Below are 511,217 nucleotides of genomic sequence, written 5' to 3' on the forward strand. Positions count from 1 at the left end.
TCTGACCAAATTGAAGAATTTAACACTTCTATACCTTATTTATTGATTTAGATTTTATTTTGGAAATGGCAATCTTTAACAAGTAGCTAAACCAGTATATGTGCTTTTCAACCAGTATTGTCACAGCATGAAAGTCAGTCAGTTTCAAGACTGTTACGAGGTGTAATCTAATGTATAAACCGATTAGATGCCCCCAGAAAACTACAGTCGCTAAATAACCAATAAACAATAACCTCCATCAAATGCTATACCAATGTACCAGTGTTAGTAGCTGCTCCCTGTACTATGTGAACATCCTTATTCTATGTACACAGATGTAATTAAAATTGTAATCCTAACAAACAAAAGAAATGTAGTTCAGCTTTTCAATGTTTCATGTTTGCTGTGCTTTTCTGAATTTTTATGTTGCATTCAAAGACTGTTGTCTTGTTCTTCTCGTGGTGTTTGGATTCTTGTGGTGTGTGCTTATAGACACAGGGTAGAATTAGAGACAATATTGGATGTACAATTCCTCAGGAGATTACAGTAGTATATTCTATTCCTTACCGGTAATAAGGTTCTTCCTAGTAATAATTAAGAGATCGAAACTCCAAACAAATACTCGTTATGAACAGATACACACTGAAATCATAATATTTTCAAAACAAGGGATAATTTCTGTAACAGTTTATTATAGAATACCAATGTATAGCTTAGAAATAAAACTTTGAATATTTCAAGATTATAGATAAGTCTAATTTTTAAACGCTGTAAATATAGCTTTTATTCAATCATCTCTCAGATGTTGTTATTAACTCGCTCTGTGTTGTTGCAAAACTTTTTTGGTGCGGACAAGTTTCCAAAACTATTGCTACGTTGTGTGCTTTAAACAAAATAACAATGGGCTGATGCTCCGTCGGCCCCGTGCTAGAAAAAAAAACCTGTGTATCTATCATTAGCTATATGGGACTATATTGTAGATTGTGTTTTCTCAGTAGAGAAGTGACTGTAGTGTGATTCTAGGTAAATCATCATTAGCAATTCATTCAGATGGTCAATAACTTGAAATTTATAGCTGTGATAGGAGTTCAGAAATTGGCACATCCCTTTTGAAAAATGTCAAAAAAAAGAAATACAACTCCTGGGAAAAAGGTGCTGATTCTATAAGATTATTTATATATGTAAGAGTGCAAAAAAAAGTTTATTTTCCAGAAAGTTTGTGCAGGGTTTAAGTTGCTACTGTTCAAGTACACTATATATATATAAATATATAATATAAAGATTGTTTTTGCTGTATCACATTAAAGAACTTGGGCTTCAGGGTCAAAAGCCAATCGACTAGAAGTATACAAAAACACACAAAAAATGGAGATGTGTTAAAGGCACACGGTGCAAACTTTAGTTTTCGTTTTCCGTAATCTTTTGGAGCTGCAAAAGAACAAGTATCTCAAGACTGTAAAAGCATTACCTGAAACATAGCCTAAGGAACTGCACGGGCTTTATAACGTTGTTCATCTTAAACCTTGCTGGAGAAGAGTTCTTTCAAGACCACTTACTTAATGTGAAGTGTTGGGAAAATTTCAAAGGGTGTATGTTTTAGCCATAACGATTTAATTTCTATTTTTGCTTCATTTTTTAATTTTTTCTTATTTAAAGCAATATGATTGTGTAACTCCCAGAAGTTACACATTTGTTTCAATCAGATCAGATTGTTGTATTTATTCCACTATTTTGCATTTAAATGATAACATAAAAAGATATAAAAAATTAAAACTGCTATTTTTCTTATAGAAGAGAAAATGGGTGTTGGTGATTGTATTTTAATTATTTAAGCGTCTCTGTTTACCTGCCTAGGAAAACATTTTACGGCAGTCTTATCGTGCAAAGATCGCAAAAGGACAAAAAAAATTAAACTGCTTATAATAATCCAGGAGTTGCATAATAGCCAGTAGTTAAAACCGAAACAAAACAACAAATAAAAACAAACATGTCTATAGCTGTAGATGGGCTTCACATCTGTATAGCAATCAACTGTATATTTTTGTGATGTGTATCATACCGTGTGCTCCAACCAATGTCCATTTGTGTAAATGTATTTATTTTATATTGTATATATTGTTAAATGCAAAAAGGAGATATGATTCTGTAACTCCAATCAGTTCAGATGTGTAACTCAAATTATTATGCCTTTCAGGATGATGGTAGAGCAATATTAAACAAGCTTCCACTTTTGATTGCTTTTATTTTATTTTTTGTGTTGTGGGGGTTTTTTGGTTTTATTTTCTTTTTCGGAGGAGGAAACGGAGCAACTAGCATTACCTTTTGTTACTTCCAGTCAAAGAGGAGCCAGCGTTCTCACTTCTCCCTTACGGTACAATATGAGTGTAAATAAATGCTATATAAAGCCTTGTCAGAATGAATTCCAGTGTGGTGCAAGACATTTTGCATACTCTTAAATATGCAAAATGTCTCATAGCACATTAGAATTCAGGCTGGCAGGCCTTTATATAGCACTTATTTAATCTTAAAGCATCTCCACATCAACCTGCATTACTCAAAATCATTGCCTCTCTGTCAATGTCATAAAAGAAAACTTTCCCACTATTTTAAGATCGCATTAATACCATCTAGAAGTACTTATTTGCTTTCTCCATCAACAACCGAGTCTATCATTCATTTCCTACTGCAGGAGACTCCTTTTATGTGTTCTGGGTAAAAAAAAAAAAAAAAAATCCAAAAATCTGTGTTACTTGATCCAGCTTTTCTGAATGGAGGTAAATAGCCACCGGAGCGATAACATAGATTGGTATTAATGAAGAGCACTGCTAAGTCGTCGGGATCCAGGGGGGTTAAACAGCACGGTTGCAAACTGGCAGCAACACACAGCGTCCGAAACCTCTCAGCCTTGTAGCTCTGAGAGGCCGCAGCCCCGTCGCTCGGGGCCAGCCCCTCTTGCCTGTGGACCCTTCTGGAACCATCACAGAAGTGCTAATGTGTGCTTTTCTTGCTTTTTAGCCTATCTTGATAGTATTCTGTCGTTGTGTTTGCCAACATATTTCTCACCTTCGCTGCTGGCCGTTCTCTGGAGATTCGGGCTGATGGCACAAAGGCTCCTGAACAGAACGGTGATGCTCGGGGACGGGAGTTGTTTCAGCCGCGCTACAGGGGCAGCGCCGGGGGCTTTTCGTGCTTTGCACTCTTTCAGTAGCAAAATATGCCTTGAAATGGGAGGGCACCTCTCCCCTGCTACCAGTACCTTCTGTGTTTTAACCATCCTAGGCAATGGGGGGGTGAGTAAAAGGAGCAGCAGGACAATAGAAAGGTGAATCCCGCGTGGACTCTTCAAAGGAGGCCAGAACTGGGTTTTAGTGTCAGCGCTGCTGTGTGCGCAGGCATCTGTACGTACACGCGTACCCACGCATGCACAGAACCGGTTTTCCCCCCCTTTTTAGTGTTCTGATTTTGAATTATTGCAAAGTACCGCTTCAAAGGAAAATGTAATACTGCACTGTAACTTAAAAGTGAAAAAAGCAGTGTTAGAAATTTTCACACACAAAGGGGAAAAAAAAAAATGTAAGGAGTGGTGCTGCTCATCTTCCTCAACATGTGATTGTCTCTAATCATTGCTTAAAGTTTTCACAAACAATTAAAAATCATAAATAATATTTCCGTACCATTTTTACCAGAGGATCATGAAGCACCATACCATCATAAATTTAGCATCACAGAAGAAAAAATAGAGGGAGCAATGAGATGAAGTCACTTCTAGGGATGCAAGTCTGGTTAGGTTTTTGTCTTTCTGTCTTCTCCCCGCACGGCCTCTGCAGCAAAGCCAGGATGGGCACACAAAGCCATTGGAAATGTTTCAGTAGGCAGAAATGTTTCAGTATGTATCTGTGGGGAACTTGGCTAGGAGCACAAACCTCTCTAAACTATGAAAATAGCTACTAAATCTTTAAAGAAAATGAAAAAAAGGACTTGGGGCACTGGCATTCATAGCTCGACCAACACATCCCGCTGCAGCTCTCAACTGCTGCAGCCCCAACCTGTGGCTGCAGCACCACCACTGAGCTGAAATAAGGAGATGGGCAAACCGAGGGTCTTTCCGTTGTGGACGTGGCTTAGCTCAGCAAAACTAGTTTTTGACTGACGTGGTTTACGTCGCCCTTCCCTTCTCCCCCCCCCCAATAAAAGAAGCCATCCCAGCGTAAGAGCGTGGTTTTGCCACCGTAGGTGCTTGTTTGACAGCCTTCTACCCCCGCCGCCGCCCCAGCCTGGCCGTGGGGCGCTCCGCTCCTCCCGCGCTGCTACGCTGGCACCCGTGCCCGCTCGCAAGCTGGCCGATGCCCTCAGCGCTGATGCAAAAGGCCAACGCGCCGCTTGCGCAGCTGGCTACTAAACGGCACGGGGTTTCTGACAGGCTCAAGTTTTCTTCGGAGCTTCGCATCCGAGTAATTGTCTAACTTGATGGAATTCGGGCTTTTTGTTTGGTTGGTGGGGTTTTTTTGGCCTTGTGAGTTCACAGTGTGAGAAGGTCTGGCAAACACCAATACAAAGTAGTCTGGTGCCGTCCCTCCAGCTGATCCTTTCTGAGAGAAAGAAATGGCACGAAAACTGTGCACCAGTCAGCGCTATTACACATGCAGTTACGTCTGCTTCTTCATACACAGCGCCAATGCTGCTGAAATACTAACAGAGGTTTAATATGGTAAAAAAAAAAACCGAACAAAACACCAAAAAACAAAAGAAAAGAAAGATGGATTCTGAAAGATAACAGAGATGGAAATATTGTCCTTAGTAGGACAAGTCCCTGTGCTGTACATCTTTAAGTGCCCTCCTGCAGCGTTGCCTGGTAATACCCTACTGGAAAAATAAACCCTAAGCATAAAAACACCTGAGATTTTTTGTGGACAGGCTTTTGCAGCAGAAAACACCTCTTTTTTATTTTTTTAACCTTACGTGTCCTGGCTCTTGCACTAAACTCAAGAACGGGACAGCTTCCATCTGTTTTCTGAATTTTTTTCTACAGCCTTCGTTTATTTTCCTAAACAGCTTTTTTCACTTGCACCTTTCCTTTACTTTGCATTTCGTCTCTCTTGTGTAATGTAGGTGTCTGATTTCACATGGCACTCTGCTAATTACGATATCCTTTGGTCTCCAGCCTGCCTGCTGTGGCTGCCTCCCAAGGAGCGTGCTTTTCCTGGCTGACGAGGTGCTGGTTCTGCCTGCATGGGCTGTCTCTAACACACAGATCACAAACTTCCTCCTTGGGGTTGCTATTAAAGAAGGAAAAAAAAAAAAGAAGTAACTATAGAAAGGAAGACGGGTGCGTTTATTTGCTTTTAACATTTTTATTCACAAGTGTTTGCGTTGCCACATCCCGGCCATGCTAATCGTTAGTATTTTCTTAAGATTAAACGTGGCTCTTTCTTAGCATTCGGATTCCCAAACCTGGCTCCTTACAATCTCCGTTAATATAAAAAAGCAAGTGGCGGTAGATTGATTACACGCAGGCTCTTATTATTAAGCAGAACAGAAAAGAAAGGAATTTCAAAATATAATCCTCTGTTCCCAGGAGTATTTGTCTTGTTCTCCATGAAGTTAAAGGTCTGAAATAATGTGCCCATCAGGAGCTCAATGTTGCATGTCCATGCCAGTTGGTCCAAGGGCTTGTTATGATGGTAATGACCTGCTGAAACGTGAGCTTTGATGGCAACAATACAATTGCTACCAGCTCACCCGCTGGGAGAAATATTTTATTATTGTCAAATGCCCTCCGCAGAGATTTGTTTTGCCTGTTCCTGTTTAAATTAAATTCAGAGCAGAACTGCATTATTATTTCTCTAGAGTATATTTGAAATAAACAACTAGTCTCCAAATTTAGGATTCCTGGTTAGTTTAAATTTTCTTATTAGCAGAAAAATTACAATAGGTGACAACATAGCTGCAGGAATATTATTATGGCAGCCATACAAGAGATTTACACACTGAGAGCATGGCCTAAAAGCACAAGAACTCCCTTCTACTTTACAAATGCCAGCCAAATTAATAATTAACTGTGCCATAAATTCTCCAGCCTTCAAGAATGATGTCAATGCTCTTCTGTGTCACACTAGAGGAATTTTGTCATAAGACTAAGTGGTGTTCTTTATAAAGAGCGTTACTTATATGTAGGAAGCGGCCCAGGAAAACAGCCCTTGCCACTCCACATTACAGCGGCTCAGCGAACGAGTGACAGCAGGACTTCAGAGTCATTTACTGCTGCTTTCTCAAGGCAAAACTCTCTCCTTACGCCTGTGAAACAGAGCAAATTTTGTTCCACATTAAATGGGCCAGATTATCTCTTCCACAAGCTAAAGAGACAACACTAAATCCCAGCTCATGTAATTTCCTTCAAAATTGTTCTGCTCGGGCTGGGTGTTCCCAGGAGCGCCACCAGCAGAATTATCCAGCGATTCAGCTGTACTTAAATTGGCAGATGTCGGAGATTTAAGACAGTCCCGAAGCCTTAACACAAATCCTCTACTTCTGAACTGCCTCGTGGCCTCTCCTCGCTCGGCAGCCGATGCCACTGTTGCTGCCCGCTGCCAAGCAGCCGATCCCGTGGACTGACAAGCTGGCGGGCAGTGCCGTGATTGCCCTGCTCAATCCAGCACCAAGAGCCAGGAGGGGGGCAGAGGACGTGCTGCCGGTTTGCATCTCCGTCTTGCTAAAAACAGGCTGTAACCCTGCATTTCTTGTTCAGGGGGCCTGGTTGCCCGCTTGCTGTTTGCCTTTTTCCCTGTCTCATGACTGCTCACGCCAGTGAACAGCTGCTCCATCTCAAGATGGGGTGATTTTTGTACCCTGCTTTGCTGAAAGATGCTTTACCCAGAGAGGCACTTGACTAGTGCAGGGCAAGCATCTTAGCATGGGCAAGGCGATACCTATAAGCTAATGGTGTGAGGGCAGGTTATCTGCTCTGCGTCAAAATGTCAGACATCCATTAGAGGAGCTACCACACTCCTGAAGAGGGAGGACCGCGTCCTGGGGAGGCGAGGACCGCCGGGTACCCTTCCCTTCAATGATCCCCCTTTGACCGCACTTCCCAGCCTCTTGCACAAGCTGCCAGGCACTCACACCAGCCGGGGGCTGACCGGCAGAGAGCGGGGGCCGCTGCGGCCAGAGCCATGAGCCGGCGTGGTTGAGGATGGCAGTCCTTACAGGCTCTCCTCGCAGGCAAGGTTTGCCAATTATAGCCATTCGCCTGGCTGGGTGCTGGGGAACCTGCTGCGGTAGCCGCTCAGCATGCTTTTTAGAGAGAGAGTTAGAGGGTCAATGGCAAGTGAAAGGGGTTAAAAGAAAAAAAATATGTTTAAATCACAAGTGCTTCACGAATCACACTCCTAACACTCTCCCGTTCAATCTACCATGCTCTATCTAATTTCACAGCTTCATTGGGAATCTCCACAAGGTGAGGGACTGGCAGTAAGAGGAAGTCAATAAGGGCACAATTCTCATACCAGGCTGCGGAGGAGTCACAGAAGTGCCAGTATTACTTGCTAACTTGGGGTTAACTTGGGGTCTATAGGGCTCCTTGATGGTACCGAACGGAAAAACTCCGTAACGTCCTCAGTAGTTTCCTTCTTGACTGCTACCCTGATTGAAAAAAACCAAAACAAACACCTGGGTTTGAGCCCCAGTGAGCATCTCTGTAGTCTGACACAGAAGTGCTTCAGTCTTCCCTAGGGCCTGCAAGCTTACTGCCCACAGACTTGCCGGCTACACAGGTCTCTCTCCTTACCCACAGCTGAACCTCCACTGAATATTTTGTCCTTTCCTACATAGCAAAAACAAGTTAATGAATCAGATGTCTACAGCCGATCGAGGCTGAGCTGTACAGCTTAGTTGCAGACATGGAATAACCTCCTCAAGCAGGGGCTGAATTGCAGCTCATGCCCATGGTTTCCACCTCAGTTAATTCGGGCAGGTTGTTCCCACTCTGCCATGAAACCTCAGTGTAATCCTACAGCAGTTTTCCGTGATCACAAAAGAAGTGATAAGAAAGAAATGCCTCCCCCCACCCAGGCTTTTCACTTCTTCTTCTTCTCCTCCAGGCTCCTCCTGCTCCTCCTCTCGGCAGGACCAGCACTCTGTTGCCAACCCTGGCCCAAAACACTGGATTTAAGGCGGGGGGGTGGAATGATAATCTCCTTCCAGAAAGGGTGCTTTCCCCCCGCTGCTGCCTGCCACAGCTCTGGGCTCACGGCTCTGTGCTCAGGGCCCCAGCCCGCGCTGGTATTTTCATCGGAAAGCAGGGTAGCAGCATAAAGTTTCTCGGGGCTGGCCCTGGGGATGCCGTGGAAGAGAGGTTGCCTGTGTCCCCAAGATTCGTGCGAGCGTTACTTAGTGGACATTACAGATGCTCTAAGCTCAGGCTTGAGCCTGGGCATTACGCTCCAGAGCAGCCTCTCCAGAAATGCAGAAAGCAGTCCTGCTTGCTAATAAAGAAAAAGGCAAGGGGGTCTGATACACCCTGATTCTTGTATTATGGAAAAGCCTACAGGCTGCATTACCAAATTCTCCGTCCCCTCCCTGGGAAAGAAAAAAAGAAGAAGAAAAAAAACCAAAACCAAGCCACTGTAATACAGTCTGACTAGATGCGTGTTTTTATCCTTTCTGTCTGGCTGTCACTGCAGTCTCCATGTGACTTCTGTGCCATCAGCTTTCTCTGAAAGGGCTCTTTCCCGAAAAGGGTGGCACTCTCCCATCTCCCCATGCTGTGCCGTTGTGGTTTAAAGACACTTTTGGTTTTCCCCCGTTCCCAGGTGACTGGCTGAGTGTCAGCCTACCCCTGGCAGTCACCTATTGCTCCAGAAGATTAAGATCAGCCATATTCCGGAGCATCCCGAGTTGATTCCTTTTCTCTGCTCAAGGTACCCTAAAAGCTGCGGCACGAGCCTTGTACAACAGTGGCTGCTTCTGCGGAGTTTAAATCTGCAGAGTGCAATGTGAATAGCTTACAGCAGCACCAGCAACTTGGCCATGAGTGTTTTCTTATGAGTAGCAATGGGGCGAAGGAATACAAATCCATAATAAGTTTCTGTCTTGCTCTAGTTTAGTTATGTGAACTTGGACATCCATTTACCAGCTCCTTTCCATCTACAGGGGGGAGATAAGCTCCCACGTCCCACTAATACTGTGAGAAATAATGAATCAGTCCATGTATGGAGGCAAGGACTGATATTGTCTATGTATCCAGCTCCTTACAGATGGATAAAATAAGCTGTTGCGGGAGGGAACAGGTCGCTTCTTGAGGCCAATTCCGCACATTGTAAGGCAACAACGGAGGATGCACACAACTACAGCACTGCGCTGGTTTTGCTTTGCATCTCAGATTGGAGTAAAATGAACAAGTTCTTCAATTTCTTTCCGTGACTCTTCGTCCTCTCCCATTTATATCTTATCCTCCGACTACGGCAACAAAAAAAAAATTTGTCTTTGATATATTTGAGATTGTGGTACGTTGATGGATTTCGGGCAAATTGTTAAGATGGGCTTTGATAATACTGTAAGATGTAAACGTGCCTATACTTGCAATATATGAGGTTTTACATAGTTCCTACATTGATTCCCTTGCTCCTTTGTCACCTCGACACAGAGACCCACTCACAAGGTGACCATGACAGAAGTGTACAATGGAGAGGGGGGTCCCTTCCCCCTCCTTCCCTTGCTCCTTTACATTGACCAAATGTCTTTCTAAATGACTTGCTGAGCCAGGCTATTCTTATATCTTACATATAAATGGACTCTGTCTTACAACCAGAAGATTCAGGGGAAAAAAATTTCAGCTCCCAATGTGAAAAGATTAAGGTCAGTCACTTTACACTACAAAACCTTTTCACAAGAGCAGCATAACAAAAGGATCTGCAAGCCTATCTGCAACATGGTTTATAGCTCCAAGAAAAACAAGGGAGCCGAAGACATCCTTCTACATCGACTTGTATAGACTTTATAGACTTACAGCAGAAACAGTTGGGGAGAGGAAGGTGATATTAAATAAGAAGAAAAGCTAACTTATCTCCTTACTTCCATTTACTTACTGGTATTATTTTATGGAGAGAACATCTGCAGCGTAGTTGAGCGTGTGTGATTCATCGAGAACGTATCACATCTGGATCACATTGGGTCACACTGCAGTGAACGCAACGGTACCTGGTAACCAAATCCCTACGACAGGTTCCTCTTTGTTTACTCCATCAGTGTCGAAAAGCAGGTGACAGACGCTATGTGACTCAACACCTGTGAAGCACAACACGCTCCTTGGACTGAAGCAGTTTCGAAGTGCCATTCATGAAGTCAAATGATCTTAACAGATGTTCCAGCTTAAAGATAAATTATTTGTATTTGGCACCGTGGCCCAGCCAAATTGCACTTCAGTAGACTTCATTTTGGCAAAGCGATGAGTATCAGAAAGGCCTCACCAAATGCATTAAAAAAAATCTATTTAAAATTTACAGACCGTGCCAACAGCAATGGGGGTCTGGAGCAGAGCTTGGTTAATATAAATAGGTTAACAGTGGCCAGAAGGGGTAGCAAACAGTAGTCATCAAGCATGCCCATGGATTTGGAAGAATCTGAAGATGAGAAGGTCATGTCCATGTTAGAAGTGGGAGGCAAAATCTGCAGAAAGGAAAAGAGACCTATATATGAAAGCAAATGCAGCTGTGGGGGGAGAGAGCGCCAAATATGGACAAAAAGAGAGAAAGAATATATGTAGGAATGGAATAGACATCAAGGAAGAGGATAAAAACCTCCAGCTTGCCTTTTTGTTATGTCTATTTCATAACAGCCTACCCCCCTCTTGGAGTCAATACAGTTATATTCCTTTATTATGATTATTAAGTCAGTCCAGAATATGAACTGGGCCCACAAAACTAACAAGGTAGCAGGCAGATACTGGGAAAAAGAGGCATCTTAGCAGAAAAATCAGAACACTGCCCTTTGATTTTGTGATAGAGAGTGATAGATCTAGCCTATGTTTTGCTTAAGCAGCAGGACAATTTGGAGGGTGCGGAGCACCGTAGCGTCCTGGCCCCGTTTCCCCCTTTGCCACTGCCCTGACCGAAGGGTGGTCAGAGCTGGGCTCCCCTCTGGGGCTGACGGGGCTGTTCAGGGCTTCGCTTACACCTGCGCACAGCAGGAGGCTTCCAGGTGCTTTACCCTAATCGGCTCCCAGCTGGCGTGAGTTTAAGTGATGCCCTGGGACAATTCAGCCTGAAGAACAGGTGGTCCTAATCCCTCTGTATTTAAGGCAGAAAGAGAGAAGCCAATCTTTTGCTAGATTGGGTCGGATTTGGTTTAGAGCTGGAGTACAAGATCTACTCTGGGGCGAGCCAGCTTTTTCCCTGTCCTGCTTTGCCAGGCCCTGTCCGAGAGGGGCACTGGTGTTAATAGGAGCTGCTTCAAATACATCAGGTTGGTGGTTTGTTTTAACTATGATTAAAAGCCTGGGCATCCTGAAGCCTGTGTGGATTATCGCTGTTTGGACTGAGTGGGTGATGAAGCACTTTATCAGCATGTACAATGAAAGTACTTCTGACCTGAAGGCCTTAGAAAATAAGTATTGCGTGGAAGGTAAAACATAATTAAGAAAAAGATGGTGGGTGGGTACAAATAACAGTGAGAGGATCCTGATCAGGTCACTATGTACCAAGTGCTTAATCAAGCGTGAGGGCTTTCCTATAAGCTGAGAGCAATAAAGTTTCATCCTGGTCAGTATGCAAACTGCGCTGTGCACTTTGGCAGCTGAAGTTGAACTATGTGAAGGCAAGCTGAATGTCTATGTTCCACCTGCTATATGAGCAGCTATTTTTGGAAGCTAATTACCCCTGTTTAGGGAGTCGGGTTAATATATATTTGTGGGACACAGGATTAGAAAGCAGAAAGCCTCAGCTTGTTGGAAATCAATTTTAATATCCTATGGCTCTGGTAGCATAAGTGTCAATATACTATATACATGTCTTACAGAGGCTTCTCTTTTACAATTAAGCCACTTGATTTACTGCAGGCATGACACTTGAAAGAGCTAGGGAGGAGTTTTATTTTCAGGGAAAAGGGAAGGGCCAATGATACCGCTCATAAACAACTCCTAAGCACAAATGCTTATTTCTCTTATGTCATCATATGAATTCTTATCAAATTGTAAGTATATGTTTGTGCCTGAAAGATGGTCATTTGGAAGGGAGCATATTTTTGACGGTTTGGACTTTTCTCTGCATTTCACCCTTGCAGTGTTACTGCAGTGCAAAGCTTGCTGACTTCTCTTCTGAACTGTTAGAACATCAGCCCTCAAACTGGAGGGAGGAATCTCTGTACTGGAATGAGGCGTGTGTCTTGAGGTGGACACAGAGACCTTAAAAATAAGAAAAAAAAAAAAATCTACCTCCATGTCTCTCTCCTACAGAAAGCTCCCTCCTATTTGCCAAGCATATGGAAAGAATAAAATTTCTGTGCTTTATCCAATGGACCAAAATTTGTCTTGGATTGAAGTCCTGCACGCAAATCAGTAGTGTCTAACACCTCCTCTGTCTGTCTTAAACCCTGAGTAAGGACAAACTTCTGTACCCAACAACAACCAGAAAACAAACTAATTCATGTTAAGTGAAGGAAGAGCACAACACTTGCAGCTCCCTCTAAGGAGAGCCCAAGGTTGCCCACTGAGGAGAGACACTGGTGTGAGTGGGACAACATGGTCTCTGAGCAGACGAGCTGGGGTATCCAGGGTGGATATTCCTGGTGCTATGAGTCCTTCACACCTTTTTTGTGGAGGAGAATTCTGCTATGGAAAGGTGAGCTGCTGGGGAATGGACAGAATAATTACTTGTATTTAATAGGTTAAGTTGGGCAGAACTGGTGTTGCTAGAGCCTGAATTGTAATTATTTTGTGGAGGGCAGAAGAGGGAAGGCAGGGCAGTGAAGGGGGAAGAGGAGAAGACAGCGTGGGTCTCCAAGGAGCTGAGGAAGGCCAGGTTATGGAAGGTGTGCGTGCTTATGCGCGGGTGGAGAGGGTCCAGCTATCACAGAAAACAAGCGGCATTTCATCTGAAAACGATCGAGTAGGGACCATGGTGAGAATAAAGGCACTGAGATCAGGTGCCCCCACTGCTGTTTCTAGCTGCTGGAATGGCTGCAGCCCAAGCAAGAGGAGGAAGGGAAACCCACGTGCAGGCAGGCGCAGGCAGGGCACTTTAGGCTTCGGGCAGTGGCAGGCAGGAATTCTGCCGCTGTTGGGGATGATTTTGTGAGGACAATGTTTCACTCTAGGTCTTCTAGGCACTGTGTTCAGTGTCCTTTCCTTCAGCCTCTGGCTTTCTCTGAAGGCTGCAATGTGGGTATTCATCCTTTTTTTAATTTCTTCTAAATGGATTCACACTAGCTCCTGCTCAGAATACAGGATTTTCTGAACACATATGCCATTTTAACACTGGCTAAATGAGGAAAAATCTTGTGTAAAACATCTTCTGTTTTAATATAAATATAAATATATTAAACTGAAGTAATTTTGAGACAGGCTTAGCAAACAAACCAAACTAGGTAGAACTAATCTGCACAGATTAATTTGGTTCTCTAGCCCCTGTCTATGGGGCAGCAATCTTGCCATGCTTATTGATTATCAGACAAGACTACTAATCCCCTTAAGGTCATTAAGTGTACTTAATTAAAGAGCAGTTAGCAAGCTTCTCTTTACCAAGTTAATAGTGGCTGTTAAAAGTGATTTGTACATTACCAATATGGTAGCCATTAATCTAAAAGTCAATTTGTCATTTATATTTTCCCAAACAAATACATTCAGTAGGCTGCAAAGGAGGCTAGAAAGCATTCAGCATCTGTTCTTGCAGTCTGTGTACGGAAGAACTCTGCTTTCTTAAACTGTAAGGCTTAGGCAGTAGCAATTTCCACCTACTCTCTTCTATGACCCACTGTCCTGTTCCAGCCTGAATTGGCAGGGGGAGGAGGAGAGGATAAAAATCTTGGAAATACTCAGGACATGTTTCATGAAAGGTAACAGCAAGATGGAGAAGCTCAAATCAGTGTCTCCTCTGACAGAAAGTTTGAAGCCCAGTGTTACTTTCTTTGGCTTTTTGACTGGCAATTGGCATGCAAGAAGTTTCAGAGAAGCTTCTCATTAAAGCCAAGGAAGGAGGCTGAAGGTATGGTCAGGGTAGACTTAAAAGATATGGAAGGGGAAACCAGGGCTATTGATGATGAGAAAGGAGGGCAGGGGAATGCAATTCTATAGAAATCTGAATTTCATTGTTCTGTGAATATCAGAATTAATTTTTTCATTACTCTATGCAAACACCTATAAGTTTTAATATGATATATATTTCAAGATTAAATGTATAATGAAATACAGAATGTTTTCTGGTTCTTATTGTGTACATAATTTGTTTTGAGACAGATGTATATAGGTTGAATCTTCAATGTAGATGTTGTTTCACTAGCGGAAACCTATTGCTACAACTAAAGCAAAAATTCTTTAGCAAAACACCGTGCATCTGTCATGTACTCTGTTTTACAGACTTAAATATGTAATTCAAGAGCAAGAGTAAATGTATCTAGAAAATTATGAACCTCAGCTGAGCTCCTTGTAGGGTGCAGGGTAGGATGAGCGTTGCACTGGGGATGGAGGTGTAGGGGTGGTGGTCGCTTACAAGAGAACAGCCGCTTCGGAGCATACCCAGCGGAGCTCTGCCGGCAGGTACCTCTCAGCAGCGCTTAGTGGTGCTGCTCTTTTAGAGAGTCACCAGCTGGTGAGGAAGGTGGTTGCTTTCCCTCTTTGGCCCCAGCAGGTAGCTTTCCAAGAGTGGAAATTTAAGTTCAGGGGATTAGAGAAAACCTGAAGGTAGAGGACTCACCTGTAGAGTATTTTAGACTTGGGAAACTTGCAAGGATAAAATGTCAGTCACAAAAGTATTGTTTTAAACCACATAAAGGTTCATTTATTTGCCTCCAATATTTTATTTTTCTGCTGTATCTCGGCTATATATGTACATAAATCTTTGTCAAAGATAGACCCTATGTTGTAACTTTCTTTTCCCATTAAAAAATGGATTCTATACGTGCCAATGGGATAAAATTCTCATTTTGATCTCTAGATACAAATATATCCATAAGCCAGGATAAAACATTATCTGTCCTGATCATACAGCCAGTGTCATTCTGGCATAACACCTGCATTTGAGAACTTCTTTACAATATATTATTTTTGCTTTACTAATCAAGCCTGTTTAGAAAGTTAGCAGGCACCTTGACTTACGGTGAAGGTCTGTCTTTGGCAGAAGTCCTGATTTAAATCTTTTTCCTGCTCCAGTGTGTCATCAGAACTTTCTGTGATGATGCTGGAAACAAGACTGGGGAACTGATCTTGCTTTTTAAAAAACAAACAAAAAAACCCCCCCAAAACCCCAAACCCCAACCAACCAAATAAACCAAAGAAACCCCACCCCAAACATGGTGAAACAATTCTGCTCTAAGTGGACCAGTTCTCCAATTAAGTTCAAGGTTTGGCTGCACAAAAGGCTAAGAAAATGAAGGGTGGAAACAAAATTGAAGAGGGGAGAAAACTGGTGGAAGGGAGGAACTGTGATTTCTTTCATGCTGGTACTATTGCTGAGAAAATGTATGCGGGACTGTTCGGGCAAGGTGGAACAAACTGTATGAAGTAGTGCAGTGTCCACCCAGGGACAGAAACTTGTTACCTGTTTAGTACAAGCTTAAGAGCACAACTTAGATTTTTTTTTTTTTTTTTTATTCTTAAGGTCAGGCACATTAGGAAATTATATAATAACTATTATTTGTGTATAATAGAAAAGAAAGAGAATACCTTTTAGTTAGGAGACTTTTTACATGAGTAAGAGCCAAATCAGCATTTCTCCTGAAAAAATCCTTTGCTTCCCACTAAGGTGCCAAGGAGAGGTTTTTCCACAGCAACAGGCTTGGGGCTCAGCTGGAGCACCTGTGCAGTCATCTTCATTTTGAAAATGTATATATTGTTAAATGACAGAACTCCCTCCCCCAAAATACATTTAATTTGGAAATTTCCAAGCAGCTTATCTGCTAACAATCTTTTAATATTCTATTTATTTATTTAATATTGTTGCTTGGGCTGCTCATATAATCAGATAAAGGTCATTAAACCAAATTTATAATTAAATAGGATAAAACTATTTATTCTCTTTACTCAGCCTATTAATGTTATAGCTTATGCTGACTAGATGTCGATATTTCAAATGAAGTTACTACATTTTTCAAATATCATAATTATATGAAAAAGCTATATTATCTCATTGTGAGGATTACTTTCCACTACCTTAACTGCCATAATGTCTGCACATATTGGCCTTCAGATTTCCTCGTGCTGCTAACTGCAGTCATTTCTCTAAGTCTCCCATCTGGTATCTGCATTAACCTCCGCATAGTTTTGTTTTGTTATTTTATTCCTTAAGTCACTGTTAAGGATTTAAGAGACTGTCTCATACATTAGTCAGGCTTTGTGTTTTCAGGTTGGCTTGCAAACCAAAGTGTCAACTGTTTTCTCCTTTAGTTGCAGCCAAATCGTGCGGTGTAAAGCAACTGCCTCCTGATTCTGGGGTGCATTAATGGAAGAATATTCTTTCAAAGATATATTCACTAAAATGTAACTGATTTGAGCACCTATCTCAAAGCTATAGACTCTTGCAAGCTTTCTGCTTTGGGAGAAACAGACCTTAAGCTCTGTATTTTCTATGCCAAGCTGGAAGAGACCACCCTACGGCACAGCACATCTTGCATCTCCTTTTGTTTTAAAAGCTCTGTGAGATTTGAGGGTTTTCAAAAGCAAAGTTGCTGTAGTTTGAGCTGCTACTCTTTTGCTAACCTTTTTTCTCCTTTTAATTGTCTGTGACCTTGTCTTCAGAGAGGTTTAATTAGAAGCTCATAATGGCCACAGCCAATTTGATGGGTTTTGTGTAAATGCAGACTGCAAAATGGTAAAGCTGAGTTCCTCAAACAGTCCCCATTGTTGGAGATAGCTGGCCAGTTAACTCCAATTTTTAAGATGCCTGACAGGTCTGAACCCATCCATGTGTGATGGAGTCCTAGGTCTAGAAGTGAAGTGATGATGTGACTGGCCCACATGCAAATGACACCCTCCTAGTGTGGATGCTGAGGCTGGTCTCCTTATGACAGGCTGGTGACCACACAGCAGCAGAGTAGGTCTGGCTCCAGCAGCAAATAAAAGCATGGCAGAAAAAATAAGTTTGACCTAGAAAATATTTTGTGATAGTCTAATTTGAATGGTTCCCAAGTAGTTATAAAGCAGAAGCATAAACTAGATTTTTAAAATAATTTATTCGCCCTTTTTGTGCTGAAAATTTCTAATAACTTAATTTGCAGTTCTTCATAAGAATTAGTGTGTTAGTTCACCTCCAGATTGTCTGCTTTCTTGACTCTTTCCCTATAAAAATTGGACAATTTTCTCCTCATTGCTGACTCCTGTCTTCACTCTTGTATTCTTCCAGGTTTTTCTGAGTTTCCTGTTCTCTCAACAGCTGGCCTCAATTTCATCATCCAAAACTTCATTTCTCTAGGCAATCAGGCAAATGAATTGTCTTCATCCATGTTTAAAACAAATTCATTCTAAATTAGTCTGTGCCCCTTCAGCGTTAATTTTCCATGACTATTATAGTCATTGAGCTTTATAGCATGCACACAAGCAAATATTAAGTTTGAAGGCTTAAATGTTTTTCAGTGAATTTTAAATTGTGGGCTACATCTTCAGCTGTGATTTGAGTCAGTAGGAGTCTTCAAAGCCAAGGGATATGGTTTACATGATGTGGTGAGAACAGTAGCATTATGTTGTCTTCATGCTAGTTGAAAAGCTGGCCTGTAACTAGTCCAAATAAGTTGTTTCAAATTATGAATATGAACAACTTTTAATACAAATTACTTAAATTACTCAGCTATGAAACCAAAAATGTTGAATATATCTAAGGGATCACTTCAGTGTAGTCCAAAGTCAGCATAAATGAGCTGCTTGCTATTTTGATCTGGGATAGTTGGCTGAAAACTATTTAATATTTATTATAGTAATAAACATTTAAATACAAAATGCACTGAGTAATTTTGCAGCTGATTCGGAGAACAGGGAAATCTCATACAGCCATAAGTTTTTTAGAACATTTCCTATATCTAAGTGAGATATACCTCTGACATATTAGTACTCACATGAGGAAATCAAGATACAAATCTTGGAGAGCCAGTCAGGACCAGAAGCAGTGGCTTGGCTCCTCCTTTAAACTATCCTCCAAAGGAACCTAATCTAGGTGGACTAAATTACCCCTCAGAAAAGCCTCTCTATCTGCACTGAGTACAAAAGGCATATAAACCCATTTGTCATGTATTTAAAACTTATTACTTAATTCTATGTGCAATCATTTAGTTAAGGCTTATCCCACAGTCTTAACATTCTCCCCTCATGAATTGGGGTACTGGTAAATATTAGCAAGTTACTTAACACTTAAAGCAAGGCTCAAGTGGAAAAGTAATGTATGAGTATTAATTCAGTCCTATGTACGTATTTCTGGAATTTAATACTCGATGATGCAAGTATTTCATGCCTTGTCTGCTGGTTCAACTTGATCCAGTTTGATTTGGTGACAACAAAGTTTTTGTGTGGTGCTTATATGAAGGTAAATTTGACTCAGTCAAGGTGTGTCAGGAAGAGAGGCAACATAAGTATCCAGATAAAGGAATTTCCACTGAGCAGACCTACTCATCACACAACTTTTCCTAAAATCCCATTTAAAATATTTGAAGAGGAACAATGCCTCCTATAAGTCAGCACATGGTAGGTGGAAAGAATCTCACATTCTGACAGCTGGAACTTCTGTCAGCAGCTAGTGGTGGTCTTGGTCGCCTGGCCAGTTTGGCTGTCGGGCTGAGTCACAATAATTTGTGAATCTGTCAAAAGAGAAAGACTACACCTCCCAGATTGCATACATAATTTTACTTTGACATAGAACATTTCAGTTCAGTTGAAATGAGAAAACAAAACAGAGGAAAAAAAAAAAAACAACTTAAGCTGGGTAACCTGAGCTGTCTTGTTTTGAGTCACGCTGGAGGTCCTGAGTCAATACACTGGGCTACCTCCAAACACCTTGAAGGCTCAAGTCAGCTTCAGAGTTTCTCAGATGCCACTTCTGTTGTACGACTACTCCAAGTTCAACCATATCTTCCTGGATCATGACTTCCAAATTAAAATTTCTATGGAGGTGCTACACATATACATATTAATTTTATGTCCCCCAGCCCTTCTGAGTAAGTTTTCTCGCAGATTATTGATCAGGTTATTCATATAAGGGTGAAAGATGGGACACACTTCTGTAATACTGAATTGTGAAGGAAAAAACTGTTTCAGTCTCAAATTTCATTTTTTGGATATCCAGGCAAACAGTGCTTTATTGTGTAAAATAAACTGAGAAGGATGAATCCTAACTATGAACTTTCTTTTAATGTGCTGAATTATGATGGATTGATAGGATATCTCCTTCAACCTGTGCAGCAGGTTAAGGACACATTTCATGATGGAGAAATGTGATTTCAAAGTGCGCTTGCCATAACTACAAATGGGGTGGCCTTAGTCTGTTCCATAGAGAGTAAATACCATTAGAAGTGCAATCTAATGCTCTGCTCATGATGATAGTGAGGTCCTAGTTTTGCTGGGCCCCAGAGAAACTATAGTAGTTAGCAGTATGTTCACCAATATGACTAATTATCAATCTCTTTGTAGTTCCAAAACATTCTTGTCCTTTGCTTTCACTAAAAACCAGGAAAAAATAACTTAAAGTTGTTTTATATCTTGATTTTAGGTAAAACAGAGTTGGAAATTGTACATAGAACCCAAATGGCACAAGAGGATTAAAAGCCAGCAACAAAATTTTATGGCGTTAGAAACTTTTGAAGCATTTTCCTTAAATAGACAGATACTTTGGTTGCAAGAATAATCATGAAAACTTCTGTCTGTTCTGAAATCACTTGGGTTTCTCTTATTTATTTAAAGAGAAAAATTTCCCAGCAGAATAGAAATGATGTGGTGTAGGTGATCCGCCCTCTGCCCACAAATAATGAACTGTCAAAGGTAAAAGAACCACCAAACTGTCATCTCTTCATCTGAACCCTGATGCCATTACTAGCTCTCCTGAAAAGTTAATAAGCCTCAACAGAAGATCAAAGTTCAGTCCTCACAGGATGGCTGGCAAGATCAGAGCTACAGCTCGGATGGATCTTTGTAAACAAGCTTATAAGCTGAAATGTATCTGAAAAAAGTTTACAGAATATCAAATTCTATTCTTTGAAGAATCTATTACCTCTAATTAACTGAAACTAGGAAGGAATATCACCAGTCATTTGTCATCCATAACAGATTTACTTCTATGGTGGACTACTGAAGACATTAGGTTTTTCTTTTCTAAATAGTGTCTTATACATGAAACTTTCAAACACTTGTTAATTTTTCCAGCTGTAGGAACACTAGTTTGCTATGGAGATAACTGGATGAATTTCAAAATTAAAAATAATTTAAAAACTGAAAATCATTTCAATTATTGAAAACTTCTGGAGTAGACAACAGAAGTGTCAAAAGGCTGGAGGTACAGTGAAATGCTTAGAATACAAACCATGAAGATTACATCAGTCATATTTATATGATGGAGTTAATTTTTAGTAAGTTTGAAAAAAGTTTAAAGTGAATGTTTCTGGGTATTTTGGTAGACAACTACTTGAATAATTTGTAAAGAATAATTGAAAAATAATTGCATTCTGGAAATTAGTTTCAACAAAAGGTGTGTGTATTCGAAGGACTTCTTGAATCTATTTTAGTGACTAGGAAGTAAATTGTGCCTTTTAAATATGCATATAAGATGATTCATTAATAGTCATCCTGCCCCTGAAAACTGGAGTGTAATATGAGGCCACTTTCTCATTTAGGCTTGGTTATACTTATGTTATGCTGATATGATGCTGGTACCTTTAGTGTTACTTGGCAAAATTTATGTAATAAATTTAACATCAAGTGTGTGGAAGATGATGGTAATTACTTTTCTTTATCCTAAACATCCAAATGCAGAAAGGCATAAATATAGCCGTGTTTGTGATTTTTATCAAGGTGTCCTTGAATGAGAGGATTTAAACCTCAACACTGGTGCTTGGGCCCAAGCCAAGTCACGTGTCCTCATTGGTCTTGAGGCTTTTCCCGTGAATGCAGCTGTCACTCGCCTTTGCAGTGTATCCTAATGGGATGAGACTTCTCTGTCCAGTCCCTGTCTAAGACTATGGATGTGTAGCTGAGGCTATAGGAACCCCTAGCTGTTTAGCACCTCTTACCTGAGCTCAATGGTTTTTCTTTGCTCTGAGACCAACTCTGCAAGAAAAATCTCTTAATTATGAGATTTATAAAATATGTATTAAGCAAATGAGCTTGATTAAAAATATATACATACATCATATTTAATATAAATTATGTGCAAGGGGATCATTGCCTGCTATTTAAACCTCCTCTATATGCACAGGCTGCATTGTTTTAGCAATATTGATAAAGCTAAAGCGGTGCATTCCCCAGTCTTCAGCTATATCAGTATAAGCACATTGATGCACGTACAGTTTATTTCTCTTCCTTTAGGGAAACTGGGATATTAGGATTTACCTTTCCTCAGAGACTTTAAAGAGGAGTCAATTGGACTGTGGCTGTACCAAATTGTTTGCATTTTTTGCATACTCCTGATGAAAATTGCACTGACATTTGTGCATATTCATTAGGATGGTCATGAAAATGCAATGATAATGGCATAAAGTAGTTCTGCCTCTCACAAAACAAACGGAACACATTTTCCTATGGTTTTGTCTGTTTAGGGATGTCCTATTCCTTATGTGCATGCTCTGTCCCTCTGCCCCTGTTTTCTGATGTATCTGTTAAGATCCTGGGCATCATGTGCTGTGCCTTGTCAAGGAGATATGTGTAATTACATGTGGGCTGAGTACTGCCAAGGAGAATGTATCATGGCTGAGCTCTACCTCCTCTTCCAACTGTGGTATAACTAATTTAGAGATCTCTTTGACTTAGCTAGTAGTTTTTGAGTGCCCTGTAGACACTTAAAATTCTCTGGGCCCTCTTCCCCTCTAAAGCTGCTGGGAAGGGGAAAGACACTAGGAAGCATAATGTCCTACAAAGTCATGTCTCTGTCTACATAACTGGCTCAAAAACTGCCACTAGTCCTGGCCTTGGAAGGAGACTTTAAGGATCAAATAAGTACACAAGTTGGGATATGTTTCCTCGAAGCAGACTGAGACCATCTAAAAGCTTGCTGCATTTAGAACGGGTGATCCTGTTCTTGCCAATACCCTCGTACCCAATTTTGGCACTCATTTGACTCCTTGGTGAGTGGATTCAATCTGCTAAATCCTCTGGGCGGAGTGGGACTGCCTGTATGGGCAGCAGTCAGAATGAGGTTAAATCAGCCTTTCCTCAAAGAGCTACCCCACTGGGAGTTTGTGGAGAAAACCAAAGGCACTGTTTCCCTACCACGTGCTGTCACCCAGCACTTTGAAGGACTTTCTAGTCTTTCTCCTTTAGAACATCTTCACCAGTAGAGATGCAAATCCATGATTCCTTGCTGTGACTATTAGATCGTATTTTCATGTTATTGATCCTATTTCTATTTTAGCTGATCATGTAGGGAAGATTTCTAAAGATGCAGGGTGCTACTATCAATTTTCCTTTGCCATGGGATATTAATTATTGGCTGCCCTCTAGCATTTCACAGGACCGGTTTGCTGGAGTATTTGGCTATTGTATGAAACTTCCAGGGTTTTTTTTTGGCTTTTAATAGTAGATCTTTTTGTTAGTAACTGAAACTAGAATTACTGCTAAGTTAAGCACTTTCTTGAACTTCAGAAAAAGGGTTCGTTTTGACATTTGACAGTTAAACTTGGAAATTTTACTGCACTTGGTAATTCTCTGGTATTTTGTTCCTTCCTGCACATCTCATAGCGCTTTGCTAAAGTGACTATCAATCTTCTCGATTTGTAGATAAGGAAATGAAGACACAGACACATGCACAGTTACTCATTTCTGAGCTCTGATTAGAATTTGGATTTTCTGACTGTTTTGTTTCCTCTTCAGATAGCCTCCCTTAATCTAGCATCTGAATTTTATTATGAGAAGGATGTCCATTTATTTTATTTAAACTAGCCTATACTTATCCTACAATTCTAGAAAAGTACAAAATCCTACAGTGTATGCTAATGCTCCTCAGAATTTACAGTATAGAATAAGGTGCACAAAATTACTTTATGCAAAAATGTGTATGCAGTTACAGCAGATACAATACTTGTTGAAGATAACTGGGAATAATGAACATCTCAAAGTTAGGATGATGAATAATGTTAATGTGTTTCACTCACAGGTGGAAGTGTAACGAGCTTAACTTGGTGGCTCTAGGGAGATGGCTGTCTCTTCAAATGCAACACACTTTTTAAAATGATTCTTGAAGAAAAGTGGTGCCAGGAGCAGAGGAATCCCTACTTTAAAGAAATGCACGTGGCTTCTACGGCACTGCATGCATTTGAAAAATGGCACATAATGGCACAGGGGAATTTTGTCACGAAATTGTACTGATAGTAAAGTTCTTGCTCTGTATCAGTCTGAAGTGGAGAGAGGACCTGAAGTCAACTGCACTATGCTCCCAAGGCAGCCGTGTCCTTTCAGGGCTCGGGGAGTAAATTGGTCCTGGTCGCTGGAAATGATCTGAAGAGATAACCGTTACTTGAGAAGGCAATACTGCACTGAGCTGGCACAGGTGAGCTGTAAAGGGGTGGGAGGAAGGGCAGAAAACAGGCCTATGCCCAGTTTGGTTTCCTTCGTAGTTCGTCATGGAGGGGAGCAGAAGGGGAGATGGCAGCAGCTCCTCCCCTGTGTCTTGTTCTTACTGCTCATCAAAGATCTTGTTGGTGCAGCAGGAAGGGTTTAATTGTTCCTGCTGGCATGGGGAGACCTTGAACGTGTCCTGTACAGGAAAGAAGGGCAGTGTGACTCTGCTCTGGAGATGAAGGTCCTACCTCACCATTATCGGGTCTACTACCCCAGCAGCTAGGCAAAACACAGCAATAACCATTTTATGGCTCTGGAGTTTTTCCTCTGGGTGTCTCCTTTAGGACATATGGAAGACAGAGCCCTTGATAAGAAAAGGGATTTACCACAAACTTTGGAGATCTTCAGACCAAGGTGAGTTCAGGGTGGAAACTTTCAGAGGGAAGGGAAGCCGGATAGGGAGAGAGAGAGAGGAAAACTAAAGGTGGGAGAACTAGTGATGACTGTGCTATGAAGGAGAGGGATATGTTGAAAAGCAGAAGAAACTGGTGGGAAATAAGGATGCTGGGGGCAGAAGATAAAGGTTTGAGGGACCTGATGCTGGTTGGAGAGTTATTCTGAATAGAAAGTGATAAGATCCTTACAGGAGCAAATAGGAGGAAGATGTTTGGGGAAGGAGCATGTCCTTGGGAATGACAAATATGAGTGAATTTACTGTAGTGATTTGCAAGAAGCAACAGGAGGGGCTGTGAATAAAAGTGAATTTAGAAGCTGAAGGAGAAGGATATAAATGCAGGGGTTTTGGCAAAAGAAGCTGATAAAGATAGGTGAAGTATTTTGAGAACTGTGAAATAGGAATTTTCAGGAAGAAAAAAAGGAAGTTGAACATTTATAGGAGGAAACAATTATGCTCATGTTGTATGGTGCAGTCCTCAGCTGAATACCCAGTTCATCTGTCTTCAGAAAACTGCTGAATTATATGAAACTTGGACAAATCCTAATGTAACTTTCCAGTTTGTCAACATGTATATGCCAAGTTAAAGTCCACCTCCTCTGCTGTTACCTGAGGACTGTGCTGAAGACACTGACTGTCACGGAACCCAAACAGAAGAGGAGGCAGCTGCAGAGCTGAAGATCCTCCTTTGGGGTGGAATGAAAAGTTGGAAGAAGACGTGGAATCATGTTTTGCTGAAAGAAGGCTTGGGGCGAGGAAGGTGAGATCAGCCTGAATGCCCAAGGTTGAGCAGGATGCTTGTTGCTTAATGACGATAACACAGAAGAGGATGGAAGGGGGTGTCTGGTAAAGCAGCTATGGATTAAGCAGCCATGAAATAGGGGATTAAAGGAGAGGGTCTAGCAGACAATGAAGAATAGGGCCAGGGATTTGACTGAGAGTCTGGAGAAGGTGTTGATAATCAGTTGCTGAAAACAGAGAATTGATTAATTAGGTACAGATAATGTATTGAAAGGGTTGAAGGCCAAAGGATGGATTAGAGAATGTTTTGTGGAGAACGGGCTAATAAAGGAAAAGAGAAGCTGTTACTTGAATATGTCCTGTGCTGGGAACTGGCAGGAAAGCATATGATGGATTGGGGCGGGGGGGGGAAGTGTGGAGGAAATAACAGATGCTGTGGGGACAGAAAAGGTCAATTATTGGAGCCCAAGTGCTTCTGCTGTATAGGATGGCCCTTCCTGCTTGGGCAGGGCATTATTGCGGCCTACCATGGTCATGCAAAAGAAAATATGTGTAAAGAAGTCCTTGCAGAGATTTCTTTTCACTGGATTTACCGTGTGGAGGTGTATAGCCTAGCTCAGTGTTTTCAAGTGAAGGCAGCCTGTAAAACTTGTTGCGTAAAAGAGTCTTTCATTTCTGCCTTTCTAGTTACAAAGAAAGTTTTTGGTGCTGAAATAAGCAATGTGATGTACTGTACTTCTAAAGCTGTTAAAAGGCTCTTAACAGCTCTATAAAATACTTGCCGCCTCCTCCTGTGCTTTCAGAAAATTTTACTCTAATATTTATTTCACTGGCTTATACAGAATTTCCTCCCCTTTAAAACATAAGTTGTTAATTATTTCTGGGTTGTCATGATCAACTCCCCTCCAGCTATTAAAATGTACTTGCATTGTAGTTTTATTATTACTTGCAAAATATTGGAAAAAATAATTTTGCTAGGCAGTTAAATTTGAAATAAATATTGACTTGGCTATGCAAATGGATCTTTTATGTTAATTTCTTGCAAATATTCAAATGGTGTAGTTTTAGGAGAAAAAGCACTCATAAAAACAAGTCTTTATGAATATTCACTGAAAGTGAATTTTTAATTGTACACTTGAGCCTAATCTTTGAAAGTCATGCTGTGTGGGTTAGTCTGCATAGGTCACTTCACACAATAGCAAAAATAGTAGCATGCAACTAGTCAACGCTGCACAAATACAAGCTAATACTCGTATAAGGTGTTTGCAGAACATGACACAAACGGAAACTTTCAATACGCTGCAAAATTCCTCAGTTTTTCAGAACTCTTTATGAATGGAAGACAAGGGAAAACTGATGAACAAATTAGTTGTCAAGACTTTGCTCACCACTAATTAAAATATTATTTAAAAGCAATTGTGATGGTACAGAACATCCATGGTGTTTTGGGGAGAGAGATGGATTACCTGAAATTCTACCTCAATAGTTCCAGGAATTAGGATTGTACGGAATTTATTTTAAGTTGGTATTGTGCTTATTAGTAGAAAACGCACACGCAATTGTACACTTTTTGTGCAGACTAGTTCTGTATCATTGGAGTTTTGAGTAAGTGCATTCCCTGTCTCCAGTCATCTTTTTTTTTTCCTCTCACCTGGTTATCATTGTTACAAAGTCGAGCACATTGAAGTTTGGAAATGGTGGTGTTAAGTTTGCCCTGTATGCAAAGTTAGTCTCTGTGGTTTTACAATCTCCAACAAGATGCTCTACTGACCTCCACTGAGCATGCGCAAATTGGTATTTTTGAGGGCTTATAACTTGATTATAGAAAGATGACTTCTCATATCAAATCCCTGCTTCAGAGCATATCAATTTTAGACGTGGTCTTCAAAGTTTTCCAGTCAAGGCACAGACTGCTGTATAACAAACTAGGCTTTATGGTTTCTTTTCTTTGTAATCTGCCCCAACCTTCTAGAACAGTCAGTGGGTCCTGAGACTCTGCTAACCATGGGTTAAGAAAACAGCTGGTATGGAAAGCTTTTTGGGATGACGCTATCTGCCATGGATAAGGTGTTGAATCATTACGATCAGGCTCCCATTTATGTCACAACTTTCTGATGCAGGTCAGATTCTCCAATGGCATCTGAGTGGCTTAGAGCAGCCCAGCAGCTATTGAAGGCTTTCTTCTCTGATGAGATAAACAGTTGTAACTAAAAGCTTGAAGCATTCATATTAGGTCATTTTCCTTGTGCCACAATTCTAATTCTGTTAAATGGGCCTAATGAATTCTTCATGAGAATTCATGGCATAATACTAGCACACTTTCCTGCCTGGTAGGATTCCCTGTTTTCATATATGTATATTAAAGAGCCTTCAAAACACTCCTGTGAACAGGATCCATAATATTTCCCACAAAATCACTCTCAGGTTTTTCATTTGTGGTACAGTTCATATTGCATGCCTGTCCCTGGCTGCAAAGGCCTTTGGATGCTTGCTCGTCTATTTAATCTCCTGCAGGTAGTTTATTCATTTTACTCCTGATGAACAATGGCGTCCTTGACAAAAATGTAGCGATCTTTGCCTGAGTAATTTTGCTGTTGGCCTGCAATGCGTTTTTGCAAGGTTTGTACTATTGTCTGGTGTATTTGGATGAAATAAGTAAAGGGAAAAATTGTGATCTCTGCTGAGCTGGTTATCTTTGGGGATAGAGGGTGCAACATTTGTCAGGGCCATTTTTCCAAACTGACCACTGACTCTGAACGATGCTATGATGTACTTGGGAGGTGGTGGGGCTGTCAAGTATTTGCAGAATGTAACAGAAAGTGCATTTTGTGAGGAATGTGCTCTGAATTTCCTTTCAGATTCCTGTTAGACCTGCAAGGATTCTTGGAGCAGGCCTTGCTGGTTGCTAGAAAGATGTGGCACAGAGCAAAATCTGATTTTTTTTTTTTATATTTCAGGAATGTCAAGAAATACACACAAGTCGCAGTCTGGTATCTTTGGTCACTTGGTAAGCTCCCATTTTTGTCAGGTGCGTGCTCCCTAACTCATAGCTGTTCCCATCTTGTTTGATGTCCTGACGTGGTAGCTAACATCTGGGGTTTTATTACTGCTTTGTTTTCTGTCTGTTCTCTTTCCATTGTGTTCTGAAAGACCTGGTTTGTTCTTGACATGCAAATGCTCTCACTGTTGTATTATTGATGGCAGTGTGGTAGCCGATGGTCAAACTGTATTTATCTAGAAATGCTTTACGTGCTAAGGTGTTGCACCATGCCTCAGACCAATGTTTTACCCCCCATCCCTTCTGTGGTAAACACAGTTCTTTACATTTGAATACTTTTGGGAAGGTAATTCTGACAACAGAGCTACTATGTTTAATGACTACCAGAACACAAAAACACTGCAGAGTGACTGATAACACTTGAGCAGGAATTACTGTTTATCTTTTATGACCTTAGGAATAAGATCTGTATTAAAGCAGAGATGTTCCAGGAACAGTCGAGGAGCTTGTTTGATGCAGAATGAAGGGCTTGTTAAAATGCATTAAGAGTTATGACAGAGGATGATTTCTTAGCGATTGTATATGTTGCCAAAGAATTTTGTTACTATGTAGCTAGTAAAAGTCCAAACATGCTAAGGTGACGAGTTACTGGAGGCTATTTCAACAACATTGTCAGGAAAGAAAGATACCAGCCAGGTTGCAGCTCATGCATCTTCCATAATAAAGATAAATTTTATAGATGCCTTATATATCCTCAGGGGAGGTATTAATTGGCATGTCTCTGTCCAGAAATACATACAAACAACCTATGTAGCTCATGCTCAGCTCACTGATGACAACTTTGCAGCTTGTTTGGGTTTGCTTTGCATAGCTGTACCGAATTGAGGAATGAGGTTCTTCTCAAAAACAGCTGAAGGTCCTGACAGTGTTTCTTCTTTGCGCTTTTTTTGCTGTGGAAACTGTACCTACAGCACTCTTGTTTGTGCTCTTCCGTTGGCCCTCTGACTTCAAACTCCCACCCTAGTTTCAGTGTGTAAAAAGTTTAATTCTGCTTTCTCTACCCAGTGAAAGTCTGACTCGTAACACTTGAGAAAACCGGACCCAGAGACAACTGACTCGTCGCTTCCAAAACTTTGCAGGGCAGACCTTGACAAACGCACCCCGCAGAAGGGCTCACACCCCCCACAAAAGGCGGCCTGGCCCCGCCGAGGTTGAAGCAGGCAGGGCGGCCCCACAGCACCGCGGCCTGAGGAGCGCCGGGGCCGGCCTGCCTGCCGCGGGCCGCCCGCTCCTCCCGAGGCGACGGGCGGCTGCCCAGGGCTGCGTGAAATATTTCATACCGCGCACCCGAGCGGCAGCGAGAGGGGTTCCCGCGGGCCGCCCTTCCGTTCCCGGGGCCACGCCGGGGTGGGGCGGGGGGAGGACGGAAGGAGCCCTGCGCCCGGGACTGCCGCCTGCTGCCGCTTTAAACCGCGGCGGGCGGGGGCCGGCGGGGCCGCGGCGGGCCCGGGCCGCGGGGGCGGGGAGGAGGCCGCGGCGTTGCCGGGCGACCGCGGGCGGCGTTGCCGCGGGGAGCCGCCGGGCGCCGCGCCGCTCTCCTCGCTCCGCTCCTCTCCTCTCCCGGGCGGAGTAAATAACGGTAAATCAACTTATTTATCGGCTGCCATCGCGCGGTTCGCCGCCGCCCCCGCCCAGCCTGCCGGTGAGCCCCAGCGCAGGCGTTCGCTGTTAGAAAGATCCACACGGGACAGATGGGGAAGGTGGTTTTAATCAGCTTCGCCGAGCGCTGAAAGGAGCAGCGTGAGGTGGGCAGCGGGGTAAGGCACGAAGCGGGCCGACAACGTGAGGGAAGGATAGGTGCATCGCTGGGGGCTCAGGCCGCGCCTCGGGAGCGGAGCGGAGGCAGGGGGTGTCCCTCAGCGTACCCTGAAATAGCGTGGCGGGGACGGCGCCGAGCAGCTCCCTCTTAGCGGGGTAAAGCTGAGGTAAGCGCCGGGGGATTGTAAATGTGCGATTTGACGAGCTAGCTTGAAACCCTCTGGAAAGATGTTCGGATGCTGAAGTCGCATGCCCTGGTTTGCTGCCTTATTCCGTAGTCGTTACCTTACAGCGTAAAGCTGAGCGTCAGCCTCGTGCGACGCGACAGATCCGGGATAAACCCCGCTTGGCTGTGAGCGCGAGTGGGCTCGAGCTGGCCTAGTCTCGTTGCCCTTGCTTAGAGAGATGCCTTGCCAGCGAAGGTGCAGGTGAGCCTGCTGGCGGAAATTTGGAAGGAGAATTCGAACCCTTAAAATCCCTAGCAGGGCATCGCCTCTGTTGGTGCAAAAGGGCACGTTCCTCCCATGGATTGGGTCTGTTTTCTGTGGTTTGCAGATACCGGCTGTCGCCCACGTGCGTTTTGCTGGCCAGAAGACATAGATGTTCCCTGCGACTGAGTCCTTGCATGGGTGTTTTGAAGATGAAACGCTACGTAAACTCTTAAAGCATACCACCTGAGGACATTGCCACTGACATGGACATCATTATTTATTTACGGACGCTTTAATCAGGAGGAGCTTTTTTGTAAACATGAATTGCTGGGCTCTTTCCTTGAGGTGTCGTTTCTTGTTTCATGCTATTGAAACATTAATCCTAACTTATTATGACTCCTTTGTGTTGGTCAGCTCTCAGGGACACTTCCCTAGGCTTGAAAACGTGGGAGCTTTCAAGAATGTGTCAATCGTGCCAACTCAAGCCACTTGTGGGCTACCAGACCGAAGTACTTTCTGTCAAAGCTCAGTAGCTGTTGAAAGTATTATGTCCTGCACCCAGAGGTTCTGTGTCCAGGAATGTCCGTACAGGTCGTCGCCTTCTTCCTACAAACTGCTTCTTTCAGAAGGCCTTGGTACCTGTATCACAGAGGACAAAAGGGACTTGCATCCAGGGTCCTTCAGCAATGCTTCCAGTTTTATTTTTCATAATCACAAGGATTGCTTCTCTACTCCCTGTTCTCCAAGGCTTACAGCTTCATTTACATTAACTGTATGGTTGAAACCTGAGCAAGAAGGTGTAATGTAAGTAGTATTGAAGGTGTTTACTTTCCTGGTGCTCTTAAAAAAATTGATCGTTGTAGTCATGGTCATTATGAGCAAGCTATTTAAAATTTTAAAAGGTACAGTGAGAAACTGTGACGTGTTAAGGCTGTATTTAGGTTGGGGTCTTCACAAGTGTCAAGACAAGTAGGTTCAGTTTCAGTGGTGTTGACAGATGATAGTCCAATTGGTAGCAAAACATGTTGTCAGGGGTTTGTGCTGTTGCTGCTTTCATGATGGAAAAAAAGGATCTAAAATTTTAGGAATCCCCCAACACAAGTTTTCTCCTTAAAAGCAAACAAGGAAGACCCCCAGATCTTCCAAAATGAATATTTCAGAGCTATAGAAGAGCGGTCATAGTTTTTCTGGAAGATCTGTGGAATGTTGACTGAACGAGAGATCATGTTGCTACTTTAACAAAAGATTCCACTATTCAAACTGCTAGTGAAGTTTTGCTAGGTGTTCACAAAATAGATGTGGCTAAGCATGCTTCCTCTCTTACTTGCCTATATGTCACATTTTTAGGAAATATTGCTGTTAAAAGTGTCCCTTCAGCTTGACTGGGCCTTACTATAATGAAAACTTGCTTTTTGAAAAATGCATTGCAAATCCTGCAAAAAAAGTTCCCTTCACTTATTACAAAATGCAGAGCCTCCTATTCTTTCTTACCCTGGTTGTGCAGATCCTCTTTAAAGTGAAGCACACAAAAAGTACAGTACATTCCTTCAGAGTATGCCACAAATCTTTTTGTACTTGTACACATAACTTAGAACGAAAATGATGATCTGCTCTGTTGTAGCATTCTTGATACTTACTTTGCATGCTGCTGTGAAATGGTAAAGTTGTCTAGGGGTGTGAAAATCATCAGAAACAATAGAAATGTCTAAAATTGTAATGATATTTGTACAATTATAGTCTCCTTTATGCAAGGACAATTACCATTTAAAAAATCAACCTAGCTATACGAATTGTGGTTACGGAGGGGAAATAAGATCTGCAGAGCAAAAGTAACTTTAGTTTGATCTTAAGTTAAATCAGCTCGGGTGAAGGTATGTGTAAAGGTGTCTCTGGAGCTTTGGCCTAGTGTCTTTTATAGACAGCGTTTTCTATATAACACTTGAATCTTGAGTGCCAGGGAGTCTGCTCCTGGGGTTGTGCTATGCTATGAGTTCATGTCCATGCACGTGCAGGCGTATCAGAGTCTTGTTCAGCAGAGCATATGCTTAACTCAAAGCAAAAATGTCCTGCTAATTTCCAAGCAAGCTGTTGCAGTGATGTGTTGAGTGAGCCCTGGGAAACTCTTTTGTCAATGGGATAGGCTTTTGCTTGCATGGAGCCTAAACCAATGAAATGTATGTCCTCAGTTTCAGATGACTTAAGTGCTGTGCAGAAACCAGACTCTACTGATGTCTGATTATCCATGGACTAGTGTAAAACATTAGCCTCCAATTGCTGCTGTGTTAATAACTGCACAATGTACATATTCCTGTTCAGTGGGTTTTATAGATCACTAAAATCTAAATGTTTTTACTCAATTTTTGTAATAGATCACTTCATTCTTCTGCCTTGTGAGATTGCTGCTGCTCAACATGTAGAAATGACAATGGTAGAGCCCAGTCCCGAAAATTGAAGTTGGACAACAGCTATTCCAGTGGTCAGGATGATGTGCCACTGTCCAGACTCTTTTTCGCTGTTCACAGAAAGAAGTGTGTTAATTTTTCTTTCTTCATAAAAGGAATACAGAGCTCCCGTTGTGGTGAAACAGTAATTGCACACGAATAGCCACTGAAGCTCGACTCAGAAAGGCGTCCTACAAAAGAGAAATAGTTTATCAGCTAAGATGTTTTTCCTTTGATTGTATTGGTTTAGTGAGTCCTTCAGGTTGGCAGGAGTTTGACTTTCCACACGTCCTACATTTTGCAGTCCCTGATGGGGAATTGTCCCTGTTAGATGTCATTTGTGAGACCTTTTAAACCCCATTATCACAGCAGAGGGACTTCACGGACCTGGGACTCATTCTAACAAAATCTTTGCGCTGCCACCAAAACACTCAAAAGATGAGCCAGGACCAGCTGCTCATTTTACCAGTAGAATAACTGAAAGTTTAACAAGGTATTTTGTTTACTGGCGAAGTGCTCTTACATCAAGTACAGCAGACCCATGGTTTTTGGGCATGTCATACTAATGTGTTTCTTTGTGCTGAATGTTATATGGTCTGGCTGCTAGAGAGCACTTAAGAAAGAAGCTAGGAGTGTTCCTGTGTAGGATCCCATTGCATCCTTGTAAAGACTGACATTTCTCTGTTAGGCATGTGCCCATGGAAGAGAATAGCAGGATTTTTCTGCTAGAAGTTACTGTGCTGGCTGAAGTGAGAGATACAGATGTGAGTAGCCAAAGTCTGAAGGCCCTTTAAAGATTGTGACATTCTCGGGGAGGGAATACATGTGAATAATCAAACACACCAAGAATTTTCTTCATCAATTTCATATACCAAGTTTTCTTGTGTGAATCTGGGAAAGAATATACTTTCATACATAGAGAGAGGAAAGTCAGGTCATGTTACAGATTTATTTGAAGCCCTAATGTTCTTCTAATATGTATAGTATAGATATTTGTAGGTATGCTTTTAAGTCACTGCATATTGGAAATCTTGAAGAAAAGCAAGAGAATAGTGAGAAAACACTGACGTTTGTACTCCAGTCCTTAAATTTACTTTCTCTTTAGGCAGTAAGTGCAATAAGTGAGCAGAGCTCTTGTCCCTGAACTTTATTCTTTCCCTGTGCTTCCTCTTTTACTGCATGTACTCATCAGTTAATATAAATGCTTTCAGAAAGCCTTTGTGTAGCCTGTAAGTAAGCCTTAGCACAATATAGGAAATCATATGTGATGATAACCCTTTGCAATGGGATAGGATAAGAATATGAGTAGAAGCTTAGCATATATGAGTAATGATTACAGGGAATTTATCTCAATTTAGTGTGAACTGGGCTAACTGGAAGTTAGATGACCAGAAGACACTGGTGGTGGGAGAGAATTGAGCTGGGGCCTTTTACACACAAAAGGGTTGGGGGAATGGCCTGATTGTGAAGTGAGCAGTAGGTGTATTTTTTAAACTTTATTTATCTAAAGGACTAAAATGATATCCTATTACTTTATATACATTCAGATGTTTTACATTAGGAATTAGACTGAAAGGAGGAGTTGCCTTAATACCGTATGCCTGATTTTGAACCCGTGCAGATGTTCCCATTTGCAAGTGCTCCAGTTAATGTGTGGGGATCACCAGTGCAGCTGCGTTAGGTCCTCTAGAATATTTTTCTCTTTGAAAGCTGACCAAGCAGATTTGCATTGTTTGCTTTTTCTTCCTCCAACCCCTCCATAGAGAATTATGTAGTCAGGAATTGGCTCTGTGGGACTGCAGGTTACCAGCAGTTGGAAACTTCACAAAGAGCAGTGGTTTCTCTCTGTAATCATGGCTGGAATAGAAAATCGTGCTCGGAGTCAGAAGTAATGCTTATGCCTATTTCACCTATGTTACCACTAGTTTGGTTTTTTTCTCCCTCACCCCATTTTCTGCCTCTTGATTTTTCTCTTTTAGTAGTGAGTCACAATTCACATTTGTTCTTTCCAGTTTTCAAAGTGATGTACATCAAGGTCACTTACCTTCTTAAAGTCATGACACCTTTGGGGATAAAAACAACGTGGGGATGTTTGTTTTAGATAACTAAAAAACCAAAAAACTGGATTATCCAATTATTGTTTATCCAGGAACTGGGTAAATCCAGTTCCTAAATATTTTGCTACTTAGCTGAGCCTTCCCTCACATTTATTATCTAGCAAAACTAGCATGTTTACAAGCAAACAAAATATTGAAAAGACCAGTTGACAATATATTAAGAAACATGTTTTTAGTAAGGTTTGAAAAACAGAAGTCTGTGTTTTGTGAGTTGTTTTATTGACAATGTTCCAGCAGGCTAAAACGGTAACAGTTAAAATGAATTAATTTTCCTCTTGGATTTAAAGGTGAATTAGTGAATAATGGAAGTATCAAAGAACAGCCTTTTAGATACTTTTCTTTTATAAATGCATAGTAGGTGAAGATGCTTATTGGTAGACAAGGGTGGGGTTTTCTGTTGTTTTATTTTCTGAAATATGTCTAAGTAAATCCTGGTCTCATACAAATTTTATATGCTTCTCTCTTGCGGCTTAGTGCACTAATTTAGTCTGGTGTAACTGTTAAAATATTTGGCTTTTCATGGGTCAGTAAATTGAGGACTGGATTTCTCAAGCAGTTGAAATGGGAATGCAGAACTTGATAATTTTTGTTGTACTGATGATTACCTTAATAAAATACATAGCTGTTTCACGAGCATATATAGCCTATGCTTTCTCAGGACCCTTGACGTGATGGTGATTGGATTGGCAAAAATATTTCAGCAGCTAGATAAGCAACATTGGTTGCTATGGATGGTATTCTTTGTACCTCATATGTCAGTGTTGCGTTTGATATTGATGCAAAGTCATTGTGGGAAAGCAACCTAACAAGGGGCTGGCTAGCCTTCTTGCCTTGCTCTGGTTCTCTTAGGTTAAAGAAAGGCTATGTCAAAGGGAGAGTGTAGGGGAAGCTGGTGTTTTTGCTACCTTACCTAGACAGATTTGGTGGAAAGATGGAAGACTTACTTCCAGAACATGTCATTCGTACTGCTTTTCGTGGTTATATTACATTTGCCTTGTTAGACTAAGAAAAATGTAAGTGCCTCCACAGGATGTACTATGTTGTACAGCTTTGTATGAAAAGTGCAGCAGAGACCTGCACGGTGCTGGCCAGCCACTGTGGTTTCTGTCATGGAACCCTGAAGAGAGAAGGCAAAGTGGACCCCTCTTCCACCCCTAAGTGAACTGGGGTTGCGTGCACTAAATTAAAAGAAAATGAATATATCTCACAGATTAAGACAGAAAATATCTTTGTTAAAGTTCTTTTACACTTAGCACATCCTGTGACTTTCACTGTCACTGAGCATCTTCTCAAGAGCTGTATTTTTAACGTTTATTTTAATGTGTTTTGGTTAGCATCACTTTACAGGATAGCACCTTGGCAAGAATGTGTATATGTGTGTGCCTCTGACCTTATGTTGTTTTTCTTGGTTATTTCCAAAGGTGTGTGATAGAAAAGGCTATTGATGGGCAGACTGTGTTCAAACTCACAATCTCTGAGAAAGAGACCATGTTTTATTATCGCACAGTAAATGGTTTGCAGCCACCAATAAAAGTAATGACACGGGGGAGAATTCTTGTGAAGAAATGGATTCATCTTAGTGTGCAGGTGAGTAAAATAAAAACCATTTAATATTTGTTGAAATACAACATTTGTGTGAGAATGGTATAACTGTATAAATATAAAAGGGTAAATTGGGGGATGTAAAAGATAACTCTTGAGTCTTGTAGGTAAGGATCTTAATTTGGGAGCTCATTTTGAGGCGATTGATAATTTTGTACTGGAAAGAAATGCTGTGCCCATTCTTCTGAACAAACAAGACTGAAAATTCTCACCCTTAAGAACACGAGTATTTGGGGTGAAGAAAACTTACTTATTTCTGATGTTACCAATAAGTCTGGGGTCTCTGAGATCATTTCCTAAAAACGAGAATGTCGTCCTCATCTATACGTGCTAATGTACTTATCTGGCAGAGGTGTGTCCCATTTAATTTTAAAGACTTCCTACAGTGCACATAAGTAAACATGTATGAGTTTGTGCAGGATCAATCAAGCCAGTAAGTTACAGAGCTATTATCTCTTATTTTAAAAATATGATTCAGAATTGTTAAAACACAATCCTTGTGTTCTAAAAGACTTCTGTTGACATAACTTTTTAATAAGTGTACAAATATCCACTGAGGATAAAGCAAAATTGAGTTTGTTAAAATTTAAACTGTATATACAAAAATCAGTAAACAAACACAGAAGAAATTAAAATTCAGTTATTTGCATGTCTTGTAATTCCCAACAGACACTCTAGTAAATTCTATTTGTAAGCCAAGTTCAACTAATAATTATAAACCACAGTTATCAGGTATTGAAATGTTTATCTTCTCCTTCCTTCATTTCCTTTATCCGTTCTATTAAATTTCATTTGGTTTACAGCACAATCAAGAATAGTTTTTCTGCTTTCTTGAAAGTTGCTAAAAGGTATTGACTGTGATTTGGATTTTTAGTGCTGATCTTGTCACTTGTAAGAAGTATCTAAGCTGACGTCTTGATTTTTTTGCAGTTTTCTTTTTTCCAGGATAACAGCATGGTAGTGCGAATAAGATTTTGGCTGTTGGATTAAAAGAGTGACCTTAAGGTAGAACTAATGAACTTTACACTTCAAACACTCCAAGGGTGCTATATTACTGCTGCTGCTGTCAGCCACGTTTTGTACTAGCCTCAGAAACTGCTAAAGCCTGGGATAGCAATATGAAGAGTGAAAGACCTGGATTTAAATACACACACATATCTTAAATTGTATTACAAAGAACCCTCAAGCATTCTATAGAATTTGGTCCTTTGTTTCTTTGGGGAAAGTTGTTCAATGCATAGCAGGAGTAAAGAAGTGTAGCTTCTAGACCCTTAAAGTGACTGCAGGTTTAATACCTTTTCCAAGTTTCTGAGCTCAGGGCAGAACCTTACATTCTGTGATTTGTGGTATCGTAGGATTCAGCTTCCCATGAAAGATGATAGTGGCTGCAGCATGATCCATTTAGCACTAGGTCTGGCTATGAAACTTTAGGCAAAGGGTTGTGTTGGGTTTTTTTAGCAGCTGTCCAAAAGCTTTTTTTTAATAAATGGAGAAATAAGTAGAAAATGAGAATGAGAGAGACCATACAAAAATATGCAAAAGTAGTTTTTATATGGAAGTGTCTGTCTTCAGACAATAGTAGTATTTCATGATGATATACATTTATGTATCATGATATATATTTGAATGTAGGTGTTTCCTTAAGCTGATGAAAAAGTCTTTTGAAGATAAAGCACTATGTAGTTTTATAGGCATTAATAATTTTAGTTAAAAGCAGTGGGAGAGCCTGGAGTTTACACCTAAAAGTACAAATCGTCTGATCTTACCACACGTGCAACTTTTGACTTCTCTGACTAAGCAGCCTTCTCCCCAGGGGGTGCCCATGCGGTAGGTATGGGCACTGCAGCGTGGAGGAGAGACCCTCCTGTGGGCTACCTGGGGTAGAGGCAGCAGAGGGTCTGAGTGCAATAATGGCCTGCTGCTACTTTGAGCTTTTCCAAGTCAGTCAGACCATGTAGAGCTCCATGCTGTCTTGTTGAGGCGAAACTGCCTCTAATACCTGTAAAGGATTAGCGATCTCAGTTCTGTGTCATTGTTGTAGGCATAACCTTTATTTTCAAGCAAAGACAAGCCCTAGGACTGAGCTCCGTGGCTAGTAAATTAGCAAAGTTTGCAGTCATCCTACAGCCATGTTGGTTTTGAGGTAGGTATGGTGTTATCAGCATAGTTGCTGTATAACCTCCTTCTACAGAAACAAAAAGGAAATTGTTGGATGTGAAATGTCGTGTATGTGACTGTGATGTTTAGCCATAAGCTATTAGGGTTAACTAAACTAACAGTAGATTCAGCCCCTTTTTAGGTACTTTGCAGAATTTGGAACATTGTTTGGCATTCTTTTTATTGGGGATCTAGCCAGAGCTGGGTGACATGTCCTGATGTTAAAAAAAAAAAAAAAATCTATTCAGACTTGTTTCACAGCTTGCTTGACATGTTTTGTGGACTAAAAGAAAATAATGTTTGTGAATGTTCTTTTATGGGGCAACCAAGTACTGTTCTTGATAAGACAGTTGAAAATGTGGAACGGATATTTTCGTGCATGTAACAACTTGTATATGTGGAAAAAGCGTAATTAAAAAAAAAAAAGGAGCAAATAGCAGCATTGCCATATTTGAAGTTGTAGGACCCCTGAAACCCTTATCTGTGAATTTAAGACGGAGAAGGTTGGGATGCAATGCTGCTATGCTAAGCAGAATTTTACATAAAGAAATGATATTCTCTGTGCATGAAGCATAGTAGGCACAAACCATTCAGATTCTTTATTTAAAAAGTATGTGCTTCTACAATTTTCAGACAATATAATTCAGATACTGGTGATAACTGAAGAAGTATGTGGTAACAGCTCTTTTGCTTATCACGAAAATGTTTTAACTTTATGCAAGGTGTGGGCATCTAACCTATTGACAGTTGGTTTGGTTTCCCAAAAATTTAAGCATTAAATGCTGCAATTAATGTCCCTGGCCTTCAATATGCATGACTCTTCTGGTAGATGAAGCATATTTGGTCCTTGTTTTTCTTGAGACTACAAAACTTTTTAACAATGTAGCTTTTAAATTCAGTGGTGGTTTAGGTCTGTGTAGGAAATGCAGGTGACAACAGTGGGTCAATATAGTTACCTTGTAAATTATATTGGATATAAACTTGACCAGATATTCTCAGAGAGTATTGCAAAGTATTGTTCAAAGCTGTGCACAGCATTGCATGTTTGACTGGTAGACAGGGAGGAAAAAATTTTTTGGCGTGATGCCTTGTTGCTCAGTGACTTCTGACCACATTACAGATATGTCCAATTTGGGGTGAGTCTGATTTAGGACAAAAGTTTTTTTTTTTTTTTAACTGAATGCTAGCACTTACTAATACAGTTAGCAAGCAGGGGTGTCTAATGGGCCCTGCCCCTGAGAAAAAAGCAATACCTGTTGGTTGGCTCACAGGGAATTTATGCATCTCATTTGTGACAGTGCATGGGAGAAGGACAGGGGTGGGCTGGCTGACACACCCAGTGGCTGCAGCCAAAGAAGCAGGGATTGAGGCATAAGGCTTTGCATGCCAAGTTGGTGACAGGAGTAACAGCTAAGGGGGACTGGGATTTGGTTTTATAAGTGTTCACGGCAGACTGGTGAATTTTTGTGTTTGTTTTTTAGCAGATTGGTTGTAGTTTTTGAAGAGTGTGTGTGTGAGTGATGTAGCTGACTATGAGAGAAACTGCTCTGCCAAGGAGCGAGGGTCCAAGTCCATCTCTGAACACAGGTATACCTAATATGAGACTGATTTGGGCCAAAGGTCTCCAAAGGCAAGCAGTCAGTGGGAGCTGGGAGCCTGCAAACAGAGGAGTTCCTGTGGTCAGTAGGAAAAACTGAAATATTTTTGCATAAATGCTAGGCAACAGACACCATGACAGAGGAGTGTAAAATACTGGTTGCAGATGTAAAACTGAGTTTAGAGAGAGCAGAAATATGGCAGGATGACAGATATGTTTGGAATTCAGTATAGGAGCATATGCCTATTCAGGAATGATAAAAATGAAAGCTAAATGGTAGAAGAGCACCAAATAGTAATTAAATGATAAGAGGGAAAGAAAGAAGAAAGGACAGCACAGATTGAAAATAATTTCTTTGGAATAAAATAATTCTAGGGGAAGAGAAGGCTAGTAAATGAATTCTACTGAAGTAATCTAGGAATTTAAATCCTTGGGTTTGGATTTAGGTGTGTAATTCGTTGGAGAGAACTGCTACTAAAAACTGTGTCATTGCAAAGACTTATTCTCCAGTTTATAGCTGGGAAATTAAAGTTCTACTAACAAGAATAGGGCCCAAACATTCCTGTATGTTCTGCATGAAAGGTTTCTTCATCAACTAGTCACTGAAGTGGAAAGTCTGGATACCAGCTTTAAGTGATGAAGGCATTATTAGAGGATGTGGGTGTCAAAAATAATGTTAAGTATTCATACGTAAATTGAGAAGAAATAGAAGAATAAACAGTTCTTTGGTTCTGTAGGTACACTTTGGAGTTTCAAAGAGACAAAGAAATAGGACTACTTTAATAAACCTATATGAACTGTGGAGCCCAGAGGTTGAATGGAAAAAAGGCCTGGAGGCTATTAAAAATAAAAATAATAATTAAGAGGAATCTCTGCCCTTAACAAAGGAAGAAAATTGGAGATGTAGTGTCCAGGCTTATCTGAGTGAATAAGCACCTTTGCAGTTAAAGATGGCAGAGTCTGCAAGCACTGGGCATGGGGAAGCAAATTCACAGAGAATGCTGTGTGGGAATAGAAATAAAACTGTAAAGATGTCAAGCTGAATTAGACTTTGCAATGACTGTTAAATGGTAAAAAGTTCTTAAGACTTTTTTGTGTAAGAAGGCAAGACCTGTGTACAGTGAAGGTGTGCTTGAGATTAAGGATGATTTGAGAAAGGTCCCCAAACTAAATAAATACTTTGCTTCTGTTTTCAATAAGGATAATAACAGTCACAGAGCAAAAACAAGTTGGGTAACAGAAATGAATGTATGGAAACAGAAGTGATCATGAAGTAGAAACATGAATCTGGAAGCTTATTGTGTACATGCTGATGCAATCAGATGGCCTTTGTCCAGAAATGCCGAAAGAACTGGTACATAAAATCCTTTGACAAAGAGATATTTTATGCGAATCTGCCAAGTCAGAGGTGGAGCTATAATGCTTACATTTAGGAAGAGTGTCATGCATTGATGCTGGCCAGCAGCCAAGCACCTAGGCCCCCCTCATCCCCGAAATGGAACAGTGGAGAGAGTAACAATAGCAAAAGCGAGAAAACTCATGGGTCAAAATGAAGACAGTTTAACAGCCGAAGGAAAGGGGGTGGGAGGGGAACAAATGGTGCAAAGGCAATCACTCGCCACCTCCCACAAGCAGACCATTGCTCAGCCAATCTCCGAGCAGCAACCACCTTGGAAGTAAAACCCCTGCCTCTCCAAAGTCCTTCTACCCCATTTATAACTGCTAAGCATGAGGTTATACAGTATGGAATATTCCTTTGGTCAGTTTGGGTCGGCTATCCTGGCTGTGTCCCCTCCCAACTTCTTGGCCCAACCCTAGCTAGCTTACCGCTGAGGTGGGATGGGGGGCAGAGTGGGGACACAGAAAGGCTTGACACTGTTCAAGCACTCTTGAGCATTAGCTAAGATATTCGTGTTATCAGTGCTGTTTTAGCCACAAATCCAGAACACAGCACCATAAAGGGTGCTGTGAAGAAAGTTAACTCCATCCCAGCCAGAGCCTGTGCAAAGAGGAAGGAAAAAGGATCTTGGCAATGCAGACCTGTTTGTCTTGACACAGTGGCATATGAGGATTTAGACAAGATCTTTGAAGGAATAGATAATGATGTGGAGCTAAATGAAAAAGGGGGTAAAATGCAGCATGGATTTACTAAAGATAGCTCATCGCTGTCTAACCTCTTAGCTTCTTTTGATGAGAAAACTGATTTTCAAGCAAAGTAAATGTGTCAGATTTCCTCTGTCTGGAGTTCAGCTTAGCATTGATGTGACAACCCATGAGAAGTTATAGGGTCAAAGGGAATGCTCATGGGAAGAGTTGGCAATAGATACTGCTCAAAGGAACTTGCTTGTAATCCCGGGGGCAAGGGAGGAGGGAGGCAAAAAAGCAGTTGAATTCCTTGAGAGTTAGTCTTTGGACCAGCCTTGTGTTATATTTTCATTAATGATTTTGGTAAAAATATTGAGTGTACTGATAATACTAACTGGTAACAGTAAGATGTCATACAGGAAGAATGGCATGACCGAAAGGATGAGGGTAGCTGGTATGAAATAAAATATGGTATTGCAAAATGCAAAGTAATGAACTTGAAATCCCTTACAAAATCTTTTGCGAAGTAGTTAATCATTAGAAAATTGCTGAAGTAGCAGTCCCAGGTAGCGATGAGTTACTGGCATGATGTGGCTACAAAAAAAGGCATGTGTTGGGGAAACGTATCAGGAGAGGCATTCCTAGTAGTGAGAGAAAAGCATCGTTGCTGCTGCTCCAGACTTGGGTGAGATTTTGTGCTAAATGTTGAGTACAATTTCCATCATTCATGTTTAAGGAATACAATTCAGAACAGCTACTAAGCCTATGATGACAGCGAAAGGCTCTATGCAGGCCTTACAGAAGATGATTTGGAGAACCTTCTTTTGGGAATTAACTATAGTGAAGAGTAGGAAGTCATACAGTTTTCTCTAAATCTGTTGGAGTGTAAACACCAGGCAGAAAAAGGGACTATTTAAGTTGGAAACTGAGTCTGTTCTATTGCAGCAGAGTGTTTCTGAAAAAGTGTTCTGATCAGAATAGTGGGGATAGGAAAATGTTTGGGTTTTTTTTTGTTGTTGTTTTAATGTAAATTCAATACCTTTCATAAAAAGGGTAATGTGGTATATTACATCCAACAGGACAAGACGGGAATTCATATCAATCAGTTGTTATATAGGTGGACTGTGGGATTTTTTCTTTTTTTCCCTTTTCCTGTGATGATATTGTAACAACCGCTGCCAGTAGGCTGTTGGACACAAGTCACTAATAGTCTTGGAATGGACTGTTGAAAAAGCTACTTCAGACTAGATGGCTTCAGTCTAAGAGTAACTTCATACTTTTTATATAGTTTATGCAGCCTTCTTAATATGTGGTATATTTCTGACAGAGCTGTTGGCTATCCATTTCTTTGCTCTTTATACCCAATAAACTTTTGAGAAAGTCATCCTTAAAAAGTTCTGCTGAGGTGAGTTAAAGTGAATTTGCAACAAAAGTGAATTTTGACCATTTTTTTTTTCTGTGCTCCAATTAATGACTTATTTTTCTCTAATGTTGTCTGCCTTAATTTTCCACTGCTTACGATTTGTAAAGGAACTTAATATTTTCTTTTTGCAATTTCAAACAGTTTTATTTGTTGGGTTTTTTTTAAGGCTATAAATTGTGGAACCTGTTTCCTTGAAATTACTGCCCCTATTCTAGTTGATTTCATTTGGTGAGGATCAAGTCCTTCAGGCTTCTGAAAGTTTTTAGAGTCCTGTGTGTTTGATCTTGATTTAATGATATTTATCACTGTATCTCTTTAGGTATATATTAGCAACAACTCTGAAGGTACACAGTGGAGTAAAGGATATATAGCCTTAATTTAAAAGAACCTGATATGCACTGAAGTGAAACCTCAGGAAAACTGGTGTCTTAAAAAATTAACTTTTATAGAAATAAAAAATTTGAAAGCATAGCAATGCATAATTAAGGCCAATTGTGTACCTCATTGTGTCTGCAAAGTGATACCAATATCAGATTTGTGCCACTTAGTAACAGCAGCTCCATTATGTATTTTCTTTTTCAGGTTCACTGTTAAGGGTCTCTCACTTTCCCTTTGATACTTCAGAATTTATTTAACCAATTAAGAAGAGTGGAACTTAAACATGAATTTTCAGATAAAGCTAAGGCTGCTGAAACAGGAGATTCCTTGAGAACATGTCAGATTGATGTATTTGTTTCATATTTAGTGTCTGCAATTATAACAATAATCTTTTTACTAGTCTTTATTTTGCCTGATCATATCTATGTAACTCTGCCATGTTTTGGCAGACTATAGCACATTAAAAGCTTTAGAAAGTAAGTTTAAAATCTAAATGCAGAAAGGTAACCATGACTGAATTACTCTCCTGGGAGGAAAATGCTCTTAGAGTGCCCGTTGAAATCAGCATTATCATTTCAATACATGTCAAATATGAGTCATTTCCTAGTTTAGGCAAAATTTCTTTATAAATCTTTAAATCTTCCAGTTCTTTCAAGAAAAGGTTAAAGTACTTATGATTTAATGAGACCGCTTTACATCATAACTGTTTGACTATCAAGAGAAAACTTGTCCTTTCCAATTTGTGAAATCCTTTTATTTTCTGCACAAGTTTTTGAATACTTTAAAATTTATATTAAAAGCAAAGAACCCGAGACTTAAAAGCAAGGAGGAAAACATTTACTCTGTACACTCTCTGTGTATGTGTTACTAAATACGAGGTGTCTTAAACTGTATCTTTGCTGACTTTAGTAAGGACATGAGAAAGCAAGGAAGCATTTCAATTTAACAAATCACTTTGATCTCCTGTTTGAAGTCATCACTTACTATCTGTTAGGAGTAGTTTGGCAGTCCCAAGAAGGGAGGGGAGAGTTAGAAGATGTTAGTTAGAAGTTAGAAGAACTGAGAGAAAGAGATGTGTGCTGTTTAACAGCACCCTGTGAATGAAACTGTGGTCATTGGAATCAACTATTTTCAGATTGCTAGAGATCTGGAGTCCTACTGGGAGAAACATAAGCAAAAAAAAATATTGTTTAAACTAGATAGCCCTTAATTCTGAACTAATCTTTTCAATACATGTTTATATACACTGCTTGTAAGTGGGTTGCCAGATATGTATTGCTTGGCATAACTTTAGGTACACTTCTGCAGCTGTATGACTGCTCTTCCGTTTGTACCTTTGCGTGCCCTTGAGTTGTGTAGGGAGCAAACTTTGAGAGATTGGAAGTAGCTGCGTGTACTTGGTATGGCTGTTGGTGTAAAACATTAAGATGACACTCAGAGGGTACATCTACATTATCAGTTTTGTGTATGGGAAGAGTTCTTTTTGATACAGGTTTGCCTTCTGTCTATTTGGGAGTCATGTTACTGAAGAGCACTGCTGATACCCTTGAGTTTGATTTGTTTCTGGGGAGACCAAGCTTGAAGTTGTACGCTGGGGCATCACCATTTAGAGCACACCATTCGCAATGTGGGCAGAAGGCCCTCCAGAAGGTAGTTCTTGGCATGCACAGTGTGTGAGCAGAAAACTGGCAACTGGTTTGAACTTCTTTGCTGGTAAAGATGGATCACAGATATTGAACCGTTGTTCTTCCCTCTTTATGCTGTGCCAGTTGCTAAGTAGATGTTTTCACAAGATACTTGAAACTTTTTTGATAAGAGTCTAAAAACTTCACGAGGACGGCCAAATAGAGCAGCTTCTGCTTTTCCTGGTTATTTAAAAAAAAAAAATTACTACATTTTGTTCAGGTTTCTGTAGCTTAAAGACAGAGATTTAAGTCAGAGGTCTGATCAAGAGATGGAAGATGAAACTTTCAGATTATCCTTTATGCAACCTCCATTTTTTGTGTGAACTCTCTCATGTGCATCTTGCATTATCACCTGTGCGTGCAGCAAATGGAAGGTGACATAAATGACGTATAGATCCCATACAATGCAAAATCTGTATGTACTGGTGGCAGTCTACAGGAGGAATCTTCTGGTAAGTCTTCATGTATCATTTTCTCATGGAAGCAAAGAATATTTCCTGGCACTGAACAACTTGTCAGCTTGGCTGGAAAGTAGTAAGTTCTGGGATGGAAGATGGGGAAGAACTCCTCCTGTCCATGTATCTAGTTCCAATACCTCAGCTCAATAATGCTGTAATTCTTGCATCATTTAAGAACTGCTGCGTTGGTTTGACAGTCTGCCTAGATAATCTGTCTTTGAAAGAAGAGTAGGTGCACAGAAACAGCTTTCTTCTAGATACATCACTGACCTGTTTTCTGACAACCAGTGTTCTTGAAGCTTCTTAAGCTAGACTGTATTGAATAGCCACTGACTGACCTATTTTTAGTTTAATAGTCTAGTTCTTTTTTATAATTTATATGTTGGTATTGCTAGTATCTTGCGGCACTGAGTTCCTCATATGCAATTATGGCTGTATGAAATTGTTCTTTATTTTAAATCTGCTGTCTGCTAACTTCTTTGCCAATTTCCTTTGTCAGTTTCTCTCTATTTATCATTCTCATTCTATTTGGTATTTTTGTTATAGAACTTGATTGCATGTTTTATAATTGTTTATAAACTGGATCTCTCCTTATGTTGAAGCCATTCTGTGGTTTGGTCATCCTCACTGACCTTTTCTGAAACTTTTGGGGTTATACTGTTATAATTTTGGGGATGCAAGGGTCAGAACTCCACTTGTTATTCCAGATACTTTGCACCATAAATTCCTAAACAACGAAGTTTTGTGGTTTTGTTCTTCATTTCCTTCCCAATAAGGAATATGTTTCCTCTTTGCCATTGAGCATTTTGCGCATTAGTGGATGAGTATCTACAGTAACTCCAAGACCACTTTTTCTGAGCAGTGACACTTCAGAACTTAATGTTATATTTACATAGTTAAGAATATTTTTTCTCATGTCTACTACTTTGTCATTAACACATTTAGTCTGCTACTTTATTGCCTGTTCCTTGAGATCCTTTTGTAACTTTAAAGTAAGCTTTAACTTCTGCTGTCTGGATGTATTAACTACATCCTTTTTCACCTCACTAACCACTCTTTTCAAGCCTACACAAAACGTTAAATAGCAGAGATTGTTGGAGTTACCTCCTGATAAACTTTTGTCTGTGTGAAATGTAGATATTTTGTCTCTACTGAGTTTGAAACCTTTCTGGAAAGCCAGTATATTATATTGGTCAGTTCTTCCTTATTGACATGCATCTTAACTACTTCAAAGAACTCAAAGTTGGAACTTGATTTCCTTCCATAAAAGCCACATTGCCTTTTCCAGTATACAATATTTATCCATGTGCTTTTCCAACCAATTCACCCTGTGGAGATTTGATTTGATGGATTATCAGAACAATTGCTCCAAGACCTGGTCATGCATCATGTCTGTAATTTTAATTTCTGCATTGTTCTTTGATCTGTTCAGGGCTAATTGAAAATTGTATTTTCTGTTTCTGCTGCTTTTCTGATCTCCCATTGAATCTGAAGGTGCTGCTTTTTCCTTTTTCATTTAAAAAAATGGACTGGAATACCAGCTTCTGTAGTATGTTTTAATACAGTTAGCTCATTTACCTCATCAAAGTTTGAACTTTAAGGTATAGCAACATGTTTTCAGTGGCATGATCTATGTAATTCCTGACATTCAGGTTCAAACATTTTAGGCTTTAGATTTCAAAGACAGGTGTATTTTGTCATGATCTACAGCCTACATGCATGCTTAGTTAGGACTTTTTTTTTAGATACTTTTAAGTTATTTTTTCCCTAAACTTGACTGTTTGCTCTCCTACTTTGATAAAGAAGTAAACTTGCCCTATTTGGGTGTAGGAGAAGCTTGCCTTTCTTTGATTCTATCTATTCCAGAAAAGTGTCTCCATTTGGAATTGACCTAAATCTTTTTTCCATGCACTGTTTGCTTGTTTGCCTGTAGAATCATGCAGCCTTGCTTGTCTGACCCTTTGTGATACTGGCAGCATTTCAAAGAACGGCACTGGCTTTGATATTCTGCCTCCCGAATTAATGCTGAAATATTTTCCTCCTGAGCCTCTCCTCTCTCCTTTCCAGTGGTATTCAGTTGTACCGTTGCTATTGACTCTGATTGTAGATGGCCTGTATATGTTGTGAGGTTCACCATTGTTGCACCTGTAGGCAAATTAGCATGTGATATTCAGTGGCAGCATAGATTAAACTATCAATATTGCTCCTAATCTGACATTTCAGAACTGCAAGCTTCTGTTTCTTTCCATGGCAATTCTTACCCTGAAGATTTATCTCAGTACTCAGAGATGTGCCTTTCTCTTTCTAGCTTGACCATGTCCCATGGGACTTTTGTGGTTCTTGGAGTCAGGACTAGTCAACAGAAAGTGTTTAATATCTCTGAGCTTCTCCAGGTGGCCTTGCTTGAGTCTTGATAGTAAATATTCTGTCTCATCAAGTTACTACTTGTGCCTTATGCACATACCTCTTGTCTGTAAGGCAGGTAATTACGTATGTCACAGGTCGGTAAACTGGGTTACCACTCTACTGCTGGACTTCTGAGTGCATTTTATTATATTTGAAGGGCTTTTATCCTTTTTCTTAAATTGTGTTTATTGGCATCCGCATCTTTGCTGTTGATCAGTAATCTCCCTGGCCTTTCTGTGCCTTAACTCGAGGCCTGTATACTAATGTGTACAGGAAACCACTACAAGCTTTCTGAGCAGTGTCCCCTGGTCCTCTCGTGGCCCATCTCCAACAAAATTTGGATGAGGGAGCTGCTGCATAAACTTTTTCCTTCAGCTTTTTCCAAAAATAAGCTACTAAAACGCAGCCCTCCTAAGTCAGGTTTGGTCTATGTTCAGTTAACAGCACCATTTGGATCTACTGCAAAGCTTTGCTGGTAAGATGCTTAGTAACTCTGGAGAAAAGCGTTTATTAAAAAATGAAAATAGAAGCTTACAGTGAGTTGTCATCAAAAAGAGTGTTGGAGAGTTATAGTACAAAGGAAGAGTTGAATGACTGTTTCTAAAGGAGTTTGTGATGGAAGGAAGAAAGCAGGGCACAGAGGAGGAGGGAAGAGCCTGAAGTAAGGTTGTTGGGAGGAATATGAAAGGAATCAAAGGCAGAATTTTGTGGATCCTTGACCATGAAGAGAAACTAAGCTTTGAAAGGAAAGATGAGACTTTATTTGCAAAAACCCCTTAACTGGATACATGGAACTTTTGTGGCGAGGCATTCAGAGGGCAAGAATAATTGCTTTGTTTCTATGTAAATCATCACAAAAAGAGACAGAGGGATGGATTTTCAACCTTCTAGTCCCAGCAGAGCTGTTCAGCTGTTGTAGAACCAATGTATTCTTACATTAAATTTGGGAATGACTTACAAGTCCCAGTACTGAGCAGTGCAAAGTGGTGCAAAATTCTTCACATATAATCAATTCAAAAGACTAGAATTTAATCTACAGCTGATAATGTAATACAGGGTTAATAATTGTACATTAGTAACAGCTCCCTTCATTTGTGTGGGTATCTGCTTATTCTTTGACTAGTGAAGCACAGAGACTTTATTCAGAAGGGACGTTTCATTTGACATCTACATCTCATCCCTAATTTACATGATTACAAGTAGTTCAGGAAAATTCAGAATCAGTGGTTGTGCTGTATTTTAAATGGAGGGGGCAGAGAGAAAATGTGCATTGTTATGAGATTATCTAAAATGTACTTTCAGACCTTTTGTTTCAATTAATTTTGGCAAGTCTATTTTACGTAACTGTTTTAGCTGCTAAAAAGCAGCTTGTTGAATCCTTAACACTTGTCTCCTTTCATGTTACTATAGTGATCATCAGATCTTGGACCTGAATTGTTCTGTGACTTGGGGAAAACAGAGTCATTATGCAGCAAGAAAGCAATTGTTCTCCGTGTATTTTCAGATCTGGTGACTGGGATCCTCTTACATTTTATTGTTTGGAACTTATTTGCAGCACAAGAGTCACTTGTTAAACCTTTCCATGTAAAAAGAACAGAGATTGATCAATGATTAAAATAGTAGTTAGAGTAAAGCTTATTTGTTAATTACTGTAGTTTTTAACAGAATCTGTATTTGCAATCTTGAGCTCTCAGGTTCCCTCTGCCATTCCCCTGCCCAGATGTGTTTATTCTGTCCTGAGGCATCAGTAATAGATTGATAGAGCTCTACTGACACAGATAATAAAGAATAATTTTCATTGGTACAGTGCTGGTTGGGGTAGAAAGTGGCAGAGCTGTAGTTAACCATTTTAATATTACTTCATCGTACTGAAATGCTGGTGAGGTACTCGCCAACAAAAGATTAAATGAAAATTGCCAATCCGTAATTGGAATGCATACTCTGTGGCAGAAGGATCGCTAATCTCTGATTCAACTGTTTCTTTTAAAACAATGTTTACTTACTTAAATAGTAATTTTTTAAAAATACAGACCGTTTCAAAAGCTATCTCTTTTCACATCGATCTCTTTGTCTTTGGCCTTGTTTATCAGATAATTGACAATGTGGGTTATATCACTTTTTAACACAGTACTAAAATTACCCTTGTCCAAAACATTGACATAAATGATTCTTATTTTGGATCCTTGTGCTTGTTGTTACTTGCATTTTTGCATCTTAAAGACTTTATTAATAGCTATTAGTTAGTCTTAAGCCTGTAAACCACTTTATGGATCGGTCTGCATTCCAGTTGCTTTCTGATTTCACTGTTTGGGGCCAAATTTGTATTAATACGTGGCTTGTTCTTGAACAGAGCGTTAATTGCTTCAGGAGCACTCCAGGGTTCCATCTTTTTCTTCCCCCCTCCCTACCTTTTTTTTTTTAATTTATGATGTTCTTCAGGGAATTCAAGCTGAACTAGTGGATCTATGTACAAAAAGAAAGACTTGGACTGAAGGAAAACCATTTCCCGTTGAGAAGGGATTAACATTGTAGGAGATAGTGAAAAAGAAAAGTAAAGGAGGGCAAAAAGAAAAGCTAAATATCTTTTATACAAATGCTAGGAGAATATGTAATAAGACTGCTGAATTGGAGTGACATGTTTTCAAGGATAAGATAGATATTATTGGAATAAGAGAGACAACCAGGAAAATGAAGGGGGATTTAAAACGCCAGGATACACAGTTTTAGTGAAGGGAGAGCTAATATAAAGCTGGAAGAGATGTAACAATATTGCTGAGGGATGATACTCAATCTGCAGTAGGAAACACTCTTGCCTCCCCCCCCTTTTTTTTTTTCCCTTCTTTTTAAACTAAGTTCAGTTGTTTGCATACAGGGTAAGTAAGGACAATTTAATGTAGTTGTGATGCTTGGCTGTTGCACTAGACTTGTGGGTGGTCAGAAAAAAAGCCCAAGCAATAAAAATATTGAAGACATAAAACAGTTCCCTAAGAAAACCAGAACTTTGATTTGAAGAATGCTGGGGTATTGTGGAGGAGACAGTAGAAAGAGAGATTGTTAGAGATCAGTTAGGATATTGACTGTGTTAAAACTACAAATGAGAGCATGTTTCCACTGTTGCTGTAAGGTTGTTGCCTTTATACTGTTATTGAAACAGTATAGAATATTGTCACTGTTATCATGGAAAGATTGCAAATATAAATCTATATATGGAGATAAGAAACAAAATCTAATGATCATAAAATCATGAAATTTTAAATGGTTGTGGGTATGTGCTAGAAGGAGGAAGCAGCCCTAAAGTTATTGACTTTAGCAAAGCTAACTTTGAAGGAAAGCAAAGTGCTCCCGGGATTTTTGCCTGCAATCCTGTGATGAATGGGAAATCCACTCCACACAAGTAGAGAGTACATAGTGTATAAAACACGTAGAGAGGCTGCAATTAAAATTCATCCCAGTTAAGTCAAGAAAAGGAAAGGCCAATATGGGCCTGAGGCAAAAGAAGGAAAGGCAAAGAGACAACTTGCCCCTCCCGACCTTATGCTTTTTCCTTCCCCTTTGCTGTTCTTTACCATTTCTTCTACTCTCCCTTTATCTTCTCCAGCCCTTCTGTTTTAAGACAGTTCTGTCGCTGTGGTCCCCTGATGAGGTTTCCTCCTCAAGTCTGTTTTTTGTACACTGGATTTCTCAGAGCATGGGCATAGCTGTTCAGAGTGCTCATAACGTGGGTGTGAGTCTCTCTCCCCAGTTTCCCCCCAAAATACTTACACTGTGCATCCCCTTAAACATGGTGGCAAGCTGTATGTAGTCAGCATATTTCCTCTTCCCCAGCTTTATCTGTTTGTGGCTCTGGGATGATTTCAGTTCACTGTATGGTGAGGAAAGGAATGAGGCAGCAGGAGCTGGGGAGGGCAAGCAAGTGGGTATGTAACAACTCACGTAGACAGAGGGACTATTTGAAAATTTTTAGAAAAAGACACTGTGCTGTGCTGGAGCATCTACCACCGAAATGGCAGGAGCTCTCAGAGAGAAGGGTCAGACAAGCACATACATGGTTGCAGGTGGTGTTCCTTTCTTTTGTGCAAGTTAAGACACAAATCAGGTCTTCTTTTGGGACCCAGTATGCAAGATGCTTTATTGTCCAACATCCCACATACACACATTATCAGACATCTTGTTTCAAGGTGTAAAGAACAGCTGTGAGGAAGCAAGTAAATTTAACATTTGAGGTCTGAATCTCAGCAGGTATAAAATGGCATCGCTGAAGCTGAAGGCAGTTTATAGTGGCTGAAGATCTGGCCCTTAACTAAAGCAAACAGTTTGAACAAATTTTGATCTGGCATTTTATTTTTAAAAGGCGAACAAAGATGATAATGGCAAAAGTGGATTTCAGAGAGAGATATAATGGGACAGCGATGAAAGATCGAGTGGTCTTTTTCTGTCAGTCAATCTGTATTCTCTTTTTCTTTTTTTAAGTCCCAGTGATTTGTTAACTGCAGAAATTGGCAACAGGCAGAGAGGATGACCATGTGGTCTTATGGCATCCAGCTGAAGATGGTATGAGGGATCATAAAGTTCAGTTCCACATGTATTGTGATGATAGTTGCATCTATATTTAAAGCTTTCTGTCACTGAAGTACTCTTGGTGTTGTCAGATGTCTATTGGACTGGATGAGCTGCAACTTCTTGCAATTGAATGTCAATAAGACCAAAGCAATTTTGGTTGATTCATAGCACCAGCTTAAGCATATTCACTTGCACGGATTACATTTGACAGATAGTTACCTTCAGCTGAACTCTGTGGTTAGAAGCCTTGGTGTACTCTTGACAGTGAGCTTAGAGCTGATGCCTTATGTTTATTTCATATCCTGTTTTTGCCTTCTTAATACTGCATGTGTATGTCTACATTTAAATAAATTCACAGCTGAAGTACTAGTCAGTCCACTTGTTATCTCTGGACAATGTCGTGATGAGTCAATTTCAGGATTTAAAAAATGGTGCTTTTTCCCATTTAGGCAGTTTTAATTTCAAAAGCCACCCAATCAAGGATTTTTTTTTTAATCAGGAACTCCTGCAAAAGTGTCTGTCAAAGTCTATGTTTTTCTTTCTTTTACTCTTGTTGTTAGAGGATAAAACCAAACGTGAAAAAGTATAATTCCTTTTGGAATGTTTTCCTGGTATTCTACCAGTTTGCTGGCCTGCAGGAAAATATTTAACACAGGTGTTCTTACCCTGTTATATTAGTGAAAGTTAAAATCCTCTGGATTCTGCAACAAGATTGTGCGCAGCGTCATCAAATACTGATGTGTGTGTGCATCCTGTATAAATCTTGTAAAGAAAGGCATATTTCCAGGTCTTTTCCTGTAACGGTCCTATAATAGTCTGGGTTAAAATACAGTTTAATTCACTGATTCGGGTAATTGATCCTGCTTATGGTGGACTTACATATATTGAAACTTCATTTGGAGCGTACTGAAGAAGAATTAAACTTGTGAGTTATTTCAAACCATTTCCCCATGCAGGCTCCTATCAGCTTAAAGCAGTGTCCTGGTTTTGAAGAAAAATTCAGTGATTTAATGCCAAATAGTTTGTGCGTATACTGTTTCTACTTGCTCACAACTTCAGTTCCTGTTTTTAAAGGCCAAAGGTGATTTTCCTATAGACCTTAAGAAGGTGCTAAAAGGGAGATTTTGGACTTTTTACTTCCTTCTCAGTGAAGAACAGGAATGCAGCATTCTTGAATTTGGGTATGAATGAACTAAAACTAAATACTTAATAAACTAAAACATTTGTAGTTTTGTGTTTTGGCTAGACTGGCACATTCTGGTGAGAGAGCAGAGTCGACTTTATATTTGGGGCTATAGTTAGATAGTTAATTCAGCCTAGAACTATTCTGGCAGGGCTTCCTTCTAAAAATGACAGAATGGTTGGAAGTAAAGGAACCTCCCCTAACCATGAATGCTAACTTAAGCACTTTCTTTTTTAAAATCATCATAATAAAGTTCCTGACCATGCTGTTACTTAAGTCAGCAGTTGCAATGAATGGCCCCAAGCCCTCTTTGGTTTCTTCTTGTAAAATGCTCTTTGGCCTGAGAACCAAAGATGTGTGAAAAGCATCACATTGAAACCTGCGTAGATGGCAGGGTTGCAGCTTGCCACTATCTTCTTGTGCTCTTTTCCTTCAAGCTTGCAGCCAAGTTGCTTCAAAGGCTTGAAATACAGAGGGGTGGGTAGTAGGTTTGGGTTTGCTCAGAGGTGCAGAGTTCTTATAGCTTAAAAACTTCATTTTTTTGCCATGTGAGGATAGTATAGGACTTGAATATGGAAACATAGGAATTTAGAAATGTGAATACAGTAATTTAATAATAGCAGGTAAAATAAATGTTATCATGTGCGTATCTTTTGCATTTGCTCTAAGATAATGGCCAAACAATCTAAAAACAGCATTAAAGATTTTAAGTAACTGTAATGGCTATATAAGATAGTACTCCTTTTCTCCTGTACTTGGTGAGAAAGAGAAATGCATTTGAAATCGAGACAGGGTTCTAGCTGAAGCAGCACCAAGCTCACTGGCAAACTCATCAGGAGGTTCTTTTACTGGTATAGAAGGTGCCATTCATCTGTCAAGTGTTATGCAGATAAATTCTCTGAGCTGGCTTGTCCTCCTGGATATTTTTCTTTAATTTCCATGCCCCTCCCTCCCCTCATCCCCCTGTCCCTATTAACATGGTTATTAGCATCTTTTTTGGTTTGTTTGAGAACAAGATCCCAGACAAATTTCTCCTGACATATTCTTGTTCTCATATGTTTGCTACATAAATTCATTATCTCTTGCCAAGCTTTAGATCTGCTAAGTGTCCTCTATGTTGTCTCAATTTTCATTCCAAATAAAAAAATTAAAATGCAAAGAGCAAAAGACTAAAAATGAACTCTTTATCTTAGGGCTGTAAGCTGTGTCTCTGAGAGGGGGGGGAAATAAAAAAAAGAGCAGCACAGGGGATTTTGATGTATGTAAGACATCTGCCCAAATATCCCTGGCAATAATGTCATCACTGCCAAAATGTACTTACACTACAAAAATGTATGGTAGTGCTTGTTCCTGAATTATCTATTCGGGTAAAGCTTTTAACTTTGGTTTAGGCTGTATGTGATATGTTGTAAGGAGAGATAAGCAATATAAGACTGTATGAGCAGGCTGTGCCTCAGTGCCGGTGAGTAATGTGTGGAGCAGGAGGTGGCTGAGCATGGTGTGGAGTCTGCAGAGGCTAAGCTGTGGAAACTACCACACCTCTTTATTTTCTAAAGTAGTCATAAGGTGGCTGACAGATTACCTGAAGGCTTGGGAGGAGTAGAGGAATTTTGGGATGAGCTGTTTATTTTGTTCCCTATTTGTATTGATGTTTGAGAAAAATAGTACTTAAAGGCATGGAATCTGCTCCCACCTGTATTCACTACATTTCGTGTGGTTTTTTTTTTTTAAAGCTAAATGTAAATGTAGTAGATTAAAAAGGAGAAATAAAAATTAGTAAAATAATGCAAAATAAGAAGAATAAGGCAGAACTGGGGGGTAGGAAAGGAGCCTTTGAGATGGATGTTCAAGATGTGTAAATTCTGCAATTTATTCATTGAAGGAAGGTGTTGAATTGTTGTCTGCTGTTTCTGATGCATCAATTTAGGGGCACATATCTTCCCAGATTTTTAAAAATATGTAAAATGCAGCATTGTGGTTTTTGGTTGCTAGCTCTGCTTAAATCACAGCTGAAAGTAAATTTGGATTCATGTTAATGGTTTAATACTATTTTTTTTCCCAAAATTCCATTCATCCATTTTGTGTTGCTGAAGTCCGTATCACTGACCTTTCCTCTTTGCAGAAATTCACTTACGAAATATTAAAGCTGTGTGGAAGCCTTTGTAACTGCAGCTTCAGCAAGATTTGCAATTATGCAAGAAAATACTGAAATACATACCTGTGTGCTTCTCATCTCTTTGACATGCAAAAGCCCTTTACTGTATCTTTTATTAACTGTTATGCTTCTGTTTCACACCTGCTTTTGCAGTGTAGAGATGTGAACCCATGTGTCCCCCAGTGGTAGAATATGCCATATATCTTTATATAAGCAGGCAAAAAGAGCATATTTAGACAGGTTGAAGGTGAAAAAGATTTTTATGCTCAAGTTTCTGATTAGACCATTACAGCAGCATCACTAATTCCCCTCCTATCTATTGTCTTCCCTCATCTGTTGTCATCAGTGACCACTGTTGATTTGTTGACTCTATTAAAGTATTCAAGGAAGCCACAGACCTGTCATTTTGGTCATAACCTTAATCTGTTTTCTCACCTTGGGAGAAAATGTGTTAATACACTGTCTCATTCTATAGAATGAACTCATTGGAAAAGTTCCTGATGCAACAAATCTGCAATATGTTTAGAAGAACAAAAGGTTTTCTGAATCGTGGTCATTTTAACAGATAGCAAGCTATGTTTAGGTAGCAACTTTTATAAGAACCATACCAAATTAAGTAACGGCAAGCAATTGTAATGGTATGTTGTGTAGTAATTTTTGAGCTAAATGAGTCACAGCCTCCCCTGATTTCTCATAATCTCTGATTCTTTGTTATTTCTGAATGATTAAGCAAATCATTTATGCTAACTTCTGCTTTCATTTACATCTCTGTAAAGCCTGTGTAACTTTATTGATTCTAGAGTTGCTTTAGCTTTTTTAGCAACTAAGGGGAGGGGTCACTTCTGCCAGTTTGATCTGGAAAATAAATGGAACAGCTTTTTTTTTTTATGCCTTACAGGTAAATTGTATAGCTACCTAATTGCTTTTCATAAAGCACTTTAAAATTCTTCATATTGTGTATCACCTTCTTTATAATAAAATTATTTCAATTTCTGAGAAACTTCTTCCTGTGCAAACTGAGCTTATTTCAAAGATAAACTAATGCAGACTTGTTGGAGTTTTCTTACAGTTTATTCTTCATTCACTTATTTGGAGGAGAATTTGCTTAGTTTTCTCATATTTGAGAAACAGGCTTTACGTTTTAGTTTGTACTTAATTTTAAAATTTAACTTGCATTTGCAGCTAGCTAAATTTGCATTTTTAACTTAAAAATTAGCTTGCCTTTTTTAAGTTTTAGTTTGTAGATACCTGATATTTGGAAGAATCTTGTTCACTGCCTGCTACATATCATAGATTTCTGAACTGCTTCTTTTTCATCTTAACTGAAAACAGTGGTGTCCATTACATGTACTGGAATGTATTGCATTTCCTAGTATTTATCTGAAGATGAATTTTTGGTCCTTGTCCTTGTTTTATATGTCAGTCATTCCTGCCCCTGCCATCTGAGACTTTCTTTGATGGTATAAATAGCCTTAAGAGCTGAAGTTACAGTTGAAGTGTTTGCCATCACTAAGTTGCCTGGATAACTAAGTAGACCAGGGTTGGTATCATTTGGCTTGAATGAGTGGAAAAGATTTTTTTTTTTCTTTCCTTTTTGGTGCCAGAGTTCCCTCTATTGTGGAACTCCTCATTTATGGCCTGCAAATCTGGGAAGAAATCCATCTGGTTTCTTCATCTGTCTTGCCAGACAGTGTGATCTAGTTATTAGAACAATAGGTGGTAAGAAGAAACTTTAAGATTAAATTGTATTTTATGGTTACTAGAAGCTATGATGAATAAGAGTAAAAAGAATGTATATTTAACCAGTAGAAGAGATTAATGTTGTCTTGAAATAACTCCCCTTAATTTATCTGTAATATTTTAAAAAAACTTTCCTGTGCCATTAAATATGGCGATAGGAAAGATAACCTAAAGAGAAAGACTGTACTTGCTAAAAACCAGGTATGTCTTTGAAACATATAGTAATTATAAGTTCTAAAACATTTAGGAGAAAGATTACTGCATCTGTTGGTTGTATATCATTTAGTGCAGTGGAGTTTTGACCTCTGGTTAGTGGTCTTGAGCTCTGCTGTGATATATTTAGCTATTCTTTATTATTTTTTAATGGGACATAAAGGATTCTTTTCCATGTCTTTCCTTCGTACCTTATTTATTAGAAATAATTTTGCACAAGGTATGTGGCTAGTATTAATATTAGGACTTATTTTTAATGGAAAAATCTTACTGATGCAAAAAGATCATAGCGTCCACTGAAGAAGAATTCACTTCATTTATTTTGGCTGAAATGATGCAATTCAGTTCTACATGGAAGAGACTAACATTGTCTCAGTTGCCTTTATATATATGTAACAAGACATTTTGATGACAGGATGATCGTGTGTGAAGAAAAAGTGTATGTTTCTTAAATGTGCCAGATATCACACGTGTGTTGCAATGTAATATATGTGTGTGTTATTGCCTGAAAGACTAAACTTTGTAGATTGGGGTCTGAGAATTCCCCCAAATTGGCTTTGCCTTGGAAAGTGCCATTGTAGCTCAAAAAAGGGGAATCAATATAACTGTCTTTTTACTTGATACCCAAAATGTGTTCTGCCTCTGTGTTAATGAAGAGGAAAATTAAGCTTTTTTTGAAAAGCATATTGATAATTTTTATTGCAATAGAAAATACTTTTATTATACCTGTTATACTGTTTATTTATACCTGTTGTACTACTTATTTATACATTTATTATACCATTATACATCTGTAGATAACACTACTGTTAAAGGCTTAAAAAAAAAGAGAAAGAAAAACACATGGTATTCTTGAATCAATCTACACAGTGGGTGCCTTTGGGGGAAGTACAAGTTTTTGCATTCAAGGAGCAGCTATACAAAATCATGCAAAAGAAATCCATGGAAAGCTACTAAATGTATAGAAGCCGTGGCTGGCTGGTGAAGTCTCTGAGCTGCCAGCGGTTTGAGGTTCAAAGAGTATTCAGGAGCGGGATCGTGCTTACCATAGTTCTATATGCTCCCCCGCTTCTGCTTTTTGCCATAGTTGGTCCCTCAGTCTTAGCCAGTACAACTGCTCTGAAGTGCAGTATTTGGTTGTGATGCTCCTTTTTGCCACACAGGTTACTGCAATATAATGGAAGCTTCTGTTTGCAGTTAATACACGAAAATACCGAGGTTTGTTTACATGACAGGTCTGCCTGATCCAAACCCAGTGGCAAGATTCATGTTAAATTTTATTGTTATGTTTTCATGGGTAGGGTTGGAGTAGCACAGATCTTTAGGTGAGAAAATAAACAGTTGTAATGCCTTTTCTGTCCCTATCTCATTTTATAAGCGGTAGCTTGTCCTTCAGTGTGTCCTCGTTCATTCTGCACTACAGTGACCCATAGGGTAGGGAATTTTTCCTAGGTAGGAAGTGGTTGGATTTGGAATTGCTGGCTCTGATGCACAATTTGCTTGTGACGGAGGACCATAAGAGCTTCATTCGGGATGCACTGAAGGAACTTGCCTATCAGCTTACTGGTCCAGCACCTCTCATCTTTGAAACTCTTCTGGATCATAACAAGAATACCATTAGAGGGAAGATTGTGGATATCTTTCACCATCTCAGTTCGCCATCAAATGGATTTTCCATTGCTTGGAATTGGTATTAGGCTCTGAATTGGCAGAGGCTAATGTAGTTGCAGAGTGAATTTATCTTAGTAACTAATCCTTGCCACCTCCCTGTGAGGTGATTTGCTAAGTATTTGACAGATGGGGAAGCATGGGAGGGAGACATGGCTTCAGAGCTGGGATTAGAGTGCTGGTGTCCCAGGCTTCTGGTCCTGTGCTCTGCACAGCCATGAGGCCAGCCTTTCCTACCCGTCTTCTGTTACTCTCTTGGGGCAAATTCCTATAGAACATTATTAAAAAAGACAACAGGGGAATAATCCTATTGTCCTAGTCAGGAGTGAAATTCATCTTTTATTTCAGTGGTCTTGTATGCAATTTAATGCTAAGGGTCAGGAGACCTTATATAACCACATCAAACAGCCGGTTCGGTGACAGCCTTCCTTCTTATTTAGCTTAGTCTAAACTGACACCAAACTTTGAGACATTCCTCTCCTCCCACAGTGGAGAGCCGTTGGGATTTTTTTTTATACCACACATAGTTTCCCTCCTACATTTCCCTCCCATGTCAGATATTCATACCCCCTTTAATAACCAGCAGGGGGATCATTACATTGAGCTACTGCCAAATGCATAATGACTGCTGCCTTTGCCTTACACAGTCACTGCACTACTGATATCCAATTCAGCATTGTAAAGTGCTTAGGGCTACCTTGGGGATGTGCTATATTAAACCCAACTATTCTAAATCCTATTTAATACAAAGAGATTGGTGGTGGGGGAGGGGGGAGGGAGATTTAAAATTGTTGTTAGCCGCCTGTTTTCAACAAGTAAAAATACCCGGTCATTTAGGGCCCAATTCCGTCACTCAAGTCATAAACAGTCCCACTGATTTTAGTAGGGGTGCACGAAGGTGAGCACTCTGCTTACCACTGGGGAAGGCAGAATCGGGTCCTACAGAAGCTGCAGCTGAGATGGTAAGTTTGCAAGGAGCTGATGGGGGTGAGTGTGCCTGTTTCTGAATTCCACTTACAAATGTTTTACAGTGGAAACAGGGAAGCGGAAACATGCTTCATATCTGACTAAAAATAAAGGTACTCTTAAACTTGTAAAAGACAACATTTTTATTTGAATGATATGACAGAGCTGCCACAGGAGTGTTACCTGCTATAAAGAAAGCTTAAGAATTATTACCTTTATTAGACCAGTGACACTGAGCTTTAGCCATACATTTCTAACTTCTGTCCCTCTACAGAGACAATTTTCTTTTCTTAAATAAACTGTCATGCTAGTGTTAATATATTGTTGGCTCCCTCATACTCTGAGAATACTGCTGATATAAAACATGTATATGTTAGATTGGTAATAGTATCTTTAGTGTAGCTGACTAGAACAAATGTGTTTCCCTCATGGCTGTGCTAATGTGATAAAGGAAAATTGGCTGTTCATCAGCTTTTGGCTGGCTAAAGACAGTAGAGATGGAACCACATTCTTTTTTATGCATTAATACCACTGAGAACTTTTCACTAGTTATATTTCATGTGCGGGCATGTTGTGCAAAGATGTTGTAAAACATGAGATAATGCTACAAATAACAAAGTAGAAAAGCCTGTATCTTTTATGATGATAACAGTCAAACACCAAATGACAGTAACAGGCTGTAAAAAATGTGATGCAGAAAAAAAATGCAATGTAACCACCATATACACATATACTTAGGCTCTTGCAAATAGGGCATCAGATGTTATAGAGGGCTTTGAATTAAAATTAAATAAAAAACTGTTGTATTTAGGTCATTGATGTGTCAACACAAAAGATAATTTAAAATGGAGAGATGTATTTTGAGTGGTGAAACTCATATGCAATAACTTTTTGAACAAATCTCAAGGCTTAGTAATTATGATAATAGCCTTCAAATTTCCATCAGTGGAAGGGCAATAAATATTCCTGTCTAAATTTGGGAAATATTGACTGAATCTAGAAATGGCAATAAAGCTCAGCATGCATCTGTATGTTTGAAAGTGCAGTTTAAGGAGAAAAATTCATCTGTACAATTTTGTGTGAAGCCTAAATAAAAAAAAAAAATCCAAACAAAAATCTCCATCTCATTTCATATTTTCTTTCTTAAAATACTGATAGACCCATGTTGCCTGAGGCACTGATGCTGATCATTTGAGCTCAGATTTATAGATAATTGCGTCTGTTTATCTTGGTCTGAAATTTGAAGGACTTTATTGGTGGAATAGCGTTGTGAGTGCTTATATTGTGGTTTTCAAACTGATTTTTTTTTTTCAGGTTCTGGCTTTCCTCTTTGCAACAAATTATTCTTGCTTGTAAACCTTCTGTTTGTCCTCACATATATATTGTTCTTATGGAAGCAATTATTCCAGGTTTATTTTGTTTTGATTAGCATGGGTATCAAGACAGGCTAAAGCACTATAGTTTTATTTGGCCTCTGTAGACACGATTCACCAGGCATCCATATCTGCAAAATAGAAATAATGCTCTGTAAATTGGCAACAACAGAACAATGTTTCAAAATCTGAAGGCTACCAAGCTCTCATGTGAAATAAGCCTTATGCAAGCTAAATATTGCTAAAAATCAAGTAATTTCAGTTTTGCAAATAAATCACTTCTGAAATGAGATTAAGTTCATTCAGTAAACAATTCAACAGTCTTCAATAGTTTTTAATAAGTTGAACTTAGTTTCTATAATTACCTTCATTAATGGGAAGCTGACTATAGCTACAATGCCTCCAGTTTTCATTTTGTATGTGCCTGTAGTTTTTAAATGAGTATTGAATTTCATAAAATGTAAGGCTGAAAGGCACTTCCATATTCAACTTTTTCTAATTTTATGAAACCTAAACATAAGGATTTTTAATGCAAAAAAAGTACTTTGTAAAAGCTCAGCGTCTTGTGACTTTGTGGAGCTGGGAGAATGCCATAAAGTATTTCTATGAATGTTAGCTCAAATTTAAAATGAATTGGCAGGGAAGGGAACGCTTGCAGAAAACAGTACCCTGGGGTGCTGGCTGAGTGCATATTCCTAGCCAAGGGTTCCCTTGATGTAAGGGAATTACCTACTGGGTGTAAAGCAGATGTAGCCAGTTCCTATACCATTCCCTTCAGCCTTTGTAGAAGGAAACATGCTGAGGTTAGGGAGGCGTTTTGGAGGGGTGTTAGAGGCCTGGCTGAAATGTGCTGCATTTGGTTATCCTGAGTATGGTAGATAGCCCCTTGAGGCCTGTGTGAGCTGATGTGTATGAGAAGAGCTCTGACAGCTATAACATGTGCCCATGGCCTGCAGTGGTGAAGTAGCTGTAACCAGCCTTGTACCTTGTGAAACAGACCCTTCTCCTTTTCCTCTCTTCCCCCTCCCCACCAGATCACTGTACTGTAGATTCTTCTTTGATTTAACCGCTGTAGAAATGTTACACTGTGCACCTGAGTGATGATCTTAACTGGTTTGCTAATGGATGGATGAAAAAGAGGTATCTACTTTCAGTAGGCACTAAAAATAAAGACACACAGCAAGTAGGTCTAAGTAATGTTAACGGTTAATCAGTGATAGATGCAACATATAGAGAAATTGGTGATTGCATAATGAAGCATGTGTTTGCCTGTTTACATCGATTCTATAGGTGCATCACAGCAGAATTAGTTTCTTCTTGAATGGCTGGGAAGATGACAACACACCTTTTGATTCAAGGATTCTTGTGGGAACAGTTGCAGATACTGATGCTGACGGTACACTGCAAATTGGACAAAGTTTCACAGGTAAATCTTGTAGTATTTTACTGGAATGCACTGGAATATTGAAAATAAGATGTGCACAATGTGGTTAAAAAATGTGTGTGAGTAATTTTGAGTTATCTATATGCTGGGAAGTAATATCTTACTGCAGGAGAAAATTCCTATTGTACAATTAGCTTTCTCAAAAGATTGGCTGAAAGAGAGAAGTTTGGTAGGTGATCTTGTAGGTTCATAATTTATTCTATGTGTTACTGCATATAGGTAGTTTTTCCTGCATTCTCCAAAACATAGGTCTGTAAAGTGACACATTCCATTAATTTATGATCATAGTTTTTCTGAGTAAATATATGAAACTATTTCAGAATGGGATTGTGTAAGGCCACTAGACTACACTCCTCTCCTGAGCCAGGAATGCACCTGAAGACTTCTGGCTGTTCGTGTTCTTTAGTTCTATCAATACTCACGTAAACTACTAGCAGAATGAGAACCCTTCAGCCTCTAGTAATGCCTGATAGTGTTACTCTTCATCTACATCTAGAATTTTATATGTACTCCAGCATGACATGATCATTGCAGAACAGCTGGGGGATGTTTTGTTGCTCTCCACAAATTCTTGGCTCTGCAGATATAAGAACACTGACTATTGCTCTTCAGGAACATGCAGAATTTGAAGCTAACTCCTAAACATAGCTATATGTCACTTCAACAACTTTATTGTGCTCTTGGGCAAGAAAATCCTGCTTCTTAAAGCTTGTATTTGGAAATGTGTTTTGTTTGTGATTTTGATTCTGAATACTGGCTAACTAATAAATGTATAAAATAAAGGAATATTTTTAAATGCTTTTTATCTTTATTGTATAAATTGATAAGTACAGTTGTACCTACTGTATCTCTTCTCTAATTAGAGGTGGCACATGGACTGGCTCATTACTTCTGTCTAATGAGCCGATCCTTGTGCCACCTCTCTAATCAGAAAAGAGATAGGTACAAAATGTTCTTATAAAGTTATTATAAATCATTCTTTTTTATAAAAAAAATTAAGTCACTGCCCTCTATAGTTTTGTCCAGGTGGTTTCATTCAGGAGGGGTAATTGTGCAAGAGAGATCTCTGAGTACTGAATTAAAGGTGCTCTCATGCAGTGCAAAACTGCCTTCTGCTCAATAGATTACTTATTTATAGTGTATTTCCTTAGGTTTAGAGCAATTTGTTGGAAGAATGCAAGATTTCCGATTTTACCCCGTGGCACTTACAAACAGGTAAAGAACCTTTATTTTTGTAAAAAAAGAGGAGTGTGGTGAGAAGAAAGAATAGATAACAATATGCTTATTTCCCAAAGTACAGTGCTTTTCTGATGTCTCCTTTAGATGATTGCTTATGATGATGTGGTTTACTGAACCTCATTTCAAAATGACTTTTAATCTAAAAAATCTCGAGCTAAAATAAGTTCAACTTAATGTGTTTTGCTTTTGAGCTGTTGCTTAAGTATAGCTAGTATATGTAGTATATATGTAGTGAAACTCAGCACTCAATAATAAATGTGTGCTTTCCTTGTTATTGTAGTCCCTGCTACAACCTGACTTAGTAAGTGTTCTTGCAGAGAGCAGATCCAGCTGCTAGATTTCAATGCTTATAAACTATCTAGGTGTTATCAGCTCATCATAATTCTGACATAATAGTGTGTGCTGATAAGCTTAGTCCTGCTGGATGATACTTGCCAAACTTTCCCAGATCTCCATGCATTGTGGGACGCGGAAGGGAGCATAGTGGGCCAGTCCAGTTTAGACCACTGTAATACTAGTGATTCAAGTGAAGAGGACAGGCACTCCAACGGGTCAGCATGCTGGCTTCATGGCTGCAAGCTTGGCTCCTGTGTTTACCAGTTTCTTTCCTCTGGTTTCAGCTTCCCCATGGTATCAGACATCAATGTCGGGTATTCTTGATGCTTCCCCCACCCCACGCACGCATCCCTACCCCGAGCTGTTATTGTCTTAACTGTTCATTGCTTTCTATATTAGATTGTCAGTATAAGCTGCCAATGACTTTGCTAGCTCAGCCCACATAGCCCTGGGCGATTCCTTTGACTTCCTCCATCCCTGAGGCCAAATTACGGTTGCCACTGCAATTTCTGTTGCCCTCCAGCCTCCCTTCCTAGCGCATCACAAAGAAACGGTACCTTTGTTATCCAGCTCATGCTGGATTAATCTAGTCAATTCAAGCTGGCCAGAAGTAGTCAGGTCCTATTTGTCTGCATGGTGCTTCTGGGTAGGCTACACGCAATGACACTCGTGACTGGAGACCTTAAGGCTACTTAATGATAGTCTTTCAATAAGATGTAGAGCAGTTTCCTGGGAGCTCAGGACGTTATGATGAACTGAGCTCCTGTGAATTTAAAGTATTAATATGAATCTGAATTCCAAGTTATATGAAAATCATGTTGGTTGTATGCTTTCAGAGCAATGCTTGTCAAATCCTTTGAACTACAATTTAAGTCAGTGAAATGAATAAAGTTTAAAAATTGAAAGAGAAGGTATTTTACAAAGTGTTCTGACCTAATGATGTCTTTGTAGATGTAGTTTTATATCCACAAATAACTTGGTCCAAAATGTTTATCTGGGCTAAACTGCAAAGGAAAGTCTTGCATGCATATCAATTAATTCTGTGGCTATCTAAAAGGTCCTGTAACTCTGGGTTCTGTGGAATTTGTAGTGGCAGCTAGCAAGTATTTATTTGTCTAATAAGTATAGAAAAATTCCGTTCTTACTGATAAAGTAGGAAAATGGAAAAAGTATGAGTTATTTAATTTAAAAATTCAGTGTCTTCTAGGCTCACAAAATCCTTCTTTTACACCAGAGGTGAGCAGATAAGGTTTAGGTAACCTGCCCATGTCGTTCATATATCTATCTGCTTGCCTGCCTATCTGCCTATCTATGTATCTATTTCAGTTGCTGATGTCAGAGGGAACTAAAGTGACTCAGTGGCTTTGACATGGGGTGTAGGAAGCAACTATAGTGATCACAGACTGGGGAAGCTAAAAAAGCGGTCATTTATATTAAAGTTAGTTAAAAGTGGAAATATTTCTATCCAGGTTTGCTAAGGTGCAATGTGATATTGCTCAAGCTGGTCTTTTTGGAGGATTTGAGTGCAAACATTCAACTCATTTGTGGTTACAGGCAATATGCCAATATGATGGTGTCCAGATCACTGATGGGAGTCAGGCACGATGCTGTAATAAAATGTTGAGTTCTTCTCATTGCATCTAGGGCTGGATTCATCCTGTCTAGCTTTAGACAGCCCAACAAGGAGCTCATTTCCCTTGGCTCCATATATGTCTGTGGAGCAACAAAAGCAACTCCAGAGTGCTTTTTCACAGACACCTTCTGAAGGTGCCTGCTGCTTACCATTGATTACGTAGGGACCCTGGGTGGCCTGATTCCTAGCTGATTGCTCCATTTATGTGAGATGAAACCAGGCCTTTAGGGCTTCTACTATAAACTAAGCTGAATTTTGTTCACTCTGTGAGCCTAGAGGCACAAGGTGGCACTTGTCCTTTTTTATCATGTATGTAATTACTTTTTTTATATGCTGTGACAGAGACATTTTGGAAGTATTCTCTGGAAAATTTCCTCATCTGCATACCCAATCTGAGTGCCGCTGTCCTGGAAGTCATCCCCGGGTACACCCATTGATACAGAGGTACTGCATCCCTAATGGTGCGGATGATACCACTAATGACAGAGTGCTGAGGTTGGATGCAGAAGCTCATCCTCTGTATTACATCAATGATGATGACATTGGGACCACCTGGATTTCATCTGTGTTTGCTAATACTTCAGGTCTGGATCATGGTGTTTCTATCACAGTAGATTTACAAAATGGACAGTATCAGGTAATGAGAAGATTACATTTGCTATTTATTAAATCAAAACTAGGAAAAGATTTCTGTAGACATTTCGTTACAATTTTGAGGAAATTCAAACCGTTATGCTTTAAGACATTATCCTTAGGGGACCAGGAAGAAAACTTGCTTTATCAGCATAAAACAATGTAAAAGGCAACAGAATGCATTATGGTTCTTGTCATTATCTTTTGATGTGCCTTGGCTGTTGTAACAAGCAGTAATCCAGAACAGGTATACCAGAGTGGATATCCTGTGTGAAGACACCAATATTTAGAAATGGGTTGCTCCTTTTTAACTGCACTTTTGTAAATTTCAACTTTGATTTTAATTTCTATTAAACTTGAGGTGCTTGTTTTATACCTTCTGGTAGAAAGCTGACTGCAGTCAAATGGAATTTAACATGTCTGTGGCATGCTGATATATCAGAGGGGATTTCTGTTTTGTACATGTTCTGGAGATGGTAGTTTAGCCTCCTGAGGAATATAGGAGAACATGATAAGCAGGGAAGGTTCCTGAACAGGCTGGATTGCACCTAACAATTCAGTACACTGTTGAGGAGTGTCAGGGTGTCTTGGAAGGAGGGACATACCAGTAGTGGGCCTACATTCACAATAGGGGCTTTACCAAATTACCATGTATTCTTGCTAGCTTATCTTTTTTTCTTTTTTTGTCATTAATGGGGAGATGGGAAAGAATATGATGATAACTTTTGGCTACGTAAGTAAGAATTAGTCCTTTAGTTAAAAGTGAGTTCAAATGTCTGTGAAGTTCTAAGACTTGGATTATTTGACACACATACATTTCTGCATAACCGGTATGCTGGGTCAAGTGCTCTTTAATGCAACACAGGGTTATTTGATGAGATTCCAAGCTAAAAATATGGACATTCCTGAAAAAAAAAAAAAATAAATTTACTTGTTATCAGACAAACAACTCATCAAATATTTGGCAACATAAAGCTATGCCCTTTATTTTTGCCAAAATATTACTGTAACAAATTGTGGACTTGACTTAGTAGTGCTTTTTCAAATGGTCTTCAAGAAAAGTAAAGTTCTGGTGCAACAGTTCAGTTGTTGTGTAATAATGTCTGAGAGATCAAAGGGCTTGTTTAACAAAAAAGATTGTCTTTGTTTTTAATTGGAAATATGTGGACTGAAATATTGGTTCTTTTTCTGTCTGTGAGTGATAAAGCAGACTATATTGTGCCATTGAAAAAAAAAGTTTATATTCTCATTGTTTTACAACTTAGCCATTAATATCATTCATAAATTTGTTATCTTCTTGTAGGTATTCTATATTATAGTGCAGTTCTTTAGCCCACACCCTGAAGCAATAAGAATTGAAAGGAAAAAAAGAGATGATCTAAACTGGGAAGACTGGCAGTATTTTGCTAAAAATTGCAGTATTTTTGGAATGGATAACAATGGATCTCTGGAAAAACCAGACTCTGTCAACTGCCTCCAGCTTCCTAGGTATGCATGGGTTTTATCTGCATAATACAGATGCTTTGAACAGGTAACATCCTGACACAATTCATTTCTATGTCCCAATGAGATAGAATCTTTTAATTTGGTATACTCATTTATTTTGGGCTGCTGAGTATATAAAAGATCCCAAATCTGACCTTCTGATTGAAGATTGCCAAAAGGTCATCTGTTGTTTTTATCAGATTTCAGGTACTGATGTAACAGTTTTAAACAATCTAGTAAATGTGAAAGTATTCCTCATGATCTCCAAGAATGGAACTTGTTCTGAAGCTTAGAAGAGAAGCCAAACTTAAGTACAAAAGCTAATCATTCAGCCTTACGACTAATCATGCAAAACATAAGAAGGGGGTTGAAAATTGTATCTCGAAGCTTTCTAATATTTCTAAGCAAGAACTAAAATAAAACGGGGGGGGGGGGGGGGAGAAGGATCATTACCTTTTAGAAACATGTTGCAAGCCTTTTTACTAGACAGTTAGCATGTGCAAATTTTAAAAAGTATATAAAATATACATTTCATAAATATAGTGTATAACATATGTAATATACAGTAACTATATAATTTTACACACATGCATGTATGTACATATATATATGTATGAATCTATACCACTACATATATTTAAATGCACTATCTCTTGCCTGATTTCAGATGCTAGTCAATATTAGGCTTGTTTAGTACTTGGCTGGAAATCAGTCAGAAAATACAGTACCAGGTGCTGTAAGCATTTTCCTTTTTTTGTTGTTTCACTTTTGCTACCTTCCTAAGACTTTTCAAGCGTCAGCATCTTTGTTCTCCAGGCGTTCAGTATTCTGAGGAGAGGAGCATAGGTCATCTGAGTTACACCAGTTTTCAGCAAAGGACTTTGAGCTTTATTGCTGATCTTTGGAGCAGAGGGTAGAGGAGAAGGGAAATCTCTTCAGTAAGGCAAACATTTTTGGATAAATAACCCAAATGAGGGGTAATACCCTCTTCAACCCAGAAATATGTATTAGTATCTTTTCTGTCAAGAACTGAGGAGTTAAGTATGAACTGTTTCTGTAAATGTTTTGTGATTAGCACTGTTTTTCCTCTTTGATTACAACGTAAATAATGATAGGAAGTGATACGAATGAATGATTGTGGGTACAGCTGATGTACAAAAAACTTTGTTTAAAAGATAAGAAATACACCCTGTAATGGTGACTATTCGGTGTACTCAAAGTGAAGATACTGTTGGAACAATGCTTCAAATTTGTGTCAGTGGTGTAGCAGAGCTTGCTGCTGAGACTTTTATAAGCGGGAAAGGTGATTTTATTGTAAAACAAAACTGGCCTGTCTCCCCCCCATACTTGTAAGTGCCAAGACACGTCCAAATTGTCTGTCCAGGATTTAGACACTAGTGTGCTTGTAACCTGGTGGCCTAGCCAGGACTCCTTGAGTTGATGTGGCAGGCAAGTGACCTTGGCTTTGAAATCCTTACCATGGCTTGAGGGCTCTTGGTTTGGTGACCACATGCTAGTACTGAATGGACTCTTTTGTGTCCTTTAGGAGATGAAAATGATTAAGGTTTTTGTTTCTCCATCCTGTACCACCTTTGTAAGTTAGGAGTTGCTCACTGTCCTTTATCTCCCCTATTAGAGGCTTGAGTCTTTGCTTAGTCTGAATACTGGCTGACCCTTGTTTTAGGATCTCCTTTGTTTTTCTGGTTTCCTGAGGAGCTGCAAGTAGATACCCTAAGATCTTGACAACCTGCTTATCTAGGTGCTATCAGCCTTACAGTCCTTCTGCTGTTCCTGCTGGTGCTTCCATACCAAGATGATGTCATTCGGCGACCATTTGTACCCATCTTAACATTTCCATTACAGCTCTCTATGTTATGGAAGCAAAATACTTTATTTAACTTTCTGCAGAGGGGAAGAGAGGACGGTATCCCCCAGAGAAACATACAGATATATTCCACTGAGATTTTTGTGAAGCACTGACCTGGACAGGGGCACAGTAAATTCAAAGATCCTTCATGAAGGCAGAGGAGTATGACTCAGCAGACCTAGTCTAACTACGAATCTCATCTTTCAAAAGCTCAGAGATATTGTAAAGTGACGAGAATTACATTTTTTGAATGTTGTATGTCAGGTGCCGGGTGATATTGTGGGGTACCTATTTTTAACGAGCCCATGTAGGTGTGCAAATAAGCAGGCATTCTTGCCTCTTGCAGAGGCCAGTTCTACTCGTAGCTAAATTCTGCCTAGTAAATATGCCAACATGAGATATGATTCATACCAAATTGTGCAGACGTGCAGTTTATATATACTTGTTTACTCAGCCTTTGCTTGAATTCTCAGGGCTGTCCTTCCCCTTCTTGGGCTTAAATATACAGTTTTACTCTCAATTGTGCTGCATTCCATTAAATTTTCTTGCACTTCACTCATTGGAAGGTGGTATGTGTTTCTAACTCTGCTCACGCATTAAATGAGATGATACTGTCCTGTGACTCTGGAATTCAAAAATATAACTGTCTCTGTATGGTTTTATATATGTTTAGCAGGTATGTAATTAACAATATGGTCATGTTAATTATCATGTTAGTCATCTGAATGATTTCCTTATGTAGTTCAAGCATAGTTCATGTTTCTCAAAGACATTATGTTAAAGTTTTCAAAAAGTTTCGTGCAGATGACACTGTATCAATTACACTTTATTCATATTTTGAAGTTGCCTTCTAGAGGCTTTACTTTTAATTGGAAACTTAGAGTCTGGAAAAGAGCATGGCCGTTTGGAGAGAAACAGACACATAGAGGACATTTCTTTTCCCCTGCTTGAATTCTGGTGACTGGAAATCTACTGACATAAGAGTTTTTTCCCCAGAAACCACAAAAAGCCTATGGACAGTTAAGTGGAGACCCTCTCTGAGGAAAAGGATATTAGGAGATAGAATCTGTAAAATGTGTGATATTTTGATTTTCATTTGTCTTCCTCTCTATTTAAACAGCTTTACACCATATTCCCGTGGTAATCTAACTTTTAGTGTTCTTACCCCGGAACCAAATCACCGACCTGGTTACAATGATTTTTACAATACTCCATCTCTCCAAGAATTTGTCAAAGCTACACAAGTGAGGATTCATCTCCGTGGCCAGTATCATACTAATGAGTCTTGGGTAAATTTTAGGCATAGATACTATGGAGTTAATGAAGTTACAGTCAGCGGAAGGTAGGTGTTATGGAACTCTTCCCCCACCCATCACTGCCTCCGACTATTACAGCTGTGCAAAGTATGTAATGACCTGCCTAAAATTTAATGAAGTTGTTCTGCTTTTACATTTATGAACAAGAAGGGAATTTGGTCTGAAGCAGTGCATCAAGTTTGAAATGATTGGTGTACTATTTTTTTAAAACACTTGCTCACATGTTATTTTAAAATTAATTATACTTATTACACAAATCTGTCAAAAGCAGTCCTTTCCTTGGAATTACCAATGCCTCTAAGCAAAGGCTTATGATTGAAACCATGGCTTGTGCTTTACTTCAGTAGCTCTTCCAAGTTTCATTATAGATTCCCAGACAGGGCAATTTTAACAGTCTTAATGCAGAGCTCATTCTTTGTTTTAGCTGTAGTTTTCCTTTTAAAACTGGGCAGCTGTCAGTAAAAGTGTTACATTATCTGTGACTGACAACTTTATTATATATGATAAGTGTGCTGTCTTGTGCAAGGACTAATTATGCCCTGTAAATAATATGCAAATTTGGCAATGAAATAGTTTCCAAGAAGCATATGGTGCAGATTTTTGTTAATAAGTATTATTCCTGAAATAATTTTGGTAGTTCTCATTTTGAGAGAAAGCACCCCATTAGAGGCCACGTTTACTTTAAAATTTTCTACACTACTAATATGTTTTGATTATTGATTTAGATGTGTTATGGTAATGCTTTTACTAAAACAGCTACAATCTTGGTGACTATGTAACAGTAAAATAATTTCAGCTGTAGTTTGCAAAGCTGTGCCATGCCTCCAGAAGAGCAGCCCTTCAGGTAGAGTGGGATGGTTATTGCCTATTAACTAATACTCTATAAAGATTTTATTTCGGTAAGAAATGGACATTTTAACTGAGATCAAAATGGATTAATCTAGAAAATTATGCCTGATATGGTTAAGATTTCTTGAAAAACTATGGCCACACTGTAAGGCTTAATATTGATGAGTAATTGCCATTTATTTATTAAATTTTTACATATTAATATTATACTGAAATATAGTTTTCATTACATATTATATAAGGTAACAATAGCTGTACTACATGCTGGTTTTTATTTTCTTGGAAAGCAATTATTGATACTTAAAAATATGTTGAGTTGAAGTAGTCTTTTGTAGGTTACTGCACTTAAGAACATTCTCTTTGGTGTTTATTTGTTCTTAATAAAGAACCAGACTGTGTAATACACAAAATTGTCTTTGACCAGGTTATATATTGTTGGACAGATGTGTTTCCATGTTTTAATTTTTTTCTTCACTACCCATTGTTCTTTCAGGTGTAATTGTCATGGCCATGCTGATAATTGTGACACAGCTATGGAACCATATAGGTGCCTGTGTGTCAAGGAAAGCTATACAGAAGGAAATAATGTTAGTATCTCCTTTGTCTCTCTACATCACCTATGAACAGCCTCCAAATTGGGACTTTAGTCCTGGGAAAGAGTATGTGTGTGTTAGTGTTGTCCTAGCTTTTACAGGGAAACTTTCCATAGCAGGGTTTGAGGGTTTGTATTAAATAAGGACACAAAAAACTTCTACCCCACTCTGGCCAAAAGCCATTCCACCACAGACCATTAGGAGTGCTGTGTTCAGGGATTTGATTTCTTCTTAGAGGATTATGCCATTTTCAAACATTAGATGCAAACCTCAGTTTAGACTGTCAGCATCTGATAAAGATTATGGCTCTACCAGCTGTAGCAACTAACAAGTGATCTGTAGAGTGAAAAGGTAATGAAGACCCAATGTTCACAGCAGGTGTGCTTCAGGGATTTTTTTCTTTCTTTAGTCTACAGTAGTTTTAGTCTGGTCTGGTGCACTCCAGACCCATTCAGTAGATGGAGCACAGTAGGCACAGTCCTGGAGTTCAGTTTCCAATTTAGTTTTATTTGAAAGGAAACAATTCCAATGGTCCAAGACACCTCCATGATGCAAACCAAAGCACAGTAAATGCAGAAAATTTGGAGATTTGCTTCAAAACTGCATGCCTAATCCAAGGTAAAATACTAACATAGATTTACCTTCTGATACTTGAAACATTTGTAGATACATGGGACAGCTGTAGATTGCAGTCTCTGACTTCAGCTAAGAATGAGATCTTTTAATGCAGTTGTTTTACAAAATATGTCTAACACAGGAAGAATTAAAACATTTTGGACTTGATTTTAAATGTCTCTTGTGTAGTTGAGCACAGTTAAGAAAATACTGCGGCATGCCTGTACCTACTTATTTGGAAGTTATTTTCTTGGGGGTCTTAATCGCTATTTTGATCTAACCAGTGATTTGGTACTGGCTTTTTAAAACACTGAAAATTGAGCTTTGAACTGATTTGTTTAAGGACAAGCTGGAAATGTCAATTTCCCATACTTTTTACAGTCATACATGACATTTGGTTATCTTTAAAATAATCTGTAGTAGCAACATGATTGTTCTAATAAAAGAACAAACAATTTTTACTGCTCTGTGTTTTCAGATAGTCAACATTAAGGTTAAGTTTCTTGGAATTAATTAAAAGGCCATATTAAAAAATTCAGATACAATCTACAAAATATATTCTTATCATTGCTTTGCTCTGCTCTTAATAACAGCATTTCTCAATAAAGAGGGATTTTGTGTAGTGTGTAGTTGAAATTTACCAAGTTGCAAAATTACAATTTTCCTGCTAGTTTTATAATTCTTGGCCATGGGAGAACTAAAATGGGGATGTTTGGTATAAGTCATGGTCTTATAGAGAAATATGTAGAGGAGGGCTTAGAATATTGGAAAAGATTTTGTCCCCAGATTAATTACTTGTCTCAAAAAACCCAAAGAAAGAGAAAGAAATGAAGAAGTTGAGGTTAAGAAAGAATGAGTTATATTAAAGGAATGAATCCCACAATCCCACTGAATGTTAGATTTCTGTCATAAGTACATGTTGTATTCCTTGCTAGATGTATGCCTTTTGGAAATAGGCTTTCTAAAATTTAAGAAGCGGTTATGGAATAGCAACAGCAGTAGCAAAGGGGAGACTAATCTCGCATCAAAAAACCCCCAAGCAGTCTGTGCTTGCTAGAACAGAGCAAGAAGCGTTAAACTGAGTGCATTTGATATTGCACTTATGATCATGTGAAAGACCTTTGTAAAATTTCATAGGGGATCTAAGTTTTCTAGGTTTTTAAGCAGAAGTGTAGGATCTACAGTCTAAAAGGGATTTGAACAGAAATTTGAAGTTTTTAGATGGGTCGAATTAGAAAAAAAATTCAAACTGACAATGTCGCTTTAATTAGAACGCACATTGTGAAATGTTACTTTGTAGGGATTAATTATAAATATTTAATAAGATCTGGAAGTTCACCAAGCACTCTTGCAAGACTTATGCTACCTTGTGAAAACAAACCAAATACATTTTAATGACGTATCTGCCTTATCAGGTATTTTCTGTCAGTGTTAATGGGTTGTTCCAGTGAGTGTCACATTTTTGATTTGGCATATATGCATTGTAACTATAATTGAAATGCTTGAATTAACTGTATTCATTCTGAGTAGAATAAGGATGTTGTTTAATTATTTTCCTCATTCTTTAATGACCATGTCAGTTTCTACTAAATATGAAATAAAATAGAGGTATTAATAAAATAGAATTAGTATTTGCAAATATATCACTAACTACGTTGACTTTTATCAAAGATTTACGTGAAATCCAAACAGCTTAAAGGTTTTGATTTTTTGGTAAGGCAAACGCTTAAAAGCAAACCCAAAATCCATCCTGATTTTTTACTTATTGGCATTGATAAAACTCTGTCTTATAGACTTGCACCTATGTTTCTCAGGCTCCCACCCCAGTGAATTAGGCATTTATTATTTTTTTATTATTTTGGATTCAATTAAGCATTTGTCCCTTTTTTTTTTTTGAGAAAAATTACACTGTCAGCAAACAGTCTTTTTTTAACTTCTGTCCTGTGCTAGCAGTAAGTCACCACAATTGAGGGTGTATAAGAAGATTTTTGGTTTTGGGTTTCTTTTAGTATCCTGGACCAGAAATCAAAGATCCCTTGACAAGCTCTTAACATATGGCAGAGTATGTTCTTGTCACATTTACACTCAGTACAACTAAAATTATCATCTTGAATTTATCTGGCATATACATCTGGATAGCTGTTGCACAGCAAAGAAATACCAGAAACTAAAAATTTGCATAATTCATTGCAAATGGAAATCTTAGTTTAGTTATTTGCATCACCATGTTATGAAATTTGACGTACCAAATGAAATTTTTTTTTCCCGAGTTCTGTTTTGATGAAGAAATATATTGCTATGAAATTTGAGATGATGGGAAGAAGGGAATGCTTAAGAAGGCCTTGCACATGTTGAGGGGCCAGATTAAGAAAGAAGAGGAAATAAATCCTCCCAGAGCTTGTCTCTCATCTTATGAAAAATATGTTCAGCTTCTTCATGTACAAATTGTTCTGTAAATGCCTTGTGTCCTGCTTTGGGAAATAGCTCTGCCTTTTACAAATGGAAACTGAGGCACCAAGAGTAGAGTCCAGATTTTGGTAACATTTATATGCAAAGACTAGTTTATAGGCATGAGCAATAGTATGTTCAAAAACTTTGCATGATGTCACATGAAAAACTGGAAACAGCCCATGAAAAAAGACGACAATCAAACAAGGTCAGCCTTACCTTACAACCTTAGAGCCTCCTTTAAGTCAGTCATACAGAACTTAATAGAGAAAGGTAATGGCAAAATATACAGGAATAATTGTAGAAATAATAATAGAAAATAGAATTTAAAATAAATAAAGCATCTCTGATAAATGCTTGAGAGGGTATGAATAGAAGTGAGAATGTGACTGGATACAGTAAAGGCTTCAGGTCTTCATCGTTTTCTGTGCAAATAATTAATGGTCTTAAACATCTGCTGTCTGAAAACTGGCTATGGCATTGTTGATTTACCAAGAATTGGATAAATAAGGCTTTTTATGTTATTACGGAAGAATCTATCTAAATCTTAGTTAAAGGTCAATCTGCATCATCGTGTTAGATGTTGGGATTAATGATACATAGTACCTGAGGAGCTGTAAATACTAACTGGAGTAAGTGGTCACTCAGTTAGTAACAAAGACTTCTAGCTTGCAGAAGCAAGCAAGCTAGCAAAAAATGCACTTTTTGGTAAGGACTGGGCCATAATTTGTGTATCCAGAGGATAGGCCTGGGAGGTAGCTGGTTGTATCAGAATAAAAAGACAGGAAATCAAGCAGGCAGATAGTTGACTGGCATTTTACAGAACAGCAAGCAGGAAGGCACCTAGTTCAGTAGTCTTACCTGCCTGAAAATTTTAGATAAATTTTGACGTGTCTGTGGAAGTTATGGGTTTGTCCATGAATCCATCCCTGGAAAACTGGTGTAATTTCACAGTTCAAAGATCCAGGCTTCTGAAACAATTTGTGTACAAGCATTGCTGAAATACTGAAAGAACTTGTTGCAGTCTCAGGTGCCTCGTGATTTGTTGCACAGGTGATGACTTGCCGAAGGAATTGTGAAGTGGTCATTATCCCTTACACATTTTGATCTGATGTTTGTAAGTTTTACTTAAGGGTAGGCAGATGACAACTAGCATTATGGTTGTCATTGTTACCTCTCAGAAATTAAGAAGGCTGTTCCCATCTGAAGATGATTTTCAGGGGCTTATCCACTGTGCACGATATTTATTTCATTTAATGTGAATGAAAACTGAGACACAACTGGGCTGGTGTTTCACTGTTGTTGAAGTAGCTGTTCTAAATCATGGTGCCATATGTATTTATTGATTTTCTATGATTTTTTTCATGTATTCCATATGAGTGCCCAAGTGATTAGCCAGTCTGTTTTATTTTCTTCTTTTACCCCACTAAAACTATTATTAAAAAAAAAAATCTCATGCAATAGTTTCCTCAGAAGAGTGAAATTTACCCAAGAATACCTAGTAACTGTGGCTACAGCACTCTATAATGTTACAGGAGAATGGAATTCAAAGGCTTATTCCAAATAGACAAGGTAGAAAGAGGGAAAAATAAACACAAGATCTCTTACAATTTAATATCCTGAGCAAGTCAGAGCTTTGGTAAAACAGAACATGTGCCGAACCCATCAGCTGCAAAGCATACTTTCTCCCTCTTTTTTATTTTACAGAAGTCCTACAGAGCTGGAGTCAAAGTGCGAGTTAGATGGAGTGAATGCCTGATTTTGAAAATAGCTTTGAATTTTAATCCCAGCAAACTGAAGTGTGAATTAATTTACTGAGCAGCCTGATTGTCAAAATTAGTGTGGTTGCATACGCTTTGATTTTATAGGACTTAGTGTGGCTTCAAGTAACTTCACAAAAAAAAAAAGCATAAATGAAAGAGGAGTTGAGTGGAAATATATCTTATGCTGCCTGAGAACACCTGTGTTAGTGTTTGAGATCTCAGTTGTGTCCCATTATTGGAATCTGGCATTCAGAATGGTAGATCTTATGTTCTTTGCCAGTCAGGTTCTTTGTCAGTAACTTTACCATTGCAAAGCAGCAGTAGTATCTTTTCTTAGAATGCTATTTGGCATACGGTATTTGTAAACCATCTGTTACGTCTGTGCTTAGTTTCTAAAATTATGTTGCACCCTTTTAAGGTAAGTGCAGTGTTACAATGGAAGCCCATAAGACACTCTTCACTTCAGTCTTCCTTAGTCACTTGGAGTCACTTAGTGTTCTAGCTTTTTTTTTTTTCCTAATTAAACCTGGATTTTGAGTTTAAAAGGGTCTTTGGGGAATTTACAAGAGACAGATATGGTTCAAAGCTCTGCTAACATGTGGTCTTGATAGTCAAATGCTGTACTGCATAAAAAAATGCATAAACAAACATGGTTGGGTGATACACATAATGGAGTAGGCATTAGACAAGACAGCATTTCAAAATGCCTGAGAAGGTGGCATTCTAATCTTGATATCACTTCTGTGTAGTATTAATGACACATGTATATTATAGAAACATATGTATGCTATAAGTATTATAGGGGTGTATGTACACTGGTTATTGCAACTGAACTTTGACTGATGGGTGTGAGATGGGAACTCCTACACAGTTTAGGAATAGAAAAATAGGAATAAATTCTACATAACATTAAAAAAAAAAAAAGGATGCCACCCAGAGGCAAGCAGTGGGATATTTTACAAGTGTTGGAGTAGAAGGTTCTAGTTGATCATGACTTATTGCAAGTCTTAACGTATTGTTACCGTTGCCTGCTGAAGTATTTCTTTGAATATTTGTTGACTGTTTCTTCAGAGGCACTGTCCTCAGCATTCTTAGTGACTAATGAGGAACTTGGCACACAAAGGCTTAGGCTGAAGTCACTGGTGATCTTTCCATAAGTGTGCTGGATTCAGGAATTTTGAGAAGGTAAGTTTTTTTTAACAATAATTTTAGTAAAAAAATTCCTGAATTCATTACTGGAAATAAGTTTTTAGTCATAATTTTAGACTAATGAAGTGGGCCAAGATGAGCTAGATATTTTGACCATCTGGCTCCATGTAATGTTTTCTCCAAAAACTGTTTTCACAGAAGGTGAGCGGTTCAGATACTATATGTGTGTTATTGTCCATAGGGAAAGCCATATATTTAACATGTTTTCTGAAGGGCCTAGATGTAACTGAGAATAAGGACATCTGCATGTTTGTGGGTTTTACAGTTATGGAGAAAGGCTTGTTTTGTCAAGAATTAACATTCTTTATAAATCTGCAGCTAGACTTTGTTCAGATTTGTCAAAGGCTTTTTGGGAATTTACTTATCCATTTTACATGTAGTAGCCAAGAATTGAAACCTGAATCTCTCTAACTTTGAAAATCTCAACAACTACACTTTGGATAAATGCAGAGTTTACATTTGGTGAATGAAGACCTGAAGACTGCCATATGTACATCATCATGCTACCAAAAGTGAAAATTAAACACAGCTCTGGAAGTTAAATGCAATTCTTAACCTAATAAAGCTGTGACAAACTCAGCAGGATGAGGTGGGGGTCCAGTGCTCATTTTTAATGCATACAGGTGTGATAACTGCTAGAATAGCAATTGTTTCACAGTCATTGCCAACTTTCGAATGACTACTTTTTTGCCAAGGCTTTTAAAAAGTTTTGTCAAAGTTTTAAAAGTCACAGAACAAGAGACGTGGTGGTTCAAAGAGGCTCTGTGCTATGTAATCAAATGCCATCTTTTTCTCTCTTACCCTTTAGTGCTGTGTGTCATTTAACAATAGGTGCAAGCACAGGTGTGCATAAGTAACTGATCTAAGATTAAATCTGAAATGAAACGATGAATGCTCTCAGCCACTATGTGGCTGACCATGTGCAAATGAAATTCAGGGCTGGCAGGCTGGTAGCTATTCCTGTGCTGTTTTCCTTTTAAGGAGGACGTATTTCCGTAGGCATGCTGCGAGGAGGAAGCTGCATCAGTGGAATGGTTTGGCTGGGAGCTCAGGTTTCTTTCTTGCGCTTCCCAGGTTGTGCAATGCCTGAATGAATGCTCTTGTCTCATGTTGCTGGTGCTGTGTAATGCTGATTTTCCTCAACTTAGGGACAAAGGGAGTGACTAGAGAGAGGAAAGGTGGATGTGAATGAGGGAAGGACTTGAATAAGTTTAAGTTGTATAACCGTTATGGTCAAGGCTTTCCCCTCGATGTACTTAAACTGGGCTAATCACAGTTAGGCAGTGATTCTTCTGATAAACAAAGGTCAGAGTTCAAGGTCTCAAGTGAAGCTCTTCTGATTTTCATCCTGAAACCTCCTTTTTTTTCTCACTGTGTTGATATTGTGGGTATTTGTTATTTTGTTTTGTTTTTAACAGATTGCAGAAAGGTGCAGTGGCTATTGTTACCTTACCTCTTACTGTTAATTTCATTTATTAAAACAAAATTTCAGCAGATAAATTCTTGTGCTTTCATTTTCTCTCCCAGGTTGCTTTACTTAGGAGTTGTGACTGCTCTGCAATTCTTGGACTATCTTAATCTTATGTTTTCTAATTCAGTTTCTTATTTTACCCACAGTTGATGTTTTCCCAGCATCAGCTGTGAGTGAAACAGTTTAGAAACTTCAATATAGTTTCCTAATGGTTAGCATATAGGTGATGTAGGCACACTGAGCTTAAATAATTATAATAGTGCTTGGAATAGCAGACATGAAGAAAGATGAGCACACTTCTAGAACTTAAGAAGAAAGAAGTTGCCCAAATACTTTACAGAAGCAACTTATTTTGAGGCATTTAAATTCCTTCTGAAAGATGGAAATTATAATTGCAATATATTTTGTTTCTTAGATCCAGCAAGGCACCAGTATTTTGGGAATGGACTTTTAGTAATGCCAGTTAAATTAAAAAAATTCTTCTAAACAAACATCTATCTCTTCAGTATCAACATGTACCATTCTTTCAGCCACTTTCATAAAACCTAGTTGGATTGTTCACGATAAAGAGAATGTAGTTGTCAAAAATGCTATCCATTCATTAACTTTAAGAAATCCAATTTGGTTTTAGTTCTTGATGAACCAGTAGGCATGATAAATTTTCTCCTTGAAGTTTTGTAGAGTCTATTATGAACTGAAGGTTATTCCAACTTCACATTCTTCACGAAGCTCTACTTAGAAGCTAATATTGTGAGTTCATACAAATAAAAAATGAGCTTCTGAGGTGCTGCTGAACTACTTAAAAAATACTTTTACTGGTTTGGATTTAAGCTAATTAAGTCCTTGAATATCGTTAGTCTTTGTGACTAATAAATTTGAAAGAATTGAAAACAAGATAGTTTGTTTAGGTGTTTAAACAATGTACCTGGGATCCTAGTATTGCACTGGTGTCATATTTAAACTGTAACTTGACAGAGTTGAATATGTGTAGAGATTTGCTTTTTTGTTTAAAATCTATTTCTTGAAAATTTCATGAGATGAATGCACATTAAGAAGTGCTGATATTTCAGATGCTCTGTACAGCATCACATATTTGGCCATAGGAGGTCTTTTGTTTCCCTCACAAGGTCAAATGGTAACTGTACAAACTACAGTTACTACAATACTACAAACTACAATAACAGACATTGTTTAAAATGCATCCAAATGGATCCATTAGGTGAATGTCTTCTGTGCCTCAAACACAGTAGGTACCATTTTGCATCTTTAAAGGTTTAACTAAATCTGAATCTCAGGATGCTAGCCTATGTTGAGTATCTAAATACTTAAAATTTTATTCTTCTGCCTACCTTCCTTGATTTTTTGTTAGAGTAACTTAAAAAGATTTTTAAAAAAATGAAGAGATGGTTTTCTTATTTCCCTATATGCTTTCTCACTTCTTGTCTAAAAACAATACTTTAAATTTTTAAATGGGGGAAGGCACACAGAATGAAACATCAATATAGAGTATAGTAGTGTTCTTGTAAGGTAAAGAAATAGTATTTTCTCTTTTTTTTTTTTTTTTTTTTTCAGTGTGATCACTGTTTGCCATTGTACAACGACAAGCCTTTTCGTCCAGGTGACCAAGTTCATGCCTATAATTGCAAACCTTGTCAATGTTACAGCCATGCAGTAAGCTGCCACTATGACTTAGCAATGGACCCTTTTCCTCAGGAGCACAACAGAGGCAGCGGTGGAGTGTGTGATAACTGTCAACACAACACAGCCGGTAAGTCTCACAAAAGAGAATGGACTGTTTGTTTTGCAGTCACTTTTTGGCTAAGTCTTGTGTCAAATGAAATAAGTAATGCTCAATGGCTGTCATTCCAATAAATTCTTGTGTATATGTATTTTTAAACTACCCAGATAGTGCAGTAATTACAATTGTGTCAATACTTAAGCTACAGGAAAATACTGCTAAAATTTGACCCAGTCTTGTATAAAATCTTCTGTGCAAAACACATTCTAATAAATAATTAGCGCGTATAGTTTCATTAGATGTGCTAGAGCATTTAAATCCAGAATATCATCTTTCTAATTGAAGCAGTTTAACAGATAACATATTAAAAATGTTGTCAAATTTTGCTCTAATGTCAGTTGCTTGCTTGTTGAGTAAAGGTTTCTATTCTGTGTAAGTAGTAGATTTGAATACTTTTTTTTAACAGTTCTATTTCAGTTTTCTTGGCTTCATCTAGTAAAGGGGAAAAAAGAAAAGTTTTGGGTTCAATGATAATTTTTCCAAAAAAATGTATAGGCATTTGCATGGCACAGCTTTTATATAAGTGTGGTATTATATAACAGATGGAAGTTTAATGGAGTAAAACATAGTTTGTAACAGGTTCATTGTTTCATATGCTCTGGATCACTAAATTGGCAGGTAGAGATGAAAGGTGCATTAAAATGGACGTCCTGAAAATTATAGAATTCTCTCAAAGGAATAGAGTCTTTAATTTTGAATTATACAGCTAATTTTAATGAATTGGAAGCCATAATGCATAACCTTTCTTTCATGCAGGAAGGAACTGTGAGCTGTGCAAGGATTTCCATTACAGACAAGCAGGTGCAGATCTTTCAGCCATCGATGTTTGCAAACCCTGTGACTGTTATGCAACAGGCACCAAAAATAAGAGCCTTCTGTGTGATAATGTAAGTAGCCTCAATACAGAAAAATGACAAAACATTTTCATCTGCTGGGTAGACAGCAGTAACATTTTACAAAGGGTATTTAGATGGTAACTACTTTGTAAAAAATACCTAAGTTCAGCTTTTTCAAAATGACAATTAGCTTACACCAGAGACCGAAAGCTGAGAAAACACAAAGCAATTTGAGATGTACTGTTGAAGAGTTCTTCATCTAGATCAGCAACAGACATAAAAGATGCTGTGTGAATTTTCAGAAATGAATAGTAGTTTTGGGATACTAACAGGTACCTGTGCACTCAGTAATGTTAAAACATCCAGGTTTTGAGTGGTTTTGAAAGTCTTGATACTGTCCTAAAATTAGTAACAGATTTTGAAAATTCAGGCAATAAGCTGGAATTGAACTAAAATTAAGCTAGTTTTTCTTGTAATAAGACAAGGATTGATCTCCCTCTTAATTCATAAAAGCCATTTAAAAACAAACAAACAAACAAAACCCAAAAAACCACAACCAAAACCAAACAAAAAACAAACAAACAAAAAACCAACAAAAACCCCACAAAGTTATGCTGAGAACACTATCAGCTATGCTTTTTAAGCCTATGGACCTCATTGACATGTGAGACACATAGTCCAATAATAAATCTGTGTAACTTTCAAAACATGCATGTCAAAAAAAAAAAAAAGCAGGAAAAGTAACTGGAATATATATTAAAGATACATTGCGGTTCATGTTCTAGTCACATATGTCCTGTCCATTGCCAAAATCCAAATTTTGTTAGGAATAGGGAAGAAATAGCTTCTTTGTCTAAAATTTTTAAAAACATTTTTAAACTAGAACTTGCTCTACAGGGAATTGAGATAGAACTTCTTCAGCCCGTTGCCACATTTCTTGTCTCTGCTATTTTCTAAATTTTTTTCATAAAACAATCTCTAGCATTTTTCATATGATGTCTCTTGTTACTGCATTTTATTAACAGTCAGCTCTTGTGGATCCTCTTGTATTTTCATCCTTGGTTCTATACTGGTACAAATACATGCCCAGTTTGATTCAGTCTACCTTCATGGGACTCGTGCATCAGTGCATGTGCTGAGTGATATGCAAATTTAGCACAATGTGTTTTTTAAAATAGTCCCCTGTAGTACAAATAAAAATTAATTTATAATTTTCTGTCTTCTGAATATGATACTTTTTGCCAGCATCACAGAAAAGAAAAAAAACCTTGAAAAACATAGATAGCATGTTAGGACTATTTTTTAAGGTGTAGGAAGAATGAAAGCAAATGCTGATTTGCATGTCCATGGTTTGTGGTGAAAAGATAATGTAAAACAACTTCAGCTGTGATTAATAATCAGAGGAAGAGTAGTTTAGAGAAATCACTGCTTTATAGTGAAATATACAAGAACATTGATGAAGCTTGACTGTGAAAGTATGAACGGGGAGATAAAATGGGAAAAATGGGGGAGACTGTATTGCTCAATAAAGCATCAGTTGACTGCTGCAGCAGAAGCAGAGCAGGGAGAAATGATTAAGAGGCATTAAAGACTAGATTAATAAGGCTGGGGACTAAAGGCTGAAATGAATTACATGAAATAGGAAGGCATCATTGAAGGAAGTGTTTCCAAATTTGACCTGTGGAAGATGGAATCGTAAGGAATAAGGACTCTACTCATGAAAACTAATTGTCACGTCACAATGATAATTTTCAAGGAAATATGCCAAAAATTGGGAAGAATGCACTTTTACTGCATAACTCACTGTTTCCTGCTGTTCATCAAGATTTTTTTTTTCTTTCCTCAAAGTGCCAGTTGTGTCACTAAGTTCCAAGAGGTTCAGAGTTCCAAAATTCATCCATTGAATCACAAATTAATCTATTGAATCACACAGAATATTTACTCATCAAATGAAGTGTTATTAATGTAGATAGTTTACAGGATGGGTAGAAGAGCTTACTGTAACACGGTTACTCCCATCTCAGTTCTTTGGACTGATCATGAAAACTTTATGCCTGTTCTGTTCACCTATTTCACTCTACCCTTGGTGAGAAAGGCATGTAGGTGTGTAGCATTTCTCTCTTGAATAGATTCTCAGTTCTCGTACATCTGTAAATCATGCCCACTTACAAATCAGTGTGTAACTTAATTTATATTTTAGTGTGAACTAACATATTAAAAACTTCAAGATTATAACTTTATGGCTTGTAGTAATGAATGGAATTTTAGGAGAGTGGTGTAGCAGTTCGTTAGACCTTTTTTGCAGAGAGGGGTCTTCCCTGAAGACTGATGGGTACAGGAGAGAAAATTGCTACAGCCTGATAAAATTTGTCCACTTCTGTGCTGATTATTGACATCTAGTAAGTGTAGAAAAGATACACATTAGTTGCAGCCTCTTTGTGAACGTTTGTCACAAAATATTTCAAACAATCAGAAAGTCCAGATGAATTATTTGAGGTGCCTGAGTTTTATGAGAATGAAAGAAGAATTGGCTGCCTTCTTCCCTTCTCCCTAACCATTCACACATGAGAAAATTCTGCCAGAATACTACTGATGTGATCATTCTTGCCCTGTATAGAGAGCCGGAGATTAATTTCTTCTGGCCCTTATACCCCAGTCCTTGACTCATTTTCCTGTGCTGCTTTTTACCCAGACTGCTCTACAAATGCTTACATATTCAATCAGGCACAGCCGTTTGTAGTCCTTTCATGATTCTATTATAATATGCCATATATAATGGTGCAAAAAAAGGCACTCTTCCAGGGCATTTGTTTCTAGGCAAAGCTGAAAGTGCTGCTATTGCTTCTACCTAGTCTTTGGAAGTACTATTCTGGTCTCAGTGAATGTAGGCATCTTTCTTTACTTGGCTTTTGCTGATTTTTAAAAATTTACTCTTAACATGCAAATAAATATGTATCATCTACTTATTGGTGCAAAGAAGCTGTACTTTACTGCAGAGCGTATTGTTCAGAGTTGCAGAGACTTAATTGCCTTCTGTCAAGGTGGCAGCTGTATTGACTCATGTTGCAAGAAAACTCTTTCTAAGGCATGAAGATGAACAAAATGTTAGTTACTGTTTTCTCTGAGGAGTCAAGTGAAAACAGATTCCAGTGCTACCAAGTAAGCTTTTGAGCAGGCTTCAGATTTCACCTTTCTGTACACTCCCTAAATATTGCTCTATTGAATTTCTTTAATTTTTTCCCTCAATTTTGAAGGTTTGATTTCATTTTTTTATACATAATGGAAAAGCTAGCTAATAGCTGTGTATGTATACATATTTTAAACCAAAGTAGAATCTTTATTTCTGATAATTTCACTTCTGGGTTGATAAATTCTTTGACCTAAACTAGAATGAGCGTTCCCCTGTTCTCATTTTTCCACCTACATAGTTTTCAACCCATTTATTGTGATTGACAATAAATAAATAACTGGGATGTGTGTTACAAGGGAAAGAACATAGGTAAAGCAGTTAATTAAGGGTATTTCAGTCAACAGATATATCAAGTAGAATAAGGAATATAAAGGATGCAAACATGTCAATGAAAAGCTCATGTGCCTAGTGGAGTCCATAAAAAAAATAAGTTAAAAGCCACTCTGTGTATTCTGAATCCTGGATTTCCCGTCATGGAAGGCCTTTAATCTTATTGCTAAAATAAAGGAAAATGAGCTTTTTATGTTAAATAATTCCATGGCTTAATTTCTGATGGGTTTTGTACCATGGAAATGCTGGTTTTCTGTGATAGTTTGTCAAGTTATTTTGGGGATTTGGCCTACTCCCACCCTTTGGAGGATCATGGGGAGAGGGTAAACACCTCATTTTACGTTTTGGGCAGAAGTAGTAGAAAGCTACTAACTTTTGAAAGTCATCATATGCAATGACAAGAAGAGATAGCGGGGGAGTGAAAAGGAACTTCATTATTGCTGCTTATTCAATTTTCAGTTCCCAAAGCTGACATACTGAGAATACTCTCAGGTATTTGGTGGTCAGATCATTAACCTATGTGTGTGAGCTAGCACACCTTACACTTCTCATTTCCTAAACTGAAGAAAAGGAAAAGAAAAAAGTCCTCAATCCCCTTGCTCCCCGCTCCCACTTCCTGAGAATGCAGTCAACTGGATGCTGGGGTCCTTGCCAGGTTTGCATCAAGTAAGATGGTAGTGAGAAGCATATGATTAGCATTTATATCAAAAAGGCGGAACATCAAGATCGGTACAAATCAATTGCAAAGCCAGCAGTGGCAGGATGAGCAGAAAGAATTTCATGCAGGAACTAAATATACCCAGGGGTCTCAAAATGTAAATTTTAGGGCATTGCCAGCTGGTCAAGGGAAGGTGCTTCTGTCCTGGTAGAGAGTAAATAATTGAAATTAGTGATGACTCAGCCAATTGCAAAAGGTTGTTGGGTTTTTTTTTGTCATGTGTTTTGGGCTTCAAAACCAGAAGTTAACTTTGGTAAAAGAAACATAGAAAGTGTCAGCTTTAGTTTTTTATTTAGTAACATCAAGCCACATCTCATTTTTTCTCCAGAATTGGAGAGACTTTCTGATTACATTTCTGGCAGTATGTTTCTTCTATTACAGACACCAAAGAATAGCTATTCGAAATTATAGGGATATCCAAGGAGAAAAAGATGGTTTTAACTTTCAGAAAGGCTTAGGCCAGCTATTTTTTTCAGCAAATTCCATTTTTATACTTTATGAATACATATGCTCAACAGGATTTTAAGTAGTCAGAAGATATATTTCTGAGACCATGATATGTACATGTTGAATATCTACTAGATGAGCACTACGGCTAAATTGCTTAGGGTACAGCGAGCTATAATTAAGACAATTCTTTGGAATATGTCACCCTTTGTCCTGGGTAATTAAATCTCTTCTTAAGTCCTTATATCAGTTTAGTAACTGGACATTGGGAGGGTTCCTGAACAGGCTTCTCTTTGTGTTTCTCTTTGTGTTTCTCGATCTGATGAGTTATTAGATGAAAGTGTCCCCCAATTAAAGAGTGGTATCACTACAGTCTAAAGCAGTGTGAACAGCTTGGTATACCTAAAATTCAGAAATCTCAAGTACTCTGCTTCCTGATTAAGGACAACGACGCTGTAGCTCTGATTTGTGCAGGAGGAAATTGCTTGCATACTTTTTATAACTGTTTACATTCAAGGATATGAGACTAATGTGTATTTCGTACGTAAATTATAAATGACACAAGGGATATATGCCAACTCAGCATCAGTGATTTTCTGTATCAAATGACAATTGTAATTATGAGGCCCCAAGATACACCACCACTTGGTAGTAATGCTCGGCTAGACTCATTTTCGTAGTGAACAATCTAGACAGATATTTTTCCATAAGTGATTTAGTACCAAGATGGTCATGTTAATAGACAGGCTGTTTCTCTCTGCTTACTGTTTGGGTCAGAACCAGGCCTCTCAGGCATAAGCAACAGGAGAACAGATTGCTTTCTGCTCTTCTATAACCAGCATAATTAAAGACTATTTCTTCAAATGGCAGATAACATTTGGATCGGGGGGAGGAGGGGAACGTTCAGTAATATCTCCAGTGCACAACTGGTGAAATCCTGGTTAACAAAATCTTTATTAATTGCTACTAGTATTCTCAATGATACTGTTGTTAACAGAGTAAGCTAGATTTACAGAAATAATAATAGCACTAACAACAGCAACCACTTTGCTTCATAATTCACTTAGACTTTTATGTAATTATAGAAATGGTTTGTTCTACCCATTTTGATGTAGACTTCCATATTATAACCTGTGGTACACCTATTTCTGCAGCATTATAAACATTTGTCAGCTTGTACAACTTCTTTATAACAGTATCCATTGCCAAGCATTTCACAGAGCTTCTGGATTATTTTGGTGCTTCTCTGTCCATACGGAGGAATTAAAGATGATATTTTTCTTTATTTCCCATTTTTTAAAGCCAAATTTTCCCCAAATTAAGCCCAATTATTAGTTTCTTTCCTAAATTCATGCAGTAACCAATTTTCATAGGAACTTCAGAGTGCATACGTACCTTAATTTTGCTTTTCTCTTTTAGCTAAAATTCAAGTTCTTTAAAGCTTATTTTTTATTGTTTTTTTACTGTGTTTTTTCTAATTTGTGTGTTGTGCCCTTCAACTATTTAAGCTGAAGCCTTACCTTTCCTTCTCATGTCTTAAATATGAGATTCCTGTTTAGTACGTCACAGAATGACATTTACCTTTTCTGGAGTGGTATCATATTGTTCATATTTAATTAGTGGAGGCCCAATATCACTTCCAGGTTATTTTCCACGTTATTTTCTTCACAATTTTTCTTTATTTCACGTTTGATGTCTCCTTGCAATGTGTTGTGTTTTGAACTTCCGGATTTAATTCACCTTTACTGATTTTAGAATATATGCGCAAAGAGTAAAAGTGATGTTGAAAATCAACCTGCTGAGGGTGATCATAGCACAGCAGTGCCCACCCTGACCAGGGCACAGTCCCGCAGCATCGAAACATGGCCAAGTGCTCATAACAGGGTCCACTGACAACCCCAGAGAAGGCAAGGTGATAAATCAGGTCCAGGGTCCATCCAGGGAGTCCAGTCTGCAGCCAGCAGGAGATGAGGCTGAAGACATGGCTGCAGCCTAAGTCCAAGGGATCCCTCCAGGAGGCAGGGGACAGGAACAACAGCAGCATAGCCCAGGTGAGGTGTGGATGCCCAGACTGGAGCTTGTCTGGAGCTCTTGGGCTGTGGGCAGATGGTGTGAGTGGAAGCCCCAGGTGAGGCTGCTCAGGGCCATTAAGGTTGGTTGGTGCTTTCAGGGTCTTGATGGTGCTGGCTGTGCATCCTGAGCTGGGGTGATCTGTGGGGCTTGTAAGCATATTCTCCCTTCTGTCTTCAGAGTCTGCTACTGAAAGTATTGAAGAACTTAGCATCCAGGGCAGGCAATTACAGAACCTTACAAACCTTCCCAGTTTTACTTTTAACTACTTTTTTTCCCCTCCATCTACTATTTTTGTCTGGAGCAGATTTCTCAACTTTTTCTCTAAAATTCTGCACAGCTACTTGAAGTGTATGCAGTATATGAAGGATAAAAATGGTGTAATATGGGGTGCATTACTGTGGCATATTTCCCTTAGCTGATATTCATGTCTCTTATAATGCCACGCTTACTATAGAAGGCAGAGTTAAAGTGGAGTTATGTATTTTAATTTGTTATTCTGTATTTTGGAGACTGAACTTCAATAGATATCCTTCATCTTGATATCCTATATTGACAGAGAATGGCTGAAGAAGCAGAATGAAAAGGTTGCTAGTAATTTATAGCTAAGACAAAACCAAAATAGTCATTTGTGAATACAATCAGAGGCTCCTTTTTGTCTTGTCTATAGAATGTTTTTTCTCTGCTTGACTTTTTTTCACAAGACTTTGAAATCAGTGTTATGGAAGAACAGTGGATTATTTACAGATCCTCTAATCTGGTACATAGAAACCTATTTTCAGATCTATTAAGAAGCAAGACTCACTCTTTTTAGAACCAGGAAACCAGTTGCCACTTGTATTGATTACAGATGGAAAACTCTTCTCTACGTGACAGCAAGGTAGGAGGAAATTTATATAGGGAGATCTCCAAATGGTTTCATTGGCTGGTTCCTGGAGAAAACTTGAATTGTATTCTTCATTTGGCCAGATATTTCTCCCTCATTCTGAAAAGTTATATTTATTCTTCTGGCATATTTTTTTACCCTATTAAGAGAAAGTTTGGGGGCATACATTTTGTGCAACTGAATGGGATGGAAATTACTGCTTCTTGTAATAGCTTGACACTTAAAATTATGCTGAAGAGACTGGTGCTCTTTGCTTCTCTTAGCACTCAGTAATCTACACATTTCAGTTGTTGCTTCAGGAAATGGCTGCCATCCACTCACAATTAGACGGGGGTTTCCATGTATTTATGGTAAGAACAGCCATACAGGATGAAATGAGACTTTCATCTAACACAGTATCTTCTCTGATAGTTACCAGAAGCTGGTATTAAGAAGCATGATCCTTCTGTGATATACTTTTCTAGATTACAGTTATTTATGGTTTGGGGACTACCTGAGCCGAACTCAGGGGTTTCATCTGAGTTGTCATGTTTAGTGTGCATATATGGAATTAATCTAACTCATTTTTTAATGCACTTCAAAAAAAAGTATTTTTCTACACACTTGAAATGTAGAGAAAAAGTACTTTTACGCTCTTTTAATTCTGCTTTCTGATAATTTCCTAGGTGTTCTCTCCTTCTTATATTGTGGGAAACAATGAATATTCATTCTGTGAGCCATTCATGATTTTATAGACATGTATGTCCTTCATCTTAGTAATTTCTTTCCAAACGGAAAAGTCTCTTTTTTTTAGTCTCTTTTCATTTGTGTCTTTGCTTATTCTTCTCACTCTGTGACCTCTTATTTTACAGAGGATAACCAGATACACAGATGGTGGAAAATATTGATACACAATGGATTTTTATGACAGAATGTCATTTTCTGTATAATTTTCAGTTCTTTTCCTAATAATTCCAGTATTCCTATCGCCTTTTTAACTGCCTCAGAGCTTTCAAATGATTTTTAAGGGGAATGGAGCAGCTTTAACAGCTCCTTTCTTGAGTGATAATAGCTAATTTTGGACTCATCGCTGTCTACCTATAGTCAGCATTGGTTTTCCCCAGGTGTGAAGTTTGTACTTCTTGATGTAGAAATTAATTTGACTTTTTGGTCACCCATTTCATTCAGTATACACAATATTTCCAGATGTTGCTGACTTAAAGAAGTGCAGTAGATTCATGAAGCATGATTTTTCTTTGCCTAAAGGTACTGATCTTTTCCAATATATCAAAATCATGCTTTCATTTCTATTAATTCACTCTTTACAGAAAAAGGCTACTAGTCTGTAGATATCAGAAGCTTCCTTACAGCCTTTTAAGGACATTGATGTAACTTTTATACTTTTATTCCTCTTTTACTGAGGTTGATTTAAGCAATTAACTCAGTAATTTTACATTTCAGTTCATCTAGAACTCATGACTCATGTGTAGTCACTTTTCAACAGATGAGATTTTGCTAATATCTTTTCCTTCTGACATTTCAGTTTGAAATCAGTCTTGAAAATCATTCCTAATGTAGAACAGTAACACCTCTTTCATAGTGAACAGCTGTGAAATACTTTCTTTGCAATCTCTGTTGTGGTTCTGTCTTTCCTGAATGCTACACAGAATCACAGAAGCATTAGTTGGTCATCTGCTCCAGCTGAAAGCAGGATTGTTGTCAGTGCTAGATTCAGTCAGTCATGGTTTTGTCTGGATGAGTCTTGATACCTCTGGGGATGGAGATTCCACATCCCCTCTGGGCAACCTGTTACTGATGCTGCACTTCTCTCTTAGTGAAAAGTTCTGATGTCCAGTCTGAATCTGCTAATCATGCCACTTAATTATTTATTGCCCTCACTGATTCTCTGGTAGTCTTCCTTTGTTTCTGACATTTGAAATTTTTTTTTTCCTTCATGCCTTAAGCATGTTGCTTGTTAAAAGCTGATTTTTGTATTGTCTTATTCTGGTTTTAAAACTTGGTGCTGGTTATCCTCTCTTATTTAACTTCCTTATTTTGATCTGATTTCCACTTTTTGAAGACAACTTTTTGCATGTAATGCTTTCCTTCATGTGGTAGCTTTTGGAGTAACTTTAAAGTCTTTTGGGGTATGAGTTATGTTTGTTGAGGGCTAATGAGGTATCTTTGTATAATACTTGCTATTGTGTAACCTCAGTATGCTATGATCCCTAACACAAAATGTTTCTTTTACGGTTATGTATTAGCCTAGGTATTTTTCTTCATTTAGGATTAAACTCAGAGTTGCTTTTCACATGCGAGTTCTCTGATGAGTGGCTGTGATGCATGACTGGGTCTCTTATAATAAACTAAATATCTAGATCAAATCCAGCCTAAAAGAGAGTAACTTGAAAATCCTTGTTGCTGTGTTTTCTGCTATTGTGGTCTCTTAACTCCTACCTTTTTGTACTTGCTGTTGTCTTTGTTTAGAAAATATTGTTTTCTTGCCTTTTTAATATCTTCATCTTCCTGAAAAATGTTGCTGATACATCAGTAATAGATCTCTATCATGAAAGCATATTGAAGAGGTTTTACTGGACTACAGAATCCTTTTATGCAGAAGGGGTAGGAATACATGCTTCTCTAACTTTCATTCAGTGTTTTCTACACTGAGAATTTACTATTAGATGTTGAAATACTGTATCTTGTATTAATAAAGCTTAGAGCTTCATTGTAGATTGGAGGGTGTGATAACATTTATTTTAAGTGGAACTTCCAAGTAGCTTTGTCTCTAATGCCGCAGGACTCTTGTTTCAGCTTTGCCTGACTCATACGTTTAAGATGAAAAAGACAACTGTCAGGAGAAATTTTTGTTCTGGTAGCTAATTAAAAGCAAAGTACATTGAACTACAGCTGTTGATGATGTAGATGAATAACTAGGTTTGAATCAGTGTACTTTTTCATACTTGTAAGTATTTGCACTGAAAAAAATACACTGACCCAAAGAAAATTACTTATAATGCAGAGTTTAATTGTTTGCTGCCATCTCTGCATTCCCCAGAACAAGAGTTAGAAAATTAGGTTTTGTTCCTTGATTATGAATCCTGAACCTTTTGCCAATTCACGTCTCCTGCATGTCTGTGTTGCTTTGACTCCCTGTTCTCTTCTATGTTGTGTATTAACTGATGTCTTCCATTCGTTTCCCCACCCTGTGCCTTTGCCCTTTCCCTGTGGTCAGTTTTCCCACCATATCGGAAAGTGATAAATACAGAGATTGTATTTTTTTCTGGCTTTCAGAGGTTTGAAATTGAGATAGCTTTCCAGGAGCCCTTTCATCTTGTAAATACTTCCAGATCATGGCCCAGGCATAACAAAGGATGCCTCACTATTTCTGAATAGCAATGCTACCTATTCAGGGAGTAGGGGAGGACCTTTCTATCCCACCGCTGAAGTGGGACGCTTGGATCCCAGCTGAACCAAGAAAAGAGGGAGAGGATTTCAGATACTGAGCTGTTGGGTCACATCCTTCTTTAAAGGAAAAGAAAATTTATCTTGGATGAGTAATCAGAGAGGAAAACTTCCAACTCTGCTTTGTTCTTATTTAACTAATATTTTCACTAAAATGAATAAGCATATGGTCTGAGCAAAAAAAAAATGCAAAATTGGACCTTTGAAAATGGTACAGTGTTTTGCAGTAACTGTGATTCAAAAAAGTACTGTTTGTTTTAATAGAAGTCACCATTTATACAATGCATTTTTGTAATTATTCTTTGCAGTTTTCTCTGTCCAGATGGTAAATATTGCCACATTGCTTACTCAAATCTTTTTTCCTTCTGTTTTGAAAGAACAGGACTTTTAAACTCTATTTAAAAATTTAATACTTACACTCTATTTAATATTTCTCTCTTTTTCTCTCAACAAATTAAGCAAGTATGTTACACGGGCTTATTTTTTTCTGTTCCATTTAAAGTTTTTTCCTCCCCGACTCATACTCCCATTCTTGTTGCTAATGAATGTATCATCTAAAAATAGATATGTTCATCATTCTATAATATTTTGTATCTTTCTAGGTTGGAGGCCAGTGTAATTGTAAGAGACATGTGTCTGGCAGACAATGCAATCAGTGCCAGGAAGGATTCTACAATCTACAACAGTCAAACCCTGATGGCTGCAGTCCCTGTAACTGTAATACCTCTGGGACAGTCAATGGAGATATTACCTGTCACCAAAATTCAGGCCAGTGCAAGTGCAAAGCAAATGTTATTGGTATGTGTAAGGCAAGCGTTTGGAGGCATTTTTCTTGTTATCTCTGGAAATAAAACACACTTGATTTCTAAATGAAAAGTACAGTAAACTTCTTTGCTGAAGGCAGATTATAAAAATGAATGAAATTAACTGTTGAAAAATTATTAATTTAATAATTCTATCAAACTACAGCTTGAAGCTTAGTTTAATCAACCCTTTAGAAGTTTCTTTACGGCGTAGCTACATTAGCTTACATAGCTCCATACTAATAAGTCACAGAAATAATGTAATTTGCTTACTGCATAGATGTTTCTTTTAGGAAATTAACACTTTTTCAAAATGTTTTATACTTAATGAGTTCTAAGCAAATCGTTTCCATGCTAGTTTTCTTAATAGAGCAAAATAAATGGATTTTTTTCTCGAAATATTCTGTGCTACAGGGTCCTTTGTGATAAATCTATCAATTTTTTTCTATTATATTTCTTTGAACTGTTCCTATGAAATGCAAAATAAGTCAACATAATTCCACAGATCATGTACATAGCTAGGGTTAGTTATCAAGGGCCACATAATTTTAATTTTGTAATTCAATGCCAAGCTGATTATAATAAACTGCTACCTTCTGTGTTATTTATCATTTTTTTTACAAGACGTGCTTTTTTGTTTGTTACTCCCACAGGTATTTTTCAGAAATTAGATTTGATTATAGCAATTTATTACTTCCAGCATATTTGAGGGGAGCCACAGCCACATAAGGACAAAATTTATCAAGTGCCCAAAATACACAGTATATATAATACACTTTGAAATGTTGATGTATGGGAATATTATGCTGGGAGAATTTCCTGATAAAGTGAGCCTTGCGTGGTAACTGTACATGTCTCAGACTATACATATGTCTCAAAAAAAAAAGAGATCCTTTTCTGCTTTGTTATTAACACAATTAGTAATCTATTTTTTCTTTAGCTAACCATAGTTGTTGATTGTATTAACAATATTCAAGTAGATGTTAATTTATAAGTTTTACTGACTTGTGAATATTGACTTATTTGTAATATAGTGAGTGAGTGTTTCTTCTTTCTTCTAATTTCCAAAAGCAAATACAAAATAACAAAAAAGAATGAAAATAACTCTAAACAGACATAAGCCTGAACAGTTTCTGTCCTCTTTCCTGTGCAATGCCAAGTACCTTTGTTTTCCATATGTTAAAAAGGGTGCTAAGAGTAAAAAATAAGCTCTGTGCATCTTAAACCCGCTCTCTACATTCAATAAAAAGGACTTAAGAGCATTCTTAATTATATATTCTTTGCCTACATTTCACGATTGAATGCCTTTTTTAACTCAGTGGGAGTTTGGTGTACAAGAAATGCACGGTCTGGTTCTCATGTATTTGATTGTCTACATATTATTTTAAATATTTTCTCCCTTTGATCAAAACAATAAGAATTATTTTTATTTCCACTGAAATAGTAATATAAAAAATGTGTAAATCTATGCTTTCTGCAAATTTATCTGTAACTATGGTGGGGGGCTGTAGTTACACAGGTGTTTGTTCGCAGGATAAAGACCTAATTCTTTCCAGACTGGATTATCTTTTTTTGTTTTCCAAACCAATTGTAAATAAGCTTCTGTATATTGGAACGTGTGCAGCAAACTTTAACAAAGAACTTTTCTCTTTGGATTTCTAAATTGGTTTTTACAGCAATCTGTCTATTGCCGTTTTATCTGTTTCAACAAACACTGTAACAGAAAAATGCAACTATGGACTGCGGTGTTATGAAACACGAACTGTTAGAGTTAACACAACTGTTAAATCTTACTAATGATTCTATCACCAGTAAAATACATTAGCACCAATAATTTTATTAAAGTAGGTCATTCATCTAGAATAAAAAGGTAGAAGAATGTGAATTAAATGCCAAGCGTGCTAACTCCCCTGTACTTGTTAACATTGAATGTGATGCCCTGTAGGCCTTCCTCAGTATCGTTAGGAATAGATTACCTGTCAGGAATATGTATGGCATATTCAAATAAGCACTGCGCATATTTTTAAAACTGATATGATATGAATCCATGTAGACCAATTTTAATAGTTCAAAATGAGTCATAATTCTTGTTAACAATACAGTTATTTTTAAAATTTGCAGCAATAGTGGTCCTTTTTTATTTTCCTTATTGAAATTAAATGATATGCCTTAGGTGAGTCATTCATCACTGTTAAAGGAACTTGCCTTCTGTTGGAGTTTTGGAGTTTTTATCCATATGTATAATGCATTTCCTACCATTTTCAGTTTTATTTTTCTACATGTAAGATGCTAGATGTATTTTTGTATGGTTTTGTATGTTTTTAGATGCTGACAATATTTTGCTAGAACATTGTATTTACATTTTCCTGAATGCAACAATTAAGTGACGGCTTCATAGTGAAGGATTTTCCCATTGCAAGGGAAAATACATAGCTGAATTTGCATTTTTCATATAATAATCTAGTTTGCTTTCTTGTAATGTACATTTTATAAACTAAAATACAAATGCCATCCCTTGGGGCAGGGATAAAGCAAGCAATGACTTTGAAAACAAAGCTAATAAAACTGCAGGATGAAGTATGAAGAAAACAGTTTAGATTTTAATGTACTGCAGGAGTTAACTAAATCATACATTTAGATAAAAATATTTCATTTTGGATTATGGAAAACATTTTCTGCTTTCAGTAAGGGCTACCAATAAACACTACCATAAATGTAATCAATGTTAAAACTGAAGTACAGCATTAAGTAAATCATTCATCGTAATTAGTCTAACTTGTTTTGTCCTAGAGTATATTTAATGTTTTTAATGTAATATATAAATCTGTTATCAGAACAGATTGAGAGCCCAGTGCGATTCCCTGTATATTGTGTTTCTACGATACAGGGTGAAGAGTTCATGTAAGCATTGATTGTGCAACAGGTACTCTTCTGGGGGACAAAGAGATTAATTCTGGTTTGTCTTAGAAATGTTACAAAGAATCTCTTGCAGAAGTATCTTAAATTGTATTGAGAAGCCAGCAGAAATGCATTGCTTCTGCAACAAATTGGAAAAGTAAACAGATTTTTGGGATGCCACTGTTATTCAATTGATTTGTGCAGTCCTGTCATTCCTGTTAATTATGTTGGTGAAGAATATTAGTCCTTTCCTTTCTCTTTTTTTTTCCAAGTGTAGTATACTTATCCTTTTTTACAATTGAAATTAATAGCTTTTCAGCTTTTTTATTAATAACTTTTCTCTTTCCAGGTCTTAGGTGTGATAGTTGCAATTTTGGATTTAAAGCTCTCAGATATTCTAATGAAGATGGATGTGAGCCTTGTTGGTGCAACAGCCATGGATCAGTGAACCAATTCTGCAACCCTCTCTCTGGGCAGTGCAATTGTAAAGAACGAGTGAAAGGGCTTCACTGTGACACCTGCATGGACAACTTCTACGGGCTGGATGTAACTGGTTGTAAGGCTTGTGAATGTAACGTTGCAGGGTCATTTTCTGGAACTGTGTGCGATGCAAAGACAGGGCAATGTGCATGTAAACCAAATATTGGAGGAAGACAATGCGACGAATGCCTAGATGGCTACCACAAAGTACAGGAAAATCATTCCTTTGTTTGTATGCCATGTAACTGTGATAAGGCAGGTACAATAAATGGCTCTCTGCTTTGTGACAAATCAACAGGACAGTGTCCTTGCAAAGCTGGTGTAACTGGCCTTCAGTGCAGTCAGTGCATGCTTCATACGTACAACCTCAGCATGAGCAACCACCTCGGCTGCCAGCGTTGTGACTGTGACGCGCTGGGCACATTGGCAGGAACAGTTTGTGACCACGTTTCTGGACAGTGTGTCTGTTTGCCTCAGCGTCAAGGGAGAAGGTGTAATGAGTGTAAACCAGGTAAGAAAATTGGAAGACAGTCTATTTAATGTAGTAAGTTTTGCTTTGTTGGATATTGTTGTGGTTTAACCCCATTTGGTAACTAAGCACCACACAGCTGCTCGCTCACCCTCCCCCCCCTCCCCCTGTGGGATGGGGGAGAGAATCGGGGGCGGAAAAAAGTAAAACCCGTGGGTTGAGATAAAGACAGTTTAATAGGACAGCAGAGGAATAAATAATAATAATGATAAAAGAATATACAGAACAAGTGATGCACAATGCAATTGCTCACCACCTGCTGACTGATGCCCAGCCCATCCCTGAGCAGTGATCACTACGCCCTGGCCAGCTCCCCCCAGTCTATATACTGGGCATGACTTCATACGGTATGGGATAGCCCTTTGGCCAGTCTGGGTCAGCTGCCTTGGCTGTGCCCCCTCCCAGCTTCTTGTGCACCCAGCAGAGCATGGGAAGCTGAAAAGTCCTTGACTAGCATAAGCACTACTTAGCAACAGCTAAAACATCAGTGTGTTACCAACAGTATTCTCATCCTAAATCCAAAACACAGCAGCCTACCAGCTACTAGGAAGAAAATTAACTCTATCCCAGCCGAAACCAGGACAGATGTCATCATAGTTCCTACCATTTTTAATGTGTGTTTAGACAGCTTCATGTCTCTGACTTACGTTATTCTTTTTCCATTTCTTTATGTGTGAGTGAGAAGGAAGTATTAAGGTCCTGATCACAATCAAATATTTATTCTATTGCCAGAGGTTGTACAATTTGTGTTACTACTGCAATTTCAACATGTTCAAAATAAGGTTAGGCCTAGTTCGTCTAGATATTGAGAAAATATAAAAACTGTCATGGCCCATTCACTGAATAAGAGGTAAACTAGCATAGTTTGATGAACAGCAGCTATCCTCATAATGAAAAATGTGGATTTGGAAGGCAGAGCGCAAGCTCTTCAGGAAGGGCACTTCATGCATAAAGCTGAGCATGGTGGGAGGTACAGAGATGCTTCCTTAAACTTTGAGGCTGGCAAACCTGCCACTTAAAAACCATTTACCTGCCTTGCTGTGTTGAGGATGTGCTGGCTTTCAGAAGGACTGCTTACAGTTCGGCCCTACAAGTAGGTAATACTGCAGTTGCTACATATCAGTTCAAGCTTTTGTACCATATTACTGTAAACAGAGTGGGAGGCTCTGTAGTTACATTTTAATGTTTTTGTTTTAAAAAGTAGGTGGGTAAAGTGAAACTATAGATAATATTAACCTACCTTTAGTAATAATATTAAACAGATAGGTTTAGTTCAAGTTAAATACATACGCAATTTATTAAAGTAGCAGGTCACATTAAAAGGTACATTATAGCTCCATTGGTTTTAATATGCCATTCAATAATTGGAACAGGGGTTAAAAAAGCTGCTTAACCTCCATTAAGTATTTTTAAAAATACTTTCATTTAAATTATTTTAGGTACATATACTAATAAATAAGGCAGCGTTCTGTTTTTCTTAGTTCCTCCTCCAGTGCTATTTGACCTGCTAACCCTCTACAGCAGCCATTTAATCAGAGATCGGCAGAGGAGTGATGTCAAGGCTTCCCGAGTCAGTGACCACCCTTGTCCTTGAAAAAGAAAGGCCAGGGTTTATGCAGAACTAAATGGTTTAAAAAGGTTTAATTGATAGTATGAACAGACTGGTTTGTAGAAAAGCTTACATGGCACTCAAAGGAATACTTCCACAATTGTTAAAAAAAAAAAAAATCCTGCTGGAAGAATTATTTTTACATTTTCTACATCATAACTATAAGCATGTATGTGCTGAACACGGAGCTCTCTTCTGCAGGTGAAAGTGTAAATCCTTATCATTGTAAAAGCATTGTATTGTTCTTAGTGTAGCACAGCATGCTGCGTATTTTCACTGACATTTTAGTGCTGATTCTATTGTGAGCTCATTTAGACACTTAATATAGCTAACTTTTATGTAAATATTCTTTGTTAGTATGTTCCAAAGGAGAGTTTTCTATAAAACAGGGGTGAGTATAACCTGCTAGTAATACTGGTATTAAGCTGTAGAAGTATGGAAGAGTTTAACTGGTTTCAAGTACTCTAAGCATGTCCTAAGGCTTTGCCTTTGGACAAAGATAAGAAAACATACTCCAAGTATATATGTAGCCAACACAGCCTAATTAAAAGCACACAATTAATTAGTTAAAACTGGCAGCCCTAAAGACATACTAAGGACTGCTTAGGCTGTTGGGAAATTTCAACTCTGTGGTCCAGCTTTCCTTTAGTGGAATACAGGTCATATGTTATTTGTTGGTTTTTTGTTTTTTCTTTTTATTCTGTGTTATTATAAGTCTGTTATAGTTAGTCTGTTATAGTTATTTAAAATAACTTCCCATTATAGCACATCTTCTGTGTGCTTTGGTAAAATTTGAGAAGTTCCCAAAAGTTACCAAAATCTTAATGGAGGAAGAGTTGCCAATGGAGAAAAATTCAAACTGGATGTGAATTTGTTATTTTATCGTGAGATATTTTTTTTAAACAACTCTTTCCAGAGCATTCAGCCATGTGTTTCATCTATCAGACTGTATCCATGACTTGCTGTCTTCCAGTTTGTTCTCATACAAATAACATTTTTGGTAGATTTCTATACTTTTTTTTTTTTAACCTGGTGGCGTATGCAAAGACAGGAACACTTAATTTTAACATGAAACCAAATGAAAGAGCAGTTTTACCTTGTATACAAACTCACTTTTGAGATGTCCTAGGTTGCAGTGGTAGAAAAAGGATCTTTCCAGCCCCCAAATAGTTGTGAATAGATTGTCCCTGCCTCATTCCAGGGCTGTGGTGCCACACTGACTGGAATTTGTGCCATTCAAATCCTTTTCAACACAGGTCTTTACTGCTCCCATAGCCGGATCCAAGCTGTTTAAAAAAAAAAAAAAAAAAAAAAATTTGTAAGTTCTTTACTCAGTGACCACAGCTTTTTTTGTGAAGTGGTATGTAGTATGGAAAAGATGTAAGTCAGCATGTAGCTTGTGTGGCCGGGCACCAATACTGAGCTTTTGTGTACATACTACCTCTCTTCTTGGCCAGAAAAATGTGAGGTATATCGTGACAACATTGTCAGTGTTGTTAATTGTGCATTTTGAAGCACAGACTGTGGTTAAGAAATAAGCATTACTGCCATAGTTGGTAAGCATGTAAAAGTCCTAAGGAATTGTTCGGGTGTCCTTTTCCATGAGATATACAGTGGGAGAAATAATAAGAGTATGATTAAAAAAGAAAGCTGAATACTTTGCTATGACTTTCATTCTTCCTTTTGAAGAGTATATTTGATTGACAAATATGATCAGTTATGGTTGAATTGAAAAAAAAAAATTTGAAAAAGAATAAGCATAATACTAGTTATATACTTAGATCTTGTAGAGATTTGCAGTCGCTGTCTTAAAATTGGAAATTGGCTCTATTATACAACAGTGGATCCTTCATAAAGCAAGTTTTATGAGCCCTTCTAACCTTGCTATAAATTAAGCTTGCATTAAGTTGTTTCTTACTCTTTCCTGCCAAATTCTAGGTGGTGGAAGTAAATAATAATAATGGTTATGACAAACAGTATGAATTTTTAATCCAGTGTCTCTTCTGTTTTCATCTACATTTAATCACATTAATTAATTTACTTATAAATTAGTTGAGAGAAGGACTTTCTCCCATCTTCCCATGTCTCACTTTTACTTTAAAAAAATTTTTAGTTGCTACTTTTGAAAAATATATTGTGGTAGTATCCAGAAACTTAGTTAAACTTTTAGAGCATTTCTAAAAGATTATTATCAAAAAATATCATACCAAGGCCTTTACTGCTCTACAGTAGCATAGGCGATATGACATTAGGAGAGCCAGCATGTTTAACATTCATGTATAGATTCTTGATAATTATGAATTTCTCTGCTATGACAAAAACAACATATTCTATAGTGATCAATCCTGCTCAGCAGAAATTAATTTCTTTACTAGAGATGTGCTTATTTACCCACTATAGTCTTTTCTTGGACATTAGTTTCATGCACAATTTCTGATGGCCAAAGATCTGTTGTAGCCTGAGTGCTTATCATTTACTGCAACCATAAACTGGGTCCTGAAGAAGTGCTTTGACCTTCTGCAGGAGTCCAGGCTTAAACTTGTTTCCTATCTTCCTGTTACGTTCTTTGAGTGGAGTCGTTCATTGTGCTCAAGAGTGACATTGCTGGGAAATGGTCTCCTCTATTTATGCACAGGATGGGCACTGTACTGCGCAGACAACTGCAGTATGAGATAATACATGCTGCCTCACTAATAACTTCAAGCTATTCAGTCTCTGTGGTGGCTCAGTTCAGAGCCTCTCTGGAATAAAGTGCCAACAGCATGGTTTTTTATGACGCGAATGTATGTTAACTGGAGACTGATATCACTTCACTGTCCACTTGAGATTTATCTCACCGAGGACCAGAGGCTAAACTTGAACAAAGGTTTGAGCAGTAAAATTCTAATGTTTTCAATTTGTTTAGTTCCTCTGCTATTTGGATATGAGCTCACAGTGCAACACTGCTGCGAAGACAGAGAATACCACCCTAGGGGTGTATATATAAAGCTATCTCTTATAAGACAAAATAAATAATAAGGCCTTGGGTGATATGACATGTTACAATACAATTTTGGGCTCTTTATTGTAAAGCAGGACATCAGAAAGTTGTTGGACAGCAGAAAAGATTTGGTAACTGAGAACATGACTAAGAAGAAACTGATTGAACTGGAGAGAGAGGGAGGGTGGCTGAGAAGTCTGTGCAACTACTGCGTGTCGGAGTAATGGTTGAAATTCTTCTGTTGAAGTTGTGCAATAATAATTAATAGTAACTAGCTGACAGAGATAGAAACTCCTATCAATGGCCCTATTTTAGGATTGATGTTCAAAGATAGGTACTTGCAATTGACAGTTAATACTGTGTTACCATTGTCATTTGCAGCACTCATACACGTTGCTACATTTTTAATCAACTGTACTACTCGGGGGGGGGGGGGGGGGGGGAAGCAGAACAATTTGTGTGAAAAACCCAGTAAAATGTCCATTAATAATCAGGTAACAATAGAAAATAATTTTGGAAAATTAGGTAATTATATTTCTTACTGGTATTCTGTTAATTGAATTGTCTTCTGATCAGACATATAGAAAAGAAACTAGTAAGAATGGAAGAAGTCCATATTTAGCAAACTAGATTATGCAAGTGGTACAGCATCATTCAAAAAAATGTGCTTAAAAGCTCTTTTGTTTGAAATTTTAGGTGAGGCTATGAATAATGGGTAAGTTCTTCAATGACCAGATTAGATGTGTATAAACTCTATCTAACTGTATTTATCAGTAATGTGTTAGAGACTTGCATAGATGGAGATTGCTTGTGAGGGCAATAGAATGAAAGATAGTGTAGTAGAAGCATACTAAATATACTGTGCGGAAGGTGAAATTAATGCTCTAGTTCATAACTGGAAATAATACAGGAACAGAAGGATGGGATTCAGAATGAAAGATTTTTTTTTTATAGCAGATATGTAAATTCTTTTCATCACTTTATTAGTTTCTATAAAAGTATTTGTGTAGGATGCAAGCTATATGTTGAGGAGGAGTAAAATATAAATTTTACATAGACCTGGGAATGCTTATCAAATGGAGGTTTTTTTCTAAGAAACATCCTCAGGTTTCAAGGGTTAAGCCAAGCACTGGTTGAGAAAGATTAAAAGACTTTCTTAAGAAAAATATGTGTATTTCTTACATTTTGCAACTGGCCATTGTCAGAGATGAGACCCCAGACTAGAATGGATAAATGTCTGATCTTGTATGTTTTGTTTCTACTGCTTGTGGTGCATTCATTAGTACCTCTCATGTCCTTGGGTCTTTATTTTCCCCACAGACATGTTAATGTACTCCCCCTGTTTTGCATTTGCTCTGTCTAAAATAAAGTCTGAAGAGAGAGAATAAAAAATTGGAGTTGGCAACAGGAGGATGAATAATAGCTTTACAAAGTGCCAATGAGAAGATTTAGAAGCTCAGCTCTGCAGGAGGACTGTATTGCTTTATTTGAGTTGATGTGTCTGTTACCTAAGGTTTAGTTCTGTTGTTTCATCCCCTATTATACACAAGTTAATAATAATCTTACCGTGTTCACTTTTTGCATATTGTCTGTTTTCAAAATCCCTTTCTTTTCCAGGTTTTTATTTTTCTCCATCCAGTGTCACTGGCTGTCTGCCATGCCTGTGCCACGCAGCTGGTTCAATGAATCAGTTCTGTGATAAACTAACTGGCCAATGTAATTGCCAAGATGCCTCTGTAATGGGACAGACATGTGAACATTGCAAAGAACTTTATTTTGGATTTGACTCTGTCACGGGGAGGTGAGTGTTTCTTTTTTACAGGTCGCTTATAACCTTCTTGTTACGTTTTTCTCATAGTAGCTCATTCAAAGGTCTAGTGACAATGGAAAGATGTGCTCTAGTTACATTAATCCTTCTTTGAATTCACGGGTGCGCTCTAATTTGTGTGTGCTACGTTATACAACCCTCTGTGCTCCCATGAGCTGAAGGAAATTGAAGTTTTGCCACAGACTTAAGTAGAAACAACGTGAAAACTGTATAAAGGTAACGTTATCTAATGTTATAGCTATTTGGCAATTGTTTCTCTAGATTTCCTCTACATCTTCAGTAAGGTGTGTTGGTTTCTGAGGTGTTAATCATTGACTATTAAAATACAGGTAATGTGCCGTTCTTATAACCAGGGAATGCTTTTGAAGATTTCAGGAAGACATTTTAATGGGAAAAAAAATGTGAGAAATTAGGTATCCCTGTCTTTCCAAATTTCTTTTAGCAGCAGCATTTGAAATACTTACAGCACCTTTCCTCTTAAAAATCTGTTTTTTCTGAAGCAGTGTATTCTTTTTCAGCATTTAGTTATGTGCCACAGGGTAAATTGTTTATCTAATGTAGCCTGAGGCCTCTAGGTACACTGAAAGTATATAGATATATTCCCTAGAACGTAAGGGGAAAAACGTATCTATAGGTAGTACATTGTTATTCCAACTATTGCTCTATCTTTGTTTCCCAGGATCATCTTTCTTGCTTAATCCCCACAATCTCAATTTCCTTTTAAATATTGTCCAGAAAGATTGCACAGCTCTAATGCTATCATATTTTCATGCAGACTGATGGTGTTAAATTGTTTTGTTATATTTAATATTTTTGCCTTTTAAAAAAAAACAACAAAACAACCCACAGGCAGAAGCAAATCTGTACAACATTCCCCTCCCCGTGTGGGGGAGACATGCTTTTAGGCAGTGATTATCAGTGTCGTCTTGCATATACTTGACATTATTCTGCAGATTTTTCACTTTAACTTTTATGTTACTGTCACTCATTAGGAGATTTTAAAAATTATTTTTCACTGGTGCGGGTCACAGAGGCATCTGCTAATGGCCATAAAGTAATCTGTAGGAAAAAGGACTTCCTATTTTCACTTCCTGTCATTTCTAATGATAAGGAATAAAATCTGTGTAATATTAAAGTTCCCTTTTAAATATATTTTCCTTATTATTAATGGTCTTTTTAGTTACTTGGAATAGATTCCAGCCCCCCCCCTCGCCTCAGTTGTAGCAGGTGATGTAGAGGTTTATGTCTGTGTTAAGCAATAGCTCTCCTGAACTAGATATTGGCCTCCAATTACTTGCATTTTGATCTGTCTTCTGAAATTCAAAATGTGGAAATGCTTAGAATTATCTAGATCCAGATCGTGTAAAGATAGAAAGTTTTTACAGTTCTGGAATTTGAATCAGAGTTGGCTTTAATGCCTTAATACTACTTAATCCTCATGACAGTATTGAAGACTGCTCCCGTAGTACATTAACATGATTAACTTGTGTTGCATATGCTTGGCTTCCTTTTGGTTAGCATCGACTCAGGCAGCGTACCTCTGTTCCTCAGGCAGAAACGTTTATCCACTGAAAATGATAATCCAAGTCCTTATTTGTTAATCTATTTTAATCCATTTCTTTAACTGTTAATATTTTCTTAAAAAGAGTAATGTGCTTTTTCTTTCTTTGTAAAGTTGCAAAGTCATTTAAACCATCCTTGCTCCAAGTCTCTTTTAAGGACTGCGTGATTACAGATTGAGAAGGATATGAGCTGTCTGTCGTGGCAAAGACATATCTGTCTTGGCACAATAGCAGAAAGAAGCAAAAATTGTGACACACAGAGACTGTGAGGCTTTAAAATTCTCCCACTCTCAGAGGAATGTATATGTGAGCTGATTTACTTTCTGATGTTTTTGAGACAAAACAGGAACTCCATATTTCTTAATGTATTTCAGCTTGCAAAGCAGGAGAATTTCCTTGGCAATTAAAGAATTGGAGATACTGGATGTTTGCAGTGGTCTGAACAGATCTGTAATGGTTGTGGGCATTGGTACACATTTGAAATGCTTTACCTCTGTGTTGTTTACTATAATGAACTGGTCAATGAACATCACAAATTGTTTATCTATATATATATATCTTGACAGATTACTGTTTATGAAATCCATTTAGCAAGTGAGGTTTTCCCATAAGGATGAAAAATGAAGATTTTAAACAGATTGCTGGAGAGGCTCTAACTGCACCTAGAGAGTCAATGTAATAAAGGTTTCTCTATATTAATATTACAAAAACCATTTATCCTCACAAAATCAATATTGCAATTCGTCTTGGCCTGACATTTCTCTTTCCACGTTTTAAAAGTCTGTTTTCCTTGATTATATATAATTCTGTTTTAATAAAACTCAAATATATTTGACTCAGAGTATCTTGAAGAAGTAGCATTAAACAGGAATGCTGAAAATATTTCTTACATGATTAAAAGTTTCAAACAATTAGTTATTTTTTTAAAAATCCTTAATTGACTGAATCCTTAGTCCTGACTGAAAAGCATAAACTATGCATAACAACAAAGCCAGTTCTAGTGTTCTACAGTGTAAGAAAATGATGCATGTGATTACACAAATATAACGTGTAATCCTGTGGAACAGAATACGATAACATGTATGCTGTTGCTTGAAGGATCTGGAGCCTAATTCAGTATAGGTGGAGGTAGGGAGCCTACATTTTTCATAGAAGAAAATGCAACTATTTCAAGCAGAAAGAAGCAGCCCCACCCTGCCAGGCACTGAAAACTGTTACTGTGACTGTACGTGTATGTGCGTTTCATTGTCTCGTGTGTGAATGATAATGAAAACTGGAATACTCAGGGGCTCCTTATTCATAAGAGGTGCAGTAATATACAGGAGAGTAAGAGAAACTTGACTTTTACTGTTTACCTACTGAGACACTTTTGTTAACACCCCCCCCCAAACTATATGTACTAAATATCATCATGTAATGAAATTATGAAGTAATAAAGTACTGTCTTACTGAGCAAATAATTCTGTCTTCATTTTTTTCTCTAAACCGTTTTTTTCAGTCATGACATTTAAACAGTCTAAACAAAACCTCTATTTGAAGGGGGATTTGGATGCACTGTCTACAGATGAAAAGACTCAATACAGTTTGAAAAAATTGCCCTTTTCTCTTCACTATAAAAGAGAGCAAACTACAGTATAGTGGTCTCCAAGAGAGAGTGTATTTTATTTATTCCCAAAAGGATATTAGTCCATAAAACAAATTTGCAGCTTATTTTGCAGCTTTAGCTTTTATCAGCCTCTTTAAGGGTGTTGAATGATTACCCAGGAGATCACACAGCACGAGCTGCTGTGGAGTAAAGAAACTCTAATACAGAGAGCTCTGTGATGGGCAGAAAATGTATGTGAAGAGTTTTCTTAAACTTGTTTAAAAATCTGTCACATTTAATGTCTATTTCACTGATTATTGACCTGAATTTTAGTGCCCTAATGTGAAAACAATTTCCACCCTCCCCTCCTCTCTCCCTTGCCTTAAAAATCCGATACCTAAAACATACTGAACTCACTTTTATTTCTGCCTTCATGTAGATAGGAAGAGGTAGACCAAGGTGATGGTGATGACTGGAAAAATGGCAAAGTAACTTGTGTAAAGGCACCATCACCTCTTTCCTTGGATCTGGTGAAACTGGCCAAGGAAAGATCAGCCAAATATAAATCAACAACTCTTGTCTAGTCTTAGGGTTAGCAGAGCAAAGGGGACGTGGCATGACTGTCTCTCCCTTGGACTTCTCCAAGGTCTTTTTGCTGCTTCATCATCTTGGGACCTGGCATCTGGAGTAATTTAAGATTCCCTCTAGGCTGATGTTGCTTATGCCTGAGAATGGGACTTTTCCAGCTCAGGTCAAGGGGAGTGATGTGTAGATTTCCCAGTATGTTTTAGCTGCGCTGTACAGTCCCACATTTCTCCCAGTCCATGTGTTCTCAAAATTCTTAGTCTGCAGCAATTAAAATATAGTGAAATTAGAATCTAAAGTACGAAGTTTTGTTTGCCATTGTTGACTTTGTTACGACTAATAATGGCAGTCTGTATTGCAATGGGTAGCATAACAATATTTGCAGTAAGGAAAAATTGCTGTGCTTAACTTCTGAGATGCTCCGAGTCTTTCAATATTTGCATAATCTGACATTGGTACTCCTGCTATAAATGAATGCCAGTGGGGAAATAGTATATTCAGTGAAAAACAAGTTGATCATGAGAGTTTTTACATGCAAAAGCCAAAGCATAATTTAATCCTGAAAGTACTCTACTGATGCCAGAGAGATTTACAGAATTGAAATGTGGCATTTGTGCGATACCAATGCTTTTAATTTTTTTGTTCTTTTTAATTAAAAAATAATTTAATTTACACATTTAATTAAATATTCTTTTTAGTTATTTTCAATTTTGTCCATCGGGCTGCAAAGAAAATGTGCTTTCTGTTGTAATGTTCATATTTCTGCTACTTTGTTTCCTTTCATTGTTTTAATCTGAGGGTTTTTCCTCCCAATTTTTGTCTACATTCATTCTCCTTTATTCATAGCATGTTGCTTTTTTTTTTTCAACTCCAAGTTGCCTTTGTGGACAAGAAATTATTAATTGATTTCTTTTTCAACAAAAGCCTAGTTTCCTTTAAGTTGGAAGGTTGCATGTTTTGTGCAGAAACCTATGAAACTGGTTACACATGTTCCACTGAACTCTACAGCTCTGCAAGAAAGGTGGTGTGAGTAAGTGTTGTAGGACTGAGTGCATAATGTGGTTATTACCAAATATTATTATCCTTTTTGTGTGTGGATCAATATATATAAAAGCTCTTTAATTCTAAGCAGTTTTTATCTAAATTAGAATATTATTCTGACATTGAGATTTTAATGTTTATTTTTATAATGGGCACCTTTTTTGTAAGTTACTGGGTTTTTTGGTCAGGCAAATAGATTTTTCTACCGTGTCTCAGGCTACTGAACTGTTTATGATTTTTTAATTATGTTACCCAAGAATCTTTTAAACAAAACCCTACTGTGCTTAACTGGAGCGTTAATGTGTTTTGCCCACTTCCTTGGTTTGTTTTTGTTTATAGATGTCAGCACTGTAATTGTCATCCTGCAGGAGCCATTAATGGGACTTGTCATCTTGTTACTGGACAGTGTGTTTGTAAACAATTTGTAACTGGCTTGAAATGTGACAACTGTGTTCCTGATGCTAGTAATTTGGATGTCCACAACCTATTTGGCTGCAGTAAAAGTAAGTGGATGCTAGGTCTTAAAAGCATGTCTTTCAAATTAATGGGTTTTTTTAATTGATTTAGTGAGTATTAAATTAGGTCACCAGTACTAAAACTGGCTTTGGCTTTTCCCCCCCCATATTTCTGGTCCCTGAAGTTTGGGTGATTTTTCAGTGTGAGTATCTTAGGAGTGTTTTCCAGAGAGATGTACAGAATCCTTCATGTCATACGCGCAGCTTACGCTTGCAATCTAACCGAGGGGAGAAGTAATGGCCCACAGTTCCTTGCACTCCCCACCATGTTCTTTGTAGTGACCAGTGTAGAGTTCACCTTTTAGTCGCACGAATGCAGCAGTATTTGTACAACTGACAGCTTAGCCCCCTTTCCTGCCATTGTCAGGAGGCAGAAAACCTGTCTTGAGAAGGTCTGAAGAATAGAAGGTCTGTTGAAGACCTGCTCCTGGTGATTAATTCAAAATCTGCTCCTCAGTGCAGCGTAGCTTTGCCTCTTTCCTCCTGGGGCTTTTTTTCAGTCAGTTTGGGAAAATATGTGATGTGGTGTAACAGAGTCCTAAATTAATGTGTGTGAGGTGGGACTAGTGCTATGTTGATGGTCCGATCATAAATTGTAATGAAACACATTGCAATGGAACATCTGCACTTCTACCCTTGCAATAAGTCTGAATATGAAGAGATGGTGCATTTTCAGCCTTTGTTTGTGTCATAAGTAATGAAAATTAAATGTTCAGATTTGCTCACCAGTGCACAGTCTCTAAGCTGGCAGGGATTTTAAAGGAGAGGAAAAATATTATGTGTAATAAGAAAATTAAATTTTTAAGCTGCCTTCAATTCAATGTTCAGAAACTGGCTTTGAGGACATCATACCATGCAATGCCACATTGCGTGGGTAGGCCCTCAGCTAATTCTGAAGAAGTTGCGTTACATTTTTGTGACATACCTTACTGTTGTACACAGTTAACACGCCAGTCTTGGAAGTCATGTAACCAGTTACTGAGGTACTCTGCAGATGCTAATTGGTGATTTCTGTCAGCAGGCCTAATTAATAATGGCCAGACTGGTCCTACTGTGAGAGTTAGCTCAGGTAGCCATGGGTAATGCAACAACAGGGTTAGACATCCCCAAGTGACCTCTGGAGTATGTTTCTGAATCCTCCTTCAACAAAATATTTCTTTGTATATTTTGCATGGGTATTTTTATATGACATTCTTCATTGGAATGTGCCCACACTGTATAGATTTGAAGCAGGGCTGTACATGCACGAAGAGTTCGTTTACAAGGACAGACAGCTCTCACTTTGATTCCAGTTTGTATTTCATTGTAAATCGATTTAAATTTCAAACAATATGCATTGCAGAATGCACAGTGCTATAAATGGGATAGAACGAAGAGACTGTTTTGTTTCCAAAGATGATTTTTTTCTCCAAGTTTAGAAGTGCTTAGATACAGTTTTGTTTTTTTTTCCTCATACTCTTCTGTAGAAGGCATAGTATCTATTCGTTGTGCAGATAGTTGATTGGCTTTTTGTTTCTTTAAAAAATGTAGGATGTTTCAACTGAATGTATAATAATAATAATACATGGCACTTTTATGATGCTGTTCATCTTCAAAGTGCTTTGCAAACATAAACCAACCTACTTATTTATGTTGGGATATACATTGGATAAAGGTCAATGGCAATTCAACTCTAAAATTGATTAATAATAATATGACATAGATAAATAATATCATAGATTTTAGAAAAAAAACCACATCAGGCAGTATTCTAAATGACAAGCGGAGTCCTCTTCTGGACATAAATGATATAGCAATTGCAGTCCTTTGGTTATTTGTACCAAAATATTTTAACTTGTTGCACAGATATGGAGCTTTGCCTAGCTTGATATTTGTGGTTATTTTCATTGCAGAACAGTATTTTGTGACACATACCCTCACTGGTTATGTGTCTTTGCCAAGGGAAGCAAACCTAAGTTGCTGTCACTGTCCAACTAACATTCTTTAAGCAAAAGACCTATTTTCATTTTTTTCTGACCAACAATATCTTAGATGCTTCATAAAAAATCTGAAATACAGTACTTTGCTTACACATCTAAAATGCAAAACAGCAAACACGTGGGAGCAATATGCAATAGTGTGAGACAGAGAATGGAGAATGAAGGTTATGCCAGTAAATTTCTGATTGCTCAGGTCTTATAAGCATGTATTACATAGAGAGAAACTTTCAAAAATGCCAAAGGGATTTAGGAGTACTTATTTCCTTTGATTCTCAAGCTTTATTCCTGTAGACACTTTAGCATACATTCGCTTCCTAACTCAGCTGAACTCAAAAACGCTAGATTGGCAGTAAAACAACCAATGTTTTCTAATGGGAGATGATGATTGTGTTCAATCCAATGAATTCTAGAAATGTTTTCTGCTATTTCTTGGCTGAGAGACTGCAGTAGGAGCAGGGCTTTTCATTATCTTGCTCTAAATAAAGAGCTTCAACTCACATTTTAGATTTGTATTAAAAACCCATATGCAATGTGACCCACTGATGTTGACATAAGTCTCTACATCTATCACTTGTGTGGCTTGAGGTCCTCATGTTGCTTTCTGTCTGCAACTTTGCTCTTTGCTTCTTGTCTCCTGTTAGCTTGGCTGAACAGATTTTGATCATTAACTTTCGGTGAATTGTGTATATTAAGCAAATATCCATGTAATGGAGATGATAGTTTATAAACAGAAGGAGAAAAAATTAATGAAAAGTCACATGTTTCTCATGTTAATATTTTCCTATAATGCTTAATGTAAGGGCGAAAAGCTTATTGGGTGGTTCTGGATCCAGCTCCTGGTAGCTTACTCCCTGTGCTGATTTCTGTACTGCCCTCGGCTATTCTCGTTCCTGGAGCAAAATGTTTTCCTCTAGAGCCATGCTCTCCTGGTTTTCCCTCCCTTGGTAAAGAGGGTAGGGAATGGCACAGTCTGCCTTTAAGTCAAGCTATAGCAATTACTAGCTGCCAAAACAGACCAGTCTTGTTCTGTGCTATATAAACTGAGGGTCAGAGAGGGTATACTGAGGGTCAGAGTAGTGCTTTCCTTAGTACAACAGGCTGGCTGGAGATCTCATAGCAGGATCTGGACTCATGCTCTGACTTGAATAATAACATAAATATAGAAGCATTTAGGTTGGAAAAGACCCTTAGGATCATCGAGTCCAACCGTAAAACCATATGTGTATGTGGACATGTGTGTATGTATGTATATGTGCATATCTATGCATATAAAGTTTAATTTCTGAGTAATAGCCATTATCTTAGAAAGGACCATGATGATACAGTTGGATTACAGAAGAGACATGGGAGGGACTTTGACTGCTCTTTCTGAAAATGTGAGACTTTTGGCTTGTGAACTTCAGGTTTGTTTTTCTCTTTATTGATACTAGTGCAATTAAGTAGCACATTTTCCAAAGATAATGGAGGTGATAGAGTAGTATTTTGCTAAATAAGAATCTCAAACTGATTTCTTAAAATGTTAGACACCTTGCTCTCATTGATTTAAGTTTCATTGGAAACAAATGGAAGGGAATTGCCTAAATAACCTTCAAAATTTGCCTCTTCATGTGTTTTGTCATTTAATTAAGTAGGCTTATTGTAACACTTCAGTAAAACTTGTAGTTAGTTGGACTTTCCAGTTCTGTTCTAATAGAGGAAGTTATGCCTGGCCTATGCTAAAATGGAATGAATCCTCTGGAAAAATAAATTATAATTGAACTATAGACTTCGCTAATATGACCAGATAAACTTGTTCCCGTTTTATAGAGGTCTTGAAATACATTAAAAAAAAAAACCAAGAAAGTGTTTGGAAAACTGTGGTGTACTTACTTTAATTTGGGGGGGATAGGGGGATTAAGTTTATTTGTCATTTGTTTAAATGTATAAATTTGTTTCATGTACTTGGATAAAAAGCTTTGTTGGAGAGCATTTGGATGGATCAGTTTAGTCTATTAATGTCTTGCCTGAGTGACTGTATGTTTATTTGATGGGTTTTCTTTGAAGAAGATTTAGCAGTTTCTTTGCATTTTTATTTAAATTTGTGTGATTATTGATTACCTTCATTTTTACATCCTCTGTTTTTGTGTATGTGTTAGCTCCGTTCCAGCAACCTCCTCCCATAGGAGAAGTTCTCAATTCCTCTGTTATCAGTCTTTCGTGGAGTTCCCCCGACTCTCCAAATTCGAACAGGCTTACTTACCAGCTGTATAGGGATGAGGCTGAAATTTATACAACTGAAGACTACTACCCTTATAGTGAGTATTTATAGGAAGATGACATCAGAGATTTTGTGTTTATATGTGCGTGTACATATCTATATATATGTGCAATTTTTCTTAATTATTTCTTGTTTCTGTCATTATCATTCGCTGTGATTTTGAATACATTATTCTGTTTTCCTTTGGTGAGTTACTGTTCTGTGTTATTATTTTTGTTTGAAAGAAATGAATACTCCAGTCTAAAATCTGGCAAACTGAGTCACCCAAAATAGCTGATAATTTTTTACTTTTTAATCTGAAAAACTTTAATTGACTCACCAAAAGCATTCCCTGCAGATATACATGGGCTCCAAAATCTAAAAGAGGCAAAGTCGCAGAGAAAGAATTGGGGTGAATGGAAGAGACCATAATGTGCTTAAACTCGCTTTTTTCATCTTCCCGGTTTTAAACTGTTAACAGATTAGGAGAGCTTTTTGTGGTCTCTAACTTTTAGCACCTTCTGTTAAGCTATCAGTGTATCTCCTGATTTGCCTTTAGCAGCACCACTTCTCTCATGCTGAGGCTTGCAAAGGGACCCTCAGAAGGCAGTCCTCAAGGATTCGACACTGTCCTAGCTGGAAGCGCCATTTTATGCTATTATTGATCCTCTTATCAAAGAAAAGGAGATGCATTTGGTTACTGTTTTTTATGTATATATGCCACACAAGTGGTTTTTGTTAAAGAAAACAGGTGTGGTGTAATGCCACTAAGGTCTGATTTCTGTTCTAGCAGCTTCTTTAGTTGGTTGCATTTCCGTACCAATGCAGCATTAATATTTTGCAGAAGTTGAGTCTTTCTAATTATTGGCATGTACCCTGGAGGAAAAAAAAAAGACTATTATTCAGTGGAAGTACAGATCCTTTGGACTGCACCTAACATTATTATGTTCTGGTGCGTGCTGCTGTGTTACAGTTGATCGATTACTCTGAGGCTTATGTTGTGAATTTGGACACTCCACAGTACATACCATGAGGAAAGGTACGCAACCCCATGTAAGCATGGGATTAAGTTATTGAGGGGAGAGAAAGAAACATTACAAAAAAGCTGAGAGTGCTAATAGAAGATATTCCAATTCCTTAATTTGGTTTAAAAGCCTAACTTTAGTAAAAATACGAATTAATTTCAAAAGAAAAGCTATTAGACTTTTGTTGTCATAAATTTGTGCTCTGTAATGTACTTGAACCTGAGTGCATTGTTGAGGAAGTTATTTCATGACTGTACCTACACACTTGGTAGAGAGTGAAAAATTCTGGAGGTATTTAGCTGTATAATGAGACATTAGCATGTTTCTATTTAACAAAACATTATTTTGTAAAAACATAGATTTGGTTTCAAAAGACATTTTTGACATTTCCTGCAGTCCCCCTAATTAATGTTGTGAACTCATCTACTGGTGTTTGAATATCAAGAATATGTTGTTAATGCTGTCAGAACTTTGGATAATGTTACTTTTTTCTCAGTATAGTGTGGAATTTGTAATGCTTATGAAATACCCCAAGAGTGCAACTGGATGAACATTATCTTATGACTAAATGAGAGTTTTATAGAAACATTGAACTTCCCAAGGAAAATTAAGAATAATCTTCTAAATCGGCCTGGTGATCTGGCTGATAGTATTGCAGGCTGCCCAATTAAAACAATGTTTCCTTAACTGCTCTGGGAAACCAGAGGCTCAGGAGATATGAATCCTTGTCTTGAGGATAAAATGAAATACTTGCTCTAAAATGTGAAAAAAAAACATCAAAGGTTACTTGCTATTCTAACTCCAAATCATGTTGGTTCCAATTATTTATAAATGTAGCTAAATACATGGTGGAGTTGTCCGCTGAGGAATGTAGAACCTTCTACCTTTTGACTTTATCCAATTTTATCTTGCTTATATTCCTATTGAAATAAAGTTACCATCTGGTGATCAGGTGTTCATCGACACTGAATGAACTTTCTCATAATGTTGAGATGGTGCTGGTTACTTTTCTGGCAGACAATATCAGCATTCTCAGTGATCTGCCTCTTCTGATTCCTGTACTTGAAAAGGGGAAAGTGATGTGCTTGCTGTCGACATTAGACCTGGGGCCCTAGAGTCTGGGTTGGCCCTAGAGTCCGGGTCCTTTCCAGAGGCTGGTTTTTGTGGGTTGGTTCATTGTAGAGCTAGGGTGGTGTTGGTGCAGTTGTTTCTAGAGCAGGTATGAATTCTGGAGTTGGTGGTTTGGTAGGAAGGCAGTTCTAGATCAGGTTCTAGCTCACCTGTTGGTTCCAGAGCGGGTTCTCGCTTGCTTGTTGGCTCTAGTTCACCTTCTAGCACACATCTTAGCTCACTTGTTGGTTCTAGATTGGGTTCCAGTTCACCTGCTGGTTCCAGAGCAGGATCATAGTTTAGCTCACTTCTTGGTTCAGGACCACGTGTTGGTTCAGGACTGCTGCTTGGTTTGGGACTGCTTCGTGGTTCCAGAGCAGGTTTTCACTTGTTTGTTGGTTCCAGAGCAGGTTCTAACTTGATGGTTCCAGATTGTGTTCTGCTTCACTTGTTGGTTCTAGAGAATGTTCTAGCTTCCTTGTTGGGTCTAGATCAGGTTCCAGGTCAGCATGTGGTTCTAGAGAAGGGTTGGGTTCCGAGGGGGGGAGGTCCTAGAATCTAGTTCAGGGGGTACTCCTGTTTTGTCATCTCACAAGGATTTGTGGTACTTGCTGCTGATGATAGCAGTCTTGCTGGGCTTTTTCTTCCTTTTTTTTTTTTTTTTTTCTTGTGTGCTCTCTTTCTTCTTTGTGGCTCTTTTGAGTTGAAGGCCCATAGGATGGGGATCCTATCATCCTATAAAGTGCAGCTCTCCCAAGTTTCTAGCACGCTGACTCTTGCTGCCTCAGTGGTCATTCTTTTCTCTGGAGACAAAATCGGAAACTGGATACATGTCAAGGTCCTTATTGCCGCTGACCTTCACAGCAACTGGTTGCCATGCTCCTGCTCCGAGTATTCTTGCCAGCCTGTCTAAGAGTCTTGTCTAACACTTGTTGAATTGGTTTTGGTACTGCACTCTTTCACCCAGAAGCACTTCAGCCAGAGAAGGTGCGTCCATGCAGCTCAGAAAGGGGTCAACAATTCTACAGTACACTCGAGTACTTGCACCCACAGTTGTGAATGACATGCTAGCCCAAAGGCTGAAAAAGAAACAGCTGAATCTCGCCAGCAAGACTGAAATCTGCATCACTTGCCCGCATGCTACTAATGCACAAGAATGTCGCAATAACCACTGCGGCCGCTGGCAGAGGTGTTCTGCAACCTTGCCTGAAGTACAAGGGTTTGAAAGGCATGAAGATGAGATTACCTGGTCTCCTTATTGCTGGAGTCCACCGATAAGTTTGATTGCTATAGGTAGTTGAAGCGCTGTAAGCAATTGCTGGGCTGACACTGCTGCTTTTGTACTACAATGTCAAGGGTTGAATATCTAGCGATACTATATAATTTTGTGGTCCTCTTCTTTAATTTGTACTCAGGGCTGGCTTGCCAGTGCAGATGTACAGAGAGGACTTAGAAACAGCTGTGTCCTCCCTGTTTGCTTTGAAAAAGTTTAAGAGTATCTGTGCTCTGGCATATAATATATTACTCAATGTTCACTATTTCTTAAGGCAAAACAACGTATGGTGGTACAATTGTACATAAATTCATGTTGTGCTGTGATGATTAAGATGCGTAACTGCTTCTGGGGTATACCCAGGAGCTTTTCATGCTCGTGGCTGCTGAAAAGCCATCTGGAGTAATGGCAAGCAGGGGGTGAGGAAGGTAAATATAGCCTTTGGATATACCTTTTAAATAAGTATTTGCACTTCTGTTTCACTTTTCATCCAAGATCAAGTGCTTCACAAATGAACTATTAAGTGCTATTTTAGAAGTGAGAATGTGAAGGCACACAAAGGTGAAATATTTGGTCTTATGCAATGAAAGGAATCAAAAACAAAGGTGTGAAAATTTACAGAATGGTTTGGGTTTTTTTCTAAATCAGATCTGCTAATACGATGCTGATTTACATTTGAAATAGTTATTTCCAAGCAAAGGAGGAATAAGAAGATAATTGTATTAATGTTGTTCATGATTAAAGCAGGAACTAGAAGAAATTAAGTGGAAAAATTATTTCTCTAGTGATACCAACATGCAGTGGGAGATAATAAAGGGAAAAGGGGAGGGAGTTTTTCTCTGTTAAAAAAAAAAGTTGAGAAGGTAAAATGTTGATAATGATCTCAAGAAGAGCATGCAAATGGGCATAAATATCTTATGCCTTGGATTACGGCTGGAAAGACTTTAAGTATGCAAATTAAGATTATTTTTAATGTGTTAGACTGATACAATTTTCTTCTCACCTGTTTGTTTTAGGTGTTCAGACCTTCACCGATACCATGTTATCTCCATATACCTTCTATTCCTATTACGTCCAAGCCAGCAACGTTCATGGTTTTACAAGCAGTGCCTCAGTGACATACAGAACAAAATCTGGGACGCCTACAGGAAGCTTACATTTAAATCCTGTCTTTCCTGTTAGTCACCACTCCGTTTTACTTTACTGGACAAGCCTCTCCAATGACTCTGGGCCCATAGAGAAATACATTTTGACGTGTAATAGCTTGGCTGATCTTCAGCCTTGTGGCCAGTATGAAGGCTTAAAAACTTCAGCAATTATTTGGAATCTCATTCCATTTACAAAGTATATTTTTTCTGTGCAAGCTTGTACCAGTGGAGGCTGCTTAAAGAGCCAGCCAGTAACAGTAATTACTGCACAAGCTCCTCCAGAAGGGCTGTGCCCACCGATGATCGAAACTATCAGCTCTACAGAACTGGCTGTGGAATGGTCACCACCTGAGAAACCAAATGGTAGGACATTGTATTTACTTTTGTAAGTCAAAGATTTTGCAAAGAAAAAGCAGTTTTTTCTCAAATCTGGTTAGAATATCCTTATCCATGTGACATAAATTGAGAATGAAGTAAGGCATTGTCTTAATTTGTCTGTCTGCCACTAAACATATCCTCAGAGTCTGTTTTATTGTTTTGGAGTCCAGAACTCCAACTGAATGTGCTGGGTCCAGAATTTAGCCCTTAGTGGCATCTGCTGCAGCAAAAATCACATTTATAATTAAACATTTACAGTAAAATTAATTTTTTCCTAATTTGCCAGATCACCTAGTTCAGACAGATGTGGTGATATTGCCTTACAGAGAATAAATAAGCAGATAACAGTTATGGGGGAAAAAAAAATAATCTAAGAATTAACAGAGAAGTCTGTTTTTAGAACCATCCGTCATGTGTAGTAACTAATTCTATTACCAGTATAACTTTGTTAGGGATTAGGCAATTGCCAAGAGTTGCTGGTCTAACTTGCGTAATAATATTTTAGGGTTTTGAAACTGAGAAGGCAGCTGTTGTAGGATACTTCTGTGATGCCACAGATTTTACTTGTAAACACTTTATCTTTTAATATACGTGCGATGGAGCTTTGCGAGCTTGCACTTACATGCACAAATATTTGTGCATGAGAAAACAAGCATTTTGATCTGTTCACATGGTGGGTATCTCTGTACGGGGAGCTCAGTTTTCTCTTCGAACATCTTATTTGCTAGCTATTACCAGATTAGACAGGAAGAATGCCCACACAAGAATGCCTGCATGTATTTAGAGCGGCAGTTCCTGATACTTGCTGTTAGTACGTGTCCGTCAACCTGTGGTATATACTCTTCATAGTTTACTTCATAGCCATTGCATACATGTAATTGCCAGCATAGGCAGATTTAAGCAAAGCTCTTATTTCTTTTGATGTCTGGTCAGATTTCCTGGTCTTTCCAAAGGCAAAGAGAGAAGCTTTTTCTCCCAAGCCACCTCTCCAGTTCTGTGCATGAGTACAGCCCCAAATATATACATTATATGGTAATTAAGTATCTCCTGGCTTTGCTATGTCTCTCATCTTTTCTATTTGGGAAATCTCCAGTCAGCTTTTTTACGCTCTCTTCCTATAGTTAAACTGCTTCCACGATCCAAGCTAGATCATGTATCGCTTCATACCACAATACTGAAGGTTTTTTTTTTCCCAAAGTGGTGAGACCTTCCTGCATACGTAATAGGTTTACATTGATGGAAAACTGACATGTGCATACCTCCTATCCAGTAGTATGTTCTAAAAGGTTAGCATTAAACTGTCACTCAAAAAAAAAAAAAAAAAATCCTTTTGAAAATCAGCGGACTGAAGTAATTTCCAGTAACATTTGATCAGAACTTTAGGATATCGTCTTCCAGTGAGGATGGAAGAACTCATACTGTAATCCAGCCATTTGTTTTCAAATCCCACAATTGCATGGAGGGGAAAATAAACAATGTAATGCAAGAAATGCCAAAGTGAGCATTTGGATGAAAATAGCAGAAATGAGGAAAACTTATGCTATATTTTCTATGATGTTGATTGATTGATTGTTAGCTCATTGAATATATTGATGTTGATATTTTAGTAGAACTCTAGAAATCATTTAAATGCACTAATTTTTCTGGCTTGCTTTTTTCTCTAGGCATAATTATAAGATATGAACTTTACATGAGAAAAAAATTAAAACCAGCTGGGAACATTCTTCCTCCCGAAATTCGTGTTTTCCAAAGCAGTGGATGGCTCAGTCCTCAACCAGTTATGGAGTCTCCTAATGAAAATGCCCTGGCTCCACCGCAGACCAGTACCACAGTCACTGATCTGGAGCCATTCACAGAGTATGAATTTTATGTGCTAGCAGTAAACATGGCAGGTAGCATATCTTCAGACTGGATATCAGGACGAACAGGAGAGGCTGGTAAGTATTGGTTTGAATTTTTGTGATAAAAATGAAAGGAAAACCTAAATTAGAATGCATTCTTAATTTTTTTTCAGTAAAATGTGTCTAGAGATGATTCAAATAGGGACAAATTCTCATTTTTTAACTAATTACAGATAGGTCAGATTATCTCAGAACTTAGCATGTTAAGCAAAAACGTTTTCTTCACCATAAAATCATATTGTTGAAGAAAATAATCCCTGTCAATTAAGCCAAAATTTCAAAACTACAAGACTGCAAAAATCTACCAAGCAATGTTTGAATTCTCCACTATTTTCCCAGTTGTTATTTGTATGTTCTTTAACGAGAGAAAATATGAAAAAAGATTGGTTTTGTCACAAATGTATTAACAGCTGGTGTGAATCAGGAATGTTGTCCAAGAAGGTACGTATATTCAGGAAGGAGGTTCAAATGAGTTTTCCTGAACAGAGGCTTTGATTAGAACGCAATTTTTTTTTTTAAGAACTTGAGAGGGTTACCTTTTCTGGTGTATAGTGCTTAAAACTTCATATGCTTTTATGGATGCCAAGTGTCATAATAGGGACCATTTTTTCCAGAAGTTTAACCCATTCACAATGGCTCTTATTATGACCCTTCTCTTCAGATTTTCAAAAGGGCTTGCCACTTGGCATATTATTTGAAATAACAGCTATTTATTTCAATGCTTTCATTGGAAATTTAAGGTTTTTAGGCTGATAGACCCTATGTTTTGCAATTAAACATCTCCGTTACATCACTGATACTTTTGTTTGCTGTTAGCTTGAAAATCATGTCCTCAGTCATTTGCTCCTGCAAAACAGCAGGCTAAACTAATTCCCCTTTCAAAATGAGTCTTTGTGCTTATCTGTTCTTAAATACTAAACGTTATAAAAGTGTTAAATTATATTTGGGAAGAGGTCCATTAGTGTGGTTGTTTGTGCGCAGCAGAAGTGCCACGAGTTGGTATCCTATTATTACAGAGTAATCAGGTGGGGATTTAACTGCAGTGCAAACAATCCTTTTACAGATTTACTATGGAAGACAGGGGAACTGTTTTGTAAGAAGTGAGAGACATGTTAATTTCAAACTGGCCTAGCAAACAAAATTGCTTTTAAGATGCTGAAGTATTGAACATTTTTTGCTTTTATCAGTTTTTTCCCAGGTCGCATGAAGTTTTTCTTCAAGACTTTTTCATTTGTATGTACTTTCCTACCTGCTACAGGGGTTAGGACTTTAGTGCTGATTAGTATTTCTTTGAAGACATAGGCAGAGTTTTATTCTGCTTTCAGGGCCAGAGTAGAAAACAGCAGAATGATGGGTGAGCTACTTTTTATGTGCTATCAAAATAATCTGAAAATTCCAGTTAGACTTGAAAATGAGGTTAAAAAAGAAAAAGAAAAGACTGTCTGAAATGGCGTTTTACAAATATACAGTGAGAAAGCTTGCATTACGCACACTGCTCACTTATTTTATGAATGTTATTGTATTAATTTGATTTTAGCCCCAGTGTTCATGCCATCTCCATCAGTATTCCCTCTTTCACCATATTCCCTCAATGTGTCATGGGAAAAACCTGAAGATAATTTAACAAGAGGAGAAGTGATGGGATACAGCATCAGTTTGATGACAGAACAAAGGTTCTTGGCACCATTTTCCCAGGTATTATTGTTAGTTACATTAAGTTTTTCCTAACTGGTAATAATAAAATTGATAGTCTGGTGTCCTCCTTGACGTTGTGATGAATTGTTTCCTTAATTTGTTGTATATCCTCTGATCTAACTTTTTCACCTATTGGGTTGAGCGCTCTGTAATGTTATACACTACTCTCAGGTTTTAAGTTGTATTCCTGAGCTGACTTGTTTTCAGTAGTGGGTGAGATTCAAAATTAGGAGGGATGGGATTGAGCAACAATATTTAAATTGCCTTGTTCTTTGCATGTTCTGATTCTGTATTGTTGCTGTATTTCCCGATATGCTTAAAGCCATGTTATTTTGTAGGAATCTGCATTTTCATCAAGAAGGTGCCTGTCTGGCTTCCAGACAAAATCTTTGAAGTGGGGAAACCTGAAATAGCAGAAAACCAACTTTATATAAAGTCTAAATATGTGATTTTAAAATACTCTTGTAATTTTTGAGTGACTGGGTTTGGCAAATAAATACCATGGTAATAATCTAAAAGCTTAGGAATGAGGAAAGAAACACGATAGGTGATCAGAATGTGGGAGTGGATCTGGTGCTCTGACATTGTATTTCTCGTTTCAGAGCTGATTTTGTCTTTCAGTGGTACCACAGATGGGCCTCAGTTCACTTGTCTATGAAGTGGGGATACTATTGCTGCTGGGGCTGTTGTAACAATACATAAATGTAAATTGCTTCTTGTTACAGACTTGCAAGATTTTTCATCTAAGTAAACATCTGATAAAGAAGTTATCTAAAATATAACGGTTTATTCAGTTCCACTCTCACTGCTAGCTTAAAGTAATGATAAAGTAAAGCAGATTCAAATACCTGTAGGTATTAGTTATTCCCCTCCCTCTTAATGCGTGGTAATCATGTCACTCATTCAATGGTGGTCAGGTTTCACCACTTTAATAGTGTCATCTTCATCATCTGGATTGTAGCTGCACTGTTTGTAGTGATAACTGCACCACCACACAGTTTTATGAGGCAATAACTTTGTTTCCTCATTTATCCACTCAGGAACTGGCTTATTACCTCATAAAACAGTGTGATGTGAAGTATTATAATCTAAATCCTAGCTTGTTCAGATGCCCCAAAATAATCCTCTCCATTAGTTGGTCTTGCAGGCTTTTCCACATCTAAATGAAGGAATCTGTAAATTCAGAGACAAGTTTCTTATTAGTGAACATGTCGTCAATTAATAGGAATGAAAATATTATTAACCAACTGTTGTCTTCCAATCTGCTTTGCAGGTTTTACATATAGCTGAGGCTCATGAGCTATCCTACGTAGCGACGGGATTAAAACCTTACGGGACGTACAACTTTACTGTTACTCTCTGCAATCAAATTGGTTGTGTAACCAGTGAGCCAGGCAAGGGGCAAACCTTGGCAGCTGGTAAGGAAACAATCTGTATCAAAGTGCAAAGCTGGCACACAGTTTACTAATGAATACCATTAAGATGATCGTAGTTTGATGCGCAGTGACAGGGGTAGGTGTTGTATTAATACAAAGTGACTTGCTTAATTATTATTTGTGTATCTTGACAGATTAAAACCAAAATGTTTTCAATGAAGGTTTAAGGTACACTATTATGGCAATAGGATTTGCGTACTGCTCTCCCAATTGCAAGTTATGGATATGTATATTTTTGTTCCTGTTTATTTAAACGGTAACTGTACATGAATGTAGCTGAACCCGTTCATTCATTTATGATGCTGAGAAATTGTTGACTTGTTGTTGGGGTTTGTGTGTCATATTTGCATGACAGGGCATGTAAAATGCACGTGCTGTGCAATGCCTTGCTTAACCCATGAAGGAGGAGTCGCATGGTTTTTGTATTAAACTCTAACATATGTACATAGTGTATTTGTGTGTCTAAATTGGAAGTAATGTGTGTGCTTTGGGTCTGCTCTTTTGAAAATGTTTGTTTATTTAGCCCCTGAGATTTTGCTTTGTAGATGTGTATACTCACACTTTTCTACGGGAACAACGCTTAAGAAACTGCATATATGTGCTTGTGCACCTTAATAAATTTTCAGTCTTTGAGTTAATTTCAACCACATATGTCAGGGACTTCAAAGGTACTACCTTCCTATGAATTTAGGAGAAAATAAGCATCAGTACAGAACAGAGATGGAGAAAGCCTGTATTTACTTTGAAGACGACTGGCATGAACTCACTTCTTGGACATCAGAGGATCAAGAGGGTTTTGAGAGAGAAATTGTTAGGAAAAATCAGCTTCACAAGTCCCTTTATTCATGGAACGAGGTAGTTAGTACAGCTCTTTTATACTATAAATACAAGCTCAAAATCCATGCTATGTGATATAGTGGTGGTCACCTGCAGAGAGCTGACTGCTTAACATTGTGGTTTACTTTTGCATAGGCATTTAAAAACAAATTAATTACCTTCACAATATTAACATTTTCAGTTAAGCAATTAGTGGGGTTGTCACATGGATGTTGTGATGATCATCTTTGAAATTATGTAATTTGGTCTCCCGTAGGAAAAAAACTTGAAAATTTCTACGGTGCAGAATGTTTTCCTAGGCTCCCTGGGCTGTATTTGAGTTGCCTGAGTTCTGTCAAAGCTCCTCTGTGTAATCAACGAAGAGATATAGGAGCTTCCAGACAGGGAATAAGGAGTTGCCCGGAGCCAGTAAATAGGAAGCTTTATATACATGAACTGAAGTGGAATTTAAGCTGTTGGGACATTACCTCTAGTCTGTCTTCTGTTCTTCATCTGTCTGTCTAGTTAATTGCCTTTCCATTTGTTCTCAAGTGGAAGATAGATGATTTGTTCCTTGATTCACCATGTTGTCTTTGTGTTTCAGTGGGCAAAGATTGTTCTGTCGGTCTTCTCTCCTGCTGTATTGCTGATTTCAAAATTTATTTTGTTTCTTCATCCTACCACCTCTTAAAGTTTCAAGCTGGCCATGTGCAGAGCCTCCTACTTGTATGAGTATGACTTTATCCCATACCACACAGCCATGCAAGGAACAGCGTTCCAGTCTGTGCCGATAACCATGGAAACAAATATGGCCTAAACGGCACACCTTATTACTACAAATGATCCAACTTTGCATTTGTACATTTATTAAAAGATTCAGAAACAACAGCTTAGTTATGCTTGACAGCTTGTTTATGACCATCTCCTCCCTGGTTGTGTTAATACTTGGAGACCTATCACGTTAGAGAAGACAGGAGAATAGAAAATAGAATAACAGACACGTCCCCATTTATTAGCTGTTGTGGAGTGTAGCCTTTTCCTGCTTGCTGTTGTAAGCCTTGAAAGCAACAAATCATTTCTGTATCAGGTTCCTTTTATGTTTTTAAAGCATGTAAATGCAATGTCTTAAACTTTTACAAACTAAAGAGTAAAACCCTTAAATTTTGCACGCAATTTTATCTTCCTCCATTCACATTTTTCATTTCTGGAGAAAACTGTTTAATAATCTGCATCCAGTTTTTTTATGTGTGCATGTTCCATTTTGTGAAGTTCTGTAAAACTGTGTTTCCAAAGAAAATTTAAAAGAAACACTACTTATGTGATGACTCTTAGATCAAAGCGAGTTCAAAATTGGAACAAAGTTAGGAGAAACCGGTCCCCATCATTTGTAAAAAATAGATGATCAAGTCTTAGTCCATTAATATCCTTTTGTGTCACTGAATGATGCAAAATGAAATTAAAATTGCCTTTCTAGGACTGTTGAGGAGCTCTTGTTTCGTGAAGGAATGTCTCCCTGGCACAGAGACAGCCTCCCTGGCTGGATGCCAGTCCCCCTCCATGCACTGGCAAAGGGAGCTTTTTGGAGGAAGTCTCGACTGAAATGTGCTCCAGCATGATGGTCCCCTTGCATCGTAATACAATCCAGGAGCTTTGAATTGTGTTCCAAGTTGGGCTAGAGGTTATACTAAATTAGACTAATTCTTCTCCTCTGATCCTGAGGAAGGTAATGGAAAACCATCTCTACTCCGTCCATGTGTGGAGTACACTGATTTATCACATGGAGCATTTAAATCAATGCGTACCTTGATGACTGTGATTTTGGCGTGATGTATATTAGCAAGGGGCTTGCTTTTGGAATTGCCAATGTCTTCCAGAATTTGCCGCTAGAACTCTCAAATAATTTTTAAGCTTTGTTCATATCCAGTAGGTCAATTTGAAGACTAGCTACAAAAAAAAAGATACTCTTCAAAATCTATCCTTCTTTTTCTCCGGTAATGTGGTTTTTTTATATGGCATAACACAGCAAATAAAAACAAGGGCAGAAACAAGGGAGTGAAATCATTAGAAACAAAAATGCTGAGGAAGAAAAGTAAGAGGTTTTGAGAGAGGATTTAAAAGACAAAGAAAAGAGACTTCTGCAGACAGAGGCAGAATTTAGGGGTACGACCAAAGGGAGCAGAAGTCTCAGAAACAGTCTGCTGATCTTTCAATGAGAAGTCTTTTGGGGTATAACTTAAAATTGGTTAAAATAATCCAGAAGCAAACCTAACAAGTAGATCCCTTCTAACCTGGTTCGGTAGAGGCATCCGTACCGGGGATATCTCATGAGTAGCTTTGCAGGAGGAGAGTGAAAGAAAACTAAAATCAGCCATATGTCCTTGCGTCTGTCAGACTGGCAAAAATCTCCTCCTCACCAATATATACACCCACAATATTTGCAAATGGTAATAAAAGACGACAATTAAGCCAGAAGAATGTGAGGAGAGAGAGTGGGGAAGCAAACACAATAGAATTAATAAGAATTGAGTTATTTTATAAAAAGCTGATTGGAGGCTGTCACAAATGCATATGAAACCAGGAAGAAGAATAGATGTGATAAATAAAAGATCTTGCACAGGTATGCCTGATGTGTGACCAGCTCTGAGAATGGTAAAAAGTGTTGGAAGATCAATGTTACATGGTAATGCAGTATTGGGATGAAAGATCAAAACAAGCATGTCAAGGTAATGGGAGAAGAGAATTAACCTATGTCTGTTACTCAAAGAGAAGGTGACTGGAGAGAAATATAACCTCAATTTGGTATGTTCAGATAGAAATACACAGATAGTTGGCTTTTAAAGACTCAAATAATTAAAAAGTGTTTCATACTTTTTCAGTCAGTATTTTAAACGTCAGACTAAGGATGTGCATTCCACAATCCGTGTGGTATTTTAAATACTCTTTAATGCGCTGCAATATTGTGCATATGCTATTGAAAGCCTTGGCTGATAGATGATGAAAGTTCATTTTTAATACTTTGTTTGAAACTTTGAAATCCAATTTGAGCTTCATTTTTTTGTCTTTGCTACCCCAAGATCATCAAGTAGAATTGCGTGTATGTAACTGAAAGCAATACTGGACAGTAATTATACATTTTTCCTCTCAACACCTAGAGCCATATTTTACTTTATTCCTTTCTCCAGGTTCTGCTGATTTTTAAATTCCTGTTTATTTTTGAGAACGGCATTCAGCCTGTTATTGTTACCAGGTCTCAGGCTATTTTTTTATTTTTCAAAAGTGCTTTTTGCTCCGTGGTTTTGTCTTGTGTAGAATTCTGAGCTGGTACCTTGGAATCTACAGAACTGTATTAGCTGGTACCAGCAAAAGACCTGTTCCCTTAAAAGTGATTTTTTGACAACGTGTTTGCATAAAACTATTAATTACTTGCATTATTCTTTGCAGCGTGTCTACCAAGACACAACATGCACGTTTTTCCACATTTTTCAGTCAGGCAGAGAAGCATCTTTTTTTTTTCTTTTTTTCTTTTTTTCTTTTTTTCTTTTTTTCTTTTTTTCTTTTTTTCTTTTTTTCTTTTTTCTTTTTTTCTTTTTTTCTTTTTTCTTTTTTCTTTTTTCTTTTTTCTTTTTTCTTTTTTCTTTTTTCTTTTTTTCTTTTTTTCTTTTTTTCTTTTTTCTTTTTTCTTTTTTCTTTTTTCTTTTTTCTTTTTTCTTTTTTCTTTTTTCTTTTTTCTTTTTTCTTTTTTCTTTTTTCTTTTTTCTTTTTTCTTTTTTCTTTTTTCTTTTTTCTTTTTTCTTTTTTCTTTTTTCTTTTTTTCTTTTTTTCTTTTTTTCTTTTTTTCTTTTTTTCTTTTTTTCTTTTTTTCTTTTTTTCTTTTTTTCTTTTTTTCTTTTTTTCTTTTTTTTTTTCCCCCAGCAATTTCTGACATTTCAACAGGATGGAATTAGCCATGTGAGTGCTTGGACTAGTACAATTGCTTGTCCTACCCCCCTCAAATCAGATAGTCAAAGGGTGCCTTAAACAATCTATACAGCTATGTTTCATTAACTACTGTGTGACTGAGCTTATTTCTTGTAATTAAGTTCGTCTTTCCTTTGCCCTTCTTAATTTTTTTTTTTAAACTTCATTTAAAAAGCATTTTTTAAGAGACACCAAAGTATGGCTTTGTGATTGCTGCCATTTACCCCAGCACATTGTATTCCTGATCCTTTGCTTTTGATGGCAATTACAGGGTTCAGGAGCTAATTTGTAGAAGAGATTCTTCCAGCACCAGCTGCATCTGGCTTCTTGGCAGACTTCTCAAACAGTTGTATTGGTGGCTTTGGAGTTGCCTCTGGGTTTGCTGGGGTAATGATGCTGATGGGCTTTTTGGGCTGTCTTACACTCCTTGATGTCATTTTCTTTTTGATTACCCTTTTAATCTGAGTAATTTGTCCATTTTTTTCCATTCATGAATAAGGTCCGGTGCAAGCCCTTTTCAAAAAGCCTCAACCCATTTGTCATGGCAATACAGCATTTGTTTATGCCTGTCATAGACTGCTTTTCTACCAAATGCTATGCCTCAATTTTAAAATCAAAAATACCCGTTAAGCAGGTAATAAGTAGTGTATATTTTCCTTTGTTACAGAAGAGAAATACGAGGGCCATTTGCTGCTGGTCTGAAAACACAGATTGTTTTGCATGCATGTACATAAGTCTCTTCATTGTGAATAGGACCCAAAGTGATTAAACAAGCACTCTTAATATGTTAATTTATAATTTTAATTACAACAATCTTGTATATATAGTCATTAGTGAATACTAATATAAATATTTTTCTACCTTTTTATTCATAATGCATAAACCAATCATCCAGTTACTTCTCGGCAGTTGCCTGTTTCCGTTTCATAATACAATCTTTGTTCTTAGTTATGAATGCATTTTGTTCATTCCTGTCTTGAATAATCCCTCATTAAGCTAGTCACTTTCTGCTCCATGCTAAAAAGGAAAAATTATCATGCAAATGTGGCATGCCATATTAAAAAGCACATTACCAAACACTTTTGTTGCTGTCCTTCAATTAGTTTCCCTTCTTTGAATTTAATTTCATTTGTTGTTAAACTACTGACTTGATGTATGGACTCATGAATTTGAGGCTGCTGCCAAGAATGTAGCAGGAAAAAAATCAAAGCCTCTTCAGAAAGCTGCAGAGGCAAAGCTGAAATGAATTTGCTTCACCTTTGACAAGAACACTTGAGCAGCATTGGAATCCTCTGATGATTCAGCTTGGCTAATTATCCAATTATTTATTTCAAGAATAAAGACACTGTTTTACAATTAGAAAAGTGTAAAGTAATCTGAGAAATTTCATAATGACAGATGACTTAAGTAACTTCTGAGATAAATGGTATCTGCTCAAACTTGTCTTGCCAAGTGTTCAAGCTGTAGTTGAACTGCTCTTTGAGTTTCAGGAAATTTCGAGGGATTCGAAAGTTATTTGTTTCTTCTCCCCTACGAACCACATATTACACTTCAGAAAATAGCTCAGCTTGTTCCTTTCCTTCTGTGTCAAATTTGCAACGTTTTTAAGCTATGTTTAAGTTGCATTCCTCTTGATTAAAAGCTTTTGGTTCAAAGCAATACTTTTTAATTGCCTAATGATATAAGTCAGTTCTTAGGAAAGAACCGTGCATTTAGGAGTTCATTTGCAATATAACTGAAAAATTCATTGCATGGCAGTAAAACAATTTACTGTTAATTACAAGGAGAAGAATTTGCTGTACCATGCTCACAGATTGCCATGAATCATGCAGCACTCCTAGAGATTTATAACAGATGTGTAAGTGGGATGAATTAGCAGGGTTTAATAACAGAGACACAAATCATGCAGACTTCAAGGAGCTTTAATTGATATACTAGAATGTGACGGGCATGAATCACTCAGCCATTCAACAGCACTGTAACATATGGTCAGCTCAATATGCTGCATCTTAAATCGGTTGGTGAGTCGTTGGTTGTCCCATATGGTGGAAGCAATATATTTTTCATGATTTTTAAAAAATACTGTGTATTACATCTATTTTTAAAGAAATATGATTGTAACATATCCGTGTTATTAAATTTTCTTTTGATGTCCGTTAAGGGTGGGTTTTCTTCTTTTTGGGGGAAGAGTCCAAAATGGACTCTAAAGAATCTTCTAAAAAAAAAAAAAAAAAAAATCAAAATACTGTCAGAAGATACAAGTATTATTTCTTGACTCCTGTGATGTTGAAATGACTGATACTATTGTGAAGCGCAGAGGAAGAAATGGTCATACCAGAAATGCTATGGCGATCTCAGGGTCCTCTGAACTAATAACTTGCAGAAAAAATGAAATGGATGACTAATAGTGAGGGATGTAATTTTACCTGCAAGGTAAACTCCAAGATGAAAAATACCTCAAGATTTTCTTTAAGTTTTTGTCTTCAAATTTGCCAAACATTTCCATTTTAATTTGTATGTATGCCTTTTGAATTCAACTGAACAATAATTAAAACCTGTATACTTTTTGTTACTCTTACCTTCCTGAACTATTCAGAGTGGCTAATTGAAGGCTTCTGTGGAAGGGTACACAAATATCTACCTACAGTATGCTGAGCAGTAGTTATTCAAACATATGTAAGCCTGTTAAATTTAGCCACAGTGCAAATATGTTATTCCTGGGACAAGAATCTGGCAGGGTATGGAAAAGCTTTAGCAGTTGTATTAGTAAACCTGACAGACTTGAGAAAGGAGTATTGTATCCTTAGAACCGTGGCTGCCAGAATTTAATGTCAACAATTAAAATTTATTTTGATCCTTACCTAGTGTTTATTACTGTTTGTATACACAACAGACCTTACTAATACAGAGATGCACTATTAGATGGAATTACCATCTGTTCAGAGCGAAATGCTGGCATCTGTCTTTGAGTCTAAAACTAAAATGATATTATTTCAAACAAAACAAAATTAACTGCTCTTTACTTACCAACTTCATTTTTGTGTACATGTGTGTGCATACACACATGGGAAAGGCTTATTTGTAATGACCTGTGTAGCAACATCTATATTTAGATATATGACTTCAACATAAGCTGTATGGACCATCTGTCTTTGCTGGTCTTTTTTGTGCCCTCTGCTACACAATGGCATGCAGCAATCATGGGCTTTTAAATACTGTTTTAGCTTTATAATATATTAAATATGTATTATATAGCAAGGCATTAAAACTCCATAATTAAAATACACAAAATGTGATTTTGAATCCACTAAAATGTAGTATGCTCATTATTTTGACAGATGTGTCTTAACAGAACGTGACTAAAAAAAATTAAATAGGTAAAATTATAGTGGATTCATCTTTCAGAAAGTAGCTACAGGTACCACAGTGACACCTTTAGGAAAATATATACTGTATCTTTTAGTCTTGAATATTTTTAATTTCAACATTTAGTACCCTGCTGGGCTTGTGCTACAGATTTATTTTCAGTCCTGTCTGTTCCTGTGCAGAGTTTGGTTTTCTGTTTTGTTGTTTTGTTGTTTTTTGGTTTTTGGTTTTTCTTGTTTTGTTTTGTTTTTTTTTTTTTTTTTTTTTTAACTTGTGTAACCTATTATGTACAGTCTTGATGCACAAGAATTCTCAAGCATCAATGAGACTGTAGTTTAAATACTAATGTTATAGCAAGGATGTTACTTTCTGTAAGGGTAGGCTTCTGTTCCATATATCACAAAATAATAAATTGTGTCATGCCAGTGTTTAATGCGTGTACACAGTGCATTAACTGTAACTGTAGTACATTTATTTGTGCTAGAGGAGACTTGAAAATGATTAAAAAATCAATACTTCCCTGTCAGAGAAGCAAGTGTTACGATGCATTTAAGTAGTTAATTGCATAAGGCCCATAAAAGCTTCAGGTTTGGGTATCAGAGATGCTGTAATTATGGTCCAAGTAGCTGCCGTTTATTAATACTAGACTTTAAAGGAAGATATAGTTATTGTCATGAGGGTTAGTTAGCTGTATGTGTTTTAGAAATAATGAATTTTAGCATTTCTGTTTTACCATCAGTAAGCTGAACTGGAGGGCTCAATCTCTTATGTTCGCATTTAAAATGCTGACGTACACTAGTTCCCTCCAAAGGTGAAGTTTTGATTGTTAAGCCATGTTTTCTATTTAAACTTGTGCATTAATACCACAATTCATTAGTGCTGTCCCCTACTTATGCAGGAAAGCTTATGACCTCACGCTGCATTACTTCAATTTTGACATTGTAGATTTCTACCATAGCGTGAGATACTAATTAGATTGTGAAGTCATAAATGATGCCTAAGCAGGAATTTACAGCACATAGTGTCATTGGCAGTTTCCCAGTTCCCCCACTGCCTGCTTTCTCCAAGTAGAATATTTATCAAGTTAAAGGGGGGCAAAGAAAAAGAAAGAAAGAAAAAGTAGCAACATGCCACAGGCAAATAGGAAAAATATGTTAATGATCTTGGAAATGCACGAATGTTTAAAAGGATGTTATTAATTCATTCTAAATGAAGCAATCTCTCCTCCTTTAAAGAGCTCGCACTAGGTACAATGCTGTGCTGTGAAGTAATATGTCAGATTTCGAAGGCCCATATTTTAATTCAAGTTTTATTGTTCTTGAAAGGCGTTTATTGCTCTTTACTATGTCATTATGGGAACAAGTAATTTTTACAAGTTGTCATTGGATTTCACTTCCTGGGTACAAATGAAGTTTCTGTTGTTAAATCCTTTTCTTTATCAGGGAAAGAAGGGGAAGAGAAAAAGGCAAGATAAGGTGGATATAGATTCTATAGGTAGTAGCATGTCCTTGTACTTCTCCAGACGATGTCTTTTATTGTTTCAGTGATGGTCCATTTCTTTCCCACCTGTATGGCCATCATGCCATTATCCAAACAGGTCATGCTGCCCTCCAGTGGCTTACCGTACAGCATTTAAAAAAGAAATAGAATTGTTCATAACTCAGCTATAGAGTGACCAATGCTATCAGAATGTTTAAAAGAATATCAGAGTATTGGTTTTAACAGGAGGAGGATCATTGTAATAACATAAAACTATCTTGTGCTGATACCTTTGTGGAAACAATCTTGTATGGAGTGTTACTGTGCACCAGTGTTGGTGGAGAAAAGTCAGAGAGGATCAGTTTCTTGAACTGAATAATTATCTCAACATACGCTAAAGTCTTGTGTGCGCACCATGAGGAAAACAACCTGATGGGCCTTCAGTATTGTGGATGGATGGCTGTTCTGCTCCTGTTGATGAGGATAAGTTCAGTGATGAAAGATTCGTGTTGTCATGTACCATACTGCCGAGATGTAACAAGAGTTAATTAACTGTTCAGATTTTCCTTTGGTCTTTCACTCAAATCCAATGCTGAAAGTCAGAGAGATACATGCTTAGAGTGAGTATTGCATGAGAGGCTAATCAAGGAAGGAATACAAATATACTTTTTATGAAGACTTTGATTCAGATCCTTAAATATTATGAAAAAAAATACTTTGGATATAATACTAGAGACCTTTATCCAAAGCCTGAAAAAACAACTTAAGTATTTCTTGTGGAACTGAACGTAATTCCTATAAAGATTAAGAATGTTTTGGGGTTGGTTTGTTTTTGTTGTTGTTGTTTTTCTATTAAGCTTTTATGGATATCTGTGTTTATTCTTAAGATGATCAGAAACTGAAGCAGGATGTTTTGCAAAAATTATGTGGAATAAATAATTTCCCGAGTATTATGGACAATGATACCTAGATAATTTCTTTTTTTTTATGCACAGCACCAAGAAAACTTAGTGCCCCTCATGTTGAAGGAATAAACAGCACAATGGTAAAGATAAATTGGAATGAACCTGAAGAACTTAATGGGCCTTCTCCCATCTACCAGGTGGAAAGGATGGATTCATCTTTAGCTACATTGAGTACAGAAGTAATGAAAGGGATCCGTTTCCCAGGAAATGGATATTACAGATTCCCTAGTTCCTCTCTCCCCTCCAATACTTACTTTACAGGTAAATGAGTTTAAATTACTTACAAAATGTACCAATTGTACTCCGCATTTGTTTTACCATTTGTTATCATCTTCTGTTTGATGTTCATGGTAAAATCCGTAGTTTTTAATTTACGAGTATAATGTGATTGTTAGTGATGTATGGGCTATTTCGATTCTCACATAAAAAGCATATGGAAAACGCTATTGAACATATGGGATTTGTATTCCCTTGCCTTTCGACATAGAGATGTACATCATGGTGAATGTTGCTGCATATTTGACTCATTTCCTGGTGGTAAATATAAGATTCATTCTTCTGGGATAAAAACTTTTCGATAAATTTGCTGTGAATACTAAGGGATGTTTTCTTTGGTATCTTGCTGACGATTCTCAAGGTTGCGTGAGCACTCAAAGTGCTTTCTTCCGTGTTCAGAACACTTGTGGTGTCCTGTTTGTTTTGTCAAGGAAAGAAGAAAGGCTGCCAGTCTGACAGAAGTCTGCTGTTTCTGGGCTGCTGGATATTATCTCCTCTCTCTGTTTTGATTAGCTAGTTATTTTGGAACTGGGTCTTTTTCAGATTGAAGCAGACAAATTATCCAATGTTCAGTGATTCTCATCATTTGCTGTGTCTTCAATTCTTGTATAAAGCAAAGTTATAGATAGTATGGTTTTTGGGAAAATATCTAGATGAACCTGATTGCGTGTTTGAGATGTTGTAGAGGTCTGTAAGTGAAATATTACATTGGTGTGCATGAAGTATTAGTTTTTAAAAGTACAAGAAGAAATGGCAGAGCTGAAGGTTTAAAAAAAAAAAAATTAAAAGGTGTATGAAGGGGTGTGTGTGTGTGTGTATATATATATATATATCTCAAGTCATGAAACTGATAGCAGCAAGGGGAAATCCAGAAGGAATCTAGGTAACACTGCGAGCAAGCGTTAGATGGCATGCTGATATCGCGACGGCCGCACCACAGTGTGGTACAACTTAACCTGGTACTGAGCCTTGTTTGTTAAGACAGAAGGGCTGCAAGAAACACGCAGCATTGACACCCAAAAGAATGCCAAAGATTTGAGGAGGACTGATTAGCTGATATCCCTTGTCTTCTGGGTCACCTCGGGTAATTCTGGCAAGAATATGTGAGCACAGATATCTTGGTACTTGCAAGTACATCTCTGTGCAAATTCAGTTGTTGTTTAAAACAAAAGTCACCTTATTATCTCTCTATGATCACCCACTGAATCCAATTTAAAAGAAAAAAAAGTTGAAGATCACTTCCATTTTTTTTACTTGCTAGGTGCTTGCTTGACTGATAGTCAAATAATAATAAGTGATAATGTGTTAGTTAAATATTGACACCATGTTGACTTGCAAAACCTGTCTCTGTGCAGGAATCTGTAGGAACAGCTGTTGGGCTCCTTTCCTCATCCAAATTGCTCGATGCTTTTCCTGATTTGAGAGTTTGCACCCTTTACTGTATATTTAGTAAAAAAATTCTTTGTATTTCTTCTGCTGTCAGTTGTGATGATCTAAACACCAAAGGAATTGTGAGCTGCAGTTTTTCTCACTGGGGCTCCAGTCAGCCCCACCACTGCGGTTTGGTTAAATAGTTTAATCAGACAGGTAAAGAATTATGAGTATTACGGAATTTCCTTCTTCTCATCAGAATTCTCTGAGAGTGTTCGGGAAGAGCGTATTGCACTACTGGGACTGTTAACATGCCTGTCTATTTGTAATCAGGCAAGGCCAACACTCATCTACTCAAGTGCCGATTCAGTCTGGGCTTCAGTTATGCTCCACAAGCTGAGACTGAGGCCTTGAATAAGGTTTCTTGGGATGACTGAGGTGATTTGAGAGAGTTTGGACAGACAGGTTGGGAGAAGATGCTAAAATAAAGCTCCCTTCGTAGTGGCACCTGATGGCTGATAATGCTGTGTGGATAAATATAATTTATTATTGCTTTGGATTGTGCTCTTTCTATTCGACCAGCTGCTAGTCTAAGTATCTGGAGATGACCTAGAACCAAAACATGCTAGGCAATTTGTCTAGACATCTGCTGGTAATGACTGATAATGAGGTTAAATTAGCCTGTTTTGGTACCTAAAAATGTGTGATTCAAGTACTTGGCAACTTAATTAAGTTTTTGAGAAATATAAATCTGGGTTTCGCTAAGTAGATCATTGTTCCTTCTTCCAAAACATGATGGAGGGAAACATTATAGCAAATCCAGGAGAGTTTAGAAAGACTTAAGGGAATGAAAAATATTCTTTAACTGTACTCTGCACTTCTTTTGTTTTTGAGACCCTCTCTTATTACCAATGTCTGAAGACACGCAGTTGGCAATTGTGCTTTATAGATGGAACGGCTTTAGTGTGCATGCAGCTGTGTACATTTTTGACACAAAAGTGTGCCAGCTTGTACGTGTCAGTCAGCAGACAGATACTTCTTAGTGTGCCTGGGATCTCCCACTGCTAATCCAGAAAAAGATAGATCAGTTTATTCATTGATAATAAATGCAGTTGTCCTCACTACCTCCCCAGCTGGTCTTACACTCCGAGGTGCAAGTAATAGGGGCAGATGTATTATCTGGGAAACTTTCCAAATGCATCTTTGGGAAAAAAAAAAAAAGTTAGGCAATAAACACTGGCTACACTAAGCAGCATCCTTCTGTCTGTAACAAAGCCTCCAGCTGCAGAGGAAGATGTGCTCTGAGTACACATTAGATGAGAGGAAGTCAGGTAAAGAAAAGGATTGTTTCTGCCAGAACTGTCCACATGCAACTTCTCAGCTCTTCAAACTGTGAAGAAGTGTTTTGGGCATCTGTAACATCATTTCCCAAAAGATGCAGACTTTATTTTTAATACTTATTCATATCCCTTGAAGATCTTAGATACAACAGCATTCATTATATCTATCAAAATACCACCAGGCAAAGGAACTGTTAGTGTTCTTGTTTTAGCTAAGGAACTCATTTGTCTCCCATCACTCTGAAAACTGGGCTATTCAGGTGTTTATCTTCATATTTTGCCCATGAGACAGCAAAGTGCTATCATTCTGATTTAATAGATGGGGAGCTGAAGTTCAGATTCTACTTAACGAAGGAATTTATACTTAAAAGGCCCTCTAGAAATGGCTAGAAGGTTTTACAAATTAGTTATTTCATGTGCTTTTCTTTATCAGTACAGCTTGTGTGATATGGCTGTTGGTGTGGAGTCAGAATGCAGCAGTAGCACTCTTGTGTTTGCCTTTCTGGTTCTCTAGTAGTCAAGAGAGGTACTGTCTATTTTATACAGGGTGTAGACAGGCAAGCTTGGAGTTCGAAGAACTGTAAATAGCTGAGTGTCTGAATATCTTTTAAATTCAAATTATGTTTGTATTATCTCTTTAATGACTCAGTCTAATGGCTAGGTCCAAAAAAAGCCTTAAGGATGAAGGTAATGAGTACAATGTCATGTTAATGTGGTTTTCACAGCTAACAAATGGGTGAGAATAGTTTGCTCTGCAGGGAAGTTAGGGTCTTCATGTACTTTCTAGCAGATGCATACCAAGGCTTGCAAGTAAGATCCTTTGAGATGATTGAATAAAATCCATGGAAAATAGCATGCTGAACTGCTGAAGTGTGTGTGTGTGTGTGTGAATATCAACAACAAGCCAACAGATACATTTATGAAAAGAGTTTTTCCTTAATTCCTTTTTGCTCCTTGGTTGAGGGTTAGGACTTGAGGTGCCTGCATGGATGAAATAAAAATTTATGAATTTTGACCTGTGTAAACGAGCCCTACTTAGGATCAAGTTTGGTTCTAATTTGAGGTACTACGTTCTGTTCAGGATTCATAACTTATATCTCCAGAGGGTTAGGCAGCTTTAACTTTTTGTTTTACAGAGAGTAGGGGATCACATTTTTCTTTGAAAACATGACTCCCTGAGAAAGCAGATGTGCACCCTATGGAGTATATTGGTGGATGCTATGCCTTCACACAGAAACGGTGCCACTGTTTCAACTTTGTAGAAAATCCTGTCAAAAAGCTGTACAATACTTTTTTCTAGAGCAAGTATACTGGATTAAGCTCCTAAGGATGGATAATAAAGGGAAGTTTTTTAGTTTTCAGGTTTTATTGAGCAAATAGATGCTGAACTCCTGAGTTCTTTCAGAAAGGAACTTCTGGGCCCAAAGAGCAACTGGTTGCAAATTGAACCATGAATGTCTCTGGGATACAATGACATGCGAGCTAGGAGTTTCCTGACTGCCATTTGGTTGTCTAAAGTACAGTCATGGATTACACAAATCACTTTTTGAATCTCTCCTCTGATCCATTGCCAGACAGAAAGCCTGTGGCAGAGCTGATGGGATAGGGCCTATTATAGTTAGAAAGGGTAGAAATTGCAATTAGTTTGGCACATGAATGAATGAGAAAGCTCTTCGACTCCACGCTATGGAGATATAGTTGGGCTCCATGAAGAGAAACTCAGTGTATCTGTAGGGGTATGTAAGAACTGCTCGCTGTGTAACGAGTGACTCCATTGCTACAAAAGAAAGAAATCACAGAGTAGCAAGATGGTTGTGTGGAAGGTTATGTTCCTCCTGAGTTCTCAAAATAAGACTACTTTTCAAATATAACATTGAACATAAATTGACAATTCTGTGGCATCATAGTGGGTTTTGTAAATAATATACTTATTCTTTCTGTGAAGTGGAGCAAAACAAATCCTCCAAGGATGCTTTATGCATTGTTCAAAATACAATTTGAGCTTGATGTCAGGAGTTATAATTACACATCCATGTGAGAAGGGAGACCTTTACTTATTTAGTGATAAAATAATTCATTTTTTCTGATCCTTTTCTGATCCTTTGCGATATTTTAAAAACAGTTGAATTAGCTATTACTATTTTAATGTGATTCCTCTTGGATGTTACTTGTTTAAAAAGAAAATTATTCATGTAGTATTGATCAAAATGCAGTCCACTCTGAAGAAACTTTTGTATTTGGCCTTGCTTTGAATCCAAGTTTTTTGAGATAGGATCCTACACTTAAAAAGAAGCGGGTCTTGCCTGGAATATGTACTCTTTGCCAACCTCTACCTGATGCAAACTCAGCTCTGTAATAATTAGGAAATAACTGTATGAGGTAAGATGTTCATATATTCAGCATTACAAGTAGAGCTTTTTTTACAGTGACATTTTTAGTGTTGTGAAGTGATCTTAAAAATGTGTATTTTAAAAAAAATATATGTATCCATGCTAGTGTTTTTACTGCCAAATTCTAACTCAGATACACAGACATTTTTCAGAGTGGAGAATCTTTCCAGTAATGATGTTTCTTAATGAGTTTGCCATGGAACACTGCACAAGCGTCGTTTACATTTGTTCTGAGCAGAAGTGCTGAGAATGGCTGTGGTCATTCAATGTTTGATCTCCCCGTAGCTCTTCATCACAGTGAAATCTCTTTGCAGTAATGTAAAACAAATTCCACTCCATATAATCTTGAGCAAACATTTCATAGTTAGCAGAAGACGCAAATATTTTCATTAGCGTATGGAGCCAAATAAACAGGCCTTTTCCAGCATCCCAAAAGAAATTTATGGAATGCATTATGACTGAATACCAAGAAAATGAACGCGGTGGGAGGTCTAAAAACAATGTAAGAGGAAAGGCTGAAGAAAATGGTGTAGCTTAGAAAAATGAAGACTAAAAGGAGACATGATAATGGTGTTAAAGTATATAAAAATGTGTAGTTTAAAAGAAGGGAATGAACTTTTCTCCATGTCTAGTATGAGTAAAGCAGCAATGCACTCATAATAAGCTTAAAATATAGCAAGGTAGATTGTCTTCTCACAATAATTTTTTCCAAAAGATTCAGGCTAATTGAGCAAAAGAATACATTGTTGTGAGAAAAAAATAATGAAACCTCTGACACTGAGGATTTTAAAGAATAGTTGGATGAGTATTTATCAGGAATAACCTAGGTAAAATGGATTCTGCTTTGGAGTAAGTGGATTGATTCTGTGACATCTGAGAATGTTTTCCAAACATATATCCTATTATAAACTCAGATTAACCCCATGAAATAAGGAAAGATGTTCATTTCGCCAAATACCTTTTAGAAGGAAAGAGCTGCCTTTTTTTTTTTTAGGAACTTTTCATAGAGTTCTGATTGACAATTTTCCATAAAGAGTGAAGGTTGCATGAGTTCAACAGTTTTTCTGTTTTATTTTTTTCTCCTCTAGATATTATCCAGCATTTCTTTTTATGACTACTGATAAGGTTTGAGATGGTTAGAAATTAATTTTAATCACTAAACCAGAATAATAGAATAATTTAGGTTGGAAGGGAAGTAATCTAGTCCAACTTCCTGCTTATAGTGAGTCCGGCTAGACCTGTTTAGGCCTTTGTCTAGTTGAGTTTTATCTCCAAATATACTTCCAAGTACTGTTCCAGTTTTCAACATGACCTGCCTTTTGGTAATCTTTTCCCCCTTAATTTCTGTGTTTGAACTTGCATCAATTGCCTCGTTTTGTCACTGTATAGCTCCAAGAAGTGTGGCTCCATCTCCTTTATATCCTTCCGTGAGGTAACTGAAGAAGGCAAGATCATCTCCTCCACCCTTCCATTCTTGAGACAGAACAAATCCTGTTCTCTCAGCCTCTTCTCATATGTCATGTACTTTGGCCCTCTGACTGTCTTGATGCCCCTCCACTGGATTCATTCCAGTGTGCCAATATCTTTTTTTATGCCAGAGTACCCAAAGCTTCATTGCAGGACTTGATTTGCCTTTGAATTTTACAAGGTTCCTCTCAGCCCATTTCTCCAGCCTGTCAACATTCCTCTGAGTTGCAATGTATCCACTGCAGCCCTCAATTTTTTTTTTTTATTGCCTGTAAACTTTTTCATAGTACACTCCATCCCATTGCCTGGGATTCATTTTAATGAATAAAACTGTTAAACAGAATTGGTCCCAGTACCAGTTCCTTGTAAATGCTGCCCGTTGGGCTTCGCACCACTTGTTGCAAGCCTGTGAGTCCTGCTATTCAGCCAGTTTTTTACCCACTTTTATAGTCCACCTATGGTCCATCTACTTGTCCAGCCTGATGGCAAGGATCCTATGGGAAACCATGTTGAAGCCCTTGCTAAAGCCAAGGTACACAGCACCGGTTGCTTTCCCCTTTGGCTGCTGAGCCAGTCCTTTCATCACAGAAACCAATCAGGTTGGTTGCGCACGACTTGCCCATAAAAAGTCCATGGTGGCTGTTCCAAATCATCTTGTCCTTCGTGTGTCTGAATATGGCCTCCTGCATAGTGTCCCTGGGGACAAAGGTTAGGCTGACCAGCCTGCAGTTTCTCTAATCTATAGACACAACTATACAGCAAATGGTATTAAATTTGTTTGCTTCAGCCTTACCCTAAAAAGATGAAGAGAACTGGAACAGAAAGAGAGAAATCTCATCTTTTGCTTACTTTGGCTTTGTGTTCTTTTTTTGCTGGCATTTTTTTCCTTACATAGCTTTTTAAGAACCATCCTTTTTTATTTCATTACGTTGAACTGAAGAAGGTAAACAGATTTTCTGAGGGAAAAACTATTACAAAAGAAATTCTTACACCAAGCTTTCTAATACTGAGAAAGAGAGGAAGAGAAAGCATTTGTTAAGCTGACTTGGAGAATACGCTTTATATCTTGGGGAACTTCTGATAATGCCACTCATTTTTCAGACTTTTTTATTAAATCATAAACTAAAGAGCTCTTGGAGAGCTCTTACTTTATTCTGTCCTTTCTGTCTAGGTTGTTGCCACAGGACTTCTTGTTAGAAATTCTTCTAATTTTTCTGCCAACTTCTTACATTTTCTCCTCTTGTCTTCACAAAAGAATGATTTGAAGCCATGTCTTCATCCTCTGTAAAAGAAAGATAAGGATCTCTCATATCACTGTCAAGTGGCTGGCTTCAGTAAGAAGGGGAACCATCCTTTTTTCTGCCTGAGAACTGTTTGCACAGACATTTTAGTAAGAATTTTGTCCTAGTACTTAAAATGAATTCACAGTTTCATCTTGAAAAACACATTCCTTCCTTCCTTCCAAATCCCAAGAAGCCTAAAGACAGGGAGAAAGAGAGGAGCTGCGTATAGAGAAAAAGGAGTGATCCAGCACAACAAAGTGAACTGTGCTGCTTTATGAACAAAACAACTTAAAACGTTTTCGAACATGCACGACAGGGACTTAGGCAGCAAATAAGCCAAGCTGATGCTGACCTTGCCAGTGTTACAGGGGTAATATTTTCACTAAGATGAGCTGGTTTTGTTAGGCACAGACATACTTTCTATCAATATCAAGTATCTGCTTTTTTCCATCTTCATAGAAAAGATTTATGTAGCCACTACAGGGGAGGGGAAAAAAAAGATTCTCCCCTTCTGTATAATTTCTCATATTTACCTCATGCACTTTAACAGATCAACTATGCAGCACAAGCTTTGGCATGCAATTGCAATTTTTTTTTTTTTTGCATCATCTTGGCTTTAGTGCCAAAGTACATTTTTGCCAGTGTTGTGTGACATTCTGCACTGCACGGTTGAAAACAATTTATTCTGCTTGTGCATGGAAACTTTCAGAGCATGTAGTAGTCCCACTGTGGAAGTTGTAAAAGCAGTAGCTTTCTTATTGTTATATCAAGCTGCCAGTGGAAAAGCCCTTTCCCAGACTAGATGGTAGTTTCAGCTGTCTGCTTGTGCAAAACCAGTTACAGGATTGGGTCTTTTGATTATCATAAATATACCACATGACCTCTACGCTGTAAACCAGCAGCTCTTCCCCTTTTGTCACAGCTCTTATTGCGCTTCTGTTAATTTTGTGCAAACATGTTTCACTGTTTTGAAATGTAGTGGACATTTTCGCTGTAGGTGACAAACTTAAGAATTGGCAGAAGAAAAGATTTTTATCAATTATTTCAAAGCACTTGTGTTTAGTCAAGGGTAATAAAAGTAGTTCCTCTCTACCAAGTTTGTATTTTTTTAATAAACTAATCTGAGAGTGTAACCACTTATGTACCAAGCTATTTTATACAAGATTAATTTCCATGAATAAAGCATACCTATGTATTTGCCATTTCTTTTTCTTGCTCATCTCCAAACAAAATGCTGATAGGATTCGATGTAGGAACTCTATATAGGAGTCTGCACAAAGAATACTCATTGAATTTAATGTGAGTGACTGTGGAAAATAAAAATTTTGTTTTAGTATCTAGTCTGACCTTCGTTCAGTAAGAATGGAGTTTTCCTGTGTGTGTTCAGCTTTCTGAAGAAGGCAAAGGTGGGGTTATACTCTGTGTTTACAAGGGCAGAGAAGGGGAGGAGAGAGTTCAAGGAGACTTTCTGTTCTCTGTGCCTCTTCTGTGTGCAGCAAGGATAGTGGGCACCCTCATATATGTTTCTGAAAATAAACAGTTATGGAAGTGCTGTGTTTTGCTTCAGGCAGGACATCTTCTGGGATTCCTTTTGTGCTTGTGCACCTCTAAGAAAAGGTGTGAGATGGAGGGACTTGTTGGGAGGGAGATTAAGGGAAAAAAAATTGCTGAAAATACCAAACATAAAGAAAAAACTAGAAGGTAGAAACTGCAAAAATGCATGAAGTTTAATAAAAGAAGAAAATAAAAGGAGGTGGGGGAAGGTGGCAAGCATCTCTTGGAAGTTTTGTATGTGAGATATCCATGTACTGTGTGTTAAATGGAGGCTCGTTTCATTTGATGATGACTATATAGTTAAAGCAAGGACTGAAATCATACAGGTCAAAGAAAGAACTTGAAGCAGGTTTGAGCATAGAAAATGGTAGTTCAATGGGTGTTCATCTTTTAGAGTGAATGTATGAATGCTTCTGGAAATTCTCAGACTCAAATACCTGATAGCACAGAGATAGGCGAAAGAAAACTGACTATTTCCAATGCTTTTCATTTGCTAGTGCAATTGTGGGTCTTCAGTACTTTGTAAGATTTTTATAGGATTCTTATGTGCTGGTATAATTGAACTTGTAACCCAAAGTAGTGTTAAAGAGAGGGATTTGATAAATAATAGCCAAAAAGGGAATATTCACGTAGCTTTGACTTTAAGTGTTAAATTTCTGTGTCTTTTATATCTAAACTCTAATGTTTTTAGTTTGTGCTAGAGCCAGAAGGCAGTAACAATGACACTTGACCAAGATTTTCATCCAGACTAATCATGCTAAATCCTCTTCTTGTGTTTTTAGTGGTGCAGTTATACTGCATCTGCTTGGAAAATATTGGCTAGTCCAAGGCAGGATGGCAGGAATTTTGTTATTTTTTGATGCTGCCTCTCTCTTCAAAGTTCTTCCTTAATTCCAAACGATACATAAATTCTTGTCCATTTTTTCCCTCACCCTTTAAATGTTTCATTACATTGAAGAAAAGCCTGTTTCCTAAGCCTCTTAAGAAAGGTTCTTGTATATGGACAAAAGAATACTAATTTACAAGAGGAAACTCGGAGTGACGTGAAGGGATGTGGCATGACAAGCTCTTGTATGTATTAGATTATTTATTTATTTTGAGGAGCAGTTTGCGGACAGGCACAGGAAGAATGCTATCCGTTCCTCCTATTCTTGGGTTCTATGGAGAGTTTTCAGCAAGGAGGAAGCAAAGAGAGAGGTTTAGCTCTGTATTGGCTGGTGAGATACTTCACATAAAATTAATGCTTTCTGGCTCATGTTTGGCCCTTATTTAGATTATTTCTATAAAGGGTTATTTAGTCTGATGACTCAAGGGAGACACTGCATTTGACTAATACTGAGCCTTTAAATTATGCCTGCTTTTACCATACAAATTCCTTCCCATATTGTGTTTTTAAATGGTGAAGATGTAGCTACTGAATTATGTATTGACTGAAAGTGTGTGAACAGTCATGCATTGATTATGATTGTACTGTGAATTTGATCAGGAAATTTTCCTAATAATAATATAAGGAAGCTTTTCACCTTCTAATTGATTTTCAGAGCGATTAAATTAAGACCTTGTCTAAGTACGACTGTCCTTATCAATTACTGGCAGAATAGAGAAATTAAAGGATTAAAAATTTACGTGTGTTAAGATTCAGTATTTAAGGTCTAAAATCAATCAGATCATAGACTGAATAATTCCATTATGACAAAACTATCATTCAGGATTAGACTGTGATAATTTGGAGAAAAAAAGGCTGTCTGCACTCATACATATGGGAAAAATTAAGATGCAGAATTAAGCACCTAGAACTTAGGAAATGGAGATAAAATGAGCAGCATGAACTTAATTCAGCCTTGTTATTTTGATGTGTTATGATGGCATGTAATCAACTGAATAAAAACTAGCTTATCCATAGGGTCTGTATATGGTATGGACCAGCTGTTGCCTTTTAAAAATTCTTACTGTTCTGTATATGGCTCAATGTCTGTCTTATTGTACGTGTCTAATTCTTAAGTAAACACAGATTTTAATTTTGGTTTTCCTGTGCTGTTTTCACTGGAGTGTGTGAGTACTTTGTAATCACTGATATTCACTTTTACAACACTTACTAGTTTTGTTTTATGAATGGGGACTTTGGGTAAGGAAAAAAGAGGACTGAATGCTAATTTTGGGTGCTCAGTTTTACATTGGTAGGACCTGAGTTTTCAGAGTAGTTCATGGGTTTAAAGTAGAGTTTCCACTGACCTCTGTTCAATTAGGAACACTTAACACTTCCACAGATCTCTGTGGGGTGTTTAAATGCAAGCACTCAAGAAAATGGAGAGTGTATAACAAGTGAATAACTCTGAAAAGTTTGACTTAAGTGATTTGCCTCACATTGCATAAGAACTTTGTGGCAGAGGTAGGGACAGATTTCTCCAGAGTGACATTGAACTGCACTAGCTATGAAACTGTCCGTTCACTTCTCATACTCCCCTTCCTCTTTCATTAAACATCCACAGAGCACTACATCAAATAAGACAAGCTTCTGTGCACAAAATCCTTATTTGCTACATGAATTCTGTTTTAGTTGCTGAACATCATAAAATCCTTGAGGCAGATATCTTAGGGGAGATGTGTGTTTGTATAATTGTAGACTGTATCGTTATTCATCCTCTATTTGTGTATGCATTAATTTTTTTTTCAGACAATTTTGGTTTTGCATTTCCTAAATTTTGAGAGTTTATTTTTACAGACCTAATGTGGTCTATATAGTTATTCTGAATAGTAATTAAAAAAAAAAACAACCTCAATGTCATAGGAGAATCCCAGACATATCCATCATGTGGAACATTGCTGACTAATACGGATGTCAATGGGTAAAAATCTTTAATATTCATGAAGTCTTTCTCATCTGAACTATTAGAGACACTGACTGCTGCACTAGATGATCATCTGTATGTGAAGGATAGAGTGCATGCTTTTCCACTGTATTCCATGTTTACTAGCAGCATATATTTTCAACTGGATTTTTAAGGCGAGTTTTTACTAGTGGTTATAGGTTCTCCTGTTTCTCTATTTAATTTCCCTCTTTTTTTTTTTTTTAATTTCTCTTGCTTTTTCATCCTTTTCCTGTTTTGACACTATCCACAATTTGTTTCTTGCTCCCTTGCCCTTCTTTTTTTTTTTTTTATTCCTGGTTTCACCACTATAATGTCCTTGATCATCTTTCTTCCATGTGCTTCAAAGCATTGTCATCTTTTTCTTCATACTGCCAGGCACCAAGTGGTAGAAAATTAAGTGGCCAAGAGAAAGACTCTTTGCCTTCCTTTCTAGTGTCTAGCCCACCATCAGAATTTGGTGGCCAGGACCAATTTCATGAAAGAGCCTTCTTAGCTCCTACATTTCTAAGATACAAAGTCTCCATACAAATGTAATTTTTCATTGAGAATTTTGCTACCATCCTCTAGCTAATCATCCTGCAAAGAGCAATTTCCTGACATTGATAAATTTAGACTTCCATCTTTTTTACCTCAGGATAACCGCACTCTAACAAATTTGTATCTCTGATCCACAGAAAGAAGGAACCGAAACGCTTTTGTGTGAAAGTGTGTAAAAGAGTGATTTAAATTACTTCTTCAAAGTAGTAATGAAAAAGTATATGGCATGAAGCAAATATAGTTACAAAAGATTTTCTTTTCTTGAGAGAATATTTTAGAAAAGTTCTATGCAACAATGGTGTCAAAGACCTGGGAGGTAAATTTAGCAGTAAGTGCTGCTGCCATTCCAATTCGCAGACCTTGAGGAGGAAGCACCTTCTGTATCTGAGTGTTAGTGATTTGTTTAATTAATGCACTGACTTAAAAAGTACGTTGAAGTTGCAGCATTTTAATTGGACTAAATCTTTGTTAGTTACTGTACAGAGTTTCCAACGATTGTAGTCAGCTTTGTCACTGGATGGGATCCTCAGGAAACAACACACAATGCTTTTGACACTAGAATGACATTTTCTCACAAGTTACTTCCTAGTGTTTTTTCTTCAGTAACTGCATATTTAAAAAAAAATTGAACTAAAGAGTATAACATGTATTTGATTAGATACAGGTTATATGTAGTTCATTATTTTGACTTGTGAAGTGTAATCCCCTTCCTTGTTTTTTGGGCTATACAATGCTGTCGTCTTCAACTATGAAAACAAATATTTCTAAACCGAATTATTTTTCAAAATACATCCCCAGAATGACATGGGATTACACATTTCTTTTCCAGTGTTCCTATCTTTTCCTCAGGCTCTTCATACTTTCCCTGAAATGCATTGGACTTGATAGATGATCCCTAAAGCAAACGTGTAGATGGAAAAAATTGTGACCTTAAATAACAGTGCAGTATAGTGACTGAGAATTCAGAAAGCAACTATTAGCATAACCATTAAAATGAAAATGCAAACCTGCCAAGTAATGTTGTTCTGGTATAAGGACCATTTAATGTGGTGACAGAAATGTCATATACTAAATTACTGGAGGATTCATTGAGCTCAATAGCAAATTGTTGCATGACTTTTTTAATTTAAAGACATTCTAGAGAATGATATACTGTATTGTAGAAAAATCTCAAAAAGTAACTATGCTCTATCTCTCTATATACCCAAAATGAGATTTGATCGAAAGTAGTTAGATCTGTGCTTACTGACTTAAGATCTATAATACCTTAAGATTAATTGGGAGCATAAATGGAGAAGCTGACAACCTGGAACCTTGACTTCTTAAAATTGCTGACCCAATTACTGCTAAGCCCTTTGCTGACATGTTAATATGTCTCTTTAAACTGGTAAATCACCACCATTTCGGTGTATGCTAGAGTTGGTCCATCGGATGAAGGAAGATGTAAGTTTAATTTAAATAATTATTGACCTATTATGACCTTTTCATTTCACTTGTACTGCTCCTCTCAAGGTAAGCAATTATATTTTTATAGTGTTGGATGGTAATCAATGTACAGGAGCTATCTTTATTGATTTAAGTAAGGCCTTTGATCTGGTAATCACCAACTATTGCTATCTAGGCTGGCCTTAACTATATTGGATATTACTATGGTTACTTGGTTTAAAAATATGCAGAATTTAGAATTTTATTAAGATGTTGCAAGCAAAGTAAAAAAATTTTTGGAAATCTGTAAGACTTCACTTCATAATCTTCATTAGAAATTGGAAACAGGTTATTTTATACAATACATGACTTTTTTAACTTATAATTATTTTTAGGTCGGCAGTCGGGGTGTGGGGTTTTTTTTAGATATATCAAGCAGATGGTCCTTTGGGGTCAGTTTTACTTAGTGGGGAAATACTGGCTTTTCTTCCTTTCTTTTTTTTTTAATTTGCTACCCATATGGGAGGGAGGAAGGTTTAGTTCATTGGTTGGTTTGGTTTTTTTGGTTTTTTTTTTATCTGTATTATATTGTGAATATAGGGTTGCAAACTTCTCTTCCATTTGGGGGAGGAAACTGATCTGAAATTCTTATTCTTGTATTTTTTTTTTTAACCACCATGCACTTTTTGCACATGCATTTTGTGCAATTTTTTAACCAATATCCATATCAATGTATTAGGTAAGAACAATCATTGAAATGTTGGACCTTTATTATACTTTGTAAGTGGTACTTGAATATCTTCCAAAGCATAGTCATACTTACAACTAATTAGTTCTCATCTTTTTCCTCACTCCCCATGCACTTCCTTCTTTTTTACCTCTTCCCTAACATTATTCTCTGGACTTGTTTTTCTCTGTCCCTCCACCCCCTGCCTTTTGTTTTAATGTATGACTTCGGAAAGCCTTAGTAGATGTGGGTTTAAACTGTCTTTAGAAAGCTGTGAAATTTGTGATCATTTTGATCTGCTCCTCTAATGAGTTCCAGAGCCTCTATCCTTCTTGCAAAGGGAGTTCAGTCTTGCTCTGGTGAGCCTTGAAACTAACAGCGGTTGTTCAGAGAGGTCACCAACATAATGAGAAGGGCACTCTTGAGATATCTTGAACCACTTCCCTGGATGGCCATGAAGATTAATATTGGGACCTTACATTTGACCTAATATTCTGTGGAGAGTCCGTGTAGTGAGCAGAGCAAATGGGATGATGTGCTCGTGGCAGAGAGTGTAAATAAAGCCACTGTGTTCTGGATTATTTTAAATTTTTTTCTTTTTTCTGTTTTTGTTTTTGTTTGTTGTTGTTGGTTTTTTTGTTTTTATTTTTGTTTTTTTTTGTTGTGTGAGTTAAAATATTGCATCTCATTCTTGCTTTAAGGTCATGAAGGTGTGAGTTGTTATGAGCAGGTGCATGCCTGAGAAGCAGTGCCATAATCTCCTAGCTAGCCAGAGGTGGAAGAAAGCAGGCTTTTGTATGCTGCTATCTCTGCCAGCCTGTGCTGAAATGACTGGGACTTGGTGCTCTGAACTGCGTACATGAACAAGCTGATGATACAGTAGAACTGCTAATTAAGCACAGCAATGTTCTTTCCAGGCTCCACATTTTGTGATTTCATTACCTGTAAGACCTGTAAAAGTGTTATTTTGAAATTATTTGTCTATTGATAAGGCATTTTATGCTTTCATATTTGCTCTATTTTGGGTTTACAACCCATTCCTTGTTTGTAATTTCAGAATTCTTCTCTCAGCGTTCTATATTTTTATCTTGTTTCATATTGGTAATAGGTTTAATTGTGCAAGCAAGCAGTACTGCAGTTCGCTTAATCCCAGCCTTGTTGTTCAGTAACGCACACTATTTTTTTTTTTTTTTCAGTCTGTTGGTCAAAGGCTAAATGGGATGGTATGTAAAGGCTGGGTCTGATCAGTAGGCTTGAAAGTTTTACCTTAAGCCTTACCATTATCACATTTTAGGACTGCAGGAGTCCAGAGTGGAGTGACAGATATATGCATGTGTGCATCTTTTTATCTCTAGATGCCTATATAGGAGTGTATTACAATATAACATTTGATTTTTAAAATAATGTAGGTACTAAAGTAAATAGAATCCCCGTCTGCCCCTATGGCTAAGAAATAAAAATAAAAATGACTCAACACTGAGACAGGTAATCTTATATTGGGTGAAATTATGCATTTTTCTGCTCTTTGGGGAAAAAAAAAAAAAGTTAAATTCCTTAGAACTATGATAAGCCTTGAAGTCATAAAGGACATTTACTTGTCTCTTGTGCTGCTACTAAGGGTTTTTTTTCCCCTCTCTGTCTGGGGAACCTGCCAGACAGGTCGCTTTCCCCATCAGGAGAATTTTTTGTCCTGCTCAACATCTCTCTATACTATTCCACCTTCTTTGGGAGTACTCTGCCTAAGCTAAATGACAATATGTAAAAGCTTTCAATATTTTTCTTATAGCAGTAACTTCACACTGGTGTTTCACACAGCTGTAAATCTTGCATCTGGTTCTTTCTTAAAACTTTTTGTATTAAATAGCTATATCAGCAAAATATTAATTCATTTCACCCAACTATGCTATAAATATATACCAATATGAAACAATATGTTCTCCTGAACAACCCTAAACCTGCTCCATTGGCCCCCCCATTGTACCATGTGGTGTTTGATAGATTGCAGGAGGGGACTGAGATAAAAGCCACGTCATCTTCTGATTTTAGTACAGCGCTGGGTATATGATAGTTATTTAATACTGATGATAAGAAAAACAGGCTGCCACGTTTCAAATTAAAAAACTATCGAACCAGGTCATATCCTGGATACATATGCTCTTAAGACTATACTTGCTGATCTGAATTTCTGTCTTCCCACAAAAGTTCATCCAGCTCTCAGAGTACCAGTTTATTAACCATTCCCTAATACACATTGTAGATGGCAGGCGCCAGAGTCTTTGTCATTGTGCCCCAAGGCTAAGGCACTCTGCCTGAAGATATTAGATCTGCCAATTTTATCTGTGTTTATAAAACTGGCATTTCTATTTTCTCAAGCCTTCCAGGTAGCCAGAGTGAGCTCTGTAACTCTCTTTTTTTTTTTTTTTTCTTCCCCAGAGACTTATGGGATATTAATCATATGAAGTTATTTTAGACATTTATATTACGTTGCAAATATTTTTAAACTGATCATATACAGTGTGCAGGGAAAAGGGGAAGCATAAGCAAAAAAAAAAAATCTCTTGGTCCATTGGGTAAATTTTCAGTACAATATACGAGCATTTAGCCACACAAGTCCCATTAATGTTAATGGTCCCAAGCTTTCTTTTATTCATCACAGCACTGATTGCACTTGGTCAGCTCTTTATCAGTTTGAAATATTGACAGTAGGAGGAGGCGTTCCCTGAGCCAGGCCTGACTGTTGCAGTGCTCTTTTAACTTAGTCATCCTGCAAATGCTCCTATAAATGGATTTATTTCAGCAGATCCAAAATACATCAACCAGATCATCTTACCCTGGTGCTAGCCCCTTTGCATTGGCTCCAATTTGCAAGAGCATTGATTTTAAACATTGATCATTACTTATAAACCACTCTATAGTTTTGCGGTATCTTATTTATTAAACTAACTTGTTACCTGTACTGCTGCTAAAGTCTTATCTTTATCTTGTAAAGAAGTGATTATTTGCTCCCTGGTTCTGATTATGATTTAGATTATAAAACAAGGCTATTCCCTGAAAATATGTTGACCTCAATAACTCAAGATTTCTAAAATTTCTCCTATGCAGCTCCACTTTTCCTTTAGTGGTCTCTGTCTACTTCAAAATTCTTTCAGTGCTTTCTGCAAATGATATTGTGCTTACTATAGTTATTGCAGAAGAGATTTCTCTTTTTTTGGTCATATTCTTATGGAGTACTTTGTTTCATTTGTTGGAAAAACAGGCTTTATTTTGTTTTAATTGTGGGAAAAACAGGCTTTTGGGGGTCATGCCTTCTGCTTTCTGAATATTTTTTAAGGTGTCTTTCTCTGCTGTCCTATAAAATCTATGCAACGTTGTACAAGTAAGTAGTTGTATCAAAATATTTCCCTATACTAAGCAAGGGGGGAAAGTACAGAAATATGTTGCTGTTCTGTTCTTTAATTCAGAGAGTCATTGTTGCTTATACTGATGGCAGTCCTCAGTGCGGTATAGCATGATATTCTTGGGAAGTTCAGAAAGGAACACACTCTCTTCAGGGAGGGGAAAAAAAAAAAAAGAGGAAATAATCCAAATTTGACCTGATACTTCGTATCCAAGCCTGTCTGTTTAAAATTCTTTGTTCTGACCACGCTTACATGGACGTAAATTGGGATTAGTTTGTTATTCTAGGGTAGTTAGAGTTATAACAACTGATGCTTAGAATGGTGTGTCCTTGCATTTTCACCCGAGTAAAGAAAAAAATTAGTTAATTAATGTCACATTTTTATATAGACCATTTTTTCAGGGTTGGTAATTAATAGTGCTCTTTTTATTCTAGTTTACTTTAAAAGTTTCTTGATTTACTAAAAATGAAACTTTGCCAGCAGAAGTGCCACTACTAACAGAATGAATTCTCTTTCTTCTGCAGTAAATACTGGGAATTTGGGTGTAGTGGAGTTTTAGCTCTTGGGGGATTTTATTTTATGCATTTTCAAGTCATTCAGTGACTTGCTGCAGAGACAGGGAGGGAGGAGGGGGAATCTATTTACACAAATTACAGTCTTTGTTCCCATCAACCTTCATAATTGGATGAACAAAACGAAGGCTCGACTGACAGATACAACTATCCCAGGTAATATCTTTTGAGTCAGAAACAAATTAAGTGAATTGTGGAACTAGGGCAAAACCTTGTTGGGAAGATTCAAGGAAGGGGGTGAGGGACAAGTGTTTTTGAGAATGTCTGCCATTGGGAAGACTTATTGCATTGTAGAAGGAAAAGAAAGTTTTATCTTGGGGTGAAAGTCATCCCTTCCATGAAAGTTTTGGCAATATTCAGTGAGTTCCTTTACAAAGAGTTTGCACATTTAATTATTATGTTTTGGGGGTTTTGTTCGGTATTTTTAAAAGATGAAATGTATTATAAAGACACTGCCTCTGCACTCTAGCTTTCAAATTTAGGTGTTTCTCCCATTTATTTTCCTCCTTTAGGATTCTTTAATCTTTCTTCTGTCTTTTATATTTTTCTTTCCCAAATTGTTCCAATTCAGTGATTGAAATACGCCAATTTGAGCTACTTATTCCAAACCCATGTTAGATTGTCACATCGGCATCATTAATTTTCAAAAAATTAGGATATTCCTGTGTAAACTTTGTTATGCTACTGAGCTGCATGCACTAAGGGGGAAAAACGAGCTGAATGGGAATCCTGGGTGAAGCAAAGACTGCATAATTGGTTTTATGCCAGACCTTCTGCCTTCCACATAGGCAGGAAAGGGCCAGGGAAATGTCAGAGGTGGAAATCAGGGCAACGCAGTACTCCTGCAGAATTGCAAAGTGCCTGCCAACTGCAGCCAGCCTGAGAAATGGCTAGGGCTCAAGGTTGCTCTAAGACAGAAATGCCCAGGTCTCCTGGCTTTGTAAGTCACCGACTGAAATCTTCCTACACCTCAGAGCCCTTAGTGTACCTACTGCATGTTATGAGAGGAAAGAGGTTAGTAGTTCGCAAGCAGTCCCTCCCCAGAGCTCTTACTATGGGACAGGGCTGAGCTGGGTATAAGGTTTCAGGGTGCTCTGGAGTCAGCCTTGATAGTCCAATACTTCCTTTCTACAGCAGTTTGGGATCTGGATTAACTGGCAGTCCCTGTGCCTGAAAGCCCTGCTGTCAGCAGCTTGATGCAGCGGCGGCATTCCTGCACCGATGTAGCTGAGAGCCAAATACTGTTCAACAGCCGTTGGCCAGCTTTCTTCTAAGGCTATGCTATTTTACACCAGACATGCCTTGCTGCTACAATTACACAGTTCACCCTTTCAGTAGCAAAACACAGTTTAGATTGAATTTTTTGTAGAGGCTTTTCCATTTAGTGTTTTCAAGTGCATCTATAAATAAGGTTTTTTCATTGTTGAGGATGAGGTGAGTAATTTTTTCCCCTTTCCCTTACACTGCCCCAGCATCGCAAGCAAAACTTTAAAATAATCAGTGGGAGTTAAATAAGCTGGCTGTCATTTGGATCCTCAGGCAACACAGGGGACAGGAAAAAGGGTGACTTGGAGCCATTGTTACAGCCCATAGGCAAGGTTTGTTGCCTTTTTTTTTCTTTGCTTTATTTTGAATATGAGTGTCTTTCTATGAGGCATTACAAATGGTAAAGATACAAAAATGGTCACACTGGAAACAAAAGAATGTAGAGGCTCGTACTTCTTAGTAATGTTGTATGTCTAGTCACCCACTTTTTGATTTAATGTATTACAATATTGTAATCAATCATGATTTTCTGTGTTGCAGAAAGTCTCATACTTTGAGAGAAAGGGAGAGAGAGAAGAAAGAAAAAATTATCAGTGAATTTTGCAGAAGAGGAGGAGAAATTTCCTTATTACCATCATTCAGAATTAGTCAGTCATGTGTTCTGTAATCACTCATGTTTTAAGCAATAATGTAAAAATCAACACAAAGGCAGGCTACAGCAAAGTGGTCTTTAATTCAAGGATCCCATAAGGAATTAAAATTCTGAAAAGATGACATAGGATCAATCAATATCTGCCTGAAAATATCACAATATATGGAGGCTAAATGACATCATGCTATGTGAAAGAAATTGTTAAGGAAAGTATTTTCAGTCTTGTCCTTCTCTCTTTTTATTTAGATTAATAAAATTGGTTGAATTTTAAATCTTTGCATGTCTCTCTTGTATTAGGAACACAAAGTTGACAGCATCTGCCCTAAAGAATTTACAGTCCAAGTGTAAGACAGGTTCACCTACACATACATAGAAGGTAGCAAAGGGAAATTTTATGGAAGTTATTGTTTTAATCCTTGTGTCTTGGCAGTTTAATTTATTCCTTGTTTAATGTTGCAATTTAACTTACACTGGGCAAACAGAATTATTACAGTATTTAGTAAATGTTATGTGCTATATCAATTTCCTGTCATTATAGCTTTCTATATTCCTCACTTTCTTGTTTGCCCCAAGTTGAATCTTTGTGTAAATTGTACCCTTTATTTAAGCCCTTACAGCTTGAGTCACATACCATTGAAATGTCTTCATTCATGCTTATTTCTGGATTGGCTTTTCTACTGATTACACCAATGGATGTAGTTCAGAATTTAGAGATATACTTAGTTTCCTCCAAGTATCGATTAGAGTCATGAGAAAATCATGAACTCCTTGCCATACATGGAAACGCACGGAAACACCAATAGATATCACTGCTGGTGCTGCTTTGTGTATCAGTTGGCTTCTTACTTCTTCATTTGCATCCTGACAAACAGTGAAAAATCTCAGCTGAGGAGCAGCTAGCCCACCTGGGTGGGAGGAAGACGATACCTCCGGGTTCCTCTACTGCCAGCATTATTATGCACCATCCTGGTACCATTGCCCAGGTAGGTGACTGCACATAGGACTCAGCATAATATCTGGCTGTGTCCATCCCCTGCGAGCTGTGTTTGCCACATTAGCTCTATTACTGGATGTAGTACAGGAGTTTTTCCATGTCCATCGCATACCACTGTATTGCTTTCCTAAAAACCAGAGGAAGGGGGAGGGTTTCAGTTGTATTTATCACTCTGAAAGTATTTCATAATGTGTGATTATTCAGCTGATAGATGAATGCTGTTTCATCACCAGTATTTTAGTTTTGTTTTATGCTTCTGTATGTGCTTAACTCTTACAGTGAGTGCAGGGGTTTGATTCTTGGGAATAAGCCAGACTACAAATTGATGATGAAACCTCCACAGCTGGCTTACTGCACTGGGTCATATTTTCTGTAGCACATTCTTTACAGAAGCTGGGCAGAGCAGAGAAGGTTGGTGAATTTGGTGAATGTGGCTTTTAACGTATGATAAATAACAAGAAATCCCCCGTTTGATTATTGGGCCGTATCCTTATGGTGACACACCAATGAAAGGAAAAGGAAATGATAACAGCAGCTGATGCTGAACAACTGCTACAGGTGGTTCCCCCTGCCCTCCCCAGTTCTGTTTTCGAAAGCAGTCCAGGGACTGAGACTGCTGTATGCATGATAAATTCTTCCTTCTGTGCATTTGGAAACATTAATGAGAGTAAGCAGGGGTCATACATATGCTAAAGCAATTTCTAAGAGAAAGTTGCTAGATTTCCTAGCTTTCCACGCAGACTTGCCTCTGTTTTCTACGTATTGTAGATCGTGCATAGTAGTTCACTTTTACAGTATCAGAGCCAGCATGTTAGCTTTATCCTGTTGACTTTCGTGCCTCTAATCACATGGTCATTTAAAGCCAGCAGGGCCAAGGCCATCTTTCAGGATTACAGCTAACCCTACATGTCCAGTGCGAGAGAGGCTGGGCTGAACTTTTCTATTTCTGTTCTGTCCTGATCTGTAAGGGTGATGCTTTCACTAAAACTGAACTTGAGGTGTTGAAGACAGTGTTTCGGTAGCTGTGAATCATATTCTAAGCAAAATATTCTGTGTAAGTGCTACAAAGTGTTCAGATATGTTTCTAGTGAACATTTCATGCCAAACCCCATAAAGCACTTAATTTACAGAGTGTGTGGTTCCTAGGTGCAGAGGCACATGGATAACAGAACAAAGTGTAATGGAATATTATTAACTCTTTCAAAGCAGGGCCTGCTGCACTTTCAAGGCACAGTTCCATTAGGTGGCAAATACCTTAGAAGGCAATGAGTGAACCTTTACAGTCACCTAAATTGATGGAGGTTGAGGAAATAATTGTTCACTGTCAGCAGGTATGTCATGCTGTATCTAGCACGCTCTCCTGCAAATGTGAGAGAAGTGAGTTTGCTATCTATATATAAAACTTGCACCTGATCATTCCATTGAAATCCTTTTGTGAACTTAGGTCCTGCAAATAAAACCAGTTTTAGACTTCCTCTGGAAAAAGTCATTATGCCAATAATAGTCAGGGGAAATACTGTCACAAATAGTACTAGATGAAAACATTATATATTACTTTCAGTTCTTAATTTGGCAGTTTTGTTACAGTTTATAGGTGTACCTTAAAACTCTGCATTAACTTGAATACATTGTTAGCTTTTTTGCAGTTCTACCATGAGTAGCATTTGTTGCTGAGTTTGTAACTTGAAACTATGTTTTTTGCTGAGTATTTGCTCTGTGGTGTTGTATTTCTGTCTAGAAGGTTTCCCCCTCCCCCTTGTTACATTTCCATTTTTGTCCTGTGGTATTCCTCAAGACACTCATTAGCTTATTTTAGTTATTCTTCTGTTCCATATGTACATTGTCTAATCAATACTCTTCTTCAGTTGCTGCAGGATTTCCACCTTATTGTGCTTCCAGCTTCTGTGATGCTGTGATGGGATTCTGCCTTGGCTAGTGCACTGTTGTCTGAATTTGCTGTGTTTCAGATCATTACACTGACTTTCATTTTGATGTATTTGCATTTTATTCACTTCTAGTCATACTCTTTTCCCTTGATCAGTTAAATTACTCTCTGTGCAGAGTTACATTTGTACTACTGCTGGAAATACTAACTAAAGGCTTATAATTGAAGTGCTATTTACAACTACTGACCTCCAAGCTCATTTCTGATTTCTCTGTGATGTTGACCTTTTATAGATTGCACTGTTGTAAATCTTTGAAGTGATTCTTCTTGTCATCATATTTCTAGTAATTATGATTTGCATTGCATTAACACCTAGAAGCCTCTCCCACCTTACCCTTGTTGCATAAGATGACCTTTTTTATGCACTAATTCACATACGGGTAACAGAATACAGTTCTTTCTCTAAAGAATTTATCCTGAAATGAAGATGAATGCTTGCCTCTATTTCCATACTTTAAATATCATAGTCTGAATTCATGAAATTGCTCAGAAAGGATTCTTACTCCTAGAAACTATTTTCTTCCTTTCCTAACAAAATCAGAGCCTGTTGAGCTTCTTTCCAGCCTACGTAAAGATAAATAAATAAAGATTACAGGTATTATTTGAGAGAGGCCACATTAGAGTAAAATATTACTCAAATTATTGCATTTGAGTAAATTTAATTATTAAATTATTTATTTGAGTAAAATTATTATCTCAAATTTTGTTCAAGTTGAACAATAACAGCAAAGAAAGCATTAGCTGAATATTGGGCTGATGTTTCCTCTTTGTTCATATTTCACTTCAATATTAAGAGCAACACAGGAACAAACTTGCAGCTGATCCTTACCCCAAGCAGGACTTGAATCCTAGAATTCCATGATTACATTTATTATTTCTACTCTGGTAGCTATGCTCTGAAAAAATAATGCTGGTTGGATGTATGCTTGTTGTATACTGTCCCAATGTACTCAAGCGGAATACAGTTATGAATTGTGTTCCTAGGCTTGGTTACTAAATGAATTTGAGTCAAGACACTAGTTTCTTTAATGATTGTATTGCTTAAAACCTCTGTGTGAACAACTGGGTGTTGACTCTAATGGCAGAGAGATGCTAACAGTTAATGGTATCACTGGCATCTCCATATGAGGTTTCACCCTGATCTCTCATATAAGTTTTTCTGAGGTCTTCATTTATTTAGATAGATAGATCTAGGTAGGCAGACTGTCCGGTTCCTTTTGGGTCTTGCTAAACTCTCAGATACTTCTCGTGTCAATATTTTGCAGATTGTCGTAATGATGTATATCTTTTCACTGGGAAGTTGTAAAGTGCCTGTGATAAGGTACATCTTTGCTCTGGACTTCTTCCCTTTCATTTCTTGAATGCTGTCTTGTTTGTGTGTTGAGCATGTGTTGGAAAGCTGCTCCGCTCCCTATCTGCCTTTCCTAAACAATCTCATATGCTTGTATGATGTCTTCTTCCTTGTGCATGAAGTGCAGCAATCCAGTCTTTTTCATTTTATCTTCATATGAGAGTATTCTCATGCCATGATCAATCTTGCTCTAAGCAGGCTTTTTTTCTTAAAGAACTACTTTGTATAAATATAAAATCTGTAATGTATAAAGTATTTATTTTTTCCATGGCATAAAGAACTGATTGAACAGGTCTGGAATGGCCTGGTTAATTCTAAACTGCAGCTATTGATGTGCAGAGTAATATTAATATGGACTCAGAACCCGCTCTGTAGTGAAGTCTTGTGATGTTCTGCATAATATGCAGTATTTGGAAAAGGTTAGACTAATACCCTTTTTTGGATATGTTAGTGTTTCTTAAATGCCAGTAAATACCTAGTGTCTAGGTAATTTTTCTGAAATAGATGTGGGTATTTTGCTGATTTTATATATATTTAAGGCCATGGAGAACAAAACAGTAATGAGGTTTTCAAACATTACAGAACAAGTGATATTGGCCACCATTCTTCAGGAAGGAATATGGAGGCAGGGGGTTTAAATGATGGCTCTTGGGTGACATACCTCAGTCATTGGCTGAGTACAGACTCAAGGTCTCCTAATTTTGAATCTTTTGATTTAACCACCAGGTATTACACTATTCCTGAAAAAGCATCACTCAGTAAGTGAGGGGATAAAGTGCTACTAATACATCAAATCTTATCAAATTACTTTAAACTTATCTTAGCTTTCTTTTCACCAAGGTTCGCTGTAAATCTTTCTTACTAGGGAGTAGCAGGCCTTGTGTCCTTGCTAAAAGGAGAAGATTGATTTACTATATTCGTATGGAACCAGCGGTTTCCTATGAGTATGCAATAATGAATTGGAATATCCTATAGCTTTTACCCCTGTGCAACACTTTGGGAGACCTTAAAGACTGGAATATGCTACAGAAGTCCATTTGATAGAAACTTATAAATGTATGTCTTCTGCATAGAATAACAGCATAACAAATCTTTTAGTATGTGCAATATTCTTATTCTTCAAATACTCTAATTGATTGTTCATTGGGCTCAGTCAGCCAAAAGTGGAGAGAAACTTTGTACAGACATCATTAGTTTTTCTCCATTTAAAGATTAATCATGAAGAGCTCTGGCTCTTTAATTCTGTAATTTGTATATTTAATGGGCTGCTGCAGAATCTATGACAGTAATTAGCATAGCCTGAAAACTCATTAATACGCAACAACATGATTAATGCAGCATTAATGCAAACATGACTGAAGTTATTTGGGTTATGTAGTAAGAAGATTAAAGCTAAAATGTCCTGTTTGTTTTACCAGTAGTGGGTATAATGGAGTAGCAAACAAAATAAGAAAAAACAGGTATCAAATTAGTCATTTTATTGTAAAAGAAATACTCAATTCTCATCTAGAGGATTTGGGGTTTTGCCTGATAGTTGATTTCCACAAGAAATGTTACGTATTTCCCCCTGTCATTCATTCATCATATTATGTATTTATGCTTGTTCAACCTTTTAGTTTGACTTAGCTTTTTGGCAGTTTGAGGTATTGAGTATACACAAAAAAGTCTTCAAATTGTGTCATTCTGAATCAACTTAGACTTTTTCAAAATATGGGGGGTTTGTACAGACTAATTTTAAAAACAATGGATTTTCAGCTTCTCTAGGTTTTACTATCATCACAAAAGAAAATAGGCTGCTGTCTTGCAATTGGACACTCCAGTTACAGCTTGGAAAAAGTTTGGGAAAATTTTTCTTTGTGTTTGTGTGTACATATATATGTGTGTGTACATATGTATATGTATATACGTATATGACTTTTAAGTATATATTTTAAATTTCTGCTAAAAAACCAAAGCAACTTAAAAATGGGCAGCATTACTTGATTGATGGAATTACTAACTCAGTTTAATGTTTGTGATGATGAACTTCAAAAACATTTTCAAACACATTAAGGTAACGGTAAAATATGGAGCCTGAACCTGTATCAAAGACAACAAAAGATGTTGGACAGATTTAGGAAAAATACTTTCAAGCTGCTTCTCTCAACAAAATCCAGAAAGCTATAGGTCATCCCATAGTGTGAAGAACTCCTTGTATTCAGCAGAGGATGTTCTTGAGTATCCAGGAAAGCGTCCACTGAGCTCCTTCTTTTCCTCTAATTCCATTGGCCGTTATGTGAAACTGCTTTAGATACTGATCGACTTTTGTGAAGTCTCCCTTCTTATTTTTTTCAAAGATGTATTTTCTTATAAAAAATAAATTTGTAAATGTGTTTTAGCTATTGTAATGGCATGTAGCATGCGGAATCACTCTCACAGAGAGCATAACGACTAAATATTAATTAAATGGAAGTGTATAGTAACTGAGAGTTTTACTCCCCATCTATCCCCTTCCCAGTTAAAAACAAATTTTGTTTTATAATTTCTGTGGGAAAATGTACTTTGATTAGGCAAAAGCATTTGTATACAGTCTTAATGTTAAGTAAATGCTTAACATTTGTCATCCTGAAGGGACTGCTGAGAGCCTAATGCTGTAGTCAAAATTTTATATACAATTTCTATTCATTTTAGTTGGCATTATGCTCCAATAAGGGCTTTAGTAAACATAAGGCGATCGCTTTCTTTGCCAACAATTTTCTGTTAATTTGATTGGAATGTACAATTATATAATTATTTACACCATTTCATATAAAGATATAAGTAGAATGAAAATACAAATGGTGTTTCTACAATTGTACAGTCCTGGGAGAAATTCAACTGAAAATGAATGTGCTTCACAGATTATGCAAAATTCATTTCTAATAATGCTTTGTGATTTTCCAGATATTAGGAAGGTTTGTTTGTTTTTTAATTTTTTCCAACAATAATAGACACTGTTTTCCTTTTATGATTTCCTAAGTCCACAAAGAAAATGTTCATAATACGCTAGGACATCTAATTATTCTTGTTACTTTTTAGTCTTATGCATACGGGCTGGTATTTGATGTATTTCTGAAAACTAAACTAACAGTATTCTTGCTGACCGCATCCAGGTTGGAAAGATGTTGATATGGCTGTTCTTGTCACTTTTGGACAGATTTGCTCATGTGGTTGTAGGTAGGTTTTGGTGAAGGGGCATGGAACTTTTGAAACTTGTAGCAACTTCTGTGTATTTAATGAGTCTAATAACTTATATTTGTTGGCTATTTTGAGCTGGACTCTAAACATCCAGTTGTAGAGAAGGGTACCTTGTAGGTGTTTTAGCTGAGTGCATGGGACAGAGATCAGTCTTAAGTAGGTCACTTTGCTGAAATCTTTCAGCTGTTATGGTAAAAGGTGTCTTCAATTACCTTGCCCCTCTGCCTACATTCTCCCCTCAGCTCTTCTCCCCCAAAATTTTAAAAAGTCAAAAGACATTTTTTGAGTACTTTGAATGTTGTTGTATTTTGAAATGCTGACTTTTTTTTTTTAAACTACATTCAGTTCAGTTAAATTAGAAAGGTGTTTCACAGGAAGTAAAACCTCTTTAGTTTGGATGAATAAAGTTTCTTGGTCAAAAAAACCCCTATTTTTAACTTTTTATTTTGCAAGAAAAAATGTTTAACATTAGTCAGAAGTTAATCTTATTGCTGTAATAATTATAAATTCTTAGTATATGTTATGCTAATCTAGGAGCTGCTCTAATTAACTCATTTTTTCCCTGTGACTACCAACTGGCTCTTCCTAACTGAAAACGATCCCGTGTGCTCTGTAAAATTTGCTTTGAGCAAAAACACAGTCAGCCTCTAAAGAGCACATTCTTGCCTATAAATACTTCTGTGCAGATCTCGCGAGCTTTGTTGAATTGCGGCAGAAGAATCTGAATCCAGATGCGAATCTGAGTCTGAATCTGAAATGTTGCTGAAGTTCTCTGACTTGCAAACCTCACATGAGGAAGGCAAAAGGGGATATAAAAATCGTTTCATATTCATTTTCTGTATTAGACAAAAAGCTGGGTTCTGACTCATCTGACATTACCGTAATAGTATATCTTTTTTGGTTTAATATCAGCCTGTTACTAAAAGAAACTCTCAAAACGGTGTGCACTCGCAGGTTATTGTTGCTCAGTTTAATGCCTTCAAAATGCCCCCACTGGTCACTCACATCCTCATTCCTCTACTAACCTGGATGTGCCATCTATGAAACTAGGATAAAAATGTAATCACAATTCACTGCCGCGTAAGTCGAGGCTATGTAGATCCTTACAGAAGGGTAGAGTCTGCCCTGACACACTTTGGGATACTTTAAAACATTAATAATAATACTAGTAATTTATTCTATTTGTCCTTTTACTACTATGTTCTTTTTGTCTTTTGTGTTCACTGTATATAACGCTTGTATTATGTTTTGTACAATGCCATTATAATTAAAGATATTCAATTACAGAAATTGAAGAAATTTCTTTATTTATAATTAAAGGAATTCTGATAGCTTCTCCAATTGCAGCTATTATTTGAAATGGAATTAAAGATTTTATTTGAATGGCATACATTAATGTTTAATTTGTAGTAGAATTTCCTGTTGTTTTTTACTCCAGAAATGATAGCAACTCCTTGTGGACCAATCATTTTTGTCACATAAACAGGCCTGTTAGGTGAATTCTTCAGTTGCAATTCAAGATGCAGTTGATTAAAAGTACATGCGTACTATGCCCCACAGATGGTCATATTTTCCATCCAAGATTTAGTAGCCTCAGCAGTGTGGCTGAGATGCAGTTTCTGTATATGTCAATTAAAATTAAAATAGTAGACACAAGTCTTTGAGAAACTTTCTTGCAAAATCTCCCTTCCCCCTTGCCCCCCCAAAAAAGGAAGGTTTTTCTGGTAATCCAATGTTTTCAAGTCCTGTGAAACTTCTCAGGTTTTCAAAGGAAAGCTTTCTGTGTTCAGGTTAAGTAAGATCCATTTTCAATGTGCAGTGTCAATGTCTTCAGAAATGTCTTTTGGCAGCTTGATAAAAATACTGGCAGCTTGTTAAATTAACTGTGCTCTCCGGTGCTGGGATTAGAGGCCCTCAGTCTCACCCCTCTCCAGCAGATACTGCAGCTGGAAATACCTGGAACCTCAAAGTGCAGCAATAGTGGTTATTTCTGAGCCAGGCAAAGCTATGTGTTTCCTTAAAGTGGATGGACACTATTTATTGAGTTTTTTACGTGCTGGGCATTACTTGTGTACAACTGCTTTTTGCAGGTATTTTAATAGCATGACTGATTTTCATTGTCTAGAGAATATGTTTCATATCTGTGAGTGCATCGTGTGATTTGCATGAAAACATTTATGTGATTAGGAAACAGGGTCAAAGGATATTTCTTATAAGTAATTAACAAACGATTTAGTATGAATGTGCAGCAGAATTATAATTATGTATTTTTTTTTTAAATAGGGATGCTGTCTACAAGAAAAACTTTTGTCACATTGTTTTCTGCCTGACATAAGATAGTGAAAATGTGTGTGAAAAGACTGAATAGTTTGATGGAGTTGGGTAAAACCCAATGAATTATCCTGTTCTGTAAAAAGCATTTTATGCAGAAATGTCATGGAAGTGTACAGTATAGGTCGATGTTGCTATTGCTGCCTTTTCATTTCCCTTTGCAAAAAAAATTAGTACAGTAAAGGCATGGCTCCACCATAGACTCAGCCTGCAATATCTGGATTTGCATGTTAGAAAGGCTGGGCCAAATTGATCATATAGTTTTGTAATTTTCTTATTTGTTTCTGTAAGATGATGATCCAGGAGACAGCTTAAAAGAAAGGCATTATAGTCATAAAAGGTTGGTAATTATTGAAAACTTGTTTATTAATAATTATACTTCTCAAAACTGGATACATAATTTATGAATTGTTTCATTAACGTGTCCTTAGTTACTGAGTAAGTTTATACCACGGACAATAATATTCCAATATTTACCAGCTGTTTAATTAGCTTGTTGTTTTGTTATTCTATTTTAAAAAGTAGTGTAAAAAACGGTTTTGTTTTTTTTCTTGTATGTCATTTGAATGACATTTAATGCGCTGAGACAATATTTTGTCAGAAGCCAAATGGAAGACTATTGATAATGATCTGGAAATTTCTTAATTAAGCTTAGTTCATCAATTATTCCTTGGGATATGGCCAATTTTTGTTAAAACTTGGATTTTTTTTTTCAGGTGTTCTTTGTGCGCTTAGATTTATATATTTATAAAAGAATATGTATAAATATACATATAAATGCATACCTGTGTGTATATATATCTTTTGGAACCAAACCCCCACTATTCTTCATAGAAATCCTCCCATGCAGGAACCTTATTCCTACTTTACATAATAGAAATACTAAGGGACAAATGAAAATCCACATGTAAAACATGAACTATTAGAATAGTATGCTAATATTTGAATTACTTTTTTTTTTTTAAGAAAGAAGTTACTGAACAGCATAAGTCACAACTGCATACCTTTTTTTACAGATGAGTAAGGGCTCTGAAATCACAGACATTTCTCTCAAAGGCTGATTTAGTCTGGATTAGTAAAATATCTCCTGCAATGACCAGCAGGGGTGTTAGGTGAACAAAATTTCCATGATTTTGATTTGCCATTTTACTGCTGTTCTTAAAAACAACTTTTTGTTTGTAATTACATTGTTAGAATGCGTAAGAACCATTTTTGGCATTAATTATCTGCTTGCTTTTTCTAACCAGGTATTAAAGTGAAATTTAGAACCCAGGAACCTGATGGTTTGATTTTTTTCTCTGCATCACCTGGGAATCAAGAGGAATATGTTGCACTTCAACTGAGGAGTGGGCGTCCTTACTTTCTTTTTGATCCACAGGTACAATAAAAAGACAGGATCCTATAAAAATAGCTTATATTATTTCTTTCAGTACTTCTTTACATGGTTATTCTTTTTTTTTTTTTTTAATTATTTAATTGATATAACTTAACCGGCTCTTCAGAACCCTTAAGTAACTGGGGAGATCTTGGGGAGAGAAACACTGAAACACTAAAGCTTTGCTCATTTTTTGTTATGTTTGCCACAATTCACGACTTGACTTTTGCATTTTTATGGGTTAGGTTTTTTTGTCAGTACCACCAAACACCACTACAGCTTAAAGTACCAAGGTTTCAAAGGTGGACAGAACTAGATTATGAACTAGCAAATAAAGGTTTTCTATTTTTCAGTCAATTATTTTTAAGCCTCCCATCTTGAGACTTTGTATTTTCCTACTGAAATCACTGTGTTGCCATTAATGTGATGAGAGTAGTCTCTCACTTCTAGTAATAATGACCATAGCAAAGACATGAATAATGAGGGAAATATTATCAAATAAATTCCACTAAATTAAAAATAAGGCCACATTTCTTCCATTTCTGTTTGGGTGTTTTCTGTTTTCTCTGCACCCCAAAACTGGATCTCCTCATAGAATAAAAAAGCATTACAGACTCACTTATATTTCGTAAGTATACAAGAAACTGTAACTAATCATCGGATTTTCTGATGATATTGGCAGAATGTGGTGTTGTATGTACCCATATACATGCATCCTTTTCATGAGGTTACCACTGCCTCCGTGTTGCTGGAAGGTCTGTTTGCTGTATCAGCCCTATCTTCCCTCATGCCTCAGTGTCTAGTTATGTGATTGGCATAGTGTCTACTGCCCTGGGGGGTTGAGCAGAAATGCTCAATGGTATGAGATGGTGGGGATTTAGAGATATGCCGATCCACTGTTAACCTTTGCTTCCTGAGCTCTGCCATGGTCCAGGCACTGGTGGTCTGTGAACATGCAGAGGTGGTGTGCAGCAGTGAAGCTCCTCCTCAGCTCTGGGGAATCTGTAGAGGAGGCATGGTGCTACACAGAGACTAGCGTTATGCGATCCCTGTGCTAGAAACTGTGAAATCTGCTTCTGTCCCCAAGATATAAATTTCTGTTACTTTCACTGCATTTACACACAGGCTTTATCTTCTTTTCCTTGCTGCAAACTGAATCAGCGTGTACTTCAAGTTTTGGGACCATGCTTAACATTGTTGTTAATGTTGCCCTCATCCACATTTTCATAGGTACTAGTTCCGTTTTATCTCTTTTACACTTATACCTTCACTTAGCTGAAAAGGAATTTTTATTGCCTTTGCAAGATCTTTCTAGGTGTGTTTGATTTGTTGTTGTTTGTTTTAATGGGAGCGGGTATCTTTCAACTAGTATTTTAGTGCTTCAAATAGTATTCCTAGCAGATTTGCACCTTCTGAAGTAGCTTTATGTCAGCTAGGTTGGAGTCACTCCCTAGAAGATGTTGTATATGTTTGGATTCATAGTATTTGGGGGATGAAGAGGAAGGGGGACAGGTGGGACACTGACTGGTTTGGGACTTTTCTTTTTCTTCTTTTTATCCCTCTTCCCCCCATCTTCTAACTGTAAAAAATGCAGGTCTTGTCCATATTCAGTATTTTTTCTTGCCTATATCTTGTCCATATTTCAGTATATTTTCAGTAGTTACTATCTTGCATTGTAACAAGTTGCTCGTTTATGAATATATCTTTGTATTTCATTTGAATCAGCTTGGGACAATCCTGTCCCATGCTGACTTTTGTGACCATCACTTACATATTGTTCCCTCCTCTTACAAAGTCTAAAATAGCCTATATTGCTGGTTCAGTGACTGTTTGTAGGGAAAAAAAAATAAAAATCTTTCATTCAAAGCATGCAGGAATAGTGTAGGTCTTAACATTTGATTTACTATAGATATATCTTGAAAGCTAATGTTTTCTAGTTTCTCATTAATCATGTGGAAAAGATTTCTGTGCCTTCTCAGGTTCAGAAGTAGGGTACTGTGTCCTACATCAATATAATTCTTTTAGTATCTTAAACTTTAGCCTGTGAAAATTCAGTTATAAAAATTTTTCAGTCTTCTGTATCCTTAATATGCTGTGCTACCTTACTATCTTTACCTTTGTTTCTGTTTTCTATGTAGTTTGTTTCTTTTTTCTTTTTGCCATTATTTGCTATGCCTATCCTATAACGTCAGGTATCATGTTCTTTATCAGTAATTCTTAATCCTTCATTTGTGCATCACAGTTTGCATTAGTGTGCAAATGCTTGAATTACTTCTTACATCATGTGATTTTTTTTAACCAGGTTATATGCATTGTTTTCTCTAATTATGATCGTGGCATATATGATAAGCATTTATGGCCCTGCCTCTGTGCTCTTCTCTTAAAAACTGCAAAAATTCTTTTTGATGACAATTGTGTCTGCTGCTTTTTATCTAGAGCAGCATGGTGTAATATTCTTTGCTCCCTTCCAGCTGTGTCCTGTCACAGGTTAATTATTTTTACCCTTAGTCCCTTTCAGGATTCTGGTATGTATCTTTGCTCATGATCAGCAGCACATTTTCTTTGTTGTATCTGCTCTGGGGATAGTCCTGCCAAGTCTTCTTAGTGGGGAGTCTTCAGCAGCCTAACTTCTGCCTTCTCTTAGTGTTAATTTCAAATCCTTTTCATCCTGTCCATTCCTACTTCTCTCAACCTTTAAGTACACCACCATTCATCTAGCTGTTGTCTGATGATCTCTTTTGTCTCCCTTTTGTGTTGTCTAGCTGCTCATTTTTCCTTCCTTATTGTTTTATTGTCATTCTTTGCAGGTTTCTACTCCTGGTCCAGGAAGCATGAGGTTTTTTACTAACAGATGTCTTCCTCAGTCTTGTCTGCATAATCAAATTGTTCCATAGACCTTCCTCTGAATTCATTTTGTCTGCAAACCTTCAGCTGTCCATGGAGTTTCTTCTCATCATGATGCCTTTAAATCCACCCTGAACTACACAATCAACTCTAGCTAAATGTATAGTTATCTTTCAGTGGCTACAGGTCATCTGTTCTGTCTTTTTCCCAGGGAAGCACCGAATATTTCATACAAAGTGAAATCACTAATAGTGGAAATTTAAGGCCAATCTGGAACACCATTTTCTTTAGCGATTAGGAAAGTCTTCTGAGGATAGAGTATTGGGATTCTTCTCACAATATGGATGGAACTGAATCCAGCTCTTCCATTTTAGATGATGATCCATTTCCTAAACTTTACAGAAAAAGGGAGGAACACTTGATACTTTTCCTGTTGCCTGTGGTTTGTGCACAGAGGCCAAAGTAGTAAGCACAGTCTGAGGGTGACCTGTTACTCCCCAAAAAAGGAAGATGGAGAATACCTAGCTACGAATCCTGACTATACCTTGCTGCTTGGCATCGGCAGTACTTGTTCACCTTCTCAGTTGTAGGAGTTTGGGCATTGAAAGAACTTGACCGGGAGAAGTGTAGTTACAGTCAGACTTTGGCACCTAGACAGTATCTTTGAGGATCCATATTTGTGATGTTTCTACATATTTTCATGAGTGTAATCATCAGCATGAAGAGCCACAGAGATTCATATTTACTTAGTTATTACTGAGAGCTGCTAAAAATTAAGACTTACTATATGGCTCAGCAAACTAATCCAGATTTGGTTCCCTATGTGTGATTTCCAAAATGCATAACAAGCCATTTCACAGCTTGAATATGATCACAGAGTCACTCAAGTAGTTCTGGATAAAATGTCATACAGAGGCCTTCAATGCAGTGCATGCTGAACCCTGAACACTGTCTTTTTCTTTTTTTTTTTTTTTTTTTTTTTTCTTTTCCCCACCTGAAATTAAGCACAGGTTAGCACATATGGTTGTGTGGTCCCAGATTGAATTGGTTACAAATAAATGTGGTTTCTCATGTATAAAACTGTTAATGCTCTAGACTGTTGCCAAACATAATATGAAGAACCACTTATTCAGGCACCTGATCTTTAGAATGCAGCATCGTTTGTAACAATTTTAACGCTAACTAAGTACACTTTGATGAGACAGCATTTAATAAAATGCTCATTAATTTCATCATTAGCAAGGGTATGCTAAGAAGTAAGCCAGTTTCTTATGTCACGCCCAATTAGCATCCCATGCTAGTAATCCCATTAGTATTGTTGAATTCACTAATGGAAAAACTAATGGGCATGCTACCAGGGCACATTAATTGGGCATGACACCAGTTCTGGTTTTAATTATTAAACTACGATAATGAAATGTGTGTTTGTAAAATATTAAAATGTTGAAATAGGAGAGAAGACAATAAAAAATAGTATATGAAAAAGTGCACATTAGTATGTAAGGATATATAGCTTTGTATTGTTATCATGGGACAGAGGACTGCTGTACAAACTGCCTCAGTACCAAGATGTTGGCTGAATGGCGTAGGAAACATGCTCTACATATTAATGGGAATTTTTTTCTGTCATTGTGTACATATGTACACATCCTATATATTTTCATACATAGGATATACAATAACAGTCCTCAATTCAAAATGTACTTTAAAATGTATACTGTGTTTATAAAACTATATGCTGACAAGCAATTTAATAGGTGCACATCACTAAAGGCAGAATACTAAATTTTAACAAGGCCTTTTTAGTATTAATCACAATAGGTAGTTGTTTTTATCAACAGGTTTTCTTCATATGCATAACTCTAAGGTCCTCAAGCCAGAAAGACTACTAGAAGATCTGGGTGAAGAAAAATTCAGAACAGTCTGGTGTGCTACTGCAAAGTAACAAGCTAGACCCCCAAATTATAAGGAACCTTTTATTTTTCTTTTACATATTTTTTGGAAATTGTTTTTTTAAGCCTGTCTTAAGCCACAAAGTAATGGCAGAGGTTGTGATTCTTTAATATTATGTAGTGCCTATGCAAAGAAATGTTTTCCCATTCACTAGTTGCCTGCTAGGTAGGACAGTTCTGTTCTGTGAACTCAACAGAATAACTTGGAGTTCCCACATGGTTCAAGTACGGTATAAGGTCCTGAGACAGTATTATGGGAATTATTGGGAAGTTAGAAGACTATTTGGATATAAATCTCAGGAAAATTCTTGAAATACATTAATTTTATTTTTATTGCATCATTATATGAATTTATGGGGTATTTTGTTTGGTTGTTTACAGTCTTGAGATGTGGTTTGGCAACAGCATCTGTTATATTCATCTCAGCAATTCAGAAAAGGTTTCACTGCATTTTGTCATGGATGTCTCTTAATTCACCCCCTCATATCGTTATATTTTTTATTTTAATAAAACCAGGTAAAAATTCTAGTTAAATTTAAAAACATTTTTACAAGCATCCCTTATATGGTAAAAAAATCCTCAATAACTACCTTCTAATTTTTTTTTCCTGAATCTCTTGGTATGACCTTTTCCTTCATAAATGTATTATACTCTCTCACTTAAAAATTGAAGTCCTTTTGATACCAGGTTACGAAGGACAGAACACACTTTTCATATTGTCCTACAACTACATCTCTTGGGTCCCTTCCTGTCGACAGGCGCTGCAGTCAACAATCCTGATATGCAGTTGCTTTCTGTGGATGGCACACTGAATCATGGCCATCAAACTTGACAACCACAGTAACCCATGAAGTAGTAAAATACATTAAATACATTAAAAAAAAATAAGAAAAAATAAAAAATAAAAAAATTGGAGTGACATGACCCTCAGTAATTTGTGCCTCATCCTCGTCTTTATCAGGGGAACTACACAGGGTTTTCTATTTTTAATAGAAACTGAACTGGATCCTTGATCCCTCATTTATTATTTGAGAAGGTTAATTTAGTGGAGAAATCAGTCCTAAACATCATTCAGTATTCCAAAAGAAGTTAAAAAGAGAACTTTTTTCTTTATTTTTAGATGTTATATACCACAGAGTGGTATAAAGAGTAAGGTATAATTCTAAACCTTACCCTCATAATATTCTAAATCAGATTCTTCTGTTAATAAAAAGGGATCGGCAGTAGCAGTCACTCCAACTAATGATGGTGGAAAAGAGTACAACGATAACAGTTGGCACCAAATAATTGCTACAAGAATTCAAGCACTGGGAAACATCACAGTGGATGGGCAGTACACAGGTAATCAATCCAGTTCCATTTTGCTTTATTATTTCGGTATTACTCGGGGTGTTGCTCACTTGCTTACTTTTCCACTGCCTGTCTTCATCCATACAGCAAAAAATTCACTCAGTTTTCTGAAAAAATCACTACTGTTTTGTCTGTGCATCTAAGGTATCTGTTCATTGTGAATCTTTGGTAATTTAATACTCAGTGTGAGGACTTTGTCCCTTTGTGCTTGTGACTCTATGATTGTGTTAATATTCTCTTGTAAAATTGAGTTGTAAATATTTCCAGGATATGTATGGGCAAGTATTAGGATATTGTGTTACATTAGCCTCTTTTCTCAAATGTCAACATTCCGTTATTGAGTTGAAAAAATCTGTTGAAAGCATTGAACAGAAGAATAATGACCTATTTTGTTCAGGTTCTTCCTCAGCAACCAGTGGCAGTACCATTATTGGAGAGAACATAGGAGTTTTTGTTGGAGGACTTCCACAGGGTTATACTATTTTAAGAAAGGATGTAGGTGAGTATGGCTGTGGTCTGTGTAATATGACAAATCCTATACAGTGGCACTGAGTTAACTGCCTTTGCAGCACTGTAGGCTGTATTGACATTGTGTCAGAAACATGAGGACAGTACTTAATTTGTATAATTATTTACATAATTGTTTTAATCAAAAATAAGTCTGTACAGTTTCTTGAATTGTATCTTTCAGGATAGATTGAAATATCTATATAGCTGATTTCATCAGCAGTAAAGCGGCGTATGAGGTCTGTGCACATTTTAATGTATTTTATACACAGAACTGGTATGCATGTGAAACTTATGGGTATATTTTACATTCTAGATTCCCAAAATCTTTTCCAAAGTACACATACAAATTGTTTTTATTAGCGCAGGGTTATGCATCCCACCTGGAGGCAGGGATACAACATGCTGGCCTTTTTTGGTGTGCATTTTTTTCTTTTGGTGTGAGCCCTGTTCCCTAGGATGCTCAGTATTGGGGCCAGTTCTGTTTAATATCTTTATCAATGATCTGGACAAGGGGAGTGAGTGCACCCTCAGTAAGCTTGCAGATGACACCAAGTTGGGTGGGAGTGTTGATCTGCTGAAGGGTAGGAAGAATCTACAGAGGGATCTGGACAGGCTGGATCAATGGGCTGAGGCTGATTGTGTGAGGTTCAACAAGGCTTAGTGCTGGGTCCTGCACTTGGGTCAAAACAACCCCATGCAACTCTACAGGCTTGGGGAAGAGTGGCTGGAGAGCTGCCCGGCAGAAAAGGACCCAGGGGTGCTGGTCGACAGCCGGCAGAATATGAGCTGGCAGTGTGCCCAGGTGGCCAAGAAAGGCCAATAGCTTGTATCAGAAATAGTGTGGCCAACAGACTGGCAAAGTGATCGTCCCCCTGTACTCGGCACTGGTGAGGCCGCACCTCGAACACTGTGTTCAGTTTTGGGCCCCTCACTACAAGAAAGACACTGAGGTGCTGGAGCGTGTCCAGAGAAGGGCAATGAAGCTCTAGGGTCTAGAGCACAAGTCTTATGAGGAGAGGCAGCGGGAACTGGGGTTGTTTAGCCTGGAGAAGAGGAGGCTGAGGGGAGCCCTTATCGCTCTCTACAACTACCTGAAAGGAGGTTGTAGCAAGGTGGGGGTCGGTCTCTTCTCCCTAGTAACAAGTGACGGGACAAGAGGAAACGGCCTCAAGCTGCGCCAGGGAAGGTTTAGGTTGGATATTAGGAAAAACTTTTTCACTGAAAGGGTGGTCAGGAACTGGACCAGGCTGCCCAGGGAAGTGGTTGAGTCCCCATCCCTGGAGGTACTTAAAAGATGTGTAGATGTGGTGCTTAGGGACATGGTTTAGTGGTGGAATTGGTAGTGCTAGGTTAACGGTTGGACTCGATGATCTTAAAGGTCCTTTCCAACCTAAATGATTCTATGAGTTTGGATCCTTCAGGGATTGTTGCTTTGAACTCAGTGGTGTATGAATATATCTGTATTCTACAGTTATATTTATGTGGAGCTGGATTGTGGCTGGCTTCCAGAGGAATCAATAAACACATGTCTTCATATATAAACTTGGTATATATACCAAGTGTATATTCTACCAGCAGATAACAGAGGTGACTGCATATAAAACCAGTATACAACCAGCTGTTCTCAGTGGATTCATATCCAGGCTTTTGTTGTTTTCATATTCACCTGAAAGCCAAATTGCTTGTATTAAGTTTGTATTCCCACCACTGATAAGGATGTGAAATCTAGCTGATGCCTTCATGTGAGGTACACTAGAGTACAACTTCCTCTATCCTTCTTTGTGTCACTTTACTAAAGCCAGAAATATGTGCACGTGTTCTTCTAAAACTTTGGTTCATAAAGTAATCCAGGATGCCTCCCTCAAAAACCTCAGCTAAATAATCAAAATGAGATTGACTATAAATGCCATTCGAGAAAACACCATCTGTAAAACCTGCTTTATAGTTTTGTCCCCATTAAAGAAAAAGAGATAGCAGCCATGAATCACTGTTTTTTTTTTTTAATCCAAACAAGAAAAGAAAAACTTCCCGATAAAGCTTTTAATGGTGTATTCATCTGCCTTAGCTTTTGCAATGCTGTTTCTTCCTATTCAGCAGATGGATGCCTTTGTTTACAATTATTGTTTTGTTTCAAGAGGGTAAACCTGAAAACTTTCCTTGGAATCTTCATGGAGTAGATTTACGCTCTTAATTTGAAAGTACCTCTATGCAAAATCTCAAAAAGTTTAATATTTTCCAGGTACTTAGCAGTAGCTGCTGTCTTTAGTGACTAGACTCATTGAAAAATCTGAATTTAGCTGGGAGACCAGCTTTCTGAAGTCATTGATGGCTGGTTCTCAATGCATATATGGAAATATATGATAGGGTGAGCATGTATAAACATATAAATTGATCCCTGTGTTTAGTTGCAGGTGATTGGCTTAAAAAAATTATTTTCCTTTTTTGCAGGGATGAAGATGATAGTCCAGAAAGGATTTGTGGGGTGTCTTAGTGACATATTTTTGAAAAAAGTGCATACTCCCTATGAAAACTGGGAATCTTTGAACTGGCAGGATGCTGAAGAGCAAAACAACACCTATCATACTTGGGAAGGATGCCCCATTGTCCTCTCAGAAGGAGCACATTTTCTTGGCAAAGGTAGTTTGCTGTACTATTGCCCTAGCCAAGTATGTTCTTTATATATAAAAGGTGATCGTATCAAAAGTATTGCAGTGATCTGCTTTTCAAAGCTGTTTTAGTTATAGAGGATTATTTTTGAATGGCTTAAAATTTGGTTTCTGGGTTTACAGCAGACTGCCACGTGGAAGAGGAGTTGCATTCAGAGACAGGTGCTGCTGCTGTAACTGTATGCATGTAGAACCTTTTTTCACTTTTTTTTTTTTCCACTTTTGAAGAGACACAGATGCCTATAATGTATCCAAAAAATGCCAGATAACAAAATTTAGGACATTGCACCAGTTTGGTTTGTTGCAGTACATTATGGATAACTGTCCTTTATAAAGCTGAGTGATAAAGTTGTAAATCTTAATTTTTAAAACCTCTGAGTTCTTCATGTCAAAGTAGAAAGTAGCACCTAGATTTTTGCTTTTGGTTTCTTGAACCTATTTATTTATGTACTCGATTTAACTTACGTATTTATTCACTTGCTTTCAAGGGTTCCTGGAACTGCATTCAGGTGTTTTCAGTGGTGGACTGGAATTTGAGATCTCGTTCAAATTTAGAACAGATCAACTGAATGGATTGCTTTTGTTTGTTTACAGTAAAGATGGCCCAGATTATCTTGCAGTAAGTTCAGAAATACAAACAACTATATTCAGATATGACCTGTGAGTTTTGTCTACTAAGATATGTCCAGCACTTAAAAAAATTTCAAACCATAAGTTATTTTTGTGTTTTACTTACTTTGAAATGCTGTGCACAGCAAAGTGTAAGGGGAGAAAAAAAGACTCCCACAAATGCTCAGAATAAGTTACCCATGTTATTTATGTCATAAATAAGAACGATATCAATATAGGAACAGCAGAATTATTCTCTTTGCTGGATTAGAAGTGATTAGAAAAGAGAGTAAAAGACATGTATTAAAAACTTTTGATTCATTCTTAGGAAAGTAGAGTTACCCAATTTCCCAGTTCTCATACTAGAACAAAATCAATTAAATTGTAAATCAAACCGTTCATGATGGAAATTGTCCAGTATCCTAATAAAGCTTTCTTTTTAAGGTATATATATTTTTTAAAATCAATATGATTTCTTCATTTTGATTTGAAACATAAGGATTGTCACATAGGCAGAAATTAGTGGTCCAGCTTAATCCCATCTTGTCCCTATCACTGTTTTCCCAACACTGTAGAGGAAGCTGCACAAATTCTGTATTAGGCAAATTTGTGGAATAATGCCTGTGAACGTTCTTTTTGGTGTCTGTTATATAAGAGTGTTTTATGCTCAGAAGTATTTGTGCTTCCATCTTTTTCCAGGATTTTGTTTAAGGTTGAATGTGTTTGTTGTAGCTTTTCAAATTTTTTTATTAGTTACATGGCTCTGGATTTTCATATTTTTCTTCCCCCAAGTATTTTGAATGTAATTAGACTGTAATCACCATTGCTTAGTGGGTCAACTATAGTTACTACTTGCACCAACTAGTAGGTATTACATTGAAAGTAATATGTCTTTTTAGTTGGTCCCAGAAGCAATCATTTACATTTAGAGGTTTTTGAGGGTATTGTTACTCTTTATGACCTAATCTGCCCTTTCTGCGTTATTATTGAATTTCATTTATTCATTTATTTATTATAATGTAGCTGTTTTGCTAATGGCTGTCATGTCACAGCCTGTTTTATTGCATGGCATTATATCTAATGCGCCTTTTCTTTTAAACTTCTGACCTAAAACATATAAATATATTTTTCTCCTTTTCAGGTCAGCTATAACTTACTCTGTACTTATTTTTATATTATTGACTTTTCCAGCAGATAGTTTTTTTCCTGGATTTTGAATTCTGCTAGACCTGATTGCATCTTCTTTTTCAAGCAGCCTTAGTTCAAAAATTACACTGAGTTCTAATAAGAATTCTTGCTAATTACATGTTATTACTTTAGTTTTGCCCTCAAGTAATGACCAAGATCATGAGCTAATAGCATAAGATGCTATACATAAACTACTGTCCCACCCTAAAAAGACTGGTATGCGTGTAATTCACAGTACAGGGGCACTATTTACGTGAACAGTATTCACAGGGACAAACATGGGGCTTGGGTTCTTCTGGAGATTCTTGTGGTATGTGATCCTTGTTTCCTTTTTATTGTTCTGTGAAAGACTAACAAAGATGAGAAAATAGCTTCTGACTATAAAGGATGAAGGGGGGACTTGCTAAATTGAAAGTGCAGTCAAAAGCACAAAGTAGTGAGACAAAACACTTTCCTTCTCTACTCATACTTCCAGATTTTTGGCAGTTTTATATTTAATATTATTTTTAGCACTGTGATTAGATAATTTTCTTAGCATTTGCCCTAACTCAAGTAAAATTTTTTTTATCTCACTTTACTCCTGGCCTCCATATCTCCATAGCCTTAAGATGAGGAATTTTAGAGAGGATGAGTATACGCATGCTTTTCCAACCCTTGCAGCTTTGTGTTCTACACATACATAATGATGACAGAAGGTTTTTCCGTACACTTGAGCTCACAAAAAAAAGGTTAATAGAAAGTGAAAATGAGGTGTGTAGCATGTTGCGCATGAGCTACGATATCTTTGTTAGGAGCTGTGGTCAGGAGATACTTGCACTGCAAAACAGATTAGAAGCTATACCACTTACTCTGAGTGCCAATGTAAGGTGGTATTCCCTGACCCTTCCCTTTGCATAGGTCACAGCTCTCTTATTAGCTTTATAGTTTTGGAATGACTAAACTAGACACGTGGCTGACCTGCTACCAAATGGCTAAAGATTCTGTCTTGTCTTCTGCCCAAGACAAAATTATGTCCTAGAAGGTGCTCTCTGTAAAGGTCACTTCTTCCATGACTTCCATGCCCTGAGAATTTACTCAAGCTAGAGAGGTCAATCTGATTCTCTTTGGATCTAGGCACAATAATTATGAGCAAACTGTGACCAGATAAACTAGTACGAAACATTAGCTCTCACTCTGGCATGTGTTTCCTCATGAGTTTGTGATTGAAAGAAGGTAACGTGACTGCTGATAGAGTTTGCATTACTGATTTTGATGCTGACCGCTTCAACAGCAGTGAAAGCCCAAGCACTGTCAATCTTATGTGTGACAGTGGCACCAGCTCCCAAGACGTTGTAGCTGATGAAGTGGACGTTGAATTCAAGAGCTGATTTGCTTCTGCAAAGCTACAAAGTAAGAAAGGAGTCCTGCAGGAACCTTTTCAAAAGAATTGCACTTAAGTAGCTGCATGAAGTAAAATAACCAGTGTCCGAGATGAAAGCGTTACCTGCGATGGAGCTAAGGAGCGGTATGAAATAAATGTTTTGGGGACTCAAAGTCAAAATTTTTTCATTAGCAAAGAATTGACTGGTACTCATGTGGGACTTGTGAAGGTGGTATTCCTGTTGGTCACCAGTGATTTCTTTCTGCTGGTGTGAGGAAGAGTCCTATTCCCTTTCCATTAAAGAATGACTGATTCTGAGGAGGCTATTGAGGGGTCTGTGTTTGGGCCTCTGCCCTCTGGCTAGCCAGTCTGAACAAGACTGGTGCCAGTACAGAACATCTCTTTAACCTTGATTTTGAATTGGAAAGACCGGTTCAACATCAGTTCTGTGTACTTTTTCTTTCAAAGGGCTCACAAACTGACTGTCATTGCCAAGTTCTTTCAAGTCTGTTGCTTGTCTCTGCTGACACCCCTGAATCTCAGGATGACTTCCCAGTTCAAAGGAGATGAAGCCATGATCAGTCTTGTAGCTCAACATTGGTTGAGACCGTTTTGGATGGCAGGTTTAACAAAGTGTCATTCAGCCTCTGATGCAGCCCCTATCCTATCTGAGTTTTGTTCTCAGGAAAATACAGAAGCACAAAATAATTTAGGTTGAATGGATCTTTTGAAGTAATTTATTCCAAATCTCCACTAAAAGCAGAGCCAATTTAGTTAGATGAGGTTGGTCCAGGCATTTTATGTTTGAATATTGTGCATCAGTCTGCGGATGGACAGTCCACAGCTTTTCAAATTCTACAGCCTGTTCCAATCTTTGACCATCCTCATTATAGAAAAAAAAAAAAAAAAATCCTGATAGCTAACTGTGATTTCTCTTGTTACAATTTGTCTTTTGCCTTTCATCCTTTCATTGTGCACCTCTGAGAAGAGTCTGGGTCTGTCTTCCCTTTATCCTCCCATAAGGTAGTTGACAGTAAAGTTCTCTTCTTGCTTACTCTTAAGACTGAACAAACCGTGTTCTCTCAGCTTCAACTCATACATTAGGTACTCCAACCCCTGACCAACTTGGTGCCCCTCCACTGGATTCACTCCAGTATGCCAATATTTTTCATATACTGAAGTGTCCACAACTGGATACAGTAGTCCAGATGTAGTCTTATACGTGATGAATAGAGGGGAAGAATCATCTCCTTGGACCTACTGCCTACCTTATTTCTAATACAGCCCAGTGCACGTTGGCCTTCATCATTTCAAGGGTACGTTGCTGACCAGTGTTCAATTTGTAATCCATCTTGACCCTCAGTCCTTTTCTTCAATGCTGCTTTCTATGTCTAGAATACCAGTGGCAGTCCCCTTTGCTAACAACTGCAAACTTGCTGAGAGTATACCCCCTCCTATTGTCCAGGTCATTAATAAAATTTTTAACCAGAATGGGTCCCTGTATCAATCTCGGAGAGATGCCGCAACCTGCCACTGGGCCTGTAGAAACCCTTCTTGCCCCTCATGTCCTGTTCCAGATTCAGGCTAAGTTTTGGCTTTCTTGGTTCCAACCTTACATGCTCAGATATATCAAAATAAGAATTGTGTGCATAGAGAACACTATTAATAAAACTTTGCAGTGGTGTTTAATATTTGTACCCCAAATTCTGAAAAGCAAGTATGCTTTTAAGCATTAAATTAAGAACCTGCTCAGGTTTAGAGCTGAGATATAATGCTCTTGTTCTGTTGAGAGATGGCAACTAAGACGTCTGGCAGAAGACTAAGATGATCTTCATGCATTTCTGGTTTAAAGTAATAATATATTTTCCAAGGACAGATTAACAGCCAAGCTTTTTTTTTTAAATGGTCCCAGAATTTTGAATGAAGGGCTATGAACTCATGGAAATAGCAAAAGTTGTGGTCCCAAAGAAACAAACAAAATCCTCTGTTCCATGAGCAATAGTCAGCGTGCGCTCTGGGACAGGACCTGTATTGCCCATCATATCTCAAGTACTGAGCTCTTTCTTCAGTTGAGGTCTCTGTTAAGGAAATACAACCTAATTACAAATACTGCAATATTAATATTATCAGTAACGTAAATATGTCAGTTTCTCAATACCGGTGATAAGCATTTATATTAAATCTGTAGTTTTTATTTCACTTAAGATTTTAGCATGGAAACAATAATGCCTTTTTATGAACGTATCTGTATTTTTCAACCACCAGTTCATCACCTAAGTGTTTAGTGTTCTATACCTGCCAATTTACAGTCTCAGCCCACTTGTGTTCCATTCAGTTAGGATAAAGAGTCTTGCAGTAAAGCATTTGGAAACTTCTGCAGTGAAAATTTAAGTAAAATGTATTTCTATTAGTGAGTTGGCACATTAATCTCAAAAAGCACATAAAAAAACAATTATTTTCTTACAAGATTTAGGAGAATAAGAATGAAATACAGAACCAATGTATGCTGGAAAAATTTGAAATTGAGTTCACCAGCCAATTAAAAAGACCTTAATCGGGTCTGACATTTCATTTCCTTATTATCTTGTTACATTCTTCTAAAAAATGAATTGATAGATAAATACTGTTTTCTCATTCTCAAAAAAAAGCAAAACAGTCCTGGTTCATTGTCTTTTATTTTACTTAGTTACATTAGTACCAAAGTCAGTTGTCAAAAAATCAGAATATATTTTCCTGCATTCTGAATTAACTGATACATTGTATTTAGCATGTTTTGTATAAACAATTTTATTGTAATTTCTGCTATCCTGAAGATAAAAATGTCTTGTTCATTGATCTTGTTCATTGACTCTCTTGATTATTTTTTTTAAATGTGTCTGTTGTTGCTGTTTATCTGATGTCTCTTTCAAAATCTTTTTTCTGTTTTAAAATATATAGATTGAACTGAAAAGTGGAATATTAAACATCTTTTTAAAAACTGGCATTGTCTTTACACAAGTGGATCTCTGGTTAGGACTGTCCTATTGTGATGGAAAGTGGAACAAAGTCACAGTGAACAAGGAGGGCTCCATAGTTTCAGCCACTATGAATGAACTGAGAGAGCAGACGCTTGAACCCCGTATTCAGCAGCTGAAAGTAAACTCACCTGTCTATGTAGGAGGAATCCCACCTGAGATTCAGAATTTTTATAAAGAACTGGGGTTAGAACAAGGTAAGATGACAACAAGAACAACGTATGTTTTTCAAAAACTGGTGTCATGCACAAAGCGGACATTCTGCTGCTGATGGTGTGAATTCATGAATAGGTAACATGAATTTTTCCCCCCACCTATTGTTTCTTTAACTACAAGTTATCCCTACCCATCTAGCTTTGCTTAGTCCTGATCCTTTTGTAATGCTATAAAAATTCATCCAACCCAGTGATATCTGAAGCAATCTAACTTATAGCAGAGGAAGTGGAGAGTAGCAAATGGTAATCTGAGATGCCCAACCAGAAGATCTCAAACCTTCATCAGAGAAAGCCAGTTCAGATAAACTTGTTTCACTTGATCAACTTGTGTCACTCGCAGATCTGAAATACAAAACCAGTGGAAGACAGTAAACATAGCTTAAATCACTGTAATGAGGCTGGTTGCTGCCACATGGAAGAATTGTTGAGAGTTTATTAGTCCTTTTTTAGGCGATACTGATTCTAGTCTAAAAAATTAAGTGAGAATAAACCCCTGAATTTGGATTTTGGCTATGTTACCATGATATTTTCCATGTTATCAGGTGGAGGGGGAGGGTCATATTTTTAGCCATCACTCTGTCCCTTCTGTTCTGGAACAGGTCAAATTTCTAGGGAAAAGAGAGACACATCAGTTACAGCCTGATACTAACAGCCTCCACAAAAGGATCTACTGTATGAAATGTAGTTAAAAAGTGTCCATTAAACTAGGTCTGTTTACAGTTTGGGTGTGTTTTTTCATTACTTACGAAGCTTTTCATCAGTCGTGTATTTTTCAGATAATGGGCAAATAAGTAGCAGTCAGTAAGTGATTAGTGGGAAATCTAGTGAGTGACTTTGCATGAGCTCACATTGAATGCATGCATTCAAGGAAGCTCTGTAGAGCTTCATCGAAGCCTTGTGATTTCACAGCTATAGAATAGTTTGAATCAAATCCATGCACTGGCATTCGCAGATAGCTCAAAAATATTGTTTTAAGTATTCTTCCAGCTGTAGGTATCCCATATATTATGATCTTCCTCCAGGTTCTGTGTGCATAATATTTATGGCCCGAAAGAGCTAGCCAGTTGTACGCTGTCAGTGTTGCCTCGTAGCAGATGGTTTAGCCTCGTGAGTGGATGCATTCACAACTCCTGCAGCAAAGAGATCTGTGAACAAAGAATCTAGGGCAAAATAACGTCTAAAGTGAATGTCTGAAGTGGCACATCAATAAACATTACTTTTTTCACCAAACCTCCTCAGCATGCTGCAAAATAAGATGGCGGCTGTGAATTTATATTCAGAGCATCTGAAGATAAAAACATTCTTGCGTGCTCCTAAACGTAGATTTAGATGAGCAAGATTAGGCATTACAGCTTTTGAATATACTTTTATTTAGGACTATAATGATGTAATGGTATGATAATAGAATATAGAGACCTTCCCAGTTTAATAAATATTTACAAAAGGTTTTCTCCATTAATGGCTGCTTGGTAGTTAATTTTGAATAAAGGAATATTGTTTTTCTCACAGCAAATAAGGGATAAATATCCTTCTGCTCCCACCCCACCTCCATGTCAGTTACAACTTTATTTTAAGAAATTTCAGCTAGAGTCTGTGGGCCTTTGCATGACCCATGACCTCCTGAGAGATCAAGGTGGAGGGGAGCTGGCAGGAATGTTTGTGAGAATTTGTACTGTTATTACTTATTCTGCAGCTACCTGAGAGTAAACAAGATTACTTGGCTGACGTCAGTCAGAAATCTTCAAATAGTGATAAATGCAGCTAAAAAGATACTAAAAATAATGTATTAAAATAGGTTATACAGTATGCATCTCATCGGAAATTAAACTACTGTTCATTATGTCTAATGATTAAGATGCCCATGCAGACTGGAACTAATTCTTTCCTCTGCCACAGACTGCCTAAGAAACCGAGCATATCGCTATGGAGTAGGAGTTGAGCTTAAATGAGGATGTATTCATTTTAAGGAGCAGTTTGTCTAAATTCCTAGGGTTGTGGGGAGAGAAGACGTTTTAGAGGATGATTCAAAATGGATGTCCACCTTCAGTGCCCCTTTCTTTTTGCATGAACTATGTATGGATGTTAGATTCTCAGATCTGGTGGCTAAATACAAATACTACTCTGACCTGTCATCTTGCAGTAATAAAGGCGATAAAAGTACAAGATATAAATACGATGTTTTCACAAAGCCAAAAAAGAGCACGGATCTGTGAGAGGCTGATCTTTAATTGACAAAGTTAATTCTTCAATGAACTGAAGTCTTCAGTTTGGTTACTTTGGTGTTACGTTAAACACCAATCACTATACTTTACTCAGATCTGAGAACTACTTTGTATCAATTTATTAATTTCTTTGTAAATTAAGTCATGGAAGCATATAGAAATTTGAACAACTGCATCCTGAAATTTTGTAGTGGTGTTTTTAGTTACTTGCAGTAATTTAACATATTTGTAACGTTGATAGGAATATGAGACACACACACACACACACACACAGAGAAATATATATATACATATACAGAGAAATAAATATAAAATGAGGTTACTTTTTTTATTCTCATAAATGAACAGTTTAGAGTTATGTTTCTAGAGTACGTTTGTAAACAGCATACCAGTTATATCCCCATTAGGATAAACTGATATACTTCCATGATCTCCTGAAGTTAATTATATATTTAATCTATATGTTCTTCTCAGTTTGAGGAAGAGTGTATATTAACAAAATATTAGCAAGCAGCAGAAAGCTGATTTTCAAATTCAGAGTCACTTTCATGGTAATAATTTTAAAGAGAGAAGTGACAGAAGAGAAAACAGAAAGCTATTTCCTCGTGGGGTGGAATTGCTAACAATGAAAGTATAGCTCAGCAAGGTAGGAACTCAACACTAGAATACCAGGAATTTTTACCAGCTTAGTATCTTGAAAGGGGGGGACTGAATGTCATGTTGGAAGTTAACATATTCACATTACAGTATTTAATGCTGAAAATATAGAATTGAAAGGAACAAAAGTGATTCTTAATTAATGTCTGAAGCTCTTTATGCGATACTAATCTCTTACTGTTTGCTAGGTTTCGGTGGTTGCATGAAGGATGTTAAATTTACACGAGGTGCTGTCGTTAACTTGGCATCTGTGTCCAGCAGTGCTGTCAGAGTCAATCTGGACGGATGCCTATCAACTGACAGTGCTGTTAACTGCAGGGGAAATGACTCCATCCTAGTATATCGAGGAAAAGAGCAGAGTGTTCATGAGAGTGGTCTACAACCATTTACAGGTAACACATTGGTTCCTTAAATGAAATACATAATTTTTATTTCATTCTGTATTAATGTATTACCATATTCAGTGGTGGTTGTTTTTTTTTTCTTTTTCCTCCTCTATCCTTCTTTATGTTCTTCGAAGAATACCTTTATAGGGTGATTGCCTCAAATGAAGGAGGATCAGTATCTAGTGTATGGACCCGTGTTCGTACAAGAGAATCAGGTAAATATAATTTTAAGGCTTACTTGTTCCCATTTTTCATTAGCTATCTATTGTCAGGTTGGAGAAAATCCGACCAAAACAATTTTGAGTAGTGTAAGTTGCATAGCGTTTCTGAAGGAGCAAAACTGCTAAATGTTTTTGATAGGTACCAAATTACTATCTCCAGCTATAAAGTGTCCAGGCAAATATTTTCCACACACAATACAAGGTGTCTTCCAAATACATATTAGATTATGTAATTGTGTGAGAGCAAAGAATGTGAAAGGATTGGACTACGTTAACTGAGTAAGAACAGCCATGCATCTAGGTATGTTCATACACGCACATCTAACCTCACATTACTGGAGTCTGGTGGAGTAACTAAATCTGTATTTTCCTATGTATAACTTAGTGATACAAAATCGAGTGTAGAGAAAGGAGATATTGGAATAGCAGGCACAAGCTGTGGAAGATAAGAGGCCATGTAGTTAGGGAGAGGAGGTTCTTGCGAAAGTTTTTCTTTACATTACCTGCACGTGGGTATGCTGTTCAGTGCTGCCGAATGAGGATTCTTTTAACAAGTAGCCTATAGATATTGTGTGTGAAAATGTGGCAATATTTACTAGAAAAGCAGCATGTGGATTGTGGAGAAGGTTTCAAAGTAGGAACATAATACTGGCTGAGCCTTAAAGATCAAATTTTTCATATATTTTATGAAGAAAATTTAAAGGACCTTTCCTTTTCTGTTTGGTGTTTTTGCAAGCTTTATTCAGCTAGCAAGTTTTTGAAGATTTACAGTTCTGCATGATTTATTTAACCAACTTTCTCTCTTCTGTAAATTGAAGTGTAATTGCATTCCATCAATGCAGAGAATTCTTTTAATGCAAGATATTCAATGTATGATCTTAAAAAATGATACGATAGCTGCATAAATATTGGACTTGCAAATGCATTCCTATACAACTTACTGTCATTATTTTGTGTACCACCCACAAGAGAGAAAATACATGCATATTTTCATATCAACTGTCTGACAACTGTAAGGTTTACCATAAATTTATGTTTGCAAGCTCACCACAGCATTGAGCAGCTACATGTTCCCCGGGGTTGGAGAATAATTGCGCTATTTAATTATTTTTGAGTTGGTTTTGTTATGTCCCTTATGAGAAGACCATCTGCTATACAGTACCTTACCTTTTCTTGTGATACACTTCAGAACTAATAAAATCAATATATTACTGTAGTAACTGAAGCTTTCCTAGAGTATCACATTCTTGCTTTACACAACAATCACAACTTCCAGGTATTTTTATACTTTCTGTTCTGGTACCCTTCTTATAAAAAAAACAAGGCTGCATTCATATTTAATGAAACTAAACAATAAAATTACAAAAAAAGAGGTTATTTGATGGTGAGAAAAGCAAACGATCATCAACAGGGCTAGGGAGTCCACATGCATTTACAGCAAACTCATCATCCATCATCCTGCCATAGTGTTCCTTGGGCCTTTCCTCTGCATCCCTTGTGCAGTCATCTGTGATGAAGTTGTTACTGGCCAGACCTTTACTTGGTATAGTAATATCTAATAAATAGTTAAAGGTTATGGGAAATGGGATGATTTTTTTTTTTATTAGCAACTCTATGCATATGTGAGCTTGCCTTTCTAGTTCTTTTAAACGCCTGCATTTTCCTTTTTTCTTTTTTTCTTTTTTCCTTTTTATAATATGGAGTGATCAGAAGCAAAGAATTTTGAAAAAAGGCCTTACAAATCTGCTTTGCCCTGAGACAGTTGTATGGCATTGTGGAAATATGAAAATAAATGGAAGAGCTTAAACTTTTTGAAGTACTTTTATAAATGAGAATGAACATTTTCAGAAATGTTTCATAGTTGTGGCATTCCTTGGCTTGGGTATCTAACAGATAAATATCAAACCCTTCTCTGTTGCCATACTATCTTGCTTCATTCAGTTGTATGATTATAATGCCCGAACTTGTTAGCTACATACAGTCTACCTCCTCTCTTTGAGTGATGTTTAAGTACGTTTGATACATTAAATGTTTTTGGAAAATCGCAACAAGACAAGAAGGAATGTTATGTAGATGGAGTTTTGATGGTTTTGAAATATAGCTTAAACTGAATAGCTCAAGATGTGCAGTCATATTAAATCAATGCTGGAAAGTTACAACTCTAATAAATTGTATTTATGCTAATGGTTGAGTCTGATTTACTGCAGCCATTAAAAGTGAAGAATAGGGGCAATAGTCTCCTCAGAACTGCCATTTTCTCTATTTTCTATTTTATCCTTCTACAGTTCCACAAAATGTGCCAACTCCCTCAAGAGTTCACAGTATAAATGGTTACAGCGTTGAGGTCACCTGGGACAAACCTGCTGGGGTCATAGGTGTAATTGAGAAGTACATTTTGAAAGCATATGAAGAGGATGGTCCCAACGTACCCATCACTAGTGCTGAGCTTGCTGACACTAGTATGCTCACAGGTAAACGTTGTTAAGTACCATTTTTTAGGCACGTCTAATAATGGGATGCCTCCTTTTGTTGAGCTATCGAGTATTACTTGTCTATTTTTGCGTATACACAGCATATATAATGTTTGAAAGGGTAGTATTTGGTGTCAGCATCCACAAACATAGCAATGTACTGACTTCAAACAACAATAGAAATTAAGATACAACTCAAATACTAAAAAGCAGTTTTATTTAAGGTATTCCTTCCCAGCCTATTGATGCTTTGGGAGAGAATGCTGTTTGTTTGTTTGTTTTTGCTTAGTATATGTGATTTTTTTTTTTCCTCCCCTGTTGTTGACCTAAATGAACCTTACATGTGGGTCTCATAAGATACTATTTGACCTGAAGCATGAAAGCACTTGATATACTTGCCTAACGTTGATCACATAAACCTAATAGATTTCAGTGGGAACTAGCATACCTTTATGTTAACCAGATGCTTTGCTTGATACCACTGGGATGTGGAGGTGGGTTATTATGGAATGAAGGAATTTGGGGCCTTGGGTTTACAGGGTTTTGTCACTGTTGAGCTGTGGGTTGTGGACAGGAGCTATAGGAACCATTGCACTTGCAATGTTTTTGGGAGCCTAGGTCTTTTTACCCATAGGAGGCAGGTGTTTTTAGGAAGAAACAGTGGAGACTCTAAAGACATAAAAAACATTTTGGGACCTCTCTTCCTGTCAGGATAATGTGTATCTGGCTTTCTGCTCTCGATTTACAGAAAGCCTTTTCTGGCTGCTACAAATTTGCCTGGGAAGGGAGCATGTTACCGACAACAGTCTGAATTATGTTATGACTAAATGGGGCAATAGTACAAAGTCTTACTTTCATTGAAACAAACTGTGACCAACAGATTTGTTTATATACTCTCTAAAATAAATTCTATATTCATAACAATTTAAAAAGTGCTAATGACATAATGGTCAAAGCTGGTGCTTTGGTTTGGCTTAGCTTTGGGCAACGTAACAGTCTTAGAAAGTGCCTTAACGCTCAGGCAGTATATTATTGCTGCTTTCCTGAAGCCCAGGTAATATGTGCTTAGTGTTTTTACATAAGTAGGTATGTTTTGTGTTGTTTCTCTGCCATAACATATGTATACATTTTCAAGAGCAAACATGAACATATTTGATTTTCTCCGTTTGAAATCTCTTGACTGTTTGTGAATAATGTGCTTACAATACCAAAACTGCATGGGCTTTCTATTCTTACCGTGATTTCTTTGATGAACTTGTTGATTTGAATATTCTTTCTGTAAAGCAGTACAAATTATATTAGTAGAAATTAAAGACCATATTAGAAGCATATGGATTAGATGGCTTATTCACAGCTGATGGTCAGAACCAAAACTTTGTTTAAATTTGTTTGCATTGTGCCATGATTATGTGTCAGGGTTATGAAAAAGTCTACACCACGCTGGACAGGTAAGAGGTTATCGGTATGCAGCTTTCAAGAGGCAGAAGAATAAGACATTCCTTTATATTAAATGGAGGTAGTAAATGGATCCCAGTTCTTTAATCTATTATAGCAGGTAGCTGTTGAATACTGCAAAATAAAATGACCCTAAGGACTTAAGAATGGCTGTATTCAACCATTGACGTCTCTGACAATGTCAGATTGTGGATGCTTAGGAAGAAAATGTAAGAAATGCGCTAAGCATAGAGTGAGTCTTCTTGTTAATACAAATCCAGCTGGTAGTTTGTGGAATTCCTGAGCCGAAAGTTGCATCTGGACCATCATGCTTAATGGTCTGTGGTAGAATTGTCTTTCTTTTTTTAATACCTTTATGCTTTTGACTTCTGTAACTTGCTATGGCAGTAAGTTTTCCAATTCAGTTTTGTGTGTGTGGAAAGAGTGCTTCCTTTTGTTATTTATAACTGCTGCCCAATAGTTTAGTCATGTATTTTCCAATTTTGGCATTGTATGAAATATGTAATTCATGTCCTCATGGTGAGGTCAGAGCTGAGACAAGTGAAAAATTAAATCTCTGATCTTGAAATTATTTTACCGATTGATTTCAGTGAAGCCTGTGCAGATGGACTAGTCTGTGGACATTGGGAAATGGTTCCCCACAAATGTGAGACTCCCAGGAAAAGGTGTGGCTTTCCCTGCTGAATCATCTTTCCTGGTTTAATCAAAAGTTAACATAAACACAGAACCTCACCAGAAGATACTGTCTTTGCTTACTTTGAGTTTGCTGAGAAGGGAAATTTTGCTTTTTTTTCTCCCGAATTTCAGGGACACTTCTTTAGAAATTCCTTTGTTGAATTCCATGAGAAGTTTCTACAGTAACCCCAGCACCACAGCTCTCCCTGGGATCGCTGATGAAGCAACTCTGGTATTTTTCCACTCCCTCCTTCAGATTTTCATTCACTGTTAAGCCTAGGCACTGCTTAATCGGCTGCTTGCAAATATATCTGAGGGCACTGACAACCCCCTTTACCTTATTTTTTTCTGTTGTGTTTTGTTTTATGCTTAGACTGTAAAACCTTTTGAACAATTACCATGATCTGTTCTGTGCAGTAGGGTCCTGAGTCATAACTGGAGCACAGTAACAAAAAATTAATAATAGCATTACCCATTTCCCAGAAGGCTGTCCTGTGTGTGTCAAATTCAGAAGAACCTGTTGTACCCTTGTCAAGAAGAAGAAAAGCTGGGCTAAATATTAAAGGTAAAGTAGGTCTTTAAATGAGCATACTCCCACAGTCTCAAATGCCTATTTCTGACTCCCAAGAAACCAAAATCCTTCAAAATCTGACCCTTGTAATCTTCAAAATGTCAAACTGTTTTTTCACTTTCATCCAAGAAAGGAATATTCAGCAGATTTAAATCCTTAAAATGAGGTTCTGACTGTTGAACCAGGAGTTTATTGGATAAGGTAATATATTTCAACATGGTGTTCAGGATCTGTATTCTAGGATGAGAATGTAAAGTTAGAGTGTAAATTTTTGGGGTTCAAGGAATGCTGTGCTAGCCCATCTTGCCTTCAAAAAAAACATGTAATAATATTGATACACTTTGGATACAGCCAGTCACACTCAGTAGAGGAATAAAGGAAGTACAGGGTCATCATATCAAAGAATTTTTTTCCTAAAGGCTGGGTTGCTTTACTCTGCATTCCAGTGTGTTCCACGTGCTGTTACTATGCTGCCATCAAAATCTGGAATATAAATTAGAATCAGTATTTAAACAAATGAAAGAAGCTTTAGAACAAACTGTTTCAGTGCGGTTTGTGAGCAGCTTTTGCTTCTACTTTCCTTTGGAAGCCAGAATATTACACAATCACAGGATTGTTGGGGTTGAAGGGACCTCTTGAGATTACCTAGTCCATCTCCCCAGCTCAAGCAAGGTCAGCTGGAGCCGGTTTCCCAGGACCATGTCCAGTTGAGTTTTGAATATCTCCACAGATATTCCTCGATGGGAAGCCTGTTCCATCCCTCACAGTAAAAAAAGTGGTTTCTTGTGTTTAGGTGGAATTTCATGTATTTCAGTTTGTGCCCATTGACTCTTGTCCTATCACTGGGCACTACTGAGAAGAGTCTGGCTCCTTCTTCGTTGCCTCACATCAGGTATTTATACACATTGATAAATCACCCTGATCCTTCTCTTTTCTGGCCTGATCGGTCTCAGCTCTCAGCATCTCCTCATAAGAGACATGCTCCAGTCCCTTTATCATCTTAGCGGCCCTTTTGTATCATCCACAAACTTGCTGAGGGTGTGCACTTCCCTCATCATCAAGGTCATTAAGGAAGACGTTGAACAGTATTGGCCCCAGTATCAACCCCTGGGATACACCACAGCTGTCTTGCCTCTAACTGGATTTTGTGCCACTGATCACAATCCTCTGACACTTCTCTTGTCAAGCACATATGAGAAAAACATTTTATAATTCAGATCGCTCTCACTGTAGAATTCAGGAGATCCACAAGCCTCTAAATTTTACCAGCTCCTAATTGCAGGCAGTGAAGAAGGCTAGCAAAAGCTGCAAATAATATTTAAACGAAATATCCTGCAAAAGAATTCACAAACGTTTGGTATTCCTACTACAGACTCCTCTCTTGATTTTGTATGTTTTTTGCAGTTCGTCCTGCCTGTGTCACTGCTGCAATAGCCAAGTGCTGAAGTTGTGGCTGCACACGTGATAACGAGAAAATTGTTGTCGACGGCTTCCCCTCTGAATGCCCTGAATGTTCCCTCTTTCCCTTGACACGTGTTTATAATTACTTTCCACCTTTTAGTCTTTTATGCTTGGCAGATGAATATCTCAGGAAAAGTTAATTTAATGATTTAATATGGTTAATCAAAGTGCTTCGGCTTTGAAAGCGCTCAAGCTAGGGAGTCTCTCAGAAGAGGAGATGGGGCCTCCTGCCAGTGACTGATAGGCCCCGGCTCGCCGGCGGGGCCGCAGGGCTGGGGGAAGCTCGCTGCCTGACTGGCAAGTGCCCGTGCTCAGAGAAACGCCGCCGGCTGAGAGGTTCCCCCTCTCAGGGAGAGCTCGGCCAGGCCTGAGCAGGCACTGCCAAAGCAGCCTGTGGCGCTGCGACCAGCCTTTGCGCCCTGACCGCTGCCTCCCGCGGGGTTTGGGAATCACAGGGCCTGTGGTGGGCAGCCCCAGGGCCAGCCCCCAGGGTGCTGCTCAGGGCCCCGCAAGGCCCGGGGCAACAGCCAGGGGCAGTGGGGGACGGCAGCTCCCCCTGGGCTGGGAGCCAAGGATGGCCATGTCACAGGCTGGGAAGTGCCTGCGCGGACAGGGTGAGCCTAAAATGAGAGTTTTTACTGCCTAGTGGCTCTTAGAAAATGTTTTCTTCCGGGTACTTTGATCTACATGGGATCCGTAGGCAATTTACCACAGCCAGGTAGTTTGCCACTTGAAACTATTAATGAATTGCTTGGATATTACTTTCACGCACTTGAAATTACTTGAAAGCTCTTGGTTTGTGCAAATATTTTACACTCAAAACAATCCTATGCTGCAGTTAATGAGATTTTTGTAAATTTGCAGAAAAGAATTGCAAACCAACTAATGTAAATATATATATAGGGCCAGAGCACTAGGAGGACTCCCAAATCCATACTCCAAGTTGGGACAAATTTCTAATGTTTTAAAACATTTCATGAAGATACAAAGAGTCACAACATACTAACCAGGTTGGTATATTTAGCTTATATTTACTTACAACTAAAATCTGACAGAACGTTTAAAGTAATAAAAGCTGAAACTTTGTATTGAAAATATGGATTTCCAGAGCTGCTTCATCAGTTGCTTGAACCACACTTAAATACAAAGATGGTTGTCATTTTCAGGTAAATTCTTTCTCTTTGTCGTCATTTTGTAGAAGTAACCTTTGGTTGGAAGCACAGATAGATGATAGAAAACACCTGAATCTTTCCCATAGCCGGAAGAACGATGGTATGCACTTTACAGTGCCATGCCATGGTGTGTGAGATCTGGAAGGCTGTATGCACCCTTCTGACAACAAAGGGGTGTCACGTACCTTGTCTTGAGGGCTGCGGTGCTCGTTGTTGCCCTGTTTTAAGGAGATTTGGTCTTTCTGTCTCTCTCGCCCCCATGTACGCACACCTCTCTCGGTGGGAGGATCTGAAGGGCATACCAGAAGCTGCACCTGAGCCCCTGGTCAGATCCCTATTTGACTGCGGCAGCTAATGCAACATAGGGTAGCCAATAGATCCGTCTATGTCCATTAGGTTTCTGTAAGTTGTCAGGTAGTGCTTGAGCTCCTAATAACTCTAAATCGGAGTGGCAGAATGTAGGTTTATATCTCCTTTCATTTAGCTGGCTTTAGCAGACTAGAAGCGTATTTTTCAATATATGCATTTTAAAACATAAATGATATTAATATTCTGCAATATTAAGGTTGTAACTTGATTGAGTTTAGACCTAAATGAATCTTGTTTACAGTCCAATGCAGTTGTATAAATTTATTCATATGAAATGTAAATTGTCTGATTAAATAAACCTGAACATTTTATCAAAATTACATCAGCTCTTAGCTGCATACCAATACTTTTATTAATAAAAAGAAATCAACTCCTTAATGTTTGTGAGGATGGAAAGGATTATGAATATGTTTTTTATAGACATACTCAAAAAAAAGTTTGCAAAAATGTTAACAGTCTTTCTCTCTCTGCAAACTTTTAAAATTAACATCCTGCAGAAAATGAACAATGACAAAGTTATCTGGAAAGATGAAGAGTAACATAGTGATAGATATTACAGAACCAATACCCTCTGTGTTTAATTAACTCTTGGTGCAAAATTGGACTGTTGGGCTAAGGTTTTCTGCAAATTAGAGCAGCCAAGGAGTTGCCCTGTGTTATGGGGAGTGTAACAGGCTTCATTGAACCACTGCAACTTGAATTGCATCTTCAAGGCCAGTGGAGTTTGTGTATGGTTGGTTATGAAATTTTTCTGTTGGGGAAAAAAAGGGTCTTCCAAGCCACCGAAATCCAGTAAATAATAAAGTAAAACTTTTTTGGTTTTTATAAGCTAAAGAGGTGGAACAGGTGCCGTCTTGTTCAATAATTCGTCAAAATTTTATGACTCATACTAGACTTATGGTAGAAGATGCTTTAAAAATGCAGATGCACGCGACAGATTGATGTGCACAGGCTTTCAGTCCAGGAATGCATATGTAGAAGACGCATGTACTTAAACAGTTTTTGCTACAATCTGTCGAAAACACAAAGTCAGTTGAGGACTTCCTTTTCTGGTCAGTGGACTGTGATTAAGTGTACTGTGGCAATGATGCATCCCGACACACAAGTGACTTTGTTAGACAGATGCTGTATGACTTCAGGCATTCAAGTTGGCTAAATAGTCTTTAGGTTTGGGGAGGGGAAATTTGGTAATTTTTTTTTTAAGAGCTTAAACAAGAATTAAGGTAAATCTAGAAGGTCAAGTGTTATTTCAATTGCAATATGTGTATTTCACAATAGGTCCTTATGAAGTAGAGTGTTAGGGAGGAAACAATGAAAAAATCTGGCAAGGAAAAGTCCCTTTGGCAAAAAATACACTCAGCTTGTGAAACAAATGGAATTCATGTGGGTAAGCTCTGTGGTTGACTTTGGGAATCTTAATATTCAGTAGCAGAGCTGAGTTTTTGGGCTGCATATTAAAGTAGTGCCTGTTTATGATTAAAATGAGCTAAATTTACCTGTAAAAAAAAAAAAAAATTGAACTAGCCTTGTGAAATTGTCCTCTTCCACCATCTTAGCTGAGTGCATTTTTTTTGTGGAAGTGAGGAAAAGAACTTTAGTATTTGTGTTAGATCTGTAAGATTAAATAGCTTTTTTGCGTGAGTTGTGTGTGTGTGGGCGAGTGGGTTTAGTTTTGTTTTTATGGGAAGGCTCCTTCAATAAATGTATTTTAAAAAACTCACCTCAATTTATGTTTGTTTAACCAATTCATTATGCAGTGTAAAAGCTCCATAAGTTACCATAAGCAAGTGTGGCTTTTCATCTGTGAAGACCCGGTGATGTTTTGAAGCAACTTTCTGAAAAAGCAGAATGACAGATTGGAACAGGGAAGCAGCTGCTTTCATAAAAGTCTTAACTGGATGAGGAAATTGCTAAAATACTATAATTGCCTTTGAATCTATTTTTCAGTGTTTGTGAACAGATATTTAATATTTTTATATACTATATGCATTAGAATGATGAATGGAGTGGACGTAAAGATGCAACTAACTCTGACTAGTCCATGCATCCATTTTACCATAAATTCATTGTTGACCCTTTTCTGCTGTCCATGCCAATGTTTTTATCCCTTCTCCGCAAGAATGAACCTAGCGTTTTCTCTCTGACACAACTCTAAACCTCAACTTTAAATATTGCAAATAATTAAGATCATTTAAATAAAAGTATAGAAAATTAAATGCTAGTTTTGCATATAAAGTGGGCTTAATGTTCTAGGTGTGATTCCAGATCGCTCTTTTAGACTGTTAACTTTACATTCATATTTAACAAATGACATTATTCAGTTTCATGGGGTCACTGTGTCAAAATGTCTGTGTTAGAACTTTAATTTATTTCCAAAGGTTCTTTGAGTGGGCAGATAGGAGTGGTGTGTTAGAATGATTTAGTGTCTCCGATTCCCCATGTGGATTTTAAGGCTTGGAATGTAGTCTATCATGAAAATTTTAAGTCTAGATGGATTCAGCTGCTCTGTAGTGGCAGGCTGAATGAATGGGACTCATATCCCAAATGTGGGAGGCTGACCCTCTTCTTAAATATTGTTGATGCTTCTAATTCTATCTCCTGATCAAAGTGACAATTTAGCTACCTTTCTCCTGTTAACGTTAACAGAATATATGCAAGTGTGTTTGCAACCAAATTTTGCTTTGTTAGCATCCCATCTTGGAAAGCCTGATGGACTCTTATCAAATCAGCAATTACTGGGTGTAGATGAGCTGCCAGTCTGAGAGTGTGATAACGGAGGAGTTAGATAAGTTTTTTTAAAGCTATCAACCAACTTCATTGGATGATAAGTTATTTTTTTATTGCAAAATTTATTTTGCTGTGCTATAAATTAATTCACGTGCATCAGTGATGATCTTTGCTATGGGACTGCTGACTTTGTACTCTAAGATAGTCAGGCACTGAGTGTAAATTTCACTGACTGACTAAAAGTGCAGAGGAAATGAGTGGGTAATGAGAGCAGAGCAGCCAGTTCTTTAATTGAATTAAAAGCCGGGTGACACCAATGCAGACACCTGTCCAATTACAGACAGGCCAAGGTGTTTACCATTGCTGTACAAGCGATTTGAAGATGACAGAAATCTTTCCGCCCACAGATTAACATAATGAAGGAGAACAGATTACAGTGGATGCTGGCCAAACAGATAGGTTGGCAGCTGAGAAAAAAGTAGTTTGCTGAAGTATGTAAATAAAATCTGTGCACTTTCTATTGCCTACCTATGCAGCACATCTGTTTCTTTGTTGAAAGAAAATAGTGCAAAAGTACATATGAAGGAAAAACATTAATTAGGAAATTAACAAATTATTTTTTAAGTTTTTTTTTCTTTTTGCTGAATAGATTTTTATTTTTTTTTAACATAAACCTCCTGTTGCAAAAGGATTTATTTTGGGGTTTTTTTTCAAATTCACACTGCCCTTCACAAACCTACCTATGCAACGTACACTCTGTTGCATGGCAGGTGCTTTATATAAAACCTTTCTACTTCATCAGAAGTAAACCAAACAGCCCAATCCAAACCTTCTACAGCTACGGGCATCTTTCTGGATATGTGCTACTGCAGCTCTCGGTGCCTGAAGCCATTGGTGACCCCACAGAATGTCTTCCATCAGGAAATGCAAGGAGCATTAATTCACTGCTTCATAAGAAAAGAATGCTACAAGTGCTAAATGTACAAATAAAACTAAATTGCTTCCTAAAGCACAGTAGAGTGAATAGAGAGATGGCATATACACTATACCATGCTCCTCTTGACCGAGAACTTGCAAATGTCGCAGTTAGAGGATTTGGTTTCTGCATGTGTTTATTTGCTGAAGGTAATTCCAATAGTACCTTTTATACTTTCCCATGTTTAACCCTCTATGATCTGGAAATCAGTGCTTTGTATCAAGTCTTATGCAAAAAAGATGTTTTTTGGACTGATGAAATTTCTCTGCTGAAGAACTTACTGTAGATTCCAATATTCCTGCTTTACCAGGATAGTAATGCTTTAAAACATCATTATTTCCTATTTTCTGCTTTTTGAATGCTCTTAAAAATATTTGCCTTCCATCACAGGAAGATTACAGGCACATTTGCTTGGGTGGTGGCTGACACAACATTCTTTTTCTTTCCTGTCACATTTGCATTAGATAGTAAGATGGCAGTACAGCTTTCCACTGTTAACTGGGGATTTGCAAAATCAAAACTGTAACCAGAGAGAACGGATTCTGGTCAACTGTTTTTAGTTTAACACTACTCTGAAGTAAATGTGATTACTTCTCAATATTTCTTTGTGTATATGAGTGGAACTGGACCTCAGAGAATTCAAATAGAAAGATCACTGCAATGCCAACCTTTGAAGTTTTTGGATTGATTACAAGAGAAGACACAAACGTTACTAATTCAGTGAATGCTAATCTCATATTTTCCATGTGAACACACCTATTAATAAACACAATATAAACATTCACAGACTTTGATTGTCCCACTCAGAAAATAATATATTTATGTTGTAACTTTTAACTTCCAGCATCAAATTCTCCAGGCTCTTTTTGTGAGTATAAAAGGCTTATGTAGGGAAAAAAGACATTTTTTAATGAAACACCAAGTTATGTTGCATTCTATGTAGTAACTCAATGAAGAGTAATAATAAGGACTAATTTCTTCTACCTGTTTGTGTACATGTAATGCTGAGGGGGTTTGCAGTCTTATTGTACCATGGGACGTTTGGCCAAGAATTATGGTTCTCTGAGGTACTGTTGCTTTTGAAGCTGCTTTGCAAAATCCCAGTGTCAGACAGTTCCAAAATAACATAGTTTGCTATAATTTTTTTTTTTTAATGAAAGACGCCATTGATTTTACTAAAAGCTGTGAGAGTCGAGGTGAAAACATGGTTTGAAATAAAGCTTGACGTGAATTGGCCTTCTTTTAATTACTAATGCGTTTTCATTCCATATTACTTTATTATCGGACCTACTTTGAAATGGGAACTGCTGATGTTTCTGAAAATTACTGTAATCCACATTTTTTTCCATGTAGTCCTTCTGTATATTGCAGTTCAAAATATCGTGTAACTTCCTGAAGTGGTAAGCAGTGATTTGTTGCATTTGTTACGACACGGAGCTGATCGATATGTGAGAATCTAGCAACTTCTCTTCACTAACATAAGCAGGACCTGAAAAAGCATAAGATTACAGATCTTTTTTTCTTGTAAACCCTTGGGTACTGTGTCACCTGAATTATGTTACTGTAGTAGTCTAGCAAATATATGGTCTTTATGCTGCCACTGAAGTAATAGAACACAAGTGGGATGTTTCATACAAAAAAGATTTCAGTTTATGGATGAAGAGGGGCAACATTGGAGAGGAAGCATTAAAAAAAGTTTGATCTGTGGGAGACAGTGAAAATTCCTTGGAAAAACAAAATGAATAACTGAAAAAACATTGTGAGGCAGGGACTAAGAAAAAAAAACTCCCTTATTGTCATTGTTACATTAAAATATACACCACAATCTTGAAGCATAACTAAAGAAACTTAGCTGCATAATTAGTATTAAGAATGGAATAAAATACCATTTACTCTTAATTTATTTTGCAAAATTTAAGTCGTGGCGTAACAGGAATGAAACCTTAAAATAATTTTTCTTTTCTGCCTGTAATAGTGGAAGCCTGTAACAGAAATCTTTAAGTTTTTTACTTCTGTCTGTGTATGTATGTAATCAGTCTGTACACTGTACATGCATAACACCTTGCTTTCTTCTGTTGCAGGCATATTGACCGGCTTGCATCCCTTCACAAACTATGCTGTAACCCTAACTGCTTGCACTTTGGCTGGCTGTACTGAGAGCTTGCATGCATTGAACATCTCCACTCCACAAGAAGGTAAAGTAATTTCAAAGGTCTTGACTTCCACATTTCAGTCATGAATAATAAAACAGGAGAAGAGCTAAATGCTGCAAAGCCATTTGCTGGAAAACCCCAACCTAATTTGATGACAAAGTGCATTGCCAGACCATAATTGCTCCATTTTTTGGGGGGGTGCGAAAATGAATCAAACTCCATACCCTTTAATGACATGCATCTTTAATAGCTGTAATGCAGATTAATGGGCTTTTTAATTGCTGTTACATTGTTCATGCAAGAGCCTTGTCATTAATATGAAGCATCTGAAAGATTAATGAAAGCTTCCTCATTTTACTATGGCTCAGAAGTAAATCTAGAGACAGTCTGACTAAAAAGAATTGATTGTATGGCACAGTATGAAATTGAGAATCAAACGGTTGATTTCCATGGTTTCTTTTAACTGCTAAACACCAGCAATAGGCAACAATTATTTCAGTGTGATGAAACCTCCAAATGCCAATTGAGTTATTTATTAATCACTGTTCAGATTTTCCCTTTTTTTTCTAAACACTTTTACATGTTGTTGTGCTCAAACTTAAAGGTTGTGAGTGGAAATTAATGTTTTCTATGCTTACATTAAGAACTAGAGCAGGAAGAAAGAGAAAATACATTACAGTTCTGACTTTAGAGGCTAGGCTCGTAAGTAATACACATCAATTACTGGAGCAAATGCTCCCAAAATATCTGTGACATTTCTAACTCCATTCTCAATTAGACGTAAAGTCCATATCTCCTGGTTCTATCATCCCAAAGCCATGTTAATCCAGTTAAAATCATCAGTTACTCCAAATTTACACCAGTAGAATAATGAAGACTTTGACATGTATTTATAGGACAGTAGTTAATCTTCCATGATGTGGAGTAGTTTTCAAAATTCCCTCCCTCCCACAGTTCTTTGTTTTATCTTCTCATGTAAACTAGGTAGTAATACAGTACCAATAAAACAAATAAAATTTTAGCATGAAGTTAAGTAAATTACAACCATAATGATTAAAAGAATGCTGGAGTGTTGAACTGCTGCCAAAGCAGGTAGTCATGCAAGGCATTGTCCTGATGACGACAGTCCTGAAGATTGCAGTCTAACATTGCTAGAACAGCGTTTTGATGTGAACATGTTAGCAACTGCCAGCAGCACCAATCAAATCAAAATCCAATTATTGCCTCTTGGAAGTTCTAAATAAACTGACTGAGTTTGTCTGGTGGCATTATCTATGAAAGGGTGTAGCCTCTGACAGCCAAATAGTTAATGGACCCTGTGATGTAAACATGAAATACAGTAGTGTATATTTCTTTCTGGTGTAATATAGTAATTAAAAAAGAAATTGTTTATGTCTTATTTTCTCAGCTTAGTGAATAAAGCAGGAATTCTTACATGTGTTTGAGAAAAACATCCACTGTTTTCAGATGTGCTGTCATATTAGGAAGGTTTAGGCAAGAATAGATTTTTTTTTTTTTTTTCTTTTTCTCTCAGAGATCAAATAAAGCCATGGGGAACATGTGTTTTATCCCTCAGAAGAATTGAACAAAAAGTCAATGTGTGGAATTTCTATTTTTGGATGCTCTTGTTGCATGCTCTTAGTAACAATAAATTGATGATACAGAAGACAGACACCATATCACACCCTCCAGCTATCCCTGTTTCCCTATTGAAACATTCATTACTTTATATTGTTTTCACATTGCCAGCCACTGCTAGTTATTGTTTTAAATTGCTAGCACAGAGCTTGTAAATTACAAGATATTCCTCCCAGACTAAGGCCCGAGTTCTGCTCCCCTTGCGATATTCAGTGGGATCGCTTGTGCTTCTAGCATATAACTCATTGGAACGGTGAGAGAACTCGGCTTTTAAATTATTATCCATTGCCAACTTCCCATATATTATATACATAAAATCTGTGCTAAACAAACATTACTAAGTGTATTGAATTATGAAAAGTCTGAAATAAGGGGTAGTGCCTAAGAATACAGCATCTGCATTTGTGATTAAAAAGATTGATCACTTTGTAGTTAGGAATAAAAAGCATGAAGGAAGAGAAAATAATTTGTATTAAAAAAAGGACTGTACTAAAATCATGTACCCCTCCCGTTGCTTGGTGTTATCAAGCTGGAAAGATAAAGTTATATGAGCATAATTATTCTCCTAAAAAGCAAAGGGTATATCCTTGTCTTTCATAGAAGTTTTTGTTTGGCTAGGAAATCTCACATGTAATAGGGGAGTTCTCAAAATGCTGGTATGTTGCAAGCATAAAATCTCTTCTGAAATTTCAACTTTACCAAAAATCATTCTGGTAGTAGCTCCTCACTGAAATTATTTATTATTTGTGGAAATATAATGTTATACGTTTTTTTTTTTTTTTTCCACCAGCCCCTGAAGATGTGCAATCACCCACAGCGATATCCTTTCCCACGTCCCTGCTGATGAGTTGGAGTCCACCAAAAACACCAAATGGTATTATTACACAATATACTTTATATATGAATGGAGTACCTATTTACTCTGGAAATGGAACTAAATATGTTGTAAAAGGTGAGTTCTCTGCTAGGTAGCATGTCAGGTGGGTATCTCATAGTTGTTGGGAATAATTATATGACTGACCCTTTCTTATTTCAGAGGAAAAGAAAAAAATTTTAAAATGGGCTGGATGCACTTTAAACCCTGATGGGTTCTATTTTTTAAAGAATCCTTCATAGAACTCTCTGTTGGGACTCTCAGAAATTTATGTCGCCATAGTGTAGCTAAATCTTGTGCTGTGTTGTCCTCTTTCACAGGACCTGAGTCATCTTTTTAATGGTTTTATAACTTTTTGATCTTGTACCATATAGCTCTCAAAACAAGTAAACTGTAAACTGTTGAAGACAAGATATTATGTACAGGTTTAATAGTTTTTCCTACTGTCTTCCTTAAGTATTCTTAATTAGAGAGACACTGTGTTGCTTTCCTGCATAGCTCATGCTTAATTCATTTGTGAAAAGCATAAACTAATAATCCATTTTCTTCTCATAACAGGTATGCAATGTGTCAATAACAAAGTTATATCCGTACTCTTAAACTATTATATAGAAGCTAAATGACTGTTATTTGGCAGTGCAGTGAAGCATGGTAATCTGAATTCCTGTTTTAATGTAATTGTAGTTTAATGAAGTATCAATTTATTTGTTCTGACATTATTCAAACAACAAAAACCAAAATAATAATAATAATAAAAAACCCCCAACAACAAACAAAAAAAACCAATAAAAAACCCCAAACAAACAAAAAAACCCAAAATATTGAGCTAGAAGTATCATAGCACGGCATAAGCACTATTCTGGACCCATCAGAATTTGTATATGGTAGTAGGTACAAGTGAAAATAAAGCATTTCATATCGGACAACTCGGGGAAAAAGGGTACCAAGACCCTACTTTCTTTTTAATGTAAGGCCTTAAAATTTAAAGCTATTTCTGCATCTTGAGTTAGTATAAAACATATTTAAAAATTCATATGGTTCAAATTTCTTTGCCTTGCACAGGCCATAAGCTACTGGTGTGGTGGGTCAGTTTTGACACTGAAAAATGAATCCAGTTAGAGAACCTCCTGAAGGCTGTTGATGATCGCTATAATAAATAGTGCAGACTTTAAGTCAAACTTTTTCATTCTGTATTCAAAGGTAATGGATTTTTCGTAACCATAGTAACCTTAGTGTATTTCTGGATAAATACATGAGGTATATACATTCTGGTTTTATTTTTGAATATAAACTACCACATTATGTATTACTAATAATATGAAAAATAGGATATAGGTTAGCATAATGACAGCTCAAACTAGTGTGCATTTTTCTTCTGCAAAAAAATAAATATTTATCAAAAGTATAGGTTCAATTAATTTCTCCCCCATCCCCCCAGTTCTCTGGTATTCTTGTAGTGCCATTTATCTTTTTTGCAAGATCTCCATTAATCTCTTATTGCCATACCATAACACTATTCTTAAGAATTTTGAAGTGCAAATAGTTGTGCTTCCAATCTTATTAAAATCATTACTGAAAGTTCATCACAGGTAGTTTTACTGATGTGTTCATCTGCAACCTGGTTATAAATTGACAAGCAATATAAAACGTTTGAGGAAATGTTCACCGTAATGTATTTTGGTTGGTTGATTTTACATTCATGTCTATTGTATTCTGACTCATAGCCAAAATGAATGCTTATTGATAGAAATTGTGGTCAAGTAACTTTTGTAATTGTTCTTCAAAAATATAGAAAAGAATAAATTAAGAAGGGTCAGGACTTGATTCCTCATGTTCTGCCTCTAAATCCTGAATGATACATCAGAATACATTCAGCTAAACCAGTCTAAGGAAAAGTCACCTGGTTTATAACCTTCCTAGAGGAGCTCTTGTTGCTTTTATTTAGAAATTATTTATTTATATTTTTCTAGAAATTTTGATATTTTTGTTCCTATTGAGCATTTCATAACTTTTATTTCAATTAAATTTTAGGCAGACATAAGATATAAAGAGAACAGAGAATCTTGCTCATTCAAAAGAGAAGGCTAGTGAATTGGACTGTGTTGTCCTATGCAGTACAGCACAAGAGCCACTCTTGCCTACCATTCTGAACATGGTGTGGAGATCAGTCTGTTTACTTTGGATCCATTTTATTTAGCTGCCAGTTTCTCACTCTGCCTGAGAGGCAAGAGGCGATGTGAGCCAGCAGGCTGGGATTTGGGTCACTAGAAATCCCAGTCATTCTGAATCACGTTTATTCAAGATCTTGCTTAGATCTGCATATATGTTTATTTGACCTGGGTTTGCTTCCTTTCAGAGCCCAAGATTTTCTTCTTTGTAGGCTAGAAGTAAAAGAGGTATAACATAATCCTTTTTTTTTTTTTTTTTCTTCAAGGGTTATGGTTTTACAGTGAAAAGTTGCAGCTTTTGACTTTCCAGTGTTATATATGTCTCTCTCCTACATTTTTGGCTTTTCCCATATTATTTTCCGTTTCCCTTCAGCATTTATGCTAGTGATCTTGGTGACTTATTGCATCAACATAATACATTATTGACCCTAAACAGAGAGACAAAGTTCATTGTCTCTGACATCTGTTTCCTATTTATTCACCAAAATGATTTTCCTAATTTAATAATTATACAACTGAGTTCCTAACCGATAGTCTATACCAGAAAGTCATATATTCTCTTTGTGCTTTTTGAAGTGCTGTATCTATTGAAATATTTTTTAAAACCTTTCTTTTTAGGAAGGCATCAATTCTGTCTAAAAATTGGTACTTCACTGACTTTCACTTCAGACCATGGAAAGTGCAATCAGCTTAAGCCCATACTAATTAATCCATAACTTGAGGAGGGATATGTTTTCTTAACACCATAATTGCAAATATATTGTTAACTTACTTTCTGATCTTGACAGTTGTTGAGGGCTTGAAATACTCATTGATTTTCAAGGAAATTCAAGTGTTTGTTTCCTATAGGGGTTGAGCTGTAATTAAAAAGGAAACCCTTTAAAAGCACATATGGCAAACGTACACTTTACCATATTGAAAAGGGGGACCCATTAGGCATCCATCATCCCTCAGTGCCTTTAAATATTTTCCCCATATTGACAAATTTGGTTTCTGTGTTGTGAGTAATCAAGCACTGAAATGAAGCCAGCCCCTGTACCACAGCACCTTTGTTAACTCTCGGCCTGCAATTTTTCTGCTTCCCACCTTTAGGCACTTGCCTTATGTGGTACTACTTCCTCATGCAATCTGGGTGCTCTTTCGCATCCTGAATTCCAGTGAAAGCCTGATGTCTCCAACGGGTAAGGACAAGCCAAGAGGAAATACTCAGTCCAGGATCCCAGGCAGAATTTAGGCTGTGTGAATCCATGCCTTTGTATTCATGCTTTCAGTTCCTCTGTGTGCGAGTGCAGAAGCTCCTGTAACCAAGACCAACAGCTGCAGCTCAGCAAGGCCATTGCAATAGGGTTCTGCTCTCCAAACCTGCATACCTTACTGTTCTGTAGAGATGACTAGCAGCTGTGAGGCGATAGAGAAGCTTGTACAGTTATCTTCAAAACTCTTAATATATACATACTGATCTTACAAAAGCTTTTGATTTTAGGAAAATTTGAGTTGATTATTCCTGTGGAGAGGAAAATAAGCTTTTCTCACTCATCCAAACATTCACAGGCAAAATTGAAGCTTCTACTTTGAAATGTGGAGATTTCTTAATGTAATTCTTTTTTCATATTTTTAAATTTAGGTAAAGTATTCATTCTTGTTTACTCTTTTCTTTAAATTAGTCTCAAAAATTTCCCACCTGCCTTAGATGAAAGAGAAAACAGGGTGGGTTCTATACTGAAAATTATTAGACTTCAGTGGCCTGAGCTGGTGGTGCCAATACCACAAGCAGAAAGGTGGTCTAATAAATGCAGAAAGGTATAGTATAAGCAGAGACGGTAATGATCAGATGTGACCCAAATGCCAAGGGTTTTTTTTGGTGGAAATCTTATTGTTGTGAAGAAACTTCAGAAAAAAATATTAGAGCAAAATATTCCTCTATTCTTAAATGCTGAGCATTTGATGGACTAAGAAAAGGTGTTTGTTACCTAACAGGGTTACAAAGGAAAATGACTTTGTAGATATCTTTAGAAATCAAAAAATGTATAAATCTTTGCACTGAGCTTGGCATTGAGGATGTACATCCGCATTTTCTGCAGCACTAGATACTTGACAATGTTAACAAATTGTGTTCATATAATTTTCCTAGCAGAATCTAATGGTTCTCATCATGAATCTTTAAAAGGAAGATATTCTTATTAAGACTCAGCTGTATGAAACTTATTTTTCTCTGCCAACCTGAAAGAAGTGTTTCCAGTTTTTCAGAAAAGAGATGCTGTCAACTATGTTACAAGGGCAGATCCGCAACTGAGTTAGAGTTATCCTAAATTACATGCCCAAGAGTTTAAAAAACTGTGACAGACTGCTTTGTACCAGGTTTCTGGGCAAAATATTAAGGAGAGCATTGGAAAAGGTGCGAAAGAGCTGCCTTCACAATTTTGTCTAAGAGCGTGGACTAAGCTTCAGCTTATTCAAATTGTTGTTTGACCTGAGTGTGGAAAGGCTGATCCTACAAAACCAGGATAGAATGGGCGCCTTGTTTTTCTGTGAGAAAGAGGCAGATGTTTGACATCTGTGCAAACAGGGCTTAGCATATCTGAACTTAAAAAATGGGAGAATCCCAAATTAGTACCTGTATTTTTTTTATGTTGCTCTAAACCAGTAGTAATTACAGTACGCGCTATGCACAGCCATGTACAATTATTACATTTTAGTGAAAAATTGGCGAAGTTTTTTGTCCTTTTTATCCCTATGACTACTATTGCTTGTTTTAAATGATAGATAATGATGATAAAAGCAAAATCCATCATAATATCAATATTGTACTAATTGCCAAGTGAAACAATTTGAACAAGAAAATCCACAGAATTGTACATAGAGGATAATTGCAATAAGATGTATCACTGCAAGAAGCTGAATCACTGAGAAGGAAATACTTCTTATGTTAGGTTTAAGATGCAGTTCTCATGGTTACTTTTCATACAGTTTTTAGCTATTGCCACGTTTAAAACCACCAGTTTCCAACCCTAAGGATTTGCGTTCCTTTTTTTTAGGTCCTGCTCAAAGATGACAGGCAGCTTTTGCCTTAAAGGACAAACAATAGAAAAATTCTGTAGTCCTCTGGTATGAGTTTATTTCCCACTTTCCAGTTGCAGTGAAATATATATAAATACCAAATGAACGCAGTCTGTTCTTTCACTAGAGTGTTTTGGAAAGAAGGGTTTGCTATCCAATATAATGTTAGCGCTAGATTTATGTATATTATAACTCAGAATGTCACAATTCCTCATTTTTTTTGTGAAGCAGAGACTTATTTAACACCATTGTGAGCAATGAAAATTTAGTCTTCACCTCTTTGCAGTTAGAATTCGTTATCTGAAATGTCTTGCATGTGACCCAATGAGACATGCCCCAGTGTCTCTTTCTTATTTTAGGGTCTTGCAATACTATGCTACAGTTCCAGGCCCATATTTGGTTTAGCAACACATCCAGCTGATAAGGGGTACAGGAAATAACATGTTTTCCAGGATGGTGTGTAAAAAACTCTTGTTGCCTCAGGCTTTATGGTGGCCTGAGTATGCATTTAAGTAAACATATATTGGTGCACCTAGCACTAGAGGGCAGAGTACACCAGTCTTACAGGAGAAGCTGCCTTTGTCTAAAAGTTGTAGGCGTATAAGAAAGCACATTTGATACACCTGAATTGGCAACACTGACATTGCCAGTGACCGGTACTATCGTAATTAATTCCGCAGACCCAGAATGCAGATTCAGCAGGCACAAAACCAAAGGGCAAATGGGCTGTCTGAGCCTGGCATTCCTGTATTTCAGCTTCAGACAGAAAGATCTGGTACACTCATTGGACTTAATAATACAGATCTGGGGAATTTAGAAGGGAAGGGGGTGAGGTAAGGGTAAAAGCATTATGTTTATTTGTAGCAGCTCTGTTGTATCATTTTCTATGGCAGTGCATTAGTGCAGTGTTAAATAAAATCTGCTTATTTAAAATCCTTTTAAATAGTGTTTAAATATTTCCTGCTGATACAATCTGCTAAAGTAGTTATCCTTGCTGCAGATTTCAGTTAACCTTGTCGCAGATATTAAGCCTGAAGCTACACAGACTTTTAGGGACCTTGATTATAGAGCAAAACCTAATGGTGTCATTATAAAGCCACAGCTGGACAAGCTTCTGGAGTCCTTGTCCTTTGATCAGATTTGGGTAACACAGCAAGCCAGGAGAGAACTGACACTAACCCTGCTGGAATTGCTGAGCTCTCAGGTTGCTTGAGTACTGCTTTCTAAAAATTAAAATGCAACACAAATTATAAAATGAGAGTGATTGGTACCTCCCAATCTTCTGTATGTACTAATGCAAACTGGAGCAAATAGCTTCTCCAGAACTAATAGCTGTAGAACAGGGAGCGTCCTTTTTTCTCCTTTCGCTTCTGGCAGCATAGGAAATATTTTGGCTCTGGGCTCTGTTTTTAAACAAAGAGAAGAAAAACATTGATTTCCAGGCTTGTCCAAATCCCATGACAAGAATTAAAACCACTAAAAAATGTAAAACTCCCAGATTATTTTGTCCTGTGATCTTACTTCAAAATTAGTTGTCAGAATTAGACATATATAGGCTTCTAGTTCTTTATTTTCTCCTTCACAGATATCTAGATTGGTCAGCAGACTTAAAGATGCTGAGATCTCTTCAGAAGACAGCGTGTACTGAGGAGGACAGGTTTAAATCAAGGGTTCATTGAGTTCAATTTGTAAAATTTAAATACAGCCTTTTTTAGTCATCTTTTTTTTTTTTTTTTCAAGCAGCAGAGCTTACTGTCCACACATTATCGTCTTGGAGGTGTTATGAACTGTCATGTGGATTTGCAGGTCTTCTCCAAGACACCCCTACTGCAGTTAGATAGCAGCAAATTCTTATTTGGCACTTTCTGAGATCAGTTTGTTGTAATGTTGTCTGTGCGAACCTCTCTTGGGCCAACTGGCCCAATATTGCGCATCTTGTACCTTCCTTTGGGATTTCTGAAGGGCATAATTTGCTTCTCTGCATTTTGTCTTCCATCGGCGAGAAATTCATATAGGGCCCTATCAAGTGATACGGTTTCTCTTTGTGAGCAGTTGTCATGTGGTGACCACTGTTTGCTATTGAATATTGAGAGGTCTCCTTAGATTTATAAGAACTAGAATATGCTTTCTTGGCCTTGTTGTGCTCATAGCCTGAAATACTCTTTGTGGGATCTTATTTTCAGCGGTATATCTGGTAATCGTGGTTTGCCTGAAGCTAGTAAGGCGAAGTGGTGGGTTCTATTCTGGTTTTAATTTTGCTGATAAAACAGACTTATAGTTTAAGTCAAGATTTCATCAATCACACTTTTGTTAAGTGCTTTAGAAAACATCAGAAACTGTGCAAGGTTTTATGTTCAACTTATAAATCGTATGTTTATAGATAAAGAAAAGCATCTCCACTTTCCTGAGAGTTTTTGGGTTTGGGTTTTTTTTGGGGGGGTGGTGGTGGTGGTGTTTTTGGTTTTTTTGTTTTTTTTTCCCAGGATAATTTTGAAATGCTTGGTAAATGATTTATGCTTAGTTTCAGGTAATGCTGGACTCATGTGAATAAAGATATGACGCCTCTTGCACAGATGGACTAAGGCCAAGCCTGTGGCTTCTGTTTGAATCTCTTGATATCCATTCATAAGGATATACCTCACTTAGCTCTAACTTAATAGGCTTGGAAAGAGTGGGGCAGCCTTCTTGATATTGCAAGCTGCATAATGAAGCTTCTCTCTGGGATTTTTCTTATGCCCTGGAAAACACACTCATATTTCTCCTTACTCATTTAGGACCATTTGGCCTCCTGAACTGCCAAATGCTTGATGTATATTTAAGATAGATATTTTCTTCCGTGATGCTATTAGAAATTGTGTTGGATTATCAGCTGTGATAATTATTCTGACTGAGCGGTACATGCATTCCTGTTTGGCTTGCACTAGACACAGACCCTTCTCTCTGTACCTGATATTTCCCAACCTTCCTTTAACACTAGAGGAATGTTAATAAATGGCGACAACGTACAGGCAGGTAACACCACAGTAATACTTCTGGAGGGTTCCCCTTTTTCTTGGTTTTACTAAATGCATGGGCACAAAGGTGTTGAGTCATTACTTAAATATTTTCAGCATTTTATCTATTGAAAAAACAGAAAGCTATAATGAGATAAATTTATGATAAGGGGAATCTTTGATGTTTGCATATATTTCAGACTTGTTGTTTCAATAAATCTGAGCAACTTCTTTACAACTCGTATTTCTAAAATGCTTCACCAATTAATGTCTTTTCCTGTTACTGTAAGTCCAGACCTTCTTGAGTATTTTTCATCTTTCACAAGTCTCGTCTTGTGTGTGAACAATACAAGTCTGAGTGTTACAAGGCCGTAAAATAGTTTGATATAACTTTGATTTCAAAAATATTTGACGGTTTGTATGATTGGAGGAGGATTCCTGTATTTTCAAAATCTGTTTCCCTATTCTCCTAAGTTATGTGAAAATATATGCAAGGCATAAATCATGTCACAAAAAGCATGAGAGGCATTCTAGGACACTTCCTTTCCTGTTGAATCACTGCCAGAAATCTAACCTAGGTTTATACTCTGATTGCCTAAATTGTTTACATAAACCTTAATAGCCTTTTAGTCAGTACTGAACTCCATCATGTTTTCCACTAGTCTTCCATGAAATATTGTATTTTTATGACAATCTATTTCTGATTGAAGCATTTTACATAAATTGTAGTTGGACTTTGGAAGCTGCTGGGGGTTTTCTCTTTTTTCTTTCTTTTCCATGGTTTTTATTGTATAAATAGAGCGACACATTAAAGTGACGTTACCGGGAAATTAACTAGTGCATGTGAAAAAATATTTAAGTGAACATAAAACTAAACATGTAAGAACAACATCAGATTAGTGTGCTTTAAGTAAGGCTTAGACTCATGGTTTTAAGAAGAATGGAAAGGTGGATGATAAACATTGTTATTGTTTGTGATGGCTACTTTGAATATACCATGTTCCTTTATTACAGAGGCACATTTAAGTCACATTTACAGTATACATATCTTGATTTCTTTTTCTGCATGTCTGGGTATGTTTATGGCTACATGTAAATAAGCATCTGGATTTCTAATTTAAGAATGGTGCTGTTCAATCATTTTGGTAAGTAGTGGTGCTGCGCAAGGTCTGCACGTGTGAGAGAATAAGTGATCAGGTGGGAAAGAGTGAATTTTTACACTGGTGATAATATACTGCCTGTGTTCTGTATCTGGAAATATATCATTAGCAATTTCCAATTCTAATTTGTGATTTAATGAATTCAGTCACTAAGTTTCTCTGTTCTTTCTGTGAGCATACGTGGTTTCCATCAACAGAGGTGCATAAATATATAAAATTTTATACAAATATCTTGGGGAGACTTGTAATGTTTTTATTTTAAAAATTGTCTAGTTGGTATAAATTAGAGTTGGAATCAGTGCAATACAGATAGCTGGGGCAGCTAAAACAGCTCTGCCAATGGTTGAAAGCTTTCTTGTTAGGGCAGTGGGTGAATAGCTTTGCATCCCCTCTGCTAGTCAGTGGAAAAGGTTATTCAGAGGTGACTAGAGAATCTGGCTTACTAAAAGCTTCTGGGTCCTCATTGCTTACCTTTCCAGGATCATTGGCTAGACTGGGTGAGTTCAGACAAAGGATGAAGTGATGAAAATTTCCACAGTCTATTCTAGGAGAAATGCAGAAAATGACGGAAAGTATCAATAGTGGAAAGTAACACGTGTTGGTACAGTATGTCAATAGCTTCCTTTTGAAAGCTGAATTTCGTACTCGCTTCAACTTTAGAGCTATTTATGAACACTTAATTTTAATATTGTTAGTCATTTGTTTTCTGATCAAGGACCAATAATTTAATCCAATTGACAAGAATGTTCACATGTTCTCACGAGCTGGCATGCTAGCCTTTTCATCAGCTCAGGAATAAGAATGCTCTCCTACATATCAAAATAATTGTGGTACCTTTTGCTGTTCTTAAAAGTTAGGGTAAAAGTATTATTTTCATTTCAACTCATGTGTTTTGAATTTTTGAGATGTGACTCTTGGGATATAATACCATTGTTGCAATGTCACATAACAATTTTTAAGCTGTTAAATTGTACTGGGAATTAAAATACATGCATAATTGAAGTGTTTCGCCTAAGTTTACAGGCAGAGATAAAGTACATAGAAAGTTAGTCAAGAAAAACTCAAAGTAAAGTGAGGTACACTGAAGAAATCAAAAGATTAAATAAATAAATGTTACCAGAAAAAGAGAGGTACAAGTCTTAGCTTAACTATGAAAAGAAGTTGCATGGCAGAGATTGAGGCAGAATAAACAAATAGTAGTTAGAACTAGAACATAATTTAAAATATTTGCACACAGAACAAAGGAAAATCCAGGGAACTAAACAGACTAAATTCAAAACAGTTGAGAGAAATTACAAGATGACTTCTTCCACCAAAGAGCCTGTCCCTAGTGATGCCTCTTAGGGAGGTACATTAATCAACACTGTAGTGCTCCAGCCAGAGAACCAAAAAATATCAAAATAACTAGACTAAAATCACTCCTTGTTCCTACACCTTATCACCAGGTAATAGAGTGCTTCTTAGAGGTAGAACTGCTGTGGGGGAAAGTCACGGGCTCTGCAAAATCTGTGGCCTTCATGTGCTATCATATAAATTGTGGCCTTCAGCAGAGAAGCTGAGGACATGAATGGGCATAGAGATTAGTCTACTCCTCCAGGAGATCCAACTAGAGGAGCAGTATGTCACATTAACTATGAAGCGAAGGAAGTTTCAGTTACAAGTTCTGCGTTCTCTATGTAATTTAGGTAGAGGACTTCAGTTTACTCTGGCACCTTCTGAAAGCATTGCCGTTTAACATCCGCCTCTTACGGTCGTGTCCCTGAGTATCACAAGAAAATTCAGAAAGGTGACACCAATACTGTAACAAAAAGGAGATACATTCCCAACAATGACTACTAACATGTAGTGTCTGTTGCTTTTCTGCAAGAAAGAAAAAGTAGTGATTATAAAATCAGAACAGCCTTGCTGGGGAAAAAAAAGAAAAAAAAGAATTGCGGAGCAGTGGGACTGAAAAATATACTATGTTCTACATACACGAGATTGGAGGGGGGAGAGGGTTGGGGTGAAGTACGAAAGCCTCTTAAGGGTTTGCCACTTGTGAATTATGCATCTCACTCTCACTAGTAGGCGTAAATGCATAATTCTAATCTGTTCTTATTACTTATTTATAACATGCAGTAGAATGTAAATTCTGTGCCTCCTTTGTAGAAGCTTAACATGCCAGTTAAGTTATGCAGATATTTCAGGGAGCCTACATAGACAACTTTCTTGGCATAGCACACTGTTGCCAATTAAAGGGCATAAACTTCAAACAATAAATTAAACTAGCTCTCCCTCCCCATTTACAGGAGGAATATAGACAGGATGTAAGAAATAAGGGAGAGGATCAACAGATAATAAGAGCAGCATTCATCTTGAAATAAACTACTCTGCATTATTATTATTTATGGTAGTTACTGTTATTAATAAAGTACATGTGGGACAGAGAAAAAGCCTGCAACAACCACTGAATTTATGAGACTGGGGACAGATGTATGCTCTTTCTTTTATATCGCTGGCACTGATCGATTTGTATTTTTCCCTGATGATGGTTTATGCCATTATAACTGTTTGGTGGCTCCTTACTATTGAGTTATGGTTGCAAAGCACTTCACAAACGAGAACAAGCCTCTGAACATTATATCCTAATCTGCACATCCTATAGATACGCCATAATACAGAGCAGCTGACTGCACCACCTGTGATCTGTGTACCCACAAACATGATTTATTCTGGTAATCCCAGTTTAATGCATCACATCAGATTGTGGCAGTTATGTTATCTGATGACATTACTGACACTATATGACATAACTGGGTAGTGCAACATGTCAAGTTGAAAAAAAACTTTGGGCTTTTCAGGGTTTTGTGGTTTTGTTTTTGTTTTTTTAATGTGTGTTTTGAAAACAAGTATAAAGCAAGTAAACTTAAAAAAAAAAAAAAAGAAAAGGGAGGAAAAAGAAGTCCCAGTAATTTTCCCCAACTACATGTTGACCATATTAATGACTCAACAGCTGGGGCTGGTTGTTCTGGTAAGGACAGAGCAGAGCAGGTAGAAGTACAGTGTATTTTACTATGCTGCTAATTCTGTCGCCAGCTGAAAACTAGCTCAGCTTTTGTAGTCTTGCAACAGATTTAACTTGCTATAAATTGACTTGTTTAGGAATGGTGCTCAGAACCTGAGTCCTCCCACTATCCTTGTTCCAGCACTACAGTAATGTTCTAGCAAAAACCTTTATTCTCTGACTATAATTCAGATATACAGAGCTGTTCTGATCCTGGGAAGGTGATAGTATCTCTTCTACAGAAACTCTTAAATCACATGATGCCTTGCCTGGATGGTGAGAGTTGTTCTCTAATCATCTTGCATGCCGGGTACTATACAAAATGGTGGAACAAGTTACCCATAATGGCTGTAAAATTCATAAATAGCTAAATAAAGCTCATAACCTATAAAGCACTAATCTGTCACCTCTAGTTGATAGCAGTGCAAACAGCCATTGTCATATTTTTCTGGTTTAGATTCCAATTTCTAGTCTGAGTGTGCTGTCTCAAGTTTCTGCTTGCTTGATGAATTTTTTGTTGTTGAATATTTTGTTGATTAAAACAATTGGTTAGGGGTTAAAATGGTATTTTGCAATTTAGTATGCATATTCGATTTTAATAAGTAAAAATCTACTAGTAAAATTATTTACTTTTTTGTCAAAGAAAATATTTCTTTTGGAAATTAATTTCTTTCCTCTCATCCCTCTTTTTCTTTGCTTAGGCAGGAAAACTTAAAATACAGTGTTGAAGAGTTCTAAGTAGTCTCAGATACAGAGAGAAGTATAGAAATCTTGCAGGACTCTGTTCTACAGATTTGCAAATTACAGTCATGCTTATAAAAATAATTTTAAAAACACAATGTTGATATTTAATGTTTCTCCCCCAGAATTTGATTTATAAAGATAAACCTGAATCTTTCTTGTCAGCAGTAGATGTTCCATGATTTTGGGTGGTGTGAGTTTCTCTCAAAATTCCACTTTCTAAATTTATTGGATGTCCTTTTTTTCCCCTGTATTATTGAAAGGGAGTTCATGGGAACACAGAGACCTAATTGCTTTTCTATGTAGCACTTACTATCTGGTATACCTGTATGGTGTGTCATCATCTTTGTTTCCTTTTCTCAGGTTGTTTTTTTCAGCTTCTCTTCCTAAGAGAGTTTTTCTAAGCCTGTGCTTTCTCACTGCCATTTTCCAGACAGACTTTATTTCTGCACTCTGTAATATATGCTATTCCAGATGAGACTGCACTATTGATTTATATAAAATGGATAGTAATAGTCGCTGTATTACTTACCATATATTCTTATATAACTTAACATCTTACTGGCTTCTCTTAACACAGCTGCACATTCATACATGTTCTTCAGTGGGTTGTAAAAGTGGCACTCGGGCACTTCTCTTGACCTGATACGATTAACTCGGCACCAAATGTAAGGTGGATCTGAATTTTGTTTCTCCCACTGCAGTAAAATGGGAATTACTTGGGAATACAGGATGTATTTCTGCTAGTGAGCCAGGGGGTTCTTGGTCATACTAATGTGAATCCAGAGTAGTTCCAGTTTTATAGCAGCAGGAATCTGAGATTCAAATTTGCAACGTAGTTGCCTAGTTCAAATATGTTTTCCAGTTGTGAATATAAAGCTGAAGTAATACAGAGGTAAAATGTTCAAAACACTTTTTTTTCCCTTTTCACTTTTTTGGGCTCGACATTGACTGAGAGATCATGGTTCTTATGATGTATGCTAACAACTCCCCTCTATTTAAGCTGATAGCAATACAGTGACTGGATTGGAAGCATTCATGAATGGAAATTTTCATTTAAATCTTAAAATAGGGCTGCGTCATGCCATATGATGTGCAAAGAAATGACAGAGAAATGAAACTAAGATAGTGATATTGGTATGACCGCAATTACTTCCCTTCATGTGCCTGCTAAAAATTAATGTGCTCTGTCCTCTTTCTGCTTTCTCCCTCTCTGACCTTCAAACTCACCTTATTTGTCCAGCTGTTATAATTGAAGTAAACTAGGGAGACAATGCATGGTTTTAATTCTAGTAAACAAAGACATAACTTGGAAGTTCATTAGGTTCATCTGATGCTGAATGTTTGCACTGACTGGCTATGTGTTGTTTTGGCAGCAAGAAAAGCCTTTAAAAAAACTCCCAAAAGACCCCTATATTTTTCTGATGGTGACTAACGATGATGGGCCAGGGGAACACTTTAGGGATGTTAGGAAAAGGAGGGTTCCAAGGAGCTTCACATGTGCACGGTGATTCTTCTGTGGTCAGTGACATGAGACGTCTTTAGAGTCACACAAGGAATCAGTAGATTAATTGGTGGTAAAGTATTAAGAGAAGTTTAGATGTACTTCTCGGATGTTTCCCTTCAACTTTTTCTAAACAGTGTTCTATGTGGCACTCCACATGATTTGAGTTTTCTTCACCAGAGCACCTTTAGGATTTCAAGCTAGTGTGTCCTAACTGGAGGGCAAGAACAGCCTGGAAAATGTGCCCATAGTAGCTATCTCAGGGACATGGTTTTAAAATAAAAGACTGGAATCCTTGTATTCCAACTTTTGCAATGGGAAAGGAATAATATGCATGTTGAGTTAAAAAGATGTGTACCTTGCTGGGGTAAGGTTAAAACTAATAGTTTTACCAAAAAAAAACCAAAAAAAACCAAAAAACAAAAAAACCCCAACAACAAACCAACCAACCAACCAAAAACAAACAAAAAAACCCCAGAAAAAATGAAACACAATAATCAGGAATGGATGCTATTGTGTCCTTGTGAATTGGCCAGGATGAAACAGAACATTTGAGGGGTGAGTTTGTGCTCAAACAAGAGTTTGGGCTGATAAATGGCAGAAAAGTTTTATGTGCAACAGTTAGGGGTTGTAAGAGCATAAACAAGAGACACTGTTACTAAATGTGAAAATGAATAGACTTTATGATCTTTGCTGTTAAAACATAATTATATTTAAAAGCATTAAAGTACTTTGGAGCTACCACTTTTCCAAAAGTGGAACTGTAGTTCTACCATGTGCATGTAATAACTTCATTGTTTGCAATCATTGCAAACTGAAATGATTAAAGCTCCTTTTCTTTCACGTTTGTGTCAAAGGGTTTTTGTTCTTGAATATAACTTTTTTACACAGTCCAAAACATGACTCTCATGTTTTTGGTGCTCCCATATGATACATGGTTTTGTGCTATGCTCTTTAATTTCTCAGATGGGGCCTGGAAGTCGTACCTTCCCTGAACTCTTCTGAAGCGTATAAATCTCAAATGGAATGAGGATTTAATCCTTTATGAGTAATTCGGAAAAACAGAGATATTCACTGCTGAGCAAATAGCTTCTAAAACACATCAGCGTTTGTTGGCCAGCTAGAAGCAAAGTTGTTTCGTCCATATGCCATTGTGTCAAAGTCTTTGCTGGTTAGAGAGCAGAACAACAGCTTATGGTGCTTCCTGAAAATAATTATTTCTGACCCTGAGTTTATTTGTCTCTCTTTATTTCTTGCCCTTGTTTTTAGTGGCTTCACAAAATTCTTTTAATTCTCACTCTGGAACATTCTTAGTTATTAATTAATATCCAGCAGGATTTGCTGCTATCTTGCAAGATAGCTCTTTTCTTCAATTAATGGGCCAGTTCCACATATGAAAGTCCATTCATTGCTAGTTATACAATTAGGTACATGAGCACACTGTTTTCTTGGGCTTGATTGAGTTGCCTGAAGTAGGCACGTGGTGTCATTTGTGACGCCCCGTTTTTTCTGAAATATTTTCAAGGGAGTGATGAGTATGGCATAGGGTTCACAGGAGATCTGTGAAAAAGATGCAGCATTAGTATAACAGCTTCCCAGAGAAGGTTGTACACTAGTGATCGTTCTTTGAGAGTCAATATAATTAAGTGATTGGTGCTTTATAAATACAGAAAGCAGGATATACTGTACTAAAAGTTATATATGAATTGTTGCTTGCTTTCAGAAAATGGTGGAAGGGAAAGAACTGCTAATGATGTCTGATGGAGCAAGCCTGATAATACGATCTTGGCACTTTATGAATTTGTTTGGGGTTTTTTTTGGTAGTGCATAAAAATCAGATGGGGACATCGTTGTATTTGGTGATGCGGATTTATGATCCCAAAGAGTTTACCCTCTAATCAAATATTAAGTTACTGTGAGTTAATTTAACAAACTATGAGAAAGAATAAGAGAAAACAGAATAAGGATGTGAGTAATGAGTTGAAGTGCTCGTACAGTCTACCTACATAAACAACGTGGTGATTGGAATTCTTTGGAAGTTTTTCATCTTCATACTCTCTCAGCAGGTTTTCTTTGTTGTGCTGCTAACAATCCCTTGCTACAGTGCTGCCGTATTATTTTCCTTTGAATATAGCAATGGGATAGCTATTGTCTCAATTATTTTCCTGAGAGAAACTATGTGGGGTTCCTTACACAAGTCACGTTTCAACTGAGCGCTCACCAAGACAGGACATTGCCATTTCTGGTCCTTACAATAGCTGCCTGAAACCAGGGAGAGTGGAAATAGGGTGGAAGAGGGGAGGGAAGAAGGGTATGTGACTCTCTTGCTGTAAACCTGAATACAGAATGCTGCATGTTACAGATAAATTAAAACACTGCAGACATTACTACTATGTTATTTTTGAACTGTGATGTACTCTGACATCTCGACGGTAAAGCTCATGTTTTGAGTTAAGTTCTTAAATCTTTAATTTCGGGCTTGTGTTTTGGGGTTTGTTTTTTTTTTTTTACTCTACTATGTTTTTCTTCTCTATCTTAGTAACATCTCTCAAATTCCATGCTAAAAGTAGCACTGTAGTGTTGCATATTATCTTTCAATGACTACCCATTAAATTTGATCAAAGCAAAGTGAGTGTTCTTATTGACCATGCAAACAGGGTCATTCTTTATTCTTTCTGTCTCATGCATTGATTGTGCTATCAGGACTTATGCTGGTGGTTATTAGAAACTGCAACATATACCAACCACTATAGTTAGATTTACCATGATATTTAAGATAGTTGCCTTGGTTAGTGTGGGAAGTTCCACATATACCACACATATAATAAATGTAGTGGTATGCAAATGTCGATTTTAATGATAGCCACTGTAGTTAACAATTCTCTTGCTGACATATGAGTTAGAAAAGAATTTAGTTTGTTTGTATTGCCTCTGAGGTCAAAGAGATGAAAAGGCACATTGATCCCTTCTCTAACTGTCCTTTCCCTCCTTCTCACCTGCCTTTTTTGGAGGGGGGAATTAAGTAATGGTTTTAAAACAGATATGTGGGGTTTTATTGTATTTATTTTTCTTCTTTTGTTCTGTTTTTTACATGAAAAATGCAGATTTTTTTTTTTCTTTTTAGCTACCTGCTACCTTAATAGGATGATTTGAGAGAATACTGTACCCCCAAGAAAGTCTCTTTTTTCTTTGCCCTTTGGTGCTCTTTGCCCTTCTGAGTCCAGAAATGAGTACAAGACCAAATCCTGAATTGAGGTTTTTCTCAGTAAACCTCTATAATTTTTAAGTTTAGCTTTATTTTGGTAAGAAACAAGTGTTTTAAGAGAGTAGTTATTGGAAAATTGCAATAAGAAGCATTTGATATTATTTTAAAGTAACACAGGGGACTGGAATTGTGGAACACACAGGAATATAACCTGATCAAGCAAATGTGTTAAGAAAAAAAATTCAGTTTTTGCTGTGAGTTAAAAAGAAAATAATTGTGTGCTTATTGGGTTCATTCTGTAAATTGAGATCAATGAAATTCTTCCAGCAACAGCATGAAATCAATTGTAAAATAACATATGATTCCTGCCCTATATTGTAAATTATAGTTTGTTTGACATTAATCACTGAGTTTTCCATGCACTGGGGTCCATTTTCTTGTAACGCATTTCTGGATAATGCTTGTGGATCCATTTCTACTGTGTTTGAGAGCGATCTGTTTTTCATGTCCACAATTGCCTACATTTGATCTTATGCAAATCATGCAATCAAGCAAATGGAAAACAAGGCATTGTTGCTAGAGGACCTTGACAAACAGTGGCTTTGTAGTTTTAAGAACCTCCTCCCTCCTCATTCAGGTTCATGTTTGTATGTGTAGTTGTTTGAATCCATTCATCCATTATGAAACACTTTGAACTTTAAATAGGAAAATATCTGCCAAATCAGATTGTGACAAATAATTGTATCAATGTAATATGATTTTTATTGTTCAGTTTGTCAGTTTCTGGTTCTAACCTTTTAGAAATACTACATACGCTGTATTTCCATGCTCATCCAAAATTTGGTGAAGTCTATGGAGAGATTTTCATTGGCTGCAAAGCTCATCCTTTGAGTGACATTCCTAAGTCGCTCATTTTTATATTTTCTTCTCCTGCTCCCACTAATGTAATTTGTCTTTTTAGCCTTTATCACACCAAAATCTTTCAGGTTCCATTGAAACTTTCTATCTGGCATTTATTAGTCAAAATACATTGGCATTATTAAATCAAGATGAGGAATAGAGCTTTCTTTTGATCCTGGTGACATGTTGCTTTTCTCCGTATTTTGTCTTTCTACTCTTTTTTTTTTAACCTCTCTTCTCCTTCCCTCCCCTCTCAGTATGCTTATCAGTTGATCCTAAAGGATCTTGCTGCTCATATGTCCTGTGTTTCCATTCCTTGTTATTCCTCTTCTTTTAAGCTTTGCGTATTTGCCTATCTTGTCCTTTCGTTTTTTCTATTCCAGGCACTGAGACTTAGACTTACAGTCACTTGTTTTTTTCAGGGAGGGAAATAAAACATTTTTCCATCTTCCATTCACTTCGTCCTTGATAAAGTTCCTCTCATCAAATTTAACTAGGTATTTCCAGAAACTCTTATGCATGCAAGTAGTCTCATCAGCTACAGTGTGCATCAAATAGGGTTTCAGTACAAGCTACCTTTTTTAAAAAAAGCAGTTCCTTGATGAGGAATTTTCCTTAAAGGAGAGAAAAATACCCCTCCCCAACCCCCATCCCAAATCTGTGTACAAGGAAAACAGCCATCCACCATAAACAAATGGAAAAGGAGAAATCCACTTTTTTCTCTTCTTCCTTCCCTTCTGTCATATTCATTGAAATGTGAAGCCCCACAATACAGTTTCAACTTAGAGAAGAATGCGTATTCACTGTTTACAAGAATATGAATTAAACAGGTGCCATGGATTGTTTTCAGTTGTTCATTTTAGGATTTCTAAAAGTAAAACCATTCTGGTCACTTTTTTGCCCACCCAGCACATGGAGTATCTGATTCTTGTCTCACGGACTTCCATCTCCATCTGTACTTTTTGCGGCTTCTCTGACGGCAGCTGTGAGGAACAAGGGATCCAGGAAGGTGTACACTAATGAGGGCAATACAGTCGGTGCAGTGTGTGGAGTTTACTTTCTCTGCTTGCTGAGCCAGCTTGAGCACCTGCTCTGGAGTGTGCGTTCCCCCTCTCACCCACATAAGCACTGCTTAACCCTGGTAGAATCAGCCCCATTACGTTGATTAAACATGTCGCTGTGTTACAGGCATTCACTTGATGATTTTTTTTTTCCAGTTATGGCATTTTTTTTTAACTCACACTTTGCCATGTGCTCCATAGAACAATACCACTGAGTGATACTGCGTTTTCAAAAAAAATGCACGAGTTCATTCTCTCCTCACACAGAGTGGAGTAAATCAGAAGGAATTCTGTTGCAGCAGGGACTGGAGACATTATATGAGGGGAAAACTAATGAGAAAGAAGTTGGGTCTACATCATTTCTGCTTTAGTCATGCCTTTGTCATTCAGTTGCAATTTTTGAATTTGTGCTCCCAAATATTTTTGTACAAAATGATAATTTGATACTATTTGGCTCTGAAAACACTAACATTTGTTATGTCTTGCAAAAACCCAGAACTTTTCTGGCATACTAAAAATGTGTATCTATAACATATGCGTTTTACTTGTATACCTTATACTGTTGCCAAAACCTCAGTTGTAAATTCCCTCTTTTAAAGGATTTGCTCATTAAAATCAGTGATTTGTATTTTAATAAAAAATGAAAAGGATTAGAAAATTATGACTGCATTACTTTCCGACTACATTTTTTTCTGACAAACATTCCTTTATTAGTATAAGGAAGAATATATGAAGCTAAAGATTTTTTAGAATCTTTATTCAGCAAAGATGCTACATTTTATTCACCATTTTCTGCAGTAATTGAAACTCAAGATAGCTTCATAATAAATAACCATTTAACAGTTGTTTTGCTATAGCATTAGACAGGTTGTCTTTACTGAAATATATTTTACAAATGTTTGCCATTCATGCAGCTGGAGGCAAACAGGCAAAGAGAGAACAGACCGGTATGAGTGGTGGCAACAATGAGCTTCCTTTGTGTTCATGCTTATAGTGAAATCTATATAGAGTGAATCATTGTATGTATTGATGCTTGACATTCATGTATCATACAGCACATTTTAAAAAAAAAAAAAAAAAATCTGGCTGTGTTAATGAACCTGTACTTGTTTTTCCATTAATTTGATTTGATTTAATCATCTCTAAAGGTGTTCATTTGCCACCGTAGCAAATTGATATAGTATGTAGCACCTAAGAGGCTAACATCTTTGTTTTGTTTGGGTGGTGTACGTTCTAGTGTAAATGTACTGTACAACGGGGTCACCTCAACCAAAGCATGCTCTGTAGATCTATTAGTAGTCAAATTTTGCAGTTATTTGCTATTAAACAACCAGCACCTATTCACTCCTCTGGGACAAATCTGAAACATTGAAGACATACGGGTCCCTCTTCCTCTTGATTTTCTGAATTCAGTACTCTCTGAAAGTTACAGAAAAACAAAGTAAAATTAATATACAAAGTAAATCCGTATTCCTTTTTTGCCCTAGATTTAACAGTTTTTACGCCACACCAGTTTCTGCTCACTGCGTGCACGCTTGCTGGCTGTACAAACAGTTCTCAGGTCACCTTGCTTACAGCACAGCTGCCACCATCTCACGTAGATGCCCCGGTCCTGACGGTTTTGGATTCTAGAACAATATATGTACAGTAAGTAAGGATTTCTTCTCTCCTGACAACACAATAGTGCATCAGTTTATTCAAGAATTCCAGTGAGTTCAATCAGGGGAAGGGTTTGTGACATAAAATTAAATTTATTATGATTAAATGCATAGAAGTGATTAGTTTAGTGGTTCTGTGAACCTTCTGATTATCACTTGCCAACTTAATTTCCATTTTGTCTTTACGCAATCAGTATAACCTACATATGGGCATAGCCTCTGCAAACTTCAGTGCAGGAAATGTTCTGGTGATATGCCCATTTTGTAGCCCCTGCTTTGTGTGTTACTGTAATCATTTATCTATTGAGTACAAATACTGCATTAGAGGTATGCCTTAGAGTTATTTTTATGGTTGCAGAACTATGTTTTCAAATTCTTAAAATAAACCCCACAAAGTCCCCTAAACGAAGCCTTACATTTTTCAGTACGGTCTGAATCTTTGCTGGTCTTAATCATATTTTGCTTTTATTTGCAGATGGAAAGAACCAATAGAAGTAAATGGAATCCTAGATCGCTATATAATTTATATTGCCAACGATGAGCAGAATTTTACAAAATGGAATGTAATCTATAACAGCACAGAACTTTTTCTGGATTTTACTATTCAGCATCTTTTCCCGGGTACAGAATACCTCATAAAACTAGCTGTAAGTTTTAAAGATGTGTAGTAGAGGTGTAAAATGGTGAAAATGATTCTGATTTGTTAACATCTTAAATACTCAATGGTTCATGTGTCCACTTTGTTTAACCTCTTCTTTCTGAAACTAAGGTGGATGAGCCATCCTGAACAATAGTAGGTGTTTTGTTTCAAAATAGGCCCTCAAAAAATGTGTATGTAATTTAAATACATATTTTCTTTGAGGATAAGTTGGATGATGATTACTAGAGAATTGACCAGAAATATATGAAAGACTTAAAAAATGTCTCCTGCCCCCAACTTACAAGAAAATGTTGAATGTATTTGAAAATGTTAGCCTTTCATATTTTGTACCATGATAATTTGCTCTCTCTTCATAAAATCTGTGTGTAGAAGGAAACAACAGAGAGGAAGAGAGTTCAGTGTAAAGTAGCAGTTTGTTTACTGAAAACATTTTAAAAGACCTTGGTGTTTTCATTGCATTTCTTTACCATTGGTTTTATTTTGTGATGAAATACAACAGATTCAGCTCACTAACAAACCTGAAAATATATGCGTAAAAGCATGGGATTGTCCCTTGTTTTAAGCACACTGTTCATTTTATAACAATACCTATATAAGGATATTTGCTTTGATAAATGCCATAGGAAAATATTCTGCTCTTGATTATGAATAAATTTACATTTATGTCGACTGGGTATGCATTCATTTTTTCTTAACATGCTCTTGAATGTTCTAAATATTATACCACAAAAAATAAACTACCTTCAGGTAATGATAAGGATTTGACTTGAACTTGAAAAAGCAAGGATATTCAGTCTAATTAAAGCTTAGATTCATATTGAAAGGATTTCATTTGTGCCTAGACATTTCCGCATAGTAAATTGTATAGTATATAACATAGCACCATGTCCAAAGCTAAGGCAGTACTTCAACAAATATTTTATGCCTTTATAAGCAAGTGGGACTACCAAAAGAATTTGTGCTGTCCTTCGCTGTGCCACAGCTCTTCTCTGCTCCTGCCCAGCTCCTGTGCACGGGGGGGGCACAAGGAGAGAAGATCAGGGGAGAATTAACAGCTAGGATCTGGAGAGCAGCTGGGACTGCTTCTTTTGGTGGCTCTACTTTGGGATATGATTAAAACAAAGAAGTGTTGTGTGGACTTTGTTTTTATTTCATTAACGTGTACAGCTTTTCTAGAAGTTACTGAATACATTTTTAGGAACCTTTGGTCTTTATATATTATTTCTCATTTCTTTGGTTTGTTTTTGTTGGGTTTGGTGTTTCTGGTTGGGTGGGGTTTTTTGGGGTTTGTTTTTTTGTTTTTTTTGTTTTTTATATTTGCATTGCATCAGTGGTAACCAGAAAGTAAGAAAAGATCATTTCTTCTGCTGGTGAAGATAAACAGATTTATCTGGATAAAAAGCAATGGTCTGTGATAGGCAGGTTAGAAGATCTAAATGTCCTTGCAGCTTTGAAAATGGCAAGTGTAAAAGTGCATGAAATACCCAATATCTTTGAGGTGATAACTTACTTAAAACATTTGAACCCATTGTATTTAGAACTTGTCAGACTAGTTTGAGAAGAATGTAATATTACACATTTACAAGTTATGAAGCTTAAATGTGGCCAAATGGTATACGTGATGGAAAAAAAAAAAAAAACCCAAACCAAAAACACAACCAAAACTCCCCAAAAAACCCAAATCAAACACACACACCTGGAAATAAATTGGAATATTTAGTGTTTCACATATAATTTAATCTGAATTTCAATAAAACTTTTAAAGTAAAAACAACAATAGCATACCTTCAATACTGGAAACTTAATTAAATGCTTCCTGATTTTTTGTTTAGAATGAAATATTTCTATCAGCTAGAACCTTTTTCTTTTCCTTGTTCCACAGATAATATTAATTTTGTTTTGTATCCATGCAAAAACTGCTTTTGGTTTATGTGGGAAAGTGGAAGTCGAGTTATCAAAAGTTGCAGCTTTGAATGCAGGAATGAGGATCCTTATCAGCAGAACTTTCAGCACCTCATAGGCTGCTGGCTCCAACTTTTGTATGACAAGGTTAAAATAAGTATATGAAATAAAGTTAACATAATATTTATCTGTGTATGCTGTTACCAATTTTCACAATTGATTACTGCCATTTAATATATAGCAATTTTATTTGTAAATTAGTGCAACAGCTTTAATAAGCAAATCTAACGCTTCTTTCCAAAAGTCAGCTGAGAAGTCTTAAGATCATCTCTCCATGGATTAGTGCAAAGGAACTTGCTTTTGCTCTGTTCATACTCTAAGCTGGATGGGTGTGAGCCAGGCCAATCTGAAAGCAAATGAAAAGCTGAAAGGCTACTACTAAGTAGCTGGGGTGGCACACTCATTTATTGAGTGCTTTTGTGATTTAACTGTTAAGCTAATATCTCCTCACGGCTGTGTTGTGTGGGTAAGCTAGCTCAGGTGCTAGCTGGAGAATCACCGTGTGGTGTCTTTTTATGTGGTTTTGTATCTGTTTCTTGGCTCTCTAGAGACTTTGGTATTTTTGCAAATTTTCCCGCAAATCTGTTTCTCAGTGAAGTTCAGAATGCCACAATGGGGCTCAGTCTGGGTGTAGGATTTCATGGCTTTGAGCATCACTGGATGTGATTGCCAGAGTCCCAGAAACGTCCAGTTCATTTGGATGCGCTAATCTAAAATCCCACTATTTAAAATACAGATGAGCTTTCTTTTACTGATTTTCATTAGAAGAATCAGAAACTTCGTACCCCAGCAAGTTTCAGAGATACAAAAATTGAGCTTCATGAAATTCAAGAAGGAAATTAACAGGAAAGCTGCTGTTACTGAGCCCTTGAATGAAAACACCCTCCACTGCTGAGGAAGTCTCCATGGAACTTGTTTAGCAAGGCACTAAGGAAAGTACCAGGAAGAGGTCTTCCAGAGCTGGTCTTTTTGGCTTCTTCATGAAGTCAATAGAAAGGAAATCATTTGAAGAAAAGTCTGCCTTTGCTGGAAGGATGATGTTCTTAAATATTTTCATTATCAAAATGGTAACAGCTATCTGAGCATCCATCTAAGCTGACTTTTTTTTTTTTTTTTAAAAAACACTATTATGTTTAAAGTAAATGACATTTTCAGATGTTCCCAAAATTGAGGTTGCATTCTTTCATCTTTATTTGATAGCCCAGACCGAACACAGGGAGTCATTCTGTAGTTGTGTTTGGAGTGTAATTTCCAGTGAAATCAAAACAATCTTGGTGTATAAAATAGCCTCATTTACAAACAGTTCTTATTTTTACCCATGGGGCTAGTATACACTTTTAGAGCAGGGTAGGAAATATGTTGACTGCTCTCCGATTTGAAACACTCTGGGAAATGGTAAATTGAAGCTAATCCTTTCAAATAAAATATACTAGATTGAGAGAAACATTTTGTTCCTGGAGATCTGGACAGTAAGGTTATTTTTCCTTTGTGTGCTGATGATCCAGAGTGGGCTACTTGTCCACTGCAGCACATGGTCAACTCCTAAAGACACAGGTGATCCCATAAGTTTTAATTAAGATTATGTCTGAATGTGGATCTTTGTTGAATTCAGGTTTTGATTTATTTTATTGCTAAACAATAAAACTAAAAATAAACAATAAACTAAACCAAAAATCTTTAAATCCAGTACGGAGTTGGTATATGCTTGTATATTTTTTTTAATTTCTCTAAGAACTCCTGTCTCTTCTCATTGATCTCAGTGCCAGTAATTGGAAAAGCAACACACATAAGGACCATAGCTGTGTAGTCTTATGTTTGTGCATGTAAAACTTTAAAAGCATGTTATATGGGGCGATATGCACATTGTATTGTTCCATAATCAAGCAAAAAGTAAAAGTCGTGTAATCAATCTTTTCTCTGGTAGCTGAAATACAAATGATTTGACTTTGTTATCCATAAACATGTAATAAAAACTGTTACATATTGATTTATAATAGAGTGGTTTTTCACTATTTTAATTGCATCTGCACACCACTCTGTGTGCTGTCATGAAGTGCAGGAATGTCTGAATGGCATTTTTTTCTCAGTCACTATTGACAGAGATAATTTTTTAAGTGTGTTGCAAGTTGGTCAGTATATTCTGTGTTTGGAACTTGTGAGAGCTTTTCAGTCAATTCCAGAAGAGTTTTGCACTGTAAATTACATGTATTTTACTGTAATTTTCTTTAACTGCAGCTGCAAAAGCAGTGGAAATCTAATTGTGATTATGACTCACAGTCAAATGCAAAATGCTGCAAGTCAAACATTTGTATAATATTTTGGCTATATTATACCTAAAAACTAAGTGTCATGAGCAGCACAACTTGTTATTTAAGAAAAGAAATAAACAAATCTATGCTAAGAAAAGTGTCTTCTATGAAAAGCACAGACTAAGTTTAGATATGTAAAAATTATAAAACCTTACAAAAATCATTGCTAAAATTATTGGTATTACATTGAAATATGTTTATTTGTTTTGATTCATATTTTAAGGCTTGTACTGGAGGTGGATGCTCAATAAGCGAAGCTAGCACAGCTATAACAGATGAGAGTACACCAGAAGGTGTTCCTGCTCCAAAAGCCCAGTCATATTCATATGACTCCTTTAACATCTCATGGACTAAGCCTGAGTATCCGAATGGTAAGTGAACTCTTTTAGCCTCAAGTTAAAAAGATGATTAGTAAAGGTAAATTAATATTCTAAATGGCAGCTTATACGTGGTGCTTAATTTTTAATGATCATTTTAGCACATAAAATACCTGAGATAGTATCATTGTCTGCAGCTAAGAGATTGTGGTTTTCAGCCTATGGTATGGTTTCAGTGGCTCAAAAGTGCTCCCTTTTGATAGTTCTTGTGTACTGCATCTCATTGTTTAATGTTTTCGAGGACAACTAAGCTGAAGAATAGGCATTCTTGGAGAATATCAGTCTAGGAGGTTTATTTCATTCTCCACTAAAACATTAATTTCTTTTACATTAATTGATATGTAATAATCATTAGCCTTCTGTTCTATGTAGTCATCTTGAAGGTGTACATTTCCATGACTGTGGAAGCTAAATAATATCCTTTCTTTTGTTTAGAAATGTTTTCCATTGTGAAATATCCATGTGCAAAACTTTCGGACAAATTTTACATTTCTAATGGTATTGCACAGTGTCATATGGCCTTGTGAATCACCTTGATTTTATTATCGTGCACGTAACAGTTTAAATCACAGCAGAGGAAGCTATGCACAAATCACTGAATTTAAAGTGACAGAAATGTTTTTCTTCATTGGCTTATCATATTGATATATATTAATTATTTCTCACAGTGGTTTCACATGAATTTCATTTTTCCCCTGCAAGTTTTTCCCCACTTTCAATTGTGGTAGAGCACATCCTATTTGTACAACTTCACTACAAGGCACTTTAAATGATTCCCCAAAAATTGGTGATTGTAAAGATACAATTATATTCTGTATATACAATATTCTGTACTGTCTTAAATTACTTTTAAAAGAAACAAGTATGTCATCTGCTGTTAAATAAAGTATTTGATAATTTATGGTTCTTTGTATGGGAGTCATACTGGAAGATTTTGACTCCTAGCCCCTTAAAACCCTCTAGCCCTGTTTCTAAAATCCCATCAGCATATGTGGCAAAAGCTGAGGAAGGCAAGGAGAAAGGAAAAAGGGGAGGGGTGAGGGATGGAGGGGGAGGAAGAGGGGAAGGAAGCTAGGAAGGCCATGTATGTGGCTTAGTGGCTAAAGTCTGAGTAATTTTCAATGAAATGGGCATTTTTTTATGTGTAATAGTTCATGCCAGGACCTGATCCTGTTACCCTTGCATTGTGAGAAAAAATCCAAAAAGTTTAGAGAGTGGTTTAACTAAGCAAATAAATATAAATATATACATACATATATTTATAGATGCATATCAACAGCACAGGATAAAGACCTATAGTTTGATAAATAAATTTCTACAAGCTTCCTTTAAAACAAGTAAAAGTTGGGAATACATGACTAAATTTGCATGTTGTAACTTGTTAATACAACATTTACCTATTTACAGCTTGGCTCTCCTTTTAAATACAATAGATAAGTTGTTAGGAAACAACTGAGGGTGTTAGTGCACCCTCCATAAGTTTGCAGATGACACCAAGTTGGGCAGGAGCGTTGATCTGCTGAAGGGTAGGAAGAATCTACAGAGGGATCAGGACAGGCTGGATCGATGGGCTGAGGCTGATTGTGTGAGGTTCAACAAGGCTCAGTGCTGGGTCCTGCACTTGGGTCAAAACAACCCCATGCAACTCTACAGGCTTGGGGAAGAGTGGCTGGAGAGCTGCCCGGCAGAAAAGGACCCAGGGGTGCTGGTCGACAGCCGGCAGAATATGAGCTGGCAGTGTGCCCAGGTGGCCAAGAAAGGCCAATAGCTTGTATCAGAAATAGTGTGGCCAACAGACTGGCAAAGTGATCGTCCCCCTGTACTCGGCACTGGTGAGGCCGCACCTCGAACACTGTGTTCAGTTTTGGGCCCCTCACTACAAGAAAGACACTGAGGTGCTGGAGCGTGTCCAGAGAAGGGCAATGAAGCTCTAGGGTCTAGAGCACAAGTCTTATGAGGAGAGGCAGCGGGAACTGGGGTTGTTTAGCCTGGAGAAGAGGAGGCTGAGGGGAGACCTTATCGCTCTCTACAACTACCTGAAAGGAGGTTGTAGCAAGGTGGGGGTCGGTCTCTTCTCCCTAGTAACAAGTGACGGGACAAGAGGAAACGGCCTCAAGCTGCGCCAGGGAAGGTTTAGGTTGGATATTAGGAAAAACTTTTTCACTGAAAGGGTGGTCAGGAACTGGACCAGGCTGCCCAGGGAAGTGGTTGAGTCCCCATCCCTGGAGGTACTTAAAAGATGTGTAGATGTGGTGCTTAGGGACATGGTTTAGTGGTGGAATTGGTAGTGCTAGGTTAACGGTTGGACTCAATCTTAAAGGTCCTTTCCAACCTAAATGATTCTATGATTCTATGAAATGCAGTAAATAGTTTGTTAGGAAAGCTGTTAATCTGATCTGGATGAGCAACAGATGTGATAAGAGTCAGGGGAAATTATATTCTTCTGTTCCTTGTCCCTTCATCCATGGAAACTGGGTGCTTCAACAGCCTCGATGACAATGCTGTTCACCTCTATATAGGGTTTTGAACAATGCATTTAGGTAATTGCTGATTTTGCCATATAGCCTGCTCCTCTGTAATCCCGAATACACCCTGTGTAGGCTTCCTGTGTGTATTTCTCCCTTTTAAAAATATTCTCTGGTATTTTCATATCGTCTCACTATTTGAAGCCCATAGAGTATTTTTCCCTTGGTACTGTTTGTATTTTTTGGTGATATGTGGATATCATGCATGTTGCTGTTAGAGGGTTTTCCTTACGGTCAGAACTGATGGAAGAAATTCAGTGAAGTCAGCTGCTGCTGTCCTGCCTTGCAGGGAAAGGCTGCTACTTTTCACCTGTGAGCTCTTGCTGAGTGGTTAAGAGTGGAAGAACTGCCATGTCATGAGCATTTGGCAGATAGAAGGGCGTTAGGGGAGCAGGGACTTTGTTTTTTCACCATAGCATACTTACACAATGGTCAAGAAGGGATATACAAATTTTCTCTCATTTCTCTTCTTTCTTCTCCCTCATTTTTTGGGGAGTTTCAAAAAGATCATATAACTAATAACACACTTTCCCATTCTCCTATTTCTTTCTTTCCAATTTCCTATTTCCATCCTTATTTCATAAAAATAATTAAAAAAAAAAAAGAATAAGCTCTAAAACTTGTCACTGAGCAACTGCTTAATCAGGAAAGCTTGCATTGTTCAGTGACTTTGTTTTGTTCATTCTCAGCATATCTTTTGGGCTGCCTAGTGGCCACGTCATTTATAATCGCTCTCTGTGTCAGTATTTTAAAACTGTGTAGGAGGCTGAAAAATATCGTAGTTGAGAAGACTGAAATATGAGAAAGACCAACAGAAGGAACTTTCCCTTAAATTTACCTACTTCAGCATTTTACTGGTGTATTCTCATACTCAGAAGTTCTAATGTTGCTCTTTTTTTTTTTTTTTTTTTTCTTCCAAAAAGATAGAAACTGTTTCCCACTTTTGACTTAATTGGTTCAAACTTGGTGAGTTTCATTCTACTAGGTGTAGGTAGTGCTTTTTGAAATTCCTGAACTTGGCTTTATTTCAGGTGGAAACCCCAGAATTGCAAAGATTTTCATATCATAAATTGTCATCATCTTAGTAGAACTCTGGGGCCATTCCTTTATTTCCCTCCTCCTTTCTTCTGATACTATATGACAGAAGTTACTGTTTATTTCCATGGGCTGAGGAAGCTTATTAGCTGTTGGTGACATTGAATGGGTGTGTAGGCTGACTGGGATTTGGACAGCATAGACTTTACTATGGTATCTCGATATATATGGAGTCCCGCTGCTTGCCACCAATTAGAAAAACTTAAGAGGGATTAATATGCTACCCTTGAGGCCAAAGGTGGCAAATAGGATTAAAGGCTACTTGGCTTCTTCATAAAGATGGCACAATGGGGGGAGTCAAGCTTTGAGATAAGGGACTATCTAGCTGTCAAAGGCTAACATTATCTGAACACAGATATTGAATTTCTGGGCTCCATTTTTCGTTGAATGTAAGGCCAATTTACATTATTTTGTGAAAAATTTTCATTTCATAGAAAATGGGAAATGGTACACCTAATTCTTTGTTGAAAGTTGCTTCAGAAATGTCATTTATGTACCAGGTGTAGAAAAAAGACATTTGGAAGATGATATGGTGAATATATTTGTAATATGCACAGTTTCTTTTGTCTTATTTTCAAACCAACAATAAAATGGCTGATGGGACATGGCCCAGAGGTATGCCACTTTACAGCATTCTCTATTTCTATGACATACATGTCACATGTGTAGATAGTGTAATATAAGCTATATTGACCATTTAGTTGAGGGCAAGATATGGAGAGGCTTGTGAAATGACACATGGCATCAGATGCTCTATTTTGAGCCTTCACTATTCTAGTGGCCTCAATAAAAAAATATATCTTCTTCAGAGTATATCCATTATAGTCTTGCCATATAGTTTGAGGTCTGGTCTTTTAAAATCCATTCACATAAAAAGTGACCTTTCTTTTCACCATGGAAAATTTTCCTTAGATTTTCACTTCTCAGAAACTTCACTTTACTTGCATACAGGTCACGGATAAAATCAAGTCTTGGTCTGGACTGTATCTTCCAAGGCTATATGGAATTGGTATGGGAAATATTAGGTATCGTAAAAGCCAATTTATAAAATTATTCAGTGGACTAATCCAGTACTTGTTCCTGCAAATCCTTGTGCTTGTGAGAGACGACTTGTGTTTGTAGTCAGTGAAACTGATGTAGGTAAAAGTATGTTTGCTTAAGATTTGACTTGTACCTTAAGAGTAAAGTGCTTGTAGCACTTTGGATTCGAAACCTCTTTTCATCTTTAATGTCTGGAATATCATTGACAGATTATATGGCCTCATGCAGCAGGGGAAGAGGAGGAAGAAAAAGGGAAGAACTTTCTTCAGTTTAAGCTTAATTTGCATTGTTGGATTTCTTTTCAAAAGTGAAACGTAATTGTACTATAGTCACTAGAGATTTTGTCTTCAGTGAAACTAAGATTTAATCTAGCTACCTCGACTTAATAATTATGAAGAAACTGCATCTTTTTCATGGTGACCATGTGTCACTCACGAAGCCTTGTAAATTGCAAAAATGTGCTATACTCTTCAATATTTCATGTGTGGTAAACTTCAGGAATACCTAGCAAGTCTTGAGAAGTACATAAACTTTGGGCTGACTTTGAACTTTTTCTCAGTGTGCTTTGGAAACATATACTGGTGAAATAGAGAGGCTAAGTTATTTATCCCTGACTAAAAACAATTATTGCCTAATTTAGAAAGACGGCTTCACATCTCCAAGTCAGACTATTAGCCCTTTTGTTCTGAAGTGTACTTTTTTCCTTTCTTTTCATTCTGTAATTTTCTCCATGAGAGTTATATAAGGCAAAGGCGGAAGTAAAATCAAGAGAGAACGATGAGAGATGATTGTTCTCTGACAGTACTGGGAGGACTAACAAAAGCGCACAGTGTTGACCAGCAAGCTGCTCCTCCATGTGTAGATGCTGCATAGCGCTATGGTTTTAGGAACACTTTAAAATAATGGTCCAGTTAATTAATACTGAGTTACAGTGGGGATCCTATAGAGGTACATATGACACCCACGTTAATATCGAATGATCTCATTATGATTCATGCTGTTACCATAAATATCAAAGGAATTAATAATGATTTGTGCATTGCTTTAAAGGGTTGGTGCTACTGGTATAGGTACTTAAAGTACTTCCGTGTTTTTTTTTTTTTCCCCTGTAAAACACATCCTTAATGCCAGAGTTCACATTTTTCCTCTGAGATAAATATAATATTTTTTAATATATATATAAAATTTATTTACTTAATGTAGGACAGATATCAACCATTAATGCCCTTGCTTTACAAGCAACTAGACACAGAACCCCAAGGGATTTTTGCTTTAGGAAGCCTGTCAAATGTGGTAGGATTGATAGTGTGAGATTTACCAGGACTTCCTCCCACACACATGTCTCTGCTGTCTGACTTGAGTTTAGCCTCTCACTTTTCTAGAAGAGAAAAGAATCAAGGAGTCTGTGAATCACTTCACCATACTCAGCTCTGCATTGCTTTAGCGTATAAATCTTCTGAAGTATAACTCTTCAAAGCTCAGCTCTAACAGTTGCATACACACTTTTATTTACGAAGCATTTCTCCATTCAGTAGAGGGGAAAATCTTTTCTCAGTTTCAAACAGAATCTTCCTTGATGTAGTTTCAAACGACTTGGTTTTAAGGGAAGGAAAGATGAACTGAGCTATATTTTACAATACGAAGATGTTTTCTATAATGGGAAGATTAGAGAACACCCTCTGAACTGAACTCACTTCTAATGAATCCTATAGCTTTGCATTTATTGGCCTTAAGATTTCACACTTAAATAGCTTTTAAAAAAGGACAATATTCAGAAGTGAGAAAGATGGAGGAATAGCCCTGAGAAAAAGGATTCCTTTGCAAGCTTAACTTCCAAAGTCTAAGCAAATCTGTAAAATTCAGTCTTTAGTTCATTACATTCAAAGCAACGTGTATGTATAGTCTGTACAGGATTCATACTGTCCTATCCTGCACCTTTGGAAGAACAGAGATTTAGATTTCCTTATAAATGAGATAAGCAATCACCTGCAATTTTTGAGTTAATATTAGCCAATTACACTAGAAGGACTGTTCTCTCCTCTATCTAAAAGTCTTGCTAATGTTTGTTTTGAGTTTGCAAATATGTTTTCTTTCTTTAGATTGAACAGGTAAGGAATAGTTTACTTCAGGACTTTTTCTACAGCATACTGAGAAGGAAACTGCAATCCATACTATTTTGTCATTTTGTTTAGAAAAGTGGGTAAAACTGTTTTCAAAACAAACAAACAAACAAGACCTGAATTAATGAAGTATCAAGCTTGTTGGCAAAATGCAGAAAGTCTGAGATAATTATCAACAAGAATGAGTATCAATAAGGTGTTTTGTGTGTCCGATTTATTGTAGTTGTAGCACTGGCCTGAGTTGTCCCTCAACATTTCAGTTATATTGTAGATCACTATTTTTTTTCGAAGTCTAAAGCTGTTAAGATATGAGATGGTTTTGTGTGCCTTTCCAGTTCTTGTTTCGATAGCCATATGCAGAGTAGGCTGTGGAACAGAATCACCTCAGGTTTCCTCATTCCAAGGTGATGTTAGCTGCTATTCAGAAACAAGTTTGTTAAGGGGTAATCTTTGGAACAGTGTACTTGTTTTCAAAAGATGCAATCCACTTGCGAGGTTTTCAACAGTTAAAGATGGGAGAGTATGTTTCTTCTAAGTGTTGGATACACAGTCCTGCTAAACACTTACCTGCTTAACTGTAAACTGTTTGAAATACTACTACTACCGCCCTAATGTCGGTAGCATTAGTTTTCTTCTAAACTCTGTACCTCTTTAGATATTAAGTGAGTGCTATCACATTGTTTTATAGGTATTATTACTAGCTATGGATTATATATGGATGGTGTTCTGATGCAAAATTCATCACAGCTAAGTTGTTATGCTTATGGACTTGCTCCTTGGAGTCTGCATTCCTTCAGAGTCCAGGCATGTACTGCAAAAGGTTGTGCTTTGGGTCCATTGGTGAGTACCTTAATTTGCATTCTGGGAGTGTAATAAATGTCAGATGGCAGTGAATATCAGAGTAAATGGTGACGATTCACTCTGGTCAGTACTAACCCATCTGGCAAAATGTGACATTTAAAAAAAATCCTGTTTAAGAGCTGCTAAAGATTTGATAGGTCATTGTTAGGCACCGTTCCAAAGTAGAACATAGGTACAGGGAAGAAAGGCAAAATTTGAGGCTGAAACACACATTATTGAAATTAGAGTTAATATGTTTGAAAGGTGCAGATGTGCTTTAGCCAGATTTATAAGGATGTATATAAAGAAAGAGTTACTGTTTCAGTAATGAGCAAATTTCTAGCTGCCTGACTGAAAGGACTGAAGTTAATTTGAGAATTGCAGAAGCCAGAAGTGGCAACAGGAGCAAAGAAAATATAGTGATTCGTAAATATCTTTTGAATGCAAGTATGTGATCGAAATATTATACTGGACATATTTTAACAGCCTTGTACAGCACCCCATTTCTTCAGGATTTGAGAATAGAGCAATATTAAATTTGACATGTGAAAAACAAGCCTTCTGAGGCTTTTTTATTTTGTTAAAGGTTTTTAGACGTATAGCTGAACTGATAAATCCAGTATGATTTCATAATACTGTAGCTGATGAATAACTGGAATAATATCTACCATGCTTGAGTTTGTTTTCAAGCATAATTGAGAATGAAACCTGTGTTAGTTCTGAGATTTAATTTTTTGTTTAATTCAGCATTATGTGTGCACTTTTGATTTTGTTAACAAGAAAAGAAAGAAAAAAAGGAAGATGTGAGAGTTTTTCATGTTGTTCTGCTTGTTTTTGCAATGTAATTTATAATATCACTATATTGTCCTCTGGAAAGAACTTTCAGGTTTTATTTTTATGATATAATTCGTTAGTCACATTTCCAATATGCCTTCCAAGATTGCTTTCTTCCAAATGCTGGTAACATCGTCTATCTGTAGAAGAAGACCTGACTTTATAACCGTTAAACATTTTATAGCTTGCTCTACTTTGAAGGATATTTACCCTTAAAAGCTTGAATGGCTTTCTGCCAGTTTTTCTTGTACATTTTTTACAACTTCACATATACTCCAAAAGCAAACCTTGTTTTAAGGTATTCAAGGTGGAATAACCTAATCCATTGTATTAGTGGTGATGTTCAAGACAAGTGGTTACCAGACTTTGCATACAGATGAAATATGGATGTTTTCAGTAATTCTGTCCTATCAAATAGGTATCAAAAGGACAGAACAGAACGGCAGTAGTTAGGGTTTTAAAAAATATTTTCAGTAGCCTTTTTTCACATCTCCACTGAACTGCAGACTTGTAACTTGACTTTTGAAACAATTCAAAGTAGGGGTCGCTGTAGCTGATACTCATCTGCATCCCATGATCAGTACACAAACTGTTTTCCAAAGCCAGTGATCCATCTCTAATCACAGGAATTGAAGTGCAACATCTTTATTTAGGCTCACCTAAGTGCTGCCAGGAAGTTAAAGCACTGCATCTTCATTTGATTTTTTGAAAGATTTTTGTATCAGCTACAGAACAAATCCAACACTTAAAAAAAAAAAAAAAAGACAACCAAATGTTTTGCCTCTGCTCGAAATAATACAAGAAACATCTCTCAGCAGTAAACTGATATGTTTCCAGCTATTTTTGTTGCTGATCTTGTGCTTAATGTGCCCTAATCGATGAACGAATGCTATGTGACCATCCTAAATACGGGATTTCTCCAGCTTATGTTTCTGAAGGTGGCTCTGAAGATCTTAATCAGTTATGAGAGCATTAACAGTTACTGTGTTTCAATAACTTTTTTATTTGGGTTAGATAGTTTTTGTTTAACTTTTTTTTTTCAGTGACTGATTTATTTTCAAGTGAGATACAAATTGGTAACATGTAAATTAAGAAATGCTAAATTTTCATCTCTTTCTAGTAAAGTCAAGGTATTGCTTTTGTGTCTGTTCTAATTGGGCTTTGTTGCTTAAAAAGGAATAAACATATGTATTATCAAGAAATAGTGTAACCTTTAATAGATTTCTTTGGAGGAATTCAGGAGATCTGAAATTCTGCTGGTTTTGAAATGTGCTAGCTCTTGGAAATATCTTGTAAATAAATGGAAATGGTCAACACTGAATATTTGCCATCTCAACCCACTGCTATTAAACTTAAATTTCAGGTTTTTAGTTTATGTTATGTTAGTACTGTTCTTTTAAACTTAGATGGATGCCAATGTTTTCCAAATATTATTATTATTATTATTCCTGTCCTATGATTTAGTGTTACTTATATGACAGTAGAATATTTTCTATTAAGCTATTAATAAACACATCTGAAAATACCATAGAATTATGTATAAAGTAATGTTTAGAAAAAGAAATATGAAACAGGTTTTCTGTGCCATATGTTTATATACAGAATGTACATTTTCTTACACAAAATACTATTTTCAAAATACACTGCAGGAGGTGTAGCTGTAGAGGATACCACATGTACAGTGTTTCAATATTTTTGAATGCTACAAAATGATACTGTTTTAAGAATATATTAATCCTCTTCAGTAGAAAAAATAGTAGGTATTCATTTCTCCATGTTTCTGATGTGGTAAGATCGGAGTACCTGCATTTAGCAGCACAACTTTACAGGAAATTATTTTAGTTTAGAAAGCACTGTTCAGTCAAATTCTTCCATAAGGGTGTTTTTGACTGAAATATCCAAATAATCAATGTGGCACTGATCCAATAAATCCGTGAAGCTTTTTATTTATCTTTAAGCATGTACTTTATCCTGTTGACTTTACTGCAACTGCTCACCTATTTTAAATATAATAAGATGTATGAATATAGAAGCACATGTAGAGATATTGATGCACATCAAAGATATTGCTTGGCACTTGTAAACAATAAGCTTTCCAAATTTTACATGCTAAAAGTAAAACGTTATGTTTCAAGGACAGAGAAAGTATGTTTGGTTATTTTGATGACAGAGCAGGTGTGGCAGATTAAAAATAGCATTTATTAGCACTCCCATGAACTTGCAGCTGAGAGGCACTTAAGAAAGGTGTGAAACTATCTGATACCTTAGAAAACACCAAATAAATAATGTATGAGAAACAAACTTGTTGCCATAAATAACGTAATAACAAATTATTTTCTTCCGTAGCACTGAATGTTTACTACAAGTTGTGAAATTTAAATACTAAATTTCTATAGTATTGAATGAGTGTTTATTTATATAAAAAAATCTTTCATATTCATTACATTATCCAGCTCTTTTATCATATTTTGTTTTCTCTTAAAGATCTACTTTTTATTGCAACTTAAATTTGTTAGATGAAATTAGAAGTTAATCCAGGGAGCAACTGATATTCTGCAAAGGATATTTTTTTCTGTATCAAATATCTATAGTAATTTACTACAGCATTTAAATGCATGTTCCTTACAGTTACCTTTTAAAATGCAGAAACTAAAAAATCTGTGGTCTTCTATTGCTGCTTCCTCCCCTAACACTAAGCTGAGATCATTCATCAGCACGAGGTGCAATAGTGTTTTCAAGAAATGAATCTTTCATTCTTTTCCACTATTTATTTCTTGTTCCTTACAGGGATCTCCATACAAAGTATATTAGTTGCTGGACAGCTTCAAACAAATTTGATGAAAGGAAAGTAAAATGCCTAAAAATTAGGACACCTGCAGTGTTAGTTACGTTTTTTCCTAAAGAAATAACTTTTCTCAAAATTTTGCATTTCTCATTCCTTCTCTGTTTGTAAACTATGGCGACAAATCTCAATCTCATGGTTGAACTTACAGGTAGAAGCTCGGACCATGGAAGCTTCCCCCAGGGGAACAGTTGATATATTTGCCACTATTGATGGATCCAAAGAAGTTCAATTAAAATGGCTTCCCCCAAATAAACCTAATGGAAAATTGACCTACACAGTCCTTGTCACTGGTCTCTTCTATGCTGATCAAGGTATTTTTTTTTCCTTTATAATAAGTCTAATGATAGCATTGATATTCCATTTCAATTTTTTAAAAAAATTCCTTTAGTACTATATTTTTCTGCCTTTTTTTGCCACTCCATTGATTATTTTAGAATTATCAATTTTATTCTTTAAGAACTGCTGCTTTGATTTATGATGCTTTACATTTGTGCAAACACATAAATTGGCAAATAAAGATAAGCCCTCTGCACTCATTTAGTCTCTAGATATACACGTGGAGTCTTATCTCACAGCCTTCACTCAGATAAGGAAGCTACACTCAGAAAATTTCAGTTGGTTTGCTTATATAAGTGGGAGCCATTCATGAGAGCTGTTCATAATATGGTTGATTGTGGGTATATTTGAAATTTATATAAGCCACAGTAAAGAAGTAAGGCTTACAAACAGGCAGCTACCTAAAAAAGTATGCAATGAAATCAAACACTTATTCCTGAAAAGAAAAAAGGAAAAGAAACCCGACTTTTTATTTCTATATAACAGACTCACCATATGATACAAAAGCCTGAAAAGTAACAATTATCTGTTAAACCTTATTGTATTGTGGGCTGATGGTTTGTTTCCATTTTTCCATTGGTTTATGTTGTGGTTGGTTTTGTTTGTTTGTTTGTTTCTTATGTCTTTTAAACCTAAACATAGCTAAGTGGTCTTGGGTGAAAATGTTGCCAAATCAGAGCCGTAGAGTTAGAGAGTGAAAGACTTTATAAGGCACTAGAGAACGTAAATGGACATTTTTTCCAAATGTATTACACAAAGTACATATTTTTCAGTTGAAAGTAAAATGCTGTGTCCTCTAATTATTATAAAAATGTAAAATACTTGGGCAGTGAATAAAAATGAATGTTCACAAAATGCGTGTGAGCATTTAATATGACAATTTGAGCTATTAAGCATGCTCTAAGGTATAATAAATAATAAAATATTGTACACAAATAATGTTTATAAATTACACCTAACAATGTTGTCATTAATTTTTAGTGCACTTTAAATAGCATGATTGACATCAGGCAACTATAAAAATGTTTTCTTATGAGTATAATACAAAATTGTGCTTGAAAATAATGTTTGGATGACATTTAATCCTTCTATGTACTGTACGCAAATTTAATCAGTATTATAAATGCAGTAACAGATAGAGAATTGAATCACTGATGGCTTCATAACTTGCCTTTTTTCTTCTGCTCAGAATGAGAACGATTTGTTGTTTCCAGTATCGGTGCTAAAGAGAACATACACGCTGTAATTGCTGTCCTTTACCAAGTAGTATATAAATGAACTTGTTTGTGCGCTGTTTGGAGAAACACATTCATTGAAGAGTGTAATGTGTGGTAGGCAGTCTCGGCTGACCCCTCACAAAGGCTGTTGTGTCCCTTTTTTATGCAATGAAGGCTTTGATGTATTCTGCTGTGAAGCACTTGTAAGATTATGAGGAGAAGGAGTGATGATCAATTTGAAAAAAAGGAGCAACATTTTGGCTGGACCCATGACAGCACAGCCATTTCCGCCAAGGCAGCAGGGTGAATAATGCAAAAGCCATATTCCCCTTGTGTTTAATCTTGCATTGTTTTTGCAGAGAAAATTTCTGCTTGCTTTCTAAGTCATGTCATCCTCGGTTGTCATCCCGTCTCTCAAACCATCAAAACGGTATTAAATGTTGCAAAGCTGTGCAGCTAGAGAACTTTCAAAAGTCAGAACCCATTTGCAGAGCAGCCCTTGTAGAAAATGTATTCTGTTCTCGGCAGAATTTTCCTTCAGTTCTTTCCACTGAGAAGTTTACTGATTTCTCCCAGTGGAATCTGCTGGAATTTATCGGTTCATGGTTGGCAGTCACAGATTAAGGTAAATGTCGATCCGTAATGACCCTCTACATGTTAGTATTGCAGTAAAGCTGGGCTTTTATGTCAAAGATATCGGAGAGGGAGCTATTACACATGACAGGGGTGATCAAGGGACTCCAGACCAAGGCAAGCATTATTAAATATTGACTAGTTCTGTGATTTATGTAGAGCTGGAGGAAAAAAGTGACTTTTTAACCATTATATATTCTTCAGCAACGAAAACCAGCCATTTATCTCCTGCTGGTAATAAAGAACAGAGTGCCTGCATATTTTAGTGGAGGGAAAACCTGGCCTTATAAATGAGATGGACTCTTTCATGATAACATTTCAGTTTGCTAATTGCCAAAAGCAAAACAGGCAAATTGGAAGCAATTATAAGAGTTGACTTAAAGTGGCTGCTATGTTAGTTCAACTCAGGAGAGCCGGGTGGTGGTGAGAGAATCATTGGGGAATGGAACCCAGAAAATTTCATTACGTTTGTTCACTGTTGCTGAAACTTTGCTTTGCAATGCTAAATAAATAGTGTTCCCCCCCAGAAGTCAGAGCTGTAGCAATTGACATTTATGCTGGCTGTTTTGGGGGTATGCAGGAAGGAAATTAAGCATTAATTCATTGAACTTATATAAGACATCATCTGTTCACTAGATTTACACAAAGCTTATTGAATTGTCTGATGGCTAATTGGTATTTTCTTGACATAATGAACAACTGTATTTCATCCTTTGCTGCAATGTCTGTTAAAGAGGCAGGGATTAAAACGTAAAAATTGGAGGTGGAATTTACCTAGAAGGGCTGCATATAAACATCAAAATAGTTGCACCCATTGCTTGAACTGGTGGCCCGCTCAGCAGTACGTTAAGCTGTCAGTTTGGGAAGCTTGGGAAACAGATTTTAGACCTCAGATCTGTAAGTCACATAAGTGAATAGCTTTTGAAGATTGTTGCCTAACAAGAGTTTGTCGTAGTGACCACACTGATATTTTTGTAATTTCTGTGTATACAGCTCTCAGTTGAAAAATCTTTATTTAAATTCATTATTATAAATGAAACCTCAAGCTTCTGGTAGGAATATGAGTCTTTAATAGACGAACATATAATTTCCCAAACAGCGCAGTCACCTTGCACTTTAAAGATGGCTAGATGTCAAAATAATGTCTGTTATGAAGGAAGAGGAGATGGGGGAGATTTTGCTTGTCTGGCTGGCCGAGTCATTCCAGCCATGACCTGTTTTTATTTGAAAGTAGGGATACTCAACTACATAATGCCAAGACCCACTTAAAAAAAAGCCCATCAGATATAGAATATTACGAAAAAAAAGAATTCACAGATTTTGGCAACACTTCTGTAAAAATGTAGTATTTATTTACTTTATTTAGTTAGATATCTGTTTCTAAATGAGGTAGAATTAGAGAGAATTGAAGCTTAAAAAACCTGAATAAATATTTAAGCATGTCAGGGCATATTGCAGAGGTATCTATAATTTGATAATGTGGGGGTTATTTTGTTTGATCAAAGAGTTGGATTCATTATATCACTATCTTTTTCAGCTGTAACTTAACTACATGGGACCTGAAAGGTCTACGTTTGAACCTAACATATCTCCATGGCATTTTTTCTTTTTTCTTCTTTTTTAAGTAAGAGATATTACACCTCTGAGGGATGGGCTCGTGAGATACACACTTTTTGAAGCGCAGAAATCCTTCTGCATAAGTAGAGCCCCTGGACAGGGCAAAGGATACCACTATAAGAGCAAGCAATTTTTTGCTTAATGCATGTTGTATTTCTATATTTTTACACCGCCATCCCCAATGTATATTGTGAAACTCTGCTTGATGTGTTGTTATCTTATCAGTGCCCTACTATAGCATATGGTATGTTGAGATAGCAGGTTGATGACATGGAAAGTGTTTAAATAACATGTAACTTAACACTTTCTCTGTCATGAACTTGTTATTCCAACACTTTAGAGACACCAGCTGATCTAATGCTGAATATTCTATAGATATCCCCAGGCTTAGCTCCTTTTTTGTCCTGTTCCAAATCTTTCAAATTTCACATGTATATGTCTCTGACTGTCTTACTATTTTATGTACGCTGTTTTTCCACCAAATAGGTCTGCCATTCATTGTATTTCTTTACGATATCATATAACTTTCCATCCAACTGTTTTTACAAATATGTATACCTCATAGGAATTAAAGTGAACAGCCTGAGAGCTTATTGGTTATTTCCTTGTTATAATAAGATTTATTTAGTTCTAGACTGGTTTCTAATGGGGCCAGGTCATCTTAAATAGCTTGCAAAAGATTTAAAGTTGCTGTGGGTTTTGTTGGGGGGAGGGAATATTTATCCTCTTACAGTAAAAACAACAATACATCCATAAAGACTACATTGTAATACATAAAAGCAAGAGAGAATGTTCTAATGGTACAAACTTCTTTAAATTCCTGACTTTTAAATCCAATATAAATGTTTCTTAATGTATGTCCTGGTTTTTCATTGCTGTTTAGTTCTGATACTGCCAATGATACTTATTTTGGGATTTTTAAATACTAGCATGGCGAGGTCTTGGTAAACAGTCTGCGCATAGTCAACATTTATCAATAGCCAAATTGGAAGAGAAGGAAATACTATCATAAACTGATTGAAAAGGTCACTGTGGAATTGCAAGTGTGAAATGTAGATCAGCAGGAGATAGTTTAGATTTTCTGCCAATAGAGGAGGATACTGATAATGGATTTTTCCATAGTTTGACCATGTTTTAACAATGTATGCAAGAGGAATATCTGTATCAGTTAGCCTCCATTTTCTAATTCAACTGTTTATTTTTCTGACAATCTTTCTCTTTGAAAGTACGTGTTAAAATACATGAAGGAGCTTTGCTGGGTCTTTTCACCATTCAGATCTACACAGGTATATTTTCCAGAGCAGTATTTGTTCCCAGCAAACTGCATATGGGGATCAAATATGATTTTAGAAATTGAGGGCTCTGTCCCAATTCTGTGATGCTCAGGCAACATGTTTTCCTGCAAAGACAAGTTGCTTTGCCTCAAGTTATTTAAGTCCCAGTGTCTCCTTGGAAGAAGCCTTAAAGAGGAATTTGTTTTGCAATTGGTTAGTCCAAGGCATGAAATACTAATATTACCAGATCACAAACAGCTTTTCTCTCTTTAAGAGGAGTTAAAGTTCTTGTTATTATCTGATACACTTCCAATTCTCAGAGGACTTGAGGGGGAAAGAAAGGAGACAGTGTCAGGCTTATTCCCCTCAAGTAGTTTCCTCATTAAGCCCTATTTACCCTCCAGGTGGTTTAGATTAAGTGCAGGGTCATTTTTAGTTGCATCTGGATATCTGAAATTAAGTTCTAGTACAGGAAGAATCAGGTATTACTTCTTCTCCAGAGGAGAGAGTTGGAGGAAATTCTTATCTTCCTACCTGTGTCAGATGACTGCATTAGCACAAAATGAATCCAAATCTGTAGTCCCCTGGATGTTGTGATGCATTTGAATGCAAGTTTGACATAAAGAGAATCCTTAATTAACTATATGTCCTTAGGGAGTTTCACAACACAAAGTTGCAGGGTTATACTCAGAACTCTTTGTTGCTCGTGAATGTAGAAATCAATGTTTGTTATTTTCAGGTTAGTTTGGGCTTTTTTATTTTTACTTTTTGTAACTTCTGTTGTTGACATATCATCCAAGGTTCTTACTTTTCAGCAATGTGGTTCATCTGGTATTTTTGTAAAGGGAAAATTATACATCTGGTAACTCTGCCTATTTGGAGATACTGTATCAGAAAACTTCCTTACAGCCTAGTCATTCCCTTGGCAAACTGTGGAATTTTGACAGCAGAATACAGCATTTTCTGGTAAAAAGAAAAAAAAAAAGCTACCTCTATAAAGAAGTTGGCTTTTGCATATATACATCAGAATGTTGTTCATCTAATCTTTTTAGTTTAATATTTACTATATTTATAAATAAATAGAAGGAAACACAGACCATCTATTAATTAGATTTCTATTAGAAGGCTGCTCATAATCTTGATTGAGCACAGTGCTTTCAGTACGCTCTTCAATCAGAATTCAAATAGGGAATGTTAAGAATCAAGCTAGTGCATAAAAGCAATGTCTGCTGGGGGAAGACATGCCACCTGCAGATGCCAACAGAAGTGGTGAGAGGAATGCTGAAGTCCCTTAAAGTTCCTAGCCTGTCTTGTGTTGAAGGCTTGAGAATGGAGAATGAAAATTCCATGGGATGTTATCTTCAAAGATGCAGAAGAAGGTAAGTGTTTTACATTTAGTTCTGACAATTTAAAAAGAACACAACAGTTTTTGAGAATTAAACATGTTTCAGAAATGACTGAACATTTCTGAGAGACTTGTTAGAGAAAATTATGGCGATATTAATGATATTGGTAATTTACCAGTTACCTTTGTATTATATAACAAAATATTTAATCTGTCTCAGTTTGTTGTACTGCTATGATGTTGCACAGTGCCTAAAGTACCTGAATGCCTTAATGTTACTAAAGCTAAGGACCCTGAAACCATTGAGGCAGTGTATTCCAGACCCTCTCTGGAAGTATTTGCTGTTATAGTTCTCATGCTGTTATTCTTGGATTATTTTTCTCATGGCCTTGCACCTGCAAACCTCAATAGTGTTGTTACAGAGGATCTTCATGGGAGCAGCTATGATGCTGTGAGAATTGCCTTTCCCCACCAGGTCTTTACCTCCCAAAACCTAGTATACAACAAAATTATAAAAATTTAAATGCTTGATGAGTATTATCCATTAATATATGTACACAGATGTTTAGTGACCAATCAGTGTACAACACTTGCACTATGTTAACACACTCCATGCAGTACAAATAGCATGATAGATGGGAACAACCAACAGGGAGTTTGAGCAGTTCCCAAAGGAAAGTAAACAGCGGCAGAGGGACAGCATGGCAAAAATCATTATCCCCACTGTGAGCAACAGCATTGGCATATACAGCATCACCACCTGCTGCAGCAGAGAATCACCCTCCCCGCTCCCAAAGTAGGATGCTTTTGTGGGAGCCTTTAGCTGCTTTTCCAAGTCAGCCATTAAGGAGATTTTTCATATTTCCCCCTCTTCCTCCCTCACTTCCTCTGTCTATCTCCTTAGTTTTAGCTACAGACCTCACTAATAAAACTCACTAGCCCTAAAGATGTTTGAGGGGGGAAAAAAAGGGGATGCATGATCCATTTTCAAATAGTCATGTTTAACCTGTTCACTAGAGCAGGACTTAGGGGTATTTTGGCACTGAGTAATGTGCCATTTAAAGTTTGATTTGCATGGCTAGAAAACTCATAGTTTTGCATGCGCTTTAGGATTATTATCGGGTAATGTTTAGTCAAGCTTCAGTAGATTTTGAACAGCTTCACAATACACCACCTACTAGCATGATATCCTTCAGCACCAGAGATGCTTTTCTTTTCTATTCCTTGGTACGGGTGTCTCAGAGGAAAGCAAAATGAAAGCAGACTCTCTCTAACGTCTACATTGGGCTGTTTCTTTGATGAAGACTGTAGCATCAGACTGCAGATAATATTTTAATTGATCTTCTGGATCTCTCTATTCATATAGTTATGGTTTTGTCACAGGTACACTTACCTCTGTACCTGGCGTAATTTATTGGCTTTCATGTTATAAAGCAGACACGTAAGACTGAACCCCATTTCTGTGAGGAATGTATTATCAGTTCTTACAGGCTGAAATTTCTCGTGACTGCCAATAGCAGGATAGTCTCTGAGACCATCCCTGCTCCCTTGGAATAGTCTAGGGAATAACAGCAATCTTCTGGAGATGGCATTGGTAAACAGTATTGAGTAAAAGGGAATTTGCCAATCAGTTCTCCTGTGAAAATGGTCTTTTAGTTAATGAATGTCTTCTACAGTTTTTAACCCACATGAAGGCTGAGGAGGCTACATTGACAGTGCTTAGGTATTTATGGTAAATCCTAAATGTAAAAATACAATTTATGACATTGGACACAAAATGATTAGTGTCAACTGCGTCAATACATGACCCAAACAAAATACATATATATAATCTGACTAGAGCTTATGCAGATGAAGAAATTGCATTTGGATACTTGTATGTGGTGGTTTCAAACAAATATGCTTCTCTTTAGAGACTAATGTAAAACCTATCTATTTTCTCAGGTAGAGAATTCATGATGAAAATTGGGGTTTGACAAGCTTTGATGAAGTTTTTATTTGAACTGTATAAGGGCAATCAAATTAGATTTTGACTATGTAACTTTCTAATGTTATGCCAGAAAGATAAAGATACTATGATAGGTCATCCTTTTATGTGCAGTTGATATGGCTGTTTATGTTACTCTATACGTTTTTGTGCTAAATAGGCTAGAGGGAGCTACTCTCTAAGTACGTACCACAAAGACTCACCTGAGTGTGGTTCTTTCCATCTACAAGTGCATCATTTATGATGCCTCATGTAAGGTGACTGGAAAAGCCAAAAGAATGTCTTATGTCAAATAAAAATCCTGGATCAAGTTTAGAGCTTCATTCCTTCCAAAGTATTACAACTAAGTGTAATGGCATTTGACAGTATTGACATTTTTTATATGACTTCTTTCGGCTAACTCAGCATTCTGAAAAAATAAATAGTGTTCTCCCTTTGTGATTGAAAGGGTTAAATAGTACCAATTCATTACCACTCACAAAAGGATTTATTTTGTTCTCATAAATCAGTTTTATTCCACATTTTTATTATTCCCTTGGGTCAGCTGCTCCAATTGAAATCAATACAAGTGCAAGTGACACAATCAATCTAGATATTTGATTATGGATTTGAGACTCCCAGTTCTGCTCTGTGTGTTTAGCTAGTCTCCTTCTGATAGTGTCCCTGGAGAATGGAAAATTCTTATTGGCATTCATGAATTATGGGCATAGATTCAGAAACCAGATACTGTGATAATCTCCATTTATGTACTGCTGCAGCTAGAGAAAGAATGTTCTAACCATAGAAAAACAAGCTTGAAGATTTTAAAGCTAACTGTTTCTGAAAATTTTTTAGTGTGTAAAATCTCTCCTGAAATCAACTTTATAAATTCACATCATTTGTTTATAAAACCTCTCAAACAAAATGGATTAAATCAATAACTAATAAATCAGTTTAACATCACCAGCACAACAAACGTTTCTGCTATTTGACGCCTTCTGGTCATTTATAGGCAATGTGATGTTATGCCACTTGGGGTACTAAACTGCGCTGGGATGCTTTCTCCTGTTCATGTTGGGATAAGAGCACCTGGCCACTAGAAGCCTGTGTGAAATCCACATAAGTTGGTTCTACTCATGGAATGCTTTCCAGAGTTTGGTGGCCTCACCCTATTTTACGATTTCTTCAGGACATGGACTGAGTTCTTACAGTGCGTCCCTACAACACTTAGTACAGTGTGTGGGGGTCCAGGACTGATGCGCCTTGGTGCTGTTGCAGCAAAGTGAGTTACAATACCGAAGAATATACTTACAGTAGAGTTTTAACGCTATACTGAATACACTTTTTTAATTGGAAGGTCTAAATGAGACAGACTCGATTGCAAGACTCATTGGATGTTTCTATGTTTATGAAAGAGTAATGAGAAAACCTAAACCAGTAATTCAAATAAAAAAGTTTCTTCCTGTCAGTTTCATCTACAAATAGAGTTTTTAAGTTGAAAGCCTCATGGCACTGAACTGGAAGCTCAAAAGGGTACATGAGACCACACACCAAACATTCTTCTCTGCCTGCCATCACGAGAGCCTAATCTCGGCTGTAGTCATTAACTATCCATGGGGTCTGTGCTAACTTTCTTGTATGAGCTCCCCCACCAGCTGTGGGCTTTATTCATATTTCAGTCCATAGAATTAATGAGCATATAAATGCACATCCCTTTGTGTTTGTAACACTAATGATCAGTTATTTCTACTGACAGGAACATGCTTTCATCGTAATGATTACCCCTGCTTTGCCTTAGGGTTCTTGAAGTGTTCTGCAAATTTTCATAGTATCATAGAAAGCTGAGGTTGGAGACCACCTCTAGAGATCATCTAGTCCAACCCCCCTTCTGCAAGCAGGGTCAGTTGGAGTACATTGCCCACGACAGTGTCCAGTTGGGTTTTGAATATCACCAAGGATGGAGACTCCACAACCTCTCTGGGTAACTTGTTCCAGTGTCTGACTGACCTCAAAGTAAAAAAGTTTTTTTTCTTAGGTTTAAACAGAATTTCTTGTATTCCTGTGTGTGCCCATTGGCTCTTGTTCTGTTGCTATATACTGCTGAGGAGCGTCTGGCTTCTTTACACCCTTACATCAGATATTTATACACATTGATCAGATCCTCCCCCCTCCAGGCCTTCTGTTCTTGAGGCTGAACAACCTCAGTTCTCTCAAACTTTCTTTGTGTAACAGATGCTTCAAGCCCTTTATCATCTCTGTATGGACTCCACTCCAGTAAGTCCATGTCTGCCTTGTACTGGGGAGCCCAGAACTGGACGAGCACTCCAGGTGTGTCTCAACAGGGCTGAATACAGATGAGGGATCCCTTTCCTTGATCTGCTGGCCTTGCTCCTCCTAATGCAGCCCAGGAGGCTATTGGCCTTCTTTGTCGCAAGGACTCATTGCTGGCTCGTATTCAACTTCTTGTCCACCAGGACCTCCATGTCTTTCTGAAAGCAGAAAAGCTGCTTTCTAGTGTCAGCCTCCAGCCTGTACTGGGGGCCAGCTCAGGATGATTGACAGAACATTCAGCATCTGCATTCTGTAAGTCTCAAGACAGTCTAAGATAGCTGTACCAACTTTGAGTCTGTGAAAAGTCACAGAAGGTGCCTTTGCCTGTTTTATAGTGAGGGAAGCTGAGCTGCCAAAGAAACAACTTGAGTAATACAGTCAGAAAGTACATCTGGGTCTTTGAGGTTTCAGATTTCTGCTGTATGTGGCCATAAGAACTTTCATCTTGTTCTTTAAATGTTTTCTATTTTTCATTCTTAAAACTAAAGGCTTCTTTAATTACCAGGGAAAAAGAAAAAGCTAAGGTTTTTCAATGCAGATAATGTGAACTGTTCATTATTGACAGGAAAATGAATATTTTGGATTCATAGTTTTGCTGGTTTGCCACAGTGCTTTTAAACTACTCATCTTGCCTCATCCAGCAACTCCCCCCGCCAGCCCATGAGAGTGAAGGTTTCCTGTGATAAGAGAGACTTTAAGTTTTGGACTCAGTTTGATGGACTGAGACCATAATATGTCCTTAGGAATAATACATCTGTCAACTTAGGAGCGGAGGAACAAATAGTGGTTCAGGAGATTGAGGCGCGAACACACACCACCCCCCAACGCTTTGTTGTAAAGAGGGGCATGGCGTCAAAGCATAGAAACCACTTCATAAGATCAGTATAACAATTGGGATGACAACTGGAAAACAGTTCATTATTACAGTTCTTAGGAAAAGAGAGTCACCAGTAATGATGGGGAAAGATTTTTCGCTGGTTTTTATCAGGATAATCAAAATAATGGAAAGTCATGTTTTTTATTCTGAATACTGTGCTAGAAATAGTGGGAAAGACAGAGAGGGAGAGAAGAAAAATCTTAGCTGGGAGGAAAAGAGTAGTTCGTGTGGAAGTTAATGAGGCTGAAGAACACACAAAACTAATGGACAAAAGAATGAGCTTACTGAAGAGGAAGTGTGCCTACTTGACAGAATTTCCCCCAAAAGACTTGGTGCCAGAGAGCCAGGAACCAGGACAGGGACAGAAAATGGTGCTCAGTGAGGATGAGACCAATGGAAGGATGAGGAAAGGGGGTGAACAAGTAAGGTTTTGTTTCATTTTTATTTTGCTTTTCTTACATTAACTTTTTCTGTGGCCCAAGATAAGATGCTTAACCTCTGTATGTTCACACACATATAAAGCAGGCATAAAAATAACAAAGTAGTTGTGCTAGTTAACTAAGTAATCTTTGTATAATTCTTTAGATCCTCCTATAAACTGTTCCTTGACCTGGATTTTTTCTACCTTAACCTGAATTTTTTCTGCCTTGACCTGGGTTTTTTCTACCTTTATTCTTTGAGTAGTCTTCTCCAGTGGGAATAGGTCATCTTCTATCTGTTTGAATATTGTGAAGCAACATGCTCTCTAAGTAAAAGAGGTTATCAAGACCTTTATGTACTTAATAGAAACAGTAAAGATTGGTAATAATATTTCAAAGCATGACACAAAGCCTTAAACTCACCCCAAAAAATATCTTTTGCCATGTACTAGCACACAATATGTAGTGTACTTTTGTGATTGAAGCCTCACGTTATCTTGAAATAGTGATATTGAAAGCAAATAATAGCTTATTAAACATTTGTGATGATAAGACTTACGTGTTTCAGGCTTCAGTACCTTTTGGTGGAAATCTTTCTGCATTTCACAAACTATGGTCCTGTAATATCAGGAGACCTGAGACCTGTCGGTCTCTTCTCCCTAGTAACGAGCGATAGGACGAGAGGAAACGGCCTCAAGCTGCGCCAGGGGAAGTTTAGGTTGGATATTAGGAAAAACTTCTTCACCGAAAGGGTGGTCAAGCATTGCAACAGGCTGCCCAGGGAAGTGGTTGAGTCTCCATCCCTGGAGGTATTTAAAGAACGGATAGATGTGGTGCTTGAGGACATGGTATAGATGGACTTGGCAGTGATAGGTTAACGGTTGGACTCGATGATCTTAAGGGTCTTTTCCAACCTTGACGATTCTATGATTTAAGTTCAAACAAATCTGGGGGTAAGATGAGCAGTCAGCTCTAGGACTGCTCTAGGATTTCTAGGACATTGCAAATAGGAATAGGTAGAATTCTGTTTTACAAAGGCAACTCAGTTGTTGAAGTCCCATAAGAATACAAACAGAGTATAAGGAAGGCAATTTTTGACCAATATCTTCTGTATAATGATGGCTAGCTGTTGATGATTAGGGAAAGAAAAGCACCTGAGAGCCCCATGCTGTTTTTCACTAGCATGGCCTCCTTGCTTCCTGAAGTCAGCAGCATAGTTGTGTCAATGTGTTTGTGATACCGACACATTAGACTGGTTATGTTTAAACTTATTACTTTAATAGTCAGAAATGTAATGATAGTAATGAAAGTATTTGGTAATTTGGAAAAGATTGCCCATGCATATGAAACATGAGGTTTTGCTGTTTAATGCTCAAAAAGGAAACATCTCAATTTATTACCTTTCTCCTTAAAAGCATTAATTTTTATCCAGAGGGGAAGAGTACATTTAAATGTGGCAATTTTTGGAAAAACCCCACTTTTTATATGTGAGGTGAATGCACTTGGTTTGTGTTATTTCTTTTCTCTATTGCAGTCTTTGTCATGAGAACGGTTTCACGTTGTACCATTTCCTGCGCTCCGTACAACCTTTGTCACATGAATAAGATATCAGAACGCTAATGACTAATATACAGTATTCTGTGTCTGCTGATACTATACTGTACTACCGTGACCTTTGCAATATTATGTATTCTGATTGGCTGTCCGTTTCACCTCTTCCCCACAAGTTAATAAGGCTGTAAAAAGGAGAGAACTTGAAATGGCCAGCCAGTCAAATTACAGAATATTGAAAAGGTCAGAGCAGTACAGCACACAGAAAAAAATTACGGAATATATGAGGCATTAAAATTCTTGTGACAATGATTATAACAAGAATGGAAAAGGATACCCATTTATGTTATTTCAATCTAGTGAACCCCATAGGATGATGGACCCAGGATAGCAGTAATTTACGCACCACCGATCCACAGTAGCTTTATTCACCTATTTACAGCAGTAGTCAGTAACAGGAATGCACGTCTGCTTGGGAACCCCCTTCAAAGTGTCCGCCCAAAACCATAGTGAACCTTCAAACACACATCCTCGCCAGCTAGAGTGCTGTGTGAAGCTTAGCACTTTTAAACAATGATTTTGAATGGAATATGTGTTTGTGTATCTTTCCAATAGTTTTATTACTTGACTTTGTTTCAAGTACACATCGTTTTTAAGTATGTATATGGCTCTTCTTTAGCCCTAATTTCTTCATTTGGATAAAGTTTTCCTGAAAAACTGAGATACTTTGATCTGGTATAAATTAGGAATAAACTGGGAACAGCACAGCTTTTTCTCAAATACCAGATTTATCCAAAGAAGTCCCTCAGAAATATTGGGGGAAATATGGAGAGCCTTATGAGCAGGAAGGCTAGTAAAAGAACAAAACCATCACAATGCAAAAATATGGAAAGATTAAGGAGCATGGGGAAGCAATGTCTGCAAAGGTTTTAGTGTTTTTTGAGAGGCTGGTGGCTCTGAACCCCCTTCCATCTGAATTCATCTTTTGGTAGGAGTGCTTGCATGTCTAAGTATTGAAGAACGTGGTGAGCCAGTTCTAGGAGTTTGTTTTCTGCCTACTTAGGTTGTTCATGTTAGCTATGTCTTGAGGGGATCTTTCTTGTTGGAGTACTGGTGACTGTTCACAGCAGAAGTTCCGAGGCAGAAATGTGCAGTAACGAGGAGGTATTCTGGTAGAAACCACTTGTCTGAAGTAAAACAATGTCTCTTAGGACTTCACCAGTGTCTGCAGCAGCTGCTGTTTAGGTCTGCGGCAGACTTGCTGGTAGTCTACAGTAGGACCTGTGAGCAGGATGGGGGGAAAAACACACATGAAAAATGGAAAAAGAGAGACCTTATCCATTTATACTCACAAATAGGGTCCACACTGAAGCAGTCTAGGCAGGAATGGCACAGAGTGATATGACAGGGTTATCGCTGTATCGCTTCTTGTCAGGCTGAACCTATGTACCTGCATTTTCCAGCCCACTGAAAGCAAAGTTTAAGCAGTGAGAAGTGGCAAAGCTGCATATTGCAAGTCATCCCCAGCAAGACCTGCATTTTAAAAATGTTCTTCTAATATTTTACTTGCCAGTAGCAGTAAGTAAAGTGGTAAGTGCTTGGCTGGTAACTGGGATAAAACACCTTTTGTCTGTGTAAAATTCAGCTTAGGAAGCTTGCAAGTGCACCTCAGCTTTTTATTAGAAGCAATGAAAAATTTTGAATTGCTATGTTGTCTAACTCATTGTAAATTTGCAAGTTCGTTTTTGAGCTGAATAAAATGGTTATGTAATTACATACTTCTCCTAATTATTGAGTAATTATATACTTCTTATAATTGCCGAGTAATCACTCTGCTATAACTAGAATTTAATGTTACAACTAATTGTATAATTACTGTATATTAATGTTGTTATCCAGGCAACTTGGAATAGAGTGTTATCCTTTTAATTCCTTTTCTGTTACTCGAAACTGTATTTTAAAAAATATAGTATAGTTAGCCATTGGAAGAAAGATTAATAATGGAATAAAAATATCAGCAGAAGTATATGCTTTCATACTGGGCTCAGGTGGATGAGAATAAAAATATTAACGTGTTAAAACTGTACTGTACATAGAAAAAGTTGAATTTTCTCATGAATTGGGCACATAAATTGCTCTTAGGGAGCCTACTTCTATGCTTGAGGTTTGAATCTATCCTATGTACCTTGATATGTCAACACTGGATTTTTAAACTTTCCTACACATTGTAGGTGAAACATTTTAAAAACATATCTCTCTTCACAGCCAGCTGAGTCCTTAAGTGTTTCACATCACTAGGACCTTCAGAATGTATATGTCAGTTGACCATTTCTACTGGCTTTATTGTTGTTAACAAAACATTAGGTGCATATAACAGTCTTGTGTTGTTGGGTGGGCGTCACAAATAGTAAGTCGCAGATTGCCTGCTGGTACACAAAAAAACTGTGATAGATAATGGGAGGAACATGCTTTGTTGGATTGTATCTACTCCCAAATCATACGCAGGGAGTTTCACAAAGATGCAGAAGGAGGGTTTGATATACAGTTTAAGAGCTGAGATCAAGTAATGCAGATGCACTTTTCTAGTGCTGGCTGAGTAGCCGGGACATGAGGGTAATCTCAGACAAAATAACTTTGCTTCTGCAGAATTGGTATGTCTGTACATGGAATGTGTAAAATGTGGTGGTTGTTCTTGCATGATAAGAAGGTTTGCCTCCATTGCTGGGGTCTCTCGGGCTAATGTAGAATTCAGTGAAATCCAAAATAAGTCCATCAGGTTTCATTGAAAATATTCTACATTCACGCTACTGTAGTCTGTTTGGGCAGTCTGGTGCTAAGGCATGGTGTAATCTAGGCAGAATTTGAGCAATGAGGAACTAGGCTACAAGGCAGATTTATAAAAATGGTTTTATAAAACTCTACGCCTCCCCAAAAACTCAGAAAGTTTGTTTGCCATATGTTACCAGCAGAATAACTGAAAATACCCTTTGTGCAGCCCTGTGAACATTAAAATAATAGAATGGCTTCGACTTGTACCATAAGTGAATCACAGATTGTTTATAGGAATCCCAAAATTACAGCAAAGTCCAGATCACAGGTAAAATGTCATGAGAGCATGACTGAAATGTACTGTATATGCATGTTAGTGCACATCATAGAAATATGGAATATTTGAAAAACTGTTTCAGGTTTAATAACATTTCAGTTTTAACAGTTCATTTGAAACTTGCATAAAAATAAATAAACCTAATGAGTTTCACTTAAAAAATTAATTAAAAGAGAGTTTCTAGTTTTTTTTTTTTAATTCTGTCTTATTTAGATCTTATGGAGGACTCGGATGTGAATATTCAATCTTCTGCCTGTGACAATGCCTTAATTAATTTAAGATATTTTTAATAGTTATATTCTGTTTAATCTTATTCTCATACCTGTGGTCTCAGACTTACATGATTCTGCTGTTGTTTGTAATGCAGAATTTCCATTGACTTCAATGTGAGAGCTCTCCGTGGAATGATGGATAGTAGTAATAATATTAATTATTTATATAGCACTTTATATGTTCAAAATATTGGATAATCTTTAAATGAGCTCAGCTTTGCTCTCACATACGTGAGTGAAATCTTCACTGAGTCAAAAAAAAATGTTACTTGACATACAATTTTTTTATTTTCCAATCTTACTTATCAGGTATTTTGAAAAGGTTTATTTTGTTACTTTTGTAGGGTAGAATATTGTCTTATCTTAAGTTTGAGATCTTAAAAAGGTTGTAAAGGACATGTAGGTTGCTGTGGTGTCCTCTGATGATTCCAACTGATAAACCGAATACTTCAAGTCCTTGTATTATCTTTGAGAGGACTGCAGGCCATGCTGGAAAGCATGTGTTTCTTACTGCATATGACTAATTCTTCTGTATGCAATGGAGTTAGCTTATAAACTCATAAGGTAAGTGTTTTTCTAGTGAATTCAAGAAGTTTTACCTGTTTTTCATAGGCGTAAGAATTAACCTTAATGTTTTGAATTTGCAGTTATCACACAACTGTTCTAGAACACGAGTAATTTCTGAAAACTGGCTTCTGTTTGCAGTATATAGCAGCCAGCTTTGCAACTGCATGGTTGGTTCATTTATTTTTCAAATTTTACAAGTACCACAAACTGTTCGCAAAAGGAGGAGAAAATGGTGAATAATATTTTTTTCTTCCAAATAGGCCATTTTTTGGTGTTATTGGTATCAATGGCAACTTTTCATTTGAGTAGAAATAAGACTTCATTCATAAAGACAGCGAATTGTAGCAGACACAAGGTCTAACATTTGTTCTTCATCCCCCCCCCCCCTTTTTTTTTTTCATAACAGCTAATGCTAATTATTCTATTGTAAATGGTACTCGGATGTTATGCAGCAGCAACGAATCCAATGTATGGGTACCCATTAAAGGACTGATTCCATTTTCTAACTACACAGTACAAGTGAATGCTTCCAACAGCCAGGGCAGCTTGATAAGTGATGCTATAACAATAGTCATGCCTCCAGGAGGTAAGTATGAAAAAGTGCTTTTTCTGTGCATGTAACAATTACACAAATACTCTGTTGAACAAAACGTTATTTATTATTGTAACTGATGACTGGAAGTTCAGAAGAATACATTTGCATTAGTACTTCTTACTAACAAAATTGTTCTTTTCAGCTTCTAATTTGTCACATTGCTCAATTTAAGAACTAGAGAATGAAAACAGGTAGCTGTATAGATAACATTATGTAGGTGAGAAGTGCGTTATATACTTCATTTTTTTTCTGTGAATGGTGGTGTATTCTATCATGGACGGCTAATCTAATCTAAGAATATAGAGCAAGTCACCTGCATTTTATAATCTGTTTTAGAATAGAAGTTAAGTGCTGACAAAGAGCACTTACTGGATAGACTTAGATCATTTGTTTAATAAAAGTGATATAAACTATTGGTAATATATTGAGCCAGAATCCACAAACTGGTATAGCTGTAAGAAAGTCAATTGCCATGTGCTTATTTACAGTGAATGAAGCCAGTTTGTATGTGATCTTCATAAAAATTTGAAATAAGAGAATTGAGTAAATACTCCCTGAACACTGTGCATGTATTTGTTTTTTTAATGAAAGCTTAAATTTACAGCTGATGTATGTATGTGTTCGTTTTGCATTCTCTTTTCATGGACATCCTAGTGAATTAGATTTTGTTGAATAAATGCCAGTGGAAACAATGAATTTAAGGCAATTTTCAATTCTAAAGGGAGAGCCCAAGAAAACTTGAGAGATGTGTAGGTGTAGCTGATGAGCAGGAATAGTGTAGAGTGACACATATATCATTTGAAAGTAAAAATAAAGAAAAAAAGAAAAAGAAACAAACAGAAAATCCCATAAACCTTACAGCTCAAAAATACAATTACGCTTGGAACAGTTTTCTTGCAAACAGATGGATTGGTTTGGTTTTGGGGCCAAACCAACAGAAAGACTTCTGAAAAGTGAATACATAAAATGCAGAGTTTGTATGACAGTTTTCTGAGCAAGAAGGAAGAGGTAAATTCCCAGCACATTTTATACTTTTCCAATCTGATTGCCAAATTATACCTAATATTAACAAATATACATTGCGATATAACAATAAAACCGTATCTGAGTTTTACTGCTCACTTAAGACTGAGCAGTAAGACACTGACATTTCTAATCCCAGTGTCACACTTCGATTTTGCATGTAGAAATAACAAAATTTGGTGGTGAAAATTTTAGCAAGTAAGAAGGTAAGGATCTGTGAAGATAGGTAAGGATGTGCACAAGTTTACGACAGTCATCAAGATACACTTTCTTTATCATTAGATTGTTGTTGATTACAATTAGAAAACTTATAGCTTTGAAATTATCTTTTTTATGACCTTGTGGTAGTTTAAAAGCAATACCTCATTGATTAAATAGGTTTTAGTTCATGCTTCCTTTTAGTTAATGATCTGAAAACATATTATCCTGATTTACACATAAAATCATGCTGAAAAGCATGTGGCATTCACTAGGATATGTGTGTTTAAGTAGAATTAAATTAGCAGTGAGAGTTATTAAAGAAATCTTCCATACTATTGTCCAGTGGACTGTGAGCTGTAGTGAAATGAATAATAAATGAAGCAGTGCATATGAGAGAAGTACTCTCACACACACTATATTCTCACTATATGTGTACATACATACCGACACACAGACGTGTATATTTAGGACAATATACTTTACTATGATGTTTATTATAATGACTCTTTGAATGCCATACAATTCCACTGCATGCTAAATTATGAGTATAATGGTTAATTTTACACTGGGCTGTATTCAGTGCCTTCACTTGCTTTCTAAATCATTAAATGAAATCTAGATGCTACTATAATCAGAAGGAATTTTATTTTTTACTTCAGTGGACAAGATTTCACTTTGACAGAAGTTTTGTTTTGATCAAAGAGTGAAAGAGGTCTCATTAGATACAAAATCACAGCCTTTTAATGAGTGTTAAAATGTAGCATTCTCTTTTCAAGGCTAACAAAAACAGCTGTTTCAAAAATTTGCATTGTGCGGAGTACTTCATGGAGCTTGATGGAAGATTGTATAAGAGGGAGAGTGATAGAGGACAAAAGAGAATTCCATTTTGAAGTTACTGTGGATCGCTGTTCAATTATGATACAAATTTTCTTCCAACATGCATTTCTTTTGTTTCATTTTTTATTTCAAATATGTTACACATAACATAAAGCACACCAAATCTTTAGTGTTACCTGATTGAATATATCTTAATTTCTCATCAAGCTGATTTGCCATGCTTAAAGTCAACCCTTAAAAAAAAAAAATCTTAGAAATAAAGAATATATTTTATTTAAGCTCTTGACTAAAATTGCAGTGCAGGTTCAAGAGTTCTTGGAAAGATTAAAAAAATAAAAACTGAATCCAAATGTTAATCCATAAATATGAAACTTTCTCTTGACCCTTACTCTGTAGTGGTCTGGAGTTACTAATGGGGTTAGGATTTCAACTCTTAATGGGACTTGGTGCATTAGTGTTTTGTATGCATGGAATTCAGCATTCCGTTTAATAAGTGGTTGACATTGGTGATGTCCCTTAATTTGCTTAAACCTAATTGGCTCTTTTATCAGTCAAACCTGTATGGATTGGCAATTGATCAGAAAGGGTCAGCCATGACTGTGCATGTACTTAAATGCTGGAACCACCAGTTAAAGTCACTGTTGCATAATAAGAAGCTGAAACCATGAGAACAAATGATCTTCAGAGTCGGAAGGCAAAAGAAAGGGGAGAAGTTTTTCAGGATGTTCAAGTTCAGAACAAAGGCATTACGGAGTATATAAATTTTAAATACACTGCTTTTTGCCTCAAGACTTAAAGCTTTTTTTCCAGATGAGCTGAAATCTTGTCTGAAACTGTCTTTGTTACATCAAAGAACTGCATAGAAAGCTAAAAGAGATGGAAGAAGCATAAAAGGGCATAGTTTAAAATGATTAGTGACAAATTTCATACCGCAGAGGTAGAAGTAAATTTTTTTGAGTTTTATATTTTTTTCCAAAAAGAATAAATTTGTTCTATTTATCTTGTCCTAAACTGCTTTGGTAGAAGTTGTAAAAAATAATATACTAGCCAGCGCTTCACGTTAATTTGAGGATGCCAGCTAGTAAAAGATGTGGAGAACAAATTGTTTTAGAATTAATTTAATTAGGTAAATGAATTGAAAAGATACAGCAGATGTAAAACTGCAAAAATCTGGGAGAAAATCTTCTGTACGGAATCCTTGGTTAATCAATGCTGTTTCTGATGTAGTGGTACATCGAGGACCCCATTAATTTAGGATTGCTTTGTAATAAGAGGTGGTAAGCTAACAGAAAAGAAGGTTGCAGTCACTACTGGTAGTAGCTTATACTCTAGTTAAATCCATTTGTTCCCTTCCTTCGACCACAAAAGCCCTAGTGTGGAAGGGAATGAGAAGTCCTGTATGCAGAAAGGAAGAAGATAAATTATGTTGAAAAAATAGGTGCAAAGAGAGAGAGCAGAGAGAAGACGGGCTGCTGATCAGATGAGAAGCAGTAAGGTGGAGGCTCAATCACCACCTCCAAACCACAGAAAAGGACTGGATTCCCAAGTAATGACAAGAGGTATGAAGCCTGTTGCGGATAGTAATTCTGTATGATATTGCAGAGTTGTCTCTGCATGGTTGCTTGTGTTGGGGGTTATAAACCATTAACTTGGTGCTAACATCTATAGAAAAGAGCCTCAAAGAATCGATATATATTTCCTATGTAAAACATAAAAGGGAAGGTACTCTGAAAAAAAAATATTTGCCTAAGCAGTGAAGTGTGTCTTTAATCTCTGCCATAATTTATGAAGTATGTTGTTTGTTTATATGCTCTGTCTGTGATTTGCACGACATAGGAATGTCTAGCTGTGAAAGATGCCAGATTTTGCCTTGGACTGTTGAGCACCTGCCCTTTGCTGGTGCCTTGTTTGCGTATGGGAATCTGCATGCCTCTGCCTACAAGCTTGGGCTAGTTCTCAGCAGCAAAAAGTGAGCCTACATACTTGTAGCTGTTGATGTTTGTTCAACATCTACAGAGGATGGTGTCATGTAACCAGCGGATTTCAGCCACTGTTAGTTTAGATAGCAACACCTCTGAGACTGGATATTGAACCACATCATAGGATCATCGATCTAATTATGCAAACAAATAAGAACCACATCATACAACTTATATTCACATCTGAGAGCATTTGCTCATGCAAGTTGATCACTGAAGCCAACAGGCCTCCTTAGATGAATTAATATTCAGTAAACAAAGCAAACTGATGCTGTTAGGCCAGAATTATTTAGGAAGAAAAATCAAACCTTAATATGCTAGAATTTTCCCTGTGAGACAGGCTTGTTTTTCCATGATGCTCAGTATCACATTAAGAGTCATACCATAAAACTTGTTTTGAGAGAATCTCCTTTACTTCAAATTTCAGGTATGTCTGAGACATTAGTTCTTTTTCTTATTTCTCTCCTTTATTCTATTTTTTTCTTCCCTTCCCTCCCTTCCCTCCCTTCCCTCCCTTCCCTCCCTTCCCTCCCTTCCCTCCCTTCCCTCCCTTCCCTCCCTTCCCTCCTTTCCCTCCTTCCTTTCTTTTCTTTCTTTCTCCCCACCCTCTGGCTTACATTAAAATCCAACAGGATTCTTTTTGTTCTGCATCTTCTGTTTCTTTTTAATTTTTCTTCTCTTCATTATCTTATATAACTTCTTGTAAAGGTAGAGTAGTAAAACCAGAATTTAAAAATGGAAAAAAAAATAAAGGTAGTTTAGAAAAAAAAAATCTTCTGGCATCATTCTATTTTAGTCATTGTGAAAAATTTGTATTTAAAAAAATTCCAAATTCTCTAACATTTGCATGATGTCTCTATAACTTCCGAATAATATAAACTCTGATTTTGATGAAGACTAGGAAATGTTTTAAATAAAATTGTTGCAAACAAGTCGATGGAGGTGGGGTGAGGGTTGCGAACAGAAAGTTCGTAATGAAAAATTGTGACCATATCTTTTCTAGGGGTATTTTAAAGACAGAGCAGGATAGAGTAGGGAGGGGGAAAGAGCTCTCCTACATCTCTCATCAATGACCTAGCTAATTAAAGAGTGTCAGTGGCAAGCTGTGTAAATTGTCCATTCCAATTCCTTTTGTCCAGAAAGATGATTTCATGGGGATATAAGGGTAGGATTCCAAAAGTGCTTGTGTGGAATACTGGGACTTGTTCTAATGAAAAAATAATTCTTCTCTAACCTCTGCAGTATTGAACTGATTGTCATTTTCATTAGTTCTACTTTCTTCTTTTATTCCCCTCTCCCAGTCTGTTCAGCACATCTTTCAGTGAGCTCATACTGTGTCTATTCTTGGTTTTGGGTGGGTGTTTTGGGTGGCAAGAGAAGAGAGAAGTAAGTCTCATTCCTGAAAGGTTGTGTCTTCATACTCCAGCAATGGGAGGCACAGAGGTGCCTGCTTTACTGCTCGCTCTTCTAAATTGTAACCAGTTGGGGCTCAGCCTAACTCCACGCATCATAAAGGACCGCCTCAAGGTTGCTTTAAATTGAACCTTAGTTAAGTCCCTACTCATAAAAGTAGAGATTGCCAGAAGGCAATGACAGTCCAGCTATCTCTTTTTTTTCTTCTGATTGCCTCCTTCCCTTTACCCCCGCACCCTGTCCTTTTGGGGCTAGGCAGATCTCCCATAGTTACAGCGATGCTGTTTCAATATTCCAGCCATAGGACACCTGTATTTCTCAGATCTTAGGTTGCTTTCTGTCTTCCAGAGCTGCATGAAACAGTCAGGGCAAGAAGATCAAAACTGCAATTTTAGCTGCCTAGATGAACATGGATGTTTTTGCTTGCTTGGGGAGTGCCAGATGAGAAATGGAGAACCATGCAACAGCTTGAAATAGCCAATTGATCATCTATAAGCAGGCAATTAACCTCATTGTAGAGGTCTCACTCCAGGTCTTTCCAAAACCTTAGCCTTTGCATGAGGTCCAGGTGGTACTTAAGATCTCTTGGAAGAAATCTGCAGTAAAGCAGATTTCACACTGGAAAACTACAGCTTGATTGTACTTCTGAAAACAGAAGAATATATAAAAGTGGGAAAAATCGGCTGCTGTGGCATTTAGCAGCAGATCATTCTTTAAAATGATTACGTACCATCACATAAACCTATTTCGGACCAATTTCAATTGTACATAAAAAAGGACACAATTTAGATGAAGTGTGAAATTTTTATATAATCTTAAGCCTATTCATGGTCGGTTGTTTTGTTTTGTTTTGTTTTTTTCATTCTGTGTAAATCTGAACTAGATTGTTCAGTACTGTAATTAAAGTCAACATTCTTTGTGTGATAAATTAGGTTCTTCTTTTGAAGGAATTCTACAATAAAATGACATTGAAATTCCTAGTGAAAACATACAGAAGACATTTGAAAAATCACACCATTAATTTTGTCTTTTGAACTATTTTCCAGATATACGCAAGTATTAGGAATAGGATAAATTTTTATGTTAATTTGCTACTATGATTTGCACTGCTTTTCTAAAAAGCTCACTTTATTAGACTTACTTTTGACAACTCCTGCCCCTATAGTTTCCAGAATAAAATGACATTTTCATTAACTGTCAGCAAAGGCAAAGGTCTTTGGGTTGCTTTCTTTTGGTTGTTTTTTTTTTTTTTTGAGTGGGGTGTGTGTTGTTTGTTTTTGTTTGCTTGTTTGTTTTTTTGTCATTTCATTCTGTATTTTCTACACTTGAAGCACAAACAAACAAACAAACAAACAAAAACAACAAACAAAAAAACCAAAAAACCTTAAGGGGTGAAAAATTAAGGGTCTCTTAAGATCTTGCTGAGGGTGAAATGTAGAGGGAATCAAATCACTATTCTTTTCCTCTCTTTGGCTGGGGACAAAACCAGAGATGATCTTTCTTAAACATCATGGCCATAAAAGTGTTTTTGCTTTTTTTGCTGGTTTCCTTTATAGATAAAAATAACTTCTATTAACTCCTATTTGGAAGTTTTCTGTGTAGTTTGGAAATCTGAAATTGAATTTAAAAGATTTTAAACATTGTATCTGAATTCTTAAAACACTTTGCAGAATTTAAATATTTTTCTTCCATATAGTTAATTATTTGTTCTGGTGGTGTTTTAAGTTTGATTTTTCACAACTTTTCCCTAGTTTAGTGCTCCTCATTATGTAACATCTATGCAGTTACGTTTGGCCTAGTTGACCTAAGGAGAAATAAGCTTCTCTATAAAGACAGAAAGGGAGAGAAAAGGGAAGTTGAGTGAGAATCAGTCATTAGAGTCACCATTTCTCCTCTGGCGTCCCTATAATGCAGTGGTGTTGTATGCTAACCTCTTTCTTACAACAAAGGCGACTGTAAGAGTCTATAGCCCTTAGTGATTGCTGACATTTGACAGTTTTTCCTCACTGTGCTTTTCTTTCTGAACATTTATTTTTGTGTCTGCACACATGTGCAGATGCACACACACAGATAGGTATATGATATATTAGTATATGAACGTTCATGCATACATGCTGGATTTTTGTCTTTTTTTTCTTTGGATCTGCATGCAGCTCTTATTTATTCTTCTGACAAAGAAATACTATGCTCTTAGATTAATTCCAGGTTAGTAAAATACAAGAGAAAGGGAATTCATGTATTTCATGTTACAGTGGGATATGTCCAGTATTGAATTATATTAATTTGTACTATTTGTATGCTGACGTATTTACTTTTATGATTTTTACAAATATTTACTAATTCAGGCTTCTGAAGTGGCTGAGGATTGTTATTCCCATTTTACAGATAGATAGAAAGACAGGCATTTGTTAGCAAGGGAAGGTAAAAGAGATTTTTATATTCATCCTCATGCTGAAAAGTATAATATATGTGTCAGAAAGTTTGTCAGCCTCTCTTCTTGTCCCTCAGCTTAGACTGGGGGATTGCCTCTCCATGAAAGGTATTACAAAAGTTGAATGTGACCACTGTGTGCATAGAAAATACATGAATTCAGGTTGACTGATTTTAGATTATCTAAACAGCTCTAATAGAACACATAGAAAGAAAAGTTGAATGAGTGAACAGATGGCATTATATAAAGAAAGAATACTTCTCTTTTCTCTATTTTTCCTTCCACTGAAGTTGTGAGTGCTCTTACATACTAAGAAGCCTGTTTGAGAGGGTTATTCGTAAGAAATTGATAGTGCTGTCCAAAAAATTCAACAGGATGTTCCTGATGGTTGTAATCTGAATTAAGCAGCTGTAAATTTTCTGTGATGACGATTTAGCCTTTTCAGTCTATGTTTTAAAAACGAGCAAAGGACAGGAAGTTTTCCCTGCCTCTTTACTTTTTGTCAAAAGATTGAAGAAAACCTGCATTGTAGAGAATAAGTATTGCCAAGGTATTTCCTTTACCTCAACATATGGTGAATTGTATGTGCAGATTTGAGTAAATGCTGTGACACGTCTTGTGGCATATAAGGCACAACACAGTCAGCCTCGCTTGGGTTTGAATAAAACGTGATGGTGTTACTAAGACTTTTAATCAATTAGGCTACCCAATTTTGAACAAGAAGACAGTAGCCAAGGTCTTTTCAGTAAAAATACTTGGGAACAGATCGTTCATTGTTGTATATTGACACACTTCCACCAATTCCAGTGGATTTATGTGTTCTTCAGCATTATCTGAGGAAATGAAGCCAAGAGTTAATTCGTATAAATGGTTTATTTGTTAAAAGTATCTAGAACACGACATTAACATTAAGGAGTAGCTACTTAATAATGCTGTATGCACATTCTTATGTGGATAGGTCAGGTATAAAAGGTTGTAATCCTTTTACCCTATTCATCAGATAAGTCAACTGTATATTTTGGATGGATTATTTCCATGTGTGAATAGGCTTGTCTGAATTGCTTTTTATTCACCTTAAATATTAAATATTTTGCTTCAGCGGATAACACCTGGATCATATTTCTGTCAATTGAAATGCTATTTTTAGTGGGAGACCAATCCATAAGAACAGTTAGAGATTTTTGCCACAGTTAGGTGGAACGGAGGTGTCACCTTTCATATTCTGTCATAGCTTATATCTGTTAGATCACTGGCCGAAAAAGGGAGATCTGGATCATTCATCCTAAAGTGACTGACATTCCGGTCTCCCACTTGCTAGCCAGCGTACCAACCTCAGGGTTCATAATCAAGGAAGGTGGAATACTGCTCATCAGTCCTGTTGAAACTTTACTACTGTGGGGGAAAAAAAAAAAAAAAAGAAAAAGAGGCTTATTTACTGGGGGAGAAGACAGAGCAGGTACTATTGTAACCCAGGGCTGAAGACACTTCTCTGGTCAGGGTGAGGCAGTGTACATGTCAGCAGCAAAGGGGGCAAGAGGTGCAGGTCTTGAGTTCTGGGCATTTGTGGATCTGGATGTATGTTGTTCATCAGCGCTGATACTCAGCATGAGCATCAGAATGTGATCCTATTGCTATTTTCTAATGCAGCTTAATTTATTGATACTGCAGCTGTTGAACTAGACTGTAACGTGAAGTGACAGCCATAGCATTGCAGCTGGCAATTTTGAGAAGTGATAAGAATTCTTGTTTACTCTGTAAATGTGATAGTTCAGATTTGTTGGTCTTGGCCTCATGTGTTACATAAAAGAATAATATACAGTGTTTTGTTGTTATTTTCCTAACTATAATGGTTTTATTTCCAGAACTAAATTTTTTATTCTGCTCTTTGCCGTTGTACAGATTACCTCCCTGAGAATTTTGCGTGTTGATCAATGGCAGGATTTGGTAATATAGGAAAAATAACTGTCCATACCGTTAATGATGACAGATACAATTAAATTAGTTCTCTGCCATCTCCTTTGATGTACACAGATTTCTTCCATTAATATTGATGGACTTTAGAGTCACAAGCACATGTTGGGAGGGGAGCAAGCCCCTGAATGTTGTATTTTGCTCTTTGTGGAACTGACTATATCACTTTATGTCTAAATGTAAGGAAAGCTGCTGACAGTTTTGATATATTAAATTATAACTGAGAACTAATTCAAGGATCAAAGATGCTCTTTGGGAGAGATCACTTTACTGGTAGGAAAAATCATTACCTTTTTTCCCAGTCTCATATATTCGTACTGTATGTCTTGGAAATATCATTCCCTACAGTTTCTGAATCTTGATGTTTAATTTAACACAAAGGTCTTTGAGCAGCACAATGGGAGGGGGACTTCTGCTAGTAAAAGCTCGTAGAAGGAAATTGAAATGTACATGTTTTTTCTCATTTATCAAAGAAGTGCAAAAATCTAAACTGACATTTTATATCAAATGAATTATGAACTGTGTACTTTGTACCTAAGGGAACAACAACTAAATTAGACTTTTGTTAAAAAGAGAGAGAGGAGAAAAAATAGGCTTTTAATAAAATATACAGTCATTTTTGGTATTTTGTCTGAACCTGACATATGCTGTACTTTGCAGAAGAAAACCAGAGAGTATAGGCTACTTCAAAGGCTATATGCTTTGAATGCCTTAGAGTGAACTGAGAAGCAGTTTAAGATAACACAAAAACCAGAGCTTCTACTTAATAAGTATTGTTGCTTTGATATTTTTGTTTTCAGCCTTGTCCAAATCAGGTGAACAGGAAAAGATAATATGCTTTTTAATAGCTTGAGGATTGAAGCAAAGTAGTAAATGATATTTTTTTTAACTTCCATTTGTGAGAGTACGGTTGCCACTGAAAAAGACTTCCAGGGGCCAAAATTTTAGAAGACACTGAACTGAACTGTAAGAGGTAAATTTACAAAGAGTTATATTTTTGGTATTTTAAGGGCATGACTTCCACTGTCTTTAGGTGAACAACACTTCTTGCAAGCAAAGAGGAGACTCCCAGTCTGTAAAGTTAGAGTTTGTAACGTTTATGAGATTTTGTGCATTCCCAATTTCTGAATTTCCTTCACAGCTTTCAGTGGGAATATATTTATTTCAGTGCATTGACACAGAAGACACTTTGATATTGTTGTGATAAGCACCTACACCTTAGAGAAAATTGGAAATGAGAAGATAAAATTCCATGGTTTCTTTGACAACATATTCCCTAGTGCACTCCTATGGCGCTTTTTGATATATGAACAAAATATCCAAGAACTAGTTGCTTTTCTCATATGTCATATACATATATTTCATAAAGATATATTTCAGAAGATTAGGTAAGTTAGAATATACAAAAGCTTTCAGAAACTCTGCAAGCTCCTTGTAGAAAACAATGGTGTATGAACAGCGATTGTGGGGAATATTATACCATGAACACATCACAAAATCTGAAACCCAATAAGACCAGCTATGTTTGTAGCTTTAGTATTGCTTTATATCAGTACCATCAGGAGACTAGAACCAAAACCAAAGCTGTAATGAGATGTATTAATGACAGTACTTCCTCAGCTGAGATATCCAAACGTACTCACACCCAAGGAGGCAGTGCCTTGGTCTTTGCAACCTTGCAACTCCCAGTAATGATAAACTCATCTGATCCTTTAATATGAGTGTCTGCTGTGAGGAATGGTTTATTTATTAGTAAAAACAATGGATATTTTTAGTTAAAAGTAAGGTGATTGTTTTTCCTCATTTATAACCAAGATTTTACTTTTATTATTTAACAATAACGGTTTTCTTTTTCTAAATGTTCTCTCTATTTATAAAGCATAGTGCTACATAGTATTCATTTCAAAACAACATGTAAATGCCACTGGAAATGTGGCAGTGTAAATGCACATTTTTATGTTACAGAAAGGGAAGGAGAAGAGGTGGCAGCTTGAAGGGGTGCAGTGGTTTGGCAGAGCCATGACAGAGAGCTGGTACCCTCCAGGCATGATGGAGAGTCAGACTTTCTGCTTATGCTGTCTGTGGAGGAGATGAGAGGGATAGGGACAACAACTGTAGGTGGGAAGAATCCCTTTCTTCATTCTCAACACCTGACTCCCATCTTCTCTATAAAAAAACAGTGACAATGAGACAGAAGTATTTTGTTATTACCACATATGGCATAAAGAAGTTAGCAGCTGCAAACCAAATCCAGCTCTGCGTTGCCTGGATTACTAGGAGCAGAAGCTTCGAGGGAACCTCTTTTCCTCCTCTCTCTGCAAATAACGAAAGAATTTGAGGGGGGAAATGTCTGTTATGGCTTCAGTTGTTTCATGTCCAAATGGTAGTCCAGGGACCTGGATCTCATAGATACCTGTAGCACATTCCAGATGTAATAAGACTGCACCACCCATTGTGCGTAGTTGCTCCCTAACACCAGCTAATCTGTCGTCTTGTCAGATCTGTTTTCTATTTATGGACACTCTCAAGCTTGCATTCCATCAGAAATGGTAGTATTTCACACCATCCTCTGTGTACTGCAGAGAAATTTATGGATTAAAAATAACTACAGGTAATCTTATTGCAGATCTAATTTATTTGCAAACCTGCATTGTTCTTCAGTCTGTACGTTTAGGCATGTATAAACGGATTCTTCTGTCAAAATGCACATCAACTGGTAACACTTTAGTTTTCTGCCGGCAGGGTAGACTGTTCTGTGAGTAACAGACCACTGGCACATTCATACTGCAGGAGTGCACATAATGCTAGTATTTGAACCAGGGGACTTCTCATTTAACAAGAACATTCACATCTTTTTAATATTTGACTTTAGCATTCGGTTGGGTTGCTATATTTTCTTAGTTTCTTTTGCCACATTGAGTGGAGATACAGCAACAATCATTTGCAGAAACCATGTCCGCTTGTTGAAGTAGAATGCTGTTTTCTGGTTTTGAATATCCATTGTTATGCTTTTGCTTTCAGTCATAGAATAAAACAATATTAAAAATTACCTTTCAACAACTTATGCTTCAGACTGAGGTGTATGCTTCTTGTAACATCACCACCTCTGTGCCTTTTCCTTTTTCTTTGTTCCTTCTTTATCTTCTGTGATGTTAAGGGTCCTCTTCATTGAATTATTAGGATGAAAAAAAGTTCATCAGGAAATCATCTTGTGCATCTTCTTTCCTCAAAACCATGAGTTGTCTCATTTCTGGTAAAACATTTGTTTAGTATGATGGAGATTTGAAATCTTTCTTGCAGCAGTTTAATCCCATTACTGCATGTCTGGTTTTCCAGGATGCAGAAATTCTCTTTGTCTGCAAAACTTCTGTGAAGTTGAAGATTTCTGTATGTCTATCCCTCTGCTCTTCTATTATTCTTTAAGCTACACAGGTTTAAATGTTCTTTCCTGGTCTTTTCCCAACCATCAGCGATATAATTTGCTTTTTTCGTTGCTTTCAGGAATCACCTATTGCCAGAGCTATCTAAGAACTGTTTAGTTTTAAACATGAAGTAAAAAGCTTGAAAGCCAGCCTGCAGGTCTCTGAAACTGTACCATCAACATTAAGAAAGAAACTTCAATTTAGTCAAGAGTCTCCCACCAGCAATCTACGAGACTCTCACCAGAGATGTTTCCATCAATGTGGAATATATACCTGCCTCTGGTCATAGCTCTTTCACCTTCTTCCTTTCAAAGAAAAAAAAAAAGAAAAAAGTCCTGAAATTCATCTCTAAAGCTGCTTCATGCAGGAAGCTGAAGCTATTGCATGAAGATAGACAGGATCTTGTTCCTTCTGCTCTTGCCACGCCTATTGCCCTAAGTAAAAAGAGGCAGATCTGATAGTTTCTCACAGCTACGTCACAGAGATATTTCATTTTCCAGTAACCAGAGTCACAATTAACCCACAGGAGCTGTTTGTTTAATTGTGGTTTCTGCCTGATTTCATAATACCAATCCTTATGTTTTTTCCTCATAGTATTTTTTTAAAAAATAATTTTGCGATATGACAGTTATTGGCTAGGCATCCTTTTAAACAGTCTGATGAATAATTAGTTTTACTGGGCAGTTATAAATTCCATTCAATGTCTTTATGACAGGTATTAAAATCATTAATCATTCAGCTAATTGCTTATTGGCATTCTTTTGTAGCTTTTAGAGTTTCGCAAAGTTCTTGCTGAGTAACATGGATAAACTTCTATCTATCTAGCAGGAGGCATGTTACTTTTTATATAAAGGTAAAGGTGACAAATCTATAAGACATTTTTATAGTGTTGACCTCAATAAAATATAACACTTAGGAAAGGGGCATCTCTTTTTTTTTACTTGAGACCCATATCTGGATTGCAGATGTTGAGGTTGTACCTGAAGCAAAGTTCATTAAAAGGAGGGGGAGGTCTGATTTTGTTTTTCACTGGAGCAGTATTAATGAGGAATAAGTAAGCCTGCTCTGGGATTGCAAATGACAATTGTCTTAAACTTTGGGTCTGCAGGTCATGGATTAAAGCCCGAGTTGATTTTCAGGGCCCTACTAAAATTGTACTCTGCAGCTTGGAATACCAAATAGTGCAAGTGGAGGAAAATTTGCAGTCAGAGCTTACAGACTCAATCCAGATAAAGATAAATTTTAGATTTTTCAAACTTATTTTCATTTTTCTGAGTGATATTGTGCCTTACAAGTACAAGTAACATTAAAAAATAATGCTAAAAGTGAAAAGATTTACAAAGCCACTCCTTTTCAAATGAAATTACTATTACAGCAGAGATCCGATGTATAAAACAGCATAGATCATGACGAGAGAACAAGATATTTCTGTACCTTGTTTATGTGATACTTCTGAAACGAAAATTTCATGAACATGAGGTGTGAACAGGTTTGGATTTACTGGGAAGTTTATGGAGGATTTAAGCTACTCGTTTATGTCTCTCTACTTGCTTTTTCCCATAGCACAGCTTGCTTTCTTCCCAAGCCCCATATGCCAGAAAGGGGCAAGAAAAGGCCACTGTGGACCTTTCACACTGTATATTCCAAAGTGCATGCATGTGTGTTGAATAAGGGGTGCGTTGTCCCTGGTGTATGTATTACCAGATGGAGATATATCTGTAACTGAAAACATATATCAGTGAAATTATAAAATTAAAAAGAAAATCCAAGAATACTCTATGCATTCTTTAGGCATTGAGTAGGTGGAAAACAACATGGTTGAGCATATATATTAAATGAAAAATCAAGAAAAACTGTGTGTATTTGCTACACACTGAGTAGGAAAGATAACTGGGAAAAGAGGGTTAAAAACCAAACTGGAGTAAACTTCAATGAACCTGTGAAGATAAGAAACAAAAAAAGCAATCTTCTGCTTTGTCAATAGATAAAGGTTTATAACTAGCATGCCCTTCTAGTGATGACATATGGCCCAGCATCATGGCCTGTCTTTCAGTTAAATGAAACAAAAACACATGGCCACATTGAGAATTATGGAGAGTGCAATGACTGGAATTATTTGGACTGAGCAAACAACTAGATAACAGGCATACCTGGGAAAATCGGGAGAAACAAATGTCAACGTGCAGAACATATTGCCATAAAAAGTGCCGTAATGAGATGATCTCAGTATGGGCACCTAAAATAGAAAATGAATCAGGGGTATCTAAACAACCACTGCAATGAGATAAAGAAATGGGGTTTGTGAATTGAACCTGGAAAAGAGTGAGAGTAGGCATGACTGAGCGAGACATTCATTTAAAGGCAGTCTGACTGAAACTTTTCTTTGCTGTTATGGCACAAACTCTGGAGAGCCTATTTTCCTTCTCTGTAGTTAAATACCTGCAGTTATCATTTGCATATATGTGTATGAAAAATATTTCAATTAGATGCAAATGCATCATCTGTGCTAAATATTTTACACATGCAGATGTGGCAAATTGTAGAGTTACATTTACATAGCTCCAAACTCTTCTAGTTGTCTATCTACAGATATTATGGATACAGAAGGGCCAATATCACTGTTAAAAGTGGTGTCGCTTCAAAGTTGGTGTGAGTTTACAACAATTTGATAGATATCAAATCGAGCTCTACTGGCTTTTCTTCCTCTTATTAAAGATTAATAGTACGGGCATTTTTATAACTAAATAATAATTTATTGTCCTAATGATAGTTCACTTTTAATAATCCTACTTAAAGTTGTCTACTTTCAGAAAATTTAAATTTCAGATATATCCTTATGATAAATGTAATTAATACCTCTCAGAAAAATAGGCTTTCAACATGGAGTAAACATTTAAGCACAACCATTTAACACAATGCTTGCTGTCCTAAAATAAACAAATAGTTACAAAGCTGGCTACTACTGCGTATGTTTTTAGGAAAGAAGTTGAAACACTTTTCAAAGACTGCTTAGCACATTAGTGGCCAAGCAGGGGTTATATCTTTCTTGACTCATCTGCGTGTACCTGAGTATCTGGAATACAATATATCATTGTCAGCTTGCAACGGTCTTCAGTTTTTATTATTTTGCGGGGCTGTTTATTAATTCTTTGATTAAAATTGACTTCTGATTAAATATTTTATTCTGCCTTTGTAGTCTCTTCATATACAAAGCGTGACTTTCTGCCCTGCTAAGTGAGGATTTACTGGGCTAGATGTTGATTCAGTAGGTTGCAAGTCGAGTGGTTGCCCCCTGAGGGTCATATTAAAGCTTGAGGGGAGCTTTTTGAGCAACATTGAATCTTAAAGACGATATATCAAGCTGATAGATACATGGCTCTTCTGTTGAGAAATTCGCAGTAGAATTACTGCTGGTTGCCAGTTATTACTTGGGTAGTAAGGAGTCTCTTGGGAGTATGGATCGGATAAAAAGGGTTAAACTCAGGGAAATGTTACACTGAAGACGTTGGTGATGAGGAGTGTTTGAAATAGTCAAAGGATGTTTTGTGTGCAATTTAGAATTACCATTTTTGGGGGGAAGTGCTCTGTGGTTTTAATGATCAAAGCATGATTAGTTTAATAGAGCACCTTTCTCATTATGACTCAGCAGAGACTTGACAATTTCTTTGTTGTACCCTCCTGCCGCCCTGCCCCGTTCCTTTGAAAGTGCATAGCTGAGGACACTCGCTAGTGCATAGCTGAGGACATTCTCTGCGAGCTACAGGAAGTCTTTCAGATTAAATAAATCTGCTCTATATTCTAACATGTTGGTTTGAAAGTAGTTGGCTAGGCTTGTTCTACAGGTCAGTTGACTTTCACAGAAGAGATTCGTCCAAATTTCCTGCTCTTCCCTATGCTGTGCTTTTGTTGGTAGAAGAGATTTGAACATTTAGCTGAGATTACCTACGCCATTAAAATAACATCCGCACTGTGAATTGTTATTGACATTTAGACAGCTACATCTTTGTTTTTTGATGAACATTCCTGTATCGCTATAACCACCACTATACATACCTAAAGCTTAATCGGAGCTTTTACTTTGTAGATCTCGGAGAGCTTTGCAAAGAAGGATAAGTATGATTATCTCCATTTAACAGATTGAGAAATGAAAGACAAAGGTGAAGTGATGTGTCCTGACAGAACTGGAAATAAATTTAACGCTTTTGCCTCCTCAGTGAGTTGCTCATACTCTCTCCTCAATAACAATGTGAACTTTGGCTTCCTGGCCAAATTACAGCTCAGCTAATTAGATTCATTTTTAGATGTAGCTTTTTTTTTGCTGTGTAGAATTTCTGTGTACCCTTAAACAACTAGTGCGTTTTAAGCTATAGACAGTTCAGTTCTAAATGAGGTAGTACCCTGCTTTGAAGGCATATTGAGTCTTTCTGTTAGGGTCAGCTTATGAAAACACTTTAAAACCCTCTAATTAAAGTTTTTACATTATTTGTGCCATCTTTCTCATGTTGTCTGAGTTTGCCTGCTAACAGCTTCAGGAATCACCTTATAAAGGGGTGCCAAAATAATTCATTATTATCTGCGAGTACTGTACTTCAGATCCGTAAGATTTAAACACCCTTATTGCACAACTCAACTCCAACATTAGTTATGTTGCTGCTAAACAGAACAATGTTAAGTGAGGTAAATATATGTTCTCCATTTTACTCTGAGAGTGAAATTTAATTCACATACAGAGGCATTTGGTGTGCAGATGTTTGGTTTTGATGGCTCAGCTGGAGGGATGTTGGGGGCTGTTCAAGTTAAATCAGCCATCTTCTTCCCTCTGAGTTGAGGTGCTCACAAGCTCTTGATTGGCCTTGAAGGTGTTGGCAAGGGATTTGCAGACCATGAATTACCTTAGTCTCAGACATCTCCTGGGTTTGGAAACAGGAAGATTTCAAGTTTACCTGGGATGTACTGGAGCCTTATTGCCTAGGTCTAGATAACAGCAGCAGGAGGGAGCATCCAAAGGCAGCCAGGCTGGTTCAAGCCCAAAAATTTTATGTTGTCTTTTTCGCAGTAAGAGAGCGGACGGGAAGGGAGTGAGGGAAATTGGAGATCCTGTTCCACTTCATTTTGTCCTGAAAAAAACAGGAGGGTTGCAGGGCTAGGGGCCAATTCTCAGAAGTAAAATACCTGGTAATAACTCAAGCACCCCAGCAGACAGCTTTTACTAAAAATTTCTTATGAGAACTGGCAGACCTTGAACTTAAGGGAAAGGGAACAAGTCTCTAGATTGGAGCAAGCCATGTCTTGTGTCTTTCTACATAATACAATTTGGAGCTGGAGCTGAAGAATTTTTAAGTTCTCCAGTCATAAGTATATATAATCAGAGTAAACCAGCCAAGTGCCAGTTCACATATGTCTGAATATATACGTCAGTATGAATAAAAACTATTGTATATGACTGATGACTTCTTTTTTCTGAGCCAATGCCATCCTTTCATCTGTTTCAGGGAGAGAATGATTCAGACAGTATCACAGAGTCTGTTACTTTCTCTTAGTTACCACCTTATATACAGGTGGTAAATGAAAACCATAAAACTTACTGTAAAATACTGTTCGCTCATCTTACAACTTACAACTTATGCCCTGAGACTTACAACTAGACCTTAAGTTACAGATCTGTGAGATTGTTTTTTCCAATAGAGAGAAGGAAGAAAATAACAGCAACAAAAATTTCTCTTGGAAAGACCAAAGAAAGAAGCAAATGGTAACTACTGGACCATGAAAAGCAAAACTATTATACAAGAGTTTAAATGACAAAGGCAGTAACTTTCCAGTGTTTTAACTCTCTGGAAAAGAGCTACAGAGCTAGGGCTACAGACATGCGTTATATATAAAAGTTCCAGATGTGTTTATATACAGAAAGTTTCTTCAACAGTTTTCTTCTTAAAGAAAAAACAAAGCCATAAACTCATGGGTGCAAATTGGCATAGTGCTTTTTACTGCATGCAGTGCAATTTGCAGCAGTTAAAGGTCATTGGTGGTATCATTACTGACAGATTTTGATCTGCAGTTCCTGGACTTCATAAAAATTAATTTCCTTAACAAAACAGTGGGCTAGAGACTGACGCTTCAGTGAATCTATTTTGATTTCTACCTAAAGACCTTTTTTCCCTTAAAATTTCTGCTGTTTTCTTTTGAAATTATTATTCATTTATAAGGGTGAGAACGTATCTGAATGATAAAAAGTCTGATCAATTTTACTGTTGCTGGGTAACATTTCTGTGAGCATTTCTTTAGCTTCTCAGGGTGGCAGAGCTGGGCACAAGGAGAAGTAGGTAATATTTGAACAGGTGGTAGAGAATATGTTGCTTCTGAATTACTTCTGGTGTTTGGAGGTTTGCTTTTAGCAAAGTGATAGTCATGTAACTGTATTGGAAAGAAGAAAATAAAGAAATAGCATTGTTCAGTAGTGAAAATGTTAAACTAAAAGGACCATGTTAACATTGCTGTTGATCCTGAGGAACAGTTTTTCCAGTATATGGAGCATTTTGTTTCCACCCGGCATATGTTCTCCATGGTTTTCTCTGCTCTAATTCATCCATGTTTTTCGACAGCTCCAGATGGCATGATGCCTCCAAGGCTTTCATCTGCCACTCCGACCAGTCTTCAGGTTGTCTGGTCTACACCAGTTCGCAACAACGCCCCAGGCATGCCCAGCTACCGACTCCAGATGCGGCGGAGGCATTCTGCTGGTGACATTTTAGAGTACGCAGACCATAGCAAGGCCACCATCAACTGCTGAGCAAGAAAAGTCCCGTTACCTTGAATATGGCTCACCTTTAGGGTGGCTGTTTTTGTTACAAGATGTGTAATGTTTTAGTCTTTCTTTAGGTGCTGGGATGCTTAATGATGTAACTCATGCTGCTTTTCTTTGCAGTTTGCTTTCCAGCCCTACTGCTTCCTTACAGCACAGGGTCGAAGATCTTCAGCCGTACACTGAGTATGAGATGAGAGTGGTTGCCTCCAATGGTTATGGCAATGCTTATAGCAATTGGACTTCAATGACTACAGCAGAGGACAGTAAGCAGTCCGATCTTATTTAACTCCCTTTAGCAGAAAATATAAATAAGAGTTCAACTGCCATTGCATGTAATTTCTTTTGGTTATCTAGCTTTCTCAGTTAATGTATTTCCTTCCTGAATATTAATTTGCAATAATAATTCCTAAGGGATCGTGTATCTGTTGTCTTAGATTTTCATAAAACATGAATATTTAAATATGTTTTGTGAAGTAGTATCTTATTTCTTTATATAATACCCCTCCATGCATATGTGTTCATACGTGGTTAGTTTAAGATACACTGGTAAGTACAGCTTTGTAAGTGGTATTCCTTTATATTCTGGGACTTGATTCTGATTTCAGTCATATCAGAAAAAATAAGTTGAAGTTAATAGTATATGACAGTTGTCTTATCTCTGTGTTGAGAATACGTAAGCTGCACCACAGCTGAACAGAACTTTTCATTCCCAGTGATCTTTGTTAATTCAAAGTGGTGATCTACTGGTCTGAAATTGAGTTTGTCATTGCCAGTCCCATCACTTTCCTCATTAATAGTTCTATGTTCTGTAGACTTACTCCACGTAATTTGTTCAACAGTCCCTTGATTTAACAAACAGGTATCAGCATATAGGTATAGCCATTTAGTTGGCAAGGTAGGATTTTGCACCTGATACTATATTTAAGCAGAAACATAGGACAAAACTTGAGCTTGTTATGCATAATACAGATACAAAATACATACTTTCCAGCTTTTTTAAGAAACTGAGCTATTAGTTTTCTCTTACAGTGTAGCAGGATATCTAACAGCACACTTTTTGGAAAAATCTGTTGTTTTCAAATATATTCTTTACTTTTTTTTTTTAATCAGTAATGGATGACCCTATTGTACCAAATTTTAGAGAAATTAAATATTTTCTAAAGAGATTTTTCCTGTTATATCTTGTTTAATAAGAAAGTAAGTCATTCTGAGCAGGAAATTCTGAGGTGGGGGTGGGGGGTGTTTCATTACTGGAGTCATTACTACGTTGCTCTCTCTGCCTTCACACCAAAGTGCCTTGTGGTCTTACTCTGTTTTACACTGACAGGAGACCTGCATTTCAGACTGTAAATTTAACCTGATGCTCATATGCAATTGTTGTAGCAAATATTCAGTGCTGGTGACTCAACTTCATTTTAGTCCCTTCTCTAAATGGATAGCTGTCTATCTCGAGAAAACACCCAGAAGAAAACGTGTTCCCACAACTGTAAAACACTTTTCTTTGAAGCTGGGCAAATAATTCACAACAGAAATGTATCTGATAAATCCATTTAAGCTCCAAAGGTATAAATGCTTCTATGAACACATTACCTATAAGTAATCACCTAATAAAAGTAAGTTCTGAACTTGGTCTTTACGTACCAGAGATGTGTTATCTACCTGTGAAAATCTTTGCTGAGATTCAACTGCTTTATTGTAATTGTTTGTTACCAAAAGTGGATACAATATTATTAAACTTGTCTACATTCATGGTCTAAATGCAGCCAGTTTCCCGTGACTATTTCATTCAAATTGCAATGATTATTTAGCTCTGGTCAGATAGTTCACATAGTGTTGTTTCTTTTTAGATAGAAGGAGCACAGAAGTGCATTTAAAAGGCATCACTTCTTAGTATAGGTAAAAATTATTTTTTGTGCAAAGTAGTAGGTGTGGAATTTTAAAATTCTGGTTTTGGGAGTTAGGGATAGGGCAGAAGGCCGACACCGGACATTCATTCCTATATAATCTCCTTGAACATATATGTAGAAGTTACCTGCTGCATAGAACTTGGATGGTCTTTGTGCACTAGCATGTAATGCTACCCTCTGCAAAACCTGGCTGCAAAAATGCCTTCAGTTAGTATCGAAGGTAGATGTTGCCAAAGGAAACTTAAGAACAAGAAAGAAAAATATAATGCCTCTGCCAGAGTTTACGCAATTAAAATATTTTGAGATTAACAAACTCTCCTCTTGAGCTATGATGCTGCGTCTCGTTCCTTAGTTTAAAACAAACTTCTGTAGTTCAGTTATAAACTCCATGTCTCCAAGGGGAAAATTATGTTCATTAAAATGTCCTCTTCCATTTGCATTGATACTGCTAAAGAATACGTGCTGATATGTCCCCAGTAGCCAACACCCCTTGTAATTTACACAAAAACCGCCAACTTTCAGTGGTGACAAAGGAGTCTGGTTTTGGTGTCATTGTGGAGGGCTGCCACCTGTGAAAGGATATTCAACTCAATTGCTTAAGACTGAATGATTGTCATTGGGTATAAGCAGTATTTCTGTCAAGGTTTCAATATGTTTCTCGTAAAACTGCCTATACTGACAGCTTCTAGCAGAAGTACACTTAATTCCTGGCCCTGCTAACCAATAGACTTTGACTTTTTAAAGTACAATGTGATAGTAGAAATTTCCAATATCTCTTACTCTATTGAAATATATGTATGTACACATGTTCTTATTGAATTTTATGCAGTGAATATACGTCTTTTTTGTTTCACCAAAGCATAAAATATCTGTAGGAATAAAATATATGCATGTGTGTGTGTTTATGTGCGCATACACCTGATAGCAACAGATGTAAATCAACACATCCACTTTTAAAGTCAATAGAGTTCTACTAATACAAGCTGATGATTTCACAATATATCTGCATATTATATTTTATTTATGATAAATATTTAGTAAACTAGGAGGATATTAGGAGAGATTAAGGAAAAAATAGCAAATGTTGCCATAAGAATCAGTTGTATCTGATAATAAAATGTCTTAATATACAGATTAGTAGGTTTGGGTTATTTTTTAATGCAAGAAAAAATGCCGTAAATAATTTTCAAATCCTTCCATTTATATGAGTGTGGCACTAGTAACTGATTCCATGCATTTTTTAAAGTCTAACCTGCCTGTGCCAGATAACAATAATGTACATAACCTATGAATATTTTAAAACCTGCTAAACATGTGTTAATAAAAGCTGTTTCTTCCAGTGATCTTGGTCAGTATAGCATCAGACTATTTACTGACAGACAAATAGAAACAGTTGATGAAGCTTCTGGATTAGATCGTGCTTTTGGTAACTTGAATGTAAATTTAAGATAACTCTCTTGCAATCAGTGTAATCACCACTGAACTGAGAGGTCAGTATGTACCATTGAACTGAGAGCAGAATTTCATCTATTGCATTCAGAAATAAAGTTAAATTTTCTAGATATAAAAAAGGAGATGTCAGTTAAGTTTTCCCTTTTGTTATGGCAAGTCTTTGAGCTATCTGAGAAGGAAGCTGTAAAGGAGTTGGTTACAATTACCTGAAGCTGGCCCAATGGCAGCTGCTGCGTTCTTATGGTGTAGCTTTATGATTTGCAAAATTATATTGGCTGGTAGCAATCCACACAGTGTAATCTTTGATCAGGGAGATAGTTCCCAAATAAGAAAGCTGCTTTTTCTAGTGCTTGAGAAAATCCATCTTGATTTGGACAAGTTTTAAGTTAGCAGAATTGCTACTTTAAAGATAAGCTGCCTGTTCCTTTCTTTTCTTTTGGATGTCCCAGAAACTGTCTGCAGGACATCTCAGTCACCAGCATGTTCTATACGTTGGCTACATTTCAGTCCCGTGGGTCAGCGTACAATTCCAGTATGGAGAGCTCTTACTGAAGCCCTTTTGTAAGTGCTTGGCTTGCACTAGTTGAGAGAGAAGGTTTTGCGAGCTGCCTATCAGGCAGTCCAATTTTTTACTTTTTAGTTCTTACATAAGTGACTACAAGTCCATCTCTTTTATGTACAAAGAAGTTATAGGCGAGTCCAATGTTTATTCACAATAAGTAATGTCAAAAGTACACAGTAGTCACTTGAGATCATTACGTATGGAAGTTGCTAGGAAAAAAAAAAGCAATTAAAAAAAGAGAGCTCCTGCAATGTATCAGCTGAGCTATTTCTTGACAAAAAGGGAAGCGTTATTCCTATCATATAGAGTGCCATGGCGTGCTCCTCTGGCATGCTTACCACAAAGCTTTGGTTCCAGGATGAGGAGGCCTATTCTCTTAAAGCTTCCTTATGCAGACAATAGAGAGACGCAATGCAGGACAAGAGGGTAGATGATGCAGTTCTCAGCTCTTGGAAGCACTTGCTTTCTCTGCTGATTACGTTCATTGTCTGAGAAGATGAGTCTCCTACTTTAGCTATGTAAGTCAGGTCCATACAATTTAGGCATATAAATGAATCCATAGTTAGTTGGTGTGAATGTGGTTACCTGTGCTCAGGAAAGATAAATGGAAACTGAGGCAAGAGAAGACAAAATCTGGTGAGGTGATAAAGGGAAGAGAAAGTCATGTGAAATACATGACAGGGTGAACTGCAAAAGGACAGAACAAATTAAGCTGAAGTAGTATAATGGCAGATATGATACGATGATCGTATGATAAATAGTACAAGCTGCCCATCCATGCCTATAGATTAGGAATTAGAAGTTGTTTCTTAACTGGTAGGCTGAGGTCCGGGAACCAATATGCATTTGGAGCAGTAAAGGGCAAAAAGTCTGAATATTCTGAAGACAGCTCTTAATACATATTTGAAGGGGTTCATATGGACTGCATGTCATTGCATGAACAGCTTAACAACTTTTGAGTTCTGTGACCTGATGTGATAAAAGATTCCTGTGGTCCCTCATGCCCAGAGCTACACAATTTGGATTTTCTGCTGGATACAGTCGGTAGTATATGAAAGACACCACATTTTGTTAATATGTTAATATGTATTCATTGTCCATGTTCCTGAAAAGAGTAAATGATTCAAGAATAAAAGGCACAGCATTTCTATTCTGCTTAGTGAGAGCGTTTCCCAGCAAATCAGGTATTTCTCATTAGCTTTAAAGGGCAGTAGTCCAGGTACATGTCTCAGTATATTAATGAAAGTATAGATTCCCCCAAAATACATCCATGAGAGTATAGCTCCTCGCTCCCCCAGTCTGTACAGTAAGTAAACAAATGTGTGGTTCCAGTCAGGGAATTAAAAAAGATGAATGACAATTTTGTGCCTACATTTTAAGTCAAGTCTGAACTTTTGAAGCAGATGAGCAAAATAGCCTGCCATAAAAGATAATTTCATTTGCCAAAATGAAACTACCTTCTAGTATTAATGCTGTAATGAAATGGTTTGAAATATGAACTAAGAATCTTAAGGAAAAAGATGCCCACTGTTCCCATGTTCAGTAGTTACTTCTATAAACAATTACATCCATGTAAAAAGCTTTATGATTTTATTTCATCATTGTCAGGCTGAGCTGTGTAGCTGTCATACTTTGCAGTCTTCCCTCCAGTGACAACCACATTGACAACATGTTATACTCCACATTGATTTTACAGTTAAGGAGCTGATTGTGATATATAGGGATTTTAAGAATTCAGCTGAGAGGCTGACTTTTGCCTTTTATCATTCCATTAAAATTTTATAACCATCTTTTTCATGTCATTTCATCCATGAATTCTTACTTTAGAAAGTGATAGCTACTGCTGTGAGCATAACTTTTCTCATGTTCAGAGCTTTTTATTGTATTAGCAAACTATCCCAATTATAGTTAATACTCATGTTTTACATAATTGTGGTGACCCTTTCAACCAAGCAGTATCGTGCTAGTTGATTTGTATATAGAATTAGATGATTCTGCTTGCCATTTAAAAAGAAGCTACACTGAATGAGTGTTGAGGACCAGGATTTAATGCTTTCCCATCCAGTGGGGCCAATTAAGCATCTCTCAAACGTCTTGTTTGAACTCAGAGAGTCTTAAAAGTCTCTCTTTTAAAAGGGCAGTAGGGAATGTGTGGGTAGGTATGCTAGCTACCAAAATATGCTTTTTTGAGAGGAGGGGGAGGGATTAGGGGGACCCAAAGTTTAAGTTTGACAGCTCCTCCCATACATTACAGATTGTCCTTAAGGAATATATCTAAACTCTGGGGGGGTTGAAGCAGAGGTTCAACTAATTACCATGAATGTTTCACCTGTAATGCCAGCAACGTATTCAGTAGGAATAAAAAGGCTTATCTGTTCCCTCACAACAAACTGCTTGATTGTTGTGGGGGGTATTTTGTTGTTTTGGTTTTTTTTTTTTTCCTTCAGCAGAAACTCACAGTATGATAGCGTATTTATGAGGTATAATTAGATAAAATGCAAGTTTGTAGCTCCGTGGTAAATATTCTATCTTTCAACTCCCCTCCCCCATTAAACTAGAATTTGCAGCAACTTATTTTCAAGGTCTTCAATTCCAAAGCAGATTTTCCTCTTTCCCCTTCACCCCAGCAAAATTTTCGGTTTACAGAGTATACGTCTAATTCAGGTTTACACCTCCACCTCTCCATCTTTCAGTGAAGTCTAAATAATGGACCAAATTTTGTTCCAGCTTATGACCTAATTGATTTTGCCCAAGAGTACATGCAAATAGAATTGAATTGCTCTTTACAACAGATCATCTTTTATACTTGTAAATTCAGAGATCTAAATTAATCCTAGAGTGCACAAGCATTAAATATAAAACTCTATCCTTAGTATCACTGTGAGTAGAACAGGATATGTGATATGGATGAGTTTTATGGAGTTGCTTTGTGATGCATCATATAATGAAAGAAAAAACACTTACTTTTTCAAATTTAAAAGAAAAAAAAAAAAAAGCTTGCTATCCCAATTTTACATCACTGTTTCCACAGACATCAGTGGAATAATCCTGATTTAGCTCTCTTTGTATGTAACAGGAGAATCGGGATTTCTGACTGCTTCAGCTGTTATCCTAAAACATAGGGGGAGCCATTCATTATGCTGGATTTGTTTTCTAGGGTTCCTCCCCCCCCCCCCCCCCCCTTTGTCTTTTCACTTAAAAATTACCAGGAATTATTTAACTGCTAGCAAAGTAAATTATTCTTCCTATAGAGATACTGTTCCTTGTGGTTTGGACAGCACACTAGGAATTAAATGATGGTGGTGTTGACTACTGTGGAATTCAGCATATGCTATGTCGTGTGTCCTGGAGTCTTATCATACCCACAATCACTAATGAATTTTAGATTTTTCAACCCTTAGCATTTGAAACTTAACCCCCCCAAAATCCCCAAACCTAAAGCTATTTCAAACAATTACTAAATCCAAGTATATCTTTTTTTAAGATTTCAATAAAATGTAATGTTCACAGAAAAATCTCATAAATGTCAAAATTGCTATGGGCAGAATAGGGGGGAATATAGTATTTTCTTGATCTGCTGTAGCAATTTATAGATTTCAGGACGTGGTTTATAAGAATGCTAAATGTTCTGGAATTACAGCTGTTACTGATCAGTGATTGAGCCAGATTTGTGTTATTGCACCATGTTCTTGCTTGTACCTAGAGAGCAGTAAAGCCTCAATATAATAAAAAGCACCTGCATTTTAAATGAAATTTCAATTGAAAAACTTAACAGCCCTTCAAATTGCAGAATTTAACGCAGCCCAGTAAAGCTTAAATAACACTTTGCCTCCACAGGCTGAGGGTTTTGCATTCAAGGTGACTTGATTGTGTCGCATGGTGAAATTATTTACAATTAAGGAATTTCTCTGGAGGGCTGCAGAGTATTTGCTGTTCCACAACACCTATGCAGGCATATGGTCGGTCTTTTTCAGTATTCATGGAAGCTCCTGAACCTTTATGATAATTGAATCAGTTAGAGTGCTGAGTGGAGCAAGCATAAAACCTGTTAACCTAAAGGTCAGATCTGTGCATTGTTTATTTATCAGTAGGTGAAAGAGCTAAATCGGCAGCTTCTGTCACAGTCGCAGTAAAAAATCGCCTATAATATTAACAGGGAGTAGATAAATTGCAAAAAATGGATTAGAATTATAAACAGAATGAAGTAAAATATTGAATATATAATGAGAGATGCAGTAGGGGCTTACTGAGCTGTAAAATATGCAGCTTTGTTATGCCTGTGCCGTTGGTTGCAATTAGTAGCTAGCGCTCTAGAAAAATATCAACAAAAGCTAGAACTGCAGTTCTATATTGATACTTAGCCATACACTTTCTCCACATGGTAACAGCATTGAGAGGACGCTTTTGAGACACGGGAGGAAAAAAGATGCAGAGAAGGAGGGAGGAGGGTTGAGAGGAGGGAAGGTGTCCTTACAGAGCAGCTTGCCTTTGATAACAGCCGTATTCATCCCTTGAATAGCTGGGCCTACAGTTTCTGAAGAAATAGGCTGTTTGGCAGATTTGAACTTCTTTTGTCATTTTGAGACTCATTTGATGAGTACTGCTTGCTAATGCTGACTTTTTGCACACCACAGACTATTAGTAATTTTCCTTTCCTTTTTTTTTTTTTTTTTTCTGTTACAGAACCTGGACCTTTAGATCCACCGCTTCTATTGAATGTTACAGCAAGGGCAGCAAGCATCACCTGGCAGCATCCTTTAAAGCAAAATGGCATTATCACTCATTATAATATTTACCAAAATGGCCAACTGCATGCTACAGTGCTAGGAACTAGATCTAATTGCACTGTGCAAGACTTGCATCCTTACACAGTCTATGTGTTTCAGGTAGAAGGATGCACCTCTAAAGGATGCTCTCTTTCACCCGAGACCCCAGCAATACGGACTCTTCCAGATGCGCCTGAGGATATTGCAGCTCCAGAGCTCTATTCTGACACTCCAACTTCTGTGGTCATATCGTGGCAACCACCTGCTCACCCAAATGGTTTGGTGGAAAACATTACGATAGAAAGGAGGGTGAAAGGAACAGAACAAATATCGACTGTGGTGACTCTCCCTCTCAGTCAGTCCATGAGCTACATTGACCAGAGTACGGCTCTGAGCCCTTGGCAGAAATTTGAATACAGAATGCTGATGAGCACTCTTCACGGAGGCACGAACAGCAGTGCATGGTCAGAAGTTACCACTAGACCATCAAGACCTGCTGGTGTTCACCCACCTGATGCAGAAGTGTTGGGACCGCATTCGGTTAAGGTAGGAATAATTCGCATTGCCTCATGGCTTTAACATGTTTTCTGTGTAGCAATTGTGTATTTAAGAGAGACATCTACCGGCTGAGCCAACAGATTTCATTGCTGCAGGGGTAGTTGAATAATTAGTGTCTGTCCTTTGGCTCAAAAGCATTAGATTCCTTTCCATTTTTTTCCTTTACACCAGCCTCTGGCATTATACTCCAGTTCATTTTCTTCCTTATACACCTAACATATTTTGAACATTAAACTTGAATGCTTACTTTTAACTCCCTAATCAGATCAGAAAATGACCTACTACCTTCTCCAAAATTTCAAGACTTCATTAAATGCTAAGAAGTAAAAATATTTTTTATGTAATTAAATCTTGTATATAATTATTGGATTTTTTTTAAAATAGCTAATGAAAAAAAAAAATAGCATTGGGTTCTCCTGATTTATGAAAGAGTCGTCTTACAGGACTACCTAGGAAGTTTTCAATTATTCACATCGTTCTGTTGGGAATGAACTCTAGAGGACAGGATAACTACCATTGTTTTGGCTTGCATACAAACTTCATTCAAGGGAAATTAGTGTAACCAAACAAGAGGGATTTTCGTAGCTTAGAAGCCTCTTTTGTGTAAATACACACATGCTTCCATGGATTCAGTCTTGTACTAATGCCAAAAGTATTGGTACAGTAGCTTGCTCACCAGAGCACAAAACAAAGGACATTTGCATAAGATTGAAGTTCATCTGTTAGATTTATTATTTTTGGTACACACTGTATTTTCAAAAGGTAAACAGAGTGGTGTTACCAATGCAGTCTAAATAGTTTGAGGGTATGAATTTAAGCAGTAAACCAATGCTGATTTTTTTGCTTTGTTCACACATAATTTTAAGCTATGAAAAAAGCTATTCAGCATTAGACAAAAAAATCCATAATTAAAATTATGTTTTAATGTCTAAGGAATTGCATGTTACCTCCATATTAATAGCAAATGAGTTCAGTATGAGTACAATGGTTACCGTAAGAATTAATAATGATCGACCACTAGTAATTGTGATGAATTGCCAGACTGTTTATTGAAGATTTGGGCGATCTACTTCCAGGACTCTGCTCTCTGTGCTTCTGTAGATATATCTTAATATCCACCACAATTTATAGTAAAGCTTTTTTCATGGATTTACCAGAAACAGCAATGCTGAGTAAACAGTAGCCCTAGTTCAATGGCATGCTTACACACATGTCCACATTTTATTGCATGAGCTTTTACACATTGGCTTCAACTCTGAGCACAAAGAAGTCCCTGCAACCTTTAATGCTTCTGTTAATGTGATAAGGGCATAATAATTTTATATCTTACCCATATTTTTTCTTTCTCCAAGTGCAGTCAACATCCAATCCTAATTTTAAAAGCCTGTGAGTTATCAGAGGTCTTGTCATTCTTTACTGGATGTCTTTTCTTGAGATCAGAGGTGTGTGCTCAGTTGTAATTTTATTGTCTTTTGCTTAGCTCCAAGATTAAGTAATCTACCAATAGTGAAAGTCAGTTTGATCATTTACTACTTCTGAAACCTGAAATCAGGCAGTGCAGTCTTCACTCTGTAATAATTTAATTTCAATGTAACAATGCTTTTTAGATTTCTTTTCATTTCTTGCTGAAGAGTTCAAATGCTTTTTTCTTTTTCCTTCTTCTTCCCCAGTCAATCATTAACATTCAAAGCTCTTTAAAGCCCTTTAATGTCTACATTGTATGACCTTCTGTATGAGTGGTGGTCATATTTTGTGTCACCGCTGTTCTTGTAGTCTCAGGTTTGTTTTTCCCACCTGGAGACACATATGTTTGGTCTGTTAAGACTAATTTCTGTCGAAGATGCTGAAGCCTGGATGTTTGTATTTCCATGACTCAGTTTTACTGTTCATTTTTCTTGATTGTCAATATTTAGGTTAAAATGTTCAAAATAATTAAAGGTGGCAGCATTTAATTGAGAAAAGTGACTTATGTATATGCTTTTCCAAATATACTCTCTTCTGAGTATCTGTCGTTCAGCAAAAGTTCTCTGTCTCAGTGTACAGAGTATTGGTATCCTTTGCTGACACAGACATAAATTCTTCTGATTTATCTAGTATTTTATTTTACTTAGTGTTGTTTAATTTGACAGTCATCATAATTGGGGCAGAGCTGGGAGTACTTGGTACAGTTCCTGTGCAGAGGAAATTGCGTGACTGAGGCGTTACTTCGCTTCTGATTTCTAAGATTCTAAGACTCCTTAAAAATCTTTAAATTTCTCTTACTTGTCCAGGACAGCAAGAGATTTATATTTTTTAGCTTTTATTATCATTTTTTTATTATTATTTATTATATCTTCAAAAAATTGAAATAAAGAGCTCATTGCACTTCGTAACTGAAGAGATTATGGACAAGGCTTGCTGCACCCAGTGGTTTTCTTGCCTTCTGCTTATTTGCAGATGGGAGCACCAGAGGAAGTGACTGGCATTTCCTCTTACTTGTTAGTCTTCTTACAGGTCTGTCAAATGGATTAGCTCACTAGTGGTGGTGGTGTTTCCTTCTCATCAATTTTACGGCAAGTTCCCATCAGAGTAGTAAGACTCTGAGACCACCCAGTGGGCTGTGCCGTGGCACTGAGGCTGTCTCGTGGCCCGTGTGACCGTTCTGTACTAGGAGAACACAAGAAGAACAAGGTAGCACCTGTTTTAAAAACATTTGTGTTTTTTTGCCCTGCTCTTTCAAACTAGGGTGTAGATCTGAATAGCTGCTCTGCAAACCTCTCAACGTCCCTTCACCCCAGAGGTATGCTTGTTGCACAGGCAGAACGACTGTGAAGTATTGTGCCAGGATTGCCACTTAGTGGTTGAAAAGTTTTCCTGTGTGGAAATAGGATGGATCTGGTTTGGGATTGCTTTACACTGGTGCCTTTAAACTCTGACAAGAGTCCCAGAAAGGCATATTTCCCTCCTGAGCAGATCAAGCCCACCACACCTGCAATGCATATATCACCTATGCAGCATTCAAATCATACTTGTGGAATTTGCTTGGGCTGTATGATGCGCTCATCTTATTCAGTGTCTACGACGGTAACTCTTAAGCAGAGAATGGAAAACAAGCCGCCTCTTTGGGAGGGAGAGTTTAATTACCTCCTACCCTAGAGAGAGCTGTCCTCCCAGGTTAGAGCAGAAAGTATTGGAAGGGCACTGTGGGAAAGATTAGTGAGAGGCTCCTTTACCAAGCCACGGTTGCAAATCAATAGAGGCTTTCAGCTGTCAGTGCAACCAATCCCTAAACCATGAGTGCAAATATTTGCTTCTACTGAAAACAGAGAGAATTTACAAAAAAAGAGAAACATATTTCCATTCCTTTATTTAGTCATAGAATCAATATAAATGATTTGAGGATGTGGAGAATTCAAAGTGCTCCAGGATAGTACTCACTTGAGTATACAGCTTATTTTCATAGACCAAAGCTTTCACTCTGCAAGGAGGAAAATATCAGCACAGCAGGTCACTCTTAGCATAAACACTTCTGATATGTACGTGCTCCTTTAACATTTAATTTTAATCAGAATGGACCGATATTTCTCCATAACATTTAGCTTGCTTTCTTTTGTGCAAGAGAAAGTGTAAAGCTGTCGATAATTTTTAAAATACCCATTTCTGTGACACCTGCATGATATTTTTTAATATTTGCTGAATTGATAATGTTCATGGTAGCGGAGTATACTGCGCAATAAACTGCTTTTGTGGCTGATTAAATGCCAAAGTGAAGTGGAGGTATTCAGCAACTGCAAAAGACGTTTATTTAGTGTATGCCAATGCCATGAACGTTATTCCTGTTACACAAGATTTGCTATACCCTAATGTACAGAAGTATAAAAGAAATTGTTTCCTTTTCTTGTGAGGGTTACAATTGCTGTGCTGCTTCAATCTCACACTTCGCACTGATATGACATTCGGGAATGTAGCTAGGTTGAGTGGCTTGAGAAAGAGGCTGGTTTACACAGTGAATAATTATTTACAGGAGTTCTTTGTCTAGGAAAAGCATTATGTGGCTGGGTACGCTGAACTAAATTAACTGTACTATGCAAATTCTCCAACTTTGGCCATTTAACTTTCAATAGGAAAACTTCCCTTTCACTGCTGTGGTTGTCCCTTGAGGGCTTCGGCCTAGGGAAGACAGATGTAGTGTTGATTATTGGCTTAACTGGAGACTTGCTGATTGCTGTGGTTTAACCCCAGTCAGCAACTAAGCACCACACAGCCGCTCGCTCACTACCCCCTGGTGGGATGGGGGAGAGAATCAGAAGAGTAAAAGTGAGAAAACTCATGGGTTGAGATAAAGACAGTTTAATAGGTAAAGCAAAAGCTGCGCGCACAAGCAAAGCAAAGCAAAGCAAGGAATTCATTCGCTACTTCTCATCGGCAGGCAGGTGTTCAGCCATCCTCAGGAAAGTAGGGCTCCATCACGCCTAACGGTTACTTGGGAAGACAAATGCCATCACACTGAACGTCCCCCCCCTTCCTTCTTCTTCCCCCAGCTTTATATGCTGAGCATGACGTCATATGGTACGGAACAGCCCTTTGGCCAGCTTGGGTCAGTTGTCCTGGCTGTGCTCCCTCCCAGCTTCTTGTGCACCTGGCAGAGCACGGGAAGCTGAAAAGTCCTTGACTAGTGTAAACTCTACTCAGCAAGAACCAAAACATCAGTGTGTTATCAACATTATTCTCATCCTAAATCCAAAACACAGCACTATACCCACTACTAAGAAAACTAACTCTATCCCAGCTGAAACCAGGACACTGATGCATGTTTGCCTGTATTGCTCTCCCTTGCTGGCCAGTGCCACCAACTGGACCATTGATAAGACAAGAAGCTGCAGCCATTTCCTGTCATTCTTTGCGTAACTTCTTTTTCAGGATAGAAGTTGGCATGAGTTGTACTTAATCCTGATGTTTCTCTCAAGGGGAAAGGAATTTTTTTTTTCTTTTTGGTGCTCAGATAGTTTATAAGCGAACGGTTTCATCCTGGTTGGATGAAGTACGTACCTTATTGACATATATTTCTTGTGCCATGCTATTCCTTCATAATAACATCAGTTACAGAAACTTCCTGCAGTTTGATTAGATGCAAAATGAGAAAAATAAAAATTTATGATGATTTCATTGACTTCTCTCTTAATATATGTTATATATGTTGCCTGCTAGAAAGGAAGGGCCATGGTGATTCTGTAGCACCAAACTGTCATTCTTCTTTCTAATTTCTTTTTTTTTGCATATTGATTTAATATCATGTCATTCATTTTCTATGGATTATTTCTTTTTCATAAGTATCTCCTCATGACTTCTCTGACTGAGGAAGGGTTGTAGGCTTTTTAATTCCATTGTCATTCAGGTTTGTTGTTACCCTCAGAGATGACAATCACTTAATTTACAGTTCACCTGCCATTCTTTTGTATAGAAGAAACTGCAGCAGAGAAAGCTGGTATTCCACCTTACAGATTGAAAAATGTCATCAGTTTGCCGTCCACAGCACCTTCAAGAGTTGGCAGTCAGCACTCTTTCTTTGCAGAAGATTATAATTTATTGCTACAGAGCAATAAATTTTTTCAATAGTTATTTCTCAAATTTGACTACTAAATTGCATAAGCAAGTGAGCAAACACAACTAAACAAGACTCTGTTTTTATAGTTGTATTCTGTTCTTCATTAGCTCAGAAGCTGGACAGTGGACTGCTAAATGCCTGTTGTTCTGTAAATAGGCTGTGACTAAAATATGCGGGAGAAAGATTTCAGCTGCGTGGAATGGATACCACTGACACATATAAAGCAATATATCCTGTAGTTACAGCTTGAGTATCATCCATGACAAGGAAGGTGTTTTCTCTATGTATTTTCCACTTCCTGTGGAATTACAGTTATAGGCACATGTTCTGGGGTTGCTTTTTGTCTCACACGTTAATGTTTGCTGTCCTGTGAAGTTGCTTCTGATTACAGAACGTTGGATGCAATGGTAATAACTCCATGGGCACTAAAGTTGGTGACTAACAGAGAGGTGATCGATCCTTCAGTGTTTTACCTCTGCAGATCACTGTGTGGTAGAGAAAGAGGCTGTGAAGACCCTTCCTCTCTTCCAGGCTAAAACCCCTGTTGCTATTTCATTCTCAAAATGCTTCAGACTGCAGTTGCCTAAGAACATAATTTTGAGAATGCGAACAACCCTGATACCTAGGCCTGGTACGCTGAAGGGAGATGCAGTAAGCCACATAGCAGCTTCGTGCTGGGGAGAAAAAAAAGAGTTTGGACTTTATTCACCGCAGTTCCAGTTTTACGCAGGTATGCCTGGTGCATTGGGGAGATTGTTTAGGAGCGATCAATCCTTGTGTGAAGATTGCCTTGTAATGCTGCTAAGGTCAGTGAGACCTTGGTTTATTTGCCACATAAGTGCTGCTTGAGCGACTTAGGATACTCCAACACCCATAGGAACAACCTTAACTTGCACACTAGAGGTTTTCCACATTTTAGGACTGTGATTTCTTGCACAGCTTGCTCATTTGGTACAGATCATACAGTGGGGTGAACTAATCAGGGTTTCATCAGCATTATCCCCCTGCCTTTGATATAACTTAAATACTTTACTGTAGTTGGTGTTTAGGATCATAAATAAGTGTTCTTTCTGTTTTTCCCCTGCTCAAGTTAAGTACTTCTAGAAGTTTTTGTAATAGCAATCTGTTACCGCAAACTTGATCGTGCCGTTCTTCGGTGGCAGTGATGGCTGAAGTTGGATGTAATTCATGTGCAAAGTGTATGAGAACAATTATCAGCGACCTCTGTCAGGATTTGCTTTTCTGGTGTGACACTGGCTCTTGATTGAATCCCACTATAATTTCTGTTAAGACAGATAAGAACTCATGAGGAATTCACCTCCAACTACTTTGGGGGGGGCTGAGGGGTTGGCAGAGGATTGTAGTCCAGTGGTTGGAATGCAGAATTAGGTTAGCAGGTCTTTGTTTCCAGTTTTCCTTCTTTCTGATACATGAATTTAGTCTGGGATTTAGTATTTTCATCTCTAAAACTGGAATAATAATACTCGCAATTTGAGACTTACAACGTGCTTTGAGGCCAACAGTGAAAAGCTCTCAGTAGTTTATTTATTACATTCTGTTTGTAGATGCTACAAGCAGTAGCTAGGAGAAATGAGAACAAAATGAAGCCCAACACGCTGATTTAAAAATTAACTGTTGAAGCCAGGTCTGAACTAGTAAAATAGTTACCCACGTGCCAATGCCTCTCTTCATGTAGCTCAGAATTAAATTGCAGGGTTCCAGCTGCTGTCAAAAAAAAAAAAGAAAAAAAAAAAAAAATCCAAGGTTATAACTGTTTAATGGGGGGAAAATGGCTAATTTCTGTCTCTTTAAATTTTGTGGTGGAGAAAATAAGGTGCTTTGATCTTTAAATGACAGCTTCCAGAGTCATTACATTGAATCAGTTAATCTCTCCCAGTAGTTACCTTATTCTCTCTTCCTCATGGGCATCCTCTTTCATGGTCTCGGTGCTGAGCTTCAAATCAATGAACAAACTGTTACTGCTTCCAACACAGCCTGTCTAGTGAGCTTTCCTGCTTTCATGCATTGCCAAACTCTTACCTCAAACCTTGGCACATCAAAGTGGAGAAGAGGTCCAGTAGTGCCACATGTGTGTTAACCAGGCTGGCTCCATCATCTTCATTTACACTGTATGGGTCAGGCAGTCCCTTGCCACTTGACAAGAGAGGTTTGTCAGAGACTGCATGTCCTGTTATTCCCAGGTGACATACATTTTTCAAAGCAGGTCAAGTGACACAGCAGTGACTGTGAGTATGCTTGGTCACCTCTTTATCTAGTTTAAAAAAAATACTAACCAAAGTAATAACTGATCTACATATCTTTGTATGAGATATCCATGCCCAGACAAAAATAAGTTATGTTCTGTGCCGTGTTGCTGACTGAATATTCTTTTTGTTCAGCCTGCTTTTCATTTCTCTTAGGAATAAAAAAAAAGAGAGACATTTCCCAGTGTAAGCCCCACAAAGCATCTATGTTATGTACAGTATGAGGTATTTTATCTGCTAGCGCACAGCAAATGTTGTGAAGTAACACCTGGGATTTTCAAGTTTTACCAGCTAGTGCACATGCTGTATAAAACTCAGGAGCTGAGGTTCTGGAGCAGCATCTGTTCTCCTGCCCATCTTATTTATCTGTTCCTTTATGTGAAGGGGTTACAGTACATGGTGAATCTTGTGCAAGTTCTATTAGAGTAATTTTGTGGTTTTAGGCATAAAAGCTAGGCATCTAAAATGTAATGTAATTAAAAGATAACTCCTCCTCTCTTCCAGGAAACAAAACAAGATTTGGTACAAGGTGAACATTTTTAGACAATTTTCTGTTGTGAGAGGGTAGTACCTGGAATTTTCCAAAGCATTTGACATACAGTTCTTTTATTAGAAACCACCTTGCATTTGAAACCACCACTTGTTGCATTAAGCAACAAGTAAGAGGGTTTTTTTCACTGATAATGACAGATTTACTGTATTAATAAGGTCCTAAAAAAGACCTTGAATATATTATCTTTAATCACACTTCCCTGAGGCAGAATTTCAGGTTAGGCGGTACACTTCAAAAAAGAATAACATAATTATGGTTGCAGAAACGTGTGTTTTGCTGCAGTGTGAAAATAAAAGTGAACCATGCACATTCCCCTCTTTCTGTGACATATACAGTGCATCCAGTGTGTGCAGTATGGTAGCAACAAAAAGCATTGGGATTGGAAATTTCACCTGAAGTTTACTGACCTGAATGCTTTCTACCTGCACTTGAAAACAACACTTTCTGTTGTCTCTGCTAATCATCCACTCTTCTCTGCTTCCTAAGCTTATGGCTAGATCACATGAACTACTTCAAAATGATAGTTTTGCTCAATGTCTGTGAGAATGGTGCAGAATCAATTCCTACCTTCTGTGAAATTTTGCCTGGTTTTGTCAATAGTATTTTCTTTATTTGTTTGATCGTGATTTGGGGCCAGAAGTAACAGAAATGTGAATACAGCATTTGATAATTAGCCAGAGCTAAGCCTTTGTATGTGGGCACCAATAATCTTGTTTGTGCTGTCTTTACTCAAGATCACCCTGTTTCTAATTCTCTGTTTAATAGTATTCCAGATTCTGTTATCAAAATCCTTCAGCTTTCTCCAGTACTTTGCTGCCAGGTTTCTTACAAGTCTGACGGCCTAAGAGGTCCTTCTGTACCTAGGATATAACATTTCCTAATCCCCAAAGGTCCTTTAAAAATCATTTAATAAATCAAGCTTCTCTGTTTCCATGGTTGTGTGTAATTGTGCATATACCTTTTTAAAGATACTTACTTTGGAGGATGGAGAGAATTAAGGAAAAAGTTCAACTTAAACTAAAGTATCTCAGTATTACTATTTAACACTTCAATATTATCTTTGTTCATTTTATTCTGCATATCCCTTCATCTAGGTTTTCTCCATTTCTGTGTTCTTTGCAATGTTGGATTCAATCCTTAGTTATCCCACGCCTGGGAGGAAAAGAGACAGCAATTGTTATAGATGAGTGGGTCAATGGTAAGGAAAACAGTCCCAGGGATGAACAAAGCCAAGCTGGTATATTTCCTACACTGGGACTTCTAGGGGAGGAAGGATTGATAGATGCTCTTACACTACCTTTATGAAACTTTGAGATTCTTAACACAGTTACATGTCCTGGTTGTGTCAGTCTAAAGTCCCCTCTGTCATGACAGTGGCAAAAAGCCTTAAAAAAGAATTGAGAATATCCTTGCACTTTATGGTACAATGATTTGAGTGTGGTTCCTCACTGGAGCTGGTAAGAATAAATATATAGAATAATACACTTAAAAAAAGAAAAACTTAAAAAAAAAAACCCACCTGACGTCAGTTTAGTAAGAGTAAAACCACAGGAAGTGTAGCAGTATGTATGTATATATAACATGAGTTCTGTATGTAATTTCCAGTTTTTTGGTGATAAAGTTTTCTCAGCATAATTTTATAATTCTAAAAATGGAAAATTGTGCCTGTTTTTTGTCTGATACTTATCAGTATCAGTATCTGTAATTTATTACTGAAAAATAAAAGGGAAAACCTGCATATTTCATCATATGGAATCTTGTTTCTCAAAGGAGCTAAGGCAGTTACACATTTCTGAAAATTGTGCAAACACAAAATAAGGTTTCACTTTACTCTGCCACTAATAGATGAGCACACCAGGCAATACACCATAAGAAAATAAATGACAGTTAGTGATACTCATGATAATTAGTGTACTTTTGCTAATACATCTGAACATCTCAGAATTTTGAGTGAAGTTGAGCATTTACATTCTACTGGTGAAGCTAAACAGTAGATCTTTCAATGGCTACAACTGTTACTGCAACCCTCACTAAAATTAAAGGAGGTTAGATTTGTAACTGATGCACCTTTAAAAATCAAATTTCAATTACCTGGGAAAGGTTATACGCAAAGTCTGTCTTGAAGAAGAAAGAAAAGCACTTCTTGAGATCACACTTGTGTCCATTTGTAGCATGTTCTGTCTGTATTTCTGCATTCTGACTGAAAGACTTCTGTTATTTTAATTTTTTTTTTTCTCCTGCAGGTCTCATGGAAACCTCCTCTGATACAGAATGGTGAAATCCTTAACTATGAGATTCGCATGCCTGATCCACGAATTGTCATTACTGGGAATACTTCGTCAACGTTAAGTCATTTGGTGACTAATCTTATACCCTATACAAACTACTCGGTCACTGTAATAGCTTGCTCTGGGGGTGATGGCTTCCTAGGAGGCTGCACAGAGAGTTTGCCTACCAGCGTGACTACACCTTCAACAGTTCCTCAGAGTGTTAGTCCATTGTCTGTGACTCCAATCAGCGAGTCCTTTATTGCCATTTCTTGGCAACCACCGCTAAGGCCGAATGGTCCTCATCTGAGGTAAGCTTTTAGTTGCAACTGAGATGGCAAGCATCGTCTTCTTACCTAAATCTGACTCAGAAAATTCTAGGCGATGCAAACTTTATGATGCGATATCTTAATTCCTGACATTTTGAAGTTCCTCTTTGGGGTTCAGGAGTCCATGAGTGGACCTGTGGAAAGTGGGTGTGTCTAGAAGCAGATAGCAGGGTGAGCTTTGAATTGTTCTGAATTTAGGAGAAGTCAGGATTATTTAAAGCAAGTGTGGTGTCTGTACTGTGGCATTTATTTTGCAGAACACATTTGGGAAGGCTCAGGGTCTTTCAGATCAGTGCTGTCTGAAGAGCCAGAAGGACCAAACACAGCCTATTTGCAAAGTCCTAACTGGTTTGGGCTGCAGCATCAGCCATGTTTTGGTAACCAAAACATGCCAAACATGTGATCACTTTGGGCAACATGTTCCACCAACAAAATGACAAGAAAAGTGTGAGATCTCTGTGAACATAAATATTTAACACACTCAATATTCTCAATACTCTGTGGGCGTTATTCTACGTAAAGAGAAAGTGACCATGGTAGTGTGAGGACATGAAATAAGCTTCAAACCTTAATGGATTTAATAAATTGGAAATGAGAGAGTGTGTGAGAAAAAGGGAAGTTAAAATACTACAAGTTTAGTGGCAGAGTCAAAACTGGGAAATGCAAGGAAGTGCTGGGTATAGCCAGCTGGATTTCACCACAGGAGCTAGAGAAAGGCATCTCTCCTGAGATTTGTCTAGAGAGATGGGATGAGGGATCTTGACTTGAATCTGTTGATTACTGAGTGTGTGTATGTGTGTGTGTATACATTAAAAAAATATGTATTTGACTGCATGAAGATTTATAAAGACAAATATATCTTTACACATACACAATAAAAAATGTCAAACAAATCTTTCATTCTAGTGCTGTAACATATTGGGAAACATTGTGCATGGAATTATATCTCCGTACTCCATATGTTCTGGTTAGTAGCTCTCTTCTAGGTGCACTGATGGGTTCAATAATTATCATGTAATGCCGTTTCAGTTGTGTATGTTATTACAGCACAGTAGCTTGACTCTTTCTTCAGGCTTAATTAGGGCACACTACAACTGAATGAAATGATGATTGCTCTACAGTAAAATTTGAAGTTTTTGAAAAGCAGTCTCTGTTATTCTGGGGTTAACAACATGACCATTTTACCATAGATTATTGAAGTAATTCAGCACAACCTACATCTGCAGACTTCATTTCCTTCATGGTGTGCCATGCTGCCCTCAACAAGAACAACCACTGAAGCAGCTGCTCTGTACAGCATGATGGAGCAAGAAGTCTGCAGCAAGCAGAGTAGCAGCAGCAGCTGCCAGTGGAGGTGATTTACACATGATCACCACTCATGAAATATATTGGACAGAACATGCCAGGACTGTTCCTAATAAAACTGTAATGATCTGTCTTTGGGTTCTGTTGACACTGATGAACCATTCATGTAAGAGTTGTTCTTCGGGTATAAAGTCATCTGAATGTTTTGATAGAGTTGGAGTTTAATTAGTTTTTACTATTTAATTTCTGAGGTTGTACTCTCAACTTCTGCAGTAATTTGGTTTGGCATCACTAAGGTCAGTGGCACAATGCTTGTTTGTACCCGTTGAGGATTATTTCCCCAAACTCAAGGCTGAAATTTATTGGAAGTCACACACGTACATCCTAGCTGCCATGGAGCATAGGAAGTCTCAGCTCTCTTGTAAGAGAGCTTCTCAGTTGACTTCTGGTTTTGAAGCAACGCGAAATCACTGTACGCAGTACCTATTAAATACCCTGTTAATTCAGTGTCTCAAATCTGGAATGGTATTGTCTAACATTTCCTCATCCGACTGGAGATGATCTTAACCTAAAAAAGATAAGTGTCAAATTACACATGAAGCCAGTGGTCAGAAAGATCATTGCAACGAGGTGGTGATCCATACCAAGGCATTCTGCAGAATGCTTAAACACAGAAGGAAACATTTTCACAAATAAGGGCTTAAAGTGAGAGTCTTTAATATCTGCCTGAGTATCCACGTTTGGCTGGAACTTAACAGTAGCACCTTTCCAAAATGGGGGGCAGGGAAAGGATGATACACAGCAGCTCAGTACTTTAGAGAATCAAGTTGTGTATTTAAATGAATACATATGTATATGACCCTACTTTGTTGGGCATCAGTGGAAACACTATTGCAACTACAGTTTGAGTAATACTGCAGTTCACCATTGAAAGCAACTCCAGAGTGGTTCTGTAACTGGTAGGAAGTGTGCAAACATCTGGTGCCTTAAAAAAGTACCATCAAACTGAAACAAAAGTCCTATTAAAAAACTCCCATGAAATGTAATAAAGAATAATAATCCTAAATATTTTGAGCAACTCTATATTGTTTCGTTTAGCATATAGTTTTCTATGTAATCCATAGAATGATTAGGAAATGCAAAATACGTTATCCCCTTTAGTTTCTGTAGACATGAAGTGATTTAATCTTTGATAAATTCCATAAAGGTTTTGCGTAAAAGATGACAAAGGGTGAGTGATGCAGAATGGGTGGAAGGCATGTTGTCCGAATCAGGCAGTCTCATGGCTGACCCGATGAAAGATGGGCTTTAGCTGACCTGCTGTTTGAAACAGAGGCAGGAATACAGCTTCAGATACCAATTAAAACCAGGATGAAATATCTTGGTCTTTCAAGCTCACATCATGAATGTCTACCCAAATACAAAGGTCTACAGATGGAAGAGTTAACTCATTCTACGCCTGTTTGTCACCCATATTTTACACTGTGGTTATTTGCAAACACATGTTAAACACAAATGCACGCTTAAGTTGCTGCTACCAGTAAAGTAGTAATAGCAATGCTGTATGTTTCAGCACATTTGCAAGAGAGACACATTGTCATTTCATATTCTGTAGCAGTCTGTGCATATCAGATGGCATCAGTCAAGTCTGTATGAGACACTGTTACTGGGCTATTTGGACTTGGTCTTCATAACATTTCCACAAGTTTAAAATCTGTAAATCATTAAATAAACTCATTCTTTCAAATGGAAGTGCTTCATTTTCCATTTTCAAAGTAGTTTTTTTAAGTAATTGAATGTTTTAAATCATGAAACATTAAAAAGAATGTTTATCTCAGAAAGTTTACAGCTGTAAAAACAAAATAATGTGTGGCTTTAAAAAAAAAAACAACTGATTTTTTTTTTTTGTGTAATAACATTAGTTGAGATAATCCTGGTGTTCTGCTTGTCTTTTGTGTTAGATATGAGCTCCTGAGACGTAAAATCCAGCAACCACTTGCATCAAATCCCCCTGAAGATTTAAATCTGTGGCACAATATTTACTCAGGAACTCACTGGTTTTATGAAGATAAGGGTCTTAGCAGGTGAGATTACAAAAACTATAAAAACAAATGCTGGCATTTTGTATAGTGTATGTTTAATAGTTCAAAGTATTTCTTGTGTCTTTATGTAGTGAACATATTAATTATGTAATGAAATATTTTTTGTCATCATCTTTGGTATTAATCATTCTAATATGCAGGGATTTATTATTAGTCTGTCATTCTTGACTCGTATATTGTTTTACTCTGAAAAACAAATGAAAATAAAGATCTTGTGAAATTTTAGCATTGATATGCTCATGCAATCAAACCATTTAGATTTATGTGTACATATGCTCTAGATTTGTGTGTTGGCAAAGTCATAGCACAGGCAGAATGAATGTTTGAGAAGTCCTAGTTGGGAAACATTTGAAACTTGGTTTCAGCATTGTTTTTCTTACCTGGTTTTAAAATGCAAATTAACAATTGCTTTAATATCTCTAAAGGCAAGAAGAGTATTTATCGCACTCTCAGCAATCTAATTAAAGGCAGCTTTGTGTTAGCTTCATTATAGTTAAATGCGGAGTGTTAAGAGTTGGGAAACGGAAGGTTCTGTTTCTTAGTAGGTTACAGACCTACTGTGTGGTATAGAGCAAGGCATTTGCTCTCGATCAACCTTAGTTTCTGCACCTCAAAGTCAAGGCTACCACCCTTAAGACAAGCAAACACACATTAAAAACCTGTAACGGAAGATTCAACATGGATTCTGCATGGGTTTTTTTGTAGGTAAAGTCTTGGGAAAACATTCATGGATGGTTTCAGGATGTGTGTGTTCTCTGTGCTTGCGTGCTGGCGTGCTTTCTGAGGACTGCGTGTCAGTCATTGCCCCTCAAATATCTGTACGTTGCTTCTACTTTGATAAAAGCTGTGTGAGCATCCCTCCAGAGCACGATGTGAACCAGCAGAACGTGACCTCTGCTCCAGACTCTTGTATAGACCAAACCAAGCCAAGGGCTACTGCCTGTGGCTTGTCACTGCCTATTTGCTGAAAGTCATTGCTCATTTTCATCCATTGCAATAACTGATCATGGAGTTGTTCCTTTACCCAATCCCACCCAAGTGTCCATTTCTTTCTTAAACCATGTTTGAAATTCTACATAGAGTTCCCTTTGGTTTTAGTTTAGCTCATTTCAGCAGCGCTGATGTGTGCAGCAGTTATGTTAGCAGTTCAGAGGGGGCAATAAATTGTGACAGGGTCTCAGTGACAAGTCATTAGGCACAATGACCTTTTGGGTTGAATAAGCTATGTCCAGAAAAGTGTGCCTAACCCTTAGATACACCTCAATGCTTCTTTTCAACCTGCAGCTATGTTTTTGCAGTCAACAACTCAGGAGGAGTGTGTGGCTGGAGAGAAGATGCTGCAGAGAGACGCAAGCCTTATTTTTCACAGAAAGAAAATCCATGTATCAGCATCTATTTTCATCTGTGTCATGTTTTAAGCATGTTTCAGAATTAGTGATTTTTTTATTGTATTCCTGCTAGAAGTCTATTTTCACAATGATTTTTTTTTTTTAGTTGACTTTTTCATTTCTAGTAGGCTAAGCCAAACTTCTTTTTTTTTCCATTGTTGGAAATATGGATCGAAAAATGAATCTCAAATTCTCATCATTAAATTGTAAGAGTAGATTCCATTCATCTTTGATTGGACCTCTGCTACAATGTCCAAGAGAATACTACATGTTTGCAAGCAACAGAAGTGCAGAGAGGGAAATGTCTTATGTATGTTGTCACTGTTCTACAATGCTTATCATCACAGTTGGAGCTAGTGAGCTCCCATTAGTTTGCTTTCTTCTTAGTGGGACTGTTAAAGCTTAGCTCTTTTGAAAATCAGGCTGGATGGTTGCATAATGTAAGGTGCTATAGTAAAGCAGTAAAAAAAAAAGTAAATACACTATGAGAGTGATTTCATTTTGTAGGGAGATCTCCAAATATTAGGCATTTACTGTATGTTCCTTTATCACATTTGTAGACAGCTATCCCAAAGTGCTGCAGCTTCAGTGAAAATTTGAACAAGATGATCCTGTGTTTCCATGGTTGCGCAGTTTTGTGGGGGGCTTTTTATGATGGAATTAATTTTGAGATTATGAAATCCCATTTAAAGTACATTAATATGCGATTTGATATAGAGGAAAAACTATGGAGTGACAGTCACTTGGTTTACTAAGTATACATGAAGTGTTTAGTAAAACTGCGTAAGTTGAATATACACAGTTCTGAAGAAAATTGCTTTATTAAATGAGTTTGCATTCCTAGGCACTTTTTTTGACGTTTTTGTAGTGGGAGAGTCCTGGTGTGGTGAATCACTTTTACAAATGAGACTCTGCAAGTTAAAATCAATGGGTTTCCCAAAAGAGGAAAAAAGCCTCATTTGATTAAATTCTGATCCAAATTTTGGCAGGTTGCCACTGCTGTAATTACATATTGAATTGAGCTATAATCTCTCAACACCTCAGAAGCTACAACTACGAAGAAGTGAAATAATGTTGTTTATTTTGTTACTATTTTTGTTACTATGTTAATGGTGCTGAGTTATTTCCAAAAAATAGACACTTTCTTATAGAGTCTTCATTGGTGCAAACCATGCAGCTGCACTTGTTGGAGAGGGAGGGAAGAAACAGCAAAACTTTGGCACAGGCAGAAGGTTTACAGCTAATGTTTTCTACGTCTGCATTTTTCGTTCCATTTAATTATTTTTAAAATGTCTTAGGTACACAACATACGAGTACAAGCTCATAGTGCACAACGAGGTAGGATATACATCAAGTGAAGAAGTGATAGCTACTACATTAGCGGGATTACCAGTGAAAGGAAGTATCCTCATTGCACGTGCTGTTAATCATACTGCTGTAGAAGTGGAATGGTCAAAACCAAGTAAGTGTGCTTAGTATTTATTCCAGTAACTAGATGTTAACCTGCCATCACTTATGTTGGTCTCCCTTGCTCTCATAGGAAACACAGTCCTTGTCTTGATTTATAATATACCTAAGTGTCCTTGAAAGGAGAGGAAAAAAATAGTGAAAAAAAGGTGCACATTTTGCTATTTCTCAGTCATGTTTGTATTTATTATATGCTGGTTCTGCAGAATGAGAATAGTGAAAGTGAAGAAATAGTTAATGCAAACTCATGAGAAATCTATAAAGTAGTAGTACACAAAATCCTGTTGTCTTTGTGGTATATTTCATCTCTTTGTATGAAAATTTACATATACATTCCTTCAGGATGAGAGGATCCCCTTTCTCTCTCTTTTTGCTCTGCTCCTTAAAATGAATTTAGCCAATTTCTGTAGCTGGTTTGCTAATACAGCAGTGGGGAATTTCTTCATGACTTACATGCAAATGATTTTATAAGGACTGGGTGCTGGATTGCAACAAATGTAGTCTCTTTATTTTATAATTGCATGCCTGAAGTATGCATGCTTATAAAAACTGACAAATGTAATAGATCTGAAGCAGCTCACTGAAGTTTCATTACTTTAGTAATCTAAACCCCTGACCTTCTAGATGTAGGTAATGCAATCTGGTTTTATTTTCATTCATACCTTAGAAATTTTCTTCATATATGTTTGTGAATGCAAAGGTTAAACACCAAGACAGGGCCATTCGTTATTTGAAAAATTTATCGTATTTTATTACTTCTTATGTTGCAATAAGCATATTAACTATTTTGTATACCCATGTTTCGTTTTTTCATAATACTAGTTTTTAAATTATTTTCTTGTTTTCTTTGAGAACTTGGGAGTCCTTAATGTAAGTTGCCTTGCTAGTTCTCTTTTTCTGGAAAACATACTGAAGGTTCCTGACTTCTAAGGATTTAGGAGTTGTATCTGTACCACTTAAATATAACATATCACTCTTGCTTAAGAATTTCTATGACAAAACCGTGTACTTATTACACCTGAAAATATGCTTTTGGCTTTTATCAATGCTATTTCCCAGTCAGCTGAGTCCTGTTCAGTGGTACAGTTTGTCATCTAAAGCAATATGTATCAGTGCTTCAAGTTTTTGTCATAATTATCCTTTTCATCTTGGTGCCTACTGGAAACGCAGTCGCATTTGATCTGATCTGAACTTAAACTGTTTGACAAAGGACAGATAAGATAACAGACTATATCTGGGTTACTAAAATGGAGAAGCAAGGCTTGCCCGGAATCCTTGTTTATCCACCAGCTCAGACCAATGAATGTCCTTCCTCGTGTAGCCAGAAAATCGTACTGTTTCTTTTCTTCCTTTCACTGGGGAAGCTGGTGCTGGGCAAAACACATTTCAGGAAAAAAAGTGAGGAGTTGTTTTTCTCCCCTGTAAATATAATGCTTTTGAGTATATTACAGCTTTACATGCAGATGATGCTATCATGCTTGTTCTAAAATAATAACACGTAGATTTTCATTTTCACTATGGCCAAAAGGTCGTCTGTGTAAAGTTGAATGTAATTATAATTTAAGACATAAGCACTTGCCCCTTATTCATGGCTAGAGGACTAACACAGGAATTCAGTACTTTTGGTCTGGGGTAGGGATGTGTTTTTTGAAGGGAAGGGGCAAAAAGGGACAAAATCTTTGAGGCTTCCATCTTAAACTAGTGCCATAGAGCAATCTGATTTGCTCTCTTCCTTCTATCTGGGTGAAAGCTATCCTTTCGCAGTGGCAAGCTGCACACCACTGCTAGCAGTGGGTTTCACCTATTAATTTGTTTACTTCACGGATTCCATTGTCATGAAGGTGATGTCTAGAGAAAGAAAGCTTTCTCCAGTGTTAGATAGGATGATGAACTGTTAACGATTTTGACAAGTTTGGAAGAGCAGTCTGCATCTCTACTTATAAGGGTGAAATTGAAGGCACCTGATGGAATCTTTGCCTTTGTTTTTTTTTTTTTTTTTTTTAATAAGGGGGCCTGCATAAAAATTGTTTTTTCTCTTCACAGTAAATGTTGTTGATAAAAAACTTGCTGACTGAATATTTCCCGGTTGATCTCCCAATATTTTCCTTTCTTTTCTTAGCACTACAAGATTTGCAAGGAGATGTTGCATATTACACCCTCTTCTTGAATTCTACTGATGATAGAAGATCTCTGAGGATCCAGGCTGATGTAAACTCTATAGTCATAGGTGATTTGCAGCCCAACACAGAGTATCAGATATTTTTTCAAGTTTTTAATGGAGCCCACAGCATCAACAGTGAAGTTGTGCATGTGACTACTTCAGATGGAGGTTAGTTAGCAGTGAATGCGGCTTGGCTTAAAATCTGAGAATGAAATTGATTGATTTTTGTTAGGGTTGAGATCAGTCATCCTTCCATTATAAAATTTCCGGTATAAAAGGAAAAAGGGCTAAAACGCTAAAATGCTTAAGTGCTGGTTGTCATCATGTGGTAGATCAATAAACGGTCCCACTGAGACAGAAGCAAAAGCTCTAATAGCAGATATTAACCCAGTTTGTTCTCATCTGCTCCTGCATACTCCTATCTGTGTGCACTAAGTTAGGAACTGAGTTCATATCAATAAATGGTGGAATTTAGAAACAATTAATGGTTTTTTTTTTTTAAAGATTTGCTCTGTGAAGCGATATGCTTTTGACATGACAGTCATACACAGGGCCTTTCCTGAGTCACCAGAAACTCTAGGTGTAAGTTCAACCTCAAAGTAGATTCTTTATGAGTCATTTCTATGCCAGTGGGCAAGTGCGGGAGAAAGGGTGGGGGGAGGAATAAAATAAAAAAAATAATTGTGAATCTGAAATGTGTTTAGAATGGTCTTTCTAATCTTTTTGCTTTATAAAGTCTCATTATAAACATTATAATATCATTACCTCAGAAGCAAGTGTTCCAGGTCATTAGCAAAGCACTTTAAGTGAGGATTCCATTTCCTTTCTGATGCCAAAGGTCAGCACCTTTTGTTTGTAAAATAGAATTGATCACAAGGACAATTTTTCTACTGGTAAAGATGGGTTCTTATGATAAAAATAGGTCTTTGCATGGTTATTTCTGACATGCTTAGATAATTATGTAATTTAACGCTAAGGAAGGTGTTGTTTTTTTTTTTTTTTTTTTAATAAGTGTTAGACTTCATCATTACCTATAGTAATCAACATTCAAAACCATTTACATAATGACAATATTGCATATTGCTTCATAGCGCTTCAGCTACGAGGCTGATAACGTCACGTTTCACCAGACATAAAGTATTTTGGTCTCAGGTTTTGCTTTAAAAGCAAAACGCTCTGTTTTTCTCTTTTTTTGGAAGGATTAGGATTGGGGAGACATAAAAATAATGTTTGTATGTTGGCAGTGCAGATAGGTGAATAATTTATCATTGTATCTCACTGGCCACATACTACTGATGATTGACACTATGCTGCTGGTATAAAGCATTTTACCGTCAGCTCTCATGGTTTCTAACTGAGAGTATAATAAGCCAATTTACAGAAGACTACAGACTGTGATAACTTCATCAGAGGAAAGCAGATAAGCAGTGAACCCTTTGCTAAACCTAAATACTAATCTGCATTTGGTTAAACAAGTGCTTTTGCAGAGACAGCTGGAGTTTATTCAGTTTCTTCCTTTATTTCTAGAGCCTGAGGGCATGTTCCCTCCAGAGGTTGTCATCATCAACAGTACAGCTGTACGTGTCATCTGGACATCGCCTTCAAACCCAAATGGTGTTGTCACAGAGTACTCTATCTATGTAAATAATAAGCAGTACAAGACTGGAATGAACGAGCCGGGGTCCTTTCTTTTAGCAGATTTGTCTCCATTCACTGTATATGATATACAGGTTAGAATATCTTTTCTGGGTTGTGTAATATACTTTAATTTTACATAAAATATGTATATTTCCAAGTGGAATGTTGTTTCATTAATTTCTTTACATACATGGACATATATTTGCACTGATGTTTGTCTGTATATACATACAAGACATAAATTTATTTTCAGCATATTTTAGGTCTGTGTACACTTTTTATAATGCAAGTTTCCATTATCTTTTTTCAAACCATCAAAACTCCATTTACTTTCCCCTAAATGCTCTGTGCTACAACATTAGCAAAGCCTCAACATATATTACAAAGAGGCAAAGATTCTACTCCTACTCATTAAAGGAAAATTGCAATTGTTTTAGAAACATCAGGCATGCATAATATATCAGCACAGAGAAATAATGATATTGCATTTGTCATCCTTTTATCATTTTTTTCTCCTTATCCTTCTGAGGAGGAAGCAGAGCTGATCTCTGAAATCATAGTAGTACTTTTTATGCTGTTAATAAGTACAGTATTTTTTTCTTTGTTTTTCCCTTTCTCTGTCTCTCTCTTTGCCTCTCTATTCATATATCTAATGAAAGGCAAAATACTGCATGAAGAATAAAAAAAAAAAAAAAAATCTTTCTATCCTTAAGTTGTATTAATATATTCAAGAAATGCAGTTTGACACTTAATTGTAACTATACCTGTCTATTTCGTTCAGGTTTTGTTTGCATTATATATGAGAAGGACTTAGTAGTACCATGTATACTTCGTTCCGAAAATTTGCATCCAGTTACTACATGCCATAAATAAACATCACAGACAGGCACACTGTAACAGATTTCTATGTTCCAGCCCCTCTGAAACAGCAAACCTCCATCCATGAATACACATATGACTTTCTGAATGCCGCTTGGAAACACATTTGTCTTTTCTCAATAACAATGCAAATTCAGTGTACTGCCTCACTTATAGACCTTCTATATTAATTTACCATGGCCACCTTCTGTTGCTTGAGATGTTATTTATTCCTCTCTTCTGCTTTCCTAGTCTTTATACTGGACTTATATTTGCATCATTATGATAGGTAAAACCAAAATTAGCTGGTTTTAATTTTTTTTCCCTTTCGATTCTTTTTCTTCTTGTCCTGGAAACAATATTATCTTGGATGCATGTGCATCTCACTGGTAATCTTACTGTATTATCTTTCATTTTTTGTGCTCTTTTATTTAGAGTAACTTCTCTGTTGACCATACAGAACCAGTGTTACCATCCTTCACTAGCTATTTCACTTTGCCACTGCTTAGTTGTAATCCCAAGAATTGAAGGAATAAGTTTTTATTTCTGTGGCATTTTTCATAACAAAGTGTATGATTCCTATTTGCATTTTTAACTTTTAATTTTCCAGAATATACATGAAGTAATAGAAAACATTAAGGAAAAAATATCATTATTTTTATGTCAGAATATATGGTAAGTGTAGAAGACTTACTCAAGGCCCCAAGCCAAAGTACATTTTTTCCAGTGTTGTGTACCAGATTCTACATACACATACAGAAAAACAAGTTCACTGCAACTCGGTTGGTGATAATTTGATAGAGAATAGCAGTCAGTGCCAGAGAGCTGCCTGTACCTTTTTTTTTGAAAATGGTGGGGGAAAATGTGATACAGCACAGTATATCTCTGGTAGATATACTTATCTCAAAGCTGCGGTATTTTCCTTGCTGTGTGGGATCTGTTAAATAGAAAAGAATAAAATCTTGGGTGAAGAGAGAAGTCTAAACAAGTAGCAGAGCTGAATAATTTCTGCAGCTGAGTATGTGAAACTCATGTTCTTCTTCATCAGATTGAAGCCTGCACGGTGTATGCCTGTGTGAGAAGCAATGGAACCCAGATTACAACTGTGGAAGATGAGCCAAAGCAGCTGTCAGCACCCATTATTCACATAATTGGCTCAAGGTACTGTGCTATAGGTGGCTTTCATATATCAGAGCTATTTGTGGCTGGAACGGGGAGCAGAATGTAAGGTTGTCTTCTCTCAACTGAATAAGGTGCATAAAAGAATTCAGTATACACTTTGAAAACATATTTCATGGTTGTTATTTTTGGTCTTGGAGTTTATGGCCAAAAGAGCAATTGAAGAAATCTCACCCTTGGCTGATTGTACATACCCATTTGGGTATCACTGTGCTGTGATAATAAATAAAGCAAAAGTGGAAGTAGTTTAGAGAAGAAGTGTAGAGGAATGAAAATTATCACATTTTGCTGTCAGTTAAGAAGAGGAAGATTAATGCTCAGGGAGCAGCGCGATGCTGATAATGGAAACTTAGAATAATTGTGCGTAAAAAAAAGTCACCTACCGCAACAGTAAGAATTAGTAAGCTATCTTAAAAGGCATGCATATCTATGTCTCCTTGAACCACTGTTTGCAATCTGCCTATCCACTCTTCCACAGGCATGGGCAAACTTCTTAATTGTATAAGGGGGCATCAGATTTGCAGTCCTTAGAAGCAGCCAAATACTAACATATACAGTGATTCTTTGGGAGTTAATATCTTCCAAAGGCAGACTAAAACTAAGCTCGCTAACACATTTTTCAGAATTACACCAACAATAAAAGTTAGCCTCCTGTGTATATGTTATTGTTCATGTGATTTTATTACACTTCTGGTGGAGTATGCTCGTTAGCAGGGTTTCTTTTATAGAAAGAAAAGCAAATCTTTTTTTTAAATAACAAAAATCTAACATCTGAGCCTTCAGAAATGGCCAACAGAATGGATTTGCTTCTCCAGTCTCTTAAGGACTTTCGTTTGCCGTTCATCATTTCTACATTTTGCTTGAATTCAGCATTTGTCTCTGTATAAGGGTGAAATTAAGCTCACTGTTTTTCTGTCACACATACAGATATAGTCAAAGCTTGTTTGATGATAAGAACTCAATTCGGGATCTCATCTTTTGCCCTTGGCTTTAACTTATGTATGCCTTTGTCTGTATTGTCTGTACTGCAAATACTTGCGCATGTTTCTGCTATTATATATAGACTAAATATGTCATAACACATGAATGCAAAAGGATCAAAAATGCCTTCCTACTTTATAATCTGCTCAGCCAGAAACAGACTGTTTCTACACTGCCTTTTCCTACATGTCATATTATCATCAGCTGTTCTTATATCCCAAAAGAATACTAACTACTGATCGATTGCCCGGACATGTCTGGCCGTGGCCTACACGTGCCCCGGGTAGTTCATTTATTTGCCACGGTGGATTTGCTAGAGTGGAATTTAATCAATAGCTAATTCATTAATTCTGGTCCTCGAGTATGTAGGGATTGTGCAGTATAAAAATGACTGGCTGGCTTCAGCTTTGATTGAAATATGACAAACACTACAGCTGACAGCTTCAGCAGGTGCTGGGCTGAATATGAATTTTGCTTATTTATCCTCCATAAAAGAAAAAGCTTGGGCAAAAAAACAGTTTGTGTAGACAAGAGGACATTTTAATACATATCTGTCATCAGACAGAGAAAAAAGGCATTTCTAGAGTATAGGCTCATGGGATACCTAAGATATAATACAGACTGTGCAGTTTATTGTCTTTAATTGGAATCATGGCGTTTTTCCCTCTTCTGAATCAGTTTGGGGGGCTGTATTATTGATGAGAATGCTGTAGGATAATGTCTTTGTAGCATTCACAAATAATTGTTTTAAAATTTGCCTCAAGGTGCTGCATGACATAAATTATAATTTCACCCACCAACTTCTTAGAAGTCTTTCTGATAGCAGCTCCATCCACACTGTTCTAATGAAGGTTATACCACCGGAGCCATTATAAATACCTTACTTTTCCATCCTTTACAGTTAATAACTCAGCTTCAGGCTGAAACTTGGCACAAAAGGTCGCAGTCCTGGAATGATTGTTTTATAATGCCAAACTTCAAATAGAAAACAGTGCAGGACCCAGTCCTGAAGTCCAAAGTCAGGTTTTGGTTTGTTATGTTTCTCGTCTGGGTTTTGTTTTTTTGGAGGGGGGTGGCATTGGCCATCTTTCAGTAGAAACAAATCCTATTGAAATCAAGTATGCATTTTTTTTTTTTTAGTTAGGACCTCAGGGTTTGTCTCTATAGAGAAGTATTGTATTTTATTGCACAGATTAGAAAGTTCTCTGAGTACTGTATGCGTGTGGATGTTGACTTAAAGTTTGTGTAGTAGATTAAATTCTCGTGGTGTGTTGGAAAATAGTTCATTTCCCTTTAAAATACTTTTCTTCTTTCTCTCGTTCCTTGTAATACAGTATGCTTAGTAGCAGCTTTATTCCTTTTGGAAAACTGAGGCACAATGCAGAGGAACCCTGCTAGAAATTCTGTTCAGTGCTTAATTAAAAGGTTGATGGCTCTGAAAACACCATGTGGCATAAACGAGGGAAAACCCTTCAGAGCTTCATGAAGGAAGAGAGGGCCCTGTATGCACCATGGGGGAACCAGAAACCATAGTTGGGGTGTAATAGAAAGCTCAAAGAAGATAAAGCCATGGGAGAAGAGCTAGGTGAATTATTTGGTTTGATGTTCAGTATCACGGAGCCTGGGAAGATTTCTGTATCAGATGCTGTTCATGGGTGAATGAGCTGGAGGAACTATCTCATGTTAGTGAGAAAGATTTTAGAACAATTGGATAAAACATATAGCAATAAATTGTTGAGATGATGGTATTTGCTCATGAGTTCTAAAGGAGCTCAAATATGAAACTGTCTAACTACCGTGCTGTGTAAAATATCCTTTAAATTGGTCTTGGTACTGCAGGAATGGAAGATGAGACAATGTAGTGCAGATTTCTCCAAGGGGATCTGGGAAGCTAAAGACTAGTAAGTCTGATTTTCCATACTGGGAAAATGGGCAGAAAGTACAAATAAGGAAAGGGATTCATAACTGATGTGAATAAACATGAAATGCTGGGGAAGACTGCTGCAGAGTCATGTCCATGCAACATATAAAGTCAGGTCTCTCAAGTATGCTTAGTTTTATAGCCCTTTACCTGAAGTGTCCAAGGCAGTGTTCCCATGGAGGAAACCTGATCACTCTCCCTACTTTAGTGATGGGATAAACAAGGCACAAGGATTTCACAAAGAAGTTTGTAGCAACAATAGAAGCATAATGCTATTTATCAGACTTTCTGTACTGTGTCATACCGCCTCTCCAATTATGTTAGCGCTGCAGTCCACGATACACCAGGTAGTTAACTCCTGCACAATAATGCCGAAGCAGTTGCTCAGTATGTGTGATCTTCTGATGAGGAAAGTATTTCATCCACTGGTCATTAATAATAGCAGTGTTCCCTATCTTAAGAATGTCAGGTGAATCTCGTGATTTTTCTGTGACTTTTTTTTTAATTCCAGCTCCTGAAAGTAAAGTCATTGAATCCTAGATTTGATGTGATTTTTTAAAATTTAAGCCTTGTATTTGATGAGACTAATACAACATTTGCTCTCAAGATTCAAAAGTGAGGACTTACTATATCCTTAATCTTGATGGTTAAGCCTTTACTACTGAGTCGAGGAAAAAAAAAAAAATCAGGAGGAGTTCTTCTCGTGGCATTTGAACTACCATAAGTGGCACACGCTTGAAATGAAGTTTTCTCTGGGCAGACAAGGACTAAACGCCACGTGGCAGGTGTTGTACATCTATCTGTGTCCAGAATTTGCATGTCCGTTTCTCTAGTTTGGGCTGTGGGCGCTTACCAGCATAGACACAACTCCAGGTTGCCTGAGATGGAGTATCTAGGGATGAGGGGAAGGAGAGGGTGGACAGGCTCCATCCCCGTGTTTCTGCGGCTGTATCAAATGCACCATACGTGATACAGCTCGATGCATGCTAAAGTGAAGGTTCTTGCCTCAGCCTCAGGTATTTTTTCAGATGAGGGGGTGTCAAAAAGCCTCTGCAGTCCTGTGAAAACCCTGCTGATTTTTTTAAACTGAGCTATGCATTGTTCTTGCTGTGATATTTTCAAAACCACCACAATCAGAAGGTGTGGACATAACTGAAACATTCATAAAATTGTGAAGGAGTCTGCTTATCTGTGAGTCATTTTGGGAAGGTCATGCTAAGTCTTACCCTTTCGGTGGCACTGGTCAGTGAACTCCCATGCCACGTAATTTTCTTGTGCAGCTGCAGCTTTACACGATACCAGGCTATGCCCACCTCAAATGTGTATCTATAAATGTAATAATAATCAAGTGATTGCTTGTTAAAAGAAAGAAATACATGCTGAACTCTGCAGAAAAGGCAAAATGTTCAAATCATTGCATCAATTCTTAGGCCTAATTTGAAATTATTTTAGAGAGAAATATGACTTGCAAAACTGCAAAAACTGGCACAATACTTTGAAAATATACCCTTGAGGGTCTGAATGAAACTTGCAGAAAGCAAATAGTTCAAAAATATGACTGGAAATGCTTTCTTTGCTCCTGTGATCTGTATTGTGCAAAGACCAGGAGAGAGTTACAATGGCATTTATAAAGATTGAAGTACTACCCTTCTTTTTCTCTTCTTTTTATCTTTTCTCTGAAGTTTATACAATATATTTTCCTGCTTTTATATTTTTAAGTTAGGTCCTGTAACGTTATTTAAACGTAGACGTGTGTATGTGCGCGAGTGTGTGTTCATGTGCATGTGATAGAATATGTAGTGAATACAAAATAGCCATGTACGGAATATGGAATTAAATCTATGGTTCAGAAGAAGACCTTGGAATGATAATGGTGACTCTACAAGTCACCTATGAAGTTATTCTTTCATAGGTGACATTAATGCCTGTTCTGCAAAGGCTTATTGCTGTGTGTATTCCTCTGTTTGTACCTCAAGGAAGTGAAATAATAATTCAGTTATTTTTATTCTGTTACGATGTCAAAGTTTATCTCAGCAGCTGCTGTTTCGCTGTAACATTTTCACTTTAAATTAATGCTAATTTATGATGTCACTGTCATTCTGACAGTAGCTGTGTAATTGGGACATGGAGATTAAGAAGAGGTACTTGGAGCCTAAGTATATACTATGCAATGTTGTCAGTCACTCTGATTGATCTACATGCAGCATTGGGATCTCGTTCTCTCTACCCAAAGAGAGTCATAGTGAAAGAAATTTGTGTCTTATGCAACATACCAGCGTGATTATGCAAGAAATGAAATCCTCATTTGAAATGCCAATGTAAAATGTGTACGTTATAAAAGACAGAGCAAATTGTTGTTTCAAATGTCCCTTTTGACATTTATTTTTTTTAATTGTAATATTAAGTGAGATTTTGGAGCCAATATCTGCACATTTTAGTAGTGACAGGCATGCTACAGTTTAACATGATTTTTCCCTTAAGATACTTTCTTCCTTAAACTGATGATGGTCTGATATCAAACCTGAAATCAACAACAGGATTTTTTTTTTTTTTTTTTTTACACTCTCTTGCGGGCTGCTGCCGTCATGCTTTTGTGCTCAAAGTCAGAAGTTTTGAGTCTTACTTGTGATAAACCCTTGCATTTGTTACTTCTAATTTTATGTCAATGAAAATATTTAAGCACAAAAGAGAACTAGTGCTTACTGATGCTGTGATGAGTTCTTTCTTTTAATTCTGTGCTGAAGAATACATTTCAAAGCAACATACATTTTTGGTATAATGTTTTTGAAAGTGGGGAAAAGGCAAGATGAATACAAATCTGTTCTGCATGGTGACCGAGCACAATGTGAGTAAGCTGCACTGGTGACAGCTCAGAGGGGAGGGTTGGTCTTTTGCCCCCCAGCTGCCCATCCTCTACCAGGTTCCTGTCTAAGAATGGAACAGTTGCGCCAGCCCTGACAATAGTTCACGTACGCCGTTGCAGTAGCACCAGGAAGGCATGCTGAATCCTTTCTCCTACCACTGAAATGAAACGAGTAAAATGCTAGAAAGTTTATTACACATAAGCTTCCAGAAGTATGAATGAGATGTCTTTTAAATAGCAAACTTTAAGGGCTTTGATTGCATGTGTGATTTTTTTCTCCCAGAGTATTAGCACATATTGACACTTTTTTCAAACTTTTACACCTTTTGGTTATTAAAGCAGCTGTGAAATTCATTATCCAGGGGAACATTTTGGACACTTCAAAATATTTCACTCCATGTGAACTAGTATAAAATGGAACTACTGTATGCTACTCCTTTAATGTAAGTATCCATAGAAGCATAAATGCTTTCAACAATTTAACAGATGTTAATTTTCTGCTTATTGTAGATCTCTTCAAATCAACTGGGCATCACCAGGACAGCCAAATGGCATTATCCTGGGATATGAACTCTTACGTAAAGCGTGGCAGAGCTGTACCCCATCAAAGACTCCAAGGAGCAGCAAAAGTAATACAATGTGCATGTCATTAGAATGTAAAAAGCATGAAAATATCTGTGGAGAAGCGTGTTATCACCCAGAGTTGAAGGTACATGTATATTCTTAAGTTAGCAATGTAATGTAAAATCATACTTCTAGGAATAAGTGTGTAAACCAAACTTCTTTAGTTATCATGGGAAGGGAAGTTGAGGATTCTGCTTGTTTTGATATTTTTAAATCAAGGCTCTGATATGTGTCTTGAAACTTTTAAAAATCAAATATGGATGTTTGAGCTCAATACAGGGATAGCTGTGCAAAAATCTCCAGCAGTGTATATGAGTCAGTTGATGACAGGCGATCCTGTTGTCTTAAGTCTGGGATTGTTGACTTTATTTCTCCTTTCAGAAGAAACGAATTGGTTAGCATTTATGAATGGGTCTTGCATGAACACTTTGGTTTGGAGCAATAGCACAGTTCTGAAGTGAATCCCCAGATTGTTTTTATTTACTATGTGCTGGTTCAGGGTAGAACTGGTTTTAACGCATGCAAACTACATCCCTTGCACAGGAAGCTAAGCCAGAACCTGTCTTTCAAAAACCCTTCAAATATGCTCCAGCTCTGGATGGAGACTTTAGGCTCCCAACCAGTCTGTGGACCACCTCACTTCACAAGCACGCATCTGAAGTTTCTTCCCTTCAGAAAGCTTTGCTCCACATGCATAGTGCAGATGTTCATCCCAAGGAATTAGGCTGTATCTGATCCAAAGTAAATCTCACAAGCCACTTTTAATGCAAGTGTGAGGAATCTCAGTACCAACCTCTTGAATCCACTGATCCAATCCCATTGTGCCAAATTACACGGTGGGTATATATGTATATAGATCTCTGTATGTGTTTTTGCATCCCACTTGGAAGAATCGGTTTTACTCAGTTGCGTGCCATAGGTCACACACTGCAAACTACCAGAGGAGATTCTTTGTCAGGTCAAGTATTCATGTATCTGTGGAGCACATAATGGTAGTTCATATGGCTCCTTTGGCACAAAGTGTTCGCACTGGACCACTTAAAGGCCACAGGAAATTTTCTAAGTGTATGCAGAATTTCAAAAACACTAGTAAAATTATAAAGCTTCTCTCTGTGTGAGGAATCATTCCTCAAACCCTGCATGGCAAATAGTGGTTATTAACATGACTTGCTTTTCCCCTGCTCCCCCCCTGCCCCAAATTCTTCCTTGGCTAAATGCTTAATGACCAGATTCTCCAGTACGGAAAATCTATTTAGGTTCAGCTACAAGGGGGTGGCTGTTACATGACAATGATGAGCAGCTCTGAATGGGATCCATTGCGATTTGTCAGATGTATTTTTAAATTATGGCTATTTTCAGGTTAATCTTCATATGAGTTCCTGTTTACGAGTAGGATCAATAGCGTCGCGGGAGTCTGTAATGGTTTTTATTGACAAATGAGGTAGAAAACTCTTAGTTTGAAAGTAAGATTTAATGTAATGAAATAGTGTCCCTATTTGTCAAAGGCATCATCACATGTTCCGTGACTAAAGCAAACAATATGTATTCACAAGATTCCCTGTCAGACAAGACAGTAATTAAGGAAGTGAGCTATGTGAGGGGTTCAAATCAAAATATAAATTATTCCAGCCAACACAGCTTTAGCTTTTGAGTTCCCTTGACAGCAATACTATACTAAACATTTGTATTTCTGAAATCTTGTGAGTGAATTATGGGCAGTCCTTTGTTCTAAAAGGTAAATTTACTTATTTTAGGCTTCTGGCATGGTAGAATTTTTAATAGATCTTGGCATATGTATAAGTTAAATTTGTATTATATTAATTTTAGAAGTTTTCTTCTCTGTTTTTATTTTTTCAGCCTTTGTGCATTTAGGGTAACTTTGAGCTTGGAGTGTGTCCATTTATTTTTATAGCTTCCTGACTTCCTAATTTTTTCTAATTAGTTTTGCGTTATTTTGTTATAATGGTCTCCGTGTATTCTCAGAGACTGTGTTTAGGAGTGGGTGCTATTTGGTTAAGCGATGGATATATAATAAACAATTGGAAGGTCCATAGGAAACTGAAGCACTCATACATAAAATGACATGGGAGTAATTTCTGTGGGTGAATTGATTAAAATTCCCCTCCCAATGCTTTGCCTGGTTTGCTATGTGCATCCACCCTGGCCATCCAAAATGCCTGTAAGAGATATTGTCCTGGTTTCGGCTGGGATAGAGTTAATTTTCTTCCTGGTAGCTCGTATAGTGCTGTGTTTTGGATTTAGGATTAGAATAATGTTGATAACACACTGATGTTTTAGCTGTTGCTGAGTGTTGCTTACGCTAAGTCAAGGACTTTTCATCTTCTCATACTGCCCTGCCAGTGAGGAGGCTGGAGGTGCACAAGAAGCTGGGAGGGAGCACAGCCAGGACAGCTGACCCCAACCGGCCAAAGGGCCGTTCCATACCGTATGGCATCATGCTGAACAAAAAAACTGGGGGGAGTTGGCCGGGAGGGGCACAGCCTCTGCTCAGGAACTGGCTGGGCAGCGGTCGGCAGGTGGTGCATTGCGCATCACTTGTTTTGTATATTCTTTTATCATTATTATTATTTTCCCTTCCTTTTCTGTCCTATTAAATTGTTTTTTATCTCAACAGAAGTTTTACCTTTTCTCCTGTTCTCTCCCCCATCCCACTGGGGGGGAGTAAGCAAACGGCCATGTGGTGGTCAGCTGCCTGCCAGGTTAAACCACGACAGATATCCACAAAGCTCCTGGCACATCCATGTTCCTCTTAATCTAGAGTCTGTGACAGGGACAGCATAAGAGCTTATGTGGCAGCCCTCTGTCACACTTTATATAGACACTGTCAGTCTATGCCAGCTGTAACACTGAAACATTTTTGCTAGTATATGTGGTCCTTAGATTCAACTGTTTACTGGACAGAAGTGGAAAAAAAGCAACAGTGACCAGCGTGCACTTGTTCTGAAAAGAAAGCCTCTTATCATAGTGCCAGCTGCTATTTGCCATATATTAATGGCACAGCCAAATGTGAAGAGATGCCACTGAGAGTTAAATACTGAGCAGCTTAAGTAACATTCAGATCCCTAATAATAAACAAGTTTTTTGTTCATTTGATGATAGGCTGGTCAGCAAACCAGGCAGATTGTATATATATAGTTTCAATAGACAAACAGGTTGTGGAGTTCTCGCTTTTGCTCTGGTCATTTATGGCACCTTGTATACATGACACAATGGGTCTAATTCCACTCTTAGAATTTCCTTGAATTCAGGAATATGAAGTGAGAGGAAAAGTAGGCCTTTTATACAAAAATAATTTGTAGATATGTCTTGGGCTATTTATTAATATTTTCTTATGGATTTATGGGTGACACTTGGCATTATCAGCTTGCTATTGTAAGACACTGCAGAAAAAGAGGGATGTTATTTCTTATCTACATAAGAGATATAATCCCCTCCATCCATAGAAGCCAAAGTGTTTCAGTAATAGGAATACAAGGGTGTGTTTTCACTGCACAGCACAGCGGGATGCAGAGGCTCTTCAGCTAACATTGGCTGAGTTGGGTCCAGCTAAGTAGCACAGTTCTATCAGAAAGGCAGCGCTGAACATCCCGGGTGCAGGGTTGCACTGGTATGTGTGTGCTGCATTAGGGATCCAGGTTAGTATCTCTGCATAGCACTGTGCTATGTAAATAAACCAACTTGCTCAGAGCTGTCTTGGGAATCTCTAAAAGAGCAAATGACCTTTTCACTACAAGGGACATGTGTACATGCACATTCATGGGCTCATGTAGGCCTGATATTAAGCCTAATGAAGACCAAAAAAGATTCTTGCTATCCTAAATAACCTTTGCATCAGATCCCTACTTACTGTTTCTAGTTGTTATCCAGTTTTCTGCTTCAATGTTAGAAATCTGTGTTATTTTAACTAAAGCTAACACAGTGCTGTGTTTGGTATGTGCTTGCTTACCCTGGTGTTTGTAATCAGACTTGGATGGATTTATAATTCTTGAGCGCAGACAGAATTTAGAAAGGGTTTTTTGTATGTAGTTTTGCAGAAAAGCTGAGAATACACTCATGATGAATTTTGTCAGCTGTCAGGAGGGTCTTGATGTCCTCTGTACCTTGTACAGTAACAGCCCGGTGCTGCTTGGGTGTTTCCAAGCTGCCAAAATTGACAGTCTTTTCCGAGCCATTTTCAGTAAGGTGCGATCCATAACTCTATCCATATTCGAAATCTCAAAACAGACATCAGCTTACAGAGCACATACCACGAGATCTGCAGAGATGTACTTCAATTAACAAGCAAATGTGCCCTAGCTTCGCCCATCAGGGAGCATAATCTCAGTACCGATGGCGAAGGCATTCCTGTGTTATCCTCGTAGCTACCAAACTGTCCTTCTGTTGTTACTGGCATCCTGAGGTGAACACTGAAAATAATGAGACAGGTACAGTAAAAAAGCAATTAAAATAGTGGCATAAAGGCTAATAATTTCTGTACACAATGGATCATGAGTATGAACATCAACGGTTAAAAGGGTCCTGACTGAAGGTGTTAATACAGCTTCAGCACTTTTTATTTTCAGTAGCAACAAGCTGTATAAATCTGCGGTTAATGAACTAATCAAATATAACTCTGACATTGCTAAGAAGTACAGGCTTACCCCTTTACTCATCATAATTAGCATGTGCCATTTGTTAAAAACACCAGCAGGACTCTTCTCTTTAAGGACAAGAGGAGCAAAACGGTGGCTTGACAGCTAGCCTCAAAAGCACTATTTTCAGGAGTGAAAACTAAGACATCTCGACACTGGTGAAGGCTACTCCACCAATATTTATATAAAATTTACTATTAATGCTAGCAATATTGTGCAAATTCTTCTCAAGTTCTTTCAGGCTTAGAGAACCTTTAAAAAGATAACACTTCTTGTATAGTGTGTCTTGTAACACACCTGAAAGACAGGAAATGGAACTCATTTTAGTAAGATAATACATAGTGTTTTGTAACAGAATAACAATAATTTCTGCCCATGGATTTTAGATCTAAGGATGTACCAATTACCAAAAGAGAACAGCAGTTTGGGAAAAGAAATGGGTAAGTAAGTATACTTAGCCAAAATGGGTGTCTATATAGATTCAGAGATCATTTAAGTAAAAGGGAATGAGCCTTGCTAATTTAAAATATTCCCTCTCACATCAGAACATGATGGGTCAATCATTACTCTGGTGTTTGCTCCACAGGCAGAAATTTTTAATGAACTCCTGTAGCTAATAGGAATTCCTTAGAGTGTTTTGTGAATTGCTATTTCACAAAGTGGCTCTGGCAGCAAGCGTTTGACAAGAAGGATAAACATGGCTGCCTAGCACATCTGTTTATTTGAGTAAATCAGTCCTAGCTCAACTGGCATGTGTCCATAAGGCCAGATAATATCCTTCAGCAAAGTCTTCAGCAAGCAGAGGGATCAGGGATGACACGATTTTAATTAAAAGACAGTTGCATAGATAAGTTTGGAGTATTTTTAAAAATTGTTGAAATATTGTGTAATCCTGCCTGCCAGATTTGATATCTACTCTGTGCTAGTGTCATGGCTGACTGGGCCTTTCTCAGGTATCGTAATAAGCCTTTCTTTATGTCCAGCCCTTCCCAATCTCTGTGCTCCTGGGTCACAGTCCCTCTGTGGGCTTGGATGGGAGGATAACTACAGGATTGATTTGTGAGTAACTCAGTCTACCAATATTTTTAAGGACTCCCATGATAGCTAAGGATGAACATCTTGTATCATCCCCATAGATAGTAAAGATCTTCTGGCTAGCAAGCATATGTCAAGCATTCAACCCTCTGTACGAGGGTGAGATCTCCGACCTGCCTAAAACGTTGGTGTCACTGTGTCTGATTGCTACGAGGCTTCTACTTTCATGTACGTAGTAACACCATCATCCAGTTGGGACTGTCACTTTTAGATCGAAGAGGATGAGATAATAATAACCTTTTGCCACTATAACTTTCAATCCATCTGCTTTTCTTCTTTGTCTATGACATAATTTTAGCATTACTTGAATGCATTTCATTTTATGGATTGATAATGCAGAACCCTTGGGCTGAATATCAATGCAAATAGAAACTAACTATCTTTAGAGGACTGCCAAAAAAGTGTTATTTAACAATTTACAGCTGACTGCAGAGGATGTTATGGAGCTACATAATAATAGCACCAACTATATCAGTCGGTAATGCCAAATGAGAGCCTGAATGTGTTTTAGAGCTGACTGGACCCCTTTTTGGAAGCTGTCTATAGGGTATTGAGAAATACTGAGGACCTTAAATAATTTTGAAGAAGGAAAAGCAGCTGCTGCAAATATTGTAATATACCTGGGTGTTCAGCTAGGGATTTTTTTGAGGGAATTCAGGAGGGAAAAGGAGAGACACCAGTAATAATGCAATCTTACAAATAATGTTCCAACCAGAATGCTTTAGAGTTAGGACTAAAACAGCCCTCCCAGTGTCTGTGTGAAATAGGCAGAGCAGCTGTTTCTATTGAGGATTCACCAGAGAAGGGGCATTTCCTAAAAGTGGAAACATCTCATGGAAAGTAAAATGGCTGCTCAAGCATTTGAGCCTGGATAATGCCAAAGATATACAAGTTTCTTTATCTGAATGATGGAAAGATTGTGTTCAGGTGAAATTTGAGTGGTGAGCATCACTGAAAAGAAGGAAACAGTACAGGGATGACAAATTAAATCCATGAAAAGGAGAAATGGGGCTAGACAGATCACCGAGGGAGACACAATCCCAAGGGGCACACAAATTAGGACCAAGAATGTGTGAGGAACATGTATTTGGCCTCCTTTCATGCAGGCAGGTACAGCATTTACTGGCTCTGGTGTCTCAAGCTGAGGATGCAGTAAAAAGGACAGGACAGAGGCCATTTTTTACAAGTGTCAATAATTGTTGCTAAATGTGATCTATTCTGAGGACAGTGGCATGACAGTACTTGATTTGATATTTTTAAGAATGCTTTTAAATGACTTGGAAATACAGAGAGACCAGGTAATCTTCTAGGTTGCTCTGGAGCCAGTTGTAAATGAACAAAAATTCAGGCTGGAGTGTGTGCCAGTCATAAAAAAAAAATATCCAAAAGATAGGAAGCATAGAAGAGGTGTAAATCGGAGTTTTATTTGACATCTTAACTAATGATCTGGAAGAAAGAACAGTACGTTAATTAAATTCATAGATTGGATTATATTACCAGTGACAAGGTGGACAGCAAAATAATATAATAGGACCTACAGAGACTCAAAATTCCTGAACAGAAAATTACAAAATTCAGCTACATTGGTAGTCTAAAACAGATGCTGAATGAGAAAGTGCGCTGGAAAAGCAGAAAACTGTGTGACAATTCAAAGTATATAAGGTTAGAAAGCCTCAAAATATAATGAGGAAACAAGAACACCTTCTGCCCTACCTCATGTTAATTTTGGGTTACATATTCTTTACGTATTGTAAGTTGTAACTTCACAACCTAATCTAATACTCCCAAGGGTGATTGAGTAAAGGCCATTCAAAAGTGCACAAAACAAAGCATCATCCTTCTGAAGTCAGAAAGAATTTGTTTATGACTTAAGTAATAATATTTTTTCTGTATGTATATATTTCTGTTAACATTATAACTGTAATGCAAATTAGATGTCCTGAGCCTAGTAATATACAATTTTTTAAAGTTTTTTGTCAGCTAGTAATTAAAGTACCTAGGTAAACAAAAGATCCTTCTAGAGGAACATTTTCTTCCTTTGCTGCTCAGATAACCTGATTTAGAATGTGCTTAAAGTCAGGGGTGGAAATGCTCCATGTCAAAAGAAAACAAAGGAGCAACTCTGCTCCAACATCTGTGCTGTACCGCCAACTGCATTTTCTGTCTAGCTGTAAGAGGCACCCCTCTGGCTAATACAAGTTGCACTGACTGTAGGTTCTGAGTTTACAATTTTTACGATGATTCTACTGACTGTTCTATATGATTTGCTGTGTATACAGTGTGCCACTCCATCGACACAGGAGTAAGCGTACAAATAATTATTTGATTGTTCAAGTGTATAATTTTCTTGACAGCACCTAGAAAGAAGTCCACAGTTAAAAGGACTTTTCAAAATTCATTTCCATGTAAATTTTATTTTGAAAAAAAATTCTTACATAAATACTATTCTCTTGAGATCACATTGTCTGAAGAACTGTGGTCATAAATAAGTGATCATGTGCTATAAGAAGAAAATTCCACTTATTTTTATGTGAAAGAAAACCCAAGAGCTCATATTGGGAAATACTGTTTTTTAGTTGTAAGGATGTCAGATTACATGTTTCATCATAAATGAACAAATAAATAAATAAGTAAGAATTGGGGAGAAAAGAAAAGGATAAGGTGATGGTAGATTATATCCACATATTGCAATCTACTCCACATTGAGAGACTCAAACAGCCTGCAAGGCATTTGAAGATGATTCATATTAATGGACTATTTCATTAAGGTGCAGTATGGTTGAAGGCCACAAAATAGCAGCATTCTGTCAGATACACAGTAGTTTATTGAAGTCTGATAATGCTGGAGGGCACAGGATTTTAGCCAAGTTACATTTTATTTGACTGCAGTCATATTAGCGTCGGTACTAGGATGTGTTGTACACGTTTTCATATACGTTGTTTTGCCAGAGAACACATTATGTTCTGTTTAACAGATATTGCCTTACTGATTTTTTTTTTTTTTTAACTACTTCTAGGTATGTTGTAATGGGATTCTGCACGACAATAAACCTGGCTTCCAATGCTGCGAGGACAAGTACATTCCATTTATTCTTAATTCACCAGGGGTTTGCTGTGGTGGTCAGATACACACTGTGCAACCGAAACATCGGTGCTGTGGTGGTTATTACACTAGGGTATTAGTAGGTAAGAGACAACTCCTTTCCAGTGCTTGAAAGAAAGAAACCAACTGATATATCTGTTAAACCAAGGAGAAGGAAAACATAGCAATAAATGTGGGATTTATCAAGATTTCTAGATGTCTTCAAGACCTGCATTCAGTGGGATAAGCAAAGAAAATTGCACTGACTTTGCCTTCTAAACACAGTACACTGTTTATACAAGAAAGGCTTAATTGATGAAACCTGATGATTGGGTCATTTCCCAGAGAACTAATTTATGCCAAACTATACTTAATTGCAGTAAGTGCTGCATAATGGGGAGGGCAGTTCTGCTTAATAGGAACACCATCAGGCAATTCAGAGGTGCGGCTTAGTTCTCTGCTTGACTTGACCCCATGTGATTTTCCCTAGCCATTTCTTTTGTGGAACAATTGTTAGCATGTGGGGTTGATATTACGGATTACGTCACTTCTACCTGTTTCTGCATCGTCTACTCTTTGTTTCTACCAATGTTACAGATCAAAGTACACATCCCACATGTATTATGTTTGATGGGAATTTATCCCTTTCTTAAGGCTGATTGTACTCTTATTCTCAGAACAGTTTGGGAAGTTTGCCAAAACTGTGCTTCTGTGCTATTGTCCAGAGTTTGGTTTTCCAGTTTATCAGTGGGTTTTTGACAGGGAGAGGGGAGGAAAAAGGGGAGGAGAGCCCTTTCAGGGGGCAGTGTTCAGAGCATATATCTCTTTGTAGGCAATTGTCAGGTCAGGAGCTAAAATGCTTCCATTACTCATGAGCTGGCACACATTCCCTAGGTTCAGAAATGCTTGAATACTTGCCAACATGTTCAGCACATTGCAAGTTCTGATCCTTTGAAAAGTAATTCATATATCACCATATTAGAATGCCTTCCATGATGTCATCAGAAAAATGCTATCACATGGAGAACCAGAGAAGAGTATTTTGCTGGCCTCATTAGTCTCAATGTACTGAAATGGAGAGATTATACTGTGACCTCTGTCCCCATCCAGTTGTCTGTGTTAACTAGCTTAATGTTGTTTACATCAAGAAAGAAAAGCACAGTGAAACAAAATGTCTTATGTCTGAAAGTAGTTCTTGTTCAGTCAGCAGTCCACAAGCATGAAACAGTGAATGTTTGAACATGATTTTAAACATTTTTTTTTTCCTAAGTATACTTGCTGCATTCTCTTTTTCCATACTCTAAAGGGCAGCAACATGAACAATGTTGGTCACTTTTTTCTTTTTTATTTTTATAAATATGCTAATAACCTCAAGCTAAATGTTAATGTGGGTCATTCTTTGATAAGGATAACAATTAACTGGTAAGACTGCATGGTAGTTTTCAGAGAGAGAACATTTTCAAGCCTAGCTTGGAATGGATCCCATTTTGAGAGGTTAATGAGAAGGTTACTGATCCTTTGTGTCTTATGTCTAATAGTTCTTTAAAAAAAACAGTTTTATTTCCAATAGACATAAGCTACATTCTGTGTTTTAATACTTTCTCTGTGTAGCAACTAAATTAGATTCCAAGGAATGCAGGAAAATATGATGAAGTATCCAAACAGATTATATCTATTATACTCTAAAAATTTGTTCTCATCTTTTTTTGTTTATTATTGACTTTATTTGATAAAGTTATTTATACAGGAAACTCTCCAAGCATACATATTTCCCAGATGTTGTTTGGCCAGCTTGATAGCTCTAGATGTACTGAAGCACACTGGGCTGAAGGCATGAAGACTACAAATTAGGAAGGCAGAAATCTCAGTTTCTGAAACCGTAGTGCACAAAGAAGTGCAAACAACTATCCTAGAACTAAGATGGGAGGAGAGATTCTTAAAGCAGAGCAGAACAAACAATGCTACTACCACCCAGGCACCTCTTTGGCAAGGAATCTCAGGGGGAAGGAAAACAATGTTCTCCTTCATCTGTTACAATCACATCACATGTTTATTTCTGACAAAAGCTGCATTGGGTTTAGGGCGCTCTGTCTGTAATTCCCAAGCTTTCAGAAGAAAAGGACTTGAGATACTACTTTCAATGAGAAAAATGAGTTTTAAAAATCAAAACACATTTCTTTTTTTAACAATCAGGAATCCAAATACTTTAATCACCTCTACTACCCATCTTCAATAGCAGAACAAAAACCCTACTCCTTCGTAATGACATTTGAGCCACAGAAAACATTGCAACACAGAAAGATAATACGAAAATGTAACTTTTAGAACACTGGATCAGATCAAGTTCAGACACTAGTGAATGAAAATTATTGCCATTTACTGTAATTCTTGTATCCTTTACAGCAGTATCTACTCCGATCATAGCACACAGTTTATGCCAGCCCAGCCCAGCATTATAGCGTCATTCTCACTGGCAGTCTTATCCTAAGGGCTTTTCCTGCAAAAGCTAATGCTTTTGCTTAAGTAGCAGCCAAGCCCACTGATTGTGATGGTGGTATTTAATTTTTAAAGTGAGTTTAATCCTTACATTCTTTGGGAGATGAAGCCCTGAAAGACACTGAAAAACTCTTTAAGCAATGTGAATTAGTCCTTCAAAACAAGTTTGGAATGATTTTGGAGGAGACAAGAAAGTTTTTTGCTGAGAATAAGTAGGCTGACTGTTCTGTTAATCATAGCAAGAACAAACTCTCTTTACTATGTAGCTGCTTCTACTTAAAGGTTTTCAGCTGTATAATTATCATATTTACAGAAATTATTTTTGTTGCTCTTCTCAGTTTGTCTTTGTCATGCTTGCATTTTGATATCTTACAGAGTCTTGGCCCTGAATTCATGAATGCATGTTTCTTTAATTATTATTACAAATGAATATAATACTTTTATAGCATTCTAAAGTACCGAGTGATTCCATGCTTTCACGTGGAATGTTTTGTACACAAAGCTACTAGTGTGTGAACCCAGACTTGTTGCGATCAGATGAAAGCCTCTCAGGGATTTCAAGAGATATAAATGCATAAAATCTTTAATTGTATTCTTAAATTGACAGGAGAAGTATGTTGCCCTAATGAAGAGCAAAACAGAGTTTCAGTTGGAGTTGGTGACTCTTGCTGCCAGGGAATGCCTTACTCCACATCAGGCAATCAAATCTGCTGTGGTGGATCCCTCCATGACAGTTTCAATCAGCAGTGTTGTGGTGGAGAAGTCATAAGTACAGACTTGGTCTGTTGTGGTGACGAAGAAGAAGGGACTGCACATACTCCTCTCACAGGTAAGTGATAAAATTTTCAATTAAAAAAAAAAAAGGGTCTTCATCTTTCTAAATCTCTTGTGACACTAACCATTCAGCAGTGATGCACTCAGATTTAAGGTGTGTATGTCAATTTGTTAAAATGATGTTGCACTTTACTCACCTATTCTGATAGACTGCAAAATGGTGAGCTTTCAATAACACTTCTCTGCCTTTGTCCAAAGGGCTGTGGGGGCTGGAGACACCAGAAAATTCAAAAGGAGTGCATGATCTTTCATTGTGCCAGTCAGGAAACAGGACCAGTCCCCTCTCAATGAGTAGACCAGAGGTTAGACTTGGCCGCGTTATGCTGCCATGCATCCCAGTGGAGGGATTTCCCATTTGCTCTGGAGATGTGGGGTTAGTCACCTAGAAATTGAAGATTACAATGCTATCTGCTTGGTGGTCTATGTCCCTCACTTGTTCATCTACATAGGGGTAAACCTACTGCAGTTTAAAATTAACAAAACTTAATCCCTAGCACTAGCCACTTCTTCATCTGGTGTATCCCATTAATCTCTTGCACGCCACAGGAAATTACTCCGTCACTCAGAGGTACAATCTGAACCCTACTTCCCCGTAAAGCGCTCTGTGACTAGCTGGTGACAGAGATTGGAGGTATTATTTCAAACCATATTCAGATATCTTCATGTGTCTTTTCTTTCTACAGTTATTAGACAAATTATGTACCATCAGCCTTAGGCTTTCTCAGCCTGACAAAAAGACTTCAGAAACAATTGCAGTCTCAAAGGGGAGCCTGATTTCAAAACACAGAAATAATGAAGGTTTAGTACCCAATTCTGCTTGATGTACAAAGATGAATGATGCAGCGTTTTCACCATATGCGTGCCAGTTTGAGCCTCTAGTTGTACAACTGAAGCTCTTAATATATAACTAAGAATCCAGATCTGAGGCTGGAGGCTGGACTCCTCCTCTCCCAAAAAATGAGCTCTGTCTTCAGCATATTTTTTGTATTCACTGGATCCTTCAGCCGCTGTGGTATTAGAAGTACCCTAGTTCTGTGTTGACTTTCAGGAAGGGGCTAATCAGAAGAGCCATTGCAATGCTTTTTGCAGTTTCTATACCATCATTCCCTTCCAGTGGTGACTCATGGAGTGCATGCTGTGAACAGCACCACTTGCGCGATTTTAGCTCCCCCTCACTGTGATCCCTAATTGTGCCTGATCTACAGCGTCAATGCAGGGCTCACAATATCGGCTCTGAACAAGGCCCTCTCGCATAGCCGCGCATTGTGTGGCTGCCACAAGACGGGGCTGGCTCATAAACCATCTCTTTATGTACTTTATTACTTAAACTCTTTTATTTGCCTGCAGGAGCCCTTTAACAAAATCACATTGAATTGACTTTCTCACACCAAATCAAATCTCCCTGGTCCCAGTTCAGTTGTCTTTGTCAATATGTATTTTATAAATGGAGTGAATTAACAGATGTTGTTGGAACAGAACTGCTGGGGTAGCGTTTATGTTTTTACTGCTCTCTCTGGGCAGATGAGTTGTGTAGGAGTGTAATACAGGTATCTTGGGATGAAAGTTATGTTCTTCATTTCAGTATATATGTATTCTTAACAGTTTTTTTCCTTAAATATATATATTTAAAAAACCTTTATAATCCTCTTTTTAAAATGTGTTTAGCCTATAACGCTCTATCATTTACACCATTTTTCTTGAGAATGGGTCAGGATGACATATTTTTGGCTATTAAAAAAGAAAACAGTGGCTTTTTCATCGTTCACAGGTTTTCTGTGAGGACTTTATGCTGCGAGCCAGCATACAGCTGAACACAAATATGGATTTGAAAGATGAATTAGCGCCATAGATGGAGAGATCATATTCTTTTGCATTAAGCATAGAAGAGATTGTGGTTTCTTATCGTATCATATACATCATGCTCAATAGGTTTTTGCTTAATTTCTTAGAGTAATTCAGCCTTGCTAAACACATCATGAAAACGCACAAGCCAGGCACAAAAATCTACCTGCTCCCTATCCCTATTATTATAATGATTCTAATGGAAAAAATACTCTCACATAAAAACATAATTTACTTATCATTGGCAAATGGATAAGTAGAATTTTGCAAGAATATGGTAATTGGAAAGCTGAGCTTATTGTCTAGAAGGAGAAGAAGTAATGGCGATGGCTTTATGCAAAAGCTGAAATGCTTCTGAAGCTCTGTTTTGTAGTTGGCAATGAATGCCATGGTTAAAAAATATAATGACAATTTAAAGCTTTTGTGTGGGAGTTTTAGTTCCTTGAAAAGAATCATACAAGAAAAACATGATCAATAGAAGTGCAAGCCTTGCGCACAGCCTTATTGTTTCACGACCAGTTTGAAAGCAGCACGTTTCTGCAGAATCTAGATCCAGGTTCGCACTGAAGGTTTAAGGGCTTGAATGGTAGAACTTTTTCATTTGCCATTGTATACCTTTTTCAGAGAGTCTATCCTGCAAAAAGAGATGTTTTTTCCATTACACATTACTCTTTTTTTTTTTTTTTTTTTTTTTTTAATTTCTATTTTCTTAGGTTTTATTTTTCGCCCCTTGTTGGCCTTATTTAGTGGGGTGACCATAGAGACATCTACTGGCAAAGGCTGGCAGTGATGCCGTTGTGTACACACATCCTGAGCCCCATGCCTGCAATGTGATTATCCAAAGTTGTCTACTTGTGGCTATAAAGGATAATGTCAGCTAAAACCACTCTTGGATATTCTCTTTAAAAAAAAAAAAAGGCGAGTAAAATGCCTCTGTACTGACATCCCAGACTCATGAAAGATGATGCTTTGTACTGTTGTGATTCCTGATCTGTAATAGTTGCAATACCCACATGTAAGCCAAGGATTTTTGGAGTAGTTTGCAATGTACACTGGCTCTGTATTTTGTTGATCCTCTATTCTGGCTCCAAAGGCTAAGCCTTTTAATACTCATTTTTCCTTTTTGAAAGCATTGGTTTTTCAGATTTACTAAATTAGTAATTCATCACTCAGGTATGTTTGTAAATTTTTTCAGTTGCTGGGGATGAACATGAAATAATTGTTGACAGAAATCACTGTTAGCAGGAAGTGTCTTTTCCAGCCCATGGATTTGCTTTTTGCTGTAATGCATTATGTGCCTATGAATCATAAATATATAAAGCATGACACACATATTCCAAGTGATTTACAAACAAATAGTTTGTGTGTTGGTATTTTGCTGAATTCAGCAAGGATTTATAGGAATTTCTGGATCCTTAAGGAACTGAATAAAGTGATTTTTAGAAGGCAAATCAATCCATCAATATCCCATGGTCCTATTTTGTTTTTCTTGGAGCATATTTAAAATTGTACATTTGAGGTGTCAAGGTTCAGGAGTCAAGTGCTACATGTGATAAATTAAGCAAAGGTCAGAGGCTATGCAATGCAGTTTCAGAAGATTGTCTACCTCTGCCTTTGCAGCTCATTCATGCTGAAGTGATGCACTATGGGAATTACTACCAAACTCTGCTCTGCAACATCTGCTCTCCCTAAGTGAGTTAGTGCACGTCAGACATCTTTATGTCAGAATATTGCAGTGATGGATGCAGTCTTCAGAAAATGCTGCATAAAAATCTGGTGTGCCGTTCTGGCCATTAAGTGAAATTACTATTTAAATTAATGGCGCTGTCACAGTTTATCTGTGCAAAGAATGAACGCTGATTAGGGTATTAAGTAATTAGCAATTTATCACACTGGAACAAGGTTGATAATAATTAAAGAAGTAATGGTTTACCAAAGAAACTAGAAAGGGAGTCACTTCTTGTTATGTGAGTGAAATCTTGGCTGAAAAATTTAATTCAGTTAAACAAAGATGAGGTTCGCAGTGAAAGAATACAGCCTTGTTTGTTTCAATAGAAAAACAGGTCATTATCAAAATTTTAGTTTGCCTGTCAAAAGTCCCTTGGGGCTGTCTGAGTTGCTTATTAGTATTGAACTGAGTCATTTTCTGCATTAATTCTCTACTTAAAATTGCTAGAATCCGAGGACAATTTGGAGAAAGGGTGTGAACAGGGGGAAATATTTACCTCTTGGAGAGCTGGTGATCACAGTTTGATTTCTGTGAATGGAACCGGCCCTGAAAATAGGTGAAGTATGCAAGTAACATCACCATTTTGAGTCATTCCAGTGATTGGAATGAAATGCTCTGAATGCTTTAGCAGGATCATACCCTTAAAGAGTAATTTTCATTATGTATGACTTCCTAAGAGAGATTTGCTGCAATAAATGGCAGTGAGAAAAGTGACTGCTTTTGCATGTGTTTTAAATGTCTACATACTACAAAAATTATGTCAAATACCAATTACTTTGTAGATGTAACAGTATATCATAGCCATGGGATTTTTTGGTGATGTCTTTCTAGTTGAATTAGCAATAACATTTCATTGCCAATTATAGAGGTGTTTGTAGCATTTGGTTCAGAGTTAAAATTTACCCCTTTCTTTAAATGGTGTGGGGTTCAGCACTGGTATTTCACAGTTGCAGAATCATTCATGTGAATATTTGGAAAATTACAGTGGTTATGATGAGCTTTTAATTTTAAAATAAAATTATTAAAAATAGAGGAAAGACTGTGGAATTAATTTTGGCAGCTTATCAATGCCAGTACGAAATGCAAATTATATTTAGATAGTGACTTCTTAAAGAGTAATTCTCTGTATCAGATGACGGAAGCTTCACTGTGGGTATTTGGCAAGTCACCCATTCAGTTCTATGTACCTAGTATGAACCCCCACTTTAAAACATAACGTGAAACATTCTGGAATGCTAAGATGCACTGTTGGAAGACTGCCCACGTAAGGGGGGATGAATGAGACCTGACTGGAAAGTACATGGAGAAGCTTTCTCAATTTCTACATTCTACAGGAAATTTTCATCAACAGTCTGTCTTTGACCTGCTGTGCAGAGTACTTTGGTATGGTATTTCATAGCAAAGGTTCTTACAAAAGTTCAGCAATGGTTTAAGTTGATTGTAGGGGATCCCTGTTTATTCCTCCAATTCTTGATTGTTTTCAGCAGGTCTAGAAGTCCGGACGCTTACTTCAGTCACCTCACGTTCGAATTTAATCTCACTTTAGCTAAATCTGCGTAATTCCAGTTGATGATGGTTTTATGCCAAGCTATATTGCGTTCTGAGCTTTCTCCTTTCTTTATCTATTTATTTATTTACTTACATTTCCTATTCAGATATATTTTTTTTTGTTTGTTCATTTCAGGGATGTTCTGTTGTGGGCAGGAATATGTGAATATGTCAGATACCATATGCTGCTCAGGTTCCAGTGGTGAGTTCCTAGCACATGTTAGAAAGAATGACCAAGTGCCAGTAAAATGCTGTGAGACTGAACTTATTCCAAAGAGCGAAGAATGCTGTAATGGAGTTGGATATAATCCTTTGAAATATGTTTGCTCTGACAAGATTTCAGCTGGAATGATGATGAAGGTAATTGATAGAAAATCTCTCGGTAGCTCTGATTTGACGATGGAAAGAGAAATACACTGTTCATAACTATTTTTCTAAAATAGGAATATAAAAACTCTTGTGTGCATTATTCATTTTCACATTACATCCATATTAATACCGAATGAGTTCACCATGATTGATGTTATTGCAATGAATTCTAAAGGAATTAATAATGATTAGCTGCCTCTGTGAAGTGTTGCCCAGCACTTCAGATTAGTACAGTGGCTAAAAGCTGGCATACTAACAAGACTGGCATGTAGAGCCAGCTTCTGTTCTGTGACCACAGTTCCTGATGATGTTCCTTAAGTGGAAATTGAAATTGAAGTGGCCAGTTCTGAAGTATCAAAATGCTATTACATTTCAATTTGGGCAGGCAGTATGACATAGATTCCCCAACCTCCTAAAAAAATATAAATAAAAATAAAGCAATTTATATTTTCTTGATGGAATTACTCCTGATCCTATAGAAAACCAGTGGCAATTTTGGCATAAGTTTCAGCAGTACTAGGATAGGTCCCTGTATAACTTTTAGCAACAATGAGGGTATTATATTTTTGGTGTCTTTCACACCTAATGAATTATACAGTTTATTTTCACTCTGTTTTAATGTCAGAGTAAACTAAGCACCATAAAGGTTAATTCCATCTTTTCTAAGAGTGGCCAGTGACTATAGGTATCAGCATGAGACAATTTGGCCAAACTTTCAAAGCGGACAAGTCTCGCAGCTCCAGTTGAATTCAATAGAAATCTTCAAGAATTAGCATCTTGGTGTTATATGTAAACTGTAAAAATATTGTCAACTGTTATTACAATTTTTTTTTTTAACAAAATGAACATCTCAAAGGATGGAAAACCTGTTTTTATATATATATGTATATTCTTTCATATAAATATATATTTATATTTATATTCATATTCATATTTAGAGAGGGAGAAAGTGGGTGAGAGAGAAGGAAAGAGGACTGGATATTGTGAATTCTATGATATGGAAATCAGGTGGATGTTGTCGAATTTATCACTAAAGTAAAAAGAAAAGCAGACCCCATCTTGCCACATACAGGTGTTCCTCTATCCTTTGCATTCATCTACTAAGTTAATACACGAATATTTCTTCCATCTTCTCCTTTTCATGTCAAGGTTTTCATGTCATTTCATCTTCAGACTAAATAATTTCCTCCTAGAGAAAATCCAAGTGTTGTGATGAGTCAGCTACAGTTCCTCTATGCATTGTATTAGTAGTTCATGCAAGGCAAAAAATGGCTGAGAATAGGTTAATGCATTCTGGTAGATAACATGCTAGATCCATGCCTTAGGTATAATGTATAAACAAAGGAAGCGCTTTGTATTTCACTTACCCGCAGTAGAAAAGAGATAGCAGTGCTGGCTTTCTGATATGTATAGAATTACTAACATTAAAAGGACCGATATTCTGAGACATATTCTGGAGCTACTTTATATGTGAATCCACTGCATCTATATCCTACATCTTATATTGATATCTATCACAATGTAATTTTTGTGAGAGTGCCAAGTTTGGGAAATTAAATAAGCTGAAGTTCATAATCAGCTAGCAAACTAATTTCAGTAGGTGAATTAAGGAAGCATTAGATATACTCTGTTTGTTTTTCCTTCTAAAGTTTGTAGCCTAATGGGCAGAAATATTTGTAGCAAATACTGCAGTACATTTCTTCCTGCAACAACCTATATTTTTGAGAATTACTGCTCTCTAGCTTACGGTTTGGCAAAAATATTATTTCATGAATTTTAATGGAAACTTGTGGATGTTCAGTGTGTATTTCTATTTCTGTGAATTGTTCTTTATGGGTTAAATCTTATACCTGCATCAACGTTTGCAGAGGTCCTCTTATTGCAGCAAAACTGCTGTTTAGGAGTGATGTGGTAGAGGACACGATTTATATTGCCCATGGATAGAGTTCTCAGCCTTGACAGCTGCCAAGGAATTGCAGAGAGCCCTCTTGTGTACTTGGCAAGCTGTGTGGGGCTGGGAGTTCGCTACTGATTTGCCACAGGAGATTGGCCTTTGCAGGAGCAGAATGTTCAAATTCCCAGATAAAATCCTGTTCTCATTTGATTATAGACTCTTCTACTTTCAACAAACCCAGCCATTTGGGCTTCCAGTGGTTAACATTTGTGATGTTTTCATGCAAGAACGCTATAAAAAAAAAAAATATTTCTTTAAGAAATGATTATAAAAGCATTAACAACCAAAGACAGTAGACAGGCCAGAGGCTGAAAGGGTCTGCCTAGAAATATCAATGTACTCAATGTGGTTGCTTGATTTGTATGTTGTATAAAGACAGAGAAATACAAATGGAAGCATTTGTAAAGAAAGGAAGATGTGGTAAATATATTACAATTGTATGTGTATTCCTTAGGTAAAAGAAGAATGCAAGGCTAATATCCTTTGCCCCTTATCTATGGAGGCAACAGCACATTGTGGAAAGTGTGACTTTGATCCTAGGGAGAATATCTGTGCGTGGATAAAAGGTTCACAGAGAGCTACAGAAAAGGAGATGAAGGAAGGTGTGTGTCCAGCTGAAGAGGAGACTGTCTACACAGGAATTCCAAACCAGTATTCATTTACAGGTAAGGAAAAGTGGCATATCAGATGGGTGATTTGCTAGTGTATTTCATTCACTCTGGAGAAAAAGATGTCCTGAATGCTATCAAGTATTCTAATTAAATGTGAAGCAATTGTAGTGAAGTAGCATTCTTTAAGAATCAGGACAGTATCTTCAGGGAAATGAAATGAGTAGCAAGAAGTTCAGTGAATACATAAGATCTCAACTTGCTTTCACAAAAGCTGATAGGAGTATTGCTATATCAGAAAATGGCCCTGACTAAAGGAACAACTTCCATATCTATCTGTTTTTAAACACAGAAGTAGTCCCATAGGCACAGAAAAAAATAAACAAAAGTTATTTTGCATTTTGATAAGACTGAGATGATCCATATTTAACTTTCTTTTTCTAGACCTGAACCTCAAACCGTTTACCACATATGAGTACAGAGTGGCTGCTTGGAATAGCTATGGAAGAGGCTTCAGTGAAATTAGCAGGGCTGTCACTAAGCAAGATGTGCCACAGGGCGTAAGTCCACCAAAATGGGCCAAAGTGGATAATCGGGAAGACATGATACTTCTAAACTGGGAGGAACCACTTCAACCAAATGGTATTGCTATATGTTGAAAAAAGAGTATGTTCTGTCATTCAACTGACAGTGTTCCAAAATCACAAAATGTTTCTTAATTAATCACTGGTACTGAAATGTAGAAGAATTTGCTCTAGGTTGAGATCGTTTTCATTGCAAATAAGAGTAGAGTCTAACTTCACAGAAGACAATTTGATACGTCTCTAAGAAATGCCCAGAAGCCTCTTTCGAGAACAGTTGTAATAATAATTGGCAAATATGATCAGAAAATCGCAATCATGTTACAAAATATTTGGGGATTCAGGAGGAGGGGAGTGGATGATACTCATGTTTCTTTCAGGAAATCTTGCTTATGATTTTCAAACAGTGAGAAAACTTGGAATAGCTCTCAATAAAAATTGAGAAATACCGAGATGTTGATGTAGAGGTTGAGGAGAGTAGCTGGTAATTGACCTTAGCCATTTAAACAGGATGATTGTCTGTTACAGTGGTCGCCTAGAGATTTCATTTAATATTTTCTGGGTACAGAGTAGGTTATTATAGTATACCATCACACAGGATTTCTCAGCTAACAAAAGGGAAAACTTTCTTTCTGCAATAGGTCTTATTATTCACTATATCGTTCTCCGAAATGGACTTGAGCGTTTTAGAGGAACAGAAATGAGCTTCACAGACACAAGTGGTGTCCAGCCATACCAAGAATATTCATACCAGCTGCGAGCCTGCACTGTTGCTGGTTGCACAGACAGCAGCAAGGTTAGTAAATTGGTCTTCATGGAACTGGTGCCAGAATTTTATCAGCCAGTGTGGTAACATAAAAATGCTTTTGGAAAGGTGTAATTTGAAGACATGATGATTATTGAGTAAGCAAGTGAAAAACATCAATAATCTTATTTGGATTCAACTACTGACAGGTGATTATTTGGAACCTAAGGTTGATACAAGCAAGTGGAAGAAGAAAGCAGTATCTCAGTCTTGGCAAAGCTGAAATTGCACTGTAGGAACTGATGTTTGTTAAAGAGAAATCTGCACATGATAGAATAGAGTAAGGAATATTAAAACACACTTTCTCTAAGCCTTGAAATTAAATCTTTGCTTCTCACTAGGAGGTCTATAGCCTCTTCTTCCTTGGTATTTCTTAGTTCATCTGCTTCAGCTCTAGTCTGTCAATTTGTCCAACAACCTTCTTATTTAGAGCCTCCTTGCACTATATTACCCTTCGGTGGCTTTCCATGTCTGCACCTGCTTCAGGCTTTACACTCCTATTGCGTACAACCTGCCTCTGCTTCAGTTTTAAGCAAACAGAATCTCCTCCCATCCTTTGTCACTGCTTCATTTCCTCTTGTATCACTTTGAATCACAGATGCCTTTCACCAGTATTACTATTTGACCAGCTCTAGTTTCTGTTCTGCAAAGTACCAGTCTTACTCATCATTTGGAAAAACTATTTCTTAAGTGACCTCTTTTTCACAATAATATTCTTGCCTCTATGGAAATGAATTTCTAGGACTGCAAGTGTAAGGTCTGTGGGGCAGAGGCAGGGAATAGGTAGGCTGTGCTTTATAATTATAACATCTATGGGACTGAAAAGTTGATTTCTTTTTCTCAGGTGTTTAACTGTTTTTCTTATTGGTGCAAATCTCAGCCAAAAGTATAAGAAAAGAAACACTGATGCAGAGGCATGGAGACAGGTGCATAGTCCTGTACCTGCACACAGAGCCATGGTCTGGAAGCTATGTAGGCATAGTTGCTGCAACCATCATCCTGAGCTAATAAATCCTGCTTATTTCACTTGTCTGTAATTAAGGAGTTTACTGTTGCAAACACTGAAGTCTGCAAGTAGGGACTGATTCCACAAATGCACTAAGACAATATATTATAGAGGGCACATTTTATATTTACAGCATAATATAAATACTTTATGGTGGTAATAACAGAAAAAGAAAAGTGATTCTCAAAAAGAAAAAGGTCTGACTCACTTATTAAACCAGTGTAATTTGGAAATGCCTCTGTAGGAGATGGTAGAGATGTGTCAATAGAAAATTAGCTTTTTCCTTTCTCTTCTTTTTTTTTGTAGAAAGAGCTTAACAAGTGCAAAGTTATTCTATCTTTCAAAACCTTTGGTTTCCTTACAAAAATATGGAGTTGCAAATAACTACAATAGAGCTCAGATTGCATCGGATATATGGAGGCTTAGCCCCATGTTTACTGGTGCTTAAAATATATGAAATCAGGCAGTTAAAATGCAGAGACACTGACAAACCATATGGAAGAGAGTTATCAAGAGTTTTCAAGCAATACAGTTTTTGTTGTTTCACCCTGTGCTATACACTGCAGCTAAAACGTGGTGAACCTGTTGTGATAAATTGTAGACATAGACTTATGTAATGTATTCAAGGTCAGATTTCATTGTGAAAAAGGAGGAAAAAGTAACTAGTTCTCCAGGCCCTTGGTAATGATATGCCAGGCCAAACAACATTTTAAAACAAAAGTGACATTCTCATTGATCATGGTATCTAGTGCACTGTTACATTAAATTGCTGTTTAATTCATATGTCTTCAGGTAGTTGCAGTCACTGTCCAAGGAGTCCCAGAGAGTGTTCAGCCACCAGACGTCAGTGCTTTGAACTCAACAGCATTACATTTAAGCTGGATTGCACCCAAGAAACCAAAAGGTATCATCAAAGAGTACCAGATCAGTCAAGTAGGGAAAGGACTTATATACACTGACACTGCCAGCAGAATGCAGCACACAGTATCAGGTAAGGAGGCAGAGCTCTCTGACAGGCTAATGTCCTGTCCTTAAGGTATAAGACAGTATTAACATGTTAAAAATGCTATTTGTCAGTAACTTTTAAATCCTTAGTACTGTGCACAGTTTACAATGCTTTATCATGACTTCACATATCTTAAATTTATTTTATTTTCAATCTCTCTCATTTCTGGCTGCTGTTTGTTAAAATATTAATAGATTTAATTTCAAAATTTTAAAATAAATCTATCCAGTTCAATTTAAGTTTCATGACTGTGGTGTGCTCGAGGTCCCAGATATTCTGTGTAGGCTTGCCATCCCTTCAGACAGATTCAACTCTCTCTTTTACCATCATTAATGTGCAGTAATGCAGTTGAAGTCACTAGTGCTGCTGTGAATGCGTAGCAGTGTAGGAGCAAGAAGGATCCAGTACTTTATGCCTGAGATAATAAAAAAGGAAAGGAAGACAGAAAGGGAAAGATCCTGGATTCTGTTTATAATCTTATGTATTGCTTATAGCCATTTTCTAAATACTTGGTGAAATTTCACTAGTGTGTGTGTATCTGAAAGAAACTTTAGTCAAGGGATTTTGGGGGAAGATTTGACTCAGACCTCAAATGTATTATTTTCACATATTTGATTTTTGGTTGTTACAAACAAACAAAATTTGAATGTTACACTGAAGCAAAATTATTTTTAGAAATATTTCTGTTGAACACAAAATGGAAACATAAACATTCTGGGATATCTTTTTTCACTCTTTGACCTCAGGTTGCTTATGAAATTCTTGTATCTATGATTTTTAGGAATTCATAAATATATTATTTTTTCCTTTTTTTTTTTTTTTTCATCCAAGTAGGAAACGTAGAGATTCATATATTATACACACCATATGACAGCCACCCAAAGAGTAAATGTTGACTCAGGGCAAGTAAAACCTATACAACATATATGGCACTCTCAACCACCCCTCAAAGCATGAGTCCTGAGTCAGAATGGATCCTTTAGTGCATTAAAAGAGTTCGTCCTTGCTGTAGTCACTCACAGAGGAGTAAAGGATTGCTGTTCCTCTTTGACAATATCATGCTCAAGTGTGAAATTCATCAACTGTATATTACACCTGTCTCCATATTCAGTGTTTCTGGACATGAGATATTAACTAGAGTATGCCAGTTGGTGGTACGTGTTTTAGAATTGCTGTTGTAAGTTTATACTGTAAAGAACACATACCAACAAGGAATGATTTATCAAACCCATTTGAAAAATACTTCTTGTGCTCCCACTTCCTTCCCAAAAGGCAGTTATACCTCCAGAGTAACTGAGATTTTAATAGAAACAATACTGTTTTTCTTACCAGTTGGAAGGGAGAGGAAATGAAACTACCTTCTGAAAAACAAAGATCTTTTTTCCATTTGTGTGCCTGTTTCGTTAAGCCACTGTCCAATGCTGCTACATTAAGCCAGGAGTGAAATAAATGATTGTTCCTCCTGACAGACATAATCAAATCTTGTGCTGTTTTCTGAGGGAGATTTCTTGGGTAATAATACAGAATTCATGACAGTGATTTAGAAATGTGGATAATTATTGCTCTCTAAATTAAAAGAATAAGTTAAACCAATCAAATTTATTTCATAGATAATCTCAAATGTTTGAACTGTTGTCTTATTCCCTGTGGATGCATGTTTTGATTTTTCTCATCTTCCTTTTTTAATTTTTTTTTTTTTCCAAAACTGTCTGTTCTTCCCTGAGCAACAGTTGAACATTAATGAAGATGTAGCATTAGTATTTCTTGAGACTCTGAATCTCGGGTCTTTCACATAACAGACGAGAAGGCTAGCACCTTGCCACTGCACCATTGTCTTGCTGCTTATTTTTAATTACATCAAAGCTTTGGAAACATGATCCCACAAATGCTTTATGGGAATAGCGGTGAATGTGCTCATCATGTGAAATCCATAAATTGCTTATAATCCTCTCAAGATGTTAAAAAAAGCATTAAGTAATTGAAGACAGGAAGTCCTCAGTTAATTATTTAGAGGTGTTATCAATGCTTTAAGCAAACTGAAGCATTTTCTGCTATCTCACTGAGTTGAATGCCACTGGGACCTAGGGGCAGCAGCCATCATCTTCTCATATTCTCTAATGCAAACAGCACATGGCAGCTTGTCAATAAAAGACCTTTTTATATCATTTATTACTGAACACTTCCACTACCCTGTACAGAACAATTTGGATGACAGTTATGGCATTGTTTCACTTTGTGTTACTACTACTTTACAAATGGGCCTGCTAATGCTTTGCAGTGGGGGCCAGGGAGAGGGTAAGACTGAAGAAAATAATTAGGGCAATTGTAAAAGAAAGCTAAGAGTGCCCTCTTCAGCAGCATCAGGTGGGTATATAGTAAAGATTCTCTTCAACTCTCCCTTTTTAATACACTAAAGATAATATCCCAAGTAAGAGGCTTTATCGAGAACATGTGGGATGAATCATCTTTAAGTAAAAGCCAAGCAAGATCACTGATGTTTATTTTAGTAAAAGAAACAATATTAAGAAACACTTTATGACTGAAATGGTTTGAAATTCTTTCATCTGAACATATTTTCCATTCTAGGGTAGTGAAAACTGAAGAGAGACAGAAATGTTGTCACTGGTCAACTCTATCTCCATGCAGGACTGAATCATTAGTAATATTTATCTAAAGGAAATTCTTGGGGGTGGAGGGGTTGTGTGAGGCTGTGGGCAGTAATCTGACATCCTCCTGAGTAAAATTCCCGTGGCAGGGCCCTGGAGTGTTAACCTAGGAGCTAATTACTGACCTTGCTGGAGCCATACCCACAAATGGAGACAAACAGTATCAGAAGGAATTGATTTGGCTAATAGAAGAATGTGTTTTAAAAAACCCTACTGTTTCACAGCCTTTTGGCAAATGACAAATGCTGCAATAACAAAACAGACTGCTAAGTTAAAAAAAAAAAAAAAAAGAATTAAAAAAAAACACAATAAGAGACCAAAAAAGAAAAGGAGGGGAGAAGTATCCTCTAGTGAACAATCAAGTAGAGAAATTAGAAAAGCGAAATGCTGTTTATGTTTCAAGATTATCTTACTTGTTATTTTTATTATTAATCACATACATAGATTTGCACAGAGCTTTCCAAAGCATGCATAAGACAAGGCATTTAATGCAAAGCTTTAATAATCTAGATAAAAATCTGCTGTGACTGCTCCATGTACGACTAGAGGTCTCAGGTATCAGAATTTCACCAATAAATTTAGTGAAACCATGTGCTCTCTTTTTAATGCCCATTTTTCTCTTTAAAGTGTAGTTGTAAATGAGTATTGCTTTATTATGCATGTTTCCTTTAAAAGTGAACATGACTCCCTTTAGGGGAATTCAAGTAATTTGTTGCCACAGTAATCTTTTCTATCCTGAAATGTTAAATACTTGGCTTTCCTCCATGCCTTTGCCTCTCTCTAGTCTGCAACTGTCATTTTCTCCCTTCTTACTTTTATACGCAGCGTTCAGATGATTTTTCTTCTCCTCCAGTTCATGATTAGGTTACAGCCAGGGCTGTCCCTCTGAGTCATCTCTTTATTTTCTCTCCTTCACGTCTTGTTCAATTTGTAAGCAGCCTGCATGTCTTCCATTCAGTATTTTACCTTTCTACATAATTGTTGCTTATTCTTTCTCTCTATTTTTTTCTAATATATTTTAATTAAAGTATCTCCATAATGGCTATAAACAAGGATTTGTTTATAAACAAAGATCTTGCCCAGACTTTTTTTCTTGTCGCAGAATTGCATTGTTCTTGAAGTAATTACAATTAGGCACATGAGCTACATCAAAAGTACGTTATTAAGGTCACAAAGCCAAGCACTTAAAAATTGACCTATATAATACTTATGAATTGACCTGTATAATCCTAATTCAGCCTCTTCCACACAAGCAGTCTGCATTACACAGCAGCAGAGTCATTTGTACGTAGGGTCACTGCCTCATTCAGTCCACAAGCTGTGTCTCTTCCAGGGAGGAATAAAAATAAATAAAAAAAGACTCCTGCATGTAGGACTGCTGCCTCAGCTTTTGCTATGTTTGGTAGGTTTACTCCTTCTGGGAATCTCGGTGTAGGTGGGCCTAATTCTGCCTATGCCCAGAGCTAAATTTCCTTTCTGCTCAGCAGAAGTCAGGGAGGGACAAGCCTGAAGTTCATGTGCGTGTGGAGCACAGTGAGGGAGGCAACAGGGATGGTGCCAACCCAGAGGGATAAAATGTGGATTGCTGAGGGGCTGGCGGCATTGGCTGCCAAAAGGAAGAAAGGAGAAGGGGCAGCGTCCTGGGAGGATGGCCAAGTGGCCAGCCTCCCCTGGGGCCTTCCCCCAGCCCTGCCCATGGGCCCAGGACCCCATTTCAGCCCAGCCTGCTGCCCTCGAACCCTGCTCGCAGCTGTGCCGGCCTCCAGCCCTGCCCTGCCCAGCCACGGGCCCTGCCAAGCTGGAGCCACCCGCGGGCCTGTGTCCCAGCCCAGCCCCATCCCCAGGGAAGTGCCTGGGCTGGGGCTGCCCCCAGCCTGCCCTGCTCCCCAGCTTGGGCAATGGGACAGGCCCTGGCAGGTCTCATAAATCCTGTGGGATGCCAGATTAGAAAGCTACAGCGAATGGAGTGTGGGACAGCCCAAAGGAGAGGTGGTCTCTGGATCGAGGCAGTTGGCTTCTGTCCTGGCTCTGCAGGGCATTCATTTCTGCTCAGGCTGTGGTACTGAGGAAAACACACCTTAAGCTTTCACAGCTTGCCACAACTATGTCTTCTTTATTTTCCGGACACCCTGCCTGAGACCTAGGGCCTGAATTGCTAATTCCTGAGCTCTCAGAGCTGCAGCTGAAGGCACCAGGGGTTGTGCTCAGATATATAAAGTTTCACGTAACACCAGGTACGCTGACAGCCGGGTCCCAGGCATCCCAAATGGCCTCCTGGCACGTCCGGGGGGGGGGTTTCGTTTCTCAGTCTCTTTGTGTCTGCATCCTGTTTCTGAGCCAGAGAAATGTTGTGGGTTTTTTTTTGTTTTCCTTTTTTTTTTTTTTCCCAAATTCTTCTGGGACTGCATTAAGCCATTTGCAATGCTCAGCTGGTTGGTGTTAGTAAAGCAACTGCACGCTCTAGGGGTGGACGCTACAAAAGAAGTCTCGAATTGCACATAATTAGGCAGGGCAGAGACCGCATGCTGGAGGGAATTTTAGATAGAACTGTGCCACAGAGCCTGTATACAAAGGGGGTCAATTTGTATTGTACAATGTCCTAATGCTGGGATTTCCTAGTTTATGAGTGTTGAGTTTTGCAATCTTAATATTTTCACAGAGTTTTTGTGTATAATTTGCTTCCTGTTGTTGTACTGTTTGTCCCCTTTGCACTCAGGAACAGGAACTTTTTTTTAATGTATTATGAGGTGTTAACAAGAGGGTCCTTCAAAACACGCGAGAGAGAGGTTTTCAGTGTTTGTGCCTGGTCATATCGTTTTTAAGATAAACTTTGAGAAATACCCAAAAGAGCGGTTTAGCAAAGGCCCTGTAACCTGGGCTGGAGCATGCTCTGTGAGGCAGTCTGATCAGCAGTTAAAGCTGAGCTCTGAGGTATTCAAGACAGGCTCACAGAGGTCTGCATCTTTAATGATTTAACTGTAGGAAGCTTTTAATGGGTGTACAGAAATGGCTATTTTAAAAGCTTCGTATCTTAGCCAAATTTTGGGTACAATTTTATGAGGCGTCCTAAAATCAAATTCTTAAGCTGCAGGCAACTTGATATCAAATCTGAAGTCATTGACACACAGCACAAGGATGTTTGAAAATTTCCAAGGAAAGGTCAAAGCAATATATTCTCTTTTAGTCTCATTCAAGGATGTCCTGCATAGAAGGTGGGAGCTGAAAAAATAGTTTTTAAAAAATTACAGATAACTAAAATTAATATCTTGTAATGGGGAGGGCTTGGTTGTCAATCCTGCTTCTTAACTGCTTTACAGCATTTATAGTAAAATCTTGTAACAAATAGGAAAAAATAGGGAAAAAATTGAAAAAACAGAAGTTGGGAAGGGGGCAAGAACAGAGTACCTTTGGACTTGTTTGCAATATAGTAGAAGATTTCATGTTCAAGTAAGAGAGTATTTTATTGTCTTATTGTTGCAAATACATTTGTAATGAATTTTCAAAACATTGCAGGCTCTTCAGTTTTTCAAGTCCAAAACTCTAAGCAATTACACTTTCAGGTGCTTATCTGTTGGAAACCTTTGAATTTCTATGGCCATTACCAGTGATGGAGATTATGTCTGTGCCAAGAATGTTTAGGTTCCTTCCAGTTAATTTTTAACCATTTTGTACAGGTTAAAAAAGCCAGGGAAACACACCTTAGAGACTGGGTAAATTTTCAGATGGTAATCTGGGCTGAGATCTGGACTGTTGTTACTACGCTGTAAGTGCCATCTAAGTTAATTGATTTGAAGCTAATTCAGATATGTCTATATGAGGGACATCCATAGATCCATTGCAGCATAGATACACATTCAGTCTGAATTGTTTTGTCAGGTCTTTTAAACTAGTACAGGATACATATCTAAATTAGCAAGAACTCACCATTTCAATATTATTCAGATGTAAAATTAGAATGGTTCAGATTTTATGTTTGCCAAAAATATGAAAAGTTAACTTTTAAGTCCAGCAACTTTCTATGTGGTGATACAATTCTTGGGATGCTTGATGTCAACATCGCAGTCTAACCTCTGTTTGCTCTTTCTAGGTCTGCAGCCATACACTAATTACAGTTTCATGCTTACTGCATGCACATCTGCTGGGTGTGCCTCTAGCCAACCACTTTCAGGTCAAACTTTACAAGCTGCTCCTCATGGTAAGGGAAGAAGACATTCTTATAGAACTGCAAAGAGATGGTCATATGGGCTTTTATTTTCTGATGGTTTAACAAGGTACAAAACTCCACTATCATCCATCAAGGCATCATGTATAAATTTACACAAGAGAATCCATCTCTCTCAGAATATTTGTATCTTAACACACTCTTTATACTGACTGCCTGGCACTGCATTTCTGCCTTCTTTTTGTGACAGTTTACCCAAGTTCATCTTTAAGTTAGCGAAGTTAGAATTAGCAGATGCGTATTTTTTAAAGCAGAAATAAATATTCAGAGACAACTGGGCATATAAAGGCTGCAGCCTTTGCCCTTTTTCCCCATTAATCTGTACCTTGTCTAGTTGGTTGCACTTGATATAGGATAAATACAGAAAGTGTGTTAAATTCTGTCATTCTCTCTGGCAATGTTTTATGCTTTCATTATGTTGCTGAAAGCAACAGCACAAACTGTGGGAAAGGAAAAACAACCCTTTATGTTTCTGTCATAAAATTAAAACGGTGTCATTGTGATGTTAATAGGGGTATGGCCAAAACCTCATCATATCATAGTCAGCTCAACAGAAGTGGAAATCTACTGGAGTGAACCAAAGAAATCCAATGGACTCATTACTCAGTATCGATTATTTCGTGATGGAGAACAGATTTTCTTGGGTGGCAGTCCAGACCTGAATTTCACAGATGTTAACCTGCAGCCTAACAGTAGGTAAGCCATGTTAAAGAGCTCTGGTACTATCTGAAAGGTGTTCAAAATATATGTACGTGAGTTTGTGAAATGTACAAAATATAAGTTACTCTTTTAACAAAAGAGAAATATCTTATACTATTACTTAATTACTGAAAAATTGGTAGAGCACTTTTAGGGGGCTTCCAAATGTTGGAAAGCCTTAATCAAAGGACTTCTCTTTTTTTCCTTTTCTGAGAATAGGTCATTCTGACTCAAAGAGGGAGGGGCTTTTTTTTTTTTTCCCTTGGGTGGTTGTTGGTGGCTCATTGGTTGCTTTTTTTCCCTCATGGAATATACTTTAAAAAAATTAAAGTCTTTCTAAGGCAGACAGCACTGCACATGGTTTGTAATGTTTCTGTGCATATTGAACATACTGGCTCAAAAGTAGCAGCTGCTGATATTTTTATAGAGGCCATTCTGAAATTGGTTTTGATGCTTTTTGAGTCAATACTTCTCTCACTTATGTAAGCTAATGTGAATTTTAGTATTAAAAATATTATTATGATAAGTAGAGAGTTACTTTTCTCACATTAAGAAAACTTAAAGGTGAAAATCTTCACTAATGCAGTATTTGTAATAATCTTTGTATAGTCTGTTCACTTTAAATTAGTGAAAATGGAAATGTTCTATACTGATATGCCTAAAGCTTCTAACCATAGTGTCTACTGATCTTTTTGTGTTTGCACAGATATGTTTACCAGCTGGAAGCCAGCACTTGGGGCGGCAGCAACACGAGTGATAAATATGTTATACAAACACCAGTAGGAACACCAGAGAAAATTCATGTCCCATATAATGTCACAGTAATTGATGCATATTCTATATTTCTAGCTTGGGACATGCCAGGTAAAAACGTATTTCTATGTAGTACTTTGTAGCAAAATGAAAGGATGGAAAAATTAGTATATTCAGGCAGGCAGCTGAATCATTCGGATATTTTTATTCTTCATATTTTGTTTTAGTGTTTGTGTGATTTAAATAACCAGTTTCTAAAGCTGCTGTTTCCTAGAGACATATTATTTTAATAATATTGACCTATACACTTGACATGGGTATTGTGAGGATTAGCTGATCAAAAATCCTTATGTTAATTTGATCTTGTAAACTATTATTGAGTGCAAGTATTAAGGAAAAAAAAACCAATTACACTGAAAATAAGTTTTCCCTTCTGTTCAGACTAACCTGAGTTATTGACAGGGAAACCTGCCAAGCTCTTGGGTTGGTGATGTCTTGATAGCTATCCTGGCAACTAAAATGTCCCGTTATCCTGCAGGTATGCAATGTTGAGCTCCTTCAACAAAAGGTGTAAGAGATCCTGTGCTAGCTTTGACCTGATTGAGTAAATTTCATTCGCCAGAGCACTGTAGTGTTATATGGACATGTTACCTTGCAGGAGGGTGGGTCAGCAAAGGCCCAGAAATATTTTTACTCTTGTTGCTCTTCTCCTGAACATCACCAGGTTGTCTTGGCCTGCTATAGAGGTAGGCGAAGAGGGAATAATTGAATAATAGCATCTTTTTATATGAGACTGTGCTCTGTTTCATTAATATAGATCATAGCTTAAGTGATTGGTGTACTTTACTGATGTTATAAAAATGATGTGCTGTAGTTATTGTGGGACAATGAGAGCACTGTAAATGAACAGTTTTCTGTCTAGTCTAGTTCATCTCCAGTGAGGTGTTTTGCAGTTTCTAGATACTGTTTTTTTCAGTTAAAATGAGGTTGATTTTTTTAGAAACTTCAGATGTTTGCATATTGCAATAACAACACTATGTGTTTTATCAATGAACTCAGGGAATTTTTTGATGTCTCCTCTTCCTAATTATTTAAGATATTCTTTCCTTGCATAGCAGTCACAGTAGAGTCAATTGGCTGTAAAAATAAAGTCACCTAGAAAAATTATTTTGCCTTCAAGGCTGGGATTGCAAGTATAGTGGCAGTGCTTAGCAGCGTTCACCCTACCCATTTAAGCAATGATTAATAAATCTATAATACCCTGAGCTGTCAATCTTTTAGTTTTCAGAAGCACAAAATCCATTATAGAAACGCTATAATATATGAAAAAGATTAAAATCTTAAATTAAACTTTTCCCCCTACTGCCTGAAAGGATTTAGAACCCAGCAGAAGGCAGGTGAATTCGAATGGCATATAATCTACAGTTGGTTTTATTGGAAAGTGACTCATGCTGTATTATAGTTTTGATAATAAATATAATTTAAGGTACAAAATATTCAGCAACATTATAAATAGATGTAAAACATAAGAATATACTGGAATAGCATAGGCTTGTGAAGAGTGGGGTGTTTCCCAGAAAAGCTTGTCCTTGTTGTTCTAGACCTTTTTTTTTCCCAGCTGCCCAAATTCCTGTTACTCTCAGTAGGTTACAAGCCTGCAAGGAGAATCAGGCTGTGGGTAGTACATTTGGTTATGTTGCAATTAAGATTGTGCATACAAAGGTTTATGTATTCCTGAAACAACATAATAAGAGGGGTGAGGAGGAGGCTGGACATTATGTTTCTGTGGAGGATACAGGGTTGTACGGCTGTAGGAATCGTTCTCCTCAGTCAGGGGAAGGCACATGTCCTTCTTCCCAGGTACTGGGACATACCTTGAATGCTTATCTCACTTTCATAGATATTTGGTGACTCAGTCCCTTCCTCTTTGCCTTCTCGTTGCGGGGCCAATTATTTACATTTTTAAGTATGAATAAGGGATTGTTTTTCATACAGTGCCCCTGTTGGGTAGACAGGAAAGCAAAACTTGCTGTTCCTTTTATTATAGTGCCTCAGGGCTACCAGCTGATCGTACAGGAATGGGGAGTACTAACAGCAGAGAAATGCTACTAATGTTACTACAAGAAACCCTATGTGAAGAAGCATAGGTATATGCAGAAGCTAGGAAATTAATTCTTGAGCCTTCATAATCCTGCTTCATGCTCATTCTGAGACCTTTGTGCTCCTAGTGTTTTTTTGCCAAGAGGAAGACTGTGGGGGATGCAGGTGGAGGTTTATTTTGGAGGTTCTGATCTTCTGGAATGGCATACATCCCATTAACAGGTCCTATGCATGCAGACGTCTAGGGCCACATACATCCCCAGCTTGGTGGGATTAGCCTAAAGGGTCTACAACTTTTTATTCTTATTTATGCCATTGTGCGTGGAGTAACTTTTTTTTTCCTGATCTATTTTTTTCTGTGTATGAGTCCTTGTTTCACGATAGGCTATACTGAGATAATACAGGTTTCCTTTATAAACCCAGAATGCAGAGTTCGTTATACGGATTGTCAGGCTTGGCAGTCACTCTTGGACGAGACAGTTGTTTGTAATTGGTATAGTCTCCATGAAAAAAGTGCTTTTTATTAACCAAGTTTTGATGAAAGGGTAGTTGGTCATAGTGTCTTCCTGTCTGTGGATATCAGGGATGCTTTGGCATTCTATCTTTTTATCTGCTGTAATAAATTTGGATCAAATAATCACCCTCAGGATTAATTATGGGCATCACATTACACAGACCTTCCTTTGGGATGGCTTTAATTATAATGTTTCAACATCCGTAATGTATCTAAATCTTATGACTCTATAGATATGTAGCATTTCAAAACTCCTGACTTAGCTAAATAGCAAGGTGGCCGAGTAGTGGTTAAAGTGATGAATTCAGAAAAAATATTTGACACACCTCACTCACTATGGAAAATAGGACTTTATTTTCTGAAATAGGTATCCCATTATCTTGTGTTGCATTGCCTCAGTGCACAGACCTCAAAGGTACGGTACATTTCACTGATATGCTACAGAAGGATATGTTACAATTATTATGGAACAACTATTAGTGCCATGGATAGACGCAGAAAAGCTGAATGGAAAAAAAAAACCCAACACATAATTCTCCCAAGGCATATCCATAAATGTTATTGATAGGTAGGCAGGCAGCCATCCTGCATTTCAACTCATTGACAACCCCACTGGTCCTCACTGGGGGCCTGATTCTTCTAGATATCTTCAGTAGCTGCTGGTGATACCATGAAAGCTGAACATGCTCAAAAGAGGATCCTGTCCTCTGCTCCTAGGTTACTTGCTTCATGTGTTAATGACTGTCTGGATAAAAATGTCTTCTTTCATCACGTTGTAACACTCTACTTCATCCACCTCTGGGTTTGCTTATCAATTAGAATGAAAGTTGTGTAACATGTCTGGATTCCTACTTTATTCTTCTTGGGATCAACTTTGGTATTCGAATGACATTTATTTGTCTCTTAGCTTTGTCTCTTAGCTTCCCCAGCTAACCTGGTTTCTCCTTTATTGGTGGCCTAACAAATTGTTCTTACTTTTGCTAAGCCAATGTTACATTTCCTCATTTTTCTTTTCTCATGTAAATTATTGTTTGCCCCACATCACTGTAGGACAAGCTTTTCAAGCTTAATGTCCAAAGTTCTGCATCTTGAAAGCAGTCAGCATCTCCAGCTGTTAGTCTCTTCAGAATCTTGTTGGGAATACTTGATACAACGAGAATGAGATATCTGGATATTTGAAGCTTAATGTAAATACTTAATCTCAGGAAGCCAAATAGATTGTATTATTTTGTGACGTTAAATATTAAAATATAACTTTACTCTTAATTGTTTTTAAATAAAAGATTATTTTAGTATTTGTTTACTATAAGTGAAACAGTGCAACTATTTTTCTTTAATTGTGATTGGGTTTCATATCATATTAAACAATTTTTCAGCAATTGACTTCAAACAGATTTTTGGTGACTAGTCTGTAAAACAGACTGTGGCTTTTCTCCCCCAATTCTAAGCATCTTGTGCTGCAAATTCTATTTTTGAACTACCCTAGTTTTGAAGTACACAGAGCCGTCAAACCTAATTTGCAGAGTTTTGCACAGAATTGTCCATTAAATGTTATCCAAATATGCCCACAAAAAACCAAGGTTTAGTTTGATTGACTTGTCCCATTGGAAAATGTGCACCTGCTGTGAAATGAAGTCGCAGAGAAAAAAAGTGGAATAATTTAACTTTTTTATTTGTAAAGATAATCAGGGTTTTTCTGATTACATCTTAACTTCATAAATGTTAAATAACCTATCAGCATCTAGTTGTTGTAAATTATGAAAAAGAGTATTGCTGGGAATATTAACCAACTAAATCCTTGTTCTTTAGTGAACATGAAAATGTGTTATGGCAGGTTGTCATTGTGCTCATGGTAACTTTGACACCAAATAACAAAACTGCCATTTGCACTTAGGGTAAATTGGTTCACTTGTGCTTTTACGGTTCCTTTTATTCTGACATAAATTTATGAACTCTGGAACTAACCAAGTCGTGTGGTTTCCCAGCTGACTTTAACAAATATGCCCATTTCGTTTCCTTCAGTCATGAGAGCACACAAGGTAGTAGTTTCAGACTGCCTGCAGATGCTGAAGGCTGTTCTGGAAGAAAGGGGTTTTTTTACAAGTTTGTGTGTTGTATGAGTATATATTTTTTAGTTTTCGGATTATAAAGTGATCTTTGATCTTAGCATTTGATGAATTTCATCAAATTGTAGAAGGATTTCCATTTGATATTGGAGTTTTTCAGGATGTTTACTTTGTTTTATTTACAATTTCATGTTCACTTCTTGAGAATGTTTTTCCTTCTGAGTATGTTTATTATTGGTATCATTCCTAACATATTGCAAGAGTTAGCAGAATTTTGAGATTTTGGGTTTTATTTGTTTGGGGTTTTTTTAGGATTTCTGCTGAGATATGGACTGAATGTTGGACATGGATAGGTCAATTATTTTGAAATAAGTGTCCTTTGCTGCATATTGATGGCTGGATTCAGCTGTCATTGTTTGTATTTAATCTTCCTTGGGAAATCAAGCATTCTGAATAGTTCCAATTTCAAAGGTTTCTGGTGAATTTTGTCTACAATAAATGTACTGATCAGATGCACAAAAGTGAATTATGTGTCACTTTCATAAGACAGTGGGTTTTTCTGGCGGAAGTATCTGGTCTGTTGTCAGGACTGAAGAAGAAGGGGACCTTAACTGTGAGATTAAAAAAAGGTTTCTATTTGATGTGCTGTCTACCATTTCAAACTCTCACTTTCAGATCTTCTGTTGTGACCTTTACAGGCACTCCAATTGTAGAAAGAAAAAAAAAAAAAAAGTAGTTTAGCTGTAATAATATATCTTTAATTACTGGTATAATTATACAATGCACAGTCAAGTGCACTCTTCTGGAGCATTTCATCTTCCATATATCACAGACAAAAAATTATTTTCTTTGTTGCAGAAGCCATCTACTTAAAGATCACCTCTCAGTGGTTTACTCTGTAACACCCTGCACAACTTTAAAAGTTGTATTTCTATTATTCCATTCTTAATGATTAGATCTTGGTGTTTTCCTTGAAACTTTTACACTCAAAAAGGAAAATTTTACAGTGGGATTTTTGCACTTTCTGTCTCCTTCTCCCTTCACCTCTTCCAACAACTAATAAATACCAGCATCTTTTTTCTTCCTGTAAGCTGAATAAGATTGAAGTCATGCCTCCACTTCAGGGCTATTTTTTCAGCTTTTTAATGTAATGGCGTTTCCTTTGTCTAGCATCTAGTGAGGCAGCAGCATCTTATTTCTTTGAGATTTTTATGTCCTCTTTTTCTTCTGAGAATTGTAAAAACTTGGTATTTCAAAGATTTTTCTGATCTTCCAAAGTGCATCAGTTGTTTATAGTACCACAAAGAAACTTGAAATCTCTCTGAATATCTTGTAATTTATTTTTTTTTTTTAGTTAATGTGCATACTCACATACATACTTAGCTAAAAAAAAAAATCCATCTAAAAGATGCACAAGTGGAAAAAAATGCTCTTTGTAGCTTCAGGGTAATAGTATCAATGTAGATACTTTATCAGAAAAGGACCAAAACCACAATTAGGAGAAAGAATGGAGTTGTTTTCCAAAGTTACAAGTGGAAAGATTCTCAAGATCTGGACAAACCTCAGAACTGCTCATAGGCATCTGGTTCTTGGTGCAATCACGAAGACAACTCTTGTGACAGCCAAAGTCCGTGTTGTGTTGAAAGAGAAATGCGCTCTTACTAACCAGATACATCTTGACTCATTTTCAGAAAGATATCTTTCCTGCTTTGTACTTTGTTCTTTCTTAAAACTGCCTTACGTGACTGCAGAACGAAGGAAACACACTTAACAGGCACTCTTCTCTGGTTATTCTCTTGGTTTTATGAAATTGCTGCTGTCTACATAGAACAGTCTATAGCGGGCAAAAAATAAAAAGCCTACAGCCCATTTCCTAATTACAAAACCAAACCAAACAGTAACACACCCCCCACACACCCCCCCAAAAAAAAAAAAAAAAACCTTGAGAAGTCATGTGGGAGGAAACAAGAGAATATCCAGGAACCTCTGACGATCATTCTGAGGGGATGGCATATGGCTTAGCTTGTTCTTGTGGAGAAACTGTTTTTTTCAGTTTCTCAGCAGAACAGGAAAAGTAAGAATTGACAGCATGGGGAGAAGAATAGATGGGGAAAATGTTTGAACTAAAAAAAAATAGTAAAAAATTGAGGGTTTTTTCCCAACAAAAATTAAACTGTTTTTATATCAGTTGAAATGATATGTTTCTTTGTTCAAGCTAGTGTATTGGTACTTTACTGGTAAAGCAGGCTAAGAACATACACTCAGCTGCTGCTGCTGGGCTAAAAAGGGATAATTTGCTGAATGGTGGCAATTCACTTTTTTGATCATATGACTCTATATTCAAACAGCAGCGCTTAGTAGCTGTTACCCCTCCAAAATAAAGAAATAAAAGCTGCCTGGTTCCCAGTCATAAGGTCACTCTTCGCAGACATAGCAATTGCAACACAGGCATTGACTGAATTGAATTTTGATTTTTAACTAAGAATTGTAATGTCTGTCTTCCAGTTGTGATCTGCAGATGGATCTGTTTCAGTTCATATTTAAATGGTATTAGTTTCCAAAAGAGGCAGTAGGTAAAACCTCCAGAGGGGGCTTACATTTAAAATTGCATATGATGAATGCCTCTTTGAAGTTGCCCTGCACTGTTGTTAGTATTTCAGATAATCACTGGTTCTTCTCTCTTCCTCAACAGGGGTATTCATTGTCAATGTGCCTTTGGAATACAACATCTTACTGAATGCGAGCAGTCCTGCTCTACTGGTGAAGCCAGTAGGACGGGCACATTTTGCTTTTGTCGATGGCCTAGATCCCTACACCCTGTATGAGATAAGAATACAAGCATGCCAGAATGGTAAAATGATTTTAAAAGACCTCTGTGACTGGAAGGGAATGGAGATTTTTCCTGATAGATTCAACTCAGCAAAACAGATAACATCTTATTCCTACATTGGAGTCAAATGTTTACCTAGTAAAAAGAAAGCCTAGCACTGAATGAGGCATTAAATATTTCTCCATGTTATATCATGAATATTTTAAATAGAGATTTAAAAAATGTATTTTAGGTAATATGTGCCATTTGATTAAAAGCTCTTCACAAATAGCTTAACAATTTTTTAAAATGTGCACACAGAACAAAGTCAGTTCTGTAACTGTTCACCAACAAGAAGTGGTAGTCATGAAGAGAGAAGAGAAGAGCCCAAATATTACAAAATTCCTTGACTTTAATGGAAATTTTCAAAATCCTATTGAAATAAGTCTTTCTAAAATGGTACTTTGGAAACAATTCTCTCCTCACCTGCACTGGTGAAAATCGGGAGTAATTCATCAGTGGAGTTCTGATAATTTGAATGAGTATTTAATAATGAAATGAGGTGAAATGAGGCGCCATTTCATCGGGAGCTTCTTTACTTGACATTCATTTGCTTTTACTGTATTTTTTGTTGAGGAAGAAGCTCTTATCACTGACCAAACTTCTGGTTTTGTAGGTGGGTGTGGAGTGAGTGGTCAAATATATTCAAGAACTGCTGAAGCACCTCCTAGAGAACTGAGCCCACCTATCATTAAAGCAATGGGATCTGCACTTGTACAAGTGAAGTGGGCACCACCTAAGAAACCAAATGGCATCATTACTAACTACTTTATTCACAGGTAAATGCTTTTATCACCTCAGATTCTTAGTCTTATTGAACTGTTCATTTCTTTATTCCTTGATATACTAGGAGGTTGAAAAAAGTGAAGTATATGGTAAAATATACATTACCTTTCAAATGATAGGGTAAGATTGCTGATCTATGGATGGACAAATACAGAATAAGAGCTGAGGCAAGAATCATCTTCCTGATCTACAAATGACAAAAAGCAGGTGAAAATATATTTTAAAAAACTTCAAAGGGACAGACAAAAATTGTAAGATAGATACTCTCACTGTTTACCCAGACCACTAGGTACATTCTTCAATCCTCTCTGATAGACAATTGAGAATTTTGGAATGGGAATAGGAATAATTCCCCATTTCTGAGATCTTTAAAAACCAAAAAAAGGTATCTAGGTTCCTAACAGAGATCAGTTTTCCAAGATAAATTATGTTCCTGTTTGTAAGTAAGTAATCTGGAGTGTGATTACAGTACATCTATTTATGTTCCTTGGTGTTTGTATTCAGCTGCCCTGTCTGGGTGGTTGACTGACACATCCTCACTCCCTATGAGGACCTTTGTAAGCTCTGCGTGAGGATTTTTCTATATAGATAGCTGTGTTTAAGGAAGTATCAAAGTAGCAGAGCACTGTCGTCTGCTGTGCTCATTGACCCTTTTTTAAAAGCTCACTGAAGGGATCTTCTTGAATAGCTTAAGAAAGTCGGAGAATATAAAACTCAAGCCATGTATTGGAGAGGAATTTAAACTCTGAAGTTCCTGGTTTTCCCAACTCTAAATATGTGTGGCAAACACATGCTGGGCTGAACCTAGCCTCCCACAAAGAGTTTGGGACATTTTATTATATTAGAGCTGTGACTGAGAAGACAGGGAATCGAATTACCTTTTGGAATCAGCAGTGATAATTAATATAAATTCACTTTTGCCTTAAACACATTAGTAGTCTCTAAAAATTCCCTCTCTCTTGAAATATCCTTTTGTTTGCTTTTTTTTAAGTGTCTGATCAAAACAACCAAGTCCCTCCCCTGTATAAAGAGGAATAAAGTGTATGTTATAGCCCAAGACATGTCTTCACTCTGTTGGTTTTGTAAATAAAGCTGATGATTACTGCTGCTATTCCGTGGCAGCCATGGAAAGGGAAAACAGGAAATATAATGCAGAAAGCCTGCTTCAGTGAAAAATACTGTAAATTGAATTTGACAGCATTTGATGGCATTTGATTATTCTAGTCACAGCCAAACAATGATATAAAGAGTAATATGAAACAGAATGTGTTACTGCCTAGCAGACTCAAAAGCAATAAACCTTCCTCCAATGTGACACAATCACTTCACAATCATAATTGTAGCCTGTTTGATACCTCTGAGTACAGCAGAAGGGCACTGACTGACATAGATACATTTTGTTTTTTATTTAAAGTGAAATGAAAATGGCGCACTGGGGCTCCAGATACAATCGTTATATTCACCTACATAGGCATGAATCACTTGGCAGTTATTTCAGCTGAAGTTTAAATGTGCTTAGACAACAACAATATCAAATCTTTCTCAGATAGCTGCAAAAAAATCAGAAATGGGATGTAAGCACATAGTTCTTTTTCATTTTGTAGCCACACATAGCCTTACATTGTTATAGCAGCAAGACTGCAGTATTTCTATGGGAGGTTATGGCATGTAATTTCTTCTTCATCATGTGCCTCTTCCGTACTGCATCACCACCAAAATAAATTCATTTAACTCAAAACCTGGAATGCTTGGGGAGCTAGTGCGTGTCCAGATCTTTGCATTAAAATGGCAGGGCTTGTGCTTTCCTCTAGAATCATAAACGCACTTGCAAGTTCGCAGCCATTTTGTTAGAAACAAAAAAATTAAAATGTTAGTTTATGATAAAAGAGATGGTGACATTTTATTTTTGATTCATTATAGCAGTTTTAAACACAGATCTGAGGCTTTTAAACTCTTCTAGAAAGGACCACAACTTAGAAGAGATTGTGAATTGGAAAAGATCTGGTTCATGAGACAATCACCCAATCTACTTCTCTTCCCATTCATCATTACATAACATCCCTGTGACAACCACAGAAATTGCTAGTCTGGAAAAATAATATTATGGAAATAGGTGATGTATTTCTTGCTGTATTTTAATAAGATATAGGTCACATCAGCTAATGGAACTGCTCTCTGTTGACCACCAGCATGCACTGTGTAGGATGCACATGAGATGACTCTTAAAGAAACATTGCCTGTAAAATTATAAGTATTTTGGTTCGTATCTTGCTTAAGGGAGTGTCTGAATCTCTGTCAAAGTGTCTATGTCATGTTCAGTAAGATTATATTATTTAGTATATACATGTAAAATTGTAATATAGCACTCATTAGCTGAGCAGTCCTGATGGTGAAAATGTAGCAGAAAAATCAACAGGCAATTTAAGACAGAGGATATGTCTCAGTGGCTGTTGACTGTTGTGACTTGCAGTGTAGAGGCTTCTAAACTGACTCTTTTTGATTAATTCATTGCTTACGCTTAACCATGAGCTGCATCAAAGACAGCTTGCAAGGCACATATTTTAGTAGATGGTTTAATATAAGAATCCGTATGGATGGATATGTCATTGAGTATAAGAACTCCTGAAGGGTTTTATTTCTACCTGTAATTGATACAATACCTAATCTAAACTAGCGTATTACATGCAATAATGTCAAATTCCTTTTGTTCACTTTTTGACATCAAAACTTGTAAAAAAAAAAAAAAAGAAAAGAAAAATACACAAAGTACATTAGTATAGATTTGTTGAATCCAAATGGTAAGTGAGGCTGCTTTGTTTAATTGGATGTGAAACTGTAAAGGGGGAGCATTGTTGATGTTGCATTATTCCCCTACCTTTGACAGTGTGCTTCCCCAATCGTTTGAATTTTACCCCAGTACTTCTCAGTGTTTCTCGAAATAACTCACTGCCACTCTGGTAAGGAAAACAGCAGGCACTGCTGAAACGTGTACTTTTGTTGCATGGTGAAAGGTAAACATGAGAAGAATAATTCTGGGCTGGCCTGCAAGACCTCAGAGATTCACTGAGTCTCCTTCCACATAAGAAAGCTGAGGAGTGAGTGTTACAGTTAGTGTTGCTGCAGTCCTCTGCATACAGCTCTACAGTTATCTGTCACAAAGAAGATTATATTCTCCTCTTTATGTCATCTGGCTCAGATTGGCAGTGGGGCAGGGAGAATTTGCCCTTATAAAAATAACTGTATCTGAGCATCTTTAAAATGAATGTAAGCAGCAAATCAGACTATGCAGATTAAGAGACAGCTTCCAGCTCTTGGAAACGTTATTCTCCTTTGCAGCTCATTGTACATAAGAAACACTTCCAGTTAAATGAGCAGTTGAATCTTAAATCTTAAGACGATTGAAATGATTACAGACTGTTCAACCACTTCTGTTCAAAGTTTATTCATACATGAAGATATTTTGGTTTTTAGCACTACAGATGGAACCATTTACCTAACCATAAGTTTCATTCATTAAATATTCAGCAGTAATAAGATCTAAATACTTAACCAGACTACATTGTACAGCTTTGCTTGTGGATGAGCTTACAGTTGGTGGCATATTTGATCTTTCAGTGTGAAAAAACTGTTTATCACAGAGTTTCAAAAATGTATGAAACATAAATTTGTGTATTCATTTAAGTGCCATACTGCTTGGTCAGACAAGACATATTAAATGTGACTTTATTGCACTAAAATATGCTCTCTTTTCACTTATCTACAGAGATTTTTTTAGGCATGTTTTTGAGTACACAGGGAAAAGACTATATTTTTAGGTGCAGGGAGAAAGTCATAGTAGTGATTCACCTTTCAGAATTGTGTGACTTGCATTAAGTCAGTGAGCATCATCTAAGGGAGAGTTCTGCATAAGGCTTAATTTGCCATTACAATAGACCATGGGGAAGTGTATTAAAAATAGCTGATGGAATTTTGGTGTCAATGGGAAATTTTGTACTCCAACTCTTCCAGACATTTTGTTGCAAGAGAGAGAATTGCTAGGGAATCTTTCCTGCCTGTTCTACCTACCATTCTTCACCCAGTTCTGCCCACCAGTTCTCAGTATCAACACATCTTATAATTTGCCTATTTCGCTACACCAGAGTACCTCAAAACTTTTTTTTTTTAAATCACGCTTTAACCCTTTTAAACTAAACAGTGTCCATATAGCCTGCTTATCTCAGAGTTTAGCAAAAATTCTTTAGTTTCATATAAGAAAATAATGTATTCATGCATGCCGTATATATGCACATACACAAAGGATTAATAAACAGCTGTGTACACACGTGTATTCATTATGTTCTTCATATTTGCATGTAAATACCTGGGTATGTACTATTAAAAGCAGCTAAGATTATCAGTTTAAAAAAATTGTTGCATTTTGTATTTTTAAAGTAATTCCTGGGGTTGATCTAACAAAATAAAATCCGACGCAATTCTGTGAAATACAGATTTTCTCTTGCCAAAGAAATGTTCTTCAGCTTCTGTGTGTGTGTAGTGATGATGACACCCAGTACTCAGACAAACCAATTTTACTTCTGAAAATTTGCCCTACTTGCAATAAAAGTGGCAGATAATGTAATTTGTTTTTTGTTGTTGGCACGGAGGGTGAAAGTGCTTTTATGTTCTGCAAAGGCCAAGGTTCCTGTGAAGAGTAGGGGAAATACTTAAATTCATGTGCAGTACAGCACAACCGTCATTGAGATTTATCACAGTGTTTAAATGTAACCAACTTAATTTCACACAAACATTTTTATGCCAAGTGAAAGAATTGATTTGATAACTCTGTTTTGAAGATGAGTGCTTGCCTTATTACAACTGTTGTAAATTATATACTAGAAGGGACTACATTAGAAAGGGGCTGAGGATCATCTGTTATCTCCTCTGATACTCAGAATGTCAGCAGGTCCAACACAAGCAGGTCTGTAGTAGGAATGCTATATATAAGTATATGTGTGTATATATATGTGTGTGTGTGTACATACAGATATATATACATATGTACAAAAATAAAAACCCATTGTGCCAAAAGCCTATACAGTGAATAGTCTTCCTATATCTTAAGTTTGTATTTTTAAACAAAAACAGCATTGGAAAAAATATGTAGTTTATTACAGAAAGCACTACTGATATTTTAATGGGTTTTTGTGGTGGAGCTGCAAATTCTGCTAAGTTTATGCACAAGGGATTATTTATTTCATTCGCAAGAACAAATGGGAGATTTATTGTGAGCAAACCAGAATTTAAAAGTGCACAGCTTTGGTTTTGAGGGCATGATAGAATATTTATCCCTGGTTCACTAGGTAACATTTTTCTCAAGTAAATTGGTCATAATTTTTCCATAAATGAGGGATCCTGAGGTGAGTACCTCCATAAATAGCTAGATTTTCAGAAATGTTGAAAACTTGCACCCATATTGCAAGTCAAGTCATTACTTAGCAACTACATATGGATTTAAAATTTCACATTCTAAATTCTGAAAGTCTCATATCTGATGTGTTCTATCCTAAAAGGACAATATGCTGTATTCCTACTCTGCTACTACGGACTGTGACAGCACACTTGTTTGACATGTTTTATGGTATTCTTCTAGATAAAGGAAAATAATGAAATGAGTGCCTCAAAAATCTCTTCTTCACTACTCAGCACCTAAGACAAGTTCAGGGAAATGCTTTTAAGATGCAGATAGATAGGCAGTTCCTTGTATGTGTGTAATGTATAGAAATAAGTTCTGCACTTTTCTGAGGCACAGGTTGAACTTAGAACTTCAGGATCTACTACCATGGGACTGTTAAAGTTATTCTCAATTTTAAACACATTGCCTTTGATTTCATTTCAGACGTCCTGTGGGCAGTCAAGAAGAGCTGCTTTTGTTCATCTGGGCTGAAGGAGCTTTGGAATTTATTGATGCGTCCGATGCTCTACAGCCTTTTACTCTCTACGAATATCGTGTCAGAGCTCAAAATGCTGTGGGGTCAGTGGACAGCCTGTGGGCTTCAACCCAAACTCTGGAGGCTTCCCCATGGGGCATGGGAGCCCCTTGGGCACAAGCAACAAGTGCCTACTCCGTGCAGTTGAACTGGACCCAGCCTGTGTCTCCCAATGGGGTTATATCTCTGTATCGAGTAGTCTATCAAGAAAAACGCAGCGATCCAACATTTAGCACCCCAGCTGTTACAGCGCTAACTGTAACGGTAAGACTCGATGACAAAACCAGTTTCAAGTTGTTTTTACTCTGCTTTGATCTCCGTGGTATTTTAAAATCTCATTTAACATCAATTGGAAAAGTGGGGTTTCCAATTGCCTGTAGTTTTGTTGGTTTAAATTTGGTGTTTGGCCCAATGCAGACTGAAACTTTTCACATTAATATCTAATTCCTGGTAGAGGCAAGTAGATTACTTGAAAGCTTAGATGGGTCATGTCTGGAGGAATTAAACACATGCATCTAATTTTGTGAGCCTCGCTCTGAAAATACTGTCCTGAGCTTTTTGTCTAACTATTGAACTAGTTTCACAGGATCTGCACAAAGAACAACAAAATCAGTCCTCCTCGTATATTATTCTAGTTTTGTGATTCCGTTGGAATCACAAAGTGAATGAATTCATTAGTAATTACATCATTCATATATGCCACACATTTGCATGTTCCCCTCATAATTCATCAGTAATAAAAGCAGATCTACTTTTACTTTCATTACATGTACTTATATTAGAATGTTACTTTGCACTGCTAACATGTCTTTCCCTTCAAGAGACTTTCCAAACATGAATGTCTGTAAATATTACATTTCTATTCAGTATGTGGAGGGTCAGATTCAGGAAAGGGTAGGTTGTTTTGTGAACTGACCAACAATGTTATGTACAACAGTGAAAGAAGTGGTTATGGTTTGTGCAGTTACTATTGCTTCTCCCATCTATATATTACATTCTAGTCTTTCTATAGAAAGACAGTTTACCAATAGTTGAACTGAACTGCTGCATATTAGGATAGCTGCTGTACTTGACTGTCTCTTGAAAATAAGTTTTAGAAAATGTTTAAGGAGGTTGTAATAAAGTTGGGTTTTCTCAGCAGTACCACCTCAATTTCATAAGCCTAGAATGTTCCCTAAATTATATTCATAGGACATGTTTGTATTGAATAACACCAGAAATCCCCTAAATTCTTAATTACCCCAATTATAAAGTATCTGACATTCAAGTAGGATCCTAAAGAGCTTCCTCTGGCATACCCAATAGTAACCTTTAAGTAAGTCCCTTAGACAAATCTCGACATGACAAGGTGGGAGGAGTTTCCAGCTCAGTAATCTTACATACTCGTGTGATCATATGGTTCCCAAGCACTTTTGTGTCTAGCTTCCTGGAAGCCTAAATGGATTAAGTTTGTAACACATCTTTTTCTGACAAAGAGGTCCTGAACTGAATTATAAGAATATATACTTTTGGCTTCTGAAATAGTTGCATTTGCATTGTACAGTATGTTAGGTTTTAAAAAGTAGATTGGGATTTCAAAGTTATTGAACTCCAGCAGGATTTTGGTACTTAGCTCCCTTAACTTGTTTTAAAAAAATAATCACAATCATAATTGTGATGGGACACATAAGATTTCAAAACCAGTGAAATGACAGGGCTTCTCCTAATACTCTGCTTCAGCATCACGCAATGTGTTGCTGAGCATCGGAATTGACCTGGCTGGTCATGCATTGCAATGTCTTCTAAGCATGCCAACAACAACAGAAAATGTCCAAGATGGTTGTATTGTGGGTAATAAAACCTACCAAAATGGCCTTTTAAATAATGTTGCCATAGTGTGTTTCTTTAACAGCATCAGTTAAAAGCCTTTTAAATTAACAAGCTATTATTTACTGAATTAGTATTTTCCTGGCTCCAAAATCCTTTATTTTCCCCAAACACTATCTTGAACCAAAATGACACTCTGGCAGCATATGTATAGCTGTTCTACTAGTGTTGCAGTGAAGCTGACTTGCATGTTTTTCCTACTGTCCTTTGTCGTGAATATTTATCGATTATTATTTTTGCTACCCTTTTTATTTTTAAATATTATACTACCTTTCGGGGAGAAATCTTTCTGCACAGCTTTTCCATCAGTTGCACTTCCTTTAAGCTGTTGCAACTACATTAACTCAACAGAGTTGTTGCTGATTTATGCCAAGGAGCTGAGATCTGAATCCTACTTCTTCTGAATATAGCAGAACAGCTAAAGCTTTGAATCAAAGTTATTGACGTAAAGTGCACGGAGTCCTGTTATCAAAGATATCTTCAGGAGGTCAGGTCAATTATCCCAGCAGGCAAAAACCTGGACACCAACTTTCAAAGTTATAACCCCTTAAAAATAGAATTTTATCATGAAATTGCTGATAACTTAACTGTAGCTTTGTGAATGAGACACTTTAATTAAAATGTAATTTTATTGAAGGAACTAGCATTCCAATGATTAAACTTCTGCCCCTTTAAAATATAGCTTTCAGGGGTACTAGGCTAAATCATTTAATCTCCTAAAGCATCTCTATTGGAGCTCCCTCGTGGGATACGCCATTAGTCATTCTCTCACACAAGCTTCCATGTTACAAGCAAGACTTAAAGTATTAAGCGAGCAATGAGTTCGGTCCTTTATTTAATCTGTTATACTCCATTCTTATCCCATTAGATTATTCCAGAAAAAAAGCAGTGCTAGGATCACAGTAGCCAATACCACCCGCTCTTGTCGGTTGCACCCTGGTTGCCTGCCACAGGACATAAAGCTTGACCAAAACCTTAAGTAGAAATACAATCCTTGTGACACTGCAGGATACAAATTAAGCTCTTGCTAATATCCCTGCAGACTGTTCTAATTTGACAGCTTCGTTTCCATCCATTTCCAGAGCCAAATTAGAAGCATCTTCTGGGTTTTCAAATGATTTGATAGACTTATCCACTCTACCTTCCCAAAATGCAGCTATTCACTCCCCAGTTAAGGTGCATTAATCTGTATTTGAATTAATGTGTCAAAGGTATTGCTGTCCAGTACCTTAAGGTCGTCGCTGACCCCTTGAAATTTTACGCTGCCTATGGAGATAAAAAAGAGAACTCAGTTCTGAGAGCAAAAGCTGCTGCAACTCAAACGAAAGGAGGATCTCCCTGCTTAGAAGCAAGTAAAGTACACGAGCCATTTTGATGCTTTGCAGTTAAAAAGCAGTGTCACCCATTTCCCTAGCTTGTTTGGCCAGGAGTGTTGTGACAGATGTTAGGTGACAGCAAGTTAAACTGACGTTCTGGTTTATTTGCAGAGCAAAGTCAAGTCAAGACTGGTTACAGCAGTACAAGTGTCTCTCACAATGTCTTCGCAGTTCATTTTAAAACAAGAATGATATTTAGTGTCTTATTGACAGCATTAACAAGAGACAGATGTGTTTATAGAGGAATGGATTGACAGTAAGTTCTCATTTACGGAAATCTGCATAAAGTGACTAGATTGTCAAAGCAAGCTTCTCACTCTTGTGAACTTAAGGCTTAAGCTTGTGAACATAGGACCCAGAGCTGATTTCATTGTAAAGCTAGTACCTGCCAAAGAGCATCAAAGCATCACAGGTCTTTAACTGTTGTATTCCAAATATTGTTGTGAGGTAAAGCTGTAGGTAAGTTTGGACTTTTCCTTGGTAGATGTTTTGTGGGTGTGTAATGCTGTTTCTCCCATGACAATTATATCAAGTATTTGGTTGTTTATCATGAGCAGGAGCATTGAAAGCCAAGATGATGAGTAAAAAGTGTAAGAATATGTAGCTGTTAGAATGTGCTTGGAGAAGGAAAAGCATCCAGAGTTGAGGATTATAAAGAAAAATTCTACCTGCTGTGGGCAGTGACCCCCATTATTATTATGTAGGATCAAGGCCTCGGTGTGTCAAATCTGCCTCAGCAGAGTGTAACTAAAAGTACAATGGGCTTGTTACCAAATGTGAGAGATAGGTGTAAGCATTATAGGCCTTATTCCTGGGAAATCCTACACCTGTGCCTACCTAGAAGCACAGGTCTACTCACAATGTGTTTTGCAGTATGAGGATCTCAGGCCAAATTTATCCTACAAGGCTTTTTTGGCATAGCTATGTCAGCTTGGGGTGTAAAAAATTAACGTGTCTCTTAGCTGATATCACTGCACCAGCAAAGCCTTTGGTTTTGATGCAGCTATGCTAACAGTTGAGAACATATGTTGGCTTACCTTACATTATTTGGGGAGATGGTATATAACTACACTGGCTAAGCTCCTCTTGGCAGATGCTTCATCTGTGGTAGGGAAATCTGTAGACATATTGCAGAATAGCAATAATAATAGAGACTTTGGTAGGAGGATGACGCTTTGGCTTGCATGATTATGTTGTTATAACCAGACAGTAATTTGTATGTTGAATATATAACCAGAGTAAAAATAATAAATAAAGTCTACTTGCTGAAAAAACCCATATAAAATATATATCAGAAATAATCTTAAGTGGCCAGTACTGCCATATACACATGCCTCCTATGCAGGATTTTACAGATATCTGGAATCTTGCATCCAGAGTTATTTTTCTTTCTATTCATCACGTTCAGAAATACTTAATACATCCATGTGTGATCCTTCATTTCTGTTTCCTCATATAGACCAGTGAACATTTGGCAGCATTAGAGGTGAGATACCACATAGTTAACTTCCTTGTACATAACATTATTCAGTAATGCAGTATGCGGGACTGTATGTGACAACTTCCTTATAGAAGAAGGAATGAAGATCATAGCCACAAGAATAAGAAAAAATATTCTAAGGAGAGGGACCGGTGAAACTTTTTTATACATGCCTATTTCAGATGCCTGGGAAATGGACTGCACTCTAAGAAAACAAGATGAGAGTAAATGGAGGAATCCCTGCACATGCCATAAATTCAGAAGATGTGCTACTTAGCAAGGAATGAAAGCTGTAAACGGCAGTGGAGGGCAAAAGTTAATTAGGCTACTGTGCTGCTGTTAGTGAGTGGAAAGTAGCCACAACCAGAAACAAGATGGCTGCTCAGCAGTGCCCTAATACAGCCAAAAGATCATATCCTTAGCTCTGCAAGGGCTTATGGGTTAGGGGGAAATCATACACAGATGACTAATTTTTTTATGGTTCACAGCCGATCAAAGTGAAATTCAGCAGCTGTTCAGGACAAGTGACCACTCTAACGGCTGTAATATAACCTGCTAAATAGAGAGGGAATTGCATGAGAGCAAGAGGTTAGCTGTGATTATCGGCAGGTGAGTGCTTTATTGAAGTTGAAAGACCATTAACATTGATGGAGTAATTATTTCAACTTGAAAGTAATTACCTTGATGGGTGATAACTTCTCCAGTGTTCCCAGATTTGATTGGACCAAACAATTGTGAACTCTTGAAGCCTAGAAAAATATTACAACAATACTGCAATGTTTAAATTACTGAAACCACTGTTAGAGTATTTTAATTATGCCTAACAGTGAAAAGATTTTAACTTACAACAACTGGTGACCTCTCATGTATAGAGACATTTGCTTTCTAATTCCAATGAAATGACCCACACCTACTACGTGTGTACTATATGTGATGGGTTTGCAAATGAATCATTTGATTTAAATGCAGTTTTTAAGATTCAAAGCCTCGTTAGCACAGTTTCAGGAAGGGCTTGTACTGGAATTGCTGTAATTGTTTTATTTGCCAGGAAAACCCAATAATATAAAATGCTTCCCATGTTTTAATCTCTAGACCTGTTAAGCTTACACAGGATGAATACAGGACGAGTGCTCCTTCACATTGAAGGCTGCTAAAAAAAAAAAAGAGCGTGTGAAGCAATCTGTGTCTCACAGATTCTGTTGTTTCCATGCTGCTGCAGAATATGCTGGATTTGGCACTACAGCTCTGTTTAAATAAGCATTTGGATTGGCACTATGATGCCCCTCCAGAAACTGATTAGGTGCTTCAGTAAGCCCCACCTATCAAGACAGACACGTAGAATTGCCTAATTAGAGCAGAAAGGATGAAATGGATTGTTGCACAACTTTGATGATTTTGAAGTGCTGTGGTAATAGAACTGGGTGAGAATGGTGAGAGAGAGAGAGAGAGAGAGAGAGAGAGAGAGAGGCTTTAGCTCTTCTATTTATGCCATCTTTGCTGTAACCAAGGCCACTTCAGTGTCTCCTGGATGCTTTCGGCAGCCACAGAAACATAGCTTTAGACCTTGCTGGAACTCGGCCAAGAACAAAAGAATCCTTGCAAGTTAGGATGTGGGGTAGCAGGGAAAGCTTTATCTGGTGTCTGTGAGGTCTTAATATGTTGTCAGGCAACTGGTGATTTGAATTAGTGAAGGTTACAGCAAAGGAGTTTATTTCATTACATTTTTTCTTGAATAATTTCTCCCTAATTCAGTGTGCAACATGAAGTTAACATAACTGTGCCCTTCGATAAATTTTCGGACTAGAAGTAAAAACACTGATAGGGTTATGTCTGACCATACCTAATAGCACACTCTAGATTGACTAGACCGGAGTGCCTGGATCAATAGGTAATTTTTTCTACAAATAAATTAGTTACCTATTTGGAAATATCTGGTGTATTTTATCCTTGGGTTTCTCCTTGTGCAAGATCCAGTTTTCACCCATTCCATAGGTCTTTTTTTGATGAGTGCAACACATGTAGAATTAGGTCTTTTGAGGGATATTTACAATGTCTGACTTCAGGCATCTAACCTAGTTAGGAGCATGAATGTCCTCTATAGACCATGAAACCTCCAGAACATCTAAGGCATGGACATTTACTGTCCTTGGGCTGCAACCGTTCACACGAGACGGCTTTCCTCTAGTGCACTTGTGTGCCACTACTGGCATGTGTCAGTCAAAAGACGGTGGTTGATTTTAAGATGATTAATCAGCTGGTCTTTCCTAACCCACACAATGGAATTGTGCAGGTGGACAGATTTAAAAGATGGTACCCTCTGACAGAAAGATGGTGGCGGGCAGCAGTATGGAAGCAGTAACCTTTTCAGTTTGTGCACCTGCAGTCATAAGAGAATAGGTGACCATATGACAAAGCCTAAAGATAGATGCCTAAAATGAGATTGTATAAATGCTCCATATGCTGTTTCTCTGTATATGTTTTTCTATATGCTTTATATTTATGCTTTTCTCTACCATCTTTTTCTGCAAGTCTTGCATTTCAGTTGTGGGAATAAGATTAAACTAATCAGGCAGTGTAGAAAAACACCATTGACAGTGTTTTCTAATTTGTAAAAACAAAATAAACAAAACAGAAACCCCCACAAACCCTCACCTTATTAAGTATAATCTGATAGGAAGATATAATATGAGGGACATTCTTCCCTTTGTGTCATGTTGTGTGTGACTGCACTAAATCTGCTTTAAAAACAAGGTTTTGGTATGCTACAGATGCTTTTCCATATATAAGTAGGGAATAAAAATGGAGGAGGAGGAGGCAGAAATTTGTTGGGTAATATGTACAGCTGTTTTTCAAATTAGATATCTGTTTAAAAATGCTTAATTGGATTTGACTAGATTTTAATTCACACTTAACCAACATTCTTAAGTGGTTATATCAGGCAACTCCAAGATAACTCTCTTTGTTGGTAAAGTCATAGGGCAGCTTCCTAAAATCCCTGGGGTCATGCCCAACAGCTACAGATACAGGAATTCTTCAGCTGATAATTAGAAAGGCCATTCCCCACCCCTCCCATCCCATGCCCCTGCTCCACTCCCCTCCAGAGCTAAGGTCTTTTATTCAAATTGGCTGAGAAGTGTGATGTCATATGCTTATATTTCATAGGGAATTTTAACAAGGAGTGTGTAATTTTAATAAACAGGTCCTCTTTTTAAAAAAAGCAAGAGCAAGCCATATGACTCATGGGAATGGGTAATATAATATAGAGCCTTGTACCGCTGGGGACTCCATTTGAATCTAATCCAGGTCTACAGTCACCAAAGTCATTCTCATCAAACAGCCGTTGGGTGTCCTACGCAAGATAAGTTTAGTATTCTCAGCTGACCTCCTGTCCTTTCTCTTTACTGCTCCCTTTTGAATCCATTCCCATCACTCAGCTTCACAACCTCATTCAAGCTCGTCTCCCCTATGCTTGTTGCAGTTTCCCATTTTCTGCCTGCCAAGTGACCTCTCTCTCTCCTCCTTTCAGACTTTACAAAAAGTACTGGAATGCATGTATAATCTTGCCACGCTCTTTTTTTAGGGGGCGAGACCCTAATTCCTGCACAGCACTAAAACATGAGTTTATCAACAGAAAGCTCTTTGGGAGTGGGAATGGGTGTCTGTCTGTTAATTTACAGCACTATATAAATATTATTTTTGAGACTATAATAGCAATTATGGTGAATAGGGGCCAGATGGTCTCTGTATCTAGAAAGCAGAATGGCAGTGTATTTTTAATGGACTTAAATGTTACTTTTTGACAGGAAGCTAATATTAAATTCTGTGTTATAGGTGCCTGTCAGGTGGGTATGGTTCTGAGTTTTGGTTTTTGTTAAAGTAATTACTAATGTCATGCCTGGATACTTTTGCCCACTAAAGCCTTGTTCTGTGGTGGGGTCTTTGTTGTTGCCTTTTTTTTTTTTTTTTTAAGGATGGTTATTGATCTCTTGCTGAGCTGAGATTTCAGTTTTATGCCAGATAGTTTGATTAATGGGTTGGTTTCTGTAAGTGGACTGAATGGGGATAGGAAGCGCAAACCGCTCATGCCGCCAACCCTAACTCCGTCAAGACGCATAGCTCATTATGAAACAGTTATCAAGTATACATGAAAAATTAATTGGGCTCAGTTTGATTCTGAAAAGGATCAGCTTTCTACTTGGCGGTCCCCCCAATCTTTCCAGATGTTGCACGCTAGCCCCTCGAGAAGCAGCGAAGGGAGATGTATTAATACATTGTATTGATTAGATCAAGACCCCTGACAGTTATTTGTAGAGATACCATCTGGCTGCTGTTCGAATTCCTTCACCAAAAACAGGACGTGACATGTTATTAATCTCAACTCTCTAAGTATAGACAGTTGCCTTTTCTGCTAAACCGCATTTTACCATTCCGTAGGAGATGGAGGCAGACCTGAAGGGTGCTGAAATTAAGGTTATTACACAAATTGAGCCATATGGTCCAAATATTTCAGCAAGAAAATTGCCAGGCAATAAAAATTGCTCCTGCCTTCCTAATGGTGTAAATTACAGTTTAACCATGGCTCTAATGATGTCCTTCTGCCGCGCTTAACTACTGTTACATGAAGGACATTGTTTTAAAAATATAAAAAACAAGTAAATGCCAGCAGCGTGTTTTACAATCTGTTAGTGTGTCATTAAGAACACTGTCAGAATTACATAAACATAATGGCAGGCAACCTAGCATACAAAAGAACGAGTATGGAAATAGAAAGTGTCTTGAAAACTCCTTTAGCTCTGTAATGTCAAGAGCCCTTTCCCTTCTGGAACTTTTCCAGTATGGGAAAACGTGGCTGCTTATTTATTCCCGTTCTCACACAGGCTCTGATGGAAATTTAAAAACAGAAAGAAAATACTGAATATTCCGATGCATTTTGAACAGGTGACAATGGAGGAGTATAAATTTACTATCACATTATACTGTAACTGTATATAAAGTTAACTGGGTATGAAAAAGGAATCCAAAATGTGACTCTCTCTTCAAATTGAAGCATTGTTTTTATTCTTCGGGTCATAATGGGACTTTCTGTTGTTTTTCAGACTGTTTGGAGAATTGCAGAGTATTAAAACTGTTTCAAAGCTCAAAAGCTCTGTGAATTTTACTAACAGAGTTAGTAATCCTAAAAATTTGTTTCTTAGAAATAGCTGTGACTTATTTTTTATTAAAAACAAAATGAAAGTAGTTATCCTGTCAGCAGATGCATTACTGACTGATTCTGGTGATTCATCATACAATGTGGAAATTAAATTGTAAATAAGTGAATATTTAGCCAAGGAGATTTCATTTCAAAAACACTCATCCAACTCTTCAGTTTTTAAAGAAAAAACTCTGAGATGGCCATACAAAGAGGAAAAAAATCACATAAGTTTATAATAAATGCTATTTGGAATATTGAGTTTGACCACTTCTACTTTAAACCATGTGCAGATTTTAATAGTTAAATATGCTAGACCTTTTGGTAAAATACCCTAGCACAGCCATGTTACCAGCTTGGGATGTGGCTGACTGCGTGCACAGTGGTGGTTCAGGGGAGGTGCACTCGGAGCGGTCTGTACCAGTTTTGTAGAAGTGGCTGCTGGAACCCAAGGGGTCCTGCGCCCCACCGCTGCCATCTCTCCCTCCCTTGGACCGCATTGCTCTGGGTCTGCTGAGCAGGTGGAGCTGCTGCTTCCCCTGCCCATGAACCTTTGAAGACAGAAATGTCCACACCCTTGCAAGGGCACCCATTTCCTGCTGGATCTTCACGCTGGTTGAAACGTGTTTTGACAATGTTGAAAACACAACTGAGCGATGTCGAACAGACAAATGGGAGATTGCAAGTTAGCTGACTGGGTTGGCTGGTTGGTGAATGAGCTGACAGGTAGCTCTTGCATTTGTCTTCAAACCTAGCACAGTTTCTGAATTGTGTGAAGATCTCATTTGTGTGTGGAACAGGGAAAAGATGACAGCGGACTTTTGACAAATGTAAATTGAGGCCAAACCAGAGAGTTAATCAGATTCAGTAAAGTTCAAAACAGTCTATGTATCTGTTCTTCCTGCTTCTCAGTACCAGTATGATCACAAGTGAAAGCACCAAAACATGAGTAATTCATGGTTGGTTGGTTGGTTGGTTGGTTTCCAAAGAAACCAAAGGCAGAAAGTAGTAGACTCTTGTGAGGATGGTAGTCTGAAAACTTCATATGTACAATGCTTGGAGGTAGTTTACATACATGTAATCTGTATTAGGAGGAAACAAAGTCCAGTTTATGAGTTTATCCCATCACAAACTATCAATATTTCCCTCAGCACCTTGAACTTTTTATCTGACTGAAGTTACAGAAATGCAAGGCAAATGGGATCTGGAACATCTAAGCGTATCGTACTCTACTCACATGCACCCATACTGGATGGATTTTATTGTTTAACTGTAAAAACTGTATTGTATTTTTAAGTCTGTTTCTTTAGCATTCATCAAATAAAATCCCTTCAGTCTTTAGAGATTGGTACAGATGTCCCTCCACCAGCATCTGACAGGCTGGAAGATTAGGAAAGGATATGCTCATTGAACTGCTTTATGAGTGCCAAGAAAAACTATGAGCATGGAGAGGAGGTTTCTACCCATTTAAGTGGAGGGCTTGCTGGGAGAACCCCTGCCAAAGTTGCTACCAGATTCAGAGATTTTTTTCTCACCTTATTAGCAGGTGCCATGTTACAGCCTTTAGGCATCAAACATCACCTGTTATACCTCTGGCAACTGCAGGCTGCTTTACTCCTTCCACCAAAACTGTGGAAACTGTTTCTTCCTCCCTTCCTTTCCCTTCACAAGTCTTCCTTTCTAAGATCCCATTTAGAGACTATGGTAGTCATACAGGGAGCAGGAATTAGTTCCCATCCTGAGGGTCTCATAGACAATAACTTATGTCTCTTTCAGATTTTTGTTATGAACTTGTTTCTACTTCCAGATACTCTGTGGGTCCTGCAGTCCTTACAACAGGCAGGACTCTGCTTCAGTCAGGTAATGTCCTTTAAATGTCTTATATTACTGGAGGCTGTGTAGTTATGCAGGTAAAGCCTTAGGAGACAAACAAGCACTTACATGTCCACTTAAAGCAACCTATGATTGGTGCAAGAGCAGCAGCTGGACTTGCAGCACAGCAGCCTCCCCTAAGCACTTTGACTTTGCAGCTGTAGGATGTCTTTTTTAAACTAATCCATGGCTGCTCCACCTTCCTTCTTCATGTAGCATGTGTGTCTTCTCAATGCTTCTGTGCCCACACCACCCTAACATAGAGACAATGTTACTGCTGGGGTATGGTCCATGAGCCAAAATGACTCCTAGGAGCCATATATTCACAACAAGGAAGATGAACAGAGGCCCTGGTATCTATTTAACCTACTGGGGCATATCACAAATCATTACTCATTTTGCTTCTGAATTTTGCTCCAAGTATTTTTCCAGGTCCGTTTGCTGCAGGTTTGAATGCACCAATTCTTTTTTCCCCATCCAGATCAGAGTTTCCAGCCTGAGTCAAATCCTCCATGCAGTGTGGAGATGCTACTCTAGTGGCTGCAAAAAAGGGCACCAAGTTTACAGTCGTCCCACAAATTCAGAATTGCAAATGCAGATTTAATACAGCAAGAGAGTGAGGGAAGTGGACTCCTTGCAGTGATAAATTTTCTGTATTTTTGCTATAAACAAAACTTTACTCTGCACAAACAAAATGAATGAAACTTTGCAGAGCTCTCATATTTCAACAGGCTTTAAAAAAGAATTAATGATAAGTCTGGAAGACATCTTTTCCCAGATGAAGTGAAGTAGTATTCTTGTCATTATGGCATCATAAAATTATTTTTTATTGTTTTCTCTTCAGGGGTTCAAGACAGATGATAATTTAGATTTTCTCTAATGCTAGTCTATACTAGAAATGCTAGATCCGTGATGTACCAACAGATCATGAGATTTATGCTATAGTTGTAGCTTAAGACAGTGACATATTTAAGTGCTGTGCTTAATGTTACTGGAAAGTCCTGGCCTAAAAAGACTGAATAGAGACCCTGAGAGCAAATGAGAAGAAAAACATCACCTTTTCCACCAGGTAACACAATAGCTTGAGCTCCAGTTGCTTTGATGTCAAATACAGTGCCCCCTTTGAGAACAAACAGAGCTGAGAACATGTGGCTTTTAAAATAGGACATTTCTGAGACAAAAATTTGCAACACTTCTTTAGCATACTGTATTTTTTCATCTTTCTGGTCCTGCACAGAAGCATCACAACACTTTCAATTGCTTTGTTAACAAACCTCTGTAATGATATTTGGTTTGAGGGTGTTTTTAAACCACACTGATTTGAGTAACATCGTCTCAGACTGAAGATCATTGCCAACATGTTGACGTATGCATTGAAATTAGGAGCCAGGGATATTTGCTTCAGTATCATGGATTAAGTAAACCCATTCCCTGTTCTGGTTGAATGCCATCTACATACAGCATTTAGTTTTGTTCTCCTAGTCATGAAGACCCTGATCCAGGATCCCTGACAAAGCAAAAGGAAGCTTCCGTTGATTTTGAAGTGTTTTGAAACAGCTCCGGTTTAACTTCTGAAGCTATCAATAGTTTTCTGTTTCACTTTAAGAAAAAAGGAGGAGTTCACCTGTATGGTCTGTTACTTTGTGCTGATTGAAAATGTTGTCACTGGCTTGGCTCTTTGAGTCTTAAGTGAATTTAAGCAAAAGTGACAACTGAATTCTAAAAACTTACTTTAGATGGCCAATGTAGGCTAGTCTGTCTAATCTGTCTTGAGAAACAATGAGGCTCCTCTGAAGGGCTATTCAAAACAGAAGTTGAACATAAATATCTGACTTTCCCTTTGGAGGAACCTCTGTTCCTCTGCACAGAGTATAGAAAGTAACTGAGGACACTAGCTACAAAAGTTCTGTGTCTGAATGTAGGAGCTCTGACTGTTTCCCATAGTGCCTATCTTCATCTTTGAGCACTTGAATACATTTACAAGTCTGGCCCAAAATGACTAAATTGTAGTAATTTCTTTTTGGATTGCTCATTTATAACATGCATACATGCAGCTAATCAATAGATGAGACAGCGAAACTAGTGGATTTACAAGTTAATATGCTGGAGTCAATAATGTGCTGTAAAGATGTTTTCAATTCTGAAACCAGCACAATTTGTTTTGTGCTAAGCTTAGCTATGTGCCTGTTGACTTGGTGATCTATTTTAATTCCCAAAGTAACTTAAATATCTAAGGAAAATACAGAATCTGAACTAAACTTGTTATGCTTCAGTTTTCATGTAATATTTCAGTATGTACATCTTTCATTTCTTCTCTAACTACTGCATCTTGCTAGTACAAATCACAAGCAGCTCAGAGTTTCTTCCCTTTTGGCAGGAACTTTGCACTGGGAAGGCCAAGCCACGCTAGAAAGGACTAATGAATGTGTAACCATATGAAAAGTCATACTAAAAATTCTGTTTTATTTATGCATTAACATTTAAAAGTGATGCTAGCTAGCAGCTTTTCCTGTTCACATTGTAGCAGGTTTGTCTGTCTACTTTTCTGTGTAGGTATATGAGTTTAGTGTTGGTCTGACAGCATAAAAAATGGGAATGGGCAGTCTGCAGACACTGCTTCATATGCTGTGTCAAGGTGAGTTTCTTCCCGACTTTGTGCCTTAAGAGGCTTAAGCTAGAGGGGACTGTAGCCATATGATCCTAGGAGGATCTGGAAGTTCATCAGTCCGCTGGCATCACTTGGTTTCAAGACATTAAACCTGCAAGCAGCTTCTGTCCCAGTTACCCCACCAAAATCTATAACCACTCTTTCTTCCTGTCTTCTTTTGAACTCCTTTCTTGGTGTGTAGTTGATTCTGAGCCTTCATATGGCAAGACATAGCTGCTAAGGGACACAACAATATAAAACTTAATTTTTATTGGATGGCATTATTTTCATCAACAGTGCAGTCCATAGCAGCTGCAATGGGAAAATGAGATTTTTTTTGCTTACTATCGTGTGACACAGAGGGCTTTTCAGGCTACTTGTTGAGGCTTTCCACTAGCTTATATGACCAGCAGGGGCCGAGATCCCCTGTAGCAATCCCCCACTCCAAACCTGGGGAACATCCCGCAAGTGCTGGAAGGAAGGTGTCAGATCTCTGCTGAACCTGTCAGTATTTTGATGGGAAGCTGTGCTTTGCTGAGGAATATGTCCCCAAAGCGTACACCTAAATATATGTCTAATCAATATCCCCTGCTAATATCCAGAAGACAGGCTGAACTTTCCTCCAGCTACAGGAGAGAGAGAGGGCATCCCTGCCTGCATAAGCAGTCTGCTTCTGGCCTTCTGCTAAGAGTGACTGCTCTCTACAAAACGGTGCGGAGCGAATCTCTTTGTCTCTCAATCCTGGCATGGATCGATGTAATGGGACTGCACCTTTCCCTAACTGCTACCTGCACGCTTTCATTTACTTTCAGCCTGTCTCTATTTGGAGAGCAGGTATTTCTATGTAGGAAGTGTAAAGCATTAAGGGAAGGAATGAAAAACCTGGCGAAGGAAAGCCTTTCAAGAGATAGGGGTTTGTATACTTTTGGGCCCATCATTTTTTAAAATACCCAGTTCGTTTTAAAGGTGACATTTTAAGTTCAGCCATATATTCAGACTAAACTTCGGCCTTTATAATGTAGCTGCAAGTAAATTGTTTATGCTTACCTTTTAATATCTCTCAGAAGTGATTACACACATAGCAGGCAAAGTTTGAATGAAAAGCTAGGACTGTTCAGTACAGGGCAGAGAAAAAAGAATAAAACAGTAGGAAGTAAAAACCTTTTAGTCTCCTTTAAAATGTTGCTTTTATTTTCCATTGTGTTGGCAGAAAGCAGGGATTTAAAGCTGTGAATTGCCTTGAGGCTGTGTTATCTTCCTCTACTTAGCAGCAGTTAGAACTGCTCTTTTTGCATGTGTTGGGTGAGAGAGACAAGGACTCAGAATGATTGAGAAAAGGGAATAAAGTAAGCTTGCATTTAACAATAATATGACACGTATATTGTACTTGTGTAAAATGGGAGCTAAAACAATGATGATAGTTTCCTGAAGCTGCACACAGTAACACAGGGGGATATCCTGAGACTTAATTAATTAATGTTTGTTACATGATGTGAGATCCTACAATGAAAAGTCATATATAACTGCAAAGTCTTAATTTTATGGAGCACAACTGACATTCAGTGGCATTTTCAAGGAAACTGATGAGGGAGTTCACCTGCAATCTGTGTTAAAATTTAGATTGTCCTTGTACAAGTCCCCCTAAAGATTTTCTTCAATTTTTTTTTTTCCCTTTACATTTCCTTTTCCCCATTGTGGCTGTTGAGCTGTGCAAAGGCAAAAATTGAAAATAATTGGTTTTATAGGGGAAAAATAAGGGGTTTCCCCTGTCTGTTTTCCATACACCAAAAACATAGCCAAAGTGTCTTTTTCAAATTTTACAGAAAATAGAAATTTTCAGATACTGTGCCCAGGTCATTTTAAGATCAGATGGGAGAAGTTTTACAGTGTTCAGAGCCACTTTTCTTCACAATATCATATATGATGTAATTTGAAAGGAGATGAAGAAGGCGGCTTATGGCACAGATACCTGTAGTCACAAATGTCATAGAGGAGCAATGTGAATGCTTTAAAAACAAAACTTCAAATGAAACCAAGAGCCAAAGCATTTGATAATGACAAGGGCATGTTCTTTCTCCAACAAAGCAAAACTGATTGCCACAAGATACCTTCAGTTGAGAAGTTCAGGTACATAAATTATCCATTTCTATGGATAACAAAAACATCCACGGTTTCATTACATTGGTTTAAAATTACAGAAGCCCTTCTGCAAAACACCTTCCACTCTGGACATTACTAGAAAAAAAAGGATTTGAGACTAAGAAGATGCGGACTGTACTGATGTGGCAGTCTAGTTTTTGTTTGTTCTGACAAAAGCATCTAGCTTCATTCTGGCCATCGGCCAATATATCAGATAAAAAATACGGTTTATGGCATTAGGAAAAATATAACATTAACCCCCCAATGCTCCATGTTAAGGGATGTGCCCCCTACCATTTGCAGGTTTGAGCCCTTAGGCTCTAGCTGCTGTTTTACAGCAGCAGCGGTTTTTCTTTCTTGTGCCATGGCTACAGACAACATAGAACAAATCCATGAGAGGAACACCGCTCCTAAATGTTAACGAATGGTGTATGGAAAGTTGCTACTCAGCAGGAGCACTACGTCTGGTACTTATTTTAAACATATTCCTGGAGTTCAGTTGTATGAGTGCACTAGTTGTAACTGTAGAGACACAAACCCCAGCCAGCATTTCTGTGCTTGCCTTTCCTAGCTTTTTAGCTTCCCTGAAGATGCATTTCTATGCCAGATTATAAAGCTCCACCTGAAGGATTATTCATTCCCATTCCCCTCGTGTCCAAGGCAGACAACAAATTGCAAGTCCTGCAATGCCTTGATGAGTTTATGCAGATTCCAGATTATGCAGTGTGTGAATTTAGAACATCACAAAAACGTCCCAGCTCAATCCTATAGGGTCTGACATTGCTTTAACATGATGCTGGATTTCATATACCATGGAGTCTTTGCTGATGTATCTGCTCTATCCTCTCTCACTCCCACCAGCTTTCCACAAAGCATGCCCCTCTCAGCTACAGACCAGAACATACAATATATGTGCATTTTACTGAGTGACATAAAATGGTTTCAGTGGGATTTAAGTATTTTATCTCATGCTTTATTGTACCTCAGATAAATAGTATTAAAATTTTTACTTCGGATTCTGCCTGTCTTATTTTGAAGAGAAACTAAGTCTAGTTCTTCATATCCCAAATGATTATTGAAAGCAAAAAGTATCATTCAGGTTAAGTAAGGATGTCAGATTTGAACTGACCAAAACCAAAGTTTGGGGAAAACAGTCCCATCAGGTATCTGGTTTATAAAAAGAGCTGCTTCTCTCCTTCTCCATCACTTTCTCATGATGAGGAATAATAAACATGGTTTTCAGTGGAAAAATGTGGGGGAAAGAAAAAGAAAGAAGGTGCAAAACTACAGTTTATTATACAGTAGGTCTTGTGAGTGTTGTTAGAGATAAAATATTAATGTTAGGAAAACATGTTGACATCGTCCTCTAGATGGTGTCTATAGTGGAATGTCATGTCATTGATATTTTGGTTTATTTGATTTATTTAGTCATGCAGAAAAATCTCTTTTTGGATTTCAATATGTCTTAGTACAAATTAGACAAATACAGATGCAAATACATTTTTGAGAAGGTAGCACTCAGTGATGTTTGATGAATTTTAAATAAATAATTATGTAAGAAAAGAAAAGGGAAAAGAAAGGAAAAAAAAAAAAGACAAGAGGAGAGGAAAGAAAAGGAGGAGAGGAGAGATCAGATCTTACTGAAATAGCATGGAGAAGGCTACGAAGTGTTGACTTTGCCCAAAGAGGGGTTTTTTTAATGTTTTACCAGCAAAAGTGCAACGTTGCTGGTGGTTTACAAGTGCACTGTTACCCAAAGGCCAACACAGTGATTGAACGCAGCTTGCTAAATGTGCTTGATTTCATTTTAATGTGCAATGCATCCTAGTTTTCTTTGCTTTCAAGTCAAAGCTGGGGATTCGGACGCTTGGTGAGACCGCAGCAGGCCCCTAGGTATGCCGGGAAAGAAAACTGTCTACTGTGAAAATAGGCACCAACTCCACTAGACAGACTCAGCTGCATGCAATTCACAGTTCCTTACATGCTCTGCTAGAAAGGAGGAAAATGAATTGCAATGTAATATTTCTATATCAGGCATTAATTGTTGCTGTTTGCAGAACATTTTAAACTTAGATTACTGCTGTTTCTAAAGCTTTCTCCCTGGTATAGTCCACAAGCCTATGTAGGACTATTCAGATAGGAAATTATTTAGTTGTGTGCTGGGTGAAACATGGTGTGCAAATTAGGTTTTTTTCTTAAAAAAAGCTGCTAGCATGGTACTGTTAGGAAAGGATGGGAACCTGGAGTCACGGAGGATAGATGACTAGTGTTCTCTGATGTTGATGGCAAAACTACCATTTGTTTTAAAAATAAATTACAAGAACAATCTTAAAGTTGAAAAAAAAAAAAAAAAAAAAGCATTAAGTTTGCCAGGAATCTCAAGGAAAGAATATTTTATGATCATGTAACCAAAGCTTATGTTTTAAAAACTTAAAAATTTTATGTAAATGTTTATTTAGTTTTCTTTCATAATACTTGTTTTTTTTATATACCGTAAAAATTATCACCAATGTGGTATATGTTACTGCTGGCCTGTTGGGTAATTTGTTAATTATAAACAAATAATATAATAATGACTTAAAATGAAACATACGTGTTGAAGGGCAAGTTCTTAAAATGTAAAATTTTAAGAGTGATACCAAAAAATTTAATGAAAAAATCTAGAATTATTTTTTTACACAAATCGGGAGGAAAATAAATAGTGCAACACCAATTTCTCGTAAAAATTGAAATTCTGGTCACCTCCAGGCAAGATAATTTCTGGTAAAATGAGTAACACTTTGGTTTCTGTTTGCCTAAGCTTTGAGATTTTTCAGTACTACCATGGGAATAATTTATATTCCAGTACACACTGCTACAGGAAGGAACTCATAGATTACTTGTGTATCCGTAAGTTATATCCTTGTGAATTTGAGCATAAGGCTTTAGGAATGGAGTAGATTATTTTAAACAAAAAAAAACCACAGTGTGCATGATATAAGCCTCAGAAGGAAGGCAACCCAAAGGACAAGTTAGGGATTGCATATGAATATGAACTCAGTGCAAATTTTAGAGTGAAGGCAGGGGCTAAGAAGTAGGCTGGGAAATAAGAGTGAACAGCAGAGTCAAGGTGGAGACACTCCCAGTGCTTTGCAGAAAATGGCAAAGAATCTGCATTAGATGGGGAACTGGATAAGAGGACAACGATAAAGGTGAGGATAAATTGAGTATCTTAGTAAAACCCCAAGCATTCCCTATCACTTCTGTCACTTGTGGAGGAATCTGTTTGACTTCCTCGATGGAGAATTTGACAATTAGCATTGGAGGATGGTTGGATTAACATTCTGTCTGCCAGGAGACCGTAGCTTTCTCCTTCCTTGTCCAGGGAGAGTTCAGCATCTCTGCCCCTGTAGAAAAGGGAATGTCACGCTGAATTACCTTCCTATCATTTATGTCTGGGGGTTATGAAAGAAAAGGTTTGGATCCCTGTACCACTACTATCATTAGCAGTGCAGTAATGTCTGATGCCACTGAGTTTAGTTAGAGACTCAGAAAGAACGAGCTATCTTTTTAATCAGATATTGAAGATACCTGCCAAATAGGGATTACTGTACGAAGTGAAGACAGGGAGAGAGAAGAAACCAGAACCTAACCTTAACATGACTGGTGATGACTTGCTGAGTTTTGATGACTACCTGTGAAGAAGGGACAGATACTCAATCTGCCTGTTGGGCAGCTCTTCAGTGGTTCAGAGATCTTCTGATGTATCTGTCACGTTTTGAACTTATGCCCCGAGACCTGGGCAACTGGGTAAGGTGGCCTGCCTTGAAAAAAGAGGAAAGGCCCAGAGTGACACCACCAGAAAGTGCTGCTTCATCAGATCAATAGATTCAAAGATGACTAGGTTGTGTAGTTGTATGCAGTTTAAACATTTGTGCAGGGAGTCCGCCCGCGCAGAGTATTATTGGCAGCTACAGATCAATGCTAATTTTTGATCATTTTCAACCTACAAAGACCTCTTGACCCTGTTGCCACCTTAGGGGCACTTCAAGTAGTCAAAAGCAATCACAGTAGGCAGTGTAAAATCATCAGACCCTTGAAGGCTGTGCAGCCTTGCCCATGCCCAGGAGGAGGACCGAGAGGTAGCAAGGAAGGCAAGCACTTTGCATTATGCCTTTGAACGGCATGAAAGACTATGCTAATTTGTTTCCAGACTTTAAGTGACTTCTGTGCTCATGAATTAAAAAATAAACAAACAAAAAAGGCAATCTGAAGCAAATCTTGACGGATACATTATTCATGATTCATGTTCTCTCGTTTTATGTTTTGAAAAATGTGTTAAAACAAGGTTTTATTTTAAATAACTTTTATCCTAATTTACAGTTAGAAGAGTGGAATTAGCCGAGGAGTGTATTTGTTGCTGTTAACAGCTTGTGCTGCCACTGGCAGCGCGTGAAGCATTTATACAGAGCAAGAACAAAGGTGCGGTCCTGCCTGGAGTAGTGGCAGTGCTGCCAGTGCCGCGCAAGGGAAGGGGACGGGGCTGCCAAAAGCAAGGGCCGTGTCAAAGGTTGGGCTGCGGTGCACGGATCACATCGCAGTGGCTCCTCACAGCTTGCCTCCGGTGTCCGTTTCTGTAGTGTTTACATTAAAAGTACCAGCCTTATAGGAGGAATGTGAGAGTGCACGTGCTTATATGTTTCCTGGATTATTCTTAATTTAATGACTGAATGAGTGAGAATGCTTCTCAGTAGGAGACAGAGAAAGGAGGGCATGGGATTGTAGTCCATCAGATTTCATGGTCAGTCAGTCTACGAACATCTTAATGTTCACATTAAAATTTTATTTTGTTGGTTTGCTTTTAATGGTAAATGAAATCTGGCCTGTTAGCAGTGTGTAAACATGGGATATATGAGTTCATGGCTTTGCAGACAAAGACTGGGAGAATATTCCACACAACAATTTTGCTCCTGCGCCTGTTTAAGGCTGTGTCATCGTCCACCAAAGCCAAAGGTTACACTGCTATCCTTTGCAAGGTGTATGTTGCTATTTATATTTGACCATTCCAGCAGGACAGTATTTCTAGGCTGAAAATGTCATGGGAGGACATAAAGTAATTCGTAAAATGAATTACTGAGACTGCCGTCCATCCTCTTTTCAGCATCACCCTTGGAGCTGAGCAAATTCACAAATGGCAATGGCAGCAGTGCAGGGGGAGAAAAACGTGGCTCCATATTCTGGGAGTATGTCCCCCGAGCTTACTTCAAAACCAAACAAAGCAAAAATACATGTAAACCGTTTGCTGTTCAAGAAGTATCTGTAGGAGCCAGGGATAAAAGTCATCCCTGGAAGGAATGGTTTAGCAGTCTCCAGAGAACATGATGAACTGCAGGCAAGGAAATCCCTCCATCCTTGTTTCATTTCAAAGTGTGGTGAGGATTGTAAATAATTAAATCTTGGGGTTTAGTGGGAAAACGGTAGAGGGTGATGAAAAATATGCCAGTTTTCTGTTTAAGAAAAGAAATCAAGGGGTTTGTAGTATTGTCACAAAAGCCCACCCTGAGGATGCAGCTGATGAGAAAGTAGAGCCATTGCTCTTTGTACGGTGTTTGCAAGACTGCGTTTGTACCTTCGGAGAGCCTCTGTGTAGCATTTCAGGGGTAGTAATTTAATGTTGTGTGCTCCCTTTCTCCCATTCCCCCCTCTCAAACCACAGAATGTAAATTTTAGTCTTTTAAAATTTCTGTTTTGAAAACCTAATAGATAACTGTCCTCATAAAAACTATTAATACAGACCACATCCAATTGTAAAGCTAATTTTAATCATGTTTTGTGCCAACATAATTTCTGATGCCAGATTTTTATGCTAAGCATGAACTTCAATTTGAGCTCTGTTCTTTAACCTGCAGTTCATAATTTTGCATTCGGCTGTATAGGTTTTTGGCTATGGCAGTTTGAACGCTTCCACTTTCAAGGATCTAAGCCATAAATGTTTATTAAAAGAATCTATAATGAAATCAGTTTTGTTATTTTTTTAATGGCTGCCTTGAGTATGTTGGATGACTGAACGCACGTTGTTAATCATTAAGTACTCATGTTACAAAAAGTGTTTGATAGTATTGCCATCTAGGGGCTGAACTAAATTCTCCATACTGAAATAAACTGTAATTGAACAGGTGCTGCTATTGACAATATACATATGTTTTTGCTTTATAGCCCACATGCTTTCCATGTTTCTTATGACAAAAGATATCTCTAAATGTCCCACAGCAGCCAGAGCTTTTTTATATATAATCTGTTCGAGGTGATTGCTATTTGCATTTGAGCTTATGCTTTTTTGGCAGTGATGACTGGGAATTCCTAACAAAGAATTATACTTTTTTGCATTATTAATCTTGCTAGTGTTTGCCCTGTTTAACAGAAAAAGGAATCATTTATCAGAAAAGTATGTTTATAATCTGTACTTGTGGCATCTTCAGATTTAATATTCATAATGGTCATTCAAATGCTGTGCTATATTTATCTAAAAGACTAACTCATTGTTGTGAGGAAATAAGTATTTAAATATTTATGATCTAACTTTTAATATTTAAAAAAAAGAAATTAATATTTCTTTAAAATTTGTTTCTGAGTCTGATAGCTTAACAAATGTTTAAATATTAAACAATTGGAAGTGTTAGCATTTAACAACTTAATACGACTCACTGAAACAGGGAAATTGACTTCAGCTGTTTCTGCCACACGAGGGAAACTGAATTCCCGCACTCCCCTTCTTGAGATCTATATAAAGCACAACTAAAAATGAGATTAAATACACCAGTGATCAGCTGAACTCCTTTCTTCCTCACTCCTCTGAGACAAATCTGAACGGTCTCCTCCTGAAATGTGTTTACTCCTGTTCTTTGTTAGCCACTGTGTCTTTCGTGGCTGTTCAAGATAATACTATGGCTGCATCGCCGTCCTGCCTAGATCTGAATTTGTGCTGAGGCTCGCTTTGCCTCATATCCAAGCGGTTTCAGGTCTGTGTCAGATGCTGTTTGGGGTAAGCTGGATAAAGCTGTGAGCTGCGATGCCAGTGGCCCCTTCTGGCCACGGCTGACGTCCCTCGGTCTGCACCCACCCGCACGCCCCTGTCCTGGGCTGTGGTCTGGCGTGGTGGCAGGTCAGCCCCAGCCCTGCCAGAGCCCGGTGGGATTCACAAACAGCCATGCTCCTCCTCACCTCTCTCCGCTGGTGCAAGGCGAGGATCTGGCGCCATGGAGGGTCTAGCCCGCTTGCCTGTGTCCCCATCAGCAGTACGGCTGCTTCCTCCAACCTGGAGAAACAGGGAGGGTTCTTGTAAGGCAGTGGGTTGCCCCACAATCATCTTACCTTGTGAATTTATCTCAAGCGACGCCTTTACAAAGCAGGAACATGGAAACTAGTTTATTCCCTCCCTCCCTCTCTCTCCCCACCCGCACCCCGCTGCTTTTAAGGGGTTTGTAAGGAAATGAAACTGTGCTCTTGGAAACACTGTTGTCTATTCAGGTTACAATGCTCTAAGTAGCTAGAACAGGATGGCATGCCTATCAAATATCACATCTACACACAAGATGTGTAAGGATTCTGTAGAGGCAGGCATCACTCATATACCACAGGTTTTTACATGTGCTTGAACCCTTCAGAGTACCAGGCACTCTCATCCTCACTGAGCAAAGCTCAGACACGTGCTGAACGAACTCTAAGTTGTTTGCTAGCTGAGATTTGGACTGTGCAGGACTCCCCAGGACTCAGCTCCAAAGGCTCTACGATAATGATAAATATTTTTTAAGAGCCTAAGAGTTTCTTTTTGAGGTTCAGCTATGGAAACCAAAAAATCCTGGTAACCCGATGGGGTATTCTGCAAAGTGGTCAGAAGTGACCCAGAGCTGAGACCTCATTTTCCAAGTGACATAAATCACAGATGCCGATTACTTTTTTAACTAACTCAAACATCTGTATTCTTGCTTCAGGGAACAAAGCATCAGGCTCATTTATTTGGATTGAAACCTTTCACAACATATCATATTCATGTTGTAGCTGTAAACAATGCCGGGCAGGTTTCAAGCCCCTGGACATCTGTGCACACGTTGGAAGCTTCACCCAGTGGCCTGAGCAACTTCACAGTGGAAAAGAAAGAAAATGGAAGGGCTCTGCTGCTAAAATGGTCAGAGCCCTCCCAACCAAATGGCGTGATTAAGGTAATCTTCATCTTGACACTTCACTTGATCAAAAAAGAGACGGGAAATGCTGAATATCAAATTAAAACATTTTTGCTGAAAAGGACTCAATCAAATACATTATACTTTAAAATAAGACAGAAGTCCTATGTAAGCACAAGGCACTCTGTGAGCACTCTCTGCTTGTGGTTATATTAAAATGAGTATTAACATTCCTGTGCTACTCCATGACTGTAAATGTTCATTCACAGTGAACCAAATTGTTTAATGTATAGAAAGCTATGCATGAAAGCTCATAATCTTACTTGGCCTACAGTAGACATTGCCAAAATGTGTTTCTAGAAAACCTGGGTTTGACAGAATGTTGTTCTGAAATTTGGGACTTCTTTTAGCTCAATGGTTTGAACTGAGTGTAAACCTTTACCTGCCAGGTTTGCAACTAGAGGGCTTTATTTGGAGTTTTTTCTAAAGTGACTTTCTCTAGAGTTAGTCTGCGGGAAGCTTTGTGCTAGCCCCTGAGAGCCTTGCAATGAAACTTGGTAACAAACAAATAAAATGAAAACTGTCACTAAGTGATTTATTACTGCATCCAAAATTAAAAAATAATGAAAACTGAATCAAAACATTCTTTTTGTATCAATGATCTGTTTGTGTGCTGATTGTTACTAGTAAGGAAGTGTTTCTGAATCAGTGGTTAATGGTCCTTACCCTATTGCAAAGATTAAGGTGTCTCATCTACTGGTTATTGACAAAAATCGTTGATTTATATAATTTTTTTTTTTCCTTTTACTCTGGCTTCTGTCCTTTCTTCCCTCCCTGCCTTTTTTTTCTTTTTCTTTCTTTCTTTCTTTATTCACCAGACCTACAATATTTTCAGCGATGACAACCTGGAGTACAGCGGTTTATCTCGCCAGTTCCTCTTCAGGCGCCTTGAGCCGTACACTCTCTATACCCTCGTACTGGAGGCTTGCAGTGCAGCAGGCTGCACTCGTTCTCTACCCCAGCCGGTCCGAACAGATGAAGCACCCCCAGTGTCTCAGATGGCACCTGTAATCCAGGCAGTGAACGCTACCAACGTTGAACTGAGCTGGTTGCAGCCAATTAATCCAAACGGAAAAATAATTCGCTATGAAGTTATTCACAGATGCACAAAAGAAAATGCTGCAGGGTACAGAGCAACAACAGAAGATGAGAAAGTTGTTTTCACAGAATATAACACTGAAAGTAATACATTCATATATAATGATAAAGGCTTACAGCCATGGACAAGGTATGACTATAAAATACGCACCTGGAATGCAGCAGGCTACGCTGACAGCTCCTGGACAGTGGCAAAGACTAGTCAAACTGCCCCAAAAGGTCTCGCTGCCCCCAGATTATCCTTGGTGTCAGTTAACCCCCGTAAAGTGCTCATCTCGTGGGCCTCCCCAGCACAGCCCAATGGTATTCTTCAGTCCTACAGGCTGCTAAAAAATGATGTTCTCTATCCTTTCAGCTTCGATGCTGCTACTTTCAGCTACACAGATGAAGACTTACTGCCATATTCGATGTACAGTTATGCCATAGTTGCCTGTACGATGGGAGGCTGCTCTACAAGTGAACCAGCTGCAATACAGACGCTGGAAGCAGCTCCTGCCTTAGTGGATCCACCGTCTCTGCAGGCTGTTAGTGCCACGCAAATTAATGCATCTTGGGCACCTCCCCAAATACAAAATGGAGATATCACCAAGTATATATTGAAATTAAACAATGAAGAGTATTATCCTGGCAAAAGTTTGCAAATGTTTATTTCTAATCTACAGCCTTACACGCAGTATGATTTTGCATTGGTTGCCTGTACTGCAGGGGGCTGCACGTCTAGCATACCCCAGTCAGTGATGACCAAGGAGGCCCCACCATTAAATATGGAAGCTCCCAGGCTGCTTGTCATGGGTTCAGAGTCAATTGAAATCACATGGAAGCTTCCAGCTAACCCCAATGGTAAAATCACAAGCTACGAGCTAAGAAGGGATGGTGTTCTTGTTTACTCAGGTCTGGAAACTCGATATCTTGATTTCACCCTAATGCCAGGCATGGAGTACACCTACACTGTCACTGCAAATAACAGTCAAGGGAGTGTGACCAGCCCATCAGCTCAGATAAAAACCAACCCCTCTGCTCCATCTGGGATGTTGCCTCCTAGGTTGCAGCCATGGTCCTCAAAGGAGGTTTTGGTGGCCTGGGATCCTCCTATCAAAGTAAATGGTGACATTAGAAATTACACAATCTCGATCCACAAGCCTGCTGAAACAGGAAAGAAAACTGTTGACTTTGATGCATCTCATGTTTCCTTTGTGAGACGGTCGTACATAGTGGCAGAGCTACAACCCTACAGTAGGTAAGTCTGGAAGACCTCACTTGTTGAATAAATGCTGCAAGGCGGTTCGGTCGGCTGGCAGATAGCTTAACGATCTTGTTTAAACAGATAGTCAAGCCCATGGTGTTTTGTTTCCCAAAAAGCACATGATAAAACCAGGATTTTTTTAATTTTTAGTAACACCAGCTATATATCATCTTGATAAAGCGCATAGGGTTGACTTCGGTTGTAATTAATACAAGCTGCAATTCACTACTCTGCTATAGACTCCAGAACCTGCAGGCTTGTATTTGTGTATCTTTCACAAGATGTCTGCATTCAAGAATAAATAGGGCTTTAGCTGACAAAATTCAGGGTGGGGTCACCAAAGACCTGTTAGCTAGCCCATTCACAGTGTAGGTAAGCTAAGATTAATGGAGTCACACCAGGAACATGCTCGCACCCTTGAGTTGAAAACAAGTGACTTGTTTTTAAGTGGAAGCTAAAACTTAAGAGGGGGTACCAGGCTGGCTACAGAAGGAGCACACTTGATACTGAAGTAATATTTTCCTCACTAATTCTTGATTATTTACCTGACCTTTCCTTATATATTTGTGTAGGCATAATTTGTGTGTGTTACATGGTTGGTAAGTCTGTCTACTGTTTACATATAACTCATCTAAATCCAAAGAGAGAAGAGTAATAGAGTGAAGCTCTATAGCTCTCAAATGATATCCAAATCATCTCCTACAATGAATCATCATTTTGATTCATATCATCAAAATCAAAACGATTTTGATCACTTGTCTCCTGCAGATGTTAACTCTGCTCTGAAAAAAACCCAACAAATGAAAACCCAGAAGACAGCATTCTTCCTTTTTGCTACACAAGGCACAGCATACACATATTTGTTGACACAAACGGTTTTCATATTAAAAAATGCTGAAGACTAAGAGAAATTAAGAAATCCCCTGGATCTCATGCACAGTCTATATTTGTATTTGCAGTGTTTTAATCACTTCGTTCTGATTTGTGTTCCCAAAGGTATGAAGTACAGCTCCAAGCTTGCACCGAGCTGGGTTGTGCCTCCAGTGAGTGGGCGTCGGTACAGACGCTGGAGGCGCCCCCGGCAGTGCAGCCTGCCCCTCTCATAGAAGTGCAGACCCGAGCCGGGGGCTTCCAGTCGACTTCTTCCATCCTGTGGACTGGCCCACAGCAGCCAAATGGGAAGATTTTATACTATGAACTTTACAGAAGGCGAACAACTCAAGCCCACATAAATTTAGACCTCGCGCTTGTTTACAATGGTTCTTCAACCTCCTTCAAAGATGACAAGTTGCTGCCTTACACAGAATATGAATATCAGGTGGGAATTGAAGCCGTTTAGCAGCTCAGATTATGATTTCAGTACACTTTGAGAACCTTACTTTACACTTACAATGAACACACATATCTCATTTCTAATGTTAACATATTAATAGTATTGCGATACCTGAATGATTATTGTTAATGTATTTTAAATAGTTGAGAAGCTGAAAATAATTTTGCACAAGCAATACATTCATTCAGCATTCATTTTTCTTTACCTTAATTGTGCCTCTGTTTCTTGTATGTTAAATGTTTACGTATCCTCCAGAGCTTTTGCAAGGCTCTAATGTTATGTGAATAGTGTGAAATTCTAGTTCTTAAAAGGCAGCTTCATTTCATTAGTTTTTTTTTCTTTTTCCATCCTCCCCCAATCTATTATGAATTAATTTTTACTTTATGATCTTAAAGTAGTTTACATCAAGAGGGACTGGGGTTGTTTCCTCTTTAAATTAAACGTTCAGATCACAAGCAGTTTTCGTGGGTGGTTCAAAAGTGAATTTGCTGTTGATGCTTGGCGTTACTTCTCATGCACATAGGTATTTTTTCTATGGTTTTTCTTATGAGGCTAAGATAAAGCAAGGAGACCAGTTCTGCCATTCTTTCACCCGTAATTGTTTTCTATGTCAAAGTTACAAGTTCTAGCATCATTTTTTTTATCATACAGTACTAGTGATAATGTAGAGCTTTACTTGAACTAAGAACTTTGCTATTTATAACTGTCTGAAACCTTTCCCAAGTTTTTATATGAGTTAGTGGAGTTCAGACCCTAACCAAAAAAGCAGCCTTGAATTTCTTTTTTTTAAAAGTAAGTGGATGTAGTATCATAGCAGGATGACACTGATTTTTGAATATGATGTCATCTATGAATAGGCACGCTTATTTGCCACTGAACAGGGTACCAGTAAGCCTCTGATTCTGTATGCAATATTTGTACACATGATACATCTTGAAAATAAGTTTAGCAATGCTCAGAAGTCTTTACAACCTTTTTCCTAAAAAAAACCCCAAAATGTTCAAGCATGGATTTGTTTTGAGATATATGAAACATGGTGCATTCCACCTCTTGAGATCCTACAAGGTGGCAGCAATCTTTCTTTTACAGGCTCACTTGCTTTACAGGATCACAAGATGATTCAGGTTGGAAGGACTCTCAGGAGGCCATCCAGTCCAACTTCCTGACCAAAGCTGGGTCCGTTAAGAGGTCAGAGGAGGTTACTCAGGGCTTTATCCAGTTGCATCTTGAAAATCTCCAGGGAGAGAGATTGTATAACCTCTCAGGGCAGTCTGCTCTACTGCTTGACTGTCCTCATTGTGAAAGTTTTTTTGTTACGTCCAGTCTGGACCTCTTTTGTTTGAGCTTATGCCTGTTTCCTCTTGTCCTCTCCCACCTCTCCACATACCACTGTGAGAAACCCGGACCCACCTTCTTGTTAGCCTGTGAGTAGGTCCTGTGGGACTGCAACCATATCCCTCCAAAGCAATCTCTTCTCCAGGCTGAACAAGCCCCAGTCCCACCAGTTCTCCTCGTAGGCTGAGTTCTCCAACCCTCTGATTACCTTGGTGGCCCTCCACTGAACTTGCTCCAATTTATCAATATCTTTCTTGTATTCGGGGGCCAAAACGGAACCAGTGCTAACTAAAGGCATGTAATCACTTCCTTTAATTGTCTGGCTATGCTCCTGTTAAACAGCTCAAGATGCTGTTGGCCATCTTTGCTGCCAGAGTACGCTGCTGGCTCATGTTCAGCTTTCTGTCTACTAAGACCTCTAGGTCCTTTCCAGCAAAGTTGCTCCCTAGCTGGTCAGTCCTTATCCTGTAATGCTGCAAGGAGTTATTCCTTCCCAGGTGCAAGACTTAGCATTTGTCTTAGCTGAAGTTCATGAGGCTCCTGATTCCGCTAGTCCCTTCTGAATGGCAGACCTGCCCTTGAACATATTGACTGCTCCCCGCCAGTTTGGTGTCATCCACAAATTTGATGAGAGTGCACTTTACAGATCAGGTTCTTTGGTAGCTGTGCTCCACTGCTACTGTCGTGTTCTTTTTGGTAGCCAGAAACGATAAAGAATTAAATCCAAAAGGTTGCTTTATCACATTAGCAGTATGGTCTATCCAGCTGCTATATGTACATGTGTCATAGACTCACAGAGTCATGTAGGTTGGAAGGAACACCCAGAAAGCATCGAGCCTAACTCTCTGCTTGAAGCAGGTCTAGATAGAGCAGGCTGCTCGGGGCTGTGTCCAGTTGAGTTTTGGATCAAGCTCTCCATACTTGAATCTCCAAGGATGGAGATTGTACAGCCTGTGTGGGCACCCTGTTCCAATTTCTGACTACATATCTCTTGTTTTTGTCCAATTCCCTGGTTTCAACTTGTGTCCATTGCCTCTTGCTCCATTACTGTCAGAGTCCCAGGGCCTGGAGGGAGGAGTGCAGTGTGGCTTTCTTCATAAATCAGTTCCAGCAGCTCTAATTTGGGTAAGAAAAGGATTCTGAAGGGACAGTTATAAAACTATTGGAAAGAGAGCCTAGGTTGTTTCTAGAAAAGTGTACTCACTGCGGCATTCACAAAGCCTTTCTTCTCTGCTTGACAATCACAAACCTCAGTTTTTTTCCTTTTGATGTTTCTGGATTGGCAGTATGTCTGCAAGGTAACAGCCAGTGTGAAAAGTGTGTCAGTTAGCTTTGTGCTGAAGGAAATGATGAGCATCTGTGAGATGACTGCTTCTTATTGCTGATTGCAGGTCCATGTTTCTTGATTTCCTTCAGTTACTTAATGGCGTCTTCTTCAACCTGGCAGTACAGGAGATGGTGGAACAACACATTCCAAAGCAAAAAGCATAGTTTCTTAAAGCCTGAAAATTTATTGCACTTTAAGTATACAAGGGTATATTTTTCAGTTGTCACTTCTCTTGTGACCAAAGCTGTTAAAATTTTCCTGGAAAAAGCACACTTTAGGGTAAACTGTTTGCATTCTGAGTCCTACTGTGTACAAACATTAAGGTTTCCATTTCCTTCTGCCAACTTTTCTTTAAAGCCTGAGTAGGACCTGTCTGTACGCCCAGAACAGCGTAAAGTCTGCTCTCCATTTAGTGTAGTTGCCTTATAGCAGAACTATTGTTAGACCAGATCTCCTTGCTATTTTGGACACAATGTGTAAAGAATGCGAATTCAAGTGCAGGTGGGGCTGGCTAGGTAGCAAGCATTATAGCAGACCCAAGCCCTACTTATTAGTTAGGAATCTTTCTTAGATAAAGAAAAACATCCCAAGTTGTTATCTGCGCTGGAAGTTGTAGACATTGGCTGTGGGATATTCTCAGTTGCACCAGCTTTCAAGTACCTCAGTCCAAAGTTGGTTTTTGGGAAGTTGATAGCACAGAGACTTGCTTGAGCCAAAGTTCTTAATGGTCTGTTAGTGATGGGTAACAAAGAAAGTCTCTTGACCAGATTCCTGTGGTTTACCATGCTGTATTCAAGACTTTGCTTTTTATCTCAGTTCTACTCCATAAGCAAGATGAGCTGTTGACTGGGACCCTAAATCATTTTTTGTTTTTTTCACTCGTGGCCATTTATTTCACTGTGAGAGGTTTTTGCATGCACGTGTTTGTCTTCTGCTTATGTCACTTGCAGCAGTCCTCTGGGATCTATTCTGAGCCCCTCCATTGTTGACAATTTATATCTTGCCTGTGAGACAAGTTATTCATAAGTATAGGGCTTGGCTTTTGCTATTATGCTGATGAAACCCAGATTTATATTTCACTTAAACTGGATATTGATTCTGCTGTCTCTGCATTTGAGGCTTGTTTGCTGGACATAAAACTTTAAATGCAACTGAATTTCCTCCAGCAGAATGCAGATAAAATCAAAGTGCTGTGATGGGACTCTCTCCAGCATTTTTGGAGGTATTGAGATTTAGTTCAATGAACCCTGACAGCTTCTTTGGATCTGAAGTCAGGATTTTGGAGTTGGGTTGTTTTGGGGTTTTTTGTCTTCTGCTGGAAAATTCAGCTGAATATTTAGGGCTTGTAAGACTAGATGCAAAAGTTGCACTTTCAAAAATGATGAAGTGACTTTAGCAGCTCATGCTGGTCAAAGGGACTATGCCCCCTAAATGCTTAGGTCACTGTTTTTCAAGGATGCACTTTTATTCTTTAAGAGCCAGATCTACATAAGCATATTAGCACCTGCTAGGTATCAGTGGATTTTTAAGAGGCAGTAAGGTGCCTACTGTCCCATATTCAGAAATAATTACTTAGATCTTTGAAATTCCCTCTATCGGTCTATTCATATATTTAGATATTTGCATTCTCTTGAGCATTTGGCCTTTTAGGTATCTGTTGGAATGCTGTCTGAGATCCTTAGCTGTATTAAACAGATGCAATTGCATGATCTCCTGAAAAAAAACCTGACTTAAACAAACTTTATAACTCATGAGACCTACTGAGTTTGCAAGTGTAATCTTTTGATTCCTGGAATATTTCTGAAACAGAGCGTGTAGGCTGTCCTCAGGAATTATTGAGGATGTTGTGCAATGTAACCATGTAATAACCTATAGAGTCAGGCCTGTTTTTCTCAGCTAAGGGAAGGCCCTTTTGAACAGAGAATTGTGGTATTTAGTGCTGTCCTGCAAAGCAGAGCTGTCCTGCAGAGCAGAGCTGTCGGAGTATGATGCGATTTCTATGCAAGTGCAATGTCACTCTTCCTCGATTGCGCTTAATTGTGTATTTAAGACTGCTTCTTTAGATTAATGGCTTGATGTCTCCCCAGTTTAGGACACATCTTTATTTCCACTTAGCAGGCATGGAACATGTAAAAGACAGAAACGTAGGATTGTCCCTTTTCAGAAAGTTTTATGGTTTATTCTCCAGGAGGACTATCCAGTGCACCAAGGCAGGGTCTGCAGTGCCGAAGCTGTCTGCCTCCGACCGCTGGAGGAGGCACAGCATCCCTCTTGGTTGTGAAGTGTGCTTCTCATGCTCCAGTTACTGCAGCCAAGTGAAGGGTCTAGGAAATACCCCGAGATATACCAGGGGAAATATATTTTTGTTCCTCCATCTTGGACTCTCAAAGAGAAAACAAATCATATTCCAACTTTGGAGAGATAAAGAGGAAAAAATGGGTGCAAAGTCATGAAGATTAAGGAAGGACCAACTACATGGAGTGCAGAATATGTCAGCCCTCTTGGTCACTTTTCAGAAATGGCAAGAATGACACTTGGTTTACCAGCCTGTCTGTCAAATCGTTGGCTGAGCTCCAGCTTGTGCTGCTTAGTTATTGACAAACAGCTCAGTGACTTCTGCAGCTTAAAATGGGGTGAAACTGGTTTTCTGACTGGCCAGTGATGGATAGTCACCCATTTGTAATATCCCTCATATCTGGCTCCTTTTCATTGTTTTAATTCACCATTTCTTCCCGTCTCCCTGACAGAAAGATGCACTACAAAGTAGTGGCATAAAATAAAATGTAGTTCTTTCTTGCACTCCCTGCTTGTTATCCCCTCTTCATTTGTTTGGAAGAGTGTTTTTTCTTACAAGGTTCATTGTGCTCCCTGCTTCCAAGTAAAGAGAGTTTCTCATCCTACACCTGCATTAGGCTACCAAGCTTGACCTCAGCTTCAAAAAGTAAAGCAGACATAACTATATTGTTTCACTGATTTAATGGTGATACTCACTCTAAATACCCTTTTGCAGAACGAGATGCTTCCTTTCCCCTGGCAGAGGGTACATAGCATGGAGAAGGGCCATTTAAAACCACATGATTTCTTGCCTTAAGCCCCATTTCAGTCACTGTTTCTGGTGTCAACACCATCCTAAATTCAAGTGCGTAAACTGCATTGATGCAACAAACCTTGATTTTTGTTCATTAAACTAAATACAGATATTAGACTGGATTTGTTGGCTTCCAAAATTACCAGTGAGACTGCTACAGCACGACTCTTGCAAGACCCTTCTTGGTAAATTGTGATTCTGATATATTCAAAACCATGGCAAGCTATCCTTTAAAAAGACATTAGTGTGAGTACCAGGGGAAAATATACTCCAGGGCTGTAGATAACTTGATATGATTTCCTTGATTGTATCTTTTTATTTATGAGGCATAATTTATGACTGCTGAAAAGCAAACTAAAATGAGTGATGACTAACTACAGCCAAAGTAATAAGTCAGAAACGGAGAAAGAAGTGGTGATTTTGATCGAATCTATTGAATTAGCTGTTGCCCTTAGCCATTTCGGGTATTGGAAAGACCTTTTAATATCTGCTTATCTCTCTCATGGGAACTTGGTAACTATCTCATTATATACCCATAGGAAACAAATTATTTAATTTTCTACCTTTTAGAGTTAAACCTGTTTACATCTCTCATTAATTACTGGTGTTATACTATGTTATATGAAATGAGCTTCCTTTAGAATTTGGTAATTTTGTTTAAGTCCCAAAGTGTTTGTCTGTTGTCTTTCCCTTCACCAGAATGGGTTTGGTACTTTTATTATTAGCATTTGAACAATGGAGATGAACAGCAACGTTAAGAGGCTCTAATTATCACAGTGCTAGAAGCCTGGACCTAAAAATCTATCCCATTATATGTTTATGGCCTCCCTAAGGATGCTAACTCAATGTTGAACAGGGAAAAGTATGGATCTGAGGATGGGCAATCAGAAAGCACACATTTGTTTTCGACCTTTTTGTACCCCAGGTCATGAGTGGACATGGTACTTTCTTGCCTTTGCTCTGTCCCCCGCAGACTGCAACCACTTTTGAAACTTTCTACTTGCTAATACCTGCCTGACGCTGCCATGCCCAGAGGTGAATACATTATCCTAATGCTGAATGCTAGATTTTGGTAGACAAGCTTTGTGCTCTGAGCTGTACTGACATTGCCTAAGTAACTCCAAATTAGCCAGGGCTGCCCGCCGGTCAGTTCTGATGAGAAGACAGACTTGTGCAGGGTGCTGCAACTGATGGCGAGAGGGAGCTGCTCTGGTTTTCTCTAATTTTAACCAGCCAAGATTATGGTCTCTTCAATTTCCTTGCAGACTGCTGTTTGAGCACAATTAAAAATTGGGCGCTGTGTTTCTGAACTTACTGATGTCATATCTTATATACCCCTAAAATGCCTTACTATCTTGAAAAAGAATTACACTGTGAAAACTCTGCATTTGTGTAAGCGTAGGGTTAGAAACTGAACAAATCTGAGTCAAGAAATCCAAAGCAAAGTCTAAAAGTAGTGCTGTGTCTTAGCGACCTCCGTGAAACAACCCTAGAAAGAGAAGAGTCGTACGAACTCCTCTCTGCTACCATTTGTCTCTCCTCACGTGCGCTGAGTAGTGCCAGCATTGAATTCTTTTTGGAAAGACCAGCAGTCACAGGTGTGTGCAGTCCGTGGATGCCCTAAGGGCAGAGACCCAAGTCGTACCTGACTCTTACACACAGGAGCAGAGAGTTATGTGCATCTGTGAAAGGGGTGCCTTGGTCTGACCTTGTGGTTCCCCAGAACCTACAGCACTACCTAACTGCCCTACAGCTCTAAGCAGTGCTGAAAGCCGAAGGTAGGTAGTGATTTACTAATGAGACTTTTTTTAGGGCAAAAGGCTGTTTTGTGAGTGCTTGCAGGAGCTCAGTGCAAGCTGCTACCACATCTGGAGCTGAGATCTTGTCCCTCACAGAGGCAACTGTGAGGGACTGCAGATTAACTGCAGTGTGAAGCGGTATGATGCACAGTGCCTGTAGGACGTGGTGGGAGCCAGGAGTCGCTGCTGGTCAGTAGTCAGCTGCTTGGCTTGCTCGCCTTTCTGCTGCTTTACTGCAAGCAGGAAGGATGAGCAGCATCTGGCCTCCACGCAAAGCAGAGGATCCCAGCCCTCCCTGACCTGGGAAGTCAGGAGGAGCTCAGGACTGCTGCCTTCAGACAGGCAAGCTACCACCAGCCAGTCCACCCTTCTGCCTGCTGCTGCCTTGCCATGCTATGCTTCAGCAGAAGTGAACGAGATCTCTCCAGTAAGGGAGAGTTTCTCATTCTCCGTAGGCTGTCAGCTGCCCGAGGCTCCCCTCTGCAGGAGCGGAGAGCATTCCCACTTGGGGGCTTCCCAGTTGTTCCCTGTGTTTGCAGCCATAATACCTGTCACATTGTTTGAGCCAGGTCTGAGATGCACGTGTTGTGAGCTGGCAGGCGTTAGCGCACGCACAACGTCCTCTGCCAAACCGCTGCTCAGTCAGCCGTGGTTGCGCTTCTTCACGTAATTGGAGTCGTGTGATCAAGGGATTGCTTTTTTGTTTTGGGGAACTTTTGCCCACGCACTGTGTTTTCTGCCTTAATCCTGGACTACCTTCTGCCTTAATCCTGGACTTAATCCTATCTTTGTCTTTGTCCTTTGAGGGGCGGTAACTTGAGTGCTTTCTTTTGGCAGCTTCTTCACCTTCCCTTTTTCATCACGGTGAGGCCATAGTGCTTGCCTGGTTTATTGTTGCTTTTCTTCTTCTAGTGCTTTTCTTGCACTGCAGCATTGGAGGAGCTGTGGAAGCACACATCCAGCTGCTTCCCTCAGTTCCCATTAGTACCTCCCGTATGGAGTAAATACCTTCAAATATGATCTCAATTTGATAAAAGAAAAGCTGCTTTCTTAGTTTAAAACATACCTTCCTCAGTAAGGACCTGGGGTTTCAAGAATGTTGCAGCAGATGAACCTATGTGGTTCAGGGCTGAAGTCAGTCATCTAATGGGCTTCTTCCACTGTCAGCATCTGCAGTACCATGATTTTTTTGCATCTATGCCCAAGGGCTGCTGTGATTTTGTTGCCCTTTATGGGAGGAGTCATTAGTCAGCTTTACTAAGCTTGAACTAGGCTGGGCTCACCATGGTAAGGCTGTGGCCACCTTCTCAGCACTTCCCTTCCTGCTCCTCATAGGTTTTGCCCCTTCTTGCTGTGTCAATGAACCTTGAGGTTGTCCTGTGATCATTTTGAGCGACAGCTGATCGCCAGTTTCTTCCAGGAGCAGACATCTGTGAAGGCTCATTTATGATGCAAAAAAAACCAAGCTTAGTTACCTGCAACTGGAATTCTTCAGCCCTCCGAATATACGGTCTCCAGAGAGGTTCCCCCCCCGCCCCGCCCTGGCTCCACTTCAAAGTGCAGTCTGGGCCAGGGGCCAACAGATTGATAAAGCATTTTAAATAGTAACCCCTGTAGCTGGTTTCGGAGCCCTCTCCTGGCTTTTTTGGGACAGTGCAGCCATTAACAGCAACACATCTTTTGGCAGGGTGCTGAGCCACGCACCATGATGTAAGAGTTAATGCTTTCAGAGGCAGTATATTCAGAAAGTCAAGTTATAAGAAACTTTTGTTGGCTTTCTGCTCTGTGTGTTTTGCCATTCAATACAACCCTGAGATGTGATTTCTTCTTGTTTGCCCCACATTCCTGTGTGCTCTTTTATAATCTTCTTACATTATAAGCAGCAGGTAATACTGCTGCCTATTAAGCTCTTTACATTTCTGTATGAATGCAGTCAAATATTTTTTGGTGCTGATTATATCACAATTTAGAAAGAATTTTTGTGAGCCCAAAAAGCTTTTTACAAAAGTCCAAACCGTGAAATTTCAGTTTAGCCAGGCAACAGCTTTCATCCGTGACTGTTTTGTGGTGACTTTTTGAGGAGCCAAGACCAAACCTCTGATTTTAACAGGCACTCCTATTTGTGACTTCTGTTGCCATGCTGTCCATTTCTTTATGCAAAGAAGTGGCTAAACATCAGCGTTTCCATCTGCAGTCAGTTCTGGGCACTTACTGCTCTGAGTCTCCAAACGCTGACTAGGATTTACTTAGACGGCAGTTCTCAAAGGGAAATATTTTTATACTCATCCATCCTTTTACAGATGGTTGAGCAGAAGCAGAGGGAGTTAAGGGAATCCAGCTTAGGTCAGTGTAAATCCAGAATTTAGATCCTCAGAAGTCCTGTTTAGCTGTCACAGCTGTCTCAGAAGCTGGCGTTAGAGTTTCACAGACACCTAGAGGTTTTCTGTTGGACACATGTCTTGGCAGGGCTGAGTAGCCGGTGTCTGTGTAGAAGGCACACTCAGAGCATGCCTGTCTGTTGGGCTCACACACATGTAGCCATGACTTTGGCCTTTGGTCAAGAGGGACAGGCGTGTGGTGCCTGGGGGATGGACTGCAACCTCAGCTACCCCCCACCTCCGTGGGGAAGGGCTGGGCTGGGGAATCATGTCTGCTCCCACTTGCTCGTGCTCTGCCCAGTCAACCTTGATTTCATTGTGTTCATGCAAAGTGAAACAGCCCCGAAGGGAGCACTGGGAGCACCCTCAGTACAAAGATGGGTCATCTCCTTTGCTTGGGCATTCCCACTCTGGAGGGCAGCAGGCTTGACTGCCTCCATTGGAGCATGTGACTGAACCTAAATTACCTGCCTCGTGGAGGAGTCCTTTAACCACTTAGCTGTAGTATGTAAGGGGATGAGCATCCCCTTTTCCCTTGTCCTAAGACAGTGTTGTGAAAGAAAGAGCCCTTGTTTGCCTGAAATACGGCTTGTTTTCTGAAAGACAAGCATAGGCACCTATGATAGGAGAGGCATCAGTGAAGGAAGGTGTCTCCATCCAGCCCTCAGTGAGGCGTCTGCTTCCCAAGTGAGTTGCATCCCTTTCTCCTCCGAAATTCCTAGGGGGTCCCATTCTGAGGCTGAATTGCTGTGCTACACAGGAAGCCTCTGTTCCTAACTCCTCACCTTCAATTTTGCTGTGGGCAATTTGCTCGGCAGGTCAGGTCCGACACTGTTACGCTCCATGCTCATTAAGGCCACAGCCTGGATATAACTAGAGCGTTTGAGCTCAGGTCAGTGCTGAGTCGATGCCAGTGGCGCACTCAGAGCTGCTCTTTCCATATGTGGCTTATTCTTTCCACAAAGAAATACGCCCCTTGAAATGAACGACTGTGGGCAAATCTTTGTAGCAGCTGGAACTGAACTGAGATAGAGGATTTGACCTACTGCAGTAAAGTGAACAGTTTGACTTTATGAGAAGTTTACAACAGAGATATATTACTGATTTCACTGAAAATGAAAGTGCTTTGGCTGAGCTTTTTGTCATAGGGCGTCATCTGTACTTATGTAGTGTTTCACTGGATGGTGCTATATGCTGCTGATGCAATCAGGCAGGAACTTTGGGGTTGTAATTGACAGAACCACAGTCTTCAAAGCCACTGTGGTGGTTTTTGGCCTTTTTCCTTTCCCAGGCTCCTTGTGAAGTGTCCTGTGGTCTTGGAACTTAATATTGCAAGCTGGAAGGACTCCAGGGTCAATTCTGAAGACCTCTTATTTCTAAACCTCTTATTTTTTTTTAAGACCTAGTTCCACCATCCGCTTCCCCAGGACCTCTGAGTAGCTTACATAAGAATGTGGTTTGCTGTAGTTAGAACTGCTCGACATGAAAGCTTACTAAGGAATACGTATACTAAAAATCACTCAGAGAGTCCTCTTGTATTGCCATTTAGATCTATCATTCTGATTGATCACTATGTGGTTGGCTAATATTGAGCCTAATTTAACCCTATATGCTCACGCATCCATCTATTCTGTGTATTGTACCTGACATTCTACAAATTACTTACTCATGCAAATGATGACCTAAGGCAACCTTTTATGATATTCGTGTTTAATTATACAAATGGTTTTTGATAAATAAGATTATACATCCTTCCATATGTTTATTCACTCCTTGATGAAAGCAAAATTTAATTTTCATGCAGATTTGTTGGAGAGTGTGTTTAATAAGTGCTGAGTTTTATGTAGTCTGCAGATCACTCTGGTTTTGGGAAGCTGACAAAATCAGTAGGCATAGTTCATAGAGACATGTGGGTTTTAATCAGGCCTAATTCAACCTGCTAAATTTTGAAATCTTGGAACTGAAGCCGTTGCCTTTGTGCTCATGCAATAAAGCAAATGCTGTTGTGAAAATAAATGAGATGCTGACTTAACTGTACATTTCAATGGGCTTTATTTATATTATGAGTTACTGAAAATGTTGCCAAATGACTGATACATTAGTATTTTTAATAGAGGGGTGTTCCTGTAGAACTTTCCGGTTTTAAAGAGTAACTAGTGTTTGGCTTGTGTGATTCAGTCAAGGTGAACATAACTTAAGTATGACAGTGCTAGGCTAAATTCATTGGGGCTGGGGCTGCTTGCATACATGAAGAAAGTGTATAGAAGGGAGAAATTGGCAGCACCAGATATCAGTATTTTTGTTCAGGTGTCTGTCTTTGAAAACATTATCACTGTTGATCACAGCTTCTCAGGGAGTCCTCTTTGCATGGTATGACACAGACAGTGGTGGGAATTCAGAGTTTGGGGATCAGGTATGAAGAAGACACACGAACACACACTGCCTGAGACATGATATCAGCTTCTTTTCCCTAAACTTAGCAATGGGAAATATTCCGCTTTTCTGTTAGAAAGTCACTGGGTCAACACAGGTGCTGGGCATTTTGCACGGGTGTCATTGTGCTGCATTTTTCTCAGTGTCAGTACAGCTGCAGTAGCATCCCTGGCTAACTGTGGATGTTTTGTAGGCTTGCGTCCTTCTCTAATAGTTTCTCTGTTTTTGTATGCCGAAGGTGTGGTCGGTAAACTCAGCGGGCCGGACGCCGAGCGGCTGGTCCCGCTGCCGGACGGGCCCTGCCCCTCCTGAGGGCCTGGGAGCTCCCCTCTTCGACACGGTGGCGTCCACAGTGGCTGTGGTGAACATCAGCCCCCCTCTTAAGCCAAACGGGGTGGTCAGTATTTACAGGCTGTTTTCTAATGGTACCAGAGGGACCGATGTGGTGGTGAGTATTGTCAACACTGTTTCTGTACTTCCATTTGAGCTTATATTTTCTAGCTATAAAAATTTTGTTCTTACAAGCTGCTACTGTTGCTTACAGACTGTCTTCCTCTCCTGCACTCCCGTTGTTAACTGCTCTGCAATGCTCTCTTCTGGCTAAAGCATGACCAGCGCTTTCACTCACCTAAACGTGCTTCTCGAGGAACTAACCTCTAAACACTTCTGACGTGGTGAAGTGCTGTGACAATGTGATGGGAATCAGAAGTATTGTTCAGGGGCAGATAAACGTTCAAACAAAACGCTCCCAGGCAGCTCCCGCCAGTCCAAATGGTGCAGGTGGAAACTGCAGCCATTAGGAAATTATTGTGTGCTTTGGATAGCCTATGGATTTGACGTTCAGATGAAAGTGCTGTACGTGAGCTTCCCTTAAAATCTTTCGTGTTAGTAAGAAGTATTTCATGGTAAAGCACTGAAGAGTAGTGCAAGTAGCCAGGCAACTTCTGTGTTTGCTGTCTCAGCCTAGACACCGTTAAGTGTCCAGAAAATGACCGGTCTCAGCTTAGGAAACCTGCAGAGCTTCATTAGAGTTATAAAATAGGGAGATGTGGGGAAAGGTTAGGGCTGTGGAAGGTGCCTGGAACAGTTACCAGGAAATCAGTGCAAAATACTTGAATATTTTTTGTCTGTAACACTATCTGTTTGGTTTTTACAAGTAGGTAAATATTTGTATGGGATTTTTTCCCTTATGCTGTTTTGCTCAGCTTGGAAGTGCTAGGGACATCTTCCCAGTCATCAGTCCTGTCTGTGAGCTTAAGCTGCCTACCAATTGCACATTATACATTTATTCCTTCTACTGCAATTGGCTGTGTCCGTGTCTGATTCAGGCAGTTCATCTCGTTGGTGCCTGCATGGCCCTCCATTTCCGTCCCCTCACCCCTGCCATGCTGCTGGCTTGTCTCTGGCTTTGGCATCAAGAAGTACCAAGTGCTTTCCTTTGCTTGCTTGATTCTTTCCTTCCTATTTTTTGCTGCACTCTCCTAAATCACATGCTGCCAAATGGGAGCAGATCTGGCCCCTCATTGCTGTTTTCTACATATTTTTATTTCCTTGACTTAATCATAGAATCATAGAATCAGAATCGTTAAGGTTGGAAAAGACCCTTAAGATCATCGAGTCCAACCGTTAAACTATCACTGCCAAGTCCCTCTATACCATGTCCTCAAGCACATCCATCTGTTCTTTAAATACTTCTAGGGATGGAGACTCAACCACTTCCCTGGGCAGCCTATTCCAATGCTTGACCACCCTTTCGGTGAATTTTTTCCTAATATCTAACCTAAACCTCCCCTGGCGCAGCTTGAGGCCATTTCCTCTCATCCTATCACTCGTTACTAGGGAGAAGAGACCGACCCCCACCTCGCTACAACCTCCTTTCAGGTAGTTGTAGAGAGCAATAACGTCTCCCCTCAGCCTCCTCTTCTCCAGACTAAACAACCCCAGTTCCCTCAGCCGCTCCTCATAAGACTTGTGCTCCAGACCCTTCACCAGCTTCGTTGCCCTCCTCTGGACACGCTCCAGCATCTCGATGTCCTTCTTGAAGTGAGGGGCCCAAAACTGAACACAGTATTCGAGGTGCGGCCTCACCAGTGCCGAGTACAGGGGCACTATCACCTCCCTGGTCCTGCTGGCCACACTATTCCTGATACAGGCCACGATGCCACTGACCCTCTTGGCCACCTGAGCACACTGCTGGCTCATGGTCAGGTGGCTTTCAAGACGCTATACCCACAAATGACTACAGCAACGAGGTGAAGTGGCAGTTCCTGAGAGCAGTTTCAGAACGAGGGCACCGTTTCCTTTGCCAGAGCTGCCAGGTCTCCCTGGCTGAGCGTAGGAGAGTTTCCTAACAGGCTTGCCCACTACCATGGCCGTTTGAATGCAGAGCAGCATCATGTTGGCCCTCAACTTAGAGGTACCTACCAGAGAGCACATTCTCCTGTCTGTGAGTAAACTGACCCGGCAGACACATTTGTATCACTCTGCCCAGTGCAGAGTTGAGGAAGTTTGTGAGATACACATGAGTATTTGCTAGCGCACTTATCATGGAGCTGTTTTCCACATTAATTTCTTTTTGCTTCAGTACCACTTATCCCAGAGTTTCTCCTTAAAGGTTTCCTGTTTCTCTGTTCCTGAGAATGACATTTGCAAGTTGACATACAGTGGTCACAGCTCAACTCAAGATGTCTGTGAGGCCACTGATGGCATGGTCTTTTCCTTTGAACAGTGCCCTTTAACTTCGTAATGGGAGAAAAATGAATTCAGAGTTCCCAGTACACAACAGCTGCATTAATGTCAGACTTAAAGGACATGCAGAACCTTGTGCCCGTCGTCTTCTGGAGTTAATTCACCTCCATAACTCTTATTTAGTACTTGTGGTGCTTGAAGCTGTGACAAGTTCCCTCTTAATTTTTATAGCTGTCAGAAGGGACTGCCACCCAGCAGACAATACATGGGCTAAAACCTTTTACCACATACTCCATTGGCGTGGAGGCCTGCACCTGTTTCAACTGTTGCAGCAAAGGACCCATGGCCCAAATCACCACGCAGCCAGCTCCACCCTCGGAGCAGCCCCCGCCGCAGATCCGCACCGTGACCTCCAGGAATGCTTCTTTCCAGTGGAGTGCCCCTCAGTCACCCAACGGCATTGTCACCAGGTAGGAGCTGCCACCCAGCCGAAACTGCCCACTTCAGCTAGGGGTGGTGGCAGAACAATTTTTCTGGACATGAGCTGGAGGGTTGAGAGCATGGACGGTTGTGACAGCCATGCTTCTCCTTCGCTGTGCTGGTGGTGATATCCTGTGTAGCCTAAATGCCATCTGGGAGGTGTTTACACGCAACAATTGCTTTTCTCCTGAGCAGGATGTTGGGGGGGGGGGTGAAGGTGGAGAAGATGAGTTGTTGCGAGTGGAGGTAATTGCCTGAGAGCTGTGGTTGCACAGCCAAAAATTGTGAGATCAACTGGCAGCAAAGAAGCATCCGCATCTTGTAGTTACTAAGGCAAATCCTGTTTTGCAGAAGTGAGCAGCAAGGTAACAGGCATCAACAGTTTCACTGTGAGTGTGACTGACAACCACAATTGCTTGCAGGCATTTTACAGTTGGGGCCAAAATCTCCAAGAGAAAAATTGGGATCAGGTCGATTATCTTCTCTGGTAGCCACACATAGAGCAATTAGGATGAAATCTATGACCAGCTGTTATGCTATTAAGGCTCTTGATTAATCAAAATCTCAACTTTCTTCTCAGCTATGAGCTCCATGTGTATATGGCTTGTCCCCTGAACCTACAGCCAGCAGCGAAGGCTTGCAGTCCTGGCCCAACTGAGGTGAAGTATACAGGAAAAGGCCAAAGTGCCAACGTGTCCAACCTCGAGCCTTACACGACTTACAACCTGCGAGTCGTGTCTTACAACTCTGTTGGCAGCAGCGCCTCAGAATGGATTGGTTTCACTACGGAAAAGGAGCGTGAGTATGAGAAATGGTTCACCAATCAGCAATGCTCGCTTCTGATGCACAGAGCTGCATAGCGCCAAATGACTTCTCCACCTCTGTGAAAGATGATGTCCCCAGAAACCTGCTCTTCTGGTCACTGTGCCTCTGCTTGCCCATTCATTGAAATTCTGCTCTGGGGCTTGACAGCTCATTCCTTCAGAAATATTTCTTTGCTCATCATCTGATATCACATCCTCTGTCTTGGGTGCCTGGAAATCTTTTATTTTACTCTGAATGGGCAGCAAAGCTGCAGAACATAAAATGTATTACCAGAAGGATGATGTGTAGTAATAAATACAGTGCCATAAATAACCCCTGGGAAAAGTGGAGATCTTGAAAGAGACCTGGTGATTCTTTTCAGGAACAATATCTTACTGTCCTAATTCATGTCACACTTCTGCCAGGGCTCATGAGAGTTTTCCTTGGGTGTCGTCTGAATGATTGGATCTTTGTTGACAATGAAGTAAGAATTTGTTGCTACCTATCTAACCACCACAGGCAGTGCTGTAAGGCCATGTGGTGGTCTGCACGGAAATTTAACATGCAGGACCTATGCCTACAGTCAGAATAGATTTTGCCGTCAAAACTGAATTTGTAGTAGTCTAACATCAGCTTTTATTCAAAAGATCTATAATGCTGTAGCCAGACTCATTCCATAACAGATGAGATAGGCATTTCACCTCAGCCTGCCAGGTCAGGACAAAGAGGATGTTCACTTTTTATCATATAGTCTCGTGTCAGGATTTCAATTCAATTCCTTTTGCATCACTTGGTACTTCTGCCTAGTAATTACTAAAAACGTATCTGCTACATCCTTAGCTGAAAATTTCAGGTGGAACAGCCCCAGATTTTCTTCTTCAATGTCACCACTGAAAAAAAGAAAAAGGTCCTAATCTCTAAAGCTGTGTTTTATTAAATTGCAAACTAAAAAGCTGGAACATGATAATGAACTGTTAAATGGAGAAAATTCGTAATGAACTGGTGAGACATAGAGAATGCAAGGGTTTGAAAGCCATTTTTAAACCCCCACCCACTGGGTCTGCAGCTCCCTTCTTTCAGTCTTGCTTTTCTTGCCTTGCTGACCTCTTCACACCAGGTCCTGGGTCACTCTGAAAGTCTCCTTCCTCTTGCCTGGAAGGCTTGCTTTAGTGACAGTGGGCAATTAGCAGCAAAGTGCAGCTGGACAAGCAGCTTTCTTGTGAACAAACCAGCATATACTGGGCACATGGCTTAATGGCAAAGCCACAAGAAAGCACCACCTCAAACTTAAATGAAGTCCTTTGTCAAGCAAGCTGTTGAGCCCAACTGGTGAACTCTTCCTCCCTGAAGTGAGTTCTGGGTTTCTTTTCTCTCTGCCTGCCATCTGCTCTCGCTTTTCTGAAACCCCGTGTTTTCATGTATGTGCATGTGTTAAAAGATGATCTTGGGCAATTTCTTGGTGGCTTGCAAAAGAGTCCTCTCCTTAGCAGTTTGGTTCCCACAGCCCAGCATGCTGCAGCTGAACTTGCGCAACCTCCTGTGTCTCCCTGTCCCCCACGTTAAGCTGGAATTTAATTTATACTCATTTAGTGTTTGTACCACATACACAAAGGCAAAGGAAGGGCGTTCTAGGTCTTTATTTTAAAGTTATATTTCTGCTTTCTCAGTGTAGAGGCAGGCATGCTACAGCGGCTTTCTCTTTTCTCCTTGTATCTTCCCTACTCATACACACATATATGAGAGAGAGAGGGAGTGTGTGCAACAGAGAGCTTGTATCATGCAAAGTCTCTTTCTCTGCACTGTATAACTCGGTGATGCCTGTTGGCTAGAAATGAGCTTTTTTCCTTCTTTTGCAGCACCTCGGTACACGGCTCCATTCTCCGTTGTCAGCAATTTATCTACTATCCACATAGACTGGAGTCGCACTTTTGTACTGAACGGCCGCCTGAAGGAGTACGCGTTAACTGAGAGCGGGCAACGCATCTACAGTGGCTTCGACACTGAGCTGTATTTACCAAGGACATCTGACAAAAGTCAGTTTCAATTTCCAGTAGCTTTCTCTCTGTGAAAGAGTTTTGAACTAAGTTAATATTATTGTGTGCTAAATTTAAGACAAACTCTCCATAACTATCCTAAGCTAAGAGCACAGGAGTATACTACAGACACACTGAAGTGCAGCTAAGCAGGTGCTTGAAACAAAAATCCTTGGAGCTAAGCTCCCTCTTAAACATTGTACCTGACTGGGTGAGACTGCTCTGGCTCATTGTGTGGGTCGAGCTTTCCCAGCCCTGGAGCTGCATTGCAATTCCACCCGTCAGGGATACACTCTGGGAAATGCACAGAAATCTTCAGCTTCAGAAGAGGCTGGAGCCCGAATTTTCATTTGAACCAGATGAAGTCAGTAGTTCTTGGAATCAGCCATGTTTTGAAATGCAGTTTCTCGTTCAGAAATTTGCAATCTTTAAAATATAAGGAAACTCTGGCAAGAGAGGGGCGGGGGGAGAAGAGAAAAAAAAAAACCCAAGAAAAATGTTTTCTGTTTTTAAGGCATTGAGGGTTTTGTGTGTCAAAGGATTTTGTAATTTATTTTTTACCTTCCTGATTACCGCAATGATGCTAATACTTTTTTTTTTTTTTTTTTTTTTTTAATTCAAACATTCTTAACATGTTTGTATCAGCCATGAATGGCGTATGAGGGATTTAGGGCAAAATGATGAATAAATTGAAAGTTGCCAGTTACATGTCATTGGAAGAGGGAGGATTGGGTGGTGAAAGAGGAACATAATTTGTACCAACATCATAGTGCTGACTACCTATGATCTGCCACGGTTCATAGTTTAGAAGTTCAATACCCATGTATAAGGGATTATGATCTGGGACTCAGGTAGGTTATGATGGGTTATGTGCTCTGCCTGCCTTGGCTTTTCTCAGACCTAGCCGTCTCTGGTGGTGGATCATGGTGAAAAAGCAGCACCTACAGAATTTGGTTTGTCCTGCTGACAGTATTTTCTAACCTTTTTTGCTCAGCCTTTTTGTTTCAAGTGACCTGTATCACTGATGAAGGGAGCGCCATGACACCAGTCATCAAGTACAGCGCTGGAGATGGAGTTGGTAAATATGCGAAGAAATTACCTAGCACCTATTGATTTTGTGTGTTTGTGGTAGAAATTTGATATGTCGTACATGCCAGACAGGATGGCTTCTCATTGCAGGATCAGGGGATCCCTTAACATCTTTAGGGTATGAGGTATGTGGGCAATGAGCCGCCTTTGCCACGGATGGATTTCTGTTCCTTTACATCACGATCAGCTTCAGATCCTCTCTCTATATGTGTTGTTTGGAACAAATATATTGTTCCAAAATGTAGTGCTTTTCCCTCCTAAATAGAATCTGCTTTCTTCCAGATTTTAGCTCCAAATTAAGATTATCTTGAATTCTAATCCTGTCCTTTCACATTCCTCCTCAGTCTGACAACGAAAATACACATCCTTTCTCCTCCCTGCATCCCACCCACCCCAGCAAGGGGCACGAAGGCACCCGCCTGCCCCTTTCGCGTGACCAGCCAGCCAGTCTCTGCAGTTTCACCTGGGATGTGTTCCCCTAATAAGTTTATGAGAATGTCATATGAGACACTGTCAGGACCTGGTTTATAACATCTGCTGTTTCCCTTCTGTCCATGAGGCCTTTGCCTGTTTCGTGGAAGTGAAGGAGTTTAGTGTGGTAACATCCCAGTCACTTGTTGTCCATTGAGTAGTAGATGCCTACGAGTACAAAGTTTCAGTTTTTTTAACTCCTTAGTTTTCTGGGAAGCAAAGCTAAGCTTGAACCACTTCTAACTGACATACGGTTTTTAATTCATTTATTTATTGTTTGAGTTGAATCTTGTTCAGCTTCTTAAAAAAAGATGGGCCTTGTCTTTGCAATGACTCTTTACACTGCATTTCCCTTATATGCCATTTCATGTTCTCACTCCATCCACCTGCAGAATTTCAGGCAAGGCTGCTGTAAAGGGATTATAAAATGTTCCCAGTTGCTCTACGTCCATCACCTTCCGCAGTCTACTCTTTTTTTCTTTTGATGGCTGCTTGTACCCAGAGTGTACTGCAAACTCGATCAGCACCACAGGCAACTTGCAGCAGAGGCTTGCAAATGAAGGTGATGGGAATTCCTTAGCAGAGAGTCTGGATTCGCATGTAGGATTTCAAACAACCAGGAAATCTTGTCACTGAGATTTCTTACGCTTGTGTTGTGTATGAGCAAAGCCATCCAAGTGGCTGTTTTTTTCTAACAGGCGGGGGAAGGAGGAATAAAATATTTCGTGTTGTTTGCTTTTGTATTAATTTATCACTCATTATTTTGGTTCAGTCTTCCTCCCTCCCTCTTCATAACTGCACAGGCCTGCCTCTACACAGTGCTGGAGAGAATGTCCTCTGTCTGTACCGCTCTGAAATTACCGTAGTCATTTCCACTCTTCAAGGTTACTTGGAGAACCCTTTTTTTCTCGCATTCCACCTCCACCGCCTCCTTTCTCAAGAGCTGCTGATGCATTGGTGATTTCCAGCCTGAGCAGCAATGCCAGAACTTTAAGCAGGGTCTCTTGAGGGTAGTAAGCTTTTTATTATAGCCCGCTAGCATATTGAACCATTATGCCACCTTGAACGTAAGTGCAAATAAGCACATGACGACAAAATTACTTAAATTTCTGCCTAATTTATTAGCAAGGAAAGGGATAGCATATTGTTAAACGCTTTCTGAAATAACATTCCCTTTCTCCCCTAATCCCTCTTGATTTTTACAGGTCTGATCTTGACAACACCTGGAGAGAAGGACAAAGCGGAGTCCAAACGTGCAAAATTCTACAACGAGTTGTGGTTTGCAGTGCTGATGGTAGTTCTAGGTTTGATCCTCTTGGCTATTCTTCTCTCCTTAATTCTTCAAAGGAAAGTCCACAAGCAACCCTATGCACGGGACAGACCTCCTTTAGTTCCACTGCAGAAAAGAACATCACCGATGAGTGTGTACTCATCAGGTGAAACCCATCCGGTACGTTTGGTAAAATGTAATGTTGTATATCCATCATGTTCTATTTTTATCTGCTCTCCCCCCCATGGTTTTTATTCCTCTTTCCACCATTTTGTTGCACTCTTAGTTACCAAATGAAGGCTGTTCAGTGTAGGAAAAGGGCTGTCCGGTGTACCTATGCAGGCACAGAGAGCACCCACCACCCAGCTGGACTGCTGTAGGGTGAGCTGCATGCCAGGAAAGTTTGGGGGAGAGTGAGTGCAACCAGGGAAAAGGTAGGGACCTTTACAAAATGTGTGTGTGCATCTGTGCACACAGAGCCACAGTGGGACCACCAGAGAGGTGAGAAGAGGACTGCTGGGGAGTGATAAAGAAAGAGGAAGGCTTTATATCATTTTTATTAGGACAAGTTATAATTCCGTAAAAAAATGGATAAAGAACATGTTCCACCATGTAGCAGAGTAGTAGTGCTATCTTATCCTTCGAGGAAAAGCAAGACAAAAAGAATACGGCAACTGTTACCAGACTGAGAATGGGAGCAGCCGTGCCTTCCATTTCCGTGCTTCTTCCCAGACACAGGCCGTGAGATGATTCTTCTTGTCACTTCTCAGCTTCTTTTTCCTGTGAGTGCCATCAAGCAGGATTGTGACTCCTGCATCCTTCACGCATTCTGTTCCTTCTTGTCACGGTGCCAAGAAGCTGCATCTGTGCCTCAACGAAGGAGCTCTTGGAAACAATGGGATTTCCAGTGTGCCCCTTCTCCTGGCAAAGGCTAAGAGCATAAGAAACTTCTTGTTTTGGTCTCATGGTTTTGCTTCCTTTTCCTCTACAGTCTGTCATGTTGCGTTGTTCCTCTTGACTTTAAAACGTCTTTGCTGTTGGCATGCCTGCACAATTCCTTTCCATGTTCCTGCCCCTTCTTTTCTTTTTTTTTTTTTTTTCCTTTTTCTTTTTCCAGAAGCTCATGGACTTAACAGAAAGGAAGATTTTACAGTGCATCAGTTGAAGGACTTAATCTGAGAAGTTCCGATAGAGCTACTATGAAGTGGCAAAATCGCTTGAGTTTTACAATTGTTAGTGAGGTCATGTGGCAAGCAATGCTGGCTGCCCATGCGGTACTTGATGGCCAGTTAAAAGTTAAATAGTGCCTCATCTTTGTCAGTTCCCCTGCTCCCTCACATCCTGCTCCCTTGCTCCCCTTCGCAGAGCTGCAGCTCATTCACAGCCTCTGTACACAGACTGCGCCTGCATCGCACCTTGCTCTGCCCTAATGCTTTTCCTTCCTCTCTTTAACCTCAGTTTGAGACCATTGCTGACGCCTCTGATTCATCAAGCAGTGTCACTCTCAAAAGTTACACGATGCACTTTGAGGTAGAGTCGGTAGCTTGCAGAGTTGCAAGATGTGTGATGTGCCAGATGACCCAAAGAGCATGCACGAAGGCATCTTACATTGCATGTGTCTCCTGGTGGGTGAATGTCTTTTCCCTGGTCATGAGAACTGAAAAAGGAAGTCTGCTAACATCCCCTTGCTGTGCAAGTCTGGGCTATCGTTCTGGTAGTCAAAACTCTTTGGACCTCTGCCTGTTGGCTACTTTAAAAAAAAAAAAAAAATTAGGGAAGGTCCTGTTTTACAGGGTTGGGGTTTTTTTTTCCCTTTTTAATATGATTGTCCTACAATGGGGAAAGGTCCAGTTCTTTTTCCCTTCTGTTTATAACTGTGCATGATTTTTTAAGCATGGGTTTCTCTGATCTCTTCCGCTCCTGCTTTGGTTTTATTCAGATAAAGTGTTTGAGACTGTGCCCTTTATTTTTGATTTATTAGTGTGTGTCTTCCTCGTAGGGGCTGGCAGATACGAAAATACCAGGAGCTGGTTCTCCCACGAGCAACCACAGTGTCCATATCGCATCTGGGGCACGGAGACCAAGTGAGAGCCAGCTAAGTCGCACATATTCCCCAGCCTCTCTTCATCGTAGTGTCAGCCAGCTGCTCGACCTCTATGACAAAAAAGTTGTTCAAGACTCACCTTGGGATGCCATTATTCGCAATCATCGCACCGCTGGTCGTGGCTTGGTAAGCACTCCTCTTTCTCTGTAATGATGATGTGTGTCGGCTGCTAGTGATTTGTCTGTTCTGCTAGAATCATGAAAAGGTCTAAATATCAAAAGCTGCTGGAGATACAGCCAAAAGACCTAGACGGACATGGTCAGAGATTAGATCCTCAAAATCCTTCCTGCCTACTGCTCTCTTCTGGAGCCGCAGGTGATCACACGCTGCTCTTACAGGATGCGAGGGGTCCACGTGCATTTCCCTATGGTTTCCATTGAACCAGTAACTCCATGGTCTACCAGGGATATGCACCTTGAAGAATTCCCGTCTGTTTGGTCAACTCATAGGCTTTTCTCTCCATGCATTTCAGCAAATGTACTGGTGTGAGGAGGGGTCCTTCACACAGACAGTGCCAGAAGCAGGAGCTTGTGTTCTAGTGACTCCTGTTCTGTGACCTTGGACTCAATTGCTGATGTCTCTGCTCAGTCAGGATGCAGAGAGCATGTGAGCGCTCAGATCTTCTGGCATTCTTGACAAATGACTTCAAACGCTGCCCACATGGGACTAGAAGGAGGCTGGGGGGCAGGCAGAGTATCTGTCTTTTAATATAGGAAAGGACAGGATTGGCCAGTGTCACCAACACGGACCTGACTGCACAGATGTAAGAAAGAAGTTATGCTTCTCAAGTCAAGGACGGTAGCAACTTCCCTTCCTCTTTGTCACCAGGAAACAAACAGGCTTGTTAACCTCCACCCCTCCAGCTTCCACCCTTCCCTGAGCAAACATGTGGGAAGGGGTTTGGGGGCCAGCGAGATGCGAGTGTTTGCTCCCAGAAAAAGCTGACTAATAAAGGTTTCTAAAAAGGGGATAGGTGGGGGCAAAGGGCATGTGAGGTAGTAACAAATTTAGATGAAGCGTGCAGTTATTATTGAGCAGATCTTGTCCAAAATGCAAAAAGTGAACTGGAGAAGGATGGTCTGGCAGCTTCCTTGAGCTTTCACCTGCAGTACACCAAACAGCTAGAAGGGCTGGAGGGTATAGGCATGCTACAGCATGGGGGTGTTGCTACCATGGCTGCCATACCTGCTTAGACCATAACAGCAGGACCAAGGAAGCTGATGAGGCTTAAGAAGCTAGTGACACTTAGCTCTAGGCAAAAACCCCATAGGCACAGGTTACTGCACTGAGCTGCAGCTCATGGCCTTCCTGAGTCAGCAGGATCGTGACTCAGCCCGGAGTCACCTTCTCACAGCTATCGCATCCTCGTGATTTAATTCCTTGGGGACCAACAGCCTACCCAGGGTGTACCTCTGTATGATCTCATTAGCTAAAAGAACAGCTTCCCAATGCTACGAGAGGAAGCTCTTCCTCTGTCTGCTTATCTTGTGCTAACAAACACCATGATTTGGTTTAGCTTGCAAACCCCCCCATACACATGCTGGATGTTGGTATGTTAGAACTGGTTTACAGAATAGTCCAATGCGTTTCAGAAGTGGTAGGAGCAGGAGAACAAAAACTTCCTCTCACTTTTGGTGGGAAGCAACACTGGCAGCATGAGCTCAGCAGCTTTTTAAAATCAGCTGCTATATATACAAATCTGTCCACCCTCTGTACATTGCTTTCCGTTTCCCTGAACCTGTCTCTGCTCCTGTGTTGCTGCTCAGCTACTCTCTTGCAAACAAACCTCCTGCAATGCTTTTCACTCAGTTCTTCCCTTTATTACACTCAGCAGCTTAGGACCATCAGCAAGTTTTGGTCACCCCTTTGTCCATCTTGCAAATTACTATACTGAACGGTTGAAGTGGCCCAGGACACGCACCTGCAGTAACGCTGCTGGTGACCTCTTTATGCTATGGAAACAGCTTACTTCTCTCCTGCTTTCAACTCTTTCTCTGGCTGAAGGCACTAGCACGAGGGCAGCTGGAAGAAGCTCAGACCCTCCTTTTAGAAGCTTGAAGAACAAAATCTTATCTAAGTCTTGGCTGACGTGGTGGTTATACAAAACTGTAAACATGTATTCTTTTTCTTTTCATCTCTCCAGGTTCCCCATCACACTGTAACACACATTGTTATATTTACCATTTGTCAGATATATATAGTAATTGATTTTTTTTTTAACATTGCTTACTATGAAAATCTCGTTGGTTTGAATTCAGGTGCTTGAATGCTTTAGGTTTTTACCTCATGCTGGGAGGAATGGGAAAACATGTAGAGAGGTAGAAATGCACTTATTTATCTGACTTTCAGAACCACGTTTGGAGGAAAGAAAGAGAAATGAAGGAATCGCCTTTAGTCTGGTACAGCTTTGGTTTACATGCTTTTTTTCCCCTCCTCCTAACAGTATGGAGATGAAGAAGATCTTGTCAATGTCATCAAGGGCTTCAGCACAGTCACCAAGGAGCACACCACATTCACTGACACCCACCTCTGAAGAACACAACCATCTTCTCTAGAAAATGGAAAGCGGGTAACTTGCCAAAAGCAGCCTGCATGGCTTTTGGGGGAGGGTATAGGGCTGCTGTTTCCCCACCCCATGCCCGCTAGTTAAAAGATAAAACTGTTTGTTGGGAGGGGATGGGAGGGTAAGTTGGCCTTTTTTTCCACCATCTCTTTAACTGTGTAGTAAAAACTGTGTGTTAGCACTGACGCCTCGGGGAGGTAAGAGAACAGTGAAAATCCCTAAGTCAGTCATACAGTAGTAGAAGACTGTGAAGGTAGAGGCTCTCATCTTTGCCTCTCACCCAGCTTTCACAGTTGAGGATGGTTGGGGGGGGCGGGGGGGGGGGACAGTGCGTTTGGTAAGGGAAAGCCTTTTACCTGTCCAAAACCCAGCATGGGCCTGAAAGGGCCATTTGTAGCAGTATAGCCATGTCTTCTCCTGGCCTGACAAAGCTCCACCACAAAATTGTGTTCATGCAGAGGTGAATAAACAGCAAATGAAGGAATTCTGATGGAGTTGCTTTAACCTTTGCGTTCTCTCCCTCCCTCTTTCCCACCCCCTCAGCTCGAGTTTAAAAAAAAAAAAACACAAAAAAACCACCAAAAACCCCCATTAATTAATGCTTAACTCCAAGCATGCTTTTTCAGAGGTAGAAAACCTCCTAACCCCCTCCCCATTAAACACTTGCTGTCACAGCCTTCCCTTTTGCTTATGTATTACTAATCTACAGGCAATAAAATTTGTTCACCACCCACAGTAAACGAGGAGCAAACAGCAAGCAGCCAGTGCAATGCAGGTAGGAATATCATGTCAAGACGCTTGTAATTGAGAATTATTATACCATGACAGTAAACCTACTCCCATATTCATCTCCGTCCTTTTTCCAGAGGAAGTGACAAGGAAGCCCTCAAGAGACTGCCAGTTCTGTGTATTCTGCCAAGCATATTTTTATGCATGCTCTCAGTCAGAATCAGCAAAACCCTTCATCTGATACCACGCATTTTCAGAAAGCACAAGCAACACTCCTCTGGCAATTTATTTGGACTAAGAGGCAAAATAGTATGCTATTTTGAATAGCTTCCTCCTTAACCTGCACAAAACATTTCAGATTTCAGACAGCAGCATACAGAGCAAGGATCCCATTCATAAAACAAGACTACAGAGGCAGCCCTATGAATTAGGCAAAATCCAGCCAAGACAGCAGCAGCTCTGCAGAGCAATGTGTGGCTGCATCTAAAAGGCATCTTCCACTGAGCAACCAACTATTCCTTTAGCACCCTCCCTTCCCCCAAAACAAAAATAATCACAACATTTCACATGCCTGACCACATTTACGCAAGAATGCACAACAGTATTTTGGACCAAGTACCGTACTACATTTTGAAGCATTACATAAAGCCACACATTGATGTGGATGACTCTTCAAAGGTTTGGCAGCAGCCAGGTACTTTCTCATAACCTTACGATTTTCATTCTGGGTATCAGAACAAAGTCCCATTCAGGAAACAACCCACAACACGTAATGTTATGCCTGCTACCAGCCAGAGGGCACCTCCACCTCATCTTTGCCACCAGTCACATTTTCACAAGCCATAGTCTTGGCAGGATGAGTCATTCTTCCGGTGACGTGGTGAAGCAGCTGTCTTCGTAGGCGATGGAGAAGCCGCACCAGGTAATTCAGGCCCACCTTCAGCAAGGACTGGTGCAGAGGCCAGGAGAGGCACTTTCTTCCTTCCCAGAAAGCCAGCTCCTTCAAACCCCATTTTCTTTTTGCTTTCTGCTTTGGCTTCACTCTCCTCTTCTGGTCCTCTTCGTTTGAGATCCAGAGAACTCTCTGGCAGACGCTGAAGCTCTGTACTGCAGCACCCACCTGCATCTGTGACGCCTGTGCCTCGCACTTCAAGTGCTGTTGTCAGGACTGCCTTCCTCTCAGCTGCGCTGCCCTCAGCTGTTGCCTTCCTGGCCTCTGTCTGGCTTGAATTCCCATTTGCAGCAGCTGCCTTTTCTGTTGGGCTTTTGCTGGATAAGTTAAAACCCTGGAAGTCCCGGTAACTGTGAAAGCTCTCCGTCCGCCTTGCTCTTGCCAATAGGGGGCTTTCTCTGTATGGCCGCACAGAACCATACGTGGCTGTTTCATGGATTGTTTCGTGGTGCTGCAATTGGAGGCTTCAAAAAAGAAAACCAACCACCAAGGACAAGAAGAGCAGATGTTAGGCTAAGAATAGCAGCCAGTTCTTCTGCACACCCTGCTCCCACCCACCACTGCAATTCCCACTAACTTAGCAATACACTTATAACAACCCCCACACAAGGGCTTCCAGATCACTCACTTCAAATTCTCACACGATACTTTAATCTGCACACATGTAAACCAACAGAAATCGAGGAGTATGTGTGTGTAGTTCGAGACACTTAGGACAACCCATATTCAGGGGCTCAGCTACAGCATTCAGGTCACCAAACCCCTCTTGGCCTACCTGAAGGGTAAAACCTTTGGTGTCTGCAGCCGGAGCCATCCCTGGTGACTCACCTGGAATTAGATTCCCGAAGCCGGTTTGGCTGAACAACTGAGGTGGCAGGACTGATGTTGGGCGTGGCACAGCGAGATGTACTCAAGTCACACTGGTCAAGCAACTTGAGCAGCTCTTCCTCTGTGGGACCGCCAACATCTGAAAGAGACAGCTCTTAGTGCCCAAGTCCATTTACTGTAGTCATGCACATGTGAGGACAGAAAAAGAACCACACCCCAGTCCTGGCATAACACAATTTACCTTTGTCTTCACTCTTATTAACCATGTCCATAGCTGTGGTCAGGTCCCACATCTGGATGCTGCCATTTGAATGCCCAGTGAAGAGGTAGCGGCGTGGCCGGGAGCCCATTCTGCTGGATCCTTCACATTCTCGCACCGTAAATGATGAGATGGTGGTGCAGTCAACTGCCTGGATCTCGCAGATCCTACAGGAAGAGAAACCCCGAGTTACCAAAACAATTGCACGTGGCAGAGTTTGGCCACTCAAGTCAGTACTGTTTGGATTTTCAGAGAAGGCACCAAACTTGCCATCAGAAAAAGACCTTTCTTCCAGACGAAATTCCTTCCCCTGCATGACCGGCATGCTGCTCAGCTGCAGACAGTACCTTCCGCCCAATCCATCTGCAGTCAGTCTTACTACTTGTTTATTTTTATTAGGGAACCCCCATATGTTCGACATCCATTTTCAGTTTCCAATGGTTAGAAACCTAAGGCTCTCACAAGAATGACAGCAACTAGCCCCTTCATATGTCACACACTCTAGGAAACTACCCTGCAGGAACAGCACATTTAACCATATAAAAGATATGCAAAAAATCCAAGGATGATAAATCCAAGGTTATCTATACAGATAACTTTTGTCTTATGACAACTGCAGTGTCACTTGACATGGCCGATCTCCATCGCTTTTTTCTCTTTTAGAAGCTTATGTGGGGACTGAGAGCAAAAAGACTCCCAAAACTAAGCTGCTAAGCCAGACTCCACACCAGAACCTCACATATTTTGGGTAATTTGTTTTACTGGCCCCTCGTATTGGAGTGCCAAAAAAAGTTATCTAATAAAACTCTCCACTACATACAAAATCTAGCCTGAAGGAAAAAAAAAAATAAAAACAAAAAAAGGCACATCAGTAATCCTCAGGGCTTCTGTCTTCCATTCAGATGCCAATACTGTTAAGGCATCAACATTTTCACCCAGATTCAAAGTTATTAGGCAAGAGATGCAAGAATAATAAGCAGCATAGAACTGAGATGCACCATCTTTTCTGATCTCTTGCCATCTTCCTAGCCTAACAGGAAGAAAAGCAGCTGTGGTTATTTGGCAACTTTTTTTACTACATTAGCAGCAATGTAGCAGATTATTATGAAGTCAAGCCTAAGTAAGTAATTGTATAGCTGACCTAGAAGACAGTCTCTCAGTTTTAAAGGTTCTAATATCTTCAAAGACAAATGCAAAGAAAGAGAGAAACTGCTTCCCTGTCTACCTTTGTGAGCAGCATAATCCCTGCCACCAGCAACTTCAGCATTAGTTCTGAAATTTAATGTTAGCATGGTACCATGGCTGAGAGTTACAGACTCTGTACAGGCACACAAATGTTTGCTTTGTGAGCTCAGCAGGCGAGCCATCACGAAGTGAGTCTCTGATACCACATTATTTGGCTTCTAGGTTGTGGTAGATCATTAAGTACAGTTCTGTTACTAACAAACACACAAACTAGAGTTCAGCCAGAGCTGTCAAGCACATTAGAAGCTTGCTAAAAGTGCAACTGCATGCATCCCTAAGGGATGGGAGACCCCACCACCTGAAAAGTCCTGCTCCTTTCCCACTTAAAACCCTAAACGTGGAGGTACCTTTTCCCAGTTGAAGACAGCCTTACAAACAGCTTATTTGTGATGGGAACAACTTTTTGGATAAACACCTGTTGATCATCACGTTCACCGAAGGGTCCTAGAGAAAAAAAAGAAAAATCACTTTTTTGTTTGTTTGTTTCAGTTCCTCACCCTCTTCCTCACACAGTCCTGAAGACCCAAATTCATGTTAGTATGACCATTGCAACTTTAAAGCATCAGGACCAAGGAACCAAAGATGACTAATAGATAGAAAAAGCCATCCACTAGTTAGAAGCCTCTACAGCTACAAATCTTTTTTGTTCTTTTGTTTTAAAGGTCACCCATTCGTGAGTTTCCTGCATGTTTCTGGAGGAATTACTATGTCAGTACAAACCCTACATTAGGCCTCTATAATAACACTAAGTACTTTCTTATTTTGCAGCTCCTAGATGTCTAAGGGCTTAATGAGATTTCTTGCCATAGTACTGACCCCACCCTGTGTTCACAGGGCATCCTATTCATCAAAGGTTCATTTGCAGGACTCAGACCACAAGGAAGCTAGACTACCTGTCTACCCGTATTTACTGACATGCATTCCTTCAGTATTGTGCTACAGCAATGTGCTAGCACCATTTGCCTCTGCAGGTTCAAGGCTTCAGTAAACTGTGTCACAACTTCAAATTCATTTAAGAATTTTTCACATGTGCATCATTTAACCCCAATGGAACAGTGAACTGGAATTTGCAGCAGATCCAAACCTGGCTATGCTCATCTGCTTTAATACAGTCTCCTGTGCTTTCTGTCATTCTCTAGTTAAATCGAAAAAGTGAAATGCTACATGTTTGCCCAAGGAAGAGGTACAGTGTGCATTCCAAAGTTTTTCCTCCCTTTTTCTCACATTCAATGTAAGCCCTTTAAGTGTACTCACTCTGTACAGCCTAAATAGTGAATATTTCCAGGTGAATCTTACAGACCTCTGCCATCTTTTCAAGGGGAGAGCAGTACGTAAGATCTTACACCCATCAGCTGACTTGCATGTTATAGGGTTGAAGGTCTGTTAAACCTTTACGAGACCAGTGAATATACAGGCTCAGCACAGCACATTCAAGAGACATCCTACCAATGTCATTTCCAGAACAGTAACTGCCATGACTCTCTGCTTCCTCCAGGGATAAGATTTTGAATGATGCAAGAGGTGTTGAGCCTGGTTGAGTTGAAATCATGCCCCGGAACCGAGTCACAGTCCACGTCCGTACATGGTTGTTATCAGCACAAACTAGAAAGGAAAAGACACACAATAACATTTACAAGGGATGACAAAACTTTTGAGATAGATAAACTTCTCTAATGATTTCTATATGATAGCTTTTCAAGACTGTGCGACCGAGCAGAATTTAGTCAATGTCAGGTCACATAGCATCTCCAGACAATTATCTAACAATCTACAAATTGTTGCTGATGTCCTGTTCTCTGTTAGTTTTGTCTCTTCCCTCAGAAATTCAAGAAACAAACTGAGGCAGGTGGAACACAGTAGCCTACAGCACACTTCAATCCTCTGTGTGCAGATGCTAGGACAAGACATGTCATGAGAGCAGCCTGGCAGCAGAACCCTCATCACACAACAGTGCTCTTCTTCTATTTCATTCATCAGTTACTCAAGTTTTCTACCTACAGATGTGCCTTTTCCTGTCACTGAGGGTTTAGCACCACGTTGCAGGGGAACGGATGACCTCTGGGCTGTATATTTGTTTGCAGTATAATTGGATACCATGTCTCCTGTTCCTTTTTTTTAAAAAATTGGGATAGCAGCAGAAAGTAAATCTGTTCTCTGCCATGCCCTGGTTGCTGGATTCTGGGTGAAATAGATTCTTACAGAGGGAGGAGTGATTGCATCTTCCATGAAAGCAAGACACTTTCCTGAGCATAAGACAGGACAAACAGGACAGTACAACAAACACTGGGAGACTGCTGAGAAAAGAAGAAACACAGACAGCCCTTTGAAGCCATGGGAAGGCTTTTTCTAGGGCCCAAGAGGAGACGGTGCATATTTTGCTGCAACTGAGAAAGCTCCTGAAAGGCTGTTAAAAGAAAACAAGTCCTAAAGGACCTGCCCACAACAATAAGACTTGACAGGGATACATTTGTTTACAAACCCTTTTATTTCCACAAATGGCAACCTTGAAATAAGACACAAACAGGAGAGTTAGTTGTTCCAGTATCTGATCAAATAAAATCTAGGCCTTTTAACTGCTAAAGGCTTTGAAGAATGCTTACTTTAAGAAAGAGGATCCAAGCAAATCTAGCCCTTCCCCTGCCCCCGAATCTGTCCAACTCATTTCTATCACATGTGGGAACAATGCAAGTTATAAAGCAATGCATACAAATACTTCATTGCTCAGGAGGAGGGGAGAACTGCCAATAATTTGTACACAGAAAAGAAGATTACCTGACACAAGGTGTTTCTCTGAGAGCATGATCTTCGTAACAGGACTTCGATGAACGGTGAAGGTCTGAAAGAGCTGAGGCCCAGACCCAACTGTTTCAGGGTGCTGTACAATCACTCTCACTGCTCCAGAGCTGGTGCCATAGGCAATCTCAATCCAATTGCCACTTACACCTAAAGCAAACAAGAACACAGTTGTTCCTCCCAGGAATGAAAGCTTGTCTTACTGGGGCCAGCAAATGAGGCAGTAGAAAACAGTATTTCCAAGATTCCACAGTAAGACAGATATTTATTTTAAACAAACACTGTTTACTCATTATTTTCCCATGAACAGAGAGGACATTTTGCCACCAAAAAAACCCAAAGTTTGTTCAATTCCATACAACACTCTTCAACACTGTCTTAACAACAGCCTTCTCTCCCATTCTCTCCTCCCTCCTGGAAGTGAAAGAAGAGGTGGATAAAGCCATATGGTTGGATATTTTGGCACTCCTCACAGTGATATGGTCAATACGTGCCACATACCGTTTATTTTTCTGCCTTAGTGAGAGGCAAATGGGAAAGCAAGGCAAAAGCAGGGAGGACTATAGTTAAAAAGGTCACTGTGGTATCAATATAGTGATGTGAGTAACCACTTTCTCCCAGTTCGGGGTTTTTTTGGGGGTTTGCTCGGGTTTTGGTTTTGGTTTTGGTTTTTGTTTTGGTTTTGGTTTTTTGTTTTTTCTTTTTCCCTTTTTTACTGTAAAAGATAGCTGCACTGTGATTACAAAAGGGTGTGTAGAAACATTAGCTAAGCATCATTCAGCTGCATATGGAAATGGTTGTTGGTGTATTGGTTTCAAGGTTAGACGCAACCAGCAACGTTGTCTCCCCTCCCAGTTCACCACAAACTATTTCAGTGAATACAATTCATAATCTAAAAGTGCATATGTTGTGCAAAAGGCTTAAAGCAAGCAAAGGTACATTATACACAAGCATTAATATATATGATGCATTATGTTATTACATTATACATTAATGTATAATGCATGATGTACAAGCATATGCACACATACATGTAAGTACACGTACAGATGTAAGGGGAAATAGTTACGCCTTGTGTTCATCATTCATTTGAAGATGATTAAATGAAGAAAAAGTCATTGTTTATGTCAAGGCCTACCGTGTCTGCTTTAGCCCTGCTATGCAGCAATAGAAAAAGTCCATTTAGAAAAAATAAAAAACCCACATCTGTAACAGACTCTCACTGAAGAGACAGTGATAGAATACTGACTTGTTTTAGGTGTGAGGTAGACACTGAGCGCTGTTATAGCATCATTGGAGGGATCATGGTACAATTCTGTCACTAGAAGATCGTTGTCTTTCATTCTCAATGGGAACTTCTGCATGTCTGTGGGGAAGAGACATTTGTTTATTACTCTGAATAGACAGAGTTGTTCTGATGCAACTTAGACCAACTAAAGAGTTTTTAAGAACAAAGCTGCTCACTACCACCTCCTTTTTATTCTGCCCTGCCCCCATTTCTTACCTATATAGTAGATAGAGCCGTTGTTACAGCCCAGCAGCAGAAAAGACCCAGCAGTATCATAGCTTGTGATAGGAACAACATCCTGAACCTAGTGCAAACAGAAAGGAAATAAATAAAAATAAACAAGTCAAGAAGTTAGGTTGCTACTTTCTCAGTTTTCAGACATTTTTGGTATATTTTGTTGAAGAACACCTGAGCTTGGTACTGGTCTGAAGCTGTTGTGCAAGCATTCACACATACAATGGCATGCTTAAAGTACTGCTAGTAGATCCCATTCCTCTGCCAAACTGGAAAGCATGCAGACAAGTTAGCACAACTGCTCTGGAAGGTCCTTCTCCATGTGAAGGCACAAAGCTTAGAGCATCGCAGCTAAACCACATCTTCAAAAGAGGATTTTTTTTTCCAATATGCAAAGTAAGCATACTTCACACTTTGTCCTATCCCTCTTTCCCTTTCTGACAACTCCTTAAGAGGTTGCTGGGCAAAGGAATTAGATGTTACCTCTCTAAGCCTTCATTTACCCCTAGTTCTTGTGTTCCTCTGCCAGCCTCTATGGGGATCTCAGCCTCCAGCAGATATATAATGAGGGGAAAAAAATTCCTGTCCCATTACAATTTCCCACTTCCAATACACATCCACACCAAGTAAACTGGAACGCAGCCCTGTCATATTTTACTCACTGGTCTGCAGCTTCAGGTGAGAATGCCCTCTCTTTGCCCTGTAGGATCAAAAAGAGTGCTTATCCCCTCAGGTAGGACAGAGATCTCAAGCAAGTAAGAAGTTTAGCTTATCCTAGGTATGATCCCCTATCTCAAGCAATTATTTTTTGCTTCAGCCCTGAGGAAGAAAAAGCCAAAAGCCAGTTTATCCAGAGCACTCAAACACGCACAAAGTCAGAGCATTTTTCCTGTGCTCCATGTTTCAGTCAGTCCACTTAATGGACACCGAATACTAATTCATGGAAATTTCAGCTTAAGTTCTCACTTCTCTCTGACCAGCAGCATCCTTCCGATTGCTTCAGAGACTTGCAAAATCATTTGCAAAATACCTACAATGAATCTGATGGCTAAAAGTAAAACAAACCAACCAAAGAAACTTCCCCGCACCCCAAAGAGCTAGCGCTCCAAACCAGTACCCATTCCTAACCTAAGGATAGTCTGTAAGCCTATGAAACATATTCTAAGCCTATCACTTAGCCTTACAGAGAAGGCTGCAACATGAATACAGGTTCTGCATGTTTTCCTGAGGGGCTGGGGGCGGGCAGGGAGAGGCACTTTCCCTCCTTTCTTTGTTTAAAGGATTGCGCCTCTCTCACTTATGTTCACCCATAATTCAGCACAGATGCAATGCTAAAAATAAAGTGTTCTTGGAAAGCACTTGGATGTTCCCTGTATAACTGATGATTGAATGACCTGGAGAAGGATCCTTTCCAATTACTGACAAGAATTGCTATTCTTGATTTCAGTGCTTTCACACAGTACTTTTTCAGATACAGCTGTTTAAGTACCCTACCCTCCCCACAGTCAAATTCATACTACACCTAATTAAATAAGGCATCTAACGATCGGGGCCACAGAACTTGGTTTCAAAAGATTTATTTTTATCCGGACTACTTTAAGGAAGTAGCACAGGAGCAGAAAGGCAAGAAACCAAACCGAGTCTCAGCATCTAAGAGTCTCTGGATCAAGGTGCAGTATGCTCTCTGGTTTTGTCGATCAAAGGTATATACAGAAGCTCTCCCATCTGCAAAAAGTTTACAAAACTAACGAAGGTAGAGGCAACCCATCAACAGATATACCACTTTACTCATCACCTTGCAGAAGATGTAACGACTGCAAGCAGAGGTCTGAGCAAGAGGATCCACAACGCTGCTGACAGCAGAGACTGACTGACTGACTGGGTCAGAAAAATCATACAAAACAAGGAGAGTCCTTTCTTCTGCAGCAGAGGTAGGAACACCAGAGGTGATTCAGCAGTTGCACCTGCCAAGATGTGAACTTTCATTAGGAAACAGAACGATGCTGTACTACAGTCACTGGTAAAACATGGCCATGGAGAATCCTCACTTCGCAGACTAAGTTTTTCTGTTATGCTCTATTGCTTTACATTACCTCTTGTCCTATAACACTAAATATTCTGCTTCCATTAAGCTCTCCTATGCTAAGAATTTCATTACTGATGTATCTAGCACCCACAACCTTCTCTCCTTGTTGCATGCAACTGAAACATTGCCAGAGGAATAACCACCTCAGCTAGTCTGCTCAGATCTCCAAGATGGGACGAAGATGCGAGAACCCATTAGAGGCAGAGGTCAGAGTTAGATCTTCAGGGTGTAATACATCAAATACAAAAATCACATTGTAAGGAAGGATAGCTCTGCACAAACTAAGCCTCCTTAAAGTAAAACTCAGAAAGGCATCAGGAAAGAAAGCCTGAAAGGAAACAAAGTTCTTGGTCTGAAATGGGGCATTGGCACATTCTGTTCCTCAAAACCTCTCTCACTGCAGCAAGTATGGTTATATCCTCAGTCCAGAGCTATGGGCAACTCATGGAAAGCAGTTACACAAATATCATGTATTCTCATGAGGAATTTGAAGATCAGAGGTACAGCCCTGCCACTTAACTCTTTATGGGGTTCTTCAAGAAGAATGTGTTCTAAAGGGAGATGAAGATCTATAGGAAGATTTTTTTTTTTCTGCTTGCTAACAAAAGAGCCTGATGTAGAGAAAGCACCTTGAAACTGGTTGGATTTGGGGATTTTTTTGTTTGTTTTGGGGTTTGGTTTTTGTTTGTTGTTTTGGTTTTGTGGTTTGGAGTTGTTGGTTTTTTGTTTGTTTTTTAAAGGGAGCTATTCTCATCTTCTAGGAAAAAAAAATAAAATCGGAAAGCCAAAAAACTTGGCTTTAGGATATCCTGGCTATAAGCCCCTCTTAAAGATTTTCTACTCTTCAATAGGAAAAGCTTTCACCACGGGAATAGTCAGTCAAACTGAAGAACTATTAATGTGATCAGACAGATTTCTGTGGCTCCTCCTGGAAACAAAGAATATGAATGGGACATCGGTTTTTATTCCTTATGACTTCCTCCTTTAGACAATGTTGTCAAACGCCAGCTCGTCACATAGTATTAAGTTGTCTCTTAATAAAAGAATTTGCAAGGCATCAATAGAGCTTTAAATAACGTTTTGTTTAATTCAAGACCATACTAACATGTCTGTGTCTGCTGCAGAAGCAGTGCTATCCCATGCTTATTATCTGTGTTATTTGTTAGCAGTACTGTCACTTAGGGGTGGAATCAGAACTTAGTCAGCAAACAGCGCAGCAGCCCCAGGTCAGTTCTGCCTCTTGAGATTTGCAAGGAAATTTGGGGATTTTTATCGCACCCAGGTTTTTTGCCAAAGACATACATCTGGCTGTGTTACAAGCTTTGTTATTCACATAGATGCTCGACTGTTTTCTCAGACTCATACAGACTCCAAGGATCTCTCTATTTAACATGCATTCTGACAACAGGTATAAAGTCAGTGCAGCCAGAAGCATCCACATGCAGACAGACATCTTTAAAGCACCATGTATATTTCTGCTGAAGAAGAGTTTCCCATTGTAAACTTTTGAGATCCCCAGATATCACTGTCTCTTAACTTGTTTTCTTCTTCTTTCAGACAGTGCAGAAATTGCCATCACACATTCCCCACAATTTTTTTATTTCCTATGATCCTAGTGAATTTTTACAAAGTTAGTAACCCACAAGGAAGTTTAAATATATACACACTTGACATTTATTACTCCAAATCACATCACGTCCTTTTATTTGGAAGCCTAAAAAGCATGCTTGGTAGTACGACCAAACAATTCAACATTCTGCTCACAGGCACAATACTCAGATACCAAGGTGGCAAACTCCATAACACGAGTCAGGGCTCAAAACCCTGTGACAAGCAATTCACATGTGCTTTTAGATTTTTTTTTTTTTTTACTAGAAAGACATACCAGCTTATTACAAGTGATGTGGAAAATTGAATTGAACACACCTGCCAATGCTGAGTCACAGCGTTCCACACTCCCACTTTCCCTGTATGGCTTGTAGCCACCAGCTGGTTGCCAATGAAGAAGAGAGCATCTACAGGGACTCCAAGACTGAACACTCCTACAAAAAATGAAGAGTCTGTGAAGCTCATCTAAAATAAAGAGAAAAAAACAGTAACAATGGAATCTCTCCACTATTATCATATGTCACATTTATTACAGTAGCAAGTAAAGAACAGCCAAAACTGGGTTTGCAGTGTGCTAGGTGAGGTACCATTCAAGCAGCAAACTGGGTTCCATTAAATTAAACGGCAGCGTGAGGTCATCTCTGCTGATGCAATCATTACTTGGGAAGGAGAAAGGAGGCAAGAGAAGGAAGAAGAGCCCATGCGAAATATGCATTCCTTATTTTTCTACAGCCATCAAGTTCTCAAATGGCTTTATATTCCTAAGGCATTAAAAAAATGAATAAAAATCCTATTACAGCAAGCAGGATTTTTTTGGTGGTGGTTTTTTTATCTGTGACTATTAAGTGTCATTTAATAAGCAGTAATTGGACAGACAAATTTATGCCATACTAGTTTGCAATTACCTTTAAAGTATTACAAGTTCTCACCGCTCTTTTTTTTTTTTTTAAAAGTCCAATCAAATAGACATAGTCTGAAAGCATATTTTAGAAACTAAATACGGCTACAAGGCTTCATCCTTATCCTTGGCAAAAGATGGAATGACCCTAATGTGACGCTACTTGAATACATTCAAATTTCTCTTTTAGCAGAAATACTTGAACCCGGAAAAATAAGCAGCCTGCAAAAGCCCATTTATTTATTTCTTTCTCTTTTCATCTCCAAATCTTAAAGTTTGGTTACAGTAGAGTACAGGCTACTAAAAATTGAAACCATATAGGGAACCAGTTTCACCAATCATCACATACTATTCAAAATCCAGAAGGTAAGACTTGCCAGCAAATGCTGACCTTACAAACAAAGCAGATGTTTGTAAGTAATTCTAGGCTAAGTTTTACTGCCTGGTAAGTACAGAAGTCATTACTACTGGGGATACATTACACTACCAACTGTCAAGCTTCACTTGCAAGTTTCCTATTCCATACTGCTCACTCTGTATATTTATATTACTCCTCACTAATATACTGTAACTGCAGCAGACAGATGTCTTCAAAACAAGAGTAGTCAATAGCTGGAAAATTTCCCAACATTGTTTTGGACAAATGCAAATGAACAGAGGGCCGTTCCCAACCAAGAAGCAGCCCTCTGTTACACCCCAAGAAGGAACCTCAGGAAGCTCAAGATATGTTTTAATTAGGATGCTAAACTGTTTTCCAGGGCATAGTACAATCATTCAATGCACATAATATTCAGCAGTGTAGGGCACATGAAAAAACTTAATAATAAAAAATCCACAGAAACAACTAGAATTGATTACTCCAGAGAAGGATGAGATTCAAGGAAATCAAGGAAGACAGCTTGAATGGTCTGGAGGAATTTGAAATGTCAGTCCTGCTTAGGCTCAACAATCTTGAGACCCATCCACAGGGGAGACAATGCTATACGTAATGACAGGCTCTTGTCTTAAGGGTCCCTCTCAGTAAAATACTGCTTACAGCAGCAATCCAGCAGCGGTGTCTTATGTAAGTAATATTGAAAGGAAAGGGAGCGCTCTGGGAGAGCTCTATCACAAAGATGCCAGCCCACACAATTTTCTGAGGACAGTGTCGCCAGGCTCCAACGACTGTTGGGAACAAGTAGTTTCTTTCAGAAGATGATAGCAATGTACTATATCTCTAACACAAAGCAGGACTGCAAGCATTTGCCACTACAAAGAAACAAGACAGCTATATTCAAGTTATTACTATTTAACACAAGCATATTGTAGTTTTTTTAAACCAAGCAGCATGACCTATTATCCAAAAGAGGAACAGTACATTTTGTTCAATGTTAGTCAGACTAAAGATTCAATCCTGCAGGCACTTTCTTTCTGCTCCCCCCGTCCCTAAGTGACATTTCCTTTGTTTCACAAAGTCACTTCAATGCAGTACAGCCTGTTTAGCAAAAGTGCTTCCTTCAGTTTTGTTGCCATGTTCAGTTGTAGCCTGCGTTATCAGATGCTATTGCCATATTTTAGAGTTTTTATTTGAAGTAAAAGTCCACTTATGGTTTTTGCCTCTCTTTGCGCTTAATTTCCAAACATCCGAGATGTTACTTCATGTATCTTATTGCAAATGCCAAGGTAACACAAGCAGCCAAGTCAAACCAGAAAATGCAGGAGGAATGTAATAGTATAGTGCTTAAAGCAATGCCTATCACAGGAGTACAGCTGTCACGCTAACTCTTCCCTGCCTTTAAGATTTGGTCAAGGGGAGCATGACAGAAGAAAAGGCTTCTCAAGTACAATATTTACTCCCCGTTTAATAGAGATATTTCACATTCAACTGTTAGACACACCTTTCATATTTATTTTTAAATACAATGGAGCCTCCTTTTCTGTTTTGCTGACCATGATTACATACAAGAACTTTATGAGTCACAAGTAAAAGAGCATTATACGGCTGCATTATCTCATGCTTTTCCCCATCTTCAAATCTGACTTGGTGCTTCCACTCATTCAAGCATGAAAAAAAGCAACAACTATTAACTTAGCTAGAAATTGCACGAGCTTCTTTCAAGTAAACTCTTTCTTTAAAGGCACATGGATCAAAACTTGATTTTGGTCATTTTGACTTTAATTAACAACCACATTAATTCTCATGACTTCAACTATGGAGATACATCTAACAACAAATTAACTCAGTATTAAGTTTCAGAGAAAAGTGTCCACATAAGACGACTGCTGTCACACTTCGTTAGCAGTATCCACTGCCAGAGGAAACAGACATTACTGGCCTAATAGTGTGATTCAAACACCAGGGATTAGGCTAGAGGAAGTTCCTAATAACTGTCCCTTCACTGCCTCCCAAACTTGCCCTGTATTTGAACAATAGTGAGTCAGACAAGCCATCAGATCAGTACCAAGGAACATTTACTTCTGAAAATGTTGTCTTGCTGTTTCTAAAGCCTCCCTAATTGTGTGTTCTTCAGTGCCAAGGTGTACAAGCAGTAATTCCTGTATGCTTAGGACAGTAGAGTGTGTTTTTTCCTATCTAGACACCCAAGTTATAAAACAAAGACATTTTCATCTTCCAAATTCCATTTATGAACTACATTTGATGCAGAACTGAAACCTTTTTATCACCTCTGTTCAAAAATACAGCTTTAGTAAGACAAAGGAAAGAAAAGAGCAGAATCTCTCAGTATCTCTAGCTTTCCATCTCAGAAACTTAGTTCCTTTGTGCTATGGCGTAGATTCAAATGCAAGTCCAGGGAAAAGTTTAACTCTAATTTGCACCTTCACACTAAAACTCAAGCTGAACTGAACAGTAAATATTAGTAGCCGTTCAGTAAACAGACTACTTTTTTATTATTCATCCTTTTGTTTTTAAGAAAGGATTCCTCTAGCATGACAGGGAAGTAAGTTAATATGCTCCAAAACATTGCTTACTATGGCTTGTTTTGTCCCTTTGTGAAACTGATTACCCAACACTGCTGATGATACATACATCAAAATAAGGTCACAGACTTCTTTCTGGTTAAACACACACACAAAAAAAGAAAAAAACAAGCAATTATAGTTACCAATTTCACTGCCACTACCACCATCTTGAATACTCCACAAGATTATGCTACTCTCTGAGGCAACTGCAACCATCTTATCCTTGTCTCCATGAGGTCCTCCAACCACCTTAGCGTTGAGAGCCACTCGCTCAATTGTCCAGTCCAGATAGGGACTCGTGAACACCTGCTGCCACCCAGATGATTCTTTAATTCTGCAAGGGCAAAGGAGGGAACAGGGAGCAGAGGTTAAAGATTCAGAAACAGACATCTTGGTCTAAGCCTGAACCAATGTGGATGATCCAGCCAAAAGCTTGGGTAGTCAAATGCTAGAGAATGAGGTTCAGCCCAAGACTTTATAAGAAATCTCTGTTAATTTCCAGAGGCAAGGTGTCTTACATATCATGTAAGACATCCAATCATGCTCTAGCATAAAGCTCTGCTACCTAGTCACATTTTCTGTTTATGGTATACTGTGAACAGACTATACTGAATTGACTATAAGCTTTATTTTTAGAGAATCATTTGCATGTGCAATTTTAAAGACTTACATGATGCCAGAAAAGCACAATTTATCTGATTTTAGGCAATAGTTTAGATACTTCGCAACTGAGCGAGAGCACAGTAAATCTAAGCAGTTACATTATATAAATGTTAACGTGGAAAGCACAAACATATCTATAGTATTTTTTACTATTGTTGCCATTCTTTTACTTCAGCATTGCATCCTGCCTGGAGATGAAGCTGTGCTCTGATCACTGTGCTCTACCCATACAGCATGCAGAAGTTGTAGTGAAGTGACTTGAGAGCAGGAGTGCAATATCCGTAAGCCTTTAGATGCAACCAAGACATTCTCACAAGCTTTATTATCAAGTTTTGAAGATTTCTGCTGTATTTCAAAGGGAAAAAAATATTCTTAGGATGCACTGTGCTTTGCTGTAGCTTTTTACTAAAGTTATTTAAATACTTAAGACAATTATATCTGTTACAAGCAGCATAAAAGAAAGTCACAAAACTAAACATCTGAAAATAGTTAATTTCTTACTGCATGGGATTCACTGTCCAGTCCACTTACTTTCAGATGTGATTCCGACTAAAATTCAGATGTTACCCTTACATTAAAATAATCCTGACAAGAATCTTAAAAACCACATCATTTGACTGCAGCATAGTAGTATAAGCAAGCTATATTAAAATTTGTGGGTGAAGTGAAGGAGTTTTAAGTATACACTCTCTCCTCAAACACTAGATATTCAAAAAAGTCTGGGCAAATTCACTTGTCAAGCAATAAAATACAGACAGGTATAAGATGCAGCAGAGAGGGGAAAAAACTGTTACCAAAGCTGTGTAAGAGCAGAATGGAGGAGGAAAAATTCCACCATTGTATTCCTAGAGTTCCTGCGAGTTCCAGAAGAAAAAATATTCAAATCAAGACAAGACTGCTACCTTGAGTCACTACGAAGAAAAGCAGCATCTTAAACTGGCATATTGACCTGTGCCCTCTTTCAGCAGCCGTTCAAGTCTGACATGCTTCATCAAAAGCATCACTAATGACTTAAGTTCAATGGTAACAAGTCTCATTAAGTAGACTACCAAGCAGGAAAGAGGCAGAATCTTTCACTTAAGTGAGCTAGCATCCACGAAAAACAGTCAGAGATAAAATCCTAAGGAGGGGACAATTAGCACAAAAGACAATTTCAAATCATTGCCTCTTTCTCCAGTCAGACCATATTAAGCATAATTGACAACAAGAACATTAAGTAGAGCAAGAGAAGCCACATTTAGTACAAATTAAAGCAAAGCAAATTGCAGTGGTGAACACGAGACAAGTTAAATGTGATTTAAGTTACAAAGTTTAAGCAAGTAAATTAGTATTCTATATAGTGAAAAAGGGAGCAAACTATGGCTTCAGCTTGGCAGTAAAGAAAGAAGCTATTCACATTACACTCTCTATTTGCCCTTCTGTTTCGGAACCACACTATGACAGCAGTGTTTGTTTGTGGCAACAGTTCTTGTTAAAAATATTACTTTTCATTGAAAAGACAGCCACCAATTAGCTCACATCTGGTAGTCTTGATTTAAAAACAACTTCTGTAATATGAAGGTGTTACTTATTTTCAGCTGATCTTAAAAAATAGCCAGTTTGTTTACAAGACATTTAAAGACATTTTTCAGCCATCCAGATGAAGTAGCAAGTGCTTAACAGTTCTGCTAAGCCAAAAAACCTGAAGTTTAAGACAAGGTACGTCACTTACGTAGCAAAAATCCACTAACCGTTTCACATTCTTTGACAGCCTAACTTCACAGAGTGTCTTCAAACCCATACAGTAGGAAGAACTTTTTAAATAAATCTTTCCTTTAAAAGCCTGCTTTAAAACAGGCTTTTGAAGCAGTTACATTGGAGTCCATTACTTTTGCAACTGCATCAAGAATTGACATCAAAGCAGCAAAATTTGAATTCCTATCAAGCAGTTTATTTGCACGAGCAAAAGAGGCAATTCATATTTATAGAAGCAGACTGAACGCAGGCGATCTACTGTCATTTCAGAGTAAAGCAAACTTTTTGTTTTGCTCATAACAAATTATCGTATCTTTTTTAGATTCCTGTAACTTGACAAACAACTATATTCATACCTGTAGCAAACAGCAAAATGGGCATAGGCAGCTACTATCCAATTGTGGTGACCAGCTACTATTAATACTTTCCGTGGGTCCACAGGAAATCCTAAAAACAACAACAAAACTAAAGTCAGTCAAGTGATGGGTATTAGAAGATGAGCAGAGACACCTAGAACAGCGTATAGTTCTCTGCTAGGATATGCAACAGAAACTTTGATAATGAAGTTTCTCAAGAAACATTTTCAGCTAGATTCTAGTTAGCAATAGTACTCCTCACAATCCTTACAACTATTACAGTTCTTACATGGAAGGAAGACATTTCATCTCAGTCACTACGGTGCAAAGTGTTCATAAGGAGGAAGAGATAAGTACATGCCTCAGTTTTAAAGCCTGCCAAATGGTAAAAATTTGGAATTGTTATCAAATAAGAAACAATGCTCTTTCCACATAGTTGGTGAAACCCTGTATTATTGTTCCAGACCGTTAAACTGAAATTTCCAATATCTCAGAATACCTATAGCTCCTCCATTTGTTATCTAGTGGGAGCATGCCTCTTTCTGATCTATAGCTAAATTAGGTTTGGTGGAAGTGTTGGATGGCACTGGAAATCAGTGGTTATGGTACCTCCCCGAGTTGGCTCTCAGCCTTGGTATGCTAAAGAACTAATGCCTAGAGACTGCATCTTCTATCTCATTTTCCTCACGACTGCCCTCTCCCAAACCTGCAGCAACTCACAAAAAAAGAATCAGCTATTCATATCCAAGGCTTATTTTTATATTACCTGGATATAGATTCACCTTTTAACATACTCTAGATTTTCCTAACATTGCTACAATTTACACGATTATAGCAGAAATACGACACTTCTAACAGCATCATTTGGCTTGCAAAGTTAAAAGCTGGAAAATGACAGAATCCAAGCCTATCTTATTTACAGGTTTTATATATATATATATATATAATATGGAAAGTACTTTATATAGTCAAACAACTGAAGACTACCTTTTCTCTAAAAACTTGACTGTTGCAGGGCAAGAGAGGCACCAGTAGCAAGAAAGAGGTGCAAGAGCAGGAAGTAGGTCCTGAACAAAGACCAAAGAGACACTGGTCTGTCTGGTTTTTATCATGGCTTTAGTACAGGATAAGGCATTTGTTTAAGGGGCCACACTAAGACTGCACAAAGAACCTTGATTTGCCTTTCTCTCAGCCTCATGTCTTGGTTGTGCAGCAGTGAGCCTTAAATATTGTATAGGGAGTAGTGTTTAAGTAAGTGTTCAGCAATTTAAGATCAGGCAAACACAGAATAACAGCCTGAAACCAGAAATAGTCACTCAGTTTTTATTTCCCAGTGACAATCACCTTTGCAATTTGTTTTGGTTTTAAAACTGACATTCCTCACCTAGCCTGACTGTACTTTCCCCAGTACCAGCAAGCGTAGGTTGGACACCACCTCCATGAACCTCACTCTCGGAGCAGTTTTGACCAGTTCTAACATCAGCTGGTGGCCCAGCAGTATTATTTATTTTACGGTTGGGAATGCCTATAAAAGAAAAGAGATGTTTTGTCCCACTCCATAAACTTTAGCTATACAATAGATATTCATTCACTTTCAAAATACATGATTAATACTTGTACATTTTGATCTAAAGTCTAATTCATCTGCTATAAGAATTAGGCAATATCATAACACTGAAACCAAAAATGTTTTTGCTCTCTATGTTGACATTCACAATTAAGGAACAATTTTCAGAAAACTTGTCAACAATTGACTAGATATCCCCTTGACTTCAGGTTAACACATGACCTGTGTTCATCTCTACAGAGAAGAAAAAACCTAACAAGTACTCACATTGTTAAGGAAAGCTCAGTTGTGCTGATTTGCCATCTAGACATAGGGCACCTAAAGTAACTCTACCTTCCTAAAGAAGAAAGCACTCCATGCTGGTAACATTTAACTGAAACGTACCTGAAGAACCTCTACTTTACTACCAAACACAGCCTGCTTAGTATTAACATGCCACCCCCCTCCACTGCCCAGTACTCTAAATACGCCATTTCATACAGCATACAGATAAAAGCCTTGGTTTTGAATCAGAATGATGTTCGATTCAACCATTCATCTTAATCTTTCCATAGGAAAGCCTTCTCTGGGCAGTCTGACAGCTAGAGTAACTGCCTTGGCCAATCGCCCCCACAAACTAAAGCAATAAGTGACAGCAAGCAACATCAGACCATGAACACAAAAATACCTGGAGGAGGCAGGTAGCCATGAAAAAGGACACTGCCACAAGACGAGCGTTCCAGTTCTTCACATAGTAGCAATCTTCTCACTAAGGACGAAAAACAGATATGACCATAGCTTTCACTTCCCAGGAAACATTACATTATTTCAGATAACCTTCTGTATCAGTAAGTTTGAAAATCTTCAGGGTCACAACTGCCCAGGACTTGTAAGTGGGTCATTATGACAGTAATAAATGTGAGATGACCTCATATTTAAAAAAAAAAAAAAAAAAAAAAAGACATTACCTAAAGGAGTGATTCCATAGAATTCAGCTTCATGCCTGAGAACATTAATACTCACTCCCCTAGAAAAAGAAAAAACAAAACAAAAAAAACAATAAAAACCACAAGAACAGAGCAAGTCAATACCTTGAATATAAACACTTGCATATAACTAGATATTACACAACTTGAACGTCCAGCTACCTGTTTACAGAATTACCACCAAATGCATTCAACATGTTGATGTTTGAGATTTCAAAGTGATCTTAATATTAATTCTCTTTCATTAAAATAAGGATACAGAAACAATAAAGAACTACATTGCCAGAAGTGGTTTAAATAACAAGAGTCTACTAACAAAATATAATGCTACCATTTCTGCCTCCACCACTCCATACATATACTCTAGGCATGGCCCCAAATCTACCAGGGAGCTGAGTCATATACTAGGCACCCAACTAGCTGAGTAAAACTGAACAATGCTCATTTGAAAAAGTTTTCTAATGCATCTGATCAAATTAATTTTCACTTGAAATAATTAGAACTTCTTACCGTAAGTCTAACTCCTTCGTGCGAAGAAAATTTAAAATGGGTGCAAAAGCTGCTGGATCTCGATCAATAAATATCTGCAAAGAAAAATTGCTGTACCTTTAGCATTATTATGGAGCAACCGTTAACTAAAATGCTTTTTTATGCTAAGCATGGGAAAGAGGAGTTGAAGATGAGGCAGTCAGCAGACAAACATAACCCAAAGTTTTTGGACCATCCCTTTGCTCTCATTATTCTACTACCATTCAACATCCATACCATTCAGCATTCTTAAAAGACATATATACAAACACTGCTGCAAATAGATGGCACTTAATAAACTTGTTCTTTAAGTTCTGGCGTCTCCACAAAGGTCAATGGGTATTCTCACTTTCTATCATGTGTTCAGAATGCAGGAAATGTAATATTATCAAGATAAGTTTAGACTTTTTTTTAACAAAGTCAATTACCATTACAACTACCTCTATGCTTTTAGCAAAGTACTTGTGTACCTTACTCTCACTCAACAACATTGCTGTAACTATAGTTTCCCATTTAAGAATATCATATACACAGACTGAAATGGCCATTTTGCTATATATACATTGGCCAACAAAAGCTACATTTCCATGTCAGGACCACTCAACTACATATGCAATACTATCTAATGAAAATTACCCCTCCCTCTGCAATACAGCAATTAGCAGTTCTTTCTGTTTAAGAAGAAGTAGAGTCTCTGTCTCTGCATTGTCTGTACAATGCAGAATGACGACAAAAATATGCACATTGTTCCAGTCTCATTTAATGTCTTGGAATGAAGATGAGAATAAAGAAATCCAGAGATGTCACCAATTTTCATGAAAGTTTGGAGACCAGACCGGTGCCATGACATTCAAGTAGTTACATCTGTGAGACCTTTATTCTGTCCTAAAATCTTTAAAACATCACTAGACATAACTAAATTAAATACTCCCAGTCATTCTCCCACTCAATAGCATGAACAGTATTGCAACTAGGCTTTGAGACTCTAAGAAAGAGGATAGTGTATTTTGTATCGAATCTAACAAAAGAAAAGGAAAATACATGGTGACATTTTGGAATTATTTCAAAGTCCCATATTTTCCTCCCATTGAAATAAGTGACAAAACATGAACAAAAGGTCAAATCCAAATGAACGTTACTCCTCACGCACTCTGAAGCGGAGATAGTGCTGTCAGCATGTTAAATGTAGGCTTCTGCAACACTGCTATTAGGGGTTATGTAATACAATAGTGACAGAGAAAATACGAGCAAAAGCCAAAACAAGTTTTTAAAAGCCCAGGAATGTGAGTGTTTTTAATTCAGTTGGCCATTTGTTTTCCATGCTTTTAAGCACAGCTGACTTGGGCAGCGTAACTCCCATTAGCACACACAGTGAATATTCTTTAGGAGAGAACCTAACGGAAAGCATAACATTAAATTAACAATTTATCAGTAGGTTTATTACTCACAGCACCAGTTTCATCCTTCAGCGTTGAAATTCTTCCACTCAGCAAACTGAAACACAGGAAATCTTCATTAGATGTCCCCCAGAAAGGTACTAACACAAATACGAAATAGCAACACTCTCAGTCAGTTTGATCTAGTTGTGTTGTATTTTGGTAAAACTGTATAGCTGAGCAAGGAAAACAGCCTAGGCAAGGCAGAATGCTAGTGAGGGTGACGTATCTCTCCTGAACAAAGGAGCAGTGCACGCACACCTAAGGAAAGGCTAAGAGCTGCATCATAAGGACCTTCAGATTCCCAAAGAAAACAGACACAAGGCCTAGCCTGAAAGGATGGAAAAGTCTTCCCAGGCACCCAGAGGGCTGCATAGTTTGTTACAATCTAGTAAATCAGTAAAAGCTGCTGAAGTAAAAAGGAAGAGTAAACAATCCATTCTGCAAGGACTTACTGGGCAAGAATGGGGTGGATAAGTTTTTACACCATTTTACTTAAAAGTTTCTCTCCCATCAGATCAAAGTACTTTTGCTCCAGATCAGTACAAAACACAACACCACCAAAATCTTGTTTTACAGATACGAAGCAAACTAACTAATGTCAATAGTTTTATTTCAAGATGCCATCTGAGTCTGGATGACAATTACCTCTGAGATTTTCCACTACTGGATGACTTTCAGAACAACCTCCTCAGATTAGTGTTGAGAGACTGGGGAGTAGCAAGGGACTTCCTCCTTGTGCCTTTCCTTCCATGCCTCAAAGAAGGTGACATTTCCCTGGCATCCCATTTATCTGAACATTTCAGTAAAACAGGAGCAGGTAATGCTGCCTGTCTATGTCAGGTGCCAGGCTTCTATTGGGAAAGAAGTCTAGAGTACAAAAATTAAATGTAAGGAAGCAAATCTGCCAGCCTTTAGGTTTTCTTTTATGTGTTTGGGATTAACCATGGTGGTAGAGGTACAGCAACTACAGCACAAAATTACTAGGGTACAAACAGTAAGCAGCACAACCTACAGAAACAGTAAAAGTTAGCAGAAGGATGTTCAATAATCCAACAGCTCCTGTACCACAAGTTAAAACCCTCAAAACTTTGACTAAACTCAAGGTACAGCAATAATTCAAGAAACATTAAAGGCAATGATCACAATATGATCACAAGTGGCAATATAGTAATAAAGTCAGTGACATCTCCCTTTCCTGCAGACTTGTAGCCTTATTTCCACAACACTCCATCTAAAAAGTGACAACTCTTCAACACATATAAGCTGCCATAGCATCACTCAAGATAGAAGATGCCTTTTGGCTAACAGCTTATTTCAAATTAATCTGTCCCATTGCTGCAGATAGGGAAAAAGCATTAAGGAATAAAGACACTATTCATGGCATAAAAGTAAAAACTGAGAACATTTTTTTTTTTTTTTTAATGACTGCTAATTTGTCTTTGTTTAATGTGATGAGATATTACAAATACCTGGAAAAAAAGGAGTCTGGAATCCACATCAGCGTTTGTCTTGAAGTGCTGAACCTAGGAAACCAAAGTTACAAGTTTAGAATCAGCTGTAAAATTGGAAGGAAATCTGCTTTATCAAAATACTTCCACTTGTCCTACAAAGCTGATATCGAATGGGTTTGGGAAGTTTGAGGTCATTTAAATGCCTGCACAAAGTCAAAGAGGTTGCAGATTCTTTGCACAGATTGTCCTTAAGCATGAAGCAGGACTGTCCAGAGACCCCAAAAGTGTCACTCTTTATATGTTTGTAACACACCGTCCCAAACATCCTACATTTTCTGGTTCTCATACTTAGTCAACATTAATGCTTGCAAAAACAAACAAAAAACAAAAAAACCCAAACCCAAAACAACAACAAAAAAAAAAACACACACACACAAGCAGCCACTAAAATGTAAGTTTATCAATAGTGTGCTACACTTGTCATTAACTGAATGTTACTTTTACTTAGGACTCAGGGGGTGCTACATTGTGCACTGCAAAAGACCACAATGAGCTTCAAGTTAATATTTTACAGTAACTTTAATTATTTGCCATTTTGCTATTTGGGCCCTCTTAGGGGGGCCCAATAATAATAACAGTTAAGAAAGTATTTACTCTGAATGATATTATGAAATAATACAAATTATAGTATTACTTACGATGCCAGACAGTATTTTACATAATAAATAGCTATGAACTCTTTTATACTTCTTCTGGTTTTGATTTAACATGAAGGAAGCCAACTGCACTGGCAGCTTGGACAATGAGCTCATGCTCCACAGCAGCTCTCTGACTGTACAGATCCTCTTGCTAGTACCATGGCTAAGAATCCTTTGGTGACCTCTTCATTAATGGGAATCAAAAAAGGAAATGCAAAAGTAAAATTCCATGAAAACTTTCCATATACTACAGGAATTTACTCCAAAATATTTTTGGAATAAAAGTACTTAATCATAATTTATCTAGTTTTCACCTCTTGTATTTTCCAGTTTTGGAGAAAAAAGATGTAAACAAAAAGCATTACTTTATACCCCCTAAGAGGCAGAAACACTAAGGCTGTATTGAACTACCGTCCTCCATAAAACGTGGATTGTGTAGCTGCTCACTGCAAGCATAACAATGACAAATCTGTTCTTAATAGAAAATCTACAGTATCAGCGTTCTAAGCACAAACATGCACAAAGCCTTTTCTAAAAAAAAAAAAAAAAAAAAAAAAATTAAGGACAATCAAAGCAGTTTGCCACTTAAATGGAAAGTGACTTCTAAGTATATTGGCAGTTTTGCACAGCTTTTATCATCAGTAATACAGATCACTACCTTTCTCTACTTTAAGAGTAAGGGATGATTGATTTAACTATATTATAGTATGTCCACAACAGAAAACAATGAGTTACATTAATTTTATCCAAGATTAATCTAGACACTGCTTGTAACTATGGGGATAGATGCAGCATCACCAGCTAGCCCTTTTACAGGTCTTCACAAGCTAAAGACTTTTATTGTCCAATACTTGAAATACTTTACAACTTTCAGTTATTTTTGTGTTTTTAGAAAAAAAGAAAAGAAAAAAAAAAACAGAGGACTTATGATTTCCCAGGAAGGTGTGAATAGGTAGAAAGATATGGAAAAAGCAGTAGAACCACAGCTAACTGGCATTTTCTACAACACTGAATGATAAATGCTAAATTAATTCCGAAGCAATGAAGAAGTCTGATGAGACCATAAAGACATTCAGGATCTTTGAACAGATGTTTGATGTTTGAGGACTCAATGGTACTATCTCCTCAGTACACTACAGCACAATTTCTGACCTGGGGGCATGTTTGCATTTAGGCACATGAGTGACAGCCAACTATTCAGAGGTGTCAAGATTGAAGTTCTGCTGGTGTTTTGACCAGCTGGGTTCCACTCTAGCATTGCCTAAGTCAGTTAAAGAGCTTAGCAGCAAAACGTTTGGGACTAGATGTTCCAGAAGAACAAGGCACACAGTAAGGAGGACACGAAAAAGAGCCATCAACTGATTCCACATTCATCTCCTTGCAATCTTAATAGTGGGTTTAGCACAAGGATTTTCTGTCTGTGATTTAACACTATGGTACCAGTTTAGTAAGCAATACCTCATACTAACGTATACTTTAGAATGTTTAATACATACACATTAATCTATGTAAACAAGAAGACAGAGTCCTCTTTTCCAGGATGCAGAAAGAAGCTTAGCTAGCAATGTTTACATGTGTAAGTGTATCTGCAGCTCCATGCAGCTAGTATGCAGTGGTCAGATAGACATCGTATGAGGAAAATGAGGCAAACCCCGTGCAATATCCTCAAATACTCTCAAGCAGGTAGCAGCCTACAGTAATTTTAAAGAAAATATAGGCAACTGGAAACACACTGTCAGTTATAAAACAGCCATTTTCATAGTTTATTGCACTTGTAGGGTTATCTTATAACCAGAGGGAGATAAAGCGTCAAGAGAATTCACTAAATTTGTTACGGTAATTTCTGTGAATGTTAACCTGCAAGAGGCTTGTGCTCCCAGCAAAAGAATCCACAAAAGCTGAGACCAGGAACTGTTGGAGCAACCGCACACAACAGAGAAGCTCTGGCAGTCCCAGGGAGCAGTGGGAACCTCGTGTCAGAACATGGAAAGCTGGGGTCTCTCTACTAGATGCTCCGAAGTATAACTGCTGTCAGAGACAGAGAAGAGCACTAGATTCCTCTTCTCATACAACTCTACAAACAAAACTTAAGAGTTTCAAGTTTGTAGTAAGGGTAACAGGAACTAATGAAGTGGAAGAACCGTGTATAGTGTCTCACGCTCCCCCATTTGCTGTCCACATCATCCACTCCGCTGTCAGCTTTGAGTCACCTGCCTTTGCAAGCTGAAAAACCTGGCTCAGGTATATTTTTCAAAGAATATGAGTACTACAAGGGAAATTGAGCTTGCAAAAGACCAAAACCTCTTACACAGAGGTACTATTGCACCTTATCTCCCTATTAAAAGGGAAATGTCCATGCATGCATTTCCTACTCCTTACATCCAAATGATATCTGTTGACTAGAATCTAGACCTTCAACTAGAAATGAAATACATACAACTGTTAGTTTGTCTTATTCTTCACACTTCTCTGTGTAGGCAAGCCCTCTGAAGATGTGTATTTCTTCCCTGATTCATGTCCTGTACACAATTCTCTGTTCTCTGCAGAGGCACTGAATAAGTAAGATCTATTTAAAATTATCAGATTGAAGCATCTTTGTGATTCCACTGGTAATAAAAACCTAAAAGATAAACTGGCCTATAATTTCAGAGACCGAGTTTGCTGAAGAACCTTATTCAGTGTAACATGAAATCTGGTCCAAGCCAACATCAATGTTATCCTGAAAGCATCATTATGGCATAGGCGACTTTTGCCTATGCAAGTTACAAGTAGCTTCTCTGGGCTGAACCAGATTCTTAACATCTTATTATAACAAAGGAATTCTGCATCGATTTTTATGGCACCCTTCTTTAAGAAAGGCTGCAACATACAACTTAGTTATAAGAACAAGTTAATCTTCTGGGTAACGCAAGAAAATTTTTAACGTAGTAGTAGTAGTTCCTACGATTTATAGCTGCTTTCACATTGTGCGCAGACTCAGGAAGACGCGTTACTTCAGTTCCTATTAGCTATGGTAATCTGAATGATTTCATGCCTGAGCATTTTGACAGGAACATTTGCACTATTTATCACACAGATTCTTGATCACAGCTGCCCCGCTATTCTCTATCTCAGCCTGCCAAAATGTCTACATATGCCAGCTTCCACACTTCCAGCGTACATTCGAATACAATACAATTCTTTGTTCTGCCTGATATCAGCAGTATCCTATTAACCTTTTTAATACCTTAGCCTCTGAGGCTGCTAGACAGACTGATCACTAGAAGCCTACGGATCTTTTGGCAAAGCACAGCTCTCCGTCCCCTACTCCTGAAGAAGCAGTATACCCAGAGAGTCCGTGAGACGCATTACTGGGGTGCGTACCCAGAAACCCCAGAGATCGCAGGGAGACGGCACGCAGGGCTGCCAACACTTCCCGCCTCCGCCCCCGGGTGCCCCTGCCTCAGCTCCCCTGCAACATGCTGGCTGGAGCTCTACCCAGGCCCTGCCGGAGGCAGCACCACGCCTGCAGCGCCGCGGCCAGACCACGGGGCCCCGGCGGACAGGTCCCAGGCGAGTCGGTACCGCCGCCCTCTCGGGACGGAGCAGCCGCCGGGCCGGCCACCACCCGGCACGGCCGGGCAGCGCCTCCCTTCGGGCAGACCCCCGGCAGGGGCCGGCCGCACGGAGCACGGCTCCCCGCCGCCCCCCTCGGCGCTCCCCCTCGCTCCCACGCCCGCTCCCGTACACGCTGGCCCACCACAGCGGGCCGCCGGCAGGGCCCGGGGCCTGTCCCCCTCCGCCCCCGCACCCTCGCTCACCTGGTGCCGCCCACGTTGAGCTGGATGATCTCCCCGCTCCCGCCGCCAGCGAAGCCGCCGCCGTTCCCCGCCATCTTCCCCGCCGCCTGCTCCAGCCGGCGCCCGCCGCCGCCTCCCGCCGCCGCCGGAACCTCGGGGTCGAGGGAAGCAGCGGCGGGGCAAGGCGAAGGCGGCGGCGGCGGGGAAGGAGGAGGCGGGGGATCGGCCAGCGGCCCCGCGCAGCCCTCTGCGGCCGCCGGCGGCCAGGGCAGGGTCAGCGTCCGGCCAGGCTGCGGCGCCGCGGGCTCCCCGCCGCTCAGGCCCGGCCAGGCCGCGCCGCCTCCCCGGTCCGAGCGGAAAATGCCATGGCAACGCGACAGCACCTGGAGGAGGGGGCCCGGCGCGGGCCAAAACGCCTCGAACCCTTCGCGGAACGGGGCCGGCTGCGAAGAGGCGGGAACCCCCCCGCGGCGGCGGCGGCGGCGGGGGGAGTAGGCCAACGCCCCCCGGGGCAGGGCCGGCCCGGAAGGGGCCGGGTGCGCTGGGCTGCTGCCGGGCTGGGGGCCCTCCGCCAGGCGGCGGGCGGGGCCGGGCCGGGCAGGTGAGCGGGGCGGAGCGGCGCGGATGGGCCCTCTCGCCGCCGCGGGCGCCGGCCTGGCCTGCCCCGGCCCGGCCTGTGCAGCGAGGCCGCCGCCGGGAACCCGCCCGCCCCGGGTGCGGCGTCACGCCTGGAGGAGAAAGAGCCAAGAAGCCGGAATTGTTGTCTTGTGTGTTCTCAAAGGAAGGGGGGAGCCGCCTATGCCGCTATCAGGCACCAGCGACCCCAGTGTAAAATAAAGCCACCGCTAGCGAGGCCCCTCGGGCCTTGCATCTCCCTCCGCCCGCAGGGACCCCGGGCTGGGGGAGCTCACGCCTGCGGTGAATGGCAGTGCCCTGCAAGAGAGGCACAGAAGCAGAAAATTCCTTGAAAACTGAACGGGAAGGCAGCCGTGGCACCGTGGAGTTTAAAGCCTGGGTTGCAGCCCATCCCCGTTAATCAAATTCTGCACCGATGAAAGGGAAAAAATAGTACATGCGACAAATCTTGAGCCCGCAGTGCAATTTGAGGAAGAAATCTATCACAGCAAGTGAAGGAAAACTGAGGAGGAAATAAATGATAGTGTGGTTAGCAGAGGAAGTAATAAAATTGTGGTTTAAAGTTGTGAGGGTAGGCTTTATGATTAATTCCTACACTCAAACAAGGAGAGGAATAAGCAAATAACAAGCCCAATATTTTAATTCATTGTAGGTGAAATTTGCCTAGAGATTGAAAACCCACTCTGAGGATCCACATCCTATTTAAACATAATGTTTTCCTGCAAGGACACATAGATAGAGATGAAGCATGCTCAAAAATTCTGTTTTGAAAATGCTGTGAGAGTTACGTGACTAGTCTAGGAATAAACTGCTTGAAGTTACGTGCCAACTTCCTCACTTGCATACCCTGGAAATTCAAGTTTCATTCCTCTAGTCATATTAACCAAAGCTGTGAAGATACCTTTGCCAGGCAGTGAAGTATTTTGGAGAAATGACTTTGCTATCACGAAGCCCTATCAGTATCCCAGAGAAACACAGCCATGTTAGGCTTCTTGGGCTACTTGGCTAACCAGCACAGTGTGTTAAGGTTGGGCAGGGAGCCTACAAATACTTCTGTGATGTGTTCCGAATATGTTAGTACAGATGCTTCTGCAGTGTGTTTTGCCTTACAGCCTAAGGGGAAGGGAAAATTAAAAAGCAGCTGAATGTGTCACCAAGCCCCAGACCTTCACGCTTTCTGTATGCTTCGTAGTCTGGCTGTAGCTTGGGTTTCTCATTGGGTTTAAGAAGACCCTGCTTTCGGATGTCTGCTGAGTTGTCTTTTCCTTTCCGGGAGCATATAATAGGAAATAAAAAATGTTCGGGTGTGGTATCAGGCAGAGAAGGAAATTGAACTTTCTCTTGTATGTCCTCAGGGAGTCCTCTGACTGTTAAAGTATTGGATAAGAGAGTGGGAAGGGATATTTCTTTTCTTGTATTTGGAAGGAAGACTGACGCTCCCTACTTCAACCCATCAGCTTTTAAAAGAAAAACTTAAGTTGGAGAGGGTTTGAGGCTGTGGATCATGCTTGGAAACCATACCCACCAACCTACCACTGTGGAAAGACTCTGTGGAGAAGACTTGCACCTATCCTCAGTGTTTCCTATGGACGGTTTTGAGTGGCTGCTCATTCAGGCAGCTGACTAAAAGGTCACTTTTCTGCATGCCGAATTCAATCATGTTTTATAAGGAATCTAATAGCTTAGGTAGTCAAGGACTATAAGTTGCACTGCGACTGGCCATGTGTCTTAAAGAAGTGGCACTGTAAGCATCGCACATATAAATGCTTCCGTGGCCAAACTTGCTTAGATCACTTGAAAAATGTGTCTTGGGCTCCTGAATCATGTTTACTTCACAGTGCCTAAATACCATTAAATTTAAGATTCACCTCTTCTTAAATAAAACATAAACACCGTTGGCATTTGTCATTCGATTCATGAAATTCAATCCGTGAAGAAGCAAAGCGAGCAAATCGGCTGTGCATTGATGCGTTCTCTGACAGCTGCAGTCCTCAAACACTTCCACTAGATGCCTCTATTGTTTTTAAAGTAAGCTTCCAAAATGTAACTCCTGTTTAGCCTAACCATTTAAGGCATATTCTCAAGACCATTTCTCTTGATGTTGCAATTAAAATACATGATTTGCAATCACTCAAAAAAAAAAATCCCAAGCTCATTTCAAAGCACACATCACATCAGCCTTATACAATATTAATATACAAAGGAACTTTACGTTGCTAGTTTCTATCATCTTTTTATTAATTCATCCAAAACAAGACTGTCAAAAAAGGGTCACTTGTGGCACTATGCAAAAAATAGACATCAGAATTAAATATACATGCTTCTGAGGAATGATTGTACAGTTTAGGAAATAAGGAGGCCCATGCAATGAATTATTTGGTATGCAGTGGTGCACATTTTAATTTGTAATTTGATCTCTTTCATTGCAATAATTCAAGCTAAGAGTACAAGGGAAGGTTTCTTACCCACTTTTATCCACTTGGGTATGAGTACAGTTTTCTTGTGGCGCATCCTGTTTTCTGGCCAAGAAGCTAATTATTCCATTCAAAAGAAGGCAAATTCTGCTGTATAAATTGTATTCAGCGACACCTCCCAATGACATGATTGCCCTTAAGCTACTTAAAATACAAGTGTAGGGAGGAATTGCTACTCTTTGGCATGTTTGCTGGGCACCTGTTTTGCTAAGTTATTACCTGAGAAACAATCTGGCTCCCCAAGGAGCCAAAGGAAGTTGAGTAATAAATTCCTTCTCTGCCTCTTCAGCAGATCCATACTGTGGGAGATTTTGCACCACCCTGGACAGGCTCCTTTCCGACCACTTACACCAACGCTAAACGCGGTGCAGCAGTCTGTGCAACAGGACGGAGTGGCTGGACACCAATTCCTGAGATATATTTTTAGCTGTTTATATAAAGCCTAAGTCAGACTTTTTTCTTCTTTTTATTTTTCACAGCATCTGCTTTGGAAAACCAATTAAATGTTTTGGAAGTGAATAAGCGTTTAGTTTTGGTGATGATATAACGTATTACATTATTATTGTCTAGGACTCTATTTTAAAATAAAAGTAACTTTGCATATTTGAGGGGAGGGGGAGCCCCTCAGCAATTTAAAGTCCCCATCTGTTTTTTTAACTGTTTTCTCACAAAACGTGAGAACTTTCTGACAGGGATCTTGTCTCTATATCTTTCTGTAAACTGTCATCTTGATTGCTGGTGTTATACAATAATAATGCCAAATTAAAAATTTTCTACCATCTGCTCTAAAGGGAGGAGCCTTGGAGTCTCACCAATGTAGTCACTCTGGGAAATGATACTATGAGTCACTAGGAACAATAGTTAGTGCATGCTCAGTTTTTCCCCAGCTTTGCTTACAATTACTTAGCTTGAAGGGCCTGAAGTTTGAAGGTATTCACTTAATAGCTGGAGTCCAATAAAGAGTACTAGAATAATTTTAAATAGGCCACAGGGGAGAGAGGAAGCTCATGGGACTAGGTGGAGCATGCATTTCTTCATTCCTGAACATATGGTTGTTGCTCGCAAATTGGGAAACAACCTTTCTTTTCAGCTCCAGATGCAGTGCTGCACAGTGGGTGGCTACCAAGGATGTTCCCTTTGCCCAGAGCAGCTCCACCCCACAGCCAAATAAAAGGGATGTTGGCAGAAATGTCTATAAAGGTTTTTTTTTCCCCTCTTAAAATAGAGTGAAAGGAAGGAGATGATAGATCCAGGATCAGGTCAGAAGCAGCTTCCTAGAAGGGAAAGAAAGATTCTGCAGCGTCCTCTAAAGAACTATGTATCCAAGTCTGCTGAATCCCCAGAAAATTCTTAAAACCTTCATTTTCAGAAAATAAGTCTTAAAATCTTCGTGTTCAACAAGTCTGCAGAAGATTACTATTATGCTCCAGCATAGCATTTGTTCTCAGTTACCAAGTGTGGGATGTCCACTAATCCTGCTACAGAGCGCTACTGAGTTCTGCTCCCCAAAGGGCTGCCAGAACCGCATGCCACTCAACAGCTTTCCTTTCAGAATTTCTGCAGCTGACTTTTTTCCCTGCAAAACTAAAAAAAAAAAAAAAAAAAAAAAAAAAAATCTACCAACTGTCTTTTTGAAAAGTTCCTTCTTCCCAATACTCTAGACACATTTAATATGAAAACAAGTGTTAAATTAATCTCAACCTAATAATTTTCAGTATATGCTGGCAGAGATGGGTGAGACAAGAAACAGCTGAAGTACAGCAAATTTGTGTGTTACTTTACTAGTGCATGCCGTGTCCACAGCGTGGGGCTGTTTGCCAGTATATGGCTATTGCGAGAGCCTAGGCTTTTTTCCATTCAGGGCAGTGGAAGAATGCCACTGCTGCAGACTTCAGTTTGAAAATCCCTTGAGTATGTGTGCAGTGTGTGCATTTGTGTTCATCATTTAAGGCATTCAGCTAAAGTTGTCTGCATTTCTGTATTGAGTCAGATTCTGTTTATGAACTGGATGTAGCTAGTAATCAAATGTCTTCTGTAAAACTGCAATCTATCCTGAACAAAGAGGGTTAGATTGCAGTAAGTTAGCACAGCTTCATTTATGTTGGACTGCTGTGTAAGCAGGCACCACTGTATAGCAGGATGAAGGTCCCATAAATAGCTGTATACACTGTCAGGTACGAAATAATAAAGGCACAGGTTGTAACATAGGCGTTTACCTGAAGCATTAATTCATTTATATCTTTTGTTCATTTGTCAAGGACTGTTCATCAGTCTGGGTTTGTTTGTAAGAGCCATTGAAGGTCATGCATATTAGAAAAGCCTTTCTTAAAGATAAGAACAAAACACAAATTCTGAAAGTAATCTGTGAAAAATTGTTATATACTCAGTTATTTTGTTCTCTTCATGCTCCTGAGATTTTTCAGCCCATCAATGTTGATTATGCTCAAGCATTTAAATGCTTGTTTTGTGGTTCCTTGTTTCAACTGCAACAATTGAGGGGTTAGAGACAGAAACTTTATATTCTGTATGTGGAGCCAAGATAGGAACACCAAAAAGTTTTTTAACTTCTGTGAGCTGAAAGGACAACTGTTATTTGGCCTGACCTTCAGTACAGTACCAGCGAAATAACTCCACGTAATACATTCTTCCTCGGCTTGACTCTAACCATGTGTTTGTAATACCTGATCTGGATGTCTTTCTGAAAGGCTGAAGGACAGCCAGTGATAAAGCATCAAATCCACTGCATACACAGGTGACCTGTCTAGCATTTAGTTACCCATTCATGGGTAAAAATTCATGTCGTTTCTGCACTGCAGTCTTGTCTACATTCATTTTATAGCCATCAGTTTGCCTTCTAATGAAGAAATGTTGAACTGCCTTCTTCAAAAAGGTATTTGTGGACTGATCTACTCAACTACTCTTTAAAAACTGAAATCTCATGCCATAAAACAGCACAAGGGGGCATGCTTTTTCAAAATATTTTCTTACTGAGTGGTTCTCAGTACTGGCTTTGGGTGCAAGAACAGAGATACCCGATAACCCACAGATCCATATGACTCCAATATACATCCCTCAAATGAGCCCTGAAAACCATAGTAAGGGTGAGAGAGGATCAAAGCTCCTTTCAGCTCATTTCTTCTAAAGACTTAAGAAAATGTACTTTATACACACAGGAAATTACAGTTGTCTAAACTGGATGGTTAGCTAAACTGTGGCAATAAGAGGAAATACAACAAAAATGTCATATTTGAAGTCCTGATACTACTTAGTTTTGTTTTAAGAGAACATGGAGTACTCGTCTGTATAACAGCCAGGAGCAACCCACATTGCTAGGAGTCCTTCCAGCTTTATCCACTGTATACTCACCAAATTGATGAGTACTTAAACCCACATATCTAGACCACTCACCTGTGAGCAAGGTGCCATGAACTTACCTTGCTTCATTTGCTGCAAAGAGTCCAAAACTCTGCTGCATCCATTTTTATTCACCGATGTTTTGAAATTACCTATATTCATGTGAACATCTTGATGAAACTTTTGGAGGTTTAAAATACACACGTAAACACAGATACTGACCTATTCTTCTTGATTGGTAATTATTTTAAACAGTAACGCGTATTATGTTAGCTCCTTACCTGAGTGACTGCCAACACTTAGCAAAACGTATGTGCGTGTATGTATCTGTGTATGTATATGTAATTCTTGCTTGGTTCTAGATGGGTAGGGAAATGATCATTTTAGCAAATATTTTATTTACAATACTTAGTAATAGTTAAGCAAACAGCTGAAATTTTTGGCCATGGAGAGGAGGACTGTGTTCTGGTCTGTTCTGTCCAAAAGTTGTTAGAGGAGGATCACTTGTACTTCTTACTCATTTTTTCATATGAACTTTTGAATTATGTTGGCTGCCACCTGCGTATTCTGCTTTTCCTTGAGTAAGTGATCATATTTAATTTTATTTCCTTTTTTGAGGGCATGTTCAATAGTGAGCTCTTTGATTTACATCACTCTAGTAGAATAAACCTCTCCAAAGAGGCAAGTTAAGCCATGTTTATGGCTGTTTTACCATAAGCAGTTTGAGTAGTTACTCGAGCAGTGCAATGCAGCCAGAGCATACTAGTGAGCTAGCATACAGCTAGTGTACTAGCTGTTAACATATGGGCTGGATGAGCAGACAGTGAGGTGGATTGAAAACTGGCTGAACGGCCAAGCCCAGAGAGTGGCATGAAGTCTAGTTGGAGACTGGTAACTAGTGGTGTGCCCCAGGAGTCAATACTGGGTCCAGTCTTGTTTAACATCTTCATTAATGATCTGGATGATGGAGCAGAGTGTACCCTCAGCAAGCTTGTAGATGACATGAAACTGGAAGGAGTGACTGATAGATTAGAGTGTCGTGCTGCCACCCAGAGGGACCTTCAACAGGCTGGTGAAATGAGCTGACAGAAACCTCATGAAGTTCAACAATGAGAATTGCAAAGTCCTGCACCTCGGGGAACAGCAACACCAGCCCCCAGTACATGCTGGGGGCCAGCCAGCTGGAAAGCAGCTTGGCAGAAAAGGCCCTGAGGGTCCTGGTGGACACCGAGTTGAACATAGGCCAACAATCTGTCCTTGCAAGAAAGAAGACTAATGGTATCCTGGGCTGCATTAGGAGGAGTGTTGCCTGCAGGACAAGGGAGATGATTCTGCTCCTCTACTCAGCACTGGTGAGGCCACACCTGGACTACTGTGTCCAGTTCTGGGCTCCTCAGTACAAGAGACACATGGAGCTACTGGAGAGTCCAGCAAAGGACCACAAAGATGATTAAGTGTGGAGTGGAGCATCTCTCTTACGAGGAAAGTCTGAGAGAGCTGGGACTGTTTGTCCTAGTGAAGAGAAGGCTCAGGGGGAATCTTATCAATGTATATAAACACCTGAAGGGAGGGTGCAAAGAAGAGGGAGCCAGGCTCTTTTCAGTGTGCCCAGTGACAGGACCAGAGGCCATGAGCACAAACTGAAACGCAGGAGGTTCCCTCTAAACATCAGGAATCACTTCTTTACCGTGAGGGTGACTGAGCACTGGCACAGGTTGCCCAGAGAGGTTGTGGAGTCTCCATCCGTGGAGATATTCAAAAGCCATTTGGACGTGGCCCTGGGCAACCAGACCTAGGTGGCCCTGCTTGGACCAGCTGACCTCCAGAGGTCCCTTCCAACCTCAACCGTTCTGTGATTCTGTGAATGTGGCTGTGTATTTTAAGAATGACTTTTGCTTTTCAAACCGCAGAGAAACATGGTTTCGCAGCTTCCTTTGGTGGCTGGTGGTTTTCCCTCTCATCCTTTCCAACAGTGCACCCTCCTTACCCTCATTTTAGATTCTTTGAATCTAGCAAACCCTTCAACACAACTAAGTAGCGAATGTGGCTTTTTCTGTACCAGCCAATGCACATAACAATATCTGTAATTTCACAGATTCTGTTCCTTATAGGATGCTGTTCTCCAGTTGCTTATCATATCACCAGTCTTCAGGCATTTAGGCTGAAATTTCCCAGGTTGTATTTCCTCCTTAGGCTCTTTTTGGAAACTGAAAACACTAAAAACTGTTCTGGATATCAAAAAATAGAAAGGAAATATGTCATTTTAGAGAGGTTAAAAATTCTTAGTTTTACTTGGCATTCGTAGGCAGGACTTCAACTTTGGCAAGACAACAGATCATCTCCTTTTGGGGGAATATGGGCTTTGTCAGCAGTCTTATGAATAGTCACTGAAATTTGACCAAGCTATTAGTATCTGAAAGCCTCAACCCAGGCTGTTCAAAAGCAACCTAAACTTCTGACACATAGTCTGAGAAACTCCTCTTAGAATGGTTTTCAAACGTATAAATGCCTTCAGCATGTTATTATTGGACCAATATTTTTTTCTTGTTTTAAAATTTAAAATAAATCTCCACCTATGAAGTAGCTATCCCTTCCTTGGTCTTGAAATAAAGTATAATTAAGAGTCTTCCAGGGAGGCAACTGGGAAGCTGTGGTTAGGCCGGTACATGCAGGGAGACAGAGCCTTGCCCCAGCTGCTGTGCAACATGGCTGCTTCTTCCAGACTGGCCTGGGTGGTCCATAAGAAGCAGAAAGACCCAGAGCCAGAGAGGGGGAGAGCCAGACTTCTGCAGGTCACCTGAAGACCCTTGGCAATTTTACCTTTCCCTTACTTGTTCTCTCTATTCTCATTTTTATTGATGATGGTTTCCAGTGGTGGGGGTTTGTTTCTTGTGTGATGTGATTTTCTTTGTCTCTCAAATCTATAGAGTTGCATAGCAGAAACTTCTGTTATTTTGGCATAGTTCACTAGCAGTATATCAAACAAGAAAATTTTAAAATGCAAAATCCAATTGTAACAGTATGTAAAGTAAAAGGCAACACTGTGTTATTTTCACACCTTGCCAGAACCTTTTCTTCTTACCACAGAAGCAATTAATGTTGCATCATCTTTCTTTTCATATTACAGTCACAGTGCTTGACTCAGGAAAGGATAGGTAATTGTCAGTTTTCTGTATTACAGTCACACACACACGTGAAATCTTATTCATGAAAAAATATTCTAATTTTGAATAAAACTTCTGAAATCTCTTGAGAGGCCAGAAATGAATAACAATGAAGCCATTTATCACTTATTGAAATTGACTAATTACAATGAAGGTTACCAATAACTTTTTTTCTTCCATGTTTCTGGAAAAAAGAAATCCCATTCTAGAAATGCTGCAAAGCTAAAAAAAAAAAAAAACCTTCTGTGTATCGGTACGTTTCAACTTTGCGCAGCAGAACTAAGACTTCAGTTCAAAAATCTATTAAAACATTATCTTACCTAATATTACTAGGGGAACAAAAAATATTAACTATGGAGGATTTTTCATTATACAGAAGTCTCCAGCCATGGCCCAAACAGAGACCATTACTGTCATTTCACATTTATATCAATTAGTGTTCTATCCTTACCTTGCATATTGCTTTTCATCTTGTCATCAAATATTGAAATAGAAATGTGAAAGAGTTCCCTGGGGGTATGGATAGGGGAGAGAGGGGGAGTAATTTAGAGGAGATGTTTGAGGGAATGGGATGTGAGAGAACAGTGGAAGTCACATTTTGGAGAGAGCATAGCACGTAATATCGAAAGGTCCTTGATTTAATTCTGTATTTCAAAAAAAAAATTGAGTAAGGAGATCTTTCAAACTTTGGTGATAGTAATAAGAATAAAAAAAAAAATATCAGGTAGAAGAAAGGATAGGTGTTCTCGTTTGCAGTCAGTGAACCAAGTAAACAGAAGAAAATGCATCTGAAATATAACGATTAAGGACAAAAAAAAAGAATTTTCATTTTTTACTCAATGCATCATGCTTTTAGACAGGATTAAATGTGCATAATGAAAATAGCCATAGTTACACTACCTGTTTATTACAAGCAAAATGTCACCTCGTGGCCATAAGAAACACATCATTTTGTTGTTTAATAAATTTTCTGCTGCGGGATTTCTGAATTGTTCCCTGATGGCTTTAATGTTGGACATTGGAGAAGGAAGTAATTGAACCGGTTTAAAAGGGGCTGACTTTCAAAGGGTGGGTACCTTGTTATTTCTGAAATTGTCTTGAAAATATCCCCATCTGAAAATTGAAATATTAAGGCACGTGAATTAAATAGTCATTTTCAAAAATCATGACTGTAAAGTCCAATATCTTTTAGCAGTCCCTTGAGTCAGAGTTAATCAAATTCTAGCTATGGATTTTTTGCACCCATGTTGGCAGAGAAATGCTATGTAATTACAGATTACATAGCTGATTGATGGTGACTTCATGAGTCACACAAAAGGATAATAAGCCATTTCTTTAATAAGAAGTATTTAATGAGTGGTGTTTCTACTTATTCCTTTCTTGTTTTAAATGGATACTTTAGAGCTCTGATTTCCTACATTTCCAGAAAAATACTTCATATATTAGACCATACGTACTAATTTATGAATCATTGGCTTTTCTGATTTTTACTTAATTGTTAGTTTAATAATACAAGACGTGAAAGCCAGTCGACAGCATGTCAGATGAAATTCCAGGAGAAGCTTACTGGGAGTGGAATACCAGCAGTGCAGTTTTACTCGAGGCTTCATAGGACTGTGTTGCCTTAATGCAATTTAGTAGTCTATTTCCATGTAAATGGAATTCTCACCTGATATAGAAGAGAATTAATTTTAAAATGCTGTCAAGTAATAATATATAAATAAATAATATATAAACTATAGCTTTACTTAGTATTATCTGAATTTGTTTTTCTTTATCTCTTTCTTTCAGAATTCATAGGATTATAAAATAGCACTCATTTTCAAACAGCTGGGGATTATTTTATTTACTTTGTAAATCTACAAATTGATTAAATAAGCAATTTGTTAACATATTACAGTATTTCTCTAATCTCAGAAACGTTATGTTCTATTAAAAAAAAAAAAAAAGTCTTTTACATTTCTCCAGTCTTGCACCTCTTTGCTTCTCCATTTCCCCCTTGTTACCCTATTTATCAGACTTCTCCCCCTTGTACCCATTGAGTACGGGTACCCTTCTTAGAAGGCATTTGGCAACTAGCTCCAAACCATTTAATTTACTTGCATTTGCCACACACAAACGTTCAAGTTATTGTTTCCAGTGGCCACCACGTTGTGGTTCCAGAGAAAAAAATCCCGTTTCCAACTAATGAAATAACCCTTTCTTTTCTATTCAGGATCACAGAGTTGAATTGAAAGCCTGAGCTGGAGTAAAGTGATACTGTTTAATCTTACCTGGACTTAATGCCATGATTATACTAGGTTTCCTTACAGCACAGCACAGATGCTTTAGTAATTTTCAGGCCTTCCTAAAGACCACAACATCTTCTAGTAGCACATCCTGCTGATGACAATGGTCATTGCCAGGTGCTTCTTTATATCCAGGTAACTGCCATAGTGACCACAATTATGCAACTAAAAAGCGTCTTCCTAACCCTTGGCACTTACTGGATGCCTTATGCCTGGAAGCACAACTACACTTTATCCTATGTAAACTAAATATGCCTGGTTTTATTCTTCCTATGTAATTCCTGTGGGTCTTCCTTCTCTTTGAATTACACAATTTAGCGACTTCAGAGGTGTTTTTACCTTTTCCAATTATGTCCAAGGAAATTAATACCAATGAGTTACAGCTATATTAAGGGAGAACTGCACCAGAAAAGTTCATAGGCACTAGCATAATTTTCTGACTATTCAATTCTATTACAGGAACAAGAAATATGGCAGTAAGAACCTTCATATGATATAGCATGGCTACTATACCATGCATACAGTTTTACTTATACTGCTTTAATTGTACCTCTAAATGTAAGAGAGAAGAAACAAGAGAGCGTGGGCATGGAGGGAGAAGGTTGTAGCCTTCTGCGTCACACCGCGCAGCTCACGTGAGACGGCAGTGACTGCAGCCCTCCTCGCTTGCCCACACTCTGCTGCGCCCAGGCCAGCGCTCACATCTGGCAGCAGTGCTGCATGCTCAGGCAGAGCATTTCATGTGTTACCAATGCGTGATAATTAGCGAGCCGTGTCATGGCACTGTGTGGTAGCAATTGTAAGAAACGCTCTTTGCCTTATGGTTTTTCTGTCTGTGCAGAATTGAAGACATAATTCTTCACCCTGTGTATAAGTGCATAAAGATTATCACTGACACATTCAGGTCATTGACTTTTCTTTGTAATATATGCAATATAAATTTTATTATATCATTTGTTTCATAATAAAAGTCTGAACTTGATGCCCATTTAAAACACATTCTTTGAATTTCATTAACAATATTCTGTGATGATGAATCAACTTTACAGAAAACTCATAGCTATTTCTTATTGTGCTCAAGTCTCATAAGAAACTTAAAGCTGGGAATTGTTTAAAAAACCACAACAGATTAAAACCTATAAAGAATTAGTAATATGAGAAAATAAAGAAATACCAATATTTTTTGTCATTGAATATAACGCTAAAGGAAAAGTAAAAAATGTCTAGCAATATTGAAATGCTGTATACTGAAGTTACTTGCACTTGAATCTTGTGAATTTATAGCTGTAGCTTTTGATACCATGAACAATATATTTGCTGTGTGAGAGCATATTCTGTTAGAAATAAAAAGGATATGTATATAAAAGCAAAAATTATGATTGCCTTATACCAGTCAAAAGATAAACCCGTTTTTAATGGACAGACTGTAGCATGAAAATAGGCAGCATTTATGATCCATCTGAAGGATACAGGGAGAGTGATTAAATATTCAGCGGAAAGCCAGATGCTGTTGTGGTGTGTGTTTGGTTTTTTTAAGTCCCTAGAAAAAGCAAATCTAATGGACAGAAAAAGGCCTGCAAACTTTGAATGCACTTTTTGGAAGTCTGGAAAACAAAAGAATTTAAGTCAAGAGGGTGATAAAAGAGGATAGGGGGGGGTTGAGTGCACTTTTCTTAGTTATACTGAAAGTAGCCAAAGGCTGAATGACAGCTTTGCTTAAATTCTGTCCTGATTTTCGGCGGCTTTGGGTATTGAGCTATAACATTAACTGCATCCTTTTTAATGTACTTCACTCTAAATCTTAAATTATTAATGCTATTTTTTCCTTCTTTTAAAAAAGAAGAAAATGTCCTGATTAACACATTGTATAAGACTGTAAATAAAATTATTCCTTGTTGCACTTCCAAAAGAACTGCATACATTCTAGCTAAATTGCATTTTAAAGCTACTTTTCAGACATTTATCCTGTTTATTATTATCTTACAGAATAAAACTAACAAATCATAAAGCTATTTTCCAAAGTTTAAAAAGGGTTATGTTGCTACTGTTTATTTGGCATGTCATATCATTTTCCCTTAAAAAATAAACAATTTAAAACTGCTGGAGAATTGGTGCTTAAATATCCTGAGACATGGAAAGGCATTCTCTATAGGGCTGTCTGAGGAAGAAAGGATAGCTTCTCATCCTTTCTAGTCTATGTATAAGTATTGCCAAATATAATATGTATAAATATTACCAAATATACATATTACTATGTATAAATATTACCAAACTTCTGACATTTCTTCTTATCTAAGTTGTCATCAGGTGCCTTTAATGATTCATGTAAACATATTGCAGGTAGCAAGCAATATTGTGGAGTTATGTATTAAAATAGAAAAAAACAAAACAAAAAAAACCCCACTGGTAACAATAGAGTAAGTGTAAAATTTAAGGAGTTTCCTGATTATTAGGTAGAACTTGGTCTGTAATCGTAAATGCTCTTTTGAGGTATGTATAATCCTAAAGAGAAGATCATACTTGCTTGTCTCTGATGCCCTACCATCAAGACCCTTCAAATGCAAATCCACGGAGTTGTAGATTTACAGCTAACCCAGAGCGCCTTTGTTTTACAAACAAAGATTTCTTCAAAGTCAAACAGAAGGCGAGACCCTTTCCTGATCATAATGTATAGTAAATGAAAAAGAGGTTTAAAATAAATTAGACTGTACCGCGCTTGATCTGGAGTTTAGGGCAAACCCTGAAACCAGACAACTCTAATTCACTCAACTTACATTTCCTCCCTCGCTTCCTTTTGTAGTGAAAGTTAGCTATGATTCTGTCTAAAATATTAGTGACACCTCAGAGAAGCCTCCCTTTTTTAGTTCTTGTAGGAGCCAACATGTAGCAAAATGCTCCTCCCTGCGGAGATGTAGAGACACAAGTCTCTTCTTTCAGTTTATTCACCACTGAAGAAAAATATCATCACTGAAAAATTCACCACTGAAGAAAAATGCTTTGACTTCAGAATGCTGCCAGAGATTATATTCTTATATTAGGAATAATCAGTACTTTGGGCAGCCAGTGCCAAACTGAAGGAGGAGCAAGCAGTTTAAGGTATTCCCTGAAAAAACAGGAAAGGAACTCTGCATTCTGTCCCACTGAGTGTCTTAGAACATCAGTAACATGGGAATACGCAGAGATATATCTCCCCAGAAAGTATTCTCTAAGAGCATAAATATAAAACGTTATCTTTCTTCCAAAAAAAAAAAAAAAAGTTAACTTGTAGGATGTGCTCTCCAGGACCAGATTAAACTCTCTATCTGCAGGAAAAACTTCCCTCAGTATTATCTATCCAGTACTGACTGTGGTTTACCCCTCAAAGGTCCAAAGAACATCGCAATAAACCAGGCAAGGAGTTGATTTCAGTATTTGCTTTTTTGCTGTTAGAGCCGCTCTTCAAGCTCAACACAAATACAAAGCAAAATGTGATATAGCAACTACTGCACAAAAATGCAGTAGTATTTCAACATAGTTCAGTAGACAACCATATTTAAAGCATTGCATAAATATAACCTGTTGTTTTATGAGTGTTAGTCACCATCCCTTACCTTTGCCTCAAGTAAACCAAAACCCTAAACTGAATTTCATGCAACTTAAGATAAAATATCTCGAGCCTTTTACTCTGAATCACCTGAATATTACCATTGTTGAAAGTGATGCTGAACACATACCACTGAGAGTGCCCTCCTTGGATTTTAAAATGTTGAGTAGCAGACCCTTCTACTTGTCCAACAATTGATTTTGTTTTCAGATATATTCTGTTTTATAATGAACTAAAAGCATGGCTCTCCTTCTGTTCTTTGTTTTTAGAAGTATTACTCTCTATGCTCTATAACGTTGATCCTAAGCAGGATGAAGAACAATAACAAAGAAAACATTAATAAAACCATAATCAAGCTTTATGACAACATATATTTGGCAATGGGGTAACCTCAAGAGAAATGGAAGAACATATTCTAAAATACCGTGAAGGAAATTGTAACCTATAATGATTTTACATATCAAAGTTCTACTTGGATTGACTAACAAAATATCCAGAGACAGAATTTCATTGATTCTGGATGGTCACAGCTCCACCAGCATTTATATCGACAGCCTCAAGAAAAGGCCCTGAAGCAAAAGTATTTTCGGGTTAGACTGTTTCTGTATGAAAGAACGATAGATTTTGTTCCTCCATATAGACACCTACTCTGAGTTCTTTTATGGTCAAAATGATTAATTCAAAACCTCTTTTATGAAACAGAAAATTCAGTAGAAAACTTCGGTACTTGCTAGATTTTAGGGTGCTCCATTAAAATCCACCTAAACAAAAATATCCTTCATTTTTTTGTAACCAAAACACAAAAAGTAGCTAATTTTAAACTCAGTAATAGTTGTTTTTTGGGGTTTTTTTTTGTTTTTTTTTTTTCTTTTCAGACAAGCACCCAAATATCTGGAGAAAAAAAAATGACAAAAGCAAAACACTGTTGATTCAGGGAGCTACTTTATGGAGAAATAAATTCGTACAAGTCATATCCACTGATGATGGGCATTATAAAAGATGATAAGAAAGATGGCGTACACATCAAGAGGCTTGTACCTCTTAAAACACAACACTCTACGATAGCTGTGACACCAGGCTCCATAAGCAGATTGTTACTGACATGGAAGGGAGGGGTACCAGCTGCTGAATCACTAAAACAACTTCTGTAATGTTGTGTGGTTCTTGGAGGCCTTCTAGTCACATGATGAAGTCTGATACTGCTTAGTTTATAAAAACTGATTTGATTATTGGCTAGCAAAAGCTTATTAGAGTCCCAGCTGGAGCATACCTTGCTTTTAATTCTGGACTGTCCAAGCCATAGTGTATGGGGTAAAGATCAGGAAGGAACCTATGATGTAGGAAAAGAGGTCATTAGAGAGCAGAAACACTGTAGAAAGTGGAAATGCTGTACAGGATCTTTTTGTCTAGAAGAGGTGCATAAAAATCCACCAGATCTGTTCTCAGAGTTTGACAAATTCTGTTTTACAGTTTTTCCTGCACTGAATCACAGTTCCCTTGTTTGTTAGAGTGAGAGGCTGCTAAAAAGACAAAATAAGTTTAGCTCCTGTGGTATTGCTCTCAACGTTATGCAGGCATTTGTACCAAGTTAGGTAATTATGATTTAGTTGCAGAAACTTGCAACTTACAGAAAGTTACTTAGACTATCTGTTCACCTCTACAGTATTTTAATAAAATTTGCCTTTGGCAAAGAAATAAATCAGGGTAATGATACCTCATTACTCACACAAAGTACTGAAACAGTAATATATTGGCTTTGGGCGAATAATTTCAATAGTGATCTTGTGGTCACAGGCAACTGGAGCCTAAGGTCTCTTAAACTTTTTGTATCCTTGGCTTATAGAAATAATTTCAGCAAACTTTTGCTTAGTATTCTCCTGGGTAAGAAGAAATAGGAAGCACCATCTGTTCTAATCAAATACAGGCAATTCATATGCTACCTTCCAACGTATTTGAATAATCCTTTAAACAACCCTTTACCTCTGTAAGATGAATCCTGTTACTACAGAGATACCTGTACTCAAAGCCTTCTGGCCCAGCCCTGGTACCTGTAAATACAAGCAGACAAGTAAGATCAGAAAAAAACCCCACCCACCCTAAAACTTAATTATTTTTTTAATAAAAATACATATTTATTTCTAATGTAGGCATAATAGTATTTTCTTTACTTTTTAATATTCCTTACTTTCATAAGGAGCTTAGTGTAGTATTAGAATACACTTATATTCTTAGTTAAAACAGTGCAACAAAATAGCCCATGTAAGCAAGCAATATGGTTTCCTCACTTTCTTTTACAACACAGGCTTGAAAACAGCAAGATGACACTGACATTTGAATGCACTGTACATTACCTTTTACTGAGTTAGATTTATTAAAATGTGAACTATGTAAAAGACTAGAAAACCCCAATAATTAATAAAAAGTAGACCAATTCCTATAAGAAGAATCCTTTGTAATCTACTCCCCTTCTCACTTCAGAGCTGTCGTCAGAAAAGAGCTGAGTGGAAATTCTGCATTGCAGCATGACGCTGATGTCTGTAAATCTAAGCCTTAGGGTACCAAATCAAAATGTTCTTAGTTGACAAAGATCCTTCACCAGAAATGCCCTCTGCCCATATCCTAGTTCAGAATATTCTATTACAAAACCTAAGGAAGCATTTTGTTAAACACTAGGCAACCAAAATTTCAGTTTCTAAATTTGAAATCATAACTAAGCTAGAGTTCTCTGTAATAACACATGTTGATAACCATGGCAAAGCCTCAACATGAAAAAGAAGGGCTTGCTTTTTTTTGTTAAACTATGAAAACATGCTTGCATCCACTGTGGCTTTAATGTCTTAATGAGAACTTGACCACCCATAGTGCAGTTCTCCCTTAGACTGGATTTTTACTATCATAGGTGTCTGTCACATAAAACATTAGTTAGGCATCAGTATTTATATATATTAATGATTCATCTGTTGGAGAAACAAGAATGTAACAACGAATGGTTTTATTGAGTGTATTGTACTATATTACAAATCATAAGACTAAAAAGGATTGTAAGGAAGTCATCCAGGCTAGACCTTGTTCCATGGCAGGATTAGGTATTGTTATTAGTACAGATACTGTCCTCCTTGTATACTTTGCATTGAATGATTGCTTTGATGTAAATACATGATTTTCAATAGCTGATATATCAATAGCTAGAAAACACGCCATTGCAGGTGTCATGTAAACCATGAGGTAAATAGTGTGCGCGGGGGGAAGCTAATGCCATGAGCTACACAATGCCTCTTGCTGGCAAACAGTTGTCTCTTCAATGCTAAAAAACTCATCCCAGTGTAATTCCCCTATAGCAATGTTGTTCAGCAGCTCAGGTGTTTTTACTTTCACAGTCAATCTTGTCAAGACATTCTGGATTCTCTAATCGGTGGTGGAAGTTTATGAAAAATAGTTTTATACCTAAACTATATGGACAAGGTCTCGAACACCCTTACTTGGGTGAATAGCTCTTATTTATGTGGGAGACCATTCAAATCCATTCCACTATTAATTGCGTAAATTGATTTAGTGTATGCTTCATAGAGAAGTGCTGTTTTGCTTTAAGCTATTTCCTAGTTTTACAATATCAGAGCAGAATTGCAAAATTAGAAGACAATGGCAAAACCTGCTGGTTGTAAAGTCCTGACTATAGCTCCCAGAGAAAGTCAAGCAACGTTTTGACAAAGCACCAAAGTTGGCTGAGGAAAATAAAGCAAAACGGTAAAGCACAATAGGGTATTAAGAATAAATTAATATAAACACCTCACCCTGAGGTCTTATATTGTCAGCAAACTACAGATCGGAGTAGTGCACACTAAAACATGCCAGCTGTGTTTTATTGTTTTGTTTTCCATCCCTTCATGTTATTTAAAACATATATCATGATGGCATTCTAATGCAACTGTATATTATAAAAACAACTTCTTAAAACAGTCTAGCTTCTACTGTGTCTTGCTGAAGAGACCTTACTGTGGAAAGAGAAAAGAAACTTATACTGAAAAATACTAAAATATACTTCTTTTTCCAGGGAGCAGCAGGAGCAGGGGAAGGAATGGGCTGGGAGCTGAGGGTGACCCTGGCAGGGCAGTGTCGTCACCCACCACAGCACAGTCCCACAGGGGCTCAGCTGGACAGACAAAGCCATGTGCTGGAAAAAGGTCCATTGACAGCCCCAGGCAGGGCCAGGGATAAATCAAGACCAGGAACTGTCCAGGGGGCCCCAAGACCCTGGGGCTCTCCGCCAGCCAGAGGCAGCAGGAGACCGGGCTAAAAACAAGCACAGCAATCACTGTAACCAAGAGATAGAGCAACAACCCAGGGCTGGGCTTAAATGGAGGTCCTGGATCCATGGGCAGAGGGTGTGAGAGGAGGGCCCCTGCTTATTAGTGCCCTCGGGCATCAGTGTGAGCATCAACTGAGGAAGTACTCATGAATGGAGAAGGCCTGCAGGTTTAGCCCCTTGCTCAGCAAAATGTCTTTTATTAAAATATTGCTCTAGATCAAATGCGGCTCTGTTCCCAACTCTGTGTGGCAAATTCACGTGGGAGATCCTAGATTGGCCAACCTGTTGGGCGTGACAGGTGGGATCTCTGAAAAGAGCCATTGTGCTGAACAGTGAAAGTGGGTGTCTGGGAGATGACTTGTTCTAGGAATGGGAAAAGCCTGAGTCCAAGTGCTGGGATGGAGAAGGTGTAATAACAATATTGGTTCAAAACCATTTGTAGAGAAGTCTGATGCCTATTTTGTTCAAAATCTGCACACTAAGTGACCTGCATTATGCAGCACAGGCATTTGAACAATACAAAATCAACTCCCAGCTAGTTCTTGTGCAAACCTCTTAGAGGTACATTCTTTCCTTGATTATGTTGACTTTGGAGGTGTTAATCTTGATTTACATTAATATAAAGACAGATAAAATTTAGGTCCTTAAGTTTAATTTTCATTAAAATTACTTATTTATGATGAATTCCTGTTTCAACCTAAGTAAGCCCGATGACCCCGTGTTGTACAAATGCGTGTAAGCAAATATGCAGAAGATGGTAAAAGTTGCTTTGGCACCATAATAACTATGCAGAACAGGATTTAAGCTTTTTATCAGATCCAGCGACACTCCAACTCCTGTTAACGTGGTGACCATAACATTAGCAGAGAACCAATCTCTAATGCATATGTTCTGTGAAGTTGACAAATACTACATATTTACCTTTTTCCAACTGCCATCATTTTGCTACTAAACATGATAAAAAAAAAATTCTCATGAACATGAAAATAGTTTTTGTCCACTACTGATTTGTAGGCAGATGTCATGGGTATTTGACTAATGCATATACCTACACAACAATATAAATGCATACTCACTACACTGGAAAAGCACAGAGATACTGTTTTTCTTATGTAAAGGTTTCTGGTTTGTTTATGACCTGGAAATGCTGTGGCCTTATCATTTTTATAAGGTGAAGTATAAATTGTACCTCTTGTGCTGTCATTTCACATCTCAGGCTTTTCCCTTACATTATCACTTTTGTTGTAGCACTTCACCTGCATTTTTGAAGATATTATGAGCAGTATGGTGGGAGGAATGTTATATAAATGATTTAGATGACACTTCGTACTAACTACATGTCACGTTTTTTCTAAGTTAGCTTTTGGGTAGAAGATTCTCAAAGAAATGCTCATCCATGAAACCATCAGGTTTATCCTACTGTAGAAAAGAAAAGAGGTTTTCACAAATTAAGAAAAACTTCAGCTTTGTATTGAAAGACTTGATCAATCTTGATGACTGGCATGTAGGATATACTGAATATGGTTGCATCTAATTTCTACTGAATGGTCTTCTGAATCATCAAAGAAATCTACCAATATTCTTGGTTATTACCCGTGGCATCAATCTAAAACAATAATTAAAAGCATGTGGACAGAACTACCATTTTTTTTATACGTGGTCTATTCAAAACAGACTTGCTGCTACAGCACAGCTATGACAAGAAGTTGTGAATTTCTCTTGTCTATGCTTTTCTAAGTCATCTTCTATAGACATGTAAAGGACTTCAGGCCAATTCCTCCAGCATGCCTGTCTACTTTCCTTCTTTCAATTCAATGAGAATGAGTTACTCAAATACCTTTTAATTAAAGTACTATAATTGGGAAAACAAATTTGAAAGCAAATAGAAATTAAAGCAAATTGTAACAAATGAGAATGACACTTCAAGCATGAATATTTAAATAAAAGTCTAGGTTCTGCTTAGATACAACATCACATAAAGCTAAAAATATATTTTAACACTTCTGTCAGTGAATTCTGGTAGGAAAGAATGCAATCGCAAAATGAAACATTAGGTGCTACAATAATAAATACATTACCCTGTGTTATTGAATACCAAGCCAAGTCTTGATTATCCTACGCAGATTGCTGGGATGCCCTTCGGTTCATTCTGGATTAAGTTTATGGGCAAGATTTGGGCCATCCAATTTGCTGAGACCTATGGGTACTTTTTGGTTATTGAATCAGGGGTTACAATCTGCTGTAGCTTGTGATTACAATGTAAATTAGTTATTCATAGATGACCAGTTTCTTCCTTCTTGATGCTAATGAAAAAACACCTATCAATTCCAACATAGAGGAAATTAAGAGCCAAAGCAATGACTCTATTTTGCTAGCAAACATTTTCCTTTCCAATTACACAGGTAAATGAAGGATTACCTCTTAAAGGGATATACATGGCATGAAAGTACCAACAATATTTTTATAAAAGCTCTAAGGAAAAAAATACTAGACGTAGTTTAAAACACCAGAGATTTTATTTTTACATTAAAAACAACCAACACTTAAATGAGTTTGCCAGTTCAAATCTCCTTATCAAATATACATATATTCATAGATATTTTGGAGCCCAATTCCTCAACAAGTCACATTATAAGAACTTTCATTCAAAAGGGACTGCAGAGTAAAGCTCAAACATTTCATCACCCTCAGCAAAGTAAGGATAGCACTATACCATAATAAAGAGAGTAAATTAATATTTGATCCAACTTTGACACATTTAATAATTAGTTTCCAGCAAGATGAAGCCACTGTTGCAATAAGGCAGCAGCGGAACACAAAAGGAGAAGGAGAAAGAAGAGACACAAATGTCTGTTTGCAGTATTAAAAAATGCAGTGTCCATTCTGATGAAGTGCCTCAACTATAGGCTGCGTCAGCAGATGCTGAAGGCATGGGAATGCTTTTGGTGATTTCAACACATTCACAAAGAGCTCTTATTTCCTTATAGTCATCTGCCATGCAACAAGGCAACATTTACTACAAGAAGATATTCTGAAACATCTGCTTGACCCTACAAGACTGTCAGTCAATTATTGCCTATTTTTGACAATTCCTCTCCCATTGCTGGGTCTTGAATTTCTGTCTGAGCTTTTTCCTGTTGAACTAGCCATTCCACCAAAAGATCTGAAGGAACATGGTGTAAATGGTGAACTCATAACCCAAAACATGAGAACATACTCACCAAAAATCATAATTAATCAAATGAAAGTAACATGGTTAGGTTTTATTGTGTCTCTCATTAGATTTATATCCAACTAAATTGAGACTTTAACACAGTAGGAAAGAGAAACAGTTCTTTCTGAATTTACCAGGAGCTTTTCAGTGTGAGTGAAGATTCATAACAAAAAATAACATTATGTGAGATATTTGGGAGATCTGGTGGGAGTTTTTCATGTATATGAGATTTTTTTTTTTCAGCATCATAACAAAGGCGTGCCACAGACTCTCAGAATGAAATGACCTGAGCTCCAACAGAATAAACAAAACTCATTTAGAAAAAAATGTGGAACTGAATAGCAGAAATTTCTCCTTCCCTGACAGCTTTTCCCCTTTTAGCACTCCAATCTAGAATATCATTTTTAGAAGGAAGGAAATTAAACTTGACAGAAGCTTAGACTGTGAAAAGTTATAAATAATTTGAACCAACCTAGGAGCTTGCATGCACATAATTTTTATCACACTTTCATCCTCAAAAATAAAATTAGACTAGCTATTCTGTATTAAAGCAGTTCATCAGTTGAGGAAGTTCCCTTTAAGTCATATGGAAGCCATTCATGAGAACCCATCTGGCTTCTGTAGCACCAAGACAGGATGCCTTTTTGCTGCCTGATCTTCTGAGTGATAGTCTGTGTCCTCCTTGCTTCTCAGGATATCTGTTTGATGATATTTCAGATCCTGACTGCCCCATCCTCCCCTTCCTAGCTCGCAGTGATTCTTAGGGCTGTTGTGTACAGCAACATGAGAATTTTCTTTCCAAATGCTCTATTTCCTTCTTCTCTCCCACAGCTCCGGAGAGGGGACTCCTGCTACAACAGACATTTCCTTCACTGCCACTTTGCAATTAGCAAGTCTGAGGAGGGGAAACACCAAACCTGGAGCCACAGCAAGGGTTTCCACTCAGCCAGGCCAGAAGCTGCCATAGGCAGTGCAGCTAAGGGCAACCATGCACACAAAGAAAGCATCTGTGCTGGCCAGTGAGGAACAGGGACCAGTGCACAGCTGTACACCTCTTCCCCAGCACTCATCCTGTCCTCAGGGAGACACATGCTAGATTGAGGGGATGGGGAAAGGCAGGAAGGAATAGATTTCTGTTGTGGCTTTGGGGTCCTCTACTTACCAAGGATTATCTGAACACTTCATGAATTTGTCCTCTTAATACTGCACGGTAGCAAGGGGAAAAATCTATGCTTCTGAGTTCAAAGCTCACATCTTATGCTCTAGGCCACTATCCATTGCACACTTACCAAGGGCCAGACATCATATAACATGATTTTATGCCTGTCGTGATAGATGCTACCACTGTCTTTGGAATAGTAGGAAAGAGCACACCTAGTGCCCTCGGAAGCATAGTAAGCCCTTGCTTCAGCCTGCTACCTTGTGGTACTTGTGAACTGCTCATTATGACATGACTTACAATCCTAAATTTTGATTCTAAAAAGCCTTCAGGGAACAGTTCCTCATCAGCTCCTTAGTCCCTGCCTCTCCTGAACAGCGTCCTTCCCAGGCTGACTCCACCAGATAGCAGCACAAGCCTGGGAATCTGCTGACCTTCTTAGCTTTGACCTGTATTCCTTTTAAGCCTATCTGCTACATCTACACAGGCATACCTTTTAGTAATTGAAGACAAAGTCTGTCTTGGCTTGAGACTAAGCAATTCAAATCTGCATCCAATCTTTATAGCTGATTGTGGGTTAAACTGTCTAAATGGCAGCTGATAGTACACACTATCAGTGTGCAAAGAGTGCTCCCACTTTTCTCTCCACAGCATGTGCTGTCAGGTCTCTTTAACTGTCCTGTAAAAACAAAAGATATTAACCATATGCCAGCTATTTTTATAAGATGCATCCTTAAAAAAGAATGAGGGATTGCTGGAGAGCATGGATTCATCCCGTGTGGGTTTGTTGTTTACAAGTATTTTCACTTCCACCTGCTCTTGGGCTCTGGGAAGGAGTTAAGAGGGGGAGCTGAGAGGGAATATACCCAAGAGGACATGCTGTTTGCAAGCTCTCGTTGTCTCTGAAAAATGGATCAACATGGCAAATACCTTGCCTGCTAAGTTTCTCCCAAGCAATGAATTATGATGAATGAAAAATATAATTAATCCTGCCTGTGCCTCCTCTTTCCTCCACCTCCTTTTCTAGACACTCAAGAAAGGCATTATGTGTACTGAAGCTGTCTTGAGTTCTGGCCCAGTAGTTTGAGAAAGCTAAAGCAAGGCTTTATGATTGGACACAATTTGTAAGCATATCAGAGACTTTTGTGGGAAAACACAGTTTAAGGACTTGTCCTTGAACTGCTCACTGAGGGTGGACTGAAATCCTAGTCCATTGAATCCTAGAGTGTGGGGACTACACTATGGAAATAATATAGACTCAGAAAATTGCATCTTTTGTCCTATGGGGCAAATCAGCTACGCCAGCCACTTCGAACCCTTTCTGTGCCCCTGGTGGCCAAGTCCATGTTCTGCATATGGTAAAGCAGAAGCTGGGAAGATTTCAGTGGCAGAGCTTGTGCACCCACTCTGCGTCTCCAGTGAAGGAGGGAGAGGAGCAGTAATGGGGAGTGCTTGTAAGAGGAAGAGCAGAGTAGTTGATGGCTAAGCCCTTATTTTATGTGTTAGACATCAAGTGTGTCACAAGAAATGCAAACAGATGAACTGATGGTTTTGATAATCTTACAGTGGACCCAATTCACAATAAAATACCTTTCTTTTGGCAAGGAGATTTAAAGAAAGAAATCCATGTTCAGACCTACAAAATGTGTCAATAGCACCCACTGTGCAAGGTTCATTTCTATAGTTTTCATTAATTGAGTTGGCTTTAGACAGGATGGAAAAGGATGGAATTAAGGAACATTACTGCAGTGTGTGTTTCTCTGTGCACCAGTTTATACAAACTGAGAAGTGACAGGTCCTTTTGATAACTTTTGCAGTTTTCATTTACCACTGCTTTCAGATTGTGGGGGAAAAAAAAAAAAAAAAAGGAAATCAAAGGAGTAGAACTAGATTGGTGCTACTTAAGTCTTTATATTTTATTGGAAATATTTTTTAGATGTTCTTATGAGATTGAGATGCTGAACACCACAGAATATCATGCACATAAGTAATGAAAGTCAAAGGGCCTTTGGTCACATTTTACTGTGTGCTTCATTATTTAATATTCCAATTCCAGAAAGAAATATACCGGTTTGCAATATCCATAATTTTTTCCTCCTCTAGAGTCCTCTGCCTCAATATAAACAAGAATTGCAAAATACGTTTTCAACTCCTGGAGTATTTTTTATACCATTTTCAAAACAAAACAAAACAAAACCCATCCAAACAACAAAACCAACCAACGCTACATAATACAAAATTTCTACATTTCCCCTTCTATTCAAAGAATGATTATCTTACACACTCTACTGACAGGGATATAATACAGATATTTACTATAGCCCAACAAGGGTGCATACGAACAAGCTCTATGGGGAGAATTCTTGCAGTTCCCACCACCCTTAGGCAGCCCCTCTGCTGCCCCACACTACCTGAAGCTCCCAGCATTGTCCTTCTCCTAACTCTAAACCTAACCCTAACAAAACCCCTTGGCCTTGGCTAAGTCTTAGCTCAAGACACCCGGCCATGGCCTACATGAACAGCTCTTGGGGGAGAAATCTTTCTGCCATCTAAACCATCCTTAGGCAAACCCTTTGCAGCCTAACTCCAGCTGCAGGTCTAGGCTCTCTCTCCATCCTAGCCACAACACTAACCCTAGCTCTAGGCCTTGGCAGAGGCTTATCCCAAGTCCATAGTTAGGGCACAAAGAAGTCCACAGTGAGGAAATCTTGCATCTTTCTCTATCCTTCAGCAGCCCCTGGCAGCTGTGTGCCACCAGGAGTTCTAAGCTTAGTCTATCTCCCAGGTAGCCTTACCCCACAACCCACAGCAATGACAAACACAAGTCTAAGGGGAGGCTTCATACAACAGCCTACACTATCCTTTGACAGCCTCTTTGCAGCCCTACACCACATGGAGCTCTTGGCTTTGTTTTTATCCCATCATTTACTTGAAACTGAACTCTAGGCTTTGGCCAGCCCTTAGCCAAAGACCAACATCATGGTCTGCATGAACAAGCTCTCTGAGGAGCGTTGTTTTTGCAGTCTATACCATCGTTTGGCACCCCTTTGTATTCCCACACCACTTGGTGTTGTAGGCTTGCTCTCTCTCCCAGCCTTAACCCTGACCCTGGGCCTTGGCAGAGTGTTGGCCTGAGATACTCAGCCATGGACCATGGGAACAAGCTCTAATGGGAGCAGTGGTGTTTGTAGAAGCAGTGGTGTTTGTTTCCATGAACAATATATTTAATGTCACAGCTGACAGTGCTATAGATAAGTTATAACTGCATATTTTTAACAGCTAGAAAATTACCCTGGAAGAATATTTTAGAGTTTCTTTGGGGTGGTCTTAAATTACAGGAGCTACTTTGCCTTGGGGATGCTAGTACTTCATACTTAAATTAAAACATGGATAAGGTGAAACAGTATTTCAGTGCTAAAATTATATTTAATTTATATTAAATTTAGTACTTGGTGGAAAATGTTAATTATTCTCCTTTTATGTGCTGTTACTTTATAGCATATTAATGTACCAGAAGTACAACCAGAGCTTACAACTGTAATTTAAGTTTGTACAAATGCAGAAATACATTAAAGAATTTACACTATGAAATAGATGCAGAAAAGAATCCCCATTATCCTTATGTTACTGATGGGGAAAGTAAACAAAAATATCAAATTTTAGAGCTAAAAAAGGATGTAGGTGTCTAAACAGGACCTGAAGCAGATTTCAGACAAAGTTGGAGCTACTGTCCTGCAGTACCCAGTCCACCGGGACATCTAACCTTGAAACATTCTGATACTATTGTTGCAGTTACTTGTGACATTAAACTATCCCTGACACCTAAAAATTCTGCTTTCAGACACACACAGAAAAGTGATACTTTTAAGAGTCCTGTGGTACTGGATGATCATTGCATTCCTTATATCAAGTCACAAAAAGTAGAAATTTTCTGCATAAATCCCTGCATTAGGCATTAACAAGATCGGGCTTGACAGAAAATATGGTGGCACCACTTTTTTTCTTTTTTTGGCAAGGCAATAACATCAGTGGAAAGGGAACTGAGTTTCTAGACCCTACTCCAAGGACACCTTATGTACTTTATCCTACGGATAATAACATAGAATTGAATCAGTTGCATCTTCCACACATTATAGTGCTATACTTTTTTCAAATATGGTTCCAAGGCTAAATGTTATTACTGAAGTTACTCTGGCAAAGCTGATTTAAATACACAAATCTGAGGTTGAGCTGTCAACATTTGATTGCTTTCAGAAATGAAAGAGGTTTTTTGCAGAAGCTATTGCATGTTTTCTTATAATTATTGTCAGCAGAAAATGCCACAGATGTCTCTGTGTTACGAGTTTCTCTGAAAAAGAATTGTTGAAGGAGCAAAGTTCGGGGTGAAGCTGTACACAGATTCAAAAGTCTTTTAGCAGAGTTAGAGACTTGAGACTATAAAAATATGTTCCTGAGAAGGGTTTTTTCTTTCTAAATATGTGTAGGAGACAGTAGACAAGTTCTTTGTAGCAGGCATCAAGGAAAACAAGGAGATGACAGTCTTCTGCTCTTCTCTTTTCCACCATCAAGATACCTTTGTTAAAAAAAAGTTTTACTCCCTCAGCTCTGCTTCTTTTTTCTCTTTCTTCATCTTCTTTTTTTTTTTAATATAAAGGCTGCGATATCTCATAAAAAATATATATATTTCTCCAGATTAAATTATCAGTGGTCTGCCTCTGTCCCCTTGTTTGCTAATGCTTTTGTTGATGCCCTTGTGCTTAGCATCAGAGCCATCCAAACCCCAGCTATCTGCTTGGATCTCAGTTCTGCTTTTAAGTTTTTGGGCAGTCTTGGTTATTCTTGCACTAAGTAGAAAAAGTAGAAAACAGGGTCTGGCAGCCCAGTATGTTTGATTTTTAAAATAATGCCCATAGCTTGAAACAAAACAAGTCTTTGTTTGTTTGGAAGAAGTATTTTGATACAGAAATTGTTAAAATGCACGTTTCTGAATAAAACTAGACTCTCACCATCCCGAGTTGTTTAGTTACAATCAAAATTTTCCCATTTGGTGAGGAACATGTTTCACTTAGGCAGCTCTAAAATTTCCTGAAGTTGTGGTCCCCGCAAGAAACATGCCCTGTTTGCCAACATCAGGGAACTGTCTTTAGGACAAAAACATTCCTGCTGGTGAGCACACAGGCAGTCTTTCCAGCCAGGGAGAAATAAAACCAGAAGCTACTAAACCGTGTAAGGATCGCTACGCTCAGCCCAAATTACTGGTAAAATATCAAACTATTACGTAGGTCAGAACTGCGCCTCGGTGTATCCCCTTAGTTTTACACCTTTTTCTGGGGAAGGGAGGTTGGGGTGACAAGACTGGCAAGTGGGGCAGAAGCAGAAGAGAAGAGTTAATAATGCATCTGCGTATATAAAAGGGAAAAGAAGGCAATATTAGGAAAAGATGACTATTCATTAAGAAGTCAGGAGTGAATAGGAGAAGGACTGGTCATTTCCAAATGAACATGTGGCATTTTAAGTGACTGAAGATATACTTTGCTTGGGCATTTTCTTTTGATTAGTTTAAGTAGCTGCTGAGCATACTGACTTTTTAAAAATAGTATTTTTATTGCCTACTTTTTTTAATGTACCATGCAGGGACTTAAATACTGAGCTCAGAGATGCTAGTTCAACCTGAGCGTGAGGGAGCAATAAGTCAGGTGTGGGAATCTGAAGTATTACAATTCCCCCAACATTTTCCATAGGTTTAGTGCATAGCTTCAACCAGGACACGCTGAAAGCCTTACAGAAATTGGCAATAGAGGCCAGGTCTCCAGAGATGTTTCAGCACCTGATCCTACAGGAATATAATCTGAATGTTGATGCTTATTATGTAATTTTATATATTGAGTTCTAAGTCACTCAGAAATGTTTTTAACATGGGAAGATATTCTTTGTATATTAAGTGCCAGATTTACAAAATTTCTCAGCAGCCTTAATGGAAAAAATAGGATATTCAGTGAATATGACTGTCTGGCCACCCACATATATTTTTTCCCCCTGTGAGTTATAGAAAACTATTCTTTACTATGCTGTTTGTAAAATGCAAGAGCTAACTTACCAGAAGCTAAAGGAATTCAGCAAAACGATTTTGGGGTGGGGAAATTTCAGAGGAAACCAGAACTTTACATTGAAAAAAAGAACCCTTTTGCTCCTTTTCTTCACCCGCCAAAAAAATCCTACTGAAAATTTTCAACAACAAATTATTTGTTCAACAACAGTTTTATCAGCAAATGTATGCCTTATTAAATAGTTTTTTCTTCCTTTCTTCAATAGAGTCAAATGATACCATTCAATTTTCAGTGTATAAATTCTCAAAGAAAATTTTGGATCATGCCTACTTTTTTTTTTAGACAAAAAGTGTCAGTTTAATTTGGACAATTTTCTTGTGCTGCTTTTAGAATGATGCAGGAGAAGGGAGGTTGGCTGTGTGTGGATGACAAAGGAGAACAGAGAATAGCTCTAGATGCAAAAATTTAGAGCAGTGTAAATCAACCGGAATTTGGGTTGTTATATAAACTGGTAATATATGCTTTCTCTTGGCATAGATGATCATTAATTCTTATTATTCATGCAAGTTCAAAAGTCTGCAATGGATTTGGTATACAATACCAGCTGTGGGATTTTTTTCACCGTTTGTCTCTGCCAGACAATACATCACATCTGTTGAGCCAATTTTGATCATGATATTATCAAAAACATATGAAAATGCTTTGGAAAATGCTTTGAAATATGTTATTTTAGAACTAAAATGGCACAGGAAATTGAAGGATGCTTATGTGAAAAAAGAAAATTGCATCAGGGCCTCTTCATAAAATATATGTTTGAGACATTATTCAGAGCTTCTGAGAAAGAAGATTAAGAACGCAAGCCAAGCTAACTAGCCTTTTCTGATACAATTGGATGCACAATATATTTAAGACAGAGATACTAACTCTGATACGCTAATACTGTATAAAACCAATTTCTATTCCCATTTCCACCACCACAGCCCCTGAAAAAAAAAAAAAATTCTGAGCCTCTATCTCTGCCTGTTCATCCTCTCTGCCCAGCTGCCAGTAACAGAACTAACCCTCGTGTCAGCATCAGAGCCAGGATTTTCCATCAACAGTTCTATTCCATCTCTTCAAGTCAGTTTACTGTTGGTTTCCTATTATTCTATATATCATGTCAGAGACGCATATCAGGATACCACTCCTATTTTTCTGGCTTCCTTCATTTTACTGGTGCTATGGTATATGCATTTTTGCCTGAGCATCATGAAAAGTCAGGATTAAATTGCACATTATAAAGAAAAAAAATCACAGAAAAAGTCGTAAATAAAATTTAAAGCACTCAAAAAACAATGCTGCTTAATATTACCCATGAGAAGACCAGCTTCTCTGCCAGGATGAATGCCTAGTATTAAGCCCATTCTCAGAACTCATCTTTATCTGAGGAGCTGCTGTCATACCCTTGCATAGTAAAACTAACTTTCCTACATGACTGAAAAGTATAATATCAATTCCTATAAAAATAAACGGGCAATTTACAAAAATATTAACGCAAGATTTGCAGCATTTCCAGATCAGAAGAGTTTTAGAGTTTCTGGATGAACCTCAGAAACACAATTCTGTGTTTCTACATCACTGCATTTCTTCATTCAATCCACTTTAGCAAGGACATTTATGAAGCAGTAGCCTGCTGTTAGGGTAACTTGGTCCAGAGAATGGTCCCAATTTTGTGAGTCTCTCAACCCCCTAAACCACCATCTCCCTCTGCAGGAGTTACACCCATCCTACAGGACCAAATTCATATTTGTGGATAAGCAACAAGACATTTAAAGGGTCTGGATACAGTGAAAACTACTTAATCAATTAAGATTTAAATCTAAGCAGTTACACAGTTACCAAGACTCTGAAACTGTCAGAAAATTGAAAATTAGTTTAAAAAAAAAAATAAAAACAAATCAATCATCATGTAGTGAGCCTGACAGAAGCTATTTATGTTAGCTTTTTTCTGATTTACAACAGATGCATAAACCATTCTGGTCATTACAAAGAAGTTCATCTCATTCTATTAGATGTTAAGTGGATTGTTAAAATTTATGCCAAAATATGCTGTAGCATTCTATCTTTGAAACACAAGCCAGATTTACTCTGATTTAAGCTAATGCACATGCCTGAAAATCCACTGACTGCAAATAAGCATAGAACTTGGCTTAAGACATTCCCTCAGTATTGATTACAGTTTTCATTGGTTTATTTTTTCCATTTATTTTAATAGTTAATATTTGCCTATTATTGCTGCAGATGTTGGCTTAAACGTCCCGGAGAGTAAAATTATTTGGTTATTGCAGACTTCCTTCTGCCTGTTATCCTAGTAGTCTGCGTTAACTTTTACTGATTAGTGAGACACTAATAACTTGGTCTACTGAAATGGCACAGGGAGCTTGGATTCTCCTATTTGTCATTTCCCAAGTGCTGCAGACCTTCTGTCATTTTTATTCAGTTTCTGATCTATTTCATTAAAGCTTATCAGAGATTCATGTATCATTATTAGTAACCTACTGACAATTAGAAAAATTAAAAAAACAAACAAACCAAAACAAAAAAAACCAACCAAACAAAAAACCTCAATACCTGACACCAAGGGCTAAATATGCAAAAGAACCTGGGCCACCAGTTGACCTTGATTATTATGACCACCCTTGTCTTGGCCTTCCTCCCACCCAACTTGTCATGGCTTATTTAAGCTCAGGCCCTTGAGCTATGTTGTAGGTACACCCATACCTGGCCTTGTCCTTTGCTGTCCTGAGTTGCTGACTGGTTTTCCTGGGTGAACCTCAGCTCTATGTTGTAGTTGTGTCTCCAGCCCCATATCCTGCTGCTCCTGACTGGCATCCCTGGGTGGGCACTGGGTTTATTTCATTACTTCACCATGTCTGGGACTGTTAATAGACTCGAAGAGTGACCCAGCCGTGTCCCCTGACATTTTGGGACTGTATCCTGGTTGCTGGGGTGATTGCGCTGCTTGTGTCATGCTTGGCTCCCAGCTCATCCTCTCTCTTGGAGTAATCCTGCTATTGCTGACATTGGATATCTTTCCACCTTGCAAAATCTTGAGCTTTGACCTAGGAACTGAGCACTTAAGGAGAGCATTTGCAGAAAGCAGTATGCTCGCTTAGAAGCTATCCCATGCAGACCATAGGGAATGATTAGGAAAAGAGACACAAAAACCAGGTAGGTCTTCCTGTAGTTCAGAATTAGCTCTCTGAGAGCTTATGCCATAGGAAAAGGCATACTGTAACAGATCAGAGATTCATCCAAGTCCATCATTTTGTGTCTCTCAGTGACGAGTAATAGATGTTCAGAAAAGCATACAAGAAACAGCACATATCAAAAGATTCTTCCTTGTATATGTTTCTGGAGGTATATAGATATAGGGACCTCTGAGAGACATGGTGACATCGGGTTGCTGTATTTAACAGCCCCCAGTGGACATACTCTACAACTCATGGTAATGAGTTCTACTATTAAGTTATCTGTTGTGTGAAAAAGTGCATCCATCCATCAAAAGCCTGCTGCTTGGATGATTTCTACTTCTTGCAGCAGGGGATCAGAAACCAAATCTCAAGAAAAAAAACTACAAGAAAACCCAAGACAAAGCAGATAGAGAGGAAAGAGGAGCAACAAGCACGGGTGACAGTTCCCAAGCTGTAAGGGACACAGCATTACATGTGTCCTCCTGCGCTTTTATGATTGATATAACCAGGCTACGCGTTCCAGAAAACATGCTGCATGCAGCTCAAGAGCCTAAATAAGCCAAAGCTCCGAGGAAGAGAGGGCCAAAGCGACTTGTTTTTTTCTTTCCAGCAGAATCCAAGTGACAGAGTTCAAATCTGGATGTGCTTTATTTGCGCACGAGGTAAACACACGAGCCAGTAAGGGTTCCTGGGTGAAGTCAGCATAAATGCAAAGCATGCCTTCCCACGGAGCACGCTTTTTTGTGAGAGCAGTAAAGCAACAAACAGAGCTGAAAGAAATAACAAGAAATAAAATACTTCGTGTTCTAATCTATCATGAATGTTTATCTAGTAAATATATAGTTCAAGTGCCCGGACCATCCAGATTGATTTAATTTTTAAAAAAAATTTCTGTGCAGACCATGTTCCAGGGAAGGCAGGTTTTATTATAATATATGGCATGTTGCTTCCCTGACTGCACAGCAGAGCTTTCAAATGGGGCTTTGAAGGCCTTGTTTTACTGGGAGGAATAGCCCACTTTCATTGCCTGGGCAGCAGAGCTCTCATTGCAAAACGAACAGGAGTTCCTGTCCTTCACTCAAAGCTTTATTATTTATTTACTTGGATGTCTAGTCACTTTGGAAAATGTTCACTCTGTCAAAAAAAATTCCCTGTTCAGCCATTTTCACTTCTGTTCAAAATCAACACATCACAGGCTCTTTTATATCTTTAAACAGTAGCTGGCGGCATTTCAGCAATTACTGGCTGTCAGTCCATGCTCACCTATTGGCACTAGCTTACAGTTTTACTTTGAAGTGAGACAGATGGGTTAAAATGACTATTAAACAGAAATTAAACATTCTGAACTATTTTAGTAATCAGATTGTTCCGTGAAGTCAGTAGTCATCCCAAGGGCACAAACAATTTATTTTTTTCCTTTCTAAAACGTACCATTTTTCCCTCTAATCTGAAGAACAGTCTCACTGATACTAAATGTCATTTAGCACGTGAGTAATGGAAGTAGTCAGCACATATTCCAGGTTTAACTGTTTTCCTTTTAGTTTGACAATGTGCCTTTAAATACTACCTAGGAGACTTGAAAAGAACAGACTGTCGTCAAAAAATGCTTTACTAAATTCAATTTAGTACAAATTATTATAAAAGTATTTGAAGACATTCTTCCCACTTACACCAAAATTGTTTAGTTAAATGATTAAAACAAAATTACATTTGCCACTATTTTCAGGACTCTTAAAAACAGCTATTTTCCCTTACAAAAGGGAAAATAGAGCCTTCATAATAACCTTGTGAATTGCTTACTCAGAATGTTAATGTTTTGTCTGTTCTGCATTTTTATAGGTTGAATTCCTGCTGTAGCTCCGTGTTACTGTAATGTTAAGTACAGTCAGGTCTGCTGTGGATGTGTTAAATTATTTCAAGTTTGCAAGGAATAAGAATGTTGTGGATTAATGTTCTGCTGATATTTAACCTCAAAGGCAAAAAACACCAGTATCATCCCCCCATACATGCTGCTGCTTTTAGTGGCATAACAAAGCAATTGAAGATAAAACAACAGACAAAATCTGCAGTTTTTATATCTGACTTCTCTTCCTCAGCTCTGGTTTCACCCACGCAAGTCTACCGTCAGCATTATTTTTTCCTGTAATAGAGCCAAACAGTACTCAGTTTTTTCCTACTGACTTGCAAAAAAAAAAAGCATATTGTTGATTTACTATATATTATTAATTATTTAAATTTTTGTGTAGCTAAAAAAATATCCATGAAAATTTGTGGCTTCTGGTTATACCAGTTTTGCAAAATTCTACTTGCCACTTTCTTCAAGGGCCAGTAATATTTTCTGATAAGAAAACAAAAACATCTTAATGTATTTCATTACTGTAATCTCCAGATCCAAAGGTAGGCCAGATTGATTTTAATTTATTCATTTCTCTACTAAATTAAAAGATGATGTATTACCTTGAAATGCTAAAAGTCATGCACCAAAATAAAGACCAAAAATATCATTACTCAAATAATCTGAAGATCAGTCACGAGCCATCTGAACTTCCTGACTGAAACCATGGCCTTCCTCTCTAACCTAGTTTAGTGCAATCCTAAATCTAGCCTTCCCCTGATGCAGTCCTACCTTAATGGTTGTATTAATGCTGAGAGTCCACTTATATGCAAAATTAAGCAACCCTATTAAAAATAATTCTCCATTCAGCCGTATAATCCTTCTGAAAATAAGCCTTCAAGACAAGATTTTATATCATAACCCTAACCCAGGTGAGACTGCAGAGGCATCAGGAAACATCCATCTTCATTCAGTTCAGGCACACACCTCCATGCAGGCCTTTATTTGCAGTGCTTCAGACCCCCACACTAATTTAGTCTTGATCATTCCTAAAACCATTTCCCAGAAGGTCCAAGATATCAGAGTAACTTGCTAACCCTGGCAGAAGTCTGTGCCCAGAGAGCACTACAGAGTCCTGAATTTTAATGCTGACATCTAACTGTGGTACCAGCAGGCACTCCAGGAACCCTACGGAAGCTACAGACTCCTGATTTCTTTGACCAACCATAGCAGATTTACATATTAATGTAGTAATTAGTGAGATAAAATGTTTACAGGTACAGCTCACCCAGTAGCAAAATAAGATACAGGGGCCTGATGGACTTTTGAGCATCTCCTGCTCAGGAGACATATATCTGAATGTTATAAGCCCTGGCTAGATTTCTACATGCAGGACCAGCACTCTGGCCTGGAATATTTTTCTAGTATTCCTGGATGACCAAAACTGGATTCACATTTTAAGAGAACAAAGGATTTTTTTCATGTTAACGCATGGAAGTTTAAGGAACTTTCTGGAGCGGAAGAGCAGGCAAAGCTGCCGTGGAGATACAGGCTTAGTCTCTCAAGGCAGGCATGGAAGCAACACCATTACTTCCTTACGTTCAATCAGTATTTGCTGTAGGTGCTGAATGTAACTATTAGCAGATGGTATAAAACGTACAAATACAGCTACCATTGGGGTTACGAATAAATAATCCATACCTGCATAGCACCATGCTTACCACCACCGCGCTAGATAATGCTCTCATACAGGAATTTCTATTGCAAGTTTGGAAATCTGTGACTGGTTCCCAAAGTAAATTTGTCTTGTTTTAAGATAAAGGAAAAATTGTGGTCACCTGCAAGCTTTAACTGCTGTGGAAACTAAACACAACCACAGAAGGGAACATTTCTGCTTAGACAAGTGCTGTGCAAACAAAAACCCCCGAGACAGCAGACCTTCCGTGGAAACGTAGCAAGGGTTCCTTCCCTTTTATTATTTAAATAATTCACAGAATGGTACTGATCAGAGAAGAGGTCTACAGCTTTGATGTGTCCCTGAGAATAGGGATACAAATGACAAAGCCAGAGAGTAGATTATTTCAGGAATAATCCCTGTTGAACAAATTATTTTCAGTGGTTATTTTATCTTTATATTTCATCAGCTGAGATCATCTAAGACAGGCAAAGTGATAGAGTCTCTATTAGCCTGAGAATACCAATAATGTTTAAACTGCAGCCCCCTAAACCTCTAAGATCAGGTCATTTAGCAGAGATGCTTATCTCCAATCAGAAGTATCAAGCCCTTTATTTCTCCAGGGTTTCATTAAAGAAAAGTATTGAATTTAGCAGACTTCAGTAAGAACTGCAGAAGCAGAGCCTCCCTAAAGGCATGGCTGGTCTCCAGCTGTATAGGCTGAGCTGCCCAGCTCTGGGGCTCCCTGGCTCACAGTGTCGACCGCCATGTCAGTCTCCCATCATTGGTGACCTACATTTTGTTTTTTTAATTAATCAGCATCCCAGGGATGAGCCTAACCAAATACCACTAAAATCAGATCTCCCAAAATGGCTGGAGTTCTCCTAGTTCTTCCCATTCCCCCTCACGTTTGTCCTTTTTCTTTAAGAACGTATGGAAAGTAACATTAAAAGGATGGAGTTCTTTTATGTTTCAGAAGAGACCTGGGTCCATCAAGAGAGAAGTACATTTCCTTATGTTTTATTATACTCTTCAACAGAAGACCAAATTAATTTTCATTAGTTCAATATCACTTTGATATCTCTGAATTGCCAAAAAATAAGATATTTGCAAAGTGTCAGAATAATGTAGATTATTATTAAAGGTTACGGGGCTCTTTTGTTAACTGTGTTTTCTCACCTCAAAAAGATGTCGTGCGTATCTTCTGAATCCCCCAATTTTAGAAAATAAGGTGGTTAGAGCTGCTTGGATTCCAGATTAGGGAGAGACTGGGAACTGAAACGTGGAGTAGTAGCCCACATTTTGCATTGACAGCTATTCATAATTATGGGTATTTTCAGCTGGCAATGACTGTTGAAGAATCAGTGCAGGATTCCCTTGCAGGTGTTGGTTATGCCCAAATCACATGTGGCCACACAAGGCCAGAGAAGAACAGTTTTTTGTCTTTTTTCCTAGGCATTGCACCCAGAGTAAGGGTTGAAAAAATAGTTTCACTTGTGTTGTTAATAAATCCATACTTGTGAGATGGAAAAAAATACTACAGACCTCACTATACAAACGCAAATCACATAGAAATGTGGAGGGAAGGTAGAAATTCTGTGCTGGAAGAATTTAAATATTCATTGGAAAGCAAAAGCAAGAGATTTACTCTCGAGTGCTGTGTCTAGCTGTGGGCTCCCCAGCACAGGAGAGCTGTTGCTGCCGTAGTGGAGGGAGTGCAGCAGAGGAAGGGCCACCAAGATGGGCAGGGGGCTGGGGCTGGTGGTGTACCAGGAGAGGCTGCGGGACCTGGGCTTCCCCTGCCTGCAGGGGGGAAGGAAGGCTAAGCAGGGAGGCTGGTGGGCTCTTCCATTACCTCACAGGTGGTCACAGACAACACCCAGCCAGACTCTTCTCAGAGGTGCACAGCCAAGGCAGGAGGCAGCAGTCACAAGCTGCAGGAAGGGAAATACCAGCTGGACAGAAGGAAAAAATAATCTTCCCAGTGAGGGAAATCAGACACGAGAATGAGCTGCCCAGGTAGGCTGTGGGATCTCCAACATGGAGATGCTCAGAACTTGACCGGCTAAGGCCCTGAGCAACCTGATCAAACTCTGGAGTTAGCCCTGATGTGAGCAGGGGTTGGGCCTCCAAAGGTCCCAGCCAACGTAAGTTATTCTGTGGCTCTATGGTACAGATGTAGTAGGTACTACGTTCTTCTGGGATATTTGAAAGCCTCTTCCAAAAGCCATTGTTTATACAAAGTGGAGTAGCTCCAACAAGAGAGACAGTATATATTTGGACTGGCAGGTTTTCTTGGGGCTGAGGTTCATGCTGTGCCCAAGCTCCTCCTTAAACTCCTGTGTCCATCCGCTAGAACCACCTGCACTTTTGCCAACCAGATCTCTAAGGCAGCTAGCTGGTTTCAGATAGGAAAATCCAAATATAAACCTCTGTTGCACTTCCACCTGAAAATAATTAAAAGCTCAAGAGTGTTTTAATAGGATTGTGCATTTTTTAGGTCCTCAGAGACATCCTTAATTAGTCTGATCTTTTGCAGGCACTTTTAGTTAAAGCAAATTGAGCAACAGCATCATCTTAGCTTGCAGTTCACATCAAGGTTTTTATATAGTTTCAGCAGATACAAAACTCAGCCCACAAACTTATCCTCATAGTCAGCACAATCTGCTTGCAAGAGTCCAGGTTTGCTAGACTGCTTCCACTTCAGCTAAAAAGAAATCAATTTAAAAAAAAAGCCAACAAAACTGTGCTAAACTTAGGGTCTGTTCACAGAATGGAATGAAATGCTATTTTAAATGTCCCGAAGCTAGCTCTAAACAATCTTGCACATTTACACACGCAACCATAGTATTGCACAGAGATACTAGGAACGACCTCAAAAGTAACAGAGCTGAAGTAGCTCAGTTTGTGCCTGGGAGCAATTCACCATACACAGCACCTTCCCAGCACATTGTATCAAATGTATTAACTACAGCAAGTCATGATATGCTAGAAATATCAAGGGCACTGCTATATTTCAGACCCCCGCAGATTTCCTAAGTACAACTCCAAGGTGACCTTGGAAATGCATGTGCTCTAAAGAAGGGTTAAAAACAAACAAAAATCTTTTAGCAACCCTTGCTCACCTGCTAGCAGTGCATGGGAAGAAAATTTGGTCTTGGCCCTTAATCAGTTTAACCATGAACATAAAAGCAAAGGATAATATGTGGTGCCACAGGAGTGTGGGAACACCTTTCTTGTTTTATCTGTGGTCAGTCTGCAACAGTTCACAAAAAGTGAGCTAAATGTTGGATCGAGAGGGGAAGGTTCTTCATGTCTCAACTGGTCTTGCCCTGCCTCCAAACAGAAGCTGTAAGCAGAGGATTAGTACAATAAAAATATAGTGAAAACAAAGTAATCTGTTGTCCTTCAAATGAGGAAAGCTAATTCTTTTGGACATGGTACTACACTGGGACCTCTATACTGTTGCTACTTCTAAAAAAAAAAAAAAAAATTCAGCCAACCCTAACTTTGGGATTACCTGTAAGAAACCCACCATGCAGGTGTTTGCATGATTTTCTTGAACCCTTGTAAGTCGTTTACATGATAAATGCTCATGCAGAAAGTAGCATTAGGGTGATTCACGTGCAAATACCTTCCCAGGCTAAATGCAAGGTCAAAAAACTCACTTTTTTTTTATGGTTACTACACTAACAAGTATCCAGGGACGTATTTCCTGGCTGATACAAGATATATTTTGCATGCTGCAGAGTTTAGCACATGATGGTGTGTTAAACTGGAAATTCCCATTTCTAAAGAAATAGCAACAATGAAAAGCAGCGCTTTACTCTCAGAGCCACTGGCACTAAGACGGCTTTCCTGTTTTTGCAAGCTAATGCCTTTCAGCACCCAGACTCTTGTGTGTGTGTGCACGTGTGCACCTCCCAACATATAATTTGTTTCATGAAGAAGAAGAAAAAAACGAAAAATAAGAACTTTCTGCTGCCTTTATTAGCTTTATTTTGCATCTGTTCAATGTACAAGCCACAGCCATGGATCAGCATCACACTGTACTGGGCACTGCACAAATTGAACAAAAAGTATTTCCTCTGCCTCAAATAATTTATAATTTCGGGCAAATGACAGTGAATGCTAAAGTATCTTGCTAGCCAAAACCGTAAACAACTGCAAATACATTCAGTTTCAAATCTTGTTGAGTTTTCACTCATTCCTCACTTGAGGAGAAAAACACTCATATTGCCATCAGTGAGAACCCTTAATTAAATGAGGAGAGAGTTAATCTACCTTCCCTCAAGTCCCACACAGCATGTGAACAAAATCAGGGCCATTTGTCTTGCCTGTCTCTGATGTCTGCCTGCTTTTCAAGGCTGTTTGCCTCTTTCCCTCCACCTGTCTGAAGGAACTTTTCTTTAAGTACTAGAAACCAGCTTAACTAATTTACACAGAAAATAATTTTTTTACTTGTGCCAAATTGTAATTAGAATTGGGTATATAATGAGGTGCAAGGTAGAAAACACTTCAACAGACTAGGAAATAACTGGGAGCTGGAGTGAATGCTGGAGGAGAAAGGACCCTTTATGGAATATATGAAAAAAGAGACAAAATGAGGCCAATGAGCAGTGAAGACTTGCTAGAAAACAGAGGTGTAAACAAGCCTTTGTGCAACATGTAAAGGAAAAACAAACAGCTGTAGGAGCAGGAGTGCTAGTGAAGCCAGGTTTCCTATTGATTTCTGTCTCCTGCTTGCTGTCTTAGGTACGAGTTAGGACTAAAGCTTTTGCCACTGGGGGGCATTTTGTGAGGCCTCTCTCCTGCCTGCACTCCCTAATGAAGCACGAGCTCCGACTGCCTGGGCAGTAAGAAAACCACAGTTGTTCTGCACCTTTGTCTGCCTGCCTGTTTTTCATGGACCTTAGAGAAACCTCACTATTAATCACTATTAAATTGTATTGAAAGTAACTGATGGATTCAAAAAGCCTCCAGGAAAGGAATGGATACACAGGGAAACATATCCCAGGCCTGCACAGCATGGTCTCATAAGCCTCCATTCACTTCAGAGAGGGAAAAAGAAAAAAAAAAGAAGAAAAATGAAAAAAAAAAAGGTAGAATAAAAATAACATGGCATCAAATGAATTAGGTCATCCACATCACGTAAAAAGGAACCCAGCAACTTTTAAAACGCACAGTCATCCTCTGCTGCCCTGTGTCCCGCTTCACACCCATTTACACCAAGGTGGACTTCAGTGCATGATTCCCGAAATCAAGGACAATATGACAATTTGCATCTGGTGGCAATATGGGCTAACAAGCAAAAGCATTTGCTATCTAGATTATTTGAACTAAACATTTTAATATGGGTAAGCATTTTGTCATCTTTAAAAGATGGTATGGTGAATCAGTAACTGCAAGATGTTATTACATTAAAACGGCGGAAGGTATGCGTAGAGCACTGTCTGATCTTTATTAGAAAGTTAAAATTGTCATATATTGGATGTTATTAAAAGGACCTACATGCAAAGAAGAGTCCTGCTGCTAATATGCTGAATTAAACGTCCTTATAAACTGGCATTAGTCCCATACCAGCACTGAGCGATGTTTCACAAGCAGAAGTCACCTTTCGACCCCATCCTGTTACGTCCCTGCCTTCTGCCACACTACTTGCTCTGACCATGCTTTGAACTCCTCTGTGCAGAAATCACAGTGACAAGAAACCTACGCACACCCCTACTTCACTTTCTTTTCGAGGTACTCCTTTCTTTCTAATTTCTCCTTTGCAATCATATAAATCTGGCTCCTTGCACTGCTACAGCAATATCTGCTTCTGCCTGGTCTGGGAAAGAAATTCTGGATTTCCTGGGCTCCAAGAGAAGGCAGGAGCAAGCCAGCTGCTAAACTCCCACAGGGATAAAAATGTTTATTTGGACATCGTGCTGGTGCTGCAGATACTGGGATGACTTAAAGCACGCTGTTTCTCTGCCGTCCCACCTAAAATAACGAAGGACAGGCAACAAGTGGGAGCTGCCCACAAGATCTGCCCTGACAAGGCTGCAAGAGGTGCAATGCAAGGTGGGTGAGCAGCATGCTGGAAGGGGACCCCAGCGTTGGAGAGGCTGGGCACACACACTGCCAACGTGCAGGAAACCATCACCTTGCCAAAAATTAACTGCAGTCAGAAACACCCCCATGTAGAAATTCCTGAGTCAAGCTAATGGAGTTCAGATAACTCACAGCATTTGTTTGGTTTGGTTTGGTTTTCTTTTTTTCTTGTTGGTTTTTTTTTGTTTGTTTGTTTGTTTGTTTTAAGAACTTTGATCTAGCATCTCAGCCCCTCTCCACTCCATCCCACCTCCAAGCCCTATGTTCCCCCCCTTTTCAAAATGACAGCTGAACAGGGGCAGGGCACAGAAGGAACTGTCTTCTGAAGAACCAGATTCTTCTCTTGTTGTTTATGGGTTGTTGTTGAGACATTCTCAAATACATGCTTCCAGCAGATTACACAGGTAGGCATTCTAGCAACACAGCTGATGCATTTGAAGCAGAAAAAGAAATATGTGTAAAATGTAAAATCAGCCCTGCAAGCAGGTCCAGTCATACAGAAGACTGCTTTTTCAGACTAAATAAATTGTAAGGTAACTTGGTAACATAAACATCTGAAACAGTGCTTTACCGCTCAAGATTTCGCAGCAAATTACAAGCATGCTGTGCTTGGGTTTAAGGGTAAGAATTTAGACATCTTGTTGCTGGGTCAGGAGGATTGGCTTTGAACTGGCTGTTGGCTAAGCAACAGCACTGTGTCTGCTTGCAGGGTTCTGGGTTGATCTTGGCCTGAGTATCCATTCTCTCCTCTGGCACAGGCTTAAGTGCATTTTCGAGAAGACATTCAAGGCTTCAAACTTTGTGCACTCATTCCTACGGAGAGCTGCCTTGTCACCTCATTTACTCTCGGTTGTAAGCAAATTGGCAGCATGAAGCACGTAGATGATTTTGAGCAGTTACATTCTCTGATCTCTGGCTCCTTTCCTGAGTCACGTATCAGTCTTGTGTACAAGTTTATGGTAATTTTTTTTAATGCCTGTTCAATTCAGTTTATGCAAGATCAAAATCAGGAGAAGGAAAAGATCTGGCTTTTTTTTGTTTTTAATTTAAGAAAGTGCTGCATGACAGACAGCTCATTTACACTGCTGTCCATTGACAAATTGTTATTACACTATTTAGACAAAATTGTCTTTTTGGCAGCTGTTCATTAGTGGTAATTACATTACAAACAAAATAATTGGGTTTAGAACTTCTTATTTTATTTTTGTAGGAATTAAGGAACAGAAATGGCACCAAATCAATCAGAGAATGGATACCTAATTGGTAGCAATCGAAGCACAACAGATTATCCAGTTCTTTGTCAGATGAGCTACAGTAACCAACAGTGTGGGCCCTCATGGTAGTGTACATCCCCACAGCTCACATCTATCGAGATGCCATGCAAGGCAGCTTCCCCACCTATCTTCTTTATGGTCCTTTTCTCATCCTTGCATCCAGAAAGCATGAAGAACCTTGCATGACCTAACACAACCATAGACCTGCCAGCTGCTTAGACTGAGCAGAAAAGGAGGGGGCGAGAGTCCTCTCGCTCTCCCTTCTGCTCTCAGTCAGCCACAGATCACTAGTGGAAACAGCCTTCAGCAGCCTGGGGCTGCTCGTGCCCTGGGCAGACTCAGAAGCAGGTCTCGTCTCCCACCCTCACCTTCTTCTGCCTGTACCATGCACAACCCCTCAGAAGGTCCCAGTCTACACCTGTTGTCACTAAAGGGTGCTGTGAAGCATGTAAAGAGGCTCCTGACTGCTGTTCTTCCACCATATTTCTCAAATGTAGAACAGGATGGACTCATTCAGCTTTCACCTTCTGGAGAGGGAAATATAGCAACCAAAGAAAACCTCACCTTACCCAAAAAACTGGCCAAACAAAACCTCACTTCTCCATTTACATAGAGGCCTCATGTTTCTGTCCTTGTTTCAGAGACTCACAGAAGTAATAAGGGCTGGATTTTCTACTGATCATTTTCCATGGGTCTCTCAGGACCTCTTTTTTCTCCGTTTCTATACACTTCTCATCAACAATGCTCAGTAATCAGTTGAGAGAGACTTCTTTGGTAGGTTTCTTCCTGGATTAACTTTTTCTTGTAATTTTCTTCTGTAATTTTTTCTTGTTTGGACATGCTCACCTTGGCAACTCGGTGCTAGTTTCCGTTACACCGCGTTTAAATCTCCCCCAAGTTCTCTTGCACTTGTTTGGGCAAAGGAAAAGTTCAGCCACCAGCATTTTCAGTTTTCTAGACTAGCACAAACTGTATCTAACCACTTTGAACTTCTCTCTACTAACTTAATGGCCCAAATTGGCATGAAATAAAAGTAAATTTTACTATGGAGAAGGAAAAGCTGACAGAGGCAGCACCTTTATATCAGAGAGAGTTACAAAGACAAAAAGACACTATTTGTAAAAGTATGATAAATTCTTGCTTAAAGGATGATCGATAGCTAAAAATATTGTTTTAGCATACCATTTCTAAATCTAGGACATCTAGAAGGGTGCATTATTAATGGCATCTCTTGTGGTTCATTATTTCTGTGAGGAACAAAACAACTTCATAATTTAAAGATGAGAAGATTCTGCACATATAAGCAATAGAGTAAGCATGTTTAAAATCATAAATCTTACACACCTGCTCACATAGGAGCACAGTTGCAGTGGATGAAGGGCCTTGTGCAGCTCTGTCCTCACCATGAAGTTGGACATTCCTCAACAAAAAAAGATTTATTGTGTATTTGTATATACACATATGCTTCTTGCATAGATGCTGTATATAGAATCATGGGATAATATAAGTCCTAAGGGGCCTCTGTAGATGATCCAGTCCAACGCCTGCTCACACTAGGGCTAACTCGAGTTTGATCACGTTGCTCAGAGCCTTGGCTAGTCAAGTTCTGAACATCTCCAGGTTCTGAAAGTCTCCCTGCCCTGTTCCCCAGCTTGGTGTCATCAGTGAGCTTGCAAAAGTTAACTCTGTCCCATCATCCAGGAACAAAGACATTAGACATTACTATCACCTCTGTTGACACCTAAAGAATATCACTAGTAACCAGACGTCAGCTGGCTTTTAACTGCTGACCATTACTTTTGAAACACAGCAGTCCAGCCAGTTTGACGTTCACCTTGTAGCTTACCCATTCAGTCTGTATGTCTCCAGTCTGACTACAAAGATACTATGGGAGACCATGCTGCAAGCTGTGTTAAAGTGAAGGTATGCCCACTGCTCCCCCCCATCCACTGCGACAATCACTTCATCATAGAAGGCAATGAATGAGGTTTGACAAGCAACATTTGTTCTTAACAAATCTGAACAGGCTGTTCCCAGTCACCTTCTCCCTAGAAGAAATAACTTCTAGGAGAGTTTGCTCTGTGATCTTCCCAGGGACTGACCAGTTGGTAGTTCCCTGGCTTCTCCTTCTTCCTCTTTTTGAACACAGCTGAGATGCTGTCCTTTTCCAGTGATGGGGAACCTCGCCTAACTGCCACGACCTGCCTACGACGATTGTAGTGGCCTCACAAGGACACTGGCCATTTTCCACAGTACCCTGTGAATGTATCCCAACCAGTCCCATGGTGATGAGCATGGGCACTTTGCCTCAGTGCTCCCTGAGTGACCTTCCTCTGCTACTTCGCTCCCCAACTCTGCCCCTAGGCAAAGGGACCAGAAAGAGCAGAGTGCAGATGAAAGCAAGGGAGGCAGCAGTTTTGTTCCCAAGACTCCCACACAATTCAGCAGCAGACCTATACACACAGAGTTGTTGTACATGCACAAAATGACCAGGCTCCATACGAGCACATAATCTCACACGTCCTGGTAGTGTTGGGCATCCTCCAGCTGGCTTCTGCCAACTAGCTGTAGCAGACTACTCACTAAATCACAGGGCCCCATAAAACACAGCCAACGCACACGCTGCTGGCTCTGTTTGCCAGTGCAGGGCTTCTGCCTGAGAAATGTGAAATATGTGCTTAAGCCATAGTTTTATATAATACTCCATTTGGAAAGGAAAAAAAGGAATTTTTTTTTTCCATTTTGAGGCAATTTTTCATAATTTGGGACTCACATTTCTAATGAAACTACTAAGGTCTATGGGCCTAAAAGAAAACTGCAATTGCAGTTTATATGAAGGTCGGAATCTATCCAAAATTGAAGTCATGGAGCATAGAGTGATTGTATTGCATGTTTTTATCACTTATTCATACCTATTCCAGACTGTCATCTCAATGGAGTGCAAATACTACATTTTCAAAAGATGGTAGTCCTTTGTATGTAATAATCTCTCTTTCTTGGAGACACTTACGAATTTAAACTTTAAAGATGAAGATTATAAATGCCACTTTAAACAGCTAATCTAAGACAGAACTGTACCCTTTGTGCCTAGTTTATACTGGCATGTTTAATAATATGCACAAATTATACATAATGTTAGGTGTATTTTATAAATTCATTAAAATTTATGTGGAATTAAATAGACAAAATAAGTATATAACTAAATCCTTACATAATTTGGATTTTGCCTTAGAGAGGTGTAAAGGGGATCCAGTTGCAGTGATCTGCTGCTAAATGGGGGCTATCAAGAAGACAGAGCTAGACTCCTCTTGGTGGTACAATGAGAAAGAATGAGAGGCAATTTTTGAACATTGCAGCAAGGGAAATTCCAGATGGACATAAGAAAAAAGTTCTAGTTAAGCCCTGAAAGAAGGTGCCTGTAAAGACTGAGAATGTCCATTCCTGCAGATATTCAAAACTCAGTTGGGCAAAGTGTACATACATATATCTGTACATTAACTGTGGGTTTAGAATTTATTGTAGACTTTTGAGGAATGTTTTATGGACAGTATCCTTGCCCTCAGTTCTGAGACACTGCATTTCTTGCACCTGGTCCTGCATAAAACTTCAAGGGTTACCATAACTGATGGGTGCATCTTCACATACAAGTGAATTTCACTCTAAATTATTCTCTTCTACCTGGGGAGAGAGAGAAGCATCCATTTGGAAACTGAACAAATAAAATGCTAGGTTTTTCAAGGAAAACGTTGGTGACAAGAAACATTCAAGAAGAAGAATCTGTATTTGTGACTCCCTTTTCTTTTAGGATGGCATTTTCTTCATGCTCTGATGGAAAGTGTTCTTCTGACTGTCTCAACAGTCCATAGGAGTGAAACATAGTGAAAACATTTATATCCCTGTCATGCTTAAAAATCGTAATTGTAAATGTTGACAGGACTGATCCTCATTTACACTTGGATGCCATTTTTATTGCACTTACAATGTAAAGATGATCAAGCATTAAGAGTTGGAATTGATAAATTTTTAATACGCTCTAGTACAGAAGGACAGAAAAGGCCAAATAAGGGATTCAGAACATCCCTTCACTCTGATATACATCGTGGTACCTCTGCCAGGATTAATCAGGCTTTGGCCCTCTAAACATGAAATAGCAGCTAGCCTAAGGCTCAGAAAGGTGTCTAACTGATCCTCTTACTGAGATTGCTGCTTGATCGGTACTTGGACTTATGTTACTTTTCTTTTGTTTTCAATTTGGAGTAGCTAAGCTGAAGAGACACCACTCATTCATATTCTATGCTTCAAGGTTCTCCTAGCAATCAAGACGACTGAAATTTGAAAGCAGCACATTTAAGGATATGGCTAAAGGTCCTGGATTTATCACATTAAAACTGTCATATACTGCATGTCCTTTTACCTCTTGGGCTGTTACTACTGCTGTTTTCGGGGTTTAGTTTTTGGGGGTTGTTTTGGGTTTTGGTTTTTTTTTTTTTTTCTTCCATATTTTAATTACGGTTATTCTCCTTCCTTCAAATAAATTATCATTATGTCCTGAAGCTCCTTCTAGCACGTGGTCAGCCTCTCATACATCATTTTCCATGAGATACTATACATCAGCAATGCAAATTACTGCTGACAACTCACTTGCCTCTAAAGATCTTACTCCTTTTTGTTTTAAGCCCACATGAAAGAAGTCTAATTAATCACTCTGGATAGAAAAGTCCTGGTACAGACTTCTCCCAGTCTGACTTCATTCACCCTCTCTGCCAAGACAACTGTTAAAGCACTCCAGTTATTTGTGACAGGTACATTTACTCACTAAAACCTGGTTATATATTGGCTTGTTTCTTATTTACCTGTACAGTAGGGGGTCCCAACACTGTACTCAATTATACATCTGTAAATATAGAGTAAATGTTTGAATAAGTAGGAACACTTTCTGCATACCATCTGTAACAAGGCTGAGGTTGGACCCACTGGTTTTTAGTCAACATACCTAATTTAAGAGCAATAATCTACAAATGGCACAAAATATATCAAAGTAGCAAATCCCACTTCAGGTGAAAGTGAACACTAGTAATAAGGTAGTATTTCTGAGATGGTAACATCCCATTTTTGCCCAGATTCCTTCTGACCTGTATTTCCCCAGTTTTGTCTTGGAGTGTTCTGGATTTCATTTTAAGGATTACAAAAGCAACATCATTTTATTTGAATCTCATTCAGATTCTAAAAATTACATTATGTTTTTATTCTCCTGCATGTTTAATGGGAGGAGGATTTTTCCTGAGGACAGACATTTTAATCTGCCGACATTTGCCACCGGATTCACCAGGGCTGTCTGGTGGACATGTAAATACAGAACTGGTTTAAAATCATACTCCAGATACAATCTCTGCTTTGTATCTGTTTTGTCCTGTCCTGCTGGCACTGTTGAGTGGCTTAGTGTGCTGGAGATGAGCACGAGAGAGCCTTTTACCTATAGCCCACTGAGCTGAGCTTCTTACTGTCTCATGTTAGCTGGAGGTCTCTTCCCAGTGAACATGTATCCACACAACATGACTAAGTTTACATCCTTTACACTCTTTCCACAAAGTAAGCCTTTGTCCTGAATTCATCAGGCCTTATTGAGGGCTGTAACAATGCCCTGAAATTGGATAACATTTGTTAGATTTTCAGTGCCAACTTCAAGATCTGAATAGCGTGGTGTTTACTGAGTTGGACTTCCCATCTCTCTCCTGTCTCAAAACAGGTTGTGTGTGGCTGAGACAGATGTAGAGAGGTACATCTCGCCACACAAGGCAGCAAAATAGCACTGCATCCTCCCATGAGATCCTGAAGGCTGCTATCAAGCCACAGAAACCTCTTTGAGAAACCACATGATGACTCAAAGGATGAATGTTCACCACAGAAACACAGAGGAAGATGGTGAGAGATATTTATAATATTACATCATTAACTTCATGCTCTAGTGTTTATTTTGAAACCATTCAGACTGAAATGCTTCATGAGCAATACAAAACCTTATTCAAGAGCAGTTTACCATCTTCTTCTAGTGACTGAGTAATCAGTTTTTCTCTTACATAATACTGGGAAGACTGCACTGTTTCACTTACATTTTCAGTTTCCATTACAAAAACCTTACATCAACTCAGCTGCAGTGCTTCCCCCACCAGCCCCTCTTTATTTTCCCCATACAGAATCTGGGAATATACACAAACGCAGTCCTGCTTCCAAGAACCTTCTTTCACTTAAGAAAAAGGCATGTTCTACATTTTCCTGACAGAGGCATCCTCTGTGATTTTTGTCTACAGATTATCCATCCTCCAGATATCCTTTCACAGGCTGCAAATTTTCCAGCTTTCAACCTCTAGGGATGCAAGGTAGATGAGATCTTCAGACTGCCTTGCAAAACCATTTTAAGAGAGCTTAGTGGCTTCTGCTTATGATTTGAAAGTCAGGCTGTTTATTGCAAATTAGCACAATGTTTTGACTCCTAAAAGGCATATAAAATCCAAAGAAGCCACTTTCACCTCTGATATTCTTCCAACAGAAATAGGCTCGTTCCTGTTGTTGAATAACTTAATTTTGAAAACTACAGTGTATGGCCTTTTAATATAGTTCTCTACCCAGAAGTTATTAATGAAACATACTTCATTACAGGGTTTCATGCAGTCTGGTAGATGAATCACTGCGATTGACTGCAAAAATTGCAATGACCTCACGAAGATGAGGATTTCGCTTGATATGTTGTAGAAGAATGGAATATTCTTGATTATACTGTGGTACGCTTAGGGACTCTTGTGCCCTGTCTATCATTGCTGGCTACCACAATGAAATACTGATTTCTTTTCTAGCAAATCCTTCCTTAAACTTATAGAAACTGGTCAAAAACATTAACTTTTTGGGTAAGAATTTTATATATATACACATACATACACACACACACACACACATATATATACACAGACACATATAAATAAAACCCATGTGATTTCACTGTTTTAATACAAGTGAAAATAGAAACTCTCCTGCCAATGTAGAGCACAGACTTCATAATTTCAAATATATCTCTATGGAAAAGGTCTCATGGGGAGATGAGGGCTTTTGCTGTATTGACAGGCCCCATTACATTTGATGATTAGCACTGATTCTGTTCTTAGGAGACCTTTAGCAGAATGGTCTAAGTATGAAAACACTTACCAGTTAAGCAGCTAAACCCAAGTAGCACTCGGGATTTGCTAAAACAGAAACTAGAACTGTGTTGTTGTTCCTGGTAACAATATATACTCAGTATCTCTAGAACATATTGGATTGCAAGGTGTCATCTAGGGACACTGTCCCTGTTCTGGGACATTTACTGTAAAAGTTACGAATGGCCACCTTGTCTCATAAGGATGGATGCTATTAATCCATCAATGGATAATTATGATGCATGAGTGTAGGTCATGTTTTAACATTTAATAAGTGTATTGTATGCTATCCTGGGCCACAGGACACATCCAACAATTGCTATGATTTACATTTCATTAATTGTAAAGAATTATCAACATGGCCATGGCCAAGACTTAAGTGATGTATATTTTGGTGCACTGAGAGTAGTTAAGAAAATGTGTTTTGTGCTAGAACCTACATGACAAATTAGAGGCTGAGAAGTAATTGATTTTTTTTTTTTTTTTGGCACAGATATATCTATACCATAATTTTATCAGCTACAGTGTTGTCAGCTAAGTACTCTTAGAGAGGTGTTGAGCATCCTTTAATTGTAAGATTCACTATTTGTTTCCACAAAGACTAGAAGAAGCATGCTTTATCACATTTGTATTTGCTATTTCCTAACACAGTTAGACCCCAGTTTTCTTAGGTGTTTTGAAAAGGTGTCCGCAATGTCATGACTATAAAGAACTAAGATTATACGAATATAGAAACACAATGCCAAAAAGAATATCCAGGGACTGGGTGAATTTTAACTCCAGCAAAACCTGAGTAAGTTCTCTCTCATAAGATTCAGATGAGATTACTGAGTTAGAAAGAAAGTGATGAAAAAGCTTCTGAACTCATATGAATATACTTTCACTACTCTTATGCAGGTCTAATTCTGAAATGCAGATGTCCAATTATATTAATACTGGGAGTACTGCTTTCCCAGAAATGCAAAATTACTTGAACACCTATGAGTTTTTCTTACGGCTTTTTAAGCAGAGTAGCATGAAACATTAAAAAATACTGCATAGCCAAAAATAAAAAGACTAACTTGCCAAGAAGAAATGTAAGTGTCCTGCCGTGTCCAAGTCCACTAACCTGGCACTTCTGTTGTTTCCATGCCAGGTGTTCAGGATGTCTAAGCTGGATTCATAAGGACTGCCGATTCCAAAATGGGAAAAAAACCCATCTGTTTATGCGCTCTTAAAGTCCAGGTGCAAGGCTCAAAATGAAAAACTCCCACGTTCTTCTGCTTTATCACTGATGAGCATGATAATGGTCAAGTCCCTTCCTCTTTGGAAAATTTCTGATAAAACATTCATATCCTGGATCCATCAAGCTAAAGACCAGAGAGCCACGGATTAAACTTCCTCCCAGTGAAGCAAGTGTTGATAAAACACATTTTCCACTGCATTCTCTCACAAGAAGTAACAGCAGTTTTAGACCATGAAGCTATTATGAGTCAAGCAGGGTGTTCAATGGACCCAGTGGGGTGCCTTAAAAAAGTCTTCCTGGGATCCTCTTGGAGGTTTTTCCGTACAAGCATGGAAGACTTGAGTCCTAAGAGTTTTCACACACTAGCAGCTGATACATCTACTTTGTAAGCATACTTGAGGAAAATAACTAATGAAATAGCTGTCCTGTCCTTCTCAGCTCAGCAGTAGCTCTCCAAAAACAATGCATAGAGAACCTATTTCAAAGGAGCAGGGTCTCCCAAGGACAGGCTGTACCAGGAGACTCCGAAATCATTATTTCTCTAATCAAGCTTTCCCTATACTCAAACATAACAGAAAATTTTAGACCTGAAATGAACAAAACATTTGAAAGCAGTTAATTTTAAGCAAAGAAACAAGCCTCAATTTAGATTAAGCAGTAAATTAAATGGCTTTAAACTGAAAGAGGGTAGATTTAGGTTAGATACAAGGAAGAAATTCTTCACTGTGAGGGTGGTGAGGCACTGGAACAGGTTGACCAGACAAATTGTGGATGCCCCATCCCTGGAAGTGTTCAAGGCCAGGTTGGATGGGGCTTTGAGCAACCTGGTCTAGTGGAAGGTGCCCCTGCCCATGGCAGGGGGCTTGGAACCAGATGATCTTTAAGGTCCCTTCCAATCCAAACTGTTCCATGATTCTATGATAGTTAAATTCTTTGCTAAATCAATATGTTTTGAGAAATCAATATATTCATATTTTTGCTATTTCAGAATTTTGTCAGGATTAATATAGGACTAAATAACATGATTTTCACTAAGGCAAAACTTTCATCCTATTCATACACAGAAATACCTTCGAGTGCTGTTAAAGCTTCAAAATGCTCAAGCTCTGGCACAGAACCGTGCATCAAAAATGCATCCCCACCTTATACCTCATCATAATTTCAGCCTGTTCCGATAGAGGATGGTAGTCTATTGTTAGCAATCCACTTTGCCTTCCTCTTTGATCTCATAGAGAGCTGCTGGCAAGTTGGATTTTGTTTGATCATTGCCTAAAAGACAGAAGGGTTAGGAGTTGTATAAAAAGAATTGCTTCTCAGAAAAATTGTAGAGCCCTTCGCAATGCAGAGCTGTGGAACATGAGCTCATTTAGGCTAAAAAGTAGTGCTATTTGCAAGACCTACCACTCACCAGATCAGTCTCAGACAGGATATAGGAACTTCTAAAGGAAAAGGAGAAAGCCTGAAAAGTGCTTTATTACAAGCAGTTTATTAACTCGCCGCCTGTGAAGACCAGAACTATTCTAACACTTCCAGAAAGCCAAAGCTTCAGAAACTAATTCCAATTTGAAGCAAGCCAGACACCTTTAAATGTGGATACAGTAATTTTTAAAGTTATTTTCAAATTTGAAGTCACCGAAGCTACCCATCTAAAGATAACCTGTGAAAATCAGGTGTTAGGACTTCTCAGATCTGATCCTCAGTCTCTGAACCTCAGGGCTCAGACCACTGATGCCTAAAACCTACCTGTCCAGATTCCTTCCAGAGTTGATGGGGAGAGCCTGCCAGGGGCAACGCATCCCACCCGGCATCTCTCTGCCAACAATGCCGCAAAGAACTTGGGCTCTTAAACTAGGCCCTCAGCTAAGTAGAATGAATTTCGGATCAAATACACAAGCCTGAACATGATTCTCAACTTCTGCAGCCTTCTAACTGGCAAATAATATTTTATTAAATTTTCATTACGATTTATTTAGCAAAACATTTTTAACTGACCTGCCCACTCTCTGCCTTGATTTCCACAACACTGAATGCTGCTATATGACAGAAACTTTATTCATGCAAGGACATAACATTTTAAAATAAGCTAAAAAGAAAAAAACCTCCAACAAAAAACACCCCTTGAACTTAAATTCTTCACTCATTTAAGTAGCCCCTTATTGAGAAAAAGCCCAAATGAATGGACTTTCAATTCCATTTTGAAAAATAATTCAGAAAACTGAAAGCAAACAATATTCTTCCTTTTGTCATAGAAATTGCTTACTTTAAAACTGCATTACTTTCTCCTGCTTCGTTTTATGATTATTTTTTTTTTCTCCACTTTGCACCAATGAAAACAGGTAAATTCATCTTTGTAAAAGAATAGCAAATCATGTCCCTTTCACTTTCTAGTTAGCTGCTTCTATTTTATTGTAACATATTTTCCAAGCCTGTTCAAACCTGCCCAAACATGTTTTTGTAATGTATTTTCAAGCCTCAGTTATCAGTTATATGAAAACTTAAGAAGTTCCCACAATTAGACCTGTCCCATTAAAATGAATTAATTTTCTATAGCACAAGAGCCAGTTGAAGTATTCTAATAATGAACAAGAAAGCTTGAGTATCTCTTTCTTATAACAACAATTCATTGATTTAGGTGTCCCATTTTTGACAAGTTGAAGGCTGAGCTACTTTGAAGATATTCTCTGGGCATTTTCATATTTTTATCCATAGTGAATGGTTATATTCATCCTTGCCCAATAAATTGTTTCCCAAATGCTCACTTTTTGCTGTGAATAACCTACTGATGTCATTGTTGCTCCTTATGGCAAGGAGCAAGTATGGGGTAACAGCCACAAGTATTATCTACTTTAGATATGCATCTAGGAATCTGATCTGAATGCAATTATTTCTAGACCTCAGACTGGCCTGATGTCTTATGGAAAGAGTATTTAGGATCTAAACTCAGTGGCTACATCCTATACTAATGGAAGCTGATAACATGCAGGAGGGAAAAAACACCTTGAATTGTTCACGGGGAACTGCACATTCTTTGCTGAAGTGGAGGTCACAACAGCAACATGTGAACACAGGGGTCACTTAGAAGGGGGGGGGGGGGGGGGGGACACAGGCAGAGACAGCACAGCAATGCTTTGCCTGGGTACTAGAGCCTGTGAAAGTCACAAATCAGGGTGGATTTGCAAGCACCGGGAGGATCCCTAGCTGTTCTACATTCTCAGTTTTCTTGAGCACTGCTATGCACGTGCTGAAATGAAAGGGGCTTTTTTTAGTTAAGTGTCTGAACTTGAAATAGGAACCTCTGGGCTCCACTGTAATTCCTGTTACATGCAGGATTTGGACCAAATTTTTTCCATTGCTTTGCACTTTGATTTCTTTTATAAAATAGTTTGTCATAGTTTGTCAGTCCAAAGTTTGTCCAAAGTCCATAGTTTGTCACTCCATAGTTTGTCAGTCTCCTAGTTCAGATTACATATTCTTGGACACAGCAAGTGTCTCTCCCTGCATTTACAAGATGGCCTTTCACAGCATGCTCCTGTGACTTCAGCCTGCTTCTTCAGAGCCAGCAATGCATGAGATGTTGCCAAGTGCTAGCATCATTTCAGTGTCATCCCTGTGATCTTTTGTACTTGCTATTTCGCAGAGAGTTTGCAGGAGAATCTCAGTCCTCTCTCAAAGACTGTTCTAGTTCATATTGCTGCAGAGGAATAGTCAAAAGCTCAGAAGGCTAACAAAATAGTTGAATATTGGATATTCTTTTTCATTTAATAATTTATAAGACAACCCATAGGTGTTCAGCAGTTAGACATTACCATAACCACCACCTTCATCTTCTCTCCTTGACCACCATAGGCTGCTAGTGAACTAGCACATATACAGAGAGGCTCAGGACTATGATGTGCACAACCAGGGTGGGGACCTTTCACACTTTCCCTAGTGAGATGCGATAATGAGCAAGTATGATTGAGGATCTTCAAGGCTCTCTCTACCCCTTTTCATGCATTAGCCCCTGCAGCCTTAAGGTCACGCTGATCTGCTCATAAAACACCCATAATTGCTTTTAGGCAATTTGTTCTGTTGAAAATAATTGAGATAAGAATAACAGGAAATTGCTATATATTGGCAATAAAGTCATTTATTTTAATTGATTGTATAGCATGCCTTATGTTATTATAAGGATTAATAATCAGAAGCACATAACTAAGTCATCTCTAGCTGTGGAGAACCATGAACAATATGCGCCATAAAAACAGGAGCAGCTGTAGTCATTGATGTTCTCTGATCTTCTAAATGCACACTGGAAATTGTATTATGCAAGATAACAGAAAGGGAAATGTCTTGTTTCAGAAATAGTATGAACATAATCAGATTTGTGAAACCAAATGATTTTAGTAATATGGGGCACTGTGCACTGAGAGCAGAGAAATGGTTTTATGAATTGTAATTCACTACTCAGTAAATGGCAGCAAATAAACCATAGGGACTTCATCCTTCACTGTTAGTGTGATTGCTATTCCTGACAATTCAATATAAATTCAGATTTCTCAGGTGTCACTCACTGGAAACATGAAATGGGGAGAATGCTTAACAGAGTAGCTTCAGAGTAGCCAGTGACACTCTTAAGTTTCATTGGAGGGAAGACCTGCACTGAAATGAATCAAATCAGTGAAAGTCCACTCTAAGCATCACGCCTTCCTTAATCAAGTCATTATGTTTCCACACTGTTCGTATGTGACTCCTTTGTGTACTTTAATTGCTATTTTCCGAATCCTGGTGCCCCCCCCAAGGGTGAAAATGGGTTTGATATTTTTTCCTCTTGAGAAAAAAAAAAAATATTGCTACATGATAAGTTGAAAAGTTACTCCTTCAAATCAAAAATATGTCCCTTACAGATACTGCTGGGCTGTGCTGAGTCATACTACTCAAAACTGTTTGTCTATGTAGACCAGCTATATATTTATTATAGAGGACCATAATAAATAAGTCTGAAATTATGGCTTTAAGGCATATCTAACATGCATTTCATGGGCTGAGCTGCCCAACTGGGACATTGATTTTGCCAAACCAGTGGGCTGCAAATTAGCTATCAGTTGGTGTGACAATGTACTCTGAGGTACAAAAGCAAACACAGAAGGTAATCTCATTTTGCCAACATAATTTCTGTTTGGAGCGTTTGTCTCTGCATTTTTGCTTCTAACTATTATTAAGCTGTAAGTGGAAATCATATTGAAGTGCTCCCTCTCTCCAAGCACCACTTAATGCTGTTCCACATCACCAGTCCTCTCACATCACACTCTCTCACATCTGTTGCGATATGGTTCTTTGCTTTCTCCCATGCTGCCCCTTGTGCTGGAAAGGAATTCCTCATCAATACCCACAAAGTTACCTCAGTGATCTTCCTTCACTTCCCTTGCTGCTCCTTAAAACTCAAACTATGATACACTTGGTAGAAGTTAAGCCTCAGGTATGTTGGTATGACTCCATATCATGAAAATAGAATCTCTCATTGCTGCCTCTCTATTCAGTGACTTCCATCTGTCAATCAGCATCCACTGCCTTAAGACTTTTATATAGATATTAAACTCTCTGGGGCACAGAAAAATCTCTTTATTGTATGTCTACAAGCTCCTAACACAGTAAAGAGCTGGTCCATAACTCTTTCATGTAGGGATTGTGGCAATTCAGGTAATTAATAATAAAAAAATGTTTACACAAATACTACACCTATAATTCAGTTCTAGTAGAAGGAATCAGCTGTTTCTACCTAGTTATACCAGTCATAGATACAAAAGCTTGGAACCCCAAGCCTCAGGATGACTACAGATTGTAATGATTTTAAAGATCAGAGAAAAGACTCATACAGAAGAAAAATCTCTCCTATATTGGAATACTCTCCTTTGAAGTAAGAACTGATGGCCCATAGTAGGGGCAGAATGCAGGAAAAAACAAATGAGTCTGCTCCCTATGTGATTACATACCTGAAAACAAAAAAAAAAAAAAAAAGCAACATGGATACTATTAGAAGAGATGGCCAGGACATGCTCAGCTATGTTAAAAATATATCTCTTAATAGTAACAAGTCTTTTTTTTTTTTGTTCGGTTGTTTTTTTAAGGGAGGGTGTTAAGGCATTAGTTCTTTATGTCAGTCTAGTTTTGTCAAATCTAGATCTGATTAATTCATTTTCTCTTTTAAATATACATTAATAAAGCAGTGAGGTAATGCTCATGCCATTGAACACTATATTTTCCTTTCCCAAGGAAACTATTAATTTATAAGCCATGGTTTGGATCCTTAGCTGCAGAGAAGATTAACAAGAAAAAAGTAGCAAAGCAACTACACCCCTGTATATTATTTATAAATATGTTAAAATAATTGCCGTATTAGATCTGAATTAATCTGGAAGCTTATATAGCAATAATTTTACATTAGGCTGTTAAAAGATACTTTAAAAGACCTTTTAGATCTAAAGATGCTAAAATGATATTTAAATATACTTTTGTGTCATTTAAAGGTAAAGAGAGAGTAAGTCTATCAATCATAACCTTGATATTATTCAATCAGACTCCCTCTGAGTTAGCTGAGGTGAATAGAGCTATAAAATCAGATTCTGGAGTTTGAGCCAGGAATTGTAGCGTATTTTTGTTTATGCTCATGGCACAGAAAAAAAGAAAAAAAAAAAAAAGGAGGCATTTCTGCTGTGGCTGACTGCCCCAGTCAAAATATTTACAAGGCTATTTAGCGAAGAACTTCTTAACTAAGGTGAAGTCTAATTTAGCATATTTTACATTCCCATACCACACTTCACAACTTTTCTCAATTCAGTAAGACTTCCTACTGAAGGATTTAAGACAATTAATCCAGGGATTTGTATTTTCGTACATTTCTGTCTAGGCAAATATTTTTAGCTACTTCTTACACAGTAACTTTTACTTTTGTGTTTAAAACTTAACCCCTATGAAAAATGGTCTTTCAGAAGATTATCTACTGGTTGAGAGACTCTTAACACCCTCCGTGTGCTGATGTTTCACTAGGCAAGCTTCCAAAACAGGTTTTTAAGTTACATATTCTTCAACAAGCTGATTTATATTAAGGAACAGCTGGTTAGTAAAGAAGAAAAGAGAGGGTCTAACAGGAGCAATGCGAAAATACGGAAAAACTGGAAGTGTACAAAACTGACAACACCGGTAAATGCCACCACACCTCAAAGGGCCCTCTGGTAAACAAATAGTAGTTCCTCTCTTTATTATTATGCATCAAAATATGGTTTCTCTAGACCCTACTCAAAAGTCAGTTCAGCTCACAATTTCAGCAGAAAAATGGTCCAGCAAAAGCAGCACATAGTTTTCTGCTGGATTTGTCAGCTGGTTTAGGTAGCCCAAACAGCTCAAGGGAAGGCTCAGGTCCATAAAAAAGCATTTGGATCTGTGCGTGGGGAGAAGAAACATTCTTAAGTCAGTTTGTAAAATCTCAGTCTAATCCAAACCCTGCTGAAGTTGATGGAAGTCCACCGATAACTTCATCCTATTTTTCTATCACTCGAGCATCATATTCACAGTGTCTGCACCAATACATAACTTGGGCAAAATAGCCACTATACATTTCTCCAGGTGCGCGTGACCAAAGTTTCCTTGTAGAAAACAGGTACAGTATATATTGTGATTAGTTTTCAGCTCCCCTTTATTAGTATGTTTAAATTCTAGCAATTCTAGTTGAAAAGGGATGTGGTTTGTTTTTTTTTTTAAATTCTGGCTCGGCTCAGAGATTTTCTATTGCTAGACAAAATGACAGCATGGTGAAATCCAGCACAGAAAAGCAGCTGCCCAACCAAACAGTTCAGATCACCATGCCCAATTACCTTGTGAGTAATCTGTCTTTTCCTGCCATGGGATAACTGATCAAGTCCCAACTCTAACGTTTAAGGAACAGCAGCCATTTCTCGAGACAGGTCAAAACACACCTCAGAAATCCTTCCCCCAAAGCCGATTTGCTTCTCGGGTCGTGTAAGACTTTCGGTGCCAGAAGCCCCTTCTAAGGGTGGATAGCACCATCCCCACACAGATGGAAGGGTCCCATCTCCTCCCTTACCCTGCCCTGGTGCACCCACCACGCTGTTTGAGGGGCAGGGCGCCATTTGGGGAGGGACATTAAAAGCCTGTCAATGTTCCTGGCTCATTACTAACTTCATGGCAAGGGAAGAGGGTGGAGTTTGTCAACCGTAATTAATGCCTGTTTTAAAAGCACTTTGCATTCCTTGCCTGACGTGCTTCACAAAAGCCAAGAGCTGTTGTTATTAACAACCTGCAATATAAACACACTTGGCCTGATTTTCCTCTTGCTCACAATAGGCTTCACGCTTGTTTAAGTCTCGATTGGGAAGGAATAAGCAGGCTTTCTGCGGTCAGTGCAAGGGGAGGCTCTGAGAGGTGGCATACAAGAACCTCCAGAAGAAAAGCCAGCAGGAATGAAAAGAAAAAAAAAAAAAAAAAAAAAAAAAAAGTATCTTGGTTAAGTGCTCCATTCCTTGAAGGCTGAGCATGGAATCAAAACAACACCAGTTGTATAACCCTTTGCCCTGTGTGCTTCTTAGTCGCTTGAGTGAAAAATCATCTTATTTGGAAAATTATTTTTTCCACAAGTGCTTTTTTTCCTTTTACTGTGTTAAACTGCTTATGATACAGCTAGAGCTAGGGAGACATCAAAGAAATACTGCTGAGATGCTTTGGTAAAAAAAAAAAAAAAAAAAAAAAAAAAAGAAAGGAGACATGGCTCAGCAGCTCAGGTCCTGAAACAGTTTTCTGTAAAGCATTAAGATATTTGGAGAGGAGAGGAAAACAAAACAAAACAAACAACAACAACAAAAAATCACCAAACCCTATCAAGTTCTAAAATCAGTCCCAGAGGTTATGAGCTTTAATGTTCTGCAGGTCACAGGAGGCCTTTTAGTTTATCCTTGATCCTTTAAGTAGCTGGAAATGAAAACATGGTGCAGAAGCTGCGGCTTCAATTAGACATAATATCAAAAAAAGGTTGCTAATGAGAAAACAAAGAAGTGCTCTGGAAGAATGCCATCCCGCCCTGCCAGCTGACGTCAATAGAGCAGTCACACACATCTAAATATTATAAAAGTCGGGGTAACTCACAAACATATTTTATGCCTTTTTCCTCCGCTGACTGGCTCCTTCAGAGTTCAAGCTAGATCTCTCCCTTTTCTCAGTTAAAGAAGTTTTTGATGTTTTCCTCTCAGCTTTTTAGCACATCAGAAAAAAACAGTTAGGAAAGAAGGTGCTGGATTTTTTTTTATTATTATTTTTTTCTCTCCTCCTCCTCCGGTTTACAAATTACACCAAGGAACTAAACCAGCTACTTCTGAAGTCACTGTTATCCTAACTGGTAATATTGCCCTAGTATCAGAGAAGAGGTCTCTTAGCTTACACT

General features: G+C 38.3%; 2 protein-coding genes across 2 annotated transcripts; one reads left to right on the forward strand and one right to left on the reverse strand.

Moving 5' to 3' along the window:
• Positions 1-30,600: 30,600 nt before the first annotated feature.
• Positions 30,601-419,947, forward strand: USH2A (usherin; the record flags this gene model as incomplete). Its single annotated transcript, XM_082305924.1, has 72 exons — positions 30,601-31,112; positions 36,288-36,453; positions 63,806-63,941; positions 65,111-65,174; positions 67,510-67,804; positions 69,104-69,288; positions 72,273-72,494; positions 73,811-73,904; positions 82,989-83,184; positions 83,971-84,101; positions 95,738-95,933; positions 99,186-99,827; positions 106,052-106,235; positions 111,375-111,538; positions 115,665-115,823; positions 120,190-120,684; positions 122,364-122,636; positions 124,138-124,295; positions 125,569-125,713; positions 136,345-136,575; positions 168,527-168,657; positions 174,665-174,791; positions 175,198-175,299; positions 177,759-177,947; positions 178,465-178,595; positions 184,071-184,344; positions 187,430-187,633; positions 187,762-187,842; positions 190,134-190,319; positions 201,807-201,920; positions 204,307-204,468; positions 225,710-225,869; positions 226,356-226,527; positions 231,036-231,183; positions 238,659-238,810; positions 242,638-242,800; positions 260,407-260,586; positions 280,472-280,622; positions 280,795-280,937; positions 289,279-289,907; positions 300,564-300,898; positions 304,183-304,305; positions 307,010-307,173; positions 309,298-309,507; positions 310,867-311,069; positions 312,884-312,996; positions 319,290-319,488; positions 328,168-328,336; positions 331,336-331,557; positions 336,818-337,041; positions 339,459-339,669; positions 340,057-340,254; positions 340,835-340,993; positions 342,801-342,995; positions 349,764-349,871; positions 350,411-350,594; positions 351,304-351,461; positions 358,723-358,881; positions 359,516-359,678; positions 365,561-365,915; positions 390,193-390,420; positions 391,260-392,776; positions 393,779-394,100; positions 406,714-406,923; positions 409,395-409,633; positions 410,224-410,441; positions 412,304-412,480; positions 413,475-413,558; positions 415,246-415,490; positions 416,769-416,840; positions 417,310-417,540; positions 419,858-419,947. The coding sequence occupies exons 1-72, from the start codon at positions 30,628-30,630 to the stop codon at positions 419,945-419,947; spliced, it is 15,705 nt and encodes a 5,234-aa protein (XP_082162050.1). The 5' UTR covers positions 30,601-30,627.
• Positions 419,948-420,984: 1,037 nt separating this feature from the next.
• On the reverse strand, positions 420,985-449,133 carry KCTD3 (potassium channel tetramerization domain containing 3; the record flags this gene model as incomplete). Its single annotated transcript, XM_082305427.1, has 18 exons — positions 420,985-422,122; positions 422,487-422,625; positions 422,728-422,912; positions 424,338-424,434; positions 425,437-425,592; positions 426,763-426,933; positions 428,033-428,149; positions 428,288-428,375; positions 432,318-432,433; positions 436,002-436,192; positions 438,612-438,702; positions 439,996-440,136; positions 440,846-440,926; positions 441,126-441,184; positions 441,654-441,727; positions 443,120-443,165; positions 444,580-444,633; positions 449,060-449,133. 18 exons carry the CDS (start codon positions 449,131-449,133, stop codon positions 421,540-421,542), a joined length of 2,463 nt encoding a protein of 820 aa, XP_082161553.1. The 3' UTR covers positions 420,985-421,539.
• Positions 449,134-511,217: the final 62,084 nt, after the last annotated feature.

This window comes from Platalea leucorodia, assembly GCF_965183815.1.
Source record: "Platalea leucorodia genome assembly, chromosome: 3".
Taxonomy (NCBI): Eukaryota; Metazoa; Chordata; class Aves; order Pelecaniformes; family Threskiornithidae; genus Platalea; species Platalea leucorodia.